Genomic DNA, 576,716 nt, shown 5'->3' on the forward strand with positions numbered 1-576,716 from the left:
TCGTTGCTAGCGGCAGACGGTAAGGGAAGGGGCGCCACTCAATATCCGGTCCGGGGCGCTAACGGGGCATTGCGTGCTCGACTGATGTCACGATCTGCCGGCACAGGAGATCGTGGCGGTAGTGTTTAGCGCCGCCGCAAAATGTCTAGTTAATTTCGCGAGCGGCACAAAAATCGCCGTGCCTGGGCGCTAGTTGCTTTGTGCCCCAATTGGCGCCCTCTTAAGGCGCTAACGGGAGGCGCAAACAACTGAATTTTTCCCCCTTGCAGTCTATCACTATTCTCCTCACTGTTCACTATACTTCCAAGTTTTGTGTCATCTGCAAATTTTGAAATTGTACATCCAAGTCCAAGTCATTAATATATATCAATAAAAGCAGTGGTCCTAGAACTGACCCCTGGGGAACACCACTATATACAGTACCTTCCTCCAGTCCGAAAAACAACCGTTCAGCACTATTCTCTGTTTCCTGTCACTTAGCCAATTTCGTATCCATGCTGCCACTGTCCCTTTTATTCCCTGGGCTCCAACTTTGCTGGCAAGCCTATTATGTGGCACTTTATCAAATGCCCCTTGGAAGTCCATGTACACCACATCAACCGAATTGCCCTCATCAACCCTCTTTGTTACCTCATCAAAAAACTCAATCACGTTAGTTAAACACGATTTGCCTTTGACAAATCCGTGTTGGCTTCCTGTAATTAATTCACACTTGTCCAAGTGACTGTCGCCCAGTAGCCAGCCTGGTTGGAATAAAGGCTACACAGAGGACTGGCGTAGGATGGAAGAATCATAACTGCTGCCAGGATATTGGGCACAGACCTGCATGATGCGTTGCCTGTGGTCTCAAACCAGTTGGATACTGAGTCAGTGGAATCCCTTATGATTGATAAAGATGCCAGGCTGGTGATAGGGTGCATGTAAGGCAATGTGTGTGCAATCTATGGCGCCTTGCATCCTGGGGAAGCCTGCCATATGGGCAAAGCCTACAGCTTTCCTGACTTGCTTTGCTCCATCCATTGGGAACAAGCTATAGGTGTTCCTCCTGCTGTAGAGAGCCTCAGTAACCTCCCTAATACATTGGTGTACTGCAAACTGGGAGCTGTCACTGATGTCACCTGCTGCAGCCTGGGAAGATGCCGAAAAATAGAAGTTGAGGGCCACGGTGACCTTGACAGCCACAGGCAGTGCTGTCTATGTTCTGGTGTGAAGCTCAAGTTGTGACTGCAATAGGTGACATAGCTCAGTGACACTATCTGTGGTGAAGAAAAGTCACCTGAGAGATTGCTCCTGAATAAAGTTGAGGTAAGAGAAGTGTCCCTGCATATGTGCTGTGCGTATGGCCTCTTGTGCAGTGCCCGCCTCCCTCCTCTGGCAGCTGCTACTGCTCTCGAATATCTTCCTTGCTGCTCTCCCTCTAATCCAGCCCAAAAGGCAGCTCTATGAGACCACCCATGGCTGCAGCCAAACTATCTGTGAGGCAGCCAACAACAGTGCAACACCAGCAACATCTTGTTCTGTCTAGACAAAGTGAACTTTCCACATTGATAAAACACACCGAGAAGTGCCTAGAAGTCAACTAGCAGCCTGAAATGACACCCCAGTAACTAACCTGTAAGTATTGCATGATCCCTTTAAATATCACTGGCGAGGGGTCTTTACTGCCAGCAACCGCCATGTGTTCTTGTGCGAGTTCAGCACGTGGCGGGTAATGCACCGGGGCATACCATATATTGAAAACTGGTCCTGCAAGAAGTGAAGGATCCTAACTTAAATAAAATATTCTGCCCTTTGCATACTCTGGATGGCCCTCCTGCCACCAACGCATCCACCTTCACCAATATGGCAGACGCCGCACTTCCGGCTGGAAATATGCGCGTACATCCTGCCTACCATATTGAGACTTTAGTAGGCCATTTAGGACCCAACAAAGGGTGCTGTGCGACCAAATTTTTATGCCAGTATTTTGAACCTTCTGTGCCTCTGTCTAATTCATGCTGTCTGCAAATGGTTTCTGTAAACACACTTCACATGCCGAGTCTAAATACTCATCAGGAAACTGGATACAAAAGCTTTTTTAGACCATTCCTTCATGTATTGTTCAAACATTTCAAGCAAACCCTTCAGGGTAAGCTTTTCCAGAATAGCTTCTTTTAATAGGGTTCTTGTGGTTGCCATGAAGATCATACAATAATCAATCAAAATAAAGTCAACCTTATGTTACATTTTAGAAGGTTGGCTGTAAAATTGGATAGATCACAACATAAACGATCCTACATTTCAACTTGCTCTTATTAATTTGATTGAAACCAGCTCAAGTGAAACACCACGAGATTTTGATGAAGTACTTTTTACCAATTTTTTCTTCAATAGGAACATAGGCACATAAGCACAGGGGTAGGCCATTCAGCTCCTTGAGTCTGTTCCACCATTCAATCAGATCATGACTCATCTGTACCTTAACTCCATTTACCCGCCTTTGTTCCATGTCCCTTGATACCCTTACCTAACAAAAATCTATCGACCTCAGTCTTGAAAATTTCAATTGATCCAGCATCCATAGCTGTTTGTAGAAGAGAATTCTAGATTTCACAAATCTTTTGTGGGAAGAAATGCTTCCTGGTTTCACTCCTATATGGCCTAGCTCTAATTTAAAGAGTATGGGGGGAAAAATTCAGTTGTTTGCGCCTCCCATTAGCGCCTTAAGAGGACACTAATGGGGCGCAAAGCAACTAGCGCCCGGGCGCGGCGATGTTTGCATCACTCGCGAAATTAACTAGACATTTTGCGGTGGCGCTAAACACTACCGCCACGATCTCCTGCACCGGCAGATCGTGACGTCAGTCGAGTGTGCAACGCCCCGGACCGGATATTGAGTGGCGCCCCCTGCCTTACCGCCTGCCGCTAGCAACGACAGGTTGAGGGGAGCGTTTTGCAGTCAGGAAGGGACTGGGGGAGCACTATTTAAAGGCGACCGCTTCCTGCCTTTTTTTGTTGGTGACATTTTTGCACCACGCATTCTGAGAGAGAAAGAGAGACTTCTGGAGAGATTCAACACTGTGAAGTTTTGCAAACTGAGCAGCACTTTGCAGGTTGATTTTGATTTGCCCTTCCTTGTATTGATTTAGAAGAGACTATGGGGGCTGCACTCTGAGCTCTTTCCCTGGGTCTCTCCATTGTTCTTTCCAGCAGATTTGATGTACAGGTCTTTCCAGGCCGAGATTCAAGGCTGCAATGAGCAGGCTGTGGATGGTGAGCAAGATCAACCCTCCCCTTTAAGATAAAAACAAAGAAGTGCTGGAGAAACTCAGCAGGTCAAGCAGCATCTGTGAAGAGAGAAACAGAGTTAACGTTTCGGGTCGATGACCTTTCGTCAGACCTCCCCTTTTAGAACTGACCAGCGCTAGTGTGTCTGTGTTCCATTGCTAACTGACAGTACCTGCGCTGCGCCCGCCCTTTGAGGTAGCGCCTCACTCCTCGGCCTTAGCGCCTTAAAAGAGGTGTGTAGCGCCTGATTTAGTGCTGCAATCACCTCCAGGGGCGATAAAACCCAAGTTTGCCGTCGGAGGCGATAATTAGCGCCAGGCGCTAAACTTTGTGCACGGCCACTAATGGCGCCCCAAACAGGGCTGTACCGAATTTCTCCCCCATGGTCTTTTGTTCTGGATTCCTCCACCAGAAGAAATAGTTTCTCTGTATCTGCTGTATTGAATCCGATTATCATTTTAAACACCTCAATAAGTTGAGCCCTCAACCTACTAAACTCAAGAAAATATAATCCAGGTTTATGCAACCTTTCTTCATAATTTAACTCTTTCAGCCCTGTATCATCCTGGTGAATCTACGCTCCAGAAGGGGTCTGAAAAAGAGTCTGTACAACTGATGCATAAATTCCTCCCCATGTATTCCAGCCCTCGAGAGGTTAGCTATTCTGATTACTTTTTGTACCTGTGTAATAGCTTTCAATGGTTTGTGTCCGTGGACACCCAAATCCCTTTGCTTCTCCACAGTTTCTAGTCTCTTCCGATTTGTCATTCTTGGATTCAAAGTAGATGACCTCAGACTTTCCCACATTGAATGCCATCTGCCACAGTTTTGCCCACTCACATAATTTGTCTATGTCCCTTTGCAACTACCTGTTCCCATCTACATAACTTACTGCGCCTCTTAACTTAGTCATGATGTGGAGATGCCGGAGTTTGACTGGGGTGGACAAATGTAAGAAGTCACACAACACCAGGTTATAGTCCAACAGCTTTATTTGAAATCACAAGCTTTCAGAGCGCTGCTCCTTCGTCAGGTGAAGTGGAGAAATGCATAAAGACACAGCTTATGTAGTCTGACTATATAAGCTGTGTCTTTATGCATTTCTCCACTTCACCTGATGAAGGAGCAGCGCTCCGAAAGCTTGTGATTTCAAATAAAGCTGTTGGACTATAACCTGGTGTTGTGTGACTTCTTAACTTAGTGTCATCTGTAAACTTGGATATACATTCTCTATTCCTTCATCCAAATCATATACATATATATAATATATATATAAATGTGTGTGTGTGTGCTGAAAAGCTAAGGCCCCAGTACAGATCCCTGCAGAATACCAGTTGCCACATTCCACCAATCAGAGTACATTCCCTTTGTTCCAACTCTGTCTCCTACCTCCCAAGCAATTACCAACCTAAGTCACAAGGATTTTTTTCATAATCTCTTGTGCGAAACCTTATCAAATGCCTTCTGAAAGTCCATATAGACACTCCCAGCCACCATATTAGCGACCTTCTCAAAAAATTCAACTAGATTAGTCAGACTATTATTCTGTCTCTGATAATAGATTCCAGTAACTTCCCTACAGCAGATGTTAGGTTACAGGTCTATAGTTTTCTGGTTTCTTCTTCTCTCTCCTTAAATAATGGAGTGACATTTGCAATTTTCTGATTAAAGGGCACAATTCCTAAGTCTAGAGAGCTTTGGAAAATTATGATTAATGCATCTGAATTTCCTCACCTATTACTTTTAATGCCCTGGGGTGAAAACCATCAAGTCCTAGAGATTTGTTTATCTTAAATCTCATTATTTTCTCCATTACCATTCTGTTAACTTATATTAAATCCACTAAGTTCCTCCCCTTGACTTATCTGTAGGTTCCCTTGTACCGCTATATTATATCCTCTTCTTCTATTGTGAAAACAGATACAAAGTATTCATTTAATAAGTCTGTCATTTCCTTATTGACAATTATAGTCTCACCTACAGCTATCTTTAATGAGGTCACATTCCCCTTTATCACTCACTTTCTCGTACTTTTTTTTAACTCTCCCAGTCTGCTGGATTTCCACTTTACCTTGCATTTGTGTAAGCCTTTTCTTTTAGGTTGATACTGTCTGTTACCTCATTTATTGACCATGGTTGCTTAACTGCACAAGTGGTGTTTTTGCAATGAGTCGTGCTCGTGCATTCTGGGCAAATGTCACTTGTGCCTAAATCCAGAATGTTAAAAGCTAACGCAATGATAACAATAAGGCAAGTTTTAGAATAAGACATTACCTGTCTTTTTCTTTTAGTATACATGTCTATATGTATGACCTTTGTTCAACAGACTTTGAGCACATTCATCTTAATTAGTTACATCAACATTCTTCAGTTTATAATTTGGGGGCATGACTTTCAGGAAATTTTGTAAAGCTAGTCAATCTCATGAGGTGTTACATGCAAGGAGTGAAGACCACATGTACTCTTCAAGTGAAATGAGGTTAAAGAGCAGGGATAATTGGACTAGGGAAAATCAAGGTAATTCAGTCCCCATTTTAAAGTCATCCAATCTGTCATTATATTTATATGATACTTTAATGTAATATTATTATTGTTAGATATATAGGAACACTTACAGGAATTTGGGAAGCAGAGAAATAGAGTTAGTTGGACCATAAAAGGATCTTTGCAATACCAAACTGAGGTGCTACAGTGCCACCAATGGTGGGAGGGTGCAATTACAATGTGACAATTTTCAACTGCAGGCCACCCATTTTTCAGGCGAGAAATGGACAGCCAGCAATTGGAAATCGTCTCAATGGTCTCAAGTGATCCAGTAACTATAGTACTAAAATTCTGGACTCTAATTTAAAAGTGGAATTTCAAACCCAGACTCAGCTGTCACTGGTGTATTAATGAAGTTTCACCAGTTCTAAAATGAGCATATTCTGCTGGTGCAGGAAAAAATCAGCAGAGAGGCAAATGGCAGCTATAAAATGTGCCTCCTCTCAAGCAATATGCAGCAATGCTAATGGTGTTTGTCAGGAGAGCTGGAATTTACAGTGTCACTCCTCTATGGGTGTCAATCCTAATGGCTTGCAGAGGACATAATAATAAATCCAGGAACATAAAGAAAAGGGGTCAAAAGTTTATAGCACCAAAATATGGTTTGCAATCCAATGTTCTAGTCACTTTATCAGAATTCATGAAAGCGTTCTTATTTCCATTTAGGTGAATTACTACTTGTTTCAGCAGTAACTCCCATATTGTAAATGTCTTCTTATGCAATCAATTGTAACAAAAAGATCAAAATAGCCCATAAACCATGGAAACGTTTATGCACTTTTACAAGGTTTGGTCAAGGCAATGTGGTGCACTATCTGTAATTATCTAAGAGAGGGCAGATTTTTACGAAATCAAATACAACAAAAATGTTACACTACAAAAATGAACAAAAGTTAGCAGTTATTGTTTTAGAGCATACATCAGATGGGACAGACACCAATAAATAATAACCAACAAAATCTGTAACAGAAAACTAGCAATTCTCGTGTTATAATCAAAGAGGTTTGTAAGACATTTGATAGTTAAACATAGGTTCTAATCTTGAAGTACCCTACTGTATATCACAAACACATATTGTCTCTGTTTATACTATCAAAGTGTTACAATGCTGAAATTAATTTTCCCATTGTCTTTTAGATTTGCTTGTGGTGTATATCACAAACCTACAAACTTTGCTAAACAACTGACGGTTCCTTTAAGATGTTTAACATATTTTGCTGTTTCAATGGATTATAAATTCATTGGCACTCAGGTATTGGGAGTGTGACTCCAGGAACTGTAAAAACAATCCACAATAAGAATGGGACTTCTCTTACATTCCCAAGTGTGCATAGAGACTAATGTAGTCCCAGTCTCTAAGTTACATATATCTGATGGTATCAGTATTAACTCAAACTATTAAGAATATAAGAATTAGGAGCAGGAGTAGGCCATACGGTCCTTCGAGCCTGCTCTGCCATTCAATATGATCATGGCTGATCTTCGACCTCAAATCCACTTTCCCGCCTGATCCCCATAATCCGTGATTCCCCATGAGTCCAAAAATCTATCTATCTCAGCCTTGAATATACCCAACGGCTCAGCATCCACAGCCCTTTGGGGTAGAGAATTCCAAAGATTCACAACCCTCTGAGTGAAGGAATTCCTCCTCACCTCAATCTTAAATGACCAACCCCTTATCCTGAGACTATGCCCCTTAGTTCAAGACTCTCCAGCCAGGGGAAACAACCTCTCAGCATCTACCCTGTCAATCCCCCTCAGAATCTTGTATGTTTCAATGAGATCACCTCTCATTCTTTTAAACTCCAGAGGGTATATGCCCAATCTACTCAATCTCTCAACATAGGACAACACTCTCATCCTAGGGATCAATCTAGTGAACCTTCGTTGCACTGCCTCTAAGACATGTATGTCCTTTCTCAGATAAGGAGACCAAAATTGTACGCCGTACTCCAGGTGTGCTCTTACCAAAGCCCTGTACAATTGTAGTAAGATTTCCTTAGTCTTGTACTCCAACCTCTTTTCAATAAAGGCCAACATACCATTTACCTTCCTAATTACTTGCTGTACTTGCATGCTAACTTTCTGTGTTTCCTGTACGAGGACACCTAAATCTCTCTGAACTCCAACATTTAATAGTATCTCACCATTTAAAAAATATTCTGATTTTCTATTCTTCCTAATCAAAGTGAATAACCTCACATTATACTCCATCTGCCACCTTATTGCCCACCCAATTAACCTGTCTATATCTCTTTGTGTCCTCCTCACAGCTTACTTTCCCACCTAGCTTTGTATCATCAGCAAACTTGGAAACAATCACTCGGTCCCTTCATCTAAGTCATTAATACAGATTATAAATAGCTGAGGCCGAAGCACTGATCCTTGCTGCACCTCATTGGTTTACAGTGGGGTGCCACTAGTTATATGAATGAAACCCACATATATGTACTTTTACAACCATATATGTAGAAGATTTTTTCAAGTAAGCAAACACAAAACATTCTGGGTGCCAGATAGTTTGAATGATGATAATACTCTGGCATGGATAAGAAAGATCTAAACACAAAGCTTTTTGTCTGTGAAACTAGAAAACAGAACTGTGGCTGAGGTACAAAAAATGAAAACAGGAGACAGAGCTGAGATCTGCTGTATCGCATTTCAAGTTATTTTCAAAGTACAAAAAGTCATAAATACTATGAAAACATCAAATTACTTTGATACTAAAGACTTGAAAATATATTTTAAGGTATATAATGTGTGGTACTAGAAAGAAAGAAAGACTTGCATTTATATAGCGCCTTTCATGACCTCAGGACCTCCCAAAGCGCTTTACAGCCAATCAATTACTTTTGAAGTGTAGTCACTGTTGTAAGATAGGAAACACGGCAGTTAATTTGCACATTGCAAGAGTTCCCACAAACAGCAATGTGATAATGACCAGACAATCTGTTTTTTTTTGTGATGTTGATTGACGGATAAATATTGGCCCGGAGAGTGGGGATAACTCCCCTGCTCTTCTTCGAAATAGTGCCATGGGATCTTTTACGTCCACCTAAGGGAGCGGAAGGGGCCTCAGTTTTAACATCTCATCCGAAAGACAGCACTTCCGACAGTGCAGCACTCTCTCAGTACTACACTAGAGTGTCAGCCTAGATTTTTGTTCTCAGGTCTCTGGACTGGGACTTAAACCCATAACCTTCTGACTCAGAGGCGAGAGTGTTACTAACTGCACCACTAGAAACAAACTAGTTATTAGTACAAGATCTACAGTATTTTAATTCTTAGAAATTGATTTTCTGTAAGAATATAAATACTCTAAATTAATTTCAGCAGCAGTACAAATCACTTCTGATAGTTGTTTAAATCTAAATAAACTTTGAGTTATTGAGCTGTCTGGTCTTATTTAATGGATATGCCCAGCATACACATCCCTGAAGAAACAAGAGAAAGTCACTCAGAAAGCTTCAAACTGTAACAGTGATTTGCTCTCACATTTACATTGATAAAAGAAATACACCCTTCCTGATTTTTAAAATATTGTTACATTCTTGTGTTATTATGACCCATTTTGTTGCTCAGTATTTTATGTAAATTATTTTGGAAGCCATGATTTTCTTCTTTCCTTTAATGAATTGTTTTAATAAATTCTTAGGCTTGTTGAGACATGGCTTATATTGTTGGTGTCATGTTGTGTGTCATTTTTCTATGTTTACTGCCAGCGTGCACTCATTAACAAAAGTTACGCAGATCATTTCCAGTTATTAACCTATTTAGTGTTCATTATTACATGGTATGTTTTATTGCGTGGATTACCTATTTGTAGTAAACATTCATGCAGGAATATAGAAAATAACAACTTTATAGTTTAAGTTTATAACATACACAGGAGTTTTGGTTCCCGATGCCCTAGTATTCTCCTTGTGTACGTTGTTATAATTGCATCTTGAACTTTCTGGCTGTGGACTTTCCTTGAAGTCAGGGGTAGATCTGTATATGCCAGCCATGCAACAACAACTTGCATTTATATAGAGCCTTTAACATAGTATAATGTCCCAAGACACTTATTATAGAATTACAAACATCAGCTAGTTCTATAATTTAAATATGAATAAGCAAAAGTTCAGCACTTCTGGGTGTATCATCTCTAAACTCTGTAATTATGGCTTCAGTTTTTATTAATGCTGATATTTTTTAATTGTGTTTCTTTTAATTGTGAAGAAGAGCAGCGGGATTAACCCAGTGTCTTGGCCAATATTTATTTCCCAACCAACACCACCAAAACAGAATAACTAGCTGCTTACAAAAGCAAAATACTGCGGATGCTGGAAATCTAAAATAAAAACAGAAAATGCTGGAAATACTCAGCAGGTCAGGCAGCATCTGTGGAGAGAGAAACAGAGTTAACGTTTCGGGTCGATGACCCTTCGTCAGAACTGGAAAAAGCTGGAGATGGAACAGGTTTTTAAGCAAGTTTAGGGGCAGGGAAAGGGGGGAGGGGAGGAAAGAACAAAAGGGAAGGTCTGTGATAGGATGGAAGGCAGGAGAGATTAAGAGACAAAATGGATGATGGTGCAAGGCAAAGGTCATCGACCAGAAACGTTAACTCTATTTCTCTCTCCACAGATGCTGCCTGACCTGCTGAGTATTTCCAGCATTTTCTGTTTTTATAACTAGCTGCTTGTCTTATTTGCTGTTTGTGAGTGGTCGCTCTGTGCATACTGGTTGCTGTCTTTGCCTACGTTACTACAGTAACTACACTTCAAAAGTGCATCATTCATTGTGAAGCTCTTAGGTACAATTTGAAGATATGAAAGGTGCTATATAAATGCAAGTTTTTATATTTTCTTTCACGAAGATATAAGCCTTGGATACAATGATGGGGAGAAACTACAGATAAGGGGGTTTGGATAGTGAGGGTGGGGGCTGGGAGTGTGTCAGGGACATAGGAGGAGCGATTGCGGCTGAAGCAGCTGCATGGATGGTCTCAGTTGTGAAGATGAAAATGTCGAAGTTCCTTGCATTTAATGTTAAGGGTAAGGGTGGAGGAGGCCGGGGGTGGTTGGTGTAAAGGAGTCAGAGAAGGTGGTTTGCTGTTGAGGAGAGAAGTCTGGAAATTTCCTTATTTTACAGGATTAGCCTGGAATAGTAAGAATTTATGGCCATAGAGAGGTAAACATATAGTCAAGCCAGATCTGATAATAAATGGCTGGACCAGTCATTTGCCAGGTACACTCAAGTCTACATCCCTCAGACTTGACAGATGCTGGTGTAACCATATCGGGAGAATGGAGGGGATGCAAGACCATGGGCAGTTTGGTGGTGACAAGGGTGTCAAAGGCAGACTGAGGAAGTTGTTGAGCAGGCTAACAGTGGCAGCGGTGCTGTGGTGGGTGGAGGACCATAGGAGAGGAAGTTAGGAATTAGAGAATGTAATTTTGAGAAAGTTTGGAGAAGTCTTTCCCCAAGACAGAGACTAAGGGTACTGGGTTGGAAGCAGTTAGCAAGATGTGGGCAGTGAGGAAGATGGAAGACAGGGTGAGGATGTAGAGCTGGATTTGGTTACAAAGGTAAAAAGTGAGGCCATGGAGCTATTTGAAAGCAAGAGTGAAGATTTTGAACTTGAGGCAATGTGGGATAGGGATCCAGTGGAGTCAGCAGGGATCAGGTGATAGGTGTGCAAAATTCTGTGTGGGATGAGGTGTAGATGGAAGAGATATGGATGAGTTGGAGTTTATGTAGGTTGAAGCTTGGGAGGCCTGCGTAGAAGGAGTTGAAAAAGTGGAGTCTGAAAGGGACAAAGGGACATATGAGAGTTTTAGCAGCAGGTGTAAGCATCATTGATTGAACCCACATGACTATTCATGATCTCGTGAAGAATCTCACTAACTATATCAACAGGATCAGAAAGCTTCCTCACATCCCTATCTATCCATCCACCACTGCCACTCACCCTCATTCTTATGCAATTTGACGCCTCTCCCTGATAGTCACCCTCACCAAACGTACGGCATCCATCGGGTGAACACATGCCAATACAGTCACTCATAAGTCTGCTCTTTACCCCGTTGCAGGAGAAAAGAGCGCAAAACACAGGAGAGAGGGAGAGAACTGGAGGTGGGCCTCCACAGATCACACAATTGACAACTGTAGAGGAGGAAGCGCTGGAAATCTGTGGCATCTTGGCATCCCTGGCCATCGGAGATGGGGAGACGGGAACCCGCAAATATAATGCACACACATGCCATATAACACTAATTTATGTTGACTTGATTTCAGCAGGGAGTGAAATATGATCATCTTCATAATGGTAAGTTGCAATATTCTGACCTTGCCAGTACTAATTCATATCTTTTATCTCCGACAGGGCCTTCACACAGTAGTTCAGCAGGAGTCCATAGACCTCGCAGATGATGAATTCTCAGAGGAGCTGATTCCTGCTGAGGGTGCACCGTCACAGGACTCATGCATTCCATGCACCAACTCAGATACTCGCACTTCAGTGGGACCAGTTTGACAGATAGTTGGGTTTTCACCTGGTGACTCACACTTCACAAGTGAGCAAGAGCAGACACTGGTGGCAGAGGCACCTGTGTAGAGTCCACTTCAGAGGGCATAGTCCTCTCCAAGCTCTGCTCAGCTGGACACAGATGCTGTACCCCAGGAGCCGTCGATGAAAAGGATAATCATTGAGGAGCAGCAGAGAATGTGCAATGTGACAGGCCTTCCAAGCAAACTGACCAGGATTGCAGACAGAATGGAGCAGTCCGCCTCAAGCATGAGTGGGATGATGTCGCAGGGCATTGCGACAATGTTTTCTTGCATGGACAGAGTGGCCAACTCTGTGGAACATCAAACACAGAAATCAAATGAGTCTATGCAACTCTTGATCACAGCAATGCACACTCTGGATGACGACATGTCTGGTGCCTTAAATAGGATGACAGATGCCTTAGCCTTGCCCTTACAGCGCTGTACTGATCTGCACCAAGCTGCTCTCCAGAAGAGTGGTAGCAGTGAAGTGCGGCTGGCCCATGGGAGGGATAATGGCAAAAGGAGACATGGAATGGGGACTCCACTCAAAGCGCTTCCATTTCTCACCCGTTGCCCACCCTCAGTCAGTACCCGACATGCTGCCTCGTGTCCCGATGTTCGAGTCTGCCTCCACACAGGTGCAGGTGGAGCAGTCTTTGGCAGGGCCCTCATGGGCTCCAAAACCCAGAGGTCGTCAGCTAAGAGCATCTCAGCAGTCAGAGCAAGGACCTAAGCAGCCTGCTTTTACCTCTTCTTAAGCCACAGGAGTTGCATCATGTAGGAGCAGTTGGTAAAGGAACAGTAAAGCTTTGTATTTGCACAAGGGTAAGCACATGGGTGTATAAGAAAATATTATGTTGTGAAACTTCCGTTCTTTAGTAGAATCACATAAATTTTATTAGTTTGCACCACTTTCCCGACTTGCCCATTCTTGGTTGCTGGGTGGCAAGTCACCTTTTAACTTGTTTGATGATGAATGGAAAGACAGGAAATGATGGGGACCAACGTGGGGGTGTGCAAGGGGTCGTTGGTTGTATGCAGGACTGCTTTGTGTCAGTGGCATTGGCGGGGTGGAGGGGTGGGGGGACTGAGCGTTACATGTGCTTCTGACATCGGTCCACTGGTGCAACCTAAATGAACCTTGCATTAATAAGGGCATCCCTGGCAGCAATGCAAGCAGCTGGTATTGCATTTCCCTCATCACCTTCCTCCTCCTCGTCTTCTTCCTCCTCGGAATCGTTCACAGACAATCTGCGCTCGGTGTCTTGTTCCTCCTGCAGGTTCAAATCTTGCTGCTGCGCAAGGTTGTGCAGATCACAGAACACCATGACCATTCTGGAGACCCTGGCTGGTGTGTACTGAAGGGTGCCTTCAGATATGTCTAGGCACCTGAAGCACATCTTCAGCATGCTAATGGCTTGTTCGATAACACACATCCGGTGTCATATAGCATTCATTGTCGTGCTGTTGGGCTTCATTGCTCGGGTTTCTGACAGGTGTCGTCAGCCAAGTTTGAAGTGGGTATCCCTTGTCTCCTAGTAGCCACCCCTTAAGTGTGCTTGCAGGCCCAAAGAGATCGGGGTTCTTGAACTGCCGCAGGATGGAAGCATCACGGCAGCTCCCCAGGAATCGTGTGCACACCTGCAGAAATATCTTTTTGTGATTGCCAATCAGCTACACATTGATGGAGCAGAAGTCCTTGCAGTTAACTATTACTCCTGGTTGATCTGAGGGTGCGCGGATTGCCATGTGTGTGCAGTTGATGACACCCTGCACCTGTGGGAAGCCAGCCAGAGGCGCAACCCCGAGCACCCACTCATTCTGACTGGTGTCATCGCAGGCAAACTTCACATAACTGCCGGCCCTGGCAAACAACCTTTCTTATGCATTTGTGGGCTGCCGACTGGGAAATTCTGGATATGTCTCCGGCCCTGGAAGGATCCATAGGCAAAAAGGTCAAAGGCGGCGGTTACTTTCGCAGCCACTGGTAATGCATGGCCTCCAGGTCCAGCGGGGAGTCGGTCTTCTTCCAAGAACTGCAGATGTCTGCCACCACCAGATGCAACAACCTGAGCCTCCTGAAGCACTGCTGTTTCTGCACGTCAAGGATGCTCGTTTCTGCCTGTACACCATGTGTCGTGGGTAGTGCCTCCTGCGAGCTCCACTCCTCTGCTGCTCCACTCTCTGCTGTCCAGATGCAGGTCTCTCAACAGCACGTTGCTGCTGCTGGTGGTTATATTGCTTCTCGTCAGAGGTCCAATCTAAGGCAGCCAAGGGGCCACCCATCCTGATGTGATTCAGAAAACCTCCAAAGTGTAGAAAGTGAACTCTCAGTAAAAGTACTGTGAACAAACCCTTTCCCACTAATAGGTAAGAAATTAGCTGCGAATACTGAGTATTTATTTCAGCATTTCCATGTGTTTTAATCAGTCCCCTCAATTGCCATTGTGTTCTCGCCTTGCTTTCAATGGCGAGTTGCAGGAAACCCGTGGATGCGATGTTAAACTTAATAATGTGTTGAGATATCGCTCCAATTGAGCGATTACCATTTGCTAATAGGCAACCTGACTCTCCCGAGTGCGTTGCACGCAAGAAGGCTAACGTACCCGAGTTAAACATGGAAGCTGGTGGGTTGGAGCCAGCTTCCCGACGCACTCACATTTTTGCCTGGTTTAACTCCCCACCCGCACCCAAACCCGCGCGCTCCTCCAGGTTAAAATTCCCACCCAATGTCTGCACACACATTAGCTTTACATTTACCATAATTTTTACTGTGAACCTAAAAATTGTGCCTTTCCTACCACCGTGTTTGCCCATGGTGCCATTGTGTGCTGTTCAACCTTGTATCCCTAATCCACTGCTTCTCCTAGGTGCAACCTGAGTGGCAGGAAAAAGTGCCTGGTTGGTCCACTTCAAAATGAGTCTCTTGGATAAGTGGTCCTCATCTCAGGACAGCAGGAGGCGGCCAGGGATCGGGGGGGGGGGGGGGTGGGTGCGGAGGATCAGCAGGGGGCAGAGGCCTGGGGATGGGGGGGGTGCAGGCCTGGGAATGCGATCGGAGGTCTCGTGGAGGGGGGGTGTCTCATATCGCGGGGGGTTGGGCTAGGCAGGGACCCTGGAGCCAGGAGTTAGGTATAACTCCACTTACCTCCTGGATGCAGCAGTCCCCGCCTCTGTTTAGCTGCCGGATTTCAGGTATCGTGTGAAACCCGTCCACAAGCAGTTAAATTCAAAATGGAGGGGAAAATAGAGGCTTCCAGCCTCATTACAATATTTAAATTGAGGTAACGCTCCCTGGGAGCGGGTTGGCCGCCCGCGCCCCCCGACCCCCCTCCCCCCGATCCCGCCTCTGGGGAAACTGGAAGTGGGCGGGTTGGAGGTGGGATCAGATCAGGATTCACATTTTTAACAATTTAACTGCCCCAACGCTCCAAACCCACCCATTTTTTTAATGGGAAAATTCCGTTCTAAGTTGCTATACCTTCCATTGCACCCCTGTGAGGGGCAACATAGTGACAGCAGAACACTTTTGTGCGAAAATAAATAATGTGATCATGTCATGCTGCTTCTGTAACAGTTAAAATGGTTTCTTACTAAAGTCATTGTAAAAATATGCTGGTGAGAATGAAATTAATACAAAATACTCACCTCTCCCTCCAACAAAGTACAGAAAAGCAAGTTGGTATTTACACTAGTGATAATGGGCAGTGGGCCCAAATCTGATCAGAGCTCCAGTATTTGATATGAGGAAGGCAAATTCAAAGTTTAGCAAATATTTTCCTCAAACAGTTTTATAAAGTTTACCGGTTAGTGATTGTGCCTCCATCACACGCATACCGTCTAACTGAAGGAGGTTTCAGTGTTATCCCAACTTCTGGATAAAGGGCATTTCCAGACAAATGTAACAGCCTTGATTTACACTTTCAGCTGCATTAAATCACGGCACATTTCCTAAAGGTTAGCTGCAATCACATGCTCCAAATTAAAAATGGACTGTGCTTTAAAATGGGTCATTGTAAAGGAGGCTAGACAGGAGAGTTTAAACATCTTGTAATTGCACCTTCAGGATCCAAGATGCACCACCAATCCTTCTACTAAAATGATTAGATAATAACGACAATAAAAGCCTTTGCCCCACATTCCAATTTGATAGAGAGGCTCCTGTGATAGGCTGCAATTCTAAAATAGTAACTTTTAATTTTTTTTAAATTGAATTTGTGGTACTATAATATTCAAAAAGAGTGACAAAACAAGCACTGGCAACCATACTTTCCATGTAAAATAACGGAATCTATAATTAGAAATAAACTTGAGGATTATCTGTACAATAACAATTTAGTGAACAGCAGTCAACCAGATTCAGAAGTGAAGCATCCTCCCTGACAAACTTCCTGAACTTCTTTGAGACGTGACAACCCAAGTGGACTGTGGAAAGCTCTATGACATACTGTAGCCTGACTTCCAAAAGACTTTTGATAGGTTTCCATGCCAAAGGCTGTTAATTAAACTCAAAGCTGTAGGGATTCAGGGAAACCATTGGGAATGGATGAGAAACTAGCTGGAATTAGAAACATAGAAACATAGAAAAATAGGAGCAGGAGTAGGCCATTTGGCCCTTCGAGCCTGCTCCGTCATTCAATATGATCATGGCTGATCCTCTATCTCAATACCATATTCCCGCTCTCTCCCCATACCCCTTGATGCCTTTTGTGACTAGAAATCTATCTATCTCCTTCTTAAATATATTCAGTGACTTGGCCTCCACAGCCTTCTGTGGTAGAGAATTCCACAGGTTCACCACCCTCTGAGTGAAGAAATTTCTCCTCATCTCAGTCCTAAATGTCCTACCCCGTATCCTGAGACTGTGACCCCTCATTCTAGATCCCCAGCCAGGGGAAACATCCTCCTGCATCCAGTCAGTCTAGCCCTGTCAGAATCTTATACGTTTCAATGAGATCCCCTCCCATTCTTCTAAACTCTAGTAAACACAGGCCTAGTCGACCCAATCTCTCCTCATATGACAGTCCTGCCATCCCAGAAATCAGTCTGGTGAACCTTCGCTGCACTCCCTCTATGGCAAGTTCTTAGGTAAGGAGACCAAAACTGCACACAGTACTCCAGTTGTGGTCTCACCAAGGCCTTGTATAACTGTAGTAAGACATCCTTGCTCCTGTACTCAAATCCTCTTGCAATGAAGGCCAACATACCATTTGCCTTCCTAACTGCACCTGCATGTTTGCTTTCAGTGACTGATGTACAAGGACACCCAGGTCCCTCTGTACATCAACATTTCCCAATCTATCACCATTTAAATAATACTCTGCCTTTCTGTTTTTCTTACCAAAGTGGATAACTTCACATTTATCCACGTTATACTGCATCTGCCATGTATTTGCCCACTCACTCAATTTGTCTAAATTGCCTTGAAGCCTCTTTGCATCCTCCTCACAACTCATAATCCCACCTAGTTTCGTGTCGTCAGCAAACTTGGAAATATTACATCGGTGGGAATCGCGGGCTGAGCAGCTGTATAAAGGCTCCCGAGACCCAGGTAAGGCCTCAGTGCGAGAATCGGCGGGAATCGCGGGCTGAGCGGCTGTATAAAGGCTCCCGAGACCCAGGTAAGGCCTCAGTGCGAGAATCGGCGGGAATCGCGGGCTGAGTGGCTGTATAAAGGCTCCCGAGACCCAGGTAAGGCCTCAGTGCGAGAATCGGCGGGAATCGCGGGCTGAGCGGCTGTATAAAGGCTCCCGAGACCCAGGTAAGGCCTCAGTGCGAGAATCGGCGGGAATCGCGGGCTGAGCGGCTGTATAATGGCCCCAGAGACCAGGTAAGGCGTACCAATCTCCAACCTTGGAACTCAGAGGGAAGGAGAGAGGTAAAAAGTAATCCAAGTGTGACGTCACCAGAAAGCGGGTGATTGGTTGGTGAGTATTTCTCTCTTTTTAAGCTTAAACTCTGTGGTTTATAGTTTCTAAGGTGCAATATTCATCATCTAGAATCGGGGCAGAGGGTATTTAAGAATAATATTAATACATTTAATTAATTACATAGAATGGGAGATCAGGCGATGTGTTGCTGCTGCAATATGTGGGAGCTGGTGGACACCATTGATGCTCACGGTGATCACATTTGCAGTAAGTGTTGGCTGCTCGAGGAATTCCGGCTCCGTGTTGAAGAGCTGGAGTCCGAGCTTCAAACACTGAGACACATCAGGGAGGGGGAGAGTTACCTGGACTCTGTGTATCAGGAGGTAGTCACACCAATTAGATTAATTAATTCAGATGTAGTCGGTGGCCAGGGTCAGGATGGTGTGACTAGAAGTGAGGCAGGTACGGGGATCCAGGAGGTGGTGTTGGAGGAGCCGCAGCCCTTGCTCTTGTCCAACAAGTTTGAGGCTCTTACTCCCTGTGAGGATGGGAACGGAGACTGCGGGGAGGATGAGCAACCCGGCCACAGCACCGTGGAGCGTCCATGGTGGGCCATTCAAGTGGGGGGAGTTAAAAGAAATGTTGTAGTGGTAGGGGATAGTATCGTTAGGGGGATAGATAGAGTTCTTTGCAGCTGAGAGCGAGAGTCCCAAAGGCTGTGTTGCCTGCCCGGTGTCAGGGTTAAGGACATCTCCGCTGGGCTGGAGAGAAACTTGGAGTGGGAGGGGGAGGATCCAGTTGTCGTGGTCCATGTTGGTACCAACGACATAGATAGGACAAGGAAGGAGGTTCTGCTGAGGGAGTTTGAGCAGCAAGGGGCCAAATTAAAAAGCAGAACCACAAGGGTAATAATCTCTGGATTACTACCTGAGCCACGTGCAAATTTGGCTAGGGTAAATAAAATTAGAGAGTTAAATGCGTGGCTCAAAGACTGGTGTGGGAGAAATGGGTTTTGCTTCCTGGGACACTGGCATCAGTACTGGGACAGGAGAGAGCTGTTCCGTTGGGACGGACTTCACTTGGCCAGTGCTGGGTCGAGAGCCCTGGCGAATCGAATAACTAGGGCTGTAGAGAGGGCTTTAAACGAATTAGTTGGGGGGAGGTTTTAAGAGAGCGAAAAATAAAAATGACAGCGGAGAAAGCAATAGAGCAAGGTAGCAGTGGGGGAATTAAAAACCAGAGCGTGTCAGGAAGGGACAGAATGTATAATGATAAAGGTAAAGTAGTAAAAGGGGTAAAAGCAGGAATAAAAGTTCTTTATCTGAATGCACACAGCATTCGTAACAAAACTGACGAGTTGACGGTACAAATAACTACACATGGGTATGATCTGGTGGCCATTACGGAAACATGGCTGCAAGATAATCATGACTGGGAACTAAACATACAAGGGTATTTGACAATTAGGAGGGACAGGCAGGAAGGAAAGGGAGGTGGGGTTGCTATGTTAATCAAGGATGGAATCACTGCAACAGTCAGAAATGATATTGGGTCAAAGGATCAGGGTAGTGAAATAGTTTGGGTGGAGATAAGGAATAATAAGGGGAAAAAGTCACTAGTGGGCGTAGTCTGTAGGCCTCCTAACAGTTGCAACTCTGTTGGTCGGAGTATAAATCAGGAAATAGTTGGGGCTTGTAATAGGGGAACAGCTATAATCATGGGGGATTTTAACTTTCATATTGACTGGACTAATCAAATTGGGCATGGCAGCCTTAAGGAAGAGTTCATAGAGTGTATTAGGGACGGGTTCCTTGAGCAGTATGTAACTGAACCAACCAGGGGGCAGGCAATCTTAGATCTGGTCCTGTGTAATGAGACAGGATTAATAAAAAATGTCCTAGTAAAGGATCCCCTTGGAACGAGTGACCATAATATGGTTGAATTCCAAATTCAGTTTGAGGATGAGAGAGTTGGATCTCAAACCAGCGTACTGAGCTTAAATAAAGGAGACTATGAAGGTATGAGAGTAGAATTGACTAAAAGTGGACTGGGAAAACAGATTAAAGTGTAAGACGGTACAAGAGCAGTGGTCTACATTCAAGGAGATATTTCACATCTTTCAAGATAAATATATTCCACTGAGGAAAAAGGGGAATAAAAGAAAAGACAGCCATCCGTGACTTAGTAAAGTAATAAAGGATAGTATCCGACTGAAAACAAGGGCATATAAAGTAGCCAAATCTAGTGGGAGGATAGAAGATTGGGAAGCATTTAAAAGCCAGCAAACAATAACGAAAAGATTAATTAAGAAAGGGAAGATAGATTATGAAAGTAAACTAGCAAAAAATATAAAAACAGATAGCAAGAGTTTTTACAGCTATATAAAAAGAAAAAGGGTGGCTAAAGTGAACGTTGGTCCCTTAGAGGATGGGACTGGGAAACTAGTGGTGGGGAACATGGAGATGGCAAAGACGCTGAACAAATATTTTGTATCAGTCTTTACAGTAGAGGACACTAAAAATATCCCAACACTGGACAAACAGGGGGCAATGGTGGGGAAGGAGCTAAACAGGATTAACATCACTAAGGAGATGTTACTCAGTAAAATAATGGGACTTAAGGCGGATAAATCCCCCAGACCTGATGGCCTACATCCTAGGGTCTTGAGAGAAGTGGCGGTAGGGATTGTGGATGCATTGGTGATTATTTTCCAGAACTCCCTGGACTCAGGGAAGGTCCCGGCAGATTGGAAAACTGCTAATGTAACACCCTTATTTAAGAAGGGAAGTAGACAAAAAGCTGGAAACTATAGACCAGTTAGCCTAACACCTGTGGTTGGCAAAATGTTGGAGTCGATTATTAAGGAAACAGTAACAGAGCATTTGGATAAACATAATTTAATAGGACAGAGTCAGCATGGTTTTATGAAGGGGAAGTCATGTTTGACAAATTTGCTCGAATTCTTTGAGGATGTAACATACAGGGTGGATAAAGGGGAACTAGTGGATGTAGTGTATTTGGACTTCCAAAAGGCATTTGACAAGGTTCCACACAAAAGATTACTGATCAAGATAAGAAATCACAGGATTGGGGGTAATATACTGGCATGGGATAAATGGTTCATTCTCGGGCTGGCAATCAGTAACTAGTGGTGTTCCGCAGGGGTCAGTGCTGGGACCCCAACTCTTTACAATCTATATTAACGATTTGGAGGAAGGGACCGAGTGCAACATATCCAAGTTTGCCGACGATACAAAGATGGGAGGGAAAGCAGTGAGTGAGGAGGACATAAAAAACCTGCAAAAGGACATAGATAGGCTAAGTGAGTGGGCAGAGATTTGGCAGATGCAATATAATGTTGGAAAGTGTGAGGTTATGCACTTTGGCAGAAAAAAATCAAAGAGCAAGTTATTATCTAAATGGAGAGAAACTGCAAAGTGCTACAGTACAAAGGGATCTGGGGGTCCTGGTGCATGAAACACAAAAAGTTAGTATGCAGGTGCAGCAGGTGATCAGGAAGGCCAATGGAGTCTTGGCTTTTATTGCGAGGGGGATGGAGTATAAAAACAGGGAAGTCTTGCTGCAGTTATACAGGGTATTGGTGAGGCCACACCTGGAATACTGCGTGCAGTTTTGGTTTTCATATTTAAGAAAAGATATACTTGCTCTCGAGGCGGTTCAGAGAAGGTTCACTCGGTTGATTCCGGAGATGAGGGGGTTGACATATGAGGAAAGGTTGAGTAGGTTGGGACTCTACTCATTGGAGTTCAGAAGAATGAGAGGCGATCTTATTGAAACATATAAGATTGTGAGGGGGCTTGATCGGGTGGATGTGGTGAGGATGTTTCCACTGATGGGTGAGACTAGAACTAGGGGGCATAATCTATGAATAAGGGGCTGCCCTTTCAAAACTGAGATGAGGAGAAACTTCTTCACTCAGAGGGTAGTAAATCTATGAAATTTGCTACCCCAGAGGGCTGCGGAAGCTGCAACATTAAATAAATTTAAAATGGAGATAGACAGTTTCCTAGCGAATGCTCCACAACCCATCCAGCTGCAGCTACTAACGGGCCGTCTTGGGGCGCTGGAGCTGCGGGTGGATGGGTTGTGGAGCATTCACGATGCTGAGAGGGTCGCGAATTACTCGCACAGTGAGTTGGTCACACCGCAGGGTAGGGCTGCACAGGCAGAAGGGAAATGGGTGACCACCAGGCGGAACAATAGAAGCAGGCAGGTAGTGCAGGGGACCCCTATGGCCATCCCCCTTTTAACCAGGTATACCGCTTTGGATACTGTTGGGGGGGATGACGTGCCAGGGGAAGGCAGCAGCAGCCAACTTCCTGGCACTGGGGGTGCTCCTGCTGCCCAGGAAGGGAGGAAAAAGAGTGGGAGAGCAATAGTGGTAGGGGATTCTATAGTAAGGGGAACAGATAGGCGTTTCTGTGGCTGTAGACGTGAATCCAGGATGGTTTGTTGCCTCCCTGGTGCCAGGGTCAAGGATGTCACTGAACGGCTGCAGGGCATTCTGGAGGGGGAGGGCGAACAGCCAGAGGTCATGGTCCACATTGGTACCAACGACATAGGTAAAAAGAGGGATGAGGTCCTGCAGCAAGAATTTAGGGAGCTAGGTAGAAGATTAAAGAGCAGGACCTCAAAGGTTGTAATCTCTGGATTACTCCCGGTGCCACGTGCTAGTGAGTATAGGAATAGGAAGATAGAACAGATGAATGCGTGGCTAAAGGGATGGTGCAGGAGGGAGGGCTTTAGTTTCCTGGATCACTGGGTCTGCTTCTGGGAAAGGTGGGACTTGTACAAGTCGGACGGTTTACACCTGAACCAGAGGGGGACCAATATCCTTGCGGGGAGGTTTGCTAGCACTGTTGGGGGGGGTTTAAACTAACTTGGCAGGGGGATGGGATACAGAGTGGAGCTATAGTAGGGGGTGATTTACAGCCAAATACGGAGGAAAAAACAAGTCAGCTGGGAAGGCAGAGCAAATATGTGAAGGCAAAAGGGAATATGGCAAGGCTGGAAGGCATTTATTTTAATGCAAGGAGTCTTGCAAATAAGGTGGATGAACTGAAGTTGTTGTTGAACACATGGGAGTACGATATTGTTGCTATCACGGAGACATGGTTGAGGGAGGGTCAGGACTGGCAGCTCAATATTCCGGGGTATAGAATCTTCAGGCGAGACAGAGGGGGGTGTAAAAGGGGAGGGGGTGTTGCAATATTAATTAAGGAGTCAATTACTGCTGTAAGGAGGGATGATATATTAGCGGGTTCCTCTAATGAGGCCATATGGGTAGAACTTAAAAACAAAAAGGGGGCAAGCACTTTGCTGGGAGTGTACTATAGGCCCCCAAACAGTCAGGGGGAGATAGAGGAACAGATATGTAGGCAAATCTCAGAGAAGTGCGAAAATAATAGGGTAATAATAGTGGGGGATTTCAACTTCCCCAATATTAATTGGGATAGTCAGAGTGTGAAAGGCTTAGAGGGTGCAGAATTCTTAAAGTGCATCCAGGAGAGCTTTTTGAGCCAACATGTAGAAAGTCCTACAAGAGAGGGGGCGGTACTGGACCTAATTCTCGGGAATGTAGCCGGGCAAGTGGTGGAAGTGTCAGTAGGAGAGCATTCTGGCGACAGTGACCATAATTCGGTGAGATTTAAGGTGGTCATGGAAAAAGACAAAGACGGCCCGGAAATAAGGGTTCTAAATTGGGGGAAGGCCGATTTTAATATGATAAGGCAGGATCTGGCCAAAGTGGACTGGGAGCAGCTACTTACAGGAAAATCCACATCAAAGCAGTGGGAGACTTTCAGAAGGGAAATAGAGAGAGTACAATGCCAACATGTTCCCGTAAAGGTCAAGGGTGGGACCAACAAGCAAAGGGAACCTTGGATGACAAGGGATATACAAAAATGCATTAGGAAAAAAAGGGGGGCTTTTGGCAGTTACAAAAGACTAAAGACGGAGGTAGCCCTAGAGGAGTATAAAAAGTGCAGGGGCATACGTAAAAAAGAAATTAGGAGAGCGAGGATGGGCCATGAAATAACACTGGCGAGCAAAATAAAGGAAAATCCTAAGATGTTTTATAAGTATACTAAGGGCAAGAGGATAACCAGGGAAAGGGTAGGGCCCATTAGGGACCAAAGTGGCAATCTGTGTGTGGAGCCAGATGATGTAGGCGGGGTTTTAAATGAATTTTTTGCATCTGTGTTCACTATGGAGAAAGACGATGTAGACATAGAAATCGGGCAAGGGGACTGTGATATACTTGAACATATTAGCATCGAGAGGGAGGAGGTACTAACGGTTTTAGCAGGCCAAAAAGTGGATAAATCCCCAGGCCCGGACGAGATGTATCCCAGGCTGCTGTGTGAGGCAAAGGAGGAGATTGCAGGGGCTCTGACACAAATTTTCAGAACCTCTCTGGCCACAGGGGATGTACCAGAGGACTGGAGAACAGCTAACGTAGTACCATTATTCAAGAAGGGTAGCAGGGATAAACCAGGGAATTACAGGCCAGTGAGCCTAACATCTGTGGTAGGGAAATTATTGGAAAAAATTCTGAGGGACAAAATTAGTCTCCACTTGGAGAGGCAAGGATTAATCGGGGATAGTCAGCATGGCTTTGTCAAGGGTAAATCATGTCTGACCAATCTGATTGAATTTTTCGAGGGGGTGACTAGGTGTGTGGATGAGGGAAATGCTGTGGATGTGGTATACATGGACTTCAGTAAGGCTTTTGACAAAGTCCCGCATAGGAGACTGGTCAAGAAGGTAAGAGCCCATGGGATCCAGGGTGCCTTGGCACGTTGGATCCTAAACTGGCTGAGTGGCAGGAGGCAGAGGGTGATGGTCGAAGGTTGCTTTTGTGACTGGAAGCCTGTGTCCAGTGGGGTACCTCAGGGATTGGTGCTGGGTCCCTTGCTGTTTGTGATCTACATAAATGATTTGGATGAGAATGTAAAAGGTATGATCAGTAAGTTCACAGATGACACGAAAATTGGTGGGGTGGTAAATTGCGAGGAGGAAAGCCTCAGGCTACAGGACGATATAAACGGGTTGGTAAGATGGGCGGAAAAGTGGCAAATGGAATTTAACCCTGAAAAGTGCGAGGTGATGCATTTTGGATGGACAAATAAGGCAAGGGAATACACAATGAGTGGTAGGACCCTAGGAAGTACAGAGGGTCAGAGGGACCTTGGTGTACATGTACATAGATCCCTGAAGGCAGCGGAACAGGTAGATAAGGTGGTTAAAAAGGCATATGGGATACTTGCCTTCATTAGCCGAGGCATAGAATATAAGAGCAGGGAGGTTATGATGGAGCTGTACAAAACGCTGGTAAGGCCACAGCTGGAGTACTGTGTGCAGTTCTGGTCGCCTCACTATAGGAAGGATGTGATTGCTTTGGAGAGGGTGCAGAGAAGATTCACCAGGATGTTACCTGGGATGGAGCGTCTCAGCTATGAAGAAAGACTAAACAGGCTGGGGTTGTTTTCCTTGGAGCAAAGAAGGCTGAGGGGGGACCTGATTGAGGTACAAAATGATGAGGGGCATAGATAGGGTAGATAAAGAGGAACTTTTCCCCTTAGTAGGGGGGTCAATAACAAGGGGGCATAGATTCAAGGTAAGGGGCAGAAGGTTTAGAGAGGATTTGAGGAGGAACTTTTTCACCCAGAGGGTGGTTGGAGTCTGGAACTCACTGCCTGAAAGGGTGGTAGAGGCAGGAACCCTCACAACATTCAAGAAGCATTTGGATGAGCACTTGAAATGCCATTGCATACAAGACTATGGACCAAATGCTGGAAAATGGGATTAGATTGGACAGGGCTTGATGGACGGCGCAGACACGATGGGCCGAAGGGCCTCTTTCTGTGCTGTATAACTCTATGACTCGCAGATAAGGGAATTAGGGGTTATGGGGAGAGGGCAGGGAAGTGGACGTGAGTCTAGATTCGGATCAGCCATGATCCTATTGAATGGCGGAGCAGGCCCGAGGGGCCATATGGCCTACTCCTGCTCCTACTTCTTATGTTCTTATTTGTTTCCCTCATCCAAATCATTGATATATATTATGAATAGCTGGGCCCCAAGCACTAGTCACCGCCTGCCACCCCAAAAAAGACCCATTTATTCCTACTCTCTGCTTCCTCTCTGTTAACCAATTTTCAATCCATGCCAGTATATTACCACCAATCCCATGTGCTTTAATTTTGCACACTAACCTCTTATGTGGGACATAATTAAAGGCCTTCTGAAAATCCAAATACACCACATCCACTGGTTCTCCCTTATCTATTCTACCAGTTACATCCTCAAAAAACTCCAGTAGGTTTGTCAAACATGATTTCCCTTTCATAAATCCATGTTGACTTTGTCTAATCCCATTGATATTTTCTAATTGTCCTGTTACCACATCTTTTATAATAGACTCTAGCATTTTCCCTACTACTGATGTTAGGCTAACCGGTCTGTAGTTCCCCATTTTCTCTCTCCCTCCTATTTTAAATAGTGGGGTTACATTTGCCACCCTCCAATCTGCAGGAACTGTTCCATAATCTATAGAATTTTGGAAGATGACAACCAATGCATCCACTATTTCCATGGCTACCTCTTTTAGTACTCTGGGATGCAGATTATCAGGCCCTGGGGATTTATCTGCTTTCAGTCCCATTAATTTCTCCAGCACTATATTTTTTTACTAATATTAATTTCCTTTAATTTCTCCTTCTCACTAGACCCTTGGTTCCCTAGCATTTCTGAGAAGTTATCTGTGATCTCTTCAGTGAAGACAGAACCAAAGTATTTGTTTAATTGCTCTGCCATTTCCTTGTTCCACATTATAAATTCTCCTGTTTCTGACTGTTAGGGACTTACATTTGTCTTCACTAATCTTTTTCTTTTTACATACTTGTAGAAGCTTTTGCAATCCGCTTTTATGTTCCTTGCAAGTTTACTCTCATACTCTATTTTTCTCCTTTTAATCAATCTCTTGGTCCTTTTTTTCTGAACTTTAAACTGCTCCCAATCCTCAGGCTTGCTACTTTTCCTGGCAACTTTATATGACTCCTCTTTGGATCTAATACTATCCTTAATTTCTTTTGTTAGCCATGGTTGGGCTGCTTTTCCTTTTGTGTTTTTGCGCCAGAAAGGAACGTATAACTGTTGCAATTCATGCATTTGTTCCTTAAATGTTTGCCATTGCCTATCCACTGCCATGCCTTTTAATGAAGCTTCCCAATCTATCATAGCCAACTCACTCCTCATACCTTCGTAGTTTCCTTTGTTTAAATTTAGGACCCTAGTTTCGGATTGGACTTCTTCACTTTCCATCTTAATGAAGAATTCTATCATGTTATGGTCACTCTTCCCTAAAGGACTCTGCACAACAAGATTATTAATTAACCCCTGCTCATTGCACAATACCCAATCTAGGATAGCCTGTTCCCTAGTTGGCTCCTCAAAGTACTTGTCTAAAAAACATCTCGTACACACTCCAGGAATTCACCCTCCACAGTATTATTGCTAATCTGGTTTGGCCGGTCTATATGTAGATTAAAGTCACCCATGATTACTGTAGTACCCTTGTTACATGCATCTCTAATTTCCTGTTGTTCTAAGCCAATATCCTTTCTCACTATTGCACTGATTTCATCCTTTACCAGCAACGCCACCCCATCTCCTTCTCCTTTTCGCCTGTCCTTCCTAAATATCGAATATCCTTGGATATTCAGCTCCTAGCCTTGGTCACCCTGCATCCATGTCTCCGTAATTGTAATTATATCTTATCCATTTACAACTATTTGCACTGTTAATTCGTCTACCTTATTACGAATGCTTCATGCATTCAGATACAGTGCCTTTAGATTTGTCTTTTTAACATTTTTAGACATCTTAACATGGTTTTGTATGATGGTCCTATTTGTCTTATTACCATTTTTTCTTACCCGGACCCTATTTGTTAGTGCACTCCTGCTCTGTCCCTTCCTGACACAATCTGGTTATCCTTACCCCAATCACTTTCCTGCACTGCTTCCTTGTCTTTTCTCTTTAGCATTCTCGATTTCTCTCCACCAGGACCCTCCCCCCCCCCTATTTTGTTTAAAGCCCTATCTACCTCCCTAGTTATTTGATTCGCTAGAACTCTGGTCCCAGCATGGTTCAGGTGTAGCCCGTCCCAACGGAACAGCTCTCTTTCCCCAGTACTGGTGCCAGTGCCCCACGAATTAGGAAACAATAAGTACTCATTAGAGGAGTTATGTCACTGTGAGGATAAGTGCTGAGCGGGGTTCCTCAGGGCTTGGTGTTAGGGCCATTACTATTTATAATTTGCATAAATGACCTGGATTCAAAAACTCAATGCAAAGTGGTCACATTTGCAGATGATATCAAAATAGATGGGGCAGAAGACTCAGAAGAGGCAACTCATACATTACATAATGAATTAGAGAAATAACTTGTAATTATATAGCACCTTTCAGGCCTTCCCAAAGCGATTTACAGCCAATGAAGTACTATACTCCTGAAATGTAGTCACTTTTGTAATATTGGGAAATGCAGCTGTCAATCAGCGCACAGCAAGGTCCCTCAAACAGCAATGAGGTCAATTACAAGATAATCTGGTTTAGTAATATTAGTTAAGTGATAAATGTTGGCAGGATGCCAGAATTCTCCTGCACGTCTTTGAATAGTGCCGTGGGAATCTTTTATGTCTTCCTCAGAGAGCAGATAGGGCCTTGGTTTAACATCTCATCCAAAAGACAACACTTCTGGCAGTGCAGCATTCCCTCAGTACTGCACTGAAGTATCAGCCTAGTTTATGTGCTCAAGTCTCAATTGGAGCTTGAACCCATGACCTTCTAACTCAAAGGCAAAAATACAACTACTGAGCCAAGACTGACAGATAGAACAAGATATGTAAGTCAGCAGAACAATGGCAGATGAAATTTAATGCAAAGAAGTATAAAGTGCTGCATATAGGAAGGATAAATAGACAACACACATGCTCCATGAATGGTATTGAAACAGCTAAAGAGGAAGCTAAAAGAGAGCTAGGAGTCTTAGTGGACTCAACGCCAAACATATCAACCAAAACAGAGTCGTTATCAGCAAAGTCAATAAGATGTTGAACTACATAGCCAGAACAGTAGGATATAAGTCCAAGGAAGTAGTGATCAAACTTTATAATACTCAGGTCAAACCACAACTTTAGTACTGCATCAAAGAAATAAGAAAGACATCCAAGCACAGGAAGCAGTGCAGAGAAGAACCATGAGGCTAATCCCTGTTAAGAACATAAGAAGTAAGAGCAGGAGTAGGCCATACGGCCCCTCGAACCTGCTCCGCCATTCAATAAGATCATGGCTGATCATCAACCTCAACTCCACTTTCCTGCACTATCCCCATATCCTTTGATTCCCCTAGAGTCTAAAAATCTATCTCTCTCAGCCATGAATATACTCAAAGACTCAGCATTCACAGACCTCTGGGGCAGAGAATTCCAAAGATTCACAACCCTGTTGTTAGGGGTTTGCATTATGAGGAAACACTGGAACAAGTTGGGTTTTCAGCCTCTAAGAATTAATCTCAGAATATTACTTTAAATTAAACTGCAGGAACAGAAGAAGGGGACACAAGTTCAAATAAATAAAAGGTAATTTTAGGACAGATATCAGGATTTTTTTCTTCACACATAGAGTGATCAACGTATGGCGTAGACTTCTAGATAAACTAATCTAGATAGACGAATGGAGGCAAAAACCCTGGAATCATTTAAGAAATAATTGGATGCTACAATGGGGAAGCCTTCGGATCTCTCTGTATGGATGAATTCAGATGGGCCCAATAGCCCGTCAAAACTGCCCAACGCATTACCGGCACCCGGCTACCGACCACAGAGCATATATATCAGAAACGCTGCCTACGGAGGGCACGGTCCATCATCAAAGACCCTACCCACCCCAGCCACAGTCTGTTCGCCCTCCTACCATCTGGAAGACGCTACAGATGCATTCGCACCCGTACGACCAGATTTAGGAACAGCTTCTTTCCCAGGGCTGTCATCCTACTGAACTCCACAAATAAACACTAAAGCCTGCACATCTGCCAATGCACTTTATTATGGTCATATTTATGCTAATATACTGCAAGCCAAATGTATAAATGTATGTTGAATGTTTAAGTGTCCTAATCCAAATTGTACACTCTCGGGAGCCGCAAGCCTACATTTCGTTGTACTGCACTTGTGCACTAACAATGACAATAAAAGTTGATTTGATTTGATTTGATTTGATGGTAATCATATTATGATCTTGCAACGAGTGGGGCAGAATTTGCGGCCGCTATGACGGCATATTCTCAGAGTACGCCATCATACCACCTTTGAAATGGATAGCAAGTTCGGGATCTCTGCTTGTGCTTGCACAGGCATGAAATCCCGAACTTGCAATCTGTCAAGTTCCGACTTGACATATGATCCGCACCAACGGGAAAATCCTAATTGCTGGCGCAGAGTTGGGCTAATTGCCCACCAATTCCCCAGCAATGACATATTGGGCCAGTAATTCCGGTCCCAACGCATGAGTACAGACGGTGTACTCACGCGTGGGCCCGTTGGAAATGCCGGATTTCAGCATGCACAGCGCATGCGCGGGAAACCGGCATTTCCTCTCCATCAAACCAAGGGGTTCAGAGGTCCAACGCGTGCGCACAGGACTCTGCGCGCATGCGTTGAACTTCCTTCTTTTTGACAGGTTTGCGTGTGTGTAAGGGCCTGAACTTTTTAGAAATGAAAAAAGGAGGCGTAAGGAGTGGATTCTTGAAGGTAAGTGGTCTATTATTTAAAATTATTACATTTTTTCCACAGCTTCATTGTTTTTAAGGACTGTACAGTAAGGTAAGTTTATTTTTAGACCTGATTTCGTAAAAAATTATTTTTTTCAAAAATTGTATTAATTGTTTTAAATAGTTTTTTAAAGTTATTTATAGTTTATTTAATTATTGGGATGTTTTTTTAAATTTTAATTAAAGTTAAACTAGTCTTTTGGGCGCCCGTACTTTTCATGAGTTTGACAGTCTTTACTATCAAACTCATGAATGAGTTTCCCCTCCCCTGATTGGCTGCAGAGTGCTCACCTGATCCCAGCCGGCACATCGCACTAACTACGCCGCTGGATCAGGCAAGCACAGCGCGCCGACATCTGAACCAGGCCAGTGACAGGAAATGCAAGCAGGCCCGGGCTTCAGATGTCGGCGCGCAGGGTGAGAGCACATCGGGGGCTTGCACGCGTGGCAAGCACCCGATCCTAATTTCTGGCCCATGAAAATTTTAGGACTGATGCAAACAGGCGCAGGGCCTGTTTGCACCGTGTAAAGGGATACCCCCTGGCAAATCCAAGTAATTTTAAAAGCTACATGGGGCCGGATATGGAAGCATTTTAGGATTTTGCCCATGAAAAGTATTTATTTTCCATGTAATGTTCGGAGGAACTGGTTGCTAAATTGAGGGTTTAATGTGCATAAACATCTATGTTACAAATAATGAGACCCCTTCTGATTGGAGCACCGGCCCACTTGATCCCAGGTACGCTTCCGCACACGGTGCGCCCCTGGGATCTGTGGGCCACTACGCTACCCTCTACTACGCAGCGTCTGCCAGCAAGTTCTCAAAGGAGGGTCCCCATCAGGTAAGTGCGCATTCCGTTCGGATGCTGGCGGCGTAATCCGTAGTTACAACGCCGACCGCAAAATCCAGGCAAGTATGTTTAATGAATTGCTCACCTCACACAGAAATTCGTAACTAAATTCCTTGCAGGTAGTCCTGGAAATCACTGTACCTGATATTAATTCATTCTAGGATCACACAACTGTTTATTAAATATATTAGTTTGATAGTTTGTGAGTCTTAGATCGATGTCAGGTTTTATTTTTTCAGCCTCCTATTACCACCTCCACCCCACCCTCCATTGCAGTCACAACAACAACAACTTGCTTTTAAATTGCGCCTTTAATGTAGAAAAACGGCCCAAGGCGCTTCACAGGGGCATGGAAGGACAAAAATGGTACATGAGAATTGAGTAGAAGGGTTCGGCGATGGGGTGAGATGAAGTAAGGTGGGAGGAGGCTGGTGTGGACCATATACACCAGCATAGATAGACCTGCTGGGCCCAATGGCCTGCAAATACTATGTAAAGTAAATCATAAACTACGTGTCTGTGATTGCGAGGGCAAGATGCAGCAACATTTTGGAACTTTATCAGTAATGTTGATTACAAGATTACATCTTAAAAGTGCCCAACGGCTTCGGGACAGGAGTTGCTGGGGTCGGAGAATCGGATTAATTTACCGCAAAAACCCGGCGTCAAACGGAAGACAGTTAAAAAGCTCTAAGCCGTGAAACAGGAAAGGGTTTTTAAAAAACATTTTCAACCGGAACCATAAATAATTATCTGCTTGACTTTCATCTAGAATTGTGTTTATGTACCCATGCCCTTCCTTTATATACAGGTTTTTTTTTTGGTCTTGCGCTAGTTCACTGAGTGGAAGTGATACGGAGGAGGAGCCGCCAGTTCTCGTAGCCCCAGGCCAGGCTGCTGTGAACGCATGTGGTGGTGCAGTTCAGAGCTCCCTCTAGGCTTGCCTTGCACGGGGCACCGCGTTATTGCTCTTGTTATTTCCGATAGCCACTCAGGACAGCAATGCTGCACTGATAATGGCTGCATACAGTGACACCATCAATCCCGGCCACAAGGGAGATGATTTGAGTAATTGGCCCGTCAACACAGCGGTGTCAGTACTCACTCCAGTGATAACGATGGGAACGATCCGTGCAGCCCGAAACAATTGTTTGGGAAATGACTCGTGGGTAGTATCAACATCCAGTTCTGCAACCGTGTCAAAACAGTCAAAGGCGAGGGATGCGGTGAACAGTTCTGAATTAAAATATTCTGTAAAATAGTGGAAACAATTCCTTCCTTGGATGTACTCATTATATAAGTATTCAGGTGTAGGATACTCGGAAAGATCGCAGTGATACAACATACAATGTGCGCGCTAAGAAACCCTCTCTGGCCATAAAGAACAGCCGGTTGTTTGTACGCGCCGTGTTGAGCACAGTGGCATTTTACACAGTGGCATTTTACATGTCCGTGTTGAATGAAAACCACAAACCATTACGGCAAAAGCGATTGAGATAAAAACATAGCAGTGACAAATAAACAAACATTGAATGATCTCAGTAGTTTACAGCTTTATACCGCCAGCTCCTCACTGCACACCCCTGGGGTGAAGGATTATCGAGCGGCCGCGGGGCAGACAAGTGGCTTAAAACAACTGCCAAAACTCGGCTCCCTTTCACACAACTCGCAATCTAGCTTCATGGTTAAAGTAGCGATTGAAGCTGGTGAATTCAAAAACGATTTTGAAGAACTATTTTAAACGCTTTTCCTATCTACCTGTCTTCGCTTTGTCTGGGCATTATAACTAATTTGTCTCGTTGCTCTCCCTTTAATCTAGGTCTGTTTCCCCCCTGCCTCTCCTGGAAACCTTCAATCTACCCAGTCTTCCAGCTGATTGTTTTCTTCCTCGTTTTTCAACTTATCAATTTTCACTATTTAGCTTCCCTTCTGTTTCTTGTGTGTGTGTGTGTGCGCGCCCCTCACTTATTGAACTTCTCCCTATATTGGTTCTGTCTCCCTTGCCGGGTGCCTGCTTGTCTTTCTCACTCTGACTCCTTTGCCATTTAGGGAGCGCTCGGGTCTATTCCCAGAGAAAGAGGGGAGAGAGAGAGAAGCAGCTTCTGGGAGACGTCATCTAATTGACAGCTCACCTGACCACCCACCCGCCGGAAAGCGGGGCGATAACTCACAGGCGGCGGCGGCTGGAGCGGCGGGGGAAATCTCATTGATCTCCAATCAGTGCGGCAAACGGGGCGGGACTTCCGCCAACAGGTTGCTCCGGGCTTGCGAGGAGTTTATAGCCGGAGCCCGGGCTGGAGCTGGGTGCAGTGGGACTTGATACTGCAACTGAAGAGCGGCTGCAAACCTGAACGGAGCAACAACAACAACAACAACAATAAGAGAATTATCACTTTAAAAAAAAACTAAAATATATATTTATATCTTGCAGAGCCTTGCTTGTAAATTGAGTGAGGGGGAAACAAAAAGCAAATATATATGTTGTTTTATTTAGAAAGTTTTAACACCATGGCTGTGTCAGAGGAAGGCTTGCAGCGAAGAGAGGAGACTGTGATTGCACGCTTGCCTGTAGCCCTGGCCAGGCTGTTGCTGGCTCTGACAGTGACAGGTAGCTCAGCGGCGCAAGAGAGTTTCGACAGCGTCGAGCTTTACTATGGGTTCAGGTCGGGACTGTCCGGCGACTCCATCCTTCTGGCCAACAACGGCATCCGCGTGCCCTTCGGCAGGTCGGTCGACATCGACCCCATCAACGACCTGGTGGTCCAGGTCCACCCGGGCGACAAGTGCACCATCACCGTCCTGGAGAACGACCCGCTGTCCCAGAGGCCGGGCCAGCTGACGCCCAAGAAGTTCCCCTGCGACTTCGGGCGGGACGAGGTGAAGTACTCGCACTTCGGCTCCAGGAGCCCCTCCAAGGACCGGGTGAAGCTGCAGCTGAGGTACGACACCCAGACCGACACCCTGGTCGTCCCCTTCATGGTGGAGGTGGAAGTGGTCTTCACCCAGCTGGAAATCATCACCCGCAACATGCCGCTGACGGTGGAGAAGCTGCTGGGCACCAGCAACGCCATCGACAAGAAGGTGCTGGAGTTCACCTTCAACCCGGCCTGGGAGGTTTGCAAGATCACCACCCTGGCGGGCGCCGGCGGCCTCCCCCGCTACGGGCGGCTGGTCAACGACCAGAGAGCCGGCCAGATGGTGGACTGTCAGGAATTTGTCAACTCCGACATCCGTTACCGCCACATCGCGCCCAGCCGGTCGCCCAACCGCGACTACATCCCCATGGTGGCCGAGCTACACGACCGGGAAGGCAACCTGCTGAAGCTGGAGCATTTCCAGATCATGGTCCGCATCCGGGAGGGGACCGAGAACACGGCGCCCAAGCCCAGCTTCGTGGCCATGATGATGATGGAAGTCGATCAGTTTGTGCTGACGGCCATCACCCCCGACATGCTGGCGGCCGAGGACGCCGAGTCCCAGCCCGACGACTTGATCTTCAACATCACCTCCCCCCTGGGCGACCAGCAGCTCGCCATCGTCAGCACCGACGACCAGAAGCTGCCCATCACCTCCTTCTACCAGAGGGACCTGAAAGACCTGAAGATCGCCTACAAGCCGCCGGCGGCGGACTCGGACGTGGAGAGGATTTTCCAGATCGAGTTCGAGGTGGTGGACACCGAAGGCGCCGTCTCGGATCCCTTCGCCTTCATGATCGTGGTGAAGCCCATGAACACGCTGGCGCCGGTGGTGACCCGCAACACCGGCCAGCTGCTGTACGAAGGCCAATCCCGGCCGCTGTCCAGCTCGCAGAACCTGCAGATCAGCGACGAAGACAACCTTCAGGAGGTGAGGATCACTGTCATCGACGGGCTGAGGCACGGCGAGCTGACGGTGCTTGGCGCCCGAAGGAAGTTCTTCACCCCCGCGGACCTGGACGCCGGCATCGCGGTGTACCAGCACGATGGCAGCGACACCTACAGCGACAACATCATCTTCCGCATGACGGACGGACAGCACGACGTGGAGTTTCTTTTCCCCATCACCATCGTGCCGACCGACGACGAGCCGCCGATCATCAATGCCAACACCGGCCTGGTCCTGGCCAAGAACCAGATGGTCCCCCTCTCCCCATTCGTGCTCAGCGCCACCGACATCGACTCGGAAGATTCGGCCATCAGGTTCACAGTCGAGCCCCCTCTCTCTGAGCTCGGAGAGCTGGTCCTCCGTCAGGTGGAGCCGCCCGCCGATTTGCATTCTTGGCGATTCATTGAAAATGACAGGGCTTTCGAAAAGGTCGGCTTGGAGTGGTCCCAGCAGGACATCATAGACGGGAAACTTTTCTACAGACATATCGGACCTCACAGCACCACAACAGTCATGGACCAGTTCGTATTCCGTGTGCAAGACGACAACGATCCTCCGAATCAGTCAGGCGAGCATACTTTCATCATCAAAATTCAACCAGTAGATGACATTCCCCCTGAATTATATCCAGGAAGCACTTTACAGATGATTGTTGAAGAGTATCGCTTGACATATTTTCGGAGGAAGTTTCTTCGTTACACTGATCTAGATTCGGATGACAGAGATTTGAAGTACACCATTACAAAGCCCCCCACCGACACTGATGAAAACAATCCCGTGCAAATGGGTAACATCGTATTAACTGAAAGTCCCACTACTTTAGTGATAGAGTTTACTCAAGCTCAGGTCAACCACCACAAAATTGCCTACAGACCTCCAGATGTGGAACTTGGAATTACTCCTCATGTTGTTCAGTTTGAGTTTACAGTAGAAGACACGGCTGGGAACAGTGTTGATGGGACATGTACAATCTTTCTACAGCCTGTGGACAACAAACCACCTCAAATAACCAACACTGGCTTTACAATGTTTGAAAGAGACACTTTTATAGTTACAAGTGCTGAACTGCATGCCACAGATGCAGACACTGATGGACCCCAGATAACATTTACACTTTCTCAGCTTCCAAAACACGGTCAGATGCAGTATGCTGGTGTTAGTATAATCGAGGGAGAAGCATTTAATTTAAATGATATAAGTAATGGGAAAATAGCATATGTGCATAATGGTGATGAGTCTACTAGTGATTCTTTGAAAATTGATGTAAGTGATGAAGTTCATACAGTTACAATCACTGTTCGAATAACAGTACGTCCAGTTGATGATGAGGTACCAACTATTATGCTGCCGGTTGGAACTATTGGATCATACTTAGATGTGTTGGAAAATGGAGCCACTGAAATAACAACGAATGTCATCCAAGGAACTGATGAAGACACTGATGATCTTAGATTGACTTTCATTGTCGAGGACCAACCAAAACTGGGAGAGATCTTGGTTAATGGCATCCCTGCTGAAAGATTTACACAACAAGACATCATCAATGGGGTTGTGATTTATACCCACACAAATGGCGAGATAGGACTACAAAGAAAAGAAGATTCTTTTAATTTGACTCTCACCGACATGTCTGATGAGTGGAATATTGGAGGAAACAAAGTGCAAGGTGTTCGTGTACACGTGACCATCCTTCCTGTTGACAGTCAAGCTCCAGAAGTTATTGTAGGAAAACAGTTTACTGTGGTCGAAGGTGATAAAAATGCATTAACATTGAAAAATTTAAAAGCTGAAGATTTTGATACCCCTGATGATGATATTCTCTGTACTATTATTGTCCAACCAACTTCTGGCTATGTAGAGAACATTTCACCAGCTCCTGGGTCTGAGACATCTCGTGCAGGAACTGCTATCACTGCTTTCACTTTTAAAGAGATACGTCTTGGACACATTAATTATGTTCAGAGCATTCACAAAACTGTGGAACCAGTGGAGGATAGGTTTACATTCCGCTGCTCTGATGGCATTAACTTCTCACAGAGGCACTTTTTTCCTATTATCATAATCCCTGCAAATGATGAAAAACCAGACATTTTCATGAGGGAGTTTGTTGTGATGGAGGGTATGAGTCTCGTTATTGACACCCCTATTCTCAATGCTGCAGATGGTGACATCCCTGCCAATGACTTAACTTTCTCCATCATTAAACCACCGAAGCATGGCCAGATAGTAAATCAGCTTACCACAGGTACTGTCCTTGTCAACAGCTTTACTTTAGATCAGATCAGAGAAGGCTCCAGCATTGTTTATGAGCATGATGATTCTGAAACCAAGGAAGACAGTTTTGACATTCGACTTACTGATGGGAAGCACAGTGTTGAAAAAACAGTCATTATAATGGTCATTCCACTTGATGATGAGACCCCAAGAATGACTATAAACGATGGACTAGAAATTGAGATCGGAGAAACAAAAACAATAAATGATAACATTCTTAAAGCGACAGACCTGGATTCAGATGACAAAACACTTGCGTACATTATACGTTATGGACCAAGGCAAGGTCTCTTGCAATGTCTTCACCCTTCAGGCAACTTTGAAAATGTTACAGTAGGAATGAACTTCACCCAGGATGATATTGACAGGAACTTGATTCAGTATATACATACTGGCCAGGAAGGCATCCGCGATCTCATCAAGTTCGATGTAACAGACGGCATTAATCCACTCATTGATCGTTACTTTTATGTCTCTATTGGTGGTATTGACATGATCTTCCCTGATGTGGTCAGCAAAGGAGTCTCTCTGAAGGAAGGTGGAAAAGTATCTCTTACAACAGATTTACTTAGTACCACTGACCTGAATAGCCCTGATGAAAATCTGCTTTTCAGTATTACCCGAGCACCCGTTCGTGGCCACCTGGAATGCACAGATGAGCCAGGAGTACCCATCACAACATTCACACAGCTTCAGCTAGCTGGTAACAAAGTTTACTACATTCACACATCCGATGATGAGGTGAAAATGGACAGTTTTGAATTTGAAGTGACGGATGGTTACAATCCTGTGTTTCGCACTTTCAGAATCTCCATCAGTGATGTTGACAACAAAAAACCTGTTCTTACTTTGCACGAGTTGGTGGTTAATGAAGGAGAAGTAAAACTAATTACACCATTTGAATTGACGGTTGAAGACAGAGACACACCTGATCACTTGCTGCGATTTACTGTGACACAAGTACCTGTTCATGGACAGCTGCTATTCAACCGCACCTTGCCTGTCACGTCTTTTACGAAGCAGGACTTGAATGAAAACCTCATCAGTTACAAGCACGATGGGACTGAATTTTCTGAAGACAGCTTTTCTTTCACAGTGACTGATGGCACGCACACAGACTTCTATGTCTTCCCGGACACTGTCTTTGAAACTCGAAAGTCCCAGATGATGAGAATACGGACAATGTCGGTCGACAATGGAGTGCCTCAGATTATTGTGAATAAAGGTGCCCCCACTCTTCGTGGGCTCAGCACAGGACACCTCGGGTTTATGATTACAGGCAAAGCACTGAAAGCTGAAGATCGTGACAGCGTGCACAGTGTTCTAAAATTCAAGATCATAGAAAGTCCTGAGCATGGGTACCTTATGCACATGGGCAAAGGAAATGACAGCGTTACTGAATTCACTCAAGGTAAGAATCTAAATGTGTCATTCTGACTTATTCTGATTGCTTTCAAGTGAATTTTTTTCTTGAGGTGACAGATTTATCTTCTTTTACATTTTATTGGTTTTCAGTAGAAAAAATTGTCCCAATGTGAATAAAGACAAAGTATCTTGTAATTCTGAATCTGCATGGAGCTTGCTACTAAATGTTCAATGTTAAGAAGCTATTTTGTATGCATAATGAAGGAATAGGAACAGTACAGATCCATTGTAAATCAAGTGGGAAAACTTTATTAGCAAATTAGAGGTCAAACCACAACACTAAATTCTACTCATTTCTTAGATCGGGAACCTAATACTACTGTTTGGCAGTGGCCAAGCTAATATCATGCTTCAGAAACAATGCTGTCTGGTTCTGATTTCCAACACAGTTATATTGTTGCTATACCACAATAGCAGTGTTAACCATCTTAATAGAAATGACCTTGCGTGTACTGGCTTCTCAAACATGTTGCACATAGATAAAAACAGAAAATGCTAGAAATACTCAGCAGGTCCGGCAGCATCTGTTGGGAGTGAAACAAAGTTAATGGGCCTGAATTTGCGGTGGGTAATAACAGCGAACTAACAGTTTGCCGTTATTACCCCTTTGAAACTGACTGCAACTTCAGGATGTAGCGCATGCGCATCTAAATGCGGAAATCCTGAAGTTGCGGTGAGTCATTCACTGCTCCGACACTGACTGTGCTGTGCCCCCCCCCCCCCCCCCCGATAGCCGGCAATCAGTGAAATTAGTGAAACTGATGAAAACATGGGCTTTTCCGCGGTAATATCGCTGTTAAATACCCCATTAAATGCTAAGCCTTGTTGGATTAGGTGTAACTGGGGTTTTAACAGCGCATTGACTGCTAAACAAATGTGGCCCTGAAAAACTAATTTTAATTTTGTGGAGTGTTAAATTTATCCATTATGATAAAAATTACAATTTTGAAGAAACTTTAAAAAAAAAATGTAAAGTTTGTTCATGATATTTCACCTTTTCCCCATGTGAGAGCCCCAGTCGTTGTTTTGTTCTCTGTAACATTTTCAAAAAGTCAGGATAAAAGCAGCTTCTCATTTCCTGGTTCCCTGTCTGTGAGAATTCTGCAATGTGACTGGCTGCTTAGACAGCTTGTTGACCTCACAGTAGGGACTCCCCACTACCCTGCGCTGAAATCAATTGAGCGTCGAAAAAAGGCAAACTTCTCGCCACAGAGATCTCGCGATCTCTGTGGGCAACTTTCTTTGAGGCCAGCGGCGAACGCTTTTGCTTTGCCGCTCACCGCAAATTGTGGGCCAACGTTTCAGGTTGATGACCAATCAGCAGTTCTGATGAAAGATCATCGACCTGAAACGTTAACTCTGTTTCTCTCACCACAGATGCTGCCTGACCTGCTGAGTATTTCCAGCATTTTCTGTGTTTTTATTTCAGATTTCCAGCATCTGCAATATTTTGCTTTTTGGTGTTGCACATAGAAAAAACACCTAAAAACAGTGTCAAATAAAATCTGTATTTAACATTGTGCGCAACAAGTGCAGTATATAAATTTTATGTTTGAGGAAACTGGGAAATATAGTACATTAATACACCATCCATCTACTTCTGGGACCTAGGTTAAAATATAGCACTACTGATTGATTCAATAAAAGTTTCATCTCTCTCCTGGCTAAAGGGGCCTTCTGTGAATTAATCTTGGACAGTCTCAGCCTAATTTCTACTGGTGTGTATCCAGAACACAATATACTTATACTTCAGCATAACTGTCTGTCACAGGCTACAGAGATGGCTGGTGTGAGACTGCTGTAGTAGAATGTACTCTTCTGGGGTTGGGTTTATGGGACATCGTGTCAATTTTGGGCGCTCCATTATAAAAAGGACTTTAAATCCATAGGGCATGTACAGCGTAGATTCACCAGGATGATGCCGGGGTGGGAACTATAGTTATGATGAGGAGAGACTTGAACTATTTCACTGGAGCAAAGAAGGCTTAGAGGAGATTTAATGGAGGCTTTTAAAATTAGGAAAGGTTTTGATAGGGTGTATTGGGAAAGACTATTTTCTCTGCTTGGGGAGTCAGTGATAAAAGGTCATCAATTTAAAATGGTCACTAAGAGAATTAGGAGAGAATTTAGGAAAAGTTTCTTTACACAGAGGGTTGTTTGAGTATGAACTGCTTTACCACAGGAAGTGGTTGAGACAAAAACCATTGCATTTTTTAAGGGACAATTGGATAAATATTTGAAGCTGTGGAGAGAAAGTGGGGCAGTGGGATCAGTTTTGGATTGCTCTAGCAAAGCACTGGCACTGACACTATGCTGTAAACATAGGTGTAGACTTGCATACAAATATTGGTGGGTGGTGATGGCGGAGGGGGCAGTACCATAGTGCCATCAGAGCTGATCTTCCAACAGTCAGGCAATATGTGTTCACTTTTCTCTATCAGTGGCAGGTCTGAGCTGATGGCAAGTTACTTCTGTTTTCCTCCATGTTATCGATTAAACAATATCTGTTCTCACCTTTAAGCTGAGGGCTGCTAAGCTAATGCAGTTTTCATTAATCTCAGGCATATCAGAGTCCCAAAAGTACTGAGGCCCTTATTCTTTTAAAATAAGTGTTGGGATTCTACAGTTTATCAAATCGTGATGAGCCACCAATACAGGAAGACTTTCTGAGATGAAAAACATAATGGTTGCTGTCCAGTTTCTCTTGGGTCAGCACCCATGCACAGCCACATAAAGTAAGAGAGCATTACCCCCAGTTCCTGACTTTTCCCTATCTGTGTAAGTGCTTGCCAGTCCAACGTGGCACGAACAGTTGCAGCTGCCACATGCTGCCTGAATCCTCTCATTACTGCACACAGAGTTGTCAATGAAGTGAAAAGTCAATCAGTAGCACACTGCTGGGTACGTCTGGAGGCTCCGAACTGTGAGCTGCACTTGACAAGGGTTTGCACCCAAAATATTCATCCCTCTGTTTTCTCCACCAGAGCTGCCTGGCCGGCTCAGTTGTTTCCTGCAGTTTCTGTTTTTGTTTAATGTTCTATTGGTTTTGTTTGATTGCTGCTCTGCATTGGTTGAATATGTTGAGCATCAAGTCTACTAAGCTAAATAACAACAGAAAATGCTGGAAAAACTCAGCAGGCCAGGCAACATCCATGGAGAGAAAATAGAGTCGACGTTTCGGGTCTAACCCTTTTTCAAAAGTTTTTCCAGCATTTTCTGTTATTTCGGATTTCCAGCATCTGCAGTATTTTGCTATCGTACAAGTCTACTAAGCTTCCTAGGTCTCTCGGATGTTGGATTCTGCAAAATTGCTATGTGAATCCAGTGCTCATTTGGAATGTTAAGTGGCAAATGAGATTTTAAATGGCTTGAATAGTTACAGCAGGGCAGGGCAACAATCTAATTTAACCAAATATTTACTTAGAAGGCTCACAATTCCATTGTACTGTGCAACAAATAACTGACAATTGTGTTAGATAATCGGCTACCAATTCTTACTTTCAATACTAAACAATAAGTGCTTATCCAATGGAAGTTGGTTGAATTGCTCACTAACTTGCGAACTAAATGAGCTCTTGTTAGGGTGTTGCTGAAAAGGAATGCGTGCCTTTTTGGAGCTGGTGCTGATGAGATTTCTGTTTTGCAAAACCAGTGCCTAATGTTGGGTACAAGAGGCGTTTGTGGTTTTATTTTAACTTAAAATATTTCCTCCTCTGCTCTAAAGCAGCCACTAGGGAGTGCACAAGAGTGACCCATGTTAAATCCCTTCTGATTTTCTTAGCTTTCTTTCCCACCTGCCCTGAGGCACAGCTCCTGGCTTCTGCTGTGGCTATTTCAAAATGCCAGAGCATTTACTCAGATTTACATAAGGTTTTATAAGCTGCACCTCATGGTGTCACTCAGCAATCTGATCATGTGCATGTCCCATTGGTCCCTGTTGACTACTCTAAGAACAAATTTCATTGACCACTGAAGGAAACTTAGTAATCAAAGCAATGTGAGAAAGAGATCCTAATGTACCTTTGTTAAAACAATAAACTGTCATTGGTATTCCAGGTGAAGTTGATGACATGAAGATCTGCTATGTGTTAAAGGAAGGGGTCAATGCGACAAGTGACATATTCCACTTCACAGTCGAAGACAGTGGTAAGTGATTCTGTCTGTGTAAAACCAGGCTGTCCAACAGTGTTTCAGCGACCAGATGTTCGCACTTTAACTACAGCAAGCATTTTCTGGAGGAAGTCAAGGTGTTATTTCTCTCAGTGCTGTGTGCTCAAATTTCCAACAGCATTTTCAGGCCAAACATTTCAGAGCATTTACTCAAAATGCATTATCTTAGGTCACGCATTTTCAAATGAATTTTTTAAATTATGTGCTTTTTAACATTTGTATTCTATGTGGGTAAAAGGGTAGAAGAGCTTTAACTCTTGTTTGTGCTGCCTACAAAATTGATTTTCTTTTCATTCTTGGAGAAATAGTAGGAGGACAACATCAGACCAAGAAAGGTGGCTGTTGAAGTGCACTTTTTAACTTTTCCTGTGCCACTTGCAGTTACACAAGGCAATATTCTCTCTTTCTCCAAGTAAGACTTTCATAACTTAAAATTCCTCACCTTTTGGTTTTGGAAGACGTCCACTAGCATTGCATATTCTACTATGCTGTTCCCACACAATAGGTTAGAAGTCCTTTCTTTTTGAAGGAGGATCAATCTTGTGCGAGCATACCTTGAGTCTTGATAGAATGTTGATGTTTTATTGTCATCTCTATTGTTGCTGATCTGCAAAAAAAAAAAAAGGTTTTCTTCTGAAAATATGATTATGTACACCTGTTTGTGAACGCTGGTCATTTTTACTTTGAAATTCTATTTGATATGGTTAATTCAAAGCCATAATTTGTCATCATCATGCAAACATGTTTGTAATTTTAATCTGAGAAAGTCACATTCATGGGGGAGAAATTGAATATAGTGGTGTTTTTTTGGGGGCGTTGTCTTCTTTCGTATGGTAGTAGCAAAGCAAATCAGATGTCAAGATCTAAGTCAGATATCCAGGCCAAAGCTTCCGGTGTAACAGCGTGGATATCTTGTAGGCTGCCTGCGAATTTCCTCTGAGGGCCGTGCTCAATGATGTGCTCCAGGGTCTGATCAGGAGCTCCACAGTCACATGATGGGATGCTTTAATCTTCTATCTATGGAGAAGGTGGCAGCATCTACCATGACTGGTTCTGAGGCGGTTGTTGGTTGTCCACTGTTTTGGGCATTAAATCACCTTGGGAGCGGGGGATGAATTTTGTTTTGTTACGATCTACAAATTGTAGCATACAAGGTGGGATTTTCTTTAACCAAAGGCCTTGTTGTGATAGAACAATATGCTGTGTGTAGCATACACCTGAGAATGTGGCAGAGGCAAATGATGCAGTAATAGGAACCTCTGCTGGGAGCAATTACTAAATTACTCTGTCTGCCTTCCTTCTACACCTGTAATTATACATGAGAAGAATCCAAAAACGGCTAACCTGCGATGCTTGCCTTTTGGTATTTTTCGTCTGGAAAGACCTTAAACCTGTAGTCTTTGTAGTGCAGGTAAGCAATTGCTGAATGTCAGGAGTTCAGACTAATTTGGTCCCATGTTCCCAGTGGGAGGTCAGTAACCACACTACTGACTGTTATAGGACTTCAACATGAGAAATAGGAGCAGAAGTAGGCCATTCGGCCCTTTGAGTCTGCTCCACCATTCACTAAGATCATGGCTGATCTTTTACCTTAACTCCACCTTCCCGCATTCTCCCCATATCCCATGTCCAAAAATCTATCGATCACTGTCTTGAAATACTCAACGGCTGAGCATCCACAGAATTTTGCTTTTCTTAGAGTGATCTCCAGTGTTTTAAGTTGCTCCTTATTCAGAAATGTAGTTGATGTTTTGACCCTTTTAGGATACTTAAAGGCAAGTGAACCTCCCTAAAATTAATTGCCTTTAATGAAGCCTTCAAAGACCTTAAAGGCAAACAAATTAAAGGCAGCATTAGTAATCCATCATACAACTATTAGCTAAATTCATAATTAGTGTGAAGTTATTTCAGGGGATGCTAGTACTCGCATTCATCTGAAATTGCTCTCTTTACTATTAATAACCTGTTTTCAAGAAAATGATTTAATGCTGTTGCTGAAATGGCGGAGAGAAAAATTTCAGACAAATGTGTAAAGTCTGTATGCTTCTGTATCCTATGGCATTATTTCAAGCCTAATGGATTTTATCCTGTAATGTTTTGAGTTACACAACTGAAGCAAATTTTGGACGTGTACAAGACTTTCCCTGACTACACTGGTTCTCTGCTGCCCAGAACATTGAAATTAAAATTCTTATTATCTTCAAACCCTTCCATGGTCTCGCCCCCTCACCTTTGCAACCATCTTCAGCCTTATGTCACCTCTTGTACCCTTCAGTCCTTCGACTCTGGCCTTTTGTGCATCTTCCCTCTCTTTTCCCATAATACTGGCGGCAGAACCTTCAGTCCGCTCAGATCTACTATCTGGAACTCCTTTCACGAACCCTCCACCTCTCTACATTGCTCTTCACCTTTAAAGGCCTTTTTAAAACACATATTTTCTCTCTTAATTCTGCCATCATTGCTTGGCATTGGGTTTTTTCCCCCCTCTAAAGTGCCTTGGGATGTTTTTGATATTAAAGGTGCTATGTGAATGCAAGTTGTTTTTCAGAAGTACCTTTTGCTAGGATACATGGCGCTATTGTGTCTGTTGCATATGTAAAGATCAGTTATGTATATTCACATCCTTTCAGTTTCACACGAAGAACACAAATGTCTTCATGTAGCCCTTTTATAAAAAAAAATATTGTTTCTGGTTTCTCTACAACTTCATTGGTACCCCATGCTGCCAACCTTAGGAGGGTCCAGATAAAAGATAATTCCAAGGTCACTGTTCATAAATGGGAGATGGGTCTGTGACCATTAAGCAGGCTGTGTATTGTGGAGCGGGATTGCCACTGTTTTTCCCTTTCCCAGGTGGATCACTCTGCAGTTGTAAAGTGTTTGATTTATTGGCTTGGCTGAGAAATGGTGATAGGTTTGAATTTAAGCCTGGGTGTTTTTCACCAATGCCAAAGCAGCTTTTGTAGCCATGGGGTATGATGTCAGGTTTGAAACCTAATACCAAGCCATGGTGGTAGAGTTAAGAGAGGTGACAGAAAATTCGGTTGAAAAGATGGGTTTTAAGAAGTTTTTTTTAAGGTGAAAAGAGGGGCAGAGGCAAAAATATTCTTTGGAGCTTCTCTCCTGCTTCGCCGTTTAGGTTGTAGTGGAACTGTAGTAAACAATGAGAAATCAAGCTCCAGATCCTGAGTGATCCATGAGCAATACATTGGAAATCTGGTGGTAAAAACAAAACCTTTTAATCACTTTATTTCTGCCTACCCAGTCTTCCTTTTATTCCCATTCTCTCCTCTTCCTCATTTTTTATCTACTACAGGAAACTTTTTTTTATCCGGCACGGACGGGACCGACGTGGTGCCGGTTCATCAAAAATTCCGGATAACCGAACGCTATAGTAAAAGATATGGAGCTGAGAGCTCCGTATAAAACAACAAACCCTGTTGCTTACAGCTTCAGAACAATGGGCACAAGTTGCAAGCGTCTCTGTAGCTTAGCAACAGCTGCAGCCACACCCTTGCACAGCAACAAATGGAGTAAAAAAAGTAATAAAAGTTACCTGAACCTACTCCTGAATTTTGCCAGTTAACCGAGATTTCTGGTTATTTAGGTGCCGGTAAATCGAAAGTTTCCTGTATTTATATAATAATTCCAGATTTAATTTAATTTCTCATAAATAATAGAAGCTATCCTACCTATTCAAATATTTTCTGCCTTATTATTTTGTAATTTAAAACATTGCACTTACCTGGACCCAGCTCCCACTGTCCCTTGCCCTTTGAATGACTAACTGCCAGTTACAAAGTCTGTTTTTTTCAGTCACACATGTGTAAAAGATTGACCTATTCGTCAGACCTGTCAACTCATTTGGTGGGAGATTCATTCATTTTGGTTTATAAATAGTTGTCGCCTATTTTGATGTATTTCACTCAAAAATAAACACAGCTCCATATGTGTAAATGAATTGGCAATCTGCCTCACTCTTGTTGATCATAAATCTCACTGCTAGCATATCAGAAGTTCACAGACTTAATGGTCACTTCAACACCTGTCAAAACAGGAAGGCTGCTAAATGAGTCAACTCACCAGCAGTCCCAGAACCCAGAAAAGGCAAATTTTCAGACACTGACATCCAAACTTGATGTGGGCAAGAATTTACCTTGAATTCATTCTTACAATAATTTACTGTCCTCATTTGAGACCATAGTTAGGTGTACACAATGTATACAAATCTGTACGCTCTTAATCCCCTGAGGGTACAAATTGATGTGTTTGCAATGCTACAGCTCATTTGCTTCCCCAAGGGAATCATGCCAGAAAACTACTGTTGCTCCTTGATGACCTTCTCACTGCTGGTCCTGGCTGCAACTCCTACGTGACACTGCTGATCTTCTCTGGGAACAGAATCTGTGCTGTGGACTGCAAATAGGAATTCCTGGGCTTGCGATAGATCAGGAATTACCAGCTGCAGTACAGTGTGCTGCTGGAGTGAAGAAGCAATGTCCGGTAAAAGCTGCATTCAAGACCAGCATTGAGAAGACCAAGTGGGGAGGGGAGAGTGCTGTGAACTGGAGAGGCGGAGCAAATGTGTGTGGGGTTTTTTTGGGTGTGGGGGGAGGGGGGGCGTGTTTGTGACACAAATGAAGAATTTTTTTAGCTCAGCATTGGTTTCTGTAATTCCATCAAGGTTAAAAAATATCTTCAGTTGCAGAAACCATACCCCAGCTTAATTTGATACATGTGTTGTAATAATTGGTCAGTTTGTCGAGACAGATGTCTGGGTGAAGGGCCCAGCACTCAGTTCAAATAAAAACATCTTTTGATATTTGTTGAAATAGTGTTTGATTGGCAGCTTTTTTGAATTTAGAAAATAGTTATTTAAATTTGCTCAGTTCTGGTCAAGGCATTTTTCAATTTGCCTGCAGCCTTCAAAGAGAGATAGTAATGCCAGATATCTGGTAAGAAAAGGAACTGTTATGTAAGAATATTACTTATACCATAATTTAGCATGACTTGCAAATGATTTATTATTTTCTACTACACAAGGAACGAGCAAAGCTTAACAACTACTGTAAAAATCTATGTTGCACTAGTTGCTTGTTCTTTTACTGTTTAATAAATTTGTTTGGCAGTTAAAGCCTAAGTCAAAATCCTGTAGTGTTATTCTGCCCCACCTGCTGAGAAGGAAGATTAGGTGAGGGTACATGATAAAATGAATAGTTGAAATAAACTGAAGAGTGTTCTCTGTTTAATCTGGGCATGCTATAAATTTACCTAGATATCTGGGCAAATGAAACAACCCTCTGTGTGACTTAGAAAGTTGGGGCTCATCTACAAGAGTAGGCTGAAACATGAGGGGCAATTTTAACCCTGCCCACACATCCCACTCTCTTCCAGCAGTCTTCTACTTTTAAAGCTACTCTTCTATACAGGCGGCAAAGACACACACCTGAAACCGATGGGGTCCTTCTTTAAATATGCAGATTGGATCTGATGATGTCATTAGACCCTGACTGTTATTTTAACTGGTTGGCCATTGTGGCTTTCCCATCAAGTGAAGCTATCGGGAAGAGGAGCTGAGATAAGTATGGGGACCAAAGAGGTACGTTTCTTTTACTTTCGTTGTGGGGCCAGGAGGAGCAGCAGGAGTGCTCCTCCAGACCGCACAAGGAAAGTTTAGGTTTCCCCTGCCCTAGGCTCCCCCACTTTCCGATTGCGAGACCTTCCCAAAACCCTCTCCCCACAACTTACCCGAGAGCCAGGGACCGCTCCTTCTGTGCCAGTCAGCAGCCTCCTGCCACCTGACATTCTGCTTCCGGCCAGCTGCCGTTTCTTATTTCGGGCGAGCAACTAAGTAGTTAAAATCTCCCAGCGTTATGCTGCCAAGGTTAGAGGGTTGGCGTTTGCCTAGGCCCCTATCCCATTTCAAATTAAAATTAGGGCTATGGGAACAAAAACATTCAGCGTAAGAAAACAGTAAAGAAAACCCAAAAAAGCATATTGGATATTGGAGGGGAAAGCGTGTTTCTGAAATGGAGGGGAGAGTACCTTTGTAAACTGGAAAAGTGGGGTAGGTGCAGGTGAGCACCTCCATGAATTGGAAGCTGAAGCGTACCTGTATGAATTGGAAATGTTGAGAGGAGAATGTTTCAATGAACTGGGTGGCGTTAGAGGGAGCAGAGAGTCTCTGAATTGGAGGAGGGAGAGAATGACTCTGGATTGACGGGAATTAGAGAGGATAAAGTGCCTCTATTGTCTTCAGAGAGTGTTTGATAGGGATGATTGCCTCTGTTATTTTGGAAGGGCAGAGGGAGAGTTGGAGGAGAAAAGTGCCTCTGTAGTCTGGGGAAGGGATTAGAGGGATAATGCCTCTGTGAAATGTGAGGCAGTAGGAGTGGAGAATGCTTCTGGACTAGGGGTGGGGGGGGTGTTGGCATTGGAGGTGACCGAGCCTCTGATCTAGGAAGGGGATTAAAGGGGAGAGTGCCATGTGAATTGAAGGATGTCTCTGAATTGGGGAGGTATTGGATGAGGCAGAGTGCTTCTGTGAAATAGAATTTTCCCATAATTTTCTGGATTAAAAGTTGACTCTGAAGTAAAAAAGTGTTTAAACTGAACCATTTCACATTTTTAATGGGGAAAAATTTCCAAAGAGAATCTTTCTGTTGGTCTTCCCCATCTCCCAGCCAGAAATGCATGTGCCTGTGGGCATGGGGGGAAAGGAGCGGGCCATCTGCAAGGAATGTGTACAATTCAATATTTGCTATCTATGGCTCAGTTCTGATGTGTTTATTCTCATATCTTATGTCATTAAATGTATATGTATGTCAACTGTCTGCAGTTTCAGGCTAAACACGAGGGTTATCGCAGTCATTGAAACCACAGCTGGGCAAGATAGTCAAGCCCACGGGCTAGCACAATAGTTTTAGACATACAGAAGAAATGTCTGCAAGAAATCCTATTATACGTTTCAGGTAAATATGTTAATTAAAACAGTTCCTTAGACACAGAAACTGAATAGTGTTCTATGTACAAGACATTTCCTGCAGGCACAAATTTGGGACTTGGTTCAAAATATTTGGCAGCTTTCCGAGGAAGCACTAAACTAGAGAGCTGTCGAGAGCACAAAGAGTAGTCTAATCTAATCTGTGGTGGCATTTAGCTGAATACATTGAACTGAGACAAGTGATCGAATGAAAGGTCACTAAACAGGTGGGATTCCTACTCTCAAACATTGGCATTTGGATTATTACAAATGTTGTTTTGTTTTTCCACTGAACTTGAAAAATATCTTGCTAATGATGTTTGAATAAATCACAAGTGTTTGTGTTGGTACATGTACTTGGTACTCCAAGATGCATCAGTTCTTTCAAGCAAGAGACAATGGGTTGAATTTCAACTTGGAGCAATAGTACAAGCACTCTTGATGAAAGCACATTTAACTCTGATCCTGGAGCACATCGCGACGTGGTTCCAGGCCTAATTCTCCTGTAATTTTCACCTCTTAACAGCAACAGCGACTAGTGTTTAAGCCAAGCAAGAGGGTGGGGGGTCTTCCTGGTAGACAGTATGGGGGAGAAATTGGGTGAGTAGCGCCACCTGTTAGCGCCTAAAGAGGCAGTCAGTGGCTGTAGCGCCACTGGCTACGTCTCCGGCGATATTCAGTAGGGGCGCTAATGGTGGCGTTAGGCATTTGCGCTGCGCCGCCACCGATGACGTCATCGGTGTGCGCAGCGCCCCATTCGTGCCCCGTTCGCGATATTTGGTAGCGAACGGTGCAGTTGCGCCGCTCGCTACCTGCGCCCGGTTCACGGGGCCTTACTGTGCCGGCAGCGGCGCAAGTTAAGGTGGAGGTGCGGGGCTTTTTCGGCAGCCGCCTGCCAGCACCTCCGTCCCCGGCCTCCTAACCCCGCCCCCCCCCCCGCGGCATTGCCGGCTGTTTCCCGAGAGCCCGGCACTTCTCCTTGGTGCCGGGCTCATTTGCCGGCACTCGCAATCGGGGATCGCGCTGTTGCAGGCACCTCCCCCTTAACAGTGGGAGGAAGGCCTGCAGTACCGCAGCGTGCCGTGCCGCAGCATGTGGCGCTGCGGCACGTTGCGCTGCGATAATCAGTTTCAGCGCCCTAAGAGGGACGTGGAGCGCCTTGAGCCTCGCCCCGTGTCCCTCGAGCGGCACCGAAACTGAATTTCTGGCGATCGGAATTACTCCGATCGCTGCGCTAAATCCTGTGCTCAGGCGACTTTTGCGCCACTTTGGCGCCCCAACCCAATTTCTAGGCCTATGATTCTCAATTTTCCATCTAAAATTCTAGTAGTTTTTATTGTAAATTCCTACAGGGGTCATTTTAACAGAAAGTAAAGTCTACAAAGTATTTTTAAAAGTTCAGTCAGTAGATATTTTTTTATAAATACAGAAAAGGCTGGAGTTCTGAAAAATGACATTCCCCCAAAACTCTTCTCTCCACAGATGTTAATTGTCCTGCTGTCGTGTGTTTCCAGCATTTTCTGTTTATGGTTCAGATTTCCTGCATTTTATTCGTGACTTTCTTTCTTTTGACTGGGACTCCAGGATGATCCTAGATATAAAAAAATATAATTTATTTTGATTTTTTTTCTTGGTTTAAAAAAAAACCCGATCCTTATGTACTTTTTATTAGAAATAATTTCTTTACACAAAGTTCTTACCTCTCTCAACAATGTGACTCATCTGAGGGAGCAGGTAAACAGTTTGCTCTTAGTCCTCCACGAGAACACTAATGTTCAACCGTCTGCTAGAAAGCACATCAGAGTGGACCCTGCTGCTCTCTGACTTTCTCTCATTCCTTCTGTAGAAACACCTTGTCTACGTTCTCATGTGGGAATGGTAGGCATGATTCAGCATTGCACCCCTTCTTCTTAGGCAGTCCCTCGGAACCGAGGATGACTTGCTTCCACATTAAAAATGAGCTCGCAGGTGACTGATGAGTCCAATGTGGGACCAACAGTCTCTGTCACAGGTGGGGCAGATGGTGGTTGAAGGGGCAGGTGGGTGGGGTGCTTGGGTTGACATGCGCTCCTTGCGCTGCCTGCGCTTGGCTTCCGCTTGCTCCCGGCGAAGAGACTCGAGGTGTTCGGCGCCTTCCCGGATGCTTCTTCTCCACTTTGTGCGGTCTTGGGCCAGGGATTCCCAGGTGTCGGTGGGGATGTTACACTTTTTCAAGGAGGCTTTGAGGGTGTCCTTGAAGCGTTTTCTCTGCCCGCCTGGGGCTCTCTTGCCGTGCTGGAGCTCCGAGTAGGGCGCTTGTTTTGGGAGTCTCGTATCGGGCATGCGAACAATGTGACCCGTCCATCAGAGTTGATTGAGCATGGTCAAAGCTTCGATGCTGGGGATGTTGGCCTGAGCAAGAAGAATGACGCTAATGCCTTGCACCCCTTTGTGCTGCAAGGCATTAGCACATTAACTGCTTGCACAAAGGAGTTGACTCCCAGAACGATTAGGCTGGAGATGAAAAGCTCAGCGAAAAGCTATGGTAACCACATGGTAAGAGTCAGTTGGCAGAGTGCTGTTCAGGGTAAAGTAATATCCTGCGTCATTCGTGTTTTTGGTATTCTCAGAAGGATGCATTCCAGCTCCTGAGGTTGCCATTGTTTTGCACACCTGTTTTAAATGTTTTTTTAAATGACAAAACAGTGCTTTTAACACCTGCCATAACACAATGCAGAAATGTAAACCAGTAATTGTGTCTACGGTACTGGAACTCCAAAGATAAGAGTCCAGATTTTAACTCCAGGCAGGAGTCATACAGACAGCAGCTGATGCGGATGGCAAACCATTCGGCCCTCTGCAGTGTGAGGCCTCGGAAATTTTAACCGAGGCATCATCTTTGTGCTTGCCGTCAGTCTCTCGCCCGAACATGGTGGGAAGCACTGGCTGGCCAGTAGGCAGATAGTGGGATTTCGGGTGGCAGGAGACCATTACCGGGGACCTGAAGGAATGGGGAGGGTTACATTCGGGCCTTAGATTATAACAATCACACTTGTCTGGTAGCAATTGCGCGTAAAAAGTACATGATAAAGCCTGTCAAACACACTAATGAAAAGATAATTACGATGTGCGGAGTTCCTATAATTGCTCTGATGTCAAATACTTTTTAAATGAGGTTGTATTACACAGAAGAGTGTGCCTACCAATAATTATATAAAATGTACAGCTGCAGAACTTTCTGTAAAAGATCAAAAGGATTTCACTTCGTACTTGTACTGGCTTTTTATCTTCATGTCACGCAATGCCAAATAACCCAAAAATTCAGGAATATTGTGGGCAAAAGTGTTATGATTTTACTTTGCCTTCTGACCTTTTTGTTCACCTGAGAGAGGTTGTTACTGTACAGTATAGGATACGATTTATTGATAACAATGATGCTCACGGGAGGTGTGCCTGTTGCATGGCACGTACAGACCTGCCAAGACTGGATGCTCGTTTGGAAACAGACTTGGGGGTGAATTTGATCTTGGGCAACAGGGCTGTATTTAATATGGAGACCAAAGAAAGAAAGAAAGAAAGAAAGACTTGCATTTATATAGCGCCTTTCACGACCTTCTTCTTAGGCAGTCCCTCGGAACTGAGGATGACTTGCTTCCACATTAAAAATGAGTTCGCAGGTGACTGATGAGTCCAATGCGGGACCTACAGTCTCTGGCACAGGTGGGGGCAGACAGTGGTTGAAGGGGCGGGTGGGTGGGGTGCTTGGGTTGACGTGCGCTGCTTGCGCTGCCTGCGCTTGGCTTCCGCTTGCTCCCGGTGAGGAGACTTGAGGTGTTCAGTGCCTTCCTGGATGCTTCTCCTCCACTTTGTGTGGTCTTGGGCCAGGGATTCCCAGGTGTCAGTGGGGATGTTGCACTTTTTCAAGGAGGCTTTGAGGGTGTCCTTGAAGCGTTTCCTCTGCCCACCTGGGGCTCTCTTGCCGTGTTGGAGTTCCGAGTAGAGCGCTTGTTTTGGGAGTCTCGTATCGGGTATGCGGACGATGTGACCCGTCCATTGGAGCTGATTGAGCGTGGTCAAAGCTTCGATGCTGGGGATGTTGGCCTGAGTGAGAACACTGACATTGGTGTGCCTATCCTGCCAATGGATTTGCAGGATCTTGCGGAGGCAGCGTTGGTGGTACCTCTCCAGTGCTTTGAGGTGCCTGCTGTACATGGTCTATGTCTCTGAGGCATATGGCAGGGCGGGTATCACTGCTGCTCTGTAGACCATGAGCTTAGTGCCGGGTTTGGGGTCCTGGTCTTCAAACACTCTCTTCCTCAGGTGACCGAAGGCTGCACTGGCACACTGAAGGCAGTGTTGGACTTCGACATCGACGTCTGCCCTTGTTGACAGGATGTCTCAAAGCGCTTTACAGCCATTGAAGTACTTTTGAAGTGGAGTCGCTGTTGTAATGTAGGAAACACGGCAGACAATTTGCGCACAGCAAGGTCCCACAAACAGCAATGTGATAATGACCAAATAATCTGTTTTTGTTATGTTGGTTGAGGGATAAATATTGGCCAGGACACCGGGGATAACTCCCCTGCTCTTCTTCGAAATAGTGCCATGGGATCTTTTACGTCCACCTGAGAGAGCAGACGAGGCCTCAGTTTAACGTCTCATCCGAAAGACGGCAACTCCGACAGTGCAGCACTCCCTCAGCACTGCACTGGAGTGTCAGCCTAGCTTCATGTGCTCAAGTCCCTGGTGTGGGACTTGAACCCACAACCTTCTGACTCGGAGACAAGTGTGCTGCCAACTGAGCCACAGCTGACCTAGACAGCCAAAGGGTGGAATTTTTGCAATCCCGCCCTTGCAGGATTGGGGAAGGACCGCCGTCCATTGTTTTCACTCTACCGTGACTCAGACCCATTTTTTAGTATGCATGGTGTGCTCCCAGCCACCAGGAAGGAGCCCACCGTTACCAACAAGCAAAATCCTGGCGGTGCTGCAGTAGGACCACTGCTGCAACACTAGAAAATCGAGAGGCCGCTAAAAGGGGCAGTGAAACCCTGAAGACCTGAGCAAATTTTTTTTCACTAACGACCTCAGCTAAGATTAAACCCTTCAGAATGTAAGTGATCAGGTCAAAATGGAAGGAGAGCAGGCCACTACAAAGCCCTATTCCTCTATCAAGCGACTTTGGGGCCTTTCTGCTGTTACCTGGCTGTCCCATGGAATGATGGTAAGAGTGAAATGAGCCAGGAATCCTGCCACCATTTGCATACAATGGAACGGGAAGAGGGCAGCTAGTGGGGGTAGGGGAGGGAAATTAAGATCATATAAGCAGTTGGTGATAGGCTTCTCCACATGATTTTAACACTGCTACTGCAGCGATCCTATCCTGACATGGGTGGGACAGAAGAAGAAAAATCCAGGCACAAATATCAACGGGCAGTTTGACCGGGGGTGGGGGGGGGGGCGGCGGGGGGGGGGATCCATCATAGCCAAACCCAAAACTTTCTTCACTTGACAATTGGACATGTACACTTCCAGAATGGGTCATTGGTAGAGATCATTGGATAGTAATGGGGAGTGAGAAACTTGCCAACCTCTCCTCAATCCAGCATCCGCATTGTTACCCTGGCTGAGATCAGATAACTTAGCACATTATTTGGCTCTGAACGAGTGGTTTATTCTGGCCCTAAAATCGTGGTCTCCGTATGCGTACACCGTCACAAGCCTTGTAAAAGGCCCCACAGGTTCTGGGTTTGCGCATGCGCGAAAACCCAGCACTTGCGATCTGTCAAGGTTCGCCTCGACGGATCATACGCCTGCGACCCAAAGACACTTTCGCTGGCGCGGAGTTGGGCTGTTTGCCCAACTACTGCCCAGCAAATGCCCACGAAACCCTTATGCCTGGTAAAAGCAGGAGTAGGGCTTGCTTTTAGCAGCATAAGGGTTAATATAAATGTTAAATTAATTTAAAAAAAACTTAAAATTCGTTTATGTAAATTTTGGCCCATTTGTTTAAAAAAAAATTCAAAAAATTTAATTTTTATTTTAAATGCTTCATTAAAGGGACTTTTAATTTTGAAAATGGGAACATTTATTTTTATTTCAGTTTTTTAATTATTTATTTATTTGGGGATTTCTCAAAAGCTTATGGGGATTCTGTTTGTAAATGGAATCCCCATAAGCTTATGAGGAATCCTCCTTTCTGATAATAATAGGACTGGGCCCACGTGATCTCAGGGACTCTTCCGAACCGCCTGCGTCCCTGGAATCCGTGGGCCTTAATGCAGGCGTACGCCGGCAGGTCCAGGACCCGAAGACTCCGAAACCTGGGAGCCAGCAGGTAGGTTTGTATTTGTTTTTCAGGTTGGGGGCGTACTCCGGAGGTATGCCTCCGACCGCAAATTTCAGCCTCTCGTGCAATAATACTGGAAATAAACAGTTGTATTGGAGCAAGGATTATTAATTGTATTATGCTCCTTAAACATTGCTTGCTTCATGTAAATCATTTCAAAGTCCAACTCTAGGGATAATCAGCTAGAAAAGGACAGGTATCACTAGTCTACGACCTGGCAAATAAATCCTAATCTCTGACACTTTAATGGTGTTGGGCGATTGACCTACCAGTCCTCGACTCTGATTCATATTGGCAAGAATTATTAATGAATTAAAATGTAGTAAAAATAGATATTTTTTTAAAGTCACTTGTTTTGAACTCCAGGAAAAAGCATGCAAGTGCCTAATTTTTTTTTAAAGAATGAACAAAAATATGCTACTCTACATTTGCTGCGTCATTGTGCAAGAGTTGCCAACTCTGGCTGGATGTATTCCCGGAGCTTTCATGACATGATGTCCCACACCTCCGACTGCCCCACCCAGTCAGACCGTCTTTGTTCCCATCACCAATATTTTTATAACTAATGAACAAAAGTGTTCAAACCAAATGAGGGGGAAAAAAGCCCACGATTTTTTTTATGGCCCTATGATTTTCCTCCCAGGTTGTTCACAGCAGTGTTCAGGTGATTAACCTTGAATTCCTGGAGACTCCAGGACAATCCTGGAGGGTTGGCAACCCTAGTTCTGGTGGGGGCCCCCATATTAGGCTGGGGCCCCTGAGCACAGGCATTAATCTGCTCCTGGATGTTCTGCTATCATTTATACTAATTACCAGTAACACTTTTGGAGGATTGTCTTGTATTCTATTATGAATAGAAGTACAGGAAACTCTCGTTTAAACGGCACCTAAATATCCGGAATTCTCTAATAACCGGCAAAATTCATACTCCGAAAACAACACCTCAATAACCGGAAATGTTGCCGAGTCCGAGTCTCCCGCGGTGGCTGAGTTGGTCAGTGGGGGTAGTTCTCCAAACTGCCACTACTCGGCTTCTTGGCGCTGTCGGAAGTCTCTTCCAATCCACCATCCATTTAACATAACATTCTGTAGGTGAGTACCCAATTATACTGCACATTTCTTGATTTTTAAAATTTTTGTTTGTTAAAAATAGCCTTGGTAGATATACCTCTCCGTTATCGGGAATTTTTAATCAACCGGCACCATCCCGGTCCCGTCGATGCCGGATACGAAAGCGTTTCCTGTACTTCTACAATGAATTAATCTTCATGAAATGACTAGCAATTAGAATGATGGTTTATCTGCTTTTTTCATTTGTAAAAACTCTCAAAAACCAGTCTGCAAATACCTCGCCATTGGTAAAGGTTTTGATAAAAGTCGCGTGGCCCGACTGTGCTAATCCTACACCTATGTAATTGAACTTTTGGTTTCAATAGAAGAGGGGGGGGGGTAGGTAAATGTAAAGCCTGGAGCCTCCTAGCTCCACAAGGTTTTCCTCATCTTTTTAAAGTCTTATTATTAGCTTTGCTTTGATTGAAATTATTAGGCCTTTATGATCAACAGAAAGGGCGTGGTATTCCCTAATGTGATTGCGCGTGAATGGAAAGAAAACGCAGGTTTATCCTAAAATAAAAACAGAAAATGCTGGAAATACTCAGCAGGTCAGGCAGCACCTGTGGAGAGAGAAACAGAGTTAACGTTTCAGGTCGATGACCCTTCGTCAGAACTGCAAAAAGCTGGAGATGGAACAGGTTTTTAAGCAAGTGTAGGGGCAGGGAAAGGGGGGAGGGGAGGAAAGAACAAAAGGGAAGGTCTGTGATAGGGTGGAAGGCAGGAGAGATTGAGAGACATTGAAAGATTAAGAGATGGTGCAAGCCAAAAGGAGATGGTAATGGGACCAGTTAAGAGCAGGTTTATCCTAGTTTGATGCTGATTAATTTGTGGTGCGGCTGCCTACGCAATCCAAATTAAAACAGTCACAGTGTTGCACGAGCCCCCTTTTACAGAGCAGGGATGGAGGATGTTTGCATTTATTGAATCTTTGACTTCATTTCAATTGTTAACCAGTTTGCAAAAGTTCTGTTCATCAGGTCAAGAAATATAATGCATATATTCACTGCCCTGCAGAGGCTTTCAGCAAAGCTTCTGCAAATGATGTTTACATTGCAGGAATTTTAGTGCTTTTGCAGAAAAAGCAGCTAATTCAAGAGTTTACTGGAAAAGAACATTAATGAGTACTGCAGGTCGTAAATCTGCAGAATTTCAAGCCTTTTGGTGAACTTGTTTTACTGAATTCTCCAATTTTGCTGTTGCTAAGTTAAGCATAAAGAGACAAGGGGGGGAAGATTTTTAGGGGGAAAAATTCAGTATCGCTACATTTGGGGCGCCGTTATCGGCCGTGCGCAATGTTCAGCGCCTGGCGCTAATTATCGCCTCCGAGTCCCTTTCTGACAGCATAACACTCCCCTCAACCTGTCATTGCTAGCAGCAGGCGGTAAGGCAGGGGGCGCCACTCAATATCCGGTCCTGGGCGCTACGCACTCGAATGACGTCACAATCTGCCGGCGCAGGAGATCGTGGCGGAAGTGTTTAGTGCCGCTGCAAAATGTCTAGTTAATTTCGCGAGCGGCACAAACATCACCGCGCCCGGGCGCTAGTTGCTTTGCGCCCCAATTGGCGCCCTCTTAAGGCACTAACTGGAGGCGCAAACAACTGGAATTTTTCCCCCTTAATTTGCTGCCTGGGCGTAAAACTGGTGCTGTAGAACCATCAACCATTACAGAAACTGGCGCTGTAGAATGGCCAACCATTCTTCTTCTTAGGCAGTCCCTCGGAACTGAGGATGACTTGCTTCCACATTAAAAATGAGTTCTCAGGTGGCTGATTAGTCCAATGCGGGACCTACAGTCTCCGTCACAGATGGGGCAGATGGTGGTTGAAGGGGCAGGTGGGTGGGGTGCTTGGGTTGACTTGCGCTTGGCTTCCGCTTGCTCCCGGCGAAGAGACTCGAGGTGTTCGGCGCCTTCCCGGATGCTTCTCCTCCACTTTTTGCGGTCTTGGGCCAGGGATTCCCAGGTGTCAGTGGGGATGTTACACTTTTTCAAGGAGGCTTTGAAGGTGTCCTTGAAGCATTTCCTCTGCCCACCTGGGGCTCTCTTGCCGTGCCGGAGCTCCGAGTAGAGCGCTTGTTTTGGGAGTCTCGTATCAGGCATGCGGACAATGTGACCCGTCCATCGGAGCTGATTAAGCGTGGTCAAAGCTTCGATGCTGGGGATGTTGGCCTGAGTGAGAACACTGACATTGGTGCGCCTATCCTGCCAATGGATTTGCAGGATCTTGCGGAGGCAGCGTTGGTGGTACCTCTCCGGTGCTTCGAGGTGCCTGCTGTACATGGTCCATGTCTCTGAGGCATACAGCAGGGCGGGTATCACTGCTGCCCTGTAGACCATGAGCTTGGTGCCGGGTTTGAGGCCCTGGTCTTCAAACACTCTCTTCCTCAGGCGACCGAAGGCTGCACTGGCACACTGAAGGCGGTGTTGGACTTCGTCGTCGATGTCTGCCCTTGTTGACAGTAGGCTCCCGAGGTATGGAAAGTGGTCCACGTTGTCCAAGGCCTTGTCGTGGATTTTGATAATCGGGGGGCAGCACTGTGTGGCGGGGGCAGGTTGGTAGAGGACCTTTGTCTTACGGATGTTTAGTGTAAGGCCCATGCTCTCGTACGCTTCGGTGAAGGTGTTTACGATGGTTTGGAGTTCAACCTCCGAGTGTGCGCAGACGCAAGCATCGTCTGCATACTATAATTCGACGACAGAGGATGGGACAACCTTGGATCAGGACTGGAGGCGATGGAGGTTGAACAGTTTCCTGTTTGTTCTGTAAATTAGCTCCACTCCAGTGGGGAGCTTACTGAGGGTGAGATGGAGCATTGCAGCAAGGAAGATTGAGAAGAGCGTTGGTGCGATGACACAGCCTTGCTTGACCCCGGTTCGTATGTGAATTGGGTCTGTGGTGGAACCGTTGGTCAGGATCACAGCTTGCATGTCGTCGTGAAGCAGGCTGAGGATCGTGACAAACTTTTGAGGGCAGCCGAATTTGAGGAGGACACTCCATAATCCCTCACGGTTGGCAGTGTTGAAGGCCTTTGTGAGACCAAAGAAGGCCATGTACAGCGGTTGGTGCTGTTCCCTGCATTTCTCTTGTAATTGACGTGCGGTGAGGATCATGTCCATTGTGCCCCTTAGTGGGCAGAATCCGCATTGCGACTCTGGGAGGAGCTCTTCAGGCACTGGGAGAAGGCGATTGAGCAGGATTCTTGCGATGACTTTCCCTGTGGCAGATAGCAGGGAAACTCCTCTGTAATTACCGCAATCGGACTTGTCACCTTACAGAAACTGGCGCTGTAGAACGGCCAACCATTACAGAAACTGGCGCTGTAGAACGGCCAACCATTACAGAAACTGGCGCTGTAGAACGACCAACCATTACAGAAACTGGCGCTGTAGAATGGCCAACCATTACAGAGTGGTGCTGTAAAACGACCAACCATTACAGAAACTGGTGCTGTAGAACGGCCAACCATTATAGAAACTGCTGCTGTAGAACGCCCAACCATTACCGAAACTGGCGCTGTCGAACGGCCAACCATTACAAAAACTGGCGCTGTAGAACAGCCAACCATTACAGAAACTGGCACTGTAGAAAGGCCAACCATTACAGAAACTGGTGCTGTAGAATGACCAACCATTACAGAAACTGGCACTGTAGAACGGCCAACCATTACAGAAACTGGCGCTGTAGAACGGCCAACCATTACAGAAACTGGCGCTGTAGAACGGCCAACCATTACAGAAACTGGCGCAGTCGAATGGCCAACCATTGTAGAAACTGGTGCTGTAGAACGACCAACCATTACAGAAACTGGAGCTGTAGAACGACCAACCATTACAGAAACTGGCGCTGTAGAACGGCCAACCATTATAGAAACTGGTGCTGTAGAACGACCAACCATTACAGAAACTGGTGCTGTAGAACGACCAACCATTATAGAAACTAGCGCTGTAGAACGGCCAACCATTACAGAAACTGGCGCTGTAGAACGGCCAACCATTATAGAAACTGGTGCTGTAGAACGACCAACCATTATAGAAACTGATGCTGTAGAACGACCAACCATTACAGAAACTGGTGCTGTAGAATGACCAACCATTATAGAAACTGGTGCTGTAGAACGGCCAACCATTATAGAAACTGGTGCTGTAGAACGACCAACCATTATAGAAACTGGTGCTGTAGAACGACCAACCATTATAGAAACTGGTGCTGTAGAATGACCAACCATTATAGAAACTGGTGCTGTAGAACGACCAACCATTATAGAAACTGGTGCTGTAGAACGACCAACCATTATAGAAACTGGTGCTGTAGAACGACCAACCATTATAGAAACTGGTGCTGTAGAATGACCAACCATTATAGAAACTGGTGCTGTAGAACGACCAACCATTATAGAAACTGGCGCTGTAGAACGACCAACCATTATAGAAACTGGCACTGTAGAACGACCAACCATTACAGAAACTGGCGCTGTAGAACGACCAACCATTACAGAAACTGGTGCTGTAGAACGACCAACCATTACAGAAACTGGTGCTGTAGAACGGCCAACCATTATAGAAACTGGTGCTGTAGACCGGCCAACCATTATAGAAACTGGCGCTGTAGAACGGCCAACCATTACAGAAACTGGTGCTGTAGAACGACCAACCATTACAGAAACTGGTGCTGTAGAACGACCAACCATTATAGAAACTGGTGCTGTAGAACGGCCAACCATTACAGAAACTGGTGCTGTAGAACGGCCAACCATTACAGAAACTGGCGCTGTAGAACGGCCAACCATTGTAGAAACTGGTGCTGTAGAACGACCAACCATTACAGAAACTGGTGCTGTAGAACGACCAACCATTACAGAAACTGGTGCTGTAGAATGGCCAACCATTATAGAAACTGGTGCTGTAGAACGGCCAACCATTACAGAAACTGGCGCTGTAGAACGGCCAACCATTACAGAAACTGGCGCTGTAGAACGACCAACCATTATAGAAACTGGCGCTGTAGAACGGCCAACCATAACAGAAACTGGTGCTGTAGAACGGCCAACCATTACAGAAACTGGTGCTGTAGAACAACCAACCATTATAGAAACTGGTGCTGTAGAACGACCAATAATTATAGAAACTGGTGCTGTAGAACGGCCAACCATTATAGAAACTGGTGCTGTAGAACGACCAACCATTATAGAGACTGGCGCTGTAGAACGGCCAACCATTATAGAAAATGCCCAAAGCTTCATTTCCATTGCAATTGATAGAAATTAAAATCCGGGGTTTCTATGTTGTTATTATTGCAGGAGTCTTGCCATAAAACAAGGTCATTGTGATGGGGAGGTACAGCCTAGCTCATGTGGCAGTAGCAGCAACTCCAGCTGGCATCGGTGTCCCCAAGCTAGGGAGGGTCAAGATTAGGTAGGGTCCTCCTCCTGATTGCTATCTGGTGACCCCTGCTGGAATTTGTGGATGTGTGCTTGGGTGGGGACAAGATTGGGCTGGCTGATTTCGGATGAGACGTCTGCTCTCTCGGGTGGACATAAAAGATCCCATGGCACTATTTCGAAGAAGAGCAGGGGCGATATCCCCAGTGTTCTAGCTAATATTATCCCTTAATCAACATCACTAAAACAGTTTATCTGGTCATTATCACATTGCTGTCTGTGGGAGCTTGCTTTGTGCAAATTGGCTGCTGCGCTTCCTACATTACAACAGTGACTACACTTTCAAAAATACTTCATTGGCTGTAAAGCGCTTTTGGGCGTCCTGAGGTCATGAGAGGTGCTATACAAATGCAAGTTGTTTTTTTCTTTCATTAGCCCGCTGACACTCAATATTTTAGACTCACATGTGAAGAATGGCCACAATGGGTGAGTTACAAAAGACCTCCCACAGATCCCAAGATGACTAACCATCTTCAAGAGAAAAGGGGTAGGGGAGCGGAGGAATAAATAGTAACCCAAAAGTTCCTTTTTATGAAAAAAAAACCTTTAAAAAATGGTTTTGTGTTACATAGCCCCTGGGGTAAAAATTGGTCTTGAACCGTTTTCATCAGCACGTACCTGAACTGGGAGCCCCGAGGCTGGCCTGAAATTGGGCCTCATTTGCATCATTTGGGCGAGTTGCCGGCGCCTCAACAGGCAACTCACCCATTTCAAATAGATGACTGTCAAGCCGCTTGCCTCATCGGCAGCGGCCCTAAGGTAAGTCCTGGGGTGGGTTTGGGGGGGTGGGGGTGCTGGGTGGTGGTGGAGCGCCACCAGGGAGGCTCTGATCGCGAGTACTTTTGTTGGCTGCTGCTGCTTAGGCTGGAGCAGCCGCTGAAGAATCCTGAGCCGAGCGTGCTCGGTGCCTGCACCACTTGGCACAATCCAATTTCTGCAAGGTGGCCTAAAACAGGCGTTAGGCCACATTCATATGTAAATGCGGGGCCTAATGCCAGTTTTAGGTGGCTGCCAGATAAATGGCCTGCCCCAATATCGGGTTAGACGTCCTGGGGCGCAGGATGTTTGTCCCCGGAATTGGCCCTCTTTTTTTATGTCTGTTGTAAAGTCTGTGTGTTATATTGCGAATTACTGCACAGACCACAAGAGTAAACTTTAACAGGACTTTACTATTCGAAGGTCAGGGCGGAACTGCCAATAAATCATTACACAGCACTTATATACCGGTGTGGTCACCGCCGGTATTACAGTATACAGCAGCCAAGATAAAGTAGTGCAACCCCTAAAATAGTTCTCTTAAAGGTGGATGGTTACATACAATAGTTCTCTTAAAGGTAGAACGGTTACATACACTACATCTGTAAAATGGATTTCATCGAGGTCCAATTTCTGCTGCCCTAAATCTTGCACGTGCATATGGTGCCAGTGGCAATTAAAAAAAAAAGATTCCACCTTTGTAAGATATATGCCCATATTTAAGGTAATATTTGAGTATTTCTGGTTCGCTAAAAAGTACACAACTCAATTTTAGTTTCTTTTGGAAATTGGCCATCACTGATTAAAAGTTGACTTGTGGCTTTGGCAGGCATGGGTAAATTGTATGTAATCTTTAACTACATTTTGCACTGTCATTAGCTGGCCTTAAACACTGTGAGGTTTTTGATACAACATAGAGCCTTTCTGAAGCCAAGAAAACCAGATTTAGGCTGGAGAAATATTTTCTAAAATATACTCAACAGATATTTTCTTCCCTTCCACCCAATTGTTTTTTTGCCTTTGTTGTAAACTTCACACACTGGTTAAAAATAATTTCCTGAATTCTGAATCCCATCTTTAGTTGTTAAGAATCTATGTAATCAGCTTTTGTAACATGTTTTTGTTGAGTCTTCCAAGCAACGCATTCTTGACATACCTGAACAGGTTGAGTGAGTGGCTGCAGACAGCTAGCAATTCCCTCTTTAGAGCTCTGTCTTGATTGGGAAGTCCTTTAATCCGGTCCTTTCATTTGCAGTCCGTCCTCACAGTCAGAGTCCAAACAGTTTGTTTCCATTCCACAAGAATGAGTTAGGAAAAAGATTGTTAATATTAGTGACCATTGACCTATTCCTTAGGGTCGATTTTTAACTCCTCAGCCTGGCGGAATCCGGGGGTGGGCGGGGGGGTCAGTTAAAACAGAACGGGATACTTCTTTTCCCACTCCTTTTCCACCCCGATCTGGTCGACTGCAATTTTAACTTGCAGGTGGCAAGGACACTCACCCCACCAGCTTTAAATATGCAGATTGAGCGTCTATGATGTAATCGGGGTGCGATTTGCTATTTTAACTTGAGGCCTGAAAGAAAGAATGACTTGCATTTATATAGCGCCTTTCACAACCACCGGGCGTCCAAAAGTGCTTTACAGCCAATGAAGTACTTTTTGAAGTGTAGTCGCTGTTGTAATCTAGGAAACGCGGCAGCCAATTTGCGCACAGCAAGCTCTCTCAAACAGCAATGTGATAATCTGTTTTAGTGATGTTGATTGAGGGATAAATATTGGCCAGGACACCAGGGATAACTCGCCTGCTCTGCTTCAAAATAGTGCCATAGGATCTTCTATGCCCACCTGAGAGGGCACACAGGGCCTCGGTTTAACGTCTCATCCGAAAGACGGGACCTCCGACAGTGCAGCACTCCCTCAGTACTGCATTGAAGTGTCGGCCTAGATTTTTTTGTGCTCACATCTCTGGAGTGGGACTTAAACCCACAACCTTCTGACTCAGAGGCGAGGGTGCTAACTTCTGAGCCACAGCTGACGCATAAGGAGCAGAGGAGCAATGATAGCTTCCCTATCAGGGCAAACATGCCGGGAACAGGATCTAGAGCCAGTAGAGTCTCAGCAAGGTAAGTTTTAAAAATAATAATAATTTGCTTCCTTGTGGGCCAAGAGGAACAGGACTGCTCCTCCGGGCCCCACAAGGAAACCTTGGGCCTCCCCTGCCCTGGACTTCCCCCTGCCCCTGACCAGAAAGCAGATGGGACACTGCCCCCATACTATAAGGTAGTTCTTTTAAGATAACAGACTGAGACAAAACAATTGATTTTCCTTGGAGTTAAATAAATACTGGGTAGTTTTACACTGGTCTTTGGTGAAGCTGGTTTATACCACACAATAGGCTTGCACAGATCAGTTTTTTAGCTAGTGATGTGCTACACTAACACTGTGGGAAGGTGTTTGAGCTTAGATGTCTAGAGGTTACTAAATACAGGGTGCCAGAGTGACAGATGTTTGTCTTTCCTGTTACTCATTTGAACCTCAATGATGCAAGATACGATCCTGAAAGGAGTAATAGCCTATAGACCATGGAACTTAAATCTGGCTACTGTGCTGTGTATACCACCCACACGAGTGCTACAAGGTAACCGAATGCTAGAAATTAGCTCCAGCTGACTGCTGAAGGCCAGTCTGTGCTTTTTCAAGAAAAAACAAAGTGAAAGATGAGTAAGTATTTGACAGTTGTAGGATAACCTTAGACAAATGACCCAGCACCGACTTGTACACAATAACACCTCGCACACCATTTAATAGCATATTTTGGTAAATCAGCCATTTTGGTATCGTGGTAAGATGTTATTAATGTTACCCATATTTAACTCTTACAATGTTTCTTTGTTATTTTCAAATCGTATCTCTGGTCACTACAAATATTGATGTGGTGATACTCCTCTAAGAGATGGTTTTACTGTGAGTTGATACGAGTGTAATGTTTCTGAGACTTTACCATTGTGGTGTGGATTCAGGGGTGGTGGTGACGGGAAAGGGGAAGAATGAATGCATTAGAAGTTGAGAAAATGTATCTCTCAAAGTGAGGAGCAGTTGAAATCATAAATACTACAGGTTAGTTTATGTGTAGGTACATCACTGTGAGAAATACAATGAACTAAACTCTGTCCAATAACTGTCCCCTGAACAGGGCACTTAGTGCCACTTTTATTGTCTATGATGAAAGCTTCAAAGCCAGTACCCATGCCTAAATTTGTTAAGTGAATCTGCCTTTTCAGGTGCTCCTCTTAATTCTTTCCTTCCTTTTTGCAACAAATGTAGCGGCACTTGTTTTTAATCCCTGTGCCAAGCACTGTTCCTTAATTGAGTGGGCAAGCAAAGAAATCTGCTCCTAGTCCTCTGTCACTGCCATCTACTAATCTACATGAGAGTGGCCTGGTAGACTTTCCTGTTATTAGCAACACCTTGCAGCTATTTGTATTTCTCCCCCTTGTGTTAGCTGTGTATATGAACTCACAATGCGAGGGACTCCCTGGGTAGAACCTCTTTCCTACCTATTCCATAGCATGGGGCATTGTTACATCAATATGCTGCACTATCTTGACCACTACTTAATACTACTTGGTTCAATGTTCTGATATGGCCATCATGAAAATAGACCTGGGTCATTCCCGAATTTTGTTGTTGCTTTTAACTTACTCCATTTAAGACCATAAATGTTATTGCTGAGGCCCTCTCGTTCGTCACAGCCTACTCACTACCACGACTATTTTACAAGTAAATTGGACATTACTTTAAGTGCGCTTCACTGTAACCTGTAAAAGGCAGAAACTCTTGAGTGCGACAACGGCACCAAATTATTCTTGGTTAAATTATCAAGCGCATTGTTCTTAGATTAATTTATGAGCGGCCTTAACTTAAAATAAATGAACTACATGCAACTTGGAAAGCTGAAAAACATGAGCCCCTACTCTGCCATCTGCCTGTGTTGATGTTTCAGTTAAAGCAACATCAGTATATCACAAGCTAGCTGCTTTCAGTGAGGAGGTTGAAAATGTAAATTGTAATGGTTTGGTATACCAAATTTGGAAAATGCCATTAATTTTAGGTTCCAATGTCACTTTCCCCTCTAAACTTACAACAACAGTTTGGAATGAATTAAGAAGAAGAAACTTGGCAACTTAAAAACATGGACTAAAAAGGAAAACTGAGTCTAAAAATATATTGCCCAAAATATTACACTGGGTATCATGATTTTCAAATTAGGAGCCAGTGGCTTTGTCTCACCAAATTATTGAGCTGTATGTTCCTCGGTTCTCTAATGTTAGTGAAAAGTCAGTGTGATAAAATATATAGGCTTCCCTGCTTTCAATATAGGCTTCCCTGCTTTGTACTCTGCCCTTTCCTTAATACAGGTTGAGCGTCCCAAATCCGGAGTTCCGGAATCCGGACTCCAGGACGATTGGTGGCAGGGGTCCGGAATCCGGACACCCTGAGGGATGTTTACCAAAAATGCAACCTGCGCCCAGGCATTTCCGGACTCAGCACGTGTTTCTGATGACCGAAGTCCGGAAATATCGCAACCTGGGCTCGGGCGTTTCCAGACTTCGGACATCAGAAACACGTTCCAAAGTCCGGAAAAACCCGAAAACCAGCTCGGCCTCGGTCCCGAGGTTGCCGGATTCGGGATACTCAACCTGTATTAACAAATGGAAGAAAATATTCCTGCAGACAATCAACTGACCAGGAAGCATGTACGGTTCTAGGAACACTAATGTCACTTCAGTAACATAGAAAAAAGGTTTGGGTACTTTCTCTGTACTTGACGAGTGACTTTATTTTGGTGACTTGTAAAGTATACGAAGGCAATTTCTTTGTTCTCTTGAGACAAAGATGTGAATTTTAACCCCCAGAAACAGGTGGATTGGGGTCGGGTAAGATTTTAAATTCTTAAAAATCTCAAACCCGACTCCAACCCACCCACTTCCAGGTTTACCATAGGCAGGACAGGGGGCAGGCAGGCACTCCAGGAGGCGGGTTGGCCATTTAAATATTTGAATGAGGCTGATGGCCTCTGATTTAACCTGCTTTGCCGGTTTAACCCTGGCCGACCGGGTTTCCCAGGCCTCGGGGAAACCCAGCAGCTCAAGGGAGGCAAGGACAGCTTTGGGGAGAAGGTAAGTGCCTTTACAACACTGCTTGTGGGCCAGGAGGAGCAGGCGTGCTTCCCCTGGCACCCCCAAGCTTACCTTCTTCCCTTGGATCGGACCCCCTATGCTCCCACTAGCAGCTGCAGGCTCCTTAACTGGGGCTGCAGCCAGCTCTGGAGTGCTCCCTGCCTGACTGGAAGCCAAGCCTGTCAATCAGGCGAGGATCCTGCTGTGAAAAAAGTACGCATGCTTGACCGAAACTCAGCACCACCTTCCCCCCCACCCTGGGTTCACCAAACCCGCCCTTCTCAATATCGGGGCCAAAGTGTTTCTAATAAAAATTAATAGCCTTTGTCCAAGAAAGTATTGCTACTGCTAGTAAAAGAAATTAAAAGATCAAAGAATGTACCCTAACACAAAATGACTTACAAAGGTTCACTTACTGATAGAAAGAGCTTTGTCCAGTAAATCTTGAGTTTCAGCATTCACTAGAACAGAAAATATTCACGTGTATTAAGACAAGTACAATGCAAGTAACACATTGAATTTAATCTTTCTGAAATATGTCAGAAGGTTAGAAAGGAAGATCCTGCATTTATATAACATGGTAATATTTAGAGATTTTTACCCATTTGACCTGATAGGGATTTTGGTTTTAGTTATGTTATGCTGTTGCTATGAAGTTAGATTCAGTTCTCAAACTATTGAATATCAGGGACTAAAATCTTGGTTGAAGGGGTGGGTTTTAAGGAGGGTCTTAAAGGATGTGAGGCAGTTAGTGAGGTGCAGGGAGGGCATTCCAGAGCTTTGGTCCCAGATGGCTGAAGGCACAACTGCCAATGGTGGAGCAAAGGGGTTTCAGGAGCACAAGAAGCTAAAGCTATGCTGAGGTGGATGCTGAGAGGATGTTTCCCCTAGCAGGGGTATCTAGAACTAGGTGGCATAGTTTCAGGATAAAGGGTCGCCCATTTAAGACGGAGATGAGGAGGAATTTCTTCTCTGAGGGTTGTGAATCTTTGGAATTCTCTACCCCAGAGAGCTGTGGAGGCGGAGTCATTGAATATATTCAAGGTGGAGATTGACAGACATTTGAACTACAAGGGAGTCAAGGGGTATGGGGAGAGAGCGGGAAAGTGGTGTGGAGGCCAAGATTGTATCAGCCATGATCTTATTGAATGACGGAGCAGGCTCGAGGGGCCGATTGGCCGACTTCTGCTCCTGTTTCTTATGTTCTTATGTTCTATCTGGCAGATAGTTGAGATAATCAATAGTTGGACTGCAAATAAGAAGTTTTACTATGCAAAAATATCAAATTGAGGACAATTTAATTTCAGAGAAATCATTTAATGTTGGTACCTGATCAATGAAAGTTTAGAGTAAAATTAATACAGTGGTGATTCCATGTATTCTATGAATATGAAATACCAGGAGAAATTATCTAAAAGCACAGGCTAAAATTGTGTACCAATTTAAATATATACAACATATATATTGGGTAAAAGCTCAGTTTGACCAAGCAGTTGTAGAAAAAGCAGATTCAGAGGATGTTGACTTGGCCCAACCAGTGTTCAAATATATAAATGTAGTTAGAATTCATAGCTCACTTGTGGCTGAGTCAGTGGATGCAAATGATATTGTTAGTCGTCGGATGAGGCTGAGGCCAGGACCTGGGTGAGGAATCGAGGGAGCCATTTCACATTTAGCATGGTATCATTTTTCTTTTTGACTTTCTCTGTCTTTCGCCAGTTCTTTCTTTCCTTCCCTGGTTTCTCTTCCTCTCTCAAGGGCCCCAGCATTTTTCTCCTTGTCCAACTTCCCTGTGTCGGTCTTTGCATCTCATCGTTTTGCCTTTATTTTTGTATGCAAATTTTTAAAAAATGATCACAAAGCAACACTGAGGAAAAAGTGAGGACTACTACATATTTCTTTTAATATTTTATTTTCCAGGTCAGCACGGAGCATTTGTGGCTTTCTGTTATCTGCAGTCTAAGATAATAAACCTAATCCTGAGGCTCAGTAATTTGGCATGTTCTTGATATCAGTTATAGAAATATAAAAATACAGTAAATGATATTCAGACAGCAGATGACAGCCTCACAGAGAAAAGGGTGTGTTGAAATGACCGATAAAACTCATAAGGTCACACACTATTTTATTGCAGTTGATACCGGATTCAAAATAGAAGCCAAGCAGCTGACAGTATCTTATCAGATCCTAATAAAGAACAAATTAAATTTAGCTTGCAGTCCAAAAAAAAATGTTTAGTTTGAGCAGTGCCAACTTTGGCCCTTAAGCAAAGTGTGATGCACACCCATCATTCCACATCTCGGCATTTTGGGTTTTTTAAAAATAAAAAAGCTCTGAGTGTAATCAGTCTTGAAATGCCCAATCTCATTGGCAACTGGACCCATCGAGGAAAAGCAGAGTAATTGGCAAATCAAGCTTGCCTCCACTGTCCCTGTATCCCACACTGTCAATGGCAAAAGGGCTGAGGGGAGGGAAATGTGCTGGTGACGTTCCATGGTAGTGGCTGTAAAGCAGCTATTAGAGAAATTAATTTCCCCCTCTCTTTTTAATTTTTATACTTATAAATCAGGTGTAGACTTTGTTAAGCATTGTTGTTGCTAGGTTTATTTAGTATTGTATTGGTTCTTGAATTGTGCAGGAAAAATCACCCTTAAGCTTATATACTTTAATTTTATGTCACATACTTGTCATTGGACACTCTTAATTCCTCACTTCAAATTGCTCTTTCCAGTAACATTAACAGTGACAACCAGCATTTCATCCTATTACATGAGCATCTCATCACAGTGTCCAGCATCAGTGATGGCTAGCCAGTCTCACCAAGACTGAGCATTCTTATGTAGACATTATGTAAAGGGGTACGGTAGCATAATGGTTATGTTACTGGACTAAGAATCCCAAGACCTGGACTAATGATCCAGAGATATGAATTCAAATCCCACCATAGCTTAAATAAATCTGGTATCTGTAATGGTGACCATATAACTACTGGATTGTCATTAAAACCCCATCTGGTTCACTAATGTCCTTTAGGGAAGCAAATTGTCTGGCCTATATGTGACTCCAGACCCAGAGCAATGTGGTTGACTTTCAACTGCCCTCTGAAATGCCATTTACCACCACCACCTTCTCGAGGAAAATTAGGGATGGGCAATAAATGTATATGAATAAAAAAAAACTCAATGGCCCAGAAATTCGGGTCTCCACGGGTGAGTATGCGCTGGGTACTCACCCGTGGGCCCGATGGAAGTGCTGGTTTCCTGCATGCACTGCGCATGCGTGGGAAACCGGCACTTCCATTCCTCTGAACGAAGAGGTTCAGAGGTTGAACGGCTGCGCGTGCGCATCAAACTTAGTTTTTTTTTTACAGGTTTTCCCGGGAGGGTAAGCCTGCAGAATTTACACATTTAAAAAGCAGGCGTAAGGCCTGCTTTTTACAAGGTAAGTGGTGAATTAATTAAAATTAAAACATTTTTTCCACAGGTTTATTATTTTTAAATACTTTAAAGCAAGGTAAGTTTATTTTTAGCCCCGTTAGAATATAAAATTATTTTTTTCAAAAATTTAAATTATTGTTTAAAATAGTTATTTAATGTAATTTATAGTTTTTTTTTTAATGTGATTTAAAAAAAAAAATTATTTGAAGGTTTAGTGATGTTTTGGGGCCGTAGTATTCCCTATAAGTCTTGACAGCACTTCCTGTCAAGACTTATGAATGGAGCATTCCCTGCTCCGATTGGCTGCCCATGGCCCACGTGATCCCAGGGGACACATCGAACTAACTGCACCCCTGGGATACGCAAGCACTCCGCGCCGGCAGCTGGACCAGGCCCCGGATCGGAATTCCACGGGGCCCTACAGCTCAACGGCCGGCGCGCAAGGTAAGTGCAGGTCGGGGGCTTGCACCCGCGAGAAGCCCCTGACCCGAATTTCTGGGCCAATATATATTCCAGTCAATTTTCTCATAACTTGCAAAAATATAGCATTCAGTGAAGCCACTCATTTAGATGTATTAACAGTTAATACTTTGAGCCCTGTTATTCTTGCTGTGAAAAGATGCAAACAAATGTGACAATTTATTGACCACATAGAATACAGCACAGAAACAGGTCATTCGGCCCAACCAGTCCATGACGGCATTTATGCTCCACTCGAGCCTCCTCCCATCCTTCCTCATCGAACTCTATCAGCTAACCAGCCTGTATATAAAAAGAGTGCAAAATCTTTTGTTCATTCATCATTCTGAAGGACAGGATAAATCTTCATTTACAGGAGACTTTGGTTTATCCGGAGGTTGTATGTCCGGAAACCTCGATCTACCGGCAGAAATCAGGAGCCATTCTGTTAGGTTGTTTTTCTTCTCGTGGCTTTTTTTTCCAACAGTCAGGCTTTGGAAAGTCTCTCTGAAGCTGTTGCTAAGCTACAGAGACGCTTCCAAGGTACGGGCCGACTGTTTGAAGCTGTTGCTAAGCAACAGTGTTTGTTGTCAGATACGGAGCCGTATGCTTCAACATTAACTTTGTATGTCCGGCAGTTTTGATAGATCGGCAACAGCTCGGTTCCGTTGGTGCCGGATATAACAAAGTTTCCTGTAGAAAGACACAGATTAATCAAGGATAATCAGCACGGATTTGGTAAGGGAAGGTCGTGTCTGACAAACTTGATTGAATTTTTTGAGGTGGTAACAAGGAAGGTAGATCAGGGTAGTGTGTTTGATGTAGTGTATATGGACTTTAGCAAGGCTTTTGATAAGGTTCCACCTGGCAGACTGTTCACGAAGTTAAAAGCCCATGGGATGCAGGGCAAAGTGTCAAGTTGGATTCAAAACAGGCTCGGAGGCAAGAAGCAGAGGGTAATGGTTGATGGGTGTTTTTGTGACTGGAAGGCTGTTTCCAGTGGGGTTCCGCAGGGCTCAGCACTCGGTCCCTTGCTTTTTGTGGTATATATCAATGATCTAGACTTGAATATAGGGGGTATGATTAAGAAGTTTGCAGATGATACTAAAATCGGCTGTGTGGTTGATACTGAAGAAGGAAGCTGTAGACTGCAGGAAGATATCAATAAATTGGTCAGGTGGGCAGAACAGTGACAAATGGAATTCAATCCGGAGAAATGTGAGGTAATGCATTTGGGGAGGGCTAACAAGGAATGGTAGGACACTGAGTAGTGTAGAGGAACAAAGGGACCTTGGAGTGCATATCCACAGATCCCTCAAGGTCGCAGGCCAGGTAGATAAGGTGGTTAAGAAGGCATACGGAATGCTTGCCTTTATTAGCCGTGGCATAGAATACAAGAGCAGGGGGGTTATGCTTCAACTGTATAAAACACTAGTTAGGCCTCAGCTAGAGTACTGCGTGCAGTTCTGGTCACCACATTACAGGAAAGATGTGGTTGCACTAGAGAGGGTACAGAGGAGATTTACAAGGATGTTGCTGGGAGTAGAGAATCTTCGCTATGAGGAAAGGCTGGATAGGCTGGGTTTGTTTTCCTTGGAACAGAGGAGGCTGAGGGGAGACCTTATTGAGGTGTACAAAATTATGAGGGGCCTAGATAAAGTGGATAGAAAGGACCTATTTCCCTTAGCAGAGGAGTCAAAAACCAGGGGGCACAGATTTAAAGTAATTGGGGGAAGGTTTAGAGGGGATTTGAGGGGAAATTTCTTCACCCAGAGGGTTGCGGGGGTCTGGAACTCACTGCCTGAAAGGTTGGTAGAGGCAGGAACCCTAACCACATTTAAAAAGTACTTGGATGTGCACTTGGGATGCTCTAACCTGCGACCAAGAGCTGGGAAGTGGCCGGCACGGACACGATGGGCCGAAATGGCCTCCTTCCGTGCTGTAACTTTTTATGATCATGATAGACCTGAAGAATGCTGAGCTGATGGTATAATTCTCTTTCGTACTTCGGCGTGAATTTACAGTATCATTATCCTACTGTAAAGATCATATTAATCCCGAATTGGAGGTGAGAATGTACTATCATTACACCAAAAAGCTTCTTAACATCTGTATGAAGTTTAATACGGAGTAAAGTTTCTAGTGTAAGTAGGGCATTTGTGCCTGCAAAAGCTAAGTTATCCAGACATGGAGCTAAATTGTTCAGTGAAGTGAAGGAGATCAGAGATTCCTGCCTGATGGTGGTAGGTTTGGGGAGAAGATATTCTCCAAGAGCCAAACAACTGTTCTATATTAGCAGATACACATATTTCTACACACGCGCCAGAATTTTTGAAATATCTGGTAGTAATTTATAACTATTACTTCAGGCAGATGGGGAAAAAAAGGAAAGACGGGACAAAACAAGTTGTAAAATTTTGGAGCTGTCAATGCTGATAGACTGGGATAATATCTAAGTCAGCTGGAAACAGACATATAACTACCTAGAATTTGGATAATATTACACCAGTTATGGTATTAAGCAATATTATTTTTTGCAAATTGCTGTTGTTTTGTGTAACCTTAATCTTAACCTTATTAGTTTTACCTTAAAAAAAAATTTAGATCGAAAATATTTTAGCACGACATTTAGCATCGCACAGACTTTTGGAAACTATATGCAACATTTAGGATACTCAGTTTATTGAAAAAGGATGTAGTAAAATGTCATTATTTACATAATGCTACATGCTCATGCATCAAAAAATCTAACGGGTTATGCTTTTATAACACTGTATTATAAAATCAAACCTTTTCAGTGTCAGCCTTGGCTCAGAGGTAGCACTCTCACTTCTTGGGGGTGATTTTGCCAATGGGGGCGTGTTGGAGGCGGGACTGCTGCTTGTTGGGTTTTAGTTCCGCCTCCATCGACTTGTGGCCAACCCACGCTATTTTCCCTTGATTGACCTTGTTAAGCCCGCCCAGCGGGTTCAGCAGGCCAATTAAGGGAAAGTCGGTGACCGAGAAAGTCAGCGTATGACGTTTCAACTGTCAAAAATGTTTGACAGATGAATTGTCATCATTTGACAGCTGTCAAACAGTGACCGTCTCTGTTGTTAGGTGAGTTCTTGTATTTGAGGCTCACCAAACCTATTTCCTGAGCAGAAACAGATGGCTGTTGCATTGGAGAATTCAGCAGCCATTCTGTCATCTCTGCCGGTGAGATGCCGGAGTCTCCGGATCCCCAACGATTGAAGGCTGCAGGAAGAAACAAAGGTAAGTAAACTTTTTCTAACACTTTTCACTCACCTCACATACTTACCTCTCCACACTTGCACCCATCACTCACCTCCACAGCGCACTTTTCAAACCCTCTGACCCCCGCAGAATCACTGCTGGCCTCGCTGACCCTGGCGCGGTTTCCCAACGTCGGGAAGCCCGCACCTCTGATGGAAAAATGGGGATAATCCTCTTAACTGCCTGTTAACTACCTATTAACAGGCAGTTAAGTGGCTGTAATCCCCTTCCCGCCTCCAGGAGACGGGACCCGGTGTGGGTCAGGTACCCGCCTCCTGGGAAAATGGCACGGAGGCGGGTTGGGGGCGGGATGGGTACCCGCCCCTAGATTCTGCCATTTTCCCGGCAGTCCCACCGCCAAACCTGCCTCCCCAGGGCTGGCAAAATCCGCCCCCCTTGAGTCAGAAAGTCATGGACTTGAGCACCTAATCTAGGTTAATGCTTCGCTGCCATACTGAGGGAGTGCTGCATTATTGGAGGTAGTTTCTTACAGATAAGACATTGGCCCAGAAATTCGGGTCGGAGGCGTCCCACGGGTGCAAGCCTCCGACCTTGCACTTACCTTGCACGCCGGCCGTTGAGCTGTGGGCCCGCGTGGGATTGCGATCCTGGGCCTCCTCCAGCTGCCGGCACGCAGTGCTTGCGTATCCCAGGGGCACAGTTAGTTCGATGCGTCCCCTGGGATCACGTGGGCCATGGAGAGCCAATGGTAGCAAGGAATGCTTCATTCATAAGTTTGACAGGAAGGGCTGTCAAACCTATAAATACTATAAGCCCCAAAACATCACTAAAACCTCAAATAATTTTTTTTTTTAATCACATTTTTAAAATAAACTATAAATTACATGAAATAACTATTTTAAACAATAATTTAAATTTTTGAAAAAATTAATTACGTTTTCTAACGGGGCTAAAAATAAACTTACCTTTCTTTAAAGTATTTAAAAATAATAAACCTGTGGAAAAAATGTTTTAATTTTAAATAATTCACCACTTGTAAAAACTAGGCCTTGCGACTGCTTTTTACATGTCTAACTTCTGGAGACTTACCCTCCCGGGAAAACCTGCAAAAAAAACAAAGTTCAATGCGCACGCGCAGCCTCCCCTGCGCACGCGTTCCACCTCTGAACCCCTTCTTTCAGGGGAACGGAAGTGCCGGTTTCCCGCGCATGCACAAAACCGGCACTTCCATTGGGCTTACGGGTGAGTACCCCGTGCGTACTCACCCGTGGAGACCTGAATTTCTGGGCCATTAAGCTGTCTGTCCTCGTAGATGGATGCAAGAAAATTCCATGGCATTGTACCAAGAAGAGCAGGGTAGCTCTCCTGGGGCAGCACTCCCTTGGTACTGCACTGATGTGCCAGCCTAGATTATGTGCTCAAGGCTCTGGAGTGGGACTTGAACCCATGACCTTCTGACTCCGAGGCAAGAGTGATACCACTATGCCATGGCCGACACCCAATATTCATATAGATCAGTTTTATATTGTTAGAATTTGAATGTAATAGAGGTAAAGGTGGTCAAACAACATTCTGTTGTTTGGACAGATTCAGTGAATAGATGCTTGGAGTTGCTCAGTTTGCCTATTTTGTGATGGATGTAGAAGAAGTAAACAACATTCATTGTCTGTGCTGCTCACTAAATTCACTTCTTTGTTTTACTTCCTTTGTGTTCAGACTGCCTCTAGATGTTGCAATGTAGCTAATCACCTGACTCACTTCTCCACTACCACTAGTAACAAAAGCATTCTGTGTACTCGTCAAAACTTCAGATTACAAACCCAGAACCCAAGCGCACACAGTGATCGATAGGATATGAAAGGAGATTTAAATCTACCATAAATGTTAAACCTGTGTATGGCTTTGCTATAATTGATTAGACAGCTCTTGCATCTGGGTGTGAAAAGGTTAGCTTTCTATTCTAGAAACTTCTGGGTTGTCTTCAGGCAGATCTGACTTTCTGCATCTCAAAACACTTGCATAGTATTTTCTACCCCTGATAACTGAGATAGTTCTTAAGCTTCAACTAAATTGGATTGCTTGCCTCTCTAGATTTGTATTTGGTAAGTGATTACTCTTTTAAACATTCCTGAAGTGAAAAACATTAAAATAAAATGCTTTTTGATGGCTTTGCGCTGTTGACTGGAATCATTGTGGTTTAAATTTTGATTCGGATAAAAACTTTTTCTTTTAAAAAAAAATACTTCAATTGCAACAGATTTTTCACTTAAAGGAGTGCAAACCCATGGAATGTGAATGGTTTGATTTTTATAGTTTAATACTGTGAGCATTCTTAGACATATTGGGCCGTATTTTCCGATCGGAGGCTTCCCGCGTGCGGAGGCCTCCAATCTGGAAAAAAATCTACGGACTTACCTGGGGGCTCCTGAGGTCCGGACACTTCCACTCCTGGGCCTCTTCAACTCTAAATGCGCAGGGCCCACGTATCCCAGAGGCGCATGCGGTTCGCAAGCATCCCTGGGATCACGTGGGCCATGGGGAGCCAATCAAAGAAGGGAATCTCCCTTCATACACTTGACAGATAGACCTGTCAAATATATGAATGGAGATCACCCCAAAAACACTGTAAAACATTAAATACTTTTTTTTAAATCACATTTTTAAGGTTAGTTGAAATTACAATAAAAAAAATTTCCACTTTTTTCAAATCTTATGCTGGTAAAAGCAGGCCTTACGTCTGCTTTTACCAGGCGTAAGATTTCTGAGGGTTTTCAGCGGGCGGAGGTTGTGCAGAAAGCGGAACACTCCGCCCGCAGAGGCCCTTCTCCAGGGCAGGCGTGCGATCTGTCGAGAGCATTCTTGACATGCGCTTGGCATGCCTGAAACCGGCATTTCCGATGTCCCTATGGATGTGTACACAGCCCGTACCCACCCCGTAGGCATTGGAATATCTGGCCCACTGTATTCGGCCGCCTTTGTAAATGTAAGCTGTCTGTCTGGAAACAAGTCTGTTCAAAGATTTCATGCGTCTGTTTGTTTTTTATTCTGACATCTGTATTTTTGTTTGTGTGAAACCCATTTGTTGGCCCAAGAGACGTAGGAGCAAATTGAAATTCGACACCACGTTCTGGTGCAATATTCAGCCAACATCTTGTGATTACAAAATGCTGCACTATAGGCAAAGACAGGCTTGGTGTTTCTGGATTTAAAGTGTAAAGTGCTCGTGGATTGGTTTTGGAAGATGAGGTTGCTATTAATGCAAAACATATGTTGACGTGATATTGATATCTGTAAAACAATTTTGCAGGTTAGAAAAAGGAAAGTGCAATGAGATGATTGCATCATAATGGCATCCGTATTAAAGCATTCCTCTTTCATTTTAAAATATTAATCAAAAAAGGTAAACCCCACAATAACATTTTTTGCTGATCTTGATTGCACTTTTCCTGCAGTGCACACCTTACCTACCTGGCATGAACTGAGGCAACCCAAGAACTTTGCGTGGAGACATTACCTCGGGGTCGAGTTTCCGCTAGGTTTGCCCAAAATCAGCCAAACCTGCGCAAAAGATCGAGGAAGTTCAAGCACAAATTACATCCGGCGCAAATTGAGTTTCCGCGATCTTGTGCGCTGTTTTTGCGCCGGAACCTGGCCTTGCTCACAAAACTGGACACGGCCCCAGAATGAATTAATCACCATTGCGGGTTTCTGCTAATTGTGTCCGTTTGCGGGCCTCCAAGCAGGCTCTTGAAATTAAGCTATTTTTTAGGCAAAAGGGCACCAATAGGCACCTTTTTAAATACTTTAAAAAATTTACTAAGAAACTGACTACTGGTTCTGTATAGTTTTAAAATAATTTTCAGTTATTTAAAATCGGGTTACTCGCAGGTGGTGGACGAGCCACTCTGATTAAAAATGCTTATTTTTTTCAGATAAAGCCATTTTCAGCTGCATTAATAAAACTGCACCAGGTTACCACACTTAAAATATATCTAGGCATATTTTTAATACAATTTTTTTTTTAAAGTTCTAAAACGCTGCTCGGTTGCAGTGGTTCATGGAAGATATTACGTTTGGCAATACGCAAATGATTTTGAGTGGAAACTTGAACAAAAGGTTCAGTTCAAAAAAACGAGCGCAATTTGCGCCCGGATCGCCGACTGTGCCCAAATCGGAAACTCTACCCCAATGCATGTATAATAAAATAGAAAATGTTCATGGGGGTGAAATTCGATTTGCCCCCAGAACGGGCGCAGAGTCAGTGGTGTGACCATTCCATGCGCCAGCCTGAGGTCAGAAGACCTGAGCCAAATGTGGCTTTGGGCCTCAAGTTCCACTGACCAGCTCTGGGCACCAAATAGGCACCGCATTGTAACTCTCTGGCTGTCGAGGGCAGGAAATTGGCTGGTTCCTATGCTGAGCTGGCCAGCTGGTTAAGATTGGGCGAGGCGATCACGAGGGCTCCTGCTTATTCTGGGCCCAGAAAAATAACCTCAAAATTTCCTGGGCCTTTCTTTTGAGTGACCTCCAGCAGTCCGCTGGTTCGGCCGCTCAGTGCCTGGTACAACTAGACGGATTGTGCATGACTGACACTCTGCCCCTTTGTACCTGAATTTATCAATCGAGAGTCCTACAACCGGCGTAGGACTTAGATTTGCATATTTAAGAAGCCTAACGCCTGTTTCAGGTGAGTACCCTGGACGACTAAAAGTCACCTCAGTCAGTATGGAGTCAGGCACGACAGATCATGAGGCAGAATTTGTAACTATGACTTTACACTGGAAAAACGGGTGACCGTGAGTTGAATTTCTCTCCCAATGAGTCATAAGTTATAAGTGGCGGCCTTGAAGATTAAGAGTGAAACATATCCTAGTGTCTTTGTTGCACGAATGGAAAGGTTAAGTAAGGGAAATAATGCCCGACCATTAATACCAATAACAACAGGTAATAAGGAAACATTCAGCGTGCTTTTATAATTGGGGCCTTTCCTGTGTAACATATAATCATGACTTATTCTGCTTTTGCTTGCATCAATTGTAGTAGTTTTCAGGGTACCTTCAAACGCATTCCAATGCTGAAGTACCTCAATCAACCTGAAGGAATCTCAGTGAGACATTCACAAGACCAACATTACAACCTGAAGCTTCACTGTTTGTCAGCATTGAACTGTTTTGATATGGCTTGAAAGGATTCAGATATGGGATGCAAAATTCAGCTCCTTAGCGTTTTGAGTCCAAAATGGCATCCGCACTGTGCGCGCACACTTCTGGTGCAAGCCGCGCCAGACGTCATTTTCATTAGCGCAGAGTAGGCAGATCGTGACGACAGCCAGCATGTAACTTGATGCCAGCGCTGCCATTTTTGACCTCAACGCTCCAGCTAACGCCCTCTCTTAAACACACACAGCTGAACATACGTTCAGCAGCAGGAAGGGCCCCTCCACCCCCACACCCCACCAGTGCTATTTAAAGGGATTATCATCTGCTTTCAGGTTAGTTGCTGATTGATTTCTACTGGCTCTTGGTGAGTTTGTAGAAGTGTTTGATGGTTTGTTATCTTATTTGAAGTTGTTGAAGTGTCCATGCTGTTGTGTGGAAGGTTACTGCAAGGCTTCTGCTCAGACCAGTTGCTCTCTCACATGGGTGCAGTAGTTTGTATCCCCCTTGGCCTGCAGCATGACCGGGAGAATGAGCAGAGGCAACACAGAGGAGGACAAGCTGCTCAAAGAGGGAGGGGGAGAACGGCTCTCAGCAGGAGGCCATATCCACCCAGGGTCTTCAGGGAGCACTTCTTCTACCTCCGCCTCAGTGAGGAACAGTGTATGCGACGTCTCCGCTTCACTAAGGAGCTGCTCAATGAAATCTGCCTGCAACTGCAGCCTCCGAGTAGGGCAAGGACAGCATTGCCAGTGGCTGTGAAGGTGAACCTGGCCATGAATTTTTATGCGTCTGGCTCCATCCAGGCTGGAGCAGGCAATATTTCCATCATCTCCCAGTTTGCTGTGCACTGTTCCATAAGGAAAATCACTGAGACTCTGTAAGCAAAGAGAGGTGAATACATGTCATGCTTTCGTCAGAGAGAAGCATGCGGTGTGAGCACGTGGCTTCGTCAGGATAGCAGGCTTCCCTAAGGTACAGGGTGCCATTGACTGCACACACGTTGCTTTGCAGACGCTTCATGTGAATTCGCATATGTACTGCAACCAGAAGGGATTCCACTATCACTCCCTCAATGTCCAGCTAGTGTGCGACCATACTCTGTGCATCATGCAGGTCAATGCACAGTATCCTGGCAGCAGTCATGATGCCTTCATTCTGCGGCAGTCTGCTATACCATCTGCATTTGAGCCTCCACGACAAACCAGAGGGTGGCTATTGGGGGACAAGGGCTATCCACTAACCACCTGGCTCATGACTCCGGTGCGCAACCCAAGCACATGTGAGCAGAATGCCTATAATGAAAGCCATGCTGCCACACAGAATGTGATCGAGCAGTCCATTGGGGTGCTTAAACAATGCTTCCGCTACCTGAACTGCTCTGGAGGAGCCCTGCAGTACTCAGTAGAGCGTGTCTCAAGATTCGTTGTGGTCTGCTGCATGCTCCACAACCTCGCCATCTTGAGGGCACAGCCCTTGCCATTAGGTGTACGACGAAGAGCTGAGAGGAAGAGGAAGGGAGGAGGCAACCAACAAAGCCCCTTTTTGGCCGGGCTGTCCGTGATCGACTCATCCGACTGCGGTACCGGTGGACGCAACCCCAGTTCCCCATTCACCAATAGTCCCACACCTTATCTTCCCTCTGTTACTGACCATCACAGCGTCCTCTTGGCCACAGTGCTACAATAAAAGCCACCACAAAAAAAAAATTCCAAACCAAATTTATAAATCAAAACCATCCAATATTACATACCAAAGTCAATGAATCACCCTTGTGCATTCCCTTAGTGCCTGTCTTGCTTGTGCCTTTGCCTGTCCTAGTGCTCCTACGCAGTGCTGCAGTGGCAGCAGCAAGGCTGGTGGAAGGCGTGCCTGTCTCCCTGCGGGTAGCCCCTGCTGCCTCCGGTTATGAGCCACCTTGTGCTACAAGAGAGAGTGGAGTGTGACCGTGAATGTGCTGCCATGTGTTTGGGTGATGTGTCTGTCATGCTTGAATAGCTGGCAGTGTGTGCAAGCTGTGAGATGTGGGTGTGAGGCTTGCAGCAGTCCTAAGTGTGCAAAGGTGTGGTGAAGCTATGAATGTGAGGTAGGAGTCATGATTGATCGAGATTGTTGGTAGATGAGTGATGGGGGGTGGTGAATTGAGCAGTGTCTATGCCTAGTGGTGCAGTTGGTAGGATATGGAATTTGAAGATGAATTCACTGACCTTGACCACTAGTGTGAGGTCACTAAACTTCTGGCACTGCACCCAGGTTGTCAGGACTACATTGCTGGCATTAACCAGCTCAGCTCTCTGCTTCCATTTCCTTCTCGCAGTTTGTCTGGTGGGCCTCCTGGTCCCCTGTGCATAGAGGGCCTCTCTCTTCCTGTCCACCTCCTACACCAAGGCTCCAGTGTTACATCGGAAAATCTTGGAGCCCGCTCTCTGCCCTGTTGCACCATCAGTACGTCTTCTTCTTGCTCACACTCTCTTCCCCAGCCACTTCCAGCACCTGCTGCAGCCAGAATGAACCTCTCCTTTAAGAGATGCAAGCTGCCTTTAAGTAGCCCAGGCTAGCTTTAGTGGTGCTAGCCTCGTAGAAACTTGGGCCCCCTGCTGAGGTATGCAGCCACTCAGCAGCGTGTTCAGCGCTGGGCTGCACGCTACTATTATTTAAATTAGCAGGCAGCACAAAGTTCGCATTGGAAGCAATGGGCGTGGCTTAATCGTGCATCGCGTTCGCGTTCTAGGCCATGATCTTTAATTTCATATACTTAGAGTTTGCTGTAAAGAAATATCCCCTTGAGTTTTATTTATTGTATCCATCATTTTGTCAGATAATGAAGCATAATTTTTGTAGTTAAGTAATGTGTCTTGCAAAGAACTGGAAGTGGTGTCACATTTATGCACTTGCAAATAATGCAAACAGTTATATTTAATTAGTATGTTGTTTAATAGGGCCAAAACATTTCAAATTGTCCAAGACGGGTTGGACATTAAAATAGAGCATCTCAAATAGACTGGGTATAAAGGCCTTACTAAGTGATCATATGCTCAATGCTGTAGTTTACAGTGCTTAAATATGTTGCAGATGATTTCACTAAAATGAGAGGTTGGTAAATCTGCTCAGAAAAAATAATGGGATAAAATTTTGAGTTAGAATTATAATGGCCCAGAAATTCCGATCGCAGGCCTCCCGCGGGCGGAGGGCTGCGATCCAGAAAGATCTGCACCTGGACCGGAGGGTTCCTGGCAGGCGCAGAGATCTGTTCCTGGGCTTCTCCAAACTGCCGGTGCGCAGGGCCCACGTATCCCAGAGGCGCATGCGGTTCGCTGCGTTCCTGGGATCACGTGGGCCATGGGGAGCCAATCAGAGAAGGGAATCTCCCTTCATACATTTGACAGGAAGACCTGTCAATTATATGAATAGAGATCACCCCCTAAACATAGGAAAACATTAAATACATTTTTTTTTTAAATCATTTTAAAATGACTTTAAATTAAAATAAATTAAATTTGAAAAAAATAATTAAAGATTTTAATGGGGCTAAAAATAAACTTACCTTTCTTTAAAGTATTTTTAAATATAAATCAGTGGAAATTTTTTTTTTACTTTTTTCAACTCTTATCCTGGTAAAAGCAGGCCTCACTCCTGCTTTTACCAGGCGCAAGAATTGTAAGTGTTTTCTGCGGGCGGAGGGTCTCCAAAAAACAGAACTCTCCACCCGCAGAGGCCCTGCTCCAGGGCAGCCGGAGGATCTGTCAAGAGCTTTCTTGATAGATCGGAAATGCCGGTTTCCAGCGCATGCGCAGTGCATGCCTGAAACCGGCATTTCCGATGTCCCTACGGGTACACAGTGCGTACACACCCGTGGGGAACGGAATTTCTGCCCCAATATATTTCTTTATTCTTTGAAAGGCCGCTGTACTGGAAGCTTTGATTTACAATATTGGTGACACATAATGCAGAACTCTGCTCCATTTTCCAAGTGTCAACACACGTCCAGGTTTACTGCATTGTTCAGGTTGTCTGTATTCCCAACACACCCAGTCTAATTATAACAATGGCTAGTCAAACTTGGCTCCGATTTCAACTGGAATCCGTACAGTCTCCGCTACATACACCATCCCCGCTTACCCCGGACAGCCGACTATATCGGGCAAATGGCGCTAACCATTGGTCATTACCATAAGCGTCAATTACAATAACACGGCTTAAAATGAATTGAGCGCACCGCTATTTCGGTCAGTTGAAGCAGCTGTTCATACCTCGTTAAAGTGCGATTACCTGTCATTAAAAGTTTTTTCAGTCAGCCCCAAGTCACAAACTGCTGAAACTCGAGCTGCATTAACAGTACCTGCTGCAGTGGTGAAACTGACCAGACCGCTGCGTACTTCAGCCCCATTCAGTCTTCCAGCTGAATAAGGCGAAAAGCTTCCACCTCGCATAGCTTGTCTGAAGCCAGGAATATCTTCCACAAAAAAGCTGCACTCCACTAGCTGGTGTAGGGAGCTTTGATCCTCCTTCGATTTCAGATTAATTAATTCAGATTAAAAAATCCCTTTCTGGTTCTTTGTCCTTGTGGCGATCGGCATCTGTTTCGTGCATGAGTGGAGGAAGATCTGATTCTGACGATGGAGGGGCATACTGCAGAGGATGGGTACCACTTAGCAGGGTTACCAGTCTTGAGGAAAAAGGTACAGGCTTGGCTTGGAGACCAAGGGTGATGGGTTTATAAGTGTGAATGGACACACTGCTTCAAAGGCAGATATGGGGGGTCAGACAGAACCAGGCGAGCAGAACCAGATAATTCAAAAGGTGAGGCAGATAGCCCACATTGGAGCAACACATATGGGTGAGCTGTCACTGGAGGCATGACCGGCGCCAGCAGCTCGCCCCAATTATTACTACGAGGCCTGAAGACCAATTTTGGGCGGGCCTCGGGCCTCCCGGTCCTTGGGCACAATAGAAACATAGAATATAGGAGCAGGAGTGGGCCATTCGGCCCCTCGAGCCTACTCCGCCATTCAATGAGATCATGGCTGATCATCCAAATTCAGTACCCTGTCCCTGCTTTCTCCCCATATCCCTCAATCCCTTTAGCCTTAAGAAATATATCTAACTCCTTCTTGAATATATTTAATGAATTGGCCTCAACTGCCTTCTGTGGTAGAGAATTCCACAGGTTCACCACTCTCTGGGTGAAGAAATTACTCCTCATCTCTGTCCTAAATGGCTTACCCCTTATCTTTAGACTGTGACCCCTGGTTCTGGACTCCCCGCCATCGGGAACATCCTGCATCTAGTCTGTCTAGTCCTGTTAGAATTTTATAAGTTTCAATGAAATCCCTCTCATTCTTCTAAACTCCAGCGAATATAAGCCCAATCGATCCAATCTCTCCTCATACGTCATTCCTGCCATCCCAGGTATCAGTCTGGTGAATCTTCGCTGCACTCCCTCCATGGCAAGAACATCCTTCCTCAGATAAGGTGACCAAAACTGCACACAATACTCAAGGTGTGGTCTCACCAAGGCCCTGTACAACTGCAGCAAGACATCCTTGCTCCTGTACTCGAATCCTCTTGCTATGAAGGCCAACATACCATTTGCCTTATTAACCGCCTGCTGCACCTGCATGCTTACCTTCAGCGACTGGTGCACAAGGACACCCAGGTCTCGTTTCACTTCCCCTTCTCCCAATCTATTGCCGTTCAGATAATAATCTGTCTTCCTATTTTTGCCACCAAAGTGGATAACCTCGCATTTATCCACATTGGGCAGATGCATGGCAGATGCAGTATAATCACCCAACCTGTCCAAATCATACTGGAGTTTCTCGGCATCCTCCTCACAGCACACACGCCCACCCAGCTTTGTGTCGTCTGCAAACTTGGAGATATTACATCTAATCCCCTCGTCTAGATCATTAATATATATTGTGAATAGCTGGGGTCCTAGCACCGATCCCTGTGGTACTACACTAGTCACTGCCTGCCACTCGGAAAAAGACCCGTTTATTCCAACTCTGCTTCCTGTCTGCCAACCAGTTCTCTATCCAAGTCAGTACCTTACCCCCAATCCCATGTGCTTTAACTTTACACGCTATTCTCTTATGCGGGACCTTATCGAAAGCCTTCTGAAAGTCCAAATACATCACATCCACTGGTTCTCCCTTATCTATTTTGCCAGTTACATCCTCAAAAAATTCCAGTGGATTAGTCAAGCATGATTTACCTTTTGTAAATCCATGTTGACTTTGTCCGATCCTCTCACTGTTTTCCAAGTGCTCTGCTATTACATCTTTTATATTGGACTCTAGCATTTTCCCCACTACCGATGTCAGGCTTACCGGTCTATAATTCCCTGTTTTCTCTCTACCACCTTTTATGAATAGTGGGGTTATATTAGCTACCCTCCAATCCACGGGAACTGTTCGAGTCTATAAAATTTTGGAAGATGACCAGCAATGCATCTACTATTTCTAGGGCCACTTCCTTAAGTACCCTAGGATGTAGATTATCAGGCCCTGGGGATTTATTGGCCTTCAATCCCGTCAATTTCCCTAACACCATTTCCCTACAAATACTGATTTCATTCAGTTCCTCCCTCTCATTAGAAGCTATGTTCCTCGACATCTCTGGGAGGTTATTTGTGTCTTCCTTTGTGAAGACAGAACCAAAGTATGTATTCAATTGGTCATTTCTTTGTTCCCCATTATAAATTCCCCTGATTCTGACTGCAAGGGACCTACGCTTGACCTCACCAATCTTTTTCTCTTCGCATATGTATAAGAACATAAGAAATAGGAGCAGGAGTAGGCCAATCGGCCCCTCGAGCCTGCTCCGCCATTCAATAAGATCATGGCTGATCTGATCCTAACCGCCAATCCACTATCACAGAACCATCTCCTGAATCTAACAGAATTAGACACACGAAATAGGAGCAGGATCAGGCTACACGGCCCCTGGGCCCGCTCCGCTACCCACAGGGCCATGACCGATCCGAACCTAGACTCATGTCCAAATTCCTGCCCGCTCCCTGTCTATTTCTGTTTTAAATGTATGTAATGATGTAGCTTCTACAGTTTTTTGGGGCAGCATATTCCATGGACCTACCACCCTCTGAGTGAAGTAGTTCCTCCTCATCTCAGTTTTGAAAGAGCAGCCCCTTATTCTAAGACTATGCCCCCTAGTTCTAGTTTCACCCATCATCGGAAACATTCTCCCCGCATCCACCCGATCCAACTCCTTCACAATCTTATATGTTTCAATAAGATCGCCTCTCATTCTTCTGAACTCCAATGAGTAGAGTCCCAATCTACTCAACCTCTCCTCATATGTCCATCCCCTCATCCCCGGGATTAACTGAGTGAACCTTCTTTGTACTGACTCGAGAGCAAGTATGTCCTTTCTTAAGTATGGACACCAAAACTGTACGCAGTATTCCAGGTGCGGTCTCACCAATACCTTGTACAGCTGAAGCAATACCTCCCTATTTTTATATTCTATCCCCCTAGCAATGAAAGCCAACATTCCATTGGCCTTCTTAATCACTTGCTGCACCTGCATACTAACCTTTTGAGTTTCGTGCACCAGGACCCCCAGATCCCTTTGTACTTCAGTACTTTCCAGTTTCTTGCCATTAAGATAATAACTTGCTCTACGATTTTTCCTGCCAAAGTGCATAACCTCACACTTTCCAGTATTGTATTCCATCTGCCAAATCTCTGCCCACTTACTTAGCCTGTCGATGTCCCCTTGCAGGTTTTTTATGTCCTCCTCACTCACTACTTTCCCTCCCATCTTAGTATCATCTGCAAACTTTGATATGTTACACTCGGTCCCCTCCTCCAAATTGTTAATATAGATTGTAAAGAGTTGGGGACCCAGCACTGACCCCTGCGGAACACCACTAGTTACTGATTGCCATTCTGAGAATGAACCATTTATCCCAACTCTCTGCCTTCTGTTAGATAGCCAATCCTCTATCCATGCCAGAATATTACCCCCAATCCCGTGATTTTTTATCTTAAGCAATAATCTTTTGTGTGGCACCTTGTCAAATGCCTTTTGGAAGTCTAAATACACTACGTCCACTAGTTCCCCTTTATCCACCCTGTATGTTACTTCCTCAAAGAACTCCAGCAAATTTGTCAAACATGACTTCCCCTTCATAAAACCATGCTGACTTTGTCCTATTAAATTATGATTATCCAAATGTCCTGTTACTGTCTCCTTAATAATGGACTCCAAAATTTTACCTACCACAGATGTTAGGATAACTGGTCTATAGTTTCCAGCCTTCTGTCTACTGCCCTTTTTAAATAAGGGTGTTACATTAGCAGTTTTCCAGTCTGCCGGGACCTTTGCCGAGTCCAGGGAGTTTTGGAAAATTATTACCAATGCATCCACAATTCCTACCGCCACTTCCCTCAAGACCCTAGGATGTAAGCCATCAGGTCCAGGTGATTTATCCGCCTTGAGTCCCATTATTTTACCGAGTACCACTTCCTTAGTGATTTTGATCGTGTTTAGCTCCTCCCCCCCTTTAGCCCCCTGTTTGTCCAGTGTTGGGATATTCTTAGTGTCTTCTACTGTAACGACTGATATAAAATATTCATTCAGTGTTTTTGCCATCTCTATATTTCCTACCATTAATTTCCCGGTCTCATCCTCTAAGGGACCAACATTTACTTTAGCCACCCTTTTTCTTTTTATATAACTATAAAAACTCTTACTATCTGTTTTTATATTTTTTGCTAATTTACTTTCATAATCTATCTTCCCTTTCTTAATCAATCTTTTTGTTATTTTTTGCTGTCTTTTAAAGTTTTCCCAATCCTCTATCCTCCCACTAGATTTGGCTACCTTATATGCCCTTGTTTTTAGTCGAATACTATCCTTAATTTCTTTACTTAGCCACGGATGGCTGTCTTTTCTTTTACACCCTTTTCTTAGTGGAATATATTTTTTTTGGAAGTTGTAAAATAACTCCTTAAATGTACACCACTGATCATGTATTGTCTTACCCTTTAATCTATTTTCCCAATCCACTCTACTCAATTCCACTCTCATACCTGCATAGTCTCCTTTATTCAAGCTTAGCACACTTGTTTGAGATCCAACCTTTTCACCCTCTAATTGAATATGGAATTCAACCATGTTATGGTCACTCATTCCAAGGGGATCCTTTACTAGGGCATTTTTAATTAATCCTGTCTCGTTACACAGGACCAGATCTAAGGTTGCTTGCCCCCTGGTCGGTTCAGTTACATACTGCTCAAGAAACCCATCCCTAATACACTCAATGAACTCATCCTCAAGGCAGCCCTGCCCAATTTGATTTGTCCAATTAATATGATAGTTAAAATCCCCCATAATTATAGATGTTCCCTTATTACAAGCCTCAACTATTTCCTGATTGATACTCCGTCCAACAGAGTTGCCACTGTTCGGAGGCCTATAGACTATGCCCACTAGTGTTTTTTTCCCCTTATTATTCCTTACCTCCACCCAAACTGTTTCATTATCCTGGTCTTTTGACCCAATATCATTTCTCTGTATTACAATGATTCCTTCCTTTATTAGCATAGCCATCCCACCTCCCCTTCCTTCCTGCCTGTCCTTCCTGATCGTTAAATAACCTGGTATGTTTAATTCCCAGGCATTGTCACCCTGCAGCCATGTTTCTGTAATGGCCACAAGATCATACCCATATCTAGTTATTTGTGCCATTAACTCGTCTATTTTGTTACGAATGCTACGTGCATTCAGATAGAGAACTTTCAAATATGTTTTGTGACACTTAGTTCCTGCTTTTGCCCTTTTTATTACTTTACCTTTTAATCCATACCTTCTGCCCCTTCCTGACACGCTCTGGTTTTTAATTTCCCCACTGCTACCTAAGTCTATGACCTTCTCTGTTGTCATTTTTATTATTTGCTCTCTAGGAACCTCCCCCCACTAGTTAGTTTAAAGCCCTCTCTACAGCCCTAGTTATATGATCCGCCAGGACTCTAGTCCCAGCACTGGCCAAGTGAGGCCCGTCCCAACGGAACTGCTCCCTCCTGCCCCAGTACTGGTGCCAGTGTCCCAGGAAGCAAAACCCATTTCTCCCACACCAGTCTTTGAGCCACGCATTTAACTCTCTAATTTTATTTGTCCGAGCCAAATTCGCTCGTGGCTCAGGTAATAATCCAGAGATTATTACCCTTGTGGTTCTGCTTTTTAATTTGGCCCCTAGCTGCTCAAACTCCCTCAGCAGAACCTCCTTCCTTGTCCTATCTATGTCATTGGTACCAACATGGACCACGACAACTGGATCCTCCCCTCCCACTCCAAGTTTCTCTCCAGTCCAGAGGAGATGTCCTTAACCCTGGCACTATAGAAGCTTTTACAATCAGTTTTAATGTTCCCTGCAAGCTTACTCTCATACTCTATTTTACCCCTCCTAATTAATCCCTTTGTCCTCCTTTGCTAAATCCTAAACTGCTCCCAATCCTCAGGTTTGCTGCTTTTTCTGACCAATTTATATGTGCTCTCCTTGGATCTTATGCTACCCCTAATTTCCCTTGTTAGCCACGGTTGAGTCACCCTTTTTGTTTTATTTTTATGCCAAACAGGGCTGAACAAATTCTGTAGTTCATCCATGCAATCTTTAAATGTTTGCCATTGCCTATCCACCGTCAACCCTTTAAGTAACGTTCCCCAATCCATCCTAGCCAATTCTTGCCTCATAACATCGTAGTTTCCTTTATTTAAATTCAGGACCCTAGTCTCTGAGTCAACTACTTCACTCTCCATCTTAATGAAGAATTCTATCATATTATGATCACTCCGCCCCAAGGGGCCTCGCACAACAAGATTGCTAATTAATCCTTTCTCATTACATAATACCCAGTCTAAGATGGCCTGATCTCTAGTTGGTTCCTCGACATATTGGTCCAGGAAACCATCCCGTATACAGGCCAGGAATTCCTCTTCCACAGTATTGTTACTAATTTGGTTAGCCCAATCTATATGTAGATTAAAGTCACCCATGATGACTGCTGTGCCCTTATTGCACGTGTCTCTAATTTCCCATTTAATGCCATCCCCAACCTCAGCATTACTGTTTGGGGGTCTGTATACAACTCCCACTAACGTTTTCTGCCCCTTGGTATTTCTCAACTCTACCCATACAGATTCCACATCATCAGAGTTAATATCCTTCCTTACTATTGCGTTAATATCTTTAACCAGCAATGATACCCCACCTCCTTTTCCTTTTTGCCTGTCTTTCCTGAATATTGAATACCCCTGGATATTGAATGCCCAGCCTTGGTCACCCTGGAGCCATGTCTCTGTAATCCCAATCACATCATATCCGTTTACATCTATTTGCGCAGCTAATTCATCCACCTTATTACGAATGCTCCTCGCATTAAGACACAAAGCCTTCAGGCTTGTTTTTTTTAACACTCTTAGACCTTTTAGAATTATTATATACTGTGGCCATGTTTGATTTAAACCCTTGATTTTTCTGACTGCCATTTTTTCTTTTCTCCCTCCTGTCTTTTGCTTCTATCCTTGCTTTCCTTTCCTCTGTCTCCCTGCACAGGTTCCCAACCCCCTGCCATTTTAGTTTAAACCCTCCCCAACAGCACTAGCAAACACTCCCCCTAGGACATCGGTCCCAGTCCTGCCCAGGTGCAAACCGTCCATTTTGTACTGGTCCCACCTCCCCCAGAACCGGTTCCAACGTCCCAGGAATTTGAATCCCTCCCCCTTGCACCATTCCTCTAGCCACGTATTCATCTGAAATATTCTTCTATTTCTACTCTGACTAGCATGTGGCACTGGTAGCAATCCTGAGATTACTACCTTTGAGGTCCTATTTTTAAATTTACCTCCTAACTCCCTATATTTAGCTTTTAGGACCTCATCCTGGTTTTTACCTATATTGTTGGTACCTATATGCACCACGACAACTGGCTGTTCACCCTCCCTCTCCAGAATGCCCTGCAACCGCTCCGTGACATCCTTGACCCTTGCACCAGGGAGGCAACATACCATCCTGGAGTCTCGTTTGCGGCCGCAGAAACGCCTGTCTATTCCCCTTACAATAGAATCCCCTATCACTATAGCTCTCCCGCTCTTTTACCTCCCGTCCTGTGCAGCAGAACCACCCACGATGCCAGGAAGTTGGCTGCTGCTGCCTTCCTCTGATAAGTCAGCTCCCTCAACAATATCCAAATTGGTATATCTGTTTGAGAGGGGAATGGCCATAGGGGACTCCTGCACTACCTGCCTGTACCTACTACTCTGCCTGGCGGTCACCCATTCCCTTCCTGCCTGTGCAGCCTTTACCTGCGGTGTGACCAACTCCCTAAACATGCTATCCACGATGTCCTCAGCATCGCGAATGCTCCAGTATGTATCCATTCGCAGCTCCAGCGCCGCAATGCGCCGCAACATTAGTTATGTGCCCAAAAACCAGCTATAACTAGTTTCTATGCCAGAGTGTCAGCAAAAGGACACTGATTTTATTTGAAAATACCCTACATTGGGTTAGAATTGTTAGGAAGAGGTACTGTTCTGTACGAATCCGCACTTCATAAATAAAGCTTTATTCACTTTTTTTTATTGTACTTGCCCTGCATTTCTGGAGTTCTTAGCTGTCATCTAGCATGGAATTGGCATCTGGTTTACACCATACGAATGACCAGGTTCCCATCTGGTCATTATAGGAGTATGAGAGCATAAGGTAAAGCATTTTTTTTTAAATGGCAAAAGGTCCAGTGTATAAAATTATTCTCTACAAGCTTTTACATGAGGAAGCTCACAACATTTACTGCAAAATATGAGCTCGACCCAAGAAATTTTCATGGGGAATATTAAATGTAGCTATAAAATGACTTGAAGGAACGTAACATTTACTTTTGGTATTCAACAGCTGTAACCAATCAGTATATGTCAACTTTATTTGGTAGGGGTGAGGTGTTAATACAGTATACCTCCGTTTAACCTGATGGAGTTGAGCAAATTGTATTTTGATTTACAACTGTCATTAGAATACTTGTGCTGTGGTAAACCAGAAATGTATATCCTATGTATCAGGCACACTTGCTCAGCCAAGCTTAATAGAATTATTTAACTTTTTTCAGATTTTATATGGAGTGAAATGTGAATTAATCACAGCCTTCATTAAATGGCCACCTATTTTAACCCTAACGAAGGGGATTGTGTAAATTTCAATCTATCTCTCGCTCCCTGACATTTAAATTAAAATTATCTTTGTCCTTAATTGCTTGCACTATAATGGCCCTGAATTTGCGGTCGGAGGCTTCCCCCGGGGAAATGTCTCCAATCCACAAATAAAATGCCCGCGTACCTGGTGGTCCAGGAGGGACGGAGGCTCGCAGTCCTGGGCCTCTCCGAGTACCCACAGGTAGAGGCCTACGCATCCCAGGGGTGCATGCGGTTTGCGAGCACCCCTGAGATCATGTGGGTCGGCCCAACCAATAAAAGAAGGGGATCCCCATTCATGCATTTGGGGATTCCGTATGTACGGAAACCCTGTAAGCATGAATGGGAATAACCCAAAAAATACATCTACACATCAAATATTTTTTTTTTAATTACCTATTTAAAATTTGTTAAAACGCCATTTAATTAAATATTTAAAACAAAAATGTATTTTTTTGAAAAATAAATTTAAATGTTTTAAATGGGCTAAAAATAAATTTACCTTATTGTACAGGTTTTTTAATGTATAAATGATTGATAAAAATGTATTTTTATGGGTTTTTTAAAACTCTTACGCTGGTAACAGCAGGCGTAAGAATTTCATGGGCATTCGCTGGGCAGAATAGCCCAACTCTCTGCCCCCGGATGTTCATTTCCCGGGGACAGATCACAAGTTCCGTGTTTTCACACTTGCGCTTTGCGTGCGAAAACCCGGAACTTGTGTGGCCCTTATGGGCGTGTACACACCTCGTAGGCATCCGTAGGGGCTGCAAATTACAGCCCTTAATATTGTAATTTAAAAACTCTAATGTTCCTTTTTTGTTTACGATGTATACTGAATACACAAAACTCTGAGAAACTATCATGCACTAAATTACATCATTTTAATCATCCATCCAATGTCCTCCTCTCTTGTGAGGATACTTCCGCTGTGGTGCAGTTGCACACGCACTGGCAGCCCTCTAGTAGCTCATTCAGATAGTAATTTTTCACTTATTACTCTAGACAGTAAATGTCACCTGCCTACACACACACACACCCAATATAATGTTGCACTACACAGTGATGTATAATGACCATGGGTTTGCGACTTGGTACCTCATAAGGCAAAGTCTGGGAGGCAGTGGGACAGTGTGTCGTGCTTTCCGGACAGCGGTGGTCATAACAGCTTAAGCTGGACCACCCGACCTACAGCTGACGGTATGGAGGATTGTATCATTAAGTATGTTCCATCTAAGAGCATAGGAGACCTCTTTCAGGAGGTCAACCATAAACCTGAGCCATGGAGATATGTTACAGAGGAGGTAGGCAAGGAACTGGATCAGAAAATAAAATGAAATATGCGCAAGCCCCTGTGTACCACAGGTGTTGTATTAACAGTTCTGACCTCGTGGGCAAATTAATGGGCTGAAGGATAATTGCAAAGAGTTAAAGACTGAAAAATTGAGTGAGAAAGAATCGTTAGGAGCATTTGGTAAAAGAAGCATTTGGTAAACGAATCTTACATTATGTGAAGGATCCTTGGTTAGTTCTGCTGAGTGCAGTAAAGAATTCAGAAATTAGAGGAGAAATGAAGGATGTTATTGCAGCCTTCACCGAATTAGGCCTAGGTCATGACTAATGGCCTGGTGACCCCGATAATATCACAAAGCCCACCACTCTACCAATGGTGCCCGTAATTAACTGAGTGCTCCAGGAAGACCAGGATAACAAACTGCAGGAGCACAAACCCGTCTCCCCTGAGCTAGTAGATAGGTGGCTAGAGAGGTGTTTTAAGTTAATTGATCTCAGCCACGGTAGCAGTTGGATTGCTGCAGTTGGCCTTAGCGCCCATGAACTTTGGAAGGGGAAAAAAATCAGCTGAGTTCCCATTTCTAATTATTGTTTGGTAGCTTGTTGTTGAAAATCATGCATGTGGATGTTTCATTAGAATAGGATGAACCCCTGTTATGATGCTGAACCACCGAGGGATCCTATAATGAAAACTATAAAGACATACTGTTCGGACTGCATTTTTGGGACAAATTATTGGTAGAACAGACCCTTCCATTTTATAGTTGAAGTCAGAAGTTTGGTCTCTTACTCTTCAGCCTGTAATTATAATTCACTGGCTTTGATTTTGTTTCATTGCTGAGGTATCAACATGATGAAAATATGTTTTTATATGATCATATAAAGTGTGATAGGAAGTCTAATCTGGTAATCTTTTGAAGGTTGAGCAAAAATCAGTACCTTCCCTAAAATGGAAGTCATTAAAAAAAAAAAATTCTGCTCTTTTTCTCCTTCACCTCTTTTCTTGATAATTTCCTCTCCTCTAAGCATGGAAACATACTCCAATATGGAAGTCAATGGGAAGCAGTTGCCCAGGGCCACTATTCACGTGCAAACTTTGAAAGTGAGTGTCAGCAGGCTGCTCAACAGTAGGGCATCACAGCCAGGCCCAATGTCATCCTCACCCGATGCCTACCCTTGCACGCTTCCATCAGTGGGCACTGGATAGCACTAACGGATGGGAACACTTGCCAATATGTCCTTCCTTAACTCAGGTGCGCTGAAGTCAATTGCAGTATCTCTATTGTCGCCCTGGCTGAGATCAGCTCACCCAATATAGACTGGAGATCAAACCTGCAATCACCTGGTCTTCACAGCTCAGCTATTCAGTGGAAGCATTCACCGAGCCATCAGAGGAGTGACCCTTAAATTGAGCTGTTCTTGGAATCTACACTGATTCTGATCTGAAATATATAATCCGGCAATGATTAAGTCCCCCAGTATAATCTGATAATTTTGAATAAGGTTTAAAAGTGGAAGCCCTTGTATGGTTCAGAGTATAAATTAGCTTTGAAGTATTTTCTAAACTTGAATTGATTAAAATTTGGCTTCATTGAGAGTAATCTAATTTATCCAGTAAGAGTGGTATTTCAGATGGGGGAAAGAATGAAGTTTTCCTTTAAAAGTCCATGAAGTAATGCAAATCTGGAGATCAGCTTTTGGAGAGCTCCGAAAACAGAATTGCAAATCTGAATATGCATTTATCTGACCATAACCTAGAGTTCGGATAGTGCCCTGCTGTGCTTTTATGGATGTACTAGTGAAACCTACTAATATTGGACAACAAAACTGAGCACCCATAATGAGTTGATGAATTAAAAATTAAATGTTTGTTGAAAATGTAAAGGGGGGGGGTTTAGGCTAGTGGTAGTACAGTATCCTGCAAATAATTAGACGTGGAAGAAGACTCCCAGGAAAGATGTTTTCAGATAGCCTTGAACTTTACTAGATACAACATCCAGTTTCCACCTTCTGAACAAGTGTTTGTGCCCTTCATGAACTTCAGCTAACTTCAAAATACTATTGTGCTGTTGGAGGTCAAAGAATATCCCAGTAGGACAAGGCATGTGTCATTAAAAGCTCACTTCTATAAAGCTGTTAGTGGTTCTGAATGATAAATGTAGTAGTAGGGTCTGAGAGGCACTTCTGGGACAATTCTAGTCCTTTGATGTAATCACTAGTGTATTTCTGTGCAGCACAGAACTACGTTGTTTTGACTGTTGTTTTAAGCTCAAGGGAATACAAACCAAATTTATGCAGCCTTTCTTCATAATATTACCCTTTTTAGCCTCAGTATCAAGGCCAATATAGCTTTCCTGAGGTGCAGTGCCCAAAACTGCATGTAGTATTTCAGATGGGTTCTGACCAAGGCCCTGTACAACTGAATGATAACTTCCTCACTTTGTATTCCAACCCCTTGAGATAAAGGCCAACATTCCATTAGCCATTTTGATTACTATTTGTATCTGTGCACTAACTTTTAGCATTTTGTGTACATGGGCACTTTGCTCCTCCACAACTCCTAGTTTTTCAACATTAAGAGAATATTCTGATTTGCCTTTCTCTGATCCATCTGATCCAAAGTGGATGACCTCACACTTGCCCACATTGAACTCCATTTGCTACAGCTTTGCTCACTCACTTACTCTGCCTATGTCCCTTTGAAACTTCCTGCTCCCATCTGCACAATTTACTGTGCCTCTTAACTTAGTATCATCTGCAAACTTGGGTATGCAGCTCATTCGAGTTATTCAAGTTATTAATATATATGGTGCAAAGCTGATACAGTACAAATCCCTGGGGAACACCATTTGTCACATCCTGCCAATCAAAGTACATTCTCTTTATTTCTACTCCACTACCACACAACCCATGTCACAAAGTTACTTCCAATTCCGTACGCTTTCAATTTTGCTAATAATCTCTTGAGTACCTTATCAAATACCTTCTGGAAGTAAATATAGGCAACATCCATAGGCAGCCCTCTATGCTAGTGATCTCCTCAAAACAATTCAACTAGATTAGACAGACATGACCTACCCTTCACATACTTGCTGACTCTCTTTGATCAACGCATACTTGTCCAAGTACTCAGTCAATCTCTCTCTCTCTCTCTGATGAAAGATTTCAGTAAATACCTTACGACTGATGGGTCTGTAGTTATGTGGTTTCTCCCTCTCTTAAATAATGGAGTGATATTTTCAATTTTGCAATCCAAATGCACAACTCCTCAATCTAGAGAGCTTTGGAAAATTATGACAATGCCTCTGCATTTTCCTCCCCAATTTCTTAAACCATGAGCTGGAAACCATCAAGTCCTGGTGATTTGTCTATCTTAAGTCCCATTCTTTTCTCCATTACTGTTTTTTTAAAACTTGTATTAAATCTACTAAGTTCCTCCCCATTACTTATTTTTAGTTTCCTTTGAACCACTAATAGTTTGTCTTCTTCCTCCACTGTGAAAATTGATACAAAGTGCTCATTTAGCAAGCATGCAATTTCCTTATTATCCTTTATGGTTTCACCTGCATCTGGCTTTAATGAGCTCACATACCTCTTTACCACTCTCTTTCTCTTAATATAATTATAAAAACTACATAGGATTACATAGGATATACAGCACAGAAACAGGCCATTTGGCTCAACCAGTCCATGCCGGCAATAATGCTCCACTCGAGCCTCCTCCCATGTTTCCTCATCTAAATCTATCAGCATAACCATCTATTCCTTCTCCCTCATATGCTTGTCCAACCTCCCCTTAAATGGATCTATTCTGTTTGCTTCAACCACTCCCTGTGGGAGCGAGTTCCACATTCTCACCACTCTTTGGTAAAGAAGTTTCTTCTGAATTCCCTATTGGATTTCTTGGTGACCATCTTATATTGATGGCCTCTAGTTATGCTCTTCCCCACAAGTGGAAACATTCTCTCTCTATCCACTTTATCAAAACCTTTCATAATTTTAAAGACCTCTATTAGGTCACCCCTCAGCTTTCTTTTTTCAAAAGAAAAGAGACCCAGCCTGTTCATCCTTTCCTGTTATGTATACCCTTGCATTTCTGGTATCATCCTTGTAAATCTTCTCTGCACCCTCTCCAGTGCCTCTATATCTTTTTTATAATATGGCGACCAGAACTGTAGGCAGTACTCCCAAGTGTGGTCTAACTAAGGTTCGATACAGATTTAGCATAACTTCCCTAATTTTCAATCCTATCCCTCTAAAAATAAACCCTAGTGCTTGGTTTGATTTTTTATGGTCTTTCTAACCTGTGTTGCAACTTTTAGTGATTTGTGTATTTGTACTCCTAGATCCCTTTGTTCCTCTACCCCACCTTGACTCGCACCCTCCAAGTGATAAGTGACCTCCCTATTCTTCCTACCAAAATGTACTACCTCACATTTATCTGTGTTGAACTTCATTTGCCAATGAAATGCCCATTCTGCAAGTTTATTAATGTCCTCCTGTAACTTGTTGCAGTCCTCCTCAGTATTGACTATCCCCCCAATTGGGTATCATCCGCAAATTTAGAAATTGTGTTTTTGATTCCAAAGTCTAAATCGTTAATGTAAATTGTGAACAGCAGTGGCCCCAGCACTGATCCTTGTGGAACAGCAGTACCCACCTTCAGCCACTGTGAATAGCTACCCTTTAACCTACTCTCTGCTTTCTGTCTTGAAGCCAGCTAGCCATCCATTCTGCTACTTGTCCCCTGACTCTGCATTCGCTGACCTTGTTCATCAGTCTATTATGGGGTACCTTATTGAAGGTCTTTTGAAAATCCAGATAAATTACATCTACTGCATTACCCTTGTCTACTCTCTCTTTTGCTGTTAGCTTTTAAGAAGCTCCTTAAACTCTATGGGCTGGATTTTGTCAATGGAGGCGATTTGGAGGCGGGACTGCTGCTTGTTGTGTCAATGTGCCGCCTCCATCCTCGTCTGACCATTCAGAGGGATTTTCCCCTAATTAACCCGGTGGGCTCAGCAAGCCAATTAGGGAAGAAGTCACTGACAGATCACGTCAACGTCAGACGTGCTATCTGTCAAGACTTCTTGAAAGAAGAAATGACGGCGTTTGACAGCTCTGTGAAGCTGTCAAACACTGACATTCTCTTGAGTTTGATTCGTTTTTGTGGTGAGGACTGAAAAAACATTGTAAAAAAAGTAAATTTCAGATGTCTGATGGATCGGAGGGTCCATCAGCCATTACCTGAAATTGACAAGGTGGATGTCCGCTCTCCCGATCTAGCACGGCTAAAGGCTGCAGAAGTAAAAAAAAAAGGTAAGTGAACACTTTTTTAAACTAATCACTCACGTTGCATACTTACCACTCCACACTTGCACCCATCACTCACCTCTACACCTTACTTCCAGGTGCCTCCGACCGCCGTAGAACTCCTCCATGTCTCCTCCAACCCGGCGGGGTTCTCCGAGGTCGGGAAGCCTTCACCTGTGAAGGTAAAATGGCACTAATCCCTTTTTTGCCTGTTAACTGCCCGTTAACAGGCAGTTAAAAGGATTAACAGCCTTTCCCGCCTCCAGGAGACGGGACTCAAAGCTGCACATCTTCCCGTCTCCTGGCAAAAGGGCACGGAGGCGGGATGGGGGCGGGTTTGCCACCTGCCCCCAATTTCTCCAATTTTACGTGCTGTCCCGCCTCCTCGGGGCTTGGAAAATTGAGCCCTACGTCTTTGACCAAGCTTTTGGTCGTTTGTCCTGATATCTCCTTCTGTGGCTCGGTGTCAGAAATGTTTTTATTGATATGGCTCTTGTTAAGTGCCTTGGGATGTTTTGCTACATTAAATGCACTATATAAATGCAAGTTGTTGTAGTAGTAGCTTTGGGGTAGAGCGGGGGAATGGCACTTGCTGGATTGCTCTACAGAGAGCCGACATGGACTCGATAGACTGAATGGCCTCCTTCTGTGCCTCTATGACTCTGATTCCTTGCAAGTATTTTTCATATTCCTTTTTGCTCCTCTTATTACTTTCTTTGTATCCCTTTGTTTTTTTAATAGCTCTCCCAGTCTGCTGGATTTCCACTTTACCTAGCATTTGTGTAAGCTTTTCCTTTTAGCTTGATATTGTCGCTTACCTCATTGGTTGACCATGATTGCTTAGCCTTTTAGGGTTATGTACTGGTTTTGTATCATATCAAATACTTCTTTGAATACTTCACACTGTTTTCTGTCTCTTTGCCCATTTACAATTCCAGTTTATTGTGATTAGTTCATTTCTCATCCCTTCGAAGTTTACCTTACTTAAATTTGAAACCTTGCTTTGTGACTCTCCCTTTTGCCTCTCGAACCTAACAAGTAACCAAGAGAGGAAGCCTTCATCCCTGGGCTGGATTCAAAGAATTTTTTGTGAAAGTATTTAAATCTTACAGTGGTCCTGCATAATGCAAGTTTCATATTCTTGCTTCATCTTTCATGAAAGAGTTAAATAAAATGACTTTTCAGTGACTCTACAAAAAAACTGTATGATCATTGGATATGAGCCATAAAACCTGGCGTACAAGTGAGGTCAGAGAAGAGCGAACCAGGGAGAAAGAACACATTGTTAAATTGCTTAAACCCATCCAAGACTGAACTGTAATCTTCCGACCCAATGATGCAGCCCTCCATTTCAGATGAAAGCATGACCTTGCATGCTACAAGTTATTAGTCCCTGCCCTTTATCAGATGTTTTAGATCTAATGCATCAGGTATAACTCACAGGAAGATAAACCTGAAGACTTGCGTGCACTGAAGACCTGGAGCATATTCGAGCAACTGTCACTTATGATAGTCACTTATGTGATTCTCTTCGACACTAAATGGTAAATCTTTCTGTTATAACTCCTCCACCATGTTGATGCTCTAAATAGCCTTTCTTGGATTTCCAAGATGCAAATTTTTTAAACAAAACTTGAATTCTTAGAACACAGTAATTCCTTGGTTCCTTAAGATGACAGTGCATGGCCTGGATTTAGCAGTAGGATTAACAGCGAGGCTATCGGCGCTCACCTTTTTATTGAGGAATAAATCGGACAGCAACTTAGTGTACATGTGCAGTTAAACGTGGAAATCAGGAAGCTGCTGCCCGAGATGGCCTGCTCCTCCACAAGCTCCGCTACACCAGTACCTTGCCGAGAGGCTTGGCATTTAAACACATGAGGGCGTGAAGTTACGGTACTCACTAAAAATGCCAGAAAAAGTTTGGGTTTGCCTATTCAAGTGTAAGTGAATTTTTAACGGCGTGATAAGTCTTAATTACTGCCAAACAACCTTTCTGGCATTGAAAATTTACTTTTACAAGTGTGGAGCCTCATTCCTTCAGCTTTTAATTATTGTTGGAGATTTACAAAAACTTTTTTTAAAACTTTTTCTTTCTGTCTCTTTTATCTCCTTCACTTAATCACATCTTTCCCTCTTTATTTTGCTTTCTGTACATGATTTTATATTGAATTAAGTATTCTAACTTACACTTCCTGGATTCTAGTGTGTCTCAGTACGGTTTCTTCAATCTGATTGGTTGAAGAGGCATACTGTTGCTTTCCCTGTTCACACAGGTCCCAGATCCCCTGTAGAGGGCGCCACGCTGTATCGGACTCCCGATGACCGTATGTTGCCGCGCAAAAGCCCACGAGAAACCTGTGGGCAGCTGTAAGTGCAATGAACGGCGAGCGCCAGTCCTTCGCCACTGACCACAAAATCGGAGCCTATCAATTACAATTTCTTGCAAATCTCTGTAATCTACAAAACCGTTAATGTGTTTTTTTTTTGCTAATTGGTGACCAACATATAAAATATGGAAATTAGTTTTGCTCCTGTGTAGCCCATGCATTTTTAAACTAGTAAGTAACTTTATTTCATGTTCTGAGAAAGTTAAACTTGTGTTCTTTATTTTGTATACCTATCTCTAGTTTTTCTAAAAAGGAAGAAAACCACCCACCTATATCAAGTACATATTCTGTTTCTGATTAAAAAAATAGCTTATAATTTATTGAAATATTTTTAAATACACTCTGGCTGTCACTGAAAGTATTACAGACTTGAGGGTTAATTTTAACCCTGCCCATCGGGCGGTAACGGTGCGGGCGAGAGAGTTAGGAGGGCGGGGCAGGGGTGGGGTGAGCAGGCGGTTCCGACCATGTACCACCCCCCCACCACCACCTTAATGACCTCAGATTGGGCACGGATGAGCCGCTGGTCTTCAGGCAGGTGGTATCCTACTTTACATGGTAAAGACGTGACCTGATGACATCATCAGCACCGCAGCCCCATTTTAACTTGAAACCACAGGAGGCCCGCACAGCGTCAAATCTGCCAGCGAGATCTGGCGGAAGGCAACAGAGTGGCCAGAAGAGGCCATGGTAAGCTCCTCCATACCCCACAAGAAATCCTTGGGCCGCCCCAGCCCGGGCGTTCTCTCTCCCTCCCACCAACAGCAACTCTTTGGAGACTCTTTTCTCCCCTCTCTTCTCCCACCCACCCCCCCCAAACTCGGCACTAACCTTATGCCATGGACCATTCTCTTGGGTCCCCGGGAGTGTTGGCCTGCTGGCCAATTTCCCGTTCCCGTCCGCTGGCTCTTATGTAATTCCCGTCGGCTTCAGGCAGGAGACGGTGCAGACAAATTTAAATGAGCCCTGGGAATTAAAATGACCTGGGACTCACACCGAGGAATTCCTCCTGTCCCAAGCACGCCCGGAGTTAAAATCATCACTTTCTTCTCAAAAACTGACATCTGCATGATGTTGGGTGATGCACCCGAAGAAAGAACTTGCATTTATAGAATACCTTTCATATTATTCGATGTCCCAAAGTGCTTCACAGCTGCTGAATTACCTATGAAGTGTAGTCCATGTTGTTTTGTAGGAAACGTGTGTAATATGACAGGTGCAAGTTAAATCAAAAATGATCCATATATTTGTCTACTTTAGCTTTGACTGCAACTTCTCCTATGTAGACACTGAAAAAATGTTCCAATATAGTTGATAGGAAAAATTTACAAACTTCCTGATGTATATTTCTTGTAAATGCCTTAATCTGTTGATTCATGGAATTTGCCTACCTCTCCTCCTCCCCTTCCAGTGTGATTCTGCAGAATTATCACTCTAAGGATCCCTCTTACAAGTTTTAATTTGTAAGTTTGTAAGGGACTGCAGTATTTCACTTTGTGATCGAGAGGCATTTTAAAGGTTAGTCACTGCTTAGCATGGAGGAAATTGTTTCTGTTAAACTAGCTCAAGTTAATTTTTCATAAGTCCAGAACTATATTTTTCAGAGGAAGTGGATGCAAAACCCAACAAGATACCCACATCTTTTTGCCACAGGCAAGGAAGTAGTTCAGTGGGGGTAGGAAAGAGCTGCAGCTGGCCCCGTAAGATCAGATACTACAAATAAGCAGAGGAAGAAACAATGAGGGATCAGAGATGAAGGGATAAAAACACTTGCACAGTTGTTTGTTAGCCTGCCAAAGCTGGAAGGTAACTGACCCCGGCTAGTTGGTGAGTGGAATTTTCCAGCCTTGATCTGAGTTGATAAAAAGTTGCTGTTTCTGCATAGTCTCCAACTCTGAAAAGCTAAAGAAACCAAGAAGAAAAAATAAAAAACCATATCCAATTTAACCTTTTAACTGATTTTAAGTTCATTAGGAATAATCATTTGAATCTTTTTGAAAGTTTTGATTTAAATTCAGACTTAAAATTCAGCTTGTTCAAAAATTGGAACAGGGAGGGGCATGGTGGAGGAGACAAGCACCTCCAGCTAACTTAGATGTAGCGGAGCCAGAGAAATATGCAACCCAACTAGACTATCTAGAAAACAAAAATAAAAATGTTATTCCCCCTAATGTTTTTGTGGTTCAAAATACTTCCATATTATAAAGCATTGATTTATGATTTTATGGTATAAAAGTCTATGAGGAAACCAGGAGGATCACAGACACTTTTTGGCTCATTACTGCAAGTTAGGGCATAGCACACATGGAGAATGCATAGTTCTGTCGGTGAATCACACCTCGCCAGTAGACAAAATTTGGTATCTTAGCTTTACGCCCTGGTGCAATATTTTAAATCGATAAATAAATGGAAAAAGAACAGTTGAATGCAGTGCCATTTTTCTGAATGGGGCTTGTACATATCCAAATCCTCTGAATCAGGTGAACATCCAGGAGTGGGGAAATATATCTTGACTTGAGTGTTAAGTCATTGCAAACAGTTTCCCAGTATTAAGTGCAAGACATACCATTGGAAATTGGTTCAGATTATTCAGACCTAAAAGAGAGAATTTGCATCTACATAGCGTGTTTCATGACCTCGGGGCATACCGAAGCACTTTACAGCCAATCAAGTACTTTTGATGTGTGGTCACTGTTGTAATGTCAGGAGCGTGTCAGCCAATTTATGCACAGCAAGATCCCACAAACAGCAACAAAATAAATGAGCAGGTTATCCTTGCGAGAGAGAATAAGGAACTTTGCAGTAATATATTTAATACTGATTAATGTGACATTATAAGCTGGTGGTGGTGGTATAAGTTGCAAAATGGAAATAAAAGACTGAGAAAGCAACTATGTTTTATAGAAGCTCAACTATTTACACTTTTAGTACAAGAATTTATTCAACATACATCTGCTCATTAATTTCAGTGGATCAATTCTGACTAGTTTAAAAAAGTTAATTATACTTATTTAACCTAGACGTGCACATTAAGGTCTTGTCAGAATACGACTTAAAACTCCTTCATCCCCCTAATGGTTCAAAATACTCCTATATTAATAAAGCTTTGATGTATGATTTTATGGTATAAAAAGTCTGTGAGGAAACAAGCTGGGGCATTGCTTGCAGAGCCATTTTCCTCTCGCTACAATATGCTGTGTAACAATTTAGTATTTGCAGTATGACTAAAGTTAGTTGGATCTACCCAAAAAAATAGGCTAATTTGATATCCTTGTGCCTGTATTGAGCCACGAGCCCAAAGCTGCCTTGACATCTAGACTGCCAATTTCTACCTCTCCAGTCCAAGTCAATGTAAAAATGACCACCTCTGCCCCCTACACACACACTTTTATCAAATCCATCTGTAATGGTTCAATTCAAACTGTATATTTCATTCAAAGCTCTTCCACAGCAAGTGCTCTCGTTTCAATAACACACAAAGGATTTAACTAAGGGGTGTATTTTCCTTTGTGGGTAAAGTTAGATGGAAAATAATTTACTAATTTGTCATTCTCAGCCAATCAGTCATATTAAATTATTGCTTCAGTGTTAAATGTCTACAAATAGGTCAGTAACTTGAATAAACTGTGCCACAATTTAGGTTTGGGGCTTTAGATACCATTTTAATGGTCAAAATGAGTACTCTGGGTTTTAACTTTGGGTTTTGAACTAATCGAGAAATCCTGAAATTCAGATTAGAACTGGGCTACAACTCTGAATTCTGCCGAAAACCAAAGTCTAGCAACACGGTCACATATGCTTTGTGCCAAGTTGGATGTGGTTCATAATGACCCAAAGTCATGCTTTCCTGATCATTAATTAGATCAAATATCACTTCAGACCAGCTACAGTAGATTATAATTATTGTCATTTTCAGTTTTCGGGCCAAAAAGAAATAGTAGTAGAGTTTAACTCCAGTAAAATGAAAAAATCATGTCTGCTAATCAATCTAGTTTCAGATGTTTTAAGGCCAGTGTTCACTTGTCCATGTATGTAAGTGAGAATCAGCTCTATTTCTGGATCCTACCTACTGCCACTGCTGGTCAAATCATTTGATTAAGTACTTGGGCAGAGAGCATTGAGATCTAGAGACTTACTAGTTTATATTGTAACACAAAACAATAGGATGGATTGAAAACCAAGATTAATGTGTAATTGGCAGTTATGGTGAAAGCAATATCCACAGTTTAAAGTGCAAGAGAAAGGCTTCTATCCAACTTCTGGGGAAACTTTATGCATGCATTTATCACAAGCTTTTTGCTTTGTGTGTAGTTGCCACACTGGCGAACAGAAAGAATCTGAGAATCTGGTATGTCACCAACTGAAGGAAGAAGAAGGGAGCATGCATAATAGCGGTGGGGCAAGGGAGAGGCCTGGGGACCATCTTGGGACAGGAAGTGAAGGGAGTGACAACTGACGGAATGGACTGTGACAGGATGTGAGTGAAGAGATACATGCGAAGGAGGAAAAATGTGAGAAAGAAAAGAATGGCAAGAGTAGGGAGAGCTGAGACTGTAGCAGGTAACAGTTGGAATTTTGAGGTACTTGTTGCATTTTCAGATTGAAAATTACTGCCATTCCTTGCTCTTCCCTGAGCCCTGAGTTATGAGGAAAGACTGAAGAAGCTTGTGGACCAAGGATAGATCCTTGGCGGTAGCAATGATATATTATTATTATTATACCATAATGGAGCCTGACTACCTCTGCCAAAATTGCAAGTTGTTTTTGCTGATTTGATTCCTGAGTGGAATGCATTTTGTATCGGATGGTAGCCATGCTTATGTAAAAATTATTAAGTATTCTGAGCAGATTGTTGTCTTCCCAGTCTGAATCTCATTTTGTCCTTGCAGATATATTTGCACTTCTGAAGATTATTATATGCATACATAGGTGTAACAAAAATGAAGCTTTTTTAAATCTTTGTTCAACTATTTATTTATTACTTTATTGCTGGCGACAGTACATAGGGTTGGCAACTCTGGTTGGACGTATTTCTAAAGATTTCATCACATGACCTCTCTCCGCCAACCATCCAGCCCAGTCAAATAGCCTTTTTTTCATCATCGTCAATATTTTTATAAGTAATAAACAAAGGGGTCGATTTTCATTCAGAAGTCGGGAAGGAGGCGGGACTACAACTTTCGGGTTGTAGTCCCGCCTCCATCGAGATGCGGCCAATCCACGCGATTTTCACTTGATTGACCTTTTGTTGAACCCGCCCAGCGGGCTCAGCAGGCCAATTAAGGGCCACCCGGCAACAGGTGACGTCACAGACTGAAAATTCATCTGTCAAGACGTGTTGACAGATGAAATATCAGTGTTTCACAACTGCTTGAAGCTGTCAAACACTGACAGTCTTACTTCTAACCTGAGTCCTTCTACGCAGACTCAGTTAGAAATCTCGCCGGCACTGAAAGCTGCAGGCTGTCACTTTTGACATCGCAGCCATTCTGCTTTCTGTGCCGGCTGAATAATGGACTCCCGAAGCCTAGAGGAAGGAAGGCTGTAAAGGTAAGTACAGGTAATTTAAACTTCTTTACACACTGTAGACACACCAAACACACTTACCTTTGCACTCATGCACCCATCACTCACCTGAACACCGACATCTCGGCCCCTCCAAGTCCTTCAACCCGACGGCCTGACTCCTCTAACCTGGCGTGGTTTGGAGCCGTCGGGAATCCCACACGACAACCTTCAAAATAGGGATTAGGCTAAAAACTGCCTGTTAACTACCTGTTAACAGGCAGTTAATTGGCACTAATCCCTTCCCGCCTCGGGAAACTTACATGGAGGCGGGTTTTGGGCGGGATGGTGTCGGGACCCCCGAATTCGGGATTTTAGCCCCCTGCACGCCTAAAAGCCCGCCTCACGGCACACTGAAAATCAACCCCAAAGTGTTCAGAATCTCCTGGGTTGCTCACAGCTGTGTCCAGATTGATCTTTAATTCCCGGAGTCTCCAGGGCAATCCTGAAGGGTTGGCAACCCCACACACACACACACACACACACACACACACACACACACACACACACAGTTAAATTCAGTAATTCCTAGCTTTTTCTGCTAGCTCTAGGGAATACTGGCTAATATTCACACCTCGCGGTGGGGGGTGGGGGGAGCCACAGATATGCATAATTCAGTACTTCCTTGGTATACATGGCTTGATTTCTCACATAGTACCTGGATGGGGACCCATCTAACATGTAATATTTAGCACAGATCTCCGAATCAAGTCATCCCGTTCAATTCTAAACATCCTTTGTATTTGACATCCTGGGGGAAGGGGGTCTTCTTAGACATTGCTATCAATCAAAATCCTAAGGTGAAGACATGGGTCAGGATGCAAAGTCTACTTCTGGGAGTGGTTGTTGATGCTGCACCCAAATAGAAAATCTAGCATAAAACCCCAAAAACCTGACAACAAAGACTGCAGTTTCTGGACCCTAAACTAATAGGATGTTTAAAAAAATAAAATCAACAATATGTTTACAAATATGGATCCACCTGTACCAGATCTTATCATGGATAAAGTGATACAAAACAACCAAGTAAGGCAACGAATATTGTCTTTTTTTATAAGGATCAGTTTTCCTTCTAAATAACCAGAGGCACTTCAGTACAGTGAATGGTTAACAAATTTATGGCCACAAACATGAAAGCAAGTGAGCTGCTATCAGCCAAACTGTACCTACACAGAAAACTAAAACACAAAAGAGACATGCCAACTATGGTACTTTATTCCTTATCTCTAAATGCTAGTTATGCATAAATAATATTCAAGGGAAGTGTTGGACAGAGATATAATAGCATAAATAATGAATGGAAGGGTTTGGGAGCAACCAGAAAGCCTACATTGTTCAGAGTTCAACTTCATAACCTGTACAATTGAACACTGTGAAGTGAATTTTAACTGTGACATTAAAGGAAAAACAGTTACAGTGCCATCATTTTTGTGATCTATTATTTACAGTAACATCAAGATGAAATTCACCCCCACAGTGGGATTATTTATATTTAGATAAGCATAAAAGACTTGGTGAACTGAAGAGATTACTTAATTATTTATTTGACAAAAGTAAGCTCCAGATTTGTACATGGTCATGCCTCTTTGTTATAAGATCAAAACATTTAGTAAGTGAAGATCTTGTGAATTTAAAACAATGTTTATTATTTTTTTGAACTGCTTACAGTAATAGTCGTTTTGCTCATGAACTCTACCATATGCATGTTGCAGTTGGACATTGGGAATTGTTATTTAGGTTTAGAAAGAGGGAAATAACTTGCATTTATATAGCTTCCTTCACGACCTCAGGACGTCCCAAAGCGCTTTACAGCCAATGAAGTACTTTTGAAGTGTAGTCACTGTTGTAATGTGGGAAATTCAGATTTCAACTTAAAAACTGCAATTTTTGAACTTCAAAGTTGAAAACAAGGCCACTAGAATTTAGGGATTGAAGATATATTCTGAAAGCACGATCAAGTAATAAGGGTGTATTCCTGCATTTGCCTAGCCTACTAAATTCCAAGATATTGAGTACTATACAGTTAGGGACTCTGGCTAGATAAATATTCACTATTACAGCACCAAGAAATAAAAGTGCCATCACTGCCCTCTAGACAGCTAAAGATTGAGCATTCCAATAGACTGCCAGGGATTATGCACACTACCAGTACAACTCACGTAACAATCGAATCATCTTGCATAGTTATAAAAAGAAAAAACACCCAATCTTTGATGTTCTGCTTCTAGAACACTGCAGCAGGCACTGTCCATGATAACAGAAACATCTAATGTGACAGTAAAATCATGCTTCATATGTATGATGGGCTATTTTTGATTTTTTTTTAATGTAGCACTAAGTTAGGATACTCTTCTGGATTTTGGAATAAATCTCACTATAATTATAATGCATCACATCAGGTTTTCAATTCAGTTTAGTGTCATCCATGTTGTACATTCCTATCATCAAATATATATGGAGCAGTTGTCTCTATGGGTCTAAATTTGCCAGTTGGCACTAAAAGAATCTAACACTTGGTAATTTATGGAAAAATTGAAAAGTCACTATTTTTACTCTCAATAGTCACAATAGTCATAATTTTTCTGTAGCTTATCTACTCAAGGAACGTACGTTGTCGGCTCAGTGGTAGCACTCTTGCCTTGAGTCAGGAGGTCATGGGTTCAAGTCCCACTCCAGAGACTTGAGCCCATAATCTAGGCTGACACTTCAAAGCAGTACCGAGGGAGTACCATACTGTCGGAGGTGCCGTCTTTCAGATGAGACTTTAAACCGAGCCCCCATCTTCCCTCTCGGGTGGATGAAAAATATCCCATGGCACTATTCGACGATGAGCTGGGGAGTTCTCACCACTGTCCTGGTCAGTCAATATTTATCCCTCAACCAACATTACTAAAACAGATTATCTGGTCACTTACCTCGCTGTTGTTTGTGGGACCTTGTGTGCCAATTGTCTGTCGCGTTTCCAAACATTAAAACAGTGACTGCACTTCAAAAGTAATTAATTGGCTGTAAAGCGCTTTGGGATGTCCTGAGGTCATGAAAGGTGCTATATAAATGCGAGTTCTTTCTTTTCTTTATTGTTATAAACTTTATTATTCCCAGTGTCGCCCACAAAGGGTTCACACTCATTCATCAAAAATGATATTACTAGCAAAGTGAAACTGTAATAATTGAAGAATAATTCTATTGTTCAAGAAGTACAGAGATCTGCATTCTGTGGTTGAATTATGCCTCATCCTGGCTGGTTGAAAGACAAGGTCACAGGTTACATCTTTTTGATCTACTGATCTGCCTCTTAATTCCCAGCTACAGTTCAATTGTACATTATACTTATTTGGCAGAATTTCAAAATGTTGAAGAAAATGTCACCTTTTAATGAAAAAAAACCCTGTTCTGGTATTTATAAAAACTGCAGTGGTTTCTCCTCAACTGTGTGCCCCTGGAGGATCCTTTCACAATCCGAGAATGAGATTATTTGGAAATGTAAGCAGGCATGATATTGTGTAATCAACTATAATTGTATAATGTACAGTGATTACATGGATGAAATTAAGGTTTAGGGGAGTACTTCCTGATCAAAGTGCTCCTTCAATATATTATGTGGAAAACAATGTAATTATTAACGTATCTCTGAAGCTTTTACTTTGTTTGTTGCTCTGATGTTCTGGTGACATCACTGATAAGGAGGAAGCATGTGCATCCTGGAACCACAGCATTCATTTTGATGTAGATTCCAACTCCAAGCTGACTATGTAGGAGCACCCAGCTATGTTTTCCCGGGTTGACTGAGGAGGTGGTCTCGCATGCCTTCAGCTTTACACCAGGTGTAGTGAGGTTGTGAACCAAACTTTAAAAGGTTTTTAGTTAAAAGTCAAACACGTTGGTGTGGGACTAGAGTCACATATGAGCTAGACTGGGTAAGGAGGGCAGGTTTCCTTCCTTAAAGGACATCAGTGAATCAATTTGTTTTTTCCGACAATCTGACAGCTTCATAGTCAACTTTACTGATACCAGCTTTTTATTTCCAGGGTGAATTCAAATTCTCAAAATACTATGGTGGGATTTGAACTCTCATTCTCTGAGATTATTAGGCCAGGCCTTTGGATTACTAGTCTAGTAGCATAACCACTACACTACCATACCCTGAAGTCAATGGATAGGAAAATCATGCAAGGTGTACAATAGGCAGCTGATCTGATGTTGCCTGTTTTACACCATCACTGAAAGTTAAAACCATCCCTATCAAAGAATGGAACTTCAAAACAGCAAGAGTACCGTACCTACATTCCAGGGCAGACTTCAGTCACAAATAATGTCGAAGCACTTTATGCAATACTAGCTCAAGTGCCCGGCGGTGCCGAGGGTCTTTTGAGGGCATGTTGTTGTTGGAAGAGAGAGAGAGAGCGACTGGGGGGAAGAGAGAGAGCGACTGGGGGGAAGAGAGAGAGCGACTGGGGGGGAAGAGAGAGAGCGACTGGGGGGGAAGAGAGAGAGCGACTGGGGGGGAAGAGAGAGAGCGACTGGGGGGAAGAGAGAGAGCGACTGGGGGGAAGAGAGAGAGCGACTGGGGGGAAGAGAGAGAGCGACTGGGGGGGAAGAGAGAGAGCGACTGGGGGGGAAGAGAGAGAGCGACTGGGGGGGAAGAGAGAGAGCGACTGGGGGGAAGAGAGAGAGCGACTGGGGGGAAGAGAGAGAGCGATTGGGGGGGAAGAGAGAGCGACTGGGGGGAAGAGCGAGAGCGACGGGGAAGAGACAGCGCGACTGGGGGGAAGGGGGGGAGGGGGGAAAGGGAGGAGGGGGGAAAGAGGGGGGAAGGGGGGGAATGGGGGGAAGGGGGTGGGGGGAAGAAGGTGGGGGGGTGGAGGGGGGAGGAGGGAGGGGGTAGGAGGGGAGTCCCCGAGCCCTGCCCCCGATCTCCCGATGTCCCGCCCCCTGATCTCCCGATGTCCCGCCTCCCGATGTCCCGCCCCCGATGTCCCGCCTCCCGATGTCCCGCCTCCCGATGTCCCGCCCCGCGATCTCCCGCCTCCCGATGTCCCGCCCCGCGATCTCCCGATGTCCCGCCCCGCGATCTCCCGATGTCCCGCCCCGCGATCTCCCGATGTCCCGCCCCGCGATCTCCCGATGTCCCGCCCCGCGATCTCCCGATGTCCCGCCCCCGATCTCCTGATGTCCCGCCCCCCAATCTCCCATCTCCCGATGTTGCGAGCCCCGCCCCCCGCCCTCCCGAGCACCAGCCTCCCGCTCGCCGGAGCCCCGCCCTCCCGAGCTGGCTTCAATACCGCCGATTGCGGCTGTGAGAGACGGCCGGCGGGTCCGGTTGCCGGGGTAACCCTTCCCGCTCTCCAAGCCCCGCCCGAGCCGAGCGGGGAACAGAGAGAGACGCCGCGGCTCAGCTGCTCCTGCTGCGCGCACACCCTGTGTATGTCCCGTGACCCTCGTGGCTGACGCCGTTGCCCCGGGTAATGTGACACCGGGGGGGAGGGGGAGCTTAGCAGAAGCCGTGGGACAATTACCTAGCTCGGGCGTGGCTGGGCAGGAGAGGCCCAGGCTTTGAGGCCTAGGTTCTGAGGCCTTACAAAAACGGAGAAAGGTAGGAAAAAGAATCTTCAGGTTAGAGAAAATATTTACAAATGAATGAAGTTTTTTTAAAAACAATTTAATAAAAGCAATTTTTTTTTGCTGGAAATGTATATTTGAAAAGAAAGACGCAGAAAGCGGGAAAAAGAATGGAAGCAAGATGGCGGCTACTCACCTCGGTTCAGAACGATAAGGCCCGCCCACACACGTACCGATTGGTCAACCGTCAGGTCACCAAAGCGTAGGATTGGTCCATCGTCCCGTCACTCGACTGTAGGAGGGCCCGCCCGCACGCGCCAGGAACCCGGCGTACGATTGGTCGACCTTGAGGTCACTCTATCGCTAATGAGCAGATAATGAGATGCTAATGAGCAGAATTTTGACCGTTTTTTGGATACCGCGGGCGCAATTTTTGTCCGGCCGAAACGTAAATACGCTTACGACCGTTTTGGAATGGTAAGCTTTCTTTTGACGTAACGCACGCGTAGGTACGCTCTATAACTTTCGAGTGCATAGCCGGACAGACGCACACCGGAGGACAGACAGACAGATAGACAGACAGACAGATGTATCCGTTTATATATATAGATACTTTAAACAAGCATTATGATGTTCAAACCTTTGAAATATCAGGAGCAGTTAAAACAGTCCCATATTTTTTTGTAAAAACCTCAGGGCTAGTACAGGTAGACTATCCTTTATCCGAAAACCTCGGGACCAGCCGAGTTTCGGATAAAGGAGAATTTCGGATTTCGGAAGGTGGGTCGGCGGGGGTCCGCGGGGGGGTCGGCGGTTGTCGGGGCTGGCGGGGTCGGCGGTTGTCGGGGCCGGCGGGGTCCACGGGGGGGTCGGCGGTTGTCGGGGCCGGCGGGGTCCGCGGGGGGGTCGGCGGTTGTCGGGGCTGGCGGGGTCGGCGGTTGTCGGGGCTGGTGGGGTCGGCGGTTGTCGGGGTCGGCGGTTGTCGGGGCTGGCGGGGTCGGCGGGGGGTCGTGCGCACGACTTACCCTTTATCTGAACTTCCGCAACCGGAACCCTCTAAAAACCGAAGGTTTTTTCGTTCAGCGTAAGTCGTACGCACGACTTACGCTGAACGAAAAAACCTTCGGTTTTTAGAGGGTTTCGGTTTTCGGAAGTTCGGATAAAGGGTAGTCTACCTGTATAAATATGATTATTCATAGAATCATAGAATGGTTACAGCACAGAAGGAGGCCATTCAGCCCGTCGAGCCCATGCCGGCTCTCTGCAAGAGCACTTCAGCTAGTCCCACTCCCCCGCCCTTTCCCCGTAGCCCTACAAATTTTTTTCCTTCAGATACTTGTCCAATTCCCCTTTGAAAGCCACTATTGAATCTGCCTCCACTACCCTTTTGGACAGTGCATTCCAGATCCTAACCACTCGCTGTGTAAAAAAAGGTTTTCCTCATTTCGCCTTTGGTTCATTTGCCAATCACCTTAAATCTGTGTCCTCTGGTTCTCAACCCTTCCGCCAGTTTCTCTCTATCTACTCTGTCTAGACCCCTCATGATTTTGAATACCTCTATCAAATCTCCTCTCAATCTTCTCTACTCTAAGGAGAACAACCTCAGCTTCTCCAGTCTATCCACGTAACTGAAGTCGATCATCCCTGGAATCATTCTCGTAAATCTTTTCTGCACCCTCTCTAAGGCCTTCACATCCTTCCTAAAGTGCAGTGTCCAGTTGAGGCCGAACCAGTGTTTTAGAAAGGTTCATCATAACTTCCTTGCTTTTGTACTCTATGGGCTGGATTTTCATTGAGGAGGCGTGTAGGAGGCGGGACTACAACTTTCGGGGTTGTAGTCCCGCCTCCATCGACTTCTAGCCAACCCATGCGATTTTGACTTGATTGACCTTGTTGAGCCCGCCCAGCGGGCTCAGCAGGCCAATTAAGGGCCACCCGGCAACAGGTGACGTCACAGATTGACATTTCCTCTGTCAAGAGATTTTGACAGATGAAATATCAGCGTTTGACAGCTGTTTGAAGCTGTCAAACTCTGACAATCTATACTCTAAGTTAATTCCTTCCTCTCAGGATGATTTAGAGATCTCTCCGGAACAGAAAGCTGAATGCTGCAGATTTTGACAGATCGCGGCCATTCTGCTTTCTGTGCCGGTGAGATGAGGGACTCCCAAGACCTGAAGGAAGGAAGGCTGTAAAGGTAAGTACATGTAAGTAAAACTTCTTTAAATACTTTACACACACCAAACACACTTACCTCTGCACTCATGCACCCATCACTCACCTGAACACCGGACATCTCGATCCCTCCAAGCCCTTCATCCCGACGGCCCACCTCGCTACCTTGGCGTGGTTTGGAGCCATCGGGAATCCCACATTTCAACAATGAAAATAGGGATTAGGCTAAAAACTGCCTGTTAACAGGCAGTTAATTGGCACTAATCCCCTTCCTGCCTCGGGGAGGCGGGTCCCAGCGCGGGTCGGGTTCCCGCCTCCTTTGAAACTGTCATGGAGGCGGGTTGGTTGCAGGATGGGTTCGTGCCCCCCGATTTCAAGATTTTAACCCCCCACACGCCTCCAATTCCACCTCCACGGCTCAATGAAAATCCTGCTCTATGCCTCTATTTATGAAGCCCAGGATCCCTTATGCTTTTTTTTTAACCGCTTTCTCAACCTGCCCTGCCACCTTCAACGATTTGTGCACATATACCCCCAGGTCTCTCTGTTCACGCACCCCCTTTAGAATTGTACCCTTTAGTTTATATTGCCTCTCCTCGTTCTTCCTACCAAAATGTATCACTTCACACTTTTCTGCATTAAATTTCATCGGCCACATATCCACCCATTTCACCAGTCTGTCTGTCTTCTTGAAGTCTATCACTTTCCTCCTCACTGTTCACTATACTTCCAAGTTTTGTGTCATCTGTAAATTTTGAAAATTGTGCCCTGTACACCCACTTCCAAGTCATTAATATATATCAAGAAAAGCAGTGGTCCTAGAACCGACCCCTGGGGAACCCCACTGTATACCTTCCTCCAATCAGAAAAACAACCATTCACCACTATTCTCTGTTTCCTGTCACTTAGCCAATTTCGTATCCACTGTCCCTTTTATTCCATGGGCTTCAACTTTGCTGGCAAGCCTATTATGTGGCACTTTATCAAACACCTTTTGGAAGTCCATGTACACAACATCAACCACATTGCCCTCATCAACCGTCTCCGTTACCTCATAAAAAAACTCGATCCAGTTAGTTAAGTATGATTTGCTTTTAACAAATCTGTGCTGGGTTTCCTTAATTAATCCACACTTGTCCAAATGACTGTTAACTTTGTCCCTGATTATCATTTCTAAAAGCTTCCCCACTACCGAGGTTAAACTGACTGGCATGTAGTTGCTGGGTTTATCCTTACACCCTTTTTTGAACAAGGGTGTAACATTTGCAATTCTCCAGTCCTCTGGCACCACCCCCGTATCTAAGGAGGATTGGAAGATTATAGCCAGTACCTCTGCGATTTCCTCCTTAACTTCCCTCATCTTCATACAAAGAGTTTTTAAAAGTGTGGTCATTGCTGCTAAATTGATTACAGCAATTTAAAAATATACTGGATAATTAATAGAAAATAATATAAAGACAACTGGGGATAAATGAGACTGAAAAGTCCCGCACTTAGTGCCTGCACTGAATTTAGCCCCTAAAGAATGGCTTTCTCCTGTGCGTTTAAGAAAACAAAACGATTTCAGTTCTCCTAAGTTTGTAACTATACCTGAAGAAGAGACTGTGGTAAACCACTGTATTGTATATTGCCACCTCTGGGTGGCGCTGTGTATGGAGGCATGCCTCAGCTGACTCCACCCACCACTGTGTGGGTTTCGTTCAGACTTGTTCAGTCACTCACGAAGAAGCATGGTCTCTTCTTAGCTAATAAAAGCCTTATTCATCTCTTCTTTCGACTCATCATCTCTTCTTCGACTCATCACCTTTTATGAAGTAATTGATAAGCGTATCAATTTTATTAGCTAAAAGTTAAATGGCGACACCTGAGGAGCAACAACAGCAACGGATACAGCAGACATTGCTGAGAGCCCTCAGACCACCACGCCTGGACCTCGACCCTCAAGATGTGGGTGCATCAGCCAAGTTTGAACACTGGCTGAGCTGCTTTGAATCCTTCCTCGCAATCTCACAGGTTACAGAGGAGGATCACAAACTGAAAATTTTGACCGCCCAGGTGAGCCATCAAGTATATATGCTAATCCGGGACTCTAATACGTACGTGGCGGCCCTCGAGCTACTAAAAGGGCAATATACGCGCCCAGTGAACACAATTTACGCCCGACACCTCTTGGGATCCCGCAGGCAGCAACCGGGAGAATCGGTAGGGGCATTTGCACGGGCGCTACTGGCACTCTGCAGAGACTGCGATTGTAAAGCGGTAACGGCTGTGGAGCACGCGCAGGGACTCGCCTGTGATGCCTTCGTCAGGGGCCTCCAGTCAGACCACACCCGGCAGAGACTGCTAGAAAGCAAGGAACCCGACCTGAAGACGGCCATTGCCCTTGCGCTCTCGTTAGAGGAGGCCCACCGAAACCTCGAGGCATACCCCCGTAACGGCGCCGAGACATGGCAATCGAAACCGTGGGACACGGGACCGCCGCCCCCGGCACCAACCGCTGCAGCGACCCAACCGAGACAGCAGCCTCCGGTAAGAACTGCTTCGATGCCCAGTAACCAGGCCCAAAAATGCTATTTCTGTGGACAGTTAAAACATCCCAGAGCGCACTGCCCAGCTAAGACAGCTACCTGCTCGGGCTGCGGGAAGAAAGGCCATTACGCTAACGCCTGCAAGGGGAAGCCAGCCAGCAGCGCAGCGTGCGGGCCGTGGGAGCAGCCATCTTATCCGCCATTTTGTGTACCCCCGGCCGCATGGCATCCGCCGCCATCGTATCCAACGCACTCAACCGCCATTTCGTCACCGGAACCGACCACCGTCTCGGCGGATGACTATAGTGACTCACTAAGCCACATACTGGCCTCCGTGACGCTGGATCAAGCCCTCCCTCACCATCTATCCAGCTCCATGATGGATATCGCGGTAAACGGCCGCGCCACCAGTTGCCTGATCGACAGCGGGAGCACAGAGAGTTTCGTCCACCCCGACACGGTACGTAGCCACTCCCTCACGATTCTGCCAACGCACCATCGCATTTCTATGGCGTCCAAGTCCCAGTCAATGGACATCAGCGGCTACTGTGTGGTGACCCTGTCAGTAGGGGGCACTGAATATAAAAAATTTAAACTGCTAGTCCTGCCCCGTCTTTGCGCTGCCGTCCTGCTAGGGTTGGATTTTCAGTGCCACCTTAAGAGTGTCACACTAGCATACGGTGGACCCCTCCCCCCACTCACAGTCTGCAACCAACAACTTTTAAATCGCCCGCTGCAAACCACCTGCAGCCTTTCCACATTAAAAGTCCCCCCCCCTCCCCTGTTCGCTAACCTCACCCGCGACTGTAAACCCATCGCTACCAAAAGCAGGCGGTACAGTGCCGGGGACAGAGCTTTTATCAGCTCTGAGGTGGAGCGGCTCTTGAAGGAGGGCATTATCGAAGGTAGCACTAGCCCCTGGCGAGCCCAGGTTGTAGTCGTTAAAACCACTGCAAAACGCCGCATGGTAATCGACTACAGCCAAACCATAAACCGGTACACCCAGCTGGACGCGTACCCCCTCCCTCGCATATCTGATATGGTCAATCAGATTGCGCAATACAAAGTATTCTCCACCATCGACCTTAAGTCAGCGTACCACCAGCTGCCCATCCGCCATGAGGACCGCCAGTATACTGCCTTCGAGGCAAACGGCCGCCTCTACCACTTCCTTAGGGTCCCCTTCGGCGTCACCAACGGGGTTTCGGTCTTCCAAAGGGAGATGGACCGAATGGTTGACCAGAACGCGCTGCGGGCAACCTTCCCCTATTTGGATAACGTCACCATCTGCGGCCACGACCAGCAGGACCACGACGTTAATCTAGCAAATTTCCTCCGTACGGCCCAACGGCTGAACCTAACGTACAATAAGGAAAAATGTATGTTTCACACCAAGCGCCTGGCCATCCTCGGCTGCGTGGTGGAGAACGGAGTCATCGGGCCCGACCCCGACAGAATGCGCCCCCTAATGGAGCTACCCCTTCCCCACTGCCAAAAAGCACTGAAGAGATGCCTGGGGTTTTTCTCCTACTACGCCCAGTGGGTGCCCCTCTATGCAGACAAAGCCAGGCCCCTCATCAAAGCCACCTCCTTCCCCCTGACACCAGAGGCGTGTGCAGCCTTCACTCTTATCAAGAACGATATCGCGAAGGCCGCAATGCACGCGGTGGATGAGTCCATCCCCTTCCAAGTGGAGAGCGATGCCTCCGACTTCGCCCTAGCCGCGACCCTTAACCAGGCGGGCAGACCCGTGGCCTTTTTCTCAAGGACCCTCCAGGGCCCCGAGACGAGACACTCCTCCGTCGAAAAGGAGGCCCAGGCTATTGTAGAAGCGGTGCGTCACTGGAGGCATTACCTGGCCGGGAAACGATTTACCCTGCTCACTGACCAGCGTTCAGTAGCTTTTATGTTTAATAATAAGCAGAGGGGTAAAATCAAGAACGACAAGATCTTGAGGTGGAGAATCGAACTCTCCACCTACAATTATGATATCTTGTATCGGCCAGGGAAACTCAATGAGCCCCCAGATGCCTTATCACGTGGTACATGCGCCAACGCGCAGAGTGATAGGCTGCAGTCCCTCCACAATGACCTCTGCCACCCGGGGGTCACCAGGTTTTTCCATTTTATCAAATCCCGTAACCTGCCCTACTCCATCGAGGAGGTCAGGACCATGACCAAGAGCTGCCAAATCTGCGCCGAGTGCAAACCGCACTTCTATAGGCCGGACAGAGCAAGCCTGATCCAGGCCACCCGCCCCTTCGAACGCCTGAGCGTCGATTTTAAAGGGCCCCTCCCCTCCGCTGACCGCAATGTGTACTTCCTCAACATAGTTGATGAGTACTCCCGTTTCCCCTTTGCCATCCCTTGCCCAGACATGACCAGTACCACGGTCATCAAGTGTCTGAATGACATCTTCGCTCTGTTCGGGTTCCCCAGCTATATACATAGCGACAGGGGCTCATCGTTCATGAGCGACGAACTTCGGCAGTACCTGCTAACAAGAGGTATCGCCACGAGCAGGACCACCAGTTACAACCCCCGGGGGAACGGCCAGGTGGAAAGGGAGAACGCGACGGTTTGGAAGGCAGTCCTCTTAGCACTAAAATCTAAGGGCCTTCCGACCTCCCGCTGGCAGGAGGTCCTCCCTGCAGCGCTCCACTCCATTCGGTCACTGCTTTGTACTGCCACTAATGCGACCCCTCATGAGAAAATGTTCGTTTTCCCCCGGAAGTCTACATCGGGAACCTCGCTACCGGCATGGTTGACTTCTCCTGGGCCCGTCCTACTGCGGAGGCACGTGAGGACGCATAAAACGGACCCCCTGGTCGAGCGGGTGCACCTCCTACACGCCAACCCCCAGTATGCCTGGGTGACATACCCAGACGGGCGGGAGGACACGGTCTCCATACGAGATCTCGCACCCTCGGGTACCCCTGAATTACCACCGTTATCCCCCTTACCACCGTTATCCCCCTTACCACTGTTATCCCCCACCACCCCTCCCAACCCAACCCTTGCAGACGGCATGCCAAAGCCCCAGGAATCTTCGCCAACCACCCAGACACCAGACCCGACGTCGGATGCTGTAACACCACCGCCGCCACCACGACGATCAGGACGTCAGACAAGGCCTCCTGATAGACTTAACTTGTAGTACCCTTCACCCCGCCGGACTTCACATTAAACAAGGGGTGAATGTGGTAAACCACTGTATTGTATATTGCCACCTCTGGGTGGCGCTGTGTATGGAGGCATGCCTCAGCTGACTCCACCCACCACTGTGTGGGTTTCGTTCAGACTTGTTCAGTCACTCACGAAGAAGCATGGTCTCTTCTTAGCTAATAAAAGCCTTATTCATCTCTTCTTTCGACTCATCATCTCTTCTTCGACTCATCACCTTTTATGAAGTAATTGATAAGCGTATCAGAGACCCACTGGTTTCAAATGCTAGTGAAAACCACAGAGGCTTTCACTCAACAATTCAAATGCCAGTGACCACTAAAGAACATTTTGAGAACAGCTCTCAAGGCTAAGTCCACACAGCACCGAAGCTATGTGGGTGGCGGGGTCTCACTGTTACCCAGTTCCAGTGGGTTTTTTCCTGAAATGTTATTCTGTTGGAAGTTAACAAAATATACAATGTTCTTGATCTTTCCAATCCACTTTAGAATTTGATGCTTGATAGTTTCCTGTGGAGCAGGTGTTCCAATTCAAGACTTCTGCAGTGCTGTGCAGTACATCTTGTGATTCCATAAATGCATTGATTCTCATAAAACACAAGATATAGTACAGCCACACCACATCTATACCAGCCCTGTGTCGAATGACCAAGAGAGTACTAAATTGCTGCCAGGTGACTACTGGGTTGTTCTGTATGTTGCTCTGATTATCAGTCTGACATGGAACAAATTCTGATGCATCTGGGATTTGGAAGAGACATTACAAGTAACGAGCACTCAAGTATTATCACTAACTGATTCCATATAAAAAGCTTGGCATCAAACTTTAGCTGTCTGCTTTTGACAGACTAGACGGGAAGCATTTGCTGGAGATTAATGCGGTACTAAAGCAGCCAGTGGTTCTACATTAGGCTAGTTATACTTCCAAGTTTTTGTAGGTGCATCCAGAAATATTCATAATCAGTCTTAATCTGTATATAATTCCGGAGATGAAGCAGTTTACATTTGAATGACTGTACTTGTTAACATGGTCACTGTTTGGATAATAGAGTTTGAAAACTCCATCTTAATCTTCACCTAAGTATTTTTTTTATTTATTCAGTCACAGGATGTGGGTGCCGGCATTTATTATCCATTCCTAATTGCCCTAGAGAAGGTGGTGGTGAGCCACCTTATACAACTGAGTGGCTTGCTAGGCTATTTCAGAGGGCAGTTAAGAGTCCACCACATTGCTGTGGGTCTGGAGTGACATAGGCCAGACCAGGTAACGACGGCAGATTTCCTTCCATAAAGGACATTAGTGAACCAGATTGGTTTTTACGACAGTCCAGTAGTTTCATGGTCACCATTACTCATTTTTATTCCAGATTTATTTATTAACTGAATTTAAATTCCCCAGCTGCTGTGGTGGGATTTAAACTCATATCTCCGGATCATTAGGTCAGGCCTCTGGATTACTAGTCCAGTGACATAACCACTATGCTACGGTATCTGATTTTACCAGGGACCTTTTGCATGTTAAGCCCATGTGATAACCACTACACTGCAGGAACAGCCCCTACTCATACTCTGGTGCTCCATTGTGAAAGTTACTTTAGTAAGATAATTCTATCTATAAAAAAGTATAAAATGTCATCACATAAGGCACAACTTGCAAGCTTTATAAACTGCTTTGTATGATAACTCTCCCATTTACCGACTGTATAGTAGTCGGTTCAAGTCGGAGATACCTGATGCTCAGACATCCTTGTGGTACAGTTTGACATTTTTTGTCTGCATCATTTGGAGATGTATCATGCTATAGTTCACCTTCAACAAATATTTTCTTGACATCTCATCTTCCAGCACATGTACCTCTTGTTGGCTGAGCTTAGAGAGCAAGAGAGAGAGTTGCATTGAAATTGTTGAGCAATTTATTGTTCATTTTCTCTGCCCTTCAGTTTATGGAGTTTGCTTGATCCTGAGTCACAGAGGCCAAAATGGAGGGAATCACAGGCAACTACCTATATATGTAATTCATGGTACAAACACATGGATATATTTTAACCCTACCCACAGGGGCAGTTAAGAGCAAGCAGGTTACTTACCCACTCAGATCCCAACCATTTGAGATGTTCACCAGTAGGGTTTTGGAGGTGGCTGAGGTACCTGCCTAAAGACTCATAAATGTACGCAATTTTAACTGGGACCTGAGCAGGCAAGCTGCCACAGCTTTCCCGCTAGGCAGAAGCCAGGCCTGCAGCTGGTCTGAAAACAGAGGAGTGCTCCTCCTGGCCCAATGAAAGTCGCAGCTTCCCTGACCTGGATATCCCTCCTCCGAGCCCTATAAAAATAATTCCAAACTTATCTCATCGGTTCCATTGACAATGGAACTGATTGGATCCTGAATGGCAAGTTCCAGCCTAAAATGGCAATCCGAGGCCTATTTATAGCATAAAATCCCAATTTGCATATGAAAAGGGGCCTACTGCCGAAATAGGCAGACGCTAGACACCTGGCAGTAGGCTCCTTTCAATACAGAGCCGGCTGCATTGTCAGAGATAATGAAACAGTAGGGCTACTGACCCCATTTTGAGGCTGTTATTGCTCCATTAATGCTAGGCCAAGCAAGTTAAAATTGACCCTTGTATGTCTCGTACAATATAAAACAGAACTTTTCAAGAAGTAGTCGAAGTTGAGACAGCAAGTTACTCTATTTGTTCTTATGCCTTTTGAATTGTATGGTGCATGAATATAGGTAACATTTATGTCCTGGTATATGTGCTGGTGTTTTACTGAGAATATCAAAGTTAAGTATCCTATTTAAAAAAGGGAAACTGCTCAAAGGAAAAAGTGTGTGTCAACAAAAATAGATTATTTGGTCATTATCGCATTGCTGTTTGTGGGAGCTTGCTGTGTGCAAATTGGCTGCCGCGTTTCCTGCATTACAATAGTGACTACACTTCAAAAGTACTTCATTGGCTGTAAAGTGTTTTGGGACGTCCAGTGGTCATGAAAGGCGCTATATAAATGCAAGTCTTTCTTTTTTTCAATCCCCATTCCAGGACTTGAGCACATAATCTAGACTGACAATTCGTCTAGTACTGAGGGAATGTTACATTGTTGGAAATAGCATATTTTGGATGAGATGTTAAATTGAGGCCCCGTCTAGGTACACAGGAACAGGAATAGGCCATTCAGCCCCTCGAGCCTGTTTCGCCATTCAATGAGATCATGGCTGATCTGTATCCTAACTCCATTTACCCGCCTTTGCTCCATATCCCTTATTACCCTTGACTAGCAAAACCCTATCAGTCTCAGATTTAAAATGATTCATTGAGCTGGCATCTACTGCTCTTTGTGGGAGAGAGTTCCACACTTCTACCACCCTTTGCGTGAAGAAGTGTTTCCTAACTTCTCTCCTGAATGGCCTGGCTCTGATTTTAAGGCTATGTCCCCTTGTCCGAGACTCCCCCACTAGTGGAAAAAGTTTCTGTCTATCTACCCCATCAATTCCTTTCAAAATCCTAAAAACCTCAATCAAATAACCCTTAGCCTTCTATATTCCAGGGAATACAAGCCTTGTTTATGTAACCTTTGCTCACAATTTAATGCTTGGAGCCCTGGTAACATTCTGGTGAATCCGCGCTGCACTCCTTCCAAGGCCAGTATATCCTTTCTAAGGTGCAGTGCCCAGAACTGTACACAGTCCTCCAGATGTGGTCTGACCAGGGCTTTGTGTAGCTGTAGCTAAACTTCCTTCCCTTTATATTCTAGCCTTCTAAATATAAAGGCTAACATTCCATTAGCCTTTTTGATTATTTTTTGTACCTGACCACTGCATTTTATGTTTACATGAACCCCAAAATCTCTTTGGACCTCCACTGTTCCTAGCTTTTCACCATTTAAAAAGTAATCGGATCTATCCTTTTTTGGTCCAGAATGGATGACCTCCCACTTACCTGTGCTGAAATCTATCTGCCACAGTTTTGTCCACTCACTTATTGTCTCTCTGAAATTTTATGCACCCATCTACATTACTTACTGTGCCACCAATCATTGTGTCATCAGCAAACTTGGCAATTTGGCTCTCTATTGTGTTATCCAAGTCATTAATGAATATAGTGAATAGTTGAGGCCCCAGCAGAGATTGTTGTGGGACACCACGAGTCACTTTCTTTCAAATCGAATACATACCCATTATCCTTATTCTCTGTCTTCTACCTCCGAACCAGCTCAATAATTTGCCTTCAATTCCATTAGCTTTAATTTTAACTAACAGACTCTTATGTGGAACCTTATCGAATGTCTTCTGGAAGTCCATATAAACTACATACATAGACATTTCCCTTTCTACTTCTTTAGTTACTTCCTCAAAAAATTCGATTAGGTTCGTTAGACATGACCTACCCTTTACATAAGTCATCCTCGATTCCGAAGGACTGCCTAAGAAGAGAAGAAGACCCTTTACATATCCATGTTGGCTCTCTCTAATCAGCTCAAATTTCACTAAGTGCTCAGCCACTCTGTCCTTAATCATAGATTCCATAACTTCCCCACAACAGATGTTAGACTGACAGGTCTATAATTTCATGGTTCCTCTCACCTTTCTTAAATAATGGAATTGCATCTGCAATTTTCCAATCTAAAGGGACAATTCCTGAATCGAGAGAGCTTTGGAAGATTATGGTTAAAGCATCTTTAATTTCCTTACCTACTTTAAAACCCTGGGGTGTAAATCATCAGGTCCCAGGGATTTGTCAGTCTTTAGTACCAATATTTTTTCTAATACTGTTTTCTTACTTATGTTAACTTTAGTGAGTTCCAACAACAACAACTTGTATTTATATAGCGCCTTTAACATAGTACAACGTCCTAAGGCACTTCACAGGAGCATTATCAAACAAAATTTGACACTGAGCCATATAAGGAGATATTAGGGCAGAGCTTGGTCAAAGAGGTAGGTTTTAAGGAGCGTCTTAAAAGGGGGACAGCGCAGTAGAGAGTCTGAGTGGTTTAGGGAGGGAATTCCAGAGCTTAGTGCCTTCACAGCTGAAGGCACAGCCGCCAATGGTGAAGCTCGAGGCCAGAATTGGAAGCGCGTAGGTATCTCAGGTGGGGGGGTGGGTGGGGATTGTGGGGCTGGAGGAGATTACAGAGATAGGGAGGGGCGAGGCCATGAAGGGATTTGCAAACAAGGATGAGAATTTAAAATCGAGGCGTTGCTTAACTGGGAGCCAATGTAGGTAAGCTAGCACAGGGGTGATGGGTGAAGGGGACTTAGTGTGAGTTAGGACACGGGCAGCCGAGTTTTGGATGACCTCAAGTTTACGGAGGATAGAACGTGGGAGGCTGGCCAGGAGTGTGTTGGAATAGTCAAAGTCTAGAGGTAATGAAGGTATGGATGAGGGTTTCAGCAGCAGATGAGCTGAGGCAGGGGCGGAGTCGGGTGATGTTCTGGAGGTGGAAATAGGCAGTCTTAGTGATAGCGCTGGTATGTGGTCGGAAGCTCATCTCTGGGTCAAATATGACACCAAGGTTGGAAAAATCTGGTTGAGCCTCACAGTTGCCAGGGAGAGGGATGGAGTCGGTGGCTAGGGAACAGAGTTTGTGGCAGGGACTGAAGACAATGGCTTCCAGTCCTTGATTCATTATTAGTTTCTCGGGAATATATTAACCTCTTCCTCTACTGTGAAGACTGACACAAAATAATTATTCAACTTGTCTGCCATTTCCTTATTTTCACTGCAATATCACATGCATCTGTTTTTAAAGGGCCCACATTACTTTTGGCTACCCTTTTTCTTTTAATATAGTGAAACTTCTTGTGTTAATCTTGATAACCCTCGCAAGTTTCTTTTTGTATTTCTTTTTCAGATCTTAGTTTTTTTTTGTCTTCCTTTGCTGTTCTTTATATCTCTCCTAGTCTCCTGGATCTGCACTATTCTTTGCACTTTTGTGTGCTCTTTCCTTTAGTTTTATGTTTTCACTCACCTCTTTTTGTTGACCATTGGTGTTTTATTTGGTAATAGAACTCTTGCTCTCTTGCTCCTTAGGGGCATATACTGGACCTGGATAAGGGGGGGGGGTGTGGTCAGCGGGTGGGAAAATGTTTTTTTCCCCCAGCGGGTTGGAACCCCGCTGTCAACCCGCCGCCACACGCCCTTACCAAATTTCGGGTCTGTCAGCGCTGAGCAGACCTGGCACGCAGCAGCGGGGGAGGCAATTCAGGTCATTATGACCTGGTTAACAGAGGATTAACAACAATTTTGAGCTCACCTTTAGAATTTAACAGTTTGCCTATGCTGCTCGGGGATCCCGTCGGTTAAACTGGGCAGGAGTTGAATGTCCATCATCTCATTACTTGTCAGCTTGAAATCTACTATAAAAGCTCCCATCTCACAGCTGTTGAATTTCCAAGCTCAGAAGCTATTGCTTACTGCATTTGGAACACAGATTGAGTTTTATGTAGGTTGCAAGTATTTGGAGCAAACTCTCAATCCAGTGTCACCTCATTGGAATAACCTCTCTCACCATTGACAGATTGCTTCTGTCATCTCAACTTCACCTGCCATCTATTCCATCAGCATGGGTACAGTTTATACTCTCACCTTGGTCCTCAAATCTGAGCACAATCAGCCGCAACACCAGCATCACTAGGCACACCAGCAGCACCAACCTTCTCTGCAATCACCTGATGCTGCACAGGACACAGGGCATCAGCACACGAGCACATTGCTGCCCAGGACGCCAGGGATGGCCTCACCATGGCCACATTTACTTCACTTAACGCTGTACACCCTGGCTACCACATGATGTGCCAGGTTGGCACCACCCCACACCAACAACATAAAGCATCCCTACAATGCCCAAGCCATTCCTTTCACACTCATCAACATTGTGGGGTTACCGTTGTCTCACCATTCACTGCAACTCACTAAGCCACTTCCAGAGGTGCACACAAATCTGTCCAAGAACAGAAAGTGTTGAAAATAAAGATTTCAATGTTTGACAGCACATTAACAGAAACTTCACATGAACATTGGCTAAAACACCCAAGTGCCTACCCTTGTGTGTTAGTTGCTATGATTGGACAAGGATGAGGGTGAGTGCAAGGGGTGGCTAGTGAGATGGGGAAGTGATAATATAGATAGAGAGGGATGGGTGGAGGTGCAAGCTAAGTTGGTGCGAGTAAGGATGTGCAGGAGTAGGGTAGGGAAGGCAGAGTGATGGGGATGTGATGAGGATGAGGTTGAGTGTGGCTTTGCCGTAATGTTTCGTGATCTACTGAGATCATTGAAAGGTTTGCAGCACTGCAGCCTGGTCCTCCTGATGACATCCCTGCTTGTGTCCTCCTGTGCAATGTGCAACCAGACTGCATTGGTCTCCTGGGTGGTCTTTTCCGCCCATTGGAAGGGAAGAGGACCTCCATGTGTGCTGTGACTAACTCCATAAGCATATGAAGGGAGTCATGGGAAAGCCTGGGTGCAGCCGTGCACCTCTGTGCAGTGTTTGCAGCACCTCAATGCTGTAGAACACTGACAGCACAAATGTCAAAGTAAATTTGAACATGGTCCCTTTAAGGAAACCGGCTGATGACGTGTCAAGTGACGTCATCAGTCCCGCTTCCTTCAATTGGCTGGGAAACGTGCCCAATCAGGGGAATGTCATGTTGGAGGCCGGGATGGAGACAGCAGCAGGGCTGCAACCCACCACCAATGTCGCCCGCCACGGACCCGCTGAGGTTGGGGAAATCGCGGCCAGAGTAACTGTGTTACGTTTCTCCCTTTCAAACCTAACATTAAATTCAATCATGAAAGACCTGATAGAGGGTAGACATAGAGAAGATGTTTCCACTTGCGGGCGAGACCAGAACTAGGGGCCATAAATATAAGATAGTCACTAATAAATAGAGAATTCAGGAGAAACCGCTTGACCCAGATAGTGGTTACAATGTGGAACTCGCTACCACAAGGAGTAGTTGAGGCAAATAGCATTCAAGGGGAAGCTAGATAAACATATGAGGGAGAAAGGAATAGAAGGATATGTTGATGGGGTTAGATGAGGAGGGGTGGGAGGAGGCTTGTGAGGAGCAGAAACACGGGGTTAGATGAGGAGGGGTGGGAGGAGGCTTGTGAGGAGCAGAAACACTGGCATGGACCTGTTGGGCTGAATTACCTGTTTCTGTGCTGTAAATACCTTGTAATAATCACAGTTAGATAAATTTTTCTTTTCTGTTAAATTAGCTAAATCTGGCTCATTACTCATTACTAAATCTGGTATGGCCTGCCCTCTTGTTGATTCTAGAACCTGTTCAAATGAACATAAAAAAATCCCATGGCTCCATTCAAAGAAGAGCAGTTGAGTTCACCAGGTATCCTTTTATCCCTTAAACAACACCATCAGAACAAATTAACTAGTCAATTATCTTATTACTGTTTGTGGGACCTTGTGGTGCCCCAATCGTTGACTCATTTGCCCACATAACAATGGTGGCTACACTTGAAGTAATGAATTTGCTGTGAAGTGCATTGTTTTGCCCTAAGGATATGAAAGGCATATGTAAATAAAAGTTATTTTTTTAATCTGTCTGTTATCCTCGCTGGCTTTGAGTGTGTCTCTTGGTGATGGGATTAAAGCTAAGAGGGGGAGCTGTACATTAACAAAAAATATAGGGCCAAATTTTGCTGTAGCCGGGCATCTAACGGCATCTGCTGTTAGTTAGCCTTGCCCTTGCACGCTTAGATTTTTAATTTTTTGGCGTGGTAAGTTGCTGAAAGTGTGAAACCGGGCACCTGGGTGAAAAGGGAAAGCAACTGTGTATCTCCTTAACCAATCAGATTGACTGACTGTGAAAGTAACTGCACAAGGACTGAAATTAGAGGGGGTGAATTCAATGTCAAATCAGGTACAGAAAGAGAAGTAAAGAGACGGAAAGAAAGATTGGATTAAGAGAGAGGGAAAAAAAGAAAGTAAAAGCAAAAAGAATTAAACTTTACATTTTTTAAATCTCCAACAATTAAATCCTGAAGGAATGAGACTCCACAATCCTAATAGTTAATTTTCAGTGAGGTTGATTGGTAATTAACACCGATCACGCCGTTAAAACGTACTTAAATTGAAATAGACAAGACTTAACTTTCTGTTCTTATCTACCGCGCAAATACAGCAACTTCACGCCATTCAATATATTTCAATGATAAAAGAAAGACTTGCATTTATATAGCGCCTTTCACGACCACCGGACATCTCAAAGCACTTTACAGCCAATGAAGTACTTTTGGAGTGTAGGCATTGTTGTAATGTGGGATATGCGGTAGCCAATTTACGCACAGCAAGCTCCCACAAACAGCAATGTGATAAGGACCAGATAATCTGTTTTTGTTATGTTGATTGAAGGATAAATATTGGCCAGGACATTGGGGATAACACCCCTGCTCTTCTTCGAAATAGTGCCATGGGATCTTTTACATCACCTGAGAGAGCAGACGGGGCCTCGGTTTAACATCTCATTCAAAAGGCGCCACCTCCGACAGTGCAGCACTCCCTCAGTACTGCACTGGAGTGTCAGCCTAGATTTATGTGCTTAAGTCCCTGGAGTGGGACTATGAACCCACAATCTTCTGACTCAGAGACGAGTGTGCTACCAACTGAGCCACAGCTGACAAGTAAGGTAGACAGTGAGATGCTCCCCTCAAGTTGCTGTACCATTTACACATAAATAACGGCGAGTACCATTAGTCTCATTATTATTTTGACAGGAAAATCTGAGCCAATAAGGACAGCACAGAAGAGCAAGAATGCAGAAAATGTTGTCCCTTGACTCGATGTTACTGGATATTTTATGAAGACAGTTCAGCTTTGAAGTAAATTGTAGACTGAAATCTTTCCTCATTTAGATTGAAACAAGACTGCATAATAGCACCTGAGGCTTCCATGTGTAGACTAATTCTGTTCCAAGACAGTTCAGAAGGTGTACTGTGTAATATGTATAATGCAATGCTGCTGACAAACATTGTTTTCTATTTAGAAAAAAGGTTACACTACAGCTTCTTAACCTAGTTTCCATATGAGATTATGGTCTTCAGAAGGGTAAAGAAACTCCAGAAACACCACTATTATACAGGACTATCTGAGTACATTACTTCAGTGCAACTCAGAAGCTAATAAAAATATGCTACTACAACAAAAGCAAAATACTGCGGATGCTGGAAATCTGAAATAAATACAGAAAATGCTGGAAATACTCGGCAGGTCAGGCAGCATCTGTGGAGCGAGAAACAGAGTTAACGTTTCAGGTCATCCTCCGCTATTTCCGCCACCTCCAGCATGATCCCACCACCAAACACATCTTCCCCTCCCCTCCCCTTTCAGCATTCCGAAGGGACCGCTCCCTCCGCGACATCCTGGTCCACTCCTCAATCACCCCCAACACCCCCTCCCCTCCCTTTTACCTCCTCCCTTCCGACTGTCCAGGGCCCCAAACACTCCTTCCAGGTAAAATAGCGATTTACTTCTTGTACTTCTTGCAATTTAGTGTACTGTATCGCTGCTCACGAAGTGGCCCCCTCTACATTGGGGAGGCCAAACGCAGATTCGGTGACCGCTTTGCAGAACACCTCCATTCAGTCCGTAAACGTGATCCCGAGCTTCCGGTCACCTGTCACTTTAATTCTCCGCTCCACTCCCACTCTGACCTTTCTATCCTCGGCCTCTTACACTGTTCCAATGAAGCTCAATGTAAGCTTGAGGAACAGCACCTCATCTTTCAGTTAGGCATTTTACAGCCATCTGGACTCAACATTGAGTTCAACAATTTCAGACCATAACCTCAGCCCCTATTTTTTCACATGGCACCTGTTGATTATTCTGCCATTCTCATTTACACCTCTTCTAGACCCATCTTTTGTTACTTTACCATCTCCCTTTGCCTTGCACCAATCATCCCTTTTGTCTTTTAATCTCTCCTGCCTTCCACCTTATCACAGACCTTCCCTTTTGTTCTTTCCTTCCCTGCCCCTGCACTTGCTTAAAACCTGCTACATCACTAACTTTTTCCAGTTCTGACGAAAGGTCATCGACCTGAAACGCTAACTCTGTTTCTCTCTCCACAGATGCTGCCTGACCTGCTGAGTATTTCCAGCATTTTCTGTTTTTATTTTTTAATAAAAATATGCTGGCCGTTTAAAATTGGTTGTTATTAGAATTGATATATTTAGCCTATATGCCAAATATAAGTGTCATATAATTAAAACAAACTGACTGGTGCTGCCAGAGATTAGTGTACAAACCGCTCGTCTGGAGTAACGTTCACAAAACGTTCAACCTTTGTTCTCTGTCATAACTGCAATGGGCACCTGTTATCAGTGGGTGTCAAAGGTTAAACAAAGAAAATCAAATAATTAGCAAGAGGTTTTCACCAAATCTCAGGTCAAATATTATTGCCACCAACATAAAATAACAGTGTTAAAGTGTTATATGCTGGTACAGTCATTAAGAGACTTGTTTGTTTTGGAATGTAGGCCCACGTAGAAATTTGAGCAGCTAATTCACAATTATGAATGAATGATGCAAGATCTTTACTCTGATTGGTTAGTTCAAAAGCTCTGTTCTCTTAATCACAGACGTGACCTGGGTAGTGAATCAATCACAAGATTCACACTAGGAAAAGGTTGATATAAATCTGCTATGTTGTGCAGAAAAGAACAAGTTGTATTTGTTAAGCTGCTAATGTAATACCACTCACTAAGACCATAAACCGAATTGAAGATAACTGTAATTAGAAACACATGAAGTCACATTAAACTCGGCTCATCCTGCAGGTCATGTCTACGGGACCATTGATGGTGGGAATGTTGGTGGAGTGACTGATTAATTAGGGCAACTGCTGTTGGCAAATTAACAGCTGAGCCTGTCTGTTTACTAGTTACCTTCGCTTGTTGTCTTTTTGTCTTCCTTCTCCTTCTCATTTATAAAATAACATAAGGGTTTCTGAGACACTGGGCTAGGTTTTCGTGGAGCCGTCAGGCGGGGTTTCAGGCGTGTGGGGGGGGGTTGAATTCCGAATTTGGGGGTCCCAGCACCATCCCGCCCAAAACCCCGCCCCACGTAAGTTTCAGGGGCGGCGGGTACCCGCCCCGCACTGGGACCCGCCGAAACCAGGCGGGAAGGGATTAGTGCCAATTAACTGCCTGTTAACAGGTAGTTAACAGGCAGTTTTTAGCCTAATCCCTATTTTGAGGGGTTTCGTGTGGGTTTCCCGACAGCTCCAAACCACGCCAGGTTAGAGTAGGCGGGCCGTCGGGTTGAAGGAGTTGGAGGGGTCGCGATGTTGGCGCTCAGGTGAGTGATGGGTGCATGAGTGTAAAGGTAAGTGTGTTTGGTGTGTCTAAAGTGTGTAAAGAACTTTTACTTACCTGTGCTTACCTTCACAGCCTTTCTTCCTGTAGCCGTCGGGAGCCCATCACTCAGCCGGCACTTAAAGCTGAACGGCTGCGATCTGTGAAAAGTGACAGCCTTCAGCTTTGAGTGCCGGTAAGAGTTCTAACTGAGTCTGTGCAGAATGACTCATGGTAGAACTCAGAGTGTCAGTGTTTCACAGCTTCAAACAGCTGTCAAACACTGATACTTCATCTGTCAAGAACTCTTGACAGATGAAATTTCAGTCTGTGACGTCACCTGTTGCTGGGTGGCCCTTAATTGGCCTGCTGAGGCCGCTGGGCGGGCTCAACAAGGTCAATCAAGGGAAAATCGCGCGGATTGGCTGGACGTCAAAGTAGGCGGGTCAAAAACCCAAAAGGGGAAGTCCTGCCTTCTTCCCGACAGGTTCGGGAAAATCTACCCCACTAACTCACATAACAGTTAGAATTAGTTTTTTTTTGATACTTCATTCCCTTAAAGGAGAAAAGTAATTTGACGATCGAGTCAAGCCCCTTAGCTTTGCATATCTCCATTGCCTTGAGGAAGAAGGTAGCATGTCCATCATCTTAGTTGAGAACTGCTGTGTGGCACAAGGAGATTCAGCAAAATAGCTAACAGGAGTAGAAGGGTCAGCATATAATTATTTTATGTTTTAAAGTACACTGCTTTACTGAAAAAAAGCTGCTCATGAACCAGAGGACTCCCAGTAGAAACTGATAAGGGACCAGTTTGTTTTAATTGACTGTTACAGGGGTACCTGGAGTAGCTCTGCTGTAATGTGCTGCAGTGATTGTAAGATTAGAACTTGTGTAGCCCTATTTACTCCCAGCTGAGATGAGGCAGCGCACTCATTTAAAATTGTCATTGTGCCCGGAATATCAGCCCAGGCCATCCGAATGAAGAAATATGTTGTGTGAAATCTGCATAATCACAGTATAAACTGCATTGATCCTGGGGGTGCTCATAGCATTTTTATTTATAGTGCAGTTAATTGGAAAGTATCCTTTTATTGCCCTGGTATAAAATTGGTTTTGAATTCCCAGTGAGTAAATTCAAGTTTTGTGGTAGATTTTACTCGAATAATTTTTGACTTACCGTGTGAAAGGGAAAGGGATATCGTTCATCGCATTAAATGTTTCCATATTTCATTAATAACTCAAATATAAGGCCTACCTTAAGGAAACTTTAATGAGTATAATTATTATGCTATTGGATTAATGTATTCAGTTGTGCTTATATATGCCTGTAGCTGAAAATGTGTAAGCTCTTTCTTTCAAGGGTGTAACTAAGGTAATTAATGACGTGCCTTTAGGAAGTAGCATATTACAATATGTAATCTAAAAAGAAATTCAGTCTTATGCTTATGTTAACGTCTACTTTATAAAGTTAAATATACCTTTTGCAGATGACTATGAAACTGAAAGAATCCTACTTAAGTACTTACAGGCAACATATTTTTGTGTTTGTCCCTTCACCAAAGCAATTTGAGAAGGGGGCAAGGAGGGGCTTGCAATGTCTGGAAAGATTTTTGACCCCACAAAAACTATAAAAAAAAAATGGAAGCTTATCATTGTTGTGAGTGGCCTGCAGCAGTCCTTTTAAGGACCTCTGGTTAGGCTCTACGCCTAGTACCTATTATGTCCATGTATAATTGAGACACGGACGGCAGGAGTTGATTATAACAAGTCTTTACTGAATGGAGACAACCTGGAAACTGAAACTACAGAAGGCTGCTAGTGCCTTTTATACAGGGGTGGTCACTGCCGGTACTGCAACCTGAGACCAGTTATTCCCTTAAAGGTACATACACAACAATTCCTCCCCTTTTAGATAAACAGTACATAACATTCATTTAACAACTAAATGATAACTAATTACAATTACAATTATGGTTGCTAGATACATTGGTTGAGGTTAAGCAATTATAAGTTCAGTCTTTGAGGAGGCTTCCTGATTCTGTCTGGATAACGCCTCTTTGGGGTATCGGGTTCTTCTGGTAAGGTTGAGTCGGGATCAATGTCGTTGTTTGGTTCGTCTGCTTCCAATATTGCCGATTCTGAGGTAGATGCAATTGGTACTTCGGTTTCATCACCAGGTGTATCGGATCGTGGTGTGGATTTGACGTTTTCCAGTGACTCTAGAATCTGGTCAGCATGGCGTCTTACAATGCTCTCTCCAACGTCCACGGTATACATGAGAGGTCCTTGCCATGTACAGATCGTTCCTGGCTGCCATTTCTCTGTGCGGTAGTCCCGAGCCAAAACTGGTTGACCTATCTTAAAACTCCTGGTCGGCCTTTCATTCATATTCTGAAACTGCCTGTTCTCCACATCTCTTCTGATGTTCGGCTTAACCAAATCCAAGCGGCATCGTAGTCTTCGATTGAAGAACATCATGGCAGGAGTTTGGTTGGTAACCGCATGTGTCGCATTCCGGTAGGCAAACAAGAAGTTGTCCACCTTGTGTTGTAGGGGTATATCTTCATTACACATTGCCTTGATAGCCTTGAATGTTTGAACAAACCTCTCGGCCAATCCATTAGTGGCTGGATGATATGGGGCGGATGTGTAATGCTTAACACCATTGTTCTTTAAGAACCTCCGGAACTCTTCAGACACAAACTGTGGTCCACTGTCAGAGCAAATCTGTTCAGGCAGCCCATTCCTGGCGAATATGGTTCGTAAGACTGTGATCGTTTTTTCTGTGGTGGTTGAGGACATTTTTATTACCTCTGGCCACTTTGAATGTGCATCCACCGCAATTAAAAACATCGAGTCCATGAAGGGACCAGCAAAATCAATGTGCACCCTTTGCCATGGAGATGAGGGCCACTCCCATGGATGTAGAGGGGCTTGTGGTGGGGCGTTTTGGACCTTCTGGCATCCTGTACAGCTCTTGGTCATCTCTTCGATTTCTCTATCGATTCCCGGCCACCACACAAACTCTCTGGCTAAGTTCTTCATTTTTACCCCTCCCAGATGACCCTCATGGAGCTCATTGAGCACTCTATCCTTCAATTTGGGTGGAATTACTACTCTGGATCCACACATCAAGGTTCCTCTGCACACTGACAGCTGTTCTCGGCGAGAATGCTGGCAGCAGTGGTTCGCCATGTGCTGGCCATCCCTTCACCGTTAAATCATAGACCCATTATAGTGTCGGGTCATTTCGTGTTTCCTTTTCTATGTTTGCATTCGTCACAGGGAGACATTCGACTATGGTCGAGTGGAATATCTCCACTGGATCCACTGCAAGTTCTTCTTCCACCGTCGGCAACGGTAGGCGCGACAATCCATCAGCATTCCCATGCTGTTTAGTTCCTTTGTACTCGATGTCATATTGGTGTGCCCCTAGGAAAAGGGACCACCTCTGTAGCCGTTGTGCTGTCATTATCGGTACGCCCTTCTGAGGGTTGAAAATGGAGACAAGAGGTTGATGATCAGTTAGTAGAGTAAATTTTTGACCGTGCAGGTAGTGATTGAACTTCTTCACCCCCCACACCAGGCTGAGGGCCTCTCTGTCAATCTGGGCGTAGTTACGCTCGGCTGAAGTTAACGAGCGTGACGCAAAAGCTAATGGCCTCTCTAACCCATCAAGGAATTTATGTGACAGTACCGCCCCAATGCCATAGGGAGACGCATCACACGCCAGTCTTATCGGTAGTGATGGGTTGTAGTGAGCCAATACTTCTCTTGAAGTGATTAAGTCCTTACTCTTCTGAAAGGCCCGCTTACATTCATTGCTCCATTTCCATGCTACTCCCGTTCGTAGTAGGGCGTTCAGTGGGTGCAGAATTGTGGACAAATTCGGTAAAAACTTATGGTATTAATTCACCAATCCGAGGAATGACCTCAGTTGCGACACATTTTCAGGCGCTGGGGCCTTAACTACCACTTCAATTTTGTCAGGGAACTTATGTAACCCCTCTTCATCAATCACGTGGCCACAATACGATATCTGTTTCTTAAAAAACTCGCACTTGGGGCGATTGGCTCGTAGCCCATGTTCACGTAGTCTAGTGAGCACCTGTTCTTGGTTGTCAAGGTGTTCACTGTCATCTTCACCTGTCACTAGGATGTCGTCCAAGTAACACTGAGTCCCCGGAATCCCTTGCAGGACTTGTTCCATCGCTCTTTGCCATATCGCCGGAGCTGATGCTACTCCGAATACCAGTCGATGATACTGGTAAAGACATTTGTGGGTGTTTATCGTGAGATACTTCCTAGAGGATTCTTCAACCTCCATCTGCAAATATGCTTGTGCTAGGTCAATTTTTGTAAAACGCTTCCCTCCAGATAGTGAGGCGAAGATACCTTCTATCCTTGGAAGAGGATATTGTACTGTGTGAAGGACTGGGTTCACCGTCACCTTGAAGTCCCCACAGATGCAAACCTTCCTTGGCTCCTCAGACTTATTGTTTAACGTTTTCTTCATGACAGGAATGATGGGTGTCGCCCACTCGCTCCAGTCTACCTTAGATAACACACCTACATTCTCCAGATTCTCCAGCTCTGCCTCGACGGCTGGGCGAATTGCTTTGAAAAACTTGGGAATTGCATTCTCTTCTATTTTTATCGAAGCGGTTACACCTTTAAGAGTGCCCAGTTCTTGTTGAAATACCTCTTTGGCGTTAGCTAAGATTGTTGACAATCGTCCAGGAGTGATGTCGTCATCCTTTTTACCAGCCACCGTCATTGCCTGAATGGAGTGCCAGTCTAAGCTTATCTTTCTGATCCATTCACATCCCAATAACGGTGGTCCACCATCTTGCAGTATGTAGAGATACAATTTCCGTATTTTCTTGCCGTTGTATTCGACAGGCACCCTTATTTTTCCTCTGGGGCATACTTTTTGCCCTGTATACGTCCTCAAGACGATGGATGTCTCTCTCAAGGGTATGTGTGAGAATAGCCGCTCATAGTCTCGTCGATTCATGGCGGTTAGAGCCGATCCTGTATCCAATTCCATTTTAACTTGGGACCCTGCTATCGTGAGGGTGACCCAAATGGTTCGGTGATCCTCTTTTGCGATTACATTGTGAAGTTTGAGACAGCTTAGTCTCTTGTTCCCGGGTTCACTATCGCTCATCTGGCCTTCGGAACTACTGTCCGTCATCTTTTGTACTTTCTTGTACGGTTCCTTAGTAGCCTTTTTGTTGTCGTTGGTCTTCTTCCCAGACCTGCAAACTCGTGCAATGTGTCCCATCTTTCCGCATTGCCTGCATATTTTGTCCTTGGACCAGCAGTCCTTCTGGTCATGGGTTGTTCTGTCGCAGCGATAACACTTTGCAAATCCCCGTGTCATTTCATCGGTGCCGTATTCCTGTGGCTTTTGTTGTATTTTCGCAGCTCCCCTGGCTGCTGCTTCGTACGATACTGCCACGCTGAAAGACTTATCTAGCGTCAGCTCTTTCTCTGAGAGTAACTTCTTCTGGGTTCCTTCACTCAGGAGTCCACAGACAAATTTGTCCCTTAGGGTATCTGCCAGTCCTGCTCCGAACTGGCAGTGCTTTGCTAGCTTGCGTAGTTCCGTAAGGTAATCAGCATTGCTCTCATCTTTATGCTGAGTTCTCCTGTGGAATTTAAATCTTTCTGCTATCAGCAGCGGTGCAGGGTTTAGGTGTTCCTGTAGGATAGCAACAATTTCGTTAAAACTCTTCACCTTCGGTTTGGCTGGAGTAATCAGGTCCCGCAATAGGCCGTACGTTCTTGCGCCCATTAAGTTTAGCAGTACCGATGCCTTTTTCTCATCGGCTATTTCGTTTGTCTCGCAATATACCTCGACTCTTTCCACATACGTGGTCCAGTCTTCTATTGCATTATCAAAGGCAGTGATATAGCCAGTCTTCGGCATCTTGGAAATCTAAAATGGCGCCTCCCGCGCTTTGCCTTCTTCCCCGATTTAACAAAATGGCGCCTCCCGCGCTTTGCCTTCTTCCCCGCTGGATTAAGATGGCGCCTCCTGCACTTTGCCTTCTTCCCCGCTGTTGCTAGCGCTGCTTTCCACGGTTTCCATTGTAAACTGCAGCTCCTCGCGGCTTTCTGCGCGTTTAATTTTTTTATTTTATTATTTTCCCGTCGTTGGAACAACCCTGCGGGACTCTTGCCTCCCTCTTCTCGGGTCTGTACGCTGCCCGGCTTCGTAGCACCGGCCGCGCCCTGTGTGCTCCACCCTCTGTCTCGCTCCTCTTCCCGACAACGCTGCTCGGCCCTGTTGCAAGCCACCCGCTCGAGTTCTAGACCGCCACAGCCCAGGAAGGATCAGTGTACTACCTGCCACCATCCCGATTAGCTGAAGCACCGTCGACAGGAACCAAGCCCCACTCTCGACAGCCTCTCCTGCAAATCTTCAACTCCACTGACTCAGAGGCGGATGCCCACGGTCGACGCCCGTTTCTACTGTTTCTTCTTTCTGGCCTCGATCTCAGCTCACTTCGCTTCAGGGATGGATCCCATGAGGTGGTGCAGACTGTAGGTAAGTTCGTATCTGCTCGTCGCCAATATTATGTCCGTGTATAATTGAGACACGGACGGCAGGAGTTGATTATAACAAGTCTTTACTGAATGGAGACAACCTGGAACTGAAACTACAGAAGGCTGCTAGTGCCTTTTATACAGGGGTGGTCACTGCCGGTACTGCAGCCTGAGACCAGTTATTCCCTTAAAGGTACATACACAACAGTACCAATGGGCGGATGTGCACTGTGTACACTCCGCCGATTGGCAACTGGAAAATTACATCGGGGTCCTATGTACATTATAGGGCCACAAGTTGCATATCTTAATGAGCAGCTCTCCTGGAACAGGCGCGCGATGTGGGCATCCATTTCCGGACCATTTGGAAATGGCGGTGGGTGGATTGAGAGCGGGAATGAGACAATAAGTTCAGTGCCATAATTTTGGAGCATGATTGCCCTGTTTCCACCCAGCAGAGCAGATGATAATCGGCCCCGATGAATGAATGGGGAACATTGCCTCTATTTATGATGACTCTGAAGTTGAGCTTCACGATACAGAAAACTCTTTTTTATCCAGCACCGACGGGACTGGCGTGCTGCCGGTTGATCAAAAAGTCCGGATTACAGAGAGGTGTACTTACTAAGGTACGAGAGCCCCATACACGGCCACAGATCCAGGCGTCCCTGTTGCATAGCAACAGATGCAGGAACCCCGGTTACACGGCCACAGATCCAGGCGTCCCTGTTGCATGGCAACAGGTGTAGGAACCCCGGTTACACGGCCACAGATCCAGGAACCCCGGTTACACGGCCACAGATCCAGGAACCCCGGTTACACGGCCACAGATCCAGGAACCCCGGTTACACGGCCACAGATCCAGGAACCCCGGTTACACGGCCACTAATATGAAGTAAAACTTACCTGAACCTACTCCTGAATTTTGCCGGTTAAGAGAGATTTCCAGTTATTTAGGTGCCGGTAAAAAGAGAGTTTCCTGTAATTGCCTGCCACTGGAACCCCAACGTAACATTCATACCATACTTGCCTGAGTTTTTACACAGTTTACTGCCTTTACACCCCAGATAACAGTATTAATGTTGTTTACCAATGTAACACTAGCCTTGAGCTTCTTAAACCTGTTCCTCAGGCAAACTATGTTATTGGAATTTCTGCCCAAGAACTGAAGAGAAGATAAACTTGTTTCATGACAAATTCTTGACACAGTAAGAATCCTGTTACCACCCTGCATTAAAGTAATCCACTAAGCTTGACCTGTCAGTCATTAGACATTACAAAAGAGATCAACTCAGAGTTGTTGTAAAGTAACCTTCTGCCATGTAGTCTGACAATTAAGAAAAGTTTGTTCAAAGCTGCCACTGTAGTTTAATGTAGCACTGAGATCATGTATAAAGAAAAAGCAGTAGGGCAGAAGCCTGTTGCTTAATCAGATGGAAAGTCCTGGGTGCCAAGTTCCCTTCACCCGGTTCATGTTGAAAACATGATTTTCTTAGTGCTATCCCTTTAATTAACACTAGTTGTGTACATAAAAGGGCATTGATGTTGAATGCTTCACAGATCACATATTTTGACTTGTCACCACCAGCAGATATTGCAGAAAGAATTACCAGTTGAGTATTTTAATTTGCTCCAAGTTGAGTCCTGCTTCCTGTGTAAATCCAGTCTTACAAAAAGTCCTATAAATTTCAAGTAAACCTCTTTTATTGCCTAAAAGTACCCCAACAGATTGTGTACTGTAAATGGTATACGCAAACTTTAGTTCATAAAATATTCTGAAGTTGTAAAGAAAGTACTGTTCCATTAAGATCCCATTAAAAAAAAAACAACATTGGACAATATACCTCTTTTTTATTGTGGTGCCAGATCTCAAAGGACCTCAGTCCAATGTTTGCCAGAAGCCGACTTAAAAGAGACTGAAAGAAAAGGGTTTCTGGATCAGACTTTTAATACCCGTTTGATAGAAAAGATGAAAAGTCCAATGACTCTAATCTGAAATATATTAAATTTGTGTTACTGAGATGGAATGTACAATTGGTTATTGCACTGGTTTATAGGTAAGAAACTCTGGTGACATATAAACAGATTTTGGCAGTTAGTTTGTCTGATTATCTTATAAATTGCAGTCGTCGCTCTTATATTTTTATAAACTAGTCAAAGGATTACGATGGGATTTGTGTTGGCATGTGATAAACAGTCACCTCCTTAAACACTGATTGTTGCCATACAGCTTACCTAGCAACAAGATGCGCTTGTAAAGACAAAAATGCCCCTTTTAGTTCTTAAGTTAGGGGTAATTATTGCTGGAGCATGTATCGTGTTACAAAAACATTCTGAACTGCTTTATGAATGTCATAACTTGTGTTTTAATTTTCCTTTAAGTCTTCATGTTCGATCTGTAACCAGTACTACTGCAAACATGGAACAGAAGATAAATCTTAGAACAGTGAAAGGTCACTCGTGCCAGGTTAGACCGCTGTGACTGGAACTTTCCTCCAGTTATAAACAGGAATTGAAAAGGAAAAGCTTACTGTGGGAGGGGGGATGGGACAATTACAGAATTAGATGCTTAACAATTGGACAAAGTCAAGGGCACCGACAGCTCTCTGATACCTCACACAAATGGTCTGTTCTTTGTGTAAGAGTCTGAAAAGTGAGTGCGGGCAAACCTTTTACAGCCTGTCCACACATAACATGTACACTTCCGGTAGAGGTCACTGGACGACAAGACCCGTAGTCATTTTTCTCCTTCCATGTTTGGAGACATTAATTGAGTTTGATGGGGAAGGGGGTAAACTTCCTCCAGTCAATAATTTTAGCCCAAAAAATCAGCTGACTACAAAATAGGAATTCCAGTTTTGGATTCAAGCCAGTTTTTTTTTCACTAAAATTGTCTAGATAGCCAAGAGACAAGAAAAAGAAAGACTTAAATTTATATAGTGCCTTTCACGACCACTAGACATCTCAAAGCGCTTTACAGCCAATAAAGTACTTTTTGGAGTGTAGTCACAGTTGTAATGTGGGAAACACGGCATCCAATTTGCACACAGCAAGCTCCCACAAACAGCAATGTGATAATGACCAGATAATCTGTTTCTGTTATATTGATTGAGGGATCAGTATTGGCCAGGACACCAGGAATAACTCTCCTGCTCTTCTTCTATGTCCACCTGAGAGGGCAGACGGGGCCTCGGTTTAGCCTCTCATCCGAAAGATGGCACCTCCAACAGTGCAGCACTCCACTGGAGTGTCAGCCTAGATTTATGTGCCCAAGTACCTGGTGTGGGACTTGAACCCACAACCCTCATGACTCAGATCCGAGGGTGCTACCCACTGAGCCCAGCTGACACATGATGATAGGTTTTACAGTGTAATTGTGAAAGTGTAGCTGTATCAAGAGGTTGTGTTGCTCATTTGCAGCCCCTATGTTTTGTGTGAGCTAATGGGCTGGATTTTCATTGAGGAGGCGTGTAGGAGGCGGGACTACAGCTTTCGGGGTTGTAGTCCCGTCTCCATCGAGTTGTGGCCAACCCACGCGATTTTCACTTGATTGACCTTGTTGAGCTCGCCCAGCGGGCTCAGCAGGCCAATTAAGGGCCACCCGGCAACAGGTGACGTCACAGATTGACATTTCATCTGTCAAAAGCTTTTGACAGATGAAATATCAGCATTTGACAGCTGTTTGAAGCTGTCAAACACTGACAATCTGTACTCCAAGTTAATTCCTTCCTCTCAGGCTGATTTAGAGATCTCTCCGGAACAGAAAGCTGAATGCTGCAACTTTTGACTGCTCGCGACCATTCTGCTTTCTGTGCCGGTGAGATGAGGGACTCCCGAGACCTGAAGGAAGGAAGGCTGTAAAGGTAAGTAAATGTAAGTAAAACTTCTTTAAATACTTTACACACACCAAACACACTTACCTCTGAACTCATGCACCCATCACTCACCTGAACACCGGACATCTCGAACCCTCCAAGCCCTTCAGCCCGACGGCCCACCTCGCTAACTTGGCGTGGTTTGGAGCCGTCGGGAATCCCACACTTCAGGAATAAAAATAGGGATTAGGCTAAAAACTGCCTGTTAACAGGCAGTTAATTGGCACGAATCCCCTTCCCGCCTCAGGGAGGCGGGTCCCAGTGCGGGTCGGGTACCCGCCTCCTTTGAAACTGTCATGGAGGCAGGTTGGGGGCGGGATGGGTTCGTGCCCCCCGATTTCAAGATTTTAACCCCCCACACGCCTCCAATCCCGCCTCCATGGCCCAATGAAAATCCTGCCCAGTATGTCTGAATACACTGTGGAAATGGAAATCTGATTGGAAATGCCATTGTTGAGGTGGCTGGATCTGGCTCTGGATTTTGTTTTCTTACCCTTGCAGTTGACTTTTTAGATAGTTTCAGTGGTCTTTGGAATGAGCGTGGGTGGCTTCCAAAATTTGAATTGATGTGAGCTAGTCAAATTACTATCAATGGAGGTTTGGAAGTCGAAGTATTGATTTACATATTATGTGATTTGCACACTGATCCTGGTACATAAGAGTGAATTTTAACTTGGAGCGGGATTCAGATAGGCGGGGGGCCGGGTGAGCACCGATCCCCACCGCCCCCCCCCCCCCCAACCTCACCAATTTTAGCTCCCAGAACTCATCTGCGCGCCACCAGTCCGCTGCCTGCTGAAACAGATGGGAAGTAGCTACTGGCCGGCAAGTAGGAGCAGAGATTCAGTTGGCAAGAGGTTGCTGACTTTTACTAAAGGGAGGCTCGCCGGCAAGGAAGTTAGTCGCAGGGCCAGGGTTTCGGGAAGATCTCGCGGTAAGGATGGGGGAGAGCCCTGGGTAGGGGAGACCTAAACTTTCCCTGTGGGGCCCAGAGGAGCACTCCTGCTCCTCCTGGCCCCACAAGGAAAGCAAAAAAAAAACTTACCTTGCATGGCCTCTTCTGGTCCCGAATCCTCTTCCTGCTGTCATCACCTGGCGGAAAGCCACAACGGCTTTCCTGCTCAGGCCAGAGTTGAGATTGCTGCCTAGGCCGATGATGTCATTGAACCCCGATCTGCTTATTTAAAGAAGGACCCCACCGGCTTTTAGCAGCTACTCTTGCCGTCTGTTCAGAAGAGCAGATTAAAATGGAATTTGGCAGGATCGAGGCAGCTGTGAGCAGGTAAGTAATTCAGCTGATTTTAACTGCCCAGCCATCCAGTTTCCACCGGGCAGGTAGGGTTAAAATTGTTTCTCTAGTGTCTGTGTAATTTTGCTATGTAAATATTGGGTATCTGTACCGAGCCCATAGACTGCTAAAGCACAATGTATCTTGTTTATTTCTTTAAAATAGTAAACAGCATTGGGATAGTTTTTCCCATTCAAAGTCCTTTTTTGCATTCCACCATATTTTTTCACTAAATGTCTCCACTCCTTTCCTGAGAATTGTACTGGTGAGGACACCGACAGCTCTCTGATACTTCACACAAGTTGTCTGTTCTTCGTGTACGAGTCTGGCACGTGAGTGTCAGCAAGCCTTCGCAGCCTGTCCTCACATAACATGTACACTTCTGGTAGAGGTAGGTGTATGTATGTATACAACCCTGCCAAACCACAGAGGCACTTGGGACCTCCCAAGACTGTGTGGTACAGAAGTATACCATGCAGTGCATTTTTCCTGTATGTAGGTTGCTCTATAAAATACTAAGTCAGCACATTGCTTATCAGCAGTACATTCTGCTGCCGTATCTGAAACCTATGTTAGGAGTTTCTCAGATTATCCTCTCCTGTTTGTAGTGTGCATGTAAACCTGCCAACTGCAGAAAACTTTCATGACCAAATATAATTTTCCACTTTGAGATTGAGATGCCACTAAACAAAATTGAAATACTTTTATTATTTAACATGCACCTAAAATAAAATACAGGAGCACATTGTCGATAAATTTGACTAATTATATGAGTGAAACTTCATGCAGCCAGGTGGTTCCTCTTTATCTTTGGAAGAGCATGCTGAAAATCTGTTCCAGACAAACCTTACAAAAGCATCGTTCAACAGAATGAATGTAAAGAGCAGGAGAGCAGAACCGTCTAGCCTGCGGACACCACCACCACCAATTAATACGATTCTTTGATCACTCTACTGAGGAGCATGATGGAATGGTGTAGGAAATGGAGCTGCCCAACTCAAATCCCGGCCGTTTTCTCCTTCCTTTGCTTCCTCCCACTGATCATTCAGCCAAGAATGGTGTTGAATGCTGCCTAGGGGCAAAGTCTTTTGCAAATGAGCCAAGACGGGTCAAATTTTGTGTCTTCTTGGAAGCATCTAATGCTCTACTTATACTTAGAGGGCTGTCACAAGTGAGCTCCATTAAACAATTCCTATTTAATTTTCACAAGCTAAGTTATAGTAGCATGTCCAACCTCAAGTCCTGGATGAGTCAGGCATCATAACTTCCTACAACTCAAACCTGGCACAACTGAAGCCAGCCTGTTCTGCTCTTATCAGTACTTGCATTTCTTTGGCATCAACTCCATCAACCTTCCTGTCTACTCACCTGAGGCTCTGCCTGTTAGTTGTCAACCTGAGTGTTCTGTTCAGTCCGGCGCTGAGCTTTCTGTACCATATCCAGTCCACCATGTAGACCTGATTATTGCACCTCAAACATTGTCTGCTTATGCCTCTGCCTTATGCTCTGTTCTGTTGGAACTCTCATCCAAACTGCCTTTGACTTAAAGTTGGTTTCTGTAGTGCTCTCCCTTCCTGCCTCAACTGGCTGCATCCTTCACAAACTTGAATTAATGCAGCTCTGTAGCCCAAGCAAACATCTTATTCAAAGTCCCCCACTCTCCGCACATACATCATCCAGTCGCATTGGCTTGGCTTCCTTTGCCCCAGTGAATAGACTTTAAGATGACCATCTTCATTTCCAAATCCCTCCCCTGTCTTGCACCACCATCCCATAAGTTGCCAGCCCACACACTTCATTCCTCTGACTCTGATTATATCCCCAGCCCATCCACTGAACCACTAAAGACTGAAACTTTAGCCATAATGCCCTGCCCGCTCCCAAAATCACTTGCTCGCTCATTCACTCACTCATTCTCTCTCTCTCTCCCCGCCACCCCCCGTTCTCACCTTCAGAAGCATCTGTAAAAACTGCATTTAAGACCATGAGTTGGTGTTCCCTTTCCCACTTGACTTTAGTTTACTTCCTGCTGTCTAAGACATTCTTTTATTTGAGGAGCTTTACTTAAATGTAAATCATTGTTGCACTAACCATAGACATTGTACTCCACATTCTTCTGCTTGTGGGCTCAAGTGACGGACTGCCTCATGTTAGGTGAGTTAGGACAGTTCTCAACAATTGAAGCTCTACAGGAAGTTGCAGTTTTAGGAAGCAAATAAGCTACTTTTGCCCAGCTTGCCCAGGTAGAATGTTACCTCCTACCAATTGATCACAGAGTAGCACAAACAGTGGTCATGGGCAAGATTGTGATAGGCAAAATTTAGCTTTGTCAAATTTTCTATTTTAATAATTATACTGGTGTATATGATGGCCAGAAGCAAATAATATATTCCAATAAAACTGCAAGATTAGCCACCTTTATTTGATATTCCATATTGAACTAAATGGGCTGAGCATAATTGTATTTAAAATTTATAATTATATATATATATATTTATTTTCCTCCCTGTGCAACAAATCATGTTGAGGAAAAGATGGAATAAAAGACTTGTTCATTCAGATTGGCCCACAATAATAGTTTATGATGCATCTGCCTTTCACTGTATAAAAAGGCGTTCCTTCCATCACTTCTCTGATCTCATCCCACTAACAGAAATGGTTTCCTGTGTTACTCTTAATCTAGGGAACAAGTAGAAACAAGATTGCTGAATAAGCAAAATGTTTGGAATTGGAACAGCTGAAATTGCCCACAGACAAGCACAGCCAAAGCTGTCTTAGGAGCCCACAGACCAACAGTGGGAATGTACCTTTTATTTTCAACCTAAACAAAATGAAGTTGTACTGTAATTCGTCTAATATGAAATAGATGAATCTCAATCTATGGGTATTAGAATCTATTAAATAAGAACATAAGAAATAGGAGCAGGAGTAGGCCATTTGGCCCTTCGAGCCTGTTCCGCCATTCAATGAGATCATGGCTGATCTTCTGCCTCAACTCCATTCACCGGCCCTATCGCCATATCCCTTGATGCCTTTACTAGTCAGAAATCTGTCGACTTCTGTTTTGAATATACCCAATGACTGAGCCTCCACAGCCCTCTGGGGTAGAGAATTCCAAAGATTCACCACCCTCTGTGTGAAGAAATTTCTTCTCATCTCAGTCCTGAATGGCCTACCCTTTATCTTGAGGCTGTGGCCCCTGGTTCTAGACTCCCCAGCTAAGGGAAACATTCTCCCAGCATCCATCCTATCAAGCCCTGTAATAATTTTGTATGCTTCAATGAGATCCCCTCTCATTCTTCTGAATTCAAGAGAATACAGGCCTAGTTTACTCAATCTCTTCTCATACAACAGTCCCGCCATCCCAGGAATCAATCTCGTGAACCTTCATTGCACTCCTTCTATGGCAAGTATATCCTTCCTTGGGTAAGGAGACCAAAATTGTACACAATACTCCAGGCCTGGTCTCACCAAGGCCCTAGAAATAGTAGATGCATTGCTGGCCATCTTCCAAATTTCTATAGAGTCTGGAACAGTTCCCATGGATTGGAGGGTAGCTAATGTTACCCCACTATTCAAAAGAGGTGGTAGAGAGAAAACGGGGAATTATAGGCCGATATGCCTGACATCGGTAGTGGGGAAAATGCTAGAGTCCATTATAAAAGATGTAATAGCAGAGCACTTGGAAAACAGTTATAGGATCGGACAAAGTCAACATGGATTTACAAAAGGTAAATCATGCTTGACTAATCCACTGGAATTTTTTGAGGATGTAACTGGTAGAATAGATAACGGAGAACCAATGGATGTGGTGTATTTGGACTTTCAGAAGGCTTTCGATAAGGTCCCGCATAAGAGATTAGCATGTAAAGTTAAAGCACAAGGAATTGGGGGCAAGGTACTGACTTGGATAGAGAACTGGTTGGCAGACAGGAAGCAAAGAGTTGGAATAAACGGGTCTTTTTCCGAGTGGCAGGCAATGACTAGTGGGGTACTGCAGGGATCGGTGCTAGGACCCCAGCTGTTCACAATATATATTAATGATCTAGACGAGGGAACTAGATGTAATATCTCCAAGTTTGCAGACAGCACAAAGCTGGGTGGGCGTGTGTGCTGTGAGGAGGATGCCGAGAAACTCCAGTGTGATTTGGACAGGTTGGGTGATTGGGCAGATGCATGGCAGATTCAGTATAATGTGGATAAATGCGAGGTTATCCACTTTGGTGGCAAAAACAGGAAGGCAGATTATTATCTGAACGGCAATAGATTGGGAGATGGGGAAGTGCAAAGAGACCTGGGTGTCCTTGTGCACCAGTCGCTGAAGGTAAGCATGCAGGTGCAGCAGGTGGTTAAGAAGGCAAATGGTATGTTGGCCTTCGTAGCGAGAGGATTCGAGTACAGGAACAAGGATGTCTTGCTGCAGTTGTACAGGGCCTTGGTGAGACCACACCTTGAGTAGTGTGTGCAGTTTTGGTCGCCTTATCTGAGGAAGGATGTTCTTGCCATGGAGGGAGTGCAGCGAAGATTCACCAGACTGATACTTGGGATGGCAGGAATGACGTATGAGGAGAGATTGTGTCGATTGGGCTTATACTCACTGGAGTTTAAAAGAATGAGAGGGGATCTCATTGAAACTTATAAAATTCTAACAGGACTAGACAGACTAGATGCAGGAAGGATGTTCCTGATGGCGGGGGAGTCCAGAACCAGGGGTCACAGTCTAAAGATAAGGGGTAAGCCATTTAGGACAGAGATGAGGAGGAATTTCTTCACCCAGAGAGTGGTGAACCTGTGGAACTCTCTACCACAGAAGGCAGTTGAGGCCAATTCATTAAATATATTCAAGAAGGAGTTAGATATATTTCTTAAGGCTAAAGGGATCAAGGGATATGGGGAGAAGGCAGGGACAGGGTACTGAGTTTGGATGATCAGCCATGATCTCATTGAATGGCGGAACAGGCTCGAGGGGCCAAATGGCCTACTCCTGCTCCTATCTTCTTTGTTTCTATATAATTGGAGTAAGACTTCTTTACTCCTATACTCAAATCCTCTTGTAATGAAGGCCAGCATACCATTTGCCTTCCTAATGGCTTGCTGCACCTGCACATTCACTTTCAGTGACTCATGTACAAGGACACCCAGGTCCCTTTGAGCATCTGCATTCCCCAATCTTTTACCATTTAGGAAATACTCTGCCTTTCTGTTTTTTCTACCAAAGTAGATAACTTCACATTTATCCACATTATATTCCATCTGCCATGTTCTCACCCACTCACTGAGCCAGTCGAGATCCCCTTGAAGCCTCTTCACATCCTCTTCACAACTGACACTGCCACCTAGCTTTGTATCGTCAGCAAATTTGGAAATGTTACATTTAGTCCCCTCATCCAAATCATTGATATAGATTGTGAATAGCTGGGGCCCAAGTACCGATCCTTGCGGTACCCCACTAGTCACCGCCTGCCATCCTGAAAAAGACCCGTTTATCCCTACTCTTTGTTTTCTGTCTGCTAACCAATTTTCAATCCATGCTAGTATATTACCCCCAATTCCATGTGCCCTAATTTTGTTCACCAACCTCTTGTGTGGGACCTTATCGAAGGCCTTCTGAAAATCCAAATACACCACATACCGGTTCCCCTTTGTCTACTCCATTAGTTACATCCTCAAGGAACTCCAATAGGTTTGTCAAACAGGATTTCCCTTTCATAAATCCATGTTGACTCTGCCCAATCTTACTATTAGTTTCTAAGTGCCTTGCATCCTTTATAATAGATTCCAGCATTTTCCCAACTACTGATGTGAGGCTTACAGGTCTGTAGTTCCCCGTTTTCTTTCTCCCTCCTTTCTTAAATAGCGGGGTTACATTTGCTATCCTCCAATCTGCAGGAACCATTCCAGAATCTATAGAATTTTGGCAGATGACAACCAATGCGTCCACTATCCCAATGGCCACCTCTTTCAAAACCCTAGGATGTAGGTCATCCGGTCCTTGGGATTTAGCGACTTTTAGTCCCATTAATTTTGCTAGTGCTGTTTTTTTTACTAATAATAATTTCTTTAAGTTCCTCATTCTCGCCACACCCTTGGTTTTCTCGTATTTCTGGGAGGTTTTTTGTGTCTTCCTCCGTGAAGACAGAAACAAAGTATTTATTTAATTTCTCTGCCATTTCCTCATTCCCCATTATAAATTCTCCAATCTCTGACTGTAAAGGACCTACATTTACCTTCGCCAGTCTTTTCCTTTTCCTTTTCACATACAAATAGTACGAGGTGATTGCATCTGCAAGTGAAGAAAAATATACTTTAATATTACATGCTGCAGAGGAATGTCAACACTTCAAAAGCTATGATTTGATTGACTTTCATTCCCCTTCTAACATGGGTGAGATTGGGAATTTGCTTTGTGGGATGATCATGTTTGAAGATTTCTAATTGTTCATTTTTCAACAAGTTACTCCCTGGAATTGGTGGGATGCACTCCTGTATTCCCAGAGTAATCTGTAACCTTTTCAGTACCTTCTGTTTAAAAGGCCGTATGTTGGCAGGAATGTCTTTCAAACAAAAGAGACATTCCTGTTTGTAAACAAAGGGAGATGCCAATCTGTTGCAGTAATGCTTTTAGGAAGTATCTTTAAAGGGCATTATTATTATAGATGAACATTACATTTTAAAGTTCCAATGGTCCATTTTTTGCTGATCGATTTGTGCTACTTTAATAGTGCTGGTTTCCTCAATAGGACAACACATAAACTTTAACTGTACCAGAGATTCCATTTGTCCTGATTACTCTATTCAAAATTAGCTCAATTTCTATCCATGACTGAAGCTGAACTCGGTGCAAAATAGACCACAAATATGCAAAGCAACTATGTTTTAATCCTTGATTCAACTTAAGTGTAAAGAAAAATGGTTCTTATTAATAAAATATGTGAATGGAGCATTTTCTATTGAGTGAAAGGAGGAGCCTTGATATAAGATTTTAAAAATTGAGATGTCTGTGATTTTAAATTCTTAAGTTCTATTTTTCTTTTTCTTGTGATATTGCTCCTTTTTAATATTGTTTTTGTAAGAAAAACAAAATCTAAAGAATTATGTCAACTCACCAAAGTCTCCATTAGCCTTAAAATAACTGATTGCCATTTTGTGCAGAAAGAAAACACATTGAACAGTGTAAAATGACTTAACTGATCTTAACTAAAACTTCCATTTTTAAAAACATCACCTGTGACCTAATTCTAGTTGATTTTAAATCCATCTGTCATTCTACTTCTCTCAGTTTGGGTTTAGTCCAACCTTTGGCTAAAACAATTATGTCAAAGCTGAAACTGCTAGATTAGGATGACTGCCTAAGTGTGGCCTGTCTGTATATATCAGACAATCAAAAGCCTGTGGCAAGGTTAATTGTGGGGTTATCTGGCCTGTGACTTTCACAGCCCTTTGAAACGATATCAAGTTCCACTAACACACTTTGTGCAACCTGTGAGGTTTAAAAGCCAGAATCTTGTCAAAAACCCCAATGCGATTTGACCTGCCGCACGTGGGATGTATTGATGGTGGGCAACAAGAGCGGCAAGTCCGGGCAATTTATTTGTAATTTTCCAAAAATAAATTTTTGGTTTTGAGGTTGAGGTCTGCAGTATTAGTTCTGACAGAAGGTTCTTCTAACTAGTTTTCTGTATTCAAAATAGTGCGTTAAATGCATTGATACCTGCTGTATTTTTAAATTGGCAATAAAATGCTTGGAAATTCTTGAAGGAAAATCTGCGCAACACATACATGTTGTTTCCTATTGTTCTCTGCTTGAAGCATGAGATAGAACAGGCCTAAAATGATTTAAATATCAGGTTACTGAGTGTAAAAGCATAAAACAGCTTTGGCCTTGTGAAAAGCTACAGACCACACAGTGCTTTCCATCTTATATTAAACAATGCTGTGAAAATGGCTATAAATGGGTACAAGAGCACTGCTGATTTGAAGTTATTGGATGCTTCAATTACAGCACACTCTTGCAATTTAATGTGCATTTCAGAATTACATTTTAAGCTCTTGGATAGGGTGAAATGGACAAAAAATAATATACTGCAGGCACCAAGGGGGGTGCAGAGCAGTAACACTGTCATTCTAGTGTTTCCTAAAAGTGATTAATGATCCTTCAGCATTTGAATGTGTTGCTTTAGGAAAAACTATAAAGGGGAATGAAAGTCAATCAAATCATAGCTTTTGAAGTGTTAACATTCCTTTGCAGCATGTAATATTAAAGTATATTTTTCTTCACTTGAAATAAAAGACTCCTGTTCTGTAAACTTTAAGTATGTGTTAAGTGAACAATCCATGTTGGCCTAAAGTATTTTGGCCAAAATACATGTTCCTTTTATTCATTATTTCAATAAAATGAATTTAAACATTCCAGAAAGGGTCACCGATTCTACACTGGATTTTCAATGTTTTATTGTCTGAGAAAATTTTAAGAAGTATAGCCACAGGCGGCCTGGTAGTCTCCTGGTTATAGCAATGACTTCCCAATTAGATAGTCATGGGTTTGAAGAATCCCAGCATCATTGTTTTGAATCCACCTGCCATGGTTTGACAAGGTCATGTGGAGGGCAGAGGCCTGGTGGGGGAACTAGCTACAGTTTGTTGGGGGGGGGGGGGAGAGAAAATTAGTTAGAAAGTAAAGAATGCTTTGAGTTTCTGAAAGTGATTTAATTAGCCCTTATTTAATCAGCCTGAAGTGCATGAAAGAGTGAAGGTGAAGAATGGTAGATTCTGTGAAAATCCGGTTTCTTTTATTCAGTACTTGAAACTCTTAATTTTCTGTTCCAGCTTGAGAATATGCATTGAACAAAATTAAATGCAAATTCTCTATCTCTCCAACTGGAAGTTATAGAATTTTTAGCTTAATTTGCCATAGTGGCATAGTAGCTACATCAGTAACAACAACAACTTGCATTTATATAGCACCTTTAACAATGGAAAAAGCCTCGAGGCACTTCGCGGGAGTGTAATCAGACAAAAGTTGACACCTGAGCCAAAGATGATATTAGGAGGGGTGATTAAAAGCTTGGTTAAAGAGGTATGCTGTTTGTGGGAGCTTGGTGCATGCAAATTAGCTGCTGCGTTTCCTACATTACAACAGTGACTATATTTCAAAAGTACTTCATTGGCTGTAAAGTGCTCTGTGGTGTCTTGAGGTTGTGAAAGGCGCTATATAAATGCAAGTTCTTTCTTTTTCACTGAAGACTGCTTGAATTTGGAGGTTTAACCTTTTTTGGGAGGGGGTAGAAAGTGGGTTAATATGAATTTAAAAAAAAAGAAAAAGAATCATTGTGCTACTTGTTATTAATTGGACAGAAGAGGTAGGTAAAGGGGATAAGGGAATGGAGGTCCTACAATGTGTACAGGACTCCTTTCTAACCCAATATGTAAAAAGCCCAATAAGGGAGAATTCGCTATTGGATCTAGTAATGGAGAATTAACCAGAGCAGATAAGAGAAGTAAAGGTAGGGGAACATATAGGCAGTAGTGACCATAATATAATATGCTTTAAGATGATAATGGAGAAGGACATAAGTATGTTGAAAACCAGGTTAATAGATTGGAGAAAAGCTGATTTTGAGGGGCTGAGAATAGAACTTGGGGGAAAAAATGGGCAACAATATTGGCAAACAACGATGTAGAACAGTAATGGGAAACATTTAAAATGGTGTTCAACAGAGTGCAGGAAAATTATATTCCGCTAAAAGGAAAGAACAAACTAAACAATAATGAGACTGCATGGATGAATAAAGCCATAACGGAACAATTGAGGGTAAGGAAAGAGGCATACATTAAGTACACAGACAGCAGAGGAGTGCATGATAAGAGAGAACACCAAAAGATTAGGAGAGAAGTCAAAAAAACAATTAGGGCAGCAAAGAGGAACTATGAAATTAAACTATCAAGGAACATAAAACAAAATAGTAAAATATTTTATAGGCACATCAAAAAAAAGGAAGATTGGGATGAGAATAGGGCCTTTAAGGGATAGTCAGGATAATACCACAGGTAACGATAGAGAGATGGCAGAAATATTAAATAATTATTTTGCTTCAGTATTTACCAGGGAGATAGAACAGGTGGACATGACATTGGATGATGAGGTTAGTAATGAGATAAGCGCATTTAAAATTTAAAAAAGGGGGTATATTAAATAAACTAATGAAACTCAGGAGGATAAAATCCGGATGGATTGCATCCACACATTTTAAAAGAATCTAGGGAAGAGATAGCAGAGGCATTACTACGCATATTTAATAATTAGTTTGAAAAAGGTGTAGTGCTAGAGGACTGGCGGATAGCTAACATAATACCTATATTTAAGAAGACGAATAGAACATGTCTAGGGAATTATAGACCAGTCAGCTTAACATCGGTGGTAGGAAAAATAATGGAATCCCTACTAAAGGAGAAAATAGAAGAACATCTAGAAACCAAAAATGTAATAATGAATAATCAACATCGATTTCAAAAGGGAAAGTCTTGCTTGACCAAATTTATTGAATTTTTTGAAGAGGTAACAGAGCGAGTAGACAATGGTAATGCAGTAGATGTAATTTATCTAGATTTTCAAAAGGCCTTCGATAAGATACCCCATAATAGACTGATGAACGAGGTCAGGGAATGTGGAGTCAGGGGACAAGTAGCAGAGTGGATTGCTGGCTGGCTTCAGGACAGAAAGCAGAGAGTAGGAGTAAAGGGTAGCTATTCACAGTGGCAGAAGGTGGGTAGTGGTGTTCCACAAGGATCAGTGCTGGGACCACTGCTGTTCACAATTTATATTAACGATTTAGACTTTGGAATCAAAAACACAATTTCAAAATTGTGGATGACACCAAATTGGGGGGGATAGTCAATACTGAGGAGGACTTAACAAGTTACAGGAGGACATTAATAAATTGCAGAATGGGCATATAATTGGCAAATGAAGTTCAACACAGATAAATGAGAGCTATTACATTTTGGTAGGAAGAATAGGGAGGTCACTTATCACTTGGAGGGTGCGAGTCTAGGTGGGGTAGAGGAACAAAGGGATCTAGGAGTACAAATACACAAATCACTAAAAGTTGCGACACAGGTTAGCAAGGCCATAAAAAAAGCAAACCAAGCACTAGGGTTTATTTCTAGACGGATAGAATTGGAAAGTAGGGAAGTTATGCTAAACCTGTATTGAACCTTGGTTAGACCACACTTGGAGTACTGCATACAGTTCTGGTCGCCATATTATAAAAAAGATATAGAGGTACTGGAGAAGGTGCAGAGAAGATTTACAAGGATGATACCAGAAATGCGAGGGTATATATATCAGGAAAGGATGAACAGGCTGGATCTCTCTTTTGAAAAAAGAAGGCTGAGGGGTGACCTAATAGAGGTCTTTAAAATTATGAAAATTTTTGATAGAGTGGATACAGAGAGAATGTTTCCACTTGTGGGGAAGAGCATAACTAGAGGCCATCAATATAAGATAGTCACCAAGAAATCCAATAGGGAATTCAGAAGAATCTTCTTTACCCAGAGAGTGGTGAGAATGTGGAACTCGCTACCACGGGGAGTGGTTGAAGCGAATAGTATAGATGCATTTAAGGGGAGGCTAGACAAGCATATGAGGGAAAAGGGAATAGAGGGTTACACTGATAGATTTAGATGAGGAAAGACAGAAGGAGGCTCGTGTGGAGCATAAACGCCGGCATGGGCTGAATGGCCTGTTTCTGTGCTGTGTTTCCTATGTAATCCTATGTTACGAATATATAGTCCTATGTTATGAAAGAGATCCTCAGTTCATACAAAATGCCAGTATTATATCTTTTTTGTATGAAAAAAATTTTAAGACGGAATATAAACAGAAAATGCTGGAAATACTTAGCAAGTCTGGCAGCATCCGTGGAGAGATACCTTTTGTTAGAACTGAAAAATGTTACTGATGTAAAGGTTTAAAGCAAGTACTGAAGCAGGGAAAGCCAATCTTTATAGAAGTGAAGTGCCTGATAAGATGGAGTTCAGTTAGGAATACCCTTTTTTGTGTAGGGAAAAAAGATAATGCACAACTCACGTCGAGAAGTAGCTATTAGTTTCAAGGTGAGGAGACTATGCTGGTGGGAGTGTCTGATCAGAAACTATAGATAAATTTTGTTTGGCGGGTGCCTCCAGTTTTTGAAATGATGCAAGTATGGAACTCGCAGAAGATGGAACTCTATGTCAAAGTTGACAGCTGTTTTAGAATGTTCAGTTCCCGGTTTGCCTGCCAGTTTTCACATTCCGGCAGTGGGAGCTAAAGTGCCCTTGTCATGTTCATCAAAGTCTCAGTTAGAAGATTCTGAAAATGACATTACGATATTGGACTCTTCATTATTTTCAAGGCAGTTAAGTCAGTCATTGTATTACTGTTTATTTTAGGTTTTCTTTTGCTTCTAAGTAATAATCCTTGTAAATAAACTCAACCACTAGTTTTAGCCTGAAAGATACAGTCTGACTGTGTTCTTTTTTTCTGATATTCGGAGTGAGCAGGAGCACATGGTGCCAGTACACTTTACACCTAATCCCAGCCTATTACCATCGCGTCTAGCTTCTAATCTCTTTTACTTCTTTTGTTTCTTTTATTCTTTTGTCCGATCGCAGCCCTGCCTCCGATGTAGTTTCTTTTCTTTCCAGTTTTGAAGAAGGGTCCAACCCGAAACGTCAACTCAAATTTCTCTCCACTGATGTTGCCTGACCTGCTGAGTTTTTCCAGCATTTTCTGTTGTTATTTGTGCGTCTTTAGTGCTTCACATTGTGGTAAAAGTGTAGTTGTTGGTCCTGAGGCACCCTGTCCCATTTATGGCATGATTAGCTTTGCAAGTTTCAGATCTTAGGAGACTGATTATAGAAACTGCCTTTTACTGAAAATATGAATAGAGAGTTAAGGGAGATGCAAAACTGTAATGGTACTCGTCATAAAGATCAAGGTCCACTGTCCTGCACAGACACGTGACTGTGAAGCAGCTGTCTGCATAAACTTCATCAGTCACAGGCTCATCAACACCTCTGGAGTTGACAACAAGCTGTGCTTACAAAGAGTCCCTGGTTTCCTGCAAGTACAGTTTTAAGAGCAGAGCCACACTTTTCTGATTAACGTGAACATCCTGTTGCTGTAGATCATTAGAATAAAGTTGGAAATAAGTTCTGTAAGTAAACCTGGATGGACTGGTTTAGATTAAGTGCGTAGCTAGAATCAAAAGCTTCAGCATTTAAAATGAGATTTATTTAAAAAAGTTTGCATACATACATTGGAAAAGAATTCATTCAAAGCTTGTCTTTATAGAAGTTAACAGCCTGATAACAAAGTGTATAAATACGGACTGCACATCTAGTACTTTGTTGGACTCGGGAGTACCCCCATTTATCTTGAAGAAATGATTTCGCCACTGAACCAAAAATCCTTCAGAAACACTGGATACCAGAAAATTGATTCGAAAAAAGTAAATTCTCTCTCTTCCCCCCATTCACACACAGCATTAGAATTTAAAATTATTTCTAAGATTTGTTATGTCGTTAGTGTTAAATTAAGATGTAATTCCTGATGAATATATTACAGTGTTGATGCTTGAATATATTCAACTTGTTTTTTATTTTACATAAAGCCATTTACAGATTAGAGACAAATCTTAATTACAGCTTCAAGTAATACTGGTTTGATGCACTAAAATATTTATAAACTGTCGGGTAAATGCTGAATTTAGATAATTTTTTAAATAATCAACGGACAAGAAAAAGGGCCAGATTGCTTGTTAGTGCTGTGTTATTAGGTACTGACTGTTCTGGCTGCTTTTTGATGCATGTGCGAAAAGTAAAACCCCTAAAAAAAATGTATCCCACTGGACAAGCACTAGTTTGACCTTTTGCCAGTTTATAATTCTCTGAGGAAGTTTACATTTGCAAGACATGTAGCTACGTAGTCGACGTTTGTTCCTTATACACTGACATGTAATTCTGGTTATCTTTGGTTTGCCAGAGTATGTCAAAACGAAAAAAAAACAGCTTGGCCTAGAAATTCAGTATAGCCAGTTTTGGGGCGGTAAAGTCGGGCGGGCGCTAAAGTTTGCGCCCGCCGGAAAGTGGAGGCCACTTCGCCGATATTCAGTAGCTTTGGCCAAGGAGTTTGCTCGAGCGCTAAAACTGGCGTTGCACGCCTATCTTTAGGCGCTAAGCCGGCGGTGCAGACTGATACCGCCGAGGCCGGGCGCAGCGCAGGTGCGGTCATGTTTTGATTGACAGACACCCTGGCGCCGGCCAGCTCTTAAAGGGGGAAGGGTCGACTTGGTCTGCTGCCACGCCCTGGATACTGCAGCCCTCCAGCTAGGCCTAAACACTGCTGCTGGAGAGAAATAGCGCCAGCAAGGATGCAGAGGGCCCGTGAGCGAGCGCAGCGCTTCTCTGCCCATGATTTAAAGGTGCTGGTTAGGGCTTTGGAGAAGAGAAGCCATATCTTGTTCCCGGACAGTGGCAAGAAGCCTCCCAAGAGGGTGTACAGGAGAGCCTGGAGGGAAATCGCCCAGAGGGTCACAGCCAACAGCGATGTCCCCAGGACTGGTGACCAATGCCGGAAAAAGTTTAACGACCTCACTCGGTTGGTCAGGGTGAGTACCCTTTCCAGTGTCCTCCTCATCCTTGCATGTGCACCTCACATTATGGGCAAAGGGACCTCAAAGGCCTAATGGCCAGCCCTCATCCAGCAGCTATGGCACTGGCATGAACATCAATTGCACTTTCTGCACTTTACACACTGGCCAAGCTATTCGACCATGGGAGGCAGTGCACACAACAACAGGGCACCACACTGGCCAAGCTATTCGACCATGGGAGGCAGTGCACACAACAACAGGGCACCACACTGGCCAAGCTATTCCACCATGGGAGGCAGTGCACACAACAACAGGGCACCACACTGGCCAAGCTATTCCACCATGGGAGGCAGTGCACACAACAACAGGGCACCACACTGTACTTAAAGGCCGTCCTTTCTCTTGCAGGCCAAGCTGGCCCAGAATCTGAAGAGCCGGACTGTCACCGGGGGAGGCCGTGCCCAGTTCCAGGAGCTCAGTGACCTGGAGGAGCACGTGGGTCGACTCATGGGTGCCCGGGTGATTGGCCCCGTTGCCATTGGAGATGCCGACCCTGTGCTGGGCCCCAATGGTAAGGACATGAGCGTTTGGACCTCTCTCGTTCCCCTTGCGCTTCAGATCTACATCCTTTGCCACTGTCCGACCAATGCGCATAATGCCACCACTCATGCCTCCCTCGCTGACGCCCTGTCCTCACTCTAAAGCTACTCTTGTGCCTTCCTGCTTTCAGCTGGTGAGGAGGAGGTCCCTGAAGCTGCGAGTGTCAGTCCCTCGGAAGAGGAGGACGACGAGGAGCAAGAGGAAGGCGGCACATCGGGGGAACCCTCATCCGCGCCAGGGGATGGCAATGGAGGGGACACGTCTTGCCTGGAGGAGAGCCAGGGGGAAGTGTTGCAGGGGAGTGCAGTTGCTGGGCCCAGTGGCGTCCAGCCACGCGGGAAGGGTCGGGCAGCTCGGCGGCCTTCTCCCCAGAGGGGGGAAGTGTTGCAGGGGAGTGTAGCTCCTGTGCCCAGTGGCATCCTGCCACGCGGGAAGGGTCGGCCAGCTCGGCGGCCTTCTCCCCAGAGGGGGGAAGTGTTGCAGGGGAGTGCAGTTGCTGGGCCCAGTGGCGTCCAGCCACGCGGGAAGGCTCGGGCAGCTCGGCGGCCTTCTCCCCAGAGGGAGAGTCCGGCCTCCAGTCCGGAGACGGTCCTCGCCCAGGAGGTGCGCCTCCTTGATCAAATGTCTGCGGACTCGGAACGTCGGCACACCGAGTTCATGGGGGTTGTGGGACGGTTGCCTGAGGCCATTGAGCCCCTGGCTCATAGTGTGGCCGATTTCGGGGCCTCACAGGCCAGGGGTTTAGAAGAACTCGCGGCAGCACAGGCCAGGGGTCACGAACAATTCGGGGCAGCACAGGCCAGGGGTCACGAAGAATTCAGGGCATCACAGGACGCGAGTCAGGCCGATTTCAGGGCAGCACAGGCAGCGAGTGCAGAGTTGATGAGTGCTGCTGTGCAGTCACTGGCTGGTCTGATGCGGGCACAGACCAGGGCAGTACGGGCACTCACTGCTGCCACACTCGCTGTGTCACGCACGCATCGCCAGGGCACCCGCCGCGCTGCTGCAGCACAGCGGTCTGGGCTTCACCAGATTGCTGCGCTTGCTGCAGTGCCAGCCCGGCCGACTGCCAGTGTCTCTGGCGACCAGCGAGCGCCTGCCATCAGCCAGCTTGCCCCCATTGCTGCAGCCGCCACTGCCACTCCCCCAGCAAAGCTGCGACGAGCTGCTGGAGCGACTGATGCTGCCCAGCCACAGCTGCAGCAGTCAGCAGCCGGCCCCTCCAAGGCCGGAGCTCGTCTAGGCCGACCCCCAAGGGCATCTGCCGTCACGCATTGTGCCCCTCAGGAGCCTTCCCCCAGCCTTGCAACACCCACAGGGCCCAGGTTGAGGCGGAGCAGCAGGTCGGCCAGGGGCCGGAAAAGCCTGGACAAGGACTCGCCCTCTCGGCACACAAAGTAGAGTGTGTTGCCAAATGTTTTTTTATATGGGTGTGTTTGTGTTCTGTATGGGGGGGGTTTATTTTGGTAAGGCCGAAGATGAAGGCAAATGTTTTTTTATATGGGGGTGTTTGTGTTCTGTATGGGGGGGTTTATTTATTTTGGTAAGGCCGAAGATGAAGGCCATTTGGATGGACAAGTTATGTTATTCCTCCCCAGGTTGTGGGAGTGAGATATGTTTTTGACTGTTTTTTGGGGGTCTTGTCTGTTTTTGGGTTTCATGTGGGAAGGGCCCTGAGTTTGTTAAATAAAGCTTTTTATTTATTCAGCTTGTCCATGTGTGATGTTTCAAGTGGTTGTTGCGTTAACCGGCTGAGGGCTTGCGGAGCGGCTGCATTCAGGTGCGTTCATTGCCACAAGCCATTCCCTGACAGGGGGCCTAGAAGTGTCGTTCAATAAGCCGCCGACGGACGGCCCTTGGACCTTGTGGCTCCCTCCTGGGCTGGTACTCCTCCTCCTCCTCCTCCTCCTCATGGTCCTCCTGCTCGTCCTCCTGAGGTGGTGGTCCAACGTGAGGTGGCAGTGCCTGAGTCCTGCGGATAGCCAGGTTGTGCAGCATGCAGCAAACGACGACGAACTGGGAGACTCTATCCGGCGAATACTGTAGAGATCTGCCGGAGCGATCCAGGCAGCGGAACCGTTGCTTGAGGACGCCAATCGTTTGCTCTATGATGTTCCTTGTGGCTTGATGGCTTTCATTGTATGCCTCCTCAGCAGGGGTCCTGGGCGCGCGGAGCGGGGTCATGAGCCATGTACACAAAGGATAGCCTTTGTCCCCGATAAGCCATCCTCTTGGGGGAGGCTGTGCCTGGAACATGTCAGCCACAGTAGTCTGGCGCAGGATAAATGCATCGTGGCTGCTTCCTGGAAAGCGGGCATTGACAGCTAGGATGCGCTGCCTGTGGTCACACACCAGCTGTACATTGAGGGAATGGTAGCCCTTCCGGTTGCGGTAATCCTCGGCATTGTCGATAGGTGCCCGCATAGCCACATGCGTGCAGTCAATGGCGCCCTGCACCATGGGGAAGTCGGCGATCCTCGCAAATCCGACTGCACGCTGCTCCTGCCTCTCTAGGGTCATGGGGAAGGAGATGAATTGGTGTCTCCTTGCGAAAAGGGCATCGGTGACCTGCCGGATGCAGCGATGCACGGCGAACTGGGAGATGTTCGCTATGTCCCCAGCAGCGGCTTGGAAGGAGCCGCTTGCATAAAAGTTCAGAGCCACCGTGACCTTCACTTCCACCGACAGAGACGTCCTGCACATCAGTTGTGGACGCAGATCTCTGTGAAGCAGCTGGCAGATCTCTGCAACCACCTCCCTTCTGAAGCGCAGCCTCTTAACACAATGCGCGGCAGTCATGGTGAGATAGGACACCTGCTGGCGGTATTCCCTGAGTGGGTAAGGCCTACGTTGCCGACGCCTGATGGCCCCTCTGCGTCTAGGCATGGCTGCCCCTCTCACACAGCGTCTGCGAGCCCTTCGCACATAATGCTGGAACTGAGGGTTGGAACCCCATGCAGCCCCCATAATATACTTGCAAACAGTGAAATCACAATGAGACAAATTTGCAAGCTCTGGCCAGAAGCCAAAAATACCTCTCCTATGTTGGCCCAATTCAGTAAGGTCTCTTCCTTGGTCTCTGTCCAGAAATCCGTAGCACTAAAGTCATTGCAGCAAAATGGCTGGCCTTTATAGTTCAGTCTAAGTGCCCTTTAATTAGCGCTCCCCGAGGCCCGCAGGGCCTCTGCTGCGTTCCACTTCACAGTTCTTAACAGCGCCACGCCCACATTGGGCCGGCGCCATTGAAGTTCCGGTTTGGGGCGCACAAACGGCGTTGCACGACGAAATGACGTCATAAGCTGCGCGCGCAGCTGAGCGCGCGCAAACACTTTGCGCCGGCGCTAAATGTCAACTGAAGTTGGGCGTAGGCGCAGATCGGTCTGCGCCCGGGCGCTAAGTGCCTAGCGCTCGAAATCTACCCCTCTTATGGCGCTAACGGCTGGCGAACGCAACTGAATTTCTAGGCCCTTAAGTCAGTAAGGAACGTTTTAATAGCACACAGTATGTTGTTCATTTGGAAATATTGTGAGGGGGTTGGGCAGAAGACATTTTAACATTCTTTCTGACAGCTGTGTAGAGAAAGAATGTTTGTCATTTTAACCTGAGGCCCCTTGTTTTGGCTCGTACGCAGCTCTTCAGAGACTGTAGACCTTAAGCTGTACTGCTGAATCATTGTATTCTGAATGAAACCATTAGGACATTGGTTGCAATTCCAGCAATAAAACACAATTTTATTCTACAGTATTTTATTTTGAAATATTAAAATAGAAAGTTTATTAAAATTAATATAAAGTCACTTTAATATATATATTACATTTTGTTATTACTCTTTACACTACAATCTGTCAGTCGTGCTGTCATTACTTTACAAGTGGACAGTTGGACTGAAACACTTAATTTGGTTAAAACGAAAGGCTGAGTATAATTCACATATACTTGAGATACTCTAGATTTCTTCTATGATCTCTGTTAGCAGAACTCTAATGGATTCCAGGGAGCGTCAGTTTTGGAAAAGTTCAGCCCCGATTTTAAGCTAACATGACCGGCGAGAACGGGGCCCATTGGGTCGGGCGGCCAACTTACACCCTGCCCGATCTTATGCTCCATTGATTTCAATGGAGTTGATAATCGAGTGGTGCGTAAGTCAGGCGTCTGACCAGAATGCGCTCTGTTCTCACCGGGCGCGTTAGGTTAAAATCGGGGCTTTCTACTGCAAACAGTTTTGTTTTTTTCACTTTTTCAACTATTTCAGTTGCACCATAGGCTAATAACATCTGTTTAGAATCTTGACCAGAATTGTACCAAATGAAATTTTGTGGTCACTTGGCTTTAACTTGTTTTTTTATCTATGACACTATTTTTCAAGCACATTAAAGGTAGAACTCACCACCTTAACTAGTACAAAGCACAAAACCATTTTCTGTAGTCTGTAGACGATTTAAAAAAAAAGCCAATAAAATGTTTTCCTGAGTTAACAGTACTTCCAGCAATAGTGAATGATTGATGTGGTTGAAAATTCAGGGCCGTAATCACCAAGATAGGACACTGGTTAAACAGGCACTGAATTCGATTCCAAGTCTCCCTGCCACTTAACTATGCTGAGATAAACTTACTTGGTTCTTAGACAGGCACTACATGACATTGATGAACCTGGTCTCCTTATTTCCTTGGGAGGGTCACAAGAGCACCTATGGCACTGTTACTTCCTATATTTTCCTCTGTCATTATAGGTGGCTAGATGGAACATTACACAGCGGCATTATGTTCTCTGGTCGCCTCAAGGCTGCTGAATTTAGGTGGTAATTATATGCTGATCTCATCTGTTTACCCCTGCACTTAGTATTTGAAGTTACCCGTGCAAGGGGAAAATTGTAGAGGATATGAAAGACAATAACATATCCAAGGAGGGAAGAAAGGGGAAAATAAACTACAAAGCAGGTATTATATGAGCTGTTAGTTTGTTTGAGAGTTGCACACTGATGCATATAGGCACAGTATATGAGAGTTTAGAAGGTAGGAGAGTAAAAACACTGCGTGTTGTACTTGGGCCTATCTTTATCAGTCCAAATGCTAAGACAAGTAACATCAAAGAAATGCTAGTTAAGTTGTGAAGCAGTCAACTGAGACTAGATATCGATAAACAAATACTACTACCTCTGTAGCCTTTCCGTTAAAAGGCTTTCCCTGTTTTATTTGTTTTGAAAAGGTGGTGTACTATACATAGAGTAGAAGCTGGATTGGGCTGGATTTTGTCAATGGGGACGTGATGGAGGCGGGACTCCCACTTTTTGGGTTGTAGTCCCGCCTCCATCGATTTGTGGCCAACCCACGCTATTTTCCTTTGATTGACCTTGTTGAGCCCGCCCAATTAAGGGACACCCGGTTATAGGTAACGTCAGGGATTGACATTTCATCTGTCAAGAGCTTTTGACAGATGAAATATCAGCGTTTGACAGCTCTGTGAAGCTGTCAAACACTGACAATCTGACTTCTAACTTGAGTCCTTCTCCACAGACTCAGTTAGAAATCTCTCCAGAACGGTGGCATAGTGGTTAGCACTGTTGCCTCACAGCGCCAGGGACCCGGGTTCGAATCCGGCCTCGGGTGACTGTCTGTGTGGAGTTTGCACATTCTCCCCGTGTTTGCGTGGGTTTTCTCCGGGTGCTCCGGTTTCCTCCCACAGTCCAAAGATGTGCGGGTTAGGTTGATTGGCTATGATAAAAAAAAAATTGACCCTTAGTGTTAGGGGGATTAAATACGTGGGGCTACGGGGATAGGGTGGGATATGTGTTGGTGTAGGGGTTACGGGGATCGGGTGGGATATGTGTCGGTGCAGGCTCGATGGGCCGAAATGGCCTCTATCTGTACTGTGAGGTTTCTGTGATTCTGTGAACAGAAAGCAGAATGCTGCAACTTTTGACAGCTTGCGGCCATTCTGTTTTCTGTGCCGGTGAGATGAGGGACTCCCGAGACCTGAAGGAAGGAAGCCTGCATTAGTAAGTAAACGTAAGTAAAACTTATTTAAACACTCTACACACACCAAACACACTTACCTCTGCACTCATGCACCCATCACTCACCTGAACACCGGACATCTCAAGCCCTTCAGCCCGACGGTCCGCCTCGCTAACTTGGCGTGGTTTGGAGCCGTCGGGCAGCCCACACTTCAGGGCTAAAAATAGGGATTAGCCAAAAACTGCCTGTTAACTACCTGTTAACAGGCAGTTCATTGGCACTAATCGCCTTCCTGCCTCGGGGAGGCAGCTCCCAGCACAGGTCGGGTACCCGCCTCCTGGGAAACGGGCATGGAGGCGGGTTGGGGGCGGGAAGGGTTCACACCCCCCGATTCTGCAATTTTCCCCCCACTCCCGCCTCCACAGGGCTTGGAAATGTGAGCCCCTTCTTGTCTCTGAGCTAGATTGAGAATAAACTCTACTCTCCTTAGTTCAAAGTCAAATTACCTGATTTCTTTGTTGCACCAAACTTCCACTTTGCTGTGTTATTTGGATTGCTTCATTCAAATTATTCGATAATTCATTTTTTTAAGCATTGAAAAATTACTTCAGGCATAGCTGTAATGTGAAGCTTTTTATATTTATACAAGGAAATGAAATGGAATGCATCAAAAGTCTTTCAAATTAAGTAAGCTTTTTGTGAGACTGTTTCAGTTTCTGTCTCCTTGATATCTTTCCATCATTCAATAATTTTTCATCAGAGCTAAAGTCCACCTGCTGTCTCATAATGTTTAAAAAAAAAAGCCTTAATTTGACACGGATATTAAAGCATGCATATGGAGAGTTTCATTGGATGCTTGGGCCGAAATTCTTTCCCACGATCCCAACACAAAATCAGGCTGGATCATGTCGGAGAATGACCGAAAATGGTTCGACTCTACTCTCCAGCCAAGGTCTTTCAATTTTGCCTGTTGCTGTCTACATAACTTAATCATGGCCTGATGGTGGAAGAGTGAGAAGAAAACCCTGAGGAAAAGTTGGTGGTAAAGAGGACCAAGAATCGGAGCCAGAAGAGAAGCAGGAGTCACGAGGATCCTTCAGAGCTGCAAGAGTTACCTGCATAGACCTGACTGAAGCCTTTCCACCATCTACAAGGCACAAGTAAGGAGTGTGATGGAATACTCTCCACTTGCCTGGATGAGTGCAGCTCCAACAACACTCAAGAAGCTCGACACCATCCAGAACAAAGCAGCCCGCTTGATTGGCACCCCATCCACCACCTTAAACGTTCACTCCCTCCACCACCGGCGTACCGTGGCTGCAATGTGTACCACCTACAAGATGCACTGCAGCAACTCGCCAAGGCTTCTTCAGCATCACCTCCCAAACCCGCGACCTCTTCCACCTAGAAGGACAAGGGCAGCAGGCGCATGGGAACACCACCAGCTCCAAGTTCCCCTCCAAGTCACACACCATCCTGACTTAGAAGTATATCGCCGATCCTTCATCGTCGCTGGGTCAAAATCCTGGGACTCCCTCCCTAACAGCACTGTGGGAGTACCTTCACCACATGGACTGCAGCGGTTCAAGAAGGCGGCTCACCACCACCTTCTCAAGGGCAATTAGGGATTTCCAATAAACGCTGGCCTTGGCAGCGATGCCCACTTCCCATAAAAACGAATAAAAATAAAAGACACAATCTGCTGAAATGCAAGCATTTTCCTAACCACTTACCAAGAATGCACTGTCCCTGTAACCATCCTTCTCTGAATAAAAATCTGTTCAATCAAACTATCAAATAATAAATCTTGCCTTGTGTAAAAGAACATCGTTACAATGAAACCATCACCCTCCTCCTATCCCAACACAATCATTTTTCTGACCCAAACTTTTGTTTTCCTTGTTCCTGCACATTCAAAAGCTCTGAAATAGCCATGCACATTACAATTCTTTATTTGAAGAAGTGTATGTGCGCCCTTGGCACACACGCTGATTTACGCTAAGGTTGATACTCTTTCACCGATAACTTTAAATTGGACTGCTGGAAAGCACAGACTCTTGCTTGGGTTGCTGCTGCTAACCCTTCCATGGTACGATAGCATGCATACATTGACAAAGGGTGTCCCATTTCACCAAGGGAAAGGAAAAGACTGCAGGAGTGAAAACTAACAACTTTTGACAGGCTAAAACTAATGCACTCTCCAGAACTTATTTTCAGCTGTCAATTTTAATATTTTCTTTTCAGTGCACCAGAAATGTCACATACCTCTACATCTTTTTCATTGGGTTCTATTGTGCCAGCCCCTTCAAGGTTCCTATTGCCTCTAAGCATGTAAACTTTCTCTTGCTTTTATGGCTGCAGCCAATAATGCGCCACTATGTGCATCTGGTGTCTGCCTGCTGAATCCAAATGAGGCCCGAGAGTTAAGTTTTGGCGCTCGCTTCTTGGTCCCCCGCAGCAAGCACTTCTGGTGCATTCCACATTAGTTCAATTGTCTCTGTGGAGATGAGCTCAAGCTTTGTTTTGTGAGCCTCGATAAGTACTGCAAGAGAATTTCAAACTCTCTTCCATGAATTAAGAAATAGCCTTTCCTTATTTCAGGTGGACATTTAACACTGCATCGCACTCTGTCTTTGTATTGTCATGATAGTGGTATAGACTTGTCCAAGGCAGAGTTAAGCAGGTCTTCAACACAATCTTGGCCAAATATATATTTTTTTCTTGTAATGTAATCTCTAAAATAGTGATCATCAACTATTAAAAATGTCACAGAAACATGAACTATTACAGCCTCAGATATAAATGATTTATAACTTGGCCTGCCTTTCATTATATGTTTCCGTTTGACTTTATATCCTTGAACTGCCTAAACCCACACATCAGACACCTCTGGATTTGGATTTGAGCTTCGGTTTCATGTTTCAAGCACTTGAATGCATTGTTGTTATTGGAAAAGGAAAATAACATAATTGTAAAGAAGACGCAACATACAATGACTGGGGCAACCAGAAGCACCTGAGAAATTCTATTTCGTAACTTTTATAATTTATATGCAAATACATATTATCATGTAAAGCATAATAAATATGTAACATATGGTGATGTGTTGGGTCAAATCACAAGAGCACCTCTGTGTCACTCTACACAGAGTTTGATATTTGCCATTAAGTGCAAAATTATGCTTGTACTGTTTACTTCCCTATTAACTCTTACTACTCCACCATGCTGAAATTGCATAGGAAATTATAGAATAATAAATCACCATTAAACCCATTGGGGGAGAAATTGGGTGAGTAGCGCCACTTGTTAGCGCCTAAAGAGGCAGTCAGTGGCTGTAGCGCCACTGGCTCTGTCTCCCGCGATATTCAGTAGGGGCGCTAATGATGGCGTTAGGCATTTGCGCTGCGCCGCCACCGATGACGTCATCGGTGTGCGCAGCACCCCATTCATGCCCCGTTTGCGATATTTGGTAGCGAACGCCGCAGTTGCGCCGCTCGCTACCCGCGCCCGGTTCACGGGGCCTTACTGTGCCGGCAGCGGCGCAAGTTAAGGTGGAGGTGCGGGGCGGCCGCCTTTTCGGCGGCCTCCTGCCAGCACCTCCGTCCCCGGCCTCCTAACCCCCACCCCCCCGCTGCATTGCCAGCTGTTTCCCGAGAGCCCGGCACTTCTCCTTGGTGCCGGGCTCATTTGCCGGCACTCGCGAGCGGGGATCGCGCTGTTGCAGGCACCTCCCCCTTAACAGTGGGAGGAAGGCCTGCAGTACCGTAGCGTGCCGTTGCGCTGCGATATTCAGTTTCAGCGCCCTAAGAGGGACGCGGAGCGCCTCGAGCCTCGCCCCGTGTCCCTCGAGAAGCAATGAAACTGAATATCTGACGATCGCTAAAGCCTCGAACGCTGCGCTAAATCCTGCGCTCAGGCGACTTTTGCGCCACTTTGGCGCCCCAACCCAATTTCTAGGCCATTGAGTTTAACCCACCCCCTCAGAGATCATGTACAAGCTATATTAAACACTGAATTTCCTCAGCCGTCCCCCCCCCCCCCCCTGCCGATTGTCACTGTAACGCGAGAAAAAGGTCAGGGTTCGGATGTGCCAGGTTGCAACCTCAACTGGGAAAACCTGCTCAGGCTTGCAAGTGGAAGAGCCTTTACCAGCCCCTTACAAGATCAGGCATATCAGAGGGGCCGGGTACACCCTATGCTAGGAGTTACCGTTTCCCAGCTCAAAGGGGACCTAGTATAAGACTGGAGACCAGTACGCCAAATCAGATGAGGTGTACAGTTTTCCAGAAGACCAAAAGTTAGTTCCACGTGGAGGGGCTGGGGCAGGGTGTGGAGGCGGGGGGGGTGGTGGGGGAAATGGGGATTGAATCCAGGCCAGGGAAATGACTTGGCGGGTGCCACGGTTTCCAGCAGAATGGAGCAGGCAGGCCCCTGGGATGCATCTGTAATGCCTTGGGCACCTGCCAGCCCCATGAAAATGAGGTGCACTTCCACTGACCTAGCAAATCTGGCGTCTCTGCTGGGCTTGTGCCCCGTGAATTATTGGACCTATTGTAAATGCTACCCTCATCTTCACGCAATGCAACAATGATTTATTTACTGATCGTATGGTACATGTCTAAATTTGTGCTCTCTGCAATTGTTATGTAGGTGGTAATAAGTTGAAGAATCAGCTTTTCCGTTTGAACTGGGCTTGGATCTCTCTGGAGAAGGAATACTACCTGGTTGATGAGAATTCTAAATTCCTGGAGCTTTCACTGAAGCGCAGAGGCTATCTGGGAGAAACCTCATTTGTTGGTGAGTACCTCTCAGCAACTGGAAATTGTTACAAAATGATTATATTATTTGTCTTTCATTTCCCACCCAAAATATACTGCCCAACTGAGGACAACAAGTAGTGTACTCTAAATTTCTTCATAAGCTACCCAGAGATGGGTATCTCCAAAGGACTGTGCAGTTGTCTTTAGCACTGTCAGTGTTATTTATAAGCCTGTAAATTCTGTCAGGCTGTGCATTTTATTGTGCTTTCTGCAGTAACTGTCTTGGTAGAGTTTTGATGCATATTAGGAGTTAGGATATATTGTCCTAAATCCCAATGCTAAGAGTATGGCATTTTCATTGGTGGTATAAAAGGTAAGTTTTTCACTAATAGTTGAATCTATATGAGCATAAAGAAAAATCTAAAATAGCACAAATGCCTTATCAGGAGCAGTGGTCTGTAAGTAATATTATTTTAGAAATGACTGGTGCAATGCCACCAAATCATCACTTTTGATGTGGCTGCATTGTCATTGCCCTGCCACAAAAGATTTAAGTGACTGTAATTTCCCCATTTGCCAACCCTCACTAATGTGGCTGAAATCGTAGCGAGTTGTTAGGAACTGCTCGAAATAGTAACCCTCAAAAGGGAATTGGATATACACTTGAAAAAGAAAAAAAAGTGCAGGGCTACGGGGAAAGAGCAGGGGAGTGGGACTAATTGGATAGCTCTTCCAAAGAACCAGTACAGGTACCATGGGCCAAATGGCCTCCTTCTGTGCTGTAAGATTCTATGATTCTATCATTTTATGGCTTTCATGTGTTAAGCAAATTTAATAATCATGACAATACAGAAATGGATTAATTTGGGGCTAAACGTCTGTAGGGATTCTACCAGTCTTTCGTGGTTACTCTATCTGGAGACTGGTGGAACCCCCCCCTGTAATTACAATCCTTTGGATTCTTCATTAATTGAAAGGAAGTGAATGAGAGGGGACCTTTTACAGAGTTATACAAGATATTTTGTGGAATAACAGGTGGCCAGTCTTCATGAATGCGACACATTTCCTCTGGGTTGCTGCTGGGTGCAGGAAAAGCATGCATTAGGAGCTGACCCACTAACCCAGCACTCTCCTAAACATAGTATAAAAGCAGCTTAAGGAGCAGGAGTAGGCCATTTGGCCCCACGAGCCTGCTCCGCCATTCAATGTGATCATTGCTGATCATCCAAATTCAGTACCCTGTCCCTGCCTTCTCCCCATATCCCTTGATCCTCTAGCCTTAAGAAATATATCCAACTCCTTCTTGAATATATTTAATGTATTGGCCTCAACTGCCTTCTGTGGTAGAGAATCATTATGCTTCGGTACAGTAAAATAAAAATAAAACATTTTTGCTTCATGCTTTTCCCATTAAGGGCAGAGGAGCTAAAGGTCACCAGCAAAGATTCCTTGCGCACCTGAAGAGTCAAAATATTTTCAATGCAACTAAGTTCATTTGTTAAAATTGCATTATATCTGCAAAAGAAAACTCGAGTTTCAAATCTGAAGCAATAATCCGAAATATCAGTCTCATCAATTTTTTTTTGCTCCACTGTGTGACACACTGAGTGCAGAGCTCTGATGGATAGATGGAGGTTGAGCAGACTGGACACCAGCTGTCAAAACAACTTTGTTTTAAAATGTTTGCAAGCCAAGATGCTGGGTGTTTCTGCGCCCAATGGGGTAAAGACTGAAAGTGCAGAGTAAATGGTTTGATTTTTAATCAGTTTTGGCAGATAAGGATGTTTAATCCAAAGGTTGTGTAGAGGGTTTCCAAGCTGCATGCATATCCAGGAAGCCGTGAGGACATGCTATCATATTCCACAGCTTGGCACAGGTTTTAGCTTCTGCATTCTTTTCATCTGCTTTCGTGTTCAGAAAGTGCACTCTATTGGCCTCATTAGCTGTAAAAACCTGCTTTTTCCTGCCAAGGTTAACATTCAAAGTGTACTATATGTGTGGGTGAGCCAGCTGCCTTGAGAGCTGTACTCATTTACTTCTATATTATTTTTTAAAATTTCATTAACTCTATTATATGAAATGTAGATAATTACATTCTGTTTTTGGAATGATGCAACACACCGCAACATTTTAAAGTTTTTTTTTCCCCCGTGTGGATCCTATTTCTATCCACTCCTAAGCCCGTAGCTGGGAGAGCATTGGGCCGAACTGAGGGTTCTTTCTCAGCTTCTGGCACCGGTACTTCTTACTGACAACAGTGCATGAAGCACATGTCAACCAGAAGGAACAGATGGGTAAAGGTCGTTCCTGTGTGCTCTGGATTGAAAGAGCTGACTGTAAGCAAACCAGTCACTTCACGCGTGTGATAGACAGGTTGGTGGGTCAGGCTTTTACGTTCAAATCTGCAGCTAGCCTGGTGATTATGGTACTGGCCGAGCAACCCAGAGGTCTTGAGTTCGAATCCCACCGTGGCAAGTTGCGAAATTCAATTTGTGGGCTGCTACCAGTAAAATAACGAAAGCTGCTGGATTGTCATAAAAGCCCAACCGGTTAATTAATGTCCTGAAGAGAACCTGCACCTTTACTTGATCTGACTTACAAACGATTCCAGTCCCACACTAGGGATAGGCAATAAACACTGTTTAACCAGCGTCATCCATATCCTAAGAACAAATTAAAAAAAAATATAAGAATCTTTATCGTCTTCCTAACTGCTATGAAACTGCTCCATGTCACATTTTCTGTTCTAAAGTAACGATTCAAAAATGAGTGTCGCCACTAACGAGCTTTCTTCAACAACTGTTTGCTAAAACTGGTCGACCTGGGTATTTTCTTACTTTTATTTGTATAAATATGTTTTTAAAAAGCAGCAATTAATCAGACAGCATGGCAACTAGTGTATAAAGGCCCAGAAGATTTATTTTAGAATTGAAGAAAGGCCCTGTGCCAAACCTGATGCTGAATATATAAAAAGCTGTACATGAAGTTTCATTCGTCTGCAAGTAATAAAAAAAAGTGCACAATGTAGAGGAACGTGGATTGTCTTCCCTTATTCTCTGAAGACACAAATCCCAAACGATCTCTCTCAATGCCGACCACCTCCACGGGTAGTGAAATTTGGCAGTCCAGTTCCCTGTTACTTGTCCACAACATCAATAAGTCCAATTCAGCTGTTATACTTTTGTGAAGCCTGGGCTACATGTAAGATTCACAAAATTTCTACATTTCCCCAAAGGTTATTAGTAATAAAAGGGACCCTGCATGGACATTTTAATGAAAAGGGTACCCAAAGATGGCGTCCGCACCTTGTGGCCAAAAGCCTGCAAGATTTAATAAGCTTGGACTCTGTGGCACAAGCAGCTTTTGGGAAATCGAAACCCAAGCTGCAGTTTCTGTGAAGAGAGACTTTTGTATTTTGAAAGCAGACAGTACTTTGAATTATGCATTAAGTTGAATCGGAGACAGATCAAAAACCAGTGAGGCCTATACTTAAGGCCATCAAGTTGTTTGCATAAATAATTGGAAACAGCTTAGGGAAGCCATCGAAGCTGGGCAGGCCGATTAAGATGTATTAATAACAAAACAACTCAGGAATCGGGCCAGTAGGTGCGATTACCGGCCATTTAAAAACAGTTAGTTTAGATTGCTACAATTATTTAAACTAGCCCGCCAAGATTGAGACAATGAACTAACCTGATTTGGCGTGCAGATATGGGTTATCGGGAGGAGTATAACTGAAGGCCCCGGGTAGCAATCTCTCTCTGCTCTCTCTTGCTCTTGCCCTTGACTCTGCTCTCGTGGCTCCGGCCTCTTGGGTTGCCGCTCGTACTCGTGCCCTGGCCTCGTGGCGGGTTCTCTCCCCGGAGCAGATTTTCAGTAGCCAGAAACACCATACCAACTACTAGGAAGAGGAGCGAGGCCCAAGTCCACAGCCATCCAGGACGCCCAGGCCGCAGAAAGGGGCGAGATGAAGTTGAGCAGGTAGCCCAGGTCTCGTATAGTAGTCCGACGAGACGAGACGAGTGGAGATGAAGAAGACGATAAAAATTCGATAAGGGCAGAGCAGGGCAGCGAAAAACGTATCGATAAGTAAACCAAGCGCCTAGTTATAAGCTGACGCTTGGGGAAGAAAGTCCTTGAGGACGGTGAAGACAAACACCTTGTTGAACAATGCGATAATGCAGGTATCTACGCCACGACGAATATACAGGCATTTGATGCATGGCTAGTAAAATCTAAACGGTAACGACTGGTGACTGTCCGATAAATATAACATTACCGCCGACGACCGCCCGAGGGAGAAGAAGAGGAGAACCCATCAAGATGAGACGACGACGATAGCGGAGGGGAGAAGGTGTGTCGCAGTAGTCGACCCAGCGCCGCACCCCTGAAGACCACGTGGCGACGGGGTACTTAGAAGGACCAGAAACCGGACTTCAAAACTCGCACTCGTTAATAGTTGGCTTTTATCGTTGGATTGGTGAGCATGAATTCTGGCCCCTCATAGCTTAATCTAGTTAGGTATAGGGGGTGGGATAAGGATAAGGGGATTGTTAAGATAGTTTGTTTTCCCTCGATGTGCCGTGTGTTCCCCATTCCCTGTATAAGTATAGTTATTTTGTATTTGCCTCTAATTTTATACTAGTAACTTTTCATAAGATTGTTTTAATTTCTATTTCAATAAAATCTTGGTTTTCTCACATCCAAACCACCTGTCTACTCGAGTTTTTTCTGTATCGCCGCCTGTACCTAAGTCCGGTGTCTAGAACCCAGGGGCGTGGGAGCGATTCGAACCGTTCATAAACAGTCAGAGGCATAATTGACTGGGCGTACGCGCCACCCCACACCACCCCCTACATATAATGAGGAGAATGGAAATATTGCTGGTATAAAATGGTGCTGTTTTAATCTTCACTGTATTTTCTATATTTTCCAAGATGCTTTTTATAATGGTATCAGAATCTGGCAATTGCATTTTCTTGAACATGTTGTGCTTAATGTGCATAAATGTTGATTTGAAGGCTTCAAATTTTAATTTCTGTAGCATCAGTAAAATAAAGAGGAACTTAAAGAAGGAAGTAGGTATATGATCTGCACTTTCCTTGGGCCCCGCTTGTTTTATGCTAGTTTTCATGTTTCAGCCTATGTTAATTAGATTCTCAGGAAATTTTGGTGTAAGTTGCCGTTGGCAAGATCAGCGTAGAAAATGGCATAAATTTTGGTGTTCTTTTAGCAAAATTTAGATTGAGGAAATTCCGGACCATCATATTCTTTAATTAAGCGTTAAAAGTACTATAGCTAAGCATTCATTCATTAGTTTTGCCAATATGAAAGTAATCATTTAAAGAGTATGTGTCGGATTTACTTGGATTTTGACCCAGCTGCCCTTCATATTCTCTTGACAGGCATTGGTACAAAAGATGGCACAGCTGAGAAGGATAAGGATTTCAGGGGAAAATCCCAAAAACAGGTGCAGTTCAATCCAGGTCAAACCACAGCAACTTGGAGAGTACGGATTTTGACAGATAATGAATATGAACAGTCTGAAACATTCCAGATTGTACTGTCTGAGCCAGTCATGGCTGTTCTCGAATTCCCAGAGATTGCAACTGTGGAGATTGTTGACCCGGGTGATGGTAAGTATTTCCTGAACTGTGCTGTATTTCTAGATTCTTACCAGGCATGGGTGTGCATATTTGTGGTGTAGTGTACATACCAAAGGCTGTTATACATGATATTTTACACTGAAGTAAAGCAGGTCTTCAAAATTCGACTGTAGTATCCATAAGGAAAGACTGTGGAACATATTAACCATTTTTCTAGAACAAACCTATATTTAGTTTTGAATGAAATGTTCTCTGTCTGATCTATTCATAAATATTTCCATTTCCACCCTTCTTGTTACTCCAGTATGGTCCTCATCATAGCTTCCTTAAATCAGATGGCCGCAAACTCGAGTGCCCCTAGCGCATAGCTGGTCTAGTCATTCATTGCCATATTTGGCTCAACCATGTTTTGTATGACTTTGCCTCACTATCCTCAGCCAAGTTCTGCTAATACTCCAGGATTATCCTGCAGAGCAAGGACAACTGAAGACTCCTTTTCCCAATCACAAACGCCTTCTGAGAGCCCTTTCCTCACCCCCTCCACCATCACCTTCAATACAAGATGCAAAGAGCTCTTGGATTTCTTCACCTCTGAGACTGAGACCGTTTGTGCAGTTGTCTCTGCCTCTACCTCTTCTTCCTCTAACCCACTGTTTGTGACCTCTCCCAATCTCCCTCTTACTTTAGCTTTGACCACTGCAGTTTCTTTCCCCTCTCCCCCTGCCCTTCCAATCTCTTCAACGAGACCCACATCATTTTTTGTTGCTTGTTTTTGGGATGTGGGTGATGCTGGAAAGGGTGCATTTATTGTCCATCTGCAGTTGCTCCGAGAAGGTGGTGATGGGCCTTCTCCTTGAACAGCTGTTCCCCCCACACCCTCTGACATTGTTAATGGCTTCCTTTGTTCAGGCACTGTCTTTCCTAAAAGTTGGCATAATACCTCCACCCTCAAAAACCCATCCTCAGCCCATCCATCCTTGCGAATTACCCACCACCAAATCCCCTTTCCTTTTAAAACCCCTTCCAGCTTCATGCCCATTTCTGCCAACAATTCCTGCTTGAATCCCTTCAGTCCAGTTTGTGTCTGCTCATGGCACCCAAAAGACTCTGGGCATAATCATGACTGACATCCTCTGTGTCTTTGACCATAGTGGATTATCCCTCCTTTTCTTCCTTGACTTTTCCACAGCGTTTGATATGGTGACTATTCCATCTTTGCCTATCATCTCGCTCCTCAGTTTTCCAGCTCCATTCACTCTAATGGTCCAAATGGAGCCAGCAATGGCTTCTTCTCCTGCCCCTTTGGAGTCACTTGAGGATCCCCTCTCTTCCTTTTCCTTATCCATATGTTGCCTGCTAGTGCTCTGGGGGAGGGTTTAAACTAAAATGGCAGGGGTTTGGGAACCTGAGCAGGGGGACAGAGGAAAGGGAAACAAGGAAAAAAGCAAAAGATAGGAAGGAGAAAAACAAAAGTGGCAGTCAGAGAAATCAACGGTTTAAATCAAACATGGCCACAGTAAATAATAATTCTAATAGGTCTAAGAGCGTTAAAAAAACAAGCCTGAAGGCTTTGTGTCTTAATGCGAGGAGCATTCGTAATAAGGTGGATGAATTAGCTGCACAAATAGAGGTAAACGGATATGATTTGATTGGGATTACGGAAACATGGCTCCAGGGTGGCGAAGGCTGGGAACTCAACATCCAGGGGTATTCAATGTTTAGGAAAGATAGGCAAAAAGGAAAGGAAGGGGGGTAGCATTACTGGTTAAAGAAGGGATTAACACAATTGTAAGGAAGGATATTAGCTCTGATGATGTGGAATCTGTATGGGTAGAACTGAGAAATACCAAGGGGCGCCAAACAGTAATGCGGAGGTTGGGGATGGCATTAAAGGGAAATTAGAGAAGTGTGCAAAAAGGGCATAGCAGTCATCATGGGTGACTTTAATCTACATATAGATTGGGCTAATCAAATTAGTAACAATACTGTGGAGGAGGAATTCCTGGAGTGTTTACGGGATGGTTTCCTGGACCAATATGTCGAGGAACCAACCAGAGATCAGGCCATCTTAGACTGGGTATTATGTAATGAGAAAGGATTAATTAGCAATCTTGTTGTACGAGGCCCCTTGGGTCGGAGCGATCATAATATGATCGAATTCTTCATTAAGATGGAGAATGAAGTAGTTGACTCAGAGACTAGGGTCCTGAATTTAAATAAAGGAAACTACGATGGACTGAGGCGCGAATTGGGTAGGATTGATTGGGGAATGTCACTCAAAGGGTTAACGGTGGATAGGCAATGGCAAACATTCAAAGACCGCATGGATGAACTACAGAATTTGTTCATCCCAGTTTGGCATAAAAATAAAACAAAAAAGGTGACTCAACCGTGGCTAACGAGGGAAATTAGGGATAGCATAAGATCCAAGGAGAGGACATATAAATTGGCCAGAAAAAGCAGTAATCCAGAGGATTGGGAGCAGTTTAGGATTCAACAAAGGAGGACAAAGGGATTAATTAAGAAAGGGAAAATAGAATATGAGAGTAAGCTTGCAGGGAACATAAAAACTGACTGTAAAAGCTTTTATAGATATGTGAAGAGAAAAAGATTGGTGAAGTCAAGCGTAGGTCCCTTGCAGTCAGAATCAGGGGAATTTATAATGGGGAACAAAGAAATGGCAGACCAATTAAATACATATTTTGGTTCTGTCTTCACAAAGGAGGACACAAATAACCTCCCAGAAATGTCAGGGAACATAGGGTCTGATGAAAGGGAGGAACTGAAAGAAATCAGTATTTGTAGGGAAATGGTGTTCGGGAAATTGATGGGATTGAAATGCCGATAAATCCCCAGGGCCTGATAATCTACATCCTAGGGTACTTAAGGAAGTGGCCCTAGAAATAGTAGATGCATTGCTGATCATCTTCCAACATTCGATGGAATCTGGAACAGTACCCATGGATTGGAGGGTAGCTAATGTTACCCCACTATTCAAAAAAGGTGGTAGAGAGAAAACGGGGAATTACAGACCGGTAAGCCTGACATCGGTAGTGGGGAAAATGCTAGAGTCCATTATAAAAGATGTAATAGCAGAGCACTTGGAAAACAGTGATAGGATCGGACAAAGTCAACCTGGATTTACAAAAGGTAAATCGTGCTTGACTAATCTACTGGAATTTTTTGAGGATGTAACTAGTAAACTAGATAAGGGAGAACCAGTGGATGTGGTGTATTTGGACTTTCAGAAAGCTTTTGATAAGGTCCCACATAAGAGATTAGCGTGTAAAGTTAAGACACATGGGATTGGGGGCAAGGTATTGACTTGGATAGAGAACTGGTTGGCAGATAGAAAGCAAAAAGTTGGAATAAACGTGTCTTTTTCCGAGTGGCAGGCAGTGACTAGTGGGGTACCGCAGGGATCGGTCCTTGGACCCCAGCTAGTCACAATATATATTAATGATCTAGACAAGGGAACTAGATGTAATATCTCCAAATTTGCAGACGACACAAAGCTGGGTGGGCATGTATGCTGTGAGGAGGATGCCGAGAAACTACAGGATGATTTGGACAGGTTGGGCAGAAGCATGGCAGATGCAATATAACGTGGATAAATGTGAGGTTATCCACTTTGGTGTCAAAAACAGGAAGACAGATTATTATCTGAATGGCAATAGATTGGGGGAAGGGGAAGTGCAACGAGACCTGGGTGTCCTTGTGCACCAGTCGCTGAAGGTAAGCATGCAGGTGCAGCAGGCGGTTAAGAAGGCAAATGGTATGTTGGCCTTCATAGCGAGAGGGTTTGAGTACAGGAACAAGGATGTCTTGCTGCAGTTGTACAGGGCCTTGGTGAGACCACATCTTGAGTATTGTGTGCAGTTTTGGTCGCCTTATCTGAGGAAGGATATTCTTGCCATGGAAGGAGTTCAGTGAAGATTCACCAGGCTGATACCTGGGATGGCAGGAATGACGTATGAGGAGAGATTGGGTCTATTGGGCTTGTACTCACTGGAGTTTAGAAGAATGAGAGGGGATCTCCTTGAAACTTATAAAATTCTGGCAGGACTGGACAGACTAGATGCAGGGAGGATGTTCCCGATGGTCGGGGAATCCAGAACCAGGGGTCACAGTCTAAGGATAAGGGGTAGGCCTTTTAGGATAGAAATGAGGAGGAATTTCTTCACCCAGAGAGTGGTGAACCTGTGGAATTCTCTACCACAGAAGGCAGTAGAGGCCAATTCATTAAATATATTCAAGAAGGAGTTGGATATATTTCTTAAGGCTAAAGGGATCAAGGGGTATGGGGAGAAAGCAGGGACCGGGTACTGAACTTGGATGATCAGCCATGATTGCATTGAATGGCGGAGCGGGCTCGAGGGGCTGAATGGCCTACTCCTGCTCCTATCTTCTATGTTTCATGACCTCATCACAGGCATGGGATCAGCTTCCAATTATATGCTTAGCTTCCATATGTATGCTGCTGACAACCAGCTCTACCTCTCCACCACTCCCCATGGCCACCCCTTTGCTGTCAGACTGGCTGTCTGTCATCAAGTAATGGATGGTAAAAATTTCCTCCAGCTAAACATCTGGAAAACTGCAGCCATAGTTTTCAGCTTTGTTGTAAACTTTGTACCCTTGCCACTGAATCCAGCCCCGTCCCTGGCCACTTTCTTGAGCTGAACCAGACCATACAAAACTTTGGCATCCTGTTCAACCCAGAGCTGAGCTTCAAATGTCACATGCTACTTATCACCAAGACTGCTTGCTTCAACCTCTCACAGAATCACAGAAACCCCACAGTGCAGATAGAGGCCATTTCGGCCCATCGAGCCTGCACCGACACATATCCCACCCGATCCCCGTAACCCCTACACCAACACATATCCCACCCTATCCCCGTAACCCCATGTATTTAATCCCCCTAACACTAAGGGTCAATTTATCATAGCCAATCAACCTAACCCGCACATCGTTGGACTGTGGGAGGAAACTGGAGCACCCGGAGAAAACCCACGCAAACACGGGGAGAATGTGCAAACTCCACACAGACAGTCGCCCGAGGCCGGATTCGAACCCGGGTCCCTGGCGCTGTGAGGCAACAGTGCTAACCACTATGCCACCGTGCTGCCACCTCAGCTGCTTAGAATCTTAGCCCTGCTTTTGTCACCTCTAGACTAGACTTTTCTCGTGCTCCACCCTCTATCAGATCTAACTTGTCTAAATTCAGCCATTGTCCCCTGTCCTGCACCAAGTCCCTTATGTTCATCACCCTTATTTTCACTTATCTACACTCACTCTCTGTTCCCCAATGCTTTGAATTTGTAATCCTTATTCTTATCTTCAAATCCCTCCATATACTTAATTCCACCTCCACTTGCAACCTCCACCAGCCTCGAGTCCCCTCCCGTGCCCTTAAGTTTTCTAATTCTGGTCTTTTGTGCAACACCCCTTTCCTTTGACACACTATTGGTAGCAGAGCCTTCAGCCACTTCAGCCCAACCCTCTGGCAGTCCCTCTCTAAATCCCGCTGCTTCTCTCTCCACCTTTAAAAACCTTCTCAAAACCCATCTTTTAGACCAGATTTTCAGTCACCCCTCTTAATCGTTCCTTCCATGGCTCGACAACTGTTTCTTTATCTGTTTTATTTATTCTCCCCTCTTTTTGTAAAGCAACTTGGGATATTTTTTATGTGAAAGGTGCTATGTAAAAGCAAGTTGTTATCTTTACAGTTTCGTGTAAAGATAACAATAAAATGTCACAATTGCAAGGCATTTGATTAATGTACCAGTACCACACTTAAAAAGAGACAGCTTAACCAGAAATGCACACAATTGATGAATAATTCAACAAACCAACCATAACATTGAAAGATAGCAGGACAAATCAAGTTCGGTACTATTCTGAAGGTTTCTGTATAATTACAACAGGCTGCAGAAATGGTTACGTAAACCGAATTAACCAGTAAATGCATTTATTTATTGGAAAGACATTGGCACTGATATTTACTTGGAACCGGGAAGAGAAGACGGGGATAGCGAATGGGAAACTTGGAAGTACGGGTTTCCCCGCAGGTCCTATCGCATTCAACAGTTGGACCTGTTTTTAAAATGTTTCAAGTGTCCCGCCCGAGAGCCAGCTTGATGGACAGGCTTGACTGCCTGTCGAGCGGGAAAGCAGCCAGTGAGCGGGTGGAAAGAAGTCAGTGAGGGGGGGGGTGTGGTGTGGTGGTGGGCAATCGCGTGGGGGGTGGCGGGGTGGGGTTAAGGACAGCCGGAGATGGCGGTGTGGGTATACAGAGATTGCAGTGAGCAGTCTGAGATTGCGGGGTCTGGTGGGGGGCAGTCATAGATCGCAGAGACTTATCGCAAGGTATGTAAGGAGGTTAGCGGGGGTGGGGGTAGCACTACTGCTCCTCCTGGCCCACAAGCAGTATTGTAATTGCACTTAACTTCATGGATCCCAGCCCTTCTCGCCTCCTATTACCTGCCAGAATTCCCGCGGCCCAGGAAACCTGACCATAGTTTAAAAATTTAAAAATAGGTAAAATGGAGGCACTCAGCCTCCTTTAAAAGATTTTACTGACCTACCCACCTCCCGAGAGCGGATGGATCATCCGCCCCCAAAGCACTTCCATTAAATTATTTTTTTTTGTCACACACTCATCCTTGGGGGTTAAAATCCACCCCCCCCCCCCCCCCCCATATTGCATTTCTGTCGGAATTTGTACTTTATTTTTGAACCTGAACTCGAGTATAGTACAATTAATCAGGCAGGATCATCAACTCGGTTGCTGCCAGGAAAAGTTCTCTTAATATGATGTCATTAATGTATTGCTGCTTAAAGTGCTGGTTGCACTGTAGACTGACATCTCTCTGGCACAGTCATCTGCATTCTATTCATTGCACACAGGCTTATTCACTCAGCCTCTGAAGGTAGTGCAATCCCAGAAACCCAGTTCCTCCAGCCATTTTGAGTTTTGAAAAGTAATCCCAATCCTAAACTGTTAATACATTGGCCTAGAAATTGAGTTTTGGCTTAGCCAGGGCTTTAGCGCCGGAAGTTAGTGCCGGCGCTAAGTCCCCCTGCGCGCGCCAAAAATTCAGCAGGGCCGCGCCCAAACGGCTGCCGGCGCTACTGAAGGGTCTTTGCGGCGGTAAATCGGCGCTAACTGCCGTTTCGCGCCGCAATTCCGGCGCTGCGGCACCCGATGCGGTGCGGCAGGCTCGGGAAGTGCAGGCCTCCTCCTTCCCTTAAGGAGGAGCTGCCTGCACCCGATCGCGGCCCGCGAAAATCTTTTAAAAAATGAGCCCGGCACCTCGGACAAGTGCCGGGCTTGCTTCTGTTCCGGGGGGGGGGGGGTGGGGAAGTCCGGGGAGGGAGCTGCGGCCAGGCGGCCGGCGGGAAAGCGGCCGGCCGCCGCGGGGCCTTTAATGCGCCGGCGCAAAGACTCGTAAGACTCTGTTGCCAGAGTCTTAGTTGCGGCTGTCACGGGCGAGGCGGCCGCAACTGAATTTCGGCGCTGGGGCCCGTTGGCATGGCAACCGGGACGCTGCGCACACCGATGACGTCATCGGTGCCGGCGCAGCGCTACCGGTCTACCGCGGCGTAAGGGCCCCAGGCAATTTCGGCGCCGGCGCCAAATGCAGCGCTAGGCCCTCTAGCGCCGCAAAATCGGCGCTAAGGGCACTCAATTTCTAGGCCATTATCTTTTAAAATATACAGTTCTGGGCCACACAAAAATCAAACCTCCATGAGCCAGTGTGCGGCTCAGCTTCCCATCCAGTAGCCCCTCGTGGGGTCAGCAGGGTGAGCAGTAAGCGCGCCCCGGCCCGTTATAACTCTCGGGCCTGATCTCCATACTCCAGGCCCAACTCCCGCTCGAACCCAGCAGGAAGGACACAGAGGCCGCTGGCCGGGTGCGGGGCGAGCGCAGCAGAAGGCGACCCACACGAATGGTCCTCGTCATTCGGGGCAGTGCGCTCTGGATGGGCTGTGCGCAGTCAGGGCAGGGAGAGGAAAGCCTGCGGTAGGGATTCTTGCTCCTCTGTGATCCACAAGGAAATGTTTATGAAATTAAATTCACCTCCCTTCTCAACCCTCTCCTGGGCCTGCTGCTCCTTGGCACCCAGTGCTCCTGACTAGACCGCCACGCGTGACCCTGCGTTAAAATGGTGCGGGGGGTCTGAATTAGCTCATCACACCCCGACTGTTGCATTTTATTGAGCCTTTGCTTGCCTGCAGCGTGGGCCTCGCACACCTCCCAAAACCCGGGAGTTCAAATAGCGTGTTAAGCCAGAGGGCAGGCTGCTGCCTCCAATTTAATAAACCCATTCTCTTTGGGCACTGGGGATTAAAATTTGAGCTAATGGAAATACAATAGCATTTTTTGTACAATGAGACTGATGTGACAGCAACTGGACAACAGTTCCCAGAATTCATTGCCTGATCCCAGATACTCTTACCCGCGCCCCCCCTCCTTCTCACACTGCCATGGTCCCAGAGCTTATACTTTATCGTTCCCTCCTGTCCTCAATCCCAACCAGACTGTCTGCCACTCCTAGGCCCACTCTTCTGATATGTAGGCCCCATACTCTCTCCCTGTTTGAGCCCCACTCACTATGTTGTTCCTGGCTTCTCACTATCCCATGGGCCTGTCCCAAGTTCAGGATAAAGCTGGGTGCTGCTGCCGATCAGTGGTGCAAAGTTTTGAGTGAGCAGATTAACTGACTGACCAAATGTTTATCCTGCTTTTTCTCTATTATTTTTTACAACAGCATGATCGCTGCGCAGGTTATTAACTAATGTGGAGTGAGCCTGTGCACCATTTAGTGTTCCTGCTCCTCCTTTGTGATAATTTAATTAATCTTTTAGTTATGAAAAATATGAGTCAATAGAAATATTATTTGGAGACTGTTTTAGATTTTGCATCAATTTCAGCTATTGTCCAAGGTGGGTAGATGGAGTTGCGACACAGATCAGCCATGATCTAATTGAATGGCGGAAAAGGCCTGAGCGGCTGAATGGCTTACTGCTGTTCCTATGTCTCAGTTTATTTCCCTAAACACACAGAGACCAACATCAGAGGACCTCCCTTGACCTCCACTGGCCTTAGCTTCAACACTGGTAATTGGTACACTGATCTCATTGCCTCACATGCATCCAATATTGTAATCCATTTGACAAATCACAAGTGCACATTAAGGAAGACAAGGAGAAAGTTCTAAAATCCATTCTTTAATTTTGGTATAAGAAAGAATTTGGAATTCTGGTCAAAAATAAGTGATTCTACTAAATCATAGATTACATTTAGAGGAGGTACAATTGTGTTATAAATTTAACTCATGATTTTTTTTTAAGCTATCGTCAAAATGTTTACCTAAAGTTAATTAATGTTTAAATGCTGACTAAACCCGAGAAAAAACAAAGCTGCCTTTTTGGGCAAATTGGAAAAACAAGTGGAGAAAGCGTCTTGCTATGGCAGGTTGTTCTGTCTTGCAAAGTAATGAAAGATATTTCTCCCTGACTCTGCTGTAACCTTGGAATGATATTTCCCATGCAAGGCAATATTCCAAAACTAATAAAGCCACTCTACAGTCTCCTCCCAAGAAGAATTAACACTTGGATGCAAAAAAAGCACATTTTTACCATCTACTATAGTTAATTAAAGGAGCACCAAATGGTGTAAGAGGAGCAGCTGATCAGTTTACATGCGAGAGCAATCAGAGCCTGTCACATTTTTGTTAATTAGCTGACCAATCTAGTGTAGAAAACTGTGAGCTTCTTGAATATCACTTTGTTAACTCCTTCCCCTCGGAATGCTCTCTATCACCATTTTTCGACGTAAATCAAGACACATTTTCCAGGTCACAAGCTTTAGTGGTGTTTATAGAATTTCACCAGTCTAAGAAAAATACTCTCCTAACCTCAGTTGAATAGCATCACTCCCACTGAGTGGTTTATCTGAAAGAGGAATGCGTTTGGGAGTACATTGTTTATAGGAAGGATTTGGGATTGTACTGCAGAGGTAAAATGAGCAGAAAATTGAGATCGTATGTGGTTTCGAAACCAGAGAAAAGAAAAGCCTTCTAACAGATTTAAGTTTTCAGCAGTGACTTTGATAATCCAGTCTCGCAACCACAGCCAGTTTACTGCTATCACTGGATAATAGGTGATGATGGTAATGTGTAGTGGTAACTGTCCAGTTAACATCTGGGCTTGGACTTTTTGGATCATATCCAGTAATTTACTTTAAACATAAAGGTTCACAAAGAAAAGCTGATTTCAGAACGACAAGAGAACTAATCAGGGCAAGTCTGACTCATTGGCCTCGATTTTAACCTGCGACGGACGAGAGAGGTTAAAATATTGGGAACGAGCACGCCGACCCCAGTCCCGCCCGTTTAAAATTTAGCAAACACAAATCAGTCCATCAATTAGGCTGCTACAAATGGCAGGTGGGAGCCTAAGTAACATTCAAAGATCACGGCCCGATGTCATCATCGGCACCGCAACTTAAATTTAACAGTGAGTGAGGGGGAGCCCCGGGCAACAGATCCGAGGCGGGAGCTACCGACTGACCAAGGTACGTGCTAAAGAGTTACTGCTCCTTTTAGCACTTCTTCTGTCCCATTCCCCCCCCCAGGCCTCACAAGGAAGCCTTCGGCCTCCCCCAGCCTATCGCAGCCCTGTTGTCCTCTCTCCCCTCCCAATGGCCCGATCATGCCCCGTCGTCCTTTCTCTTCCCCCCTCCCAATGGTGGCCCGGCCCTTCCATCCTATACTCGCTGCTGGGGACCATCCCCATGGGACCTGAATGGGGTGATCCTGCCGCTTGTTTGTGCTCCCACCCTTCAAATGATGGCAGGGCTTCTACAACCCTGGCCTTGATGGGTTCCCCCCCCCCCCCCCCCCCCCCCAAATACCGCGCTCTCCCTGCACCCTCCATGCCTCCGCATTAATATCGGGCCCATTAACTGTTAAAAGCAACTTCTCTGCCACAAATTTGGTTGCGAGTCCAAAACTAATTAACATTCATTTTTCCAGCAAGACAAGGAAATTTCAAACGGGTCATTTTTTTTGCCTCCTTCTGAATAATAGGCATTAAGTAGGTGGATTTCTGGTCTTTACTGTTCCATTAGGGCAGCAGACATTCAGGAATGTCACCAGCTTTCCATTAACATAAATTTTATAGTCTCTGAGTTGCAAATTTTCAAAGTTTCTCAGTCTTGCATGTGTTATAGCCTACTGAGTAAATAGCATGAAAGCTGTTTTTAAAAAGAACCCAAACTTGTCTCAAGATACTTTGAGAAGTATAACGAAAACTATAATTATCTTTTTATTTTTACATCAATGTGTTACTTGCAAAATAGCCCCAAATATTTTGGTTTATTCCGACCTGTAGTGCCAGGATTAATTTTGGATAGAAAGGATTCCTTTGATACACTGCCAGAAGCCTGTGTGTGTTTTCTGGAACAAAAGCAAGCATACTTTTCACTGTGGGAGGTGCACAAGTGAGACTGCCTGCTGGAGTTACAATTCAAGTAAAGGTCAACCAAGCGACTTCTGTCCTATAGAAATACTATAAGGATATTTATACACAAGCCCAGTCACTGCACACCCATTGGATTTGAAGCAATGAGTTCCTAATTCTCACAACATTAAAATCTATAGAAACTTGCTTAAAAGGAACTGATACACGTCCATGTTTGTAGGAGCCAAAAAGATAAAGTCACTGCAAACACACCAGAAATTATTCAGATACTAAAATTCCACAGAACATCAAAGAATAATCTTTATCTTCACCACCTGTGCTCATTATAAATAATCAATTTCTGCTTAGGTGTGTTAGTGCCTAATAATATGATGGAACAATTTAATCATGTCCATTCGATTTTGTTTTCCCTTAACAAAATATATATTTTTTCTTCAGAATCAACCGTCTTTTTCCCTAAGTCTTCCTATGCCATTGACGAAGATGTTGGTGAGCTGTTGATTCCAGTGAAGAGGACAGGAGATGTGAGTCAGGAGCTGATGGTTATCTGTTTCACTCATCAAGGTAAGAGGATAAACAGCAGTTGCTGCAGGAATCCTAATTATCACAGTGTATACAAACTGTTGTTTCTCTTATTCGCCCATATAGATACTGTATCCTTACATCAAAAATAAGTTTCAGACTGTTCTCGCAGTTGCTGCAATTCAGTTACTTTGAGGTACCCAGTGGCCCATACACACTAAGGGCTGGATTTTGATACTGGAGGCGTGTAGGAGGCGGGACTACAACTTTTGGGGTTGTAGTCCCGCCTCCATCGAGTTGTGGCCAACCCACTTGATTTTCACTTGATTGACCTTGAGCCCGCCCAGCAGGCTCAACAGGCCAATTAAGGGCCACCCAGCAACAGGTGGCGTCACAGATTGACATGTCATCTGTCAAGAGCTTTTGACAGATGAAATATCAGAGTTTGACAGCTCTTTGAAGCTGTCAAACACTGACAATCTGTACACTAAGTTAATTCCTTCCTCTCAGGCTGATTTAGAGATCTCTCCAGACCAGAAAGCTGAATGCTGCAACTTTTGACAGCTCGCGGCCATTCTGCTTTCTGTGCCGGTGAGATGAGGGACTCCCGAGACCTAAAGGAAGGAAGGCTGTAAAGGTAAGTAAAGGTAATTAAACTTCTTTAAACACTTTACACACACCAGACACACTTACCTCTGCACTCATGCACCCATCACTCACCTGAACACCGGACATCTCGAACCCTCCAAGCCCTTCAGCCCGACGGTCCACCTTGCTAACTTGGCGTGGTTTGGAGCTGTCGGGAATCCCACACTTCAGGAATAAAAATAGGGATTAGGCTAAAAACTGCCTGTTAACAGGCAGTTAACAGGCACTAATCCCCTTCCCGCCTCGGGGAGGCGGCTCCCAGCACAGGTCGGGTATCCGCCTCCTTTGAAACTGGCATGGAGGTGGGTTGGGGGCGGGATGGGTTAGTGCCCCCCAATTTCGCGATTTTAACCCCCCACATGCCTCCAATCCCACCTCCATGGCCCAATGAAAACCCTGCCCTAAGTATCTGGTAAAGACACCACACTCAATAGTTAAACTCCTTTGCAACTGTTTACTTGCGGTACTGATTGTTCTTTGCATTTCCAAACTTCAGCATGCAATATTTGCATTAATAAATTTCAGTATATTTCCTATCCAGAATAAAACAGAATTTGAGAAATTTGTGAAATGATCATTGTATGGATTACTCACTGTGCTCTGAATAAACTGTAAATGGAACTTTTATATTAATGCTAAGCTGTAGCTTTCACATGACCCAAAAACTGACTTGTGGGAACGGTAGCATAGTGGTAATGTTACTGGGCTAGTAATCCAGTAGGCCTGGACTAATGATCCAGAGATGTGAGTTCAAATCCCACCATAGCAGCTGGGGAATTTAAATTCAATTTTTTAAAAATAAAAAAGCTAGTATCAGTAATGGTGACCATGAAACTATCGGATTGTCGTAAAAACCCATCTGGTTCACTAATGTCCTTTAGGGAAGGAAATCTACCATCCTTACCTGGTCTGGCCTATATGTGGTTGACTCTGAAATGGCCTAGCAAGCCACTCAGTTGTAACAAACTGCTACGAAACACAATAAGAATAAAACCGGATGGACCACCCAGCATCAACCTCGGCACCGGCTACGGACACGACAATCTGGGGACCTGTGCCAAAATTGGGAGAGCTGTCCCACAGATTAGTCAAGCAACAGCCTGACATAGTCATACTCACAGAATCATACCTTTCAGCCAATGTCCCAAACTCCTCCATCACCATCACTGGGTATGTCCTGTCCCAGCAGGACAGACCCACCAGGGGTGGCGGCACAGTGGTATACAGTCAGGAAGGAGTGGCCCTGGGAGTCCTCAACATTGACTCCGGACCCCATGAAGTCTCATGGCTTCAGGTCAAGCATGGGCAAGGAAATCACCTACCACCCTCCCTCAGCTGATGAATCAGTATTCATCCTGAACACCACTTGGAAGAAGCACTGAGAGTAGCAAGGGCACAGAATGTACTGTAGGTGGGAGACTTCAATGTCCATCACCAAGTATGGATAAGTAGCACAACTACTGACCGAGCTGGCTGAGTCCTGAAGGATATATCTGCCAGTCTGGGCCTGCAACAGGTGAGAGAACCAACACAAGGGAAAAACCTACTTGACCTCGTCCTCAACAATCTACCTCTCGCAGATGCATCTGTCCATGACAGTATTGGTAGCAGTGACCACCACACAGTCATTGTGCAGATGAAGTCCCGTCTTCACACTGAGGATTCCCTCCATCGTGTTGTGTGGCACTACCACCGTGCTAAATGGAGCCCAGCACGTGAGTGCAAAAGACAAAGCTGAAGCATTTGCAACCATCTTCAGCCAGAAGTGCCAAGTGGATGATTCATATCGGCCTCTTTCTGAGGTCCCCACAGAAGCCAGTCTTCAGCCAATTCGATTCACTCCACGTGATATCAGGAAACGGCTGAGCGCACTGGATACAGCAAAGGCGATGGGCCCTGACAACATCGCAGCTATCGTTCTGAAGACTTGTGCACCAGAACTAGCCGCATCTCTAGCCAAGCTGTTCCAGTACAGCTACAACACTGGCATCTACCCGACAATGTGGAAAACTGCCCAGGTATGTCTTGTCCACAAAAAGCAGGACAAGTCCAATCCGGCCAATTACCGCCCCATTAATCTACTCTCAATCATCAGCAAAGTGATAGAAGGTGTCATTGACAGTACTATCAAGCGGTACTTACTCGCCAATAACCTACTTACTGATGCCCAGTTTGGGTTCCGCCAAGACCACACTGCTCCTGACCTCATTACAGCCTTGGTCCAAACATGGACAAAGGAGCTGAATTCCAGAGGTGAGGTGAGAGTGACTGCCCTTGACATCAAGGCAGCATTTGACCGAGTGTGGCATCAAGGAGTCCTAGTAAAACTGAAGTCAATGGGAATCGGCGGGAGAAACTCACCACTGGCTGGAGTCATACCTAGCACAAAGGAAGATGGTTGGAGGCCAATCATCACAGCCCCAAGACATCATTGCAGGAGTTCCTCAGGGCAGTGTCCTAGGCCCAACCATCTTCAGCTGCTTCATCAATGACCTTCCCTCCAACATAAGGTCAGAAATGGGGATGTTTGCTGATGACTGCACAGTGTTGAGTGCCATTCACAGCTCCTCAGATAATGAAGTAGTCCATGCCCGCATGCAACAAGACCTGGACGACGTTCAGGCTTGGGCTGATGCGCGAATGTTAGCTGCCACTTAAGTGCCAGGCAATGACTATCTCCAACAAGCGAGAGTCTAACTACCGCCCCATGACATTCAACAGCATTACCATTGCCGAATCCTCCACCATCAACATCCTGGGGGTCACCATTGACCAGAAACTTAACTGGACCAACCACATAAATACTGTGGCCACAAGAGCCGGTCAGAGGCTAGGTATTCTACGGTGAGTGTCTCACCTCCTGACTCCCCAAAGTCTTTCCACCATCTACAAGGCACAAGTAAGGAGTGTGACGGAATACTCTCCACTTGCCTGGATGAGTGCAGCTGTAACAACAATCAAGAAGCTCGACACCATCCAGGACAAAGCAGCCCATTTGATTGGCACCCCATCCACTACCTTAAACATTCACTCCTTCCACCACCGGCGTACTGTGGCTGCAGTGTGTACCATCTACAAGATGCACTGCAGCAACGCGCCAAGGCTTCTTCGGCAGCACCTCCCAAACGCACGACCTCGTCCAGCTAGAAGTACAAGGGCAGCAGGTGCATGGGAACACCACCACCTCCAAGTTCCCCTCCACGTCACACCATCCTGACTTTCTGGTATCAGTAACAGAATTCTCCAAAAAAAAATCAGCAACCCAAGCACTGATTGAATTTGAACATTTGGATCGGAAGTATGAATAAGCAAGACTGATGCAAAAGTGGGCAAAAATCCATTATACTAGCAGGGAATCCAAAGCAGTCACATTATACCAGTCGAAAAACATACAGCCATACTACAGCAAGGGGAACTCCAGCGAGGAATCCAACACACAACAACGTTAAATCCAGCAGAGAATCCAACACATGCACTACATCCAGCAGGGAATGTAACACACACAACTCTACAAACAGTGGGAAATCTAACACGTACAACAAATCGCATTTATATAGTGCCTTTAACATAGTAAAATGTTCCAAGGCGCTTCGCAGGAGTGTTATCAGATAAAATTTGACATCGAGCCACATACGGAGATATTAGGACAGGTGAGGTGGGTTTTAAGGAGCGTCTTAAGGGAGGAGAGGTAGAGCAGTGGAGAGATTTAGGGAGGAAATTCCAGAGTTTAGGGCCTGGCTAGCTGAAGGTATGAACACATTACATCTAGCGGGGAATCAAACACACACACATTACACCTAGCAAGGAATCCAGCACACACCACTACATCCAATGGGAAATATGATGCACATCGCACTACACACCAGCTGCAAGCCTGCCACACTGCTGCACCACATCAGTGAGGATCCCAATATACAGCAGCACTGCACTTGCAGGAAGTCCTACATATACCCACACTGCACTAGCAGGAAGTCCTACATATACCCACACTGCACTAGCAGGTGGTCCTACATATACCCACACTGTACTAGCAGGGAGTCCTACATATACCCACACTACACTAGCAGGGAGTCCTACATATACCCACACTGCACTAGCAGGGAGTCCTACATATACCCACACTACACTAGCAGGTAGTCCTACATATACCCACACTACACTAGCAGGGAGTCCTACATATACCCACACTGCACTAGCAGGGAGTCCTACATATACCCACACTACACTAGCAGGGAGTCCTACATATACCCACACTGCACTAGCAGGGAGTCCTACATATACCCACACTGTACTAGCAGGGAGTCCGACATATACCCACACTGCACTAGCAGGGAGTCCTACATATACCCACACTGCACTAGCAGGGAGTCCTACATATACCCACACTGCACAAGCAGGGAGTCCTACATATACCCACACTGTACTAGCTGGGAGTCTTACATATACCCACACTGTACTAGCAGGGAGTCCTACATATACCCACACTGCACTAGCAGGGAGTCCTACATATACCCACACTGCACTAGCAGGTGGTCCTACATATACCCACACTGCACAAGTAGGGAGTCCTACATATACCCACACTGTACTAGCAGGGAGTCCTACATATACCCACACTGCACTAGCAGGGAGTCCTACATATACCCACACTACACTAGCAGGTGGTCCTACATATACCCACACTGCACTAGCAGGGAGTCCTACATATACCCACACTACACTAGCAGGGAGTCCTACATATACCCACACTACACTAGCAGGGAGTGCTATATATACCCACACTGCACTAGCAGGGAGTCCTACATATACCCACACTGCACGAGCAGGGAGTCCTACATATACCCACACTGCACTAGCAGGAAGTCCTACATATACCCACACTGCACTAGCAGGGAGTCCTAAATATACCCACACTGCGCTAGCAGGGAGTCCTACATATACCCACACTGCAATAGCAGGGAGTCCTACATATACCCATACAGCACTAGCAGGGAGTCCTACATATACCCACACTACACTAGCAGGGAGTGCCACATATACCCACACTACACTAGCAGGGAGTCCTACATATACCCACACTACACTAGCAGGGAGTCCTACATATACCCACACTACACTAGCAGGGAGTCCTACATATACCCACACTGCACTAGCAGGGAGTCCGACATATACCCACACTGTACTAGCAGGTGGTCCTACATAAACCCACACTGCACTAGCAGGGAGTCCTACATATACCCACACTGCACTACCAGGGAGTCCTACATATACCCACACGGTACTAGCAGGGAGTCCTGCATATACCCACACTGCACTAGCAGGGAGTCCTACATATACCCACACTGCACTAGCAGGGAGTCCTACATATACGCACACTGTACTAGCAGGGAGTCCTACATATACCCACACTGCACTAGCAGGGAGTCCTACATATACCCACACTGCACTAGCAGGGAGTCCTACATATACCCACACTGCACTAGCAGAGAGTCCTACATATACCCACACTGCTCTAGCAGGGAGTCCTACATATACCCACACTGCACTAGCAGGGAGTCCTACATATACCCACACTGCACGAGCAGGGAGTCCTACATATACCCACACTGCACTAGCAGGGAGTCCTACATATACCCACACTGCACTAGCAGGGAGTCCTACATATACACACACTGCACTAGCAGGGAGTCCTACATATACCCAAACTGCACTAGCAGGGAGTCCTACATATACCCGCACTGCACTAGCAGGGAGTCCTACATATACCCACACTGCAGTAGCAGTGAGTCCTACATATACTCACACTGCACTAGCAGGGAGTCCTCCATATACCCACACTACACTAGCAGGGAGTACTACATATACCCACACTGCACTAGCAGGGAGTCCTACATATACACACACTGCACTAGCAGGGAGTCCTACATATACCCACACTGTACTTGCAGGGAGTCCTACATATACCCGCACTGCACTGGCAGGGAGTGCTACATATACCCACATTGTACTAGCAGGTGGTCCTACATATACCCACACTGTACTAGCAGGGAGTCCTACATATACCCACACTGCACTAGCAGGGAGTCCTACATATACCCACACTGTACTAGCAGGGAGTCCTACATATACCCACACTGCACTAGCAGGGAATCCTACATATACCCACACTGTACTAGCAGGGAGTCCTGCATATACCCACACTGCACTAGCAGGGAGTCCTACTTATACCCACACTGCACTAGCTGGGAGTCCTACATATACCCACACTGTACTGGCAGGGAGTCCTACATATACCCACACTGCACTAGCAGGGAGTCCTACAAATACCCACACTGCACTAGCAGGGAGTCCTACATATACCCACACTGCACTAGCAGGAAGTCCTACCTATACCCACACTGTACTAGCAGGTGGTCCTACATATACCCACACTGCACTAGCAGGGAGTCCTACATATACCCACACTGCACTAGCAGGGAGTCCTAAATATACCCACACTCCACTAGCAGGTGGTCCAACATATACCCACACTGCACTAGCAGGGAGTCATACATATACCCACACTGCACTAGCAGAGAGTCCTACATATACCCACACTGCACTAGCAGGGAGTCCTACATATACCCACACTGCACTAGCAGGGAGTCCTACATATACCCACACTGCACTAGCAGGGAGTCCTACATATACCCACACTGCACTAGCAGGGAGTCCTAAATATACCCACACTCCACTAGCAGGTGGTCCAACATATACCCACACTGCACTAGCAGGGAGTCATACATATACCCACACTGCACTAGCAGAGAGTCCTACATATACCCACACTGCACTAGCAGGGAGTCCTACATATACCCACACTGCACTAGCAGGGAGTCCTACATATACCCACACTGCACTAGCAGGGAGTCCTACATATACCCACACTGCACTAGCAGGGAGTCCTACATATACCTCATGCGCTATTAATTACTCATAAAAGACTGAGAGTTAGAAGAGTAACTAAAGGCTTTTATTAACAACAGAATGGAGGTCTGCCTCGAGTGGTCGACCGGTCCAGGATACAAAGGGCTGGGCAGCAGTCACCTTTATACTAGAACCTGTGGGAGCAGTCAGCCGAGGCATGTCCAGGCATGTACACAGTGGAATACAAACAGGACAAACAGGAATACAAACAGTGGTTTACCACAATACCCACACTGCACTAGCAGGGAGTCCAACATATACCCACACTGCACTAGCAGGTGGTCCTACATATACCCACACTGTACTAGCAGGGAGTCCTACATATACCCACACTGCACTAGCAGGGAGTCCTACATATACCCACACTACACTAGCAGGGAGTCCTACATATACCCACACTACACTAGCAGGTGGTCCTACATATTCCCACACTACACTAGCAGGGAGTCCTACATATACTCACACTGCACTAGCAGGGAGTCCTACATATACCCACACTGCTCTAGCAGGGAGTCCTACATATACCCACACTGCACTAGCAGGGAGTCCTACATATACCCGCACTGCACTAGCAGGGAGTCCTACATATACCCACACTGCACTAGCAGGGAGTCCTACATATACCCACACTGCACTAGCAGGGAGTCCTACATATACCCACACTACACTAGCAGGGAGTCCTACATATACCCACACTGCACTAGCAGGGAGTCCTACATATACCCACACTGCACTAGCAGGGAGTCCTACATATACCCACACTGTACTAGCAGGGAGTCCTACATATACCCACACTACACTAGTAGGTGGTCCGACATATTCCCACACTACACTAGCAGGGAGTCCTACATATACCCACACTGCACTAGCAGGGAGTCCTACATATACCCACACTGCTCTAGCAGGGAGTCCAACAGATACCCACACTGCACTAGCAGGGAGTCCTACATATACCCGCACTGCACTAGCAGGGAGTCCTACATATACCCACACTGCACTAGCAGGGAGTCCTACATATACCCACACTGCACTAGCAGGGAGTCCTGCATATACCCACACTGCACCAGCAGGGAGTCCTACATATACCCACACTGCACTAGCAGGGAGTCCTACATATACCCACACTGCAATAGCAGGGAGTCCTACATATACCCACACTGTACTAGCAGGGAGTCCTACATATACCCACACTGCACTAGCAGGGAGTCCTACATATACCCAAACTGTACTAGGAGGGAGTCCTACATATACCCACACTGCACTAGCAGGGAGTCCTACATATACCCACACTGTACTAGCAGGTGGTCCTACATAAACCCACACTGCACTAGCAGGGAGTCCTACATATACCCACACTGCACTAGCAAGGAGTCCCACATATACCCACACTGTACTAGCAGGTAGTCCTACATATACCCACAGTGCACTAGCAGGGAATCCTACATATACCCACACTGTACTCGCAGGGAGTCCTGCATATACCCACACTGCACTAGCAGGGAATCCTACATATACCCACACTGCACTAGCAGGGAGTCCTACATATACCCACACTGCACTAGCAGGGAGTCCTACATATACCCACACTGTACTAGCAGGGAGTCCTACATATAACCACACTGTACTATCAGGTGGTCCTACATATACCCACACTGTATTAGCAGGGTGTCCTACATATACCCACACTGCACTAGCAGGGAGTCCTACATATACCCACACTGTACTAGCAGGTGGTCCTACATATACCCACACTGCACTAGCAGGGAGTCCTACATATACCCTGATATACCTATCAATTCATTCCATGAAAAGCGACGAGTTAAGATAGTAACTATAGGTTTTTATTGGCTAAATAACAGAGCCCACCCTCGTGGGCGATCGGTTCCAACAAGGGAGAATACTAGCCAAGCGGTCACCTTTATACCTGGGCAAGCAGGCGGAGCCATGGGCGGAGTCAGCTGAGGTAAGCCCAGGTATAGCAGTGTGCGTGGCAAGAGGTAACCTTGTGTAGCGATAACAACAGTGATAACAACAGTGTAACAATAGTGAACGGTTGTGAACGGTAACAGTGGTTTACCACATTCACCCCTTGTTTAAAATTGAGTCCGGCGGGGTGAAGTGTACTACCAGTTCGTGTATGTCAGTCTCTCAGGAGGCCTCGTAAGCCTTTCTGATCGGCGCAGCAGCGGCGGCGGTGGTGCAGTATCCGATGGTAATGCTGGTGTCTGCGTGGTCGACGAAGGCTCCTGGGGTTCCGGCATGCCGTCTACAGGAGCTGGATTTGGGGGAGTGGTGGGGGGTAACGGTGGTATCTTGGAGGTGCCCGAGGGTGCGAGGTCTCACAAGGAGACAGTGTCCTCCCGCCCGTCTGGGTATGCCACATAGGCGTACTGGGGGTTGGCGTGCAGGAGGTCCACCCTCTCGACCAGGGGGTCCGTTTTATGGGCCCTCACGTGCTTCCGCAGCAAGACTGGCCCCGGAGAAGTCAGCCATGTTGGTAGCGAGGTTCCCGTAGTCGACTTCCTGGGGAAAACAAACATTCGTTCATGGGGGGTGGCGTTAATGGCAGTGCAAAGCAGTGACCGGATGGAATGGAGTGCTGCCGGAAGGACTTCCTGCCAGCGATACATTGGGAGGCCCTTAGACTTTAGGGCTAAGAGGACGGCCTTCCAAACTGTCGCGTTTTCTCTTTCCACCTGGCCGTTCCCCCGGGGGTTGTAGCTGGTGGTCCTGCTCGCAGCAATACCTCTCGCGAGCAGGAACTGGTGAAGTTCCTCGCTCATGAAGGATGCGCCCCGGTCGCTATGTATATAGTTCGGGAACCCGAACAAGGCGAACAGGTCGTTCAGGCATTTGATGACCGTGGTACTGGTCATGTCTGGGCAGGGGATGGCAAAGTGGAAACGGGAGTACTCGTCAATAATGTTGAGGAAGTACACATTACGGTCAGAGGACGGGAGGGGCCCCTTATAATCGATGCTCAAGCGCTCGAAGGGGCGGGTGGCCTTGATCAGGCTTGCTCTGTCCGGCCTATAGAAATGCGGTTTGCATTCGGCACAGGTTTGGCAGTTCCTGGTCATGGTCCTGACCTCCTCGATGGAGTAGGGCAGGTTGCGGGCCTTAATGAAGTGGTAAAGTCTGGTGACCCCGGGGTGGCAGAGGTAGTTGTGGAGGGTCCGTAGTCTATCAACTTGCGCGTTTGCGCAAGTACTTCGTGATAGAGCATCCGGGGGGTCGTTGAGTTTACCAGGCCGGTACAAGATATCGTAATCGTAGGTGGAGAGCTCAATTCTCCACCTCAAGATCTTGTCGTTCTTGATTTTGCCCTTCAGCTTGTTATTAAACATAAAAGCAACCGAACGCTGGTCGGTGAGGAGGGTAAATCGTTTGCCTGCCAGGTAATGCCTCCAGCATCGTACCGCCTCCACAATCGCCTGGGCCTCCTTCTCGACAGACGAGTGTCGGATCTCAGGGCCCTGGAGGGTCCTTGAGAAGAAGGCCACAGGTCTCCCCGCCTGGTTAAGGGTTGCCGCTAGGGTGAAGTCGGAGGCATCGCTCTCCACTTGGAAAGGGATGGACTCATCCACAGCGTGCATTGTGGCCTTTGCAATGTCTCCTTTTATGAGGGAGAAGGCTGCGCCTGCTTCTGCTCTCAGGGGGAAGGAGGTGGACTTCATGAGGGGTCTGGCTTTGTCTGCATAATTCGGCACCCATTGGGCATAGTAAGCGAAGAGCCCCAGGGTTCTCTTCAGCGCCTTTGGACAGTGGGGGAGGGGAAGCTCCATGAGGGGGCGCATTCTTTCGGGGTCGGGGCCGATGACTCCGTTCTCTACTACGCAGCCGAGGATGGCCAGGCGCGAGGTATTAAACACACATTTATCCTTATTGTAAGTGAGATTCAGCCGTTGGGCCGTACGGAGGAATTTCTCCAGATTAACATCATGGTCCTGCTGGTTGCGGCCGCAGATGGTGACGTTATCTAGATAAGGGAACGTGGCCTGAAGCGCGTTCTGGTCGACCATCCGGTCCATCTCCCTTTGGAAGACCGAGACTCCGTTGGTGATGCCGAAGGGAACCCTAAGGAAGTGGTAGAGGCGGCCGTTCGCCTCGAAGGCGGTATACTGGCGGTCCTCAGGGCGGATAGGGAGTTGGTGATAGGCTGACTTGAGGTCGATGGTGGAGAATACCCGGTACTGTGCAATCTGGTTGACCATATCAGATATGCGGGGAAGGGGGTATGCGTCCAGCTGGGTGTACCGGTTTATGGTTTGGCTGTAGTCGATGACTGTGGTAAACCACTTTTATCGTTCACTATCGTTACACTATGGTTATCACTGTTTATATCGTTACACTATGGTTATCACTGTTTACACTGTTGTATCACTACACAAGGTCACCTCTTGCCACGCTGTTATACCTGGGCTGACCACAGCTGACTCCGCCCATGGCTCCGCCTGCTTGCCCAGGTATAAAGGTGGTCGATTGGCTGGTATTCCTCCTTGTTGGATCCGATCACCCACGAGGGTGGGCTCTGTTATTTAGCCAATAAAAACCTATAGTTACTAACTTAACTCGTCGCTTTTCATGAACTGAATTGATAGGTATATCAATTTTATTGGCTAAATTTTTTAATGTCTAAAACGGAGCAGCCAAACGACCAGTCAGACGTACAGCCCCAGCCAAACGGCCATCCACAACAGCCCCAGCAGCCGGCCTGGCTACGAGCCCTCCGGCCGCCGTACCTGGATCTAAACCCACAGGCTGCGAATTCAGCCCTCGACTTCGAACACTGGCTGAGCTGCTTCGAAGCCTACCTGGGAGAATCCGGCGTGCCTCCGGCATCCAAACTAAGAGTTCTGACCGCTCAGGTGAGCCCTAAAGTATTTGCACTCATCCGGGACATTGCCACATACGAGGACGCCCTCAACCTGCTAAAAGAACAGTATCGGAGCCCTGTAAACTCAATGTACGCCAGGCATCTCCTAAGATCCCGCTCGCAACAGCCAGGAGAGTCGGTTGATGATTTCTTACGGGCGCTGCAAATACTCGGCAGGGACTGTGACTTTAAAGCCGTAACAGCTGCAGAACATACAGATGGAAACATCCAAGATGCCTTCGTGAAAGGCCTTCGGTCAGACTACTCACGGCAAAGACTGCTGGAATCAAAGGACCTCGACCTGAAAACAGCTGCTATCCTCGCTCGCTCCTTGGAAGTGGCCCATCGGGACCTCGAGGCGTACTCCAGGTACTGTGCTGCGCGACCCTGGGACTCGGGCCCGACCCCGGCCGCAATACCCCTCGCACCGCCGCCTCTGGGACCTACCACAGCGTCGGTGTCCCGGAACCGATCGGGACCGCCACCCCTGGTACCGGCTGCGACATCGGAGCCCCGCGATCGGGCCGCCGGCTGCTTCTTCTGTGGCCAGGCGAAACACCCGAGGGCGCGCTGCCCTGCAAGAAACGCGACCTGCTCCGACTGCCACAAGAAAGGCCACTTCGCGAAGGCCTGCAGGGGGAAAGCCACAGACGCCAGCAGTGCCTCATGCGAGTTGTGGGGGCGGCCATCTTTCATCAAGGCCTCAGATGCCAGTATCCCCTCGTGTGAGTCGTGGGGGCGGCCATCTTTGATCAAGGCCACCGACGCCGGCAGTGCCTCGTGAGTTGTGGGGGCGGCCATCTTCTCCGCCATTTTATTCAACGTCGTGGGCGCCGCCATTTTGTTCACCACACTCGACCGCCACCTTGTCTCCAGACCTGACCACCGCCTCACCCGCAGACTACAGCAGCTCGCTCAGCCATACACTAGCCTCCGTCACACTTGACCAAGCTCGCCCACATCACCTGTCCAAGTCCATGATGGACATCAAAGTAAACGGCCACGCCACGACCTGCCTGTTCGACAGCGGAAGCACGGAGAGTTTCATCCATCCAGACACGGTGAGCCACTACTCCCTCACTGTCCGGCCAACGCGCAACCGGATCTCGATGGCGTCGAGGTCCCATTCTACAGACATCAGCGGCTACTGTGTTGTGACCCTGTGGGTTAGGGGCACGGAGTATAATAATTTTAAACTTCTCATCCTGCCCCAGCTCTGCGCTGCCGTCCTACTAGGGCTGGATTTCCAATCCCACCTTCAAAGTGTCACTTTGGCATACGGTGGACCCCTCCCCCCACTCACAGTCTACAACCAGCAGCTTTTAAACCGCCCACCACGTACCACCTGCGGCCTATCCACCCTCAAGGTCCCGCCCCCCTCCCTGTTCGCTAACCTCACCCGCGACTGTAAACCCGTCGCTACCAAGAGCAGGCGGTACAGCACCGGGGACAGAGCTTTTATTAGCTCTGAGGTGCAGCGACTCCTGAAAGAGGGCATCATCGAGGGAAGCAACAGCCCCTGGCGTGCCCAGGTCGTAGTCGTTAAGACCGGCGATAAACACCGCCTGGTCATCGACTACAGCCAAACCATAAACCGGTACACCCAGCTGGACGCATACCCCCTTCCCCGCATATCTGATATGGTCAATCAGATTGGACAGTACCGGGTATTCTCTACCATCGACCTTAAGTCGGCCTATCACCAACTCCTTATCCGCCCTGAGGACTGCCAGTATACCGCCTTCGAGGCGAATGGCCGCCTCTACCACTTCCGTAGGGTTCCCTTCGGCGCCACCAACGGGGTTTCGGTCTTCCAAAGGGAGATGGACCGGATGGTTGACCAGAACGGGCTGCATGCCACGTTCCCTTATCTAGATAACGTCACCATCTGCGGCCGCAACCGGCAGGACCATGATGTTAATCTGGAGAGATTCCTCCATACGGCCCAATGGCTGAACCTCACCTACAATAAGGAGAAATGTGTGTTTAACACCTCGCGCCTTGCCATCCTCGGCTGCGTAGTAGAGAACGGAGCCATCGGCCCCGACCCCGAAAGAATGCGCCCCCTCATGGAGCTTCCCCTCCCCCACTGTCCAAAGGCGCTGAAGAGAACCCTGGGGCTCTTCGCCTACTATGCCCAATGGGTGCCCAATTATGCGGACAAAGCCAGACCCCTCATGAAGTCCACCTCCTTCCCCCTGACAGCAGAAGCATGCGCAGCCTTCTCCCTCATAAAGGGAGACATTGCTAAGGCCGCAATGCACGCGGTGGATGAGTCTATCCCTTTCCAAGTGGAGAGCGATGCATCCGACTTCGCCCTAGCTGCAACCCTTAACCAGGCGGGGAGACCTGTGGCCTTCTTCTCAAGGACCCTCCAGGGCCCTGAGATCCGACACTCTTCGGTCGAGAAGGAGGCCCAGGCGATCGTGGAGGCAGTACGACGCTGGAGGCATTACCTGGCAGGCAAACGATTTACCCTCCTCACCGACCAGCGCTCGGTCGCTTTTATGTTTAATAACAAGCTGAGGGGCAAAATCAAGAACGACAAGATCTTGAGGTGGAGAATCGAGCTCTCCACCTACGATTATGATATCTTGTACCGGCCTGGTAAACTGAACGAACCCCCAGCTGCTCTATCACGAAGTACATGCGCCAACGCGCAAATTGATAGACTGCAGACCCTCCACAACTACCTCTGCCACCCCGGGGTCACCAGACTTTACCACTTCATTAAGGCCCGCAACCTGCCCTACTCCATCGAGGAGGTCAGGACCATGACCAGGAACTGCCAAACCTGTGCCGAATGCAAACCGCATTTCTTTAGGCCGGACAGAGCAAGCCTGATCAAGGCCACCCGCCCCTTCGAGCGCTTGAGCATCGATTTTAAGGGGCCCCTCCCGTCCTCTGACCGTAATGTGTACTTCCTCAACATTATTGATGAGTACTCCCGTTTCCCCTTTGCCTTCCCCTGCCCAGACATGACCAGTACCACGGTCATCAAATGCCTGAACGACCTCTTCGCCTTGTTCGGGTTCCCGAACTATATACATAGCGACCGGGGCTCATCCTTCATGAGCGAGGAACTTCGCCAGTTCCTACTAGTGAGAGGTATTGCTGCAAGCAGGACCACCAGCTGCAACCCCTGAGGGAACGGCCAGGTGGAAAGAGAGAACGCGACTGTCTGGAAGGCCGTTCTCTTAGCCTTAAAGTCTAAGGGCCTCCCAACCTCTCGCTGGCAGGAAGTCCTCCCGGCAGCGCTGCATTCCATCCGGTCACTGCTTTGCACTGCCATTAACGCCACCCCCCATGAACGAATGTTTGTTTTCCCCAGGAAGTCGACTACGGGAACCTCGCTACCAACATGGCTGACTTCTCCGGGGCCCGTCTTGCTGCGAAAGCACGTGAGGGCCCATAAAACGGACCCCCTGGTCGAGAGGGTGGACCTCCTGCACGCCAACCCCCGGTACGCCTATGTGGCATACCCAGACGGGCGGGAGGAAACAGTCTCCTTACGAGACCTCGCACCCTCGGGCACCCCTGAGACACCACCGTTACCCCCCACCACCCCCCCAAATCCAGCCCAGGTAGACGGCATGCCGGAACCCCACGAGCCTTCGCCGACCACGCAGACACCAGCATTAACATCGGATACTGCACCGCCGCTGCTGCACCGATCAGAAAGGCTTACGAGGCCTCCGGACAGACTGACATACCTGAACTGGTAGTACACTTCACCCCGCCGGACTCCAATCTAAACAAGGGGTGAATGTGGTAAACCACTTTTATCGTTCACTATCGTTACACTATGGTTATCACTGTTTATATCGTTGCACTATGGTTATCACTGTTTACACTGTTGTATCACTACACAAGGTCACCTCTTGCCACGCTGTTATACCTGGGCTGACCACAGCTGACTCCGCCCATGGCTCTGCCTGCTTGCCCAGGTATAAAGGTGGTCGACTGGCTGGTATTCCTCCTTGTTGGATCCGATCACCCACGAGGGTGGGCTCTGTTATTTAGCCAATAAAAACCTATAGTTACTAACTTAACTCGTCGCTTTTCATGAACTGAATTGATAGGTATATCAATGACCAGGCGGTGTTTATCGCCGGTCTTAACGACTACGACCTGGGCACGCCAGGGGCTGGTGCTCCCCTCGATGATGCCCTCCTTCAGGAGTCGCTGCACCTCCGAGCTAATAAAAGCTCTGTCCCCGGCGCTGTACCGCCTGCTCTTGGTAGCGACGGGTTTACAGTCATGGGTGAGGTTACCGAACAAGGAGGGGGGCGGGACTTTGAGGGTGGAGAGGCCGCAGGTGGTACGCGGTGGGCGGTTTAAAATTTGCTGGTTGTAGACTGTGAGTGGGGGGAGGGGTCCACCGTAAGCCAAAATGACACTTTGAAGGTGGCATTGGAAATCCAGCCCTAGTAGGACGGCAGCGCAGAGCTAGGCCAGGACGAGAAGTTTAAAATTTTTATATTCCGTGCCCCTAACCAACAGGGTCACTACACAGTAGCCGCTAATGTCTGTTGAATGGGACTTCGCCGCCATCGAGATCCGATGGCGCGCTGGCCGGACAGTGAGGGAGTAGCAGCTCACCGTGTCTGGATGAATAAAACTCTCCGTGCTTCCGCTGTCGAACAGGCAGGACTTGGCGTAGCCGTTTACTTCGATGTCCATCATGGACTTGGACAGATCACACAGAAATCACACAGAAACGCCACAGTGCAGATAGAGGCCATTTCGGCCCATCGAGCCTGCACCAACACATATCCAACCCGATCCCCGTAACCCCTACATGCGGGAGAGCTTGGTCAAGCGTGACGGAGGCCAGCGTATGGCTGAGCGAGCTGCTGTAGTCTGCAGGCGAGGCGGTGGTCGGGTCTGGAGACAGAACGGCGGCCGAGTGCGGCGAACAAAATGGCGGCGCCCATGACGCGGGTCCCCACGAAGTTGGACAAAATGGCGGAGAAGATGGCTGCCCCCACAACTCACATGAGGCACTGCTGGCGTCTGTGGCCTTGATCAAAGATGGCTGCCCCCATGACCCACCTGAGGCAATGCTGGCGTCTGTGGCCTTTATCAAAGATGACCGCCCCCACAACTCACATGAGGCAATGCTGGCGTCTGTGGCTTTCCCCCTGCAGGCGTTTACAAAGTGGCCTTTCTTTATACAGCCGGAGCAGGTCGCGTTCCTTGCAGGGCAGCGCGCCCTTTGATGTCTCGCCTGGCCACAGAAGAAACAGCTGGCGGCCCGATCGCGGCGGTCCGCTGCCACAGCGGGTCCCGGGGGTGGCGGTCCCGACCGATTCCGGGACACCGACGCCGTGGTGGGTCCCAGGGGTGGCGGTGCGAGGGGAATTGCGGCCGGAGTCGGGCCCGAGTCCCAGGGTCGCGCAGCACAGTACCTGGAGTACGCCTCGAGGTCCCAATGGGGCACTTCCAGAGAGCGAGCGAGGGCTGCAGTTGTATTCAAGTCGAGGTCCTTTGATTCGAGCAGTCTTTGCCATGAGTAGTCGAACCGAAGGCCTTTCACGAAGGCATCGCGGATATTCCCTTCAGTATTTTCTGCAACCATTACAGCTTTAAAGTCACAGCCCCTGCCGAGTGTTTGTAGCGCCCGTAAAAATTCATCTACAGACTCTCCTGGCTGTTGCGAGCGGGATCTTAGGAGATGTCTGGCATACATAGAATTTACAGGGCTCCGGTACTGCTCTTTCAGCAGGTTGAGGGCATCCTCGTATGTAGCAAGGTCCCGGATGAATGCAAATACTTTAGGGCTCACCTGGGCGGTCAGAACTCTTAGTTTGGATCCCGGAGGCACGCCGGATTCTCCCAGGTAGGATTCGAAACAGCTCAGCTAGTGTTCGAAGTCGAGGGCTGAGTTCGCTACCTGTGGGTTTAGATCCAGGTACGGCGGGCGGAGGGCTCGCAGCCAGGCCGGCTGCTGTGGCTGTTGTAGCTGGCCGTTTGGCTGGTCGTTTGGCTGCTCCGATCCACTCATTTCAAAATTTAGCCAATAAAATTGATATACCTATCAATTCATTCCATGAAAAGCGACGAGTTAAGATAGTAACTATAGGTTTTTATTGGCTAAATAACAGAGCCCACCCTCGTGGGCGATCGGTTCCAACAAGGGAGAATACTAGCCAAGCGGTCACCTTTATACCTGGGCAAGCAGGCGGAGCCATGGGCGGAGTCAGCTGAGGTAAGCCCAGGTATAGCAGTGTGCGTGGCAAGAGGTAACCTTGTGTAGCGATAACAACAGTGTAAACAGTGATAACAACAGTGTAACAATAGTGAACGGTTGTGAACGGTAACAGTGGTTTACCACATACCCACACTGCACTAGCAGGGAGTCCTACATATACCCACACGGCACTAGCAGGGAGTCCTAAATATACCCACACTGCACTAGCAGGTGGTCCTACATATACCCACACTGCACTAGCCGGGAGTCCTACATATACCCACACTGTACTAGCAGGTGGTCCTACATATACCCACACTGCACTAGCAGGGAGTCCTACATATACCCACACTGCACTAGCAGGGAGTCCTAAATATACCCACACTGCACTAGCAGGTGGTCCTACATATACCCACACTGCACTAGCAGGGAGTCCTACATATACCCACACTGCACTAGCAGGGAGTCCTACATATACCCACACTGCACTAGCAGGCAGTCCTACATATACCCACACTGCACTAGCAGGGAGTCCTACATATACCCACACTGCACTAGCAGGGAGTCCTACATATACCCACACTGTACTAGCAGGTGATCCTACATATACCCACACTGCACTAGCACGGAGTCCTACATATACCCACACTGCACTAGCAGGTTGTCCTACATATACCCACACTGTACTAGCAGGAAGCCCTACATATACCCACACTGCACTAGCAGGGAGTCCTACATATACCCACGCTGTACTAGCAGGCAGTCCTACATATACCCACACTGCACTAGCAGGGAGTCCTACACATACCCACACTGCACGAGCAGGGTGTCCTACATATACCCGCACTGCACTAGCAGGGAGTCCTACATATACCCGCAATGTACTAGCAGGGAGTCCTACATATACCCACACTGCACTAGCAGGGAGTCCTACATATACCCACACTGCACTAGCAGGGAGTCCTACATATACCCACACTGCACTAGCAGGGAGTCCTACACATACCCACACTGCACTAGCAGGGAGTCCTACATATACCCACACTACACTAGCAGGGAGTCCTACATATACCCACACTACACTAGCAGGGAGTGCTATATATACCCACACTGCACTAGCAGGGAGTCCTACATATACCCACACTGCACGAGCAGGGAGTCCTACATATACCCACACTGCACTAGCAGGAAGTCCTACATATACCCACACTGCACTAGCAGGAAGTCCTACATATACCCACACTACACTAGCAGGGAGTCCTACAGATACCCACACTGCACTAGCAGGGAGTCCTACATATACCCACACTGCACTAGCAGGGAGTCCTATACATTCCCACACTGCACTAGCAGGGAGTCTTACATATACCCACACTGCACTAGCAGGGAGTCCTACATATACCCGCACTGCACTAGCAGGGAGTCCTACATATACCCTCACTGCACTAGCAGGGAGTCCTACATATACCCACACTGCACTAGCAGGGAGTCCTACATATACCCACACTGCACTAGCAGGGAGTCCTACATATACCCGCACTGTACTAGCAGGGAGTCCTACATATACCCGCACTGCACTAGCAGGGAGTCCTACATATACCCACACTGCACTAGCAAGGAGTCCTACATATACCTACACTGCACTAGCAGGGAGTCCTACACATACCCACACTGCACTAGCAGGGAGTCCTACATATACCCACACTGCACTAGCAGGGAGTCCTACATATGCACTCACTGCACTAGCAGGGAGTCCTACATATACCCACACTGTACTAGCAGGAAGTCCTACATATACCCACACTGCACTAGCAGGTTGTCCTACATATACCCACACTGCACTAGCAAGGAGTCCTACATATACCCACACTGCACTAGCAGGTGGTCCTAAATATACCCACACTGCACTAGCAGGGAGTCCTACATATACCCACACTGCACTAGCAGGGAGTCCTACATACACCCGCACTGCACTAGCAGGGAGTCCTACATATACCCGCACTGTACTAGCAGGGAGTCCTACATATACCCGCACTGTACTAGCAGGGAGTCATACACATACCCACACTGCACTAGCAGGGAGTCCTACATATACCCACACTGCACTAGCAGGTGGTCCTACATATACCCACACTGCACTAGCAGGTGGTCCTACATATACCCACACTGCACTAGCAGGGAGTCCTACATATACCGACACTGCACTAGCAGGGAGTCGTACATATACCCGCAGTGCACTAGCAGGGAGTCCTACATATACCTGCACTGTACTAGCAGGTAGTCCTACATATACCCACACTGCACTAGCAGGGAGTCCAACATATACCCACACTGCACTAGCAGGGAGTCCTACATATAACCACACTGCACTAGCAGGGAGTCCTACATATACCCACACTGCACTAGCAGGGAGTCCTACATATACCGACACTGCACTAGCAGGGAGTCCTAAATATACCCACACTGCACTAGCAGGGAGTCGTACATATACCTACACTGCACTAGCAGGGAGTCCTACATGTACCCACACTGCACTAGCAGGGAGTCCTACATATACCCACACTGCACTAGCAGGGAGTCCTACATATACCCACAGTATACTAGCAGTGAGTCCTACATATACCCACACTGCACTAGCAGGGAGTCCTACATATACCCACACTTCACTAGCAGGGAGTCCTACATATACCCACACTGCACTAGCAGGGAGTCCTACATATACCCACACTGTACTAGCAGGGAGTCCTACATATACCGGCACTGTACTAGCAGGTGGTCCTACATATACCCACACTGCACTAGCAAGGAGTCCTACATATACCCACACTGCACTAGCAGGGAGTCCTACATATACCCACACTGCACTAGCAGGGAGTCCTACTTATACCCACACTGCACTAGCAGGGAGTCCTAAATATACCCACACTGCACTAGCAGGGAGTCGTACATATACCCACACTGCACTAGCAGGGAGTCCTACATGTACCCACACTGCACTAGCAGGGAGTCCTACATATACCCACACTGCACTAGCAGGGAGTCCTACATATACCCACACTACACTAGCAGGGAGTCCTACATATACCCACACTGCACTAGCAAGGAGTCCTACATATACCCACACTGCACTAGCAGGGTGTCCTACATATACCCACAGTATACTAGCAGTGAGTCCTACATATACCCACACTGCACTAGCAGGGAGTCCTACATATACCCACACTTCACTAGCAGGGAGTCCGACATATACCCACACTGCACTAGCAGGGAGTCCTACATATACCCACACTACACTAGCAGGGAGTCCTACATATATCCACACTGCACTAGCAGGGAGTCCTAAATATACCCACACTGCACTAGCAGGGAGTCCTACATATACCCACACTACACTAGCAGGGAGTCCTACATATACCCACACTGCACTAGCAGGGAGTCCTAAATATACCCACACTGCACTAGCAGGGAGTCCTACATATACCCACACTGTACTAGCAGGGAGTCCTACATATACCCACACTGTACTAGCAGGTGGTCCTACATATACCCGCACTGTACTAGCAGGGAGTCCTAAATATACCCACACTGCACTAGCAGGGAGTCCTACATATACACACACTGTACTAGCAGGGAGTCCTACATATACCCACACTGTACTAGCAGGTGGTCCTACATATACCCACACTGTACTAGCAGGTGGTCCTACATATACCGACACTGCACTAGCAGGGAGTCCTAAATATACACACACTGCACTAGCAGGGAGTCCTACATATACCCACACTGTACTAGCAGGTGGTCCTACATATACCCACACTGTACTAGCAGGTGGTCCTACATATACCGACACTGCACTAGCAGGGAGTCCTAAATATACCCACACTGCACTAGCAGGGAGTCCTACATATGCCCACACTGCACTCGCAGGTGGTCCTACATATACCCACACTGCACTAGCAGGGAGTCCTACATATACCCACACTGCACTAGCAAGGAGTCCTACATATACCCACACTGTACTTGCAGTGAATTTGACGATGTTTGCATTGCGTTGGCAACATACTCAATATAAACCAGTTTTTATTTCCCTCATTAAATAAAAAATGTTTTTCAAAACTATTTTTTCAACTAATCTATTTGCTTTCACATACATACATGTGATATATGTTGGCAGAAGCTTTGATAACTCATTGCCTAAAATCCTTTAACATCTATACCGAAAATGCTATCAATACAGACATCTGTAGGTTTGGCTGTTCCATATATTTGGTCACTCTGTTCTACGACTGCTGCTATGGTGTATTTTTCTATTTGTTTATGGCGCGTGGGCGTCGCTGGCAAGGCCAGCATTTATTGCCCCTCCCTAATTGCCCTTGAGTAGGTGATGGAGAACCGCCTTCTTGAACCGCTACAGTCTGTGTGGTGAAGGTACTCCCACAGCGCTGTTAGGGAGAGAGTTCCAGGATTTTGACCCAGTGATGATGAAAGAAGGCCTGCTGCAACTGGATGAGCTGTTCATCCAAATAATAGAAAAACAAGATGTAAAAAGACCAGGAATGTCCAGCAGGCAAATCAACAAGCTAACATTTTTGATATAAACATTAAGGGAGAAAAATTCAGTTGGTTTGCGCCTCCCGTTAGCGCCTTAAGAGGGCGCTAATGGGGCACAAAGCAACTAGCGCTCGTGCGCGGCGATGTTTGTGCCGCTCACGAAATTCACTAAACATTTTGCGGCGGCGCTAAACACCACCACCACGATCTCCTGTGCCGGCATATCGTGACGTCAGTTGAGTGCGCAGCGCCCCGGACCGGATATTGAGTGGCGCCCCCTGCCTTACCGCCTGCCGCTAGCAACAACAGGTTGAGGGGAGTGCTTTGCAGTCAGAAAGGGAGTGGGGGAGCGCTATTTAAAGGCAACCGCTTCCTGCCTTTTTTGTTGGTGACATTTTTGAGAGAGAGAGAGACTTCTGGAGAGATTCAACGCTGTGTGAAGGAGTTTTGGGTACTGAGCAGCACTGTGCAGGTTCATTTTGATTTGCCCTTCCTTGTATCGATTTAGAAGAGACTGTGGGGGCTGAGCTCTTTCCCTGGGTCTCTCCATTGTTCTTTCCAGCAGATTTGATGTACAGGTCTCTCCAGGCCAAGATTCAAGGCTGCAATGAGCAGGATGTGGATGGAGAGCAAGATCAACCCTCCCCTTTAAGAACTGGCCGGCGCCAGTGTGCCTGTGTTCCATTGCTGACTGACATCACATGAGCTCCGCCCGCGCTCTGAGGTAGCGCCTCGCTCCTCGGCCTTTGCACCTTAAGACAGGTGTGAAGCGCCTGATTTCGCGCTCCAGTCACCTCCGTGGACGATATAAGCCAAGTTTGCAGTCAGAGGCGATAATTAGCGGCAGGTGCTAATCTTTGTGCCCGGCCGATAATTGCGCCCAAAATGGGGCGATACTGAATTTCTCCCCCTAAGTATTATAACATATCTTTCTCTTCTAGTGAAAGAAAGATTGTTGTAATAGATTGTCTTATACACCACAAATTAAAGGAGGGGGAAAAAATCATTTTGAATCCAAACTGCATTCAGCTCATTAAAACCCCACTAATGGTAACAGGTGTTAACATGACCGCCTTAAGTCATGCTTTGCTTTGAATTGCACAGGGCGGCTGTTTTTTACATTAACACTTTTTTTCTTGAATTTTGGTTGCTTTTGCGGGAGGGGGTATGGTTTTGAAACCCCCTTCCAGATTCTATCTAACAGCTGTGATCTTAAATATATCATTGCTGTTTAATGGCTTAATTGTTCTGTGCAGTTCATAAAAAAAAAATAACTCTCAGCATCCATGCTCTTAAGATCCACTAATGGGTTTCAACAGGAAGACCCAGTAATACAGTTCATTTCTTTGTGCTACAGCTGTTGAGTCATATTTAACATCCATTAAATTTCAAGTTACAGAGCAAACCAGAACTGTGCTACTTTGAAGTGAGATGCGGCAGGGTTTAGATTTATTGTTACTTCAGGTCAATGCATCTCACTCGGGTGGAATTACCTTCACACAACATCCTGTTCTCAACTTTTACTCTGAAGTTCACAGGATACATGTTACAGGGAGTTGACTGTAACTGTTGTCAGATAGGATCCTAAAGGATTTATCCCAAAAAGCCTGGAAGAATTCTAGCGCATGGGTGAGAATTTCTGAACAGAATACTTTGCAGGATAATATAATATGGAATTTGGATACTTAATTGGGTTATCTTAATCTTTGGTCAGTACCTATTTATATCCCGCTTTATCCTGCCTCTCAGAAATGTCTCAAAACGTTTCACACAAACTATTTGAAATACAGTCACTATTATGTTGGAAAAGGTGGCAGCCCGTTTTGTGTATAGCAAGATCCCACAAGCAACAATGAGTTGATTGACCAGAGTTGGTCTGTTTTGGTGGTGTTGGCTAATGGAAGAATGCTGGCCAGAACACTGAGAACCTGCTGCTCTTTTTCGACTAGTGCCGTTAGATCCGGAACATCCACATGAAAGGGCAAACCCTGGTCTCGGTTTATCTTCTCATCTGAAGGATGTCACCTTTGAAAATGCAGCACATCCTCAGTACTGCAATGAAGTGTCAGCTTAGATTACATACTCTAGCCCTGGAATGGGGTGTAAACCTACAACCTTCTGACTCAAATGCGAGAGTTGGTGGTGTAGTGACAGTTTTAGAAGTGAGTATATTGTAATGGAAAATTTACTTCTGGGGGGTTCTGGAGGCATACCCTTTCAGAACAAAAATGATTTATGACACTTGTGGATGTTCCAATGTTTTGGAGTATAGCAGAAGTCCGCAATTACTAGAACTCACCCGTTAGCAAGCAGCCATTAGAAGCCAGTCATCACCAATAGCCAGTTCATTGCCAGTTATAAGCAGCTAGCCACTGTCAACTAGTCTACAACTAGCTACCAGTATAGAGCTTGGAGGCTTGGGAGAGAATTTGGGACCATAATCTGTGGAAAAAATTGAAAAGGACGCTGCAATTTTTATTTCTTACTGGGAATGCAGGAAACAGTCTGGTGTATTAGTGGGCCTTCATGAATGGCGTACATACTCACACCAGTCTAATATGGCCTTGGAGGCTGGAAAGAAGTACTTCAAAGTGAAGCTGTGGGCACCAGGAGGGAACAATCAAGCCCTCTTTTGTTTCCACCACAGTTTATGCTAGCACTCTGTTCAGCCAAAGTCTATGCCAGCACTCTTTCACCCTCTTTTCCCTCCATCCATGCTGGCACTTCATTCTCCCACAGTCCATAATTACACACATAGCTGTAGCTTAAGTGCAGTTTTTCTAAAGCATATTAGCCTAGTGACCACACTGCACTTTAATTGGGAATCGTGATAAACCTGATTGAAAAGTAAATGAGTTAAGAAGGCCACACTATTAGCCCCTGTTCTATAACTTGGTGATATTCAGCAATATAGTTTATGAAGTGATTGTTATGACGGTCCTGGTTGCAATGTTTGAAAACCGGATGCTCTTTCTGAGAGAGAACATTATTGTGATCAAAGTACAATGGACACCATTTAAGAGATACAACCTGTCCTGGTTTCATGTTGTACCAGCACAGCTGGAAGATGTTTGCCCTAGTTTCCTATTTCTAATTTAAATTTCACACTTAAGGTTTCAGCAATAAATTAACATCTTTGCGATGCAGTATTCCATACAGCAAATTGAACCACTTTGAAAACAAGTAGTCATCTTTATTAGATGAATAGCCTTGGTACTTAATGTCATTAAACATTTAATTTATGATTTGAAATGCCATTCAAATGTTCTTGTCAGATGGCTGATGAGATCACCACATGGTGTGCAAATTACCTTATGTAATGTTTGACACTCACTTTGACAAACAAGGGTGAACAGTTAGGAAGCATTTAGTTCTTGAGAGATAGAGAATTAAATGTTAGGTCAACACAAATAAAGAGATTATTTGGCTCTGGTTAAATGGTTTAGTGTGAAAACCTTTGATTCTTTCTTGCAGATACTGCTACTGGCACTATTCCATCCAGTGTGCTGTCCTACTCTGACTACATCACTCGACCGGAGGATCACAACAGTATCATCCGTTTTGACAAAGATGAAACTGAAAAATGGTGTCACGTTGTCATCATTGATGATTCCTTGTATGAAAATGAAGAGACCTTTAACGTCACATTGAGCATGCCCATGGGGGGCAGATTAGGAGCATATCCATCGACTCAAATTATCATCCTACCAGATGCAAATGACGGTAAGACCCAATCTGTTCAGATTTCAGCATCACATTTCACTAGTGGGTGACCATGGCAACTAATAGGTACGTCTGAACTGGGCTGTTTTGGCCCATGTTTGTAATTATCTCTTTATTGTTGGATTACATCAAATTTAAACCATTTACAATTAAAACTATAGTAAATCTACAAACATTGCAGTTTGGGTAGCTCGAACTCATAAGTATTTCAGTATTTTATTCACCTTTTTGTGAATTTGAAAGACATCAGGTAATCCAGTAAATGTAGTCATTTTATACAGCAGAAACCATATTTCATTGCAGTTGAAGTCCTGAAGAATTCTGAACTATGTGAATGGACATAGAACAGAACTCCACATTCTCCAGAATATGTTTGGTCTGCACCTGGCGAATCTTTTGTAATAATGTGGGATTGGAGGAGGTGGATTGAACAGCTGGTTAAAACTGTCTATTGTTACCTGTCACCCTTGAAGACTCCAGTTTGATTCTCTCTAAAGAATGAACATTGCTGTCTTATCTAACACATGGGTATGGGATTACAAGGTACGTCCGACAGTCTCAGCTAATGTTCTGTTTAATATTTTAAGTAGTTACAGAACGGTATGTCCCATCACTTCAAGACATTCGCTGCCATACGTTATTACTTATAACGTTTGAGTTAATAGAAATCATGATTTCAATTAAAAAAAAAAAAAATTTTAAGCACTAAATTTAGCTCTAATTCAACATTCTTGGTTCTAAGAGGCTAGAGGTTAAGAATATAGAGAATGGGGGATGCTAACAGATTATGCTTGTGGCATGATTAGGACTTTTGTCGAAGTTTGGTAAATACCTCGCACAGGGAAGCCAACATTGCTTCTGACCTCGGATTGCTTAGTACTTTTACTGACTAACAAAAGAAAATAGTTTGACGTGATCATCCCGTGTCCTTCAGCAAGGTTAAATATAACAACTGAACTAGGCTTTCTGAATGGATGGTAATCTAGCCGAAAACAGCTCCGTATAACTGATTGCTAGCCAGAATAGTAGCAGCGCATTGGGATCTTTAACATTTTGTGAATTATATGGGAATATTATTGCATCAAAATACTTGTGGCATCCAATGTATTCCATTGCTTTAGAAATACAGTTAGCTACAATGTCTCCATTGTGTAGTTTTTGTCAATATGGTATTTAAAATGATTCTTGAAAGAAGTGTTATTCTTGTACAGTACATATAACTCACCATTAATCAAAGATTGAACTTTTCTTTATGATGATAAATGTTTCATTGAATCAACGCTTGCCCATTTGTCATTTAGGCAGAGTGAAGCTCAGGTTGTTGCCTGACGAATGATGCTTTATCTGGACTACTGAGTCTGTCTTCAAGTTGTTAGTGTAAAAACTATTTTCTTTAAATGGTGTCTGAGCAAAGACCTCTGTCACTTGCTCAACACCTTGCTTAACATAAACAAACTCCATTTCAGTAAAGATTTTTGTTGCTGCATATAATTTATCCCATGTCCGTATGAACAGCAGACAATATATGTTTGGGCAAGAATGATGAAAACCTTGAATGCCCTGAGCAAGGAGGGTTGATTAGAAATAGGCAGTAGGACTGGGAAAATGATGGAAAAGCAACATATCTTTTTTTTAAATTTGGGATCAGTGATATTAATGAGGACTTTCTGCTTTCTAGGCAAACTATCTTTGGAATAGCTATGTAATTGATATGCAGTGTTTTAAACTGCATTCATTTACTTAATATATTTTACTTCCTTTTCTTTCAGCTTATTTTAAATTTCATTTCAGGATTTCAGCAACTTCAATGAAACACAATAGCCAAACTAATAGAGATACTCCAAGGCAAAGCTGTTGCAACTAATTCTAACCATTGCTTGACAACTAAAGCAGGTTGTCGAAGCTTTTTTGTGGGCCACGTAGGTGTGTACCATGAAACACAGGGGCCACATATGGAGTTTAAATCTATATTCCCACTAAATTTGCATATATGACAATCATAGAACAGTACAGCACAGAAGGAGGCCATTTGGCCCATCGAATCTGTGCCAGCTCTTTCGAAGAGCAATCCAGTTAGTCCCACTCCCCCGCTCTTTCCCCATATCCCTGCAATTTTTTCTCCTTCAATTATTTATCCAATTCCCTTTTAAAAGCTACTATTGAATCTGTTTTCACTACCCTATTAACGTGACTGTAATCCCTCATCCCGGGAACCATTCCAGTAAATTTCTTCTGCACCCTCTCCAAAGCCTTCACGTCCTTCCTAAAGTGTGGTGCCCAGAATTAGACACAATACTCCAGCTGGGGCTGAACTTGTGTTTTTATATAGGTTTAGCATAACTTCCTGGCTTTTGTACAAGTTACTGTTGCATATGGAGCTTGTTATTTTCATTTAGGCCAGCCACCAACACTAATCAGGCAGAACAGATTCTGCCTAATTTCCTGGTCCGATGCGTACACTAAAATTGGTCCTAGAGTCTCTTGTGACATGAAGCAAAGCAGATTGATAATTTGTTGCAAACTGCATAATTGCATCTTTGAAGAGTGTAAGTGGTTCTAGGCTCTCCTTTTTTGATGCTGCTGTGTTAGTTCTGAACTATATTCATTGCTATCCCATGTGTAATATTTGCAGCCGGTTACTGGAATGGTTCAGTACACTACTCAAGCAAATTCATCTGACACCTGAAGCTTATTTTGATTGTCTACGCATATATTATGGTTTATGTATGGTAGGCTACATTTATTCACAGTCTTCTCATTTCTGACCTTTCGTACTTCATTCAAGTCTGATACCTTCTGCATATTTTTCTTACCTCTCCTGATACATGAGACCTTATTGACCTCATGTGTGCTGGCTTCTTTAAATTTAAAAAGTCAAAGAAAAATGAGAAGGCAAAAGTGTAGGGTAGCGATAGTGGTAATGATAACCAGAGTGTGACAGGAAAGGACAGAGCGTATACACATGAGTGCATCAGAAAGAGGGGTCAGAGTAGGGAAAAATGGTAAAAAGACAAATTAAATGCTCTATATCTGAACGCACGCAGCATTCATAACAAGATAGATGAGTTGACAGCACAAATAGAAATAAACGGGTATGATCTGATAGCCATTACAGAGATGTGGTTGCAAGGTGACCAAGGTTGGGAACTAAATATTCAGGGGTATTTGCCATTTTGTAAGGATAGACAGAAAGGAAAAGGAGGTGGTGTAGCTCTGTTAATAAGGGATGAGATCAGTGTAGTAATGAGAAATTATATTGGCCTAGAAGATCAAGACGTTGAATCAGTTTGGGTGGTGGTAAGAAATAATAAGGGTAAGAAGTCACTGGTGGGAGTGGTCTACAGGCCCCCAAACAGTAGCCACACTGTAGGACTAGAGTATAAATCAAGAAATAATAGAGGCTTTTAAGAAAGGTACAGCTATAATCATGGGAGATTTTAATCTTCATATTGATTGGACAAAGTAAATTGGCAAAGGTAGACTTGAGGAAGAGTTCCTAGAGTGTATACGGGATGGTTTCTTGGAACAATACGTTGTGGAACCAACCAGGGAGAAGATTATTTTAGATCTGGTAATGTGTAACAAGGCTGGATTCATTAATGACCTCGAAGTGAAGGATCCTCTTGGGAAGAGTGATCATAGCATGGTAGAATTTCAAATTCAGTTTGAGGGTGAGAAAGCTAGGCCTCAAGCTAGTGTCCTGAACTTAAACAAAGGTAATTACAAAGGTATGAAGGCAGACTTGGTTAAAGTGGACTGGGAAAATATATTACAAGCTAAGACTAGAAAAGCAGTGGCAAACATTTAAGGAGATATTTCATAACTCTCAACAAAGATATATTCCAGTGAGAAAGAAAGACTCTAAGAGAGGGATGAACCATCTGTGGCTAACTAAGGAAGTAAAGGATGGTATCAAATTGAAAACAAAAGCATACAATGTTGTGAAGAATAGTGGAAGGCCAAAGGATTGGGAATTTTTTTTAAACCAGCAAAGGACGACTAAAAAAATGATAGAGAGAGAAGATAGCTTATGAGAGTAAGCTAGCAAGAAATATAAAAACAGATAGTAAGAGCTTCTACAGGTATATAAAAAGGAAGAGAGTAGCTAAAGTAAACGTTGGTCCCCTAGAGGATGAGTCTGGGGAATTAATAATGGGAAACGGAAATGGCGGAGACTTTGAACAAATATTTTGTATCGGTCTTCACGGTAGAAGACACTAAAAGCATCCCAATAATGGATTATCAAGGGGCTATTTGGGGGGGGGGGGGGAAATGGGGGGAACTTAAAACAATCACTATCACTAGCGAGAAAGTACTAGGCAAACTAATGAGACTAAAGGTGGACAAGTCCCCTGGACCCGATGGCCCGCATCCTAGAGTCTTAAAAGAGGTGGCTGCAGAGATAGTGGATGCATTGGTTGTTATCTACCAAAATTCCCTGGATTCTGGAGAGGTCCCAGCAGACGGGAAAACCGCAAATGTAACACCCATATTTAAGAAAGGAGGGAGACAGAAAGCAGGCAACTATCGACCAGTTAGCCTAACATGTGTCATTGGGAAAATGCTGGAGTCCATCATTAAGGAAGTGGTAGTAGGACATTTAGAAAATCATAATGGCCCAGAAATTTGGGTCTCCACGGGTGAGTACGCGCTGGGTACTCACCCGTAGGCCCGATGGAAGTGCCGGTTTACTGCATGCACTGCGCATGCGCGGGAAACCGGCACTTCCGTTCCTCTGAAAGCAGGGGATCAGAGGTCGAACGCGTGCGCGGGGGAGGCTGCGCGTGCGCATCAAACTTAGGTTTTTTTTCCAGGTTTTTCCAGGAAGGTAAGTCTCCAGAAGTTAGAAATTTAAAAAGCAGGTGTAAGGCCTGCTTTTTACAAGGTAAGTGGTGAATTAATTAAAATTAAAACATTTTTTCCACAGGTTTATTATTTTTAAATACTTTAAAGCAAGGTAAGTTTATTTTTAGCCCCATTAGAATATAAAATTATTTTTTTCAAAAATTTAAATTATTGTTTAGAATAGTTATTTCATGTAATTTATAGTTTATTTAAAAAATGTGTTTTTAAAAAAATTATTTGAAGGTTTAGTGCTATTTTGGGGCCGTAGTATTTATAAGTCTTGACAGCACTTCCTGTCAAGACTTATGAATGGAGCATTCCCTGCTCCAATTGGCTCCCCATGGCCCACGTGATCCCAGGGGACGCATCGAACTAACTGTGCCCCTGGGATACGCAAGCACTGCGCGCCGGCAGCTGGACCAGGCCCCGGATCGGAATTCCACGGGGCCCTATAGCTCAACGGCCGGCGTGCTAGGTAAGTGCAGGTCAGGGGCTTATACCCGCGGGAAGCCCCCAACCCAAATTTCTGGGCCAATATAGTCAAGCAGAGTCAGCATGGTTTTATGAAAGGGAAATCATGTTTGACAAATTTGCTGGAGTTCTTTGAGGATGTAACGAGCAGGGTGGATAAAGGGAAACCAGTGGATGTCGTGTACTTGGATTTCCAGAAGGCATTCGATAAGGTGCCACATAAAAGGTTACTACACAAGATAAGAGCTCACGGGGTTGGGGGTAAATATATTAGCATGGATAGAGGATTGGCTAACTAACAGAAAACAGAGAGTCGGGATAAATGGGCCATTTTCAGGTTGGCAAACTGTAACTAGTGGGGTGCTGCAAGGATCAGTGCTGGGGCCTCAACTATTTACAATCTATATTAATGACTTGGCTGAAGGGACTGAGTGTAATGTAGCCAAATTTGCTGATGATACAAAGATAGGTGGGGAAGCAAATTGTGTGGAGGACGCAAAGAATCTCCAGAGGGATATAGATAGGTTAAGTGAGTGGGCAAAAATCTGGCAGATGGAGTTTAATGTGGGAAAATGTGATGTTACCCACTTTGGTAGGAAAAATAAAAAAGCAAATTATTATTTAAACGGGGAGAGATTACAAAATGCTGAGGTACAGAGGGATCTGGGGGTCCTTGTACATGAATCACAAGGTTAGCATGCAGGTACAGCAAGTAATTAGGAAGGCAAATGGAGTGTTGGCCTTTATTGCAAAGGGAATGGAGTATAAAAGTATGGAAGTCCTGTTACAACTGTACAGGGCATTGGTGAGACCACACCTGGAGTACTGCATACAGTTTTGGTCTCCTTATTTAAGGAAGGATATACTTGCATTGGAGGCAGTTCAGAGAAGGTTCACGAAGTTGATTCCGGAGATGAAGGGGTTGCCTTCGTCGTCCAGTACTTCCCCGGAGCGGAGAAACTACGCCATGTTCTTCGCAGCCTTCAACATGTCATCAATGATGACGAACACCTCGCTAAGGCCATCCCCACGCCTCCACTACTCGCTTTCAAACAGCCGCCTAACCTCAAACAGACCATCGTTCGCAGCAAATTACCCAGCTTTTAGGAGAACAGCGACCACGACACCACACAACCCTGCCACAGCAACCTCTGCAAGACATGCCAGATCATCAACACAGATACCATCATCACACGTGCGGACACCACCCACCAGGTACATGGTACATACTCATGTGACTCGGCCAACGTTGTCTACCTCATACGTTGCAGGAAAGGATGCCCCGGAGCATGGTACATCGGCGAGACCATGCAGACACTGCGACAACGGATGAACGGACACCGCGCAACAATCACCAGGCAGGAGTGTTCCCTCCCAGTCGGGGAACACTTCAGCAGTCAAGGACATTCAGCCTCCGATCTTCGGGTAAGCATTCTCCAAGGCGGCCTTCGAGACACACGACAATGCAAAATCGTCGAGCAGAAACTGAGCCAAGTTCCGCACCCATGAGGACGGCCTCAACCGAGATCTTGGGTTCATGTCACGCTACATGTAACCCCACCTGATGCAGGGTCATCCAGACTCGAGTCGACATTGGCTTGTTCTCTCTACACAGACCTGCTGTGATTTCCAGCAAAAAAAATGTTTTTTGTCTTTTTTTGTTTTTCATACAGACCCCAGCATCTGCATGTTCTTTGATGTAATGTTTTCCTGACTGACCTGTTTGGACACCATTCACACCTTTGATTGCTGTGATTATCTCTCTGCCGAGGTGCGATAAATGGTAGTTGGAAAGATTACCTGTAAACATCTGACATTATTCTCTGACTATATAAGCTGTGTCTTTATGCATTTCTCCACTTCACCTGACGAAGGAGCAGCGCTCCGAAAGCTTGTGATTTCAAATAAAGCTGTTGGACTATAACCTGGTGTTGTGTGACTTCTTACTTATGAAGAAAAGGTTGAGCAGGTTGGGCCTATACACATTGGAGTTTAGAAGAATGAGAGGGGATCTTATGGGAACATATAAGATTCCAAAGGGGCTTGACAGGGTAGATGCAGAGAGGATGTTTCCCCTCGTGGGGGAATCTAGAACTAGGGGGCATAATTTCAGAATAAGGGGGCACCCATTTAAAACAGAAATGAGGAGGAATTTCTTCTCTGAGGGTCGTGAATCTTTGGAATTCTCTTCCCCAGAGAGCTGTGGAGGCTGGATCATTGAATATATTTAAGGTGGAGATAGACAGATTTTTGAAAGGTAAGGGAGTCGAGGGTTATGGGGAGTGGGCAGGGAAGTGGAGTTGAGACCAAGATCAGATCAGCCATGATCTTATTGAATGGCGGAGCAGGCTCGAGGGGCCAAATGACCTACTCCTGCTGCACTATCTTGCCATTGATAGTGTGCCCTTCTGAATAGAGAGCACTTTACCATGTATTCTATGAACACCTCCACATCTGGAGTGGCCCACAGTGCACTATTTAAACTGGTTGTTTAACTGGTTGACATTTCTTGCAGGTAGTTTCCCATTGGCCACTGTGTTACTTTAGTTTTAGCGCACTCTAATGCACCTTAGCTTCCCAAAGAGGCACAAAGTTGTGTGCTTCTACAAATCATTAAAAAAAAAAGCAGCAAAAATGTTAACTGTCATTTAATGTACTACCTGTGCACAGATTAATTTCAGCAGCAATGTGTTTTTCCTTTCAAGTGAATTAAAAATTAATCTCTTGGAAAGTTCTAAGCATGAGCGCAATATTGGAACTCTTTATAGTTTTGCCACTGGCACATAATTAAATTATTAAATCAGTTAATGTTCAAACAAAGTTGTGGATCATATATAAACATTCTCTCTAAAAAATGAGCTTGCTTATAGTTGTTCATTCAGAACTTTATAGGTCAGTTCTTTAAGTACGAATGAAAACTTTAGGCTATCTGCTTCTGTGTATCGTCAGCTGTTTATTTTGCTGTAAACTTTGCGGCTTTTTCTGCCACCCTTGTGTATGAGTAGCCTTGCTGTACCTGTACACTTCCTAATGGATTTCTTCATCTCTTATCTCACTTTTATATATTAACTGCTCCAGTAATAGAGAGTTTAAAGATTGGAATCCGTTCAGCTGCTGAAATTCTGACCTTTTTACCCGATACATGATACCTGTTAAAGCCAGTTTTCAAATAGGCCAAACATGCTAGGAGTGAAACGTTTACTGTAGAGATTGGCTAGAATTAGGGGCTGTAGTTGACCTGTGTCTTTCAGTGCAGTGTAACATCAAAAAAATGTAAAACAAATATGGCATGTGAAAAGGCCATTCAGTTCATCAAGCCCATTTCTTCCAACGCTTTGCCCTGTCATGGAATCTGCCCCCACTTTAATTATTTAAATCCAGATTCCAATAAGATGAGGTTTGGTGAAATTTCTCCATGACCTCTTGAAGTAATCGGTTTAAAGTTCTAAGGGAAGATTTTTCTGGGTCTGCACTCGGGCACATTGGATTGCCCGGGTACAGCAAATATCAGAAGTTTGGAGACGCCGGATCATTTATATGCCTGTAAAGGAACTTGCTCAAAGGAAAATCAGGTCGGTTCCTTTATTGGCATGTCCACCGACCCACCTGATTTTTCCTATATTTGCTGTGCCCAAGCGATCAAGTAATCCTGAGCGCAGACCCAGGAAAATCTTATTTATACAGTCGAGGATGTTGGTTTAACCATGTAATTAATATTATTCAGCCCTGACTTGTTGCATTTCTTAGATGACATTCCTGTAGTCCCAGCAAGACTGTAAATGTAGTGTTTATGTCTTCTATGTCTTAAGAACTTGTATATGGTATAGTGCCTTTACCATATCCTTATTATATACTCTTTAGCCTCACATATGCTCTTCAACTTTATAACCTTCATTCTCATTCTTAACCAGATATTCATCCTACTCATTTTAAAGGAGTTAATGCATTGACTACCTCTGATGAGAGTCTATCTATCAGTCCGTACGAGATTGTCTCCTGTTGACTTATCCATGGCACAACATTGTTATGAAGTGTTCAGGAGTATGGTGTTTGGGAATGTGCTCTTTTAGCTGTATGTGCACGTAGGTTTCGAACAACTGCAGAAAAGAAAATCTAAGCAGATTAAGCAATTATTTTTTGTAGAGAAGTATCCTACCATTGCAAAAGAAAAGTAAATGTTTTTATATGTGTAAGCCTTTTCTGATTTTTTTTTTGAAAGAAGCTATTGACCAGGTAAATGAACAAGACCAACTGAATTACCGATGAGTTAGCTTTGCATGTAAGTGATGTTTTTTCATGCATTTGGAGATCATTCTAGTGTGTAATATTTCCCTTTTGGTTAATAGACTGAATGTAATGATTAGCCAGAACTAAATATTGCATACTTGAATGACCTGAGAAGGAACTAAATACAGTTAAGTCGCAACCATTTATGTTGCATCCTGTTGATCAACTGTGCTTGTTCTTCCACCAGTGGTTAACTTAAACTTTTATACAAAAGTAGTGAAGTGGAAATGATTAGTACTGAGTAGGAATGGAAGACTGGCAGTTTCAAGTTCTGTAATAGTCCAGTTCTATTCCAGTAAGAAGTGGTTTGTGCTCAGTGAATGGGACTGAGTAGCTGGTGTTATACATGAAGTTCTTCAAGATGTTACTTATTATCTTAAGAACAAAAATTTGTGAAGGAGAGTGATCTCGCCAAATTTATTTTAAACAAGAATATCTATCTTGATATATAAGTTGGACTGAGGGTCGTTAACTAGATTAGTGTGTTTTACAATCCTTGAATTCTGTTTTTTTTATATATATAAATATTTAAGTGAAATATCTTTGGAAAATGTTGTATTTTCTTAAAGTTTTAATATTACATTGCTGTATATATTTTTCCGAATACTGTCTTCTTGCAGTGTTACTTTGCATCAGATTTGTTGTAGTTTAGACATAGTTAGCTAGGAATTTTGAGGGGGTTCTCCTACAGGGTCAAGGTAAGGTCAATTCATTTTATTAATGCCAGAGGGCGCCCACATCAACAACAACAACTTGTATTTATATAGCGCTTTTAACATAGTAAATCATCCCAAGGCGCTTCACAGGAGCGTTAGCAAACAAAATTTGACACCGAGCCACATAAGGCGATATTAGGACAGATGACCAAAAGCTTGATGAAAGAACTAGGTTTAAAGGAGCGTCTTAAAGGAGGAAAGAGAGGTAGCGAGGCGGCGCGGTTTAGGAGGGAATTCCAGAGCTTAGGGCCTTGGCAGCTGAAGGCACGGCCGCCAGTGGGGCAGCGATTAAAATCAGGGATGTGCAAGAGGCCAGATTCGGAGGAGCGCAGATATCTCGGAGGGTTGTAGGGCTGAAGGAGATTAGAGGTAGGGAGGGGCGAGGCCGTGGAGGGATTTAAAAATGAGGATGAAAATTTTAAAATCGAGGCATTGCTTAACTGGGAGCCACTGTAGGTCAGTGAGCACAGGGGTGATGGGTGATCGGGACTTGGTGCAAGTTAGAACACGGGCAGCAGAGTTTTGGATGACCTCAAGTTTATGTAGGGTATAACGTGGGAGACCGGTCAGGCATGCATTGGAATAGTCAAGTCTAGAGGTAACAAAGGCATGGATGAGGGTTTCAGTTGCAGATGAGCGGAGGCAGAGGCGGAGTCGGGCGATATTACAGAGATGGAAATAGGCGGTCTTGGTGATCGCATGGATATGTGGTCAAATATGACACCAAGGTTGTGAGCAATGGCTCGGAATTTGCGGTGGGTAATAACAGCGAACGAACAGAGTTCCCTGTTATTACCCCTTTGAAACTGACCGCAACTTCAGGATTTAGCGCACGTGCATCCTAGCGTGGAAATCCTGAAGTTGCGGTCAGTCATTCACTGCTTCGACACTGGCGGCGCTGTGGAGCCCCCGCCCCCACCCCCACCCAATTCACAATTCACAATTCAAATCGCTTTATTGGCATGATAAGTTACATCTTATGTTGCCAAAGCATCAAAATACATTTATGGTTTAGCACATAAACGCAGTTCTATTCATACAGTGTATAAACAGGTATATCCCTGAGTGTATAAATATACATTCGCATTGTTTATATATATTCTTTTCTTAGTTTACTGGTTGTCCCTCTGTTCATGGCAAGCTGTAACATAGTGTGCCGCCAGTGTTACACAGCTTCTCTCCTCTCCCAGTAGGAATGGGAGTTTTTGGTTGTCATTCAGATTTCTGAAATCAGGGCATATTTGTGAGAATATTTGGTAGAAATTCTCCCTGATGCCCTGATATTTTCCGCAGGCTGTGAGGAAGTGCATCTCTGTCTCCACTACTCCCTGACTGCAGTGAGAGCATATCCTGTCTTCTCTTGGCAGCCTGGTCTGCCTGTGTCTGCCTTTTTCGATCGCTAGGCTATGTTCGCTAAGTCTGTACCCACAGCCGGCAATGAGTATAATCTGTGAAATCATGGAAATTGACAAACTTCAGCTCTTCTGCAGTAATACCACTATTAATACCCCATTAAATTAGGTGTAACTGGTGTTTTAACAGTGTATTGACTGCTAAACAAAGGTTATGGCCCTGAAAAACTGATTGGCCCAGAAATTCGGGTCTCCACGGGTCAGTACGCACAGGGTACTCACCCGTAGGCCCAATGGAAGTGCCAGTTTCCTGCATGCGCGGGAAACCGGCACTTCCGTTCCCCTGAACGAAAGGGTTCAGAGGTCGAACGCGTGCGCAGGAGAGGCTGCGCGTGCGCATGGAACTTCGTTTTTTTTTGCAGGTTTTCCCGGGAGGGTAAGTCTCCAGAAGTTAGACATTTAAAAAGCAGTCGCATGGCCTGCTTTTTACAAGGTAAGTGGTGAATTAATTAAAATTAAAACATTTTTTCCACAGGTTTATTATTTTTAACTACTTTAAAGAAAGGTAAGTTTATTTTTAGCCCTGTTAGAAAATTAAAAAAAAAATTTCAAAAATTTAAATTATTGTTTAAAAGTTATTTCATGTAATTTATAGTTTATTTAAAAAATGTGATTTAAAAAAAAAATTATTTGAAGATTTAGTGATGTTTTGGGGCCCGTAGTATTTATAAGTTTTGACAGCTCTTCCTGTCAAACTTATGAATGGGTATTTCCCTGCTCTGATTGGCTCTCCATGGCCCATGTGATCCCAGGGGACGCATCGAACTAACTGCGCCCCTGGGATACGCAAGCACTGCGCGCCGGCAGCTGGCGCAGACCCAGGATTGAAATCCCACGGGGGCCCACAGCTCAACGGCCGGCACGCAAGGTAAGTGCAGGTCGGAGGCTTGCACCCGCGGGAAGCATCCGACCCGAATTTCTGGGCCATTATAATTTTGTGAAGTGTCAAATTTATCCATTTTAATAAAAATAAAATTTTTAAAGGAACTTTAATAATGTTTTTAATTTTTTTTAAAGTTTGTTCATTATTTCAGGTTTGCCATTTCCCCATTTGAGAGCCCCAATCTTTGTTTTGCCCTTTCTAACATTTTTTAAAAGTTAGAATCAAAGGAGCTTACTCACTTCCTGGTACGATAGCAAAATACTGCGGATGCTGGAAATTCGAAATAACAACAGAAAATGCTGGAAAAACTCAGCAGGCCAGGCAACATCCGTGGAGAGAGAAACAGAGTTGTGACGAAGGGTCTTCGACCTGAAACGTTGACTGTTTCTCTCTCCACAGATGTTGCCTGGCCTGCTGAGTTTTTCCAGCATTTTCTATTGTTATTTTACTCACTTCCTGGTTTGCTGTCTGTGAGAATTCTGCATTTTGATTGGCTGCTTAGACAGCTTGTTGCTGTCACAGCAGCTCGCGTTAGGGATTCCCCATTAACTTGCGTTGATTTCCATTGCATGACGGAAAAGCCAAACTTCTCGCCACAGAGATCGCGTGATCTTTTGTGGGAAGCTTACTTCGAGGCCAGCAGCCAACGCCTTTGCTTCACCGCTGACTGCAGATTACAGGCCAATATGTCTCCTTTCAGAAGGTGTAGCAGCCACTACTGTTCCAGGGACATGAAAACTTCTGGCCTGGGAGTCTCCGAGTATTTGGGTTCCAGCCTAATTCACAGCCCTCCAACAGCAGCTTTTGAGTCCCTAAACTCTTAAAGGAATACATTTCTTTCACAGTTTGAAAGTTTGGAACCTAAATTTCTTTGGCCGCGATAATGTGCATGTAATTTGTAAACAACAGTGTGCACTTAACACTGTAGTAATAAATCTTTCAAGCAAATACGACATGACAATTGGGGGGGCAATTGTAACCAAACTCGTCCGTCGGGAAACTGACGGGATCGGGTGCAACAATGGTTTTACACCCTACCCGATTTTACTCTATTATAGTCAATGAAGAGCAACATTTGCCGGGGTTCCACCCAATCCCATGGGTTTCCCACCCGGCGGGTTAGGTTAAGATTACTCCCACGGTCTCAATGTTCTTGGGTTAAGGAGGTGAAAGTACCCAATCCTTATGACTATCCAGTGACCCCTGCTGGAAGTTTGTAGACATGACCCCCCAGGTCAGAATTGTCTTGGGCTTGGTTGTGTTGTCGATTGTCACTGTCTTAAGTTCCTGTGGCCCAAGGTTGTGGGCTTTCATGGTGCTATAACCCAACAAGAGTCTTCACGGGAGGGTGATAGAAGTCGTTTCAGGCTATCTGCTGACATTTCTTCCACACATGCAAATACCAGCAATTTGGAGATAAAATCTAGGGGCAGCACTTGGCTATTCTAACTGAAGTGGCCCAGGTTCAACTAAATTCTCAAGATATGCACACCTTATACCTCCATCTATGCAGTTATATTAACTTAAACCTAGCTGGCGGGGATTCAGCATTTGGTGTTTGATAAGGATGTAATGAGTACCAAAATACAACCATGGCTCAAAACAATGGCCCAGAAATTTCATATGGGCGTGATCTCGGCAAATCCCCCACAAGAAACATCGGCAGAAGCTGGCCAGCCTGGAGCCTGCTGGGTTCCCTCTCAGAAAACTGCGGATTGTGGCCACTTATATATTTTTCCCCTCCACCCCCAAACGAGGATAGAGGAAATTTCATCACAAGTCCGAGATCCAGCATTCTCGGGTCCTGGTGGAGTTTTCAGCCATTCCACCAGAGTTGCAGCCAAGCAGTACCGGGTAGGTGGCTCGATTTATACCTCTGCCTTGGTGGCAATATGAAACCAAGCCTATTTCAGGTCTGGTTTACACAATGTGTTGAAGGTTGGATTTCGGCTAACGTTGGCTTCAGTACAAGACATGTTGTAGTTGTGGTTTAAAGGACAATATGAAAATAGTGCATTCCAATCTACAACTTAGCTTATTTTGTTTTACTAGTTATTGGGCAGCAGTACTGAGGTTTTCTGTTCAAAGCTGGAGAGAGAGATAGTGAGTGAGAGAGAATGGGGAGACTGCACAAAATGTGAGCTAAAAGTAAAGCTTAAGCCAAAATGAGTGCATCTAACCTGTTCAGATTGATTCTACAAGTGTCCCCACTCTGTGAAACAACCAAAAAATTGTCATCAGCGCCCTGCAGATTCCTCTACCGGTTCTCAACTGCAGAAAGACAGAAAAGGCGAGATGCTAATTGATTGTTTGCTGAAGGGATTTACACCAGAATAATAACAGCAATTGGTATTTATAAAAAGCCTTTAGAAACATGCTTCACAGGGGTGTTTGAAAATGGTAATGCAGTAGATGTAATTTATCTAGATTTTCAAAAGGCCTTCGGTGGCATAGTGGTTAGCACTGTTGCCTCACAGCGCCAGGGACCCGGGTTCAAATCCGGCCTCGGGTGACTGTCTGTGTGGAGTTTGCACATTCTCCCTGTGTTTGTGTGGGTTTCCTCCAGGTGCTCCGGTTTCCTCCCACAGTCCAAAGATGTGTGGGTTAGGTTGATTGGCTATGATTAATTGACCCTTAGTGTTAGGGGGATTAAATACGTGGGGTTACGGGGATAGGGTGGGATATGTGTTGGTGTAGGGGTTACGGGGATCGGGTGGGATATGTGTCGGTGCAGGCTCGATGGGCCGAAATGGCCTCTATCTGCACTGTGGGGTTTCTGTGATTCTGTGATAAGGTACCCCATAATAGACTGATGAACAAGGTCAGAGAAAGCAGAGTCAGGGGACAAGTAGCAGAATGGATGGCCAGCTGGCTTCAAGACAGAAAGCATAGAGTAGGAGTAAAGGTTAGCTATTCACAGTGACAGAAGGTGGGTAGTGGCGTTCCACAAGGATCAGTGCTGGGACTGCTGTTGTTCACAATTTATATTAACGATTTAGACTTTGGAATTAAAAACACAATTTCTAAATTTGCAGATGACACCAAATTGGGGGGGTGGGGGAGATAGTCAATACTGAGGAGGACTGCAACAAATTACAGGAGGACATTAATAAACTTGCAGAATGGGTATATAATTGGCAAATGAAGTTCAATACAGATAAATGTGAAGTATTACATTTTGGTAGGAAGAATAGGGAGGTCACTTATCACTTGGAGGGTGCGAGTCTGGGTGGGGAAGAGGAACAAAGGGATCTAGGAGTACAAATACACAAATCACTAAAAGTTGTGACATAGGTTAGCAAGGCCATTAAAAAAAAGCAAACCAAACACTAGGGTTTCTTTCTAGACGGATAGAATTGAAAAGTAGGGAAGTTATGCTAAACCTGTATCGAACCTTGGTTAGACTACACTTGGAGTACTGCGTACAGTTCTGGTCACCATATTATAAAAAGGATATAAAGGCACTGGAGAGGGTGCAGAGAAGATTTACAAGGATGTTGCCAGAAATGCGAGGGTATATATATCAGGAAAGGATGAACAGGCTGGGTCTCTTTTCTCTTGAAAAAAGAAGGCTGAGGGGTGATCTAATAGAGGTCTTTAAAATTATGAAAAATTTTGATAGAGTGGATACAAAGAGAATGTTTCCACTTGTGGGGAAGAGCATAACTAAACTAGAGGCCATCAATATAAGACAGTCACCAAGAAATCCAATAGGGAATTCAGAAGAAACTTCTTTACCCAAAGAGTGGTGAGAATGTGGAACTCGCTCCCACAGGGAGTGGTTGAAGCGAATAGTATAGATGCATTTAAGGGGAGGCTAGACAAGCATATGAGGGAGAAGGGAATAGAGGGTTATGCTGATAGATTTATGTAAGAAGTCACACAACACCAGGTTATAGTCCAACAGCTGTTGGACTATAACCTGGTGCTGTGTGACTTCTTACATTCGTCCACCCCAGTCCAACTCCGGCATCTCCACACCATGGCTGATAGATTTAGTTGAGGAAAGACGGGAGGAGGCTCGTGTGGAGCATAAATGCCGGCATGGACTGGTTGGGCCGAATGACCTGTTTCTGTGCAATATATCCTGTAAGATTGGGGAGACAGAAGGAAGGAGTCAGAGATAGACTGAGAAAGAGACGATAGAAAGAAAGACATTTACATTTATATAGCACCTTTTAGGATGTCCCAAAGCGCTTTACGGCCAATGAAGTACTTTTGAAACTTTAGTCACTGCTGTAATGTAGGAAATGGTGAGAGTGTGTACAGCATGAAGACAAAAGAGAGAAATAGACTGAATAGGTGAAAGACAAAGAGGAAGACAAAAAAATTAGTAAATGGGAAGCAATTATTCAAAAAGTTTACATTTTAGTTTTGTCTATGAGTGGTACCATTTAAAAAAAAAAAAGTATCTTAGTGTTTTTTCAAGTCTATTATCTGATCTCCGGGTGCAGATGGCAGTTATGGTGTCATTACATAGCGATCAGGACAATTCTTCCTCCGTGATTTTTGTGAATTTTCAGGTCAACTCAGTTGTGGAATATGATTCATATATCCCACAGGAATAGTTGGGTTTTTTAGGGGAAAACACTCTCACATTGCTCCTCTTATTTTCATTTTATTTGTTTGTAAAACCTAACTGAATAATACAGATCAGATGTGTTGCTAGCTTGTAGCTGACATTAAAGCATGCATTAATGATGAGTCAATATTCATAGCCACAGAAGCAAGTTGACCCGAAAAAGCCTTGGATAACTATTTGCTGCTAAATAGCTGGAGAAATGAGGAAAATTGAAACTAAGTGCCCAAAGACAAGATGGTGGCTTTAGATTTTTCCCTACTGTAAACATAGTAGAAATTAAAATGGCCCAAAAAATTGTGATCATCACTGCCCTAATTGCCTTTGTGTCAGCTGTGGCTCAGTGGGTAGCACCCTCGCCTTTGAGTCAGAAGGTTGTGGGTTCAAGTCCCACTCCAGAGACTTGAGCACAAAATCCAAGCTGACACTCCAGTGCAGTGCTGAGGGAGTGCTGCACTGTCGGAGGTGCCGTCTTTTGGATGAGATGTTAAACCGAGGCCCCGACTGCTCTCTCCGGTGGACGTAAAAGATCCCATGGCACTATTTCGAAGAAGAGCAGAGGAGCTATTCCCCGGTGTCCTGGCCAGTATTTATCCCTCAATCAACATCACTAAAACAGATTATCTGGTCATTATCACATTGCTGTTTGTGGGAGCTTGCTGTGCGCAAATTGGCTGCCGCATTTCCTACATTACAGCAGTGCCTACACTGCAAAAGAACTTCATTGGCTGTAAAGTATTATGTCCGTGTGTAATTGAGACACGGACTGCAGGAGTTGGTTATAACAGGTCTTTACTGAGTGGAGACAACCTGGAACTACTATGCAAAAGTTACTACACAGGCTTATATACAAGGGTGGTCACTACTGGTACTGCAGTATACAGGGGCTGCAGAATATAGTTCCTTCTGCAAAGTACATACACTACATAAAGCACTTTGAGCTGTCCGGTGGTCGTGAAAGGCGCTATATAAATGTAAGTCTTTTTTTTGCCTTTCCACATGCTTGTCCTTGAGTCAAAGTGTTTTTTTGCTCGGCCTTCCTTTCACTTACCTCCTGTATGCACTTGGAAAATTGACCCTCTTAAAAATCTAATTTTGTGCATGCATCAGCATGCCAAGTAGGAAAGGGAAAACTGAGCACTTACTGTTTGAAAAGAAAGGCAATCTTTGTAGACTAAAATAAGCCACAATCACTTGTATGTAAAGTAAGTTGGATTAACATCAGACTATTGGGAGATCTCTAGGATGCTGCCATGATTTCGCACGCTGCAGTTTAATCAAAAAGATTGTGGGTGTATTGTCCACATGCACAATCTACTTGTTTGAGGTATGCCTACAGCATGTTGACTCTCGGATTTCAAGGTTGCAATTTTTGATTTGTTTTTAAACAATGCTGATTTCTGAACAGCCTTAAATTTAATACCATGTTAGATTTTATTGCAAAATCTAATCCTGCCAAATCTCATCCATGTAGGTGAGATTTTAAAGCTTTTATAGGCCCTAGTTACAAACGCATAAACTGGGGCATTGTGGTAGAAAGTCCTACTGAGGAGTACAATTATCACAAAACAATTTTGAATGATTCAGTGTTGGAAATGTCTTGTAAATCGTCCTTACATGAGGAAGTAAGTGTTTAGGTGCAACAGCCACTCTGCGATTCAGATTCCATGGTAACGTAGCTGGCAGTTTTTTTTACTAGCTGTCTAAAAATAATGCCAAATGAAACTTGAGTGCCTGTTCCCTGTGTCCTTCAGCTATCTCTGTTATTAACAGAATACTGCACCACTCCAGAAAACAAAACCTGCCTGCTTCAGTTCAAACAAAAAATGTAGCTTTGCACAGACTTGCCTCCTAATTAAAGAGGAAGGTAATGGATTTAACAGGAGTAAAATTGTTTGTGTCTGTATATAGTACCATGGTGATATCTTACTGCTTTTTGGTTCCATCTAACCAGCGCACATCTACTAATTGTTGCATAGCTCTGTTAATCTTCCATTCCATTTAAATTTCACTTGGTATTATACCTAGTCTTGTCACACTGTGTTTAAATTTCAAATAGAATCGTGGAATATTACAGAACAGAAACTAGCCATTTGGCCAGTCAAGTTTACGCCAATGTTTTTCTTTTGAGGCAGTAGTCTCATCCAACTCTCCGTCTCGCTCCCCACATTCTTCAATATTCCATCCTTTCAAGTAACTATCTAATTCCCTTTTGAACGTACTTACAGAATCTGCTTGGACAATGGTATGTGGCAGAGAATTCCACATTCTAACCACCCTCATGTGAAAATAAATGTTTTCTAATTCTTAGGCCTAGAAATTCAGTGGGCTGCACCACCCGTTAGCGCCTTAAGAGGGCACTAAGTGGGTTGGACGCCACTGGCCACACCTCCCGCTAAATTTAGCGGGATGCTAATGGCGGCGCTAGCCGTTAGCGCTGCGCCGCTACCGATGACGTCATCAGTGTGCGCAGCGCCCCGCTACCGCCCCGATCGCAAAATTTAGTTGCGCCCCCTGCTTTAGCGCCGGTCGCTATTTGCGACCAGTTCAGGGGGCCTACCTGCGGCGGTAGAGGCGCTGAGGTGTGGGGCGGCCATTTTTTTTGCTGGCCACCTGCCAGCACTTCTCCGTGCCACTGTTCGGCCTCCTGAGCACCCCCCCCCCCCCCCACCCGCGGAGTGCCGGCTCTGTCCCAAGAGCCTGGCACTTCTCCTCGGTGCCGGGCTCTTTTGCCGGCACTCGCGATCTTAGATCGCGCTGCAGTAGGCCCCTCCCCTTTAAGAAGGGGAGGAAGGCCTGCAGTACCGCAGCGCGCCATGCCGCAGCGTGTGGCGCTGCGGCACGTTGCGCAGCGATCTTCAGCTGCAGCGCCCCAAGAGGGATGCGGGGCGCCTCGAGTAGCGGTGCGCTTCCCTCTGGGGCGCGCAAAGTGAATTTGCGGCCGCGACTACTTCCGGGCGGTACTTTTGGCGCCTTGGTGAGGCTGGCGCCCCAAACGGGGCGCCACTGAATTTCTAGGCCTTAATCTCTTAATTCTTTTTGTATTTATTATCTTATATTTTGGCCCTGTTGTTACCATCTCGCTAACCAGTGGTAACAATCTATTAATTCTTCATAATAGTTTTTATCCTATCAGGTCAACTTCAACCTTCCCTGCTTCAAAGAAGAAAAAAAACTTCTAAAGACTCTCTTCATAACTGTAACATCGCTAGTGCCAGCCTAGTCATTCAATGAGGTAATTTTTCTACTACTTTTATATCTTTCCTAAAAAGGTGCAGAATGCTCCAGATGTCATCTACTTAAGGTCTTATACTTGTTCAACATTACATCATTGATTTCTATACCCCAAACAACAAAACCAAGGATTCTGTTTTCCTTTTTATGGCCTTATCTAGTTACTCAGTCACCTTTATTGACCTATGTATCTGCACATATTCAAATTAGAAATAACCTGAGCAATAACCTGACCTCCTGACCTCATTACAGCCTTGGTCAAAACATGGACAAAGGAGCTGAATTCCAGAGGTGAGGTGAGAATGACTGCCCTGGACATCAAGGCAGCATTTGACCGAGTATGGTATCAAGGAGCCCTAGTAAAACTGAAGTCAATGGGAATCGGTGGGGGGGGGGGAACTCTCCACTGGCTGGAGTCATACCTAGCACAAAGGAAGATGGTTGTGGTGGTTGAAGGTCAATCATCACAGCCCCAGGACATCAGTGCAGGAATTTCTCAGGGCAGTGTCCCAGGCCCAACCATCTTCAGCTGCTTCATCAATGACCTTCACTCCAACATAAGGTCAGAAATGGGGATGTTCGTTGATGACTGCATCAGCGCCATTCACAACTCCTCAGGTAATGACGCAGTCCATGCCTTCATGCAACAAGACCTGGACGACGTTCAGGCTTGGGCTGATAAGTGGCAGGTAACATTCGCGCCACAGAAGTGCCAGGCAATGACTATCTCCAACAAGCGAGAGTCTAACCACCTCCCCTTGACATTCAACGACATTACCATTGCTGAATCCCCCACCATCAACATCCTGGGGGTCACCATTGACCAGAAACTTAACTGGACTAGTCACTTAAATACTGTGGCAAAAAGAGCAGGTCAGAGGCTGGGTATTCTGCGGTGAGTGTCTCGCCTCCTGATTCCCCAAAGCCTTTCCACCATCTACAAGGCGCAAGTAAGGAGTGTAATAGAATACTCTCCACTTGCCTGGATGAGTGCAGTTCCAACAACGCTCAAGAAGCTTGACACCATCCAGGACAAAGCAGCCCGCTTGATTGGCACCCCATCCACCAGCTTAAACATTCACTCCCTCCACTGCCGGCGTACCGTGGCTGCAGTGTGTACCATCTACAAGATGCACTGCAGCAACTCGCCAAGGCTTCTTCGGCAGCACCTCCTAAACCTGCGACCTCTTCCACCTAGTAGGACAAGGGCAGCAAGCGCATGGGAACACCACCACCTCCAAGTTCTCCTCCAAGTCACACCATCCTGACTTAGAAGCATATCGCCGATCCTTCATCGTCATTGGAACTCCCTCCCTAACAGCACTGTGGGAGCACCTTCACCACACGCACAGCAATGGTTCAAGAAGGCGGCTCACTACCACCTTCTCCAGGGCAATTAGGGATGGGCAATAAATGCTGGCATTGCCAGTGACGCCCACATCCCATAAACAAATAAAAAAAATAATGAAACCTCATGGTAGGTGAAACAGCTTTTACTTAATATTCTGTTAATATTTTCTGAAAGTTTGTTGATGAAAAATTGTTGGAGCATTATTTAAAAACTTGCATATTTAGCAGTATAAATCTTCACATCATTGTTTATTGTCAGCACATAGAGTATAATGGATGGGAGTGGTTACAGAGAAATTATTTCAATGAGGTAATAAACGGCAAGACCAAAACTTGAGTGTCACATTGTTATCTGAACCCCAAGTGGATCACTGGAAAGCAAATGCACTGTAGATTTTATTTATTTTTATAGGAGTACGTTTTATAGTGTCAGCTGTGGCTCAGTTGGTAGCACACTCGCCTGAGTCAGAAGGTTGTGGGTTAAAGTCCCACTCCAGGTACTTGAGTACATAAAGCTAGGCTGACACTAGTGCAGTGCTGGGGGAGTGCTGCACTGTCGTAGGTGCCGTCGTTCAGATGAAACGTTAAACTGAGGCCCTGTCTGCTCTCTCAGGTGGACGTAAAAGATCCCATGGCACTATTTCGAAGAAGAGCAGGGGAGTTATCCCCAGTGTCCTGGCCAATGTTTATCCCTCAACCAACATAACAAAAAAACAGATTATCTGGTCATTATCACATTGCTGTTTATGGGAACTTGCTGTGCACAAATTGGCTGCCACAGTTCCCACATTACAAGTGACTACACGTCAAAAAGTACTTCATTGTCTGTAAAGCGCTTTGAGACGTCCGGTGGGCATGAAAGGCGCTATATAAATGTAAGTCTTTTTTTAAGTCTGGTTTGGGAACAGCTAGCCAGTGCGTGCAGTTTACTTCTTTGTAAAATCAAATGGGCACCTTCATTTTAATCCTTCAACACCTGGCGGGGAAAGGGAATCCCATGCTTCCAGATACAACTATTTGTTTTTAAGTTTTCATCTCGCACATTATGACACTCAGACATGAATGTTAAAATAATAAAGCCACGCAGATTTCATACAAAGCTTTATTACAATATTACAAATGTAAAAGCTTAAAAAATTAAATATTTAACACTTCTGATCACCTTCTACAGCCCTTTTAAATTCCATTCTTTCCCACTCTCCTTTTATTCTTGCAACTTATTTTTTATATGTCATCTAATCTACATTCTATACCTTTTCAATGTAAAATTAAGTTATAAGCACTTTGTTCATCTGTTTTCCTCCACCACCCAGGAGTTCAAAAAATAAAACTTCGACCACACGGAGGAGCGATACAGATCAGAGATTAGGCAGCAAGGTTGTACTCTGAAAGGTAATGCATTGGTGGTGTAGCAAGGGTTACAGTGTCGGAGCAGAGTACATGGATATAAAATGCAAGAATGATAAACTGAAAGTTGCTCCATGTAATACCACCAGTAGGAATCTTCCAGAGCTGCAAAATCAGCCATAGCATCAGCACTTGCCAAACCACATTGTTTGACCTAATGCTATGCCTTGGTGGAAGTGAGTACCCATAACAGATCTACAGTGCAACTGTTTCCCAGAGCATTCATTGTGCAAATATTGTACTTAATGGGGCACAGTGTTGTACATTATTTAGATATTTGGCAGACTCAACCTGCACTCGCTCAGTTTCAAAATGTGTGCATTATGACATCAGGTACACCCATAAATATTGTATCACCGAGTGAAGAATATCTCTTAACATGTCAGGAGCATGAATCTAGACTGTAAGTGCTTTCATCTTGCTGTTACATAGCACAACATTTACCTATGAACTAGATCGCGGATTCTGCAAGGTAGATTGCACAAGTAAAACAGATCCACAAGTAAAATGGGCCATTTCGAGCAGCTTGTGATGGATGGCCAGTCAACTGGCATCTACCAGGCAAGAAAAGACTGTTCAGGTGAGTGGCGCTTTAAAGCTATTTTTAGTACATGGGTAAAAGCTAGCAACACTGCCACCAGTTGAAACTCTTTTAAATCCATGTTTAAGGCTGTTTCATGGTACAGCTGTAACAACTGCCTGTAAAGACTTTATGCTGAATATTGTGGAAATGCCTTCTCCCCTGCGGCTCCACACAGCTGTTTCTGGACAGTATAAAGCCACTTTTTTTTTAAAGCTTCTCGCTGGTGCGGCACTCCTTTGACTTTTGATCATTAGGGACTCGCTGAAATTTAATCCATTAGGAAACGGCCTCCAATTTGAAAAATCGAAAGGACTCTTTTTTTTATTGTGTGCTAGTTATCCTGGTAACTGTTAACTTCTGCTTTAAAAGGGAGCGCATTTTCCACACATGCACCGTACTCTGCAAGATAAAACACATCCACCGCCCTATTCTTACCAAGTTCCATTGGCTCCCTGTGTCCCCACCGTATTGGTTTTCTGATCCTCTTTCGGGTGAGATGTTAATACCGAGGCTCCGTCTGCCCTCTTGAGTGGACATAAAAAGTTCCTGTGGCCCTAATGGAAGAAGAGCAAGGGAGTTCTCCCCAGTGTCCTGGGCCAAGTTTTATCCCTCAACCAACATCACTTAAACAGTTTTTTATCAGGTCATTATCACATTGCTGTTTGTGGGAGCTTGCTGTGCACAAATTGGCTGCCACGTTTCCTACATTACAACAGTGCCTATACTTCAGAAAATACCTAATGGGCTGTAAAACGCTTTGGGGTGTCCTGAGGTTGTGAAAAGCGCTATATAAATGTAAGTTCGTTCTTTTCCTCATCCTCCTCTTCAAATCACTACATAATCTGACTTCACCCCTATCTGAGTGATCTTGTCTAAAGCATATATGGCCAACTGCTCCTCAGATTGCTACTTGTTATTCGCTCCCACCAGTCCATCATTAGAGACCATTCAGTTGCTAGACTCCGGCTCTCTGGAATTCTCTTCCTAAACCATTTCACTTTGCTATTCCCCTCCCTGCTTTCAAAAGCCACCTCAAACCCCCATCTTTTCTAACATTCTTTAAGCCTGGTACTCGCACCCCACCTCAAATTTCTTTCTTTCTCCTGTTCAATGTCCACTTCACTGCTTTGCTCTGAGACATTCTCTTACATGAGTGCTATATAAATGCAGGTAGTTGTTGTTTTATCTTTAACCATAATGGTAAATACGGGAGTAATAATTTTTTTTAATAATTCAACTTTATTGTCATTGTACAATGCACAAGTACATGAACAACGAAATGTGATCTTGCAAGCTCCCATGAGTCCAGTACAAATAACATTAACATTAAACGTAAATAGCACCGTCCTGGGAGAAGCAAAGCCGCTGCGTCTGTGCACACCGCCATTCCATTACCGCCATTCCATTTCCACCATTCCTCCTGTCCGACAATCTTCAGCCCAACGCCCGGGCCTGCTCACCAGCCGCCCCTCCTCGGGGCTCCTTCCGTGACCTTCTCACCAACCGCCCCTCCTCGGGGCTCCTTCCGTGACCTTCTGCACCTGGTCTTCCACTGATGGTCACCCCTCCAGGTACTAACCAGGCCTGGCTCTAGCTTAGCTTCCAAAGCCTTGCCAGTGACCCTGTCCCTAGTCCCAGGAACAGGGACAGTACATTCCTGATGTAATTTTTTTTTAGAAACAATCCCTTCTACTAAGGTGCTACAGAAAGGGGTTGTAGTCCCAGTTCTTCAATAATCCTCTGCTTATCTCGGCAACCAACTGCAAAGCATAGCTCAAAGCATGACTTCTAGGATTCCCCCTCCCAAAAATTAATTGTCTGAAATATTTCTCTAAAGCTGACAATTTGGGCAATTTTTTTTCCAGTACTCCTTTTTCTTGTGTTTTTTTCCCCACAGCTTTCCATTGTTATCTATTATAATAACAAGATGGTAACTCTAACTAAATTCTTGTTGCAGTTTAATACTCTCCATAAGTGTTCAGTGTTCTCCAGAGGAAAAATAAATGATGATAGGCTGGTGAACTCTTGCTGTGAATTCCAAACATAATTTACGACTTAGAATATAAAATTATGATGGAAAATGCACCCATTAATCTAAATGTTCCAACATTACAACAGTGGCTACACTTCAAAAGTCCCTCATTGGCTGTAAAATGCTCTGGGACATCCTGACGTTGTGAAAGGTGCTGTACAATTGCAAGTGTTTTTTGCTAAAGTAATTCTTTTTGGGTTTTTTGTGTGAATTTTTGTGCCCAATAAGAGTGTTGAGGCATAGAACACTTTCCATTTTAGACACCCAATGTCCCCTCGAGCAATGCCAGATCAGATATTTTAACATCCCATATCTGCTTATGACTCATCAAGGGGCCCCAGTTCACGATGTCAGATGGACCAGCCTCTTCCTCATTAATGCCCTCTGGGCACTCCTGTATGAATTCTGTTGCTGCTGCTGTAAGCAGTTGAACACAGTTGCATTTGGTGGGCACGAGGTCTCGGGGATCAGGAATTCCCGGCACATCATGCAGCCGTATTCAATTGCTTTGGAATGCAGCAACAGCAGGATTTGGGTAAGAGTGCCTTAGGGTGGGATAGTGCCAGAATAGACTTGGGGGATTGAGAGGGCCAGCAAGGACTAGTGGGGGAGCGGGGGAGGAGGGGAGAGAGAGTTGAAAGGAGAGTGTCAGCATGAACTGAGTTGGGGGGTGGGGCGGGGCGGGGGGGGGGAGAGGATGGAGAGTGTTAACAAGTGCTGGACATAGGAAGGAAAATGTTAACATGAATTCAGGGGAGAGAAGAGAGGGAAGAATGTCAAAATGATCTGTGGCAGGAGGAGAGTGCCAGGAAGAATGGTAGGAGGGAGGAGAGCACCAGCAAGAATTACAAGGGGAATTATGGAAAGGAGAGTACCCTGTGGACTGGTAAGGGAGAGGAAAAAGTGCCAGGTCAGGGTGGAAAAGGAATGCGGGTGAAATGGGCAGAGAAGAAGAGTGCCAGCATGAATTACGAAAGCAAATGGTATGTTAGCCTTTATTACAAAAGGATTGGAGTATGAGAGTAAAGAAGTCTTGCTGCAATTATAGAGGGCCTTGGTGAGACCACACCTAGAGTACTGTGTACGGTTTTGGTCTTCTTACCCAAGGAAGAATATACTTGCCATAGAGGGAGTGCAACAAAGGTTCACCAGACCGATTCCTGGGATGGGGGCGGGAGGACTATCCTATGAGGAGAGATTGAGGAGTCTTTGCCTACATTCCCTAGTATTTAGAAGAATGAGAGGTGATCTCATTAAAACATAAACTTCTTGCAGGGCTTGACAGGGTAGATGCAGGGAGGATGTTTCTCCTGGCTGGGGAGTCTAGAGCCAGGGTCACAGTCTCAGAATAAGGGGTCAGCCATTTAGGACTGAGATGAGGAGGAATTTCTTTGGAATTCTGTACCCCAGAGGGCTATGGATGCAAAGTCATTGAGTATATTCAAGACAGAGATCGCTAGATTTTTGGATATTAAGGAAATCAAGGGATATGGGGATAGTGCAGGAAGGTGGAGTTGAGGTCAAAGATCAGCCATGATCTTATTGAATGGCAGAGCAGGCTCCAAGGACCGAATGGCCTACTCCTGCTCCTATTTCTTATGTTCTTAGCATGAACAAGGAGGGTTCAGGGGGGAGGAGAGTGTTACTTTGAGCTGAGTGGGAGATTAGAGAGGATAAAATACCTCTGCGAGGGGGGTCTGGAGTTCCTCTGTGTACTGGGAGCAGGTTTTTGAGAAGAAGAGTAACTTTAAGGTATCTTTGTTGAAAATCCAAATAGTTAATTTTCCTTTTTTTGGATTAATAATAAATTAATTTGTTTAAATTTAACCAGAATGTACAATTTTTTAAAATTCAAAGGGGAAAAATTCAGTTCTTTGCACCTCCCGTTAGCGCCTTAATGGGGCGCAAAGCAACTAGCGCCCGGGCGCGGCGATGTTTGCGCCACTCGCAAAATTAACTAGACATTTTGTGGTGGCGCTAAACACTACCGCCACGATCTCCTGCGCCGGCAGATCGTGACGTCAGTCGAGTGCGCAACGCCCCGGTAGTGCCCCGGACCGGATATTGAGTGGCGCCCCCTGCCTTACCGCCTGCCGCTAGCAACGACAGGTTGAGGGGAGCGTTATGCTGTCAGAAAGGGACTAGGGGAGCGCTATTTAAAGGCGACCGCTTCCTGCCTTTTTTTGTTGGTGACATTTTTGCACCACACATTCTCAGAGAGAGAGAGAGACTTCTGGAGAGATTCAACACTGTGTGAAGGAGTTTTGGGCACTGAGCAGCACTTTGCAGGTTCATTTTTGATTTGCCCTTCCTTGTATCGATTTAGAAGAGACTGTGGGGGCTGCACTCTGAGCTCTTTCCCTGGGTCTCTCCATTGTTCTTCCCAGCAGATTTGATGTACAGGTCTCTCCAAGCCGAGATTCAAGGCTGCAATGAGCAGGATGTGAATGGAGTGCAAAATCAACCCTCCCCTTTAAGATAAAAACAGAAAAATGCTGGAGAAACTCAGCAGGTCAGGCAGCATCTATGAAGAGAGAAACAGAGTTAACGTTTCAGGTCGATGACCTTTTATCAGAACTCCCCTTTAAGAACTGGCCGGAGCCAGTGTGTCTGTGTTCCATTGCTGACTGACATCACATGAGCTTCGCCAGCGCTCTTAAGCCTCGCTCCTCAGCCTTTGCGCCTTAAAACAAGTGTGAAGCGTCTGATTTAGCACTCCACTCACCTCCAGCGGCGATAAAAGCCAAGTTTGCTGTTGGAGGCGATAATTAGCGCCAGGAATCAATCTATATTTCTTTAAATTCAGCCCATTCTTTGAAGTCCATGCCACTTCTTTGGCCTAACATGCTACGGAATATTTTTTTTAATTCACAAATACTAGTGGGAAAAAGTTAATATAAAGTTAACATTAGGAACAGTAAAATATCCCCCTATATGGATTAAGGGAAAAATACTACAGGTGGCCATCTAATTCAGCCATAATTTCACATTGTACCGCAGGGAGTTCCAAGCAGGAATAAAAGTGCTGAACTGGAAACTTTTACAACACCTGTTACTGCCAGTGAGATTTTGTCCACTCCTATTTGTAAATTAAGTTGGAATGTAGGCAGCTGTGTTCTGATATAATTTTAAACGCAGAACTCTCCAGCTGATTTTTATACCATGTTAATGTTTTGAGGCACTGCATCTGTGATCATTTTGAAACCTGTTGATAGACAAATGTCTTAATCTGCTGTGTGCTAAATGTTCACACATCTGCTTTATATGTGAACACAAATCCACAAGAGGGATGATAAATTTATTTGAAATGGTACATTTTAATAGCTATCAAATTTTGGTTAACATTTAAAAACACACACAGAATCACAGAAATCCCACAGTGCAGATAGAGGCCATTTCGGCCCATCGAGCCTGCACCGACACATATCCCACCCGATCCCCGTAACCCCTACACCAACACACATCCCACCCTATCCCCGTAACCCCACGTATTTAATTCCCCTAACACTAAGGGTCAATTTATCATAGCCAATCAACCTAACCCGCACATCTAAGCAATAAATTTATAGATGGCCTTCAATCCATCTCTTGTGTTTAACCAAACTTGTATTTACTTTCACTCCAGAGAGCTAAGCATGCTCTAAAGCTTTCAAAATCCACATTTTTTTCAGTTGTGGATATGACCACATCAAAAATGTTTAGGAAAAGACAAAGGCCACTAGCCACAATAAGCCTGTCCCCCTCTGATAGATCTCATCCCCACTTACCTGCCTTTTTGTTTTCTACACATTTCTGTTATAAAGATTATAGGATATAGGGCCATACTTCTATTTGATAATACAGGTTGACTATCCCTTATCCGAAAACCTTGGGACCAGCTGTGTTTCGGTTTTCGGAAATTTTCAGATTTCGGAAGGTATTATTTCAGACTGGGAAACTCTGAACATTAAATTAATTTGGTAATTAGTATTTGTATTTAATATAAATGTTAAAAGCTCAGGCTACCTCTTGCAACTGTTCCGTGTCTCATTCCCCTTCCTGCTTCTCTGTGCTGCCGCTCACAGTCTGTTTACAGCTCCCCCTGCTCCGTATCTGAATTCCTTGACTTAGCGGGGGTCTGGGGCTCGACTGCCGCCGCCAGTTGTGGGAAAGCTGGATATCGGCTGATTCCTACACTAAGCTGGCCCGCAAATCAGGTCAGAAAAGCATTGGCCGCGTCGGGTCATGTTTGGCGCCATTCGGGTTATGTCGTGCGCACGACTTACGCTCCACAAAAAAACTTTCGGTTTTCAGAGGTTTTCGGTTTTCAGAAGTGCGGATAAAGGATAGTCTACCTGTATATCAATGTGAATGAAAAGGGGTGTAAAGTTAATAGAAAGTCTTAACAGTCTTTGGTCAGCACTGCTCTGCGGATTGCTCACATCCAAAAATATTTTCAGAAACAGAATCAAAATGAGATTTAAAAACAAAGTATATTTTTACTTGTTAAGCCCCTGTTAGAGACCAATCATGAGAAACGCAAAACACTGACTGTTAGCGAGCAGTTGGCACGTAGGCAAACTCCATGTCCCACACTTCCGATGAGATCTATTAGTTTAGTTTTAATTATGGTTTCTGAAAGGAGCCACAGAAGTCTTGTCATTCCAATACTTGGATTTATACTAGACAACTAATTACAGTCTGAGGTGCATCTGTCCCACTGTTCCTTTGAAGTTTTTTGAGGATGCTTGCATACATTAGAATTCCACACCCTTCCTGTGAATCATTGATTTAAACTTGAACTGACAGCTGCCCATATATGTCAAATATATATATTGGAGCCAATTTTCCTGACTTTTTGCCCCCAGGGAACAGCTATGCTACAGCCGCGAAAGTCAGAAAAAAGGTGGCAGAGATCCATTACGCTGCAATAGGCACAAGCTGCACTCCAGAGACTTGAGCACATAATCGAAGCTGACACATCCATGCAGTACTGAGGGAGGGCTACATTGGCAGAGGCACTGTCTTGCAAATGAGATGTTAAACCAAGGCCCAGTCTACCTTCTCAGGTGAACATAAACGATCCTATGACACTATTTGAAGAAGAGCAGGGCAGTTCTCCTGGTGTCTTGGCCAATAATTTATTCCTCAACTAGCATGACTTAAACAATTATTTGGTAATTTATCTTATTGGGGCCTTGCTATGCACAAATTGGCTGTCACATATACCTACATTACGACATTGACTACATTTCAAAGATACTTCATTGGCTGGGAAGCACCATTCTACATCCTGAGAATGTCAAAGTTGCTCTATAAATACAAATTCTTTCTTTCCATGGCAAGCTGTGAAATTGAATTCAATGGCCGGAATTTTCTTTACCTTGGCGGGTCCGGTGCGGGCGGTGGCCATGTCGGGTCCCGACCCCGCTGCTGGCTCTATTCCACTGTTGAAAATTAACTTACCTTAATGGGGCCTATTAAGCCCGCCCAACGCGTTTGCTGGCCCAATGAGATGGAGCGGGTCGGGTAATGTCATTCATGACGCATATTCAGTCGGGATCTTTAAAGGGACCATGGCCACATTACATTTGAAGCTTAACCTAACATAGTGCTGTCAGTGCACTACAGCATTGGAGTGCTGCAAACACTGACAATGACTGCACAGAGGCAGAGGGCTGCACCCAGGTTCTCTGATGACTCCCTCCATATGCTTATGGAGGGAGTCACAGCAAGCGGGGAGGTCCTCTTCCCTCCAATGGGTGGAAGAGACATCCCCAGGAGACCAAGACAGCCTGGTTGATGATTGCAGAGGAGGTCACAAGCAGGAATGTTGCCAGGAGGACCTGGGTACAGTGCTGTTAACGTTCAATGATCTCATTAGATCAGAAAACGTTAGTACAAAGCCACACTCAACTGCATCCTGCTGTGCCTCTCATCACATCCCCATCACTCTGCCTTCCCTACCCTACACCTGCATGTCCTTACTCACACCACCATCACTTGCACATCTACCCATCCCTCTCTCTATATCTTAATTATCACATCCCAATCTCACTCGCCACCCCTCACACTCACCCTCATCCTAGTGCAATCATACCAACTAACAACACACAAGGGTAGCCACTTGGGTGTTTTATCCAATGTTCATGTAAAGTTTCTGTTAATGTGCTGTGAAACATAAAAACTTTATTTTCAACACTTTCCGCTCTTGGACAGCTTTGTGTGCACCTTTGGAAGTGGCTTAGTGAGTTGCAGTGAATGGTGAGACATAACAGTACCCCCTGCAATGGTGATGAGTGTGAAAGGAATGACTTGGTCATTGTGGGGCTGCTTTATGGTGTTGGTGTGGGGTGGTGCCAACCTGGCGCATCATGAGGCAGCCATATGGGTGTACAGTGTAAAGTTAACTAAATCTGGCCATGATTAGGCTTTCCCTGGCCTCCCGGGCAGCAATGTGCTCGGGTGCTGATGCCCTCTGTTCTGTGCAGCGTCAGGTGATTGCGGAGAAAGTTAGTGTTGTTGTTGGTGCTGCTGGAGTTGGGGCTCATCATGGTCTAATTCTGAGGCAGGTGAAGTACAGATGACAGAAGCATTCTGTCAATGATGAGAGAGTTCTTCTGATGAGGTGACCCTGGATGGAAACTTTGCTGGAAAGACTTGCAGCTTACAGAATCTGTGCTGGAAATGGACTGAGCAACAGCTTCTGCCTGAGGAAAGTGATCATCTGTCAGGTGGGAGCTTTTACTGTACATTTCATGCTGTCAAGTAATCAGCGGGAGCAATGGCCATTGAACTCCCGCCTCAGGTTGACAGACATGGTTCCCAAGCTGCATGAATCCTGTGGCCATGCAGGGAAATTTAAAAAGTAAGTGAAAAAAGGCTCTTAAGTGCCTGTAAACTATCTGATAATCATCTCAATTGGGTCCCCCGCCGCTGCCGGTCGGGTTGGCTCTGCGATGACAGACGCGCCTGGGGGAAAGGCATGTGAGAGCGAGATGACGGCGGGTTGGGACAACAACTTTCCCACCCGATCCGCCACCGATCGCGCCCGCTACCACCCCAGAAAACTCCGGCCAATAAATTTGGATATTTGTGGGCTGGCACCTAAAAAATCTTACTCTGAAAATGTTTGTCATCCAACTGGTTTGTACATTCTTGAAATCGGCTACCCCTACCCTATCTGCTTTGCATGTGGCATGATGTTGGTGACTCGTAATGTGGTCTGAAATGGCTTAGTAAACCACTCAGTTATAAAAACAATCACTATTCAAGAAGACCTACCACCACTTCCTTGAGACAACTAGGAATGGTCAATAAATGTGGTTTTGCCAGTGTCATCCACATCCTCTGAACAAATAATATATATTTTTTAATGAATTACCAATCCGGTGGTATTGGTTGAGGAAGGAATGTTGGCTGGATACCAGGTGAACAACTTAAATGTCCATTTGAACCACTGGAACTAGTGGACCGGTCTTGCTTTGCTCTCTCATCTGATAGATGCCATTTCAGTCAATGCAACACTCCCTCAGTGCTGCACTGAAGTATCAGCCCAGACTATGCACTCAAGCCCTGTTGTGGGAGTAAAACCCATAATTTTCTGACCACGAGATGAGAGTGCTACCAACTGAGTTAAGTTGACATAAGACAAAGTGGCCAGTATGTGCAGCTTGTCGCATCTCCATCAAGGGTTGAACTAATAGGTAGGATATGGGTATATAGCGCATGTCACAAAATGCCTTGGATTATGGGGACCAAATGAACATTCCTCCACTGCAGGACCTGAATCTTTGGTGGGTCACAAAAAAAAATGTTGGTGCAGTCAACTTTGGATTCAGTGGCTCTATACTGGGATTCTGTCTGCAGTTTCTCCCATAGTGATGCCCCCCACCCCTTAATAAAGGTTCAAATAAATATTAGCAAGGCACTGTCTGTTGTTCCAGACAGTATGAGAAGAGACATTTTTTCCTTTTGTTACAAGAATGACAGAAACCTTGATTGAGCAACACAAGTTGTTTATTTTTTCCAGGTACTATCAAGCTGCTGTGAGTCAAGAAAGTTTAATTAAATTAACCACCATACAATTCAGCAAAGGCATAATCTTTTCCTAAGATGTTGTTATGAAGCCTTCATAGTCTCTTTATAGGTTTCAGTCGATTATTATGCAACCTTTATTTTATTTAATTTTCTAGAAACAGACATTTATATATTTTAGAATAGGATACAAGCACTCGGGTAAATTGGCCACAGAATAGGATTTGGATGATTACTACAGGTCAGTCAAGCAGTTTCACAGCATTCCTAAGCTCACACAGGTGAAAGTATCCAAAGACACGTGGAGATCCTAAAGTTGCAAATGACCTGAAGGTTAGAGGCACTTCAGTTGCATGACATTTGTGACATTGTTTGGTAACGGTGAAAAATGAAGCAAAGGAACTGCAATTCCTCAGGGTAAATGATCTGTCTCTTCAAAAAGCAAGGTTAAAGAAGGAGGAGTTGAGGTAAATTTTGAAATGTGCTTGCAACATCTAAATCTAACCAATGTTTTTTTCCCATTTCTTTTGTGTAATAGTAAGAAAAAAAATCATATTTGCTCATTTCCTAATACTGTATTATGAAGAATAAGATAACTTATTAATTACACAATTACTGTCATTATATGCCTTTCAATGATGAGTGTCCAACACTACAATTATTTGCAGGGCTGGTACTTTTCACTGTATGGTAACATCCAACCTTGTCCCAGTGCCCACACACTATTTGAACTGTATTAAGTATAGCTATTCATAAAGACTAGCTTTTATATTTTCCCCGAAAAAAATAACTGTGGTAAACCACTTTTATCGTTCACTATCGTTACACTATGGTTATCACTGTTTATATCGTTACACTATGGTTATCACTGTTTACACTGTTGTATCACTACACAAGGTCACCTCTTGTCACGCTGTTATACCTGGGCTGACCACAGCTGACTCCGCCCATGGCTCCGCCTGCTTGCCCAGGTATAAAGGTGGTCGACTGGCTGGTATTCCTCCTTGTTGGACCCGATCACCCACAAGGGTGGGCTCTGTCATTTAGCCAATAAAAACCTATAGTTACTATCTTAACTCGTCGCTTTTCATTGGATGAATTGATAGGTATATCAATTTTATTGGCTAAATTTTGAAATGAGTGGACCGGAGCAGCCAAACGACCAGCCAAACGGCCAGCTACAACAGCCACAGCAGCCGGCCTGGCTGCGAGCCCTCCGACCGCCGTACTTGGATCTAAACCCACAGGCAGCACGGTGGCATAGTGGTTAGCACTGTTGCCTCACAGCGCCAGGGACCCGGGTTCGAATCCGGCCTCGGGTGACTGTCTGTGTGGAGTTTGCACATTCTCCCCGTGTTTGCGTGGGTTTCCTCCGGGTGCTCCGGTTTCCTCCCACAGTCCAAAGATGTGCGGGTTAGGTTGATTGGCTATGATAAATTGACCCTTAGTGTTAGGGGGATTAAATACGTGGGGTTACGGGGATAGGGTGGGATATGTGTTGGTGTAGGGGTTACGGGGATCGGGTGGGATATGTGTCGATGCAGGCTCGATGGGCCGAAATGGCCTCTATCTGCACTGTGGGGTTTCTGTGGGTTTCTGTGATTTCTGTGCAGCGAACTCAGCCCTCGACATCAAAAACTGGCTGAGCTGTTTCGAATCCTACCTGGGAGAATCCGGCATGCCTCCGGGATCCAAACTAAGAGTTCTGACCGCCCAAGTGAGCCCTAAAGTATTTGCATTCATCCAGGACCTTACTACATACGAGGACGCCCTCAATCTGCTGAAAGAGCAGTACCGGAGCCCGGTAAATTCTATGTATGCCAGACATCTCCTAAGATCCCGCTCGCAACAGCCAGGAGAGTCTGTAGATGAATTTTTACGGGCGCTACAAACACTCGGCAGGGACTGTGACTTTAAAGCTGTAACGGCGGCAGAAAATACTGAAGGGAATATCCGCGATGCCTTCGTGAAAGGCCTTCGGTCCGACTACTCACAGCAAAGACTGCTCGAATCAAAGGACCTCGACCTGAATACAACTGCAGCCCTCGCTCGCTCTCTGGAAGTGGCCCATCGGGACCTCGAGGCGTATTCCAGGTACTGTGCTGCGCGACCCTGGGACTCGGGCCCGACCCCGGCCGCAATACCCCTCGCACCGCCGCCTCTGGGACCTACCTCAGCGTCGGCGTCCCAGAACCGATCGGGACCGCCACCCCCGGTACCGGCTGCGACATCGGAGCCCCGCGATCGGGCCGCTGGCTGCTTCTTCTCTGGCCAGGCGAAACACCCGAGGACGCGCTGCCCTGCAAGAAACGCGACCTGCTCCGATTGCCACAAGAAAGGCCACTTCGCGAAGGCCTGCAGGGGGAGAGCCACAGACGCCAGCAGTGCCTCATGCGAGTTGTGGGGGCGGCCATCTTTCATCAAGGCCACAGATGCCATTATCCCCTCGTGTGAGTCGTGGGGGCGGCCATCTTTGATCAAGGCCACCGACGCCAGCAGGGCCTCATGTGAGTTGTGGGGGCGGCCATCTTCTCCGCCATTTTATTCAACGTCGTGGGCGCCGCCATTTTGTCCACCACACTCGTCCGCCACCTTGTCTCCAGACCCGACCACCGCCTCACCCGCAGACTACAGCAGCTCGCTCAGCCATACACTAGCCTCCGTCACACTGGACCAAGCTCGCCCGCATCACCTGTCCAAGTCCATGATGGACATCAACGTAAACAGCCACGCCACGACCTGCCTGTTCGACAGCGGAAGCACGGAGAGTTTCATCCATCCAGACACGGTGAGCCACTACTCCCTCACTGTCCGGCCAACACGCAACCGGATCTCGATGGCGTCGAGGTCCCATTCTACAGACATCAGCGGCTACTGTGTTGTGACCCTGTCGGTTAGGGGCACGGAGTATAAAAATTTAAAACTCCTCGTCCTGCCCCAGCTCTGCGCTGCCATCCTACTAGGGCTGGACTTCCAATCCCACCTTCAAAGTGTCACTTTGGCATACGGTGGACCCCTCCCCCCACTCACAGTCGACAACCAGCAGCCTTTAAACCGCCCACCGCGTACCACCTGCGGCCTATCCACCCTCAAGGTCCCGCCTCCCTCCCTGTTCGCTAACCTCACCCGCGACTGTAAACCCGTCGCCACCAAGAGCAGGCGGTACAGCGCCGGGGACAGAGCTTTTATTAGCTCTGAGGTGCAGCGTCTCCTGAAGGAGGGCATCATCGAGAGGAGCAACAGCCCCTGGCGTGCCCAGGTCGTAGTCGTTAAGACCGGCAATAAAAACTGCCTGGTCATCGACTACAGCCAAACCATAAACTGGTACACCCAGCTGGACGCATACCCCCTTCCCCGCATATCTGATATGGTCACTCAGATTGCACAGTACCGGGTATTCTCCACCATCGACCTTAAGTCGGCCTATCACCAACTCCCTATCCGCCCTGAGGACCGCCAGTATACCGCCTTCGAGGCGAATGGCCGCCTCTACCACTTCCTTAGGGTTCCCTTCGGCGTCACCAACGGGGTTTCGGTCTTCCAAAGGGAGATGGACCGGATGGTTGACCAGAACGGGCTGCAGGCCACGTTCCCTTATCTAGATAACGTCACCATCTGCGGCCGCGACCGGCAGGACCACGATGTTAATCTGGAGAAATTCCTCCGTACGGCCGAACGGCTGAACCTCACTTACAATAAGGAGAAATGTGTGTTTAACACCTCGCGTCTTGCCATCCTCGGCTGCGTAGTAGAGAACGGAGTCATCGGCCCCGACCCCGAAAGAATGCGCCCCCTCATGGAGCTTCCCCTCCCCCACTGTCCAAAGGCACTGAAGAGAACCCTGGGGCTCTTCGCTTACTATGCCCAATGGGTGCCGAATTATGCGGACAAAGCCAGACCCCTCATGAAGTCCACCTCCTTCCCCCTGATGGCAGAAGCGTGCGCAGCCTTCTCCCTCATAAAGGGAGACATTGCTAAGGCCACAATGCACGCGGCAGATGAGTCTATCCCTTTCCAAGTGGAGAGCGATGCATCCGACTTCGCCCTAGCTGCAACCCTTAACCAGGCAGGGAGACCTGTGGCCTTCTTCTCAAGGACCCTCCAGGGCCCTGAGATCCGACACTCTTCGGTCGAGAAGGAGGCCCAGGCAATCGTGGAGGCAGTACGACGCTGGCGGCATTACCTGGCAGGCAAACGATTTACCCTCCTCACCGACCAGCGTTTGGTCGCTTTTATGTTTAATAACAAGCTGAGGGGCAAAATCAAGAACGACAAGATCTTGAGGTGGAGAATCGAGCTCTCCACCTATGATTATGATATCTTGTACCGGCCTGGTAAACTGAACGAACCCCCAGATGCTCTATCACGAAGTACATGCGCCAACGCGCAAATTGATAGACTGCAGACCCTCCACAACGACCTCTGCCACCCCGGGGTCACCAGACTTTACCACTTCATTAAGGCCCGCAACCTGCTGTACTCCATCGAGGAGGTCAGGACCATGACCAGGAACTGCCAAACCTGTGCCGAATGCAAACCGCATTTCTTTAGGCCGGACAGAGCAAGCCTGATCAAGGCCACCCGCCCCTTCGAGCGCTTGAGCATCGATTTTAAGGGGCCCCTCCAGTCCTCTGACCGTAATGTTTACTTCCTCAACATCATTGATGAGTACTCCCGTTTCCCCTTTGCCTTCCCCTGCCCAGACATGACCAGTACCACGGTCATCAAATGCCTGAACGACCTCTTCGCCTTGTTCGGGTTCCCGAACTATATACATAGCGACCGGGGCTCATCCTTCATGAGCGAGGAACTTCGGCAGTTCCTACTAGCGAGAGGCATTGCTGCAAGCAGGACCACCAGCTACAACCCCCGAGGGAACGGCCAGGTGGAAAGAGAGAACGCGACTGTCTGGAAGGCCGTTCTCTTAGCCTTAAAGTCTAAGGGCCTGCCAATCTCTCGCTGGCAGGAAGTCCTCCCGGCAGCGCTGCATTCCATCCGGTCACTGCTTTGCACGGCCATTAACGCCACCCCCCATGAACGAATGTTTGTTTTCCCCAGGAAGTCGACTACGGGAACCTCGCTACCAACATGGCTGACTTCGCCGGGGCCCGTCTTGCTGCGAAAGCACGTGAGGGCCCATAAAACGGACCCCCTGGTCGAGAGGGTGGACCTCCTGCACGCCAACCCCCAGTACGCCTATGTGGCATACCCAGACGGGCGGGAGGACACAGTCTCCTTACGAGACCTTGCACCCTCGGGCACCCCTGAGACACCACCGTTACCCCCCACCACCCCCCCAAATCCAGCCCAGGTAGACGGCATGCCGGAACCCCACGAGCCTTCGCCGACCACGCAGACACCAGCATTAACATCGGATACTGCATCACCGCCACCGCTGCTGCGCCGATCAGAAAGACTTACGAGGCCTCCGGACAGACTGACATACCCGAACTGGTAGTACACTTCACCCCGCCGGACTCCAATCTAAACAAGGGGTGAATGTGGTAAACCACTTTTATCGTTCACTATCGTTACACTATGGTTATCACTGTTTACACTGTTGTATCACTACACAAGGTCACCTCTTGTCACGCTGTTATACCTGGGCTGACCACAGCTGACTCCGCCCATGGCTCCGCCTGCTTGCCCAGGTATAAAGGTGGTCGACTGGCTGGTATTCCTCCTTGTTGGACCCGATCACCCACGAGGGTGGGCTCTGTCATTTAGCCAATAAAAACCTATAGTTACTATCTTAACTCGTCGCTTTTCATTGGATGAATTGATAGGTATATCAATAACCTTCTGTGCAAATTCCTGGTCGGCGCATATTGTTCTCGAGCAGGCTTGATGGATTGAATGACTTTTTCTCTGTGGACTTGCTTATATTTTTGACTTACATTAGATTCTTCGATCCCCTTGCACCGGGGAGCAGTATAAATAGGGACGCGAGTTTGAATTCCTTGAGGCCCTGAAACGCTCATCCAACTGTCAATCCGCTCTGGTTCTGATTTGTGATACATTAGTGCGCTTTCATGTCTGTGCCTCTAATACAAGGATTGGATTTTAGTCAGATTACCAGGATCACTGTGGTGCATGGATGCTTCAAACGTTGAGTGCAAACTGCTGGCCTACAAACGATGCATATTGGTTTCACTTTAGATTTTGGTACAAAGACGAGGAGCAGAAAGATTCGTTTTAGGAATAATAGTTTTTTAAAAATGTACCATCAGAAACCATAAAGTTTGTCTGATAGAATGAATTTGTTTTAATTTATACAACTAACAAATATTACCACTACCTTTGGCCAAATGATTTAGTTAATTTCATGAACTTTTGGAAATCAGAGCGCGCTGGCATCTCAACACTCCAGACTAAGATTGTTTGTTTCTAACCTAGTATCTATTGTCTTGTTTTCACTGGCGTTAAAAGATTAGTTCCTTGGCTAGCAATCATACTGAATAATACCAGAGCCAGGTGTTTTGAACTGGACACTCACTCCACAGCCAGAATGTATTTAGCATGAGCTAGCGTGGGGGGAAAAATGCATCGGCCTAAACTGAGTAATTACGTCGTGATAACCGTAACGATGCGTTAGCTGCAGGTTGATCTTAATTTTATTTTCATTTATTTGTTGTTTAGTAAGCACCTCCTTTGAAGTTTAAAAATGTCAACTACACTATAATCTTGTGTTCAGTAGTCTTGTTTCAGTTGATATTTTAATTGTTAAAGTTCTCCAGGGAAAATCATATTTGTGAGCCTTGCCTAATTACCTGTCAGTTCCTTAAATTAGATTCACTAGGCTGTCCTTACCCTAATTGTTGAAGTGCCACTGCACTCGAATAACACAGGATGTATGGAAATGATGGATGGCAAGTCCTCCCACACCCAGCACTATAGTACAGGTCCACAATCCCTTATCCGCAATTCCGAAATTCGAAAAGCTCTGAAAACCGAAAGTTTTTTCGTGGAGCGTCACTCGTGTGCACGACATGACCTGAGTGGCGCCAAACATGACCCGATGCTTGACCCACGCAGGTGTGAGGCGTCAGTTGTGTCTCAGCGCTGCTACCAGTCACACGTGCGCCTGCTGCTCTCTGATATTTTTTGTTAGTTTGTGATTTTGAGTTTAATTTCACTGTGAAAATGTCAGAAAGAGCTGCAGATACCCCTACCGTTCTGAAATCCGAAAAATTCCAAATTCCAAAACACATCTGGCCCCAAGGGTTTCGGATAAGGGATTAATAACCTGTACTCCAAAAGTGGATGAGGGAAGACTATGCTGGCCACAAGTATCCAGATATGTAGGATAGCTTTTTGTAAATTTAAATATAAGCTGTGAAACATGGGTAGGCTTTACCTTGATTCCTCACGTAAGCGATTGGTGGATATATGTGAGGCTCCCTACTTAATAGGATAAGACTGTATAAATCGAGGAAAAAGATCATCAGTGCATATTCCACACCCATGTATAAACGTGCTCTGCCATTGGCTCTACCCACCACTATATGTCCTGAGGAAATGCTTTGTAAAATTTCTCCCTAACCCCCATGGATACGGAGCAGAATATTTGTCCAATGTAACATCCTGCTTTGTCCAGCCCTAGCCAGTTTCTTTTAACGGATTATATTTCTAGTCCAAGCAGCATAGGAACCATTCTGTTCCATGCTTTATTTGATCACCTCTGTTTGCACTTACCTCTATATTGATTTATGGTGACTGAATAAGTCAGATTCCATTTTCTGAGTATTTCTACCCATTGTTTTTGGGGATTACATTCGGTGATTCCATCTGTTCAGAATTGGGCCACTGGTTTGTTGTGACTCAATCAGTGAAATTATGGTTTTTATTACATGGAATTCCAAGATTTTAACAGGTATTTTTCGATTGCATTCTACGATTCTGTCCATTTTCAAGTGAAAATCGCAAATGAATGGCCTTATCTATAAGCCAACTGTCCATGAGTTAGACCTGGAAATTTCACAGACGTTATCCCAATCCCCTGCTGCAACTTCAGTGAGAGATCAGTGTGACACTGGACGAAAGGCTAAAATCGGCCATTTACGCTGTTTCTCTGGGGTTCTGCCAGTCTCCTGTCGAAGGTGCGGTGGGAGATTGGGTGAACCCCCCCCACCCTCAGAATCTCAAGCCCCCTAAATTCTGGAATTATCCTCGTCATTTTCCTCTGAACCCCTTCCTATTAAAGTACTTTTAAAAATAGGTTGGCCAATATTGCAAACAATATTCCAAATATGGTTTCACCAATAATTAGAATAACTTGTTTTGACGGATCATAAAGTGCCCTTGAGCTGTAATCATTTCACAGTTATTAAAAACATTCAGCAAAGTTTAAGAATTATTCCTTAATCCCTTTCATTTTCCAAATTGCTATTTGACACTCTTTCATCATGTATACATGTTTCTTGTACATTCCTGCAGGAAATAGTACATTTATCCGCATTAAAACTCATCTGCCCATGCCTTAGCTCATGCGATTAACTGGTGTAGTCTCTGTCAGCTTGCATTATACTTATTACCTGGCTGCTTTTTTTGCTGTCAACAGTAAATTTTGTAACTTAAGAAATGATAGAGGGCAGTACTTTTTGTTAATAGTGTGAACAATAGGACCTAGAGCAGGCTAGAGTAGAACTTCAGTGGTTACTAAGCATAGACATAGTTTTTTCTATTTACCATCACTAATTTTCAATCCTGGTATTTAACGTGTCCTTGATCCAAAAAGCAATAATAATCAGAATCACTGGGGCTAACTGTAAATTTTTTTGACCATAAAAACCCATAGGGTTTTGACCTTTTCCTAATGCACCCCTTTAGTAATTATATTTAGCAGTCATATTAATCTTTCAAAGTCTTCGTGACCCTTTGACTATCGGCACATCCTCCTTTCAATTTGGGCAAGGGAACCAGTTATGAGTGTGTTTGCTCTGTTTTATCCTCAATATTTTGTTCAGTTTTGGGACCAAAAGTTCTCTCAGGTGAATGTTGTTGACGAGGTGAAAGAAGATTACAAACAGTTGATGGTTTCCTGTAACTTTAAAAGTACTTGGAAGTATGAAACCATTTTCCTAACTACTGCTCAGCTCCATTCCACACGCATTGGCCAAAGTATTAACATTGGTAAATGCTGTGAGTTTCTTGACCATTTACTCTGCACACTGAACAGTCTGGGATCCAGTGATGCAGGGTAAATTGGAAAAAATACAACCCAATTAAACTTTCAGGTTTTGAAGAAGTACAGTTTGCTAAGGAAGCTGGGTTGGAATTGTAAATTATGTTTACTGACAAGCTACTGGTGAATTAAAAATCTTTTTAATTTGATGAATTAGTGTTGGTACTTGCCTGGTTTGCACGAACAGCCAATTTCACACTTCTGAATGAAGAGAAAAAACGAATTGAGTCACTACAAGTTAGCTATTCTGCCAACAATGATCATTTTCACACTTGTCTGCCCCTTGACTAATATCGTCCATATTTACTAGCTGCTTTTCAGCCCAGGTGCATGGTGGGTTGCAGTCACAATTGTGCTGTTGTATTTACAGAGTGCTTTTTCATTCAGATTTACACAAACCTATGACTGTAGATCCTGACCTCATTTAAACTTTCAGCATCTTGAAAGGAAGGTTGATGTAATCGTATGAAAGGTCTCATGTTTATGCAACTGTTTAGCAAGTAGAACTAAGCTTGGCTCTTGCCTTTGTTAGTACACCTGAGTTGTATAATAGACAATATATAAATAACAAACCACATATAGCTGAATATCAAGATGCAGATGGTGCAGATTTCAAAACTATGAATTTTACAGTAAATGTTGTACAGCTTGAAAATAACACACTTTTTCAGAAGTCATCCATGATTCCATAATGGTCATATTTTTCATAGAGAACTCTGGAGGGAATTGCTCCATATGACTATGTAGAAATTATAAATTTGCTTCAGTTTTAATTATATATTTTTGAGGAAAGAAAAAGCAAATATGCTTTAAACACTCTAGGGAAAAAGATGACCATTGTGGATGGCCCCTAACTTATTCCTTATTCTCAGCATAAACATTTGAAGAGTTCCACTGACTAGAATAGACCAACCTATTAGATATTCAGAGAAAATTCTATAGCATTCCATAATAACTCTCATTGCTTCCAGTCTAAAAGAGTATTGTAGAAGAGTGTCAAAACCTCTGTGCGTTCATACTATCATACGTTTAAACGTGGCTCCAATAATTCTGATACTGTAGCTCAATATCCAGCTTCTTTTCTGCTTTATTAAATGTTAAATCACCTCCTGTATTAAATGTTAATGACAATCCATATATATTAAAGGTTCCAGTAGACCGTTGAAAAGATATCCCCAAATGCTCTCTGGCTAAAGGGCTAAATTGGTGATGGTAGTCAAGGTGTTGAATGATATCTTTTCAGCTACAATTGTACTTTTGACTTTGTGCAGATTAAATTTAGAGGCAGTCTTCTAAAATCTTGCCAAAACTGTTGGCATTTTTATTTCCATATGACATAAAAGTGCACAAATTCATTTCATTAATGAAGCTAAATAACAACCATTAAAACATCCATAATCTTGCCTCCAAACGAGAAATGCTTGGCTGTGTTCAATAGCGTGCTGTTGCAATTAGAATACTGAAAATATGCTTACAGTAAAATTTTAACGAGCGTGAAGAATTTTATAGCTATGCTGGGCAGCCTTAAGCCAGCAGGATTATTTTGGTCACACTCCAAGAGCATGTTGGTTTCTCTACTTGTATGGTAACTGAGTTGGAGTGCTGCTTTTTCTGCTATCTATTTATACACATCTCATGCTAAGAACTAAATAAATAATCTTTTACTTTTTGGTTAAAATGTTTACAAGCACCTTTTTCATTCCAGTGTTTTAACAATTTTTCATGGAGGGGAACTTTTTAAGCATTTTCAGTGACACAAACATCCATGCTAATTTAGTAGTGGTCTTGTTTCTTCTATCTTAGTTCTCCAGTAGTCTGACGGTCTTGGGAGTTTGGTCTTTGAATCCCTGTTGGTGTAGTGAGGTGGAGGTGTCTGATCTGTCATTGTTGTACAGTGGCATGCTGAGGAATTTTACAAGTTCATGGACTGCCCTGGCTCATTGGGGAGGCTGGGTCATATTTGATTCTTATTTTTAGTTAACAGATTTCTGGGCCTTTGAAGCTCAGATATGAGAATCACAAATATTGATCCCTAACGTATTGTTGGATGTTAGTAGACTTTTAGAATTGCCCAACAATGTTACCGTGAAGAAAGAAGAATGCCAATATAATAACATTTTATTATATGGGGAAAGTGCTAGAAATTAGCAAAATGACCCTATAAACCAACTAGTTACATTTAATTGTCTGTTCATCAATTTCTAGTAAGTCCTTCCAAAATATGTCTTTTGAGTCCAGCAGTTTCTTGTACGCTTATTGTTTATAATGTTCCACTGGAGTGGAGCTTTGTTCCAGCTCTGTTATAAGCTGAGAAAGGCAAGCTAACAACTTTATACAATACATGCTTTCTTTCGAATTCCCCTAATTGGCACTATGAAATGGAAGAACATAGTTTTGCTTCATCTCCTCTATCTACCAATTTACCAGTCTCAGATGCACTACTGTGTGGGAGGCAGCAAGCAGCTTGTCAGTCTTAGCCCACTGTCTCAGGCAATCGCCTCCCCAAATAGCTGGGGATTGGGAGGAAAAAGCCACCGCCAGGCTGTGGTCATATTGCTCCAAGCAGCTTATCTGTCCTGCCAAGATCTGTACCTGGAAAAAATGTAGTGGAAAACAGATGGATTTTATACATCCCTTTCATTGCACAAAAACTCAACTAATCATACTTTGGCTTGATTTATCAGTGATAAGACTTTCATATATTTTAATGCCTCTTATGATTTAATAGCTTTCATTATTGTGTCTCTAGTCATGTCACCTTCAGTAGACAACTAAGATCTCCAGATATTTTCCTGACAACCACTGAGATGAAGGTGGGTTAGGGAGAGAAAAAAAACAGTGCCACTATATGAAATAGTTAATCTGTCCCATGATATTTAAGGCTTTTAATATACTCAGTAACCACTGTGTGATTAAAAGGTGAATTTACTCTGTGATTAAAGTAGTGGAATTTTTCCTAAGGTATGCTGAACAGATGAAAGGGAGTGAAGCTTGGCAGGACTTCCTCAAATAGCCACATCAGAGGGATTTCAACAAATATGTCCACAGCCATTATAACCAAACAGCTGTGGGTTGGTGGTAACCATGATCCCTGACCTTCGGAGAACTATATGATATTTGTTGGCTGCTGTAAGATGAGAATGGAGTTGGGAAATTAAAGGAAATAAAGAAGTAAATGTGTCTAACCCACAGCTTTTGTGATAAGAAATAAATACCTCACTGTTTACCTAAGTTTTGTGTCTTGGCTCTGTTACCACAGTTGAAAGCAGTTTTACAGTGCTGTATTTTGGCATTGCCTACTGGCCAAACGAGGCTCATTTTACAGTAGAGCCTTAGATGCCATTTGGAGCAATACTTCAGTGTTATTTCCCAAATCACTTCTAGATGTAAGCTCAATTCCTGCTAAAGGTCTGTAATAGAAATTAAAAGGGGTATATAATGTCGAATGTAAAGATGAAAATAAAAGATTTGTGTAGAACCTGTTTTCTACCATTAGAGGTCACTCGTTCATTGGTAAGTACTATACTTGCCCTATTTACAAGTTGCCTGTAATATTGGTTTCTTTATCAACTGGTTTGAATCTAGTCAAAAATGGGAAAACAATTGTTGGCTCATTTATGTGTAATTAAAAGTTTAGTAACATTTTGAATATCAACTAATTTTGAGGTTTCTTGATATCTGAGCCCTGAAATTCCTTGAGCTCACACTCAACAATGCTGAACCCCCCACCCAGAGGCTGAGGGGTCAGCATGAGGGTGCCTCATTTGCATGGGTCAGGTGGGCACATCTCTGTTACCTGCCTTCTAAGGAAGGGGTCCCTAGGTCTGCCCCCTGACTTTTCCAATGAACCTAGCAATCCTCTGAGCAAGGGGGCCAATTAAAAACTTAAATTCCTCAGGTGTTCAAGCCACTTGTTTGGACCGACATATGCCTTTGTGGAGGCTGATACACCACCACTCACTCAGCACACTGGCCCCCAATACTATGCTGGGTTCAATTCTAATATAGCAGGTGGAGTGGGAGCTCCCAGCTTAGGGAGTCTCCATCCCTGGCTTGCCCTCCTCGCCATGATTTGTCTTATAAAGGGCAAACCAGGTCTCCACCATTTTCATGGGGATTCTGCTAGTCTCTCCCGGGAGGCCAATAGAATCCCTGCATAATTTCAGCCCCCAGTATCTGACTGATGTCTGCCACAAAACTAGTTTTTTTGTAATACTAGATTAATTGATTCCCTCCCAACAAATTCTGAACTACTTTATTGATTTTCCAAAATGTATGCACAAGCTTCCAGATCCCAGCAATAAAATATCAAAATAAGGTATCCTCTGGTCATTAATTACATGTAATTGCATCAGCTAGTGAATTAAGCCATTACAACACCAGAACTAACCAACATCGAATTTATTTCTTTACAATGACTTGTGAATAGGTTCAATATGAAGTATTTTGAAATAATACCAAGGACATTTTACCAAGATTTGTATCAAGTCTCGACATCAGGCCAACTGCAGCCCCTTTGAACTTCCATTACAGCCTTCACACTGAATTAGATTCAGACCAACAGTTTTGATTTTCCTGTTGCCACTGCTAGTTCTAATCCTTTTTCTGCTGAATCAGTATGCTGTGCACACTTTAGCTATGAAAAACACCCAGCAGTATAATTTATAGATCCTGGAACTGAGATCCATGGGTCAAAATCGGATCAGCCATGATCTCATTAAATGGCGGAGCAGGCTCGAGGGGCCGAATGGCCTGCTCCTGCTCCTATTCCTTATGTTCTTATGTGATCCCAGCAGTTATGCAGCAGAGATTACAAAGTCAGTGGGGGAGTACCTGATTCACATGGGACAGGCTGGCACAAGTGCCACCTCAGTGCATCTCCAGTGCCCACCTGCCCAACGCAGCCAGAAATTCTGCCACTCTTGATGGAGGGGTTTCCCCCCACTCCCAGCCACGGTCTGTTCTCTGGCCTGGACCCCCACTGGTGGGGCTCACATTCCCTCCTCTGCAGGCCTGTACACCTCGACTCATTTGACATGCCAGCCCCCACTGATGCACTCGGATCCCAATTAAACCAAAGGATTGGGAACTCCTAGCGTAGGGATTCTTTGCCCCAGGCTTCTGCCTCATTGCCATCATTGTAAGGGACAAAAGGCAAAGAGGAAATTCCCAGAAATAGTGGAGACTCCGCAACCAGGCCTTAGCCGCTTTCACCAGAGTTCTGGCAGGAGACTGAAGGGACCCTCAAGGGATTTTGGCGCTTTGTATTTCCAAACTTGTTTCGTATTTCTAAAAACGAATGCTCTTCACTCTGAGTGGCTTGTCGGAGAAAAGCTTACATCAGTCCAAATAACCGCAGTATTTTATCTAAATCAATCAGACATCTGGTGCTATATCAAACCAAATGCACTATTATTTCAGTGGCTTGAAAATCATATTTTGCTCACAAATTTTTATAATAATGTGCCATTATTATTTTCTATTATTGTTCTTTATCAGATATAGAATGCACTTCATAAACTAAAATTCTTGACAGCAAAAGTTTAAAAATAGGTTAAATCCCTGCCACAATAACCTTTTCTAATTTTAAAAATAATTGACCTTGAAATTACACTCTGGGATAACAGCATACAAACACGTTCATCTCTGAAACTCCTCTCACCATTCTTTTAGTGGAAGCACCTTAAATTATTACCTTTATTGAAATTGTGGAATTCCAGACAAATGCATTAAATGTGCATACACTAGCATTCCCTCAGGGCCATTGTTTTGTCAGTTACATAGGGGGGAATTTTTCGGGGGGGTCAGCAGGCGCGTTCGGTGGCGAGTTGGGTGGGAAAAAAATGGTTTGACCGGGTTGAGGCCCCGCTGCCACGCGCCTTTCCCAGATGTCTGGTCTGTCAGCGCTGAACAGACCCAGCATGCAGTGGTGGGGGAGGCAATTCAGGTCATTATGACCTTGTTAACAGTCCATTAAGAAGTATTTTGAGCTCACCTTTACATTTTACGAGGTCGCCCACGGGGTCCACGCTGCTCGGGGATCACGTCAGGTAAGCAGGTCAGGAGTTGTATGACCATGGAATCATCTCATTACTTGACAGCTGCAAATGCGCTATAAAAGCTCCCATCTCACATCTGTTCACTTTCCAAGCACAGAAGCTGTTGCTTACTGCATTTGGAAGACAGATTGAGCTTTATGCAGGTTGCAAGTGTTTGGAGCAAACTCTCTATCCAGTGTCACCTCATTGGAACAACTTCTCTCACCATTGACAGATCACTTCTGTCACCTCTACTTTACCTGCCATCTATTACATCAGCATTGGTGCCCTTGAAACTATCTCACCTTGGTCCTAAGAATCCCACCACAATCAGCCTCAACACCAGCAGCACCAGGCACACCAGCAGCACCAACAACAACCTTTTCCGCACTCAACTGATGCTGCACAGGACACAGGGCATCAGCACCAGACCGCATTGCTGCCTGGGAACCAGGGATGGCCTCACCAAGGCCAGATTTACTTCACTTGACGCTGTACAATCTGGCTACCACATGATGTGCCAGGCTGGCACCACCCCACACCAACACCATAAAGCATCCCTACAATGCCCAAGCCATTCCTTTCACACTCCTCACCATTGTGGGGGTACCATTATGTCTCACCATTCACAGCAACTCACTAAGCCACTTCCAAAGGTGCACATAAATCTGTCCAAAATAAAGATTTCAATGTTTGACACCACATTAACAGGAACTTCACATGAACATTGGCTAAAACACACAGGTGCCTACCCTTGTGTGTTGTTAGTTGGTATGATTGGACTAGGATGAGGGTGAGTGTGAGGGGTGGCTAGTGAGATGGGGAAATGATAATGTAGATAGAGGGATGGGTGGAGGTGCAAGGTAAGTTGGTGTGAGTAAGGATGTGTAGGAGTAGGGTAGGGAAGGCAGAGTGATGGGAATGTGATGAGAGGCACAGCAGGATGAGGTTGAGTGTGGCTTTGCAGTAACGTTTCGTAATCTACTGAGATCATTGAAAGGTTTGCGCCACTGCAGCCTGGTCCTCCCGACAACACCCCTGCTTGTGTCCTCCTGTGCAATGTGTAATCAGGCTGCGTTGATCTCCTGTGGAGGTCTCTTCCACCCATTGGTAGGGAAGAGAACCTCCCTGCGTACTGTGACTCCCTCCATAAGCATATGGGAGAGCCTGGGTGCAGCCGTGCACCTTGTGCAGTGCTTGTCAGTGTTTGCAGCACCTCAATGCTGTAGAACACTGAGAGCACAACTGTCAAAGTAAATTTGCGCATGGTCCCTTTAAGGAAACCGGTTGATGACGTGTCATCAAATGACATCAGGAGACCCGCTTCCTTTAATTGGCCGGAAACCACACTGGGCGGGGCTTAACCAGCCCAATCAGGGGAAAGTCATTTTGGACAGCAACAAAGTTGGGACCTGCCAACGACGTCGCCCGCCACAGGCCCGCCGAGGTTGGTAAAATCCAACCCATATTTTTAAAGTTTTTTTTCAAACAGTAATTTCATGTTGATGTTGTGTATATGGGCATTGAAAAGGTATTTGACAAAGTACCACATAATAGACGTGTTAACAAAATTAAAGCCCATTTTCCGCTTTGCCTTTTTAAGGGATTAAAGGGACAGTGGCAGCATGGATACAAGATTGGCTAAGGGACAGCAAGCAGAGAATAGTGATGAGCGATTGTTTTTCAGACTAAAGGGACGTATACAGTGGTGTTCCCCAGGAGTCAGTATTAGGACCACTACACTTTTTGATATATATTAATGACCTGGAACAGGGCATAATTTCAAAGTTTGCAGATGACACATTGGGTTGGATTTTCATTGAGGAGTCGGGTTGGAGACAAGACTACAACTTTCGGGGTTGTAGTCCCGCCTCCATCGAGTTCTAGCCAACCCACGCGATTTTGACTTGATTGACCTTGTTCAGCGGGCTCGGCAGGCCAATTAAGGGCCACCCGGCAACAGGTGACATCACAGATTGAAATTTCATCTGTCAAGACCTTTTAACAGATGAAATATCAGCATTCCACAGCTGTTTGAAGCTGTCAAACACTGACAATCTGTACTCTAAGTTAATTCCTTCCTGTCAAGATGATTTAGAGATATCTCCAGAACAGAAAGCTGAATGCTGCAATTTTTGACAGCTCGCAGCCATTCTGCTTTCTGTGCCAGTGAGATGAAGGACTCCTGAGACCTGAAGGAAGGAAGGCTGTAAAAGTAAGTAAAGGTATGTAAAACTTCTTTAAACACTTTACATACACCAAACACACTTACCTTTGCACTCGTGCACCCATCACTCACCTGAACACCGGACATCTCGACCCCTTCATCCCGACGGTCCGCCTCCTCTAACTTGCCGTGGTTTGGAGCCGTCGGGAATCCCACACTTCAACCTTAAAAATAGGGATTAGGCTAAAAACTGCTTGTTAACTACCTGTTAATTGGCACTAATCCCCTTCCCACCTCGGGGAGACGGGTCCCAGTGCGGGGCGGGTACCCGCCTCCTTTGAAACTGGCATGGAGGCGGGTTGGGGACGGGATGGTGTCGGGAACCCCGATTTCGGGATTTTAACCCCCCTCACGCCTCCAATCCCGCCTCCACGGCCCAATGAAAATCCTGCCCATTATCTCAGAAATATAGTAAACAGTGAGACGGATAGTAACAGACTTCAGGAGGACATAGACAGACTGGTGAAATGGGCAGACATGTGGCAGATGAATTTTAAGGCAGAGAAGTGTGAAGTGATACATTTTGGTAGGAAGAATGAGGAGCGGCAATATGAACTAAATTGTTCAATTTTAAAGTGGGTGCAGGAACAGAGAGACCTGGGGGTGTATGTACACAAATCTTTGAAGGTGGCAGGACAAGTTGAGAAAGTTGTTAAAAAAGCATATTGGATCCTTGGCTTTATAAATAGAGGCATAGAGTACAAAAGCAAGGAAGTTATGCTAAACCTTTACAAAACATTGGTTAGGCCTAAGCTGGAGTACTGTGTTCAATTTAGGAAGGATGTCAAGGCCTTGGAGAGGGTGCAGAAGGGATTCACTGGAATAGTACCAAGGATGAGGGACTTCAGTTATGTGGAGAGACTGGAGAAGCTGGGGTTGTTTTCCTTCGAGCAGTGAAGGTTGAGAGGAGAATTGCTAGAGGTGTTCAAAATCATGAATGGTTTTGATAGGGTAAATAAGAAGAAACTGTTTCCAGTGGCAGAAGGGTTGGTAACCAGAGGACACAGATTTAAGGTGATTAACAGAAGAACCAGAGGCGACATGAGGAAACATTCATTTACACAGCGGGTTGTTGTGATCTGGAATACACTGCCTGAAAGGGTGGTGGAAGAAGATTCAATAGTAACATTCAAAAGGGAATTGGATAAATACTTAAAGGGAAAAAATTACAGAGCTGTGGGGAAAGGGCAGGGCAGTGAGATTAATGAGATAGCCGAATGGCTTCTTCCTGGGCAGTAGCATTCTATGATTTTTCTCATGTCCCTGTTTGTTGTCCTCTGCTAATGTCTTGAACTTGTCTATGTGGTACTTCTGAAAATAGCACAAACAACAAAATTGTGAGAATGACTGCAAGTGTAAATGGGCTGGTACAAATGATTTCTTAAAATGAATGCCTAATTCATTAACCTTTCAACTGATAAAACATCAGCAACCTTACAGGCATTAAGTGAGTGGGCAATAAGGTGGCAGATGGAGTATAATGTGGGGAAAGGTGAGGTTATTCACTTTGGTAGGAAGAATAGAAAAACAATTTTTTTTTAAATAGTGAGAAACTATTAAATGTTGGTGTTCAGAGAGATTATGGAGTCCTCGTACAGGAAACACAAAGTTAGCATGCAGGTGCAGCAAGCAATTAGGAAGGCAAATGACATGTTGGCCTTTATTGCAAGGGAGTTGGAGTGAGGAAGTCTTACTGCAATTGTACAGGACTTTGGTGAGACCACACCTGGAGTAATGTGCACAGTTTTGGTCTCCTTATCTGAGAAAGGACATACTTGCCTCTGAGGCAGTGCAACGAAGCTTCACTAGATTGATCCCTGGGACGTGAGAGGGTTGTCCTATGAGGAGAGATTGAGTAGATTGGGCCTATACTCTCTAGAGTTTGGAAGAATGAGAGGTGATCTCATTGAAACATACAAGATTCTGAGGGGGATTGACAGGGTAGATGCTGAGAGATTGTTTCCCCTGGCTGGAGAGTCTCAGGATAAGGGGTTGGCCATTTAAGACTGAGATGAGGAGGAAAATCTTCACTCAGGGTTATGAATCTTTGGAATTCTCTACCCGAAAGGGCTGTAGATGCTCAATCGTTGAGCGTATTCAAGGCTGAGAGACAGTTTTTTTGGACTCTAGGGGAATCAAGGGATATGGGGATCGGGCGGGAAAGTGGAGTTGAGGTCGATGATCAGCCATGATCTTATTGAATGACGGAGCAGGCGTGAAAGGCTGTATGGCCTACTCCTGCTCCTAATTCTTATGTTCTCATTAAGTTTGAGAGAGTTACCAATCACCAATTAGAAGTTGTAAACACTTGGATTACAGTCCTATGAAGACCATATTCATGCAGTAATTTGAATGATAGGGAGCTCTTAAATTAAAATTATAGTTGAAAATACTAGCTCACTCCCCTGATGGCTCAGTAGATACAGGCACCACCTGGATCAGGAACAGCCACACAAATCAACAAGTCCACATCTTCCATTCTTCAGTTGTGGTGAGTTAGCTGCAGTAGAGATGCTACATAGAGATCTTGGTATCCATGGGCTAGGGAAGAGGAAAAAAATCAGGAGGGGGTTTATGCTCTTGATCACTGCCCAGTCATCCTGTTGCTGGACAGGCACAAGTGCCACTGGGCTGCCAAATCCCATAGCGCCATATAACGAGAGTCACCACCTTCAGAAGAGGAGAGGAGGAAGGCATTTCAGGGAAAAGCGAGGTATCTAAGTACTAAATGAAATTTGGTCTTATAGATACAGTACATATTTTACATTATAGTGAAAAATGATTTATGCCCAGAGCACTTTACTGCTGTAAAACCTGATCAATGTAAGCTGAATCCTCGTGCAGTTTTTATGACCTGGAAACGTTGGAGTGTGATTTATGCATACAAGTGCTCTTTTGCCATGTAGCCATCTAGTATAAAAGTTGTGGATGCAGCTTTTATGCACAGATTTAACAGTAATCTAGTTTTCCTTGGGTGAATATTGTACTGAATTTTCAGGCATATGATCCAGTGATATATTTCCACAGGGCAACATTCCAAATTGAAATACTCTGGGGGTTTTATTACACTTGCTTATGGAGGTTTTATTACATTCGGTTATGGAGTGCAACATGTTAACACGAGTACTCATGTACAGACAAATATGTCCACTGATTCGGACGACTCACTTTGTGTCAGGAAACTTAATTATACTGCATTAATGATGTTGGTACCAAAAGGGCAGCATAATGGTGCCAGTATAGGCTGGCATTAGTCCAAGCAAGATCACTTCCTACAGTTGGTTTCACCCTATGGCTTTGCACTGGCTGCACGCTGCAGTTTTAAACCTTACTCTTTTTAAAAAGCTTTTATTTTTAAATAAAAACTGTGGAAGCTTTTTGTATCTGCATTTGGGTTCTAAAGCTGTGCCTATCCTCTCAATCTCTGAAAGTGTTGATGTCAGCTGGAGTCCAGTAAGCAGTGTTCCATATAAATTTTGGTATGTTTGGAACTTACCCTTATTCCACTCCATAGCAACCAGACAATATGATTGCAGCTTGCCACTTGCATCACTATTAGAATACTTTTGATACAGCACTGATTAATGCACTGAAACGGCAGTGGTTTTTGCAGCAAAGATAATTGGGTCTTAAAAAAAAAATGTTTGTCAATGCAACGCATTGGATATGCGCGTAAACATGTCGTGTGCAAATAGACATATGTATTTAAGTTTTGAACATACTGGTAAAGTAGAAGTAAGAAGAAAAATATGTGGCAAATGCTTAATATCCAAAATAAAAACAGAAAATGCTGGCAATACACAGCAGATCAGCCGGCATGTAAGAAGAGAGGTTAATGTATCGAGTCGAGACTCAACAGTTTCAACAAAGGGTCACTAACCAAACATTAATCCATCTTTTCTATCCCGCCTGCCCCCGATTCACTAATAAATCAGCCGGTATGTGTACAGTAAATTCTGGTGTATGTATCACATTTTCATGTTGGATTTTTGACCTGAAAAGCTGGGAATGTGACTGCATGCACCAATGTGATTTATGAATATTACCAGCGAGCTAACACAAAATAATCAGTGTGCAAATTTTGCATGCATGCAACCAATTCTTCAGATTTCACTTGTGTTGAGTAACTAGCAACCAGCAATATCAGGAAATGAGTTGATTGAAATCAACTTGTAGATATTTGATGTGTATATGTACTTTATAGAAGTCAAAAGGTGTTTATTATGTCTCTTTGTTCATCATTGTTCCCAGCTACCAAGGTTCCCAGTTAAGATTAAGTTAGCGTGCATGCACAGTGATAAAGTCGCTTTGGAACTATGATGAAAGCTAAATGAGTCACACCAATGTATAGCAGAGTGTGACGTTTGTGTGTGCCTTCATGTCGTATAAGATCTAGATAAATCTTTCAATATAGATTGACAAACCCTGACAATCTCTCAACAAACTAATATCTACAGATATTGGTTTGGCTTTGATTTAATGACTTTGTCTTTCAGATATAGTCAACTATTTATTTTTTATCCAGTGGTGAAACTATAATTACACACAGTAGTATTACATGTGCTATAAAACTCACATCTTTGCTGGATAGAAATAGTCCACAATGGCAAATTCTCATTAACCATTGGCTTATGAACACTGTTTGCATAATGCAAGAAGCAATTCCAGTGGGAAAAGTGGGCGCTAGAATTGCTTAGATGTCGTCGTTCAAAATCTTGGCTATAACCATGAAAAAGCCTTAATTCAGGCTCCCCATACCTATCATTTGGAGAGCAAATGCATGGTACATTATTGAGACCACAGGCAGTAGTTGGAAACTCAAAACTGTTGATGCTGGGTTAGTAATGATGATGATGCAGCGCTGAGTGAAAATCCAGAAATAAAGATTAAAGAGTTGGCATGGGAAGAAGAGCATAAAGGAAGGAATAAATACTGTTTTTTTTTGTCACGCTCTTATCCTGGTACAAAACACAATGGCAGCACTTTAGCTGCTTAAACTCCACTATAAAACTAAAACTGATATCATTTAAAAAGTCTTCTGTGTAAATAAGCTTGCAGTCCCATTTATCAAAGTTCTTCCTGCAATTCTCATATTTTTGCAGGCCATTATCAACTTTAAAAATGTAAAGCTAAAAAGTCTTGTCAGCCTTTTTTGGGGGAAAATAATTTATGGATGACTTCGTAACAACAGTTGTTTCATCCAAATCAGAATGGATTTCCATCTGCAACAGTGAGGAGCTACCTCTACCCCCACTCCAAGCTTATTTACCATTGTCTTTGAAGTGTTCCTTCAAAACGTGCCATTAATTTTCCTGACTACTGTATCTAACATGATTGCGGGATTAAAAGGACATTGCATTTAAACCGTCACTCACTCAGAAGAGCTCTAAATGACCTGTTGTGTGCATAATACCTACCATTTAAAGCATGACTTTTACATTCCCCTGGGGAGCAGTTAAATGAATTGGCAGGAAATAGAAAGCAATTTGGAATTGAGGATCTGGCTGCAGAATTGCTTCCAGAGATGTAAAGCTGTAAAGAATGCTGCTGAAATTACCAGCTAAATGTTTGGAAATGTGAGAAATTGGCGTAGATTTGAAAGCAACTATACAATTAACTTACTGGGAGACTTGCACACTTATCCTAGGACCAGCAGTGAGGAAATCTTAATTGAATTTGGCGATCAGTCCTAGTTTTATTTTTCTATTATTCACGGATTATTGGTATGATTTTTTATCACTATTGGGCTTTAGTGTGACCATCTGAGTACACTTGAATTGTGTTTTTTTGGAAAAATAAAAGTGCAGCTGATGGATACCCACTCTGAAATTGACAGCGAAACAGATGCTTGATACCATAAGGAAATCAACAAGGAACTTACATTTGTTACACACGGTGGCACACTTGACTATCCAGAAATTGCACATATCAAACTGTTTTGGTTGGTCCTATTGGACTGATTACAGAAAAGACTTCATATGCCATATACCCATTACATCAGATTGATTAATTAGCAAGACTACTAAAGGATTCCTCAGTTGCAGATTGAACCACAATGAAATTTAAATGAATCAGATAGCCACCCTAGATGACGAGGATGATAGGCCCACTGGGCAACCACCATGCTGAATAATGTAGATACATAGCCACTGGAGTACCATAAGAACCTGATAGATTGGAACACAACTAACTAGGTTAGTATGTTTTGAACTTCTTTAAAGTTTCTTGTAACTGATAGTCGCTTGCTTCCTTAGCTTTTCAAACTCGGAACCTGTGAAACATCAAGGTGTGCAAAACATTTGAACGATACAAGCAAATTGGCATTACATAGCTCCATTTTCTGAGGGTGATTTGTCAAATCAAAATCATTCAAGCTGGACTCAAATTTAGGAAACTTTGTGGCCTAGAAATTCCATGTCTTTTGGTGGGACGAAACCTGACATGGGAGCGAAGGGGCAGATGATTTTTTTTCTGTCAGGTTTCCACCCCTTTCTGGCTCAGAATTTTTTTTCCAATGGAATTGACACGGGCGCTTCTCCCCCCCGCCCCTTAGTTAAATTTTGGAGGCAGGATTATTGGGACCCCAGCCACTTGTGTGACCAGCTGTAAGTACACTTGCATGTAACAGACACACTTGTCACACAAGGCTGTTTGTGAGTCCCACTGTGATGACTTCACCAAGAGAGATTGATTGCTGTTCGGATATTGGGGCCACTAATGAGGGAGTAGCATGGAAGCCCATTTGAGATTTTAAAACCTTCGGTTAGAATGCACTGTGCGTGCCACCCCACTCAACGGAACGGTAAAGTGCTGCTCCACAATTCTCTCTCCGCCGTTAATGGTGATCATGGATTTGGGACGGGGTCATGGTAAAGCCAGACAGCGTGGGAGGTCCCACCCCAGCACACTTAGTACGCCACAGTGGCAAGCTGGAATTTCTAGGCTTTTATATTTTTAAGATTGGCCAAATTGATTAGGTGCTGGTTCCTATTCACTAGATGGGAAACCTGCTTCCCCAGAGATACTGAGTGAAAATCTGAGAGCGAGTCATTGCTATGATTTTATTGGCAAGCCTCCAAGCAGCTGATTCAGAATGACATTCATGGAACCTGGGGAGTAGGTTGGTTACTATTAGTGCATGGTGTGGGAAAACCTAAAAGTGATAAGCAACAAAAAAAAATTAAATAAATAAGGTACTGAATATGTGGCAGAATTAAATCTTAAGTGTCTAATTGTTTAGCGGTCATTACTTTCTGCTAAAGACCCTTTCATTGAACAGCTCCTTTTGAATTCTTAAGCTGTAATCTTATGAGGGCAGATTTCCGCATTCCTGTCAAATTGAAGGAGCAGATCCAAAAAACAAATTCCAAAAACAAACTCAAAATGAAAAAATAAAGCAGAGGCAAAATGTCTATTGAAAATGAATGAAAAATGACTGATCCTAATGTTACACTAATGGCCACAATGAATAATCCAATGGAGTTCATGGTGACATTTGGTACCTTGAACAAAAGCATCTGGCCCTTAAACTGTGCTTTAGTTACATCCATGTTCCCTATTCCATTATAAAAACTACTGGATCATTCATTGTAGTATTAATAATGTACATATGGGAGTTATCACATAGCACACCACACTAACTTTCACATTACAGAATACTGTTAAACCTAAACTGCACAATGACACCCATAAGAAAGACATTAAGACCTCACATCTCTTACTTTATGGCAATTTTAATAGTTGTGAGGAAAACATCTGTGGTGATCAGACCGATTACCGTCAGCCTCTGCTTCATAGGTGTCAATACCAGCCCTGCTTGTAATTCAAATATCATAAAAATAAAAAAAGGATTCCACATTGTGATTATCAACTGTGTTTGGTAGAGCTGTTCTCAAATCATTGTAACAATGACGCACTCTATCATTGTGCTCAGCAGGCTTGCAACATTGGTGTTCAAGTTTATTCTGTGCAGCTAATGCTCAGAATATTATGAGTAATTCTTACAAGTCTCCAAGGGGAAGCAGGAAGGCGGATCTCATAATTGGCATTCTAGCCCTATCCCTTACCTGCACTCCCATGCGCATGGCTCCAAACTGGGAGCAGAGTCTCACAAAATGATCCCTTATGTGTTAGCAGCTTTTTTTCACAAGCAATTCCCCTGCCTCTTAATTTTCATAGATTCATTTGAGCGGAACCATAGATGCATTTAAGAGGAAGCTAGATAAGCACATGAGGGAGAAAGGAATAGAAGGGTGTGCTGATAGGGTTAGATGAAGAGGGGTGGGAGGAGACCCATGTGGAGCATAGACCATGGCAGGTGATCTGTTCCAATGGTTCGTCCTCTGCCACTTGACCCAGCTGCAAAGAATATAGGGTTACTTCTTCTGATTTTCTGATTTTAAAAACACCATGATCTGGGGTTTACAAGTAGGGAATTCCATGCCCAACTCACATCCTACTATTCAATGGCATAATGCCTACATACACCAGTCTGCACATTGGTGAAAGAAAGTGTTAAAATGCTGTTATGAATGGACTGGCCCTGTTCAATAGCTGTTATGTAATGCGGCTTCTTTGAAAGGAGTTGCAGAACTCAATAAGTGGCATGAATGATTAAGCAATACCACAGGTGTGCTAAGTTCTGATACTCTATTATTTTGTTCAGGATTAATCTCAACCTGTTCATTAGTTTAATGTAACCTTCCGAGGCCTCACCAGTTGTTTTCATTATGGTGTACCAGTCAAAAGAATATAGCAATTGTACATTAGCAAAATACTGCGGATGCTGGAAATCCGAAATAACTGCTGGAAAAACTCAGCAGGCCAGGCAACATCCGTGGAGAGAGAAACAGAGTTAATGTTTCAGGTCGAAGACCTTTCATCAGAACTGGAAAAAAACAGGAAAGGGGATAGATTTTAAAGCAAGTAGTAGCCCCTACTAGCAAGCTACTACTTGCTTTAAAATCAATCCCCTTTCCTGTTTTTTCCAGTTCTGACGCAAGGTCTTCGACCTGAAACGTTAACTCTGTTTCTGTCTCCACGAATGCTGCCTGGCCTGCTGAGTTTTTCCAGCGTTTTCTGTTGTTATTTAGCAATTGTACATTCTCAATTGAAATGGTTAAGTGCAGCTTGGACTGGCTGGTTTAGCCCAGGGGATGGAGTTCTAATCATTCTTGATGGCTCAGCGGTTTACAGACTGCTCCATGTAATCAGATGGAAAATTATGGTAATGAGCCTACATAAATCGTTTAACAATTAAAACTGCCCAATGCTTGGATTGTGATTCATTATTGGGTGGGGGGGTTGGTGGTGGAGGGTGGTCAGTAACCTTCACAGCATCAACAGTTAAAGAAAGAAAAAATTTGCATTTATATAGCACCTTTCAGAACCTCCGAATGTCTCAAAGCACTTCACAGTGGGTGAAGTAATTTTGAAGTGTAGCCATTGTTGTAATGTAGGGAACTGAGGCAATTTGCGTGCAGCAAGGTCCCACAAACAGCAATGAGATAAATGACCAATTAAACTGTTGAGGGTTAAATGTTGGCCAGGACAGCGGGAGAGCTAATAGTGCTTTGGGATCTTTTACACGCACCTGAAAGGGCAGATGGGACTTCAGTTTAACATCTCATCCGAAAGACAGCATTTCTAACAGAAAGAAGATGGGACTAAGGATAGAACCCTGTGGTACACCAGAGGTGGAAAAGGAAGAGAAGCTATTGGAGGCACAGTAATATTTGTGTTGCGACAGATATGTGGGCCTAGGAGAGAGCAATGTCACTGGGGTGAACGGCAGAGAAGAGACACCAATGGTGTCAAAGGCAGTTAGGGTTAGGATTAGGAGAGATCGTGAGGCACATTGACAGTCACATGGGATGTTGTTTGTTATTTTGACCAGAGTACTGCAGTGGGTGGAGTGAAAGCCAGTTTGAAGAGTCTTGAATTACAAGAGGCAGGAGAATAGTTGTGAGGTTGGGAAAGTAATCTGTGAGGAGGACGCAAAGAAGCTGCAGAGAGATATAGACAGGTTAACTGAGTGGGCAAGAACATGGCAAATTGAATACAATGTGGGGAAGTGTGAAATTAATCCACTTTGGTAGGAAAAACAAAAAAGCAGAATATTTTTTGAATGGTGAGAGACTGGGAGATGTTTGCACTCAGAGGGACCTGGGTGTCCTTGTACATGAATCACTGAAAGTTAACATGCAGGTACAGCAAGTAATTAGGAAAGCAAATGGTATGTTGGCTTTTGTTACAAAGGGATTAGAGCATAAAAGTAAATAAGTCTTTATACAGGGCCTTGGTGAGGCCACACCTGGAGTACTGTGTACAGTTCTGGTCTCCTTACCTAAGGAAGGATATACGTGCCTTGGAGGGAGTGCAACAAAGGTTCACCAGACTGGTTCCTGGGATGAGGGGATTGCCCTAGGAGGAGAGATTGAGTAGACTAGGCCTATATTCCCTAGAGTTTAGAAGAATGAGAGGTGATCCATTTGAAACATACAAAATTCTTAAGGGGCTTGACAGGGTTAATGCTGAGAAAATGTTTCCCCTGGCTGGGGAATCAAGAACACGGGGTCACAGTCTCCAAATAAGGGATTGGCCATTTACGACTAAGATGAGGAGAAATTTATTCACTCAAAGGGTTGTGAATCTTTAGAATTCTCTACCCCAGAGAGCTGTGGCTGCTTAGTCGTTGAGTATATTCAAGACAGAGGTTGATTAAATTTTTGGAAATTAAGAGAATCAAAGGATATGGGGATAGTGCGGGAAGGTGGAGTTGAGGTAAAAGATCAGCCATGATCTTATTGAATGGCAGAGCAGGCTCGAAGGGCCAAATGACCTACTGCTGCTCCTATTTCTTATGTTCTTATGTAGCAATACCTTCCAGGACTTTGGAAAGAAGGAAAGTTTGAGATAGGGTAATAATAGGAGAGAATGGAAAGGTTGAGTGTGTGTATTTTTAATAGAGGATTTTACCCTTTAACCCTTAGTGTAAAATAATAGAGAACCCCTCTTTAAGCACATAAGTAGAATTGTCCCTATACTCAGAACTTTAGTGACTATATAAGATGAAAGAATGAAAATGTGCTAGCTAACTTCATTTCATTTTGTTTATGCATTTGTGATCATCATTGAATTAAATGAATTCTCATTTGGACACTACAGTTTTACTCGTGCGTGTGTATAAATAAACTTGTCTAGACATAATTATAAATTTTACTAGATTTATAATTTCCTCATTACAGTTAACTCGGGATATACAGTAAATTTGGCACATAAGTCAAGATTTATCAGATGTAAAAACCTGTAAATTTGGCTGCAGTTGTGCTGCACGCCTTAAATTGGTGCAGGATGATTTTTACATTGCACCAATGAGCAGCATAACACCTACCTTGTGCCAATGATGTGTTTTTCTCTGGGTGTGAAAGCGTTCCTTCTTTCGTATGGTAGTAGCAAAGCAAATCAAATGTCAATATCTAAGTCAGATATCCAGGCCAAAGCTTCCGGTGTAACAGCGTGCATATCTTGTAGGCGGCCTGCGAATTTCCTCTGAGGGCCGTGCTCAATGATGTGCTCCAGGGTGTGATTAGGAGCTGCACAGTCTCATGATGGGATGCTTTAATCGTCTATCTATGGAGAAGATGGCAGCATTCACCATGACCAGTTCTGAGGCAGTTGATGGTTGTCCACTGTTTGTAAGGAAGGTTTGATCCTTCAGGTTGTACAGTGGGGTCCTCCTATAAGGAATCCATTCTGTATGTCACAGTTCTTCCAAGCATTTCACCGTCGGTCATCGAGGCTGAGGGGAGATCGCTGAAGGGCTTCGGCGACGATCAAAAATGGCCTTCTAGATTTGAGACGAGTTGGTGGCAGGTTGTTCAAGTTGTGAAAGCGTTTAGAGTAGGTTCCCTCGCATTCGCACCACTTTGACTTTGCTGTATAACTGAAAATTTAATTTAGAAACTTTAAACACAATGGGGTAGATTTTCCCAAACCTGTTGGAAAGAAGGCGAGACTTCCCCTTTCGGGTTTTTGACCCGCCTACTTCAACGTCCGGCCAATCCGCGTGATTTTCCCTTGATTGACCTTGTTAAGCCCGCCCAGCGGGCTCAGCAGGCCAATTAAGGGCCACCTGGCAACAAGTGACGTCACAGACTGCAATTTCATCTGTCAAGAGTTCTTGACAGATGAAATATCAGTGTTTCACAGCTGTTTGAAGCTGTCAAACACTGACAGTCTGAGTTCTGACATGAGTCCTTCTGCGCAGACTCAGTTAGAACTTTCAGCAGCATTCAAAGCTGAAGGCTGTCACTTTTCACAGATCGCAGCCGTTCAGCTTTAAGTACCGGCTGAGTGATGGGCTCCCAACAGATACAGGAAGAAAGGCTGTGAAGGTAAGTACAGGTAAGTAAAAGTTCTTTACACACTTTAGACACACCAAACACACTTACCTTTACACTCATGCACCCATCACTCACCTGAGCGCCAACATCGCGACCCCTCCAACTCCTTCAACCCGACGGCCCGCCTGCTGTAACCTGGCGTGGTTTGGAGCCATCGGGGAACCCACACGAAACCCCTCAAAATAGGGATTAGGCTAAAAACTGCCTGTTAACTACCTGTTAACAGGCAGTTAATTGGCACTAATCCCTTCCTGCCTGGTTTCGGCAGGTCCCAGTGCGGGGCGGGTACCCGCCGCCCCTGAAACTTACATGGGGCGGGGTTTTGGGCGGGATGGTGTCGGGACCCCCAAATTCGGGATTTCCCCCCCACACGCCTGAAACCCCGCCCGACGGCTACACGAAAATCTAGCCCAATGTTAAACTCAGTTCAATGGATCGCACGAATCCTTTTTAAAGTTAGAAAAAGATTGGCGAGGTAGCTGCCTCTTTGCATGAGTCCAGTGAGCGCGGATCTTATAAACGTGGCGGTAGAATAGCAGTAAGTGGTCTTTTTGCCAGCCAGCTGTCTGCTGTGAAAGTCACACATATTACTGATGCACCACATTTTACAATAGATAATTGTCGATTTTTGTTATTTTCATAAAGTGCACAGGTTGTACAATGGTCCTGTGGCTTCTATACATAAGGAAGCCTCACATATGGACATAATGCTGCAATTAAACACTCAAATGTAAAAAGAAAATCACATTTTTTGAATAGCATTTACGTTCCTCAATAGTCACATAATCAGTTGTGACAAGACCAGATCTAGGCTACAATCGCTGAATTATTTCTCAGGAAGAAGGATCCAGTAACATATTCACTGTAAAACGTTAACCAACTCCTACATCTTGACACCAGAGTTGCTCCCAACTGCTGGCATAAGATTTACAACAGACTAATACAAGCATCTTCTGCAGCACTCCCACTATTTTTCCACAGGGAGGGAAACTCGGGGCGTGCACATAGCTAATAATTTAATGCCATTTTATACAAGACCTGAATCTGTGCAAGTCAGTACCTTGAAACTGGTTAACACTCTAGTCAGTTTTTCACTTTGCATGAAGCTCTCCCCCCTACTCTTCGCACATGATCTGGCATTGACCAGGGACACAGCATTGCTAATGTTACTTATATCTGGAGACTTGAACTGTCAAACCAGCTGATGTATCGCTGTGCTGATCTGTTGCAGGATACATGCATAAACCCAGGGAGATTGCATTTAGTTTGGATCATCCATACCTGACGTGAATGGGTTCACGATCTGGCTGTTACTTCAACAAAGCTTGATATCGGGGTTTAATGCTCAAAAGTTGGATGATCATTTCAGTGGAAGACTAGAATACTAGCTTACGAAAGCACTGTGAATTCAAGAATCATTCATAACGGACTTGATTTTTGCATTACATGAGTATAGGGGAATTTTTTTTGACTGTCTTGGCAGAATTACAGGCTTTTTCTAAGTCAGTTATATATAATAAACCATTATCACTGATACAAAGCAGGTTTGGCTTCACAGCAATGTAAACCGTGCAGTGCAATTCAGGTGCCAAGTTGCTGAAATATAATTATTGAAGCGATGCAGGAGTAAGCCACACAACACCTCAGCTTCACAGTCACTGCAGCACAACTGTAAAGAGCAGGAATGTCAGCAGCAACTTTAGTATTGTAAATGCCTCTTGAAAATGCTGCCCCCACCTGCACCCATACCCACTGGTAGCATGAGCAGAGGATTCTGAAGCATGCTTTCCTCGAAGAAAAGATTTATTTTTTAATGTTAAAATAGCGCATTCGGCTGGATTTTGGTAACTATTTCTACATCAAAATTGATAGGTTCCTATAAATAGGACCGCAAGTGGGGAGGGGAGAGAGGATCGGGAGGAGCGGGGCTGGCCTCCTCATCATTGTTTGGAGGGGGGGTGGTGATCGGAGGCCTCGTGGGGTGGTCTCCGATCGCAAGGGGTGGGTTAGGCAGGGACCCTGGATCCAGGAGGTAGGTATAAAGCCACTTACCTCCTGGATGCGGCAGCCCCTGCCTCTGTTTAACTGCCGGATTTCACGAATTGTGTGAAACCCGTCCACAGGCAGTTAAACACAAAATGGACGGGGAAAGAGAGGCTTCCAGCCTCATTACGATATTTAAATTGAGATTACGCCCCCTGGGAGCGGGTTGGTCGCCCCCTTCCCACCTCCGGCAAAACCGGAAGTGGGCAGGTTGAAGGCGGGATCAGGTCGGGTACCCCATTTTTAACAATTTAACTGCCCCCATGCTCCAAACCCACCCGTTTTATTATTAGGGGAAAATTCCGGCCTATGTCTCTGCACCCTGGTCCAGTTATCCACCAGTCACTAACCCTGCTTCGCCTGGAGATTGCACTTGGGCCCGACTCCCCATGTACAATGGCACGGGAAATTGACTAGCAAAAATTAGTTTTGAATCTATCATGCTAGCAGAGAGCCCACAGAACAGCCGTCTCTCTGCCGGCATTAAAGTTTAACCTGTATTCATATGAAGCTCTGTCCTCACCAGCATATTTTTGGCACAGAGCTGGCAGTATAGCTCAGGTCTACTGACCTTGCATTACTCTCAGCAAGCATTGAACTCCAATCAGAACCTGCAGTGTAATAGGACTATCATTTTGTCAGTATTTAGGTGCTTTTGTGACACGAAGCGCAATTTTAACAGTGTCAAATAAACTTGAATCAGTTAGGTGTTGTGAATTCCCAGTGCACTTTTACAGGGAGTGAGGGAGAAATTGATTTATAATGGGCAGAGAGTTTGTACAATAAAATGTTTTTTTTTTAAAAGAACAGCACATTGGAGAGCTCAACCGCTGCAAGGATTCAGCTTCATAGCCTACTCTATTAAGAGTCTAACTCCACCACACCGCGGTGAGGGGACGCCAGACAACACTTAATTCATGGAGGGAAGTGAGGGTTCAAAGAACCATTGCCAGACAAGTGCCAAGTGCCTCTTAAAATCTGTTTAAGCATTGTACAAGCAGGGGTGTTGGAGCATTTTGCTAGTTTAGCCTCACAAGCTGCATAGCCATCAGGATCTTTACAGCATTTTTGGGGAATACAGAGATTTTGTACCCGTAAAATGTTGTGTCAATCTGTCACTTGTACTGCCTAAAATTCTAATATTTCAGACCTGGCTCTGCTGCTCCTCAGCAGTGCATTACACACATGAAATGCCTCCACTATTTGAGGGTGGGGAAGGAAATATGATTTTTGAACTGAGTAATTTGCATCTGCACTATTAAAATGGTTTGCAATCCATAGACTTAATAGAATTTTGCTCACAAATTCAGAATTTCTCTGATACAATTTTGAAAGCGGCAAAAAGCATTTAAGGATTTCAAAAGATGTTTCAAACAAATCGATCAATATAAAATGTTTTGGTAGCCTCTGTAGATGTTGCACATAAAAGGATCAAAACAATTATAAAAGAATAACATGTTACTTTTTCTGACTAGGAGCTGGAAATTTACAAACGCCTCACAATCTGCAAACTTCTTACCAAAAAGCAATTAGACTGATTGATCTCAGCACCTATTTAACCCACAGAGTACCTGGGCCTTAAAGGCATAGGCCTTGTTAGCAGCTGAACATCACAACCATGCTTCAGCCCCAGACTTTCCATGAGTAATGCCACAGGAAGATCAGCTAACATAAAATTAAGTCTTTAAGCTCCTATACCCTCCATAATAATCACCTTAAAAAAACTGATAAAAGTGGGACACACTAGGATCTGGATTAGAATACAAAGCAGACTGGTCACTGTAAAGGTCTGAAGTGAAGTGAGTTTGAACATTCTTAGTTCCTAATGGTTAAAGATCCATTGCACAAATTGGCACCAAACTGGCACCCTTACTCAGGGCAGACTGGGTCATCATTAATGTGGGAAATAGAAGTTTTCAGTGCTAGCACACTCGCCTCCGAGTCAGAAAGTCATGGGTTCAAGCTCCACTCCAACTCTTGAATCTAGGCTGCCACTCAGTGCAGTACTGAGGGAGTGCCGCACTGTCTGAGATGTTGTCTTCCAGGTGAGATGTTAAACTGAGACCCTGTCTGACCTTTCAGCTGAACAAGTCCATGGCACTATTCAAAGAAGAGCAAGGGGGTTCTCCTGATGTCCTGTCCAATCCATCACCCAACTCCAGAGGCAAAGTGCCATTAACAGCAAGCATAATTGGCTATTACTGGATTTTGCCATTAGCGCTGCCATTTTGTTCTGACTGCAGATGAGCTGAGCTCTCGCATTACTGTCCTAAACGAACCATCTCCAACATTAGGGGATGCCTGCAGCCAGAATCGTAAAGACACATTTGCAATCTTGTGCAGTTGTTCCAGTGTTGCTACCAGTCTCCAAGCTCACCCTGTACTAAAAATGGGGCAATATTGAACACAGTAGCATATTGCAGAACCGCCTCTGCAATATTAATGGGTATCTGTTAGAAACATACAAACTCTACAAATGTGCATTTGCACTCCTGGTGCATTGGGAGAACTTGGCATGATTAGAACAATTATAGGGTGGGAATTTAGGCATGGACACCAGCATGCCCCACATGATTTAAGTTCATGTATGGAAAATTGTGCACGCTGACCTCTGAACCTGAATTCTTGATAAATGCTCCCATTATGCAATTCTAAAAGCTATATGATTAAAATATATAGCACTGTAAATGTTGCAATGATTTTAAAGTACTCAAAAGGTTATGGTGTTGCAACTCATTTTGAAAACAATAGAATGGGAGGATATTCTAATCCTACATAAAGTCCTTGCTTTGGCTATGGAGGAAGAAGACCGCTTTGTGTGTTATAACTGGCAGTATTTCTGGAGAGTGTAAAATGACAAGCTATTTAAGGTGAAGAAATATCAGTTTCAGTTTCTTGGTGTGAAATGTCAGACTCATAGCAGCCTGTATTCCGTTCTTTTTTTGGTCTCATTATCCAGCTTTCATGGTGCATTTTGTGGAGAAGTGAGAAATGTACGGAATTTCTTGGCAGGCAATTAGAACATTGTTTGCCCAAGGTTAATCTGATAGCATAATGGAACCACACCAGACAACAGGCCCCAGTCCAAGCTGCTGAAACATGTATCAATAAAATCCTATAAAACATAATATTTGAAGGGGTTTGTCAGCAATTATTCTCAAATATATTAATAAAAATTAAAAACTTCTGTTTCAACATGCAATGCCACACATCAGATTAAAAAAAAAACACAGATAAGCTATTTGAGTGAATATAAACATAAGTTAATGGATAATATATTTTAAAGCCTAATTTTTGCCATTGTCTTCAACTACATTTTGTTTGAAGCTCATTTTTGCCGAAGTGGTTTAAAAGGAACAATACTTTTAACTTTGCATTTTGGTCACACATATCTCAATTTGTTATCTTTCCCCAGATTTCTCCTCCTATTTGTGATATCTGAGGCATGGTTCCATAGACACTAAATGCCTTTCAGTGACTCCCTGAGTGAGTCTGGGCAGCGAGTGTCAACAGGCTATCTGGGTCTTGGTTCATTACGGCCAAGCCTGATTTTTGCCCTCACCTAATGCCTGCACAGTTGCACTTTCCAGCAGACGTCACTGGTTAGCTATCAGGAACGGGAATCCTTTCTGATTTGCCCATAATGTTGTAGATGGAGTGATATGTATGAAAAAGCTAAAGACCTGGCTCCCTGGGTATTTTTGCCTAGTCTTTTCTATAAGTAGTTAGTTGTACACATGGTTCACAATGCTGATATTATCCTTATTCCAGAACCAGTTTTTTACTTTGGAGACACTGAATATCAGGTGGATGAAAGTGAAGGCTATGTGGAAGTCCAGGTCTGGCGAACTGGAACAGACTTGTCCAAGACTGCAACAGTGACAATTCGATCTCGCAAAACAGAGCCAGCATCAGCTGAAGGTGAGAGCATGACATTTAGTTGGTATTTTAGACATAGGCCCAGATTTTGCAGTCAGCGGCAAACGAACGGTGCCCGCCATTCATTACACTTACACTTGCCCACAGACTTTCTGTGGGCTTTTGCACTGCAATTTGCGGTTATTAGACAGTCAAAACAGCGCTGCATCCTCTATAGGGGATCTGGGGCTTGTGTCAACAGGGCAAGCAACAATGTGTCTCCTCGACTAATCAGATTGAAGAATCCTTACTGAGCCATGCAGAGTCTAAACCAGGAAGTGTAAGTTAGAATATTAATTCAATGTAAAATTATTTACAGAAAATGAAATAAAAAGAGGGAAAAGAAAGATGGGATTCAGACAGAGCGATAACTAAAACAAAAAGAAAAAGTTAAAAAAAATTAGAATTTTTAAAAATCTCCAACAATAATTAAAATCTGAAGGAATGAGACTCCACACTTTTAAAAGTAAATTTTCAGTGCCAGAGAGGTTGTTTGGCAGTAATTAGGAATTACCACGGCGTTAAAAATTCACTTACACTTGAATGGACAAGACCTAATTTTTCTGGCATATCTAGTGGCTAAGTACCGCAACTTCACAACCTTCATGTGTTTGAATGCCGAGTCACTTGGCAAGGTACTGTTGGAGTGCAGCTTTTAGAGGAACAGGGGAACTCTGACAGCAACTTCGTTTAACTGCGTATGTGCGGACGCCGGAAGTTGCTGTCCGATTTACTCTTTAATAACTGTGAGCCCTGATAGCTTTACCGTTATTTTTACTGCAAAATCCGGGCTATTGTTTGTAAACATGCAGAATATTGTTGCTTAAATGATTGGAATTCATGAGGTCTTTTGAATTCTCAAATTAAATCTTCAACTATTTTACATTCCGACTCTTATGAGAGTTCCCCTTCACAAAACTATTTAGGAGTAGTTTAGAAGGATTAAGAGTAATTTGTTTCTGTGTGTCTCTAACATTTGTCATTTTCTGTGTAGGGCTGAAAATCAAAATGCCTCTTCAAACAATGTGCCCGGGGGCATCTTTTCCAAATGAAGTATTGTAAATCAATACACTTGTACTGAGAAATGGCTCAACCAAGGAATGCAAACAGTTCTATTATTTGCAGCAAAATGACCAAAGGTGTCTTACCCCATTGTGCTGGATTTAAATCAATGGACATTGCTGAGAAATGCATTATCACAGGAATGTAAACATGTCCATTCCTGTGCCCTGCGTACTAGGAAGGTAGTTGAAGTGCACCTTCACCATTTGTAACTCTGACCTCCTTGAAGACAGAGTAATAAATGCTAGCCTGGAGTCTGTTGCACAAAATGGGAGACAGAAAATAAGTCAATTTCTTTTAACCTTTACTTAACAATTTCCCCTTAATTAAATTCACCTTAATTAAAACCTCTCCACTGATGTCGAAAACAAAAAGAACTACAAATGCTTGTTCCATTTTTTATAACAGTCCAATAGTTGTTAACCTAACTTGTTCTTTAATTTCATGTAAAAATAGGAAGTGTTCAGGAAGTGACAGAAATTCATTCTGGCGCTTCCTAATAAAGCTTGCCTGTTGGTGATCATTGAACCAAATCCTGAACCAAAAGTGATCAGACTTGGGCCAATTTGTGTTATTTACCCTTTTTGAACATTTTGGAGTTGAATTTCCATGGGGAGCTCCCGATCATCTGCCGTAACTTTACCAAAACCCTGGAAATACAGCGTAAATGCCGTTTATGGTGTATCTACTAGCTTTCCACGGATTTTCCATTGAAGTTACGACAGGTGATTCATAGAAGACTAGAAATTCAAACCCTTTGTGTTTGGGTGTGCCTGCTTTTTTTTAAAACTAGATGACTCTATACTCATAGGAACAAAATATCCCTTTTTACATAACTATCACCATCTATCTATATATATAAACGGATGCTTCTTTCTGTCTGTCTGTCCTTCTGTCTGTCCTTCTGTCTGTCTGTCCTTCTGTCTGTCCTCACGTGTGCGTCTGTATGGTATGCGCTCGAAAGTTATAGAGCGTACCTACGCGTGCGTTACGTCGAAAGAAAGCTTACCTTTCCAAAACGGTCTTAAGCGTATTTACGTTTCGGCCGGGCAAAAATCGCGCCCGCGGTATCCGAAAAACCTTCAACATTCCGCTCATTAGCATCACATTATCCGCTCATTAGCGACAGAGTGACCTCGAGGTCGACCAATCGTACGCCGGGTTGCTGGCGCGTGCGGCCGGGCCCTCCTACGGTTGAGTGACGGGACGATTGACCAATCCTACGCTTTGGTGACCTGACGGTCGACCAATCGGTGCATGTGTGGGTGGGCCTTATCGTTCTGAACCGAGGTGAGTAGCTGCCATCTTGCTTCCATTCTTTTTCCTGCTTTCTGCGTCTTTCTTTTCAAATATACATTTCCAGCAAAATAAAATTGAATTTATTAAATTGTTTTAAAAAAAAACTTCATTCATTTGTAAATATTTTCTCTAACCTGAAGATTCTTTTTCCTACCTTTCCCCGTTTTTGTTAGGCCTGAAAGCCTGGGTGTTTCTTGCCCAGCCAGGCCGACCTAGGTAATTCTCCCACGGCTTCTGCTAAGCTCCTCACCCGCCGGCCCCCCCCCCCGTGTCACGTTACCCGGGGCAACGGCGTCAGCCACGAGGGTCAGGGTGCACGCGCAGCAGGAGCAGCTGAGACGCGGCGTCTCTCTCTGTTCCGCGCTCGGCTCGGGCGGGGGGGGCAGGGCTCTCGGGAGTGCGGATCTCGGCCGGGGCTTGGTGAGCAGGAAGGGTTACCCCGGCAACCGGGCCCGCCGGCCATCTCGCACAGCCGCAATCGGCGGACTTCAAGCCGGCTCGGCCGGGGGGCGGGGCTCGGAGAGCGGGGCTCTCGGGAGTGCGGGGCGGGGCGGGCGGGGCTCTCGGGAGTGCGGGGCGGGGTGGGGCTCGGAGAGCGGGGCTCTCGGGACTGCGGGGCGGGCGGGGCTCGGAGAGCGGGGCTCTCGGGGGTGGAGTGCGGAGCGGGGCGACGCGGCCGGTGCTCGGGAGGACGGGGGCTCGGAAGGGGGGGAAGGGTTACCCCGGCAACCGAGCGTGGCCGTCTCTCAGCCTCAAGCCGGCTCACGCCTGTTCTCGGGGCTTGGCTCCATTTGCGGCCGCAGGCCACTCGCCCTCTCTCTCTCCTTCCCTCTGTCTCTCTCCCCCCCTCCTCACCCCCCTCCACTCCCCCCCTCCTCCCCTCCGCCCGACCTCCTCCCCTCCCTCCCCCCCTCCTCCCTGCCCTCCCCCCCCGCCCTCCCCTCCCCTCCCCCCTCCCCTCCACCCCCTCCCCGCCCTCCCCCTCCCCGCCCTCTCCCTCCCCGCCCTCTCCCTCCCCGCCCTCTCCCTCCCCGCCCTCTCCCTCCCCGCCCTCTCTTCCCCCCAGTCGCTCTCTCGCTTCCCCCCCAGTCGCTCTCTCGCTTCCCCCCCCAGTCGCTCTCTCGCTTCCCCCCCAGTCGCTCTCTCGCTTCCCCCCCAGTCGCTCTCTCGCTTCCCCCCCAGTCGCTCTCTCGCTTCCCCCCCAGTCGCTCTCTCGCTTCCCCCCCAGTCGCTCACTCGCTTCCCCCCCAGTCGCTCTCTCGCTTCCCCCCCAGTCGCTCTCTCGCTTCCCCCCCAGTCGCTCTCTCGCTTCCCCCCCAGTCGCTCTCTCGCTTCCCCCCCAGTCGCTCTCTCGCTTCCCCCCCAGTCGCTCTCTCGCTTCCCCCCCAGTCGCTCTCTCGCTTCCCCCCCAGTCGCTCTCTCGCTTCCCCCCCAGTCGCTCTCTCGCTTCCCCCCCCAGTCGCTCTCTCGCTTCCCCCCCCAGTCGCTCTCTCGCTTCCCCCCCCAGTCGCTCTCTCGCTTCCCCCCCCAGTCGCTCTCTCGCTTCCCCCCCCAGTCGCTCTCTCGCTTCCCCCCCCCAGTCGCTCTCTCGCTTCCCCCCCCCCAGTCGCTCTCTCGCTTCCCCCCCCCAGTCGCTCTCTCGCTTCCCCCCCCCCCAGTCGCTCTCTCTCTTCCAACAACAACATGCCCTCAAAAGACCCTCGGCACCGCCGGGCACTTCAGCTAGTTTTATATATTCAAGCATCAGTTATTTTAAATGGGCTAACATCTGCGTTAAAATGGCACAGAGAGGAGTTTGCTATGCGTGCAGTAAGTGTTCATGCAAGAACAGCTCCAATTTTAATCTTTACCTTTGGAAATCTGTGACTGGAGCCACGAAAGAGAAAAAGTGTATTAGAAATTAAATTAAAATCTGATCAATAAGTTTTTACTGAAAAATTCACTTTTGTTGGGCTTCAATTTGTCAAAAATTAAAATTCCATGTAATTGCACTTCTGGAAAACACCCTAGACTTGCTTAACTTAAAAGTACCAAAAACTGTTGAATGTTGTGAATGTGCTCTACTTTTATTTAAGAACACAGTGGTATTACATCTTGCGAAATTCTGCACAACTTAAGGATTTTTTTATCACTGGATGTGTGCGGGTATAACCGCTCCGAATCAACTTTGGTATTATAATGATCAGAAATACAGATATTTTTGAAGGAGGCCTAGAAATGGGAGCTTAAAGAAAGGCTGAGACAGTTTAAAAACATGTGGATCCCCAATTTCATGATCATTAACTTGCAATCTAAGTATTCCTAATCATTGGGTGCTCTTTTCCAGCTGGCGTCGATTATGTAGGCATAAGCCGCAACCTGGATTTTGCACCTGGAGTGAACATGCAGACTTTCCGTGTTACTATCCTTGATGATTTAGGTCAGCCAGTGCTCGAAGGGCCGGAGAAGTTTGAGCTTGTCCTGCGCATGCCAATGAATGCCGTCCTCGGGGAACCAAGCAAAGTCACCGTGCTCATTAATGACTCTGTCTCAGATTGTAAGTGTTCACCTTACATAGCGTTGCTGTACTGATAGCTTCCAAAGACATGCCATGAAGCCACTAAGGCCTAGAAATTCAGTTGCGTTCGCCAGCCGTTAGCGCCATAAGAGGAGTAGATCTCGAGCGCTAGGCACTTAGCGGCCGGGCGCAGAACGATCTGCGCCTACGCCCAACTTCAGTTGATATTTAGCGCCAGCGCAAAGTGTTTGCGCGCGCTCAGCTGCGCGCGCAACTCATGACGTCATTTCATCGTGCAACGCCGTTTGTGCGCCCCAAACTGGAACTTCAGTGGCGCCCGCCCAATGTGGGCGTGGCGCTGTTAAGAACTGTGAAGTGGAACACAGCAGAGGCCCTGCGGGCCTCGGGGAGCGCTAATTAAAGGGCACTTAGACTGAACTATAAAGGCCAGCCATTTTGCTGCAATGACTTTAGTACTACGGATTTCTGGACAGAGACCAAGGAAGAGACCTTACTGATTTGGGCCAACATAGGAGAGGTATTTTTGGCTTCTGGCCAGAGCTTGGAAATTTGACTCATTGTGATTTCACTGTTTGCAAGTATATTGGGGCTGCATGGGGTCCCAACCCTCAGTTCCAGCATTATGTGCGAAGGGCTCGCAGACGCTGTGTGAGAGGGGTAGCCATGCCTAGACGCAGAGGGGCCATCCGGCGTCGGCAACGTAGGCCTTACCCACTCAGGGAATACCGCCAGCAGGTGTCCTATCTCACCATGCCTGCCGCGCATTGTGTTAAGAGGCTGCGCTTCAGAAGGGAGGTGGTTGCAGAGATCTGCCAGCTGCTTCACAGAGATCTGCGTCCACAACTGATGTGCAGGACGTCTCTGTCGGTGGAAGTGAAGGTCACGGTGGCTCTGAACTTTTATGCAAGCGGCTCCTTCCAAGCCGCTGCTGGGGACATAGCGAACATCTCCCAGTTCGCCGTGCATCGCTGCATCCGGCAGGTCACCGATGCCCTTTTCACAAGGAGACACCAATTCATCTCCTTCCCCATGACCCTGGAGAGGCAGGAGCAGCGTGCAGTCGGATTTGCGAGGATCGCGACTTCCCCATGGTGCAGGGCGCCATTGACTGCACGCATGTGGCTATGCGGGCACCTATCGACAATGCCGAGGATTACCGCAACCGGAAGGGCTACCATTCCCTCAATGTACAGCTGGTGTGTGACCACAGGCAGCGCATCCTAGCTGTCAATGCCCGCTTTCCAGGCAGCAGCCACGATGCATTTATCCTGCGCCAGACTACTGTGGCTGACATGTTCCAGGCACAGCCTCCCCCAAGAGGATGGCTTATCGGGGACAAAGGCTATCCTTTTGTGTACATGGCTCATGACCCCGCTCCGCGCGCCCAGGACCCCTGCTGAGGAGGCATACAACGAAAGCCATCAAGCCACAAGGAACATCATAGAGCAAACGATTGGCGTCCTCAAGCAACGGTTCCGCTGCCTGGATCGCTCCGGGGGATCTCTCCAGTATTCGCCGGATAGAGTCTCCCAGTTCGTCGTCGTTTGCTGCATGCTGCACAACCTGGCTATCCGCAGGACTCCGGCACTGCCACCTCACGTTGGACCACCACCTCAGGAGGACGAGCAGGAGGACCATGAGGAGGAGGAGTACCAGCCCAGGAGGGAGCCACAAGGTCCAAGGGCCGTCCGTCGGCGGCTTATTGAACGACACTTCTAGGCCCCCTGTCAGGGAATGGCTTGTGGCAATGAAGGCACATGAATGCAGCCGCTCCGCAAGCCCTCAGCCGGTTAACGCAACAACCACTTGAAACATCACACATGGACAAGCTGAATAAATAAAAAGCTTTATTGAACAAACTCAGGACCCTTCCCACATGATACCCAAAAACAGGCAACACTCCCAAAAAACAGTCAAAAACATATCTCACTCCCACAACCTGGGGAGGAATAACAAAACTTGTCCATCCAAATGGCCTTCATCCTCGGCCTTACCAAAAGAACCCCCCCCATAGAGAACACAACCACCCCCATATAAAAAAACAATGGCCTTCATCCTCGGCCTTACCAAAAGAACCCCCCCCCCATAGAGAACACAACCACCCCCATATAAAAAAACAATGGCCTTCATCCTCGGCCTTACCAAGATAAACCCCCCCATAGAGAACGCAAACACCCCCATATAAAAAAACATTTGGCAACACACTCTACTTTGTGTGCCGAGGGCGAGTCCTTGTCCAGGCTTTTCCGGCCCCTGGCCGACCTGCTGCTCCGCCTCAACCTGGGCCCTGTGGGTGTTGCAAGGCTGGGGGAAGGCTCCTGAGGGGCACAATGCGTGACGGCAGATGCCCTTGGGGGTCGGCCTAGACGAGCTCCGGCCCTCGAGGGGCCGGCTGCTGACTGCTGCAGCTGTGGCTGGGCAGCATCAGTCTCTCCAGCAGCTCGTCGCAGCTTTGCTGGGGGAGTGGCAGTGGCGGCTGCAGCAATGGGGGCAAGCTGGCTGATGCCAGGCGCTCGCTGGTCGCCAGAGACACTGGCACTCGGCCGGGCTGGCACTGCAGCAAGCGCAGCAATCTGGTGAAGGCCAGACCGCTGTGCTGCAGCAGCGCGGCGGGTGCCCTGGCGATGCGTGCGTGACACAGCGAGTGTGGCAGCAGTGAGTGCCCGTACTGCCCTGGTCTGTGCCCGCATCAGACCAGCCAGTGACTGCACGGCACCACTGATCAACTCTCCACTCGCTGCCTGTGCTGCCCTGAAGTCGTCCCGACTCGCGTCCTGTGCTGCCCTGAATTCGGCCCGACTCGCGTCCTGTGCTGCCCTGAATTCGGCCCGACTCGCGTCCTGTGATGCCCCGAATTGTGCCCGACTCGCATCCTGTGATGCCCCGAATTGTTCGAGACCCCTGGCCTGTGCTGCCGCGAGTTGTTCGAAACCCCTGGCCTGTGAGGCCCCGAAATCGGACACACTATGAGCCAGGGACTCAATGGCCTCAGGCAACCGTGCCACAACCCCCATGAACTCGGTGTGCCGACGATCCGAGTCCGCGGACATTTGATCAAGGAGGCGCACCTCCTGGGCGAGGACCGTCTCCGGACTGGAGGCCGGACTCTCCCTCTGGGGAGAAGGCCGCTGAGCTGCCCGACCCTTCCCGCGTGGCTGGACGCCACTGGGCCCAGCAACTGCACTCCCCTGCAACACTTCCCCCCTCTGGGGAGAAGGCCGCCGAGCTGGCCGTCCCTTCCCGCGTGGCAGGATGCCACTGGGCACAGGAGCTACACTCCCCTGCAACACTTCCCCCCCTCTGGGGAGAAGGCAGCCGTGCTGCCCGACCCTTCCCGCGTGGCTGGACGCCACTGGGCACAGGAGCTACACCCCCCTGCAACACTTTCCCCTGGCTCTCCTCCAGGCAAGACGTGTCCCCTCCATTGCCATCCCCTGGCGCGGATGAGGGTTCCCCCGATGTGCCGCCTTCCTCTTGCTCCTCCTCGTCCTCCTCTTCCGAGGGACTGACACTCGCAGCTTCAGGGACCTCCTCCTCACCAGCTGAAAGCAGGAAGGCACAAGAGTAGCTTTAGAGTGAGGACAGGGCGTCAGCGAGGGAGGCATGAGTGGTGGCATTCTGCGCATTGGTCGGACAGTGGCAAAGGATGTAGATCTGAAGCGCAAGGGGAACGAGAGAGGTCCAAACGGTCATGTCCTTACCATTGGGGCCCAGCACAGGGTCGGCATCTCCAATTGCAACGGGGCCAATCACCCGGGCACCCATGAGTCGACCCACGCGCTCCTCCAGGTCACTGAGCTGCTGGAACTGGGCACGGCCTCCCCCGGTGACAGTCCGGCTCTTCAGATTCTGGGCCAGCTTGGCCTGCAAGAGAAAGGACGGCCTCTAAGTACAGTGTGGTGCCCTGTTGTTGTGTGCACTGCCTCCCATGGTCGAATAGCTTGGCCAGTGTGGTGCCCTGTTGTTGTGTGCACTGCCTCCCATGGTCGAATAGCTTGGCCAGTGTGGTGCCCTGTTGTTGTGTGCACTGCCTCCCATGGTCGAATACCTTGGCCAGTGTGTAAAGTGCAGAAAGTGCAATTGAAGTTCATGCCAGTGCCATAGCTGCTGGATGAGGGCTGGCCATTAGGCCTTTGAGGTCCCTTTGCCCATAATGTGAGGTGCACATGCAAGGATGAGGAGGACACTGGAAAGGGTACTCACCCTGACCAACCGAGTGAGGTCGTTAAACTTTTTCCGGCATTGGTCACCAGTCCTGGGGACATCGCTGTTGGCTGTGACCCTCTGGGCGATTTCCCTCCAGGCTCTCCTGTACACCCTCTTGGGAGGCTTCTTGCCACTGTCCGGGAACAAGATATGGCTTCTCTTCTCCAAAGCCCTAACCAGCACCTTTAAATCATGGGCAGAGAAGCGCTGCGCTCGCTCACGGGCCCTCTGCATCCTTGCTGGCGCTATTTCTCTCCAGCAGCAGTGTTTAGGCCTAGCTGGAGGGCTGCAGTATCCAGGGCGTGGCAGCAGACCAAGTCGACCCTTCCCCCTTTAAGAGCTGGCCGGCGCCAGGGTGTCTGCTGTCAATCAAAACATGACCGCACCTGCGCTGCGCCCGGCCTTGGCGGTATCAGTCTGCACCGCCGGCTTAGCGCCTAAAGATAGGCGTCCAACGCCAGTTTTAGCGCTCGAGCAAACTCCTTGGCCAAAGCTACTGAATATCGGCGAAGTGGCCTCCACTTTCCGGCGGGCGCAAACTTTAGCGGCCGCCCGACTTTACCGCCCCAAAAGTGGCTATACTGAATTTCTAGGCCTAAATGTTTAAAGTGGAGACTGAAATGTTTAGCTAACTAAGTGACGTTATGATAACCTGTTAACTGTAAGAAATAGGCAGGGGTACAAGTAAATATTTGTCTTAATTTTCATGTCTAAAAATTTTCTCAGAGAAACCCTCTATTTATCTTACTAACCTTTTTCTTAAATCAACAGAATTGGTTCACCTGTTAGTGTGGCTACATATTTCTGAACTAAATCATTTAAAATTATATTCGCAGATTTTCACAGCAAAAAACAAGTTTTGTGTCGAACCCTATTGAAAACACTATTCTGTAATATGTAAACTTTACAAGATTTTCCTGTGCGCGTGTGTGTGGGTTTTTTTTGATGATTGATCTTTGACTAGATTTTAATTTACTTTCCAGCGCATTGGCAAATGGTGCTAAATTGGCTGGGAACTATTTCTGGGGATTTTGCATTAATGGATTTGTTTCACCCATGTAATCAGTGAAATTGAATCAACCACAAAAATAAATAGTTGCAGAGCATTTTACGAGATTAAAATTTGGTTGTGTCTTTTGGTGACCAAGGTGACCAAAAAACCAACAAAAAAATATGCAGTGGTCAGTTTTGTCAGGCGCAGGTGTAGTTGTGTAACAGAGAATTGTGTTATATTTCACTCGGTGAACAATTATGGGAAAACAATACGTGAATAACTTTCCTTTTCCTTAAAGTACCAAAGGTGCAGTTCAAAGATGCTTCATATGTGGGGAAAGAGAATGACGGTCAGGTCACAGCAATTGTTTACCGAAGCGGTGACATCAGCTACAAATCCACAGTTCGGTGCTATACTCGCCAGGCGTCTGCTCAGGTCATGATGGATTTTGCTGAACGTCCAAACACAGATGATTCCGTCATTACATTTCTTCCAGGTACTGTACATAATAGAGAAATAATGTAAATCCCCCAGCTCCTAGTCAACAAAAATAGCAGGTCTTTCTCTTCTTATTCTTTTCATCCTTTTATGTGCGACATTTGCAGCATATTACTTGCAGATGCTCTCAAAACCTTTTATATTGTTAATTTGTCTGAAACAACTTTCAAAATCCTTAAATGCTCCTTTTCCTTTATTTAAAAAAATGTTATCGTTTTTTAAGTTAGATCCCTAATATTGCCACGGTACCTTGCCTAGGGATATCTGTCTTTCAAATTCCTGAGTGTACATAGGAACATTAGGAAGAGGAGTAAGCCATTCAGCCCCTCGAGCCATTCAACCTTATCATTGCCATTATATAATTATCTATTGGGAAATGCCCTTCTAAAGGGAAGTTTTTCCTTTTTCTATAATGGAGCACTGCCATCTTAAACCAAGTAGTGAGGGCAAGTGTGTTCAGATGTGCATCGTGGCTGGAATTTATACTGTTGGACATCGCGTCAAAAATCCAAATCTTCCCCACCACTAGAAATGCAGCACTGTCCCACTTATGCTCGGCAGATACGTGAGGCCGCCGACAAGCTAACTGTAACCTTCGTCAAGCTGTGGTCTGCTCACGGCAGCTGACTGATTCACGTCTTTAGAATTTGCAGAAATATTAGCTCTGTGAGAAATCCTGTATGTGGAGCTGCAAAAGGACTGTAATCTGTCATGGAATGTTGATGTGCAATCTCTAAAGTAAGGACATAATGAAAAAGGCAGTCACCTGAAATGTACGATAGAGGGCAGGACTTCAGTTCAGAAGTTCTCTCTCAACTTTTTAAAATCAACCTGCTGTAGTTTTATTTTGACATGTAAATTCCTTTCGAAGCTTTTAAACATTTGTGTTCTGGGCTTATAAGTGGAGAACACCCACTATATTGTATCCCCTATTGTGGTTGTGGCACCGAACACATCGACCTAAAGAATAGGAAGAAATGTAATAGATTCTCCACCTTAGTTTTCAAAAGTAGTTTATGTCAAAGGGTTCAGAATAACCCACCCAAAACAGATTTTTAGAAGGTTTAAAGGAATGCTAACTGGAATTGTGTCTTTTAGGCTCACTTGCTCAGGTGCTACAATTGTTGATTACTTGAATCTGCTGGGCAGTATTCGAGAGATCCCTTAGTTTTCAATCTGGCCACCAGATGGAGCACCTTGCAGGATTTGAGTTTTCCACCTCGGAGGAGAGTGTATATCCGAAATGGTTCACTCGTGCTGATGTAAGCACATTTATACTTCCCACATAGACCATCCACTGAAGGATGATATGTGATGACATATATGGTTGACGGGAGGAAAGGAATTGACACAATTGGTTAAATCTTCAAAAATTGTTTTTTTTAGAATAAAATACCCATTTCCATGTTTTAACACAGCTTCTGACTTCATTAGCCTCAATACTAATTTTCAGATCTGTTGTATTAGCTACTTTAAACATAGCGCAACAAAATTGCTGATCTTCTACATTCTGGGAGATGTGGTGATGGTGCTTCTATTGGATTAGGGAGAGGAGGGGAAACATCTTGAAAGTACAGTTTTTGCTATGACTGGCCTGTTTCTGTTGTACTGTATTGTAAACTTTTTGTTCAGGAGTTGCTTCTTAACGTTGTCTCTTTCAGGGGACAGCTACAACTTGCATGTGCCTTGTGTTCTGATATAAATGAAGCATTTCAGAGCACTTAACAAGGACTCGAGGATGAAAAAGTTAAACACTGAGCCGGAAAAGCAGGGCATTTCAGGAGCGGGAGAACAAAGTCAAGGAGAAGGGTTTTTTTTGGGAGGATTTTGAGAGTGGGAATGGAGACAGATAGACAAAGTGGTTTTGGGAGCGAATGCCACAGGGAAAGGATGTAGTGACTGAAAGATCAGTTGTTGATGTGGAATAGAGGGAATGGGGAACAAGCAGTAATCCAGAGTCCGAGAATGCAATGCGTGGCTGAACAAGGTTCCTCAAAAAAGGGTGGAGCAAGGCCCTGGTAGGTTTTGCAGATGAGGACAAGAATCTTGGAAGTTGACTCGCTGGGGACAGCAAGCAATTGGAGCTTGGCATAGATAGGGTGAATGGGTGGAACTTTGTACAGGAGAAAGCATGGGCCACAAAATTGTAGGTTAACTATAGTTTATAAAGGGTGGAAGCAGCATGGCTGCCATGGAGAGAGTTGGAGAAGTCAATGCTTCAGGCGATGAAGATATGGATTGAGATTTCAGCAATACAGTACTGAGTTAGAGATAGGGTCTTAGCAAGGGACTGGATGGGGTTAGAAAGCTGAGTTCAGAATCAAGCAGTATGTCAAGCTTTGGCATCAGCAGATTTAGCTCAAAAAGGCAACGAGGGAAGTTGCTGTGGGGGTACTTTTTTAAGGAAGCGATTAGAGATGAGAAGATCTGTATGTCATGCTTTTTGTGATTGAAATTCACAAGAGGCGCAATGGCTTTTTCATGATGAGCAAACTCGGGAGTAAACGTTTACCCAACTCTTGTTTCTGGTGATGATAAAAGAGGGCATGGCATCGAAAGAGGAGCAAATGATCACAGATCGTAAAAGATGTCACGGCAGGATATTAAGGGCTCAACCACCTTAATTTAATTAATATACAGAAGACCTGCAATTATCTTTTTCAGTTTATTATTACTTGATTTTAATATCAGAAAAAAAATCAGAAAAATGATCCTCTTTCAGTGCACATTCTCAGGCTTCTATCTGGCACAAATTGTCTCTTGTTGCAGATGGTTCTGCCAAAGTTGGGGGAGGGGGGAACTAATTTGTTATTCCCTTTAGATTGAAAATGAAAAGCTGAAAGAAAAGAATGAATTTTTTTTGTATCTTTGATCAAACACACTGAAGCACTAGGCTTTAACCAAACATCATGGCCTAGAAATTCAGTAAGGCGCTGCCAGCTTTGCGGCCAGTTACCGCCCAAAGAGGGCTTCTGCGCCAATAGAGGAGTTTGCGCTGATATTCAGTGCAGGGGTAATGGCGGCGGTAGCTGTTAGTGCTGCGCCGGCACCGATGACGTCATCGGTGTGCGCAGTGCCCCGGTTCCGCCCCGATACCGGCCCGACCCCCATATTTAGTTGCGGCCGCCTCTTCCGCAGCGGCCGCAAACAGCGATCAGAAAACGGGGCCGTACTGTAGCCTTAGTGGGGCGCTTTAAGGTGGAGGTGCGGCCAGCCGCTTTTTCGGCGGCCGCCTGCCCGCACCTCCTTCCCCGGCCTCCTCCACCGCCCCCCCACCCCCCCGTGGCATTGCCGGCTGCTTTCCGCGAACCCGGCACATCTCCGTGGTGCCAGGCTCATTTGCCGGCACTATCCAGCGGCGATCTCCCCGTTGCAGGCACCTCCCCCTTAAGAGAAGGAGGAGGCCTGCAGTACCGCAGCCTGCCGCTCTGCAGTGGGTGGCACAGCGGCGCCTAGAGCGCTGAAATTCAGTTTCAGCGCCCCAAGCAGGGGCGGGCACACCCTGGAATAGCGCCCGGTTCCGACTTGGGGCGCAAAAACTGAATATCTGACGGCCGCAACTGGCTCCGCGCTCAGCGCTAACTTTTGGGCGCATGCCAGCTGGCGGGCCCAAAGTGAATTTCTAGGCCCATCTTCCTTAATACAATTTTATCTTTTTTGGGCCAATTCCTGTTGCTTCATTAGATTCATTAGTTATTAATTAATTATTAGTTGGCGAAGTTTTCACTCAAACCCTCACATACTTATAACAAATCCCTGTCTTAGTTTAGTGGGGGCATTAAGGCATGTTAAATAACAGGAGCGAGGAATTTGGTAACAGCGCATTAAGCATTTGTATAACATCACTGGCAGTCATTTCTACTCTTTTGTTATTATTTCTATTGAAGACTCCTTATTTTGACTGTTAGAAAATCAAAGAATAGTTTTTGTTTCACTGTAATAAAAGTTTTTTTTTTAAAGAAACCACTTATATATTGCAAAAATGGAAAGCTGATGAGTGGCAATTTATGGGTCTCATGACATTCTACCATATTTTACAGGTGAAATTGAGAAACCCTGCACTGTGAATTTAAATGACGATACAATACACGAGGAAGATGAGGAGCTGAGATTGGTCCTTGGAACTCCAAAGAGCGAGTCCCCATTCGGTGCTTCAATCGGAGAAGGGAACGAAACCGTGATAAAAATCATGGATGGCGCAGATAGTGAGAAGCATTATTGTGTAGTTTCAAAGTGAATGACTTGTAATAAATTGGGTTTATTCCATATTTCATGGGTTACACTAAGAATCCTTGCTCTTTTATTACAGAGGCTATTATTAAATTTGAAGAGACCAAATTCAGTGTCAGTGAACCTAAAGAACCCGGGCAGATTGCAGTTGTAAAAATTCCAGTAATTCGCCTTGGAGACACTTCAAAAGTTTCTATTGTACGAGTCCACACAAAAGATGGTTCTGCCATCTCTGGAGAAGACTACAATCCCTTGTCAGAAGGTACATGATTATATGAAGTGGTTCATAGTTTACTGGAAGTCCAGTAGTGTCTTATATTTCAGGTACTTACGCTAAAGTAAATCCGAAGTGCCCTGCAGCAAGGAGCCTTGGAGTAGTCTGGAACATGATTCGACCTGTTTTGAGCATTGCCTTTTGTGCATTTTGACAGTTATTTAGTCTGGAGAAAAAGGCTGGGTAGCGGTCAATGAGATTACCCACGATAATAAAATAATAGATGTCCTGTGCGTTGAAGAAGTTTGCATAAAGATGCAAAAACTTAAATTTAAGCAGTTTTAATTATAAAATGTATATTGACATTTAGGAAAATGGACCAAGACCTTGTTTTTAGTATTTTTATTTAAATGATTGACTGTTTTTGCACTGCCGTACAATACCTTCCGTCAGTCCTGAGTTTATCAGTCCGCTTTACAGAAACGATTAGTTCCAGCTTAAAATAAAGGGAGCTGAAAATATGCAGCCATTCCGGTGGAATCCTGTCGTAACTCCGGCCACACACAAGACCCGGAAACGACAGGGCTCGGTGTTTTATAGGAGTTTGCTATTTTCATTCAGCATTTTTGTGTATTTTCCTCTGTAGTACAGGGTTGATAATCCCCATGTGATGTATATCAACAACTTTATATTGCGTAACCTAGCAATGTAGTGCCAGAAAAGGCCACTGCAATCCATTTGGCTACTCCCAAAGTATAAAAATACCATACTGTGACCTATCTTTAATAGCTATCAATCAATTCTTTCACCAAAAAGCTGTCCATCTTCCTCCTTAACATTATCCGCCATCAATGGTTTAATGGGTGCCTTATCTTTGGATAATTATTTAAGCGGAAACATGTAAAAATGTGAAGCTGCCTCATTTGAAATGTGAGACTGACTCACCAGTTTAAAATTGTAATGTATTTTGATGTATATCCCTCCTAAAAATAGCACAGCTCCATGTGCTTAAATGGACTTACAATAGCTCACTTTTTTTGATCATGAATCTCTTTCCTACAATATCACCAGGTCAAGTGAATTGAGGAAACCCAAATCAGTAACAAAATTTTGCATTTATATAACGCCTTTAACATAGTTAGACTCATAGAATGGTTACAGTACGGAAGAAGGCCATTCAGCCCGTTGAGTCCATGCCTGCTCTCAGCAAGAACAGTTCAGCTAGTCCCACTCCCCCGACCATTTCCCATAGCCCTGGGAATTATTTTCCTTCAGGTACTTATCCAACTCCCTTTTGAAAGCTGTGATTGAGTCTGCCTCCACCATCCTTTCAGGCAGTGCATTCCAGATCCTAACCACTCGCTGAGTAAAAAAGTTTTCCCTTATGTCGCCTTTGGTTCTTCTGCCAATCACCTTAAATCTGTGTCCTCTGGTTCTCGACCCTTCTGCCAATTGGAACATATTCTCTCATAGAAAACATAGAAGATAGGAGCAGGAGTAGGCCATTCGGCCCTTCGAGCCTGCTCCGCTATTCAATGAGATCATGGCTGATCATCCAAATTCAGGACCCTGTCCCTGCCTTCTCCCCATATCCCTTGATCCCTTTAGCCTTAAGAAATATATCCAACTCTTTCTTGAATATATTTAATGAACTGGCCTCCACCGCCCTCTGTGGCAGAGAATTCTACTCTGTCCCGACCCCTCATGATTTTGAACACCTCTGTCAAATCTCCTCTCAACCTTCTCTGCTCTAAGGAGAACAACCACAGCTTCTCCAGTCTATCAACGTAACTGAAGTCCCTCATCCCTGGAATCATTCTCGTAAATCTTTTCGGCACCCTCTCTAAGGTCTTCACATCCTTCCTAAAGTGCGGTGCCCAGAATTGGACATAATATTCCAGTTGAGGCCCGAATCAGTGTTTTATAAAGGTTCATCATAACTTCCACGTTTTTGTACCCTATACCTCTTTTCATGAAGCCCAGGATCCCGTAAGCTTTTTTAACTGCTTTCTCAACCTGCCCTGCCACCTTCAAAGATTTGTGCACATATACCCCCAGGTCTCTCTGTTCATGCACCCCCTTTAGGATTGTACCCTTTAGTTTATATTGCTTCTCTTCATTCTTTCTACCAGAATGTATCACTTCGCTCCTTCCTGTGTTAAATTTCATCTGCCACGTGTCTGCCCATTCTACCAGCCTGTCTATGTCCTCTTGAAGTCTATCACTATCCTCCTCACTGTTCACTATACTTCCAAATTTTGTGTCATCTGCAAATTTTGAAATAGTGCCCTTTACACTCACATCTAAGTCATTAATATATATCAAGAAAAGCAGTGGTCCTAGAACCGACCCCTGGGGAACACCACTGAATACCTTCCTCCAGTCCAAAAAACAACCATTCACCACCACTCTCTGCTTCCTGTCACTTAGCCAATTTTGTATCCATGCTGCCACTGTCACAAAGTGGTGCCTGACGTACTCGCTCTTTTTCTGCTTCATCTTACTCACTATCTCTTTCGTCATCCAGGGAACTCTGACTTTAGTTTCCCTATCTTTCCCCCTAGTGGATATGTACCTTGACTGTACCCGAATTATTTCCTCTTTAAAGGCAGCCCATTGTTCCATTACAGTTTTGCCTGCTAATCTTTCATTCCAATTTACCCGGGCCAGATCCATTCTCATCCCACTGAAATTGGCCTTCCTCCAATTAAGTATTTTTACTCTAGATTGCTCCCTGTCCTTTTCCATAGCTAATCTAAACCTTATGATACTATGATCACTGTTCCCTAAATGTTCACCTACTGACACTTGCTCCACTTCACCTACCTCATTTCCCAGAACCAGATCCAGCAATGCCTCCTTCCTCGTTGGGCTGGAAACATACTGATCCAGAAGGTTCTCCTGAACACACTTCAGAATTTCTTGCCCCTCTCTGCCCTTTACTCTATTACTATCCCAGTTTATATTAGGATAGTTGAAGTCCCCCATTATCACTACTCTATAGTTCTTGCATCTCGCTGTAATTTCTCTGCAAATTTGCTCCTCTCTATTTTTCCCACTAGTTGGTGGCCTGTAGAATACACCAAGTAGTGTAATGGCACCTCTATTGTTTCTTAACTCTTCCCATGTAGATTCTGTCCTTGACCCCTCCAGGACATCCTTCCTCTCCAGCACTGTAACATTCTCCTTAGCCAATACTACCACACCACCTCCTATCTTTCCTTCCCTGTCATTCCTGAACACCTTATATCCAGGAATATTTAATACCAAATCCTGCCCTTTCTTGAGCTAGGTCACCGTTATTGCCACAACATCATATTCCCATGTGGCTATTTGCGCTTGCACCTCACCAACCTTGTTTACTATGCTTCGTGCGTTCACATACATACACTGTAAACCTATCTTAGACCATCCTGTGTTCTCTCTTAGTCTGACCCCACCTAATACCTTACTATTGCTTACTTTAGTGCTATCCATCTCTCCCAATTCTTTCTGCCCTTTGTTTCTCTTTTCTAATGCTACATCCTGGTGCCCATTCCCCTCCCCAACAGCACTAGCAAACCTCCCCACAAGGATATTGGTACCGGCTCTGTTGAGGTGCAACCCGTCCAGCTTGTACAGGTCCCTCCTCCCCCAGAACCAGCCCCAATGCCCCAGGAATCTGAAGCCCTCCCCCCTGCACCATCTCTCCAGCCACGCATTCATCTGCTCTATCCTCCTATTTCTATGCTCACTCACGCGTGGCACCGGGAGTAATTCAGAGATTATTACCTTTTGAGGTTCTGCTTTTTAATCTCTTTCCCAAGGCGCTTCACAGGTGCGTTACCAAACAAAATTTAACACCGACCCACATAAGGAGATATTCGGACAGGTGACCAAAAGCTTGATCAAAGGGGTAGGCCTTAAGGATCATCTTAAAGGAGGACATGTTTAGGAAGGGAATTCCAGAGTTTAGAGCCTAGTCAGCTGAAGGCACGGCTGCCAATGGTGGAGCAATGAAAATCTGGGATGCGTAAGAGGCCAGAACTGGAAGAACGCAGAGATATCGGAGGGTTGTAGGGCTAGAGGAGGTTACGGAGATAGGGAGGGACGAGGCCTTGGGGGGGATTAGAAAACAAGGATGAGAATTTTTGAATTGAGCCATTGCTGACCGGAAGCCAATGTAGGTCAACAAGCACAGGGATGATGGGTGAACGGGACTTGGTGTGAGTTAGCACAGGGATGATGGGTGAACGGGACTTGGTGTGAGTTAGCACAGGGGTGATGGGTGAATGGGACTTGGTGTGAGTTAGCACAGGGGTGATGGGTGAACGGGACTTGGTGTGAGTTAGCACAGGGGTGATGGGTGAATGGGACTTGGTGTGAGTTAGCACAAGGGTGATGGGTGAACGGGACTTGGTGTGAGTTAGCACAGGGGTGATAGGTGAATGGGACTTGGTGAGAGTTAGCACAGGGGTGATGGGTGAACTGGACTTGGTGTGAGTTAGCACAGGGGTGATGGGTGAACGGGACTTGGTGTGAGTTAGCACAGGGGTGATGGGTGAATGGGACTTGGTGTGAGTTAGCACAGGGGCGATGGGTGAACAGGACTTGGTGTGAGTTAGCACAGGGGTGATGGGTGAACGGGACTTGGTGTGAGCTAGCACAGGGGTGATGGGTGAACGGGACTTGGTGCGAGTTAGCACAGGGGTGATGGGTGAACGGGACTTGGTGTGAGTTAGCACAGGGGTGATGGGTGAACGGGACTTGGTGTGAGTTAGCACAGGGGTGATGGGTGAACGGGACTTGGTGTGAGTTCGGATACGGGCAGCAGAGTTTTGGATGAGTTCAAGTTTATGAAGGGTGGAAGTGGGAGGCCGACCAGGAGTGTGTTGGAATAGTCAAGTCTAGAGGTAACAAAGGCATGGATGAGGCTTTCAGCAGCAGATGAGCTGAGGCGGGACGGAGACGAGTGATGTTACGGAGGTTGCAGTAGGCGTCCTGGTGATGGAACAGATATGGGGTCGGAAGCTCATCTCAGGGTCACATAGGACGGCATGGTTGCAATCAGTCTGGTTCAATCTCGGACAGTGGCTAGGGAGAGGGATGAAGTCGGTGTCTAGGCAACAGCTATTTATAGTAACCACTATAAATTGAGCATGTTCATCCTGGAAAATATTTTATATGGTATTAAACTGTCAGCTGCCTGAAATGATGGCATCTTTCCATTTATATTCCGTATAAAGTTCTCCAGAGCATTTTCTGATTGAATCAGTGTAGCATTGTTGGAAAGTTGGCATATAATTTGGCATGCCATTATTGAAGGAGTGCTGGTCTAAATGTGGAAGTGATTCAGTCCATAATGCTGAAAGTCCGTGGTTCATTTGCTTGATTGATGTGATTCATAGACTTAGCTCACTTTGATAATTAGGTTTTAACAGACATCTAGGCCATCGGATAATTATCTCTCTAGGCAGAGGATTCTTTTGTGGTCGTAATGCTTCCCTTGTCTGCTCTCCTCTCCCAAAGATTAAGGGTGAGAAATTCGGTGCATTCGCGCCTCTCGTTAGCGCCCCCGACTTTTCGTCCGGGCGCGGCAACGCTAATGACTCCTGGTAAATTCAGCAGGAGTTTAGCGGCGGCAGTAACCGGTAGCGCCCCACTCCGCTGCGCAGGCGATGACGACATCATCACCGTGCGCAACACCCCGTTCTCGCCCCGCCTGCAAAATTGGCCCGCGCCCCCTGAATCTGCACTGGGCGATGACAGCGACCGACTCGGGGTGGGAACGGAGCAGCAGGAGGCTCACGCGGCGCTAAGTAAAGGGGAGGTGGCGGGCGGGCAGAGGGAATAAAAAAACCGTCCGACTTACTTGTTGCGGCCCGTTGCGTCTTTGAACGTGAGGTCCGTGCCTCGAGTGCTGGCATGGTACCCCGCTCCCCGGTGCTCCACGTGGGGCCCCGCAGAGTTGTGGGCTTGGGCCCTCCTCTTTAATGAAGAGCAGAGCCCCTCCCTTGTGGCAGCGGAACGCACTGCCCCGATATTCGGGGTTAGCGCTCTAAGAAGGAAGTGGAGAGCTTGAATTAATGCTCCACCTCCCTCTTGGGGCACTAAAACTGAAGTTAGCGATCGCCGGCGCTATTTTTCGCCAAGCGCTAAATTTAGCGCCCAGGCAATTTTAACGACCCGAAATGGTCGCTAACTAATTTTTCCCCCAGTGGCCTAGAAATTTGATGGCCTGATTTTCAGGCACTAACCACCTTACTAAGCTCTCAATATAGTGGGCAGGAAGCGTGCGCACATTTCCAGCCGGAAGGGCATCACCTGCCATATTGGATACAATAGATGTGCTGGCAGCAGAAGCCCACATTCAAAAACATTTAAAGGTTGATTCAAATTAGGGACTTGCTTGACCTGTTTTCGAATTTCGAATGCCCCAGCATTTCACTCACCGCACGCTGAACTTGCACAGCACAACGTATCGCTAGCTGGCAGGAATACCCCCCCGTACTTACCTGAATGTGGAGCCGGGAGGAGCAGGAGTGCTTCTCCCTACCCCACCTTAAATGAATGTGGGCTGCTGGCTCCATGGAAATGAGGCCCGCCGAAGCCCAGTACTGAGACTGCCTCAGGCCTCACCATCGCAGATATTGAACCCAGAGCCTCCCGCGTGAATTTCTAGACCATTGTCTCCCTATTGGACTACAGTTCCATAGATGCTTTGCACTAGTGGCCATCCTTCATGTGTAAGCCTACGGTTGCAAGTATCAGGAGGCTGTTTGACCCTGAGGATTGCAACCAATCTGATCCTGTCTTCACCAAATAGCCACATACACACTTTCCAGACAGTGTCACTGGATAGTGAAGACGAGCAGGACTCTTTTACTCAGTTACCCAGAGGTACAGGAGTCAATTGTAGCACGCTACTGCTGCCCTGGCTGAGACCAGCTAACTGAGTACATGGGAATAGAAACCGGGTCCTTCCTGTGCTGTGTGGCTCACTTTTATACCAGGCCTTAGTTTATCGGATAAATGCATCAGGAGTTTTGGTTTACGGTGTTGCTACACTTTTCTTGCTGCACTCTGATGCTCCATAGATAGGATTAGACCAATTGAAAGGCTTAAGTGAGACAATTCCCTATCCTCCATTTAGCAAGCTAAAGTAGGGTAGATTACAATGTACCTTAACTTTGTTCATTGACAAATTTAATGTATTTTAGAATGCTGATTAAACCTGGTAATCACAAATATAAATCATTCTATTGCTGCATAATAAATTACTAAATAAGTACTCAGTGTCGGGAAAAAAATGGGTCTTCCACAGTTTGAATGAAATTTTGTCTCCCTTTAAGTGGAGACTGTCCCTTCTTTATCAAGACTGTTGGTTTTGATTGATTTCAGAAATTGAATTTAAAGAAAGTGAAACTCAGCACTTTGTGGAAGTTGAGGTGCTATATGATGGAGTGAGAGAAATGCGAGAGGCCTTCACCATCCACCTGAAACCTGATGAGAACATGGTGGCAGAAACCCAGGTACACTGGCAGAAGAAAAGTATACAGCCTACTTGGCAGTAGGTTTATTAAACAGATTCAAAAATACTATTAAAAGCCTTCAGTTTTGAGTACTGCAAGCGCATAGAGGAAAATACCAGCTGCTACCACAGGCTAAATCTAGTGCTGGACAAGGACGGGGTGCAGCTGCAGTTAGCACATTGTCCTTTTAACTCTGCATCCTGTCCTTTACTTCCTATTGGTCTGTTATCCATGGGAAAAGTGAAGTACCTGCTTGTTCTTCTAAACAAGCCATTAGCCACTGACTTTATGCGGTGATGCAATGTCGACGGACTGACATTACTGATGTCCCCAGTGATCCCTGGAAAGAGCCCGTGGTATAAAAAGATCACGGCAGCTTCATTGCCCTGGAATTGGCCTGCTGGTTCTCCTGCAGCCAGGTGCACAGCTCTATCACTGTCTCCCTGGCAAATAGCAACCTCTGAAGGAATTGCTCCTCCAGATAATTCTGTCATGACCAATACAGTTACTTGGCAGGGTAACGGCGGAGAAGAGCCTTCCTCCTGCAATGATGCCTCACGTTCTTAGGGTCCAAACCTCCTTCCTCTTTCTCCAAGTAGCGCATGTACAGTGGGATTCCAAATGGTACACCCAGTGTGCTAAGCGGGTGGTGTGACCACAGAACTCCAAGCTCTCTTTGAACTCTCCTGTTACAGCAATGCTAAGCTTTAAAAATGTTCTCTCCTCACTGGCCAAAAGTCAATTTGTCACTTGCTATCCAGGTTAGTGCCTTACTATTAAGTATTGAACAGTTGAAACGTTGCTCTGCTAAACAGAACACCAGTTTATATGGCCAACACATGATCTCAAACCAACAGAAATGGATATGCAGACCTAATGAAGTAATTGCAGGTCATTTTAATCTAATTTGAAGAGGAATGCAAAGCAATGGCTCAGCCCACGCCCAGCCCGAGATTGGAAGAGCTCCTTAAGCACAAACAGGATGGAGACCAGACACACTGGGCTGGATTTTACCAGCCCTTTGGAGGCGGAACTGCTGGGAAAATGGTAAAAATTGGGAGCATGTCCCAACCCGCCTCCGAACCATCTTCCCGGGAGGCGGGTCCCCGACTCACGCAGGGACCCGTCTCCTCGAGGCGGGAAGGGGATTAGAGCCAATTAACTGCCTGATAACAGGTAGTTAACAGGCAGTTAAGAGGCTTTTCCCCATTTTACGCCTGCTGATGCGGGCTTCCTGACGTCAGGAAACCCCGCCAGGGTCAGTGAGGTGAGCAGTGGGTCTGCGGGGGTGAGAGGGGTCGAAATGTCAGCTGTAGAGGTGAGTGATGGGTGAAAGTGTGGACAGGTAAATATGAGAGGTGAGTGTAAAGTGTTGGAAAGAGTTTCCTTACCGTTGCTTCTTTCTGCAGGCTTCAACCTTTGAGGATCCGAAGGTGCCTCATCTCAATGGCAGAGATGACAGAATGGCTGCTGCATTCTCAGATGCAGTAGCCATCTGCTTTAGAACATAAGAACATAAGAAATAGGAGCAGGAGTAGGCCAATCGGCCCCTCGAGCCTGCTCCGCCATTCAATAAGATCATGGCTGATCTGATCCTAACCTCAAATCTACTTTCACTCTCCATCCCACCCGAACCCATGAGATCTCCCGGGAGAGGCGAAAAACCAGATTAAAAACCCAATGTGCCAATTTGGGAGAGAAAATCTGGGAAATTCCTCTCCGACCCATCTAGGCGATCGAAACTCGTCCAGGAGATCACTCTGTCCCTGTATTTCCTACAGTACTTACCTTCTGTAAGAGGTGATCTCCACCCCAGCCAGGAACAGGCCCAATTTACTCTTGAAGGACTCCTAGCTGGCAGCCTGTTCCCGAGGTCTCCACTAATCCCTGTGAATAGAACCATTTCCTGAAATCTAACACAGAATTAGAACACAAGAAGTAGGAGCAGGACCAGGCTACACGGCCCCTGGGCCCGCTCTGCCACCCACAGGGCCATGACCGATCCGAACCTAGCCTCATGTCCGATTTCCTGCCCGCTCCCCGTAACCCCTAATTCCCCTTCTAGGAAACTGTCTATTTCTGTTTTAAATTTATTTAATGATGTAGCTTCCACAGCTCTCTGGGGCAGCAAATTCCACAGACCTACCACCCTCTGAGTGAAAAAGTTTCTCCTCATCTCAGTTTTGAAAGAGCAGCCTCTTATTCTAAGATTATGCCCCTAGTTCTAGTTTCACCCATCATTGGGAACATCCTCACCGCATCCACACGACCAAGCCCCTTCACAATCTTATATGTTTCAATAAGATCGCCTCTCATTCTTCTGAACTACAATGAGTAGAGTCCCAATCTACTCAACCTCTCCTCATATGTCAACCCCCTCATCCCCGGGATTAACCGAGTGAACCTTCTTTGTACTGCCTCGAGAGCAAGTATGTCTTTTCTTAAGTATGGACACCAAAACTGTATGCAGTATTCCAGGTGTGGTCTCACCAATACCTTGTACAACTGCAGCAATACCTCCCTGTTTTTATATTCCATCCCCCTAGCAATAAAAGCCAACATTCCATTGGCCTTCTTGATCACCTGCTGCACCTGCATACTAACTTTGTGTTTCGTGCCAGGACCCCCAGATCCCTTTGTACTGCAGTACTTTCCAGTTTCTTGCCATTAAGATAATAACTTGCTCTATGATTTTTTTCCTGCCAAAGTGCATAACCTCACACTTTCCAGTATTATATTCCATCTGCCAAATCTCTGCCCACTTACTTAGCCTGTCTATGTCCCTTTGCAGGTTTTTTATGTCCTCCTCACTCACTACTTTCCCTCCCATCTTTGTATCATCTGCAAACTTTGATATGTTACACTCGGTCCCTTCCTCCAAATCGTTAATATAGATTGTAAAGAGTTGGGGTCCCAGCACTGACCCTTGCGGAACACCACTAGTTACTGATTGCCAGTCTGAGAATGAACCATTTATCCCAACTCTCTGCTTTCTATTAGATAACCAATCCTCCACCCATGTCAGAATATTACCCCCAATCCCGTGGTTTTTTATCTTGAGCAATAATCTTTTGTGTGGCACCTTGTCAAATGCCTTTTGGAAGTCTAAATACACTACGTCCACTGGTTCCCCTTTATCCACCCTGTATGTTACGTCCTCAAAGAACTCAAGCAAATTTGTCAAACATGACTTCCCCTTCGTAAAACCATGCTGACTTTGTCCTATTAAATTATGTTTATCCAAATGTCCCATTACTGTCTCCTTAATATCGACTCTAAAATTTTACCAACCACAGATGTTAGGCTAACTGGTCTATAGTTTCCAGCCTTCTGTCTATTACCCTTTTTAAATAAGGGTGTTACATTAGCAGTTTTCCAATCTGCCGGGACCTTTGCTGAGTCCAGGGAGTTTTGGAAAATTATTACCAATGCATCCACAATCCCTACCACCTTTCTGCTGAGGAGAGAGGTCTTGGTGAGCCTGTGTGCAAGGGCTCACCTTAGAACAGAAATTGTCAGTGTTTGGCAGCTTCTCAAAGCTGTCAAACACTGACAATTCATCTGTCAAAATTTTTTCGACAGATGAAGCATCATACGCTGACATCATCTGTCACTGGCTTTCCCTTAATTAGCCGGTAAGCCCGCAGGGTGGGCTTAACAAGGCCAATCAAGGGAAAATAGCATGGGTTGGTCAGACATCGCTGGGGGCGGGACTGAAACCCGGAAACCAGCAGTCCCACCTCCAGCACATCTCCATTGAGAAAATCCAGCCCAATGGGTCTCCACCCTTTTTTGCTGCATCCCACTAATAGGCACACAAGGGATGCAATGCAGAGGATGATGGGCTTCAATATATATTTATTGTTCTATAATAATCCTCCACAAGCTGAGTAAAGTGCCTGTGAATTTTGTATCATGTTAACCAAACACAGTAAATTCTTTTGAATTAAGGTCCATATCCTATACGTCCCATCACAGGGAAGGAGAGGAAATCACATTGGCAACAGATGCCGTGTTGCCCTGGCCCCTATCTGTTTATGGAATAAAAAATATGGGCATGCAACACTGGAGGAGCGAGTGATATAAGGAACTCGCATATCGAACCTGTTCCATATCATACCTTTTTGAGGAGTGTTTGATGCTCTGACTGCTATGGACTGTTTCCAACAAATGTGCCCCACATTGATGACCACAATCACAAAAGAACTACACTGTGTTTGAGGAATGTTTCATTTGCTTTCTTCAGCAGTACACTGCTGATACTTCTTTATGTTGTTTCCCAGATAAGTAAAGCAATTGTATACATCGAGGAGATGAACAGCATGGCTGACGTCACGTTCCCATCCGTCCCACAAGTTGTCTCGCTGCTTATATATGATGATACCTCCCGAGCAAAAGAAAACCCTAGCCCCCCAGCAGGCTATCCTGTTGTCTGTGTTACAGTACGTATCACCCAGTTAACATGACGGTGTTCTGACATCCTGTCATAGTGATTAAAAGCATACATTTTGCATAGTGCCTTCATTGGACAATAAGGATGCATTATTACTTTTTAAAAATGCTTAAAAACATTATGCCAAAACTTTTACCATTTTGTAAAATTATAATTGAGTTAATGCCACATATTGCAACACAAAGGCAATTGTGCATCATGCAAAATGTATTTTCCATTGAGAGCATTGGGGGAAAAGAAGCCAGGGGAATAGACCATGTTGTTTGGGTCACAGTGTTTTTGAAAAAGGTTAGTCTGATAAGTCACTGCCATTGATATGTTTTAAGCTGAGGCCACATTACCTTCAACCATCATGCTGCCCATCAATAGTGGAGCAGATGGCGGGACGTACAATAGCCTGAGAAATATGGACAGTGTATGCTGGGGTGCAGGGTTGAAGAAGATTGCACAAGTGGAAAGCAGCAAGACCATAGAGTTTGAAATCAAAGATGAGGATTTAGAAGTTGATGTGCTGGTAGACGAAGAACCAGTGCAGTTCAGCAAAGACTGTGGTAGTAGGGGTGTGGTGTAGCATACAATTGGCAGAATTCTAGATGAGAGAATTTGTATAGAGCAGAGCTTATAAAGCTGGTGAGAGCTTTGAAAAATCAAGTTAAGAGGTGATGAAGGCATGGATAAGGGTTTCGGCAGCAGTGAGGTGAGGTAGGGACATAGGTGGGAGATTTTATAAATGTCGAAGTAAGTGGTCTTTGTGATGGATTCGATGAGGGCTTTGAAGCTTAGGTTGCATACTTTTGGTCGTAGCCTGAGTGGGAATTCAATAGTTAGGATGGAATCGGCACCTGATGTGCACAGTTTCTGTCAGAAGTCGAGCAGGCTGGCCTCAGTATTGTTGAGGTTGAACTGGAGAATGCCTTGGCTCACCCATGATTTGGTGTCCGACAGCACACCGACAGCCATAGGGTCAAGAATGGTGGCGGAGCGGTAAAGTTGAGTGTCATTGGAAAACAAATGGCAGCTGACCTCATGCTTGCAGATAATGTCATCAAGGGATAATATGTTATTAAGGAATAGAAGCAGGCTAAGGATGAAGCTTTAGGGCATGCTACTAGTGACTGTGCAGGCAGAAATCACTGGAGGAGATGTATTGGCTGCATAGGGACTGTGTGGTGCACTAGAGGTGAATGGGAATGAAATTAACAACCATCTTGAAGGACACCAAGGTGTTGACTAAGACTAAGGTAAACTGTGCCAATATAGGAAAATCTAGGCTTAACTGCTTCACAGCACTGAACCGAATGACAGTTTCCCTGCAACAATGCTTGGGTTAAATAAAACTGCCCCAAAATTCATGCCTCCGTATTACTGGATTTTAAGCCCCATTGAACTGTAGAAATATTATTGCAACTGAAGAGTAAGATACAATAAATTCATCTGCCCAGGAACAAAAGACAATCCAGGCTGATACAGTAATAATCTAAAGGAAAGAATAGCTCTGGTCATTGTGTGTAGGGACATTGTAAATGCATTCAAAAAGAACATATTTGCAATGTTGCTTTATTTTTATTCATGTACAACTGACTAAAAGTTGTTTCATTACAATTCTAAACACAAACAAAAAATATTAATGTTTGCTGGTGTCTCAATTCAAATGTTTTATCCTTTACTTAACATAGTTTGTATTATCATTTGAGATGTTTAACATCATCCCATTCTTTCCTCAGGCATGCAATCCCAAATATTCTGATTATGACAAGACAGGCTCAATATGTACCAGTGAGAACATCAATGATACCCTTACTCGCTACCGCTGGCTAGTGAGTGCCCCGACCGGCCCTGATGGAGTGACCAGCCCTATGAGAGAAGTAGACTCAAACACCTTCTTCACCTCATCCAAGATGATTACTCTGGATTCCATCTACTTCCAGGCTGGCTCTCGGGTGCAGTGTGCTGCTCGAGCAGTTAATTCCAATGGGGATGAAGGGCTTGAATTAGCTAGCCCCATTCTATCAGTCAACATTGAGGAAGGTAACACTTAAAAATGTGTACTTTGTCACTTTGAAGAGAGTAATGTGCCAGATTGCACATTGAATAATGGAGGAAGGAGTTACAAGTTAGCACAAATCAAGAAATCAAGAGATTTATATGTTTCCATGAACTCTTATGATTTTAATTTCTTTTATTTTTAGCACATTGATTAATTCTTTCATATTGAAATTCCATCCTGTGCTGGTTTAATGCAGTCATTAATCTGTTTAATTTAAACAAAGAAAATTAAATACCTACATGTGAATCTCCCATTTTTTAAAATGTTAACTGAATCCTAAGATTGTGTTAATCCCTTTCACACCCTAGCTACCACCTGCAGAATGATTTCAGTGAGCATATACATGTGCTGTGACATGAGCGAATACATGATATTAATTGCATTGACTGGCTGAAGGCTATTACAAGGTTATTTCTTGGATTGAGAAACTATTTTTGCTTACTTCTTGCATTATAAATATTACTTCGAAATTATGTATTTTATTTTTCTTAAAATCTTGTAAGAATAAAAATGTTTATTTTTTAAAAAACTATACAGCCCTAACTTATATGGTTCCTTTAATGCTGTATATATTTCTCAGTGCCCACAATATGTCCATCAAGAGATGTGGCATACTTTTAGATTGAGGACAATGGAAATCCGAATGACCTTTAAATCTGTCACTCAGTTTTGGTTACCAGCCAGTGACGTGTGATTCCTTCATTGTCAGGTTTGTGCCAGCCGAGAGTACAAGGAGCAGTCGGTGCTGAACCATTCTCTGCTAAGCTGCGTTACACGGGATCTGACGATCCAGACCATCCCAACCTCATTAAAGTGGCTGTAACAATGCCTCACATCGATGGTAGGGAGCACTGCATGGAGCTGCTGTTGTGTGTTTTTCAAGTTTTTTTTAAAAGTTGTATAGAATTTAGTTCCACTGCTTGTAAGATTCCACTTAACTGCTGCTTAAAATAAATAAGGTAGTGGCCACCAATCCCCTTTCTCACTAATGTGGACATTTTGTTGCTGCCATTGACTGGTAGTTTCATTGATGTTTAGGAGGCACTTTGGGGAACCATTTTTTTGTAAAACACCTGGGGCTAGATTTTCAGTATAGACAGTTTTGGGGCGCTAACCTTAGCGCCCGCCCCAAAGTAGCGCCCCGTTGCCGGAAATTCAGTGGCTTCGCCCTAAGAGGTTGGTGGAGCGCTAAAAGAGGCGTTCCACTACTATCTTTAGGCGCTAAGCCGGCGGTGCAGAGCGCAACACCCGAGCTCGGGCGCAGCGCACGACAGACACTCTGGTGCCAGTGAGCTCTTAAAGGGGAAGGGTGCATGTGTTTTTTTTAAAGGCAGAGTCTGGGGGGGGGGGAAACAGGAGGAGGAGGAGGAGGAGTTGTTGTTCACAACAACACACTGGCGCCTTCCACACAACACCTGCGGACTGCCTTTTATAGTGCAGGAGGAGTGTCCGTTAATTTGCGCTCCCCAGGGTGTGTTGCGTTCCATGTTACAAACGCTCTGGACGCCAGCCGCACAATGGGGCGGTCCGACTGAAGTTTGGATTCGGGGCAGCCAAAGGGCGTTGCACGAGGATGTGACGTCATTTTCTGCGCGCGCATCCGGGCGGCCGCTAAACTTTGCGCCGGCGCTAACGGGCAACTTAATTTGGGGCGGGGCGCAAACTGCGCTGCGCCCGGGCGCTACACGCATAGCGCCCGAAAATCACTTCTCTTAAGGCGCTAACTGCTGGCGCAAGCAACTGAAAATCTAGCCCCTGAAGTTTGGATTTTTATCTCCCACTGTGAAAGTAACATTGAATAGCTAAGGCAGCCTTTACTGCTGAGGCATTTCTGTAGGGGAAACAGTGATGCACATGTAGGTGCTTCAGTACACTGTAGCAGAGAGTTCTAGGGCAGGAGCTTGAGTTGTGACTGCCCATACACTAAGGGTACGATCTCGCTGACTGGGATCGGTAGCGCGGTCTCAGCCCACTGCCTGCTCCAGCCCGCACTCTCCAACTGCTTTTACGTTCATTGGGCTTGTTAAGCCCACCCAGCGAGGTTCCCAGCCAATTAAAAGGAAGCGGGTCTGCTGACGTAATTTGCTGACACGTCATCAGCCGGTTTCCTTAAAGGGACCATGTCCAAATTGATTTTGACGGTTCTGCTGTCTGTGTTCTACAGCACTGAGATGCTGCAAACACTGACAAGCACTGCACAAAGGTGCACGGCTGCACCCAGGCTCTCCCATGACTCCCTCCATATGCTTATGGAGGGAGTCACAGCCCGCAGGGAGGTTCTCTTCCCTTCCAATGGGTGGAAGAGACCTCCTCAGGAGACCCACGCAGTCTGGTTGCACATTGCACAGGAGGACACAAGCAGGGATGTCATCAGGAGGACCTGGCTGCAGTGGCGCAAACCTTTCAATGATCTCAGTAGATCACAAAATGTTACTGCCAAGCCACACTCAACCTCATCCTGCTGTGCCACTCATCACATCCACATCACTCTGCCTTCCCTACCCTACTCCTGCACATCCTTACTCACACCAACTTACCTTGCACCTCCACCCATCCCTCTCTATCTATATTATCACTTCCCCGTCTCACTAGCCACCCCTCACACTCACCCTCATCCTACTGCAAGTATACCAACTAACAACACACAAGGGTAGGCACTTGGGTGGTTTAGCCAATGTTCATGTGAAGTTTCTGGTAATGTGCTGTCAAACATTGAAATCTTTATTTTCAACACTTTGCATTCTTGGACAGATTTGTGTGCACCTTTGGAAGTGGCTTAGTGAGTTGCAGTGAATGGTGAGACACAAGGGTACCCCCCCACCGCAATAGTGATAAGTGTGAAAGGAATGGCTTGGGCATTGTAGGGATGCTTTATGGTTTTGGTGTGGGGTGGTGCCAGCCTGGCGCATCGTGTGGCAGCCAGGGTGTACAGCGTCAAGTGAAGTAAATCTGGCTATGGTAAGGCCATCGCTGGCCTCCCAGGCAGCAATGTGGTCGGGTGCTGATGCCCTGTGTCCTGTGCAGCATCAGTTGATTGCGGAGAAGGTTGGTGTTGATGTTGTTGCTGCTGGTGTGCCTGATGATGTTGGGTGTTGGGGCTGATCTTGGTGGGATTCTAAGGACCAAGGTGAGATTTTTTCAAGGACACCGATGCTGCTGGAATAGATGACAGGTGAAGTTGAGATGACAGAAGCGATCTGTCAATGGTGAGAGAGCTTGCTCCAAGGAGGTGACAGTGGATAGAGAATTTACTCCAAACGCTTCCAAACTGCATACAGCGCAAATGTGTCTTCCAAATCCTGAAGTTTCAAGCTTCTGATATTGGAAAGTGAACAGCTGTGAAATGTTAGCTTTTATACCACTTTTGCAGCTGTCACCTATTCACAAAAGAGTCATAGAGAACCTGACACCCTTACCTGACGTGATCCCCGAATGACCGGAACCTCGTGGATAAGTTGGAAAAATGGCTAGAAGGTGGTAAAATGCTGTTCAACTGCTTTTAAAGACCCTCTTAACTATCTCAATTGGCTGACCTGCCGCATAGTGCCCGGCCTGCAAAGCGCAGGCAGACCCAGCACTTGGGAAACTGACACAGAGGCGGGTTCAGAGCAGAATCCCGACACGCTGTCAATCTTGACAGCGGACCCGCCTCCGAACCCGCCCTCTGAGCGCCGGCAAAATTCCGGCCTTTGTGTCTTCCATTCTGTCGGGTAGAAACACAGAATGATGAAGAGGGAAAGTAAATGATTTCTGAGGAGAGTCACTCCCCGATGTTTACAGGGAGGGTGCGGATGAGGTCGAAAACAGCCAAAGAACCTGGCATGGCTGGGAACGCAGAGGTCCTACCGATCTTAATGGCAGGACCTTGTTCGCGTCTTGTAGCTCCATCTCTCGCCCGGCAGCCAGCCACGTGGGCAGCCTAGCCAGCGGGCGGGAGAGAACACCAGCGGCAGGAGGACGCAGCCGGGGACCCTTGGGGACGTTCCCCGGCAATCGGGAGGGGAAAGCTCAGCAATCGGGACTGGAGGGTGTGCGGGGCGAGATCGGTAAACGGGAGTGGGAGGAAAGGCCTGCGATCGGGAGGGCTGTGTGGAGGCTAGAGATCGGAGCTATGGTGGGGGTGGGGGGAGAAGGTTGGGGATGGGGATGGGGGAGACTTCCTTGATGGACTCCTGCTCCACAAGTAGTGCTGAAACAGCCACTTAGCTTGGGGAGCCGGCAGCTCCCGCCTCCGTTTCACTGCCGAGTTTCCCGACCCCTGCAAAACCCGTGCAGCAGCAGTAAATTTCAAATTGGACTCCCAATTGCACTGTGGGACCCCAATTTAAATATATTAAGTAAGCGTCCCGCCTCTCCATGGCGGGACACTCGGAGGCCTCGATATCCACTGCCATAAAAATGGCTGCGTGCACACTATGTTGGGGTCGCGTTCCGCGCATTTCACTTTTAAACCTCCTGCCCGACGTGCGGGGGTTAATATCAAGGCTCCTGTGCCTCTCTCTCACACCTACTAGTGACTGACTGAAAAAACAGCAGTGGTGGAACCCTGCCCAGAATGGTGGTTGGAGTGGGAAGAACCAAAATGAGAGATAAAAGGGGAGAACAAAGGGCTCAGATGTCTGACTAATATGTTCAATTCACAATTTTTGTTTCAGGTATGCTTCCTGTTATCTCCACACGCCCGCTGTCCAACTTTGAACTTACTCTCAGCCCTGACGGCACTCGGGTTGGAAACCACAAGTGTTCTAACCTGCTGGACTACAATGAAGTAAAGACTCATTATGGCTTTTTGTCAGATTCCACTAAAAACCCAGAGGTGATTGGAGAGACCTCCCCATACCAGTACAGCTCCTCCCTGCGTGGATCTTCTACACTCAGATTCTACCGCAACCTCAACCTTGAGGCCTGTCTCTGGGAGTTTGAGAGTTTCTATGATATGTCTGAGCTGCTCACAGACTGTGGTGGCACTATTGGGACTGATGGACAGGTATGGACAACTTCCGCTTCTTGGCAGGGTTAGGCTTTATCAAATGGACTCTTACTTCAATGTTTGCTGCCACATATCTTTTTTTTTAAAGGTGAAATTGTTATGCAGATGTTTATATTTTTTAAATGAGGTACACCAAACATAATGGGCTGGATTTTGTCAATGGAGGCGAGTTGGAGGCGGGACTGCTGCTTGTCGTGTCAATGTCCCGCCCCCATCCTCGTCTGACCATTCAGAGGGATTTTCCCTTGATTGAGCTTGTTAAGCCTATCCTGCGGGCTCAGCAAGCCAATTAGGGAAGAAGTCACTGACAGATCACGTCAACGTCAGACGTGCTATCTGTCAAGACTTCTTGAAAGAAGAAATGACAGCGTTTGACAGCTCTGTGAAGCTGTCAAACACTGACATTCTCTTTAGTTTGATGAGTCTTTGTGGTGAGGACTCAACAAACATTGAAAATAAGTAAATTTCAGATGTCTGATGGATCGGTGGGTCCATCAGCCATTACCTGAAATTGACACGGTGGATGTCTGCTCTCTCGATCCAGCATGGCTAAAGGCTATAGAAGGAAAAAAAGGTAAGTGAACACTTTTTTAAACTAATCACTCACCTTGCATACTTACCACTTCACACTTGCACCCATCACTCACCTCTACACCTTACTTCCAGGTGCCTCCGACCGCCGCAGACCTCCTCCACGTCTCCTCCAACCCGGCGGGGTTCTCCGAGGTTGGGAAGCCTTCACCTGTGAAGGTAAAATGGCACTAATCCTTTTTTCTGCCTGCTAACTACCCGTTAACAGGCCGTTAAAAGGATTAAAAGCCTTTCCTGCCTCCAGGAGATGGGATCCGAAGCTGCACATCTCACCGCCTCCTGGCAAGTGGGCACGGAGGCGGGTTTGCCATCCGCCCCCACTTTCTCCGATTTTACAGGCTGTCCCGTCTCCATGTCCACCTCCTCGGAGCTTGGAAAATCCAGCCCAATGCATTTTTATCTCTTCCAATTTTCACTCTTATCCAACTCCTCCTGAAGGCGTTGGCTCATGCTGAGGTATGGTTCCAGGGGCTCCGGGTGCGCTTCTGTACATAATCAACGTCTGATTATAGACACAGATGCCATTGTCTCAGTATCATACCCATACAGAAAATATCCTGTTCAAACTGTTTTTAAAATAATTTTGATGCTATTAGACAAGCACACTTTCAATCCTGGTCTCCAATAATTATAGAATGAATGCTCCAATATTTTCATTTTTCTAATCACATCATTGCAGTCACTTTGCAATTAAGAGAAACATCAAAGCTCTCATTTAGAATCAGTTTTGATTAATTAAAATTGTTTACATTTAACTAAACAGGCCTCCTCTGTAGGCTGCAGTAAATCACTATTTGTGTATTTTTAGATGTCTTTTTAAACATCACTTTGTATAATAGTGAAATCAAGACACCCTTTTACCCAAGGCAGTATACCAGTTGCCCATCTCCTTTGAAGTTACTATAGCATCCAGTCTCTGGAAAAGAGCTCCACCATTCAGTTTGTTGTAGGAATAGAATAATCTGTTGCTCAGCACTGCCAACTCTTCCCTCTTCCACACCATGTTTGCTGTTTGCCTCATTGCTTTACTGAGTCTCCTTTGGATGGTGAACAAAGCCTTGCTACGTGGGGAATGATGCTTTCTGTAACGCGACTCCGTGCAGAAGGTTGAGCCACGTGTAGACAGGCAGGCAGGGCTTGGATCCTTTTGTTTGTCCGTTCTTTACTGTGAGCCCACATGTCTGAGTATGGCTGAGTTACGAGATTGTCTCTTGTTTTGAATTCTTTGCCATAAGCTGCGTCCTGCCGACTCGTTCGGTGTAAGAATTTGCTTATCAAACTGCATTGGCTTCTGTGTTTCATAGATCTTATAACTGAATGGTGTACTTTCAGTTTTTACAGCCAGCTTTTCATTTTTGATTTTTTTTTTAAAAATTGGAGTTTATTCTTGCCCTCTATTTTTTTCTTACTTCACTCGCTTCCTCTTGAACTTCTACAGTGGGGCATGCAGGTGCACTAATGACCTGCACCAACGAAGCTTCATTTAGCCTATAATTTTCTTTTACTCTATTGTAACCCAGCTAATACATTTTTTTTAATAACCATCTTCGAATTCAACAAAATGGAGTCTGTCCTTTCCATGCTGTATAACATTTTAGCCTATATTTACTGATCAGTCTTGCTTTAATGCTGATGGTAAGTTGTTGGCAGTATTAAAATGTAAGAGTATCCATAATGGCAGATTCCGTAAGTGGGGTGGTGGAATCTGGAGATCAAGTCTACACTGGTCCCATTTCGCCTGCGGCAACAAAGCATTCAGCGTTTCACCGGACCTTTTGTGAAGGTGCAAAGCGAGTGACTCTTAACAGATTGTTACTTCCAGAAAGTTTGGTTGCGTTTCTAGCAGATTCTTTAAGCTTGAGCCAAAGAAGGAGCCTGGTTGCACTACCTCTTGCCTACCTCCCTTCTCACCCTCCAAATGGGATTGGAGATTTCGATTCACTCATACATGCAGGATCATTAGAGGAGCATGCTGAGAGGGAGTATTGAATGAAAGAGGTAGAAAAAACTACAAACAAAAAGACAGAAAATTGAATTTTAGTGGTTCCACTGTCTCTGAATATTTCAAGTGCAAAAAATATATCAATAAAAAAAGTAGTCTGTGTTTCCTTGGTCGCCACTGACAAAACAGGTCTTTATTTGTCCAGTTGTAAGCACGAAGGCGAAGATCATTCCTTGAACAGTGGCAGCCAAAGCACTTTTATCAGCAGCAGGGATCAAAGGGCCTGAGACGCCCTGTTGAAGGGCTGTCTTCTGATAACTACAGCTTTGTGTAATAAATGGAAATGCATTATGTCCCCCCTTTTGTTGTCACGGTGTGAAGGGCTAGATTTTATAACAAACTCTGCGTCTCAGTGGCGCTCCACTTTGATGTGTGCTGTTGATAAGGAAGCTCTTTTGCCTGCTGCCACTTCTCACTGCTGATAAGGGAATGATCGGGCAGTTCAGAACTCTGCAAATAAAGACTTTTTCTCTTAAGCCGGGTGTAATGGCCTGCCGACTGTTGTTTGTCTTTTACTGTGTTGTTTTATGTACCAGTACTTGAACTTTAGTGAAACAATAAAACGATCAAAGTCTCCTTTTCCTTTTGGGAAAACTGCTGCAGCATTCATTCCCTTGTACCAACACTTCTCCGAGCAAGTTCTTTTATTAGCATCAGGGGATCTAGTAGGTTTCAAATTTTGGGGTAGGGGCTGGCAGAGAAGAAAAGTGTAAGATATATAAAACCACCAGAAAGACACACAGGCACTGAACATCTTTTAACCGTTTACTTTCAATTGTTGTCTCCCATTAGTATCCCACCATCCCTATCCCGTTATGAAGGGCAGACAAGAGCACTCCATTAATATCTTATGGATACTTGTTAATGGCGCTCCAGTTGATGAGATTTCCTTGACCTGCAGACATAAGGATCCTCTCTCTCAACATGTGCCTCACAGCTTTACTAAGGCTGATGCTGGTTGCGGCAGCTTCTGACATAGCTGGCTGTAACCCGAAAGTAAATTTGCTGGGATTCGCTAAAGGTTGGGTCCTCCTAGCTGCCCATCTGAGCTGAATGTAAAAGCAGCTTAATTCTGACCATGTCCCAGCAGAAAGCACATTAGAGCAATGCCCTACACCTCCCCCCCCACCCCCCACCAATAAGTTTTTAGATAACCTGCTCGAAGGGAAGCCCGAGTTCAACTGTCGTAAAAGATTTAGTTGGGTGTAAATAGCCAGCAACCATTTCATCTTTAATATGCCAAGTGGATCATTAATAAATTGTACTTCAGTCACACTGACAAAGTATGTTGTGAGCACACACTGCTTCTACCTGCTGTAAAAGTGCGAGGATGTGCATCACATGACGGTTACATTTTTTTAGGCGATGTGATTCCTTTGGTATTCTTATAGATGCCCCTCTCCTAATTAGTTCAGACTGGGGAAAATGAACTGGCACATTGATCAGCTGTAATGCTTACTGAAACATTTAAACAACAACAACTTGTATTTATATAGCGCCTTTAATGTAGTAAAACGACCCAAGGCGCTTCACAGGAGTGTAATAAGACAAAAAAATTGACACCGAGCCACATAAGGAGAAATTAGGGCAGATGACCAAAAGCTTGCTCAAAGAGGTAGGTTTTAAGGAGCGTCTTAAGGAAGGAAAGCGAGGTAGAGAGGTTTAGGGAGGGAGTTCCAGAGCTTGGGGCCTGGGCAGCTGAAGGCACGGCCACCGATGGTTGAACGATTTTAAATCACAATTTAAAAGTCTGTATAGACATCTGGTGAAAATGAGTGACCAGGGGTTCAGTGTTTCAAAGTTTGTCAGCATATTTCAGAAGGATTTATTTACTTTTTGTTAAACTATTTTCCCAAAATTGTGCCCCCACATATGCACCTCAGACCCAAAGTGACAGTCAGCTGTGGTACATTACTGTTGTGCAGTCATCAGAAAAATAGAAATGAATTGGTAAAACACAAATTCACTGCTTTAGACAGCAGTGTGCATGGAAATTTGAATTCTAAGCTAACAGTTTGATGACTTTCATGTCATTTGATTTCTAGCTTGGGTTCTGTTTTCTCTATCCTATAACTCATGGTAAAAGCTCTTAAGTTAGACTGAATCACTGTTCAAGTTGGGTAATTTGGATTCCTGTCCTTTGTGGTAACAATGAATGCTTGTTTTCAAAAGCTTGAGTACATACTAGTTGTAAAATGTAGTCTGTATCCTTGTCAGATGCCTGTTGCCTCAAGAATTTTCAGAACTTGGGGCCATGAACTCAAAACTAATTGGTAAACCTGTTTGTAAAACTCTTATTAAACGTTAAGAATTTGTGCCTGCAGACTCCAAAATCTGCCTTTTATTCTTTAGTGACAACTCTCTCAAGATTAGAGTTGTCCAGTTTCACTAAGTCCAGTTTTATGTTAAGTAACATTAAATAGTGTTTAGAAATTGTGAGGTTCGAAGCTGCGAAGACATTTGTCGAAAATATAGATAGAAAGCAGAGGTGGCCTGGGGGCAGTCCTGGTCTTTTGCAAATTGACATTTCTCCTGGATGTAAGGTGGCAGGTGTGCAGGGCAGGAGCTTCTGTTCTGAGAGAGTGAGCAGACTTAGCACTCTGTAATGTTTATTGTCCAGGTAAAACAGAGAAACTTTTAAGTTGGAAGTCTCTAGTTCCTTCGAGCATAGAAACACAGGAATGTACAGGGCTGGAAAAGGCCATTATGGCATTCATGCCGGTCTCAAAATTCTGAAACTACCCATCTTACATCATTTTCCTAACCAACCATTTGTCTCTTCCAATTTACAATAGAACCTGCCTCCCAGGATAATCCATTTTGCACTTTCCCCACACTCGGTATGAGGTTTAGAGGGTGCGTCTGAGAGAGTCTATGTAGAAATAGTTCACTGTAAACAAAAAAAGAAAGACAGATTTGCATTTATATAGCGCCTTTCACGACCACCGGATGTCCCAAAGTGCTTTACAGCAAATGAAGTACTTTTTGAAGTGGAGTCACTGTTGTAATGTGGGAAACGCGGCAGCCAATTTGTGCACAGCAAGCTCCCACAAACAGCAATGTGATAATGACCAGATAATCTGTTTTTTGTGATGTTGATTAAAGGATAAACATTGGCCAGGACACCGGGGATAACTCCCCTGCTCTTCTTCCAAATAGCGCCATGGGATCTTTTACATTCACCTGAGAGAGCAGTTTAACGTCTCATCCAAAAAATGGCACCTCCGACAGTGCAGCACTCCCTCAGCACTGCACTGAAGTGTCAGCCTGGATTTTTGTGTTCAGGCTTGTGGCGTGGGACTCAAACCCATGACCGTCTGACTCGGGGGCGAGGGTGCCACGCAGCTGACACAATTGATCTACTTACAACTATAACTAGGGATTAACCACAACCCGGGTGAATGAAGACAACATTTTCATAATCAGAAATCACCATAATATTTTACGGAAAGCACCTTAGTGGTATAGATCCCACCACGTGTCTGACTGAAATGCAAGTGCCCAGTCTTCAGCTAAAAATGGCAGCAGGAATTTCCAAAGAAATCATTTAGAAAGGATTTGTACAGTTCAATGTAGATTTCACTTTGGCAAAACCGCTTAATACCCAAATGCAATAAATTAAAATAGGAAAGAAAAATGAAAACAAATCCTGCATAGCAATAAAATTCTGCAGTAATGTCACTGTTCTACAACCAACACTGACCCTATTTTTGGGCCAACATGTTTTGGTTTTGTAAAAAGTGACATTTATAGTTTATGGATTGCAACGAGTATTTCGTATTTGATGATAGCTGGTATATCATGTGTTAAAATCTTTTTTTGTTTTTTTCTTTCTCTCTCATCAGGTTTTGAACCTTGTGCAGTCTTACGTGACTCTGCGAGTCCCTCTTTATGTCTCCTACGTTTTCCATTCCCCAGTGGGTGTCGGCGGCTGGCAGCACTTTGACCTGCAGTCTGAGCTTCGCTTGACTTTTGTGTACGACACTGCCATCTTGTGGAGGGATGGAATTGGCAGCCCACCAGAGGCTGAATTGCAGGGTTAGTGACTGCCAGATTGTTTTAACATTTCCAATTGTTATTATCAGCAAGTTCAGTTTGGTGGGGAAAAATTTATATCAGGAAATCTTCTCATCAGTGATTTGCTTTTACAATTGAAGGTAAATTTTGCAAAACTCCACACAGCCAGCATGTATCAGAAAATCCCACCATTTTCCTGTTATTAGGGAGGAGGTAACAGGGCACTTTGCCCGATCATATTATGATTGGGCAGAGTCAACACGGATTTATGAAAGGGAAATCGCATTTAACAAATCTGTTAAGAGTTTTTTGAGGTTGTAACTAGCAGGGTAGATAAGGGGGACTAGTGGATGTGGTGTATTTGGATTTTCAAAAAGCATTCGGTAAGGTGCCATACAAGAGGTTATTAACACAAAATTAAGGCTTATGGGATGGGGTAATATATTAGCATGGATTAAGGATTGGTTAACGGACAGAAACCAGAGTAGGAATAAATGGGTCATTTTCAGGTTGGCAGGCTGCAACTAATGGGGTACTGCAAGGATCAGCTATTTACAATCTACATCAATGACTTAGATGAGGGGACTGAGCGTAATGTATCCAAGTTTGCTGACAATACAAAGCTAAGTGGGAAAGTAAGCTGTGAGAAGAACACAAAGAGACTGCAAAAGGATATAGATAGGTTAACTGAGTGAGCAAGAACAGGCAGATGGAATATAATGTGGAGAAATGGGAAGTTATCCACTTTGGTAGGAAAAATGGAAAAGCAGAATATTTTTTAAAAGGTGAGAGATTGGAAAATGTTGCTATTCAGAGGGACCTGGGTGTCCTTGTACACGAATCACTGAAAGTTAACATATAGGTACAGCAAGCAATTAGGAAAGCAAATGGTATGTTAGCCTTTATTACAAAGGGATTGGAATATAAGAGTAAAGAAGTCTTATTACAATTATATAGGGCCTTGGTGAGACCACACCTGGAGTACTGTGTACAGTTTTGGTCTCCTTACCTAAGGAAGTATATACTTGCCTTAGAGGAAGTGCAATGAAGGTTCACGGGACTGATTCCTGGGATGAGGGGATTGTTCTATGAGGAGAGATTGAGTAGACTAAACCTATATTCCCTAGAGTTTAGAAGGATAAGAGATGATCTCATTGAAACATATAAAATTCTTAAGGGGCTTTACAGGGTAGATGCTGGGAGGATTTTTCCCCTGGCTGGGGAGTCTAGAACCAGGGGTCACAGTCTCAGAATAAGGGGTCAGCCATTTAGGACTGAGCTGAGGAGAAATGTCTTCACTCAAAGGGTTGTGAATGTTTGGAATTATCTACCCCAGAGGGCTGTGGGGGCTCAGTCGTTGATCAATAGATTTTTGGATATGAAGGGGATCAAGGGATATGGGGATAGTGCGGGAAGGTGGAATTGAGGTAGAAGATCAGCCATGATCTTATTGAATGGCGGAGCAGGCTCGATGGGCCAAATGGCCTACCCCTGCTCCTATTTCTTATGTTCTTATGTTCTGTTGCATATGAGGCCCTGCCAGTGACCGAGGGCCTCACAAAATCCTCTAGATCCCAAAAATAATACAGTGAATAAAATACTTCTAAATCACATAATCTTGTGTTAGTATAGATAGAAAGCACACGATTTCTCAAAAGCTGAAAAAAAATCTCTTCTAATTAACAGATTGCTCATTTGCGAGCCTTGTGTCATCGTTCTATATTGTAGCTAAATAAAGCATTGCTTTAAATCTTACTCTTACAATTAATTTAGGTGCTTGGCAATAAATGGAAAAGGATGTACAGAAGCTTTTTTGTTGTTAAGTATAACTCATAAGGAACATTCTTCAGTAGAGTAGCTTGTAATAATGATTAAAATATACTTGGAGTGTCTTAGTTCATTGATACTTTTACCTCTAAATTTGAAGTTAATGGGTTGAAGTTCCATTCTAGGATTTGGATACATAATCTAAGCTAACATTCCATTGCAGTACTGCGGTTACGTGACATTGTTGATGGTTTTGTCCTTTCAACTGAGGTCCCGTTTGCTGGTTCTAATAGACATTATCGATCCCATAGCACTATCTGAAGAGCAGTGAGGTCTCCTGGCGTCCCAACCAACAGTCCACCCTCAATTAACACCATGAAAAACATATTGATTGCTCATTCATACAATGATTGTGTGACCTTCCTGTGTACAATACGTACACAGTGTGGTGGAAATGCATTTTTGCCTGTAACATAATAGCCACGGCAGTTCATAAGTAATTTATTGTTTGGGACGTTCCTGTGAGATGTGATAAGATGCTAACATAAATGCAATTGGTTTACTTGAATAGAGTTTAATTTGTTCCCAGTCCTCTGTGTAATCACAAAACCTGCTACGGTATTTGTTATTAGCATTCATATAAGCAAGCAAAGTAGTTAAAGTTGCTTTGCAATTCACTTTGTGTGACCCACAGCTTTTTGTAATGCTGTAGTTCCCGTTCAGAGTGTGCCAGCTTTCTTCATTTTCACACGTTGAAATTCCTTCTTCTTAGAATACAACAGTGTATACTTTTCAAAACTTGCTTGCTACAGCTTTCCATTGATTGTGTACACAAAATGTGTGTCTTCCACATTAACATCTATTCTCTCCCAAAGAGTCAATCTGCTGGTAGACAATAATCTATGGACAATGATCTGTCTGCTAATTACTCCCGTGGTTTAATTTTCTCTCTATCTATATCTATATATATATATATATATATATAATAATATCATATAGATTAGTTAAAAGATCAGGAAATGTTAGGAAAGAGTAAAACCAACCAGCTGAATAAAAAGAGCTTCTGTCTTATACAATCAGATATCTTAGAACTAGAAGTTCCAGTATAGTTAAACATTGTGCCTACATTAAGCCTGCATAGAATTAGGATTTTGGCCAAATAACAGCCGTCTGTTACTCATTGGAGTTTAGAAGACTGAGAGGTGAGCTTATTGAAACATATAAGATTCTGAGGGGGATTGACAGGGTGGCTGCAGAGAGGATGTTTCCCCTAGTGGGGGAACCTAGAACTAGGGGGCATAGTTTCAGAATAAGGGGTCGCCCATTTAAAACTGAGATGAGGAAGAATTTCTTCTCTCAGAGGGTCGTGAATCTTTGGAATTCTCTACCCCAGAGAGCTGTGGAGGCGGAGTCATTTAATATATTCACGGTGGAGATTGACAGACATTTGAACTACAAGGGAGTCAAGGGGTACGGGGAGAGAGCGGGAAAGTGGTGTTGAGGCCAAGATCAGATCAGCCATGATCTTATTGATTGGCGGAGCAGGCTCGAGGGGCCGATTGGCCTCCTGCTCCTGTTTCCTATGTTCTTATGGAGTGCCAGGGGTGGGTTATACTGTTGTATTTTCATTAGCTGTATTCATCTCAACGTCAGCACATCTAACTATACAGCAGATGAAATTACAACAGGTCTGAGCTGTCAGTCCTGCATATTAGTGTTCACTGTTTCAGATTCTGTTTACCTAAATTGATAAACATGCTTGTTGTCTGCTGACAGGTGCCCTTTACCCAACTAGCATGCGGATCAACAGTGAAGGACGCTTGGTTGTGAACTTCCGTACTGATGCACGATTCCGTGGCCTCTTTGTTATGTTGCATCCTGGTGAGTGAGTTTCTTTTTTTGCACTGCTCATTTTTCTTCCGATTTACTCTTCTCTCCTGAAGGCACCAACTTCTTCCTTTTTTTATGCAACGAGTGGTTAGGATTTGGAATGCACTGCCTGATAGGGCGGTGGATACAAATTCAGTGGTAGCCTTCAAAAGGGAATTGGATAAATACTTGAAGAAAAAATCACATGGATATGGGGAAAGAGCAGGGGGAGTGGGACTAACTGGACTACCCTTCGAAAGAGCTAGTGCAGACTCGATGGGCCGAATGACCTCCTTCTGTGTTGTACTGTTCTATGATCCTAAGTACTACTTCATGCACATACGAGTGACCATTATTCATTAAGTTAACCTTTACAATGAGTTTTAGCAAACTATTCCACATCATAGCCCATGTCCACTTCTACACACTTTTCTAGCAGCCATTACTGGATTACGATGAGGTGCCGGAATCCTAACTGATTTTTTCCTATTCTATACCCAGTGGATCAAAGATCAATTGTGATACCTCTACAAATAGATCAGCTAATTCAGCCCAGACCAGGGATCAAACCTGGAAACTTTCTGGCCTGTGTAGATCAGCTACTTCACTGGATAAATTTGCTGAGACACCAGGGAACATGAGTGATTTTCTTCTTTTGAAAAAGGGAGACATTGTTGAGCATTTTGCAGTACAATGTGAAGAAAATGCTCAATGTTTTTCAGATGCCCTAAAACAATCTCTGTCCTTCCCCAGCATCACCTCTTAGTTCCATGGTTATGTCAGCTGATCACCCAGGATTGACCTTTACCCTCAGCTTAGTGCGAAGTGAGCCAACATACAATCATCCTGAGCAACAGTGGAGCTTCACTTCAGATTTTGCTGTAAGTTTTATGAGTTTAAACATTACGGTACTTACAGTAATTGCTGATGAACCAGTTTACCAAGATATTTTATGCACAGATCAAGATTAGATGTAGATCAGGATTACTAACTATTGCATGCCTTTGTTACCTCTAGACTGGACTATTCCAACTCTCTCCTGGCCGGGGCCTCCCATCTTCCACCCTCCATAAACTTCAGCTCATCCAAAACTCTGCTGCCCGTATCCTAACTCACACCAAGTCCCGATCACCCCTGTACTCGCTGACCTACACTCTAACAAAGCCTTGATTTTAAATTACTCATCCTTGTTTTCAAATCCTTCCATAGCCTCGCCCCTCCCTACCTCTGTAACCTCCTCCAGCCTTGCAACCTGCCGAGATATTTGCGCTCCTCCAATTCTGGCCTCTTGCACATCCCCAATTTTAATCACTCCACCATTGGTGGCCGTGCCTTCAGCTGCCAAGGCCCTAAGCTCTGGAATTTCCTCCCTAAACCTCTCTGCCTCTCTACCTCTCTCTCCTCCTTTAAGACACTCCTTAAAACCCACCTTTCACCTGTCTTAATATCTTCTTATGTGGCTCGGCGTCAAGTTTTGTTTGATAATGCTCCTGTGAAGCGTCTTCTACGTTAAAGCCGCTATCTAAATGCAAGTTGTTGTTGTTGTTGTTGTTTGCCTACGTAACAACAGTCAGAGCACTTCAGAGTAATTCATTGTGCATGGAATGCTTTAAGATGCTTTTGTGAGATCTGAGGCACTAAAGAAAGAAAGATTTGCATTTATATAGCGCCTGAGTGCGAGTCATCAAAGAGTGCTGTGAGTTTGGGTAAGTGTGAGAGTTCTTTAATTGTTATTTCTCTTTAAATCATTCTTGATAAGATTACTTAAGCAGTTTAAGTAAAGGGGAAAAGTTAAATATTTGGGATTCTGTTGGTTTAAGAAGAGTAAAACAAGGTTACACTGCAGTAGGAGTAAATTGGCACAGCAGGCAGTGGAAACCAGTTTTCTAACCAATCAGCAGGGGTGACTCATTTGGCTGTAAACAAACAAACAGTATAAAAAGACCAGTCCTAGTCCGAGCAAGCACTGAGTGCGAGTCAGCAGAGAGTGCTGTGAGTTTGGGTAAGTGTGAGTTAGGGTAAGTGGGGTGTTAGGTGCGCTTTTCAAACTTTAACTCTGTGGGTTGTAGTTAATAAGGCCTTTCTGGTGCAGAGTGACTTGGTAAACCATTTAACTGGTGTAATTAGAGGGATTGATTTAATTTAAATCCAATTAATTAAAGGGGATACTAGCATCTAAAATCGGGCAGAGGGTGTCCATAACTAACAATAAAAAATGTAATTAATTACATAGAATGGAGCAGGTGATGTGTTACTGTTGCGAGATGTGGGAGCCGGTGGACTCCATTGAGGCTCACGGTGATTACGTCTGTGACAAGTGTCTGCTGCTACAGGAACTCCAGCTCCGTGTTGATGAGCTGGAGTCTGAGCTTCAGACACTGCGACACATCAGGGAGGGGGAGAAGTACCTGGACTCTGTGTATCAGGAGGTGGTCACACCTATGAAGTTAATTAATTCAGATGTAGCCCATGGTCAGGGACAGGACGGTGTGACTACGAGTGAGGCAGGTATGGGGATCCAGGAGGTAGAGCTGGAGGAGCCGCAGCCCTTGCTCTTGTCCAACAGGTTCGAGGTTCTTACTCCCTGTGGGGACAGGAGCAGGGACTGCAGGGAGGATGAGCAACCTGGCCACAGCACCGTGGAATGGGGGGCCATTCAAGAGGGGGAGTAAATAGAAATGTTGTAGTGGTAGGGGATAGTATTATTAGGGGGATAGATAGAGTTCTCTGCAGCCGAGAGCGAGAGTCCCGAAGGCTGTGTTGCCTACCCGGTGCCAGGGTTAAGGACATCTCCTCTGGGCTGGAAAGAAACTTGCAGTGGGAGGAGGTGGATCCAGTTGTCGTGGTCCATGTTGGTACAAACGACGTAGATAGGACTAGGAAGCCGGTTCTGTTAAAGGAGTATGAGCAGCTAGGGGTCAAATTAAAAAACAGAACCTCAAGCTTTTATAAGTATATCAAAAGGAAAAGACTGGTGAAAACCAAAGTTGGTCCATTGCAGTCAGATACGGGGGAATATATAATGGGAAATAAGGAAATGGCAGATCAACTAAATGCATACTTTGGGTCAGTCTTTACGAAGGAAGACACAAAAAACCTCCCTGGGATATCGGGAAAAATAGGGACATTGGCAAAGGAGGAACTGACGCAAATCAATATCTCTAAGGATATGGTGTTAAGGAAGCTAAAGGGATTGAAGGTGGACAAATCCCCAGGGCCTGATAACATGCATCCTAGGGTACTGAAGGAGGTGGCCCTAGAGATAGCGGATGCACTAAGGATGATTTTTCAGAATTCATTAGACTCGGGAACAGTACCGATGGATTGGAGGGTAGCTAACGTTACCCCACTATTCAAAAAGGGGGGTAGGGAAAAAGCAGGTAATTACAGACCTGTAAGCCTTACATCAGTTGTGGGCAAAATGCTGGAGTCCATCATTAAGGATGAAATAGCGGAGCACTTAGCAAATGGGGACAGGATAGGACAGAGTCAACATGGATTTACAAAGGGTAAATCGTGCTTGACTAATCTATTGGAATTTTTTGAGGGAGTAACTGGTAGAATAGATGGGGGAGAGCCAGTAGATGTGGTGTACCTGGACTTCCAAAAGGCCTTCGATAAGGTCCCACATAAAAGATTAGCATGGAAAATTGAGGCTCATGGGATAAAGGGGAAAGTTTTGGCGTGGATAGGGAACTGGCTGTCAGATAGAAAACAGAGAGTTGGAATAAACGGCTCATTTTCTGAATGGCAGGCAGTAACAAGTGGGGTACCACAGGGATCTGTCCTGGGCCCCCAGCTGTTCACAATTTACATTAATGACCTGGATCAGGGAGTCGGATGCAGCATTTCCAAATTTGCAGACGACACTAAACTAGGAGGGGGGGTGGGCTCAGAGGAAGAGACCAGGAAGCTCCAGAGCGATTTGGACAGACTGGGCGATTGGGCGGATAAATGGCAGATGCACTATAATGTGGACAAGTGCGAAGTTATCCACCTTGGGTGCAGGAACGGGAGGGCAAATTATTATTTAAATGGCAATAGATTGGGAGAGGGGGAAGTACAGAGAGACCTGGGTGTTCTTGTACACCAGTCACTGAAGGCGAGCATGCAGGTGCAACAGGCGGTCAAGAAGGCAAACGGTATGCTGGCCTTCATAGCAAAAGGGTTAGAATACAGGAACAGGGATACCTTGCTGCAGCTGTACAGGGCACTGGTGAGACCACACCTCGAGTACTGTGTACAGTTTTGGTCGCCTCATCTGAGGAAGGATGTTCTTGCCATGGAGGGGGTGCAGCGGCGATTCACCAGGCTGATACCAGGAATGGCGGGAATGACCTATGAGGAGAGACTATGTAGTTTAGGGATGTACACACTGGAGTTTAGAAGATTGAGAGGGGACCTCATAGAAGTGTATAAAATTCTGACAGGTCTAGACAGACTGGATGCAGAAGGAATGTTTCCCTTGGCGGGTGAGAACAGAACTAGAGGACATAATTTAAGGATAAGGGCTAAACCATTTAGGACAGAGATGAGGGGGAATTTCTTCACTCAGAGAGTGGTGAACCTGTGGAACTCATTGCCACAGAGGGCAGTGTACGCCAGCTCATTAAATATATTTAAGAGGGAATTAGATATATTTCTACGGGCAAAAGGGGTTAAGGGTTACGGAGAGAAGGCGGGGACGGGATACTGAATTAAAGGATCAGCCATGATCTCATCGAATGGCGGAGCAGGCACGAAGGGCCGAATGGCCTACTCCTGCTCCTATCTTCTATGTATCTATGTATCTATGTAATAATCTCTGGATTATTACCTGAGCCACGAGCGAATTTGGCTAGGACAAATAAAATTCGAGAGTTAAATGCGTGGCTCAAAGACTGGTGTGGGAGAAATGGGTTTTGCTTCCTGGGACACTGGCACCAGTACTGGGGCAGGAGGGAGCTGTTCTGTTGGGACGGGCTTCACTTGGCCAGTGCTGGGACTAGAATCCTGGCGGATCATATAACTAGGGCTGTAGAGAGGGCTTTAAACTAACTAGTGGGGGGGAGGTTCCTAGAGAGCAAATAATAAAAATGACAACAGAGAAGGTCATAGACTTAGGTAGCAGTGGGGAAATTAAAAACCAGAGCGTGTCAGGAAGGGGCAGGAGGTATGGAGTAAAAGGTAAAGTAATAAAAAGGGCAAAAGCAGGAACTAAGTGTCACAAAACATCTTTGAAAGTTCTCTATCTGAATGCACGTAGCATTCATAACAAAATAGACGAGTTAATGGCACAAATAACTACATATGGGTATGATCTGGTGGCCATTACAGAAACATGGCTGCAGGGTGACAATGCCTGGGAATTAAACATACCAGGTTATTTAACGATCAGGAAGGACAGGCAGGAAGGAAGGGGAGGTGAGGTGGCTATGTTAATAAAGGAAGGAATCACTGTAATACAGAGAAATGATATTGGGTCAAAAGATCAGGATAATGAAACAGTTTGGGTGGAGATAAGGAATAATAAGGGGAAAAAAACACTAGTGGGCATAGTCTATAGGCCTCCGAACAGTTGCAACTCTGTTGGACGGAGTATCAATCAGGAAAAAGTTGAGGCTTTTAATAAGGGAGCATCTATAATTATAGGGGATTTTAACTATCATATGAATTGGACAAATCAAATTGGGCAGAGCTGCCTTGAGGATGAGTTCATTGAGTGTATTAGGGATGGGTTTCTTGAGCAGTATGTAACTGAACCGACCAGGGGGCAAGCAACCTTAGATCTGGTCCTGTGTAACGAGACAGGATTAATTAAAAATGTCCTAGTAAAGGATCCCCTTGGAATGAGTGACCATAACATGGTTGAATTCCATATTCAATTAGAGGGTGAGAAGGTTGGATCTCAAACAAGCGTGCTAAGCTTGAATAAAGGAGACTATGAAGGTATGAGAGCGGAATTGAGTAGAGTGGATTGGGAAAATAGATTAAAGGGTAAGACGATACATGATCAGTGGTGTACATTTAAGGAGTTATTTTACAACTTCCAAAAAATATATATTCCACTGAGAAGAAAATTGTGTAAAAGAAAAGACAGCCATCCGTGGCTAAGTGAAGAAATTAAGGATAGTATTCGACTAAAAACAAGGGCATATAAGGTAGCCAAATCTAGTGGGAGGATAGAGGATTGGGAAAACTTTAAAAGGCAGCAAAAAATAACAAAAAGATTGATTAAGAAAGGGAAGATAGATTATGAAAGTAAATTAGCAAAAAATATAAAAACAGATAGTAAGAGTTTTTATAGTTATATAAAAAGAAAAGGGTGGCTAAAGTAAATGTTGGTCCCTTAGAAGATGAGACCGGGAAATTAATGGTGGGAAATATAGAGATGGCAAAAACACTGAATGAATATTTTGTATCAGTCTTTACAGTAGAGGACACTAAGAATATCCCAACACTGGACAAACAGGGGGCTATAGGGGGGGAGGAGCTAAACACGATCAAAATCACTAAGGAAGTGGTACTCGGTAAAATAATGGGACTCAAGGCAGATAAATCACCTGGACCTGATGGCTTACATCCTAGGGTCTTGAGGGAAGTGGCGGTAGGGATTGTGGATGCATTGGTAATAATTTTCCAAAACTCCCTGGACTCAACAAAGGTCCCGGCAGACTGGAAAACTGCTAATGTAACACCCTTATTTAAAAAGGGCAGTAGACAGAAGGCCGGAAACTATAGACCGGTTAGCCTAACATCTGTGGTAGGTAAAATTTTGGAGTCCATTATTAAGGAGACAGTAACAGGACATTTGGATAATCATAATTTAATAGGACAAAGTCAGCATGGTTTTATGAAGGGGAAGTCATGTTTGACAAATTTGCTGGTGTTCTTTGAGGAAGTAACATATAGGCTGGATAAAGGGGAACCAGTGGACGTAGTGTATTTAGACTTCCAAAAGGCATTTGACAAGGTGCCACACAAAAGATTATTGCTTAAGATAAAAAATCACGGGATTGGGGGTAATATTCTGGCATGGATAGAGGATTGGCTATCTAACAGAAGGCAGAGAGTTGGGATAAATGGTTCATTCTCAGACTGGCAATCAGTAACTAGTGGTGTTCCGCAGGGGTCAGTGCTGGGTCCCCAACTCTTTACAATCTATATTAACGATTTGGAGGAGGGGACCGAGTGTAACATATCAAAGTTTGCAGATGATACTAAGATGGGAGGGAAAGTAGTGAGTGAGGAGGACATAAAAAACCTGCAAGGGGACATAGACAGGCTAAGTAAGTGGGCAGAGATTTGGTAGATGGAATACAATAGTGGAAAGTGTGAGGTTATGCACTTTGGCAGGAAAAATCATAGAGCAAGTTATTATCTTAATGGCAAGAAACTGGAAAGTACTGAAGTACAAAGGGATCTGGGGGTCCTGGTGCACGAAACTCAAAAGGTTAGTATGCAGGTGCAGCAAGTGATTAAGAAGGCCAATGGAATGTTGGCTTTCATTGCTAGGGGGATAGAATATAAAAATAGGGAGGTATTGCTTCAGCTGTACAAGGTATTGGTGAGACCGCACCTGGAATACTGCATACAGTTTTGGTGTCCATACTTAAGAAAAGACATACTTGCTCTCGAGTCAGTACAAAGAAGGTTCACTCGGTTAATCCCGGGGATGAGGGGATGGACATATGAGGAGAGGTTGAGTAGATTGGGACTCTACTCATTGGAGTTCAGAAGAATGAGAGGCGATCTTATTGAAACATATAAGATTGTGAAGGGGTTGGATCGGGTGGATGCGGGGAGGATGTTCCCGATGATGGGTGAAACTAGAACTAGCGGGCATAGTCTTAGAATAAGGGGCTGCTCTTTCAAAACTGAGATGAGGAGGAACTACTTCACTCAGAGGGTGGTAGGTCCATGGAATATGCTGCCCCAAAAAGCTGTAGAAGCTACATCATTACATAAATTTAAAACAGAAATAGACAGTTTCCTAGAAGTAAAGGGAATTAAGGGTTACGGGGAGCGGGCAGGAATTTGGACATGAGTCTAGGTTCGGATCGGACATGGCCCTGTGGGTAGCGGAGCGGGCCCAGGGGCCGTGTAGCCTGATCCTGCTCCTATTTCGTGTGTCTAATTCTGTTAGATTCAGGAGATGGTTCTGTGATAGTAGATTGGCGGTTAGGAGCAGATCAGCCATGATCTTATTGAATGGCGGAGCAGGCTTGAGGGGCCGATTGGCCTACTCCTGCTCCTATTTCTTATGTTCTTATGTTCTTTCACGACCACCGGACGTCTCAAAGCACTTTACAGTCAATGAAGTACTTTTGAAGTGGAGTCACTGTTGTAATGTGGGAAACTATATAAATGCAAGTGTATTTTTTCTAACCCTCCGTATAAAAGAAGCCAACGTGTGAAAGATATTTTGCTGTCTATCCACAAAACAGTGTATTTGGTTCTGATTATTATTGTGATCATTAGCCATGAAGTTATTGATATTTTTTAGAAAACAGGCTATAAATACTATAGGAAGGTAACTGTAATGTGTCAAAACATTTTCAGGGAAGATACTGGCCCGGATTTTGCGGTCGGTGGCATAATCATTAACTATACCGCCGGCATCCAATCCAAATGCGCGCTTACCTGTTGCGAGGCCCCAAACGAAAGGTTGCTGTCGGACGCTGCAGAGTTGAGCGCAGAGTAGTGGCCCACAGATCCCAGGAACGTACCGTGTGCGGAAGCGTACCTGGGATCACGTGGGCCGGTGCTCCAATCAGGTCTCTGATTCTCCCCAACTAGATACTGTGGTATTTTCTCGGGAGAATATTGCAGCTAATGTTGATAAAAGTTTTTGTGCATTTTGTACCATGAAAGGTCACCTGAAGATACATGGAGGGGAGTAAGGCATTTTTTTTTTTAATTTGCAAAACTCTCAATTCCCTGAACAGTCTCTCACTTTACCCAGTCTGGATTTACATTCCTTTTATATATTGAAACAAAAAAGCATCAGATGAAGATTTTTATTGACGGGTGTCCCCTTACGCTGTGCAAACAGGCTGCTGCACCTGTTTGCACCAGCCATAAGATAGTCACGCGTAATTCCTGGGCAGTTGGTGGGCAATTAGCCCAACTCTACACCAGCAATGAGGATTTCATTGTCAGTGCGTGTGATCTGTCAAGGCGGAACTTGACAGATCGCAAGTTTGGGATTAAGCGCAAGTGGAAATCCCGAACCTGCTGTCCATTTCAAAGGCGGCATGATGGCGTACTCTCGTCATACCGACCGCAAAGTCTGCCCCACTATACTTCATATTGATATGAATATTTATAAATTTAGGATTAATTTTCTAATACGGTGTAGATTTGTTTTCTACTGTTGCAATTGATTGTTCTTTGTTTTGTCCTAGGTCCGTGATTATTCAGGAACATACACCGTGAAGCTGATTCCTTGTGCCTCTGCCCCGAGCCAGGAGTATACCATACCCATCGTGTGCAATCCAAGGGAGCCAATAACCTTTGACCTCGACATCAGGTTTCAGCAGGTACAAGACCATTAGGCAGCTCAAGTGAACCTCTCCTCACTCGATGGGTCCGATTTCCATCCTCCCCCGCCCCTCCTCGTTTGTATGGGAATATGGTCGTAGTGTGATGAAAATGGTGGCACAGCACTTAAAACCATTCTTGCCTACATTCGTATCACCACCATTTTGGTGGTCCAGGTGCCCACTGGAAAGAGACGACAACCTTGTTAGCCTTTGCAAATCGGGGTCCTGTGACATTAATGCAATTTTGAAGTACCAATGGGCGGAGCATGAGTGACCTAAACCTTAAACTGCAGGATGCTCCTAAAACGTTTCAAAAATAGCTTTTTAAACAATGTGCTTGAGGTCAAGAGAAGCACTAATACTCAATCTGTGGCCACAAAAATCAACCCACCTGATGCCCGATCCTCTGTAGCCCAGCTCGGGAGCACCTCCCCCTTCGCCTCCCCCCCCCCCCCCCCCCGCCCTTACCTGCACTGGCTGGGCTCCACGGTAGAGCTGTCAGATTTCCCACCCCCTCCAATCAGCAAATTGCTCCAAAAACATAAGCAGCTCGCTGATGGAATTCAAAAAAGCCCCCGCAAGGAAAATGGTTCCACCATGCAGATGGTGGGCTTGCCCCATCCACTTCCTGCCTGATGGTAGAAATCAATTCAAAATTGACCCCTATGTGTTTTGGATTCATGATTTTAGAGGATATGCACCGCAGTTCCCCTCTTCTCTTCCCCACTATTTTTATCTCTCACTTTTTGGAAGTTTATGTGCATGTTACCCCTTGAGGTGATTCCATAACTGGTGTCTTTGTAACCATACCATGTGGAGATGACATCCGCCAGAATTCAATCTTGTCTCTACATGGGCAAGTTTCTGCCTTGGCCTCGCCCTTCTCTATCTCTGTAACCTCTTCGAGCCCTACAACCCTCCAAGATATCTGCACTCCTCCAATTCTAGCCTCTTGCACATCCCCGATTTTCATCGCTCCACCATAGGCGGCCGTGCCTTCAGCTGCCCGGGTCCTAAGCTCTGGAACTCCCTTCCTAAACTTCTCCGCCTTTGTAACACTCTCCTATAAGACGCTCCTTAAAACCTACCTCTTTGACCAAGCTTCCTGTCCTAATATCTCCTTATGTGGCTCGATGTCAAATTTTGCCTGGTAATGCTCCTGTGAAGCACCTTGGAACGTTTTACTACCTTAAACATGCTATGTAAATGCAAGTTGTTGTTGTACCTTGAGAGTTTTCCGTGTGGTGCTACATCCTGGGTGCTGTCTGGGAAGTGGCACAAAGGTAGATTGAACGACAGGTATGGCAGTGATTCAAAACATTTGTCGGGGTCAGGGAGCAAAATGCTGCCATAATCACTTAGTAAATTTTAATGTATCGGTTTTATCTGCCTCTTCCAGGTGAGTGACCCCGTTGCTGCTGAGTTCAGCCTGAATACTCAAATGTTCCTGCTAAATAGAAAGGGTCTCTGGCTATCTGACGGCTCCATGGGATTCGGAGAAGGCAGCGATGTCGCTTTCACAGAAGGTATGGAAGTCGGACCACTTAATGCTTTATTGACACAATAAAACCAGGCTAGAAGTGAACGCTGTTTAATAATCTGGTATTCAGACACAATACAAAAAGCTGGGCATCCTGAGCTCCCTTCAAAAATCCCATTAAAAAAAAAAATATCTAAGGACAGTAGTCTCCAGCACCACCCTAACCAATCGCATTAGAAGATCATAAGATAAATATAGATGAGGAAGGCCATTCAGCTCATCTAAATTCATCAATCCAGAAAAGTTCTATGGTCTCCACATCACAGCTAGGGTTTTTGATTTCCCCATTCTACAAGACCATTCCATGTGTTGAACACTCTTTATGTGAAGAACTTACTGTTATCAATCCTAAGTTTGCCTTTTACCAGTTTAACCTCTATCCTACAATCACAGTTCAGTTTGAAATAATCTTCCAGATCAACAATTTCTATACTGTTTACTATCTACCTTTTTTATCTAATTACTAATCCTCTATGATCATTTGGAAGGGTTTGCTGAAATACATAGAAGTTGCATCATGGAACAGGCCATCCAACCCAACCAGTAGTAGTGATTATTTTTCCTTACCTGGCTACATCCCAATTGATCCTGAAATGAAAAAAAAATAATTTCGAACAACCAAACAGAGGACACTCCCAAGTCCTAAAAACACAAGGGCCCTGAAAAGCCATGGGAGTTTCACCAGAACCCCACCTTAACCTGGTTCCACCAGGTGTTTGCCACGTCCAGGATTTTCTGGAACGTCTGCTTGCCCCTTACCAGAAAAATGTCACTGGGATGAGGGGGAGAGCCGTGTACTCTTAGGCTGGGATTTCGTGCTTCCTTGGTTCATTTGAGATATGGCGTAATACTCTAGGAGGGTACAATGTGATGTACTGGCCTCCAAATGGGCAGAAGAGGATCCCACTGGGAGGATTACAGCCCCCCCCCAAAACAGCATGGACCCCCCCTCCACCACCCCCCCCCACGACCACCAAAGAATTCATTTTTCTTAAATCTTGATGTCCCCTTACATAGAAACATGGAAAAATAGGAGCAGGAGTAGGCCATTTGGCCTTTTGCGCCTGCTCCGCCATTCAATATGGTCATGGCTGATCTGTTATCTCAATACCATATTCCCACTCTCTCCCCATACCCCTTGATGCCTTTTGTGTCTAGAAATCTATCTACAGGTATCTCCTTCTTAAATGACTTGGCCTCCACAGCCTTCTGTGGTAGAGAATTCCACAGGTTCACCACCCTCTGAGTGAGGAAATTTCTCCTCATCTCAGTCCTAACTGTCCTACCTCGTATCCTGAGACTGTGACCCCTCGTCCTAGACCCCCCAGCCAGGGGAAACATCCCCCCTGCATCCAGTCTGTCTAGCTCTGTCAGAATTTTATACGTTTCAATGAGATCCCCTCTCATTCTTCTAAACGCTAGTGAATACAGGCCGAGTCGACCCAATCTCTCCTCATACGACAGCCCTGCCATCCCAGGAAACAGTCTGGCTGGGGTTGGGGTGGGTGGGCGGGGTGCGTGGGATGGGGGGAGAAGAGAGAGGCCTCCGCAACCCTTCGCCCCCCCCCCCCCCCCCAGTGACAGACAGGCACCAGGTTTTCTGGCTAGAAGGGGCAGTTGGACATTGGAGATGTGCCAGCAGTGGTACTTGTGCCCACCTGTCCTATGCAAACTCCAGCGCAGTCAGCACAAGAGAGCACTGGCAGGCCAAATCTCCATGTAACTGCCAGGATCACATCTCGAGGATTTTTGGGGCCGATATTAAGAGTGGGGTCTGCTATGAAATTTGTACAATAATGTTTGGCCGTCAATGTTACTTTAGAGAAGAAGGTATGTTATTTTGAAGAAACTCAGTGACACAAGTCCATTTTTTTAATTAATAAATGATAACTTGCCACATTTCTGCACTAGTAAAGTGCTGAGCATCCTATGATAAGAAGACTGTTTTGGTAGGAATACTCCATTAGAAACATTTTACATAGTTCACCTGGAAAGACAAAGCACAAGTGTTAGGATGTGCTGTACTGTTCTGTGGAGTCTGTGACCTCAGGTGGTTGCCCCCATGATTCCCAATGTATTTAGTTTCCTATCTCAGTCAGCTTATCTGGGGGTATACACCATGTTGAAGCAAGGTGCTGTGCCCATATGAAGCAAGGGAAAGTCAGAGCCTGCACCAACAGAGGCTGTCCTCTTGTGTCTCCCAACAATTAGTTGTTGTCATTAGATTGATAGCGGCCCAGAAGTGGGTTGCATGCTTTCTGTCTCAGGAAATATCACATGATATGGAAAGACATGAAAGAGCATAAGAATATTTTCCTGCAATGGGAGGGGAGGCAGTTTGGTAACATCGCAGCATAGTACAAGATCTCATCAGACTTCTAACTGAAATGTATTTTCTCTGCAGGATCAGTTGTCTATGGGCGTGTCATGGTTGACCCTGTGCAGAACCTAGGAGACTCCTTCTTCTGCAATATTGAGAAGGTGTTTCTGTGTACAGGAGCTGATGGATATGTGCCCAAGTACAACCCAATAAATACTGAATATGGCTGCCTGGCTGATTCATTTTCTCTCTTGTACAGGTTCAAGATCCTGGTAAGTCAGTTATTTTAGTATATGGCTGGAAATAATGCTCATATTCCTCTTCAACGATGGCCTGTGCCTATAGCTTTGGTAGAGTAAAGCTCTTTGGGGGAGGGGAGGGGAGGGAAGATTGATGAATAAAATTTTGAGGGGAGAAAAAAGTAAATTTAAGCTCGTCAACTGTGCTGCCGACACTGCCAATCACTTGAACATGCTTGCTATTGTTGGAAAGAATTGTATTCAGTTCTTGGTTGGCTTGCTTTTAGTCCAATATAATTAACTTTCTCAGATACAACTTGACTATTTTTTGTTTCACTGACATACAATTCCTATAACAGGCCCTTTGCTTTTTTGAACAGGATAAGGCTCAACCTGAGACACAGGACACATATTTTGGAAGTGTAGCGTTCAATGCTAAACTTGCAATAGATGATGCTGAAGCACTTGCACTTGCCAGACAGCCTGGTTCTGATGGCTTCCGAGTGGACTCCTCCCCGCTCTTCCAGGTAGGAAAGAGATGCTTGATGTCAGATATATACTGTGCAGACAACGTCAATGTTACACTTTCTTGAGTTAGTTGCTAGAAGGCTTGCATTAGCTGTGCTGGTTTACCAGAACAAGGATTATCAGCGCAGTTTACTGGCCTGAACTGTATTGTGTCAAAATTGTAGCTTATTCTTAAAAGCCACACCACCTGTAATTTCAAAACATAAGTCAGATATTGAGATGCTGATGGCATCATCATTTCATTTCATTGTCAGTTCTATGACTGAGATTTTTATCACCAGAAAATATGTATTGTTAAAGTACAGTTTGTGATTTTTTTATGACAAAACTGCAGCCTAAAATGTGAGCTCCTTGGTCCCCTTAACACTGAGAATATGCATCTTGCCCGTGTGCATACTTAAACCTACAATCTCTCCTTATCACCGTATCTGGCTGCCTCTTCGATGATGCCAAGGTTTTTCCATCTACAATCCTACCTGGATGACCATTCCAGGTATTAATCACTTTTTCTGTGAAGAATTGCTTCCTGGCATCAATCCTGCACATGCCTTTTACCAGTTTACCAAATACCAATGTTCTCTTGTCCTGTAGTCAACGTTTAATTTGAAATACTGCTCAGGTTTAACCTTTTCTATTCCACTTAGTATCTTACATAAGGCATTCTCTCATAGGACACTTTCAAGGCTGAGGAATCCATGGGGAAAAAATTTGGTTGCTTTGCACCTCCCGTTAGCTAACTGGGCGCAAAGCAACTAGCGCCTGGGTGCGGCGCCGCCAGTGCCTCCCGCGAAATTCAGCGGGAGGTTAGCGGCGGCGGTAACTGTTAGCGCCCCACGGTGCCGTGTCGCCAGCGATGACGTCATCGCCATGCGCAGCGCCCCGCTCATGCCCCGGCCACGATCTTCGGTAGCGCCCCCTGACTTACCACCGGATGCTATATCCGGCAGGGCAGGGAAGCCTACCTGCGGCCGGGGCAGCGCTAATTAAAGGCGAGGTGCCGGGCGGCCATTTTTGTTGCTCGCCACCTGCCAGCACCTGCCCCCGTTGCCGTCTCCGGCCTCCTGACCAGCCCCCCCGCGGAGTGCCGACTGCATTCCGTGAGCCCGGCACTTCTCTTGAGTGCTGGGCTCTTTTGTCGGCACTCCGATCCCTGGTGGCCCAGCTGGACCCCGGGTTGTGCTGCACAAAGCCCCTCCCCTTTAAGCACTCCCAGTGCCCCAAGAGGGAGGCGGGGCGCTTCCAGTGGCACCCCGCTTCCCTCTTGGGGTGCTACCGATGAATTTCGGGTGCTCATTTTTTGGGGGAGCTAAAAGTAGCGCCCCAAAGGGGGTGCGACTCAGTTTTTTCCCCCATCTTTTTCTCATCTTTCCTCATAACCCAATGCTTTTAAGAAAGGATCAACCCCTGTCACCCTTTCTCTGTCACTCTTCCAGGGTTTGGATGCTTTTCTTGTGCCGCAACCAGAATTGAATGCAATGTCCAAGGGGTGGCCTGAGCAGAGCATTATAGAGCTTCAACATAACAGCTTCATACTTATACTAATTTGGCAATATAGCCCAATATTCCATTTACTTTGTTGCTCTGCAATAAATGATCAATGCCGAGTCTCCTTATCACTCCCAGATTTCATTCAGCCTGCCCCCTAGATAACTGACCACTATACATTAAGTACGTTTCTCATTCCCACTGTGCAAGATCTTGCACTCATTGAATTGAACTTCATCTACCATAATTTGTCCACTTGCAAATGTTGTCAAGTTCCTTAGATTGTTCCTCGGCTCCTTCACTAAACTCTACTGTCCCCACCCCAGTTTAGTATCAACTCTAAATTTGACCATCTTCTGTTGAATTTATGGATCCAGACCAATTATGTAGTTTGGAAATAGTAGCATTGTTTGCCGGGGCACTTCACCCAGTACACCTCCTCAGTCCGACATCACTCCCGTAAGTATTACCGCCTCTCTATCAGTTAATTCCTTATCCATCTCCAGGTTTTACCGAGTGAACCCATTGATTTAAGTTTCTGTAGCAGCCTTGCATGTGGAATTTTATTGAATACTTTCTGGAAGTCTAGGTATGCTGTATTAAAGGGCTCTCTGGTATCCTGCTGGGATGTTAGTGCCTCAAACAAGTCAATGATTTGGGCTCTCTGGCATCATGTTGGGATGTTAGTGCCTCAAACAAGTCAATGATTTTGGTCAGTTAGGATCTCCCACACCCTAAAAGATGTTGGCTGTCACTTACTAGGTAATTTTCATAGATGCTCCTCAACTTGGTTCCTAATCATCGATTCCATTATTTTGCCAATTACCACTGCAACTAATGGGTCTGTAGTTACCTAAATCTTTGTTTCACACGGTTTTTATTGGAGTCAGGAAAAAAAGTCCATTATTAGCCAGATATTTTTTTCTGGGCCTCATGTAATGGACTCACTCCACCCAGTTGCAAAAACAAGACAGTGATCAATAATCTGAATGCTTACTGCCTGGAATCTCCTAATGTGTTTATTTTCTGTGGGAGTTTGTCAGCACACTTTATAGAATTGATAATGAACTTTCCACTGAGACTAAGGACATACGACAGGTAGACTATCCTTTATCCGAACTTCCGAAAACCTCTAAAAACCGAACGTTTTTTTGTTCAGCATAAGTCGTGCGCACGACATGACCAGAGTGGCGCACAACTTACGCTGAGCAGGGCAGAGGGTCACAGAGTTCCCTCCTGGGTAGGAGATTGCAGGCCGAGCCGGGCAGTGTGAAGGAGGTACCGGGAGAGTGAACCCAACAATACAGCAGCCCGTCCAATAGCTGCAGCGGCCCGTCCGATATTCTTTTCTCCACCCGACCCCGACCCCCCCCCCCCCCCCCGACCCGTCCGATATTCTTTTCTCCCCCCCCCCACCCGACCCCCAACCTGATTTGTGGGCCAGCTTAGTAGGAGTCAGCCGATATCCGGCTTTCCAGAGAAGCAGGAAGGGGAATGAGACACGGAACAGTCGCAAGAGGTAGCCTGAACTTTTACAATTTATATTAAATACAAATTTCCCAGTCTTATAATAATACCTTCTGAAATCCGAAAAATTCCGAAAACCGAAACTCAGCTGGTCCCAAGGCTTTCGGATAAGGGATAGCGTACCTGTACTCTGCAACAGGTGGTGTGTGTTCACTGAGGTTGTTACAATAGTGTATGACTGAATTTAATTAGTTAATGTTTTTATTGCAATCCGAGTTATAGACACTAAATGGCTTTGTGTACTGTAATGTCCAAAGACTGGCGTGGATTGAGTGAGACTGTTGGTGTGAACAATGACTGCTTAGTTCATGAATTTGTTAATGTTTCTATTACAATCGGAGTTACTGGGCACTAGATATCTCTAGGTACTGTAAAATCCTACGGGATCAATACAAATCACATAACCTAACAAACAATGTATGAAAAACAAACAATGTATGAAAAACACTCAGCTTTAATAGGAACAGGAGTAGACCATTCAGCCCCTCAAGCCTGTTCTGCTATTCAATCTGTACCGCAACACCATTTACCTGCCTTTGCTCCACATCCCATGATATCCTTACCCAACAAAAATCTGTCGATCTCAGTCTTGAAAATCTCAGTTGACCCAGCATTCAGAGACTTTTGGGGAGCGAGTTCCAGATTTCCACTACCCTCGGTGTGGAAAAAGTGCATCTGATTTTACTCCTAAATGGCCGAGCTCTAATTTTAACAATTATAGCCTTTTGTTCTGGATCCCTCCACCAGGGGAAATAATTTTTCTGTATCTACTATATTGAATCCTTTTATCATTTTAAACTCCTTAATTAGATTACCCCTCAACCTTCTAAACTCGAGGGAATACAAGACAAGTTTATGCAATCTGTAAACATAATTTAACCCGTTAAGCACAGGTATCACTCTGGTGAAGCTGTGCTGTACCGTTCCATGGCAATATATCTTACATGAGGTTTGGTGCCCAAAACTGAATGCAGTCCTCCAAATGGGGTCTGACCAAGACTCTCTCCAACTGAAACATAACTTTCTCACTTTTTTATTCCAACCCCCTTGACATAAAGGCCAACGTTCTATTAGGCTTTTTGATTACATTTTGTACCTGTGATTCCAGTGATTTGTGTACCAGGACACACTCTGCTCCTCCACAGTTTCTAATCTCTCGCCTTTTAGAAACGATTCCAATTTGTCTTTCTTGGATCCAAAGTGGATGACCTCGCACTTCCCCACATTGAATTCCATTTGTCTCTGTCCCTTTGAACTTAATGTCATCTGCGAATTTGGATTTACAACTTTCTATTTCTTCATCCAATTCATTAATATATATGGTGAAAAGCTGAGGCCCCAGAACAGATCCAATAACCATTATTCAGTGCCATTTAGCTAAAGCAAACACTTAACTTGCGCAACCCGAATAGATTGAATGAGTTTACAAGGGAATTGTTTTTGGTTTCTAATATTTAATGAGCACATGCAAACTATAGACTTAATATACACTTAAGCAGAATAACCTGCAGCGGAAGTAATTGCAAACATCCCAATCTCTGCTGACTCACACAGACCACCATGGATGTTTTAAATGTGCATTGATGTCAAGTTCTTAACAAAAGAAGTATGAATGGCCACTAAGCTTGTCCTCTGATATGAAACAAATAGGTTAGTGGCCAGTTTTAAAGTTATTTTTTCTCTCCAAACAGGACCAGTTATGCGAACGGTATTTTCCTGTTAATGTTTCAGTTGCTGAAGTGAAGTCTGAAGCAGAACAGTCACGTGTCATTTTTAATCTTTAGGTTGCCGCTGGCCGAGAGTGGTACATTCATACCATTTACACTGTGCGATCTAGGAAAAGTGCTAGCAGAGGCATTGGAAAGAGAAGTGTGGAGTATCATATTGTTTCACACACCGGAAACCTGAGCTCTGTGGGACATTCACGCCAGCGACGATCTGTTAAAGAAGCCCCCTTACTCGCTGAGGACATCGGCATTGAGAACAACAGAGGAACCAACATACAACATATTGCCTTGGACCGCAGCAACAGGAAGCAGGTTGTCGAGGAAGAGATCTTCCCTGAAGGAGCTGTTGCTAGGTCACCAAATGACCGAGGCGACGAAGATGACAATGTTCCCATTATTGGAGGGATCGCTGCCTTATTACTAGCTATTTGTGTCATTATTATCATCGTCCTCTTGCTGAAATGCAGGAAGCAATCAGATAAGAAGGGAGAGTACAAGAAATCACCCAGCAACGAGGCCATGACTGCACAGAGTTATCACAGCGACAGCTCTGAGGTTTGATCAGCACCAACTTATATTTCAACCAACTCCAAAGTGCCTCAGAGGACTTGAACTGTGCCTTATTACAAAGACCAGAACATTATTTATCCAATTACTGTTGTCACTCGACTCTAGCTGTACTTGAATGTTTGGTTTTGGAATCCATGCAACATCGCATTCACAGAAACTTGGTCATGGGTCTCAAGTATCATCTTTTGCACAGAATTCAGCAAGTGACCTGAAATGCACTGTACATCGCAAGGCACGGCACGAACTGCATCACGGGGTGTGGGGGGGCTTGGGAGGCGGGCAGGCAGCAGAGGCTTATGGGAGGGGAATCCATTACTTTTTTAAATCACTTTCCCTGATCAGGATTAAAAGACAACTGTATCCAAAGGTGCTAATTTGTCCTCTCCGACTGAAAAGGAGTTTTATTAACTTGTGTAAATCATGTAAAGACTGGAGGTGCAGTGGTTAGTAGACTCAGTAAATCACTTTTTTATTCTGTCTGTTTCTAGTCCATAAATGAATTAGTCAGCATTTTATATAAGAATTTTGTAGCTGGACGCATGTTCTGGAAGACTCGCCAGTCATGAAGCACCAGAATAGTTCCAATTTACACCATTCAGCTTACAAAAAATCAAGTACAAAGGAAAGTGATTTATAATCATTGCACTCCCTGGATAAACCTTTATAAACAAAATAAATATTCACTTAATCAATTTTAGTTGTTTGGTCCATCTGGGAAGGTTGAGGTGCTTTGACTTGCATGCCTGTGGTCTGTAAGTTATCCACATGGTGCTTTTTTGTTTTGTATCCTTGCTTTGAAATTCATGTACAGGTTCAATTTATTCAGTTTATGTCTCATTTTTTGCTTTGGTCTGTACGACTGCAGAAAGTGTATTTACTGCATGTGTGCTGCTGTCATTAACTTTTATCTTGTGCTGCATGAGGGGATGGCAGATGGTGGGTGTAAATGTTTAACAGGCTAGTTTTAACAGGGTACGTACGTACTGTCCTTGGTGGCCAAGGATGTGAATTCCTTAAATTAATAAAAACTTCACCACCACTTTTTTATATAATAGGAAGTGAAGTAAACTTGTGTTAGACTTTCTCGTAAGGTCTGCTCCTGATCCACAGAATAGGTTTAGACCAGGACCAGGTAATCTCTGCACTGAAGTAACATCATCAGGCCTAATAATTAGGCCTTATATCTTTGTGTGTAACCTCATCCAGTGTTGTCACTAGGCCTATTTAGAGCCTTGATACCAATATGTCATAGGAAAAAAATCACAATGAAGCCATTATGCTTTGATATTTGGTGTTACTTTTAACTCGTCCCCTCAAATTAGCTCCATCAACAGTGATGGACCTGTAGTTACCAGTACTTTACCTTTGTGTTATAAAGCACAAAATAATCTCTCCAGAAACAACCCCCATTAGGATCTGGAATTATACTACAGGAAACTTTGTGCTATCCGGCACCGACGGGACCGAGCTGTTGCCGTTCCCTCAAAACTGCTGGACACTCCAGCGTTAATGTTGAAATATACGGAGATTTTCAGCTCCGTGTGAATCAACAAACCCTGTGCTTCTAAACAGTCGGCAAGCATCTCTGTAGCGTCTCTAACTGAAGCTGTTGCTTAGCTACAGTCCTTGCAGAGCTTGACTGTTGAGAAAAAAGCAACGAAAAGAAAAAAAACTGCTCCTGATTTTTGCCGGTGGCTTGAGCTTGCCGGACATTTAGCCTCCGGATAACACAAAGTTTCCTGTACTTTTCTTTACACTGTGAGTGGATATAATATGAAAGTTTCACACATGAACTGTTGCATTTTATTGAGATCCTATCAACAACACTGCACACTGGCAACTTCGCTCTGTGCGTGTCTGCAGGGTAGACATTACTATTTCAGCGTAGATTGTGTAGCAGCAACATATTAGACAAATTTTGCAACAAAAATGCTTTAACGTACTAAACTAATTGTAATTGTGTACTCCATGAACATTACAGGTGTTTCGTGTATAAACTACAGAAAACCCTGAAATAATTCACTGCTCACTCAAAGGCATTTTAAAATTCTGCCGCCTTGTGCAACATTAGTTCTTTTTAGTTTTGTTTCTTTTAAATAATCTGTATGTGTTGGATTTGTCATTGTAGTTCTTTGTGTACTATGCCAACTGCTCATTTGGAATGGGCAAACTATGCAATCTGCAGCATTAGCATTTATCCAACGTATTGCATCAGTATAAATTGATAATTTTGGTTATTCTACGTATTTTGTTACAATCCCAGCGTCTCCGGCCATTTTTGTATATCTAATTGATCCACTGTGGGATACTGGTATTTAAAGCAAGATTATTGGATATTTGTTTCCTGGGGAGTAGTCAGTATATTGATATTATTGGCTGCATACTCTAAGTATTTGTAACAGGCCAACAAGCATAACATTAGCAAAAATCACTTCTAGAAATAATGTGAAAGCTGCAGCTAAAAACCATATCATTTTAACCCTTCATTGTTTTCTTTTTTAGAAATGTGTTCATATTACATTCAAATAAAATATTCTTTCTCCCACTTTTAATAAATGAAGTTGATTTTAAAAGAGCAATCATTCAGAATGTTCTTTTTTCCCCATGCAATATTTGCTTACAGTTTCTGTGTATTGAGTCCCTATCCACTGGGATTTGAAAGCATACAAGGTCTGTTTTAACAATGTTCTGAATCTGAGGAAGAGTACACCTGAAGTCAAAAATCGGCATCATGGTGTCGATTGTAGGTGACGTGTGGAATTTGTCAAGTTATTTAACATGCTCCCTGTAAGCTCGTTCATGCCTTGCAGACTACAAAAGAGTGTTGGAAGGAACACTGAATTATAGACCTTCACCTTGGTCTTCAGGTCGGACACCATGTCGATGCCATATGCATTATTGTAAGCGCCCATATAATGAGCTCCACTTCTTGACCCGAATTTGCTGATCACTTTTCCCTTCCCACATAAGTGAACTGGATCACAGCAGTGAGCTCCATGTTATTAAAGACCTAAGTGTGGCCGGAACTTCCTCGGAGCTGCTCCCGCTCCACTGCTGTAACTTGGCTGGACGTGCGGTGGAAATCTCATTGGCGGGTGTTAATGGGGTTACCGCTGCACTTCCACCGAAATACAGTGATGGAATCGGAGTAGCCACGAGGAAATTTCTGGCCCAAGATTTTCCGAGTTGCCTGCTCGTACGTGACCACTTCTCATTTGGCTGAAGGCAACAACATACCTCTTCCTTTTTGCTGCCAATCTCCTGGTGATCAACGGGATGTCTTTCTGGTTGTGAGCTTTTGAAGAGCAATTTGCAGATGAGAACTTCAGTTAGCTTGGTAGATATGCAAAACTTAGGGTTGCCAACCCTCCAGGATTGGCCTGGAGTCTCCAGGAATTGAAGATTCATCTCCAGGAGACTGCTGCAGGCATGAAATAAAATTGTGTGCTTTATTCATTTTCTTTAAACTTTCATTTATTAGTTATAAAAATATTGGAGATGGGGAAAAAAGGATGGTTGACTGACGATCAAGAATCATCCAATTAGGTACCAAAGAGTCTGTCCGCTCTCCAATTGGTGTGGGAATGCGGTGCACCACGAGGATGGATGTGTCTGGCGATCAATGGTGGGAGCATGGGGAAGGGGCAGTTGGAGGCAGGAGCTCATGTGATGAAATCTCCAGGAATACATTGGCCCAGATATTCTGAAAGCAGGCCTCCCGCAGGTGGAGGACTGCGATCTGGAAAAATCTGCGCCCTTACCCGAGGGCTCCCAGGACGCGCACAATTCCGATGCTGGGCCTCTCCAAACTACCGGTGCGCAGGGCCCACATATCCCAGAGGCACAGGTAGTTCGCAGCGTCCCTGGGATCATGTGGGTCATGGGGAGCCAATCAAAGAAGGGAATCTCCCTTCATACACTTGACAGGAAGACCTGTCAAATATATGAATGGAGATGACCCCAAAAACATAGTAAAACTTTAAATACTTTTTTTTTAAATCACATTTTTAAAATGACTTGAAATTACAATAAATTAACTATTTTAAACAAAAATTTTAATTTTTGAAAAAAATAATTAAAGTTTTTTACGGGGCTAAAAATAAAGTTACCTTTTTAAAAGTATTTTTTAATGATAAATCAGTGAAATTTTTTAAAAACTTTTTTCAACTCTTATCCTGGTAAAAGCAGGCCTTACGCCTGTTTTTATCAGGCGCAAGAATTGTAAGGGTTTTCTGCGGGCGGAGGGTCTCCAAAAAGCGGAACTATCCGCCCGCAGAGGCTCTTCTTCCGGGCAGCCGGAGGATCTGTCAAGACCATTCTTGACAGATCAGAAATGCCGGTTCCAGCGCATGCCTGAAACCGGCATTTCCGATGTCCCCACGGATGAGTACACAGCGCGTACCCACCCGTAGGGATCGGAATATCCGGCCCATTGAATTAGCAACTCTAGCAAAAATTGTTTAGGCACCATGTGGCAAGACACCTCATAACATCATGGAGCAAGGCAGCAGCAAATAGACTGAGCAAGCACACAATCCCGCTTCACACTGTTTGATATCCACACGCACTCTGGCAAGCATACCATTGTGCAGCTGCTGAAATAAGTTTATGTCTTTCCACCATGTGCTCACATGTGCTTCTCCAATCTTTACAAATGAAGATTGAAATACTGTAGTGAGATAAGGCCAGGTACAAATCGCTAAGCTGATTTACAGACAGCAAGTGAATGGACATAAGAATAAATGTAATTAAATTTCACCTTTGATTCAACTAGCTATAGAATTCTCCTTGCGAGCAAGGAAAACACTTAATAAGGATAATGAGGCTTTTCTTTTTTAAACGGGTTTACTTAACTTTTCCTGGTCAACATTCTGAAACTGATTAACTCTGGGCTTGAGAAAAATGAGTTTCCCCTCACTGGGTCAGGCCTTCTCCCATACCTATTTGGTTTATTGACTGCTCATGTTTCTCTGTGTCCTTTTTCTCTCTTTCCAGCCACTGACTCCTTCCCCAATCAATAATTCACCAGTAGGCCTGTGATTACAACTGGCTACCCCAATCCCCCCCTTTGCGGTGCAATTTTAATGACCTGTAATTTGTGGTCAGTGGTGAAGCAAAGGCGCTTGCCGCTGACCTCGAAGAAAGCTGCCCACAGAGATCTTATGATCTCTGCAGCGAAACTTAAAGTTTCTCGACGTGTAATTGATTGCAGCGCTGTGAGTAGGGGATTCCAATGGCGATGCTGCAGTGACACCAACAAGCTGTCTAAGCAGCCAATCACTTTGAAGAATTCTCACACCTAGCAAACCGGGAAATAAAAAGCAGCTTTTATCCTCACTTTTAAAAAATGTTAGAGAGCGAAATAAAAATTGGGACTTTCACATGGGGATAAAGTAGAAGCTGAAATATGAACAAACTTTTTTTAATTTATTTTTTAAAATTGTTTTTATCATAATTGAGAAATTTGACATTCCACAAATATAAAAATTAGTTTTTCACAGCCAGAACGGTTGTTTAGCAGTCAATACACTGATAAAACCTGAGTTACAGCTATTCCAACAAGGCCTAACATTTAATGGGGTATTTAACAGTGATATTAGCGCGGAAAAGCCCAAGTCAGTTTCACTGATTGCTGGCTATGGGGGGTGCTCCACAGCGCAGCCTGTGTCGGAGCAGTGAATGACTGACCGCAGCTTCAGGATTTCCGCATTTAGATGCGCATGTGCTAAATCCTGAAGTTGCGCTCAGTTTCAAAGGGGTAATGATGGTAAATGCTGACAGTTTGACGTCATTACTCACTGCAAAATCCATGCTATTGAAAACATTTCCTGCTATTCTGAAAATGAATGGGTCCCTTTTTGGCTTAATGAGCCTGAGATGAAACAACTGACTCTCATTGTATCAATTTGAAATAGACCATTAACTACAACATTCTACAAATTGGCTCATGTGGCTTTAATTAATTGTCTGCTTTTTTTAAATGTAAAAATTGGCCTTTTTTTAAACACTTAAACATAGCTCATTCCCAAATCCCTTTCATGAAAGAAAAATATGATGAAAAATCCCAAAATTTGGTAGGCAGTTTAATTCTCACTAGTGGTAGTTAACCCCTCAATATTATGTTATTTGTAGAGTTCTTATTGTGGCAACAAGTTGTGACTGAAGGCCACAGCTTGAGTACTGTGTCCAGTTCTGGTCACAAGGGAAATATTCAAGTATTGGAGGTAGTACAGAGAAGAGCCAAAAAGTTGATCCTTAGTGTTAGGGGTCCAACTTATAAGGAAAGACAGGAGAAGATTTGGGCTTTCAGGAAGAAAGTGTTTGAAAGGTAACCTCACAGTAATATGTAGGGTAGTAAATAATATGGAAAAGATCAATTTGGAAACTTACTATAAACTAAAGTGAAAGAGTAGGATGGGGTGACCGGTTCGAATGAGCAAAAGGAAAATTTAGGACTAATATCAGGAAATTCTTCTTCATATAAAGAACGATAAATACATGGAATATACTCCAGATTAGTGGAGGTGAAAACTCTGCAATTATTTAAGAAATAATTGGATGCTGCGATGGGGACACTAAAGGCTGTTTCTGTATGGACAAACTAAGATGTGCTGAATGGCTTTCTTTCTCCATAATTATCTTGTGAAAATCATATTTGAAACTTACTATGACTCGTCTGTGAGCCTTGCATCCCACATCATTTCATGGTTTACTTCCAGCAACTAGTTGAATTTTTCCACGTTTAGGAGTCACAGACAGCATGAGCTGCGGTCATTTAAGGCCAGTCCCAGCAGACATCATGATAGAATGGTTCCTACCACTGTTGTCATGGTATCATCAAGTAGCTTAGTTTGTGTAATGTGGAGATCAAGAATGTCATCCTCTAGTCAAATGTTCACCAGAGCTTATTTTTAATATTTTCTGATATTCTGATACCTAAGGAAGAACAGCTATACTTCCTGACCTCTGATTGCTTAGTGGGAAACTGTAAACAACAGTGGTCAAGTAATTAGCTGTGCAAGCTCAAATCCTGTGACTAGCATAAAGCTGCAACAGACAAAAGTGCTTTGTGACTTGCTGTAAAAATCATTAAGGAATTTCATCCACATGAATTTAGAGGAAATGGAAGAGTCAGATTGGAAAGTACACCAGATATTTACAAAGAAACCATTTAGTAAGAATAATTTCTGATCAACAACACTTTTTGAACTTTCTAACTGCATGGTCACAAATGCCTAATTCCCTGTGAAAGATCCCATTATAAGTTAGTTAGATTTAGGTCAGACTTTGTTCATTGTTGAAAACCTCTGACCTTCCTTTTATAAATCTTGCTGTAATAGCTGATCTAAGTTATCCAAAGAAACAATTCCAGATCTCCACTTATTTTGCCCATTTTATGGAAGAGAAATAAATGTGACTGAACAAGTAATCTGAATTTTGAATTTCATCTGCAAGTTATATAAAATAAAAGAGGCATGTTTTTCCCTCAAGCCAAGCTTCTGTTTTCTGAAGGTATTTGCCACATTTCTCTTCCAATCTATCTCTGCTGTACATTATTTGTACATGGGACTGTTTCCAGGCCTCAAGCAATAGTGCCCTAAAATGATCCACTGAGAAATATTTGAGAGGACTCCACAATAACTCTGTTTCTTCCCTTGTCCCAGCACTTTGCAGTGCAGAATACTGTTGCTCCAACACATTGCTTCAATGCCTCTACCATAAATTAGAAAGAATATTTCCTTACAGCAATTGTTGGTGAAGTCCATGTGACCACTAATGATGAGGGCTGTCTTGATTTTTTTTTTACCCAATCACTTTGGTTTTAAATGCATCTGTTCCTTTACATCTTGTGATGTCTTTGAAGACCCTGACAGTTCAATGCTGGGGCAGGTTAGTGGCACACAATATATCTGATCCACGGTGGTATTCGGTGGACTATACGCCTGATCTTTTTGGTGAATGAAGCTTACATCCAAGTGAAAGAAAAAGGTAATGAAAATGCTGGAACTAGTCAGGCAGCATCCGTGGAGAGAGAAACAGAGTTAACGTTTCAGGTCGATGACCTTTCATCAGAACTGGAAAAAGTTAGAGATATAACAAGTTTTAAGCAAGTATAGAGGCAGGGAAAGGGGGGAGGGGAGGAAAGAACAAACGACAAGGTCTGATAGGGCGGAAGACAGGAGTGATTAAATGACAGAAGGGATGATGGTGCAAGGGCAAAAGGAGATGGTAATGGGACAAGTAAAGAAACAAAAGATGGGTCTAGAGCAGGTGTAAATGGGAATATCAGAATCATCAACAGCTGCAGCATGAAAAAATGGGGGCAGAGGTTATGATTTGTAATTGTTGAACTCAGTGTTGAGTCCGGAAGGCTGTAAAGTGCCCAATCGAAAGATGAGGTGCTGTTCCTCGAGCTTACGTTGAGCTTCATTGGAACAGCGTAGGAGGCTGAGGACAGTGAGGTCAGAGTGGGAGTGGAGCGGAGAATGAAGGTGACAGGTGACCGGAAGCTCAGGGTCACACTTGCGGACTGAACAGAGGTGTTCCGCAAAGCGGTCACCCAATCTGCGTTTGGAGCTTGCAACCCACCGGCTATTCCATCCAATTACAATTTATGTCTGATACCTGGCACATGTCTCAACTGTGAGAGTTTAGTGGAAGTGCACATTATGTATTTTGTCTGTAACAGTATGCTAATGTGTGCACTAGGGATCTGATCCCTGACAGTCTAGTAGAAAAATGCAGTGTGAATCTGATACTTGACCATCTCGTGCAAGTGTCGAGTGATTCCTGACAATCTAATACAAGTCTGAACTATGCATTTGATCCCTGATAGTCTTGTGGAAGTATGCAGTATCTGTCTGATCCTTGACAGTCTAGTGGAAGTGTTCAGTAAGTGCCGAATACCTGATAGTCTAGTGGAAGTGTGGTGTATCTGATCCCTGAGGAAGAAGCGGGGGAGGTCTAGTGGAGATGTATGCTACGTATCTGATCCCTAGCATTATAGCGGAGGTGTGCAGTACATGTCGGATCCCTGGCAGTATACTGGAGGTATGCTGTCTCTTCCTGATCCCTGTTAATTTATTGGAGATATTCCATATCATACCTGAGTTCTACTGTCCAGTTCAGGGAAATGGTATGAATGTGATCCCTGGTAAAATGTGCAGTATGTGTTTGGACCCTTGTCGTGTAGTGAAAATGTGCAGTACATGTCTGCCTGACCATAACAGTCCAGTAGTGCTGTGCAGTATGCATCTGAGTCCTGGCAGTTGTTATACAGTATACATTTGATCCATGGTTAACCAGTCGGATGTGCAGCTTGTGTCTGATTGCTGGCAGTATTTTGTTTATGTGCATTAACACGGTGTAGCCAGAGACTACTATACCAAGGACAGATATCTTATGAAATTGACCATGGTTGCTGCTGGACCAAGTCACGGAAAACCTAGCCCAGCAAGTAATGGTTAACATTACATTTAAACTTAGAATTCAAGAACAGAGGCAGCAACATTCGGGGGTGTAGTGCCGGCCGTTAAGGCTGGTTTTGCTGAAAAAATGGCGGCAGTCTCGCTTCCGCCGCTTCCAGCGCAGAACACAGCGGCCGCCGTTTTGGGGAGGTCGTTAGCGCTGCCGTTGCCTGTGCTCGCCCCTCACATGTAAATGTGCAGATCATGATGTCAATCGGCGTGCAACGCCTGAATTGATGCACAGTTGTGATTTTGGACATCGCCACTGTGGATACCACCCTCTCCAAACCACGAATGGAAGAACGTGTGTGCAGTAGTACTACAGAGATGCTGCCCGTGCTTCTTAAAGGGACACACACCATCTATCAGGTAAGTTTCGATTTTAACTTTTGGACATTTTTTTACATTTTAATGGAGTAGTGGCTTGGTGCAATAAATTTAAACTGTTGAGTGTGCAGTGATTGCTGCTGAATGCTTGGAAGGCTTTGCATGTTAAAGGAAGGCCTCTGAGAACACCACTTGCTCCCAGTCCCATGGGCTCTAGTTGCAGTCACCCTTGGGCTGCAACATCACATGGAGATGAAGCAGAGACAGCAAATGGGACAAGCTGCTTACAGAGGGAAGAGGAGGAAGCAGAAGAAAGGAGGCAACCCAGAAAGCCCCTTTCTGGCTGGGATACCCGGGATCGCATCATCCGCCTGCAGTATCAGTGAACACAATCCCAATTCCCCTTTCAACATTTGTCCCACACCTTACCTTCCCTCTGTTACTGACCTCTTGCCTAGCGTCCTCCTGGCCACAATGCTGAAATAAAAGCCATCACAAAGCAAACTTTCCAATCCAACTTTATCCATATATTATGTAACTCAACAAGAAACTATTCAGGCGCTGATGAAGCGTTCCCTGGCCTTGCGATGCCTTTAGAGAGTGTTTCATGGTCTGAACAAACCTCTCAGCTAGACCATTGGTCGCAGGGTGGTATGGTGCAGCCCTGATATGTTGTATGCCATTCACCTGCAGGAATGTAGCCATTTCTTGTGACACCCACTGTGGACCGTTGTCTGAGACAAGTTGCATCAGAGATCCAAATCGGCTGAACACCTCACCTAACTTCTCGATGGTCTTCTCAGCGGTGGTGGACCTCATTATAACAACCTCTGGCCACTTACTGTGCACGTCAACAGCCACCAGGAACATTCTCCCCTCGAATGGACCTGCAAAGTCTACATGAATGCGGTGCCATGCTTCCTCCGGAAAGTCCCAGGGGTGAAGAGGTGCAAGCTGTGGCACATTACAAACTCTCTGACATGAGGAACAGGTTTTAGTTTTGTCCTCAATCTGTCCATCCATACCCGGCCACCAGAAGTAGCTCCTCACTATTTCTTTCATACAAACCATTCTGCAGTGTCCGGAGTGTAGTTGCTGTAACACTGGTTTCCGTAGCAATGGTGGAATAACCACTCTCCTCCCCCACAGCAAACATCCAGACTGCACCGACAGTTCGTTTCTCCTTAAGAGATATGGTTTCAGGTTTGGGTCATCGCTGTCAAGCTTGCCCCTGACGATAATGTCCAGCACTGCAGACAACACTGGGTCATTTCTGGTGTTTCGTCGGACCTGTGTCGAAGTAACAGGCGCGTTCTCCACCTGCCTAAAATAACAGATGTCCATGCTACGCATCATAGGCTTGGTGACAGGCAGCAGCAACCTGGAAAGACCGTCGGCGTTGCCGTGCAGGTCAGACTTGCGATATCTAATGTCAAATGTGTGTGCAGACAAAGACAACAGCAGCGCCCACCTTTGCATTCTGCTCGCAGCAAGTGATGGAATCCCTGTATGTGGCCTGAAGATGGTCGTGAGAGGGCGGTGATCTGTTAGTAGGGTGAACTGTCTCCCGTACAAATATTGGTGAAACTTGCGAATGCCAAAAACGATGCTCAGTGCTTCTCGTTCTATTTGGGCATAGTTAGTTTCAGCTCTGTTCAAAGTCCTAGATGCAAATGCTATCGGCTTCTCTTCTCCGTTTGGCATGATATGAGAAACGACCGCTCCCACACCATATGACGATGCATCGCAAGCTAACTGTATTGGTAATGAAGGGTTAAAATGCGTCAAAGCCTCTGACTTCAGGAGCGTGTCCTTTGCTGTCATGAACGCCTCCTGGCACTTGTTAGTCCATTCCCACTTCTTGTCTTTACATAGCAACCAATGCAGCGGCCTCAGCATCGAGGCTAGGTTCGGTATGAACCGTCCATAGTAGTTCAGTAACCCTAGAAAAGAACGCAGCTGGCTGATATTTTCAGGTGCTGGGGCATCCACGATTGCCTTGGTCTTGGACGGTGCCTTGTGAAGGCCTGTGGCATTGATTACATGACCGAGGTACTCAACTGATGCCTGAAAAAAATCGCATTTATCCCTGCGAACTCTGAGTCCATAATCCCTCAGTCTCTGTAGCGTTGCGTCCAAGTTACGCAGATGGTCTTGGTCATCACACCCAGTAACTAAGATATCATCTAAGTAGCACTGGACTCCAGGCAATCCACTAAGGATCTGGTCCATAGCACGTTGGAAAAGCGCTGGAGCTGATGTAATTCCGAAAGGAAGTCGACGATACCTAAATCGGCCCTTGTGCGTCACAATAGTCAGCATTTCTCGTGACTGTTCATCCGCATACATTTGCAGGTAGGCTTGACAGAGGCCCCCAGCAAGCCCCGCAAACAAATCATCAATATGGGGGAGCGGATAGTGCTCCACTGACAATACAGGGTTAACAGTTACTTTAAAATCTCCACATATCCTAACTCCACCCCCTTTCTTGTGCACTGGTACGATGGGCGTTGCCCATTCACTCACGCTGACTGGTTCTAGTATTCTGCTTTCAACTAGGGCTTCTAAGTCAGCCTCGACTTTTGGTCTGATGGCATAAGGTACGGGTCGTGCCTTCATGAACTTGGGTTTGCTATTCTGCTTAATACGAAGCTTCACAGTCATATCTTTCATGCTACCCAGTTCTCCATTAAAGACTTCTGCATGTTTCTTTAAGATGGCGGGTAAGCCTGGATCATTGTGTGACATCATGTAGACTGATGACCAGTCTAATTTTATTCTCTCCATCCACGAACGTCCCAGCAGAGAGGGGTAGTCTCCTTTAACTACGTAGAGTGGTAACTGTAATGTATATACCTTTAAGGGGGGAACTACTTTTTACAGCTCATGTATACAGTAGTACCGGCAGTGACCACACCTGTATATAGGACTGACTAGTAATCTGTACAGTTCAGTTCCAGAGTGAGCCATGTTGAGTAAACACCTGTTGTACCGTTCTCCTGCAGTCTGTGTCTTACTACTGACGGACACAACATTGGCGACGAGGCAAATTCGATCCTACCTGCAACTCTGCATCACCTCCCAGGGATTCGTTCCTGGAGACCAGTAGATTGGAGGTCAAGGCCAGAGACACAGGCGTCGACCACGGGCAACCGCCCAGTCATTCAGCAAAGACTCGAGAATTGCGGGGGAGGCTGTTGAGAGCCAGGCTTGGCTTTCCAGTCACGGTGGTCCAGCGAAACAGGCTGGCAACAGGTAGTGCGCAGACCCTTCCCGGACAGCAGCGGGCTAGAGCCCGACCGAGCGGCACAGCAAAGGGCCGAGCAGCGTCGACGGGAGAGAGAGAGAGGGCAGAGCGCACAGGGCGCAGCCGGTGTTCAGGGGCCGAGCAGCATCGAGGAGGGGGAAGAGAGACGCGCGAAACCTACAGGGCACCGCCATTGCCACGAGGACTGCCGAGAGCAGCGTTGGCAGCAGCGGGGGAGGAAGGAAAGCGCGGGAGACGCCATTTTAAGCCATTTTAAACCACACCCAAAATGCCGAAGAGTGGCAGTATCACCGCATTTGACAATGAAGTCGAAGATTGGACTACATATGTTGAACGAATAGAGGTATACTGCAAGGCAAATGAGGTGTCAGATGACAAGAAAGCGCCGGTATTGTTAAATTTAATGGGTGCAAAGACGTATGGCTTATTACGAAATCTAGTAACCCCAGCGAAGCCAGTGGAAAAGAGTTTTGGAGACATAGTGACGATGCTACAGGAACATTTAAACCCCACGCCGCTGCTGATAGCAGAAAGATTCAAGTTTCACAAACGGAACCAGCATAAGGATGAAAGCAATGCTGAATATTTAACAGAACTGCGCAAACTATCAAAACACTGCCAGTTTGGAACGAGACTGGCAGACACCTTAACGGACAAGTTTGTGTGTGGGCTTCAAAGTGAAGGAACCCAGAAACGGCTTTTATCTGAAAAGGACCTTACGCTGGACAAGGCTTTCAGCATTGCGGTATCATATGAAGCAGCAGCACGGGGCGCTGCAGAGATACAACAGAGACCGCAAGAATATGGCACAAACGAAATGTCAAACAGAACAGAGAAGTGCTATCGCTGCGGCAGAACAACACACGACCACAATGATTGCTGGTTCAAAGACAAAGTGTGCAGACAGTGTGGAAAAGTAGGACACATAGCACGAGTCTGCAGGTCGGGAAAGAAAACCAGCAATAAGAAATCTCCAAAAGAAAAGTACAAGAAGGTACATAAGGTGACGGAGAATAGTTCAGGTGAACAAAAGAGTGATACCGACTCCAAAAACAGGGAGCTGAGTTGTCTGAAACTACATAATGTGATCAAAACGGAGGATCACCGAACCATTTGGGTCACTCTCAAGATAGCAGGAGTCCAGGTAAAAATGGAATTGGACACAGGATCAGCCCTAACAGTCATAAACTGACGGGACTACGAGCGGCTATTCTCACACATACCCTTGAGAGACACAAAAATTATTTTGAAGACGTACACGGGGCAAAAAGTCTACCCCAAAGGAAAAATAAGGGTGACCGTTATATATAACGGTAAGGAAACACCAAAACTAGACCTGTATGTATTGCAAGATGGAGGACCACCATTACTGGGATGTGAATGGATCCGAAAAATACAGCTGGATTGGCATTCCATACAAGCACTGACTGTGGCTGCCAAAAAGGATGATGACGTCACACCTGGGCGACTGTCAAAGATCCTAACCGACACGCAAGAAGTGTTCCAGCAAGGACTCGGAACACTAAAAGGCATGACAGCAACAATTAAAATTGAAGAAAACGCAAGCCCAAAATTTTTTAAGGCCAGACCAGTACCTTATGCGATCCACCCAGCTGTCGAAGCAGAGCTGGAGAGTTTGGAACGTTCAGGAGTACTGTCCAAGGTAGACTGGAGCGAGTGGGCTACACCCATCGTCCCTGTGATGAAAAAGTCGTTGAGCAGCACGCCTGGGGAACCAAGGAAGGTTCGCATCTGTGGGGACTTTAAGGTAACAGTGAACCCAGTCCTTCACACCGTGCAATATCCACTTCCGCGGATTGAAGATATTTTCGCCTCGCTATCTGGAGGGAAACGCTTCACTAAGATTGATCTGGCCCAGGCGTATCTGCAAATGGAGGTAGAAGAAGCATCAAAAAAATACCTCACAATCAACACCCATAAAGGTCACTACCAATACAACCGGCTGGTATTCGGGGTAGCATCAGCTCCGGCTATTTGGCAAAGGGCAATGGAACAAGTCCTGCAAGGGATCCCAGGGACCCAGTGTTATTTGGACGACATCCTGGTCAAGGGCGAAAATGACAGTGATCACCTTGCCAACCTGGAGCAGGTGCTCACTAGATTGAAGGAATATGGGCTCCGAGCTAACCGCCTCAAATGCGAGTTTTTTAAAAAACAGATCTCGTATTGTGGCCACGTTATCGATAAAGAGGGGTTACATAAGTCCCCAGAAAAGATTGAGGCAGTAGTCAAGGCTCCAGCACCGGAAAATGTGTCACAACTGAGGTCGTTCCTCGGGCTGGTAAACTACTACCATAAGTTCTTGCCAAATTTGTCTACAATACTACACCCACTGAACACCCTACTGCAAACTGCAGTGCCATGGAAGTGGAGTGACGAATGTAAACGAGCTTTCCAGAAGAGCAAAACACTAATCACATCAAAAGAGGTATTGGCCCATTTCAACCCAGCACTACCAATTCGGTTGGCGTGTGATGCGTCACACTACGGCATTGGAGCGGTGCTGTCGCACAAATTCTCGGACAGCTCAGAGAGGCCAATAGCCTTTGCGTCATGATCACTAACCTCAGCCAAGCGTAACTATGCCCAGATTGACAGGGAGGCCCTCAGCCTAGTGTGGGGAGTGAAAAAGTTCAATCACTATCTGCACGGGCAGAAATTCACCTTGCTGACTGACCACCAGCGTCTTGTCTCCATTTTTAATCCGAGGAAGGGCGTTCCGATGATGACTGCGCAATGACTACAAAGATGGTCATTCTTTCTAGGGGCGCACCACTATGAGATTGAATATAAGGGCACGAAACAGCATGGAAATGCTGATGGGCTATCACGCCTGCCACTGCCTACTACGGAGGAAGCACCAGCAGTGGATCCTGTCGAAATATTTCATTCGACTATAGTTGAATACCTACCGGTAACTAACGCTCGTATAGAAAAGGAGACCCGGAATGACCTGACACTGTCTCGGGTATATGATTTGACGGTGAAGGGGTGGCCAGCACATGGCGAATCACTGTTGCCAGCATTCTCGACAAGAAGAGAACAGCTGTCAGTGTGCCGGGGGACCTTGATGTGTGGATCCCGAATGGTAATTCCACCCAAGTTAAGGGATACAGTGCTCAATGAGCTTCATGAAGGTCATATGGGAGGGGTAAAAATGAAAAGCCTAGCCAGGGCTTATGTGTGGTGGCCGGGAATCGATAAACAAATCGAGGACCTGACCAAGAGCTGCTCAGGATGCCAAAAAGTCCAAAATGCACCACCACATGCCCCTCTACACCCATGGGAGTGGCCCTCATCTCCATGGCAATGGGTGCATATTGATTTTGCTGGTCCATTCATGGACTCAATGTTTTTAATAGCCGTGGATGCGCACTCGAAATGGCCTGAGGTCATCAAAATGTCCTCCACCACCACGGAGAAAGCTATTGCAGTCCTATGGACCATTTTTGCCAGGAACGGCTTGCCAGAACAGATTTGCTCCGATAACGGACCACAGTTTGTGTCCGAAGAGTTCTGGAGGTTTATGCAGAAGAATGGGGTAAGGCATTACACATCCGCCCCGTATCATCCAGCCACAAATGGATTGGCTGAGAGGTTCGTACAAACCTTTAAGAAGGCAATAAAGGCTATGTACAATGACAACATTCCGCTGCAGCATAAGGTGGACAATTTCCTGTTCGCCTACCGGAATGCGACACATGCAGTCACCAACCAGGCCCCGGCCATGATGTTCTTCAACCGAAGGTTAAGATCTCGCCTGAATTTGCTCAGACCAAACATACGAAGAGGTGTTGAGAGTAAGCAATTCCAGCACATCCATGAGAAGCCAACAAGGAGCTTCAATGTAGGGCAACCAGTCTTGGCCCGCGACTACCGAACAGAAAAATGGCAGCCAGGAACGATATGCACACGGCAGGGCCCACTAATGTACATAGTGGACGTTGGGGAGAACATCGTGAGACGCCATGCTGACCAGATCCTAGAGTCACAGGAACAAGTCAACCCCATGCCTCGCCCATACGTACCTGGTGAGGAACCCGACGTACAGGTTGCATCTACCCCAGAAACAGTAGCATCGGAAGCTGATGACCCAACCGACGACAGGGTGCCAGAATTGCCTCCGCACCAAGAGCGAGACACTCGGGAAAGGCGCTATCCAGAAAGGATCAGAAAGCCTCCCCAAAGACTGAATATATAAATGGACTATTTTCAGCTAACGTTGTATGGTAAACGTGTTCATTGTAATTAGTTTGATATTTATGTGTTAAATGAGTGTTATGGTACTGTTAATCTAAAAGGGGAGGAATTGTAATGTATATACCTTTAAGGGGGGAACTACTTTTTACAGCTCATGTATACTGTAGTACCAGCAGTGACCACACCTGTATATAGCACTGAGTAGTAATCTGTACAGTTCAGTTCCAGAGTGAGCCATGTTGAGTAAACACCTGTTGTACCGTTCTCCTGCAGTCTGTGTCTTACTACTGACGGACACAACAGTAACTTCCTAGTTTGTCCATTCAATTGAACTGTGACCTCAGTGATACCTCTCATGGTTACTCTTTCACCAGTATATGTCTTTAACGCTATGTTAGCTGGCTGAAGTGGAAGGTGCTTTAATGTCTTTTTGTAGACTGTCTCTGACATAAGAGATACTGCTGCCCCAGTATCGATCTGCATTCGCACAGGCTGCCCCTCTAGCAAGGGTGAGACCCAGTAGCCATGCGAATCCCCAGCTACAGTCAGCACGTTCAGTGATAGTTCCTCCTCTGAAGTGTCACTTGCCTCTGTTTTGTCCTGTTCTACAGAGCGGACATGCTTCTTTGTCTTTTGTCTGAATGTTTTTTTTCCTTCCGTCTTTGACGTTTTCTCTGTGTCCTTTTTATTTCTGCATGCGCGCTGAATATGTCCCTTTTTACCACAACTGTGGCAATCCATGTCCACACACCAGCATGCAGACGCAAGATGCCCCGTTTTGCCACAACGGAAGCATGGCCCTTGGCTCTCTGTTCTTACATTGTGTACTTTTTCTGTTGCACCCAACTGTTGAGCTTCCTTAGCTGCCAATTCCATGGAAATACTGATTTCAATGGCCTTTTGTAGAGTCAGATTACTCTCCATTAATAGGCTCTTCTGTATGGCTTCAGTTCTCATACCACACACTAGCCTGTCTCTTATAGTATCATTTAGCACGTCATTAAACTCACAGTGCTCTGATAGTCTTTTTAGTGCAGCTACAAACATGGTCGCTGTTTCTCCTTCTTCCTGGTTACACCTGTGGAACCTAAACCTCTCAGCTATGACTAGGGGTTTGGGTGAAAAATGCCCTTTTAGTATCTCCACAATTTCGCTATATTGTTTAGTCCCTGGTTTATCTGGATGCACTAAAGTACGCAAAAGATTGAAAGTCTTTGGTCCCATCACACTTAACAATGTAGGTACTACTTCGTTCCCTCCAATGTCATTTGCTTGTGTGAAGTATTCAAATCGTTCTGTGTATGAGCTCCATTGTTCGACATTCTCATCAAACGGTCCAATGTTACCGATAATTCCAGCCATTTTCCTTCTCTCAGGCTCCTAATTATCATTCACTAAGGATCCTTCCAATGTTGAACTCAACTAAAATCACCATCAGTTATTTAGTGCTTCAATTCACAGATCATTTCACAGTTGAATAAATGTCCTTCCCGATTTACTCACTGCTTTTCCTCCCCTTTCTCAAGTCGTTAATACCTTATACGCCGTCTCGTCTTCCCGCCATTTCAAGCTCCTTTATCCTCGAGCCAGCCTCACTTTAATTAACTGTCCACGGCAAAAATAACAGTTTTAAACACGTAAAACCCGACTATCTTCCGCACAGCAGAGCCACGTAAGTTCAGACGTCCTCGTCGCCACTTTTGTTAAATCTCAAGGCCTAGAAATTGGGGTGAGGCGCCAAACTGGCGCCAAGTTTGCCTGGGCGCAGATTTTTGCGCAGCGTTCAGAGCAGTAGCGATCGTCAGATATTCAGCCTCAGTGCCCCTAGAGGGAGATGGGGCGCGGCTCGAGGCGCTCCGCGTCCCTCTTAGGGCGCTGAAAGTGAATTTCGCAGTGCAACGTGCCGCAGCGCCACACGCTGCAGCACGGCACGCTGCGGTACTGCAGGCCTTCCTCCCATTGTTAAGGGGGAGGGGCCTGCAGCAGCGCGAACCCCGATCGCGAGTGCCGGCAAAAGAGCCCGGCACCATGGAGAAGTGCCGGGCTCTCAGGAAACAGCCGGCAATGCCGCGGGGGGGGGTATCTGGAGACCGGGGACGGAGGTGCTGGCAGGCGGCCGCCGAAAAAACCGGCCGCCCCACACCTCCACCTTAACTTGCACCTCTGCCGGCGCAGTAAGGCCCCGTGAACTGGGCGCGGGTAGCGAACGGCGCAACAGCGGCATTCGCTACCAAATATCGCGTTCGGGGCGCGGATGGGGCACTGCGCACACCGATGACATCATCGGTGGCGGTGCAGCGCAAATGGCTAACGCCACCATTAGCGCCCCTGCTGAATATCGCGGGAGGCGCAGCCAGTGGCGCTACAGCCACTGACTGCCTCTTTAGGCGCTAACAGGTGGCGCTACTCACCCAATTTTTCCCCCCAAGAGTTTAATAACCTTGCTTGTATAACAATTAAGGAGACAGAGTTCAGTTAACAGCCATGACTTTCCAGAGAATCTTCCCATAGTGCATTGCACATCACAACTACGGTAAGCTATGTGGGACAATTCAAATACAACATTCAAAATAACACAACACACCCCATGTCAAACCCCCTTCCCAAACTCATGGCCATCCCCTCGATCTTGTCATCACATGTGGTCATGACAGGACTCTCTCTAAATGGTTCCTTATCTCCACTTTCTGACACATTTCCCTTCCCACCCCTAGCACCTCTATTATAAATTTCCGCCCCTGGAGAAACAACCTCCTCTCTGTCTAATGCCCTCTCTAACTCTGACCTTCCTAAACTCCGGCCTGCCACCTATTTACCACTGATGCCTCCATCAATTTCTCCATAGCTGTCTCACCTCTGCCTGTCCCTTCAGATCCTGTACAGTCTCCCATCCCCACTATGCTCCCTGTTATAACAGCCACCTCCACAGTCTTAAATCTGTAGGCTATAGGCTCGAACACACTTGGAATTTATCTGGCTTAGCTGTCCACTGGCTGGACCATCTCACGTTGCATCACCATTCCTTCTCTTTCGCCAAAATCATCTACAGGATCATCCTGGAGACAAGAAACAATTCCAAACTCCTTTTTTCCACCATTCCTCAGAGCTCCCCCAACCTCATGCCCCACCCGCACCTTGGACTTCAAAATATGAGGACATGGTCTTTTTTGTATCCAAAATGAAGGCCATGCACATTGCAGCTGCTCCCTTGTCTGGCTCCCCCCTCTTATGTTCATTAATAAATAGACATTCTTATTATGAACACAGCTAGCTTTTGCTAGATACTTTTATTGAGCACATGTGGACTAGGTACAGTATCTGTAGAGGCATCCATCTTGACTGCTGCCTTGTGGGTAGCCTAGTGCCTCATGGGTAATGTAGTCTTAATATACATACAGCTGGGTAGTGTAGTCTTATATATATATATATATACAGCTCTACGGCTCCACCTAGTGTCCACTATAGAATGACATGTTATTGATCATTACATCCCCCTTTCTTTGAGGTTTAACAAAATCAATATCAATCAACTTTCAAGAAAACAATAAAGATAATATCAGTAACACTTTTGTTAGTGCTCTATAAACATAAACATTTTCAAAACAGTCAACACATTTTCAAAGCTTTACATTGTACTCAAAGATTAAGTCTATCAGGCTTTTTTACTTCACGTGTGGATCTTCTCAACACGGGTAAGTCTGATGTGTCTTCATGAGATTGTTCTGGTGGTGAATGACAAGATGCAGTTGCGGCATTGTCATCAATCTGGTCTTGAATAGTCTCTTGTGTTTTTAGGAGGGAACGGCGGTTCCTCCTGAGAATCTGTCCTTCCTCAGTTCTAACAGTGTATGACCTTGGTCCTACTTCCTCAAGAACTGTAGCTTTCCTGTTCCATGCATCTGGATCCTCAATCCTGACAACATCATCCCTTGTCAATGGTTTTAGAGTTTTGGATGACTTGTCATAGTATGATTTCTGTTTCAGCTTTGCTTTAACAGTTGAAGTCTCTGTCTCAGTTCCTCACTTTGCTGTTCTTTTGCACAGCAGGGTAGCGTGGTGCGCAACTTGCGACCCATTAGTAGTTCAGCAGGTGAAGAACCACAGTCTAAAGGTGAGGCTCGGTAGCTCAGCAGGGCGATATAAGGATCAGACTTGCTTTCTGTCGCTTTCTTCAGTAGCTGCTTGAGAACTTGAACACCTTTCTCTGCCTTACCATTTGACTGAGCATACAAAGGACTGGATGTGATGTGCTGAAAGTCATAATGTGCTGCAAACTGTTGCCACTCCTTACAGTTGAAGTACGGACCATTGTCGATAACGGCAGTCCTGGGAATTCCATGTCTGGCAAAGATGGATTTCACATGCATTATGACACTGCTTGCTGTGGTGCTTGAGAGCAGCGCCATCTCAGGATAGTTAGAATAGTAGTCAATCACTATTAGATAGTCTTTACCATTTAAATGAAAAAGGTCCATACCAACCGTTTGCCATGGTGCTGTTGGTATGTCAGCTACTATCATTGGTTCCTTTGCTTGTTTGTTTTGGTGTTTCTGACATGTCTCACATTTGCCTATCATGTTCTCAATGTCCTTATTTATGCCAGGCCAATAAACAGTGTCTCTTGCCCTCCTTTTGCATTTTTCAATTCCGAGGTGTCCCTCATGAATCCTTTTGAGCATGTCTTGACGTAGAGCCTGTGGAATGACTATTCTGTTCTGTTTTAGTAATAGTCCACTTGCGACACTCAATTCTGACCTTATGTGAAAATATTTTGGACAGGAACCTTTTGGCCAACCATGATGAATGTTCTCTATTACTGTTTGTAATACTGTATCTTTTACTGTTTCTTCTGCTATTTGCTTTGATTTTGTGTCTGACACGGGCAGCGCAGCAGTGACCATACTCACATGAACATCCACGTCTTCTTCAGTAGAGCTCACATGACTCATTGTGGGTGCTCGGGATAGTGCATCTGCTAACACTATGTATTTGCCTGGTGTGTAGATCAGTTCAAAGTCATATCTTTGCAGCTTCATCATGACTCATTGAATCCTTGGAGACATCTCATTCAGGTTTTTTTTAATGATGGCAACCAGAGGGCTGTGGTCTGTCTCAACTGTGAAGGTGGGAAGTCCATATATGTAGCCATGAAAGTTTTCTAGTCCAACTACCAAGCCTAGACATTCCTTTTCAATCTGGGCGTATCGACACTCAGTACCAGTCATAGACCTGGAGGCATAGGCAACAGGCTTCCAATCTTCACCCTCTGCTTGTAGCAAGACCGCACCTAGGCCATCTTTTGATGCATCCGTTGACACTTTGATTCTTTTTGTTGGGTCAAAGAAGGTGAGTATAGGTGTGGTTGTCAGCACTGTTTTGAGGTTTATCCACTCTTGTTCATGTCTTTCTGTCCATGCGAACTCATTTGTTTTATGTAGCAGGTCTCGCAGACAGGCTGTCTTGGCTGACAAGTTAGGAATGAACTTTCCAATGAAGTTTATCATCCCCATGATGCGTAGCACTCCTTTTTTGTCAGTGGGTCGGGGCATTTTGAGTATGGCGTTTACTTTTTCCATATCTGGCTCTATTCCTTTACCAGATAGATTATCTCCTAGGAAAGTGACTTCCTGGATGCCAAACTGACACTTGGCTTTGTTGAGCTTCAGTCCATTCCGGCGTATGCTCTGTAGCACTTTAGTCAGTCTCTCATTGTGTTCTTTCAGTGTGGAGCCCCAGATGATGATGTCATCAACATAGACCCGAACTCCTTCCAGACCTTCAATTATGTGTTCCATCGCTCTATGAAAGATTTCAGATGCAGATATTATCCCGAAAGGCATTCTGAGGAAACAATACTTGCCAAATGGTGTGTTGAAGGTACAGTATTTGGTGCTCTCTTCATCCAGTTTTAGTTGCCAAAATCCTTGTGAGGCATCGAGCTTTGTAAAGTATCTGGCACCTGACATTTCACTGGTGATTTCTTCTCACTTGGGAATCTGGTAGTGTTCACGTTTTATGTTTGCATTTAAGTCCTTTGGATCCATGCATATTCTTAGATCATTGTTCTTTTTCTTTACACATACCATGGAGTTAACCCAGTCTGTTGGCTCTTCGACTTTCCTGATGACTCCTAGTGTGGTCATTCTGTCCAGTTCATTCTTGAGCCGGTCACGCAGGGGTGCTGGAACTCTTCGTGGAGCATGTACCACTGGCTGAGCATCCTCCTTTAGCTGGATCTTGTAGGTGAATGGTAGAACTCCAAATCCTTTGAACACATCCTGGAAATTATTCACTACAGAATCCACCGAGTCATCTGGTCTGCTTATGGCACAGTTTATACGGTAGACTCTCTTGACCAGTTCTAAGTCCTCACAAGCTTTGTCACCCAGTAGTGAATCAAGTCTTTCAGCCACAACAGAAAACATGAGATGATGCACTTTGTCTTTGACTGTCACTTTAAGTCTGCATACACCTAAGCTATCTATTTTCTGTCCATTATAGTCCTTCAGTAGTACTGACTTTTTCTGTATTTTGGACTTTTCTTTCATATTGTTAATGTCACTCATACTGATTAAGTTTGCTTTTGCCCCAGTGTCTAGTTTCAAGGTAACTAATGCTCCATTTACCTGCAGTGGGATCATCCATTTGTCCTCTTTTACTGCATTAACTTTATGTTCAGCATTGTCCATTTCTGAGGGCTGCACATTTTCTGTATCCTTTTTGATATTGTCACATGACACCATTCCTACAAAAAAGTCTCACTTAAATCAGTGTCCTCAATTACATTAACTCGTTGCCCTTTCTTAGTTTGTACTTTTGAAAAGCATTGTTTGGCAAAGTGATTCTTTCCATTACACTTTGTGCACATTTTTCCAAATGCTGGGCATTGTATTAACTGGTGTTTGTAACCACAGCGTTTACAATTAAAAATTTCATCCTCCGATTGCTTTTCATTTCTGTTCTGCCCACGTTTCTTCCCCTTGTAGGACACAGCACCGACAGCAGCATTATCACTCATTACAATCGCTTCATTATTGATTTCACTGAAAGTCTTCGCGTGCTTTCGAGCTAGCTCGCTGGCTTGGCATATTTTCACTGCATTTTCCAAATTTAGTTCGGTTTCTCTCAACAGACGTTCCCTGACTTTTTTTATCATGAATACCAAACACAATCTGGTCACGAATCATGGATGATTTCAGCTCAGAGAAATTACATGTTTCAGATCAGTTATAAAGCTATCAAAAGTCTCATTTTGCTGCTGTGTCCTTGAGCAGAACATATATCTTTCATAGGTCTCATTCTTTTTGGGAGAGCAATGTGCATCAAATTTCTGTAGCACATCGTCTAATTTTTCTCTGTTCTCCTCTGGATTAAATACAAATGTATTAAATACCTCTATCGCCTGTGGGCCTGCAACCGTAAGCAGCAACGCTATCTTCCTTGTGTCTGGCTTCGTACCGAATCCGATGGCTGCAATGTAGAGTTTGAATTGTTGTTTAAGAGTCTGCCAATTGTAGTCGATATTTCCTGTGAGTTTCAAACGCTCTGGTAGCTTCAAATTCTCCATGTCGCTTTTCACAATTTTCAGCAGATCTTCACCATCCTGGTACCATCTTATGTTCATTAATAAATAGACATTCTTATTATGAACACAGCTAGCTTTTGCTAGACACTTTTATTGAGCACATGTGGACTAGGTACAGTATCTGTAGAGGCATCCATCTTGACTGCTGCCTTGTGGGTAGCCTAGTGCCTCATGGGTAATGTAGTCTTAATATACATACAGCTGGGTAGTGTAGTCTTATATATATATACAGCTCTACACAGCTCTACGGCTCCACCTAGTGTCCACTATAGAATGACATGTTATTGATCATTACACCCCCAACCCCTCCACTCTCCCAAACTTACAGCTCCAACATCTGCCTTCCACCTAACCATGCTATTACCCCCCCCGTCCTTTGAATTTTTTCCTCTCAGCCTTTAATTCACCTTATTCCATCCATCATCTGCACCCTCTGTCTCCTTTCCAGCTCCTGATCACACGGTTACATTTCTTTTCCCATCTGCTTGTTGTCACCATCAATATGGTGTTCTGTAGCACAGAACATGACCTGCTTGGTCTGAAGCCAAATGAAGTTTTGACACTCTATGCATCCAATCCCTGGCAGTCTGCTTGACGTGTGTGGTATGTGTCTCATCCCTTCTGCAATTTTTATAATGCATTCAATCACTGCCAGTCTTGTGGAAGTAAGTAAAGTGTGTGTCCGGCCTATATGTTTTTATCTTTAACTTTGTGCTCCACAAATGGCTGTCAGTATGATATGCAGCAAATCTTCACCATATTGAAGAGTAACTCAACCCAGGTGGCTCTCACTCAATTCCAGTTAATAGGATGAAGTGGAATATTGGTATAGGCCTGGGATCCGATTGCCAGTCTACTCTCTGACAGGGGAGAATTCACAATGTGAAAGGTGGGGAAAATCTTTGAAAATAAGGGAAGACTAGTTCCAGCTAAAATCAGACTCTGAGATGTGTGATGCTAAATGATTGAAATAATTATTTGGAATCTAAAGAAATATCTTCAAAACGTTTGTTTGCTTTATCATTGCACAAAAATGCTTGTTCTGGAGAGAAAGATTTATGGAAAAGGAGATTATTGAGATTATGATCTAGGGAACAGGACGTGTATTGAAATTTGTATACTTCGCAGTCTCTCTGAGCCTGTAATTTTCAAACTTTTCTCGTTGGAATCACTCTACAAATATTGACACACTCCTAGGGACCCCAGTGCTCACCTCTGAAAGACAGAGTCAGCTACCCAAAGGAAAAATATACCGTAATTGCAGAAAACTCTTTTATTAGTAAACGGTAACAGAAATAATATGCTGGTAAGTTAAATACAGAAGTCTGATGTTTTATGTGTTACATGGAGCCTGAGAACCCCAGTTTAAAAACCTACATAGAAGAGGCACATTTTAACCTGTGATCACCATTCTTCTGTTCAATTAGCTTACAATGGCCTGTAAATATGTATCCAAAATACATATTACCATCTCAATCCCATTAATATAAGCAATACAACATAGTAAAGTTGGATCTTCCTTAAAATGGAGCTATTAGAAGAAGTATGGAGGTAGTTGTAACTAACAATCAATGAAAGGAATAGGGTACTTCTTGCCAACACTGCTTTAGAAAACAAATCTAGGAAGCAGTGGAAAATGGAAATAAAAATTAAAGTATTTTTTTTACCTCAGATACAGCAATAGGCAACACTATGATGCCTAGTCAGTTATACAGTACACAAGGAAGAAGCTGATAATTTAGCCATGTCTAGTACTCAATGGGCTACACCTTGCCAGAGTGGGGCATCTCGCGGCGTGCTGCGTTCGTTAGATTTTTTCCTGCACCCTTCAGCTCAAAAGATTCTTGCGCCATAACTTGCTGGAAGTGCGAGTTGGTAACACTGTGGCGAGGACAACAGGGCACTGGGACCTCAGTGAACAGTGGAACCAACAGAGTATCTCCTAAACCAATGAGATTTAAGGATTGAGAAAGAAACAGAGGAACGACTGAGAAGGAGGGCGAATTAGAGTCAAATCAGGTACAGGAAGAGAAATAAAGAGAGGGAAAGAAAAATCGGATCAACCCGTTGCCAAGGGATAAGAAGGCAGCTGTTGTCCTACTTATGACAGGAATAGATAAATTAGGAATGACGAGAGAGTGATATTAATAGGCTAGTCTTCTATTCAATGCCAGTCAGACATTGTGGGCCTGATTTTATTCTTTCCTTGTATATATACAAAAGTACATTCATGGGTACAATTCTGCAGTTGTTGCTCTGTAGATTGTACTTTTTTATTTAGCTGTGTACATTCTACTGAAAGGAACTGTAGCTTCATATCATGTTCACAGCCATTCTCAGTCCTGATATAAGGAGAAAGGGCGAGATGACTGCACTCCCATCATAGGAGTTTTTTAGTGGCCCAGAAATTGCTGGAAAAATAATGGCGAGTTCACGGCACCCGCCGTTATTAGAGCATAAAAAAGCCAGCAATTTGTGGTGAAGAAGAGATACGCCATGAGTTCTGATTCACCTCAGAGTGCTGGACGATTTTTACCGCTCCGCCGTTAGCCTCACCTAAAATGAAAAAATTACCATCGTGCCGTGAGCCTCCCCATTGTGTGTCATTAAATTGCTGGGTTTGTGCTGTTAATATGAATTAATCTCGCCGCAGCCATTTAGGGTTGATAATTCCTGTCATAAGGACCCCGTTAAAGATGTGATTTATGGTCCTGACATGCCACTCAACCTTGGAGACCCAGAAAGGGAACACTGAAACTGTGAAGTATCAGTCCCGTGGGTAGTAATTAGTTCCTAGAGGTTTTTAAAATTTTACATTTTGCCTTTCTGTCTCTTTTTTCTCTCTCTCTTAATCCACTCCCTTTCTTTCCCTCCTTATTTATCTTTCTACATCTAATTTGACTCTAATTCAACCTATTTCCTTTGTTCTGTTTCTTTCTACTAATTCCTTAAATCTCCTTGGTTAAGGAGATTGGGCCCAACGTTCAGGAGGTCCTGGTGACATCGTCGAGCCATTACCAATTCACATTTACAGCGATTTGCTGCCCACAAAATAATACAACCTAAAGGGTAATGTTAAAAAATCCAATTCACATCACTCGCCGTGAGATGCATCACTTCCACAATTTCTGGGCCCAAATGAGATAAAGAAATTGCTACAGCTCAGGTGCAGGGATCGATGGAGTGAAATATCATGTTCTAACTGCTCAGGGAGCCAATGCAGAAGGGGAGGGCCTCCCTAGAGTACCAGTGAACCTTCACATTAGCAACTTGAGCATATTTCTCTACTTCTCGCCCTCCCCACCCACTACCTCATGAACTTGAACCAGTACCAGAATTTTCTCAGAGCTGTTCCTGTGTCGCCACCGGAGGTGCATCGGAAATCCCATTCACATCGGTAAGCAAAGCATGCACTGCACTTCCAGTGAAGTTACAGCAGCTGCATATAGAGACACCACTATTCCCAGCCAGAATGGAGATGATTGGGCAATTAGCCTGTCAATCACGACTAGAGATTGCACTGCTGTAAGTGACTGGGATTGATTTTATGCATAAACTTGTATGTAACTATCCTCCACTCACTGCATTTTTTCTGGAGAAATAACCTTGCTGTAGTTTTGGTTATGAGTTCTGTTTGCTGTAGTTCATAGAAATTCTTTTTAAATAGACTCCGTAGACTGTTTGCTGTAATGCACTCTTTAAAAAGACTCCATTTTCTGAGTAAATAGACTTTGTTTGCTTTAAAGTAGACTGTTTGCTGTGAGTCCTGTCTAAGTCCCCACCTTCAACTCATTGGCTGAAACTGTGCACCTCATTGGTTGACACAGTGGTGTCAATAGACACTCTGTAAAATCATATACCTTGCTGATGCCACGCCATTCTTTGTATGCCTCTCAAAGTTAATGGCCCAGAAATTCGGGTCGGGGGCTTCCCGTGGGTGCAAGCCCCCGACAAGCACTTACCTTGCGCGCCGGCAGTTGAGCTGTAGGGCCCCGTGGAATTCCGATCCGGGGCCCGGCCCAGCTGCCGGCGCGCAGTGCTTGCGTGTCCCAGGGGCGCAGTTAGTTCGATGCATCCCCTGGGATCACGTGGGTCATGGGCAGCCAATCGGAGCAGGGAATGCTCCATTCATAAGTCTTGACAGGAAGACCTGTCAAGACTTATAAATACTATGGCCCCAAAATAGCAGTAAACCTTCAAATAATTTTTTTTTTTAAACCACATTTTTAAATAAACTATAAATTACATTAAATAACTATTTTAAACAACAATTTAAATTTAAATTTTTTTTAAATATTCTAACAGGGCTAAAAATAAACTTACCTTGCTTTAAAGTATTTAAAAATAATAAACCTGTGGAAAAAATGTTTTAATTTTAATTAATTGACCACTTACCTTGTAAAAAGCAGGCCTTACGCCTGCTTTTTACATTTCTAAATTCTAAAGACTTACCCTCCCGGAGAAACCTGTAAAAAAAATGTAAGTTCAAAGCGCACGCGCAGACTCCCCCGCGCACGCATTTGACCTCTGAACCTCTGTTTTCAGAAGAACGGAAGCACCGGTTTCCCGCGCATGCACAGTGCATGCAGGAAACCGGCACTTCCATCGGGCCCACGGGTGAGTACCCCGTGCGTACTCACCCGTGGAGACCTGAATTTCTGGGCCGATGTTACTAAAGGGCTTCCTGTATTGTTATTATTGAAATGTTTTATTAATCTGCTAAACACGTCAGGTTAAGTACTAAGTACAAGAGAACAGTAAATCTAAACTAGAGATACTACTTGAAAAGAGTGTTATTTAATGGATTTTTTAAAAATTCGTTTATGGGATGTGGCCATCGCTGGCAAGGCCAGCATTTATTGCCCATCCCTAATTGCCCTTGAGAAGGTGGTGGTGAGCCGCCATCTTGAACCGCTGCAGTCCGTGTGGTGATGGTACTCCCACAGTGCTGTTAGGTAGGGAGTTCCAGGATTTTGACCCAGCAACGATGAAGGATCGGCAATATAGTTCTAAGTCAGGATGGTGTGTGACTTGGAGGAGAACTTGGAGGTGGTGGTGTTCCCATGAGCCTGCTGCTCTTGTCCTTCTAGGTGGAAGAGGTCGTGGGTTTGGGAGGTGCTGCTGAAGAAGCCTTGGTGAGTTGCTGCAGTGCATCTTGTAGATGGTACACTCTGCAGCCACAGTACGCTGGTGGTGCAGGGAGTGAATGTTTAAGGCGGTGGATGGGGTGCCAATCAAGCGGGCTGCTTTGTCCTGGATGGTGTCGAGCTTCTTGAGTGTTGTTGGAGCTGCGCTCATCCAGGCAAGTGGAGAGTATTCAATCCCTAATTGCCCTTGAGAAGGTGATGGTGAGCCGACTTCTTGAACCGCTGCAATCCATGTGGCGCTATTGGCTATTCTATAGGATTCTACCAGAGGTTAGTCTCAGACAACTTAGATAATAATATTTAGAATGCTGCCTAGAGTAATAGCAATTACAATAGCTGCTGAAAATCTATTTTTTGCATTGTGTTGTAATTATTATTTGTGTTTATTTGTTTCATACTGTAGGAGAAAACACCATGACAGTAAATATTGCTGGGGCTGTGTCAATGGCCAGTTTTTATCTTCTTATTCTTGCTGTTGGTATCTGGGCAGCAAAACGAGCCAAAAAAGCTGAAAGAACGTACGAGGGTGATCGCCCTGAAATGATAATGATAGCAGGAAGGAAAATTGGAATAATTCTTGGCATTCTAACAACCACGGGTAAAGTTTCTTTCTTTTAAACTATCCAGACAATTGTAATGTTTATTAGATTTGGAGAGCGGCATTTTCCAGTTTTGACCTACCAGCGAGGAGCCTCACCAGTTGGAAACATATATTGGGAAATTGGCTGCACACTGCACATGATTTTCCGGCCATTCATTTCTGATACAGGCTGCTGAGAAGTAAGAGTTCCAGCCAGAAGCACAAAATTGAAAAATTCCCCCTTAAGTGCCAGCTTGACTCAGTGGTAGTACTCTTCCTTCTTAGAGTCATTATGCCATTCGGCCCATCGAGTCCGTGCTGGCTTTCTGTAGAGCAATCCAGTCAGTCCCATTCCCCCGCTCTATCCCCGTAGCCCTGCAAGTTTATTTCCCTCAAGTGCCTATAAATCAGAAGGCTCTGTGTTCAAGACCTATTCCAAGGTCTGAACATATAACCCAGGCTGATTCTTCAGTGCAAGAGCACTGCATTGTTATAGGGGTGCTATATATGGGACATTAAACTGAGACTGTACTACCTGTTCAGATGGGTGTAAAAGATCCCATGGCAGTATTTGAAAAGTAGTGGGGAGTGCTTCTGGATTCCTGGCCGGGGTGGGGCGATCCAATCTCCGACCCCATGGGGGGGGGAGTTCCGATCCCCGGGGTGGGGTGGGGGGCAGGTGTTTCCAATCCCCGGGGTGGGGTGGGTGGCGGGTAATGTTTGTATGGGACGGGTTGATGGTGGGTGAGCTTGGGGGGCTGGGAGGAAGCACTCCTACTCCTCCTGGCCCACAAGGATTGCTCCCGGAGGTTGTGCTCACCTCGCTGCAGCTACTGTGAATCCCAAGGCCTGGGATTCCCGGCCGGCTGCAGTTAAACTTGCTCAGCAGGTTAAAGCTGAGGCTTCAGGACCTGATTATCATATTTTAAATGCCAACCTGCCTCCTGACAGTGGGTTGGCTGCCCGTCGCCTGAGTAACAGCCGAAAGTGGGCGGGTTGGGGTCGGGATTTCAATTTTTAATACTTTAACTTCCACCCCACCCCAACCCACCCGTTTTTTCATGTTAAAATTCCACCCTGTGAGTTCAAATCCCACCATGACAGTTGAGAATTTAAATTCAGTTTAAATAACCTGGAAATAATTTGGTGGCAGTGAAATGACCATCAAACTGTCAGATTCTCATTAAAAAAAACAATTGGTTCACTAGTGCCCTTTAGGGAAGAAAACTTGCTGTTCTCACCTGGTCTGGCCTACATGCGACACCAGTGTGGTGACTCTTAATTGCCCTCAAACTGCTACAATGAATTTGGACGCCCAGCTATTCAAGAAGAAGGTCTGCCTCCAGCATCTCAGGGTAACTAGGGAAGGGCCTTGCCAGTGGTATCAGCATCCCAACAATGACTAAAAACATGTATAAATGCAAGCGCTTTTTGGTATCACTGGAGCTAGATTTTCTGGTTTGATCCCAAGGAAGCAGGCTGGCAGCAACATGCACTGAGGTTGGACTGGACTGTCTAGGTACAGGTGGCTACACATGGGGGCAACCTGGGTGGGAGGGAGGCTCAGAGCTGGGGTGCTGGCTTCAGAGTTGACTGGCGAGAGGATATGGCTTGGGGCTGGGCAAAGAGAGGCCGGAGGCTGGAGGGGGAGAGCCCAGAGCCCAGACGGAGAGAGGCCAGGGGCTGGGAGAGGTGATGCAGGGGCCTCCACACTGAGGCACACCTGCCCGAAACAATTGAAAAACTTGGGTCCTGCCTGGGCCGGAAGCAAGAACACAAGGGCAACATCTTAAGACACAGGAATGGAATGTTTGGGTGACTGCGGAGATGCTGAGCAAATGACTGCCTACACATGCTGAAACTTGCATCTGATTGGCCCCTGGTAACCACTTGCTTGATAATGCTTTAGTGGTCACATGGTTAATATGGGCCATTCAAATAGCTAGAAAGTGATAGGGATGTCCAGGTGGTAATAGAATTGTTTTTATTTAATTTAAATTAATTAATAGCTACACATTCACACGCATGCACTGTTAAACATGCAATCTTATTGTAGATTTTGCAATATTAGTTGTATTGGTGAATGGTGCAAACAAGACAAGTCCACTGAAAGCAGTGTGTTTGTATTCAAAGCCTGGATTATAACAAGAGGTCTCACCATAAATGTACAATATAACATATAGCTCGCTGGAGTATAACATGTTTCTTGTATGGATACTAGAAACCGCTTTACTCAAGGTCTAGCATTTGGTAACTTGTCTCCTGATGCTCATTCAAAAAATGGAAGCAAACCATCTCTTGCAATGTTACAGCATCGAATTTTTATATTATTAGTTTATAACGTTATATTTCAACGACAGCGGAGTTGAATCAGTAGCAGTCGATTCTCTCCTCATGTATTTAAATAATGAGATGAATTTCCCATGTTTTTACTTTTGCATCCATTTTCAGCAACCTGGGTTGGTGGCGCATATATAAATGGCACAGCTGAAATGGTGTATCGACCAGATGCTGGACTAGTATGGACTGTAGCCCCCTGGACTACACTACTTTGTTTGTTCATCGGTGAGTAAAAATAAATCCCAGTATCAGGTCACTCATTTCCCAGTGCTTTTTTCGGGATATAGGCTGCAGCTTACAACCATGCAGAGGTATCCAGGCCTCGCATTAACGGACAACCGGCACAGGCTGAGGCTCCGACTCACAATGTAAGTTGTAACAGCGGCTACAATGGTACAGAAAGGTGTGCAAGTCCTAACCAACCGTTATGCTGGATGGTTCTTCAGAAGCCCCCCAATCACAGCACGTCATATTTTATGTGGCAGTGTATAAGCAGCCAGCAAAGTTCGATTCAGGCTGGACTAGCCAAGGTGTCACAAACCATACTTTCAGGCATGTTGCATTATGTGTGTGGGGAGCTGTCTTCATAGGGCCTGGATCAGCAGAGAAACAGGTGCACAGCTGTGACATCTGTGAAAATGGAGAGAGATTACAAAATCTACAGTTCCGAGGGACCTGGGGGTCCTTGTGCATGAAACACAAAAAGTTAGCATGCAGGTACAGCAAGTAATCAAAAAGGCAAATGGAATGTTGGCCTTTATTTCAAAGGGGTTGGAGTATAAAAGCAGGGAAGTCTTGCTACAACTGTACAGGGTATTGGTGAGACCACACCTTGAGTACTGCATACAGTTTTGGTCTCCTTATTTAAGGAAGGATATACTTGCATTGGAGGCAGTTCAGAGATGATTCACTAGGTTGATTCCTGAGATGAGGGGGTTGACTTATGAAGAAAGGTTGAGCAGGCTGGGCCTGTACTCATTGGAATTTAGAAGAATGAGGTGTGATCTTATTGAAACATATAAGATACTGAGGGGGCTCGACAAGGTAGATGCAGAGAGGATGTTTCCCCTCATGGGGAAATCTAGAACATGGGGGCACAGTTTTAGAATAAAGGGTTGCCCTTTTAGAACTGAGATGAGGAGGAATTTCTTCTCTCAGAGGGTCGTAAATCTGTGGAATTCTCTGCCCCAGAGAGCCGTGGAGGCTGGGTCATTAAATACATTTAAGGTGGAGATAGACAGATCTTTGCAAGATAAGGGAGTGAAGGGTTATGGGGAGCGGGCGGGGAAGTGGCTTTGAGCCCAAGATCAGCCATGATCTTATTGAATGTCGGAGCAGGCTCGAGGGGCCAAGTGGCCTATTCCTGCTCTTATTTCTTATGTTCTTACGTTTTTATGTAAAAGGACACCTGCTGCTAACAGGCACCATTGGGTTGGCACAGCAAGTGAGGTCATTGGTTGGCTACAGCCTCAAACCTACACATGGGGGCTTCCTTTCCCTTCAATTTTGTCTGTCACTACAGGTACTTAATTCCCATGCCCCTTTAGCTTCGCCTAAGGCTTCCAATAGATTGAGAAACCTTTCAAACCTTTCCAGAGGCTTTCAGAATTGTTGTTCTCTTCCCCCCACCACCCTGCCCCCCACTGTGAGACTCTCCTTTAATTGTTTCCATTCCTTTATATTTCACTTCCACACAAATTTCCTCTCCTACCACTTTCCCCACTTTGCACCTGGGTTTGTGAATAAAGAAGCTGACCCAGAAAATTTCACTCAGACAGACTTAACACCAATTTCTTTAACCATTTAGACATGAATTGCACCAGAGAAGAAAATTGGCTCTTGAGCCTTCAATCAGAATAGTACATCTTGATTATTCCATTTTAGATTAAGAAAAGAAAGGGGCCTAAAGCTGTGTTACTAAAATTTAATAAGGGGAGATTATCCTGGCTCTGCTCTGTGGGGCGTGGATTAGCTGAGCACAGCGCGGGTCGCAGCGTACTCCTGTAAAGCAGCCCACCCAATTGTCCGTCTGATATTCACTGTGCCCAGGCAATCCAGCAAAATCTCCTTTATAATGTTACAGCTTGCAGTAATAACAGGTGTGGCCATAGCGGAATTTGATTTAGCCCCTGTATCAGGTATTAATTTGATTCAAGCTAGTTTGCTGTCTGAAGCCAAACGAAACACTTTCAAAAGCAACTGCTTTTCAGTTCCCTGAGAGCTTGTCACATAGTGGGTGTACTTTAGGTGGGTGTTAGTGAGGAACCCATTTCGCAGCTTAAACATTTCTCAATGACCTTTTCTGACGGTTTAAATTGAAATAAAACACAACTCTCACTGCCCTGAATTGTTGAATCTATTCAGGTACAATTAAATACAAAACTAGGTTTCAAATAGGTAAATAGCATCTGATAGATGCAGCACATGGATAGACACAAGTCATGAAAACTAAGCACAGGGAGGATCCAATTGTGCTCTAATGAGGCGCAAGTCTATTGAGAAAAATCCTAAATATAAAAAGAATATACAAGAAAGAGAATTCAATGTTTTGAATCATCTGTGCAGTATCTAACAGCCTTTCTTCTCTTTTCACCCAGGCGGATTTTTTTTTGCCAAGAAAATGCGAACCCAAAAATACATAACAATGTTGGACCCCTTTCAGCAGCGTTATGGGAACCGCATCGCAAGCTTGCTATTTATTCCAGCTATAATTGGTGAAATATTCTGGTCTGCCGCCATTCTGGCAGCGTTAGGTATGGATCTAGAAGATCTTCAGTCTATTCAGCCTATCTAACTTTCTCTGTCAGCAATATTCTGCAGCTAAATAAATTATTTTATGTCCTTTCTTCAGTTCAGTTCAACATACATCATTTTCTGCTGAATTGTCAGTTCCTACTTCAGTACATTCACTGATAACAGTGATAGTTTTGTCAATAAATTAAAGGTCTAATGTAAAGGCATTCTTCCCTAAATTGCATTCGGTACATAATTATCCAGTACTTTACACTTCTACCTGACCTGAAGTTAACTGGAATGCCAAGAATTGACTGGACACAAAGTCACTGAGAAGTGTTGTTACCTTTTAGGGTCTTTTCTAAACTTCTAATCCTAAATTATTTGGGCTCTCATCTCTTAGATCACTCTCATACATGAGTAACAACTCTTCATGCTTTTGAGAGTGTCTATACTTACTGTGAAATCTCGGTAAACTTTCAGTAACGTGCCCTAGTAAACGAACAGCAAACCCCATCTGGTAATGTACTGGCCTATCTTATGCCTCCATAAGATCTCGCTTCATTATTTGAAAGTGATAGTGTGGTGTATGTAACCTGTTCCACCTTAAGAGAACTACCTTAAGAGATGTACTACTTTCTCTTGGCTGCTGTATACTGTAATACCGGTGGTGACCACACCGGTATATAAGTGCTGTGTAATGATTTATTGGGCAGTTCAGCCCTGACCTCCGAATAGTAAAGACCTGTTAAAAGTTATTCTTGTTGTCTGTGTCCAGTGATTGATTCTAAGCATAACTGGGACACACAGACTCAACAGTGGCGATGAGTCCGATCTTACCCTGCAGCAGTTTTACATCCAAGGCAGTTTCGTCCTCAGAACGGGCGTCGAGAAGAGGCATCCGCCCTCATCATCCTGCTGAGCACCATCGCACGGGAGGCATCGAGAACCCGGGTTAAAAAGAAAAATTCTGACCACGAAGCCCTCCATCAGCGACAGGCAGTGATCATCCCTTCTACCACGGTGGTGGGTAAGCCGATCAGCGACACGAGCAGAAAGTAGGCCGCGTTGGCTGTGGAGTAGGGGAGGGAAAACGGAGGAATAAGGGCGGAGAACTCGACCACGGCCGGTAAAAAGGGCCGGGCTGCAATCGAGGCCGAGAGGCGCAGCGACTGGGGCAGCTTAAGGCACGAGAGCCGCGGAGAACTCAAACGCAGCCGGTGTAAAGGACCGGGCTGCAAGTGGGGCTGCGAGGCAAAGCAGCGTCGGGGAATTGAGAACCGCTGGGGAGGCGAGAACGGCAGCAGCACGGCAATCGCCATTGCAGCCAGCAGGGGAAGAAGGCAAATGCGGGAATCCGCCATTGTAGTCGGCGGGGGAAGAAGACGAGCGCGGGAAAGACCGCCAAGCGCGGGAAGCCGCCATTTTAGTAGGCGGGGGAAGAAGACAAGCGCGGGAAGCCGCCATTTTGAGAAAAAGAAAAATTTAAATACTTGCAAGGATGCCTAAACATGGGAATGTAGTGTCCGTGTGTAGATAAAGACACTGAAGACAGGAGTTGGTTCATAGGTATTTACTAAGCAAGTCTGGGGGGGGGTTCTAAAGGATATACACAATACACAGGCTTATATAGCCCAAGTGGCAATTACCGGCATTACGCACACCTGGGGCTCTTAAAGGCACATACACCACAATTCCTCCCCTTCTAGCTAACTAGTACATCATATTTTAAGTAATTATTAATTACATGTTATATGCAAAATAATATACATTGCTGTATTAATTAATTATAAGTTAGTCTCTCAGGAGGCTTCCTGACTCGGTCCGGATAACGCCTCGGGGGTGTAGTAGTTTCTGGTGGTGTAGTAGGTTCTTCTGGCAAGGCTGATTCGGCTTGAAGGCCAGTGTCGGGTTCATCGGGTTCCAGTATCACCGGATCGGAGGTAGATATGGGTATCTCTACTTCATCGTTAGATGTATAGCGTGGTGGTGTAAGTTGTCCCTTTTCGGATGACTTGATGATTTGGTCAGCATGGCACCTTATTATGCTTTCTCCGATGTCCACGGTATACATCAGTGGTCCTAGTCGTGTGCAGATAGTTCCAGGCTGCCATTTCTCGGTACGGTAGTCCCGGGCCAAAACCGGTTGGCCTATCTGGAAGGCCCTAGTTGGCCTTTCATTCATGCCCTGAAACTGCCGGTTCTCCATGTCCCTTCGGATGTTGGGTTTGACCAAATCCAGCCGGCATCTTAGGTTTCTATTGTAGAACATCATGGCGGGAGTTTGGTTTGTAACCATATGTATTGCATTCCTATATGCAAATAAGAAGTTATCCACCTTGTGCTGAAGTTTTATGTCTTCATTACCCATGGCCTTTATGGCCTTCTTAAAGGTCTGGACAAACCTTTCAGCCAATCCATTGGTGGCGGGATGGTATGGGGCGGACGTGTAGTGCTTTACCCCATTGTTCTTTAAGAACTTTCTGAATTCTTCGGACACAAATTGCGGTCCATTATCAGAACATATCTGTTCCGGCAGCCCATTCCTGGCAAATATGGTCCTTAATACTGTGATGGTTTTTTCCGTGGTGGTGGAGGACATCTTTATTACCTCCGGCCACTTGGAGTGTGCATCAACTGCGATTAGAAACATTGAGTCCATAAATGGACCAGCAAAGTCGATGTGCACCCTTTGCCAGGGAGATGAGGGCCACTCCCATGGATGTAGAGGGGCCTGTGGCGGAGCATTTTGGACCTTCTGGCATCCTAGGCAGCTCTTGGTCATGTCTTCGATGTCTCCATCGATACCTGGCCACCATACAAACGCCCTAGCTAGGTTCTTCATTTTCACTCCACCCAGATGCCCCTCGTGAAGCTCCTTTAGCACTTTATCCTGGAGTTTGGGTGGAATCACCACTCTGGATCCACACATCAAGGTTCCTCGGCACACTGACAGCTGTTCTCTTCTTTGCGAGAATGCTGGCAACAGTGGTTCGCCATGTGCTGGCCATCCCTTCATTGTTAAATCGTAGACCCGTGAGAGAGTAGGGTCATTTCTGGTCTCCCTTTCAATGGCAGAATTTGTCACCGGTAGACATTCCACTATGGTAGAGTGGAATATCTCTACTGGGTCTACTGTAGGTGCCTCTTCTATCATTGGCAATGGCAGGCGCGATAAACCGTCAGCATTCCCATGCTGTTTTGACCCTTTGTATTCAATGTTGTATTGGTGTGCCCCTAGAAAAAGGGACCACCTCTGTAGTCTTTGTGCCGTCATAATGGGGACACCCTTCTTAGGGTTGAATATGGAGATGAGGGGTTGATGGTCAGTCAGCAAGTTAAATTTTTGTCCGTGTAGGTAATGGTTGAATTTCTTCACTCCCCATACCAGGCTGAGTGCTTCCCTGTCTATCTGGGAATAGTTACGCTCAGCTGAGTTCAATGAGCGTGACGCAAAAGCTATCGGCCGTTCCGAGCCATCAGGGAATCTATGGGACAATACTGCTCCTATGCCATAAGGGGATGCATCGCACACCAGTCTGATTGGTAGTGATGGGTTGTAATGAGCCAAAACTTTCTCGGATGTGATTAAGTCTTTACATTTATGGAAGGCACGTTTACAGTCTTCGTTCCATTTCCAAATCACTCCTGTGTGTAGAAGATCATTAAGAGGGTGTAGAATAGTTGATAAGTTCGGTAAAAATTTATGATAGTAATTTATTAATCCCAGGAATGACCTCAATTGTGAAACATTTTCAGGTGCTGGGGCTTTTATAACTGCTTCAATTTTTTCAGGTGACTTATGCAACCCTTCCTTATTAATTATGTGGCCACAATATGATATCTGATTTTGGAAAAATTCGCACTTGGGGCGATTTGCTCGTAGGCCCCGTTCTTTCAGCCTAGTGAGCACCTGCTCCAAATTGGCAAGGTGCTCGTTGTCGTTTTCTCCTGTTATAAGGATGTCGTCTAGGTAACACTGAGTCCCCGGAATCCCTTGCAGGACTTGCTCCATAGCTCTTTGCCAGATAGCTGGAGCTGATGCTACTCCAAAAACCAGTCGATTGTACTGGTACAGGCCTTTGTGTGTGTTTATTGTGAGATACTTTTTAGAGGTCTCCTCAACCTCCACCTGTAGATATGCCTGTGCCAAGTCAATTTTTGTGAAACGTTTTCCTCCGGATAGTGAGGCGAAAATATCTTCTATCCTCGGAAGAGGATACTGTACCGTGTGAAGGACCGGGTTTACAGTCACCTTAAAGTCCCCACAGATGCGAATTTTTCTCTGTTCCTCAGAGTTATTTTTCAATGCTTTTTTCATGACTGGAACGATGGGTGTTGCCCATTCGCTCCAATCTATTTTGGATAATACGCCTGCCTTTTCCAAATTCTCCAGCTCTGCCTCGACTGCCGGACGTATTGCGTATGGCACCGGTCTTGCCTTAAAAAATTTTGGAATTGCTGCATCTTCCACTTTTATTGAGGCGGTGATGTCTTTCAAGGTTCCTAGTTTCTCTTGAAACACTTCTTTGGCGTTGGCCAAGATGTCTTTTAATCGTTCAGGTATGATGTCATCATTGTTTTTTTCCTTACTGGTCACCGTCAGTGCCTGAATGGAGTGCCAGTCTAAACGTATCTTCCTTATCCATTCACGTCCCAACAACGGTGGACCACCATCTTGTAGAATGTATAAATACAACTTTTGTATTTCTTTGCCGTTGTATACCACAGGCACCTTTATTTTTCCTTTGGGGTATACTTTCTGCCCCGTATATGTTTTTAAGATAATGGATGTGTCTTTTAGAGGTATATGCGAAAATAGCCTCTCGTAATCTCGTCGATTTATTACGGTTAGAGCTGATCCTGTATCTAGCTCCATTTTAACTGGGGACCCTGCTATTATGAGGGTAACCCAAATGGTCTGGTAATCTTCATTGGCAATTACATTATGTAATTTGAGAGAGCTTAGTCTCTTGTTCCCGGAGTCGCTATCGCTCTTCTGGTCTTTGGAGCTACTGTCTGTCATCATTTGTACCTTTCTGTGCTTTTCCTTATTGATTCTTTTCCCGTTAGTGGATTTTTTATTTTCAGATCGGCATACACGTGGAATGTGTCCCATCTTTCCGCATCGCCTGCATGCTTTTTCTTTGAACCAGCAATCCCTCTGGTCATGGTTGGATCTGCCGCAGCGATAACATCTCTCGAAACCCCGTGTCATTTCATGTGTGCCGAAGTCCTGTGGCCTTTGCTGTATCTTTGCCGCTTCTATTGCACTGAAAGCCTTGTCCAGTGTTAAATCTTTTCCAGAAGATACCTTTTTTTGTGTTTCTACACTTAGGGGATCGCAGATGAATTTGTCTTGCAGAGAATCTGCCAGTCCTGCCTCGAATTGGCAGTGTAGGGTATCAACAATCTCCTCAAAATTCTTGTCCATCGGTTCGGCTGGAGTGATTAAGTTGCGTAACAGCTTGTATGTTTCTGCGCCCATTAGATCCAGAAGCACTGAAGCTTTTTTTTCATCTTCTATTCCATTTGCGGTGCAAAACACCTCCACTCTTTCTACATATGTGGTCCAATCCTCTATCTTGTTATCAAAAACATCAATATTGCCAAAGTTAGGCTCTGTTTCGTTATCAAAAGCATCAATATTGCCAGACTTAGGCATTTCAAAAAAAGATATGGCGCTTCCCGCGCTTTTTTTTTCTGTATCAACGATATGGCGCTTCCTGCGCTTTCCCGCCGCTGCTACCGATAACAACGCTGTTTTACTGTGGTTTCCGTTTATTCACTGTTGGAGACTCGTTCCCGACGGAGGTCTAAATGCTGACCTGCTTGCCGCGCCGGCCATCTCCCGAGTGCACCCTCCCAGTCCGTTATTGCTTGCCTCAGCTGTAGAGCCCGCCGCTGGAGCCCCAGTCTGACGCCCAGGAAGGATTAGCGCAGTACCTGCCACCAGCTTGGCCAGCTGGTGAAACCACAGTTTCTATTACTTCCTTGAGTCTTCTGGACGCTGGAGGAATCGATGTCCTTGAGGTGCTGCCGAATTGCAGGTAAGTCCGTTTCTACTTCGTCGCCACTGTAGTGTCCGTGTGTAGATAAAGACACTGAAGACAGGAGTTGGTTCATAGGTATTTACTAAGCAAGTCTGGGGGGGGGGTTCTAAAGGATATACACAATACACAGGCTTATATAGCCCAAGTGGCAATTACCGGCATTACGCACACCTGGGGCTCTTAAAGGCACATACACCACAATTGCTCTTAAAGGCACATACACCACAGGGAACATTAATACCTTTGATAGTGATATCGAAGATTGGACCACGTATGTAGAACGCATGGAAGTTTATTGTAAAGCAAATAAGGTACCAGATGATGAGAAAGCACTAACCTTATTAAGCTCAATGGGTGCGAAGACATACGGGCTATTGAAGCACCTTCTATCACCAAATAAACCGGCGGATCAGACTTTCGCGAATATTGTTACTGTCCTGAAAAATCATTTAAACCCCACGCCGCTGGTGATAGCGGAACGATTTAAATTTTACAGAAGAACGCAGCTGAAAGACGAAAGCAACGCTGAATTTTTAATTGAACTGCGTAAGCTATCGAAGTACTGTCAGTTTGGAACAGGACTAGCAGATGCGCTGAGAGATAAATTTGTGTGTGGATTGTTAAAAGAAGGAACACAAAAGCGACTGCTTGAGGAGAATGATCTTACGCTTGATAAAGCTGTCACTATTGCAGCATCGCAAGAAGCCGCAGCGAGAGGCACGGCGGAAATGCAGCTATGGTCACCGGAACTCAGCACCAATCAAATGGTCTTGGGTACAGTAAAATGTTATCATTGTGGAAAGACAACACACGATCAGAACCAGTGCTGGTTCAAAAATCAGGAATGCAGAAAATGTGGCAGGCTTGGTTAGATAGCTAAAGTATGCCGGTCAGGAAAGAAGACCAGCAACAAAAAGTCACCGCAGGAAAAGTACAGAAAGGTACACAAGGTGACAGAGAACAGTTCGAACGAACAGAAGTCAGATTCAGACTCCAGCAGTAATGAACTGGGTAGTCTAAGAGTACACAATGTTGGTAAGGAAGCAGACCTCCAAACAATTTGGGTCACACTTCAGATAGCAGGAGTCCGAGTGAAGATGGAATTGGACACTGGATCGGCATTGACGGTCATGAATAAGCAAGATTACAAAAGGTTATTCCCACATATTCCCCTACGGGATACGGAGATTGTATTGAAAACATACACGGGGCAAAGAGTATACCCCATCGGGAAGATAGAGGTAAAGGTGGTCCACAAGGGCAAAGAAAGCCGAGGAATGGACTTATATGTGCTACCTGAGGGAGGTCCACCACTACTGGGATGGGAGTGGATTAGGAAAATAAATATGGCCTGGCATTCCTTAAAAGTACTAACGGTAGATTCCGGTAAATAAGATGTCAAACCTAAACGATTGTCCAGAATATTGGACGATGCTAAAGAGGTGTTCCAACAGGGACTGGGAACACTGAGAGGAATTACGGCAAACATCAAGGTTGAAGAACATGTAAACCCGAAATTTTTCAAAGCCAGACCGGTACCTTATGCGATACGACCTGCTGTGGAAGCTGAGCTGGAAGGGCTAGAACGTTCAGGAGTACTGTCTAAGGTAGACTGGAGTGAGTGGGCTATGCCCATTGTTCCCGTCATGAAGCGTTCATCGAGCAACAAGCCGGGGGAACCGGGGAAGGTTCGCATCTGTGGAGATTTCAAGATCACTGTTAATCCGGTGCTTCACACGGTGCAGTATCCGCTTCCGCGGATTGAGGATATCTTCGCTTCGTTGTCTGGCAGGAAACACTTCACCAAGATAGACCTGGCGCAGGCGTACTTACAGATGGAAGTTGAGGAAGAGTCACGCCAGTATCTCACGATCAACACGCATAGAGGCTTGTACCGGTATAATAGACTGGTTTTTGGAGTGGCATCGGCTCCAGCAATTTGGCAGAGGGCCATGGAGCAGGTATTACAGGGAATTCCAGGCACACAATGTTACCTGGATGATATTCTGATTACAGGAGATGATGACGAGGAAAACCTTGCAAATTTGGAACTGGTGCTCACCAGATTGAAAGAATATGGACTTCGAGTTAATCGCCAGAAATGTGAGTTCTTTCAGAAGCGGATCTCGTACTGTGGTCATGTCATTGACCAGGAGGGGCTTCATAAGTCTCCTGACAAGATCGAAGCTGTTGTGAAGGCTCCCGCTCCGGATAATGTATCCCAGTTGAGGTCGTTCCTAGGGTTGATTAAATATTACCATAAGTTTCTGCCAAATTTATCCACGGTGCTGCACCCGCTGAATGCTCTTTTGCAGAAGGGAGTACCATGGAAGTGGAGCGAGGACTGTAAGAGGGCCTTTCGCAAAAGCAAGGCATTGATCACCTCAGAGGAAGTGTTGGCTCACTTCAACCCAATGCTGCCTATTCGTTTGGCTTGTGATGCTTCTCCATATGGTATTGGGGCAGTACTCTCACACAAGTTGCCAAATGGCCTGGAGAGGCCAGTCGCGTTCGCATCCAGATCATTGACCTCCGCGGAGCGCAACTATGCTCAGATAGATAGGGGGGCTCTCAGCCTTGTGTGGGGAGTAAAGAAGTTTAATCATTACCTGCAGGGCCAAAAGTTTACGCTTCTGACAGACCACCAGCCGTTGGTATCCATTTTTAACCCTAAGAAGGGTGTTTCGGTGATGACAGCACAGAGACTCCAGAGATGGTCCCTTTTCCTAGGGGCACATCAATATCAGATTGAATTCAAAGGTACAAAGCAGCATGGTAATGCTGATGGGCTGTCGCGCCTGCCACTACCTACAGAGGAGGAGGCACCGACGGTTGACCCTGTTGAGTTATTTCACTCGACCATCATCGAATGTTTACCAGTCACCAATGCAAGTATTGAAAGAGAAACCAGGAACGACCCGACATTGTCCCAGGTCTACGAAGTGACAGTGAAGGGATGGCCAGCACATGGTGATCCACTGTTACCGGCATTCTCAGCAAGACGAGAACAGCTGTCCGTCTGTCAAGGAACATTGATGTATGGAACAAGGGTGATTATTCCTCCTAAGTTAAGAGGGAGAGTTCTAAAGGAACTGCATGAAGGTCATCTGGGGGGAGTCAAGATGAAAAGCCTTGCTAGGGCTTATGTGTGGTGGCCGGGTATCGACCAACAGATAGAGGATCTGACGAAAAGCTGCTCAGGGTGCCAAAAAGTGCAAAATGCACCTCCGATTGCACCGCTGCATCCATGGGAATGGCCTTCAACCCCATGGCAACGTGTACATATTGACTTTGCTGGTCCATTCATGGACTCCATGTTTTTAATTGCGGTGGACGCACATTCTAAATGGCCAGAAGTGATTAAGATGACTACCACTACCTCGGAAAAGATGATCGCGGTGCTAAGAACGATATTTGCAAGAAATGGATTGCCAGAACAAATATGTTCAGACAACGGACCGCAGTTCGTGTCAGAAGAATTCCAGAAATTCATGAAGAAAAATGGGGTGAAACATTATACCTCTGCCCCATATCATCCGGCTACAAACGGGTTGGCCGAGAGATTTGTATAAACGTTCAAAAAAGCAATAAAGGCCATGAGCGAAGATCAGATTCCACTACAACACAAGGTGGACAAATTCCTACTGGCATATCGAAACGCCACTCATGTAGTGACAAACCAAAGTCCTGCCATGATGTTCTACAACAGGAGGTTGCGGTCCAGGTTGGACTTGTTAAAACCAAATGTGCGGAGGGAAGTTGAAAACAAACAGTTCCAGCATATAAATAACAAGACCACTCGGAGTTTCGAAATAGGACAACCAGTGTTAGCCCGGGACTATAAAAACGAGAAATGGCAATCTGGAACAATTCGGGCCAGACAACGGCCCCTGATGTACACGGTAGATATTGGTGAAAATGTAATACGGCGTCATGCTGACCAACTGGTAGAATCGAGAACAAGGGTCGAACCCATGGTTACGGCAGAGACAACCATGGAAGAAGTTAGTGAACCTGAAGCATCGACCTCAGAAGTGAATGTACCTGATGATGATGTCCAATCCATAAGAGACCAACTAGATGAGTCACCCCAGCAACGAGAATCAGAGACCCCTGAAAGGCGTTATCCAACTCGAATCAGGAGGCCTCCTCAGAGACTGAATCTTTGAACTGTTTTGCATGAAGTTGTATATATATATGTTATTATGTTATGTTAAATGGGGATATAACTGTTAAGCTAAAAAGGGAGGATTGTGGCGTATGTAACCTGTTCCACCTTAAGAGAACTACCTTAAGAGATGTACTACTTTCTCTTGGCTGCTGTATACTGTAATACTGTAATACCGGTGGTGACCACACCGGTATATAAGTGTTGTGTAGGGATTTGCTGGACAGTTCAGCCCTGACCTCCGAATAGTAAAGACCTGTTAAAGTTATTCTTGTTGTCTGTGTCCAGTGATTGATCCTAAGCATAACTGGGACACACAGACTCAACAGATAGGGTATCATACGCACCTCATTTTTAAGTGTAAGCTATTAAGAAAATGTATTAAACAATGAATGAGCAAATAATCTGATATATATTTATAATGGAATCTCTTTAATCGAGCTCCTTCAATAGATAAAATCCTGTCAAGATTGAAACTCCTTATAACAACTAACCAAACAAAATGATTTTTAAACACACTCAAGGAGATAAAACCTATGGGGTTCAATTTTAACTCAGCCGTCAGGCAGGCTTTGAGGCATGTGGGGGGTTAAAATCGCAAAACCTGGGGGTCGGGGACCCCCCCCGCCTGGTTCCCGACACCTAGTCATTTTAACCCAGGCGTGTCTGATGGTCCCGAATCAGTCCCACCTGCAACAGGCGGGACTGGTCTTTAGGGCCCTTAAACAGCACTAATTGGCCTTTATAGTCCCATTTTAACAGGCCCTTGCCTGTTTAACCCTTTTCCCACGTAAAACACGCCTGGTGGGGATCACGCCTGTGAAACCTGGCGTGAGCACTATTGGCTTGCTGACTATCAGCTGCAGGTCAACCATTAAAGAGGAGATTTGATCAGTCATCATTTGCAGGTGGCAGGACTTTGTTGTTTCAGGCCTGAGGCAACTTTCACCAGGCTTAACCACACCTGTGGAAGGTTGGAGCCTCACACACATCTCCAGTGTGACCTCCTGGGAAACTCCGCTCGCCACCTTCACTCAGCGCTTCCTCAACGGAGGCATATACCAGAAGCATGGGAGCCATTTATTTCCTTCACTTCTGGGCATTAGATGAGCTCGAACACCAGCCGCGGCACCAGCAGAACCAGGAACAACAGCAGCAGCAACAGGAGCGCCAGGCTGCTGCTCACCCACCTGAAGCTGCACAGGCCAGAAGGGGCCAGCGCTTGGAAGTGGCTTGAGAGCACCTTGCTGCACATCAGGGGGCCATGGGGAACCGTATCTGCGCTGGCAGTCCTACTCAGAAGGACTTCCACGAAGGTCTGGTTTCTCTGTTCAATAGATGCCCATCGCTCCTCAAGAGATGTCATTCTATTATGAACACTCACCATGTTTTCCATACCCTGGCGACTTATCTCCTCCATGGAGGTTGCCATTCTTTCCATGGTGATGCGTTCATGCGCCAATGACTCCACAAAGGCTCTGCTCATGGTCGCTATGGACTCCTCCATTCACTCCACACTCACATCGACCCTGGAGACAAAACCTGCCAGAGACTCCTGCATCTGTTCCTGGAGTTCCAGCCCCGCTGATCTTATGGATGGACCCAGAGGCAGAGGGTCGACATGCAGCTGAGCCGAGCTGGCAGAGTCCTGCGCCCTCTGACTAGCACTCTCCACTGCTGTCCCTGTCTCCACAATCTGCTGATGCCCACTTGTGAGCTGTGATACACCAGGTGACAACACTACTCTATGTCCCGAAGGTCCCACCGAGGTGTGAGTGTCTGCGCTGGTGCTGGGTGCGCTGAATTCTGCTGACGCTGCGCCCTCAGAGGTTGCAGATTCCTCTGAGGAGTCTGGAAACTCAGGCTCTTCCTCCTGGACAGTGGGGACAGGGGCTCTCGATGGTCCTGTGGGGGAATAAAAGAAAGAGTTAGAGATTGGAGGTCAAGGTTACATGCACATTGCATATTGCAGATGATCATAGGTCCATCTGTTATAGCTTCAGAATCATTATCAGCGACTCATGCAATGTCAATGAGAGAGATGGAAAACTATTCTGTCACCAGCTTGCTGTGATGCACCCGTCTGTCTGTCCCCCACTTGCGCCTCATCCTCTAGTCCTACGATCTCCAGGATCGCCTCCTCCCAGGGGGTGAAGTGGGCTACTGATGGTGGCCCTCCTCCTGTCCTCGCTCGTTCTCTTTTATTGTGAGCTCTCTTTTCCTGCAATGAGGGAGACAAGTGGAGTTTCAGTGAGAATGAAGGAGTGAGTGTAGAGAATCCATAGCATAGATGCTTAGAAGGAGACAAAGATGGAGTCAGGTAGCAAGACGAAGGGCCCTCCCTGTGTGTTGTCAGAGTGATAGGGAGTGTGAGGGCTGCATAGTCGAATAGTTAGGTGAATGTGAGCATAGAGAGAGAGGGAATGGGTAAGGGTGCATGGATGTCAGTGTCAAGTGGGATGTGGAGGAAGAGATTGCTAAAGCTGAGTGCTGCTGAGGAGAGGCAATGGAGATCAGATTGAGAGTGATGGGAATTTCATACTCACTTTTCCAGTGTGCTGAAGGTCATGTAATCTCTTCCTGCACCGTATCCAGGTTCTGTATGTAGCCGATAAGGAGTTGACCTCCTCTGCCACTTGCAGCCACGCAGCCTTTGTCTGCTGGGGAGGCGTCTTCCTCCTGATGAAGGGAAGAGCACCTCCTTGTGAGCTCTTGCTCCCTCCACTAAAGCCTGCAGGGCAACGTCGTCAAAACGGGGTGCAGACATCAGTCTTTCTCTTGCCATTCTGCTTCCAGCTCAGTGTATCAGCAAATGCCAAAAGGTTGGCAGCCTGCAGAAGAAGCAAGGCTTGTTGCAGACCCTAAAAGCAGCAGCAATAATGACGTCATATTTTATGTGACTTTCTGACTGGAAATACTCATTTGCCAAGGGTACCCACACGTTGGAAATCAATTGGCCAGTTAAAATTGCATCAATCTCACACACCCATTAAGAATCGTGTGGGAAACACCAAATTCGGGGAACCCGACAATTCCCCGCACCTGAGTTAAAATCGACCCCATGGTGTTGTTGTACCACCAGAAGTGCAGCAGATGTGGCTTTAACCTAACAGTGACCCCCTCCTGAATGTTGGGGACAGAGTCCTTTAAATAACAGGGTCAGGCCCCCACACCTACAATTGTGCAGCAGGGGTGGCCGCCCCACACAGGCAGCACCATCTCGGAGTGGCACCCTGTCACCCTATCACTCTAAGAGGGTGAGCCAGAGGCCGCATTGGCCACAAGACTGAGGTAAACCAAAATCTATGAATTTATTTATTACTGCTGGAAGCCTCAGTATGGAGCCTTTGGGCTTTATTACCTTTGGAGCTGTCACCTTAGGAGCGTTAACTGAAATTATGCCTGATCTTAGCAGATGTAGGTCCCACTGAGCCAACCATAAGAACATCTGGCAGGATTCCCAGCGTAGCACAAGAACACACCCAGACACAACCCCAAACTGCTGCTGGGATGTTGGGGGCTGGCAGAAAAACTCCTCTCCTTGAACGGATTTCCTGCTTCGTTTTAAACTTGGCAGATCCAGATTATGCCCCAAATCCTGAAATCTCATCACCACAAAGCCACTAGAATTCCACCCACTCTCCCCACCCAAGGGTTGCAGTTACTACTGTACAGTGTTTCTCTTGCCTTTCAGACTCTTGAGCTGTCTCTTCTGAGATTTTTAGACAACACCTTTGCTTCTCTGATTGGATTGACAACTCTCTCATTGGATCTTCCAATTGCTCACCCCAACTCTCCTAACCAGAGCAGCTCTTTATTACATCCTCCAAGAGAGATACTGGAACCCTTTGGAAATTAGCCACTCAAAATCAAAAAGTTAATCAAATATAAACTCAACCTAACTCAAGGGGGGTAATTTTGACTTTGAGTGATATCGATTTAGCCGCCCATTACACAGCTCTCTGTATTTTCAGGGAGAGATATAATCTGAATCGATATCACCCATTTTATACTATCACTCATTTTATACTATCACCCAAAGTCAAAATTACCCCCGTGGGCTGTTTACGATTGAAAATTGTGTGTCAGCCTTCCTCTCGAGCCTGCTACCGGGGAGACCACAACAAACCTCACAGCACTGTATCAGGACTCTGGCTTTAACTGGCTGTTAAACTACCTATGGACAATGTTTTAATGGGGTAGTCACCAAATAAAAGTCTGTACAAAAATACATTGGCCCTGATTTTACCCATGGAGGCGGGTTGAGGGCAGGCTTCCTGGTGGGAGGGTTTCGGAGCCACTGCCGGTTTCAGACGCTCCTGGTGTCCCATTTTTGCTTAATGGGATCAATTAGTCCCGTCGTGCGCGCTGCCTGCTCCATTGCCTGGGAGCGGGTCTGTTGGTTTGCACTGATGAGTTCATTGCTGTACTTGTTTTGAAGGCCTCCCTGTAGCCTCAGCCTCGCATTTCTCTTCACTGCTGCTTCTTGAATGGGCCAAGGTGAGCATGGGTGCTGCAAAATCGAAGGCTGCTCCACGATTCAATGAGGAATCCCTGCAAACTCTTGTGCAGGGAGTAAGAGGATGCAGGGAGGTTCTGTTCCCTCTTGATGGCCAGTGGAAGCCTCCTCAGCAGACAAAGGCAGCCTGGCTGCAGATTGCTGAGAAGGTCAGCGCAAGGTCGTTATGTGAATGCACCTGGGTGCAGTGCAGAAAACGCTTCAATGATCTTGTGTGAACATCAAAAGTGAGTATCACATCACACTTACCTTCAAACTGCTTCCCTTCTCTTCTCATCACCAGCACTCTGCATTGTCAGCCTGCTCCTCCACATCCCACCATACCGTTACTTTCCTTGCACCCTTACCTCTCTATCTCCCTCTCTGTAATGAATCACTTCACTATTCTACTATGCAGCCCTCACACTTGCTCTCACTGTTATGCAATGACAACTAACAATGCACAGGGAGGCAGCTTCCTCTTGCCACCTCACTCCATCTTGGTCTCCCTCTAAGCTTCTAGGTTTTGGATTCTTCACACTCACTCCATCACTCTCACTGAAACTCCACTTGTGTCCCTTCTTGCAGGAAAAGATAGCCCACAATAAGAGGGAAAGATCAAAGACAGGAGGAGGCACACCATAACAAATGCTGAGGAGGCTGCTCACGACATTGTGGGAGGTGGCGAGGAGCTGGAAGTGGGGAAGGAGGGATGGGCGTAGTGGAGGAAGCTGGTGACAGAATGCATTTTCATCCCTCACATTTACAATTCATGATTGACTGCGATGGCATATGTTGCTCATAGAGATTGACTTCTGATCATCTGTACAATAGGATGTGTCTGCTACCTGAAAATCTGATGTCTAACTAATGCCTTTACTCTCCCACAGGACCATCGAGAGCCCTAGTCCCCACTATCCAGGATAAAGAGCTGGACGACTCCTCAGAGAAAGCTGGACCCTCTGAGGGAGCAGCGTCACCTGGACTCAGCGCACGCAGCACCAGCGCAGAAACGCACACCTCGGCGGGGCCTTCGCGACATAGCGTAGTGTTGTCAACTGGTGTATCAAGGCTCACAAGTGAGCATCAGCAGATGGTGGAGACAGGGACAGCAGTGGAGAGTCCTCATCGGAAGTCGCAGGGCGCTCCAAGCTCTGCTTAGCTGCATGCAGACGCTGTGCCTCTGGGGCCATCCAGAAAGAGAGCGGTGCTGGAACTCCAGGAACATGTGCAGGAATCTCTGACAGGGTTTGCATCCAAGGTAACTGCGAGTGTGGAGAGAATGGAGAAGTCCATCTCCTGCATGAATACTGCCTTTGTGGAGGCAATGGTGCATGTCCGTTCCACCATGGAGAGGGTGGTAACTGCCATGGAGGACATAAGTCGCCAGACTATCGAACACAATGAAGACTCTTCAAAATAGATTGTCTGCAATGGAGGCGAGATGGGCATCTATTGAGGAGAAACACCAGAGCTTCATGTACGTCCTTCTTATGAGGACTGCCAGTACAGAGACGGGTCCTCATGGCCCCACTGATGTACAGCAAGGTGCTCTCCAGCCACTTGCTAGCATTAAAGTGACCCATGAGAGGGATGTTGGTGGCAGGCAACAAGGAAGTGTGGAATAACAACAGAAAATGCTGGAAAAACTCAGCAGGCCAGGCAACATCCGTGGAGAGAAATTAGAGTCAACGTTTCGGGTCAAAACCCTTTATCAAGACTAAAGAGGCACAGGGAATGAAATAGATTAAGAAGCCGGGCTGGGAGAGAACAAAAGAGAAGAAGAGACATTAAGAGGTATTCAAAACGAGACGAGGTGGTGATAGGAATAGTGGAGACAAAAGACAGCTCTAGATTAGGTGTGAAATGTGCTGGCAGAATGGGAGACAGCTGCCATGTGGGAGAGAGAAAAAAAAGGAAAGGGGGGGGGGAAAACCAAAACAAAGGTGTGGATAAAAAATATAAGTAAAAATGTAATAGGGGCCGAGCTTATGATTTGAAATTGTTGAACTCGATATTGAGTCCGGAAGGCTGTAAAGTGCCTAATCGGAAGATGAGGTGCTGTTCCTTGAGTTTACGTTGAGCTTCCATGGAACAATGCAAGAGGCCAAGGACGGTGAGGTCCGAGTGGGAATGGGGCGGTGAATTAAAATGACAGGCGACCGGAAGCTCGGGGTCACCCTTACGGACTGAGCGGAGGTGTTCCACAAAGCGGTCACCCAATCTGCGTTTGGTCTCCCCAATGTAGAGGAGACCGCATCGTGAGCAGCGAATACAGTATACTAGATTGCAAGAAGTACAAGTAAATCGCTGTTTCACCTGGAAGGGGTGAGGTATAAGGGCAGGTGTTACATCTCCTGCGCTTGCACAGGAAGGTGCCAGGTGAAGGGGAAGGGGTGCTGGGGGTGATAGAGGAGTGGACTAGGGTGTCTCGGAGGGAGCGGTCCCTACGGAATGCTGAAAGGGGAGGGGAGGGGAAGATGCTTTTGGTGGTGGGATCACTTTGGAGGTGGCGGAAATGGCGGAGGATGATCCGTTGAATGTGGAGGCTGGTGGGGTGAAAGGTGAGGACAAGGGGAACCCTATCATGGTTCCGGGAGGGAGGGGCAGGGGTGAGGGCAGAAGCGCGGGAGATAGAACGGACACGGTCGAGGGCCATGTCAACCATGGTAGAGGGGAATCCTCGGTTGAGGAAAAAGGAAGACATGTCGGAAGCACTGGTGTGGAAGGTGGCATCGTCGGAGCAGATGCGGCAGAGACGGAGAAACTGGGAGAATGGAATAGAGTCCTTACAGGAGGCGGGATGGGAGGAAGTGTAGTCCAGGTAGCTGTGGGAGTCAGTGGGCTTGTAGTGAATATTGGTCAATAACCTATCCCCAGAGATGGAGACGGAGAAGTCGAAGAAGGGAAGGGAAGAGTCAGAGATGGACCATGTGAAGGTGAGGGAAGGGTGGAAATTGGAGGCAAAGTGAATGAAATTGTCTAGTTCAGGGCGAGAGCAGGAAACGGCACTGATACAGTCATCAATGTATCGGAAAAAGAGGTGAGGGAGGGGACCTGAGCAGGACTGGAGCAAAGAGTGTTCCACATATCCCACGAAAAGGCAGGCATAGCTAGGACCCATGCGGGTACCCATAGCAACACCTTTGATTTGGAGGAAATGAGTGGAGTTAAAGGAGAAGTTGTTCAATGTGAGAACATGTTCAGCCAGGTGGAGGAGGGTAGTGGTGGATGGGGACTGGTCGGGCCTCTGTTCAAGGAAGAAGCGGAGCGCCCTCAGGCCATCCTGCTGGGGGATGGAGGTGTAGAGGGATTGTACGTCCATGGTGAAAAGGAAGCGGTTGGGGCCAGGAAACTGGAAACTGTTAAAGTGGCGGAGGGCGTCCGAAGAGTCACGGATGTAGGTGGGAAGAGACTGGACAAGGGAAGAAAAGATAGAGTTGAGATAGGAAGAGATAAGTTCCGTGGGGCAAGAACAGGCTGAAACGATGGGTCTACCAGGGCAGTCCTGTTTGTGGATCTTGGGAAAGAGGTAGAAGCGGGCTGTGCGGGGTTGGGGAACTATGAGGTTGGTGGCCGCGGGGGGAAGATCTCCAGAGGAGATGAGGTCAGTGACAGTCTTGGAAATGGTGGTTTGATGTTCGGTAGTGGGGTCATGGTCCAGGTGGAGGTAGGAGGAGGTGTTGGAGAGTTGGCGTTCAGCTTCCACTAGGTCGAGGTCAGTTCGCCAAACAACAACAGCACCACCCTTGTCAGCAGGTTTAATGACAATGTCAGGGTTGGATCTAAGAGAATGGAGTGCTGCAAGTTCAGAGGGAGGTAGGTTGGAGTGAGTGAGGGGAGCAGAGAAATGGAGACGATCGATATCACGGCGGCAGTTAGCGATGAAAAGATCTAGAGAGGGTAAGAGGCCAGGGGGAGGGGTCCAGGTAGAACGGGAATTCTGAAAGTGGGAGAAAGGGTCAGTCGTGCGGGGTTAAGACTCCTGGCCAGAGAAGTGGGCACGGAGACGAAGGTGGCGGAAAAAGAGCTCAACATCGTGCCGAGCTCGAAATTCATTGAGGTGGGGGCGTAAGGGGATGAAGCTCAGGCCTTTGCTGAGGACTGATTGTTCGGGGTCAGAGAGGGGAAGGTCAGAGGGGATAGTGAAAACGCGGCAGGGGGTGAGATTGGGAGAAGGGGGGTCAGAGGAAAGTGAAGGGGAAGAAGGTTCCGGAGGGGCGTTGGTGTCCAAGAGTTGATGAAGTTTGTGATCCTTGACATCGGAAAGGAAGAAAAAAAGGTTTTTGTTGAAGCGTCGGACGAGTCGAAGGATGAAATGGAACTGTGGACCCGGACAGCATTGAGATAGAGTGTGCCGGTGTTGCTGAAGAGAGAGGTCGAGAGTGTTCATGTGGCACCGCATGGCGTTGAGCGTGGATCTCAAGATACGGAGAGAGCAGTAGTTCGAGGAACGATAAATATCTTGGAGATATTTGTAATCCTGGGTGGATCCGAAACACGAAGGGTGGAAGTTTAGTTGGAATCCACGTGGAATAAGTCGGAACCAGAGACAGTTGCTGAGGAAAATGATGTGGCTGTGAAACTGAGTCTTGGCAGCTACCTGATCAAACATGAGAAGGGAAACTGAAAGTAATGAAGATGAACAAGGTTGAAGAGCCAAACGGAGATCCTGTCAAAGAGAAGAGCAGAACTTCTTCAAGGTAGGCATTCCTAGAAGAGGTGTGGCAGTGAACCAAACACTAGTACGATAGCAAAATACTGCAGATGCTGGAAATCCGAAATAACAACAGAAAATGCTGGAAAAACTCAGCAGGCCAGGCAACATCCGTGGAGAGAAATTAGAGTCAACGTTTCAGGTCAAAACCCTTTATCAAGACTAAAGGGGCACAGGGAATGAAATAGATTAAGAGGCCAGGCTGGGAGAGAATAAAAGAGAAGAGACATTAAGAGGTATTCAAAACGAGACGAGATGGTGATAGGACTAGTGGAGACAAAAGACAGCTCTAGATTAGGTGTGAAATGTGCTGGCAGAATGGGAGACAGCTGCTATGTGGGAGAGAGAAAAAACAAGGAAAGGTGGGGGGGAGGGAAAAACCAAAACAAAGGTGTGGATAAAAAATATAAGTAAAAATGTAATAGGGGCCGTGCTTATGATCTGAAATTGTTGAACTCGATATTGAGTCTGGAAGGCTGTAAAGTGCCTAATCAGAAGATGAGGTGCTGTTCCTCGAGTTTACGTTGAGCTTCCGTGGAACAATGCAAGAGGCCAAGGACGGTGAGGTCCGAGTGGGAATGGGGCGGTGAATTAAAATGACAGGCGACCGGAAGCTCGGGGTCACCCTTACGGACTGAGCGGAGGTGTTCTTCAAAGCGGTCACCCAATCTGCGTTTGGTCTCCCCAATGTAGAGGAGACCGCATCGTGAGCAGCGAATACAGTATACTAGATTGCAAGAAGTACAAGTAAATCGCTGTTTCACCTGGAAGGGGTGTTTGGGGCCCTGGACAGTGGGAAGGAAGGAAGGAAGAAAGGAAGTGTGGGCTCCTCTCCAAGCGCTCACACGACCATGCCACTGCGGCGCCCTCGGTCAGAGCCCCAGAGTCCTCACCAAACTGAGATGGCCGTCTCAGCCCCTGCACAGCCACAGGAGGAGCAGACTGTTGCGGAGCCCTCCAGGCTCCCAAACCCAGAGGACGCCCGCCAAAGGCATCTAGGCAGGCGCAGCATCAAAGTGAGCAAGCTGCCTCTACATCTGCTGAAGCCACAGGGGAAGCACCATGTAGAAGCACGCATAAGAGGAAGTTAACACACAAATAGTCACAAGGGTAGTCACATGGGTGTGTTATTGTGCTGTAAATTATCGAGTGTCCTCCTGTTGTGATGTAATTAAACAAAAGTGATGGCAAGCAGTTGAGGTTCTGCTCTATGTGTTCTGGGAAATGGAAGTTGCACAGTGAGGGCTCAGGGCTAATTCCATTTATAATGATGGTGGTGACAGTGATCGGAAAGCACCGTTTATTGGACAGATGATGTATGATGTGTTAAGAATCTTGACCTTATCTTCATCTCCATCTGCCAGCCACCTGTGTTTGAAGTGTAAGCTCGTGAATCTGGCATGGATGTGTGCATCCCTTGCCTGATGGCCAGCAATGTGTTCGCCTGCTGCTGGATTGGCCACATCCGGCCCCGCATGGCATCACTCCTCGTCCTCCTCCTCTTCCTCTTCATCTTCCTCCAAGGAGGCTGGGCGCTGAGTCACTTGTGCATCCGGCAGCACTAAGCCGCGTTGCTCTTCCTCCGAATCTGGCGACCAGGATGAGAGGATGTAAATGGTTCCCATCCCATTGTTATAGATTTCAGTTGAGGCAAGAATCTTGCAAGCGCACACTCAAAGTGGCCTGAAATGATTCCCAATCAGTTCAAACAGCAGATGTGTGTCAGCTTGACCAGTCAGAAAGTTAGTAGATTTGCAAAATCTTATCCCAAACCTCCAACAACAAAGTTGTTGCATTTGAATGTCAGCCATGTTGGAGAAGCGCTTTTAAAGTTCTGCACCAATAATGACTACAGATCATGTCCTCCAGCAACTCGTCTCCTTGCAGCTGGACTGTTTCTGACACGACGGGAAACAGGAGCCAGAGGCACAAAAATGGGAAACCTCGATCAAAGTAGGATTATCAGGGCAGTTAACAGGCTCTTAACTGCCTTAACTATCTGTCCCACCGGTTGGAGTCAGGTCAGTTTGGGAGCAGCTGAACAAACACTGACTAAAATCGCTTGGGGGGCGGGATGGAGACGGGTTGGGTGCCTGAAGCCAGTTTTTTCCGATTTTAGCAGCTGACCCGCCTCCAAACCCGCCTCCTCAGGGCAGTTAAAATCGAGCCCATCGCTTTTGTCACAAGTGCATTTGATAGATGTTGAACTTATGGCAGATGTGGTACCGACAGGCAAAGAAAGGACATTGGGCTTGGACCTGTGTCGCTTTGATTCCGGGAAAAGTGACGGGATCCGCCCAGCACCACACCGCTGATGCGACTGGAGTATTCAGGGTCAGTTGGGAGGTACCTATTTAACATTTTGCTGGTAGGTGCCTTGGGTATGCACCAGAGTGGGAGTGGGTGGCAGGAATGAGGCCAAAGACTGGTGAAGTCCTTTGGAGGGGGGGGTTCCAGGCCAAAACCCAGGCCTGGATCCATCGGTGGGCCCCACTTCCACCAACCTTGAGGCCCGTATGCCTCTTTTCATTCGACATGCTGGGGGCCTGGCTGATCCCAGGCTGAGAGCCAAATAAACTCTCAGCCTGGGAGCGCCTTTGCCCCTGGCCACAACCCCTCTAACACTGGGGATCATGTTTAGGGTGCACAGTGGTTCCACCGTCAACAAGTCCCCACAGACACTCGCAACACAGGCCAGGATCCAGTGTATCCAGGTTACAGCTTAATTCACGGGGCTTCCGCAACACTCCCACTGGAGTATCTCCAATCAGGGGGAGGTTCCCTAATTAACGTTTTTGCTGGCAGGCTCCCATGCCGCGATGGGTTTTATCACCGTTCTGTATCAGAAGGTCGATGGGTGTATCACCGGTCTGTATCAGGTCGATGGGTTTATCACCGGTCTGTATCAGGTCGATCGGTGTATCACCAGTCTGTATCAGGTCGATGGGTTTATCACCGGTCTGTATCAGGTCGATGGGTTTATCACTGGTCTGTATCAGAAGGTCAATGGGTTTATCGCCGGTCTGTATCAGAAGGTCGATGGGTTTATCACCGGTCTGTATCAGAAGGTCGATGGGTTTATCACCAGTCTGTATCAGAAGGTCGATGGATGTATCACCGGTCTGTATCAGAAGGTCGATGGGTTTATCGCCGGTCTGTATCAGTAGGCCGATGGGTTTATCGCTGGTCTGTATCAGAAGGTCGATGGGTTTATCGCCGGTCTGTATCAGAAGGTCGATGGGTTTATCACCGGTCTGTATCAGTAGGCCGATGGGTTTATCGCCAGTCTGTATCAGAAGGTCGATGGGTTTATCACCGGTCTGTATCAGAAGGTCGATGGGTTTATCACCGGTCTGTATCAGAAGGTCGATGGGTTTATCACCGGTCTGTATCAGAAGGTCGATGGGTTTATCACCGGTCTGTATCAGAAGGTCAATGGGTTTATCGCCGGTCTGTATCAGAAGGTCGATGGGTTTATCACCGGTCTGTATCAGAAGGTCGATGGGTGTATCACCAGTCTGTATCAGAAGGTCGATGGGTTTATCGCCGGTCTGTATCAGAAGGTCGATGGGTTTATCACCAGTCTGTATCAGAAGGTCGATGGGTGTATCACTGGTCTGTATCAGGTCGATGGGTGTATCACTGGTCTGTATCAGTAGGCTGATGGGTTTATCACCGGTCTGTATCAGAAGGTCAATGGGTTTATCGCCGGTCTGTATCAGAAGGTCAATGGGTTTATCGCCGGTCTGTATCAGAAGGTCAATGGGTGTATCACCGGTCTGTATCAGAAGGTCGATGGGTGTATCGCCAGTCTGTATCAGAAGGTCGATGGGTTTATCGCCGGTCTGTATCAGAAGGTCAATGGGTGTATCGCCGGTCTGTATCAGAAGGTCGATGGGTGTATCGCCAGTCTGTATCAGAAGGTCGATGGGTTTATCGCCGGTCTGTATCAGAAGGTCGATGGGTGTATCGCCGGTCTGTATCAGAAGGTCGATGGGTGTATCGCCAGTCTGTATCAGAAGGTCGATGGGTTTATCGCCGGTCTGTATCAGAAGGTCGATGGGTTTATCGCCGGTCTGTATCTGAAGGTCGATGGGTTTATCACCGGTCTGTATCAGAAGGTCGATGGGTGTATCACTGGTCTGTATCAGGTCGATGGGTGTATCACTGGTCTGTATCAGTAGGCTGATGGGTTTATCACCGGTCTGTATCAGAAGGTCAATGGGTTTATCGCCGGTCTGTATCAGAAGGTCAATGGGTTTATCGCCGGTCTGTATCAGAAGGTCAATGGGTGTATCGCCGGTCTGTATCAGAAGGTCGATGGGTGTATCGCCGGTCTGTATCAGAAGGTCAATGGGTGTATCGCCAGTCTGTATCAGAAGGTCAATGGGTTTATCACCGGTCTGTATCAGAAGGTCGATGGGTTTATCACCGGTCTGTATCAGAAGGTCAATGGGTGTATCGCCGGTCTGTATCAGAAGGTCGATGGGTGTATCGCCAGTCTGTATCAGAAGGTCGATGGGTGTATCGCCGGTCCGTATCAGAAGGTCGATAGGTGTATCGCCGGTCTGTATCAGACGGTCAATGGGTGTATCGCCGGTCTGTATCAGAAGGTCGATGGGTGTATTGCCGGTCTGTATCAGAAGGTCGATGGGTGTATCGCCAATCTGTATCAGAAGGTCGATGGGTTTATCGCTGGTCTGTATCAGAAGGCCGATGGATTTTCAGAGCTGCTATTTTTAGTCTAATGTAATCCTGTTTTTTTCTGCCAAATATTGTTTTGTTAATGGTTAAAAACTGAATATCAATTTCACCTTTTTACTCAGGTACAACTTCTGGTGTCATGCTGGACCTAAATCAGAATCTCTCAGTGCTGATCTCAGCCTGTGTGGCAATGGTTTACACGTTACTTGGGGGACTGTTTTCAGTAGCATATACTGACGTTGTTCAATTAGGATGCATTTTCTTTGGTTTGGTGAGTTGTAGACTCTCTAATACTGTATCTTGTATTTGTTTAAAGATAGATTGGAATATTTGGGGCCACTGCTTTAACACAATAATGCTTGACTTTATGCCCATGTTTGTGGTCAGTTCAACCTCTGATTATGTCTGTTGTAAATTGGGATTCCTTTGTGAGTAACAGTTCTTTTTTCAACCCCATTTTAAAATTATTTTTGTATCAGTTCTTTCAGGTTCTCCCCTATGCCCTAAAACCCCAAGTAAAAGGGTTTGTTGGAATCTGATTACACAGATCAATTTGGTCACATGCTCAAATGATCTTTCTAAGTGTCAGCTTGGCTCAGTTGAAGGACTCTCACCTTGAAGGATGAGGTTTGTGGGTTCCAGCCCCTATATAGTCTAGGCTGACACTTCAGTGCAGTGCTGAGGGAGTGCTGCATTATCAGAGGTGCCATGTTTCAAATGAGATGCCTGTCAAGGTGAATGTAAAAGTTCCCATTGCACTATTTGAAGAACAGAGAGTTCTCCAGATGTCCTGAATAAAATTCCCCCCTTAACCAATGTCTCCAAACTGGTCACTATTCTCATTTGTTCCACTACATAAAAGGCCTGTCGTCAGACATCTATATGAGAATTCAGTAGTGATAGTTTTTTTGTTAGGAATGATACTACTGTAAATTAACACTAATAAGAAAGAAAAACAGCAAGCTCCCACAAACAGCGATGTGATAATGACCAGATAATCTGTTCTAGTGATGTTGATTGAGGGATAAATATTGGCCAGGACACCAGGGAGAACTCCCCTGCTCTTCTTCGAAATAGTGCCATGGGATCTTTTACATCCACCTGAGAGGTTTAACGTCTCATCCGAAAGATGACCCCTCCGACAGCACAGCACTCCCTCAGTACTGCACTTGGAATGTCAGCCTAGAGTCTCTGAAGTGGGGACTTGAACCCACAACCTTCTGACTCAGATTGAAGGGTTCACAGAAATCACAGAAACCCCACAGTGCAGATAGAGGCCATTTCGGCCCATCGAGCCTGCACCGACACATATCCCACCCGATCCCCGTAACCCCTACATCAACACATATCCCACCCTATCTCCGTAACCCCATGTATTTAATCCCCCTAACACTAAGGGTCAACTTATCATAGCCAATCAACCTAACCCGCACATCTTTGGACTGTGGGAGGAAACCGGAGCACCCGGAGGAAACCCACGCAAACACGGGGAGAATCTGCAAACTCCCCGTTATGGGGAGCGGGCAGGGAAATGGAGCTGAGCCCAAGATCAGATCAGCCATGATCTGATTGAATGGCGGAGCAGGCTCGAGGGGCCAAATGGCCGACTCCTGCTCCTATTTCTTATGTTCTTATGTACCAACTGAGCCACGGCTGACACTATTTATTGACATTAAGTTATTGAAATAAAAAGAAAAACAATGAATGCTGAAAATCTGAAATTAAAATGATGCCATAAATACACAGCAGGTGCATCAGCATCTGAAAAGCGGAAAAACAGGCTAACATTTTGGGTTGAAATCTTCTATCAGAGCTACAGAATAATTTATGAATTAATTAAGTGACACAACTAATTATTTGCCTGATTATTAATTTAACCAATCTCCCAGCCTCAGTAGGTATTGAACAGGCAGTTGTTAAATGTATTCACTGTGTGAACTATGAGTGGATAATTGCAATTCTTGGCCTTTCTTTTAGTGGCTGTGTGTGCCATTCACAATTCTAAATCACGCTGTTACAAGCATCAAGATCACAGCAGTTAAGGAGGTCTATCAAAAACCCTGGCTTGGAAAAATTGATGAGAGGTTTATTGGAAAATGGATAGATGATCTTTTGCTAATGGTAAGGAATAGCAGTTGCCTGCTTAATAGTGAAATGTATTGTTTTACCTGGTATAAATGAATGAGTTGCTGATTAGTGATAACAAGAATGGCCAGTCAGGTACATAGTTAAGTTTAGCTATAGCATACTTCAAGAGAGGAGAGTGGTTTCTCATCATCATCATTTAATCTTATATTCTCTTCTTCTTGCAGTTTTGATGCAGATTAAAGAGTACTGCACCTTTCGCACTTACACTAGGAGGTAAATTTACCTCATGGATTAAAGTGTTATGAAAAATATTGATGTATATAAACTGATGGGGAACATTAATCTTAATGCTAAATGGGATTCCAAATGTATTATTTGCATTTCTATGTGCATTCCTACTGTTGGCAAATTGCTGAAAGACAAATTATGAAATGCTTAAAAAAATTAGTTAAATATATTGTTAAGTGATTATTAATGTGTAGAAGGACCATGGTACCTTTGAATGGTAGAGAAATAAGTTCAGTATTCCACAGGGGAAAATGAAAATGAAAGGAAAATTAGTTACTTTTACTCAGACTTAGTCTTAGTTTTCAAACAGTCAAGCAGGCCAAGTGTCAGCAGAACAGATTTATTTTTACTAATAGACTTAATGTAGGTCCAATTATTAGTTCATATTCATCCTTATTTTAGATAGTGAATCTTCCCTGCTAAATGTTGCAGTTATCAGAAGCTAATATTTCTAATGTTATTCTGAACTTTAATTCACAATTAATTAACTCTACATAGACTTAAATAAATTGACATTTAAGAAAAGAAGCAAGACAATTATTACAGTAAATCTCCCTCTCAATCTAAGGAGGGTCCCAAGAGCCACCTTTGATATCCCTGTGAAAATGAACATCATGCAGAGGATGGAAAGTTTAAGGGTATTTTAATAGTATGGTACTTTTGAATATTGTCCCTTTTCCCCTTCACCATAGAAAGTCCCCTAGCAGTCCATATTTTAGAAATAGGGCCATTGGCTCAGTACCACAGTAACTCGTTAATACTGCATTTGCCCAGTAAGTGCCATTTATAGGGTAATATTCCTGACCTGAGATTTTCTATAAATGTTCTTCTGTTTCTGTAGTACATTAGAAGCTGAAATATGTAGCAATACTGAAGCTTTCAGTCTTGATACTACAATATGTCATGCAATTCATTATTAATGTTATGGTTTTCACAGACAGACTGGAACTTAATTTTCATCTACAGGTGTTGGGAGGAATACCATGGCAGGCTTATTTTCAAAGAGTGCTGGCGTCTTCCTCCACTAAAAATGCTCAAATATTATCAATAGCAGGAGCATTTGGTAGTTGTATAATGGGCATCCCTTCAGTCTTGATTGGCTCCGTTGCAGCTTCTACAGGTACAGTAATTCATAAACACGTACAAACTCTGGTAGACTGACAATGCACCCATCTACCGTAGGCAATTAGTGTTTGTGCATGTGTGTCTCTCTGTCTGTGTGTGCATGTGTGTGCGTGTCTCTGTGTGTGTGTACGTGTGTCTGTCTGTGTGTGTGTCTGTCTGTATGCATGTGTGTCTGTCTGTCTGCACATGTGTCTGTCTGTGTATGTGTCAGTGTGTGTGTGTGTGTCTGTCTGCGTATGTGTGTCTGTGTGTGTCAGTGTTGTTATGTTCATTAATAATGAGTCGTTTTCATTATGAACAGCTAGCTTGAGCTAGTCACTTTATTCATGCCATGTGGACTTGTACAGCATCCATGCAGGCATCCATCTTGACTACTGCCTTCTGGGTAGCCTAGTGCATCGTGGGTAGCCCCACTCTTATATACATACAGCTCCTACATACAGCAACATACAGCTCCACCTAGTGTACCATTCTAGAATGACATGTTACTCATCATTACATCCCCCTTTCTTTGAGGTTAAACAAAATCAATATCAATCAACTTTCAAGAAAAATGATAAAGATGATATCAGTAACACTTTTGTTAGTGCTCTATAAACATAAACATTTTCACAACAGTCAACACATTTTCAAAGCTTTACTTTATACTCAAAGACTAAGTCTATCAGGCTTTTTTACTTCACGTGTGGATCTTCTCAGCACGGGTAAGTCTGATGTGTTTTCATGAGATTGTTCTGGTGGCGAGTGACAAGTCTCACATTCGCCTATCATGTTCTCAATGTCCTTACTTATGCCAAGCCAATAAACAGTGTTTCTTGCTCTCCTTTTGCATTTTTCAATTCCGAGGTGTCCCTCATGAATCCTTTTGAGCATGTCTCGACGTAGTGCCTGTGGAATGACTATTCTGTTCTGTTTTAGTAATAGTCCACTTGTGACACTCAACTCTGACCTTATGTGAAAGTATTTTGGACAGGAACCTTTTGGCCAACCATGATAAATGTTCTCTATTACTGTTTGTAATACTGTATCTTTTATTGTTTCTTCTGCTATTTGCTTTGATTTTGTGTCTGACACGGGCAGCACAGCAGTGACCATACTCACATGAACATCCACGTCTTCCTCAGTAGAGCTCACATGACTCATTGTGGGTGCTTGGGGTAGTGCATCTGCTAACACTATGTGTTTGCCTGGTGTGTAGATCAGTTCAAAGTCATATCTTTGCAGCTTCATCATGAGTCGTTGAATCCTTGGAGACATCTCATTCATTTTTTTTTTTATGATGGCAACCATTGGGCTGTGGTCTGTCTCAACTGTGAAGGTGGGAAGTCCATATATGTAGCCATGGAACTTTTCTAGTCCAACTACCAAGCCTAGACATTCCTTTTCAATCTGGGCATATCGACACTCAGAGTCAGTCATAGACCTGGAAGCATAGGCAACAGGCTTCCAATCTTCACCCTCTGCTTGTAGCAAGACCGCGCCTAGGCCATCTTTTGATGCATCCATTGACACTTTGATTCTCTTTGTTGGGTCAAAGAAGGTGAGTACAGGTGTGGTTGTCAGCACTGTTTTAAGGTTCATCCACTCTTGTTCATGTCTTTCTGTCCATGCGAACTCATTTGTTTTATGTAGCAGGTCTCGCAGACAGGCTGTCTTGGCTGACAAGTTAGGAATGAACTTTCCAATGAAGTTTATCATCCCCATGATGCGTAGCACTCCTTTTTTGTCAGTGGGTCGGGGCATGTTGAGTATGGCGTTTACTTTTTCCATATCTGGCTCTATTCCTTTACCAGATAGATTATCTCCTAGGAAAGTGACTCCCTGGACGCCAAACTGACACTTGGCTTTGTTGAGCTTCAGTCCATTCCGGCGTATGCTCTGTAGCACTTTAGTCAGTCTCTCATTGTGTTCTTTCAGTGTGGAGCTCCAGATGATGATGTCATCAGCATAGACCCGAACTCCTTCCAGACCTTCAATTATGTGTTCCATCGCTCTATGAAAGATTTCAGATGCAGATATTATCCCGAAAGGCATTCTGAGGAAACAATACCTGCCAAATGGTGTGTTGAAGGTACAGTATTTGGTGCTCTCTTCATCCAGTTTTAGTTGCCAAAATCCTTGTGAGGCATCGAGCTTTGTGAAGTATCTGGCACCTGACATTTCACTGGTGATTTCTTCTCGCTTGGGAATCTGGTAGTGTTCACATTTTATGTTTGCATTTAAGTCCTTTGGATCCATGCATATTCTTAGATCATTGTTCTTTTTCTTTACACATAGCATGGAGGTAACCCAGTCTGTTGGCTCTTCGACTTTCCTGATGATTCCTAGTGTGGTCATTCTGTCCAGTTCTTTCTTGAGCCGGTCACGCAGGGGTGCTGGAACTCTCCGTGGAGCATGTACCACTGGCTGAGCATCCTCCTTTAGCTGGATCTTGTAAGTGAATGGTAGAACTCCAAATCCTTTGAACACATCCTGGAAATTACTCACTACAGAATCTACCGCGTCATCTGGTCTGCTTATGGCACAGTTTATACGGTAGACTCTCTTGACCAGTTCTAAGTCCTCACAAGCTTTGTCACCTAGTATTGAATCAAGTCCTTCAGCCACAACAGAAAACATGAGATGATGCACTTTGTCTTTGACTGTCACTTTAAGTCTGCATACACCTAAGCTATCTATTTTCTGTCCATTATAGTTCTTCAGTAGCACTGACTTTTTTTGTATTTTGGGCTTTTCTTTCATGTTTTTAATGTCACTCATACTGATTAAGTTTGCTTTTGCCCCAGTGTCTAGTTTCAATGTAACTAATGCTCCATTTACCTGCAGTGGCATTATCCATTTGTCCTCTTTTACTGCATTAACTTTATGTTCAGCATTGTCCATTCCTGAGGGCTGCACATTTTCTGTATCCTTTTTGATATTATCACATGACACCATTCCTACAGAAAATGTCTCACTTAAATCAGTGTCCTCAATCACATTGACTTGGACTTGTTGCCCTTTCTTTGTTTTTACTTTTGAAAAGCATTGTTTGGCAAAGTGATTCTTTCCATGGCATTTTGTGCACATTTTTCCAAATGCTGGGCATTGTCTTGACTGGTGTTTCTAACCACAGTGTTTACAATTAAAAATTCCTTCCTCCGATTGCTTTTCATTTCTGTTCTGCCCATGTTTCTTCCCTTTGTAGGACACAGCACCGACAGCAGCACAGTTACTCATTACAGTCGCATCATTATTAATTTCACTGAAAGTATTCACGTGCTTCTGAGCTAGCTCACTGGCTTGGCATATTTTCACAGCATTTTCCATTGTTAGTTCGGTTTCTCTCAACAGACGTTCCCTGACCTTTTTATCATGAATACCAAACACAATCTGGTCACGAATCATAGATGATTTCAGTTCAGAGAAATTACATGTCTGTGCTTTCAGTTTCAGATCGGTCATAAAGCTATCAAAAGTCTAATTTTGCTGCTGTGTCCGTGAGCAGAACACATACCTCTCATAGGTTTAGTTCTTTTTGGGAGAACAATGTGTATCAAACTTCTTTAGCACATCGTCCAATTTTTTTCTGTCCTGCTCTGGATCAAATACAAATGTATTAAATACCTCCATCACCTGTGGGCCTGCAACCATAAGGAGCAATGCTATTTTCCTTGCGTCTGGCTTCGTACCGAATCCGATGGCAGCAATGTAGAGTTCGAATTGTTGTTTGAAAGTCCGCCAATTGCAGTCGACATTCCCCGTGAGTTTCAAACCCTCCGGTGGCTTCAAATTCTCCATGTCGCGTTTCACAATATTCAGCAGATTTTACCAATCATGGTACCATGTTATGTTCATTAATAACTAGTCGTTTTCATTATGAACAGCTAGCTTGAGCTAGTCACTTTATTCATGCCATGTGGACTTGTACAGCATCTATGCAGGCATCCATCTTGACTACTGCCTTCTGGGTAGCCTAGTGCATCGTGGGTAGTCCCACTCTTAGATACACACAGCTCCTACATACAGCAACATACAGCTCCACCTAGTGTACCATTCTAGAATGACATGTTACTGATCATTACAAGTGTGTCTGCATGATTGTGTGTGTCTGTCTGTATGTATGTGTGTATGTCTGTGTACATGTATGTGTGTGTGTGCCTGTCTGTGTCTGTCTGTATATGTCTGTCTGCCTGTGTTGTGTGTGTGCATCTGTGTGTGCATGCATGTGTGTGTGTGTGTGTGTGTGTGGTGTGTGATGTGTGTGTTTGTGTGTGGGGGGAGGGGAGGGGGTGAAATCTCTACAGTTCATTGTGTTTGTTGAAGTCATTGTAGTAGCAGATAAAGAATATTGCAGAAAATCATGTTTCAACTTGTTAGCCGGTTTAGCAACCTACAAGAACCCAACTTTACCTGCTCAGCTTACATACTGGAATGAAGCAATATTTTGTGTACATTTTCTTTGGAGTTTTCCTGCAATCTTTAATTCAAAGACACAAGGGGCTAGAAATTGGATGGCACCGCCCCTGTTTTTCTTGCGCTAAATGCGTACCTAAGCCTCCAATATGATGGGTAGGAAACACGCGCTCATCACAAGCCAGAGGTGTGCCGCCCGCCATATTAACATAGCCGAAAAAATAGGCATCAGGACAAGGGGCCTAATGTCCATGTGAGGCTTCAATTCCAATGTTGGGTTGCCAGGTCCACATGCGACCTAACAGGCGGCCCTTAAAGGGATCACTGCAAGCGCAACCAAAAAGGTAAGTGTTTAAAATATACTCACCTGAATGTGGAGCCGAGAAGTGCAGGACTGCTCCTCCTGCGGCCAGCTTCCCGGCCACCGCTACCCACCCACCCAGTACCCCCCCCCTTACTGGTGGCCTCCACCTCCCGATCGCACCATTCCCGATTGCCTCCTCTCTCCCAGTCCTCTTTAAGGACTTACCTGAGGACTTACCAATGCTCTCCAGGCCGGCCTCCCACCTACCACCCTCTGTAAACTTGTGCTCATCCAAAACTTTGCTGCCTGTATCCTAACTCGCACCAAGTCCCGTTCACCCTTGTGCTCGCTGACCTACATTGGCTCCCAGTCCAGCAATGCCTCGATTTTAAAATTCTCCTCCTGGTTTCAAATCCCTCCATGGCCTCGCCCCTCGTACCTCTGTAACCTTCTCCAGCCCCACAACCTTCCGAGATCTCTGCGCTCCGCCAATTCCGGCCTCTTGCGCATCCCGATTTTAATTGCTCCACCATTGCCGCCACCTTCAGCTGCCTGGGCCGTAAACTCTGGAATTCCCTCCCTAAACCTCTCCACCTCTCTCTCCTCCTTTAAGACGCTCCTTAAAACCTACCTTTTTGACCAAGCTTTTGGTCACCTGCCCTAATATCTCCTTATGTGGCTCGGTACACTTTTCAGGGTTAACTGTTTTAAGGAACTGTACTGACTGAAAGAGTTAGTACAGAGTTAATAAAATATATTACTGAGTCAGGAAACGGCTCAGCGTAAAGATGTCTCTCCCTATGTATTACCGTGTGTCACAACATTGGCCAGTAAATTGTGCTGTACATTTTAAAAAGAGCTTGCCTCAGTTAGCATAAAACAATAGTCTGATACTAAAATAAAAATCTGACCTTCCTTCCAGCACATTTCAAAGAGTGTTAAATCTGTATAAAAGTGACTCGTGGTGATGCCAGAGTTTACGTCTCCTCACAATAGCTGGGATCCTTCCTGTTGGTGAATATGTTAGGGGAGATTTTCCAACTTTGTGCTGCTGGTTTGACAGAAGAGCTTGCAGCTGGCGGCAGTCTCCACACCAGCTTCGCAACATCAGAAATTGTCTCCAACACACTCAAATATCCATTTGCCAGTATACATTAACTGGATTATCCATTCCTAATGAGTGCTCATGCAAGCCAGATGCATCTTAGGGTGGGCTACACACTTATCTCAATTCAGGTGGATGCCAGTTTATACAAGTAATCTGAATTCCCCCTGCCTCTCTCCCAAGATCTAACCGATTCATTCTTCCACCTCCCAGTCATTATATCCTCCCCTCCAGCATGTAGTGCTTCCTGTCTGTCCTCATCTCTATTACGCCGTTGTATTAAGAGGATTAAATAAGCTTGGTAAAATTAGGTTCACTTGCACAAGAGTATAAAAGGAGACAGGAAACGGGCAGGGAAGTGGGAATAGTGTGAGGTAATGCATTTGGGGAGGGCTAACAAGGCAAGGGAATACACAATAAATGGTAGGACACTGAAGTGCAGAAGATCGGAGGGACCTTGGAGTGCATGTCCACAGATCCCTGAAGGTAGCAGGCCAGATAGATAAGGTGGTTAAGAAGGCATACGGGATACTTGCCTTTATTAGCCGAGTCATAGAATATAAGAGCAGGGAGGTTATGCTTGAACTGTATAAAACACTAGTTAGGCCACAGCTAGAATACTGCGTGCAGTTCTGGTCACCACATTACAGGAAGGATGTGATTGCACTAGAGAGGGTGCAGAGGAGATTTACGAGGATGTTGCCTGGGCTGGGGAATTTCAGCTATGAGGAAAGATTGGGTAGACTGGGGTTGTTTTCTGTGGAACAGAGGAGGCTGAGGGGGGACTTAATTGAGGTGTATAAAATTATTAGGGGCCTAGATAGAGTGGATAGGAAGGACCCATTTCCCTTAGCAGAAGGATCAATAACCAGCAGGCATAGATTTAAAGTAATTGGTCAGAAGTTTAGAGGGGATTTGAGGGGAAATGTTTCACCCAGAGGGTGGTGGGGGTCTGGAACTCACTGCCTGAAAGGGTGGTAGAGGCAGAGACCCTCATCACATTTAAAAAGATATGCACTTAAAGTGCTGTAACCTACAACCAAGGCTACAGACCAAGAGCTGGAAAGAGTGATTCGGCTGGATAGCTCTTTGACGGCCGGCACGGACACAATGGGCTGAATGGCCTCCTTCTGTGCTGTAAATTTCTGATTCTATGATAGAGAAGATAGGCTTAAACGTCAATGGAACTGACTATCAGGCGCTGCGTATAACGGGCGGCCGATCCCATACCGCCCATTTTGTGCCACCACCCGAGAGGAATTTCTAGGCCATAGTTTCAGTTGAAGAACCAGTACCAGCACAGACAGGATAAGCCAAAAGGCCTTCTTCTGTGCTGTAAATTCTAGAATTATATGTTTTATCTGAATAAAGCTGCATAGTTTATGCCCAGCTATGTAAGTGGGGCTGCTGCACTTAACCTGACTGCACAAACGGTGATTGCTCAGTGCAGCCAATGTTAACCTGACTGCACAAATGGTGATTGCTCAGTGCAGCCAATCTTAACCTGACTGCACAAACGGTGATTGCTCAGTGCAGCCAATTTTAACCTGACTGCACAAATGATGATTGCTCAGTGCAGCCAATTTTAACCTGACTGCACAAATGGTGATTGCTCAGTGCAGCCAATTTTAACCTGACTGCACAAATGATGATTGCTCAGTGCAGCCAATTTTAACCTGACTGCACAAATGGTGATTGCTCAGTGCAGCCAATCTTAACCTGACTGCACAAACGGTGATTGCTCAGTGCAGCCAATTTTAACCTGACTGCACAAATGGTGATTGCTCAGTGCAGCCAATTTTAACCTGACTGCACAAATGGTGATTGCTCAGTGCAGCCAATCTTACGATTTTGAGTGTTAAAATCTGATACAGGTCTTACTCTATTTTCAGACTGGAATCAGACTTCTTATGGTTCCCCATCACCTTATGAAAAAAATGAAGCTGCCATGATCCTGCCAATAGTTCTTCGATATTTGTGTCCTCCTTATATTTCTATACTTGGAGTTGGTGCCATCGCAGCTGCTGTCATGTCCTCAACTGACTCGTCTCTTCTTTCATCAAGTTCTATGTTCACCCATAATATCTACCGAAAGATTCTCAGACCACAGGTAACTTTAAGAGTTGTGTTTGTATAAGGCAATTGCCAGAGTCATGAATGATATCAGAGGTGAATACTAAAGACATATCACAAATTATAAAACACCTAAAGATATAGGAAAGAATCAGTCTACTAAACCCACTTCAGTACAGACACCACTTTGAAAGTTGCGCGAATCCTTTATACTAGACATAATGGGCATGATTTTCATTAGGCCGTGGAGGCGGGATTGGAGGCGTGCGGGGGGTTAAAATCCCGAAATCGGGGGTCCCGAACCCATCCTGCCCCCAACCCGCCTCCATGCCAGTTTCAAAGGAGGCGGGTACCCAGCCCGCACTGGGACCCGCCTCCCCGAGGCGGGAAGGGGATTAGTGCCAATTAACTGCCTGTTAACAGGTAGTTAACAGGCAGTTTTTAGCCTAATCCCTATTTTTAATATTGAAGTGTGGGATTCCCGACGGCTCCAAACCACGCCAAGTTAGAGGAGGCGGACCGTCGGGAGTGGGCTTGGAGGGGTCGAGATGTCCGGTGTTCAGGTGAGTGATGGGTGCATGAGTGCAAAGCTAAGTGTGTTTGGTGTGTGTAAAGTGTTTAAAGAAGTTTTATATACCTGTGATAAATCCAGAAAGTGGAACAAGGAACTCAAAGAGGCTAGATGTTAGAATTAACTCGAGTATTTTATTAACAAACGGGAAACACATTTACAGACAGCCTGCATCAGCATCCTGGCATTCCACCTTGTGCTGACCTATACAGGAAGCGAAACCCCTGACCTTAGCAGCAGCATTGGCTACAGCACCACCCGGTGGACAACCCCAACCATAACAACCCAGATCACTATAATACCTTTACTTACCTTTACTGCCTTCCTTCCTTCAGGTCTCGGGAGTCCCTCATCTCACTGGCACAGAAAGCAGAATGGCTGCGAGCTGTCAAAAATTGCAGCATTCATCTTTCTGTTCCGGGGAGATCTCTAAATCATCCTGAGAGGAAGGAATTAACCTGGAGTACAGATTGTCAGCAAACAGCTGTGAAACGCTGAAATTTCATGTCAAAAGGTCTTGACAGATGAAATATCAATCTGTGATGTCACCTGTTGCCAGGTGGCCCCTAATTGGTCTGCTGAGCCCGCTGGGCAGGCTCAACAAGGTCAATCAAGTCAAAATCGCGTGGGTTGGCTACAACTCGATGGAGGCGGGACTACAACCCCAAAGGTTGTAGTCCCGCCTCCTACCCGACTTCTCAATGAAAATCCAGCCCAATGGCTTTGATTTTCATCTGTACCTCCTGGGCATGAATTGTCGCCTGGGTGGAGTGCAGGGAGGCAAACTGGGCTTGGAAGATCGCACAGAGCTCAGCTGATTTTCCTTCTATTAAATTAAATGGAGGGAAAATTGCACAAGATCTGTTTTGAGTGGGAATCAGCCCCACCTAATTTTACATTCTGTGCACTGCCAGGTGATAATTCACATTCAGGTGGTACAGACGAAAACCTAACCGCATTTGTATTTTGTATTGTTATGCTGCACTTACCAGTAAACCAGAATTTGTGTAACAGTGCAGCAGGGAAGTGCATGGCTATACGGCCTAATACCAATTTGCCTTTTGCATTATTGCTGCACCTTGTGCTAATGGTTTAAGGGTATTTTCTATAAACTCCCATATGCTTCTTGTTGTGTATGTACCTTTAAGGGAATAACTGGTCTTAGACTGCAGTACCGGCAGTGACCACCCCTGTATAAAAGGCCCTAGCAGGCTTCTGTAGTTTCAGTTTCAAGCTGCCTCTTGTTCAGTAAAGTACCTGTTAAACTGTTCTCCCGAAGTCCGTGTATTATTGAGGCGCGGACTTTACAGTGGCGACGAGTAACTTCGAACTCACCTGCAGTGTGGCATCATCTCACGGGGATCTCGCCTGAAAGGAAGGTCCTGGAAGGTCATGGTCTGAGCAACGGGCGTCGACCGAGGGCAACCGCCCAAAGAATCCATCGGTGTTTGGAGAATTGCGGGAGAGACTGTGGTTCCAGCGAATCGTGCTGGTAGCAGGTAGCGCGCTGACCCTTCCGGACTGCGGCGGGCTCAAGCTCGATCGAGCGGCTCTGCAAATCGGGCCACGCAGTGTCACCGGGAAAAGAAAACAAGAGAGGGTGGAGCGCACAAGGCGCGGTCGGTGCTCGAGAACCGGACAGCGGAGAGAAACTAAACGGGGGGGGAAGGAAAGCGCGACGCGCCGAAGCTGCGGGTCGCCGCCATTACCCCGTGGAACGCTAGGAGCAGCGTGGCAGTAAGGGGAAGAAGCAAAAGCTCGGGAGGCGCCATTTTATTCCACTGGGGAAGAAGCAAAAGCGCGGGAGACGCCATTTTAAATCGCCCAAGATGCCGAAAAGTGGCAGTATCACTGCTTTCGACAACGAGGTAGAAGACTGGACCACGTATGTAGAAAGAATCGAAGTGTACTGCAAGGCAAATGAGGTGGCCGATGGAAAGAGGGCATCGGTATTATTAAATCTGATGGGTGCGAATACGTACGGCCTATTGCGGAATTTAATTACCCCAGCGAAACCAATGGAGAAAAGTTTTCAGGAGATTGTTCATATCTTACAGGAACACCTAAGACCTACACCACTGCTGATAGCAGAAAGATTCAAGTTCCATAAAAGAAACCAGCACAAAGATGAGAGCAATGCTGACTATCTTACGGAACTACGCAAGTTATCGAAGCACTGCCAGTTCGGAGCAGGACTGGCAGACACCTTACGGGATAAGTTTGTCTGCGGGCTCCAGAGTGAAGGAACCCAGAAACGACTACTTTCAAAAAAGGACCTGATGCTAGAACAGGCTTTCAGCGTGGCAGTATCCTACGAAGCAGCAGCACGGGGAGCTGCGGAAATACAACAGAAACCACAAGAATACAGCGCTAACGAAATGGTGTATGGAGCCAAAAAGTGCTATCGCTGCGGCAGAACAACCCATGAGCAGAAGGACTGCTGGTTTAAAGACAAAATATGCAGGCAATGCGGGAAGATGGGACATATAGCAAGAGTCTGCAGGTGGGGAAAGAAGACCAACACGACAAGAACTACTAAGGAACAGTACAGGAAAGTAAAGAAACTGACAGATAGTAGTTCAGAAGATCAGGAGAGTGATAAGGACTCCGGGAGCAGGCGACTAAGTTGTTTAAAGCTACACAACGTGATCGCAAAAGAAGATCACCGAACCATTTGGGTCACCCTCAGGATAGCAGGGTCCCCAGTGAAGATGGAATTGGACACAGGATCAGCCCTAACTGTCATGAATCGACGAGACTATGAGCGGCTATTCTCACACATACCCTTGAAGGACACGTCCATTGTACTGAAGACATACACGGGGCAAAAGGTCTACCCCAGAGGAAAAATAAGGGTGCCAGCTGAATATAACGGAAAGGAAACACAGAAACTATACACGTATATACTACGAGATGGAGGACCACCATTATTGGGATGTGAATGGATCCGAAGACTACAATTGGATTGGCATTCCATTCTGGCACTAACTGTGACTGACAAAAAAGATGATGACGTCGCACCTGGACGTCTGTCACAAATTCTATCTGACGCGGAAGAGGTGTTCCAACAAGGACTTGGGACTCTAAAAGGAGTAAAGGCAACCATAAAGATTGAGGATAACGCAACCCCAAAATTTTTCAAGGCCAGACCGGTGCCATACGTGATACGCCCAGCTGTGGAAGCTGAACTGGAGAGTCTGGAGCGTTCAGGGGTGCTGTCTAAGGTGGACTGGAGCGAGTGGGCCACACCCATCGTTCCTGTAATGAAGAAAGCATTGAGCAGCACGCCTGGGGAGCCAAGGAAGGTTCGCATCTGTGGGGACTTCAAGGTGACTGTGAACCCAGTCCTGCACACAGTACAGTATCTGCTTCCGTGGATAGAAGATATTTTCGCCTCACTATCTGGAGGGAAACGTTTTACAAAGATTGACCTGGCTCAAGCGTATCTACAAATGGAGGTGGAAGAAGCATCTAGGAAATACCTCACGATAAACACTCACAAAGGCCTTTACCAGTACAATCGACTGGTATTTGGGGTAGCATCGGCCCCGGCTATGTGGCAGAGGGCAATGGAACAAGTCCTGCAAGGGATCCCGGGGACCCAGTGTTATTTGGAAGACATCCTGGTTACGGGCGAAAATGACAATGAACACCTTGCCAACCTGGAACAGGTGCTCACGAGATTGCAGGAATATGGGCTACGAGCCAACCGTCCCAAATGCGAGTTCTTCAGGAGACAAATCTCTTATTGTGGCCACATGATTGATGAGGAAGGGTTGCATAAGTCGCCGGACAAGATTGAGGCTGTAGTCAAGGCTCCAGCACCAGAAAATGTGTCGCAACTGAGGTCGTTCCTCGGGTTGGTGAACTACTACCATAAGTTCTTGCCGAATTTATCTACAATTCTGCACCCACTGGACGCCCTCCTTCAAACTGGTGTAACATGGAAATGGAGTGATGAGTGTAAGCGTGCCTTTCAGGAATGTAAATGCCAAATCACTTCAAAAGAAGTATTGGCCCACTACAACCCAACACTACCGATTTGGTTGGCATGTGATGCGTCACCTTACGGCATTGGAGCGGTGCTGTCACACAAATTCCGTGACGGTTCAGAGAGGCCAATAGCCTTTGCATCGCGCTCGCTAACCTCAGCCGAGCGTAACTACGCCCAGATTGACAGGGAGGCCCTCAGCCTGGTGTGGGGGGTGAAGAAGTTCAATCACTATCTGCACGGGCAGAAATTCACCCTACTGACTGATCATCAACCCCTGGTCTCAATTTTTAACCCAAAGAAGGGCGTTCCGGTGATGACGGCGCAACGGCTGCAAAGATGGTCACTTTTTCTAGGGGCACATCAGTATGACATAGAGTACAAAGGTACAAAACAACATGGAAATGCTGATGGGTTGTCGCGCCTACCGTTGCCTACGGCGGAAGAAGCACCTGCAGTGGACCCTGTGGAGATATTCCATGTGACCATAGTCGAATGTTTGCCTGTTACAAACGCAAGTATTGAGAAGGAAACCCGAAATGACCCGACACTCTCTCGGGTCTATGATTTGACGGTGAAGGGATGGCCAGCATATGGCGGCTCACTGTTGCCAGCATTCTCGCCAAGGAGGGAACAGCTGTCAGTGTGCCGGGGAACCTTGATGTGTGGATCCCGAGTGGTAATTCCACCCAAGTTGAGAGATAGAGTACTCAATGAGCTTCACGAGGGTCATCTGGGAGGGGTAAAAATGAAGAGCCTAGCCAGGGCGTTTGTGTGGTGGCCGGGAATTGATAAAGAAATCGAGGATATGACCAAGAGATGCACAGGATGCCAGAAGGTCCAAAACGCTCCACCACAGGCCCCGCTACATCCATGGGAGTGGCCCTCATCTCCATGGCAACGGGTACACATTGATTTCGCTGGTCCATTTATGGACTCAATGTTTCTAATCGCTGTGGACGCCCATTCAAAATGGCCAGAGGTCATTAAAATGTCCTCCACCACCACGGAGAAAACTATTGTAGTCCTAAGGACTATCTTCACCAGGAATGAGTTGCCAGAACAGATCTGTTCCAACAATGGCCCACAGTTTGTGTCTGAGGATTTCCCGGAGGTTCCTGAAGAATAATGGGGTGAAACATTACACATCTGCCCCATATCATCCAGCCACAAATGGATTGGCTGAGAGGTTTGTTCAGACCTTTAAAAAGGCCATAAAGGCAATGTATAATGACAACATACCACTGCAACACAAGGTGGATAACTTCCTGTTTGCTTACCGGAATGCGACACATGCAGTAACCAACCAAACTCCAGCCGTACTGTTTTTCAACCGGAGACTAAGATGTCGCTTGGATTTGCTCAAACCAAACATAAGACGAGATGTGGACGATAAGCAGTTCCAGCACATAAATGAGAAGCCAACCAGGAGCTTCAAGATAGGGCAACCAGTCTTGGCCCGCGACTACCGAACAGAAAAATGGCAGCCAGGCACGATATGCACACAGCAGGGACCACTAATGTACACAGTGGACATGGGAGAGAGCATCGTGAGATGCCATGCTGACCAGATTCTAGAGTCACAGGAACAAGCCAAACCTGTACCACAAGCATGTGCACCTGGTAATGAGCCCGAAGTACAGATTGCATCTACCTCAGAAGCAGGGGTGTTGGAAGCTGATGAACCAACCAATGACAATGAGCCAGAATTGACTCCACCGCCAGAACAGGATACTCGAGAAAGGCGCTATCCAGTCCGGATCAGGAAGCCTCCTCAAAGACTGAACTTATAAATGACTATTTCAGTTGATGTATATATTACTGAGAAAATTGTAATTGTAATTAGTTATTATTTAGTTGTTAAATGAATGTTATGTACTGTTTATCTAAAAGGGGAGGAATTGTTGTGTATGTACCTTTAAGGGAATAACTGGTCTTAGACTGCAGTACTGGCAGTGACCACCCCTGTATAAAAGGCCCTAGCAGGCTTCTGTAGTTTCAGTTTCAAGCTGCCTCTTGTTCAGTAAAGTACCTGTTAAACTGTTCTCCCGAAGTCCGTGTATTATTGAGACTTTACACTTCTCCTATGTTGTTTCACATTTATTTTGTACTCATAATACAAACCGCAACAACCTCACTGCTACATTGTAGTCTCCCACACAGATCCCTGGCTATGCTGAGGGGGTGCCCAGGAGCACAGGAACTCACGCAGGCAATGAAGCTGTCCCTCAGGGCAACACCACATCCCGCTGCCCTGCTCAGTTGACTGCAAATATGTCAGATAGCTTCCAAGCCCAGACAACCACTGCACCAATACCTGTGGCGCCTATAGTTGCAACGCTATTATTAACCAAGCACGAGGTGATACTTGACCACTTCCTTTCCTAGAGGCAGACACCAACAGCCATCCACCTCCCTTCCTCTTGCCACAGGGGAAGCACTTAGAATAAGTACATGGTTAGGAAGTAAATGCCATGCACACTGCACCAACGGCACATTCATGGAGTGCAATCTTGCAGTGTTCCTCAAGGGAGTAACATTGGAGGTAGGGGCCTGCTAGGACACATGCATGCCCTACACTTGGGGGAATCCAACAAGATGGTAAAAGTGCAGCATCTTCCATATTGCTGCCAGTTTCCCATGGGAAAAGGACATAGGAACAGAAGTAGGCCATTCAGCCCCTCAAGCCTGTTCTGCCATACAATGAAATCATAGCTGATCTGTATCTTCACTCCATCCACCTGCCTTGGCTCCATAGTTTGATGTTGATGTTTGGCCCAGTGGATTCAATTCAGCTGTGACTTGCATGATGTAACTGTGTACTGCAGGTTTGGAAGTGCCCAGGAGCATAAAAAGGCAAGGTGGCAGGTTAGAGCAGTCTCTGTCCTGGGAGTGGTCTCCAGGTCTAGCTACTGGACACTGCAAGGTTCTGCCATGGCTTCCTTGGGAAATAGTAGTCTTCACATACAGTTTTCTTGGGCTATGCAGGAATGGTGATGTGAGGGCAGGTGCTAATTGATTGTCTCAGGTGCAAACACACCTGTCTTGCAAGCCTCCTCTGATCCTCTTCCAGAATCTGTAAATAGAGACTATCCAGAGAGATACCTGGACCTGTATAAGCAGCATATAATGACTGTATCCCAGGAAACCGCCACATACCCCAGCAGGGGTGCAGCTTTAACATATTTTGGAAATACAGCAAAACAGCAAAGGAGGACTGAAATTGGTGCAACTATTGGCAACTATTACAAAGTATGAGTCTGTTTTAAAAGAACGCAACCATCATGGCAATCATGTCATCCAGGCAGCTCCGATATTAAATGGATACTCACCGTCTGGAGCGCAGGACCATGGCCTTATTAATAGTTTTTTGGGGGGCTGCAATGAGCCAAGCGCACAAGATGGTCTCATAACATTGTCATAAGTGTTAATGCTTTGTGAGAGATGATATTTTATTGGCATATGTGTCACAGTCTTCCACTGTTCTCAATTTTAACCATATCTCATCACATTTTGCAGCAAGTATATTTTTCATTGGTTTATCCTGTTCTGTTGGTGCCACACCACAAAGTAGAACTCTGTTGAACAATAGTTATGTATTAATGAGAATTTCCAAATGATCTTTTTGCAAAAAGGCTCTGGACAGATATTTTTGCCCAGACACCCAACCTGCTTTTCTAACCTCGATGTTCAACATTCAGGATTTATCGTGTAGGCGATACCGAGGTATTCTCAGTTGGTTTGAAAGTTCCACGCTCAATGTATTTGCCTTTGGAATGACTTCGTTATTTTCACAGAATTCTGTTTCTCGTAGTTCATCCTGTTTTTTCTTTCTATTTTCAGGCATCAGAGAAAGAACTCCTGTACGTGATGAAAACTACAGTCCTGGTAGTGGCAGTATTTGCCACTCTCCTTGCTCTCTTTACCAGCACTATCTATGGCCTTTATGCATTAAGTGCTGACATTGTGTATGTTGTCCTTTTCCCACAGCTTGTTTGTGTTCTGTATGTTCCATGTGTGAATAGACTTGGATTTGTCACTGGAGTTCTGACAGGGGCATTGCTCAGGATTACTGGAGGTGAACCTCTTTTTCATTTTCCAGCTGTGATCCGTTATCCTGGAGGTTATTTCCAGGATAGTTACTATGTCCAGATTTTTCCGTATAAAACATTTGCAATGCTCTGCTCTCTGACAGTGACTGTAGCCTTGTCATATATCAGCAAACTCAAATGGCCAGAGAGATATATAACTGCCTTTAATTTGACAGAAAGACCAAGTGAGACTAGAATCACTGATTAATCATATTGATAAACTGGAATCACAATAGGAGAAACAATATATAACAGAATCACACTGGGGCAGGAGGGAGATGGGGTTCAATCTTCTCGCGTGCCTGCCAATTATGAGGTTTTATCTGAATTAAAATAGTAATAAGTAACAAAATAAATGTTTAGCAACATTTCCGACAGGGCTCTACAGGTTTGGGAAATTTATTTAGCGATGCTCTCAATCTCCTGGTGCAATCAAAAAGATATTTAGGCTTCGCATAGAGTGTTCTCTAACCATCGCTGTTTGGCGCCATTAAGTTTGAACATTTGCATATTATTTTGCTGCCATTGTAAGCCATCTCTGCTGCCTCCTTTGTATATGAAGCTAAGAATGTGGTCCAGGGTGAGATCTTGTATACAACCGTGTGGAAGAGGACCACCTAAATAAAATGATTGCATAAGGATGCAAATTTCTTAGTCAGCGGCCCCAGATGATTTCCTCTCAGTTGCAAATGTCAACTCAATATGGAGGTTGATCTTTATTTTATTCCTGTTAGTGATGGCGCAGGATTTCAAAGTGCCATCACCAAGGAGAGGAATCAGGAAGAGTGTTGCCAGTGGAATTCTATATAATTGACGTTGCACTGTCATAGTATTGAATTCTGTCATCGAGGTTCCAAGTGAGCAGTGCAAACTCCCTCCAGTATCAGAAAGTAGGCTCTGCAGCAATAAAGTTAATAGAATTGTTTCCCTGTACTAATGGAACTCTCATCATTTACTGGTGACACAAAGGCATAGTTTCCTACTAAGTCCAAAATCTGGGCTAGAAATTCGGCTCTGCAGTGCCTTATTTCTCAGCATTATGGGCGCCGTTTTGTGTCAAAAATGGCATCCATGTCACGCGCGCACACTTCGTTGCAGCACTAGGACAGGCAAAGGCACATGGAAGACAGGCACTGAGGGAACGCACAAGGGTGATTAGTTGACTTTGTTAATGTAATATTGGAGGGATTGATGTATAAAGTTGGTTTGGAATGTTTCTTTGGTGGTGGGTTTTATTTCAACATTGTGGCCAAGAGGGCGCTGTGATGGTCCGGAACAGAGGGATAGGAAGGTGTGTGACCATTGTACAATGGGGATTTGGGGTTGTGTTCTGTGGAACCATAGTTGAATTAGGCAATCACAGTCTGCCTGGCCGGAGACAGGATTTGCTGGTTGCCTCCTCCCTTCCTCCTGCTCCTCCTCTTCCTCCCCCCTCTCCTCCTCCTCCCTCTGCAAGCAGCTTGTCATCTGCGCTGGCTCTGCTCCATCTCCCTGTCGTGCTGCAGGCCAAGGGGGATGACAACTAGAGCGCCCATGACTGGAAGCAAGTGGTCTGACCACAACCTTGAAGTCAGCACCAAGGCCTTCTCCACTTGCAGCACCACTCCCTGTCAGCTGACCAACTTTAAACAACTCTGGAAAGCACCAAACACTTCCACAAACTTACACAGAGCCAATAGAAATTAATCAGTAACTAACCCGAGAGTGGTTGCTGATCCCTGTAAATATCGCTGGTGGGGCGTCCTTGCTGCTGCTGAACGCATGTTCAGCTGTGCGAGGTTAAGAGAGGGCGTTAGCTCCAGCGTTGATGACAGAAATGGCAGCGCTGGCGTCAAATCAGCAAGGTTGGTGGAAGGCTGCTGACTTTAAGTGGCGGAAACTGCAGATGGCCTTGCAGGACGAATTCGAGCAGCTCTGGGCTTAGAAGGCCCGGCTGTAGACTGCACCACCTCAGCAAGAGCAGCAGCAGTCTGGGCTGGATGGCTGACAGGCAGCAGCAAGGGCACTGGTGGAGTGGCAGCAATGGGAGGATGAATGCTGTCATTCTGAGAGAGAACAGCAGGTTTGTGCTCCACGGAGCCACTGCCACTTCCCCCTGGGTGGCGCCTCAGCAATCCTAGTAATCTGTTGGAGGACGGATTGCTGGACTGCTGCAACACCCTTTCCACACTGGTAAACTCAGCCACGATGGCAGAAATCTGAGCTTCCACTGCAGCACTCAGGCATTGGGTGGCTTCTGCTTGTTCTGCAATGGAAGCTGAGACATCGGCCATCAGAGGCTGCATCAGGGTTGGGTTACAAGTGTGCTCATGGAGTTGCCCATCACTTCCATGCTGGAAAGGATGGGCTCCAAGCTCTGCCCAAAGCCCTATGCAAGGTTGCTGCCGGACTCCTCCATGCTCCTTGACATTGCTCTCAGGCTTTCTGGCTGGCCTGCCAAAGCACCAAGCATTTCATTGTGCATACCCAACAGCGTTCTTCTGTAGGCCGCCCCATCAAAGTCCTCATCTGAGCCCTGTGCAGCAGAACTCATGTGCGACCTCGCCCTCCGGGGAAGCTTGTACCTGCACTACCCTTTCCCCCTGTCCTGGCTACAGGCCACTTGTGCCTGGTGACTCACCATGTGCAGATCCCGCTTCTAACCTATCCTTTAAAGTATGTGGAATGTCAGTACCCGAGCTGTTGGCTGAGTTTGAAATTGAGTGACAGTGCTGTGTCTTCATCATCAGTGCCTTGGTGCTCTTCAATTTTTTGCCTCTCTACCAGTACCTGGCCAGGTGTCAGTTCTTGGCTATCTGAAAGGAGAAAGGAACAAGAGTAAGGTTGTGGTGAGGGGAGCGGGAATCAAGAGGTGCATGCTTACACCATCTGCAGCTTGTAAATCAGAAGAGATAGTGGGATGTGGGGGAAGTGGGACATGAGACGGAGGATTACATATGAGGATACCGTCACCTTGTATTGTTTCAGCCCCGCCGCTGGCCACGGGCTCAGCGATGGCCCTCCCAATAATGGCCAGCACCGTCTCCTGCATCGGGGTAAGGTTATGCAGGTGCACCTTCCCCCCGCTGGTTAAGTCCTGCTGCCTCTGGTTGTGAGCCACCTTGTCCTTCAAGAGAGAGGGAAGTGTGTCAGTGAGTGCGGTGCAATGTGTTTGGGTGATGTGCCTGTCATGGCTGAATAACTGACTGTGTGCAAGCTGTGAGATGTGGGTGGGAGGCTTGCAGCAGTGGTAAGTGTGTGAGGGTGAGGTGAAGCTATGAATGTGTTGTGTGAGTCGTGTTTGGTGGAGATTGTTGGTAGGTGAGTGATGGGGGTGTGGTACATTGAGCAGTGTGTGAGGCTAATGGTGCAGATGGTGGGATATGGCATTTGAAGCTGAATTCACTGACCTTGACCACTCGTGTGAGGTCATTAAACTTCTTCTTGCACTGCATCCTCAGGGCTATACTGCTGGCATTGACCACAAAAGGTATCTGCTCCCATTGACTTTTCCGCATTTGCCAGGAGGGCCTCCTGGCCCCCTGTAGAAACAGGACCTCTCTCCTTCTGTCCACCTCCTGCACCAAGGCCTCCAGTGCTGCATCCGAGAACTTTGGAGCCTGCGATCCCCATGCCCGTTTTCAAGGGCAAACAAATTTCTAGCCGCTTGTGTTTAATCCATATGCTGGAGTGCCACTTATTATGGAGTGCAGACCCACGACATCAACCCATGTTTCTTCACTTATTATGCTCCATATAGATAGATTGCTTACACAAATAACACTAGATACCTGTCACTTTAGAGTTTTTTTCATATAGAATTATCTCAGTCTTCTCTTTTCTGCTCCATATAATTCAATTCAATTAAATTTTATTTGTCATATATGCAGCAGACGTGTGTACTGCACAATGAAATGTTGATTTTTATGAGTCCTCCCAACATTGGAATAAATATGGCATAACAATGATAAAATATTAATAGAAATACAGTAATAAATAAAATAACAGTAATAAATAATAATAAATTATACATTCAGGAGTCTTATGGCCTGGGGATAGAAGCTGTTTTGAAACCTGCTGGTACGAGACCGTATGCTTCGGTATCTCTTACCGGACGGGAGCAGGGCGAAGAGGTTGTGGCTGGGGTGGCTCGCGTCTTTAATGATTCTCAGGGCCTTCCCCCGGCACACCTCGGGGTAGATATCCTGGACAGCAGGTAGTTTAATTCCTATAGTATGTTGTGCAGCTTTCACCACCATCTGTAGAGCCTTGCGGTCTGTGGCGGTGCAGTTGCCATACCAGGTAGCGATGCAGCCGGACAGGATACTCTCGATGGTGCACCGGTAGAAGTTGGTGAGAATCTGGGGGGCCATTCCAAATTTCTTCAGTCTCCTGAGGAAGAACAGGCGTTGGCATGCCTTCTTCGTTACGACGTTGATGTGATGTGACCACGTTAAGTCCTCCGTAATGAATACACCCAGGAATTTGAAGCTGCTGACCCTCTCCACCTCAGCCCCTTCGATGTAGATTGGGGTGTGTCCCTCCCCCTGCCGCTTCCTGTAGTCCACGATCATCTCCTTTGTTTTGCTGATGTTGAAGGAGGTTGTTGTACTTGCACCATTCTGCTAGAGCTCTTACCTTCTCCCTGTAGCCTGTCTCGTCGTCATCTGTGATCAGGCCTACAACGGTAGTGTCATCAGCAAACTTGATGATGGAGTTGGAGTTGTGCAATTGTGAGTAAACAGGGAGTACAGAAGGGGGCTGAGCACACAACCCTGGGGAGCTCCCGTGTTCAGGATCAGGGTTGAGGAGGTGTTACTGCCTATTTTCAGCACCTGGGGTCTGCCCGTCAGGAAGAGCATCATGTTGTCATCACCCATTACATAGAGTCTGTCCCATCATGGCAGAGGCCTTAGTCTTCCCTCCGCGCCACCCTGGTCCAATCTTCAATCACCCCCAACACCCACTCCCTTTCCTATGGCACCTTCCTTTGCAAGTACAGGAAATGCAACATCTGCCCTTTTACCTCCTCCCTTCCCACCATCCAGGGCCCCAAACACTCCTTCCAGGTGAGACGGCGATTTACTTGTACTTCTTTCAGTTTAGTACACTGTATTCGTTGCTCACAATGTGGTCTCTTCTACACTGAGACGACCAAATGTAGATTGGGTGATCGCTTTGCTGAACACCTCCGTTCACTTGCCATTTTAATTCTCTGTCCCACTCCCACTTTGTCCTTGGCCTCCTACACTGGCCGAGATTTTGCAGGGGGTTAGTGGGTGGGATCGGTGGCGGGTCGGGTGGGAAAATGTTTTGTTTTGACAGCGGGTCAGAAACCCGCCGCAATACGCCTTTCCCAATGTCAGGTCTGTCAACGCTGAGCAGACCCAACCGGCAGCGGCAGGGGACCCAATTGAAATTATTAGCATCTAGTTGACAGATGCTTAACAGGCTTTTTAAACTTATTTTTTGACTTTAACTGCATGGCCACGGGAACCACACTGTTTGGGGACCACGGCTGTCAACCTGAGGCATGAGTTCAGTGGCCATTGCTCCAGCTGATTGCTTGACAGCTTCAATTGTACAGTAAAAGCTCCCGCCTAACAGATCATCACTTTCCTCAGCCACGAGTTGTTTCTCAGTCCATTTCCAGCACAGATTCTGCAGGCTTTCCACTCTCCATCCAGTATCACCTCATTGGAACAACCTCTCACTACTGACAGAATGCTTCTGTCATCACTTCACCTGCCATCTATGACATCAACATGGGTGCCCTTTATACTGTCTCATCTTGGTCCTCAGAATCCAACCACAATCAGCCCCAACACCAGCAGCACCAGGCACACCAGCAGCACCAACAACAACCTTCTCCGCAATCAACTGATGCTGCACAGGACAGAGGTCATCAGCACCCGACCACACTGAGGCCAGTGATGGTCTCATTATGCCCAGGTTTACTTCACTTGACGATGTACACCCTGGCTGCCACATGATGCACCAGGTTGGCACCATCCCACACCAACACCATAAATCATCCCTATAATTCCCAAGCCATTCCTTTCACAATCATCACCATTGTGGGGGGTACCGTTATGTCTCACCATTCACTACAACTCACTAAGCCACTTCCAAAGGTGCACACAAATCTGTCCAAGAATGGAAGTGTCAAAAATAAAGATTTCAATGTTTGACACCACGTTAACAGAAACTTTACATGAACATTGGATAAAACACCCAAGTGGCTACCATTGTGTGTTGTTAGTTGGCATGATTGCACTAGGATGAGGGTGAGTGTGAGGGATGGCTAGTGAGATGGGGATGTGATAATGTAGATAGAGATGGTGGAGGTGCAAGGTAAGTTGGTGCGAGATGGGGATGTGCAGGAGTAGGGTAGGGAAGGCAGTGTGATGGGGATGTGATGAGAGACACAGCAGGATGAAGTGTGGCTTTGTACTAACGTTTCATGATCTACTGAGATCATTGAAAGGTTTGCGCCACTGCAGCCTGGTCCTCCTGATGACATCCCTGCTTATGACTTCCTGTGCAATGTGCAACCAGGCTGTGTTGGTCTCCTGGGGAGGTCTCTTCCGCCCATGGGAAGGGAAGAGGACCTCCGTGCGTGCTGTGTCTCCCTCCATAAGCATACAGAGGGAGTCATGGAAGAACCTTGGTGCAGCCCTGCACCTCTGTGCAGTGATTGTCAGTGTTTGCAGCATTCCAATGCTGTAGAACATGGGCAGCACAAATGTCAAATGTAGGGTGGCCATGGTTCCTTTAAGGAAACCGGCTCAAACGTGTCATGAATGACGTCATCAGGCCCGTTCCTTCTCATTGGGGTGGATAACGCGCTAGGTGGGCGTAACAAGCCCCGTCAATGTAAATTCATTTTCCAGAGCAGGATGGAGCCAGCAGCGGGGCCGCGACCCGACACCGGCCCCGCCCAGGTGAGCAAAATCCTGGCCACTGTTCTAATAAAGCTCAACAAAAGCTCACGGAACAGCACCGCATCTTCTGATTAGGCACTTTACAGCCTTCCAGACTCAACATTGAGTTCAACAATTTCAGATCACAACCATCTTTTGTTTCTTTACTTGTCCCATTACCATTCCCTTTTGCCTTGCACCATCATCTCTTTTGTTATTTAATCACTCCTGCATTCCACCCTATCACAGACCTTCCCTTTTGTTCTTACCCCACCGCCCCCCCGTTTTCCTGCCTCTGTACTTGCTTAAAGTCTGTTACATCTCTAACTTTTGCCAGTTCTGATGAAAGGTCAACGACCTGAAACATTAACTCGGTTTCTCTCTCTACAGATGCTGCCTGGCCTGCTGAGTATTTCTAACGTTTTCTGTTTCTATTTCAGATTTCCAGCTTCTACAGTATTTTGCTTTTGCTCAGTCTTATCTTTGTTGTTTCATGATTTCAGGATTCAGAGGCATAGTGGGTTTAAGAACATAAAGTATGAAATGCAAAAAAGCTATTCAACTCACCAATCATATGACTCTACCCAACACACTTGGATATTCCAGAAAAGGTTCAGCAAAGTTTATGATACTCCCATGGCCTCAGCAGCTCAGGAACCATCATATTCCCCAGAGCACTTGATTTAGGAATGTAGATGAAAAAAAATCAAGATCCAACTAGTTCATCATCTACCATCCTAGTAGTCGAATGATACAACGCTAATGGAGTCGTTGATTAATCATGGCAATCAATCTCTATCAATTAGTCTATGACAGGGCCAGAAGGCCCAGGTGAGGAAAACTCCAAATGGGAACCACAGGTCCAAAGTCACCTGTTCCTCCCAAGAATACTACACTTACCAGGTCATATCTCATGTGGGGTCAATTTTAACTGCTTCCGCCTAGCAGAAACCAGGCCGGGGGCAGGGGGTAGTTAAAATGGAGTGGGGGATTTACCCAGCCCTTTCCACCCTGACTGGCTAACTACAATAGTAAATACAAAAGCAAAATACTGCAGATGCTGGAAATCTGAAACAAAAAAAACAGAAAATGCTGGAAATACTCAGGTCAGGCAGCATCTGTGGAGAGAGAAACAGAGTTAACGTTTCAGGTCGATGAGCCTTCGTCAAATTTTAAATATGCAGATTGGGCTCCAATTACGTCATTGGGGCCTAAAGCTGCTATTAAACCGGAGGCCTGAATGGAGGAGCAGTGACGGTTTCCTCGCCAGACCAAATGTGCCATAAGCAGGAGCCAGGGCTAGAAGAGGCATAGCATGGTAAGTTTTTTAAATCCTTTTGTTTCCTTGTGGACCAGAATGAGCAGGAGTGCCCTGGGCCTCCCCTGCCCTGGTTGGGATTCCCTTCATGGAACACTTTGTGCTGCGAACCGTTCCTGTGGGTCCCCAGCAATGGTCTTCCTGGTCTTTTTGGTTGCGAAGTCAGCAAGTAGCATGTTAATAAAGCTCGGCCATTAAAATCAGCTGGGCCTACCTGTTCCCGCTCCCAGACAGGCACACGACTGGCTTTGCCCTGGATTTAAAAATTGAGCCTACTGTCTTTATCCAGCTCCTTTGAAGGGTGCATAGAAACAGGAGTAGGCAATTGAGCCCCTTGAGTCTGTTTCTCCATTCAATTAAATCATGGCTGCTCTGTACCTCAACTCCATTTACCTACCTTTTCTCCATATCCCTCGATACTCTTACCTAAAATAATTCTCAGCCTTGAAAATTTTAATTGACCTAGCCTCAATAGCTTTTTGCAGTAGTGAGTTCCCGATTTCCACTCCCGTGTGAAAAAGTGCTTCCTGATTTCACTCCTAAATGGCCGAGCTCTAATTTTAAGATTACGCCATCTTGTTGTGAATTCCCCCACCAGAGGAAATAGTTTCTCTGTATCTACCCCATCGAATCCATCATTTTAAACAGCTCAATTACATCACTCCACAACATTCCCTCATGGGGATAGTGCAGGAAAGTGGAGTTGAGATAGTAGATCAGCCATGATCTTACTGAATGGCAGAGCAGGCTCGAGGGGCCGAATGGCCTACTCCTGCTCCTATTTCTTATTCTAAGCTCAAGGAAATACAAGCCACATTTATGGAACCTGTACTCATAAATTAACCCTTTAAGCCCTGGTATAATTCTGGTAAATCTACGCTGTACCCCTTTCCAAAGCAAATGCATCTTTCCTGAGTCAGTACCCAAAACTGAACACAGTACTCCAGACGCTGACCAATATTCTGTACAACTCAAGCATTACTTCCTCACTTTTGAATTCCAACCCCCTTGAGATAAAGCTAAAGATTCCATTAGCCTTTCGGATTACTTTGGAACCTGTGCCCTAGCATTTAGTGATTTGTCTACATAGGTATTATTTGATTAATTCTTAAGTGTTTTATGTAGGGGTCTAATCCACATATTCACTTTTTTGTATGCAAAATTCCTGCTCATCTCAATTTTATATTTATGTCCTCTAGTTTTGCACCTATAGTTCAAGTAAAATAATAATCTTGCACTTACCTTATTCATTCCTGTTGGTATTAAAAAATCGTGATTCTGTTTTCTCTCAGTTTTCTTTTACCCAATGAAACAAGGTCAGTATGTGGGTCTCTCCTCATAAAATAGAGATCTAGGTCTCAGAATCGAACTTGTTGCTCATCTCTGAATCTTCTCTACTGCGACATTTTTTTGAAGGCAGGGCGCCCAAAACTGTGAACAAGATTCCAAATGTAGCCCACCACAAGGTTAGAATAACTTGTCAAACTATCTTGAGACGTAGGCTAGCCATGTTGACAATTGCTCCACATTGACTGGATATTTTGTGAATAGTAATCACACCAAAATGGGCTAGATGGTCATTTCTCATTCGAACAAGGTTGTGGTCTCGTGTATATATCATCAATCGTATCTGGCCTTAATAAGTGGTGAAAGAGAGAGAATAAAAATATCGGTTAAAATGACTCAATCTTTTAGATGACTTCTTTGTAATCTTTTCTATGATAATGGATAACGGCTTTCTAGAAATCTGCTCAGATTTTGTATGAGGAAGCATCTTCAAGGGAAGGCAAGATGTAGCCATTAGTAACAGAATAATTTACAGCAATCAGTAAGGAGTTTGAAATCCCACTGTAAACCTATAAAAGTTATATTGAAAAATAATAAATTCTGAAGTGGCAACATTTCAGAGAATTTCAATTTTTCTCAAAAATGCATACATTACATTGTTTAAACCTGAGTTTGCTGCAGAATTGCTTCCAAATATGTGTGGGGAGAAACAAGGTCAATTAACTTTAGCATGTGAGGGTCACTACCGTATAGTCAAACTGACAGAGATACATTATTCTTGTTAAAATGGAAGTCTTATGACTTAATGCTCTTCGAGATCGGAAAGTTAATTGTTTTACAGTTAGCAAAACTGTTCAAATTATTCTCTTTCAGATTACAAGCATAATGCTTACACTGTATTAAGAAAAAAATGTACTCGTGCTCAAGGACACAAATTATGCAGCAAAACTGATGTCAGGGGTGAATGTAGGCATGGGGATATCAGGATAGGTCTTTTGGATAAGTAACAAAATATGTTGTGGAGTAAACTTGAAGACGGTCATGGAGAGAGAAGCTATTCATTGCAGCACCAAGGGACGTCTCAGAGCACTTTACTGGGTGGTGAATAGTGAGTGAGCACTGGAGAAAGGGAAGATCAGGAGAGTGCAAAAGTGCAGTTAAAAAGGAGGGAAGTGGCAAGGTGGAGATCCTAAGTAATGAAGCGCCAGAGGGTGGCAAGTTGGCTGGAGAAGCAGCCACCAATGCTGGTGTAGGGAACAGAAGGCTGGCAATGGAAGGCCAAAGTAGGGAGGGAAAAAGCCACACTGTGGAAGGATTTGTAGGCGAGGACAAGAACTTGCATTTGTGTAGCACCTTTCATGCCATCAGAATGTGCCAAAACACTTTACAACCAATGAACTGTTGTAATGAATCAATAGGATAAACTGAGTGTTGTGCAGGGGGAAACACAAACGTTTCCCAGAAAGTTTAGTCCTTCAGATCTACAGGAGTCAGAGAAATATATGAATACTGTAATGGGAACAGTACAGGTTAACAACCATAAAGCATGCAAGTGCCCAGGATACCTTGTTACACAAGTATCATTTTTAAAATGTGTACGATTTCAAAATCTACAGATCACCTTAGAACAACTTAAAATTGTCCACTATTTCTTCACCCCTATAAGCCTATTTTGTCCTCCTGGACAGCTTAATTTATGAAGCTATGCCTACATTACACTTAATTTAACTCATCACGATATCAAATCTCCTGACAAGCAGCACATCATACCATTGTGAGGATTCAAGGTTTTGGTTAGAAATCCATTACGTATAAATTTTAAAAGTTTGCAACTAATAATTGGAAACACTTTCATCCATATACCAATGATTTTTACCCTTCTGTATGACTGAATCATAGAGATTTACAGCACAGGAGGCCATTCAGCCCATCGTATCTGTACCAGCAGAAATAGCTATCCAGCCTAATCCCATTTTCCAGTTCTTGGTCCATAGCCTTGTAGGTTACGGCACTTTAATTGCATATCCAAGGACTTTTTAAAATGTGGCGAGGGTTTCTGCCTCTACCACTCTTTTTCAGACAGCGTGTTCCAGACCCCCACCACCCTCTGGGTGAAAACATTTCTCAACTCCCCTCTAATCCTTCTACCAATTACTTTAAATCTATGCCCCCTAGTTATTGACCTCTCTGCTAGGGGGAAATAGGTCTTTCCTATCCACTCTATCAAGGCCCCTCATAATTTTATACACCTCAATCAATTCTCCCCTCAGTCTCCTCGTTCCAAAAAAAACAACCCCAGCCTATCCAATCTTTCTTCATAGCTAAAATTCTCCAGTCCTGGCAACATCCTCATAAATCTCCTCTGTACCCTCTCTAGTGCAATCACATCTTTCCTGTAATGTGGTGACCAGAACTGTACACAGTACTCTAGCTGTGGTCTAACTAGTGTTTTATACAGTTCAAGCATAACCTCCCTGCTCTTATATTCTATGCCTTGGCTAATAAAGTATCCCGTATGCCTTCTTAACTGCCGTATCTACCTGTTCTGCTACCTTCAGGGATCTGTGAACATGCACTCCAAGGTCCCTCTGTTCCTCTACACATTTCAGTATCCTACCATTTATTGTGTATTCCCTTGCCTTGTTAGCCCTCCCCAAATGCATTCTCTCACTTCTCCAGATTGAATTCCAGCTGCCACATTTCTGCCCAGCTGACTAGTCTATTGATATCTTCCTGCAGTCTACAGCTTTCTTCCCATCAACCACACGGCCAACTTCTGTATCATTTGCAAACTTCTTAATCATGCCCCCTACATTGAAGTCTAAATCATTGATGTATACCACAAAAAGCAAGAGACCTAGTACTGAGCCCTGCCGACCCCACTGAAAACAACTTTCCATTCACAAAAACATCCGTCGACCATTACCTTTTGTTTCCTGCCACTGGGCCAAATTTGAATCCAACTTGCCACTTTCCCTTGGATCCCATAAGCTTTTAGTTTTCTGACCAATCTGCCATGTGGGACCTTGTCAAAAGGCTTGCTAAAATCCATGTAGACTACATGAAATGCACTACCCTCATCAACCCTCGTTACCTTCTCAAAAAAATCAATGAAGTTAGTTAGACACGGCCTTCCAACAACAACAACAACTTGTAGTTATATAGCGCCTTTAATGCAGTAAAATGTCCCAAGGCACTTCACGGGAGTATTATAGGACAAAAAATTTGACACTGAGCCACAGGAGAAATTAGGGCAGGTGGCCAAAGAGGTAGGTTTCAAGGAGCGTCTTAAAGGAGGAAAGAGAGGTAGAGAGGCGGAGAGGTTTAGGGAGGGAATTCCAGAGCTTAGGGCCTAGGCAGCTGAAGGCATGGCGATTATAATCAGGGATGCTCAAGAGGGCAGAATTAGAGGAGCGCATATATCTCGGGTGGTTGTGGGGCTGAAGATTAGAGATGGGGAGGGGCGAGGCCATGGAGGGATTTGAAAACAAGGATGAGAATTTTTAAATTGAGGTATTGCTTAGCAGGGAGCCAATATAGGTCAACGAGCACAGGGGTAATGGGTGAACAGGAATTGGTGCAAGTTAGGATACAGGCAGCTGAGTTTTGATCGTCTCAAGTTTACGGAGGGTAGAATGTGGGAGGCCAGCCAGGAGTGCATTGGAATATTCAAGTCTAGAGGTAATAAAGGCATGGATGAGGGTTTCAGCAGCGGATGAGCTGAGGCAAGGGCAGAGACAAGTGATGTTATGGAGGTGGAAATAGGCAGTCTTAAGCTGCAGATGTGGTCGGAAGCTCATTTCAGGGTCAAATATGACACCAAGGTTGCAAACAGTGTGGTTCAGCCTCAAACTGATGTTAGGGAGAGGGATGGATTCAGTGACTAGGGAACGGAGTTTGTGGCGGGGACCGAAAACAATGGCTTCAGTCTTCCCAATATTTAATTGGAGAAAATTTCTGCTCATCCAGAACTGGATGTCGGACAAGCAGTCTGACAATTTAGAGACCGTGAAGGGGTTCGAGAGAAGTGGTAGTGAGGTAGAGCTGGGTGTCGTCAGCGTACATGTGGAAACTGACGCTGTGTTTTCGGATGATGACACCAAGGGGCAACATGTAGATGAGAAATAGGAGGGAGCCAAGGATAGATCCTTGGGGGACACCAGAGGTAACGATGCAGGAGCGGGAAGAGAAGCCATTGCAGGTGATTCTCTGACTACAATTAGATAGATAAGAATGGAACCAGGCAAGTGCAGTCCCACCCAGCTGGACGATGGTGGAGAGGTGTTGGAAAAGGATAGCGTGGTCAACCATGTCAAAGGCTGCAGACAAGTCAAGGACAAGGAGGAATAGTTTACCTTTGTCACAGTCACAAAGGATGTCATTTGTGATTTTGATGAGAGCTGTTTCGGTACTGTGGCAAGGGCAGAAACCTGATTGGAGGGATTCAAACATGGAATTGCGGGAAAGATAGGCACGGGTTTAGGAGGCAACAACACGTTCAAGGACTTGAGAGAAAAGGGAGATTGGGTGGTAGTTTGCAAGGAAGGAGGGGTCAAGGGTTGTTTTTTTTTTTTTTTTTTTTTTGAGAGGGGTGATGATGGCAGATTTGAGGTAGAGGTGGACAGTACCAGAGGACAGAAAACCGTTAACAATGTCAGCTAACATAGGAGCCAGAAAAAGAAGTTGGGTGGTCAGCAGTTTGGTGGGGATGGGGTCAAGGGAGCAGGAAGTGGGTCTCATGAACAAGATGAGCATGGAGAGGTCATGAGGGGAGATCAGAGAGAAACTGGAGAAAGATTTAAGATCAGGGCTAGGGCAGGGGGGATCCTTAGAGGAAGTGTGGCTCGGTGGACTAGGGGAAGGAAGTGGCAGAGGCAGCTGAACGGATGGTCTCAATCTTAGTGACAAAGAAGTCCATGAGCTCCTCACACTTGTTGTCGGAGGTGAGGGTGGAGGAGACAGGGGAGAGGGGTTTAAGGCGGCGGGTAGCAGTGGAGAATAGGAGCCAGGGTTTATCTTTGCATTCCAGAATGATTCTGCAATAGTGAGCAATTTTGGGAGTCGAGAGCACGACCCGATAATGCTTTATGTAATCCAGCCAGATCTGGCAGTGAATGGCTAAACCAGTTGTCTGCCATATCTGTTCCAAGTCTTAACAAATCCATGCTGACTGTCCTTGATTAATCAGTGCCTTTCTAAATGACTATTCATACTGTCCCTCAGAATTTTTTCCAACAATTTGCCCACCACCGAGGTTAGGCTGACTGGCCTGTAATTACTCAGTCTATCCCTTTCTTCCTTTTTAAACAATGGTACAATGTTAGCAGTCCTCCAGTCCTTTGGCACAACACCTGTAGCCAGAGAGGATTGGAAAATGATGGTCAGAGCCTCCGCTATTTCCTCCCTTGCTTCTCTCAACAGCCTGGGATACATTTCATCCAGGCCTGGCGATTTATCTACTTCCAAAGATACTAAACCCCTTAATACTTCCCTTCTCACTATGTTTATCTCATCTAATATTTCACACTCCTCCTCAACTACAATGTCTGCATCGTCCCTCTCTTTTGTAAAGTATTCATTACGTTCCATGCCCACATCTTCCGCCTCCACACACAAGCTTCCTTTTTGGTCTCTAATAGGCCTACTCATTCTTTAGTTATCCTCTTGCTCTTTATGTATTTATAAAACATCTTTGGATTTTCCTTGCCAATATTTTTTCATGTCCTCTCATTGCTTTCCTAATTTCCCCCCTGCACTTTCTATACTCCTCTAGGCTTTCTGCAGCATTTAGCTCGGTATCTGGCATAAGCTTCCCTTTTTGCCTTATCCTACCCTTAATGCCCCTTGACATCCAGAGGGCTCTAGATTTGGGAGTCCCACCCTTTTTCTTTGTGGGAGCATATTTGCTCTGAACCTTCTGAAAGCTGGGTTTTTAAGTGATTTGTAATCGCATAGATTATTACATTTAATGTGATTTTAACCATGGATATAACTTAAAAGATCTTTATTTACTTACTATTCTGCGACATCATCATTGCAGTACAGTGTAATACATATCTGCAATAAAACATAAAATGTAATACCTTTTCCCAAAGGTTTTTAAAAAGCTACATCCCTTTCAAAAAATTAAACCGATTTCAGAAGTTCAAGTCATCTACTCGTCTCTGTACAATTGGACTGATTTTGAAGGGACTGTAAAAAAGCAAATTGCCACAAAAATATGAAAGATGCATTTTGTTTTGTCTCAGTTAAAATACACAAAATCTAAACATTACAGATGACATTCTCTACTGAACAATCACTGAAGGATCCAGAATAGTTTTCCACTTACGACATTTTATACAAAATATATTTATGCTAATACATTCATAATTCAGGAATCCACCTGTTGCACAAACTTCCTTTTTCCTCAATGCTAACGGGGACACAGCAAGTACATCAAACACAACATGGCATAAATCACTGCCACCTGCAGGCACTGTGCTTAAAATGGGGGAATCAAATAATGTGTAGAGAAGATCCAAGATTCCAAAAAAATAATATAGCCATCAACAAAGTAATCAATAAACTATGTAATGGTGCATGCGGTTTGCTATGTAAATCACAGATGATTTTGGTGTGCAGAAGTACTTTGTAAGCAAAGTCATTGTAATTAACAGCAACTGAAAAATAACTAATTACAAAATGTAGAGGATAATGCATTTTCAGTCTGTTACAGCTTTCAAAAGTCTACTAAATCCTTTAGACACAAAGTTGATACAAATTTCTATAGGTTGACATAATTTCATTGAGCACTCCAAAATTTAACTCCAAAAAGTTCTTTTGGCTAAATTAGAAATTATTGCAAATTGTTTCTTAAAAAAGTTCTGTGTCTATAACAATGAATGCAAGTCCCTCTTAGCCTGGAGAGATGAGGCCAGGCAGAGCAGCACCAGCTGCTGCAGGAGAGGGGGACAGGAGGGCGAGGTGGGGTCCTTATCCCCTGCGGGTACAGGATAGCCCTCCTCCTCCTGACTGCCGCCACCAGGACCTCCAGTGCCGCATCTGAGAACCCGTGCACCCTCTCCCTCGGTCCCGCAGTCATCCTGAAACATTCCGTTGTGTCAGCCAGCACACTCCACACCTTCAGTGGAAGTGGGTGTGTGGAGGCTACATAGAACCATTCCACGGAAATTGCTTCTAAATAGCACTGGAGTGCTAACCCTGCAGGTGTCAGTTGTAGCACCTCCAGGCACGTTTAAATCGTGGTAATCATCAATTAGGCCCAAAATTGCAGGCTAAAAACCAGACTTTTAAACAGGCGGGCCTTATTAGCTCAGCACCCACTTAGCACCTGTTTTCACCCTTTCATCAAAATAACCCCCCCCCCTCAAGTCTTTACTCCTGAACATGGTGTGGATCTTCCCTGAAAGATTAATATGTAGTGAAAACTCTGCATTGTTTGAATGGCCTGAAAACCTGAATAACCCCCTCCGGAAGAAATCGCACACGCCTCATCTCTGCAAATACAATCAAGTACAAAGAAGTAATAATTTTTCAATGCAATTGGTCATTTGTATACTGTATAGCAAAAATGTTTTATTGCATAAGCATTTTTGAACTAGTGATCGATAATTATCCCATAGATCATATCACTATAAAAGCAATCCTCCGCTAGCCTACTTACATACAATAATTTTTAGTAGGTTATTAAACTAAATACAATCTCTTTTATATACTAAAGTAAAACTGCTATCAACACAACATAAAACATACACAATGAGGAGCAGTCAAATACAGATTGTAAATCAGGAAAACCACACACATTACAAATACAGTACCAAGTCACAAGATCATTCCCATTACTTGAATAAAGCAGAAATTCCACTGCTTCCAATGTGTTTTAATTGTCATTATTACAAGCACAGAGGGCTTAGCAATGTCATGATAGCTACAATCTTGAAAATCCCCTGGCAAAGATGAAAACACTTAACTGAAAGAGATGTTTGTGCCCTGAGTTGTTTCTTGCACTGTACTTCATTTGTGAGTGAGCAATGAAGCTAGTATGAATATTTACTTCTAGGTTACCATATAAAAGTACAAGTGTTGTCAAATTCACATCTGCTCTTTAGAAAGACTGCTTATGCTACTTTAATTCTATACTGAAATTTGTAGTAAGGTGCTTGAATAATGTATATTTAAAATGTCTGTTTTAGAAAAGTTTTCTCTTTAGTTTTCATTTTCATTTCCTCTCTCCCTTTCTTTTACCCTATGTGCCAAACTATGTGTTGGATGAGATCAAGCAGACAGGCTGCTAAATGTTTCTCTATTTATGACACAAAAGTCCGTACGATTGTAATTCTAATTTTTTTAAATTAAAAGTGTCAACATGATGCGACACAATACAGCATCCAACTATTAGTTGTTTTTCTACGGCATTATTCTTATCACTATTATCTCACTAAAAATGCAGTCCTGTATCAAGAATAAAATGGATAGCACATACATAAGAACAGATGGTATGGGTGAATTACTGAACAAGGGACTCCTTTGTTGATTGTTGGTATACATCTGCAAAAAAAAGCTTGAAACTACGTACAATTTTGTCCCTTGAGCACCTGTTACTTTGTATCATAAACTGCATACAAGGTTCTTTGTCCATACAATATGAAGTAATTAAAAAAAAACAGAAACTGGGAACATACAGAATTACATTGAATCTACAGAACAGAAACAGGCAATTCGGCCCAATTGATCTAGCCCCACATGAGCCTCCTCCCACTCTAATTACCTCTTCCCACCTTGCCCCCGTATCCCCTTACTTATACCCAGAACAGTGAAATACAAGTCTCCAGGGGTTATGCTAAGGCTCTACAATGCACTAATAAGACCACACTCAGTTCAATTCTGGGCATCACCAAAGCTGCTACATGCACTGGAGAAGGTGCAGATTAGAGCAACAAGACTAACACCAAGTGTAAAGAAGATGAGTTATGAACATTAGAGAAGCTCAAGCTCTATAGTCTGTAGAAAAAACAGTTGGGGTGGGGGGGACCTATATGAGACACTGAATACTATTTAATGATTTGGATAAATTAAATCCAGAATATTATTTCATATTAAGCCAAGAAAATAGGACCAGTTGATATAAATTTAAATTGGTTGGAAGCAAGTTTAAAACTGCTATTAGGACAAACTTACTGAAAAGAGTGATGAATATTTAGAATAATCTGCCAGATCGGACAGTAGAGACAAAACATATTAGGTGTATTAAAAATGCATCTGGATGCTATAATGGAAGTGTGAATACGAGGAGGATGAGCTTTAATTGGACACGTGGCCTTTTCTCATTCTTAACTTTTCTTATATACTCATTTCTATTGCCAAGAAATGGCCAGTGACACATCAGGCTGAGGTGACTGCACAATGAGATCTGTAATGGTGAACAACATGTAAATGACTTCACAAGTACAATTACAAAAAGTTATCTGCATGTTCTGACAACAGTGTGCAGTTTATCAAGACATAAAAACTTAAAACAGATGAAGTAACTTATTATACACTGTACTCAGAATAAAATCCATTTTATCCTGCAAATCTATATAATATACTAGTAAGTGTAACAATGACGTTTATCTTGATGACACACTTATCATAAATGTATTAACATAATGATACAGGACTAAAGCTTTCGGAAAGTGCCAGTTTGAGCATTCTTGCGTATTAGCATCCTCCATACCCATTTAAAAAAGAATGTTAAGGATGCACATTTTTTTATAAGCTTTACAGCTTTAAGTTTAAAAAATATTTTTAAAGTTGATACTCCACCATACCAACAAATGTCAAAATCCAAGATTGTTAAATTAAAATCAATACAGCTTGATTAGAATAGATTTTAACTGCTTACACAGAACTCTACATCACTACTAGAGAACATATACAACTTCAAACGAGTTATAGCTGAAGCCTCTTAATAGGAGCACCTAAATAACTAACAAAATGTTTGATTTATACAATTGCTTCTATTAAACAAACACACAGGGAATGCAGAGAATCAGTAGCTGAACCAAGGTTCACTCTAAATGAACCTTCCTCATTAACAGGATGTGTTGTACCAACTCTGATTAGTATGCCAGCAAATTCATATTATGCTTGATAGTACATCCTTAGCCTTCAGTATTCACCCAAAAAGGCCACCGTAGGTAACATTTAGAGAAAAAAATGTTTTCTGTCTTTAGACAAATACTCAAGGATAAGACTATTGTAGGGACTTACCCTAGTGTATATATATTCCTTTAAAAATACAATTAAAATCAAGTCAAAAGTAAAATGTTTATATAATTTTTAGTAGCAATGAATTCTGGCTTTTTGTTTCTTTGCAAAATTTAAGTTATTGCTCATGTTTTCATCTACAAATTTATGCCTAATTATAGACTTGAAGTTATCATAAATCTATTAGCTAATCACTCAATGCACACAGTAGAACCTCAAAGTTATGAACACAAAGTACAAACTGATTGGTCAGTCAAATGTACTGTGTACACGAATATAGCACTATTGACATATTACTGCATTTATTTGTTGAGCATTGTACTGTGGTACTTCTATATGTACAGTAAATTTAAATACTTGTATCGTTACAATATAACAGTCTTAGGCCTAGAAATTGGGTATAGCCCCGCTTGAGGCGTTAGAACTGGCGCTGCGCAAAGTTTATAGCCAGACGAAACTTATCGCCGCCTGGCGCGATATTGGGTTGCATTGCCCCCAAAGGGGATTGAGGCGCGAATTCAGACGTTGCACGGGCCTCTAAGGCGCAAAACTTCCGGCGCTACCCAATATCGGCGCAGACGGGCGCAGCGCAGGTGATCTCAATTACCGATAACCACGAGACTTCCAGGCGCCGGCCGGCTCTTAAAGGGGTGGGTCAGTCAGCCTCAGCTTCCACACTCAACGCCCTGTAGGCCTCAGAATCGGCGCAGGCCCTTCTCTGGCGCTAAAATCATGGACCAGATGGAGAAGGTGAGACAGAGAACAGAGCGCTTTACCAATGTGGCCGCAGTGGAGCGCCGGCGAGATGTTCTCTACCCAGACAATGGCAGGAGGCCGAATCATAAGGACTACCGACGAGCTTGGAGGGATGTATGCCAGAGGGTCAACTCCACCAGCATGGTGACCAGGAGCCCTTTCCAATGCAGAAAGAAATTCAACGACCTCACTCGGGTCGTGAGGGTGGGTGTTGTTTCTGCAAACTTCTGCATCCCTTCATTTGCACCTGACTTTATGGCTACAGGGTGGCCTGTGCCCCATTGGCCATCTGCCAGCAAGCACCCATGGCCCTTTCTGGGCGCACACATGCACATTTGACTCAAGGCGTCATGTAAGGGCTCTTGCACCATGGGGGGCATGAGATGATCACTCAGGGCATCAGGTAACATAACTTCCCCTCCTTTCCCCTGCAGTCCAAGCTGGCGAGGATTGGCAAAGACCTGCTTCGCACCGGTGGAGGACCTCCACAAGTGGTCACTCTCACGGATCTCGAGGAGAGAGTCCACCAGATTCTTGGAGGACGTCCGAGTGGTCCTGTAACCACTGCAGCTGCCAACCCCATTGTCGACAGCGATGGTAAGGTTCTCACCTTTTACAACTGTCTCCTTCCACTTGTTCCCCCCACCAGCATGCTTTCTCACTGTGGACCCATGTCATAGCCTTGCCGCAATCTGGCATCCCTTGCTGTAAGCTGTCCTTTTGCTAAAGCCACTCTTCCACCTACCTGCTTTCAGATGCTGCATCACCAGCTCGGGAGCCGAGCCCTCAAGCTGCCAGTGCCTACAAAGGCTCAATGAGAAAAGTACTGTCCAACAGAAGGTCAGCAACTCTCTCCAGCAATGATCAGAATGGCCAGCCCAAATGGCTGCAGCTTTTATACTAGTGCTGTCCCCTTTAAATAGCACTCCCAGAGTCTGAGAAGGGCCTGGGAACGCTCCATCCAACTGTCACTAATAGCGCCAGGCGGAAAGGTTGCGGGCGCTACCGAATATCCGGTCCGGGGCGCCAAAAAGGCGTTGCACACTGAAATGACGTCATGATCTGCCTGCGCCCGCGGGCGCGTGCAAAGAGTTAGCGCTGGCGCTAAAAGGATACTCAATATGGGAGGTGGCGCTATATTCACTGCGCCCGCCCGAAAATTGGGTAACGCCCCAATTCTCGGGCTCTTTAGGCGCTAATCGCTGGCGCTACCAACCGAATTTCTGGGCCTTAATCTTTAAAATGCGAGTCGAGTCAGGGGTACTCTTACCTCCCCTGACTAACTGCTTTTATTTGTTTCTAGCTCATGCTCTGTGACAGAAGTTAAGTACTTAAACATCAGGCTTAGTTTTAATCGGTGTATTATTCCTAAACGGCTAAAAAAATGAACACACTATTTTACATTAAACATTTTTAAAGATATAAGTTTGTGCTGGCTACATCAGTCTTGTTCCTTCCCATTATTCTCTATCCTTTTTATTTGCATTTAATTCTTTTCTACTTATTGAAACCATTTTTTCTTACTTTTTAAATATATTTTACCTACCTTTGCGCCAAAGTACATGATGAAAGCTGGGAGTAACTTTTTTTTAGAAAAAGGATTTCCATTGGCTGAAAACTAGTTAAAGCCCAGTTTTCCAACTACAACTACATAGAATTTACAGCACAGAAACAGGCCATTTGGCCCAACTGGTCTTTGCCGGTGTTTATGCTCCACATGAGCTTCTTTCCACTCTACTTCGTCTAACTATCAGCATATCCTTCTATTCCTTTCTCCCTCATGTACATATCTAGCTTCCCCTTAAATTTATCTATACTGTTCATCTCAACTACTCTATGTGGTAGCAAGTTCCACTTTTTAACCACTCTCTGGGTAAAGAAGTTTCTCAAATTCCTTACTGGATTTATTAGTGACTATCTTATATTTATTTTGGACTCCCACACAAGTGGAAACAGCTTCTCTACATCCAATTAGTCTAGATTCTAAAGACTAATATGGGCACATCGCAAATGCAAGAATCACATTCAAAACCTGAAAGTGGCCGAGAAACCAGAGTGCCGAGTGGGTAAATGTCTCCACAGTACTCAAAAAATTAAAGACTAGCTTATTATTTAGTCACTGGCAAATTGCCAGTCTCAGCGTTATAAAAAAAAGTCATATGCTTATCTCCGAGATCCAAAGTGCTCACGTTTTTGAGGTTCTGCTGTATTGTACTGAATTATTTGGATTGTGCAAAGACCTGACACTTTTAAAATGCATGAATTTGGCTGACCTTTTAAAGGGTTAAGCCCTTTGATTTTATTTTTTCATTGTTATTCTCCTCTCAATCCATATGAATGGTTCAAAGAGGAGCACCTTATTCCAGTAATCTCTGCTGGATTCAAATCTAGATCCTGGAAGGAAAGGGTCCGTGTATCAAACCACTATATCAATCAGATGTCTGTGAATTAAACTTTTTAATATTTTGTTTTCCAAAAAGATAGTTCTCTTTAGCTTATATTCATTTCTGTAATGGTTTCAAATTATGTCGTCATACTGCTGCTGATGAATGTGATTTAACCCACACTTGTATGCTGCAAGTAGAATCAAATAGTCAAAGGATTAATAGGTATAATGTCAGTATGTTTTGGCGGAAGGTAGCATTTGCTTTGGGGAAACATGCCAACTAGCATCTTTTAATCTTATTCAATGCATGCAGATGACATTCAGCTGATAAATGCATCTTGTATTTAGGCTATATTGCTACATTTTAAGTCTTTTCCACAGTACTATGCATTCTGTATTTTTTTTTAAAAACCATATGCAATTCTTTACATACGATGGCCTTTTTTTATATGAAGACTATACAGCTCTTCAGGTAGCATATCGAAGGTTAGTGCATGGACTTTTTTGGCAATTGCATTTTTCCTAGCAAACAAAATCCCAACAAATATGTAAAAAAGAATAAATCAATAAATACAACTTTCAATCTTTACTGTAGTTGCTTAAAGTTTCCTCATGATGGACATTTTCAATAAGCAAGTGAGCTTCAGCAGAAACAATGAGTAAATTAGAGTCTACAGAGAACAATGGAAGATCTGAATCAATAACACTGCCCCATAATTTGGTGTGTGTGGTGGGGGAGGGATTTGAAATTATACAGCACTCTATCATAACAGAGAACTCCACAGGCCGATGAAGAGTCTTGTCCTCCTTTTTCAGCGAATGTCAAGAATAGAACATCTTTATCAAAACAATGCCACCAACTATAACTACATTTGGTTAGTCAGAGAGTCGAGGAGAACTGGGCTTATTCTATCACTGTCACCAACCCCAACATCAACAGGTTCGTCGGTGAGCAAAGACATACGATCAATTGAACCAAATGTTTTTTGGTTACGACGTGAGTATCCCATCCCTCTCTCCAAATGTAACTTGCCACATGTTAACTGAGTGGAGAAATGAAATATCCATCCCATTAGCTGATTCTGATTGGTCGGGCACTGAGTGAATAATATAAACTTATCAGGGGTCAAACTCTAGTTTTAAACCATTCCATAAGTAAAATCTAATAGAATGGAACAATGCCAAGAACAAATACAGTAATGAAAACAATTTTCAGAAAATCTATAACTAGTTCATCTTCTGCACTACACTATTGAGATAGCCTCTTGCCATATATATGAAAGACAATACAAATATACATCAATTAACACTTCTCTAATGTAATGTCCCATAACACTTGAATGAAATGATAGTGTTCAGCAAGTCTCACTAGTTTACTGAAAAGGCTCATTATGACCGACAAGGAGCAACTCAACCGTAAGATGTCATTTCTATCTCGATCCCTTAACTTTTTCCATATCTTTAGATTTTTTCTACTAGAAAAATTACCACCAAATTTCATCTGCATAGACTACTAAATCTACTGTATGTCTAATCAAAGAGCTGGATAAATTCAACAAACAACAGTTTCATAGCTGAAGCTTAGAGGGTACTCAAAAACAGGTCCACTATTCACTGCCACCCTAGTTGAGAAGGTAAGCCAGGTTGCAGGGAATATGGAGTTCCTGGTGCAGATGTGTAGCATGTAAAATCGTTGTTGCCCTGAGTTGGAAAATTCTCCAGAGTTGCAGCGGAATGTGCCTGAAAAAAACCCAAATACAGACAATGTACAGTAATTGTCATTATTTCTGCTACAGGGGTGATCACATTGATTCATTTTGCGTGGCAACAATGTTTTCTGATTAGCTGCTCAATTTATATTTTAGTATTGGCTGCACTCTGCCGTGACCAATCACTATTACCCATGTGATGGAGAGTTAATCAGAAAGCGCCTTGAGAATAAAATTTTATTTTACACTTATACCCAGATTCAAGCAAGAAAAACCTTTTCATCTGCCATACAATCCCTCTCTCTCACCTCTAGCTTCCAACTTCTCTAGCTCCACCAAAACCTCTCATTTTAATTGATTACTATTATGGCCACGACCAATGTTCCCCCTAATTTTTTTGGGTGTGCGGTCTCTAACGGGCTGCGCGGCCCATTCAAAATTTCACCCATGTGTGAAATCTCCCATTGAAAAGCCGGTCCCGGGCTGCGCCTCCAGACTGATGTGCGGCCATGCAGCTTAGCGGGAACGTTGGCCACGACTCCTCTCAACTTTCCTCTCTTGTTCCTTATAAGCTCCAAAGACACATTCTACAAGATCTTCATCTTCTCTGAATCCCCACCATGATCGAAGAATTAGAAGTACACGCAAGTTGCTGAATCACACATTTGGAGCCACGGGCAATCGTGTGGGAGGTGGTGAATGGACAAACTGTACTCACTACTTACAGTGCTGTCTCCTCTACATTGGGGAGGCCAAACAAAGATTAGGTGACTGCTTTGCCAAACACCTCCAATCTGTCCACACGCGTGACCCCGAGCTCCCTGTGGTATACCACTTTAACTCACAATCACATTGCCAGTCTAACCTCTCTGTCCTTGGCTTCTTACATTGTTCCAACAAAGCTGAACACGAGCTTTAAGAACAATATCTCATCTTTCGCTTAGACGAGCTGCAGCCCTCTGCTCTGAGCACTGACTTCAGTTATACTTTCCATTTCCTTTACATTAGGGGTTGCTGATGACGTGGGGGGAGTGGTGCCTGTCAGTGTCCAGGGTGGGAGAGAATATGGGTTGATGCTCTGGGGGAAGGGACCCTTTGTCAAAACACAGTGCTGGCTGGGGAAGAGGCTGGGGCTACATCTCTCTTGACCTGTTTTTTCTCTCTTTCTGAAACCTGACCCACTGTACTTTGCCAGCATCTTCTGTTTAAATGTCAAACCTGTTTCTTTCAAACCTGATCTCCAGGATTTTTTTTTTAATGTTTTCCCTCTCTCCCATTTATCATCATTTTCCTTAGGCCTCCCACTTCCTTACCTACTCAAGTTCTTTTGTTTCTTTAATGTATTTTAAATCTTCAATGCTTCTATTATTTGACCGAGGTGACTGGTTACATCATCCAGCAAACATTTCACGGATAATTCCTGTGCTTGCATGTTTTACCCTCCTTCCCCCTTTTTGTATGCTTGTCCGTCTCTTATTTTTCAGTTCCGAAGAAGGATATAAACCCAAAACCTCAATTGTCTATGCTCTCCACAGATGCCAATTGACCTGCTGTGTGTTTGTTACAGATTGCAGTATTTTGCTTTTTATTTGAATTATTCAGTCTGTACCTGCTGGGCTCGACAAGACATTGCTGGCATATTATTCACTGAGTATATTATAATTTATATGGATTTTAACCCATTTCATAATTAGATAGTCATTAATTTCCTTTTCAAAGGGCTTAAATCAACTTAGCTTTAAGTATTTCTGATGGAAGTCTATTCCAATTATACACAATTCTGTGGAAAATAATTTCCTCCAATATATAATTTTGCTTAAGACTTTCCAATATTGTAGTCACATCTTCCAGGTCTGCAATTGCAATTTAATTGACAACACTCATATCATCTATGTTTTCAGCATTTTAAAGATTTGGATCATGTCCCCATTTAACCTCCTTTTCCTCACTAAGAACAAGTTTAGTTCTCTTAGACTTTCTTCATAAGTGTTTTTCATTCTGTAATCTTCCTCCTCTCCTAGTATCCTCCCCAATGAAGGGACAATTAAAAGATTGAATGCTTTTAATCTCACCTATATCTGTCACCCAACCACATAGTTTAGCCGATATCTGAGAGTTTTACTGAAAGCTTTCTTCTCTATTCCTTTACGAGCAATTAACTGTAGATCACCCAGAATTGAGAACTCCAGAACTTGCCCATCTTTCCCACAAGATGGAGCTTTTCCACTTCTCACCAGTCCTCAGCTACAAGCTCCACATTATGGAGCCACAAAAATGTTAACCAAATCTCATTTACTTCTTCAATCATATCTTTCAGAATTCATGGATCTGGTCCACGTGCTCTACAGACATTTAGTACCAAGTTTTTCTTAACACATGCACAATTGATCTACATGTCTTCGTCGTTTTGATGAGATTTAGAATGTGAAAGAATTAACTGAACACTCTTCCAGTAAGATAAGGGGTAGGCCATTTAGGGCAGAGATGAGGAGGAATTTCTTCACCCAGAGAGTGGTGAACCTGTGGAATTCTCTACCACAGAAGACAGTTGAGGCCAATTCATTAAATATATTCAAGAAGGAGTTAGCTATATTTCTTAAGGCTAAAGGGATCAAGGGATATGTGGAGAAGACAGAGACAGGGTACTGAATTTGGATGATCAGTCATGATCTCATTAAATGGCGGAGCAGGCTCGAGGGGCCTAATGGCCTACTCCTGCTCCTATCTTCTATGTTTCTATACTTAATGAGAAAATACTTTTGATCACTCTTGCTGCTGTTGAGAACTATTTATGTTTTCTCTTGGATCTTTTAATACTCATTCTAGTTAGTCTCAACTTGTTTTTAATGTGACTCCCAGTCCTTTCTACTTTATTCAATATAACCCAAGACTGCTTTCAGTTAAGCAACACAGCAAATCACTGGAAACATTTCATACCAATAAGCCCACCAAACAAGCGTACCACCCAATATAATTAAACGTTCTCCACTTCTATAGAAACATAGGAGCAGGAGTAGGTCATTCGCCCCTTCGAGCCTGCTCCGTCATTCAATATGATCATGGCTGATCCTCTAACTCAATACCATATTCCCGCTCTCTCCCCATACCCCTTGATGACTTTTGTGTCTAGAAAATCTTTCTCCTTCTTAAATATATTCATTCAGTGATTTGACCTCCACAGCTTTCTGTGGTAGAGAATTCCACAGGTTCACCACCCTCTGAGTAAAGAAATTTCTCATCTCAGTCCTAAATGTCCTACCCCGTACCCTAAGACAGTGACCCCTCGTTCTAGACCCCCAAGCCAGGGGAATCATCCTCCCTGCATCCAGTCTGTCTAGCACTGTCAGAATTTAATACGTTTCAATGAGATCCCCTCTCATTCTTCTAAACTCTAGTGAATACAGGCCTAGTCAACCCAATCTCTCCTCACAAGACAGTCCTGCCATCCCAGGAATCAGTCTGGTGAACCTTCGTTGCACTCCCTCTATGGCAAGTATATCCTTTCTTAGGTAAGGAGACCAAAACTGCACACAATACTCCAGGTGTGGTCTCACCAAGGCCCTGTACAACTGTAGTATCCTTGCTCCTGTACTCAAATCCTCTTGCAATGAAGACCAACATACCATTTGCCTTCCTAACTGCTTGCTGCACCTGCATGTTTGCTTTCAGTGACTGGTGTACAAGGACACCCAGGTCCCTTTGTACATCAACATTTCCCAATCTATCACCATTTAAATAATACTCTGCCTTTCTGTTTTTCCTACCGAAGTGGATAACTTCACATTTATCCACGTTATACTGCATCTGCCATATATTTGCCCACTCACTCAACTTGTCTAAATCACCTTGAAGCCTCTTTGCATCCTCCTCACAACTCACAAGCCACCTAGTTTTGTGTCGTCAGCAAACTTGAAAATATTACATTTGGTTCCCTCATCCAAATCATTGATATATATTGTGAATAGCTGGGGCCCTAGCACTGATCCCTGTGGTACCCCACTAGTCACCGCCTGCCATCCCAAAAAAGACCCATTTATTCCTACTCTGTTTCCTGTCTGTTAACCAATTTTCAATCCATGCCAGTATATTACCCCCAATCCCATGTGCTTTAATTTTGCACACTAACCTCTTATACGGGACTTTATTAAAGGCCTTCTGAAAATCCAAATACACCACATCCACTGGTTCTCCCTTATCTATTCTACCAGTTACATCCTCAAAAAACTCCAGTAGGTTTGTCAAACACTATTTCCCTTTCATAAATCCATGTTGACTTTGTCTAATCCCGTTGATATTTTCTAAGTGTCCTGTTATCACATCCTTTATAATACTCTAGCATTTTCCCTACTACTGATGTTAGGCTAACTGGTCTGTAGTTCCCTGCTTTCTCTCTCCCTCCTTTTTTAAATACAGGAAACTTTGTGCTATCCGGAAGTTGAATGTCCGGCAACTTTGATCTAACGGCAGAAATCAGCAGCCGTTTTGGTTAGGTTTTTTTTCTGCTTTTAACAGGCAGGCTCTGGAAAGCGTCTTTGTCGCTTAGCAACAGCTTCAGAGACGCTTCCAAGCTACTGGGCCGAGTGTTTACAAGCTGTTGCTGAGCAACAGTGTTTGTGGTCAGACACGGCAGGTTCTAGAAAGCATCTCTGTATCTTAGCAACAGCTTCAGAGACGCTTCCAAGCCACAGGCCAAGTGTTTACAAGCTGTTGCTGAGCAACAGTGTTTGTGGTCAGATACTGCGATGAAAAGCTCCTATCTGATAACATTGACGCTGGTCTATCCGGAGCTTTTAAAAAAACGGCAGTAGCTCGGTCCCATGGGTGCCGGATAGCACAAAGTTTCCTGTAGTGGGGTTACATTTGCCACCCTCCAATCTGCAGGAACTGTTCCATAATCTATAGAATTTTGGAAGATGACAACCAATGCATCCATTATTTCCATGGCTACCTCTTAGTACACTGGGATGCAGATTATCAGGCCCTGGGGATTTATCGGCTTTCAGTCCCATTAATTTCTCCAGCGCTATTTTTTTTTACTAATACTAATTTCCTTTAATTCCTCCTTCGCACTAGACCCTTGGTTCCCTAGCATTTCTGGGAAGTTATTTGTGTCCTCTTCAGGTGAAGACAGAACCAAATTGCTCTGCCATTTCCTTGTTCCCCATTATAAATTCTCCCATTTCGGACTGTAAGGGACCTATTTACTTGTAAAGAATTAAAAAAAAAAGACAATTCGAAAGTCCTATTTGCCATACTTGCATTGGGTAAACAGTAGAGGAACTTTAATGATTGAAAATATTCAACTTTTAAGTTGACCAGCAGAAACTAATTCTCTCTCATATCTTCCACAATAAATACTCATTGCCCTAGCTTTGCATTTATAACAGTGTGTGCGCCAATCCTGCCCAGATATAAAAGTTGAGAAAATTCTTGTTTCAGCCCAGCTACAGCTCATACATCTTACCTGTAGTAAAGCTGACTGTGCAGCAGATTGTAATCCAGGTAGAGATGCAGCACCCATAGTAGTCTGGAATCCTGGTAAAGATGTAGTATCTACTGTAGATTGCAGACCTGTTGGTGACACTGCAGTCATACCAGACTGTACACTAGGCAGAGAGGTGATGCCTACAGTGGACTGGAGATCAGAAAATGAGGAGGTACTCATAGTGGATTGGATGCCAGAGAGTGCAGGGCTACCCACTACAGACTGGATTCCTGGTAGAGACCCAGCACCTAAAGATTGAAGCCCAGGTAAAGAAGCACCACCCAAAGCAGACTGGAGAACAGGCAGAGAAGAAGCAGCAGCCATTGCAGACTCGAGACCAGGTAGAGATGAGGCAGCCACAGCAGCTTGGAGACTGGGAAGAGATACAGCACTTGTAGTAGGTTGCAATCCAGGCAAAGAGGCAGCCACCACAATAGAATCAAGTCCAGAGAAAGATGTAGAGGACTGCAATCTAGGGAGAGTAACAACAGCAGGCTGGAGCCCAGGGAGAGAGGAAACTGGAGGTTGGAGTCCAGAGAGGGAGGCAGCGACAGTCTGGAGGTCAGAGAGAGATGTAGGAGCAGGCTGGAGTCCAGGGTGGGAAGCAGCAGCAGATTGCAGTCCAACGAGAGAAGCAGCAACAGCATGCAGTCCAGCGAGAGAGGCAGCAGCTTGCAGTGCTGCTGGAGATGCTGCAGTAGATCGGAGTCCAGCTGGAGATGAAGCAGCAGATCGCAATCCAATTGGAGATGCTGCAGCAGATCGCAATCCAGCGAGAGATACTGCAGACTGCAGTCCAGCAAGAGACGTTGAATTTCCATTAGGTTGGAGTCCACCTAGAGATGCCGTAGTCTGGAGTCCATGAAGAGAGGCAACGTCAGTACTAGTGTGGAGTCCAGCAACAGGGGCAGCAGACTGAAGTCCAGGCATTGTAGCTGCCATCATGCCATTCTGGAGTGCAGACAGAGATGTAGCAGCCCCAGAAGAATGCATTCCTGCCAAAGTAGCTGCAGCTGCAATAGACTGAAGTCCAGGCAGATTTGCAACATTCATTCCAGCTTGGAGTGCAGACAGAGATGCAGGAGATAAAGTCTGATTCTGGAAAAACAGAGACATTCCTGGGAAGGATACAAGACCTGGGAAGGAGTTGCTCATAGATGGAGATGTGTTGGAATTGTCACTTGTCTGAAACCCTGAGGATGAACTGAAAAATGATAATTCAAAATTAAACTTAGTCACAAGCTGTTTAAGAAAACTTAGAAAATTAGAATTACAGAAATAACAGTGAAACATTTTTAAACTGATCAAGAATTACTGCAAAGTCTCAACAGTATTAACACAATTTCTACTACAGATGGATTTCTTGTAAGTCATAAGTTCAGAAACAAACACCACTGACACTAACAATAAGGAACCATATTTTGACAATTTAACAAACACTAAAGACTGCAAAAATACTTTCACTCCAACAGGACAATTTCAAAACTCATACTTTCTGGACGACTGAAACCCACAACAAATTTTCAAACGTTAGACAGAAAGATTTGAGATTATTTATTTTTTTTGAGGTAAAGAAAATATTTTATAGCAGATCAGCTTTATTTGTTTCTTACCACTGTAGTAAATGTTAAGAAGGGTTTTGATTCAGTAGATAGGGATAAAGTGTTTCCACTGGCAGGAGGGTCGGTAATCAGAGAATGCAGATTTAAGACAATTGGGAAAAGAACCAGGAAGGAGATGAGGGGGAAAAAAATGTTTGCAGCGGGTAATGATGATCTGGGAATGCGCTGCCTGAAAGGGTGGTTGAAGCAGGTTCAAGAGTAACTTTCAATAGGGAATTAGATGTAAACTTGAAGGAAAAAAAAAAAAAATGGAACTAAATATAGGCAAATTGAATGAAGAATAAGACTGAATTTCAAATATAAGTGAAGTACTACCAATCCACAGTACCTCCCTCGCACACCAACGAGCTACATGCAGGACCCTTCTACTTTACTGATGTAAAAATTTTTTTAAACTAGAATGAACAAAGTTTTTAGGACCCTCTGCTCCTTCCAGAATACAGGAAACTTTGGTTTATCCGGAGGTTGTAAGTCCGGAAACCTCGATCTACCGGCAGAAATCAGGAGCCGTTTTGTTAGGTTGTTTTTCTTCTCGTGACTTTGTTTTCAACAGTCGGGCTCTGGAAAGTCTCTCTGAAGCTGTTGCTAAGCTACAGAGACGCTTCCAAGGTACGGGCCGACTGTTTACAAGCTGTTGCTAAGCAACAGTGTTTGTTGTCAGATACGGAGATGAAAACCTCCGTATGCTTCAACATTAACTTTGTATGTCCGGCAGTTTTGATAGATCGGCAACAGCTCGGTCCCGTCGGTGCCGGATATCACAAAGATTCCTGTACCAAGCCTACTGTCTTCTCATTTCAGGTGTTTTTGTTTAATATCCACCTGAATAGGCAGACGTGACCTTGATTTAACATCTCATCCATAGGCTAGCACCCCCAATAATGCAGCACTCCCTCAGTACTGCACTAGATTTGGCTGTCAAGACTTGGTGTGGGCTCAAATTCACCACCTTCTGAGCCAAGTCTCAATTTTGAGGCAGAAAATTATTTTTAAAAGGTTTTTTTCTGCAAATTATTTCAATAAAAAGTGAAAAATTTAGTTAAGATACACACCAAAGTTCATAAAATTTTCATCAACCTCATTACCTGCATTTTATATGAGGGAAATAAATCCCATATTATCAGGTTTAGCAGTTTAATTGAAATATGGTGGCATAGTGGTTAGCACTGTTGCCTCACAGCGCCAGGGACCCGGGTTCAAATCCGGCCTCGGGTGACTGTCTGTGTGGAGTTTGCACATTCTCCCCGTGTTTGCGTGGGTTTCCTCCGGGTGCTCCGGTTTCCTCCCACAGTCCAAAGATGTGCAGGTTAAGTTGATTGGCCATGATAAAAATTGGCCCTTAGTGTTAGGGGGGATTAAATACGTGGGGTTACGGGGATAGGGCTTGGGTGGGATGGCTGTCGGTGTAGGGACCGGGTGCTAGGGTTTGGATGATCAGCCATGATCTCGTTGAATGGCGGAGCAGGCTCGAAGGGCCGAATGGCCTACTCCTGCTCCTATCTTCTATGTTTCTATGTTTCTATGCACGCCTGACACGATTGCTTTTGTTTTACACATTTCACAATGCACTGGCTTCACTGACAAAAACAATGGACTCACCCAGTTTGTGGCATCATACCAGGGCTGCAGTTTGTGTTGCTATAGCTGGATGTTAACCCCGTGGCGGCTGAACTATGAGTGGGCGTGATTGTATTTCCTGACATTACTTCACCATGAGCCTGGGACATCTGTGGTACTGCTGCTATCACAGTTGTAGGATTCTGACATTCGGGGTATGGAGGTGGGGCAGAAGTGCCAGTTGACGGAGGGACACCTGCAAAAACCGGAGGTATCGGGGTCGACGTGCCAAGCCTTGAAAAGACTGGAGTATCTGGTGCTGAAGCAAAAGCTAGTTGATTTACAGGCGATTGTACAAGTGTAGGTGCTGCAATGGGTGTTGCAGGGGCTGATGGGCAAGAACCATGCGGCGAGAATGTAGCTGTATGCAAGTTGGCAGCAGATGAGTTGTAACTCAGTTGGCTGGTTGGTCTGGAAAAAGCTGAAAGAAAAAAATTTTCCCTTTAAAAATGCATTGTATTAGACAATAAATGTGAAAAAAAATTCTTGTTTAAAGCTCCTCACCACCCCCTTGCCCCACCCAGATTTAAATTCAGATACACTCCTAAGAATTCCTGAACAAAAAAAATTTAAACCTTTGACCTGCCAATCGCTTCAATGACATGTGACATTTGGTTTCCATATTTAAGAAAAGATATACTTGCTCTCGAGGCAGTTCAGAGAAGGTTCACTCGGTTGATTCCGGAGATGAGGGGGTTGACTTATGAGGAAAGGTTGAGTAGGTTGGGACTCTACTCATTGGAATTCAGAAGAATGAGAGGCGATCTTATCGAAACATATAAGATTGTGAGGGGGCTTGATCGGGTGGATGCGGTGAGGATGTTTCCACTGATGGGTGAGACTAGAACTAGGGGGCATAATCTTAGAATAAGGGGCTGCCCTTTCAAAACTGAGATGAGGAGAAACTTCTTCAGAGGGTAGTAAATCTATGGAATTTGCTACCTCAGAGAGCGGTGGAAGCTGCGACATTAAATAAATTTAAAATGGAAATAGACAGTTTCCTAGTTGATAAGGGAATAAGGGGTTACGGGGAGAGGGCAGGGAAGTGGACATGAGTCTAAGTTCGGATCAGCCATGATCCTATTGAATGGCAGAGCAGGCCCGAGGGGCCGTATGGCCTACTCCTGCTCCTACTTCTTATGCTCTTTAAGTGGATGTCAAGCTGTTCCCTTGAACTTTTTCACCTCTGCATACTTCTAAGCAACAGCAGTAGTTATGTCATATCTCCTAACCTGCAGTTCATAGTTGCAGGTCAGGTGTCTTGCTTGCCCAGGCATCTCAATTTTATCTAATGCCCCCTGCAGAACAGACAGCAGTGCAAAAGAGGCCTGCACTTTTATCATCTGCATGGATTCCCCATAGTTCAGCACATTATTGATGGCATAACTGAAACAGAGGCGCCTACCCAATATCATCCCTTTCATTTCAGATTAAAGATCACATGGCACGATTTGATGAGCTCTTCTTCCAGTTTCCTCAACCAACACCATTCAAACAGATCATCTACTCATTCATATAATTTGTTGTTTGTGGGGAATTGCTGTGTGTAACTTGACTGTTGGAGTTGCCTATTTAAGAACAGTGACTAGACTTCAAATGTAATCCTTCAGTTGTGAAATGCTTTGGGACATCTTAAAGGCACTATAAAATTGCAACTTTTTCCTTTCGTGAACAAAAAGGGCTTTCTCTCCAAGAATGTACAGCTGGTCTGTAACCATACATACAGAATCCTGCACACCAATGCTCACAGCCCTGGCAGTTGTCAGGATTCATTCTTTTTACACCAATCCATGAATGTCACCATTATTTGAAGGGCCAAGAAAATTGAATGCGTATCAGAGGGACCAAGCTTATCTACTACAACCATAGCTGCTTATTCCATTGAGAAATCCAAGGACAATATACTGAACTGCATGCAGGTGCCACTGTATAGGTGGGACAGACCATGCCATCCTTGCCATGGAATAGGCTGGAGAAGGCAGTTTGCATGAATCAGTGGCATAAGAGATCACCAACCAATTAGCAAGAGTTAAGGCAGATACTAATAGAGACACTTTCAGTTAAGTGCATAAGACAGCCAAAGCACAAGTCATCTGAAAATGAGCCCAATACCCTACCCATATAAAATATCACCTTCAAAAAATAAAGATACTTTGTAGAATCCTTCCTCTAGAAATTAAATGAGTTTGGTAGAGGTTATGGTACAACATTCATCTGCATAGGTTAAATTGCTCATTTCTACTGGCTGGAAAAGTAATTTCACATACTTTCAGGTAACCCCTATTGGATGGATTAATTTACAGTGAGTGGTGAGATATGAAACAGTAGATTAGAATATTCAGCAGCAGCAGTGATTTAGCAATAAATATCTGCGATCAACACTGTAGAACGATCTGAAGTGCCTTTATACCTGACAGTCTAAATAGCCGTCTTTTAGTTTTACAACACAATTATACATAATGAGAATTCTCTTTAACAATTTGAAATAAATTAATTCTATCCAAACCTTGTTGAGGAGCATAGGCAGCTGGCGCTACAACAGGAGCCATGAAACTGCCCATTGAGACAAGGCCAGCAGTGTTATATGCACCTACAAGAAATAAACACATAGATTGGAGTGCACCATAAGCATCTCATTTTCTGCATCATGTTCCTATACAACTATCCTTTTCCTTAATTTGTTCCATTATAAAAGCTAATTTAACAGAATGTTGATAACATTTTTTATAAATGTATTTCTGTTTTACAAATGTATTTGTTTTACAATGTCTGTTGATCTAGAAAGTCCTAGAAGCACAAAGTTATTGTATACACCAAACATCACAACTCTTTCCCTTGACTGCACAGTCATAAAATACTGACGAACTTAGAACTTCTAATATCAGTATCACACTTTGATTTAGTGGACAGAAGTCATCAATCATTTGCCATGGATCTAGGTGGATGGAGTGTTAGTTCAACATACCTGTACTGTGAAATAACAAACTATGGGGGTGGAATTTCCTGTGTATTTGCACCCAGAGACACACGTAATCAGGGTGTTAAGGAAATACCCGACGTAACAGATTGAGCAAACACGGGCACAAGTGCGTTACACACGTAATTACACTATGCCCAAACGTGCTCAATCTTTTACATCTGTCTACCGATCCTTGCGTCCGAACACATCGCCGTTCATTATACAGGAAACTTTCTGGTATCCGGCACCGACGGGACCGAGCTGGTGCCGTTAGATCAAAACTGCCGTAGAAATCAGCGCTATTGTTAAAACATACGGAGCTCAGAGCTCCGTGTGAAGCAACAAACCCTGTTGCTTAGCAACAGCTTCAAAACAGGTCGGCGCAGCTTGCAAGCGTCTAGCTGAAGCTGTTGCTTAGCTACAGAGATGCTTGCAGAGCCAGGACTGGAGAAAAGAAGCAACGAAAATTAAAAAAATTATCTGAACCGACTCCTGAATTTTGCCGGTAGATAGAGCTTTCCGGACATTTAACCTCCGGATAAACGAAAGTTTCCTGTGATGGCTTTGCCTCGAGCTGAAGAGCCATACACATGAATTTCCTGCAATTACACTGGTGTAAAATGGATGTAAAATTAAGCCCAGTATTTTAGGCGCAGCACAAAACAGTCAGTCATTTTTCTGCTGTTTAACTGTGATTTTATAAGCAATTAAAAAAAAAAGTATCCTCAGAGACCTGCACTATTTTTTTGTTTCTTTGAATGCATTGTTATGGCTTCAGTATGTCACATAAAAAAGCTTCCATGCTTGAATGTTCTTAAACATACTGCATCTAATGTACATGCATGATGGTTAAAGAGCTTGAAAATTTAATTTTCATACTTAACCAAGGAATATATGGTGAGTTCTACACTTTCGAGTCTCAAAAATGGGCACACGAATGGACGTCATTTTGGGTGTAACTTCCCAATTCCAGCCCCACAGGAAATTCCACCCCTATGTAATATGTGAGGATTAGCTGCAACCCAATTCAACCAGTGCAAGTCAACCTGCAACCATTACAGAGTGAAACAAGTATACTGACAGCTACATTTCTAGTCAACTGCACCAAATTTTGAGATACTATTACATAAGGTGGTGCAATGGGTTGCATGTCTAGTTGCCTCTAGGACCTTGGTCTGAACCTAACTCAAACAGATGGAGAAGTGAAAGTAATTTCTCTTTGATGGTTAAGTATTCCGCATGAAATGAGTTTGACCAATTTCAACTCATTTCTCAGCGGACAAACGTTTACTTAGCAATAACTTGCTTTTCTCTTAAAGGACACAAGCTTAGCTATGATGAGAAATAAACATATCATACTGAAGTAGCATGCTAAACCAATGACGAGATCTTTGTCTTCTCCCTAATCCACATTATAACTAAACTATGACTGTAAGATACTGACAGAGTGGAATATGTTCCATTCTCAGCTCAACATTCCTCACCTTCAAGAACGCAAAGCTCAAATAAGCTACGTATTAACAAAATGAAACATCCTGTTTATAGAATACGTACAAGTCCTATAAACATCCCTGCTTTAATAGATCCTCACCCAAGAAAAAGAACACTCACCAAGTATTGACGAGCTTATAACATTTAGAATACCAATGCCTTGATTCACTGGACAGCAGTCACAATTTTTGGCTGCAAAGCATGCACCACAGTATTACTGCCTGTAAGACACTTACATGCTTTGACAGCAGTATCATACTAAATCAATACACATACAATTTTCTGTTGCGCCATGACTGCATTACAGCATAGGTACTGTTGCAGGTGAAAATAATTTAAGACAAATGTGAATAAAAGTCTTACTTGGTGCAATAGTTGCATGTGGCTGGCAGGGAGGTATAGGGTAAGGAACAGGCTTATGAGGATTGTATGTTGCTGGAGCCTAGATGAAAGGAAAAATTCAGACACAAATATGTAGAATTCACAATTAATTTCTTTGAAATAAGTTAAAATAATTTCAAGGTATCCATTCACAAGAATAATATTTTTGGACACAAAATTATACAGGACAATAATTAAGTGCAAAATATAAAATGAATACAGAACTTCAATGAATCACTCAAACGGAAGTTTAAGTATATGACATTATCAACCCTTAATAGTTCCACTGACAAGTTAGCATACACAGTTGGAATCTGGGGTTACCAGTGCATATAGCTGGTCGACACAACTACTTTCTGATCTGATGTGGTTTTATGCATCAATCTACAAGGCATAGGGGATTCTCCCACTCGTCCACAGTAACTTCGGCGAAAAATGGCATCAACAGTGTCCATGCCGTTTTTTTTGTTGTTTTTTTTTACTGTTTCCTCGTCTTTTACGACAGACGAGCAAGAGAACCCATGCAGAAATTCACCCCACAGGTTTAGACTGGAAAACCTAAGACACGACGGGGGAGGGAAGTGAAAAAGAAAAAGGAAAATAGTTAAGGAATTGTGTTAGTTTGAATTAGTTGGTAACACACTTGCCTTTGAGTCACAGAACTGTAGGTTCAAACCCTACTACAGTCATTAACACAATCTCTGTTGACACTTGTTGGAGTTACCATCATTCAGATGAGATATTAATGCGAGGTTTGGTTTACCTGATCAGGTGAATGGAAATAGTGTTATGGGAGTTTGCACAAGGAGTTCTCCTGGTGTCCTGACCAATGTCCTTCCTCAAACACCACCAAAAAAACCCAGATGATTTGGTGATTAATAACTGACTGCCACATTTGCCTACATTAAGTTACTGCACTTCAAAGTAATCCATTTGCTGTAAAGCAATTTGGGATGTTTAAAGGACATGATAAGGTGTAAGCATTTTCATTTGAATGAATCATACCAGGTGCTCATAAATTACCTATGAGCCAACTACAAAACAAGTTAAGTTGAGGCCTGGTAACAGGTTACCCACTGCCTGGGAATGTTGTGTGGCACAAGCAACAGGGAAATAAATAACTTGGACATTAGGAAGAGAGGCAATTCAAAGCTCTAATGCATTAGAGTACCAATTCGCTTTACCTTGTGTATAGACTAGATACTTTTTTTTTTCTTAATCAGCTTCCAAACTGATCCAAAGCACTGACTGCCATGCAAATGAATGGAGGTGGCCTACAGCATACCTAGACCAACACTGTTGACATTTTCCTTTAATATGGAGGTCCAAACTGAACACAGTACACCAGATGTAGTCTCACAAAAGGTCAACTTTAAAATCACCTCTTTAAACTTGAGTCACACCCTTACCTATACATCCCAGCTTTTTATTTGCTTTCTTCACCACGTGCTAACACTGAACTGACAGTTTTACCGATCTATCCCACAAAGCTACCAGATCTCTTTCCGGCTCTGTTCACTCAAACACATTGACATTTAATATATAATCTGCACTTTTGCTTCATCTTATGACTTTACACTATCCATGTTAAATCTCATCTGCCATCTCTCTGCACGCTGATCTTGCCTGTCCAGGCTTCTTTGGATTATTGTACATTGGTTAACAAAAATGACCAATGATTCTAACCAAAGGTATTAAGGGATATGGGCCAAAGGCAGGTACATGGAGTTAGATCACAGATCAGCCATGATCTCATCGAATGGCGGACCAGGCTCGAGGGGCTAAATGGTCTACTCCTGTTCCTACGTCACCGCACCCATTTCTCAAGGTAAATCAGAGTATATTTTGTTTTATATGGGTAGAAGCATTATGCCATATAATGCATAATATATTATTCTACTGCTACGATGAAGTTGTAGTCACAAAGTCAAACTGTTGTTAATTACATAGGATATACAGCACAGAAACAGGCCATTCGGCCCAATCAGTTTATGCTCCACTCGAGCCTCCTCCTGCCTTTCCTCATCTAAATCTATCAGTGTAACCCTCTATTCCCTTCTCCCTCATATGCTTGTCTAGCCTCCCCTTAAATGCATCTATACTATTCACTTCAACCACTCCCTGTGGTAGCGAGTTCCACATTCTCACCACTCTTTGGGTAAAGAAGTTTATTCTGAATTCCCTACTGACTATCTTATATTGATGGCCTCTAGTTATGCTCTTCTCCACAAGTGGAAACATTCTTTCTGTATCCACTCTATCAAAACCTTTCATAATTTTAAAGACTTCTATTAGATCACCCCTCAGCCTTCTTTTTTCAAGAGAATAGAGACCCAGCTTGTTCATCCTTTCCTGATATGTATACCCTCGCATTTCTGGTATCATCCTTGTAAATCTTCTCTGCACCCTCTCCAGTGCCTTTATATCCTTTTAATAATATGGCGACCAGACCTGTATGCAGTACTCCAATTGTGGTCTAACCAAGGTTTGATACAGGTTTAGCATAACTTCCCTACTTTTCAATTCTATCCCTCTAGAAATAAACCCTAGTGCTTGGTTTGCTTTTTTTATGGCCTTGCTAACCTGTATCACAACTTTAAGTGACGTGTGCATTTGTACTCCGAGATCCCTTTGTTCCTCTACCCCACCTAGACTCGCACCCTCCAAGTAATAAGTGACCTCCCTATTCTTCCTACCAAAATGTAATACCTCACATTTTATCTGTGTTGAACTTCATTTGCCACTTATATGCCCATTCTACAAGTTCATTAATGTCCTCCTGTAATTTGTTGCAGTCCTCCTCAGTATTGACTATCCCCTCCAATTTGGTGTCATCCGCAAATTTAGAAATTGTGTTTTTGATTCCAAAGTCTAAATCGTTAATATAAATTGTGAACATAAATTCAGCACTAATCCTTGTGGAACACCACTACCCACCTTCTGCCTATATTAAACAGTGGACGAGCTGAGAGTTATTCAGATTGCAGGTCAGAACCCTGCTTTGTTTATGTTTTTAAAGTGCAATTGGTAAAGTCAATTGAGGTTGCAGACATTCTGACTCCGGTATTTTCTGTTCCTGCAGTTTCTCTGTACATTTCAAATTATGGCCTTTGTTTTTAATTTTTTTTTTTTAAGTTTGAAATAGAAATGATGATAGGAAATGGAGAATGTGATACAATTGGACATGCACACTAGCTTGAAGCTTACCAATATAGATGCATATCCTTCGGTCCTTTTATTATACATTATATTGATTGACAGACACAGACAGAAATATAAACAGTGGGTAGTGTCACTGTTTAAGAAGTTTAAGTAGTACAATTTTTGACCTGATCAAACAATGCAATGCCAGTGTTTTAGCCTTTGTACTTACTGGTCTAGAAGGTCCTAGGATACAGGTTGCTATCCCCCGGCCAACACTGTAACCATCTTCATTTTCTTTCTTAACAGAAAGAGCCTGGCCAAAGAAAATCACAATCAACTCTTCAGATATCAAATCTGTATTTGGCTAACACGGGATTCTATTTTACATATCTTATTATTCATATATGTATTATTCTAAATCTAATCTTTAGAGCTTGCGGCTCACCAATATAGATGCATGTTGTTTGGTCCTACAATGATAATGTAAGTAACCTATTTAAATGCATTATCCACTCACTTTCAGTATTACAGAATCTTACATTTTACTTCTCAACTTTCTTTTCTCTCCTAAGGGTGTACCCTCATGAGAGAAAAGATTGAAAGGCACGTGATTAATGTTTTCACTAGCCTTTACTGTTGAGTCTCAGAATTATTCCTCTTCCAACGTGCTGATTTCCTTGCATAGCTAAAGTCCCCAGATTCAGAACCTGGTCTTACCTATGAAATGGTCAATATAACCGGTTTTGATGTAATCTATAAACAAACTTGCTTTGTAACTTGGAGTTCCTTTCAATTTTCTTTTTATGAATAAACTGAAATATTAGAGATGCAAACTTTTCCCAGACCTCTGCCAATACTGCTCTTAATCTAGTCCTTAAAACATTTGGCAAGAGCCACTCAGAGTAAATCTCCTAGTGTTTTTTTCCACCCCTCCCTGTAGGGAAACACTTGGCCTGCACTCAGTCCTCATGAATGAGACTGGAAAACCCCAAATGTAGAGAATCGTGGGGCACAAATTCATGCCCTACCACTCTGCTGCAAAACATTCTGGCTCGAATTGTCTTGACAGCCTTAGCATTAATTTGGGCAGAAATAAGAATAGCCTCTGCGTGTTAATGGAGAAATGTATAAATTGCTGGATCTGTCACTCACTCCCAAGTTTACCAGCCTTCCCTTTCCACTGTGCCCAAGCGGTAGCTTCCAACTGCCCTGAAAAGAGGGAAACATTCTAAGCTGAGAGTGGTACCGTTACCTTTTCACAACCAAGAGAAATCTTGATCAACCAAGAGAAATCTTGATCAATGTGTCCAAAGCAAAGCTTCCATACTTACTGCTAACAATCCATTTAACACACTGGGTTTGCCTTTAGGATAGGGGTTTCCTGGGATCATTCCACATGAAGATCTCATGGCAAGAGGAGCCTTACAGCCAGCCTTAGAAGCCTTATATAGAACAACAAAAATCAGGACATCAACAAAGGAACCACAGATCTGAATCCATCTTAGAAGAGTATTATTTCCTTGAATATCTGCAGATTACACCATCCTCAATTTCATGGATAGGTTAGCTGTGGCTTCATAACCGAAATATATTTTAAAGCAGAACTACTTGTTATTGTATTGCTTAATCCTATACAATATAAACAAGAGCATCACCTCTGCATTGCTCAGTGAGTCAGAGGATACGATAAAGTGTGGCGGCTAAAGTGTGACTGGAAGCAAGTGCAATGCTTACAGAAAGTGCATTCTATACACAGGACTTTGAATATATTCCATATATATCTACTATATATATTAATGAAATCAGTACGTTTGGTCATCTGTAAACACATCCTATGGATTCTCAATGTTAATTATGTCCACACCTGTTATATCTGGTGACACTAGCCTGTCACATTTTTAATATGACTTTCCACTTAATGTGAGTCTGACACTAGAATACTTTAACTGCTTTGAGTCTGCCTGTAGTTCCACAATTTGGCCACCAGGTGTTGCTCAGCTCCAACATGTTAGATTTTTCTCTTCGGCAAGTTAATTTTAACAATATTTTACTTTAAAAATTGTATCATTTTGTGCTTTTAATTCCTTCCTTTAGGTTTTTCTCCCACACCCTTGATGTTTAACCCAAGTACTCAGACTCCAACTAGGTGCTGCACTCAGCCGTTCCCTTATAGGACTGCCATGGTCTACCTCCTCCTCCCTGTCTGCCACCTGCTTAAACTATGAGGCGTTGATTTTACCCAAAAATGAAGCCTCCAATCCGCACCATTTCCCCTGGGACACCCAGCAGCTTTTTGTACCTGGTCTCCCTCATCACTCCATAGCTGTTCTCAGCCTATCCCAAGCCCCCTACTGGTCTCTTGCTGCTGTACTGATGCTTTTCCCCCTTTCCTCCTTGCATGCCTGCTTTGCTGTCTCTCTCCACTGCCCTGCCGATTTTGCGCTACTCTAGCTGCACTGCAGCCTGCTCTCGGTATCTCTCAGCTCCCTGCTGATCTTCGCAGTTTATCACCACTGACTGGTGCTCTTCCCACCCATGTGGCTGCCTTCTTCCCTGCTGCCTGCCGTCCCCCTCACCATGGTGCTTCAAAGGCAATTCACTAATCCAATCGGTAGGTTCCATTGAAAATGGCTACAAATTTTCCCATGAGGACTCCTGTATTTAGATGTCCAGTTACAGTTCCCTGGAGGTTCAATATTAAGCTCCGACTTGTCACACTCCGTGTTCCGGAGTATGCTGATCTGTTCCCATAGCTTCCATAGAGCTCCCCCTATTGTTTGAGTGTTGTAATTGTTAACATTTTAAATTTTTAAAAAAAGTAATAAATTCTGTTTTTTGTCATCTTATATTTTCTCCTCTTCCACAAGTTTTATTTTTAATCATATCTATTTCTTTCTCCTTTCTGCCATTAATTTCATATCTCAATTTCAGATACAATTGCTTTTCTTCCTTCCTCCCTTCAAACTTTAAATTTTTAAGTTTTAAATTTACCCTTCTCAATTCCTCCCAGGCTCTGCTCCGGCTTTGGCCCCTGCCTCTCGCTTTTTTTCCTGCCCTCTTTTCTCTTCTCTCCTCCCAAGACCCCACTTCTATAACCGTGGGTGCATTTCTGCCACTGGGCAACCCTCTGCTGCCATCTCCCACACCAGTGTCTGCCCGATGTGCCACTAGGCCACACTATTCAGCTGACTTATGCGGCCAATACGTACTCCTCTCAAACAAGAGCCCAATACCACTAGGCTCCACACTGCCGTCTGCCCTGCTCATCCAAGCTCATTTTGTTTTGCACTTCTGGCCTTGGCTGCTGATTATGACAAAACCAGAACCTGCCCAATCACGCTCCCATTCACCACCCAATGATTCTGTGTCTGTCCTCAGCATTTCCCTCACAATACTTCTGTCCTACTGGCTTTTTAAATAAATGCATCATTCTTTCTACGCTACACATTAATTCATCCAAACTTTCAGATTTCATTTCTTACCTGAATACTTCCTGTCATAGTATCTTTGAAATCATTCCTCTATAAATTTAAAATTAAATCATCTCCCCCATCAAACAACACCGATAATGGACCTGCAAAACCAAAAGTCAGAAAAGTGATCTCTCAGTAAGATACATCACCTGATCGAGAATTCTTTTGCAGCGTTTCTTTTCTGGCAGGTGTACCCGGAAAATATCTTCAATAAGTCGATAATTATGAGGATCAATGATATTCCTACCAGAAAAAAATATTTATTGATCACATTTACAATGCCTACCAAAAATGTGACACCTAACAACAAAACTCATTTTATTATTTTAATAGCGTGATACTGTGAACAACTATGTACTCCTGGTAGTATCTTCGCAAACTCCATGTAACCCCACTATTTAAGAAAGGAGGGAGAGAGAAAACAGGGAACTACAGACCAGTTAGCCTGACATCAGTAGTAGGGAAAATGCTAGAATCTATTATTAAGGACATGGTAACAGGGCACTTAGAAAATAATAATAGGATTGGGCAGAGTCAACACAGATTTATGAAAAGGAAATAATGTTTGAATTGTTTGAGGTTGTAACTAGCAGAATAGATAAGGGGGAACCAGTGCATGTGGTATATTTAGATTTTCAGAAGGCATTCGATAAGGTGCCACACAAGAAGTTATTAAACAAAATTAGGGCTCATGGGATTGGGGGTAATATGCTAGCATGGATTGAGGATTGGTTAACGGACAGAATACAGAGAGTAGGAATAAACGGGTCATTTTCGAGTTGGCAGGCTGTAACTAGTGGGGTATCGTAAGGATCAGTACTTGGGCCTCAGCTATTCACAATCTACATCAATGATTTGGATGAGGGGACCAAATGTAATATATCCAAGTTTGCTGATGATACAAAGCTGGGTGGGAATGTAAGTAGTGAGGAGGATGCAAGGAGGCTTCAAGGGGATATAGACAGGCTAAGTGAGTGGGCAAGAACATGGCAAATGGAATATAATGTGGAGAAATGTGAAGTTATCCACCTTGGTAGGAAAAATAGAAAAGCAGAGTATTTTTTTAAAGAGAGAGAGATTGGGTGTTCAGAGGGACCTGGGTATCCTTGTACACGAATCACTGAAAGTTAACATGCAGATACAGCAAGCAATTAGGAAAGCAAATGGTATGTTGGCCTTTATTACAAGAGGATTTGAGTATAAGAGTAAAGACGTCTTACTGCAATTATATAGGGCCCTGGCGAGACCACACCTGGAGTATTGTGTACAGTTTTAGTCTCCTTACCTAAGGAAGGATATACTTGCTGTAGAGGGAGTGCAACAAAGGTTCACCAGACTGGTTCCTGGGATGGGGGATTGTCCTATGAGGAGAGATTGAGTAGACTAGGCCTATATTCTCTAGAGTTTAGAAGAATGAGAGGTGATCTCATTGAAACATACAAAATTCTTAAAAGGCTTGACAGGGTAGATGCAGGGAGGATGTTTCCCCTGGCTGGGACGTCTAGAACTAGGGGTCACAGTCTCAGAATATGGGGTCAGCCATTTAGGACTGAGATGAGGAGAAATTTCTTCACTCAGAGGGTGGTGAATCTTTGGAATTCTCTACCCCAGATGGTTGTGGAGGCTCAGTCGTTGAGTATATTCAAGACAGAGATTGATAGATTTTTGAATATTAAGGGAATCAAGGGATGTGGGGATAGTGCAGGAAAGTGGAGTTGAGGTCGAAGATCAGCCATGATCTTATTGAATGGCAGAGCAGGCTCGAAGGGCCAAATGGCCTACTCCTGCTCCTATTTCTTATGTTCTTATGTCCAATTACTAATGCTATGCACAAGTACAACGGATGTATCAGAGGCTCATGCTGAAATCAATAATAACCTGGATTTCTCATTCATATGGTTACTGCGTTATATAACAGTGAATTGTTACAGCTCAGGGGAATCCCACTGGCATTGCTGTTATTGATTTTAAGTCTTTTGGCCTAGTGCTTCATGCAATCCTCAAGAAGCTGGAAGGTAGGAGACTATACAATCAAATATTGGATTTAACTCAAAATCTGTACTCCAACTTTTAAGATCCGTGTAAGGAATCAGTCATATCATCCACTCTGTCCCAATCTTCATCTGGTCTCGGTCATTCACAATTCTCACTCCCCCCACCCATTTTACTGCAAAATGCCCTGTCCCTACCTAACCTGTCCCTATTTACCTCCTTTCCTGCCTCTACCACAGGCTCCAATAATGCCCGAATGGGTCCACGGCTCCTCTTCACCAAGCTTCCTTTGCAGAGGTTCCCTGGAATAACAGAGCAAATTGCCTCGTTCCCCTCTCCTTGGCCCCCCCCTACTTCTCATCTACATGCTGCCCCTCGGCGACATCATCTGAAAGCGCAATGTCAGGTTCCACATGTGCATTGACGACACCCAGCTCTACCTCACCACCGCCTCTCTTGACCCTTCCACTGCATCTTATTTGTCACGCTGCTTGTCCAACATCCAGTTTGGATAAGCAGAAACAGTCATCCATACTTTTGTTACCTCCAGACTCAACTATTGGAATGCTCTCCTGGCCGGCCTCCAATCTTCCACACTCACCCAACGCCCCCCCCCCCCCCACCCCTCCCCCTCCCGTAAACTTCAGCTCATCAAAAGCTCTGCTGCCCTTACCCTGACTCACCTTGCAGACAGGTAGCGGTGCAAAGAACCTCATCTAAGATGTAAATGACACTGTGCTAGCATACCTTCTCTGGTCCTCAATAGACATACCCATAGGTTCTTTCAAATCAGAACACCAACACCATTCAGTGGAAATACATGCACAAATCAGATGCAATTCAGCTTTAAGAAGCAGTCAGGAAAGCGTCATAAAATGTCATTACTTTCCTTTGTCCAACAGCAATATAGCAGAGAAACAGGGACTTGCAAACACATACACTAAAAACAATGTACCTTTACTCACAAGGACCAAACGTACCTTTACTCACAAGGACCAAACTGAAGGGAAGAGACTTGCTTGTTTTATATAGGCGTTTAGCCTATGGATTGCCGTTGAGGCACTCCATTTGAATCGGGCCCTCAATTTGCCGAGCACACAACTGAAATTCAGGTTCTCCTACCTGGCCACCCTCCTGGCACCCTCTGTAAACTTGAGCTCATCCAAAACTCTGCTGCATCCTAACTCGCACCAAGTCCCGTTCACCCATCATCCCTGTGCTCGCTGACCTACATTGGCTCCCAGTCCAACAATACCTCAAATTTAAAATTCTCATCCTCATGTTCAAATCTCTCCATGACCTTGTCCCTATCTCTAACCTCTTCCAGCCCTAAAACCATCCAAGAACCCTGTGTTCCTCCAATTCTGGCCTCTTGTGCATCCCAGAGCTCCTTCGCCCCTCCACTGGCGGCCGTGCCTTCAGCTACCTAGGCCCCAAGCTCTGGAAATCCCTTCCTAAACCTCTCCACCTCCCTACCTCTTTTAAAACACTCCGTAAAACCCTGTCCTAATATCTCCTTATGTGGCTCGGTGTCAAATAATGTCTGATAAAGCTCCTGGGAAGCACCTTGGGACATTTTACAACGTTAAAGGTGCTATATAAATGCAAGTTGTTGTTGTTGTTGTAGTGGTGATCCCACCCACTTTGCTGTCAGGAATAGACATCTCAAGCTCCTTCCTACCCATATTTTCATCACCTCACCCAGACCCCACTGTGGGTTTCCTACTATGCAGCCCAGAAAACATGCACACCCTTGCAAACAAGGCCCTCGCATCCATGAGACCTGGCTACAAGCTGGGCACGACTTGGAACTAAGTATTCCAGGCTACAAGATCTTTAGAAATGACAGGGAAATTTTGAAAGTAGTGGGATCAGCAATATTGATAAAAGACACAATTACAGCAATAGAAAGAAGGGATTTCAGTAAGGGTGATGAGGCAGTGAAAAAATGATGGGAAGTGTTAAAGAACTGCAAAGGATGAAAGACTCAGCTAGGAGTGGTCTATAAACCTCCTGACAGTAATGATGTAGTGGCGGGGGAAGGTGTGTGAAATGTATAAATAGAGAGATCAGGGAAGCATGTAACAAAAACAATGCTGCTCAGGCACCCAAGTTACTATGATACAACAAATGGGAGGGCTTGTATCATAGAGCAACCAGATAAACTGTTATAATCCCATGGCTAAGACAACAAATACATTTGGAGTTACCAAAATTGATAAGACAACCAAACTAGTTAGAAATAATTTTAGCCTGTACATTAAACCAAGTTATTATAGATCATTGGAGAACATAACATTGCCTTCTATCCTTCTTCAATGACTTGTGCTAGTATGGATAGACACAAATCGGTACTGGCCCTCGACCAGTTAAAATAGTCAATCATTATTTCTTCCTATTGGTGTGAACTCAAATTTAATTCCTTAACCACTGCAACAGCTTGGTATTTCCATTCTCTATGTACTAACCCCTTACAGATGAGATAGGTACCAAATTTAACTTTATTCAACAGCATAAAAATCTAGGAGCAAGAAAAGGCCATTATGTCTACCTGTTGTTTTGTTTCTTTTGCTTATGCAAATCTTCCATCAAAATTTGCACAGATCATTTTCTTGTATTTTGCTGCCAAGCCTGCATATATCTCAGTCCAGGTGGAATCCAAGGTCTCAGAATTTTGAAGTGGCTCAAATGAGTGTCATTTTGCAGTAATTATTTATAGTGTGCTTACAAGATTGTAAGGCCCTAAAATGCTACTGCTTTAGTTGGAACAAGGTAAGCATGATACTATACCAAATACAAAAACATACTTACAACGCTATTAGCTCTAAGGCAACGAGTTTATCTTTAGTGAAAGTGAGGCAATGGAGGATATTTATGACTTTAGATACATGGATGGCTACCATTTTCTGAAAAACAAAATAATGAAAAGCAGAGTGACTTTAGCCCATTTTGTCAAATTGGTGTAATTGATAATTCAGTTCTAACAATTACAAAGCTGAAAATTAGGACAAGCATACATTTAATAGTCTGTAATATAGCAAGAGAGTTTTAACACTTACATGCTGTAACGCTTTAAGAGCCTTTAGTTGAGGTTCTGCCCAAGAAAAATACTTCAATAGTTCAACCACCTGCAAGGATGTGGATACATTTTAAAGAGATAACAGAAAAAATTAAAGAGCAAAACTACTGCTGACTTTTAAGAATTGAAATGCTTTTACTAAACATATCTGCAGTAAAATGACTATCTAGCAACATATATTTTAATGAATAAATATTTTTCACCAGTATTTTATTCTAATACACTATTCTATATACTTACAACAATATGTAATTATTCATAATCTTCAAAAATGTATAAATACTGTTTTACAAAAGTACCAAAGTTGAACGGTAAATTCTTCAAACTGACGCTCTGGCAACTGTTGCAGTGACTTGGGTTTTAATTACACTGCTGATGTATGAAAGAATGACACTGATGTAAGAAATAAGCATGAAATAAAATGCTAACCCACTTGCCAGTCTTGTGGATCAGCAAGAGTTTTGTCAGAAATTGCTAGCCTACAAATCGTTATACTCATTTAGTATCAAAAAGCATGAATAAAAAGTACTGAAAAGCCAAATAGTCTGTCAAAAACAATTACCTACAGAATACAAGCAACAGATTTTTTTTTTAAATCAGAAATAACTCAAAAGCAGTTTTATGGCCAGTCATTAATCAGCATCAGCAAAAGTTAAAGACAACTTCATTTATTCAGCTTCTAAGCTGGAGATGGTACAGACGAGAAGGAAGGAAAGAAAAATAACGTTCCATTAAGTCATATTTTTTTTTAAATACATAGGCTGGATAAGACTTTCAATTATCTATCATAAAAATGGATGGAACATGAGTTTTTGATTGCAATGTCATAAAGAGCACAAATCATCAATAGTCTGAAGATAAGAGAAAGGTAACAATACCTGTTCACTGGAAAAATATCCATGTACATATTCAATTGCCTTTAATTTATGATCAGTCAGAACCCCCTAAGAAGAAAATGAATATTTGCAGTTTGAATATTCAGTTACATGGTTGCCAGAAAATATTTACAATGCATGTGATGCTCTGTTTTGTGAATGATGCAGAGCAGTTTTTATTTTTTAACATCCGTTTTAAATTTTGTTTATATGCAATTGGTAAAAAATTGACACCACTGCAGTCTCCCCATACATAGTAAATGCCTGACAAAACAGTTTAACAGAGGACAATACTTTAAATGAACACTAACATTAGTTAAGTTACATGTGGTGAGCCCTACATGTCCAAGTGTTTGACTCTACAAATAACAAATGTTTGTACCTTGTGACTTATAAGGGGATTCACAAATATTTTGTATCATTATTAGATAATATATTAGAAGTTAGGCTGTTGAGTTAGATATAGATAGCAACCATTCAAAATTTAAAGGCAATTATTTTTGACATGTGCCCAAATTTTAGATCAGGACATTACAATGATGTTCCAAATCTCCCCTATACTGGAGCAAGCAATCATATATCTGGGAATCTCAGACAACACAAGGTTATAAACAACAGAAGTTTTAAAATGAATACCAGTATCAAAACAACATATAGTCAGAGGAATGCTCAGTAAGTTGTTTTGGCTACCATCACAAAAAGTGTATAAAAAGAATTTATCTCAGTCACAGTGCATGTGTTCAAACAAAAACAGCACGCACTGGAGACAAGGCCTAAAAGATAAGAAAGTTCTAGTTGTCAATGTGGTGTAAGAAGTTTGAAAAATCTATTCAGATGCATTTTGTTTTGAGCTTATTGGCAGTTAAAATGTTCAATCTTGGTGACCCGAGACACTTGCTGTCTATTTACATTGGGTCAATAAGGCTAGCAAGCAGTTACATATGACAACACATTAATATGTCACACACACAGATGAAATAGTTGTGTGATGGTATATACATAAAAATTACTGTTTTATTTCAAATCCAAAAACTTCTCAAAGCACTTCACATACAATGAATTAGTTTGAAGTGCAGTGACTGTTATTTAAGCAAACAGAATAGCAAGATCCCACAAACAGCCATGAGATAAATGTCCAGTTAATCTGCTTTTTGGTAATGTTGGTTGAGGGAAAAATACTGGTCAAGATACCAAAGAATCATTGCTCTTCTTTCAATAGTGCCATGGGCTCTTTAGCCCAATGGAATAGGCAAACGGGGATGTGATTTAACATCCCATCTGAAGTATCGATCTTCTGATAATCTAGTACTTCTCAGTTTGTGTGTTAAAGTCCTGGAGTTAGGCTTGAATATATAACTTTCTCAATGAGAGGCAAGAGTGATACCAACTGAATGAAGCTGCCACTTAAATCTTTCTGAAAAGTTTCTAAGATGGTTTCACAGAATAGATTTTCAACTTGCCACTTGGGCATAAAACTGGCAATGCGAATTGACCGGCCATTACAGAAACCATTCCATTTTCATTTCTATTGAAATCTAAGTAATTGAAAATTGGGTGGTATCTACAACAGGCAGCCGATCCGCAATGGTAGTTTTACACCTGGGCAGCAAGTTGAAAATCTACCCCATGATCTCTAAAACTATGACAGATTCCCTGCTCTCCGTGTTGAATACCCGGTTCCACCCGTGTTGCTTTTGTCTCAGGATAGTGCTTCTTTAAGAACTTTGCTATATGAACCAGTACAGTACACCTCCCCCCCCCCGACCCTAATCACGGGGGCCCCACAAGGATGTGTGCTGAGCCCCCTCCTCTACTCCCTCTTCACCCACGACTGTGTGGCTGTTAATGGTTCCAACACCATCATCAAGTTTACAGATGACACCACAGTAGTAGGCCAGATCACCAACAATGATGAGTCAGCCTACAGGGAGGAGGTCCAGCATCTCGTGAAGTGGTGCGCCGACAACAACCTGGCCCTTAACACCAAGAAAACAAAGGAAATAATCGTGGACTTCAGGAAGTCCAAAGACGGAAGTCACACCCCCATCCACATCAATGGGGCGGAGGTGGAAAGGGTGGCCAGCTTTAAGTTCCTCGGAGTCCACATCACGGAAGACCTCTCCTGGTCCCTCAACACCTCCTCTCTGGTGAAGAAGGCCCAGCAGCGCCTATATTTCTTGAGGAGGCTGAAGGGATGTAATCTGTCACCCCCGATCCTCTCTAACTTCTACCGCTGCACTATAGAGAGCATCCTGACAAACTGTATCACGGTATGGTACGGCGGCTGTAGCTCCCATGACCGGAAAGCCCTGCAGCGGGTAGTCAAAACTGCCCAACGCATTACCGGCACCCGGCTACCGACCATAGAACATATATATCAGAAACGCTGCCTACGGAGGGCACGGACCATCATCAAAGACCCTACCCACCCCAGCCACAGTCTGTTCGCCCTCCTACCATCTGGAAGACGCTACAGATGCATTCGCACCCGTACGACCAGATTTAGGAACAGCTTCTTTCCCAGGGCTGTCATCCTACTGAACTCCACAAATAAACACTAAAGCCTGCACATCTGCCGATGCACTTTATTATGGTCATATTTATGCTAATATATATGTACAAATGTATGTTGAAATGTTTAAGTGTCCTAATCCAAATTGTACACTCTCGGGAGCCGCAAGCCTACATCTCGTTGTACTGCACTTGTGCACTAACAATGACAATAAAAGTTGATTTGATTTGATTTGATTTGATTTGAGTAGTTCCATTTTTCTTTTATTCACACATATGGTGTTGCACAATCACCGTTAGCAAGTATTACTTGCTTTCCAGTTTCCTCTGAACCCATATAGTACTCTGGTCAGAATGCACTTTAAGCTAAGCAAAGTTTTAAACATCCAGACACAAGGAAAACATTCAAGTCCTGAAGCTAGTACGAGCCACAAGGCTAATCCCTAGTGTTAGAGAACCTAATGAAAGAAAAGACTGGAGAAATTTGGGCTCTTCAGTTTTGAAAGATGTACAAGAGGGGACATTATAGAGATATATAAATTATTAAATGGCAAATCTTGAGCACTTATTGCAAGGAACGTCATGAAGTTAGATCACGGGCTGCTGGTTTAAACTATAAATGGTAAAACATATTTGAAAGTTCTCTATCTGAATGCACGTAGCATTCGTAACAAAATAGACGAGTTAATGGCACAAATAACTACATATGGGTATGATCTTGTGGCCATTACAGAAACATGGCTGCAGGGTGACAATGCCTGGGAATTAAACATACCAGGTTATTTAACGATCAGGAAGGACAGGCAGGAAGGAAGGGGAGGTGGGGTGGCTATGTTAATAAAGGAAGGAATCACTGTAATACAGAGAAATGATATTGGGTCAAAAGATCAGGATAATGAAACAGTTTGGGCGGAGGTAAGGAATAATAAGGGGAAAAAAACACTAGTGGGCGTAGTCTATAGGCCTCCGAGCAGTTGCAACTCTGTTGGACGGAGTATCAATCAGGAAATAGTTGAGGCTTGTAATAAGGGAACATCTATAATTATGTGGGATTTTAACTATCATATTAATTGGACAAATCAAATTGGGCAGGGCTGCCTTGAGGATGAGTTCATTGAGTGTATTAGGGATGGGTTTCTTGAGCAGTATGTAACTGAACCGACCAGGGGGCAAGCAACCTTAGATCTGGTCCTGTGTAACGAGACAGGATTAATTAAAAATGTCCTAGTAAAGGATCCCCTTGGAATGAGTGACCATAACATGGTTGAATTCCATATTCAATTAGAGGGTGAAAAGGTTGGATCTCAAACAAGCGTGCTAAGTTTGAATAAAGGAGACTATGAAGGTATGAGAGCGGAATTGAGTAGAGTGGATTGGGAAAATAGATTAAAGGGTAAGACGATACATGATCAGTGGTGTACATTTAAGGAGTTATTTTACAACTTCCAAAAAATATATATTCCACTGAGAAGAAAAGGGTGTAAAAGAAAAGACAGCCATCCGTGGCTAAGTAAAGAAGTTAAGGATAGTATTTGACTAAAAACAAGGGCATATAAGGTAGCCAAATCTAGTGGGAGGATAGAGGATTGGGAAAAGTTTAAAAGTCAGCAAAAAATAACAAAAAGATTGATTATGAAAGGGAAGATAGATTATGAAAGTAAATTAGCAAAAAATATAAAAACAGATAGTAAGAGTTTTTAGTTACATAAAAAGAAAAAGGGTAGCTAAAGTAAATGTTGGTCCCTTAGAGGATGAGACCGGGAAATTAATGGTGGGAAATATGGAGATGGCAAAAACACTGAATGAATATTTTGTATCAGTCTTTACAGTAGAGGACGCTAAGAATATGTCCATACTTAAGAAAGGACATACTTGCTCTCGAGTCAGTACAAAGAAGGTTCACTCGGTTAATCCCAGGGATGAGGGGATGGACAGATGAGGAGAGGTTGAGTAGATTGGGACTCTTCTCATTGGAGTTCAGAAGAATGAGAGGCGATCTTATTGAAACATATAAGATTGTGAAGGGGTTGGATCGGGTGGATGCGGGGAGGATGTTCCCGATGATGGGTGAAACTAGAACTAGGGGGCATAGTCTTAGAATAAGGGGCTGCTCCTTCAAAACTGAGATGAGGAGGAACTACTTCACTCAGAGGGTGGTAGGTCCATGGAATATGCTGCCCCAAAACGCTGTAGAAGCTACATCATTACATAAATTTAAAACAGAAATACACAGTTTCCTAGAAGTAAAGGGAATTAAGGGTTACAGGGAGCGGGCAAGAATTTGGACATGAGTCTAGGTTCAGATCGGTCATGGCCCTGTGGGTAGCGGAGCGGGCCCAGGGGCCGTGTAGCCTGATCCTGCTCCTATTTCGTGTGTCTAATTCTGTTAGATTCAGGAGATGGTTCTGTGATAGTGGATTGGAGGTTAGGATCAGATCAGCCATGAGCTTATTGAATGGCGAAGCAGGCTCGAGGGGCCGATTGGCCTACTCCTGCTCCTATTTCTTATGTTACATCAAGAAACATAGAAGATAGGAGCAGGAGTAGGCCATTTGGCCCTTCGAGCCTGCTCCGCCATTCAATGAGATCATGGCTGATCATCCAAATTCAGTACCCTGTCCCTGCCTTCTCCCCATATCCCTTGATCCCTTTAGCCTTAAGAAATATATCCAACTCTTTCTTGAATATATTTAATGAACTGGCCTCCACCGCCCACTGTGGCAGAGAATTCCACAGGTTCACCACTCTCTGGGTGAAGAAATTCCTCCTCATTTCAGTCCTAAATGGCCTACCCCTTATCCTTAGACTATGACCCCTGGTTCTGGACTCCCCCGCCATCGGGAACATCCTTCCAGCATCTAGTCTGTCCAGGCCTGACAGAATTTTATAGGTTTCGATGCGATCCCCTCTCAATCTTCTAAACTCCAGTGAGTATAAGCCCAATCGACACAATCTCTCCTCATACGTCATTCCTGCCATCCCAGGTATCAGCCTGGTGAATCTTCGCTGCACTCCTTCCATGGCAAGAACGTCCTTCCTCAGATAAGGCAACCAAAACTGCACACAATACTCAAGGTGCAGTCTCACCAAGGCCCTGTACAACTGTAGCAAGACATCCTTGTTCCTGTACTCAAACCCTCTCGCTACAAAGGCCAACGTTCCATTTGCCTTCTTAACCGCCTGCTGCACCTGCATGCTTACCTTCAGCGACTGGTGCACAAGAACACCCAGGTCTCTCTGCACTTCCCCTTCTCCCAATCTATTGCCATTCAAATAATAATCTGTCTTCCTGTTTTTGCCACCAAAGTGGATAACCTCACATTTATCCACATTATAGTGCATTTGCCATGTTTCTGCCCAATCACCCAACCTGTCCAAATTGTACTGGAGTTTCATGACCTCCTCCTCACAGCATACCCGCCCACCCAGCTTTGTGTCGTCTGCAAATTTGGAGATATTACATCAAATTCCCTCGTCCAGATCATTAATATATATTGTGAATAGCTGGGGTCCTAGGACCGATCCTTGCGGTACCCCACTAGTCACTGCCTGCCACTCGGAAAACGACCCGTTTATTCCAACTCTTTGCTTTCTGTCCGCCAACCAGTTCTCTATCCAAGTCAATACCTTGCCCCCAATCCCATGTGCCTTAATTTTGCACGCTAATCTCTTATGTGGGACCTTATCGAAAGCCTTCTGAAAGTCCAAATACACCACATCCACTGGTTCTCCCTTATCTATTTTACCAGTTACATCCTCAAAAAATTACAGTAGATTAGTCAAGCATGATTTACCTTTTGTAAATCCATGTTGACTTTGTCTGATCCTGTCACTGCTTTCCAAGTGCTCTGCTATTACATCTTTTATAATGGACGCTAGCATTTTCCCCACTACCGATGTCAGGCTTACCGGTCTATAATTCCCCGCTTTTTCTCTGCCACCTTTTTGAATAGTGGGGTAACATTAGCTACCCTCCAATCCATGGGTACTGTTCCAGAGTCTATCGAGTTCTGGAAGATGACCAGCAATGCATCTACTATTTCTAGGGCCACTTCCTTAAGTACCCTGGGATGTAGATGATCAGGCCCTGGGGATTTATCGGCCTTCAGTCCCATCAATTTTCCTAACATCATTTCCCTACAAATACTGATTTCTTTCAGTTCCACCCTTTCATCAGACCCTATGTTCCCCGGCATCTCTGGGAGGTTATTTGTGTCCTCCTTTGTGAAGACAGAACCAAAATATGTATTTAGTTGGTCTGCCATTTCTTTATTCCCCATTATAAATTCCCCCGATTCTGACTGCAAGGGACCTACGCTTGACTTCACCAATCTTTTTCTCTTCACATATCTATATAAAAGCTTTTACAGTCAGTTTTTATGTTCCCTGCAAGCTTACTCTCATATTCTATTTTCCCTTTCTTAATTAAACCCTTTGTCCTCCTTTGTTGAATCCTAAACTGCTCCCAATCCTCAGGATTATTGCTTTTTCTGGCCAATTTGGATGTCCTCTCCTTGGATCTTATGCTATCCCTAATTTCCCTCGTTAGCCACGGTTGAGTCACCTTTTTTGTTTTATTTTTATGCCAAACTGGGATGAACAACTTCTGTAGTTCATCCATTCGGTCTTTGAATGTTTGCCATTGCCTATCCACCGTCAACCCTTTGAGTACCATTCCCCAATCAATCCTACCCAACTCGCTCCTCAGACCATCGTAGTTTCCTTTATTTAAATTGAGGACCCTAGTTTCTGAGTCAACTACTTCATTCTCCATCTTAATGAAGAATTCGATCATATTATGATAGCTCCGACCCAAGGGGCCTCGTACAACAAGATTGCTAATTAATCCTTTCGCGTTACATAATACCCAGTCTAAGATGGCCTGATCTCTGGTTGGTTCTTCGACATATTGGTCCAGGAAACCATCCCGTAAACACTCCAGGAATTCCTCCTCCACAGTATTGTTACTAATTTGGTTAGCCCAATCTAGATGTAGATTAAAGTCACCCATGATGACTGCTGTGCCCTTATTGCACGCTTCTTTAATTTCCCTTTTAATGCCATCCACAACCTCCACCTTACTGTTTGGAGTTCTATATACCACTCCCACTAACGTTTGTTTCCCCTTAGTATTCCTCAATTCTACCCATACAGATTCCACAATTCTACCCATACAGATTCCACATCATCAGAGCTAATATCATTCATTACAATTGTGTTAATCCCGTCTTTAACCAGTAATGCTACCCCACCTCCCTTTCCTTTTTGCCTATCTTTCCTGAATATCGAATACCCCTGGATGTTGAGTTCCCAGTCTTGGCCATCCTTGAGCCACGTTTCCGTAATCCCAACCAAATCATATTTGTTTACTTCTATTTACGCAGCCAATTCATCCACCTTATTACAAATGCTCCTCGCATTAAGACACAAAGCCTTCAGGCTTGTTTTTTTAACGCTCTTAGAATTATTATTTACTGTGGCCACGTTTGACTTAAACCGTTGCTTTCTCTGACTGCCACTTTTGTTTTTCTCCTTCCTATCTTTTGCTTTTATCCTTGTTTCCCTTTCCTCTGTCTCCCTGCTCAGGTTCCCAACCCCCTGCCATTTTAGTTTAAACCCTCCCCCACAGCACTAGCAAATACTCCCCCTCGGACATCAGTTCCAGCCCTGCCCAGGTGCAGACCGTCCGGTTTGAACTGGTCCCACCTCCCCCAGAACCGGTTCCAATGTCCTAGGAACTTGAATCCCTCCCCCTGGCACCATTCCTCTAGCCACGTATTCATCTGAAGTATCCTTCTATTTCTACTCTGACTAGCACGTGGCACTGGTAGCAATCCTGAGATTACTACCTTTGAGGTCCTGTTTTTTAATTTACCTCCTAACTCCCTATATTCCACTTTTAGGACCTCATCCCGCTTTTTACCTATATCGTTGGTGCCTATATGCACCACGACAACTGGCTGTTCACCCTCCCCTTCCAAGATGTTCTGCAGCCGCTCGGAGACATCCTTGACCCTTGCACCAGGGAGGCAACACACCATCCTGGAGTCTCGTTTGCGGCCGCAAAAACGCCTATCTATTCCCCTTACAATAGAATCCCCTATTACTATAGCTCTACCACTCTTTTTCCTCCCATTCTGTGCAGCAGAGCCACCCCTGGTGCCAGGAAGTTGGCTGCTGCTGCCTTCCTCTGATAAGCCATCCCCCCCAACAGTACTCAAAGCTGTTCGTCACAAAGATTATGGACTTCTGGGCAGGTAGTGGAGGCAAAAACCTTGGAAGAAACATTTGGATATTGTGAAGGGAGGAACTATTGTTTTCTCTAGATCAAAGAGGTAAAATAGGCTAAATGGCCTGCCCTCATCATTCATGTTTTTCTTGGTGATAAATTAATGACAACTTTGTACAAGCTGCAATGTAACCTTTACATGTAACGCCCTGGGACAGTATGTGCGATATGCAACTTTGTTAAAAAAAAAAAATTGATCTTGAAAAGATGCACATTTAAGGATAAAATGTATAGCAAGATATTTTAAAAATCATATAATGTAACTTATCAACCACATATATCACAAGATAATTACATACATAAACAGCCATTCAGCCCATCTTCTATCCATACAAAATAACTTTACAAGCCCCCATTTCAGCATCTAATTATTTATTAAATGATTGATTCCAGGATTTCCACTTCCACTAATTTATCCGAGAGTCTAATCTATATGTTGATCCCTGAAACCTGCCCCCCTTGTCCTACTCCCATAATTTAAAGTTTTATTCCAGATTTACCTTCTCCAGTTCCGTGACTGTTATATAACTCGGTATGATCACCTTTCAAAACACCTCCTTTCCAGGCTGTAATGGCCCAAGTTTCTCCATTCTTTCCTCATAACTCAGACCCATGGCACTAGGTAAAAACCTCTGGGCTCCGAGGGGTCCCCTCTTTCCCAGCAACTAGAAATGGACACGGTACACAAGATGCAGTCCGACCAGAACACTGTAGTTTGATCACGACTTCCTGACTTGTATTCTACAGTTATTATATCTATGTAAGGTCAACATCCTATTGATGAAAGGTCAACGGCCTGAAACGTTAACTCTGTTTCTCTCTCTCCACAGATGCTGCCTGACCTGCTGAGTGTTTTCCAGCATGTCCTGTTTTTTTAATTTCCTATTAGCTTTGTTGATCGCTGCTCTGCATTTGGCTAGACAAGTCAAGTCTATTCAGTATCCTAGGACTCTCCTGAACTTCATCTGTAGCTATTTCCACACCATTCATATGCTGGAGTTCTGCATAGGAAAAGGAAACCAGAACTGTAACTCAGAAGTGAACGTTACAATCATCGAAAACGTTTGGGCACAGATTCCTAGTCATAGAGTTTTACAGCACAGAAAGAGGCCCTTCGGCCCATCGTGTCTGCACCGCCCATCCATCCCTGTCCAGTCTAATCCCATTTTCCAGCATTTGGTCCATAGCCTTGTATGCAATGGCATTTCAAGTGCTCATCCAAATGCTTCTTGAATGTTGTGAGGGTTCCTGCCTCCACCACCCTTTCAGGCATTGAGTTCCACATTCCAACCACCCTCTGGGTGAAAAAGTTCCTCCTCAAATCCCCTCTAAATCTCCTGCCCCTTACCCTGAATCTATGCCCCCTTGTTATTGACCCCCCCCACTAAGGGGAAAAGTTCCTCTTTATCTACCCTATCTATGCCCCTCATTATTTTGTACACCTCAATCAGGTCCCCCCTCAGCCTTCTCTGCTCCAAGGAAAACAACTCCAGCCTGTCCAGCCTCTCTTCATAGCTGAGGTGCTCCATCCCAGGTAACATCCTGGTGAATCTTCTCTGCACCCTCTCCAAAGCAATCACATCCTTCCTATAGTGAGGCGACCAGAACTGCACACAGTACTCCAGCTGTGGCCTCACCAGCGTTTTGTACAGCTCCATCATAACCTCCCTGCTCTTATATTCTATGCCTCGGCTAATGAAGGCAAGTATCCCATATGCCTTTTTAACCACCTTATCTACCTGCTCCGCTGCCTTCAGGGATCTATGTACATGTACACCAAGGTCCCTCTGACCCTCTGTACTTCCTAGGGTCCTACCACTCATTGTGTATTCCCTTGCCTTATTTGTCCGTCCAAAATGCATCACCTCGCACTTTTCAGGGTTAAATTCCATTTGCCACTTTTCCGCCCATCTGACCAACCCGTTTATATCGTCCTGTAGCCGGAGGCTTTCCTCCTCGCAATTTACCACCCCACCAATTTTCGTGTCATCTGCGAACTTACTGATCATACCTTTTACATTTTCATCCAAATCATTTATGTAGATCACAAACAATAAGGGACCCAGCACCGATCCCTGAGGTACCCCACTGGACACAGGCTTCCAGTCACAAAAGCAACCTTCGACCATCACCCTCTGCCTCCTGCCACTCAGCCAGTTTAGGATCCAACGCGCCAAGGCACCCTGGATCCCATGGGCTCTTACCTTCTTGACCAGTCTCCTATGCGGGACTTTGTCAAAAGCATTACTGAAGTCCATGTACACCACATCCACAGCATTTCCCTCATCCACCCCACTAGTCACCCCCTCGAAAAATTCGATCAGATTTGTTAGACATGATTTACCCTTGACAAAGCCATGCTGACTATCCCCGATTAATCCTTGCCTCTCCAAGTGGAGATTAATTTTGTCCCTCAGAATTTTTTCCAATAATTTCCCCACCACAGATGTTAGACTCACTGGCCTGTAATTCCCTGGTTTATCCCTGCTACCCTTCTTGAATAATGGTACTACGTTAGCTGTTCTCCAGTCCTCTGGTACATCCCCTGTGGCCAGAGAGGTTCTGAAAATTAGTGTCAGAGCCCCTGCAATCTCCTCCCTTGCCTCCCACAGCAGCCTGGGATACATCTCGTCCGGGCCTGGGGATTTATCCACTTTTTGGCCCGCTAAAACCGCTAGCACCTCCTCCCTCTCGATGCTAATATGTTCAAGTATGTCACAGTCCCCTTGCCCGATTTCTATGTCTGCATCGTCTTTCTCCATAGTGAACACAGATGCAAAAAATTCATTTAAAACCCCGCCTACATCCTCTGGCTCTACACACAGATTGCCACTTTGGTCCCTAATGGGCCCTACCCTTTCCCTGGTTATCCTCTTGCCCTTAATATACTTATAAAACATCTTAGGATTTTCCTTTATTTTGCTCGCCAGTGTTATTTCATGGCCCCTCCTCGCCCTCCTAATTTCTTTTTTAAGTATGCCCCTGCACTTTTTATACTCCTCTAGGGCTTCTTCTGTCTTTAGTCTTTTGTAACTGCCAAAAGCCCCCCTCTTATTTCTAATGCATTTTTGTATATCCCTTGTCATCCAAGGTTCCCTTTGCTTGTTGGTCCCACCCTTGACCTTTACAGGAACATGTTGGCGTTGTACTCTCTCTATTTCCCTTCTGAAAGTCTCCCACTGTTTTGATGTGGATTTTCCTATAAGCAGCTGCTCCCAGTCCACTTTGGCCAGATCCTGCCTTATCATATTAAAATCAGCCTTCCCCCAATTTAGAACCCTTATTTCCGGGCCGTCTTTGTCTTTTTCCATGACCACCTTAAATCTCACCGAATTATGGTCACTGTCGCCAAAATGCTCTCCTACTGACACTTCCACCACTTGCCCGGCTACATTCCCCAGAATTAGGTCCAGTACCGCCCCCTCTCTTGTAGGACTTTCTACATGTTGGCTCAAAAAGCTCTCCTGGATGCACTTTAAGAATTCTGCACCCTCTAAGCCTTTCACACTCTGACTGTCCCAATTTATATTGGGGAAGTTGAAATCCCCCACTATTATTACCCTATTATTTTCGCACTTCTCTGAGATTTGCCTACATATCTGTTCCTCTATCTCCCCCTGACTGTTTGGGGGCCTATAGTACACTCCCAGCAAAGTGCTTGCCCCCTTTTTGTTTTTAAGTTCTACCCATATGGCCTCATTAGAGGAACCCGCTAATATATCATCCCTCCTTACAGCAGTAATTGACTCCTTAATTAATATTGCAACACCCCCTCCCCTTTTACACCCCCCTCTGTCTCGCCTGAAGATTCTATACCCCGGAATATTGAGCTGCCAGTCCTGACCCTCCCTCAACCATGTCTCCGTGATAGCAACAATATCGTACTCCCATGTGTTCAACAACAACTTCAGTTCATCCACCTTATTTGCAAGACTCCTTGCATTAAAATAAATGCCTTCCAGCCCTGCCATATTCTCTTTTGCCTTCACATATTTGCTCTGCCTTCCCAGCTGACTTGTTTTTCCCTCTGTATTTGGCCGTAAATCACCCCCTACTATAGCTCCACTCTGTACCCCAACCCCCTGCCAAGTTAGTTTAAACCCTCCCCAGCAGTGCTAGCAAACCTCCCCGCAAGGATATTGGTTCCCCCCTGGTTCAGGTGTAAACCGTCCGACTTGTACAAGTCCCACCTTTCCCAGAAGCAGACCCAGTGATCCAGGAAACTAAAGCCCTCCCCCTTGCACCATCCCTTTAGCCACGCATTCATCTGTTCTATCTTCCTATTCCTATACTTACTAGCACGTGGCACCGGGAGTAATCCAGAGATTACAACCTTTGAGGTCCTGCTCCTTAATCCTTCACCTAGCTCCCTAAATTCTTGCTGCAGGACCTCATCCCTCTTTTTACCTATGTCGTTGGTACCAATGTGGACCACGACCACTGGCTGTTCTCCCTCCCCCTCCAGAATGCCCTGCAGCCGCTCAGTGACAGGGCATTCTGGAATTATTTTACTCTATATTGCAATTCGCAGGAACGAAGAAGTCAGAACAACAACAATGGATTCTTTACCTTCCTTATTTCATCCAGGACTATTGCAAACGATTTGTTATCCATTTTGTATTGGGGATGGGCGGTGGTGGAGGAGGGGGAAGGGGAATGCTCGTTTTTCTTTCCTTATTCTAAGAGATGCAGCTGTTGTTTAAGAAGGAAGGAGCTTTCGTCCTCTCTGGGTGACAAAGGCGGTCTCGGGAGAGGACCGTGGAGCGAACAATTGGAGCCCGCTAAGCTAGACACGCTGGGCTCCCCTCCTTCCCAGCGCCTAGAACGGGGAAGCAGGCTCCATGGCCGATAAAAAATGCCCGGCGTGGCGCCGAGAGAGAGAGAAAAATAAACCTCCTCCGCCGCCTTCCGCCAATGTCACAGTCCTGCTCTACCACAGACCAGCGGCTTTGTTGAAGTAAGAGAGGAGTGAAGACAATGAGGGCCTCGGCCACACTCCCTCTCTCGCACACACACACCGGTGCCGCCCACTTAGCCGTTACCCGAACACCTTGAATCTCGAGCCGCGGACTAACTAACGGCCGCTGATTCGAGCGGGAGGCCGAGCTGGGCCGGCGGTTGTCGCGGGAGGCCGAGCTGGGTCGGCGATTGTCGGGGGAGCGGGAGGCCGAGCTGGGCCGGCGGTTGTTGGGGGAGCCCGAGCTGGGCCGGCGGTTGTCGGGGGAGCGGGAGGCCGAGCTGGGCCGGCGGTTGTCGCGGGAGGCCGAGCTGGGCCGGCGGTTGTCGCGGGAGGCCGAGCTGGGCCGGCGGTTGTCGGGGGAGCGGGAGGCCGAGCTGGGCCGGCGGTTGTCGCGGGAGCGGGAGGCCGAGCTGGGCCGGCGGTTGTCGGGGGAGCGGGAGGCCGAGCTGGGCCGGCGGTTGTTGGGGGAGCGGGAGGCTGAGCTGGGCCGGCGGTTGTCGCTCTCCCCGTCTGTCAGGGGGCCTACACGGCAAAGGCATCGCCGGATGATGACGCCAGGAGCTTCGCCCCGGCCTTGTCCAAATCGTTGAAGGCGTTATTATTTTTTTCCCCTGCGTCTCATTTTTTACGGATTTGTTTAAAGTTTAATACTCGTGCCAAACACATTTGTGATTTTTTTCACCCCTGGTTGGCAGCTGTGTGGCCGCCCCTGTGCGCGGGTGGCGGAAGTAAACAGTCCGGGAGGGGGAAGTAGGAAATATGTGTAAAAAAAATTGGATGTTTGTATCCGTCAAACAAACCAAACCGGTTATAGTCATAGTCATGTTGGTTTCATTGTTATCGCTATGGATGTTGTTGCCCCAACGCTTTATCAACCCGGTAAGTTTTAGAAGTCGGTCGTGCTAAACCTTCCGACCTGAGGGAAGACTTTTAAGGCTGAAGGTTTAGCCAAATATTAATGAGGGAGTAAGAGGTTGCGACACTTGTTTGGGGGGCGTTAAACTACGCAGTAGGCCTATGTACGTTTTAAAAACTGCGAGAGATTGTTGAGTTGGAAGGTTTATTATCCCAATCAACCGGGAATAGTTACAACTGACCAATGTCAACAGGAAAATATTCAATAGACTTGTGATTTTTTTTCTAAAGTCCTAAGACAGTTTAGACAATTGAAGCCCGCTGACACTGTAAAGCTGTATTGATGCAGGCAGTTTTTAAAATATCTGCAACTGGATGGTGTAGTGATTTGGCACTGTTCTTTTTCCCCTTGGTTCAAATTAGCCGAGACTTGCCATGAGACAACAACAACTTGTATTTATATAGCGCCTTTAACGTTGTAAAACGTCCCAAGGCGCTTCACAGGAGTGTTCTAAAAACAAAATTTGACACCAATCCTAAGGAAAAATTAGGGCAGATGACTAAAAGCTTGGTCAAAGAGGTAGGTTTTAAGGAGCATCTTAAAGGAGGAAAGAGAGGTTTAGGGCCTCGACAGCTGAAGGCACAGCCACCAATGGTTGAGCGATTAAAATCAGGGATGCTCAATAGGCCAGAATTAGAGGAGTGCAGATATCTGTGCGGGTGGGGGTTGGGAACTGTGGGGCTGGAGGAGAGTACAGAGATAGGGAGGGGTGAGGCCCAGGAGGGATTTGAATGCAAGGATGAGAATTTTAAAATTGAGTCATTGCTTAATCGGGAGCCAATGTAGGTCAGCGAGCACAGGGGTGATGGGTGAACAGGAGTTGGTGCGAGTTAGGACACAGGCAGCTGAGTTTTGGATGACCTCAAGTTTACGTAGGGTAGAATGTGGAAGGCCAGCCAGGAGTGCGTTGGAATAGTCAAATCTAGAGGTAACAAACGCATGGATGAGGGTTTCAGCAGCAGATAAGCTGAGGCAGTGGTGCAGAGGGGCGATGTTACGAAGGTGGAAATAGGCGGTCTTAGTTATGGTGCGCATATGTGATTGGAAGCTCATTTCAGGGTCAAATACGACACCAAGGTTGTGAACAGTCAGGTTTGGCCTCAGATAGATGTTGGGGAGAAGGATGGAGTTGGTGGCTAGAGAACGGAGTTTGTAGCAGGGACCGAAGACAATGGCTTCGGTCTTCCCAATATTTAATTGGAGAAAATTTCTGCTCATCCAGAACTGGATGTCGGACAAGCAGTCTGACAATTTAGTGGTAGTGAGGTAGAGCTGGGTGTCGTCAGCATACGTGTGGAAACTGACACTGTGTTTTCGGATGATGTCGCCGAGGGTCAGCCTGTAGATGAGAAATAGGAGGGGGCCAAGGATAGATCCTTGGGGGACACCAGAGGTAATGATTTGGGAGTGGGAAGAGAATCCATTGCAGGTGATTCTCTGGCTAAGATTAGATAGATAAGAATGGAACCAGGCGAGTGCAGACCCACCCAGCTGGACAATGGCAGAGAAGCGTTGGAGAAGGCTGGAGTGGTCAATCGTGTCAAAGGCTGCAGACAGGTAGAGAAGGACGAGGAGGGATAGTTTACCTTTGTCACAGTCACAAAGGATGTCATTTGTGACTTTGATGAGAGCCGTTTCGGTACTATGGCAGAGGTGGAAATCTGATTGGAGAGATTCAAACATGAAATTGTGGGAAAGATGGGCATGGATTTGGGAGGTGACAACACGTTCAAGGATTTTGGAGAGCAAAGGGAGGTTAGAGATGGAGCTGTAGTTTGCAAGGAAGGAGGGGTCAAGGGCTGATTTTTTGGAGAGGAATGATGGCAAATTTGAAGGGGAGGGGGACAGTACCTGAGGAGAGAGAACCGTTAACAATATCCGCTAACGTGGGAGCCAGAAAAGAAAGTTGGGTGGTCAGCATTTTAGTGGGAATAGGGTTGAGGGAGCAGAAAGTGGGTCTCATGGACAAGATGAGCATGGAGAGGTCATGAGGGGAGATCCGAGTGAAACTGGAGTAAAATGCAAGTTCAGTGCTACGGTAGGGGGAACCTTAGACGAAGTATGGCACGGTGGGCTAGGGGAAAGAAGGGAAGTGGCAGAGGCAGATGGTCTGAATCTTGGAGACAAAGAAGTCCATGAGCTCCTCGCATTTGTTGTTGGAGGTGAGTGCAGAGGAGACAGGGGAGAGGGGTTTAAGAAGACGGTTTGCAATAGAGAAAAGAAGCCAGGGGTTATCTTTGCATTCCAGGATGATCCTGGAATAGTGAGCAGTTTTGGCAGATGAGAACAGGGCCCGATAGTGCTTTATGCGGTCCAGCCAGATCTGACGGTGAATGGCTAAACCATATCCGTTCAAGTCTGCATCCCTTGGACTTAAGAGAGCAAAGTTGCGGGCCGTACCAGGGGGACCGGCCAGGGCGAGAGAGAGTAATTGTTTTATTATGGACTGGGGCATCAAAGGTGGTGGTGAGGGTGTGGTTGAGCAGTTCGGTAGCTGCAGAAATATCGTGGTGAATGGTGGGCCAAAGGCTGGACAGTTGGGATTTCATAAGTGACATTGTGAGTGAGTTGGGAGAGAGTTTTTTCCAAGGACGGACACAGAAGGAAATAGAGTTGGGGGGTGGGGGGAAGGGGGATGTAGGTAGAGAGCGATACAAGGAAGTGGTCAGAGATGGCCTTATCTGTGATTGACACAAGATCATAGGCCATAGAGTCAAACAGCACAGAAGGAAGCCATTTGACCCTTCTTTGAAAGAGCTATCCAATTCATTCCACTCTACTGTTCTTTCCCCATAGCCCTGCAAATCTTTCATTTTTTTGTTAATTCTTTAGCAGGACCTCAGAATTGTGAAACTCCTGTCTTTTCCCTCTTTCTCCAATCTTCAGTGTTCTAAGCTTGATGTCACATAATCACTGCTTCTGAGTTACCTCATCTCTTTTGCTGTTTGAAAGTTTGTGGTGTCCTGTACTGTGAACCTTCACACTCCCCATTGGTTTCCCAGTAGAAAAAGAAACATGAAGCTCAGCTTTGATAGTACCCACAGTCTAATAGTCTGTTACTCACTGCTCAGGCTCACAGACAAAGAACGGCCACTTGGGTAAGATACGAGAGAACGCCTCGGTCCTATGGAATTACATATTAACATCTGCTGCTATCTTCAAGAAAGCAGCAAAAGGCAGAAAATAAGAAGGAAAATATTACATAAACAATGCAGAAAGGCTGTTCTCAATCCCCTGAATTCTCAATACTTTGAAAGTACACTGCTACCCATATCATTTATAAACAGGAGCAAAAGCAGGTAACAAGATAATAGAAGCTTTTATACTTCTGTGAATGCTGTCTCAAGTACTGTAACAATAAAGAACTTTTCAAATACATATGTGGTAAATTGTGAAAGCATTCATCCAACAGATTCAACCTATGAAAAGTTGAAATAAGCCAGCTATTTATTTTGGACAGAGGACTAGAGGGCACAAGTACAAGATGCATAACCGGGCCGGTTAGATATTAGGGGGAAAAACTTTTTTTCCGCTACAGGAGGGTGTGCGTATGGAACAGATACCCAGAGACATCTTTAAAAAGGAGCTGGATTGATGCCCTCTGAGAATGATGATTGACACCTATCAAGATGTTAGAAGAATTGTTTTTTTCTGGGGAGGTAGAGGCAGGGACTTGGTGTTCTTTAAAGCAGAGGTCTCAGAAGTGGTGCAGGAGGAAACTCTGGACTTCCTTATGTTCATATTAGAAAAATAGCTAGTATCCAGAGAAAGAAATGTATTAGTTACTTAACATCTGTCTTTACACAGGATGTGCAGGGAAGTTGGCCAAGTTAGATTTCCAGGAACAGCACATGAAAGCCAACGTAGGTTTGCTGAAGGCAAATCATATTTGAGTTTTTTGAAGACTTGAACAATTTGTTTAGATAAAGGGAATGCAGTAGATGTACTGTATGTATATATTTTTAGAAGGTGTTTGATAAGGTGTCTAAAGAGGCTTACAAAAATTTAGGTGTATGGTATAAGAGGAAATGTTGCAGCATGGATAGACAGTTAATGCACAGAAAACAAAGAGTTAGGATAAATTAATGTTTGGATTGGAGATGGGTTGGAAGTGGTGTAGCCCAGGTGTTCTCGGCATATATCGATGATTTGGACTTGGGTATAGAAGCCACATTCGCAAACTTGCTGATGACATAGTAGGAGGTTTAGCAAACAGTGAGGAGTACTGCAAAAGACTTTAGGAAGACTTAGGCAGATTAGTAGAGTTGGCAGACCGATTCCAGATGCAATTTAAGGTGAATAAGTGTGAGGCAATACATTTTGGGAGGGAAAACAAGGAATAGGAGTATACATCAATCGAAAGACACTGAAGGGCATGGATGAATAGGGAGAACAATGGTTCAAATGCATAATTTGCTGAAAGTGTTGAGTGAAGATTGATAAAGTCAGGAAAAAAAGGCCAATATAATTTTGGGTTTTTATAAATAAGGGAGTAGAGTACAGGAATAAAGAAGTAATTAAGTATGCAAAACATTGGTTACATCACAGTTGGAGTGCTGTGTGCAGTTTAGGGCACCCCATTATAGAAAGCTATAGAGAGCATCCAGCATAAATTCATCAGGATGATGCCAGGGATGTTATGATTGTTATGAGGAAATAATCGAGATACCAGGACTATTTCCACTAAAATAGAGAAGACTAAAAGGAGAATTAATAGAGGTTTTTAAAAATTTGAACAATTTTATCAATGAGTACTGAAAGGCATTCTTCTCTGATAAGGGGGTTATCAATTTAAAATTACCACGAAGGGAGTGAGGGGCGAGATTAGAAGAATAGCCTTTACACAGGGTTGTTGGCACATGGAATGCTTTGCCACAGGGAGTGGATGAGGTGGAGTCAATTACATAATTTAAGGGAAATTGAATAAATATTTGAAGCAATGGAAGGTGCAAGTCTATGGGGAGAGAGCAGGCCAATGGGAATAGTTTTGGATTGCTCTTGCAAAGAGCTGACCTAGACGGGCAGGCTGAATGGCCTCATTCTGACACCCGCGCCCCCCCCCCCCCCTGTAACTGAGGTCACTCCTGCCCCCCCTCCACCTGCCCCCTGCAGTGACTGAGGTCACCCCCTCCCCCCCCCACCAGTGACTGAGGTCACACCTGACCCCCCCACCCCCCCCCCAAGTGACTGAGGTCACTCCTGACCCCCTCCCCCCCCCCCACCAGAGGTCACCCCCTCCGCCCCCCCCCAGTGATTGAGGTCACTCCTGAGCCCCCCCCCCACCAGTGACTGAGGTCGCTCCTGACCCTCTCTCCCCCCCCCCCCCCAACCAGTGACTGAGGTCACTCCTGATCTCCGCACCCCCCCCCCGCCCCCCGCCCAGTGACTGAGGTCACACCTGACCCCCTCCTCAGTGTCTAGGACTAGCCCACCCCCGGTGACTGTTGAATCCGTGATTCTTAAAGTATGGTGTTTTCCAATAACTAGACGGAGGCTGTGAATTAACAATCAACAGGTGTTTACTGGAGGAGGGTGATGTGCCTCAATAATCCCGAGACTCGATGTTAGCGGAACAAAACAAGGCTTTTATTAACTTAGAAGATAACACGCAGTGGAGAGAGGTATCTTCCATCTGGAGCTCTGCAGTACTGGATATGAGGCCAGACTGAGCTGGCTTACATAGAGGCCAGGTATGGGCAGAGCCCTACACACAACACATTCCATACATTCCAATATACAATACAATGGTGAGGAGAAACCCGAAACCAACCACAGTCACAGGCAATACAATGGTGAGGGGAAACCTGAAACCAACCACAGTCACAGGCAGTGATGAATGGAATATTTCATCACATTCACCCCTTCTATAGATTTAGTCTGTTCGGGGGTTTGGTAGTCCTCTGCGACCGACGTGGCTGTTGTGGTGTCGCGGGTGTCGGCTGGGTCTCTGCCGGGGGTGCCGCCAGGGTTGTTGAAGGGGTAGTTGGTGGGGGTGCCGTTGGTCGATGTTCTTCCGGGGGTGATGAAAGAGTAGTGGGTGGGTAAGAGTTGCTGTGGTCGTTGTTGCTGCTATTGCCGTGGTTGTTGTCGTTACCGGCTGGGGCGACGTCTTTTATTGACACGGTGTCGTCCCTTCCGTCGGCGTGCCGGACATACGCGTATTGGGGGTTGGCGTGGAGTAGGTGCACTGGCTCCACGAGAGGGTCCGTCTTATGGCCCCTCACATGCCTTCGCACGAATACCGGACCTGGGGTGGAGAGCCATGACGGCATGGATACGCCTGAGGTGGATTTCCGGGGAAAGCTAAACACTCGTTCATGAGGCGTGGCATTAGTGGCAGTACACAATAGCGACCGTATCGAATGGAGCACATCTGAGAGGACTTCCTGCCAGCGGGAGATAGGGAGGCCCTTGGTCCTTAGAGCTAGAGTGACTGCTTTCCATACTGTCCCGTTCTCTCGCTCCACTTGACCGTTACCCCGGGGGTTGTAGCTGGTGGTACGGCTCGTGGCGATACCCCTCATGAAGGACGCCCCCCTATCCGTGTGGATATAGCTCGGCATACCGAACAGGCAGAACAGGCTGTTGAGGCATTTAATGACCGTGGCGCTGGTCATGTCTGGGCAGGGGAAGGCGAATGGGAGCCGGGAGTATTCGTCCACAATGTTCAGGAAGTAAACATTGCGGTCGACGGACGGGAGGGGGCCCTTGAAATCTAAGCTGAGCCGCTCAAAGGGCCGTGTAGCTTTGATTAAGTGGGCTCTATCAGGGTGGTAGAACCGAGGCTTGCACTCAGCGCAAGTGCGGCAGTTCCTGGTCACCGAACTTCCTCAATCGAGTAGGGTAAGTTGCGGGACTTTATGAAGTGGAACAGCCGCGTGACCCCTGGGTGGCAGAGGTCGTTGTGGAGGGTCTGTAGCCGATCCCCAGTGGCGCTGGCACACATCCCTCGTGAGAGGGCATCTGGGGATTCGTTAAGGGCCCCTGGCCGGTAAATGATGTCATACTCGAAGGTGGAGAGCTCGATCCGCCACCTAAGAATCTTATCATTTTTGATCTTCCCCCTCTGTTTATTATTGAACATAAACGCTACCGACCGCTGGTCGGTAAGTAGGGTGAAGCGTTTGCCGGCTAGGTAGTGGCGCCAGTGGCGCACTGCCTCCACGATGGCTTGGGCCTCCTTTTCCACGGAGGAGTGTCTGATCTCGGGCCCTTGGAGGGTCCTCGAGAAGAAAGCTACAGGCCGCCCCGCCTGGTTGAGGGTGGCCGCCAAGGCAAAGTCAGACGCATCACTTTCCACTTGAAATGGAGTGTTCTCGTCCACTGCCTGTAGCGTGGCCCGCTCAATATCCTGCTTAATGCTTTTGAAGGCGGCGTGGGCCTCAGCAGAGAGCGGAAAAGAGGTTGCTTTCAAGAGGGGGCGGGCTTTGTCGGAGTAGTTGGGGACCCATTGGGAATAATAAGAAAATAACCCCAGGCACCTTTTCAGGGCTTTGGGAGTGTTGGGCAGGGGCAGCTCCCGTAGGGGGCGCAATCGGTCGGGGTCTGGTCCGATTTCCCCATTCTCCACCACGCTGCCTAGTATGCAGAGGCGCGTGGTGTTGAAAACGCACTTGTCCTCGTTGTAGGTGAGGTTGAGTTTTTGTGCGGTTTTCAGGAACCTCTCGAGGTTCGAGTCGTGATCCTGCTGGTTGTGACCGCAGATGGTGACGTTGTCGAGGTAGGGGAAGGTTGCCTGCAAGTTGTGGTCATCGACCATGCGATCCATCTCCCTCTGGAAGACCGAGACCCCATTCGTCACCCCAAAGGGGACTCTGAGGAATTGGTAGAGGCGTCCGTTCGCCTCGAAGGCGGTGTACGGGCGGTCCTCTGGTCTGATAGGGAGCTGGTGGTACGCTGACTTGAGGTCGATGGTGGAGAACACCCGGTATTGGGCGATTTGGTTCACCATTTCTGATATGCGGGGTAGCGGGTAGGCGTCTAGTTGGGTGTACCTGTTGATCGTTTGGCTATAGTCGATCACCATCCGTTTCTTCTCGCTACCCCTTACCACCACCACTTGGGCGCGCCACGGGCTATTGCTGCATTCAATAATGCGCTCTTTCAGGAGCCTGTCTACCTCGGTCGCGATAAACCGCCTGTCCTCCCAGCTGTACCTCCTGCTTTTGGTCGCTATTGGCCGGCAGTTAGGGGTAAGGTTCGCGAATAGCGAAGGCGGCTTTACCTTCAGGGTAGCCAGGCCGCACACTGTGAGGGGCGGCTGGGACCCACCGTACTTGAGCGTGATGCTTTGGTGGTTGCACTGGAAATCCAGGCCCAAGATCACGCTCGCGCATAGATTCTTCATGATTAATACTTTAAAATTATCGTATACAGTCCCGTTAACGGACAATTGTACCGTGCAGTAACCCAGAATGGTCGATGTCTGGGTTTTATCAGCCATCGAGATGGTACCCCGAGTAGGGACCACCTTTAGGGAGAGTTGTTGTGCCAGTTCAGGGTGGATAAAACTCTCCGTGCTTCCGCTGTCAATTAAACATTTAACCCGGCACCCGTTTACCTCGATGTCCACCATTGATTTGGATAGCGGGTGGGGCCTGGTCTGGTCCACTGTGACCGATGCCACTGTAGGGCCCTGATCGAGACAAGATGGCGTCCACGCTGTCTGCTCACAAGATGGCGGACCCCACGAGGTCGGGCAAGATGGCGTCCAAGATGGCCGCTCCCACGGCGCACACGCGGCGGTGGCAGGTTTTGGTTTTCCGGCGGGGTTCCCTCTGCACACCTTCCCGAAGTGCCCCTTCTTACCGCACTTAAAGCAGGTGGTGCCTTTCGCCGGGCACAGGTTTCTGGTGTGCTTTGGCTGCCCGCAGAAGTAGCGGTTGAGTCCCCGACGCGTCGCGGCTGTCGTAGGGCTTCTGGGGGGAGAGCGGGGCCCCGACGGTGTCGGGCTGCCGGGCGGGGAAGATGCCTTCCAAGATGGCGGCGCCCTTGGTGCACACGTGGCGGCGTGGACGGCGCGGGCTGAAGAGTAGGCATCCGAGTTTCTCTGGGCCACATCCAGGGATCGCGCGGTGTCCGCAGCCTGTTTCAGGTCCAATCCCGTTTTTTTCCAGCAGTCTTTGCCGGATGTAAGTGGAGCTGAGGCCTGTGATAAAGGCATCGCGAACAAGCTCGTCGGTGTACACTGCGGCTTTTACATCTCGGCACTTGCAGTCTTTGCCAAGCATTTTCAGGGTGCCTAGGAACTCCTCCACCGATTCCCCAGGTCGCTGTGCGCGAGTGGCGAGCAGATGCCTAGCATACACCTCATTCGTAGGCTGCTGGTAATGCGCCTTTAAGATGTCGCAGGCGGCCAGGTACGTGTCGGCGTCTTGGATGAGGGGGTAAACCCGGTGGCTTACCCAATTCCGCAGAATTCCGAGTTTCATACTCGCAGCGTCCGTAGCGTCTTTGACGGCTGCGGAATTGTCCAGGAAGAATTCCATACACATAAACCAGTGTGCGAAGCGTGCTGATGCGTCCGGAGCATGCTGATCCAAATCCAAACGTTCGGGTTTCAGGAGTTGATCCATTGTGTTGAAAAATAAGTTAATAAAATTGATGTGCCTCAATAATCCCGAGACTCGATGTTAGCGAAACAAAACAAGGCTTTTATTAACTTAGAAGATAACACGCAGTGGAGAGAGGTATCTTCCATCTGGAGCTCTGCAGTACTGGATATGAGGCCAGACTGAGCTGGCTTACATAGAGGCCAGGTATGGGCGGAGCCCTACACACAACACATTCCATACATTCCAATATACAATACAATGGTGAGGAGAAACCCGAAACCAACCACAGTCACAGGCAATACAATGGTGAGGGGAAACCTGAAACCAACCACAGTCACAGGCAGTGATGAATGGAATATTTCATCACAGAGGGTAGTCTAAAGACTAACAGTACAGATGCCTGCTCAAGGCTTATATACAGGTGTGGTCACTGCCGGTACTACAGTATACAGGAGCTGTAAAAGTAGTTCTCTCTTAAAGGTACATACACTACAGTGACCAGGTCCTCCCCGCCGCCTCTCCCTCTCCCACTCCGGTTGCCGTGCTCCCAGACACTTTAGGCGCCGACAATCCAGCAGCACGAGCCCGGACAGAAACTCGGAAACAACAACCGGCACATGCGCAGAAATTCCGTCCAGTTGCTCTGGCCATTGTACAAGTTGTTGTTCAATTTGGCCTGAGAGCTGCAAACTGACAGCTCAGGGGGGTACATTCACTGCCCAGGGGTACGCTTCGGGAACCAGGGACTCTTCCAGGGACATTGTTTGCCCGGGTGCACAGTACCTCATCTGGGGCCTGTCCCTGGAAAATGGGGACGTATGGTCACCCTAATATACAGTAAATGCAAATTTGTTGTCCAAAATACAAAAGTATTCTATTTCCTAGCATCAATACTACTCAACTGAGCACCAAAAAAATCACTGAAAAAAATGTTCAAGGTCTGATTTCCAAGAATGAATTCAATTCCTGCATCGTTATCTTTTACTAATGGTTAGAATAAATGTTACAAAATGTTTCCTGAAGGAATAATGGACTTTTTTGTGAAATTCATGGGAGTATTCTGTATATATTTACCTATAAATATAAAAACTGTGTCTGGCAATTTACCCGTCTGTCACACTTCATGTGGCACACTCATAATTTTATCACACTTAAAAAGAAAGTGTAGAAACAAAGGCAATGTACAGAAAAACTCAAAGAACAGAAGGTTATAGGTTCAAGCCTCACTGTAGAGACTTGAGCACGTAATGTAGGCTGACACTTCAGTGCACCACTGTATTGTCGGAGCTGCTGTCTTTCGCATGAGACACTAAACTGGCGCCTTGTCTGTCCCTCAGATAAAAGATCCCATGACACTTTTTGAAGAAGAGCCGAGGAGTTTCTCCTGGTGTCCTGGCCAACAATGATCCCTCGACCAACAACACCAAAAACAGATTATCTGGTCATTTATCTTATTGGTGTTTGTGGGACCTTGCTGTGTGCAAATAGGCTGCCCCACTTCCCTCAATTGCAACAGCAACTGAACTTCAAAAGTACTTCACTGGCTGTGAAGCTCTTCAGGACATATAACACTCATAGCCTTATAAATCCAGACTCTGCTATTCCAATGCTCTCCTGGTCGGCCTCCCCTCTTCCACCCTCCATGAACATAAGCTCATTCATACCAAGTCCTGTTCACCCCTCAGCCCTGTACTCGCTGACCTACGTTGGTTCCCAATCCACCAACACCTCCATTTTAAAATTCTCATCCTCGTGTTCAAATCCTTCCATGGCCTTGCCCAGCCCAATCTCTGTAACCTGTTCCAGCCCTACAACCCTCCCGAGAACTTTGCATTCCTCCAACTCTGGCCTCTTGTGCATCCCCCACTTCCTTCGCCCCACCATTGGCGGCCGTGCCTTCAGCCATCTAGGCCTTAAGCTCTGGAATTCCCTCCCTAAACTACTCTGCTTCTCCACCTCTCCTCCTTTAAGGCGCTCCATTAAACCTACCTCTTCGACCAAGCTTTGATCACCTGTCCTAATGTCTCCTGCTTTGGCTCGGTGTCAATTTAAACTTCCCTTTCTCATTTCAGATATTGATTGACCACCTGTATATTTCAGCACATTTTGTTTCTGTTCTTAAAGTTGGACATTAGGTTGTTCCTAAATCCCAGAATAGGCCTCAGACCCAATATATGCTTTAAGAACAGAAGTAAGAGTTTTTTTTCTTTTCAGTTCGTTCCCATCTTCTGAAAGTACTTGCCTGTACTGGGCAACAGTTCCACTGGTAGCAGAAACTCTCTAATACACAGTCCAAATGACCATCCGTCATCTCTGATTATAGCAGTCCGAGCAGCCACACATAGGCACGTTCAAGCAGGGGTTGCTGGGCAGCGATCAAGAGCAAGAACCCTGGTTGACTTATCCCTCCTCCCCATTTTACTCACTGAGTTAGGGGAGCAGCTTCAGTCAGTTCTGATGATGCATGGTCCTTTGTCAAAGAAGTCAAATTTCAAACCACAAAGCAGTACAAGATCATTAGCACAAATTTAGAACAAGTATTTTACTAATCACTTTCCTTTAACATTCCAATTGTGTGAAGAGCTATTCTTAACAACCAGACTGACGGTCATCCACCTGCTCTTCACTAGTGTTTTTCACAAAATTGTATTTAGAACTGTAAGACAGTACCATAATGGTTAATACAAGTCAGGAGTGTGATGGAATACTCTCCACTTGCCTAGATGAGTACAGCTCCAACAACACTCAAGAAGCTCGACACCATCCAGGACAAAGCAGCCCACTTGATTGGCACCCCATCCACCACCTTAAACATTCACTCCCTCCACCACCGGCGTACCGTGGCTGCAGTGTGTACCATCTACAAGATGCACTGCAGCAACTTGCCAAGGCTTCTTTGACAGCACCTCCCAAACCCGCGACCTCTTCCATCTAGAAGGACAAGGGCAGCAGGCGCATGGGAACACCACCACCTCCAAGTTCCCCTCCAAGTCACACACCATCCTGACTTAGAAGTATATCGCCGACCCTTCATCGTCGCTGGGTCAAAATCCTGGAACTCCCTACCTAACAGCACGGTGGGAGTACCTTCACCGCACGGACTGCAGCGGTTCAAGAAGGGGCCTCACCACCACCTTCTCAAGTGCAACAAGGGATGGGCAATAAATGCTGGCCTTTCCAGCGACGCACACATCCCATAAACTAATTTTTAAAAACTTGCTGAAAGCTATCCAGGAGTTTATACATGTAACAGTAGTGTGTTGAGGGGAGACCGTTTCTTTCTTCCCAAAGATGTAATGGTAAAAAATGTTGTTTTCAGTTCACTGAATAGAAAAAGTAAACCTGAAGCACAGTTTCCTGTAATGTAATCTTTACTTGGTATTAAACCACAACTACTTGACAAAACTTTGTAGATAGTGGACCAGATATTTGGGGGAAGTGTTTAAAATTGTCTTTCATGTCTGTATCCATCAGGCATCTGCTGTACATTATTTGGAGTCACCTAAACTGGCTGAGAAAAGTCTTTACAAACTGGATACTGGATGGCCGAAGTTTCCAAAATTTTTCACAGGTCAAGTGTTTGCTGTTGCAGTCGATCCAGTAGCAGATATCGTTTATGTGGCACAGGTGAGTCACAAATTTGCACTTGAACACACTGTTAAGTTATAATTGTTTAAAACTCTCTTCGCATTTTGTTTAAATGATTTAAGGTGATTGGCAAAAGAACCCAGAGCAACATGAGGAAAAACTCTTACGCAACAAGTGGTTAGGTTTTAGAATGCACTGCCTGATAGGGTGGTGGATACAGATTCAATAGTAGCCTTCAGAAGGGAGTTGGATAAATACTTGAAGGAAAACAAATTGCAGGGATATGGTGGAAGAGCGGGGGAGCGGGACTAACTGGATTGCTCTTCGAAAGAGCCGGCACAGACTCCATGGGCCAGATGGCCGCCTGCTGTGCTGTGTTGTACTATTCTATGATTCCAATTTCTCCTGCTTTGCTGCTTTCTGACTAGGAAGGTGGGCTGGTGGCTTGAGCCCAGACCTCTGCCACTTGTGATTAAAATGCTAGAGGTGAGCAGCAACAGTCAGGGTCACTCTCCTCTCTCCCTGTGGGGATGCACCTAGCTGTTGTGTTGCATCTCCAATGAGATAATACAACATATTGTAGCACTAAACCAAAAGAACTTAACAAATACAAATATGTTGTGTTTTTAAGCATGCTCCTTAATGGAATCAGTAAAAAGTAAATTTAGAAAACTTGTTTACTCAATGGTTATAAATGTTTGGAACAATTTACCAAGCATGGTACTGGAGGGATAAACATTGGTCTTATTAAACATACAATACGATGTCATGATGTAAAATCAGTTTACTGGAGAGATGATCTTAGTTGGGCGGGATGGTCTTTTCTCTTCCTATGCGCTAACTTCTTTTGAAGAAGTAGGTGCCATATTACCAGAAAATGGAATCTATGCTTTTAGTTCTATAATTGTGAAAACTCTTCACTTGGAACAACCTATTCCAAGTCTTGACTAATACAGGCACTATTGCACCTTACAATAACTGCCAGAAAATAGAGTGAAGACAACATTCAGAAGATTTTTTTTTGTGATACTGTATGTAGCAGCTCAAAATATTTGGTGTATTACATCAAAATATTTTACTAATGGATTAAAGTCTCTCACAATTACAAGAAAATGTCATTATTTTCTTAAACCTTCCAGAGAGGAGAATCTGTACCAAAGGTTCTGATGTTTACAGAGCATGGATACTTCCTCCAAGGGTGGAATACCACATCAATTGAGATGCCACATGGGATATTTGCAACCAACTCGTCGTCTGGGCCATCCGTGTGGGTAACGGATGTTGGAAATGGTACGAATGGTATAGTGGAATTTACAGCTGCAGATTTTGTAAATATAAAATCTATTTAAATTTTTATCCTGCACTTTATTTGATTGTAATAATTTTACTTGTTCATCCTGGGAGTAGGCACACATAATATGTAGTATAATTTATATGGTGCTGGTTATTTTTCTAGTGGTAGCCCATTCAATTTCTCAACTAGTCCTGGTGGGATTTGAACTCAGGACATCTGGTTCTGTGTCGTAACCACGAGGCTACTGTGCCAAATATGGGACTTAAAGACAGATGGTCTCCTAGTACAGGGTGAAATGAATTATTAATTTTTTCAAGTGAGTGAAGCAGGGTGGTCTTTAAAATCAAGTTAATTGTCTGCATTCTAAATATTATACCTGCCTCACCTTATCAAAACCAAGACAGGAGATGGTGAAAAAAGCATTATAGCTTGACTTGGAGAGTCCATGGTTTTATTTCAGTGAAAATGTTGGCAGTTGTTATTTTGACATCTAGTGGAACAAGAACCTACATCCATCGAGTCTCTCATTATTTTAAAAACATTTAAAAATGTTTACCTCACTTTACCATCACATGATTTCAGTTTAGTCCTGCCTGACCAACCTCCTTGACTTTTTTCAGGAAGTAGATTTCTAAGTGGATGTTGAAAAGTCCTAAGATATTTGACCTGAAATTGCGGTCGGAGGCTTCCCGCGCACAAATGCCTCCGATCCGCAAGAAAAGTACGCACCTATCTGGTGCCTCCGTCTCTTCAGACTCTTGCAGTCCTGGGCCTGCAGGTGTACGCCTGCGTAGAGGCCCACGTATCCCAGGGGCGCAGGCGGTTCGCAAGCGTCCTTGGGATCACGTGGGCCGGCCCAACCAATCACAAAGGGGGATTCCCATTATGCTTATGGGGATTACATTTATGTACGGAATCCCCATAAGCATAATAGGAATGACATAAAAAACATTCTTTCACACAACCGAAATAAAAATAAATCACCACATGTTTAAAATTAAAAATACAATTAAACATTTAAAACAAAAATGTAATTTTTTGAAAAATAAATTTAAACATTTTTAAAGGAGCCAAAAATAACCTAAATCAATTTTAAAGATTTTTAAATGTTTAAATGATTTTTAAAAATGTATTTAAATATTTTCGCCCTTCTTCTTACGCTGGTAAAAGAAGGCCCTATGCCTGCTTTTACCAGGCATAGAGTTTCGTGGGCATTCGCTGGGCAGTAGTGGGGCAAATAGGCCAACTCTCCACCAGCGAATGTCCATTTCCTGCACATGCGGATGATCTGTCAAGCTGAAACTTGACAAATCGCAAGTTCCAGGCTTTCGCGCATGCAGAAACCCAGAACTTGTGGGGCACTTACGAGTGCTCGCATTCATAGGCCACATAAAATCCGGGCCACTGCGTACCTGAACTTCGATAAAGGTTTTGATTAAAGTCCCACAATGAAGGACTACTACGCCAACTTAGGCCAGTGAGTATCCTAGATAAAACTTAAAAGGTGGTTAAGAAATTGGCAGCAGTTACTAGTTAGAGATGTGAATTCAAGCTGGGGAGGCTTATGGAGTGGAGCGCAGCAGCATTAGTCCTCAGGTCTGTACTGTTTCTGATCTACATTAAGACCCAGATTTAGAAATGCAATACAAATTGGTCAAATTCGAGGACGATCCTGCAATGCGGGTGGGGGAGGGGGGAGAATCTGCCACTTTTGCCTACAAAATAACAGTAACTGCCCTTCAAAGGTAATTCAAAGGTAATTCATTGGATCAGATCAGCCATGATCTTATTGAATGGTGGAGCAGGCTCGAGGGGCCGATTGGCCTACTCCTGCTCCTATTTCTTATGTTCTTATGAAACACTTTGGGAGCCATCTTGAGGATGTGAAAGGTGCTTTATAAATGCAAGTTCTTTCATTTTGTTCTAGGAAAGTATGGGCACACAGTCAAACAGTACACGCCATCTGGAAAACTTCTTCAAACTTTGGGGACACCTGGGATTCCTGGCTCTGACATATATCCACTGCAGTTTGATCAGCCAGCAGAAGTGTTTATTTCCAGCAAGGGGGAAATGTACATTGTGGATGGCGATGGAGGCTTAAATAACAGGTTAATCAAACTGGCAAAAGGTAATTGTAATTGTTTAAATTGTTAACTTCAATGAGTGTTTCATTACTATTTCTTTTGAAAGCATATTTTTTTGTGGTTTGAATTTACCATATTGTAACTATCTCAGGATGGGGGGCGCTGGAGCTTGGGGAAGAGATTTAATTTCTTTCCAGTTTTCTCCACTCCTCATCTCAAAGCAGTGAGTCAGGCTGGGATACTGCCCCTCGAGCAAATGAGTTGCCTTCAAATTTCTCCTGTTCCTTCCGGCTCCACATTCAGTTAAGTGTGTTTTTTTTCAACTTACATTTTTGGTGGCGGCCTGTAGTGGTCCCTTTAAGGATCGCTGGTTAGGCCGCATGTAGACCACATTTTCTTGAACGTAGCCGGCCCACTGCAGGCTGCGCTCAGGACAGCCCAATTTTTCAAAGGGGACCTCAAACAGCCACTTATCCCCCTATTAGCATATGTAAAGAGCCTAACACCTGTTTCACGCTGGACGTCTCTATTTATGCCTTTACCAATATGGCAGGCATGAAATGAGCACATGCCCCCCCCCGCCCCCCCCCCCCCATCCGCCATGTTGAATACCCAGGCACCCATTTGGCACTTGTTGGGAGGAGGAATGTTCCAGTTTGATGATTATATGTTTTCCAGTTAACTTCCCCAAAGCTTAGAAATTACTGTAGCTCCCCAATTTAAATGTTGTTGTTGTCAAGGCTCCTTATGAGACAGCTGCCATACAAGTGGAAGAACACTTCTTTAAAAGAAAATCTCAGTAAATGCAGCTAAGATAATGTACATAGGAATTTTCATTTTAAAATCTGCTGCATTAAAGTGTGTAGTAGTACCATATTTGGATACTACAGCACAGGTTTTTCCTTTCCTGCAGCAGCCCAAGAATTCCCCCCCCCCCCCCCCACTCCCTCGCCCCATTCTAAGGAGTCCCAAAACTCAGCTTTGATACTGTGGAGAGTTGCCAAGCTAGGGTCAGGTGCTTCTCTGCAGGAAGGAAAAATCTGAAGGTGAAACATCAGAAGGCAATTGTTACCCGTTAGCTGCTACTTGAAGGGCGGAATTGGCGGAGACCCAGGAACATGTAACCTGCTGCCCTCTCAGACACAGAAGGTGCATGGCCTGTTGAGACCAAGGTGATTAGAAAGAAATTAGAGGGATTCATAACCAGTTTTTAAAAATTCTGTTTTAGATGAAGTCTGTCAGCCAATAATTTGTAACGCCTGTATGACTTAATATTAAATTTAGTGATAGTTAATGTTAAGCCAACCTCATCCCTTATATTCAATCTAACAATCTAATTCTGAAAATATCACTGTCTTTTTCCTTTTGATGTTCTTTTCTAGCAATCTTATGTTCTTAAAACCCTCAAAAGTTTCTCATTGGGAAGTAATAGGGGTCAGGACTATATTCACTCCTAATCTGGATCTGCTTGGCATTGAAACTGGTTAATAAAGGATCTATACTTAATGTACATCAATTTAATCTGCTGCCTGTTTACTGCTGTATTCATCCATACACTTTTTCACCAAGTTGGATTGTACTCTACTGGAAGTGACTAACTAAAGAAAAGAAATCCTCCTCTAGCTGGTGTTCTTCTCTGTTGTAGGCTTTGGGATAGCTTGGATGGAAGGAGAAAAGGGAGGTGGACCTTCTCAATTTTACATTCCACACAGTGTAACTGAAGATACTGTAGGGAGGGTAAGTCTTAGCCTGTATCACTGTTAAATGAAGTGACTGAAGGTGAAGGTTTTAAATCAAAAATATATTGAAAATCTGGCCATTTTATCAGTATGACTGTTGATTGCATTTGGGTCTGCACACAAGATATTGGCCCTGAATTTGCAGTGGAAACAGACTTACCTGCAATTCGGCAGCACCTCAAGGAGATCGATTCCTCAGACGAAGGTCGAAGAAAAAAAAACAAAAAAAAACTGTGGTTTCACCAGTTAGCCGGGCTGGTGGCAGGTACTGCACTAATCCTTCCTGGGCGGCGGGCTGGGGCTCGATCGGGTGGCTCTGCAGCGGGGCCGAGCAGCGAGTCGGAAGGCAGAGGCAAACAGAGACGGAGGGTGGAGCACTCGGGAGACGGCCGGCGCTGCAAAGCAGGTCGGCATTCGGACCAAGCAGAGGGAGGGAAAAGTCCCAGAGAGTCCGGCGGGAACGAGTCTCCAACTATTAAAAATATCTGTGTAAATAAAAACCGCGGAGAACAGCGTTGTCAGCAGCGGGAAAGCGCGGGAGGCGCCGTTTTTTCTCGGCAGTGAAGAAAGGAAAGCGCGGGAGGCGCCATTTTTGATTTTCAGGATGCCTAAGACTGGCAATATTACTGCTTTCGATAGTGATAGAGGATTGGACCACATATGTGGAAAGAGTGGAGGTATATTGCACAGCGAATGAAGTAGAGGATGATAAAAAGGCATCGGTACTTCTAAATCTGATGGGCGCAAGGACATACGGGCTGTTACGAAACTTAATCACTCCAGCCAAACCGATGGACAAGAATTTTAAGGAGATTGTTGATACCCTACAAGAGCACTTAAACCCAACACCGCTGCTGATAGCAGAACGATTCAAATTCTTCAGGAGGAATCAGCACAAGAATGAAAGTAACGCTGATTACCTCACCGAATTAAGAAAGCTGTCAAAGCACTGCCAATTTGGGGCAGGATTGGCAGATTCTCTACGAGACAAATTCGTCTGCGGTCTCCCAAGTGAAGGAACACGGAAAAGGCTACTTTCTGAGAAAGATTTGACACTGGACAAGGCTTTCAGTGTGGCTGTATCATACGAAGCAGCAGCAAGAGGAGCTGCAGAGATACAGCAAAAGCCACAGGACTTCGGCACCCATGAAATGACACGGGGTTTCGAGAGATGTTATCGCTGCGGCAGATCCACCCATGTCCAGAGGGACTGCTGGTTCAAGGACAAAGCATGCAGGCAATGCGGAAAGATGGGACACATTGCACGTGTATACCGATCTGGAAACAAAAAATCCACTGACAGAAAAAAAATCAGTAAGGAAAAGTACAGAAAGGTACAAATGATGACGGACAGTAGCTCCGAAGACCAGAAGAGCGATAGCGACTCCGAAAACAAGAGACTAAGCTGTCTCAAATTACATAATGTAATTGCCAAAGAAGATTACCAGACCATTTGGGTTACCCTCACGATAGCGGGGTCCCCAATTAAAATGGAGCTAGATACAGGATCAGCTCTGACCGTCATAAGTCGACGGGATTACGAGCGGCTATTTCTGCATATACCTTTGAAAGACACATCCATTATCTTGAAGACATATACGGGGCAGAATGTATACCCCAGAGGGAAAATAAAGGTGCCTGTTGTATACAACGGCAAGGAAATACAGAAGTTGTATTTATACGTTCTGCAAGATGGTGGTCCACCGTTGTTGGGACGTGAATGGATCAGGAAGATACGTTTAGACTGGCACTCCATTCAGGCACTGACGGTGACCAGTAAGGAAAAAAATGATGATGACGTCATACCTGAACGATTAAAAGACATCTTGGCTAACGCCAAAGAAGTGTTTCAACAGGAACTAGGAACCTTGAAAGGCGTCACCGCCTCAATAAAAGTGGAAGATGCGGCAATTCCCAAGTTTTTTAAGACAAGGCCGGTGCCATACGCAATTCGTCCAGCAGTCGAGGCAGAGCTGCAGAATTTGGAAAAAGCAGGCGTGTTATCCAAGGTAGATTGGAGCGAGTGGGCAACACCCATTGTCCCGGTCATGAAGAAAACGTTGAATAATGATAAATCTGAAGAACAGAGAAAAATTCGCATCTGTGGGGACTTCAAGGTGACTGTAAACCCGGTCCTTCACACGATACAGTATCCTCTTCCAAGGATAGAAGATATTTTCGCCTCACTATCCGGAGGGAAACGTTTCACCAAAATTAACTTGGCACAGGCATATCTACAGATGGAGGTTGAGGAGGCCTCTAAAAAGTATCTCACGATAAACACACACAAAGGCCTGTACCAGTACAATCGACTGGTTTTCGGAGTAGCATCAGCTCCAGCTATCTGGCAAAGAGCTATGGAGCAAGTCCTGCAAGGGATTCCGGGGGCTCAATGCTACCAAGACGACATCCTTGTAACAGGAGAAAACGACAACGAGCACCTTGCCAATTTGGAGCAGGTGCTCACTAGGCTGAGAGAACGGGGCCTACGAGCAAATCGCCCCAAGTGCGAATTTTTTCAGAAACAAATCTATTGTGGCCATATAATTAACGAAGAAGGGTTGCATAAGTCACCTGAAAAAATTGAAGCGGTCATAAAAGCCCCAGCACCTGAAAATGTCTCACAATTAAGGTCGTTCCTGGGATTGATAAATTACTATCATAAATTTTTACCGAACTTGTCAACTGTTCTGCACCCTCTTAACGCACTGCTACAAACGGGAGTAATTTGGAAATGGAGCTAAGACTGTAAACGTGCCTTCCATAAATGCAAAGGCTTGATCACGTCCAAGGAAGTGTTGGCTCATTACAACCCATCACTGCCAATCAGACTGGCGTGCGATGCATCCCCTTACGGCGTAGGAGCGGTATTATCGCATAGATTCCCTGATGGCTCGGAGCAGCCGATAGCTTTTGCGTCACGCTCATTGAACTCAGCTGAGCGTAACTATGCCCAGATCGACAGGGAAGCACTCAGCCTGGTGTGGGGAGTGAAGAAATTCAACCATTACCTACACGGACAAAAATTTACCTTGTTCACTGACCATCAACCCCTCGTCTCCATATTCAACCCTAAAAAGGGCGTTCCCATTATGACAGCGCAAAGGCTACAGAGGTGGTCCCTTTTCCTAGGGGCACACCAATATGACATAGAATACAAAGGATCAAAACAGCATGGGAATGCTGACGGTTTATCGCGCCTACCGTTGCCAACGGTAGAAGAGGCACCTACAGTGGACCCAGTGGAGATGTTCCACTCAACCATAGTAGAATGTCTACCAGTAACAAATTCTACTATTGAAAAGGAAACAAGAAATGACCCGACTCTCTCACGAGTCTACGATTTAACGGTGAAGGGATGGCCAGCACATGGCGAACCACTGTTGCCAGCATTCTCGCAAAGAAGAGAACAGCTGTCAATGTGCCGAGGAACCTTGATGTGTGGATCCAGAGTGGTGATTCCACCCAAACTCCAGGGTAAAGTGCTAAAGGAGCTTCACGAGGGGCATCTGGGTGGAGTGAAAATGAAGAACCTAGCCAGAGCGTTTGTGTGGTGGCCAGGTATCGATGGAGACATCGAAGAAATGACCAAGAGCTGTCTAGGATGCCAGAAGGTCCAAAACGCCCCACCACAAGCCCCTCTACATCCATGGGAGTGGCCCTCATCTCCATGGCAAAGGGTACATATCGACTTTGCTGGTCCATTTATGGACTCAATGTTCTTAATCGCGGTTGATGCACACTCCAAGTGGCCGGAGGTAATAAAGATGTCCTCCACCACCACGGAAAAAACCATCACAGTATTAAGGACCATATTTGCCAGGAATGGGCTGCCTGAACAGATCTGTTCTGATAATGGACCGCAATTTGTGTCCGAAGAATTCAGGAAGTTCTTAAAAAACAATGGGGTTAAGCACTACACGTCCGCCCCATACCATCCCGCCACCAATGGATTAGCTGAAAGGTTTGTCCAGACCTTCAAGAAGGCCATAAAGGCCATGGGTAATGAAGACATAAATCTACAACATAAGGTAGATAACTTCTTGTTTGCATACAGGAATGCAACACATGTGGTTACAAACCAAACTCCCGCCATGATGTTTTTCAATAGAAGACTAAGATGCCGGCTGGATTTGATCAAGCCAAACATCAGAAGGGATGTAGAGAGCCGGCAATTTCAAGGCATGAATGAAAGGCCAACTAGAACCTTCCAGATAGGTCAACAAGTTTTGGCCCGGGACTACCGTACCGAGAAATGGCAGCCGGGAACTATTTGCACACGACTAGGACCTCCGATGTATACCGTGGACATTGGTGAAAGCATAATAAGGCGCCATGCTGACCAGATCATAGAGTCATCTGAAAAGGGACAACCTACACCACAACTCTATACGCCTAATGATGAAGCAGAGATACCCATAGTATCTACCTCCGATCCGGTGATACTGGAACCAGATGAACCCGACACTGGCATTCAAGCCGAATCGACCTTGCCAAAAGAACCTACTACACCACCGAAAACTACTACCCCACCGAGGCGTTATCCGGACCGAGTCAGGAAGCCTCCAGAGAGACTGACTTATAATTGATTAACGGCAGCAAGTGTGTAGATTATTGTTCTTGTAAACATGTTAATTCATGATTACTTAAAATGTTATATACTAATTATCTAAAAGGGGAGGAATTGTAGTGTATGTACCTTTAAGAGCCCCTGTGTACTGTAATACCGGTAGTGACCACTCGGGCATATAAGCCTGTATAGCGTCTTGTATCTTTTAGTTCACCTCCAGACTTTGTTCAGTAAACACCTGTTAAACCAACTCCTGCATTCCGTGTCTCCATTAACACACGGATACAACAGCTTAGACAGCCTGTTGACATCACAGCACTTCGCTCAAGGGGATCCCCATCAAGTTCTGTTGAATTGAATTCAAGATCGGAAAACCCAAAGTTCTCGACACAGGGATTGCGAGATCCCTGTGCAGAACATACTTCGGGGCCAGCAGCAAACACTTTCGCTTCGCCGCTGACCACAAATTCCGGGCCATAATTAACTGGTCTATAAGAAACCAGTTTACTATTCTTTTGCAAAATATTATTGATAATTTGCAAATATTTAACTTATGAATATGAGGGTAGATTTTGTGAATTTGTGCTCCCAGTACAGAACTTTGGATTCCAGGCGTGCATATCGGGAAGTTGGGCGCAGGAGTCAATGGATTTATCTGCACCTCAATTCCCAATATGAGCTCCCAGCGAATTTGTTAAATCTAACCCCATAATGTACAGTTTGTTACATCTAACACCATAATGTACAATTTGTTAAATCTAACTCTATAGTGTATAGTCTGTTACATCTAACACCATATTGTACAATTTGTTAAATCGAACACCATAATGTACAATTTGTTAAATCTAACTCTATAGTGTACAGTTAGTTACATCTAACACCATAATGTACAATTTGTTAAATCTAACCCTATAGTGTATAGTCTGTTACATCTAACACTATAATGTATTTTGCATGTGAGTAAAACCTCTTCACTAAAATTAAGGGAAATGGGTAATGCAGCAAACCACAACTGTATTTTCACCTCCCAGCTCAGGAAATAAATCCAGCCCAAAGTGATGGGATAATATCAGTCAGCCTCTTCCTTCCTCTCCTGTAGGTCCTAAATGAAGTCAGTTTGGGTAATCTTAACGTGATTTCTGCTTCATCTACATGAAAAACTGCTCCTGACGTGACATTGTTAGCAGTCTCACACTGGGATCACAAGAATGGCTGACAGAAATATCACACATGCAGTAAGGGCACCCTTTTAAGTTTGGATCAAGGCACATTATTGGGGCAGGGTATATCTACCCTTGAGCGGGAAATGCTTGGTGCTGACACTAGGTGTAAAAACTGGTAAAATATTTCATTCTCATCACTTAAATCAATCACTTCAATGAGCAAAAGAATTCATAATTTTATTTTTGGTTTCAATGTTTTATGATGCGTCTACCTCACGATAACCCATACTCTGTCTGAGTGGGAAGGAAAAACCTGAAAATGTTGATTGGCCTCATTGCAGGCAGACCTGCTGTCAGTGAACGACACAGCAGTATCAATAATGGTTTATGAGAAGCCTAGGGACTTTGAGCAGCTCCTGGCAAGTGGCTCCATTGAGGGCACAAAAGCAGAAGCAACAGGAGAGAAAAATACAAATCAAAGTATGCAAATGGTTCTGCCTGTAATTCAACTGTTTTGCCACTGTAGGTCTGGGTAGCTGACAGGGGCAACAAGCGTTTGCAAGCATTTGATGCAGCCACAGGAGAGTGGCTAGGGGCCTGGGCCAGCTGCTTCACAAATGGTGCCCCTTACTCTGTTAGGTGAGTTCCAATTCCATTAACTTACTCAAAATGGAGAATCTCAGTATCTAGGGTGAAACCTGAGGAGTCCAAGGCGCTTCACTTGTATTTAAAAAAAAATATTTTTGCCAATTCTGCATATGCACCATTCCTTGCTTTTGATCTTGATGCACACAGAAGTGGCTCAATGCAACTTGCCTGTTGTGATTTTTATTTTTTTCTTCCTTTCAGGCCTGCACCCTATGCCTCCCTTTGGCTGTGATTGAGAATTCACAATGTGGAAATACTGGCTGTGAACCCATTCCTTCCACTTTCACAGCACTGACAATGGCAAACTTGTTTCGATTCTCTTTATAGAACAGAAGCCCAATAAAGATCATGGGCCCAAAATTCCTATGGGTTCTATTCTAACGGGAGACCGGCAGAACCCCCACAGAAATGGAGGGGACCAACTTACATCAGGTCTCTGCTATTTCTGGGAGCTTCTGTCATGACTTGTATGGGGTGGAATTTCTGTCATTTCCTTACAAGGCAAATGGCAGGTGGAGATTGGGGATTCTTAAGTTGGGAGTTCCCAATCCTGGCTATGAACATAGTAGTGGAAGCTGGCATGCCAAGAGCGATTAGGCATACCCACCTGATAAGCAGCCTGATCCCCCGAAGGGGAAAATTATTTTTTCACTAGAACAATTCCTAGATCAGGGCCCAGTTGTATCGGTGGCAAGGTTGGAGGGAGGGATTTAGGCAACCCCCTCTTCCACCCCCCCATGGGTGGGCAGGTGTCCAAATTTCCAGGCATATGGATGGGTGCCAAAGATGTGCCCAAAGTGGCACTTGGACCCACCTGCCCTGTGTAAATAAGGTGTCCTCCTACTGACCTCACAAATTATGACAGGCGCAATCCTGGCACAACTGCTCCGATTGCAGTCAGTGGAATTTTGAGGCTCATATCTATCTGACTGGTCATAGGTAAACGTCACTCTGCTATGTGTTTAGACCATCTTATGCAATATTGTGTAACTTCAGTTTCCTTATTGTATGCAGCAGTTTTCACAAAAGTGATTTTTTAACTCTGTTCTTTTTTTTTTAACTTTATAGGCTAACATATGACAACAAGTACTTCATTGTGGCCCAGTTGAACATCAACAGAGTAATATTTTTGCCTGTCCCACCAATAGGCGACATTGGGATTTGTCGCATAGTGGATACAATTCAATTGGCTGATGGTGTGAAACCCCACTTAGTGGGTGTTAGTCGCAAAACTGGTGCCATTTACGTGGCAGAAATCGGCGCACAACAAGCACAGAAATTTGTACCTAATAACAGGAAATAATTTCTGCACCTTCAGTTGCAGTTATACTGCCACTTTCCCATTGATGCAAAGTGGCTTCAGACGTGCATCAACATAAGAGTAGCAGTATATCGCAGGTGTCATGTCCTGATCTGAACCTTGAGCACACTAATGCAAAGCAGTCTTAAGACACCTGCCAACCAGCCTTCTCACACGGTTTTGCATTTGCACTGGCTGTGGTATAACTCCAGTCCACTGTAAAGCCAGATTTTTCAAATTCTGAGGCCAAGAATTGAACCAAAAAGATCTCAGATTTTATTCCTAGTTTGTGCTGGGTTTGTTAATCTCAGCAAGGGCTACATTAGGGGCAGTACAATTATATCGCCCCTACTTCAGTGCCCCAAGTTAGGGTGGGGGGAAATAACTTGGTGTTCCTACTCCTGAGTGCTATCCAGTGACCCTTGCTGGAAGTGAATGTGTAGATTTTGATTGAGGACAAGAATGGCTTTGGCTGTGAATGCCCACTGCAATCAAATAATCGGCTGACACTCATTAGCAAGGCTCACACATGAATAATGACCACTTGAGTGATGAACTGCAGCAGGTCATTACTCATGGAACGATACCCCAAAAAGGAATTGATGAACTGCGAAGAGGAAGGAAAGAGAAACATTAACAAGGAGAAACCATGCTAAAGTTTCTCTTAAAGTGAATTTAATGTATTAAATGTAATGAACATACCGTAAAATAAAACATGTTAGGTTATTTGGAATTCTGAGCATTATTGCAAATGGACAAGTACTCTTGATAATCGCTCTCGTTGAATTGATTTCCTGTGTTTTTCCCCCTCACTTCTCTCTGCTCCTTGGTATTACCCTCAGTCTGTTTCCTCATTTCACACTTGCACCCACATTAGATTTTCTCTCCTAACATCAGCAACAACTCTTAGCATTACCTTTGTACAAGGTTTTGGTACAATGAGTATTGTCAGGTCTGCATCTAATATGCACCATTTCAATGCCCTAGTGGGGCCTCAGATGGCAGAAAAATGCTTTTTAATCAGCTGGAGACAGTTATACCTTAATGATAATGTTGAGACAATAGCAAAATACTGCGGATACTGGAAATCTGAAGTAACAACAGAAAATGCTGGAAACACTCAGCAGGCCAAGCAACATCCGTGAAGAAAGAAAAACAGAGTTAACGTTTCAGGTCGATGACCCTTCATCAAAACTCCTGACGAAGGATCATCGACCTGAAACGTTAACTCTGTTTTTCTCTCTCCACGGGTGCTGCCTGACCTGCTGAGTGTTTCCAACATTTTCTGTTGACAATGTTGAGTTTCATTTTGGGGTTTTTACTCTAGATATTCTCCTTGGGTTCAGTGTTAATGACCAATCCTGTGAACGGACCTCACGTTCTCTACAACCCAGATTGTTGTCTTTGTCTGCCCAATATCTAGTAAATGTAATGAGAGCCAGGGATCGAACAGAGAACCCTTGCTGCTATATTTTGGCTTACTGGAAATATAATGTGTTGCCATTTGATCTCATCTTTCTTTGGTGGAAAGGTTTGCAGTCTATCAGATCAAGGCTCAAGATATAAACCAACTGACAACATGAAAAGTGGTAAATGAAAGGTATCTAGTACAAACCATATATTTACAGTAATTACAACCTTTAATATTCTCACTGAAATGCCAAAACAACAAAGCTGCTTCTGCACGATCTTAGGCAGCACGGTGGCATAGTGGTTAGCACTGTTGCCTCACAGCGCCATGGACCCGGGTTCGAATCCGGCCTCGGGTGACTGTGTGGAGTTTGCACATTCTCCCCGTGTTTGCGTGGGTTTCCTCCGGGTGCTCCGGTTTCCTCCCACAGTCCAAAGATGTGCGGGTTAGGTTGATTGGCTATGATAAATTGACCCTTAGTGTTAGGGGGATTAAATACGTGGGGTTACGGGGATAGGGTGGGATATGTGTTGGTGTAGGGGTTACGGGGATCGGGTGGGATATGTGTCGGTGCAGGCTCGATGGGCCGAAATGGCCTCTATCTGCACTGTGGGGTTTCTGTGATTCTGTGTGATCTCTCAACATAAACACAGTTGCTGACTTCTAATGTGGTGAAACGCTACCACAGAACCACTGATTTAGTTCAATTTCTTCTCCGGCTTTAAACTGACTACCGAGATAAACGTAAACATCAAGCTCACAACCAAAAGCTCCTGGCCTTAGAGTTGTCCATCAGTAGAACTACAAAGAATCATTGACCCTGACCCTCTCATAGGCCCAACATATCTTCACACCTGACACAGCTGTGCCTCTGTGTCTTGCACTTGTGAAAATGTTGAGATCTCAGCAAAACCTGCCCCCATGCCGATTTTGTGAAAGGATGAAAGTATTCTTAGTGTGGAGAGATCTTTGTTCATTACATGTCAGATGAACTGAATGAGTTTTTGGCTTTCAACACACTTTTACTTCAAGTAGAATGGACCTGTGGGATTAATCATAAAGCAGCAATGTAACAGATGGGGAGAGGTGTGACAGAAAGTTTTGTTTTATTCAGCGTGGAACATCGCTATGTTTCAGGCGTATAAAGCACATTATTCTCTTTCCTTTGCGTAACTGAGTTTAAATTGTTATGTTTACTGTTTTGTTCCTCAGCTAATTTACCCCCTTTGTTATGGCACAGATTCTTCATGAAGTACCAGCAAATGGCCTGAGTGGGTTCTCAATATATAATAGATCAGTCTTTAACTAAGTTTTTAAAAATTTGTTTATGGGATGTGAGCATCGCTGCCAAGGCCAGCATTTATTGCCCTTGAGAAGGTGGTGGTGAGCTGCATTTTTGAACCGCCGCAGTCGGTGTGGTGAAGGTAATTCACAGTGCTATTAGGTAGGGAGTTCCAGGATTTTGACCCAGCGACGATGAAGGATCGGCGATATACTTCTAAGTCAGGATAGTGTGTGACTTGGAGGTGGTGGTGTTCCCATGCACATGCTGCCCTTGTCCTTCTACGTGGAAGAGGTTGCGGGTTTGGGAGGTGCTGCCGAAGAAGCCTTGGCGAGTTGCTGCAGTGCATCTTGTAGATGGTACACACTGCAGCCACGGTGCGCCGGTGGTGGAAGGAGTGAATGTTTAAGGTGGTGGATGGAGTGCCAATCAAGCCGGCTGCTTTGTCCTGAATGGTGTCGAGCTTCTTGAGTGTTGTTGGAGCTGCACTCATCCAGGCAAGTGGAGAGTATTCCATCACACTCCTGACTTGTGTCTTATAGATGGTGCAATGATTTTGGGGAGTCAGGAGGTGAGACACTCGCCGCAGAATACCTAGCCTCTGACCTGCTGTTGTTGCCACAGTATTTATGTGGCTGGCCCAGTTAAGTTTCTGGTCAATGGTGACCCCCAGGATATTGATGGTGGGGGATTCAGCGATGGTAATGCCGTTGAATGTCAAAGGGCGGTGGTAAGTTGGGAGTTTCTATTTTGAGGGCCAATGTGATTTGTAATTGTTTCTTTAAAGAATAATAAATTGATTGTGAAATGATTTCTCTTTTTTTGTTCCTCAGATGACACATTTTTGTCAGATTAAAATCTACTCAACCGTTATCATTTGCTTTTGCATCTCAGATTGATGTGTTATTTGTCTTTTGGATGAGATGTTAAACTGAGGCGCAATCTGCCTATTCCTATAGCACTATTCAAAGAAGTGCAGTAAGTTCTCCCAGTCTCCTGGCCAGCATTCCTTCCTCCACCAACACCACCAAAAACAGATTAACTAGTCATTTAACTCCTCTGCAGTTTGTGAGACCTCGTTGTACGTAAGCTGGCTGCCATGTTTGCCTACAAAACAACAGTGACTGCACTTCAAAAGTAGTTCACTGACTGTAAAGCACTTTGCAACATCCTGCGAATGGAAAAGTGCAATGTAAATGCAAGTTCTTGTGTTACTTTAAAAATAGTGAGATAAGTGATGAAGTTGTTGATGAATAGAGAGCCATTGTGCTATAAGTAGAGGCATAGAATAGAAAAGCAAATTAGTTTTGTTAAATTTCTACACATTATCAGTTAGGCCACAGTTAGAACATTGGCATTGATTTTATCCTTACCTGCCGGCGGAAAACGTGCAGCTGGACAGTTAAAATGAGCAGGTTACTTACCTGCAGAGATCCCAACCATTTCAGATTTTAATCTCCGAGTTTTGCAGGCAGTTGAGAGGCCACGTGAAGCAGGCGAGGGCCTCATAAATACGATAGCAAAATACTGCGGATGCTGGAAATCCGAAATAACAGAAAACGCTGGAAAAACTCAGCAGGCCAGGGCAGCATCCGTGGAGCGAGAAACAGAGTTAACGTTTCAGGTCGATGACCCTTTGTCAAAACTACAAAAAAGCAGGAAAGGGAATAGATTTTAAAGCAAGTTGGGGGCTGGGAAAAGGGGGAGGGGATGAAAGAACAAAAGGGAAGGTCAGTGATAGGATAGAAAGCAGGAGAGATAAAGAGACATTAAGAGATGAACACCAGAGGAGGTGGTGATGGGACAGCTAAAGGGTTCCTTTAACGATCTGATGCAATTTTAACCGGGGCCTAATCGGGGAAGCCACAGCAGCTTTCCCGTTAGGTAGAAGCACGTCTGAAGACAGAAGAGATCCTGTCAGGTAAGTCTAAAACTGTTTGCCATTATCGATGCACCAGTTCCAAACAAGAAAACCAGGACTAGTTGGCAATACCCCCTGTAGATTTTCAACTTGCCACCCAAGTGTATGGATTATTAGCATATAGATTGGCCACCCGTTATAGAAACCACCCAATTTTCAATTCCACTGATTTCAATGGAGATGAAATTTGGTGGCTTCTATAATGGTGGCAACGCCAGTTTTACACCTGGGCAGCAAGTTGAAAATCTACCCCAATATGTCAGGGCTCTCCAAACTGTGACCCATGACTATTTATGGTCGCTGAGCCCTGACAATCTGGCCCAGAATGTCCAGCCAACCCCATTCTATTTGTTATTTACTTCTTATGTTGTCTTATTTGATTTTGTATGAGGTTTGGAATGACCAATTCTGAGTGCTTGCCTGATTGCTGGATAATTCCTAAATCAGAATGCCTAGATCTGTTAATATCATGGGCTCAGACATATGCAAATTAACGGGCACGTTGATTTAAACTTGCAGTTCACGGACTTCATTTTACAGCCCTAAGCGGGAAAGGACAAACAGCTTGGACATTCTAGACCAGTAAAATGTAACTGCAGATTAATAAATTGTGTACTAATTGGATCAAAGTAATGCTATTGAAAAATCAGGTGATAACCAAAGATTCCTTCACCATTTTCCCCCTGGTATGTCTTGCAAGTTCAATATCTTGGTGCAAATACACATTGTTAAGTGCAGTTTCAGATCTCTTGCACAAGAGAGCGCTAAAATACTTCAGATCAGTTTCCTATTGTGAACAAAATTACATGGAGTTCCTGAACAAGAGTTATCATCCTGAAAAAAATCACTAAACTTACCCATAAAATGTCTAATGTCAGAAATGTCTGACATTCTGGTCGGAGTTTTTACCTGGCAACCCGCTGGCAGCGTGCGTGTGACATCAAGGAGAGGTTGACTGCCCGGAAGTCAGCCTGATTAACCGGCTGGCTTCCAGGCAGGCAGGGAATGCTGGACATGAGGCCGCAAGCCCAGGTAGGTGTGAGCTCTGATCCTGGGGGGGGGGGGGGGAGGGGTTTGCTCCCTGACTCCGGGGTGGGGGGGGGGAGGGGTGGTTTTTGTATGGGTGGGGGAGGGTCTAAAGGGGCAGCTTGGGGGTCCGCAAGGAAGCACTCCTACTCATTACGGCCCACAAGGAATGCTCCCCGAGGTTATACTCACCTTGCTGCAGCTGCTGGGGTTCACAAGGCCTGGTATTCCCGGCCAGCCACCGCTAAAGCTGCAAACAGGTTAAATCTGAGGCTTCCAGCCTCATTATCATATTTAAAGTGCCAACCCGCCTCCTGTCCCGCCTACGTTAAACCCGGAATTGGGCAGGTTGGGTTTGGGATTCAGATTTTTAACACTTTAACCTCCCACCTGACCCCAACCTACCCGTTTTTTGGGGTTAAAATTCTCCCCCGCCCCCCCATGTGGGGTTGTACCTGAACCTAGGGGTTTCCAGCTCAAGTGGAAAAATATGTAAGAGAGAGGTTTGCATTGCGGGAGTTGTTGTTTTCACCCTGCTCCCATGGAACTAAAATACCTTGTGTGCACCATGACAACCAGGTAGCAAAGGACAAGGAGATTCCAGTTCCTACGTAGAAATTCTGTGTATGGCAGCATTGTAGTTTTCACTTCGCTCCTGTGGAATTACACTATCCTGAATGTACTGTAATAACCTGCTGGAAAATTTATAAATTAAATAATAATTCTGAGCCAAGAACTGCAGATCCACCATGGGAAGTTAAGGGACCTTCTGTAATCATGTAAATAACTGAGAAAAAGAAAATTATATGGGTTTGCAATGCTAACAATTTTCTGGCCCTAATGATAGATCTGAGGGTGGCCTAAATTTTCCACTTTGAAGAAAAAAGCCTGGCCTATCCCACTGATTCCAATAGTTTTTGCATTATTTTATTAATCTGCCACTACTAGTTTTGGATATTAAATTCTCATACTACTATTATAAATTATAGAATATGCATTGCAGTAATATGCATTACAATTTTTTTAAGTGTATAAATACTATGTAGTTGAACATTCATGGTGTTGCTCAAAGCTTAAAATATGTTCCTGTTGCTGTAACTGTTTCCCTGTTATTTTCCCACTCTTATTGTTTCTGTTCCCACCACCACCCCCCTCCGCACCCTCTATCTTTCAGTTTGTCAACCATTCTGTCCATGTATAGTTCTGGCATTTTCCTCTGTGTGTATCTCTGTTTGTACCTCACTATTTATTTAAGATGGCAGCCAAATTGTATGAATGACAAAGGTGAGTACAGGGATCAGGTGGAGACAGGCCACCTGGAAGCATTTGGCTGGGCGAGGGAGCCTGGGGTCTGTGAACACTCGGGTCTAGAGAAAGACTGGACCCAGAAGTGGAGCACAGGGCTCAGACACCAAAGCACAGCAGAGGGTAGAAGTTGAAACTAGTAGCAGAGTAGACTTTGTTATGGTCCCGGAAAATTGTGCTTCCTCACAGCATGGGAAGCTAGCGTATGTGTATGAGCTGCAAAATTGGCACAAAAGGAAGGAAGATTTGTATTTGATATCTGCACATCCCAAAGGACTTTACGGCCAATTTAATTATTTTTTGAAGTGTAGTCACTTGTTTTTGTGGGCAATTGCAGCAGCCAGTTTGCACACAGCAAGGCCCCACAAATGGCAATGGGACGTATGAGAGAGGAGACCTAAGTCAATAATAGGGACTCTCGGAAGGGAGAAAAGTGCAAGGCCAAGGCTTATAATGGTGTGGAGATGCCGGAGTTGGACTGGGGTGGACAAATGTAAGAAGTCACACAACACCAGGTTATAGTCCAACAGCTTTATTTGAAATCACAAGCTTTCGGAGCGCTGCTCCTTCTTCAGGTGAAGTGGAGAAATGCATAAAGACACAGCTTATATAGTCAGAGAATCATGTCAGATGTTTACAGGTAACCTTTCCAACTGCCATTTATCACACCTCGGCAGAGAGATAATCACAGCAGTCAAAGGTGTGAATGGTGTCCAAACAGGTCAGTCAGGGAAACATTACATCAAAGAACAATGAGGTGGGGTCACAAGGGGTCAAATATTGCAGATGCTGGGGTCTGTATGAAAAACAAAAAAAGACAAAAAACATTTTTTTTGGCTGGAAATCACAGCAGGTCCGGCTGCATCTGTGTAGAGAGAACAAGCCAATGTCGACTCAAGTCTGGATGACCCTGCATCAGGTGGGGTTACATGTAGCGTGACATGAACCCAAGATCTCGGTTGAGGCCGTCCTCATGGGTGCGGAACTTGGCTATCAGTTTCTGCTCGACGATTTTGCGTTGTCGTGTGTCTCGAAGGCCACCTTGGAGAATGCTTACCCAAAGATCGGAGGCTGAATGTCCTTGACTGCTGAAGTGTTCCCCGACTGGGAGGGAACACTCCTGCCTGGTGATTGTTGCGCGGTGTCCGTTCATCCGTTGTCGCAGTGTCTGCATGGTCTCGCCGATGTACCATGCTCCGGGGCATCCTTTCCTGCAACGTATGAGGTAGACAACGTTGGCCGAGTCACATGAGTATGTACCATGTACCTGGTGGGTGGTGTCCTCACGTGTGATGATGGTATCTGTGTTGATGATCTGGCATGTCTTGCAGAGGTTGCTGTGGCAGGGTTGTGTGGTGTCGTGGTCGCTGTTCTCCTGAAAGCTGGGTAATTTGCTGCGAACGATGGTCTGTTTGAGGTTAGGCGGCTGTTTGAAAGCGAGTAGTGGAGGCGTGGGGATGGCCTTAGCGAGGTGTTCGTCGTCATCGATGACATGTTGAAGGCTGTGAAGAACATGGCGTAGTTTCTCCGCTCCGGGGAAGTACTGGACGACAAAGGGTACTCTTGGTTGTGTCCCGTGTTTGTCTTCTGAGGAGGCCTATGCGATTTTTCGCTGTGGCCCGTCGGAACTGTCGATCGACGAGTCGAGCGTCATATCCCGTTCTTACAAGGGCGTCTTTCAGTGTCTGTAGGTGTCCATCGCGTTCCTCCTCGTCTGAGCAGATCCTGTGTATTCACAGGGCTTGTCCATAGGGGATGGCTTCTTTAACGTGGTTAGGGTGGAAGCTGGAGAAGTGAAGCATCGTGAGGTTGTCCGTGGGCTTGCGGTAGAGTGAAGTGCTGAGGTGTCCGTCTTTGATGGAGATTCGTGTGTCCAGGAATGAGACTGATTCTGAGGAGTAGTCCATGGTGAGTTTGATGGTGGGATGGAACTTGTTGATGTTATCGTGTAGTCTTTTCAGTGATTCTTCGCCGTGGGTCCATAGGAAGAAAATGTCGTCGATGTATCTGGTGTATAGCGTTGGTTGGAGATCCTGTGCAGCGAAGAAGTCTTGCTCGAACTTGTGCATGAAGATGTTTGCGTATTGGGGTGCGAATTTGGTCCCCATGGCTGTACCGTGTGTTTGGGTAAAGAACTTGTTGTCGAAGGTGAAGACATTGTGGTCAAGGATGAAGCGGATGAGTTGTAGGATGGCGTCTGGAGATTGGCTGTTGTTGGTGTTGAGTACTGAGGCTGTCGCAGCGATGCCGTCATCGTGGGGGATACTGGTGTAGAGTGCCGAGACGTCCATCGTGGCGAGGAGTGTTCCTGGTTCAACTGGTCCGTGGGTGCTGAGCTTCTGTAAGAAGTCTGTAGTGTCGCGACAGAAGCTGGGGGTTCCCTGTACGATGGGTTTCAGGATGCCCTCGACATATCCAGAGAGGTTCTCACACAGGGTTCCGTTGCCTGATGCGATAGGACGTCCAGGTGTGTTGGCTTTGTGTATCTTTGGGAGGCAGTAGAAGTCTCCCACGCGGGGACTACGTGGGATGAGAGCATGTAGGATGCTTTGAAGGTCTGGATCGAAGGTTTTGATCAGTCTGTTGAGTTGGCGGGTGTGTTCTTTGGTTGGATCTGCAGGTAACTGTCTGTAGTGTTCCTGGTTGTCCAGTTGTCGGTATACTTCTTTGCAATAGTCCGTTCTGTTCTGTATGACGATGGCACCTCCTTTGTCTGCTGGTTTGATGACGATGTTGCGGTTGGTCTTGAGAGCGTGGATGGCGTTGCGTTGTGCTCGGGTGACATTTTGGACTGTCTTGTGAGTGCAGCTGATGAATCTGGCGTTGATGCATCTCCTGACAGCTTGAGCATACATGTCAAGCTTAGGGCAGCGACCCTCCGGAGGGGTCCAATTTGACTCTTTCTTCTTCGGTTGCTGCACTGCGGATCCCTCTGTCTGCTGTTCCGGATCATTGATTGTCTCATTGGGTTCGCTGCTGACATCTTGGGATTTGTGGAAGAATTCCCGGAGCCTCATTCTCCTGATGAATTCCTCTGTGTCTGCCGCGAGACCGATGGGGTCCATTTTGGTGGTGGGGCAGAAATTGAGCCCTCGGCTGAGAACTTCAATTTCGTCTGGTTGAAGGGTGTGGTCGGACAGGTTGGAGCTTATAATGGTGGAGTAGGAGAATAGTAAAAGTGGGGGAAATGGAAATCTGTCATGTTTTGCACAGTGTATCTGTCCTTTTTTTGTGAATGGGAATTTTATTAGAGCATTGTGGTAATGAATATTTGTGATTTTGATTGGCTCAAATTTCCCATCCACTAAAAAGCAACCAACCAATCATCTTGCTTCGAATTTTACGCACATATGGAACACTTTTCAACACCCTACTGACACATTGGATGCATAAAAGGCACAAAATTTAATTATATAGATAATAAGTAATTAAGTTTTGTTTAATTATATAAATGCATGGTCTATGTTCGGTTTCATGCATCAAATCAATAGCCCATGTTATGCATACAATTAGCATTGGTGTTAATAGAATATGAAGAAATCGAGCAAAGTCATCATCTTCATTATAAGATATGTGAACATGGGGTCAGAACAGCCATCAATAAACATAATGCACTAACACATAGTGTGCAGGGTAATGAGTAGCAATCCATCAGGATTATGAAGTTTATTATCTTCAATTGTCTACAGAAAAGCAAAATTACACGCATGTGTAAAATATTCATTAGTCAGCAACTTTTACAGCTTTACTTATTCAATCTAAATGAATTCCAATCAATTTATTGTTCACTGACAGTCTAGACAAGATGTGTTTGAAACAAACCAAGCTGAAGTAAATGTGACAGCCCCAGGTACAATAAACATGTTTTTATATACACCTTTAACAAGTAATGCAATCATCTATTTTGATTGTATCTGACTCATTCCACAGTCAATCTGCCGTTATCATATGGGAGAATCAACTATCATGTCACTTATTCCAATATGATGGTTGAAGCTCTTAGTTGGACTTGTTTTTCTTCCTAAAGATGAGATATATTTTACCATTGAAAGTTGGCACCACACTACATTTTGGGAGAAGACATTCTTCTGTATTTTTCACAGAATTTCATCTTGGCTCAGAAAGTTGGTCTAACCTTTGTGAAAAATCAACATTAGGAGAAATTTTATAGGCAGTGAATTGTAATGACATGGAATGCGCTACCAGAAACAGTGACAGAAATAGAATCCTAATAACTTTTTAAAAAGAAGTGGATAAATATTTGAAAAAGAAAAATGTAAATGATTGCTGTAATGCCAGTCGTCCTGTCTACTGGCGAAGTGCCCAATTAGATAACTTAGGTTATTACATCTACACTGGGGATGTTCAAACTGTGGCCCATGGACCATTTTTGGTCCTTGAGCCTGAAAATATTATCCACAAAGTCCAGGCAACACCATTCTATTTACAATAGCAAAATACTGCAGATGCTGGAAATCCGAAATAACAACAGAAAATGCTGGAAATACTCAGCAGGCCAATAACATTCTATTTACTCCTGCTTTTTACTTCTTGGGTTATCCTGTTTGAATTTTGATGGTCTGAAGGTTTGGAAAGACTATCTGAATGCTACTGCCTGATTAGTGGAGATTTCCTACATCAATGCACACTTTAAAATGCTATGGGGAAAGGGACTAAGTGGATTGATCTTTCAGAGAGCCAGCATAGGTACAGCGGGCTGAATGGCCACCTTCTGGCACAGTTTCCAGAATAGTTTTGTGTTGCACAGCCCCTCTCCATCTCACCCAGTTGCTAGCCTTTCCCCCTCATTGCTAAGTTGAGATTGAGTGCTGGACTTTGTTGAAATTAATATTTAAAAAACAGTTTATTCACACATAAGTAAAGCAGATATTTCACATGATGTGAAACAGAGCCATTCCACTGGTCCCTAGTGTTAATGGTCTGAGTTCTGAGAAAAGGAAAAATTGGGTCGCGCCCCCTTTGGGGCGCTAACTTCGCCAGGGCGCTACTTTTAGCGCCCAAAAAAATGTAGTGCCACCGCGCCCAAAATTGAGTGGTAGCGCCCCAAGCAGGAGGCGGGGCTACTGGAAGCACTCCAGCACACTATTGCAGTGCTATATGCCACAGCGCCACGCTCCCTGGCACATCACACCGTGGTAATGTAGGCCTTCCCTTATTAAAGGGGCGGGGCCTTGCGCAGCGCGAACCGGGCCCAGCTAGGCCACCAGGGAGCGGGGTGCCGGCAAAAAAGCCCAGCACTCTGACGGATCACGGCTGGCACCCCACAGGAGGAGGCGAGAGCGGGCAGGTGCTGGCAGATGGCCAGCAAAAAAAATGGCCGCCAGGCACCTCCCCTTTAAATATCACTGCCCCGGCCACATGTACGCCCCCCTGACCCTGTTGGACTCAATCAATTGGTCCAGGCAGCGGGCGGTTGAGGGGGTCGTCCAGCCGGATTGCCTGCCTCTCTTCCGCGGCCATGTTCGCGCCCGGGTGGCCCTGGAGATGGAGCACGTGGTGTCCGCCGGTACGCTTGAGTATTTCCGTGACCGGTGGGCGCCGCGGGGACTGGAGTGCATCAACAATTCGGAAAACCAAATTGTAATTTGATTTGTTAAGATTTAGTTGAACTTTTGTTTATTTACAGTCTAATGGGGTTTTTTTTGGGGTTCAAATAAAAAGAGGACCCTGTTGGACACAGCGTCCGGCGGTCCGTCGTGGCGCCACCTAAGTTTGCAGCCAGGGCGCTGCGCCACCGCTAACCTCCTGCTGAATTTCGCGGGAGGTTTTAGCGGTGCTGCGCCCAGGCACTAATTGCTTTGCGCTAATGGGAGGCAGAAAGGAAATGAATTTTGCCCCATGGACTTTTCACCCTTGAAAGGAGGTAATGAAGAGGTAAACTTATAGAAGATAGTAAATTATATTGAAAACGTAAATCTGAATAACTACTTAAAGTTAATTTGTAGAACAAGGGGCCATAAGTTCTCCACTAAAGAGCAAATTTAGGACTGATATCATCATTTGGAATGGGCTCCTAGATAGAGTAGTAGAGGTATGTACCCTGGAATCATTTAATTGGATGCCACAAATTAGATGGGCTGAATGGCCTTCCTCATTCATAATCATCTTGTGATCTTATGATAAACAGAATCATGTTTCAGTCATTCAACTGTGGCCACATTATTTCAACAATGCAAGCTACATTTTGAGAAATGTCTCAGTTGCAGATTCATCCATTCCACAGTTTGCTAATCTTTATGTAGCTCATGATCATAACATCCTAAATATGACCTGAAATATAGACAGCACATTCTTTACCTTGTGTCAAAGTAGAGTTGAATAATTGCATGCCTCAGTACAGTGTGCAGAAGGCATTACAAGTAGCATCAGTCCTCTTTCACAATATAACATATGATAATTTACTATACTCTTCGTATACAATTACATGTGGCTATATCAAGTGCAACACTGTTAACAGGTAGGCCATTGGATTTCTTTACTCTTGAAGACATAAAATATAATAGCTTATTAAGCTTGTAACATCAAGCCAGAATTATAATCCCACATTATCCTTTAGGTCCACTGGCAATGTGCTGCAGACACATAGATTATGAAAGTAAACTAGCAAAAAATATAAAAACAGCAAGAGTTTCTACAGTTATATAAAAAGAAAAAGGGTGGCTAAAGTGAACGTTGGTCCCTTAGAGGATGAGGCCGGGAAACTAGTGGTGGGGAACATGGAGATGGCAAAGACGCTGAACAAATATTTTGTATCAGTCTTTACAGTAGAGGACACTAAAAATATCCCAACACTGGACAAACAGGGGGCAATGGGGGGAGAGGAGCTAAAGACGATTAAAATCACTAAGGAGATGGTACTCAGTAAAATAATGGGACTTAAGGCGGATAAATCCCCCGAACCTGATGGCCTACATCCTAGGGTCTTGAGAGAAGTGGTGGTAGGGATTGTGGATGCATTGGTGATTATTTTCCAGAACTCCCTGGACTCAGGAAAGGTCCCGGCAGATTGAAAACTGCTAATGTAACACCCTTATTTAAGAAGGGAAGTAGACAAAAAGCTGGAAACGATAGACCAGTTAGCCTAACATCTGTGGTTGGCAAAATGTTGGAGTCAATTATTAAGGAAACAGTAACAGAGCATTTGGATAAACATAATTTAATAGGACAGAGTCAGCATGGTTTTATGAAGGGGAAGTCATGTTTGACAAATTTGCTCGAATTCTTTGAGGATGTAACATACAGGGTGGATAAAGGGGAACCAGTGGATGTAGTGTATTTGGACTTCCAAAAGGCATTTGACAAGGTTCCACACAAAAGATTACTGATCAAGATAAGAAATCACAGGATTGGGGGTAATATACTGGCATGGGTGGAAGATTGGCTATCTAACAGAAAACAAAGAGTTGGGATAAATGGTTCATTCTCGGGCTGGCAATCAGTAACTAGTGGTGTTCCGCAGGGGTCCGTGCTGGGACCCCAACTATTTACAATCTATATTAACGATTTGGAGGAAGGGACCGAGTGCAACATATCCAAGTTTGCTGACGATACAAAGATGGGAGGGAAAGCAATGAGTGAGGAGGACATAAAAAACCTGCAAAAGGACATAGCCAGGCTAAGTGAGTGGGCAGAGATTTGGCAGATGCAATATAATGTTGGAAAGTGTGAGGTTATGCACTTTGGCAGAAAAAATCAAAGAGCGAGTTATTATCTAAATGGAGAGAAACTGCAAAGTGCTACAGTACAAAGGGATCTGGGGGTCCTGGTGCATGAAACACAAAAAGTTAGTATGCAGGTGCAGCAGGTGATCAGGAAGGCCAATGGAATCTTGGCTTTTATTGCAAGGGGGATGGAGTATAAAAACAGGGAAGTCTTGCTGCAGTTATACAGGGTATTGGTGAGGCCACACCTGGAATACTGCGTGCAGTTTTGGTTTCCATATTTAAGAAAAGATATACTTGCTCTCGAGGCGGTTCAGAGAAGGTTCACTCGGTTGATTCCGGAGATGAGGGGGTTGATGTATGAGGAAAGGTTGAGTAGGTTGGGACTCTACTCATTGGAGTTCAGAAGAATGAGAGGCGATCTTATCGAAACATATAAGATTGTCATAGAGTCATAGAGTCATAGAGTTTTACAGCACAGAAAGAGGCCCTTCGGCCCATCGTGTCTGCGCCGCCCATCCCTCCCTGTCCAGTCTAATCCCATTTTCCAGCATTTGGTCCATAGCCTTGTATGCAATGGCATTTCAAGTGCTCATCCAAATGCTTCTTGAATGTTGTGAGGGTTCCTGCCTCTACCACCCTTTCAGGCAGTGAGTTCCAGCTTCCAACCACCCTCTGGGTGAAAAAGTTCCTCCTCAAATCCCCCCTAAATCTCCTGCCCCTTACCCTGAATCTGTGTCCCCTTGTTATTGACCCCCCTACTAAGGGGAAAAGTTCCTCTTTATCTACCCTATCTATGCCCCTCATCATTTTGTACACCTCAATCAGGTCCCCCCTCAGCCTTCTTTGCTCCAAGGAAAACAACCCCAGCCTGTCCAGTCTCTCTTCATAGCTGAGGCGCTCCATCCCAGGTAACATCCTGGTGAATCTTCTCTGCACCCTCTCCAAAGTAATCACATCCTTCCTATAGTGAGGCGACCAGAACTGCACACAGTACTCCAGCTGTGGCCTCACCAGCGTTTTGTACAGCTCCATCATAACCTCCCTGCTCTTATATTCTATGCCTCTGCTAATGAAGGCAAGTATCCCATAAGCCTTTTTAACCACCTTATCTACCTGTTCTGCTGCCTTCAGGGAATTATGTACATGTACACCAAGGTCCCTCTGACCCTCTGTACTTCCTAGGGTCCTACCACTCATTGTGTATTCCCTTGCCTTATTTGTCCGTCCAAAATGCATCACCTCGCACTTTTCCGGGTTAAATTCCATTTGCCACTTTTCCGCCCATCTGACCAACCCGTTAATATTGTCCTGTAGCCTGAGGCTTTCCTCCTCGCAATTTACCACCCCACCAATTTTCGTGTCATCCGCGAACTTACTGATCATACCCTTTACATTCTCATCCAAATCGTTAATGTAGATCACAAACAGCAAGGGACCCAGCACCGATCCCTGAGGTACCCCACTGGACACAGGCTTCCAGTCACAAAAGCAACCTTCGACCATCACCCTCTGCCTCCTGCCACTCAGCCAGTTTAGGATCCAACGCGCCAAGGCCCCCTGGATCCCATGGGCTCTTACCTTCTTGACCAGTCTCCTATGCGGGACCTTGTCAAAAGCTTTACTGAAGTCCATGTAAACCACATCCACAGCATTTCCCTCATCCACACACCTAGTCACCCCCTCGAAAAATTCAATCAGATTGTTCAGACATGATTTACCCTTGACAAAGCCATGCTGACTATCCCTGATTAATCCTTGCCTCTCCAAGTGGAGACTAATTTTGTCCCTCAGAATTTTTTCCAATAATTTCCCTACCACAGATGTTAGGCTCACTGGCCTGTAATTCCCTGGTTTATCCCTGCTACCCTTCTTGAATAATGGTACTACATTAGCTGTTCTCCAGTCCTCTGGTACATCCCCTGTGGCCAGAGAGGTTCTGAAAATTTGTGTCAGAGCCCCTGCAATCTCCTCCTTTGCCTCACACAACAGCCTGGGATACATCTCGTCCGGGCCTGGGGATTTATCCACTTTTTGGCCTGCTAAAACCGCTAGTACCTCCTCCCTCTCGATGCTGATATGTTCAAGTATGTCACAGTCCCCTTGCCCGACTTCTATATCTACATCGTCTTTCTCCATAGTGAACACTGAGGCAAAAAATTCATTTAAAACCCCACCTACTTCATCTGGCTCTACACACAGCTTGCCACTTTGGTCCCTAATGGGCCCTACCCTTTCCCTGGTTATCCTCTTGCCCTTAATATACTTATAAAACATCTTAGGATTTTCCTTTATTTTGCTCGCCAGTGTTATTTCATGGCCCCTCCTCGCCCTCCTAATTTCCTTTTTAAGTATGCCCCTGCACCTCCTATACTCCTCTAGGGCTTCCACCGTCTTTTGTCTTTTGTAACTGCCAAAAGCCCCCCTTTTTTTCCTAATGCATTTTTGTATATCCTTTGTCATCCAAGGTTCCCTTTGCTTGTTGGTCCCACCCTTGACCTTTACAGGAACATGTTGGTGTTGTACTCTCTCTATTTCCCTTCTGAAAGCCTCCCACTGTTTTGATGTGGATTTTCCTATAAGTAGCTGCTCCCAGTCCACTTTTGCCAGATCCTGTCTTATCTTATTAAAATCGGCCTTCCCCCAATTTAGAACCCTGATTTCCGGGCCGTCTTTGTCTTTTTCCATGACCACCTTAAATCTCACCGAATTGTGGTCACTATCGCCAAAATGCTCTCCTACAGACACTTCCACCACCTGCCCGGCTACATTCCCTAGAATTAGGTCCAGTACCGCCCCCTCTCTTGTAGGACTTTCTACATGTTGGCTCAAAAAGCTTTCCTGGATGCACTTTAAGAATTCTGCTCCCTCCAAGCCTTTCACACTCTGACTATCCCAATTTATATTGGGGAAGTTGAAATCCCCCACTATTACTACCCTATTATTTTCACACTTTTCTGATATCTGCCTGCATATCTGTTCCTCTATCTCCCCCTGACTGTTTGGGGGCCTATAGTACACTCCCAGCAAGGTGCTTGACCCCTTTTTGTTTTTAAGTTCTACCCATATGGCCTCATTAGAGGAACCCGTTAATATATCATCCCTCCTTACAGCAGTAATAGACTCCTTAATTAATATTGCAACACCCCCTCCCCTTTTACACCCCCCTCTGTCTCGCCTGAAGATTCTATACCCCGGAATATTGAGCTGCCAGTCCTGACCCTCCCTCAACCATGTCTCCGTGATAGCAACAATATCGTACTCCCATGTGTTCCACAACAACTTCAGTTCATCCACCTTATTTGCAAGACTCCTTGCATTAAAATAAATGCCTTCCAGCCCTGCCATATTCCCTTTTGCCTTCACATCTTTGCTCTGCCTTCCCTGCTGACTTGTTTTTTCCTCCTTATTTGGCTGTACATCACCCCCTACTATAGCTCCACTCTGTATCCCATCCCCCTGCCGAATTAGTTTAAACCCCCCCCAGCAGTGCTAGCAAACCTCCCCGCAAGGATATTGGTTCCCCTCTGGTTCAGGTGTAAACCGTCCGACTTGTACAAGTCCCACCTTTCCCAGAAGCAGACCCAGTGATCCAGGAAACTAAAGCCCTCCCTCCTGCACCATCCCTTTAGCCACGCATTCATCTGTTCTATCCTCCTATTCCTATACTCACTAGCACGTGGCACCGGGAGTAATCCAGAGATTACAACCTTTGAGGTCCTGCTCCTTAATCTTGCCCCTAGCTCCCTAAATTCTTGCTGCAGGACCTCATCCCTCTTTTTACCTATGTCGTTGGTACCAATGTGGACCACGACCTCTGGCTGTTCACCCTCCCCCTCCAGAATGCCCTGCAGCCGCTCAGTGACATCCTTGACCCTGGCACCAGGGAGGCAACAAACCATCCTGGATTCACGTCTACGGCCACAGAAACGCCTATCTGTTCCCCTTACTATAGAATCCCCTACGACTATTGCTCTCCCACTCTTTTTCCTCCCCTCCTGGGCAGCAGGAGCGCCCCCAGTGCCAGGAAGCTGGCTGCTGCTGCCTTCCCCTGGTGAGTCATTCCCCCCAACAGTATCCAAAACGGTATACTTGTTTGAGAGGGGAATGGTCACAGGGGTTTCCTGCACTACCTGCCTACTTCTATTGCTCCGCCTGGTGGTCACCCATTTCCTTTCTTCCTGTGCAGCCCTTCCCTGCGGTGTGACCAACTCACTAAACGTGCTATCCACGAACTTCTCAGCCTCGTGAATGCTCCACAACCCATCCACCCACAGCTCCAGCTCCTCAATGCGGTCTGCTAATAGCTGCAGATGGATGCATTTCCTGCACACGTAGTCACCAGGGGCAGTGCCCCTGAATTCCCACATGGAGCAGGAGGAGCACATCACGGGGCTGGGCTCTCCTGGCATGACTTTCCCCTTAATTAATTTACTATCACCAATTAAAGATATCTCTTAGGCTCTTGTATAGTCTACCAACAGTACCTGCTACACCAGAAAAGACCCTAGTAACGATAAACTACAGAGTTAAAGTTTAAAAAAGAGAAATACTCACCAACCAATCACTTACCTGCTCCCTGGTGACGTCACACACTGACTATTTTTTACCTCTCTCCCCGCTGCAGAGTTGGTAAGCCTCGCTGGTCGTGGGTTTTTATACCCGGCTGCTCCTCCTCTGCTCCCGCTGCTCCGAGTGCTCTCGGGCCTCGCTGGTCGTGGGTTTTTATACCCGGCTGCTCCTCCTCTGCTCCCGCTGCTCCGAGTGCTCTCGGGCCTCGCTGGTCGTGGGTTTTTATACCCGGCTGCTCCTCCTCTGCTCCCGCTGCTCCGAGTGCTCTCGGGCCTCGCTGGTCGTGGGTTTTTATACCCGGCTGCTCCTCCTCTGCTCCCGCTGCTCCGAGTGCTCTCGGGCCTCGCTGGTCATGGGTTTTTATACCCGGCTGCTCCTCCTCTGCTCCCGCTGCTCCGAGTGCTCTCGGGCCTCGCTGGTCGTGGGTTTTTATACCCGGCTGCTCCTCCTCTGCTCCCGCTGCTCCGAGTGCTCTCGGGCCTCGCTGGTCGTGGGTTTTTATACCCGGCTGCTCCTCCTCTGCTCCCGCTGCTCCGAGTGCTCTCGGGCCTCGCTGGTCGTGGGTTTTTATACCCGGCTGCTCCTCCTCTGCTCCCGCTGCTCCGAGTGCTCTCGGGCCTCGCTGGTCGTGGGTTTTTATACCCGGCTGCTCCTCCTCTGCTCCCGCTGCTCCGAGTGTGAGGGGGCTTGAGCGGGTGGATGCGGGAAGGATGTTTCCACTGATGGGTGAGACTAGAACTAGGGGGCATTTTCTAAGAATAAGGGGCTGCGCTTTCAAAACTGAGATGAGGAGAAACTTCTTCACTCAGAGGGTAGTAAATCTATGGAATTTGCTACCCCAGAGAGCTGTGGAAGCTGCAACATTAAATACATTTAAAATGGAGATAGACAGTTTCCTAGCAGATAAGGGAATTAGGGGTTACGGGGAGAGGGCAGGGAAGTGGACGTGAGTCTAGATTCGGATCAGCCATGATCCTATTGAATGGCGGAGCAGGCCCGAGGGGCCATATGGCCTACTCCTGCTCCTACTTCTTATGTTCTTATGTTCTTATGTAAGCAAACATGGCAGCCTATCTACAGGCAGCAAAGGCCCATCAACAGCAATGAGATGAAGGACTAGTTAATCTGTTTTGCTGGTGTTGATTGAGGGATGAATGTTGGCCAGGGCATCAGGAGAACACTCTCCTGTTCGCAGGCAGCGCAAGGAGTGCACGTCAACCTAAGCACCCCACCCACCCGCCCCTTCAACCACCGTCTGCCCCACCTGTGACAGAGACTGTAGGTCCCGCATTGGACTCATCAGTCACCTGCGAACTCGTTTTTAATGTGGAACCAAGTCATCCTCGGTTCCGAGGGATTGCCTAAGAAGAAGAAGGTTCTTCAAAAAAGTGCCAGGGGATCTTTTATGTCCACCTGAATAGGAAGATGGAGCCTCTGTTTAACATGTAAACCGGAAAACAGTGCCACCGACAATCCAGCACTCCCTCAGTATTGCACTGAAGTGTTAGTTTAGATTATGTGCTCAAGTCTGTAGTGGGGCTTGAACCCAGAACCTTGTGATTGAAAGAAGAGAGTTTTACCACTGGGCCAGGCTGACAAATTAAAAGTCATCTGAAACACACATGCATGAATGTGTGTCGTGACAACACTGTGACAGTCCTACATAGAACTGCTCTTGAACCTATTCTAAGATTGAAATATCTCGCAAAATAGCCAAGGTTGGTACAAGTCCAGAATTATTGTACTACTAATGTTATCATTTAAATGCAGGCAGTATATTCAGTTGAATGAACATTTTATGTAACTAATATACTATGCCATTATTGTTAGTGATATCCATAAATAACACTGCTTCTCACTGCAGCAAATATGGAATAGCTGAATGGAAGATGAAAGATTGCAATAAAATGGAATTACTACATTTCTGATCTTTAAAAAGCATATAATAGATCTACTGATGATTGAGCTTACAAGGCATTCAAGGCTTGTGGCTTGACAATAGTCTAATTCATTGGTGCATATTGTGACCTTGATCGCTTATAATTAGCAAGAGCAGATGTTATCTGATAGTAATTATTTATAATCACAATTATTTCAAATCACATAAAGAGATTCAATCATCAACAGTGTCCCTTTTAAAAGTGACAAGGAATTGTATTGATTTTAATTTTTTTGAATATTTTTATTTAAACAGTGGTTATTGCTGACTTCATCAAAAGTAATGTTGAAGGAGGTATTGAACCTGACAGTGTCAGCGAGCAGAATTAATAGGTGCATCGAAGCTGGAGTGCTGCAATGTTAATGATTATGGGCCCTATATGCAAGCATATGGGTGAAAAGGAAGTTGTGCAAGTTAATAGGTATTAACTCTGTTCAGTTACTCAACATACCTCAGGCAATATATTAAATCTATTTTGCCTGAGGTAAGTTGAATAACTGAAAACTGATTAGGAAATAATTCAATTTTGCCATTCTAACAATTGGACATGAGGCACTTGCCCTGTCTAAATGAGTGACATACTCTTCCATTAAAGGACAGCAATTAGCAATTAAAGTCATATTGTAGACCACAATTCACTGAGAATGAATTATTTGTTTCAATTAAGTAATGTATGAAAAGGAAAGGTGTATTTTTAGGAAGCATGTAGCCAGGGGGTAGAAAGCATTAACAGGGTATTCAAGATTCAAGATTCAAGATCATTTTAATGCCATATGTAACTAGTACAATGGAATGCTTACTCCCCACTCACTCCCACAATGCAAGCATATAATATAAAAGCAAAAAAATAAAAACAAGTATAAATAAAAACAATAAGCAAAAAGTATAGCAATAACAGTCCAAGTTGCAGGATATGATGAATAATATAAAAAAGCCTCAATTACCACTGGAAATAATAGTAATGTAATATGATAAATATATGGTAATATAAGTATAATATATATATTTACATAAACATATAACCATAATATATGGGGCAGTGCGATTAGCAGTTCAGTAGGCGCACTGCCTGTGGATAGAAACTGTTCTTAAACCTGCTGGTCCTGGTTTGGATGCTGCGGTACCGACGTCCGGACCGCAGGAGGGAGAACAGTTTGTGCCCAGGGTGATTGGGGTCCTGGATGATGGAGCGGGCCTTGTTCCGGCACCTGGTCTGGAAGATCTCCTCGATGGACGGAAGTGCGCACCCGATGATCTTTTCTGCCGTATTCACAACTCTCTGGATGGCTGTGTCCAGCAGTGCTCCAACAATTCCTCCAAAATTGGATTACTGAACATTAGAAAATGTACAATTTTTGCTTGTTTATGCTCTCCTAAGGTCATTAGTGAGGAAGTTGAACATTACTCTATAACTGCACAGCCAAAGCAGATAATGAGCTTTTCACATCCTGCTTGAGGTCAGAAATCTGTATCCCCAGCCTACAGCACGGTTTCCTGTGGACCTACAGCTGGAAAGCAGTCTAGCACAGAGGTAGAGGCGACTTGAGGGTCTCAAGTAAGAAACTTAATGGTTTTACTAAACCCTCAAAAAATATTCTACTTAGACTATTACTTTCTTCCATAACATGGGGGTCTGCCTTGAGCACAAAGGATACCTTGGACTTTTCTTATCCTTTAACACACAAAACTACAAACATGTACTTGAACACTTGTACGTTTACTACATTACAATAGTGACTACACTTCAAAAGTACTTAATTGACTGTAAAGCGCTTTGCGATGTCTTCAGGTCGTGAAAGGTTCTATATAAATGAAAGTCTGTCTGTCTATAGCTTTTATCCTTTAGCTGTTTAATGCTTGATCATATTATTGGTAGTGTCTTATATTTTTATGGTGATAATTGTATTTACATATTTACAAAATACTGTGTTACACACAGTGACATTATATTATATTACATTATACAGCCAAGTGACATCTCAGTGTATCTTCAGGTCTGTTGTGTTTTGTGAAGTGAACCGGACGTTCCTGAAAGCAGCTGGACCTTGAGTCATGTGTCCAGTTCTGGTCGCTGAGAAATAAGGGAGATATTCAAACTTTGGAGGCAGTGCAGAGAAGAGCAGTAAGGCTCAGTGGTCTGTGTTATGAGGAAAGACTGGAGAACCTTAGGCTTTTCAGCATAGAAAGATGTCTGAGAGATGATGGCCCATAATTTGCTGTCAGAATAACGGTCAGGCTAATGGCGTGCGCCGTTATTTAAGTACAAATGCTGCAGCAACTTCAGACGACAGCAGATGTGAGGTTAAACGCGGAATTCCAAAAGTTGCTGTCCAAAATGCGCGGCTCTGCAGTTAGCTTTGTGAAAACGGCATCTCGCTGTCTGCCTCACCATTGAATGGCATGAAGTTGCTGTGCTTGCATGGTAGATACGAACCAAATTCACCACAGAAAGTTAAGCCTTGTCCATTTCAGTCTAAGTACCCTTTTAACAACATGATAAGTGTTAATTACGCCAGTCAACTTCTAGCATAAAACCTAACTGTTACAAGTGTGGAGTCTCATTCCTTCAGGTTTTAATTGTTGGATATTTTTAAAACGTCAAATTTTAATTTTTTTAAAAATATACTTTTCCTTTCTGTCTCTTTTTTTCCCTCTCTTTATTTCTCTTTCTGTACTGGATTTGGATTGAATTCACGCACTCTCGTTTACATTTCCCTGTCAGTCCTTGTGCTGTTAATTTCACAATTCTTCAATCTCATTGGTTAAGGAGATACACAGTTGCTTGCACTGTTCACTCAGGTTCCAGAGGCCCAGATTCCCTCACTGTGCCTTTATTAGCTCATATACTTTTAGCAACTTTGCCACACAAAAAATGTAAAAACCTAAATGTGCAAAGGCAAGTCTAACTAACGGCAGACACCGTTAGATCCACTCCTGTGGCAAACTACGGGCCAGTCGCTGAGATATAGAAGATAGTAAATGGTATGAAAACTGTTAATCTAGAATACTATTTTAAATTTAACTGTGGGAGTAGGACAAGGAGACACAGGTTCTACTATAAGGTAACTGTAGGACTGATAACAGGAGGTTTCAAGCATGATTAACCCTTGGAATGGAGCTCTGGGCAGAATGATTCAGGCAAAAACCCTGAAATCATTTAAGAAACAACTAGAAGCAGCAATGGGGAGAGAGTAGGGTTATTCTGGATGGATGTATTAAGATAGACTAAATGGCCATCATCATCTGTAAGTATCTTGCAAAATTTATTTAAATTTCATTCTTTCTGATGATAATAAAGTACTGCCATTATTCCAGAAGGAGCCACTCTAATACAACACTCAGGATAATTTGCTTCGACAGATATTCTCACCGGGAATTTCCAAGGCGATTCTGTCAATCGGCTGTTGTATCTTCAGCAGAAGATCAGCGTCTCCCTAGGGTTTGTGTCAATTTTCCGCCAAAGTTATGGTGGCAATTCAGGAAAACCCCTCAGAAAATTCTTCCAGCTTCATTTTCACTGGTGACTAAAGTTAGCACATTGCGCTCATGCTTTGAAATTTAATCAAAGTCACTACACACCAAATGGGTTCTGATTAATGGTCATCAACCTGATACGTTGACTTTGTTTCTCTCTCCACAGATGCTGCCTGACCTGCTGAGTATTTCCAGCATTTTCTGTTTTTATTATAAATGATAAACACTTTTTTTTAACACGGTGCCATAAGAAACTTTAAATAGTTTCTTGACCTAGCAAGTGTTTCAAGCATTCCATGTTTTTGTTTCAGCTCTCCCGGAGCTTTATCCACAACCAGGAATTCAGCCACCTGGATCATGCACACTTACCATGCATGGATTCTCCATAATGCTCAGTAAGGGACTCAGATCTTTAAAACTGGCTAGGCTGTTTAGCAATCTCTTGTGCAAAACGGTGAACGCATCTCAGAGGTCAATGTTCTTTGAAGTTAGGATTTTCTTGTATTAGATCAGGGTATCAAACTCATTTATATGTTGGGCTTGATTCATTATCTTGGCACTTGGCGTGGGCCACATTTAGCAAAACTCATTAAAATAGAAAGATAAAGATAAAACATGTTAGTACTTGCTTACATTTAGATTTGATTTACTGCCACTGCTGCTCACTGATACCAGGAAACAGCCTCTTTTCTGCACTGCGTTTGAACATCTCTCATTTCTTGACAAACAGAACTGGATGCAGTATTCAAGGTGCGGTCTAAATAGAGCACGCTAAAGTTTAGTCATTACCTCCTCTGACTTATATTCTACCATTTTGTCTATGTACTTGGTCATCCTATTGGCTTTGTTGGTTGCTGCTCTGCATTGATTGGTCATGTTTAGCGTTGGGTTTACCAAGACTCCGAGAGCTCTTTGAGCTTGATCCTTAGCTATTTCAACACCAGTCACGGAATACCTGTGTCATCTAATCTTCCTTCTGTGGCAGCGGCAGAGCGGACCAAGGAGGAGCGGCGAGGCGCCAGCGGCGTATAAAGGGAGCCCGAGGCGCAGGTAGACCCCACAGCAGCGCAGAGCGGACCTAGGAGGAGGGGCGAGACAGCGGTACCAACTCAGCACCGGCAGAATTTTGAAAGAGTGACGTCAGAAGTCAAAAAGTGATGTCGGCACAAGGGGAGGGAGCTGATTGGTGAGTAGCTGGTAAGTGTTTATAATTGGCTTTCTTAAAGTTTTAAGTTTATTCCAGCTAGGTTAGTAAATAGTCTGTTAAGTAGAGGCATGGCAGGGCAGCTCACACCCGTGGAATGCACATCCTGTGCCATGTGGGAAGTCCTGGACACCTCCCGTGGTCTGGACGACCACATGTGCGGGAAGTGTCGCCAGCTACAGCAGCTCGAGCACCGGGTTACGGAGCTTGAGCGGCGGCTGCAGTAGCTGTAATGTTATCTTAATAACGTAATTACGAGTCTCTCAAGCAGTTGTAGTGGAGTGCCATTTATTCAGTCCTGACTCTGTGTCTCCTAGTCCAGTACCTGAAGCATGGCCAAGATGGCGTCGGATCCTGCCCCTGGATATGACATCAGCCGTCAACCAGCTGTCAATCAAACCCCGCTGTCTTTACGACAGCTACAGTTATCCGTACATCTTCCCCCTTCAATGAAGACATAACACAGTAACAACATAGCATAACATAACACATAGAACACTTGTTAACATCATATAGAAACAGTCAGTGTAACTACACCGTTGAACTAATTACAGGTAGGTATAAACCTTACCCACACCCAGGAGTCCAATAACTGTTTACAGTCTTATCAATCCCTGTCTACAGGTCAAGTTTAACTACAGGCTTTCTGGTGCGCTGTGACCTGTGTGGCTAAACGGGTGTTTGCTGAACCATCCCAGTTGTATCCCTTAAGTTCATGTCTGTACCACACAGGTCCCTTGTCACATTATCACTACTGTGTCCTTCGTCACTTTGTGGCATTTCCCTCATCTCGTCTCTTTGTGGCATTTCCCTCATCTCGTCATCCTCTCTGTCCTCCTGAGGCTGAAAGGTCTCTGTGGTTTTCAGTAGGTGCCTCCTGTTTCTGCGAAACACATTGCCGTTCTCCATCATGACACTGTATGACCTGGGGGCGACCTGTTGTAGAATGGTGGCTCTTTTAGGCCATGACTCAGGCCCTTCAATGCGAACTATATCCTTCTCCTGTAGAGGCACTAGTGTAGTGGCTGTGCGGTCATGAAGTGTTTTTTGTTTCTGTTGTAGTTTCCGAGCCTTGTCTGCCCACACCTCATCTCTGTGGTCAGGTGTGACATAACTGGGAAGTCATGTATGGATTTTCCGACCCAGTAAGAGCTCAGCTGGAGACTTGCCACTTGCTAGCGGGCCCCCCCTGTACGACATCAGGGCCAGATATGGGTCAGTGTTGCTGTGTGCTACTTTTGTTAATAGTCTTTTCACAATCTGTACCCCCTTCTCCGCTTTTCCATTAGCCTGAGGATAGAGCGGACTGGAGGTTACATGATTCAACTCATACTCTGAAGCAAATGACTGAAACTCATGAATGGCATAGGGAGGGCCATTATCAGAGACCAGGGTTAGAGGGATGCCCTGCCTGGCAAAGATTGACTTCAGGTGAGTTATCACAGCTCTTGATGTGGTACTGGACAAGAGAGCCATCTCCGGATAATTGGAATAATAATCAATAACTAACAAATAGTCTTTTCCTTCATAGTGAAATATATCAGTTCTGACCTTTTCCCAAGGTTGTGATGGGAGCTCTGTGGTAATGAGGGGCTCTTTTGTTTGCTTGTAGTGATACTCCAGACATGTAGCACACTCGCTGATCAACTGGTCAATATCAGAGTTCATGCTTGGCCAGTAGAGTGCCTCACGTGCTCTCCTTTTTGACTTTTCTGCACCCAGGTGCCCTTCATGTATCCTGTTGAGCATTTCTCGTCGCATAGAGGTGGGCACTACTATCCTGTCACACTTAAGCAGTAGTCCATTGACCACAGAGAGCTCAGACTGAATGTGATAATATTGTTTACATGACCCTTTCTTCCAGCCCGCTTGAAGATTTCTCATTACTCAGGACTGGGTCCTTTGATGTCTCTGTGACTATCACTGATAGTTGTTCCTGTGTGGCGGGCAATGCTGCGTAGGCCATATCCACATGAAGGGCCACATCCTCTTCTGATTCACTGTTTTGTGTGGCGTAAGGCGCAGCCCTGGATAGTGTGTCTGCAATGAACATTTGTGTCCCTGGCACATATGTTAGCTCAAAATCGTAACGTTGAAGTCTCATCATTAGGCGTTGTATCCGTGGTGACATGTCACACAGATTCTTCTTTGCGATCCCTAGCAGTGGCTTATGGTCCGTTTCTAGGATAACCTTGGGAAGACCATAGATGTAGGTATGAAATTTTTCACGCCCAAATGCCAAGCCAAGGCACTCCTTCTCGATTTGCGTGTACCGGCACTCTGTAGCCGTCATGGAGCATGACGCATACACCACTGGTCGCCATTCTCCTTCATCTTCTTGTAGAAGGACAGCCCCTAATCCATTCTTAGAGGCATCTGTGGACACTTTCGTCCTCTTTTTAGGGCAGAAGAACTTCAGTAGGGGTTCACTAGCTAGAATGTGTAGCAGCCCCTTCCATTCTCTCTCATGTTCATGTCCCCATTGGAACTCTGTCTCTTGGTGCAGCAGTTTGCTCAGATGAAGTTTTCACTGCTAGATTTGGAATGAATTTTCCTAGGTAGTTAACCATGCCAAGGGCCCGCTGAACCCCTTTCTTGTCCTTTGGTTTCTCCATGTCATGTATAGCCTTTACCTTTGACTTGTCTGGCTGAATCCCCTCTGTAGAGATCTTGTCTCCGAGGAATGTGATTTCATTGACACTGAACTGACATTTGTCTTTATTTAGTTTGAGTCCATACTGCTGTATTCTCTGAAGTGTTTTTTCCAGTCTGGTGTCGTGCTCCCCCTGAGTGGAGCCCCATACTACCAGATCATCCACGCACACCCGCACTCCCTCCAGGCCCTCGATGATTTGCTCTGTGAGAGATTTCTGAGGCGGAGCTAATACCAAAGGGCAGACGCTGGTAGGAGTATTGACCAAATGGGGTGTTAAAAGTGCACAGCTTAGTACTTTCTTCATCAAGATTCAACTGCCAGAAACCATGCGAGGCGTCCATCTTGGAGAAGACTTCACTTCTGTCATTTCGCTGACTATTTCCCTCTCTCTTTGGAATTTGGTAGTGCTCTCTTTTGATATTGGCGTTAAGGTCCTTGGGATCCATGCAGACACGCAATTTATCAGTTTTCTTTGAATTGACGCAGACCATGGAATTTACCCAGTCAGTCGGTTCCTCAGTCTTCTTTATGACAGCTAGTCCCTCCATGCGGTCTAGTTCTTTCCTCAGTTTTTCATGGAGAGCCACTGGAACTCTCCTGGGTGCGTGAATCACAGGTTGTGCATCCTCTCTCAGTTTGATGGAGTATGTAAAGGGCAGTGCTCCGAAACCCTGAAATACATCTGCATATTTGTGTGCTATAGTCTCATGAGTCAGATTTGTTCTATCTTGGGGGGCACTCTGCACACAGTTCAGTTCATTGATAGTATAGACTCGTTTTACCAAGCCCAAGTCCACACAGGCCTTATCCCCCAACAGTGACTCATGTCCTTCAGGCACTATAACAAAGGTCAAAGGGTGAATGTGATTTTTTACCTTAACATTCAGCCTACACATTCCTTTTGTTTCAATGCTTTGTCCATTGTATGCCTTCAAAGACACTGTCTTGTTCAGTATTTTAGGTCGCACTTTGAGATTCCGTGCATCACTCCAACTTATGAAGTTTGCCTTAGCACCTGTATCTAGCTTAAAGGGAACAATGGTGCCATTTACCAGCAAGGGAGCTATCCAAACTTCAGTCTTTGGTCCTACAGAGTGCACGTCATTAGCATTTTTGCCCTGTTTCGACTCATTTTGCACCATTCCAGCAAACAAAGTCTCTGCTCCTGTCTCTTCAGTCTCAATAGCATGCACTGTCTTTTTACCTTCAGTTTTCTCTTCCCAAAAACACATCTTGGCAAAGTGATTCCTGCCTTTACATTTTGCACAGTTCTTCCCATAAGCAGGACACTGTCTGGCTACGTGTTTATTACCGCACCGTCTGCATTCGTAAGGCATCATTGTCTTGAACTCCATGGACCCTCTTGTGTCCCTTTTGTGTACCACATCCACCGGCAGGTTTTTCAGCCCTAGGGCGCTCCTGCCCACTGCTGTGCTGCTCCCTTCAAAAGTTTTTGTGTGCATGGCTGGGAGTTCACTAGCATGACATATTTTCACTGCTGCATCCAAATTTAGGTCATTGTCTCTAAGCATTCTCTCCCTCACCTTCTTGTCGAGTATTCCAAAAATGACTTGATTGCGTATCATTGATTCCTTCAGGTCCCTAAAGTTGCATGTTTGTGCTTTTATTTTCAAGTCCGTCAAAAAAGCACCAAAGGATTCTCCTTGCTTTTGCACACGGGAGCGAAACACGAATCTCTCATACGTTTCATTCTTTTTTGGAGTGCAGTATTCGTCGAACCATTTTATCACCTTGTCCAGATCATTTTTATCATCTTTGGCTGCAAATGTAAATGTATTAAACAGCTCGATTGCCTGCGAGCCAGCCACTGTTAGCAACAAAACTACTTTACGTGTTCCAGAGCTAGTCGAAGCGTCAATCGCTGTGAGGTAGAGAAGAAAGCGTTGCCTGAAGACAGGCTAATTTTCATCCACACTTCCTTCTAGTTGCAGGCTAGCTGGAGGTTTTATTCCTTCCATTGTTGTGGTATGTCCTTATCGTGAGTTCTATAAATCCTGGTACCATTTAGTGTTATCTTAATAACGTAATTACAAGTCTCTCAAGCAGTTGTCGTGGAGTGCCATTTATTCAGTCCTGACTCTGTGTCTCCTAGTCCAGTACCTGAAGCATGGCCAAGATGGCGTCAGATCCCGCCCCCGGATATGACGTCAGCCGTCAACCAGCTGTCAATCAAATGCCGCTGTCTTTACGACAGCTACGGTTATCCGTACAGTAACTGCTCTGAATCCGCGAGGCTGAGAGCTACGTGGATAGCACGTTTCAGGAGGTGGTCACCCTGCAGCTTAAGAATGTGCAGGCGGAGAGGGAATGGGTGACCGCCAGACAGAAGAGGAGAACCAGGCAGGTAGTGCAGGAGTCCCCTGAGCCCATCTTGCTCACCAACCAGTATTTGGTGCTGAGTACTGGTGAGGGCAATGGTTCCTCTGGGTAGTGCAGCCAGAGCCAAGTCCACAGCACCATGGAAGGCTCAGCTACATGGTGGGAGCGGGGGGGGGGGGGTGGAAAGAGGAGAGGGAGAGCAATAGTGATAGGGGATTCAATAGTTAGGGGAGCAGACAGGCGTTTCTGCGGTCGCAGATGTGACTCCAGGATGGTATGTTGCCTCCCTGGTTCCAGGGTCAAGGATGTCACTGAATGGCTGCAGGGCATTCTGAGGGGGAGGGGGAACAGCCCCGGTACCAACGACATAGGTAGAAAGAGGGATGAGGTCCAGCAAGCAGAGTTTAGGGAGCTAGGAAAGAGGTTAAAAAGCAGGACCTCAAAGGTAGTAATCTTCGGATTATGACCAGTGCCACGTGCTAGTGAGTACAGAAATAGGAAGATAGAGCAGATGAATGTGTGGCTGGAGAGATGGTGTAGGAGGGAGGGCTTTAGATTCCTAAGGAATTGGAACCGTTTCTGGGAGAGGTGGGACCTCTACAAGCCAGACGGGTTGCACCTCAACGGGAATGGGACCAATATCCTCACGGGGGGGGGTGGTGGGGGGCAGGTTTGCTAGTGCTGTTGGGGAGGCTTTAAACTAGCTTGGCAGGGGGATGGGAACGTGAGGGTAGAATCAGAAGGGAGAAAAGCTAAGCTGGAAATAGAAGATAGGAGTTCAGGTGAATGGGGTATTTAGGAAGCTAAAGAGAAAGGAGAAGGCAATAGTGCCGGGCAACAACAGGGGTAATGATAACCAGAATGTATCAGGAAGGGGCAGAGCGTATAAGCATAAGAGTGCACCAGAAAATAGAGTCAGAGTGAGGAAAAATGATGGCGCCTTGGTGAGACCACACCTTGAGTACTGTGTGCAGTTTTGGTCGCCTTATCTGAGGAAGGATGTTCTTGCCATGGAAGGAGTTCAGCGAAGATTCACAAGGCTGATCCCTGGGATGACAGGAATGACGTATGAGGAGAGATTGGGTCGATTGGGCTTATACTCGCTGGAGTTTAGAAGAATGAGAGGGGATCTCATCGAAACTTATAAAATTCTGACAGGTCTGGACAAACTAGATGCAGGTAGAATGTTCCCGATGGTCGGAGAGTCCAGAACCAGGGGTCATAGTCTAAGGATAAGGGGTAAGCCATTTAGGACAGAGATGAGGAAGAATTTCTTCACCCGGAGAGTGGTGAACCTGTGGAATTCTCTACCACAGAAGGCGGTTAAGGCCAAGTCTTTAAATATTTTCAAGAAGGAGTTAGATATATTTCTTACAGCTAAAGGTATCAAGGGATATGGGGAGAAGGCAGGTACGGGGTACTGAGTTTGGATGATCAGCCATGATCTCATCGAATGGTGGAGCAGGCTTGAGGGGCCGAATGGCCTACTCCTGCTCCTATCTTCTATGTTTCTATGTTAAAGGCTCTTTATCTGAATGCACGCAGCATTCATAACAAGATAGATGAGTTGACGGCACAAATAGATATAAATGGGTATGATCTGATAGCCATTACAGAGACGTGGTTGCAAGGTGACCAAGGCTGGGAACTGAATATTCAGGGGTATTTGACATTTTGGAAGGATAGGCAGAAAGGAAAAGGAGGTGGGGTAGCTCCGTTAATAAAGGATGAGATCACTGCAGTGGTGAGGAATGATATTGGCTCAGAAGCTCAAGATGTAGAATCAGTTTGGGTGGAGATAAGAAATAGTAAGGGTAAGAAGTCACTGGTGGGAGTAGTCTATAGGCCCCCTAACACTATAGGACAGAGTATAAATCAATAAATAATGGGGGCTTGTAAGAAAGGTACTGCAATAATCATGGGCGATTTTAATCATCATATAGATTGGACAAATCAAATTGGCAAGGGTAGCCTTGAGAACGAGTTCATAGAGTGTATTTGGGATGGTTTCTTAGAGCAATACATTGAGGAACCAACCAGGGAGCAGGCTATTTTAGATTTGGTAATGTGTAATGAGACAGGATTAATTAATGATCTCATAGTAAAGGATCCCCTAGGAAAGAATGATCATAGCATGGTAGAATTTCAAATTCAGTTTGAGGGTGAGAAACTTGGGTCTGAAACTAGTGTCCTAAACTTAAATAAAGGATAGAGTTGACTAAAGTGGACTGGGAAAGTAGATTAAAGGGTAAGATGGTAGATCAGCAGTGGCAGACATTTAAGGAGATATTTCATAAATCTCAGCAAAGCTATATTCCCGTGAGAAAGAATGGCTCTACGAGAAGGATGCACCATCCGTGGCTAACTAAGGAAGTTAAGGATGGTATCAAATTGAAAGAAAAGGCATACAATGTTGTGAAGATTAGTGGTAGGCCAGAGGATTGGGAGATTTTTAGAAACCAGCAAAGGATGACTAAAAAAATTATAAAGAGGAAGAAGATAGAGTATGAGAGTAAAGTAGCAAATAATGTAAAAACAGACAGTAAGAGCTTCTACAGGTATATAAAAAGGAAGAGATTAGCTAAAGTAAACATTGGTCCCTTAGAGGATGAGACTGGGGAATTAATAATGGGAAATAGAGAAATGGCAGAGACTCTAAACAATTATTTTGGATCGGTCTTCACGATAGAAGACACTAAAAACATCCCAATACTAATAGATATCAAGGGGCTATAGGGAGGGAGAAACTTAAAACAATCTCTATCACTAGAGAAAAAGTACTAGACAAACTAATGGGGCTAAAGGCCGACTGGACCTGATGGCCTGCATCCTAGGGTCTTAAAAGAAGAGGCTGCAGAGATAGTGGAAGCGTTGGTTGTAATCTACCAAAATTCCCTGGATTCTGGAGAGGTCCCAGCGGATTGGAAAACTGCAAATGTAATGCCGCTATTTAAGAAAGGAGAGAGACAGAAAGCAGGAAACTATAGGCCAGTTAGCCTAACATTGGTCATTGGGAAAATGCTGGAATCTATTATTAAGGAGGTAATAGCAGGACATTTAGAAAATCATAAGACAATCAAGCAGAGTCAACAGGGTTTTATGAAAGGGAAATCGTGTTTGACAAATTTGCTAGAGTTCTTTGAGGATTTAACAATCAGGGTGGATAAAGAGGAACCAGTAGATGTAGTGTATTTGAATTTCCAGAAGGCATTCGATAAGGTGCCACATAAAAGGTTACTACACAGGATAAGAGTGCACAGGGTTGGGGTAATATATTGGCATGGATAGCTAACTAACAGAAAACAGAGAGTCGGGATAAATGGGTCATTTTCCGGTTGTCAATCAGTAACTAGTGGAGTGCCACAGGGATCAGTGCTGGGGTTCAACTATTTACAATCTATATTAATGACTTGGATGAAGGGACTGAGTGTACTGTAGACAAATTTGCTGATGATACAAAGATAGGTGGGTTAGCAAGTTGTGAGGAGGACACAAAGGGCATGATTTTCATTGAGCCATGGAGGTGGGATTGGAGGCATGTGGGGGGTTAAAATCTTGAAACCGGGGGGCACGAACCCATCCTGCCCCCAACCCACCTCCATGCCAGTTTCAAAGGAGGAGGGTACCCGACCTGTGCTGGGACCCGCCTCCCTGAGGCGGGAAGGGGATTAGTGCCAATTAACTGCCTGTTAACAGGTAGTTAACAGGCAGATTTTAGCCTAATCCCTATTTGTATTGGTGAAGTGTGGGATTCCCGACGGCTCCAAACTACACCAAGTTAGCGAGGCGGGCCATCGGGATGAAGGGCTTGGAGGGGTCGAGATGTCCAGTGTTCAGGTGAGTGATGGGTGCATGAGTGCAAAGGTAAGTGTGTTTGGTGTGTGTAAAGTGTTTAAAGAAGTTTTACTTACATGTACTTACCTTTACAGCCTTCTTTCCTTCAGGTCTCGGGAGTCCCTCATCTCACCGGCAGAGACAGCAGAATGGCCACGATCTGTCAAAATCTGCAGCATTCAGATTTCTGTTCTGGAAAGATCTCTAAATCATCCTGAGAGGAAGGAATTAACAGAGTACAGATTGTCAGTGTTTGACAGCTTCAAACAGCTGTCAAACGCTGATATTTCATCTGTCAAAATCTCTTGACAGATGAAATGTCAATCTGTGATGTCACCTGTTGCCGGGTGGCCCTTAATTGGCCTGCTGAGCCCACTGGGTGGGCTCAACAAGGTCAATCAAGTGAAAATCGCGTGGGTTCGCCACAACTCGATGGAGGCGGGACTACAACCCCAAAAGTTGTAGTCCCGCCTCCTATACGCCTCCTCAATGAAAATCCAGCCCAAAGAATCTGCAAAGGGATATAGATAGGTTAAGTGAGTGGGCAAAAATTTGGCAGATGGAGTATAATATGGGAAAATGTGAGGTTATGCACTTTGGAAGGAAGAATGAAAAAGCAAATTATTATTTAAATGGAGTGAGACCACAAAATGCTGCGGTACAAAGGGATCTGGGGGTCCTAGTACATGAAACACAAAAAGTTAGCATGCAGGTACAGCAAGTAATTAGGAAGGCCAATGGAATGTTGGCCTTTATTGCAAGGGGTATGGAGTATAAAAGTGGGGAAGTTTTAATGCAACTTTACAGGGTGCTGGTGAGACCGCACCTGGAGTACTGCGTACAGTTTTGGTCTCCATATTTAAGGAGGGATATACTTGTATTGGAGGCAGTGCAGAGAAGGTTCACTAGGTTGATTCCTGGGATGAAGGGGTTGTCTTATGACGAACGGTTGAGCAGGTTGGGCCTATACTCATTGGAGTTTAGAAGAATGAGAGGTGATCTTATTGAAACATATAAGATTCTGAGGGGGATTGACAGGGTGGATGCTGAGAGGATGTTTCCCCTAGTGGGGGTATCTAGAACTAGGGGGCATAGTTTCAGAATAAGAGGTCACCCATTTAAGACAGAGATGAGGAGGAATTTCTTCTCTCAGAGGGTAGTGAATCTTGGGAATTCTCTACCCCAGAGAGCTGTGGAGGCGGAGTCATTGAATATATTCAAGGCAGAGATTGACAGACATTTGAACTACAAGGGAGTCAAGGGGTATGGGGAGAGAGCGGGAAAGTGGTGTTGAGGCCAAGACCAGATCAGCCATGATCTTATTAAATGGAGGAGCAGGCTCGAGGGGCCGATTGGCCTACTCCTGCTCCTGCGTCTTATGTTCTTATGGTCTTATGAGTAAAGGAGAACCAGCTTATTTGGAGCAAATATTAAATTAACTTTAACTATTGGGATTGTGAGAGCTAAAGTATTTGTTACAGATTATTTGGCAATATGATTCATTATTGCTACACTCAAAATTCTGGATATGGAAATTCCAGTGCGTATTTCTCTCCTTTTATGTTATTTGTAGGAGGAAAAAGACTATGAAAGGTGTGTGCTGTGAGGAGGATGCCGAGAAACTCCAAGTTGTTTTGGATAGGTTGGGTGATTGGGCAAAAACATGACAGATGCAATATAACATGGATAAATGTGAGGTTATCCACTTTGGTGGCAAAAACAGGAAGGCAGATTATTGTCTGAATGGCAATAGATTGGGAGAAGGGGAAGTGCAACGAGACCTGGGTGTCCTTGTGCACCAGTCGCTGAAGGTAAGCATGCAGGTGCAGCAGGCGGTGAAGAAGGCAAATGGTATGTTGGCCTTCGTAGCGAGAGGGTTTGAGTACAGGAACAAGGATGTCTTGCTGCAGTTGTACAGGGCCTTGGTGAGACCACATCTTGAGTATTGTGTGCAGTTTTGGTCGCCTTATCTGAGGAAGGATGTTCTTGTCATGGAAGGAGTTCAGTGAAGATTCACCAGGCTGATACCTGGGATGGCAGGAATGACGTATGAGGAGAGATTGGGACGATTGGGCTTGTACTCGCTGGAGTTTATAAGAATGAGAGGGGATCTTATTGAAACTTATAAAATTCTGACAGGACTGGACAGACTAGATGCAGGAAGGATGTTCCCGATGGTCGGGGAGTCCAGAACCAGGGGTCACAGTCTAAGGATAAAGGGTAGGCCATTTAGGACTGAAATGAGGAGGAATTTCTTCACCCAGAGAGTGGTGAACCTGTGGAATTCTCTACCACAGAAGGCAGTCGAGGCCAATTCATTAAATATATTCAAGAAGGAGTTGGATATATTTCTTAAGGCTAAAGGGATCAAGGGGTATGGGGAGAAAGCAGGGACCGGGTACTGAAATTGGATGATCAGCCATGATCGCATTGACTGGCGGAGCAGGCTTGAGGGGCCGAATGGCCTACTCCTGCTCCTATCTTCTATGTTTCTATGAAATGCAATGTACCTTCAATTGCACCAGAAGTGCACTGCCTGTAAGCTGTGTCTATATTACAACAGTGACTAAACGTCAAAAGTACTTATACAAAAAGAAAATACTGCAGATGCTGGAAATCTGAAATAAAAACAGAAAATGCTGGAGAAACTCAGCAGGTCAGGCAGCATCTGTGAAGAGAGAAACAGAGTTAACGTTTCAGGTCGATGAAAGGTCATCGACCTGCAACGTTAACTCTCTTTCTCTCTTCACAGATGCTGCCTGACCTGCTGAGTTTCTCCAGCATTTTCTGTTTTTATGTCAAAAGTACTTAATTGGCTGTAAAGCGCTTTGTGGCGTCCTGAGGTTGTGAAAGGCGTTATATAAATGCAAGTTCTTTCTTTCTCGTTCTACAGATACAGGCACACCTAACTGGAAATGTCTAAAGCAAACTGCCATTAACAGGGAGCTCACGACAGGGTAGTGCAATCTGCTTGCCTCAGCTTACAGGCAACATCCACTATGGGGATGTCACTGCCAAGAGCTCATTCCAAGCCACCATGGGGGACTTCAGCAAGATCAATCAATCCACAGTGCAAAAAAAACACATTCAAACGTAGCATTGGGACTTAACTTTGCTGCAGATTATTGGAGACCACGCAAAGTGAATTGAAACTGCCCAATCCCAAACCTGGCAAGAGTTTATAAGTAAGTTTTATATAAAACTCTATCCAACTGTTTTCAACTACTGCCGCATTATTTCCAGAGCTAAACACAGTGCAAATTGTGTTTAAAAAATGCAGGCAATTTTTTTTAACAAACCAAAAGCCTTAATGCTTTGTTTCCTTCAGTGAGTTGAAACCATACGGAGTACCCCACTCCCTAACCCAACAAAGCCACATTTTACATTCATAGAAATTCAATTGTTCTATTTAAAAATAAATCACAGTTATGAAATTCAGTAATCGAATTAGTCCAACTTTAGTATATATATTGCATGTAGAAATCTGAAACTGGAACAAAAGGTTTCCACAGCATTTGACTCTACATTATTGTATTTAGCAGGGAGGTTGCATAGTGTTTTGAAAAACTTTAAAAATCCTTTTACTTTTTTAAAAAAAGGATGGAATAAATATGGCTGCTGCAGGATGTAAACTTCCACAGAAGTTGAAAGGGCCAGGCAGAGTGCAGAAGACTTCTCATCAGTAGCAAGCATAGACACGGGGGCATAATGGCACTTAGTAAGCAGCGTGTGGCCAGTTTCTCAGGTGATGACCCAGAGATCCTCCTGTAGCAGATAAGGTAGGGGATGGGTTGCCTGTTTAGGATGTAGGAGAGCGAGGCAATCTAAAGCAGTGGCTTTGGCCCATTGGAGAGAGGTGGCTTTGGCAGTAAGTACCACCTCCACAAGCTCTCAGACACCTGTACGATGCCAGGGGCCTAATGATCTGTTGAGATCTGTCAAGGTAAGATATTTTGGGAGAAAGAAACAAAGAATGGGAGCATACACTTAATGGAAATACACTAAAGGGTATGGCTGAACAGAGAGACCACCAGCGTACCGTGGCTGCAGTGTGTACCATCTACAAGATGCACTGCAGCAACTCGCCAAGGCTTCTTCGGCAGCACCTCCCAAACCTGCGACCTATACCACCTAGAAGGACAAGGGCAGCAGGCACATGGGAACACCATCACCTCCCAAGTTCCCCTCCAAGTCACACACCATCCTGACTTGGAAGTATATCGTCATTCCTTCATCGTCGCTGGGTCAAAATCCTGGATTTCCCTCTCTAACAGCACTATGGGAGTACCTTCACCACACGGACTGCAGCGGTTCAAGAAGGCGGCTCACCACCATCTTCTCAAGGGCAATTAGGGATGGGGGCAATAAATGCTGGCCTTGCCAGCGACGCCCACATCCCAGGAACGAATATTTTAAAAAACAAAGACCTAGGAGTTCAAATACATCATTCTCTGTAAGTGCGTTAGCAGATAGATAATACCATGGAACCAGCTAACAACATTTTGGGTTTTATAAATAAGGGCAAACTGTACAAGAGTAAAGAAGTAATGTTAAATTTGTGCAAATAATTGAATAGGGCACATTTAAACACTGTGTGCAGTTTGGGTGCCCCATTATAGAAAGGACATTAAAACCATAGAACGTGTCGAGGAAAAATTCACCAGGATGATGCCAGGGATGGGATATATAAATATTTAAATCAGCCCATAATATATGTAAATGAGCACATGATTGTCCATCATTTACAACTGAATCTTGCCTTCATAGAATTGTAGAATCTTACAGCACAGAAGAAGGCCATTCAGCCAGTTGTGTCTTGTGGTGTATGCAACCGTTCCACCTTTAAGAGAACTATTTTAAGAGATGCACTACTTTATCTTGGCTGCTGTATACTGTAATACCGGTGGTGACCACACCGGTATATAAGTGCTGTGTAATGATTTATTGGGCAGTTCAGCCTGACGTCCGACTAGTAAAGACCTGTTGAATTTACTCTTGTGGTCTGTGTGCAGTGATTCTTATTAACAATAACTAGAACACACAGACTTAACAGTGGCGACGAGGACGATCTTACCCTGCGGCAGAGATATATCCAAGGCAGTTTAACGGGCGTCGAGAAGAGGCATCCGCCCTCATCATCCTGCTGAGAAAAGACTCTGGTCTGAAGAGCAAGGAAGAATCCTGACACGAAGCCTTCCATCAGCAACAGGCAGTGATCATCCCTTCTATCACGGTGGTGGGTAAGCCGATCAGCGACGAGCAGCAAGTCGGCCACGTTGGCTGTGAAGTAGGGGAGGGAAAAACGGAGGATATAAGGGCGGAGAACTCGACCACAGCCGGGGAAAAGAGCCGGACAGAAGTCGGGGCCAGAGGCGCTGAGACTGGGGCAGCGTAAGGCACGGGAGCCGCGGTGAATGCAAACGCAGCCGGTGTAAAAGACCGGGCTGCAAGCGGGCTGGGAGATGCAACAGCGTCGAGAGAGAGCTCGACCGCGACCGGGGAAAAAAGGCCGGGCAGCTACCGAGGCCGCGAGGCGCGGGATAAAATTTTTAAAAAACGCAGAGAACTCAGCCGCAGCCGGGGGAAAGGACCGGACTGCAAGAGGGGCTGGGAGGCACGATTTGAGAACCACTGGGGAGGGCAAACGCAGCAATATGGCAATCGCCATTACAGCCAGCGGGGGAGAAAGGCAAACACGGGAAGCCGCCATTTTCGTAGGCGGGGGGAAAAGACAAGCGCGGGAAACCGCCATTTTGAAAAAAAAAAAATCTTTTTGTTTCTCAAGAAGATTGCGAGGATGCCTAAGCATGGTAACATCAACGATTTCGATCCCGATGTTGAAGATTGGGCCACGTATGTAGAACGCATAGAGATTTATTGTAAGGCAAATAAAATATCAGATGAAGATAAAGCACTAACCTTACTAAACTCAATGGGTGCGAAGACATACGGGCTATTGAAGCATCTTCTATCACCAGCTAAACCGGCGGATCAGGCTTTCGCTAATATTGTTGCTGTCCTGAGAAATCATTTGAACCCCACACCGCTGATGTTAGCGGAACGATTTAAATTTTATGCGAGAACGCAACTGAAAGAGGAAAGCAACGCGGAGTATTTAATTGAACTGCGTAAGCTAGCGAAATACTGTCAGTTTGGGGAAAGACTGACAGAGGCACTGAGAGACAAATTCGTGTGTGGATTGTCGAAAGAAGGAACACAAAAGCGGCTGCTTGAAGAGAATGATCTTACACTTGATAAGGCTGTCACTATTGCAGCATCGCACGAAGCCGCAGCGAGAGGCACTGCGGAAATGCAGCTGAAGGCAGCGGTACTCAGCGTAGATCAAATGGCTTTGGGTACAGTGAAATGTTATCGTTGTGGAAAGACAACACACGATCAGAACCAATGCTGGTTTAAAAATCAGGAATGTAGAAAATGTGGCAAGCTTGGTCACATAGCTAAAGTATGCCGGTCAGGAAAGAAGACCAGCAACAAAAAGTCACCGCAGGAAAAGTGCAGAAAGGTACATAAGGTGGCTGAGAAGAGTTCGGATGAACAGAATTCGGATTCAGACTCCAACAGCAAGGAACTGGGTAGCCTGAGAATTCACAATGTGAGTAAGGAAGCTGACCTACAAACTATCTGGGTCACACTTCAGATAGCAGGAGTCCAAGTGAAGATGGAATTGGACACTGGATCGGCATTGACGGTCATGAATAAGCAAGATTACAAAAGGTTATTCACACATATTCCCCTACGGGATATGGAGATAGTATTGCAGACATACACGGGGCAAAGAGTATACCCCATCGGAAAGATAAAAGTCAAGGTGGTACACAAGGGCAAAGAACACCAAGGAATGGACTTATATGTACTACCTGAGGGAGGTCCACCACTTCTGGGACGGGAGTGGATCAGGAAAATAAATATGGACTGGCACTCCCTAAAAGCAATAACGGTAGATTCCGGAAAAAAAAGATGTCAAACCTGAACGATTGTCCAGAATATTGGATGTGGGCATATGCAGCAGTGACAGTGACAAAGCAGAGAGTGAGAACTCGGTGAAGACAATCAGCTCAGACTCTGGAACTAATGATGGTAAGACCAGCCCATGTGCAAAAGACAAGTCTAAAATGGACTTGCAGACTAATGATGGAAAAACGAAGGAGTGCATAAATGCTTCAGAAGAGAACAAAGTATCAGAACAGAATTCCACTGAACAACAACAACATAGTTTGACAGAGAATTCTGAGTCTGTCCAGTCTACAGACAAGCACATTTCTGAGGGCACTGCTGATTCAAAGAATGAAAAAGAATTGCTAACCAGAAATGAAAAGGAAAGTAAATCTGATAAACAAGTCACTCTGGTCCCGGATTCATTAACTCTCAATGGAGCAGTAGATTCTACCAATAGAAAGTCAAAGAGAAATTCTGATTCGGGTAGCATATCTGCATCCGATAGCGTTGACTTGAACATTTCCCTTTCAGGTGATCTCTCTTTAAACAAGGAAAGTGGCTCTCTATCAATACGGGGTAACCAAGCATACAACAAAACTCTGAAATGAACTAGAAAATTTGTTGTCGATGGAGTGGAAGTGAGTGTCACTACTTCAAAGATTATTGGTGAGGATGAGAAGAAAGCTGAGGAAATGCGATTCCTAAGGCGGCAGGAGCTGCGAGAGTTGCGGTTGCTTCAGAAGGAGGAACACCGGGCTCGAACTCAACTCAATTTCAAACTACAACAGCAATTAGAACAAATGATTTGCCGTTTTGAGCAAGAGATGAATGCAAAGAAAAAGTTCTTTGACACAGAGTTGGAAAATCTGGAAAGACAGCAGAAGCAGCTGATTGAGAAAATGGAACAGGAACACACAAACCGTCTGCGCGATGAGGCCAAACGAATCAAAGCTGAGCAAGAAAGGGAATATGTCAAATTCATCGATCAGTTGAAAGCTAAGAAGAAAGAGCACCCTTTTGTGAGCAGTGTCAGCAGTAATAAGCCACTCAGGGAATTGGTGGCAGAGGCAAAAGCTGAAGGGATGGAGGAAATAGAAGACAATAGAGAGGAAGCAGAAGATGATGACTCATCTGAACCATTATCACCCCTACCAGGTCACGCACGTGGTCCCTCCGAACTGAGCCAAATCAGTCTGGAAGCAGAAAAACTTCCCAAGGTACTCGAGCCTTTAGAAGTCAACAATGCTGGTTCTGAAGTTACGAAAGTTCAAGCTGTTAAGTCCAGTGAAGGACTATTAGATGAGCCACCCCAGCAACGAGAACCAGAGACCCCTGAAAGGCGTTATCCGTCTCGGATCAGGAGGCCTCCTCAGAGACTGAATCTGTGAACTGTTTTTACATGAAGTTGTGTATATATGTTATTATGTTATGTTAATGGGGAATATATACTGTTAAGCTAAAAAGGGAGGATTGTGGTGTGTGTAACCGTTCCACCTTTAAGAGAACTATTTTAAGAGATGCACTACTTTATCTTGGCTGCTGTATACTGTAATACCGGTGGTGACCACACCGGTATATAAGTGCTGTGTAATGATTTATTGGGCAGTTCAGCCTGACCTCCGACTAGTAAAGACCTGTTGAATTTACTCTTGTGGTCTGTGTGCAGTGATTCTTATTAACAATAACTAGAACACACAGACTTAACATGTCTGTGCTGGATCTTTGAACGAACCATCCAATTTAGTCCCACACCCCAGCTTTTTCCCCCTGACCCTGAAGATTAGTCCTCTTCAAGTGTTCAGCCAGTCCATTCGCAGTGGTGGTAAAGAAAAGCTGTGTACAGAAAATCTTAAATCAGCAGAGGCATTTAAAATAATTTTTTATGTTTTTCAATTACCTTTTGTTGCTGTTTATTAAAAGTTTTTGTGATTTATCAGTGCTTTTTCTGTTTCTTCCCTTTATTTTAGATTGATTATTTCTTGCCTTCAGAACATGGTTAGCATGTTTCTGTGAAAACAAAAACTTTTGAATGTGGTTTATAAAATCCCTAGGGATCCCCGTGTGATTTACAAGAGGTTGTCAGAACAGGAAAATGGTAATAGAGTAGACATGAAAAGGGACTGCACTAACCTTTCCCCCAACCCAGGGAGTGACAAGCCTTCCACTGCATGCTACTATGTGATCATAGAAAAGTGCCCCAGTTGCATTATTTCATGGTTAAATGGAAAATCAGTGGACACCTGGCAGACCTACTTGGTAATGACTGAGGACATCTGGCTCCATGGGCTTTGGATCAACATCAAGCCGGTTGCACAGATGTGCCATCAGCTACAAGGGCCTCACTGTCTGCAAATTTTCTGCCTCTGGCTTCTTCCATTTGAACATAAGGATCATCTGAAGTATTAGCCACACATCTATCAAGCAGCACGGCCAGCACTTTCATCTCCTTTCCCAATGAATAGCAACAGGAGCAAGAAACATTACCCCACTGCTGTATTTCCCAAAATAGAGGGGGTCATTGATAGCAGTTGCGTGGCGATTCAAGCAGCGATCTCTGCATCTCCCCTGCCGCAACCACTTTCTCACCAGTGCACTGTGAATCACCCAATGCTGCCTCTGCAAACTCTCTCACCCCTTCCTCTGGGATGTGTGTAGCTATGCTGATGCTTGCAAACTTTGGTGAGATGCAGGGTGCTGTGAGGTGCTGTTTTTCCTGGGCCACCGGCCGTACTAGCACCTGCCTGTCACAGGCTCACAATGACAGAAAAAGAACACATTGTTAGAATGCTGGCTCCAAGGCACCTCATCCATCAAGCCTCACATTACAGCATAATGACCACGTGTGATGTTTATGTGGTTGCATTGCTGTATGGAAGTGAATAAGAAGGAAAACAAGACATGGCATAACTAAATGGTACTAGCCTTGAGCTTGGGAGAAGTCTGTCACTCATTTTCCCTAATCTCTCCATGCCCTTATATAAGAACATTAGAAATAAGAGCAGGAGTAGGCCATATGGCCCCTCGAGCCTGCTCCGCCATTCAATAAGATCATGGCTGATCATCGACCTCAACTCCACTTTCCCGCCCGATCTCCATATCCCTTGATTCCCCTAGAGTCCAAAAATCTATCTCTCTCAGCCTTGAATATACTCAAAGACTCAGCACCCACAGCCCTCTGGGGCAGAGAATTCCAAAGATTCACAACCCCTGAGTGAAGAAATTCCTCCTCATCTCAGTCTTAAATGGCCTACCCCTTATCCTGAGACTATGGCCTAGAAATTCAGTATAGCCACGTTTGGGGCGCTACAGCCGGGCGGCCGCTAAAGTTTGCGCCCGGCGCAACTTAGCGCCACCTTCGCCGATATTCAGTGGCATCGCCCCAAGAGGTTGCTGCTGCGCTAAAACAGGCGATGCACGACTATCATTAGGCGCTAAGCCGGCGGCCCGGGGCGATACCCCCGAGGGCGGGCGCAGCGCAGGTGCGGCGAGTTGCTGATTGAAGGCAGACACTCTGGTGCCGGTGAGCTCTTAAAGGGGGAGGGTGGATTTGTTTGGCTGGCACGCCCTGCACACTGCAGCCCTGAAGCAAGGCCTGACCACTGCTGCTTGATCTGTACAACGCCCAGGACAATGGAGAAGGCCAGGGAGAGAACGCAGCGCTTCAGCGAGGGTGACCTGAGGGTGCTGGTTGGCGCAGTGGAGCGCAGGCGCCATGTTCTGTTCCCTGAAGGTGGCAGGAGGCCGCTGCCCAGCGCCTATCGGAAAGCCTGGAGGGAGGTGTCAAACAGGGTGACCTCCAACAGCGTGGTTGCCAGGACTCCTGTACAATGCCGAAAAAAGTTCAACGGCCTCACTCGGGTTGTCAGGGTGAGTACCCTTTCCAGTGTCCTCCTCATCCCTGCATGTGCACCTCAGTTTATGGGCAAAGGGACCTGAAAGCCCTAATGCCCAGCCCTCATCCAGCAGCTATGGGACTGTCATGAAAATCACTTGCACATTCAGGACTTTACACACTGTCAGGGCTATTCCACCATGGGAGGCAGTGCAGACAAGATCAGGGCTTCACACTGTCAGGGCTAGTCCACCATGGGAGGCAGTGCAGACAAGATCAGGGCTTCACACTGTCAGGGCTAGTCCACCATGGGAGGCAGTGCAGACAAGATCAGGGCTTCACACTGTCAGGGCTAGTCCACCATGGGAGGCAGTGCAGACAAGATCAGGGCTTCACACTGTCAGGGCTAGTCCACCATGGGAGGCAGTGCAGACAAGATCAGGGCTTCAAACTGTCAGGGCTAGTTCACCATGGGAGGCAGTGCAGACAACATCAGGGCTTCACACTGCACTTAGAGGCCGTCCTTTCTCTTGCAGGGCAAGGTGGCGCACAACCGACGGCAGCAGCGTGAGACCGGGGGAGGCCATCCTGACCTCAAACAGCTCTCCGACCTGGAGCAGCGTGTGGAGCGCATTATGTCAGGCCGGCTGATTGGCCCCGTCGCCAGTGGAGATGCCGACCCTGTTGTGGGCCCCAGTGGTAAGGGCATCACCTTTTTGACCTCTCTCTTTCCACTTGCGCCTCAGAACAGCATCCTTTGCCACTGTCGGACCAATGCAGTGCATAGCAGCACTCATGCCTCCCTCGCTGCCGCCCTGTCCTCACTCTAAAGCAACTCTTGTGCCTCCCTGCTTTCAGATGCTGAATCGCCAGGTGAGGAGGCGGGCCCTCAAGCTGGCACTGTGAGTGAATCGGAGGGTGAGGAGGAGGAAGAGGAAGCCGGACCATCAGTGCCACCCTCAGTGATGATGGGGACACGTCTTCCCTGGAGGGGAGCAGGGGGGAAGGGTCGGAGGAGAGTGAAGCTCCGGGGCCCAGCGGGTTGCAGCAGCGCGGGAGGGGTGGGGAAGCTCGGCGGCCTTCTCCCCGGAGGGTGAGTGTGGCCTCCAGTCCTGCTACGGTGAGCGCAGAGGAGGTGCGGCTCCTAGCGGAAATGGCCGCCCAGGCTGAGCGCAGGCACACTGAGCTCATGGCTGCAGTGGCAAGGATGCCTGACTCCATAGAGTCACTGTCAAGGAGTGTGCAGGAATTCAGGGCAGCACAGGCCAGGAGTCTGCAACAATTCAGTGCAGCACAGGCCAGGAGTCTGCAACAATTCAGTGCAGCACAGGCCAGGAGTCTGCAGGACTTCGCGGCAGCACAGGCGGCTTCTAGCCAAGTGCTCAGTCGTGCCGTGCATTCACTGGCTGGTGTCATGCGGACACAGACCAGGGCCACACGGGCACTAACTGCTGCCACCCTCGCTGGATCGGCCAGGCATCGCCAGGGCACTCGCCGCGCCGCAGCAGCCCAGCAGTCTGTGCTTCAGCAGATTGCTGCGCATGCTGCAGTGCTGGCCCGTGCGAGTGCCAATGTATCAGGCGACCAGTGAGTACCTGTGATCTGTCAGGTTGGCAGCATTCCTGCAGCCGAAACTGTCACTCCTCCATTGCAGCTGCCACCAGCCGCTGGACAGACTGCTGCCGCCCAAGCAGAGTTGGAGCAGTCAGCAGCCGGCCCCTCCAGGCCCAGAGCTGGTCCAGGCCGACCCCCAAGGGCATCTGCCATCTCGCCATCTGACCCTCAGCAGCCTTCCCCCAGCCTTGCTGCAGCCACTGGGGTCCCATTGAGGAGGAGCTGCAGGGCGGGCAGGGGCCAGTCACGGATGCGAAACGCATCACCCTCGCGGGGGAAAAAGTAGAAGGTGTGGCCAAATGTTTTGTTTCACTTGTAAAGGCCGATACTGGTGTCTTTGTTTTACTTGTAAAGGCCGAGACTGGTCTATTTGTTTTTTTGGAAAGGCCGAGACTGGTCTATTTGTTTTTTTGGAAAGGCCGAGACTGGTCTATTTGTTTTTTTGGGGGGGGCTTCTCTCCATTAGTTTGTTATGTGGGAAGGGCACAGAGGTATCAAAGTAATAAATTTTCTGAAATCGCACTGTCCATGCTTTCTTTTGGAAGTCCTGGTTGCCCTGCTCGGCTGAGGGCTTGTGGAGCAGCGACATTCATCTTGTGCCATTGGCACAAGCCATTCCCTGAGAGGGGGCCTAGAACCGACGTGCAATAAGCCGCCGACGGGCGGCCCTTGCACTTTCTGCCTCCCTCCTGTGCTGGTCCTCCTCCTCCTCCTCCTCTGATGGTCCTCCAATGTCTGGTGGCAGTGGCTGAGTCCTGCGGATAGCCAGGTTGTGCAGCATGCAGCACACGACAACGAAATGGGAGACTCGCTCAGGCGAGTACTGTAGGGCTCCTCCGGAACGATCCAGACAGCGGAACCGTTGCTTCAGGACGCCGATTGTTTGCTCAATGATGTTCCTGGTTGCTTGATGGCTGTCATTGTATCCCTCTTCAGCAGGAGTGCGGGGCGCACGGAGCGGGGTCATCAGCCAGGTGCACAAAGGATAGCCTTTGTCCCCGAGAAGCCATCCTCGTGGGTGAGGCTGGGCCTGGAACATGTCTGCCACAGAAGTCTGGCGCAGGATGAAGGCATCGTGGCTGCTGCCTGGAAAGCGGGCATTGACAGCTAGGATGAGCTGCCTGTGGTCACACACCAACTGCACGTTGAGCGAATGGTAACCCTTCCAGTTGCGGTAATCCTCGGCATTCTCTAGAGGTGCCCGCAAAGCCACATGCGTGCAGTCAATGGCGCCCTGCACCATGGGGAAGCCCGCTAATGCTGCAAAGCCCATTGCACGCTGTTGCTGCTTGTCAACGGTCATGGAGAAGGAGATGAACTGACGTCTCCTTCTGAAAAGGGCATTGGTCACCTGGCGGATGCAGCAATGTACCGCAAACTGGGAGATGTTGGAAATGTCACCAGTAGCGGATTGAAAGGAGCCGGTGGCATAGAAGTTGAGAGACACCGTCACCTTCACTGCCACCGACAGAGACGTCCTGCTCCTCAGCTGTGGCTGCAGATCTCCGCGAAGCAGGTGGCCGATCTCAGTGACCACCGCCCTTCTGAATCGCAGCCTCCGAACACACTGCTCGTCAGACATGTTCAGATATGAGAACTGCTGGCGGTATACCCTGGGTGGGTAAGGCCTCCTTTGCCAACGCCTGTTGCCCCTTCTCCGTCTGGCCATGACTGGCACTCTCTCACGGCGTCTCTGAGCCCTTTGAATGCAATGGAGAAGCCCAACGTTTCCACCCATTGCAGCCCCCATTATATGTTTCCAATCAATGCTATGGCTCTGAAGTTAAAGACAAGTGCAAAGCTGTGGCCTGAAGCCACAAGTACCTGTGCGAGTGTTGAGCCAAACAAGAAAGCTCTCTACCTTTGTCTCTCTCCAAAGATCCGTCTCTCACAAAGAAGGAGTGTTGCAAAATGGCTGCCATTTCTACTGCAGAAGGAGTGCCCTTTAATTAGCGCCCCCCGCAGCGACTGGGAACCGTTCCCCTCTACCAGTCGCTAGGGGCGCCAGGCGCACAATAGGCCGGCGCCACTGAATTTCCGGTTTGGGGCGCACAAAGGGCGTTGCACCATGAAATGACGTCAGGATCTGCGCGCGCAGCTGAGCGCGCGCAAAGGCTTGGCGCTGCCGCTAAATCTTAACTGAAGTTGGCGAGAGGCGCAGATCGTGCTGCGCCCGGGCGCTAGCCGCTTAGCACCCCACATCTCCTCCTCCTAAGGCACTCGCGGCTGGCGCAAACAACTGAATTTCTAGGCCTATGCCCCCTAGTTCTAGACACTCTAGCCAGGGGAAACAACCTCTCAGCATCTACCCTGTCAATCCCCTTCAGAATCTTGTATGTTTCAATGAGATCAACTCTCATTCTTCTAAACTCCAGAGAGTATAGGCCCATTCTACACAATCTCTCATCATAGGACAGCCCTCTCATCCAAGGAATCAGTCTAGTGAACCTCCGTTGCACTGCCTCCAAGACAAGTATACCCTTCCTTAGATAAGGAGACCAAAACTGTGCACAGTACTCCAGATGTGGAGCACCAAGGCCCTGTACAATTGTAGCAAGACTTCCTTACTCTTATGCTCCAACCCCCTTCCAATAAAGGCCAATATGTCATTTGCCTTCCTTATTACTTGCTGTACCTGCATGCTAGCTTTCTGTGTTTCTTGCACGAGGACACCCAAATCTCTCTGAACACCAACATTTGAAAGTTTCTCACCATTTAAAAAATATTCTGCTTTTCTATTCTTCCTACCAAAGTGATTAACCTCACATTTCCCTACGTTATACTCCATCTGCCACCTTACTGCCCACTCACTTAGCCTATCTATATCCCTTTGCAGACTCTGTGTTCTCACAGCTTACTGTCCCACCTAGCTTTGTACCATCAGCAAATCTGGATACATTGCACTCGGTCCCTTCATCTAGGTCATTAATATAGATTGTAAATAACTGAGGCCCCAACACTGATCCCCGCTAGTTACAGCCTGCCAACCTGAAAAAGATCCATTTATCCCTACTCTTTGTTTTCTGTCCATTAATCAATCCTCTATCCATGCTGCTATATTACCCCCGACTCCGTGAGCCCTAATCTTGTGAAATAACCTTTTATGTGACACCTTATCGAATGCCTTTTGGAAATCCAAATATATTGCATCCACTGGTTCCCCTTTATCTACCCTGCTAGTTACATCCTCAAAAAACTCTAATAAATTTGTCAAACACGATTTTCCTTTCATAAAACCATGTTGACTCTGCCTAATCATGTTAGGATTTTCTAAGTTCCCTGATACCACTTCCTTAACAATGGATTCCAGCATTTTCCCGACTGATGTCAGGCTAACTGGCCTGTAGTTCCCTGATTTTTCTCTCCCTCTTTTCTTGAATAGCAGTGTTACATTTGCGACCTTCCAATCCGCTGGGACCATTCTAGAATCTAGGGAATTTTGGAAGATCAAAACCAATGCATCCACTATCTCTTCAGCCACCTCTTTTAGAACCCTAGGATGTAGGCCGTCAGGTCCAGGGGATTTGTCGGCTTTTAGTTCCATTAGTTTCTCTAGTACTTTTTCTCTACTTATATTAATTACGTTAAGTTCCTCACCCTCATTAGACCCTTGGTTCCCCATGTAAGCATGTCCAGGATGGCTCCCTCTAAGGGAGTACAAAGTTTGTAATTTCTGGCACCTATTGTATTATCTCATCGAAACATATAAAATTATGGCAGGCCTGGACAGGCTGAATTCAGAGAGAATGTTTCCAATGGCAGGGGAGCACAGAACCAGGGGCCACAGTCTAAAAATAGCGGGCAAATCATTTAAAACAGAGATGAGGAAGAATTTCTTCACTCAAAGAGTGGTGAGCCTGTGGAATTCCCTGCCACAGAGGGCTGTGAAGGCTAATTCAATAAATATTTTCAAGAGAGAATTGGATATATTTCTGAAGGCTAAGGGGATTAAGGGTTACGGAGAAAAGGCGGGGACGGGGTACTGAACTGGTAAGATCAGCTAAGATCTCAGATGAAGATCAGCCATGATCTCATTGAATGGCGGAGCAGGCTCGAAGGGCCGAATGGCCTACTCCTGTTCCTATCTCTATGTTTCTATGTTCCATCTTGCCAGGCAAGCACAGAATGAATCTGCAGATGTTGTAAATTGAAGGAGTACATAACTAGTAACAGATATTCTCAACCTGCAACCAACACATATCAGAAATTGACAGTGCACTGCTCACAATTTTCTATCCGTTATTTCAAAGGGACAGAAAATCTTGGGTACTTTACCTTAATATCTAAATACAATGCAGCTTATCGAACATTGACTAGACTGAATAGGTTTCTCTGTAGTGAGGCTTCATATCCATCTAGAAAACATGAGTACATAGTATACTCTGCAGATACTTTGTTCAAAAGGGTTAATCCTTATACTTCATTTAAGTGGAGCAATCATTGGAGCTCAGTACTGCAATTATGATAATCAGCACACTTTGGAGCTCATTATAATACCAGATGGTTAGTTGGATGTTGGAGCACTTGAAGCCCATTAAAATGATTGTGTGCAGGCTTGTCTTTGATATCAATGTAAATATCACTATAAACCAAATGGGATGCCTTTTTAGCCTTTCATGTGTCCTGGAGATCGTATAATCCTTGGCTCACATCCTCAAAGTATTCTTCAAACATTTTTAGTGCCGGCTCATGCCACATTTCGGCTGTCGAAAGCTACAAGCAAATTATAGCCTGCTTACATGCTGTCAATGTAGAACTGGCACAGATCTGGGAAGAAAGCATCAATTTTGACATTTTCTCTCAATTTTTTTGTTATTTCCTCACCTCTTTTAGTTTCCCTTCTATGCATGTTTTGGCAGGCAAAACTCGAATCGAACAATGGGCTGCCTTTAAAGAGGAGATGGCTTGGGTACAGTCGTGGTACATTCCCACGAGGGGGAAAGGCAGGGCAATAAAAGCCAGAGCTCCCCGGATGATGAAAGAGATAGAGAGTAAGATGAAGCAGAAAAAGGGGGCATATGACAGATGTCAGGTTGAGAATACAAGTGAGAATCAGGCTGAATATAGAAAGTTCAGAGGGGAAGTGAAAAAGAAAATAAGAAGGCAAAAGTATGAGAATAGATTGGCAGCTAACATAAAAGGGAATTTAAAAGTCTTCTTTAGGCATATAAATAATAAATGGGTAGTAGGAGGAGGGGTGGGGCCAATTAGGGACCTAAAAGAAGACCTTGATATATATTAATGGCTTGGACTTGGGTGTACAGGGCACAATTTCAAAATTTGTAGGTGACACAAAACTTGGAAGTATAGTGAACAGTGAGGAGGATAGTGAAAGACTTCAAGAAGACATAGACAGGCTGACGAAATGGGCGGACATGTGGCAGATGAAATTTAACGCAGAAAAGTGCGAAGTGATACACTTTGGTAGGAAGAACGAGGAAAGGCAATATAAATTAAAGGGTACAATCCTAAAGGGGGTGCATGAACAGAGAGTCCTGGGGGTATATGTGCACAAATCATTGAGCGTGACAGGGCAGGTTGAGAAAGAGGTTAAAAAAGCATATGGGCTTCATAAATAGAGGCATAGGGGGAAAAATTCGGTATCGCCCCATATGGGGCGCCATTACTGGCGGTGCGCAAAGATTAGCGCCTGGCGCTAATTATCGCCTCCAACAGCAAACTTGGCTTTTATCGCCCCTGGAGGTGATTGGAGTGCTAAATCAGGCGCTACACACCTCTCTTAAGGTGCTAAGGCCGAGGAGCAAGGCGCTACCTCAGAGGGCGGGCGCAGCGCAGGTGCTGTCAGTTAGCGATTGAACACAGACACACTGGCGCGGTCAGCTCTTAAAGGGGAGGGTCGATCTTGCTCTGCAGCCACACCCTGCTCACTGGAGCCTTGAATCTCGGCCTGGGCAGACCTGTGGCTAAATCTAGCAGCCAAACACTATGGAAAGGGCCAGGGAGCGAGCACAGCGCTTCTGCGAGCGGGCTTTGGAGGCTCTGGTTCGCAGGGTGGAGCGCAGAAGATCCATTCTGTACCCAGAGAGTGGCAGGAGGCCTTTGCCACGTGAGTACAGAAGAGTGTGGAGGGAGGTGGCTCAGAGAGTCTCCTCAAGCAGCATGGTGCCTAGGACCCATGAGTTCAACGACCTCACTCGGGTCGTCGGGGTGATTGCCTTTTTTTCAAAACCTCTTCATCCTTCCATCTCAATCTCACTTTATGGCCAGAGGGTCTTGAAAGCCCCAATGCCCAACACTCATCCAACACCTATGGCCCTTTCATCAAACACACACGCACATTCCATACTTTGCATACAGTACGGGCTATTCAACTATGGGAGGCACATCAGGCAAGACCATGGCTGCATACAGTAAGGGCTATTCAACTATGGGAGGCACATCAGGCAAGACCATGGCTGCATACAGTAAGGGCTATTCAACTATGGGAGGCACATCAGGCAAGACCATGGCTGTAGATTTACTCAGACGCCATCCTTTTTCTTGAAGGCCAAGCTGTCTCATAATAGGAGACAGCAGCAACGGACCGGTGGAGGGCGGCCTCAGCTTCAACCCCTCAGCGATCTTGAGGAGCGTGTCCACAGGATTGTGGCAAGCTGGGTGATTGGTCCCGTCGCCACTGGAGACGCCGACCCCGTTCTGGACAGCAACGGTAAGGTCATCACCTTTTTGTCCTCTCTCCTTCCACTTGTTCCTCACAACAGCAGCCTTTGACACTTTCAATCCAAATCACTAAATCGCTGCACTCATGCCTCCCTTGCTGCCACCCTGTCCTCACGCTAAAGCCACTCTTGTACCTCCCTGCTTTCAGATGGTGATTCACCAGGTGAGGAGACAGGCCTTCAAGCTGCCAGTGAGAGTGAAGCTGAAGGCGAGGAGGAAGAGGAAGCCGGACCATCAGCGCCACCCTCTACCGAGGCAGCCCATGCCCATACTGGGGACACGCCTTCCCTGGAGGGGAGTAGGGGGGAAGGGTCTGATGAGGGTGAAGCTCCAGGACCCAGCGGGCTGCAGCAACGCGATGGGGGTAGGGAAGCTCGGGGGCCTTCTCCCCGGAGGGAGAGTATGGCCTTGAGTCCTGCTGCACTGGGTGCAGATGAGGAGCGGGTCCTCGCTGAAATGAGTGCCCAGGCAGAGCAAAGGCACACTGAGCTCATGGCTGCAGTGGCAAGGTTGCCCGAATCCATTGAATCACTGGCAAGGAGCGTGGAGCACTTCGCTGTAGCACAGGCAGCTGCCACGCAAATGCTAAGTGCTGCAATGCAGTCAGTGGCTGGTCTCATGTAGACGCAGATTGAGGCCACACGAGCACTGACTGCTGCCACCCTCGCTGGATCGGGCAGATTTCCCCAGGGTTCTCACCATGCCGCAGCAGGCCAGCAATCTATGCTCCATCAGATTGCTCCGGATGCTGAAGTGCTGCCCCGTGGGAGTACCAGTGTGTCGGTCGAGCAGGGAGTTGCTGTCCTCTCTCAAGAGGACAGCATTCCTGCTGCCACCACTGGCACTTCTCCACTGCAGTTGCCACCACCTGTAGGACAGACTGCTGCCGCCCATGCAGAGTTGGTGCAGTCAGCAGCCGGGCCCTCC

The 576,716-nt window shown here is 45.0% G+C and overlaps 4 protein-coding genes across 7 annotated transcripts; 3 read left to right on the forward strand and 1 right to left on the reverse strand.

The window, feature by feature from the left end:
* Positions 1-34,113: 34,113 nt before the first annotated feature.
* On the forward strand, positions 34,114-353,456 carry LOC147111970 (FRAS1-related extracellular matrix protein 2-like). Of its 2 annotated transcripts, XM_085999402.1 has the most exons (24): positions 34,160-39,470; positions 43,541-43,630; positions 172,833-172,979; positions 178,348-178,578; positions 190,480-190,605; positions 217,272-217,520; positions 287,003-287,152; positions 291,837-292,046; positions 297,527-297,724; positions 301,767-301,931; positions 302,036-302,218; positions 309,551-309,681; positions 313,965-314,123; positions 315,859-316,162; positions 316,891-317,022; positions 320,837-321,168; positions 327,610-327,802; positions 331,325-331,429; positions 332,171-332,298; positions 340,804-340,938; positions 342,341-342,467; positions 344,886-345,073; positions 345,421-345,567; positions 350,365-353,456. In XM_085999402.1, the coding sequence occupies exons 1-24, from the start codon at positions 34,400-34,402 to the stop codon at positions 350,866-350,868; spliced, it is 9,405 nt and encodes a 3,134-aa protein (XP_085855528.1). In that variant the 5' UTR covers positions 34,160-34,399; the 3' UTR covers positions 350,869-353,456. The 2 variants fall into 2 exon arrangements, with proteins under 2 accessions (XP_085855529.1, XP_085855528.1); XM_085999403.1 differs by lacking the exons at positions 332,171-332,298; positions 342,341-342,467; positions 344,886-345,073; positions 345,421-345,567; positions 350,365-353,456 and having other exon boundaries at positions 34,114-39,470; positions 340,804-340,887.
* Positions 353,457-379,153: 25,697 nt separating this feature from the next.
* LOC147111971 (high-affinity choline transporter 1-like) lies at positions 379,154-432,004 on the forward strand. Its single transcript, XM_085998306.1, has 9 exons — positions 379,154-379,270; positions 381,229-381,490; positions 383,924-384,037; positions 386,410-386,565; positions 410,808-410,956; positions 412,663-412,806; positions 414,028-414,181; positions 421,883-422,100; positions 430,469-432,004. Exons 1-9 carry the CDS (start codon positions 379,154-379,156, stop codon positions 430,922-430,924), a joined length of 1,770 nt encoding a protein of 589 aa, XP_085854432.1. The 3' UTR covers positions 430,925-432,004.
* A 15,768-nt stretch (positions 432,005-447,772) lies between these two features.
* Positions 447,773-495,839, reverse strand: proser1 (proline and serine rich 1). 3 transcript variants are annotated; one of them, XM_085999404.1, is made up of 13 exons: positions 494,813-495,839; positions 481,447-481,512; positions 480,549-480,617; positions 480,301-480,395; positions 475,647-475,740; positions 473,356-473,466; positions 473,177-473,233; positions 472,254-472,337; positions 468,863-468,941; positions 466,556-466,639; positions 464,032-464,470; positions 460,790-462,014; positions 447,773-455,356 (listed from the first exon to the last, which is right to left on the reverse strand). In XM_085999404.1, exons 1-13 carry the CDS (start codon positions 494,855-494,857, stop codon positions 455,228-455,230), a joined length of 2,577 nt encoding a protein of 858 aa, XP_085855530.1. In that variant the 5' UTR covers positions 494,858-495,839; the 3' UTR covers positions 447,773-455,227. The 3 variants fall into 3 exon arrangements, with proteins under 3 accessions (XP_085855530.1, XP_085855531.1, XP_085855532.1); XM_085999405.1 differs by lacking the exon at positions 494,813-495,839 and adding an exon at positions 491,086-491,880; XM_085999406.1 differs by lacking the exon at positions 473,177-473,233.
* Positions 495,840-495,917: 78 nt separating this feature from the next.
* LOC147111973 (NHL repeat-containing protein 3-like) lies at positions 495,918-522,792 on the forward strand. Its single transcript, XM_085999408.1, has 7 exons — positions 495,918-496,082; positions 509,148-509,300; positions 510,401-510,551; positions 512,483-512,683; positions 514,285-514,376; positions 520,638-520,750; positions 521,828-522,792. The coding sequence occupies exons 1-7, from the start codon at positions 495,963-495,965 to the stop codon at positions 522,060-522,062; spliced, it is 1,065 nt and encodes a 354-aa protein (XP_085855534.1). The 5' UTR covers positions 495,918-495,962; the 3' UTR covers positions 522,063-522,792.
* The last annotated feature ends 53,924 nt before the right edge of the window (positions 522,793-576,716 follow it).

Source organism: Somniosus microcephalus, chromosome 10 (assembly GCF_052327205.1).
Source record: "Somniosus microcephalus isolate GS21.2 chromosome 10, FLI_Smic_1.0, whole genome shotgun sequence".
NCBI classification, from domain to species: Eukaryota; Metazoa; Chordata; class Chondrichthyes; order Squaliformes; family Somniosidae; genus Somniosus; species Somniosus microcephalus.

Coding starts and splice junctions, on each gene's coding strand:
- proser1 (XM_085999404.1), bottom strand. CDS start 494,857: ATGGATAACAAATCGTTTGCAATAGTCCTGGATGAAATAAGGAAG. Junction 481,513..494,812: donor TCCTGGATGAAATAAGGAAG/GTAAAGAATCCA, acceptor TTTTCTTCTTAG/GGGGTTCTGACTGATCATAA. Junction 462,015..464,031: donor GGTATGATGCCACAAACTGG/GTGAGTCCATTG, acceptor ATCATTTTTCAG/TTCATCCTCAGGGTTTCAGA.
- LOC147111973 (XM_085999408.1), top strand. CDS start 495,963: ATGTGTAAAAAAAATTGGATGTTTGTATCCGTCAAACAAACCAAACCG. Junction 512,684..514,284: donor GTTAATCAAACTGGCAAAAG/GTAATTGTAATT, acceptor TCTCTGTTGTAG/GCTTTGGGATAGCTTGGATG. Junction 520,751..521,827: donor GGTGCCCCTTACTCTGTTAG/GTGAGTTCCAAT, acceptor TTAACTTTATAG/GCTAACATATGACAACAAGT.
- LOC147111971 (XM_085998306.1), top strand. CDS start 379,154: ATGCACTGCACTTCCAGTGAAGTTACAGCAGCTGCATATAGAGACACC. Junction 381,491..383,923: donor TGGCATTCTAACAACCACGG/GTAAAGTTTCTT, acceptor ATCCATTTTCAG/CAACCTGGGTTGGTGGCGCA. Junction 410,957..412,662: donor GATGCATTTTCTTTGGTTTG/GTGAGTTGTAGA, acceptor CCTTTCTTTTAG/TGGCTGTGTGTGCCATTCAC.
- LOC147111970 (XM_085999402.1), top strand. CDS start 34,400: ATGTTGTTTTATTTAGAAAGTTTTAACACCATGGCTGTGTCAGAGGAA. Junction 217,521..287,002: donor CCTACCAGATGCAAATGACG/GTAAGACCCAAT, acceptor TCCTTATTCCAG/AACCAGTTTTTTACTTTGGA. Junction 292,047..297,526: donor TAATGACTCTGTCTCAGATT/GTAAGTGTTCAC, acceptor TTTTCCTTAAAG/TACCAAAGGTGCAGTTCAAA.